The sequence below is a fragment of the Phacochoerus africanus genome, chromosome 16 (genome assembly GCF_016906955.1).
Source record: "Phacochoerus africanus isolate WHEZ1 chromosome 16, ROS_Pafr_v1, whole genome shotgun sequence".
Lineage (NCBI taxonomy): Eukaryota > Metazoa > Chordata > Mammalia > Artiodactyla > Suidae > Phacochoerus > Phacochoerus africanus.
Window position 1 is genome coordinate 4,802,148 of NC_062559.1, and position 497,977 is coordinate 5,300,124.

Sequence of the window (497,977 nt, forward strand, 5' to 3'; positions counted from 1 at the left end):
ATGAACTTGGTTACAAAACGGAGACAGACTCGCAGACTTTGAAAAACTTACGGTTACCAAAGGGACAGAGGGGTGGAAAGGATGATTTGGGGGTTTGGGACTGGCACATGCACACTTTTGCGTATGGAGTGGATGGTCAGTGGGGACCCGCCGCCCAGCACAGGGACCTCTGCCCGAGATTCTATGACCTATTTGGGAAAAGGATCTGGAGAATGGGTATGTGTATATACGTAACTGATTCATTCTGCTGTACGGCAGAAACGATCACAAGCACACTTCAGTAAATCTTTTAAAAATGAGGGGGAAAAGGTTTTATACACAAAAAAGGGGGGAAACTGAATGGCTTAGCTGGGGATTTAACCAGGAAAACAGAAACTACTTTAAGCATGTTAAAACAGAGAGGGAACAGGGTTCCTGTTGTGGCGCAGTGGTTAACGAATCCAACGAGGAAGCATGAGGTTTCGGGTTCCATCCCTGGCCTTGCTCAGTGGGTTAAGGACCCGGCGTTGTTGTGAGTTGTGGTGTAGGTTGCAGACACGGCTTTGGATCTTGCATTGCTGTGGCTGTGGCGGAGGCCTGCGGCTACAGCTCTGATTAGACCCCTAGCCTGGGAACCTCCATGTGCCTCAGGGAGCAGCCCTAGAAAAGGCAAAAAAAAAAAAGACAATAAAATAAAGTAAAACAGAGAGGGAATTTAATATGGGGCACTGGTTACACAGGTAACCAACAGGGGACAGGTGAGACAGCCCAAGTTCATCACTGTAGAAAGTGTCTGCCACCCCTCGAGGCTGGAGGGACAAGGGGATGAAGAGATGTAACCTGAGGTCATCTGGCAGAAGCTGGACACGAAACAGGGTTGTTCTGTGGGAGCTGGAGCTGTGGAGAAGACAAGCTGCTGTGGGAGGCCCTAAAAAATGACATGAGAGTGTACCCCGCAGAATCTCCTCTCCTCCAAGAGCCCACCAGGGAGCCTGGCAATGAAGGTTGCTGAGGACTGCCCGTCCTGCTCCCCCCCCCCCCCCGCCCATGATACAGAGCAAAGCAGGGGAAGAATAAGAAATGGATGTGATGGAGTTCCCGTCGTGGCACAGTGGTTAAGGAATCCGACTAGGAACCACGAGGTTGCGGGTTCGGTCCCTGCCCTTGCTCAGTGGGTTAAGGATCCGTCATTGCCGTGAGCGGTGGTGTAGGTTGCAGACATGGCTTGGATCCCGCATTGCTGTGGCTCTGGCGTAGGCTGGTGGCTACAGCTCCATTTAGACCCCTAGCCTGGGAACCTCCATATGCCGTGGATGCGGCCCTAGAAAATGCAAACAGCCAAAAAAAGAGAAATGGATGTGAGAGTCAAAGCCAGCACACAATTATTTATGTAAATTCCAAATACATACACATTCAAAACCAAACAACTTATTTTGCAAGGAAACTGCAAACTCAAGGACACAGTAAAGTAATTACCCCTACAGAGATGAGCTAGGGAGTAAGGAATGGGGACCCCTGACCTCTGCCCCGGGACCGCATATGCCGAGAGGCGGCCAAAAAAGGGAAAACAAACAAAAAACAGACAAATAGATGAAACAAGAGCAGGGCTTTGCAGAAGCAGATAGATAGCTGTTCACAAAACTAAAAGTACAATTCACTAACCCTGAGGTACATAAATAAAAGGTTGAGCTGAAAATGACTTTTCTTTTCCCCCCGGGCTGCACCTGTAGCATATGGAGGTTCCCAGGCTAGAGGTAGAATCGGAGCTGCAGCTGCCGGCCTACACCACAGCCACAGCAAGGCAGGATCCAAGCCATGTCTGCAACATACACCACAGATCACAGCAACACTGGATCTTTAACCCACTGAGCGAGGCCAGGGATCGAACCTGCATCCTCATGGATACTTAGTCATGTTCATTACTTTGGAGCCACAACGGGAAATGAATTTTAGCGTAAGGAAATGTGAGACTCAATCAGCTGTTTATTTCCCACAGAAAAAGGGAACGAACATTTAGGTTATGAATTATTAGCGCCTGAGGGGCCATGTCAATACCCACCATCTTCTTGCTTCTTAATCAGGAATCACGGTTGTGAAAGGACTTAGATCCTTTGCATCTTCTGGAAACAACTCGAAGGAGACCACAGGCTTTACGCTCAGGTAGCCCTGGATTCTGACTAGCTGGAAGGCTGTGTGCTTACTAACCCTCTCTGAGCCTCGAAGTCCTCACCTCTAAGATGAGGGTATGATAAATACCTTGGAGGGAAGGTTGGAAATTATACACGTAGAACAATAAGCAGAGTGTCTGGAACGTAGTTGACTTTCAAGAAATGGAGCTATCATCTAGTCCAAATCCATCACTTGGCGAAGAAAGAAATGGACACTACCATCTCATGGAAGTGAGAGGCATAGCCAGGATCACAAAAGCAGAGTAGAATTTACTATGGATTTGAAATATTTAAAATCTATTTTAGAAGGAGCTCCCTTGTGGCTCCATGGGTTAAGGATCCAGCATTGTCACTGCCGTGTCCCAGGTCACTGCTGTGGCTCGGGTTCAGTCCCTAGCCCAGGGAACTTCCACATGCCATGGGCATAGCCAAAAAAGAAAAGATAAGTAAATTAGTTAAAATCAAATCAAGGAGTTCCCGTCGTGGCGCAGTGGTGAATGAATCCGACTAGGAACCGTGAGGTTGTGGGTTCGGTCCCTGCCCTTGCTCAGTGGGTTAACGATCCGGTGTTGCCGTGAGCTGTGGTGTAGGTTGCAGACACGACTTGGATCCCGCGTTGCTGTGGCTCTGGCGTAGGCCGGTGGCTACAGCTCCGATTCAACCCCTAGCCTGGGAACCTCCATATGCCGTGGGAGCGGCCCAAGAAATAGCAAAAAAAGACAAAAAAAAATCAAATCAAATCTATGTAGATTTCAGGGGTCTATACCTAGGAGTGGAATTGGATGTATGACTTTAGGATAAATTCCTAGAAGTAGGATTTCTGTGTCAAAAAGTTCAGAAATGCATAGTTGGAGATACAGCCAAATCCCACCCCCTCCAAAAAAAGACTGTACATATTTGCATTTCTGCCAGAAATTAATGACAGTGCCTCACAGACACTTTTAAAAGAGTGGTGATGTTTCTAGAGCATTAGCACTGAGGTCATTTCAAAACCACATTGTGTGAGATGCACCCCCCCCCCCCCACAGGCGGGCCCTTATTGGACGAAACTAGTTCAGCTGACATGTCATCTTCCCCAGGGACAGCGTTTGGACCAAGATGCTTGCTTCATGAGGAGCAGCTATTCCGTTGTAAAGCTTTCTTTCTCAAACATCGACTTCCCCGTGTGCGAGGAAAGATCCACTTCGTAGATGAGTGAGAGGAAGGGGGGTGACCTAGATTTGTGGCTTCGTAAACATGCGTCCTCCTTAGGCGCTGTGATGAGCTAGAGGCTACCTCCCCAGCAGCCACACCCACACCTCCTCAGGACTCTGGTTGTGCTGTGGTCTTTGTTGGTCCCTGTTCTGCACACCTGCCCGGAGCCTCTATACTTTGAAGGAATATACCAAGAGATGGGCCTTGTGATGCAGGCCTCAGCCAATCAGCCCAGTCCTAGTCCCAGATTGTGCTGCTGTTTCAGGTGTGGACACACAGCTCCGAGAGGCCTGGGGAGAAGATGCAACTCTGACCAAACAAAGAAGAAACTCGGGACGTGTTCGCCTAATTGAGCCTCTCAGCAAACTAACCTTGAAGCCTATCTTATGTCTGGACCTCCCTCTGCAGAACCCAGCAAATCCCATTTACTATTTAAATGAGTAAGAGTTGGGATATTGTGAACTGCAACCAAAAACACTCTAATTTATACAACGAGCAACTTCAGCATTACCTACAAGAAATATTTCATAAATGCATGATATTCCCTAGGCTTTTTATCTTTTTTTTTTTTTGTCCTTTTAGGGACACACCTGTGGCATATGGAGGTTCCCAGGCTAGGGGTCCAATTGGAGCAATAGCTGCCGGCCTACACCACAGCCACAGCAACGCCAGATCCGAGCCGCGTCTGTGACCTACCCCACAGCTCACGGCAATGCCGGATCCTTAACCCGATGAGTGAGGCCAGGGATCAAACCTCACCAAAACCTCATGGTTCCTAGTTGGATTTGTTTCCACTGCACCACGACGGGAACTCCTCCCTAGGCTTTTTAAAGAACTGTAGGTGAAAAAATATGTCTTTGCATGAAGCATTTTCATTCCGGAAAATGGGTTGTCATCTTGCTATTCACGGCCATTGCTACTAGTTCCAGATTCTGACCTCTTGGAACCTAAAAGGGGCATTTATATGGCCAAGTCTAAATTTATAGTTCTCAAATCCTAGATGTTAGACCCAAAACTTTATCAAGAAAGCTTAACAAGGCATAAAATATCTTTAGGTCAGAATGAAAGTCACGTTCATCTATGGAGTTCCTGTTGTGGCTCAGCAGGTTACGAACCTGACATAGTGTCTGCAAGGATGTGGGTTCAATCCCTGGCCTTGATCGGTGGGTTAAGGATCTGGCATTGCCGAAAGCCACAGCATTAGTTCAGGGATGCAGCTCGGATTCAGCATTGCAGTGGCTGTGGCGTAGGCCGGCAGCTGCAGCTCCAATTGGATCCCTGGCTCAGAAACTTCAACATACTGCAGGAGTGGCCCTAAAAAGACCTGTTCATCTATATTGACTGCACTTTGCCGCCGTTTTGAAAGGCAGTCTTCGTCCCTTTTCATTTGCAATGATTCCTGCTTCTCCGAGCTTCTGCTTTGCTCACTCTAAACCTTTAATTTATCCTGTTACAGATTGTTTAGTGCCAGTTATAAGACCTAGAAAGCACCTGACATTTTATTCTGCCTGCGAGCTAACAAGTTAGCTTACCATAATTTCATGGGTGCTGACAGACCACCCAAAAGTCCAAGTCAGAGACAAAAGCTTTTATTACTCACAGCAACAGCAGCATCCACAATATCAGCATTTCTTTGGACTGCTTACCAGAGCCCCAGGAGCCACAAGGTGATGGGGAAAGGCTGAGGTGACAGCTGCCCATGGTGTGGGTTGCATTACAGGAGAGGAAATTTCAGCTCGGGGAACCCGAAACTTTTATAATGGGCGGTAAACATGACTTGGCTCTGTTCATTCTACAAATGACTTGGACGACTTGTAGAATTAAAAAAAAAAAAAAAACTTCACTTTTTCTAAGATAGGAAATCCAGGACCCTGCTTCTAAACGAGTTATAGGTCAGGTCTTCACAAATATCATGTAAATTGGATTAAGATTTACAGACTTGCTTGGTTGGGGGAGCAAATAATACAATCTGGTATATTATTCGTGTATTTTTTAGAGATTCAGAGTCCTGCTTCGAGGTGTGGGAGTGGATGGATGGGAGAAGGCAGAGGAGGTGAGTATTGGCAGTGGGACTGCACCAGCTCGGCCACCTTACCTCCTGTCCCAACCCTCTCCCCCTACACATGACAACCTGCTGTTATTCAGGCATGCCTCTTCTGGTGTCTCTTTCACCCTCTTTCCCAGTGCCTTTTCCTCCTAACCACCTACAGTATTCTCCTTGCAAAGAATGGAACACAAATAGTCTTCTCCATATCATATTTCTGCGGTGTTTTAGGACCTAGAGAAGTTTTCGCACCATTCATGGTGTGCCACCCTGGACGCCTGACGGGGGGAGACTCATCTGTTCATCTGACCCTATTCACTGTCATCATGGTGCACAGGAGATGTCTACTGAGTATTTACTGCATCTTTGGTGCTCTGTTAAGTGATGATCTAAGAAAGGGAGGGAGGCGGGGAAGGAATCGATATTTGGGCCAAGTGCTGGGCTAGACACTTTAAGTGTCACTGAGGCATCACAGCACTATGCTCTCTGAGGTCCACAGGGCCAAGTAATAACTTACATCATGATCATAAGCTGCAGAACCCGATTAAAAATTCTAGGTGTGGGAGTTCCTGCTGTGGCACAGCAGGTTGAAGATCCAGCGTCGTCTCTGCGGTGGCTTGGTTTCCATCCCCAGCCTGGAGCAATTGGTTGAGGATCTGACGTTGCTGCAGCTGTGGCGCGTGTTGAAGCTGCGGCTCAGATTCAGGTCCTGGGCCGGGAACGTCCATATGCCTCGGGGACGGCCAAAAAAGAAAAAAAAAATGGAGAAAGAAAACGTTTGATCTTAAAATATATATATATAAACACACACAGACACAGTTGGGAGTTTCCTTCATGACTTAGCTGTTAACGAACCCGACTAGGATCCATGAGGATGCAGGTTCGATCCCTGGCCTCGCTTACTGGGTTAAGGATCCGGCGTTACTGTGAGCTGTGGTGTAGGTCGCAGACGTGGCTCGGATCCTGCGTTGCTGTGGCTCTGGTGTAGGCCGGCGGCTACAGCTCCATTTAGACCCCTAGCCTGGGAACCTCCATATGCCGCAGGTGCAGCCTTAAGAAGAAAAAAGAAAAATAAATAAATAAATAAAATTTTAGATGTACCTAACATCAAAATTCATGGCAAGTTCAGAAAATTCATCCTAGAACATTGTAACTCAGGGAAGAGTTCTCTACCATGAAAGAATAGCACTAACACATGTTGAATATTAAGTGTGATTATAGACAGCAAGCGCTACAGGAAAATATCCCTCGGTAGAATAATGAGTGCCATGGTCAACCATAGTGTCATCCTTAGCTCTATCACCCAGGGCTCCATGTACTCAAATGGACCAAGAATCACTTTCTAAAGAAGGTTTAGCAGGAGTTCCCGATGTGGAGCAGTGGAAATGAATCCGACTAGGAACCATGAAATTTCGGGTTCGATCCCTGGCCTTGCTCAGTGGGTTGAGGATCTGGCGTTGCTGTGAGCGGTGGTGTAGGTCAGAGATGTGGCTTGGATCTGGCGTTGCTGTAGCTGTGGTGTAGGCCGGTGGCTGTAGCTCTGATTGGACCCCTAGCCTGGGAACTTCCATATGCAGTCAAGTGAGCACCCCCCGCCAAAATAAAAGGTTTAGCAGAGCACAGAAGTGGGTAATATTCATTTAGGTACTTGACCTGGGTGCTTCCTTTAATTTTCACAAAAGGAATTTTTTTTTCTTTTTTAGGGCAGCACCTGTGGCATATGGAAGTTCCCAGGCTAGGGGTCAAATCAGAGCTGCAGGTGTGGTAACACCAGATCCTTAAGCCACTGAGAGAGGCCAGGGATTGAACCTGCATCATCTGGGACAATATATTGTGTTCTTAACCTGCTGAGCCACAACGAGAACTCCCACAACAGGTATTTAAACTTGAATTTTGGATTTCTACTACCTTGCTTTTAACCTCAGAGAAAAAAACGTAAGACTAGAATTTCCCCAGGCTCTTGGAGCTCCCACCCCAAACTGTATCTGGCATCTTCAGCCATTCTTGACTCCTGGTCACGGCTCACAGGGAAGAGAGGCCCATCCCATCCAAAGGTGATTCTTATACCTACACCCCCCCAATCCTTTCTTACACCTACACCCGCCCAGCTCCATCACACATCCCTTCTTAGCCGGTGTCTTTAACGCTTTTAAGTCTCTACCAGCTCCTTCCTATCAGCATTTACCCATGCCCCAGGCTTTGCCTTCTAAAGATTCTTCCTCTATCTTATGTATTTTTTTTTTTGACTTTTTGCCTTTTCTAGTGCCACTTCCTGCAGCATATGGAAGTACCCAGGCTAGGGGTCTAATCGGAGCTGTAGCCGCCAGCCAACACCAAAGCCACAGCAATGCAGGATCCGAGCCGTGTCTGCGACCTACACCACAGCTCACAGTAACGTCAGATCCTTAACCCACTGAGCAAGGCCAGGGATCGAACCCACAACCTCATGGTTCCTAGTCGGATTCGTTAACCACTGTGCCACAACGGGAACGCCTATCCTATGTATCTTTTTTGGGGGGAGGGTATTATGTTATTTCCGTCCTTCACAGCCAAGTTTCTTTGAAGAACTGTATGCGTGGTCTTTGCTTCTGACTACAATCATTACAACAAAGTAATATGGGCTAAAATTGTGCCTTGGTTTCCTCATCTGTACAATGGGGGTAATAGCAATACCTGCCTCGAGACTGTGTGGACTAAGTGGGTTATTATGTAGAAAGCCCTCAGGAAAGGGCCTGGCGCATAGCGAGCCCTGTAAGTGTTAAGTATCTTTACTAACGTTACAACCATCTCTTTTTTTTTTTTTCTTTTTTGGCTGCAGCCATGACATAAGGAAGTTCCCTGGCCAGGGATGGAATCCCAGCCACCCCTTCCCCAATGCTGGGTCCTTAACCTGCTGCATCACAGCGGGAACTCCTAATCATCTCTTAATTACACAGCTACAAGCATACAGCTAAGAAAAAGAGAACTGAGAGTGCCAATCTCAAAATGTTGCCCAACTAAATAACACTTACAGATGTTGGCAAGTGGTTTTTGTTTGTTTGTTTTTTGTTTTGTCTTTTTAGGGCCATATCCGTGGCATATGGAGGTTTCCATGCTAGGGGTCCAATCAGAGCTGTAGCCACCAGCCAATGCCACAGCCACGCGGGATCTGAGCCGAGTCTGCAACCTACACCACAGCTCACGGCAACGCCAGATCTTTAACTCACTGAGCGGGTCCAAGGATGGAACCTGCGTCCTCATGGATGCCAGTCAGGTTCGTTGACTCCTGGAAAGTGGGTTTTTAACATACACATTTCAGTAAATGACTTAATAGACTATAAACTCCAATCAGGTACGTCTCTTACTCTTCTGTTTCCGGAACTTGGCACAAGGTCTGGCATATAGCAAATACTCAATATACGTCTACCTTCGTAACATTGTATCTATCTTAATGGGCAGGCATTTGATACCAAATAGTAGCAGAATTCTTCGGCCTCCAAAAAAAGAACTCGATAGCACTTCCTGCTGTGGTGCAACGGGATTGGCAGCGTCTCTGCGGCCACAGGACTCAGGTTCGAACCCCGACTTGGTGCAGTGAGTTAAAGGATCAGGCGTTGGCACAACTGCTGCTCAAATTTGATCCCTGGCCTGGGAGCTCTATATGCCACCGGGTGGCCAAAAAAAAAAAAAAAAAGGCAAGAAGAACTTGATAAATCTTCTGGCTCCCTGTATTTTTAAAAGTTCATTTAAATTTTGTGTACTCTTTTTTTTTTTTCCCAGAATTAACCATGAACAGAGCCAGCCAGGGGCTTTCAACCCAAGAGAGAAAAGAAAAGCCTGCTTGCTCCGTAAATGTTCTGGCTGGTTTTACCTAATAAAAGCAAATTGAAGTTTATGAGAGAGAAGAAAATAAAATCACCAGCTGTCTCCCCGTCTCCTAGGAGACGGGGTCTGACGTCACCCGAGGCGGGGCGGGCACCAGCCCTAGTGCGCAAGCCCGCCGCCTCCGCGGCCGCGCCGGACGCAGTGCGCATGCTCGCGCCGGGTCAGCGGTCCGCGCCTGTGACTGGCTGCGGCGCCCGCGCGGCGCCCTGAGTGGCGCTGCTGGCGGGAAGGTTGAGTGGCTGGTGCGCCGAGCCTCCGGGGCGATGTGTAGTGACTTCCACAGGGCCGAGTCTGGGACGGAGGTGAGAGCCGCCGGGATAGGAGCCGGGGAGACGCGGACAGGGCGGCGGGCGGGCGAGGGAGACCGGAGGGCGCGGGAGGCCGGGGCGCCCCGGGGGGGAGGCAGGCGTGCGGGGCCCGGACGCCGGCGCCCCTGAGCCTCGCCCCCCAAAACCGGTTCCCCCCGGTCTGCGGAGGCCTCAGTGCGAGCACAGGTGGCTGTGAGGTGCGAGCTCTCGATAGCGTTGTGGTCCACACCTGTCCCACGTTGACCTCCGACGTGGTGAGCGGTGCGCGAGAGGCCAGGAAAAGCAGGGGGTCGCCCGTGGAGTTTTCTAGAACAGTGGTTGAGTAGGTCGCGCCACCCTCTCCCTCTATTTTGTCCGTCTTGCTTGTGGCACCCAGCCCTCGCTCTCGCAGTTTACATTAGCCGCCTAAGTACCCAGGGCCTCACAATCCGTTTGAAGCCTGCAAGAATTGATTCGGGAATTGAGCCGGCAAGTATCGAGCCCTCATGATGTGTCACCCGCTGGTCAAGGAACATGAGTAAGAAACGGAAGAGCCCCCGCTGTTGCAGAGCTGGAAATGCGCGTGGTAAATCGTGCTGTGCGTTCGAGGGGTGCGCATCCTAGAAGACTAACTGGGAGGAGGAGGTGTCAGCTGAAGTTTTAGGGACTTGGACGTAGGCTTGGTCAGGAGGGGGTGGCATTTGGAGCAGGGAGTTGCACGTATGTGAGTCCTGCGTTGAGCAAGAGCGTGGCTGGTGTAGGAGAACGGCAAGTAGGTTTTTGTAGTTGGACCAGAGCTCACGAGGGGAAACAGTGTAGGCAAGTAAGTCGAGAAATAGGCAAAGGTGGGTCCTGGAGGATCATTTATACAGACAGGGAGAGGAAGCAATACTCCGAAATACTCCGAGCAAGCTTTTTCTGTAAAGGACCAGATAGGCAACCTTTAGGCTTTGCGGGCCATTTGGTCTCTGTCCGACTGCTCAGCTCTGCAGTTCTCCTGTGAAGGCAGCCAGAGATATGTAAACAGAAGAGCATGGCTGTGGTCCAGGAAACCTTTTATCTATTTTAAACTTTAGGATTTGGCCTGCTGGCCAGAGTTGGCCAACCCTTGCTCTTTGAGAGTCCAGACACTGCTGGGTATAAGAACTGCTCCAGTTACAACCTTACTGAAATGATCATTTGAAACCCAGGTTAAACTCGGATGCTTTCTGCAATCATAGCAAGCCTAGGATCCAAAAAATGAGAGCCCAGAGCAGTCAAATCATTGAACAGAGAATTTAGCATCATATTGTTTGCTTACCACAGCTGTATGGAGATCCTAAGCAAGGTTGCCTCACTCATGTTACTTTGGAGTGTGTGTGTGTGGAGGGGGGGGGGGGAACACACGGGGACCTGAGCTGGGCAGTGGAAGTCCCTTCATTCTTTTTCCTTTTCCTTCTTTTCGAAGTTCCCAGGCCCAAGATGGGACCTGCTTCATAGCAATGACAACACTGGATCCTTTAACCGCTAGGCCACAGGGGAACTCCTCTTTTTCATTTTTGTTGACAAAACCAACTAAGTGCACTCACTGTATGGCGTTACTTAAATTGTTTGGATTCTACTTTCTTTCCTAGTCTATTTTGTGGCTTCTACTTGGAGGCATTGTGTTGAGGAAGATATCTGAAGTCACGAACTAGCCCAAGAAACCAAAATAAGCTACTTTAAAATTTGAATTCACAGGAATAACCACCTTATAAAATAGCTAACCTTTCCCACCTCTTGTGAATAGTAGGGAAAAGACCTTTAGGGTCTTCCAAGAAAACAAAGTTGCAAAGAATTTTTTCTTTTTAAACAGATTCTAGGTGTGCCGTTTATGGCAGGCTAGATAGCAAGTGGAAGCTGTATCTTAAACCCTTGATTTGAAGAAGACCCGCATTGGAGTGCAATTCACCATAGAATATTCTGTTCTTCGCCATACTTTGGCACAGTGGCAGTGGCATTTTTCCTTCCGTATTCCTCTGAGAGTGTTAGAAAAAACCGTGGTGGGATTTTGGTATCATCCAACTATCACCTGCACGTAGTTGTTAAGTAGGGCCGTACCTGACGTTTTCTCAAAAATGCTAATGTACCTTGAGTTTAAAAGAAACTGACAAACAATTCAAGGTGTCTAGTTTTGGTTGTCAAGCTGTTGCTCTTTTTTAACTTTATTCTAATAGTTCTGTTATATTTATTTACTTTCTTTGTTAAAGTAGTACATATTGATGACAGAAAATTCCAGTAGTATTGAAGTGAAAAGTAGGACACTTCTCCCCCCCCCTGCCCTTTTTAAGGGCCACACCCATGGTATATGAAAGTTCCCAGGCTAGGGATTGAATTGGAGCTTCAGCTGCTGACCTACACCACAGCCACATCAACTCGGGATCTGAACCATGTCTGCCCCCTACACCATGGCTCATGGCAGTGCTGGATCCTTAACTCACTGGGCAAGGCCAGGGATGGAACGCACATCCTCATGGATGCTAGTCGGATTCATTTCTGCTCTGCCACAGTGGGAACTCCTGGAAGTTTTCTAATGTCGTCATTTCGGTGTAGCTGAAATGGAGAATGCTGGGCTAGAAGTTCAAAGACCTTGGTTCTAGTCTTGGCTTGGCTGGGAGCCAGCTTAGTGATTTGGGGTAAGTTAGGTGGGTTTTTTTGGTTTGATTGTTTTTTGGCCATGCCCAGGGCATGTGGAACTTCCTGGGCCAGGGATGGAACCCATGCCACAGCAGCAACCCAAGCCACTGCAGTGCCAATGCTGGATTCTTTTCCCGCTGTGCCAGAAGAGAACTTCAAGTACAGTTTTTGTGGGGTTTTTTAACTTAAAAATTTTTTTATTGAAGTGTAGGTCGTTGCTCACAGTGCTGCTTTAGTTTCTGCTGCACAAGGACAGGTTATGAAGCCTCGGCTTCTGTCTTTCTAAAACCAGGGCAGTCGGGTGTGATTTCTCCGTTCCCTTCCAGCTACGCTTCCCCCCAAGTCTTACCATCTGTTAAGTGAAGACTTTGTTCCACCTGTTGCTCAAGCTAAAAACCTTGAATTTGCCCACATTGGTTAGCGAGTTCTGGCCGTTCATATCATGGATTTGACCCCATTTCACTGCCTTTACTCCAGCCATTCCTGTCCCTACTAACCACCACCTGCTTGGTTGTAGTAACTTCCTGACCGGTCTTTGCTCCACCCTGTTCACACTTACTCGATGTATGCCCCCCCCCTTTGTATCCAGAGTGATCCTTTCAAAACCTGTGCAGGCTTTACTCTCAGAGATTTCCAGAAACTTCTGTATCTATAGTAAAATTCAGAATCCTGCTTCCTGCAAGGATGTGTGATTGGCCCTTCAGCCCAACCCATGACCTCGATCTCTTCTGCCTTTCTCAGCTCAACTACCGCTCTCACCCGCACTCTTCTCAGACACACTGGTGGCCTCCATGTTTTGAATGTGCCAGATGTGCCTTTGCACTGTCTGTTCCCTCAGCCTGGATTGCTGTTCCCTCAGACACTGACGTGGCTCACTTCCTCACTTGCATCAAGTTTCTGCTCCCGTGCCCACTTAGACAAACGTGTCTGTCCGGGGTAAGGAGGTCCTTCCTACTGGGGGTCTTGGTTCCTTTGCCCTGTTTATTCTTCCTGACGCGCCCCTGCGGTCTTGTGTTGGGTCTTGTGTTGTTTACGTGCTGTGTTCCTCCCACCCCCGCCGTTTCAGGATCCCGAGCCATTCCAGATTTTGTTCTCTCTTGGATTTACCCCTTTAAGTCTCAGGATTTAGAACAATGTTTACCCCACACCTGGTGCCCGGTAATCATTTAATGATACATTTTATGCCTTCCTCCTCTTCCCCTCTCTCTGCCTTGCTTTATGTGTCATTGAAAAAAACAAGAATTCACAGAAACTCCTTTTTTTTTTCTTCTGTTGTCTGTTACTGATTTCTAGTTTGTCTCCATTGTGGTCAAACACACTCTGTATGATTTCAGTTCTTGTAAATTTATTGAGGTTTGTTTTATGACCCAGGATGTGATCTGTCTTGATGAATGTTGCACGGGCATTTGGACGAGAGGCACATTCTGCTCTTGTTGGGCAGAGCGTTCCGTGTGTGAGCTGGATCCCGTTGGTTGTGTTGTCCAGATCTTCCAGTGAGTCACCTGGTTGCTGAGAAGTGGGTTTTGAAGTTCCAGCTGTAATTGTGAATTTGTCTGTTTTTTCCCTTTCATCTGTATGAGTCTCGCTTCATGTTTTTTTAAGACTCTGCTATGTATACATTTAGGTATGTGTGTCTTCCTCGTGGGCTGATCCTTTTATCATTCTGTAGTGTCCCTCTTTGTCTCTGGTCATTTTCTTTGCCCTGAAGTCTACTTTAAAGTAATATAGAAACTCCTGCTTTTTCATCAAGTCTGTATTTATAAAAGTATATGTACTTGTTTTCTCTGAATTCTTCTTGTAAAGTAAAAGAAATATTTTTGCTTCTAAGAAAGGGCAGCCTCTCCACTGTGCTGTGGATTCCATCTCCTCCCCACCATGTCCCATCCTCCCATCAGGGACGTCACTGCTACGATCGTCCCAATCCTAAAACCGTTCTTCTTTGTCTGCTGCATCTGCAAGCTTTTTACCGGTCATTTCCATCAGCATCCTAACATGAAACAATAAAAACAAACCAATAAAACTTCCCTGGACATCAGAACTCCATCCAGCCCCACCCTCTCACTCCTCAGCAGAGCAGTTATTTGTGTCCCGTGCCTGCACCTCCTGTCTCACTCGCTCTTCAGCCCACCATATGTGGCTCCTGTCTCCATCTTCCGCTAAAGCTGCTCCTGTCGAAGTTGTCATCGACCTTTCTGCTGCTGGATGCTCATTTCTAAGTGCCCCTCCTACTAGACCCGAAGGAGCAGGACGTGTAGGTACTTGCTGCAGGTGGGCGCACTGTCAAGACCCAGGGAGGGGCTGCTCAAGGTGTGTCTAGTTCCGCTCTCAGAAGAACCCACTGGAAAAATCCCTCCTTCCTGGGGAACAGCGGATGACAGGCTGGGAGAATCCACCAGGAGTGTTTCTCGAGGGGCTCTCCTCACATACAAGAGGATCAGGGACAGGTGTGTGTGTATGCATGTGCACGCGTGAGTGTGTGCGCTTCTTGCAACGTTAAGCTGCAGTTTTGATTCTGTGCTTTGTTGTCTCTTTCTGGGATCTTGAGTGCAGTTGATTTTTCTGTCAAAATGAAATTTTGAAGCACAGTCTGGTAAAACTTCCTAGTGAAATCTTAAGTATACATTTAATGCAATTACTAATTTGTGGGATGTCACAAATTTAAAACTTAATCCTTATAAATTCTGCTAGAAATTTGGCTTGGGTACATAGAGTAGTTTTTGCTTGACTTTTTATATATCTATTTTCCTTTTCTTCTTATAGGATGATTGCTTTTTACAAAGTATTAGTTAAAAAGGCAGTAACTCTTCAGGGAATATACTTAGAAAAGATGGGATTTTACTATTTGGTATTTGAATAACAGTTGTCTTTTCCATACAATTTAGACAAAAGCTTTATGGAGAGCCAGGCCTAGTACTCTGCCCTGAAGGGCAGTTGAATTTTCTAAGTGGCAGAGGAGCCTAACTTCGCAAGTGGAAAAGAATTAGTCCTTTAATATGAGGGACGACCATGACAAGGGCCAGAGTTTGCCTTGGTCGCGTGCATGTTAACCCAGCTGCTGATTTCCCTGCCTTCCTCCTCATTCTAGTTCCTCTCTTACTTTCTCTGTGTTATAGTTACACGTCTTTGCCTGGAGTGAATTTCTCTGCATTTCTGTAGTAAAACTACTAAGAATTGTATTCAGTTTGTAGGTGAAAAATCCAGGCCTGTTTGGGGGCAGGGGTGGGAATATTTGGTTTAGAATGTTGACTTCTTAGGTAGACTTTTATACTGAGCCGATTTGAAACCTTGCTACTGGGGTATGTCTGAAGACAGATTTAATCTCAAAAGGTCAGGGGAAATGAGCCTTTAGCCAAAACAATGATATACATGTTTGTCTTAATGTCATTCATTTCTGGTTCATTTGATCTTTAAGCGCTCCTTCCTGCTCCAGCGTAAGGATTTTCGTAATCAAATGTTTTAGAACATGTGTATTATATGTTTTCTCCTCGACAGGCACTGAAGGTATAGGATTGCCTGTGAAATAGACTTTTGTTAATGAGTAGTAAGAACTTCGCTAATAGCTGTGAGAATCCTCGTGGGCTTTTGTTTGGTAGATATTTGCATTGAGTGTCCAGATGTGAACATCGGTATATTGGAGGTTCTCTTTTACTCTCCGTCCTTCATCCAAGGCTGTCCACCTGTGACCTGGTGTTACCTTCAACTGAGCAGACAGCTGCTGAGTTTCTGCCCAATGTAAAGCGTTTGGAGTTGGACGAGCCTCGACAGATGCTTTCCTTTTAAGCTCTTCCGTCCAGGCCGGCCAGGGAGACTGGCTGGTGACTGGCGGTGGCCTCGAGGAAGGTGTGGAACTTCCATTTGGTCTGGAGCCTGGGCCTTCGGGAATTCAGTGGCGAGAACAGGGAAAGGCCATTTCAGGTGGAAAGAAGAAGAGTGTTTCTCTAACAGAGAATGTTTTGTATGTCCCCAAAAGAACCGTATGCTGACTCCTTCAAAATTAAAGGTGTCTCTCGCACACGTTAGAATTGACTCTCCCTTTTTTTGCCGCCACAAGGCCGCATGTTTATTTCTATTTAGCACCTACTGTCGTGTACTTGTTTTCACCTTTTGACTCTCTCTGTTAAATTCTTTGGGACTAGGAATGGTGTCGGCTGTATCCATTTGTCCCCAGCACTGAATACCCCTGACTTGCCTGAAGGTTTACCAGTGAACTTCTCTGTAATTGAGAATCACCCCTTTTGCAGGCTGTATACTTGCTCCGGTATTGATGTTGCTGTTGAGAACATGTGGGGCTCCTTGTGGTGTTAGGGGTAATGATTGAGAGAGGCCGGCAGATGAGTTAGCTCTTCAGCTGAGCAGGTCCAAAAACCCGTGTCTGTGGATTTGTCAGACTCCGAGATACTGACTGTGAGGCTCTATAGCCCAGGGAAAGAATTCCAGGCGAGGGGAGCCAAGGAGACCTCAGTTAAATCCTGACTCTGGCATCCACTAGTTTTCTCATCTGAAAAAAGAATGATAACAAATAGAGTTAATGTGGCAATTAAAAGAGATAATGTATATAAATTATGTACCACTGATACTACAGCAAGTACAAATAGTAGCTATTATTACATAGCTATTGTTATGATAATAAAACTTAGCAGATACTGATTTGCAAACCAAATGCCAAATCTGTTAATTTACAATATTGGTGAAACTGCCAAGTAGACTAAAATTGTTGTGTCCTCTGTGTATTCTTTTCCAGTTAGGAAATTTGGGCTCAGAAATGTTGCTTAGAGAATCCAGAGAACTAGTTGAATTATCTTAATAGCTACTGTCACCAAGCTCTGTTTGCCTGACGCGTTAATCCTCCCTGAAAGGATTAAACTGTCTGTCAAGCAGAACTTGGGTTCCCTTTACCCTGGCTTAACTGACTCTGTCTGCAGAAAGTCCAGATTGATTATATCTGCTTTCAAGTCATTCTCAGATCTGGGCAACATCATTCATTTTATCTAACAATCTTATGCCACATTTTTTAGGTTATTTATTTGTTTTTTTTGCTTAGGTTTAGAAGATACTTCATCCCATTAAGTGACTTCCTTAAATTATTAATATTACCCATTTATTTGTAAGGGCTCATCTATTTCCAAGATCTAGGAGGTACTTCCACTCCCTCCATTCAGTATGCCCTATTTTGGACACTGTGAAACATTGTTTTGAGGGAGTTTGTGGCACAGCAGAAACGAATCTAGCTAGTATCCATGGGTTCAATCCCTGGCCCCGCTTAGTGAGTTGGGGATCTGTCGTTGCTGTGAGCTGTGGTGTTGGTCGAAGATGTGGCTCAGATCCCATGTTGTTATGGCTGTGGTGTAGGCTGGCATCTATAGCTCCGATTCGACCCCTAGCTTGGGAACCTCCATGTGCCTTGAGTGCTGCCGTAAGAAGACAACCCCCCAAAAAAAACCCCACATTGTTTTGAAATTTCTCAGTGATAGATGGTTTTCATCATTTGAAGATGAATTTGATTTTTTTTTGATAGGCAAGAAATAGATTTATTAGGATGGGACACTTGTGAGAGATGCAAGCGGGTAGCAGGGAGGCTCTGCCGAATTTGACTTCTTAATAATAGTGGAAAGTCAGATGCACATTGGCAGAGTCAGCCAGTTTGGTAAGAGGAGTAATACCATCTTTGCCTGAGAGCCATGTCCATACAATTGTAGTAATTTTTGAATGCTAAGGAGGAATTCCCAAGAGGAGGATTCTGCAATATGTTGAGCAGGGGCAGTAAGAGAAAGCAATTGGAGACACGTCTCAGTCAGTCCTTCTGAAGAGGATGCTGGTGATTCGCGTACGCTTTGGAACAACATTTTGTGGTGTTTTCACATGTTGCATCTGATCCCGGAAAGTTTTTCTCTTCTCCTTCTGGCTGGACTCTCAACCTTCTAACTCAGTGGTTCTCATACTTTTTGGCCTTAGGACTGCATTTCACATTTAAAATTTATTCAGAATCTCAAAGAGCTGTGGTTTTTGCTTGTTTGTTTTTTGACTGTAATAGATGTAGCATTACGTTAGTTTCAGGTGGACAGCCCAATGATCCAGTACTTGTGTACTGCAGAATGACCACGGAGTTCCAGGTCACACCCATCACCAAAGGAGCTTCTGTGTGGGTTACATCTATCAGTGGAACGGAGAGATTTAAAATATTTATACTCAGGGAGTTCCCATCGTGGCTCAGTGGTTAACGAATCCGACTAGGAACCATGAGGTTTTGGGTTCGATCCCTGCCCTTGCTCAGTGGGTTAACGATCCGTTGCCGAGAGCTGTGGTGTAGGTTGCAGACGCGGCTCGGATCCCGCGTTGCTGTGGCTCTGGCGCAGGCTGGTGGCTACAGCTCCGATTTGACCCCTAGCCTGGGAACCTCCATATGCTATGGGAGCGGCCCTAGAAAAGGCAGAAAGACCAAAAAAATAAATAAATAATAAAAATTAAAATTAAAATATTTACATTCATGTACCAGTGATGATAATAAACTCACTGAATATTATCATAAATATTTTAATGAAAAATAGCTATTTTTCTAAATAAAAATGTAGTGAGGAGTGACGTTGTTTTGCATATTTGCAAATTTCTTTACTGTTTGGCTGAATAGAAGTTAATTGGGTTCTCATCTCTCCTCTTCCAATCTATTATTGTATTGTCTGTCTGTCTGTCTTTTTAGGGATGCACCGGAGCATGTGGAGATTCCGAGGCTAGGGGTCCAATTGGAGCTGTAGCTGCCAACCTACGTCACAGCCACAGCAACCCCAAATCCAAGCTGCCTCTGCGACCTACACCACAGCTCACGGCAACACCGGATCCCTAAACCAATGAGCGAGGCCACGGATCGAACCTGCATCCTCATGGATCCTAGTAGGATTTGTTTCTGCTGAGCCACAACGGGAACTCCAGTCTATTACTGTAAGTTGTTCTGGTTAAAGTATATGAGGACTGTCTGGTCTTGAACAGACATTTAGCTGAAAGAGTGAGGAGTGTTTTAAGAGCTTTTCAGACAATTGTGGATATTCTTCTTTGATACTTTACCAAAACTTTTTTTCCTAAAAGTTAATTGCAACATAGGGTGTGAAATTATACCAGTGACCTTCTCCTATGTGACAGCCCCTCAATCTCTGCAGGACTTGGAGTGACCCTTGCCCAGGAATCGTGGGTCATCAGGGGACACTGGTTCCCTGACTTGGGAAGACCTTCCAAGTCCTGACACAGCACTTTACGTAATTGTGCCCCCACATCACACTTGTTAAAATCTCCAGTGATGTCACCAGCCCCTTACATATTGAGGCGCTGTCAAGCTCACAGTTGTGGATAAAAGTTTTCCAAAACTCAGTTTTTATCATTGGCAACAAATACTGTCAGTGACTTCCCTTAAAGTGACAGGCTCACTGTCTTCATTTTCAATAAAGTGTCTGCCAGATACCGAAGTGTGTATAATCATAATTTGTCTATCATTTGTTTTTTAAAATAAAAGTTTGTTGTAGGAAAAAGTACCCAGCTCAGATAATCATACATTTCCTCAAGAAGAATCCTTGTATTTTGGAGCAAAAGTGCTTTCTTTATCTGTATATGAAGTGGGGGGAAGTCCCAAGACTGCCTTGACTTTGGACACCGATGGCAGAGTTCCAGGTCCACCAGACCTCGCTCGTCCTGACACTAACTGCAAGTTGGGGGGGTCCCGAGACCACCCTCAGGTTCAGTGATTTGCCAGGAGCATTTACAGAGTACGCTTGGTTCCGGTTTATAACAGCAAAAGGATGCAGGTTAAAATCAGCCCAGAGAAGAGACAGGGACAAAGCTCAGCCTTCCAGATGTGGAGCTGCCAGTTGTCCTGCCCAGTGGAGCAGGGACAGTGCTCTTTCCCCAGCGGGAGTGGGGACAGTATGCCAACCCAGGGAGCTTACCTGCACTTGGGGGTCCAGGGTCTTTGTGCGCTTCTGTGTGTGGACGTAGTCACCCGAACAGCTGGCCTGTCTCCAGCCCGCTGATACCAAAACTGACCCAAAGCCCTCACCTTACCTCCCGTTGTTAGACCACCTCCTGTGGCTCAGGCCCCAGCAAACAAGGACACTTGTATCAGTGGGATATTCCAAGAGGCCTAGAGATTATCTCCCAGGAGCCAAGGGTAAAGGCCAGACCTCTCTTGGCTCAAGGTTAAATTCTTTCTTACTAGCATGCTTCCCCTGTCTTCATGGGCAAAATTTTAAAAGTACTTAAAGGTAATGATTTAATAGAACCAGTATTTTTTTACTGCCTCATCAAAAACATTTTTATGTAAAATAGTTTTGCTTGTTTGGCTTTTTATTTCTACAAGTGGTGAAGGATACCATTAGTTGGTGTGCTAACACGGCTTAATCCCGTTGCCTCGATTGTGCTGGGTGCCAGCAGTTCAGCCCACCTTGGCTGTTGCACCCTCAGTGCAAGTGTCAGCTTAGTGAAAAAGACAAGTAATGTCTTTGTATTTATGGAAATAATTGACCAAAGGGCACCCTCAGAATCTCTGCCTAACTCAAAGCACTCTTTCCTGTGTGGTTAGCCATCCTTAGGTTGTTTTGTAATGAAATCTCATCTCCTAGAGGACCTACTGCAGGTTCTTTGAGGGTCGCTTCATTGTCTTCATTTCTATAATTTCTGTTTTACCTGCCATAGTGCTTTGTCCATTAAATAGACATTCAGTAAATATTTGCCAGGTGTTCCCATTGTGGTGCAGTGGGAATGAATCCAACTAGTATCCCTGAGGATGCAGGTTTGATTCCTGGCCTTGCTCAGTGGGTTATGGATCTGGCATTAACGTGAGCTGTGGTGTCGGTCACAGATTTGGCTCCGATCTGGTGTTGCTCTGGCTGTGGTGTAGGCTGGCAGCTAGAGCTCCAATTCAATCCCTAGCCAGGGAACCTCCATATGCCGCAGGTGTGGCCCTAAAAAGCAAAACTAATAAATAAATATTAGGAGTTCCCGTCGTGGCGCAGTGGTTAACGAATCTGACTAGGAACTTTGAGGTTGCAGGTTCGATCCCTGCCCTTGCTCAGTGGGTTAAGGATCCGGCGTTGCCGTGAGCTGTGGTGTAGGTCGCAGACATGGCTCAGATCCTGCGTTGCTGTGGCTCTGGCGTAGGCCGGCAGCTACAGCTCCCATTCGACCCCTGGCCTGGGAACCTCCATATGCTGCGGTAGCAGCCCAAGAAATGGCAAAAAGACAAAAAAATAATAATAATAAGTAAATATTAGCCAAATTAATGTCTAGAACCTTTCTGTCGCTGCAGGAAATCTTTTACAAAGGGTCACTGCTTTTCTCCCCTTTCCGCTGTGCTTTTTTGTGTAGTAGAGAAGGGTTGTCCAATCTGTGCTCATTCCTTAGGCCCTCGAGAATCAACTCCGATTACATTTTCCGTGTTGACATTTCAACCTTTCTTGAATTCTGCCTGCCCCGGTTCTAATTCCTTCTGTCTTGGAGCAGGCACTCCTCCAGGTTAGTGTGACAAACTCCAGTCTTTTCTCCACATCTGGCTTTGTTCTCAGATCCACCCCCTAGTAGCCACAGAGAGCTGTGTGAATGCTGGTAACCCAGCTCAGGCTTACCTCGTGCTCACGCTGTGCCAGGCACTCGTGCAGCACCGTGAACCTCAGCAGTCCTGTGAGGGAGATGCTGTTTGTGTTGCTCACTTTATTGATGAGAAACCTCAGGCCTGGAGAAGTGACCTAGCAGGTCACATTCTGGAGTCCCAGCTGTCTCCTTGCAACTGTTCCAGATTGCTGCTGCTGCTGCTTTTTTTTTTTAACAATTTTATTTTTTTCAGTCTTTTTAGGGCTGTACCCATGGCATATGGAAGTTCCCAGGCTAGGGGTTGAATCAGAGCCACAGCCACCGCAATGCCAGATCCAAGCAGAGGCTATGGCCTATGCCGCAGCTCAAGGCAGCGCCAGATCCTCAACCCCCTGAGCGAGGCCGGGGATACAACCTGCATCCTCATGGATACTGTGAAGATTCGCCTCTGCTGAGCCGTGACGGGAACTCCAGATGGCTTCTTAAAACCCCCTCCTCCTAGCTACGAGCCAAAGGGCAAGCTCCTGACTGTGGCATCCAAGACCCACTCCTGTGATCTGACTTGTGTTCTTTGAGGACGTCATCATCTGCTTGGTTTGTGCCACGAGCTCTACTGCCCACAGTGCTATTTACAGCCTTTGCACCTTGGCTAATGTTGTCCCATCCGCCAGGTGTGCCGGCCTGGGCCCTGTTCACCTCCCGGATTCGGGGGGGGAGCCTGCCTTTCTCACCTTTGCCTCTCCTCCCCTCCTGTCCTCTGGGTAAGGAGCTGACAATGTAGCGGGCAGGCCAATTCGAAGCTGGTAACCAGTGTGGTAAGTACAGTGAGAGGAGGGTTGTAGCAAGGCAGCGTCACACGTCACTATTAGCAGTTTGGTCGTGTATCTGAGACTGCTGTCCCTACGTGCAACGGAACAGTAAGTAAGTAAGTCTGAATACTTGGACACACTTTTTCTCCTCAATTTTATTTCCTATTTCATATTTGCCTCCAAATCCTCACATTATGAAAAGTCTTAAGGATTTTGGGAAATTGTATAAATGTCAATTTGTAGGATTTTCTATTTTTAGATAATGAGTTTTCCTTTTTTTTTTTTTCCTCCCTTTTGCAAGCTCCTTGCCCGACTGGAAGGTAGAAGTTCCTTGAGAGAAATAGAACCCTGTCTGTTTGCTGATGAAGATTCACCCGTGCATGGTAAACACACAATCTCAAGCCGAATAAAGGGTCATGAATGACGTTCTATAAAACATGGTCTCAAGCCAAAGAGGGTCGTAAGTTACGTTTTGTAAAACAGGCTTTTCTCTGACACGAATTCATACACACATATATTCACACACACTTGTAGCCAGAGCCTATGTAGGTTAAACTGTGAAATTAAAAACTGAGAAAGAGGAGTTCCCGTTGTGGCTCCATGGTTAACGAATCCAACTAGGAACCATGAGGTTTTGGGTTCGATCCCTGGTCTTGCTCAGTAGGTTAAGGATCTGGCATTGCTGTGAGCTGTGGTGTAGTTTGCAGGCGCGGCTCGGATCCCATGTTGCTGTGGCTCTGGTGTAGGCTGGTGGCTACAGCTCCGATTGGACCCCTAGCCTGGGAACCTCCAGGTGCCACAGGTGCAACCCTAGAAAAGGCCAAAAAAAAAATTTTTTTTTTAAAGTTAAAAAAAAACCTGAGGAAGAGATCCTGACAAACACACTTTTAAGCCTTCATTATTTACGTCAGATGCGATGAAGTTGGTAAAAATTGACTGTTCTGTAGTAAACCTTCAGAACAACCTTGTATCCCAAACAAGAGGGAAATACGGACCCACTCGCTCTGTTAGCGCTTCTGCACGAGGGAAAACCTAGAAAGAAGGTCATGCGGTTCTTTTTTAATGGAACCGCCTTAAAGAGAGAAAATTCACCCGTTTAAGTGTACAGTTCACACACTTGTGCGTCTGTCACCAGAGTCAATTCTAGAATATTTTCTTTACCCCCAAAAGAAACCCTTACCTATTAGCAGTCACTCCCCCTCCCCCCCCCAGCTACAGGCAGCCACTCATCCAGTTGCTGCCTCTGTAGATTTGCCTTTGCTGGGCCTTTCATATACTTGGAATCATATAATATGTGGTCTTTTGTGACTGACTTCTTTCACTTTGCTTTTCAAGATATCATGTTGCAGCATGTATCAGTAGTGCATTCCTTTTTATTGAAGAATATTCTATTGTATCCGTTCATCAGTTGATGGACATTTAGGTTGCTTCAACTTTTTTTTTTTTTTTTGGCTTTTTAGGGCCACACCTGCGGCATGTGAAGGTTCCCACGCTAGGGGTCTAATCAGAGCTACAGCTGCCAGCCTACACCACAGCCACAGCCATGCCAGATCTGAGCTGCATCTGCAACCTACACTACAGCTCACGACAACGCTTAACCCACTGAGCGAGGCCAGGGATCAAACCTGCAACCTCATGGCTCCTAGTTGGATTCGTTTAAGCTGCACCACGACAGGAACTCCAGGTTGCTTCTACTTTTTGATTGTTATGAATAATGCTGCTACGATTATTTTGTGTGCAAGTTTTTCTGTGGAGATGTATGTTCAGTTTTCTTGGGTAAAACCTGCAAGAGGAACTGCTAGGTTGCATGGTAACTCTGTTTAATATCTGGTGAGATTGCCAGACTGTTTCCAAAGCAGGTGCTTTGAGAATTGCCAGATTTTCCTTGCCACCATCAGCAAAGTGTATAATGGTTCCAATTTCCCCACATCCTGCTAACATGTTACTGTGTGTCTGTTTGATTTTAGCCTTTCTAGTGATTTTGAAGTGATACTTAGTGTGTTTTTGATTTACATTTCCCTTATGGCTAATTGTGTTAAGGATCTTTACATGTGCTTTTAGGCAATTTGTGTATGTAATTTGAAGAAATTTCATATTTCTTGCCAATTTACAAAATTGGGTTGTCTTTTAATTGTTGAGTTGTAAGATACTCCAGATACAAGTCCTTATCAAATACATATGCAGATATCTTACAAATACATATACAGATATTTTCTCCCATTCTTTTTTTTGGTTTTCTTAGGGTTGCACCCGAGGCATGGGAAGTTCTCAGGCTAGCGGTCGAATTGGAGCTACAGCTGCTGGCCTGCACCACAGCCACAGCAATGTGGGATCTGAGCCACGTCTGCAACCTTCACCACAGCTCACGGCAATGCTAGATCTTTAACCCACTGAGGGAGAGCAGGGATTGAGCGCAAGTCCTCATGGACACTAGTCAGATTCGTTACCGCTGAGCCACAACAAGAACTGTTGTCTCCCATTCTTTTCACTGTCTTTGTCTTTTCACTATTTTGTTGGTCTCCACTGAAGCACAAAGTTATTACGTTTCATGAAGTCCATCAACTTATCTTTTTTTTTGGCCTCTTGGTGGCATACAGAGTTCCCAGGCCAGGAATCAGTTGAGACCTGAGCCACAGCTGTGGCAACGCTAGATCCTTAACACACTGTGCTGGGCTGGGAATCAAACCTGAGTCTTGGCTCTATAGAAACACTGCCCATCCCCTTGCACCACAGCAGAAACTCCCCACTTAACAGTTTTTTCTTGCTCATGTTTTTGGTAGCTTATCTAAGAAGCCATTTCCTAATCCAAGGTCAAGATGATTTACAGCTTTTGGTGTTATTGTAACTAATTCTGTTTGCAGTATTTTCCTTTTTTTTTGTCTTTTGTCTTTTTAGGGCCACACCTGTGGCTTAAAGAGTTTCCCAGGCTAGGGGTCTAATTAGAGCAACAGCTGCCAGGCTAAACCAGAGCCACAGCAGTGCTGGATCCAAGTTGCATTTGCAACCTACACCACAGCTCATGGCAATGCCAGATCCTTAACCCACTGAGTAAGGCCAGGATCACACCTGCAATCTCATGGTTCCTAGTCAGATTTGTTAACCACTGAGCCACGACGGGAACTCCTGTTTTCAGTATTTTCTGATCAGAGAACATACTTCTGTCATTTCAGTCTATTTAAATGTATCGAGACTTGTTTTATGGCCACACGTATGGTCTATCCTGGAGAATGTTCCATGTGCACTTGAGAAGAATGTTATTCTGCTATAGTCGGGGCAAGAGTTTTATTGATGTTTCTTAGTTCCAGTTGGGTTTTAGTGTTACTCAGGTATTCTGTTTCCTTGCTGATCTTCTGTTTAGTTCTTTCCATTATTGAAAGCAGGGTATTGAAGTCTCCAACTAAGGGTGATTTGTCTGTTTCTTCCTTTGATTCTGTTAGTTTTTGCAGGTTCCATGTATTTTTGGCTACATACACGTTTATCATCATTATTATATCTTATTGATGGATTGGCTTATTTATCATTTATAGAATGCCCTTCTTTGTCACCTCACCCATTAGGATGGCTACGGTCAGACAACCAAAATGACAGGTATTGGGGAGGTGGGGTACAGATTGTTCTTTGGTGATGGGACTGTAAGATGGTGCAACCATTATGGAAAACAGTCTGAAGGTTCCTCAAAAAATGAAAAATAGAACTACTCTCTGACCCACCCAGTTGTCCTTCTGAGTATATATCCAAAAGAATTGAGAGGAGAGTATTAAGCTAATATTTGCACACTTGTATTCATAGCAGTACTATTCACAGTAGCTCAGAGGACATGCTATGTGAAATAAGCTGGTCCCAAAAAGAAAAATTCTTTCTGTGTATTTCTTTCAAATTCTCTCATTATACGAGGTATCTGAAATGGTCAGATTCATAGAAACAAAGTAGAATGGTAGTTACTAGGCTCTTGAAAGAGGAGAGAAAGAGAGAGTTGTTTGATGGGTACAGATTTTCAGGTTGCAAGATGGAAAGTTCTGGAGATTCACAACAGGGTGAATGTACTTAACGCTCCTGAACTGTACACTTAAAATGCGTAAGATGGGAGTTCCTGTTGTGGCACGGCGGGTTAAGAACCCGACGAGCATCCCTGAGGAGGCAGGTTCCATCTCTGGCCTCGTTCAGTGGTGGGTTAAAGGATCTGGTGCTGCCATGAGCCATTGGAGGGCGCAGATGTGGCTCGGATCCGGCGTGGCTGTGGCTGTGGTGTAGGCTGGCAGCTGCGTTTCTTCTACCGCAGTAAAAACAAGGTGTCCTTCTTTGTCTCTCAGAACAATTTTTGTCCTAAAGTGTATTTTGTCTGATCATAGTGGCCCCTTGAGCTCTCTTTGGGGTGCTCTTAGCATGGGATTTCTTTTTCTGTCCTTCTGCTGTCCACCTGAGGCTTGAATATAAAGTGTTTCTATTACAGACAACCTGTGGTTGGATCATGATTTTTATTCTGTCAGTCTCTGCCCTTTTTTTGGACTATTTAATCGTTTATTGTTGGTTAAGAAAAGGTGTATGACTCCCATTTGGCATTCGTGTGTGTCTCTCTCTTGTTTATACCTCCTTACTGTCTTCTGTGTTAAAGAGATGTTTCCAGTGTACCGTTTTAATTCCTTGTCATTAGTTTTACTTTATTTTTCCTGAGTTATTTACCTCATGATTACCCTGGGGATTAAATTAAAATCTTAATTTTATAACAGTCTAACTTGGATTAAATATCATCTTAATTTCAATATTTTATATAAGCTTTGCTACTGTGTAGCTCCTTCCACCCCCATCCTCGGCACTGTTGTAATTTACATATTTGTACTTTGTATGCCCTTAAACACACTTAACATTATTACCTAGTTAAAATCACAGTACTTACTGCACTTTTTCCTTAAATCAGATGAAGAAAGAATTACAGAGGTAAAGCACCTGTGCTCTCTTATATTTCCCTTTGTGGTTATCTTTACCTGGGTGCTTATTTACTCATTTGGATTGAAGTCACTCTCTCCTACCGTTCTCTCATTCAGCTGAGGACTCCCTTCAGTATTTCTGTAGAGCAGATCTGTGAGCCAAAACGAAAATCTGGACTGTTAACACTAACTGACGAATTTTGATCAAACGTATTAGAGGATTGAACTGTCTTTTTGTTTTATCAGAAAGAATATTATGAAGTTGAACCTTGTAAAACTGGGTTGAGGAGTTCCTTTTGTGGCTCAGCAGTAACAAACCCAACTGGTGTCCATGAGGATGCATGTTCGATCCCTGGCTTTGTTCAGTGGGTTAAGGATCTGGTGTTGCCCTGAGCGGTGGTGTAGGTCGCAGACACAGCTTAGATCTGGCGTTGCTGTGACTGTGGGGTAGGCCGGCAGCTGCAGCTCCGATTTGACCCCTAACCAGGGGACTTCCATATTCTGTGGGTACGGCCTCCAAAAGCAAAAAAAAAAAAAAAACACAAAAAAACCCGGGTTGAAGCATGACTTAATGCACTTCAATATTACATTTATAGAAACTTTTAAAACACCATTATGTTCAGTCACAAACAAAAATGTTTACTTTAAGCTATGATACCTCTTAGAGCTGTGACTTGAGTTAGATGGGTACTCACTGGAGTAACAGCAGTTTATCAAAAACTGTTACAGGGAAGCTCAAGTTGAAGCAGCAAGAGATTTGGGGGTTCCAGGAGTCTAATGCTGCTGTAAACATATTTTTAATGCTTTGTTGGATAGTAGTTCTGCAGTACCGCATGTAAATAAACTCATTACCTCTTCAGTACTGTAACAATTGTAATCTGCAAGTTCAACATACTTGCTATACAATTAGTAGGTTGCTACCAAGATGATAGATATTTTTTGCTTTTCTTTCTTTTCCTTATTTTGAAGGCTCTTCAGATTCGTAAACTCACTCTGACAATCTGTTACCCAAACCCTCCGGCATTCTAGTTGTGAGAGTAACTATCAAGGCCAAACCATCCAGATTTTCCGATTTAGTTTAATTTGTCAAGTGTCATACTGTAGAGGAGTTTTTTGGGGGGTGTTTTTTTCTTTAACTGCAAGTTGTCGTAGTACCTCGGCCGAGGGTGGGACTTTCTGTGCCAGCTCGAAGACCACATGAGAGCGACACCCAGTGCTGTTAGAAGGGCCGTGTCTCTGCTCTAGAAGGTCATGTCTGCTGTGACCTTTGATCTTATGACTAGACAGCAAATGTTTCTAAAATCAATGAACTGACTTCAGTTCATCATTAAACATATTCGTAGGGGGTCTCGTTCAAGGCCTTAGTGATAATATTCATGTGTAACTTCCAGGTTTGCAGATTTTACTTACCCAGTTGTTATAAATGACCTTTTTATCTGCTTTGCTATAAATCTGCAAAAGGAGAGTGTTTTTATCTACCTAATAATTCCTTGGCCAAGCTGAACTTGGCCTCAGTTTAATCTGTGCTGAGCCTCCATATATATGCTGCACCAGCTGTTTCTTAGTTAACGTGAGGATATTTAGGAAGCTTGTTAAGCCATGTAGGAAGGTGCTCCGAAGGCCTTACTCCCCCCAGTTAGGCACCACCTCTCTTGCCAGGAAGATACTTGGCAGAACTATTTTCATTTTTTTCCCTGTTCTGAGAATTCCAGAAAACATTCACAGCACAGTTCGGCTCGGACCAACATCCTGTGGTTCTGTCTCCGTGTGGAGCCCTCCTCTTTTTTCAGAATAGGTGACATTTCTCTTATTGAATTATCTTCATTTGACTCTCTGGCCACGTGAGGCAGTTGAATTTTTTTTACTTTTTGAATGAGCCTGAAGTGTGGCGTCCTTCCTCTGGTTCCTCGGGGATTCCCCGCGTCCTCGTCTGATTCTACGCCTGCTCGGGTGTGGAGGCGGCTGCTGCTCCCTTTGCTGCCTTTTCCGTCTGTCTTCTGAGGATCAGGTTTTGTTTTGGCCGCTCCCGCAGCCTGTGGGAGTTCCTGGGCCAGGGATCAAACCAGAGCCACTTCAGTGACAGTGCTGGGTCCTTAACCCACCGAGCCACCAGGGAACTCCTGGTGTCTCCGTTTTTAAAGCAGGGCTCGTAAAATAATATTTATATTAAATGTGCTTTTGCAAATCATATGTTTACTACTGCAAGGTTACTGTCCTGGACCAGTTCAGTGACCTATTCCCCACTTCTCCCCTGCCATTTTTTTTAACTTTTAGAACTTTGCTGCTGCATTCAATATTATTTAGTATATTTCATTTTCTCGAAGCCTTTTGTGCTCTGTGTAGTTTTTTCCACATAGTTTTCCTATTAAATTTCTGTTTTGTCTGTCTTTGTGCTGACTCCTCCAGCTGTGGATACAGCCCAAGAATTGAGTTTCAGTCTTCTCTCTTAATTTTAGGGTCACCCACCCCCAAAGAGTTTTCTGTTCTGTGTCTATGCAGCTTCCTCCTGGACCACTATACCCAGCCTCTCCGTGCTGTCGTGAGCCTTGCATCCTGGTGGCTGCGGGATGTGTTTACCTGTGATGCCCAGAGATCGTCCTCACTCCCGTTTCGAAAGCTCAGTTCTCGTTAGGACAGTTACGTGATTATGTGAAATGAAAGTCTCTGCTTTGCTGTGTGTTTGCTTTATAACAGTACTTCCAGCCAGTCTCTGGGAACGTTTAAGTCCCACCTTGGGTTTGCTCTTGCCTCCTGAGTCGGGGCCGAAGACTCGATGGAAGTGACGTGTCAGCACGTCTGGGCCCAGGGGCAGCCGTAGGGGCCACGCCAGCATGAACAGATGGTTCCTGTTCTCTCCTCTGTTGGTCCCTCGTCCCAGGCCTTGCTCCCCGGCCTCCTTCACACCTGCTGGCTGCTGAGCAGCGCTGCACTCCCACCCGTGGCTCCCTGCGCACCTGCTCCCTTTCACAAGGCCGTGTGCCAAAGTGGACTTCTGGGCGTTAAGATTAAACATCTTCACCAAATAGGAACTTCCACTTTCATTCTCTCTCTCTCTCTCTTTTTTTTTTATTTTTTTTTGGTCTTTTTAGGGTCGCACTCATGGCATATGGAGGTTCCAGGCTGGGGGTTGAATCAGAGCTACAGCTACTGACCTACACCACAGCCACAGCAGAGCCAGGTCTAAGCCGAGTCTGTGACCTACTCCACAGCTCACAGCAACGTTGGACTCTTAACCCACTGGGCGGGGCCAGGGATCGAACCCATGTCCCCATAGATACTAGTCAGGATTGTTACCACTGAGCCACAGCGGGAACTCCCACTTTCATTCTTCAGGCTTCTTTAATAAAGTTCTTAAGAAGAAAGCATTCTGATTTGTGCTTGTGCTGGGGACAGAAGCAGTGAACAGGGAGCCTCTTCAAGTGAATCGCCAAAGTGCCGTAGCGTGTTGAGTGTGAGGATGGAACATGGTCAGGTTTGCTTCTCCCGCCGCGGGTGGTGCGAGACTCCAGTGTGGTGTGACGTCTTCCCTTTTCGCGTGTCAAGCCCTGTCGAAAGGTTGACCGCTGCTCAGCAGCCTCTGCTGCCGACTCAGGGGAAGGAGAGAGCGTGGCAAGGGGTCTGCTGGTGGTCTCCCTGTGTGCTTCCCCGCAGCCCAGCGTGGCCTCTGCACCACTTCCAGATAACGCTTGCTGGGCTGTGCTTTCAGCCGTCCTTCGAGAACAGCCGTCTTGGTCCAGGGGGATGTTCCTTCGTCTAGTGCACGTGGTTGGTTCTCTTTCTATAACGTAGAGCAGTCAAAGGCTTTTACTTGGGGTGGGGGGGGTTTCCGCTTGGCCCCTCAGGTGTAGAGTAGATGAGAGTGAGCTGAACACCCGGGCTGAACACAGCTTTAGTCACTGTGTTCCCTGTTAACACGAGCAACCATGACAGTTGCTAACGTGAAAACAGCTTTATTTCTCGAGGCTGGAATCTTGGAGAGGGGGGTGTGGGAGAATCTTTTTAATCAAAATTTTGAATTGCAAAATGAATGTATGATCGTAGTGGAAGTTGGCTGAGGTTTTATACGACTGTAAATACGGTATGGTAGCAAATTGCTAGATTTCTTATATGTTATTTGTGAATGTTCCAACATACAGTGGTTTGTTAGTAATACCAGGAAATAAAGTTACTGGATTCTCAGACTTTGTAATTTGTTTGGGGCCTAAGAATATGCATTTTAACACAGTGTTTCCAGTTATGTAGTTGAGCCATAAATTAAATGGCAAACGAACAAGACCAGGCAGGCTGCTGTGTAGAGTGGATTTTGAAAAGCTCTGGAGGTGGATTTCTCCAGGTGCCTTTATGTAATGTGCGCCATCGTCAGTGACCGAATTACTGGCACCTACATAGAAAGAGATGTGAAGTCTTCAGAGTTGAGAGTGGTGGCCTCTGGTTTGTGATGCTAGGAAAATAAGTCACAATGCAGATGTCATTTCAACAAGAGATACTCCCACGGCAGGGAGGAACTGAAGGCAGTTGGGAAATGCGTGGAGGGGCCTTCCCCCGCGAGGTGCCATTGGCGTTTAGAGCCTGAGAGCTGTGGGCTCTTACTGCCCTGAGTGTATGAAACTGCGCAGTCAAGAACTGGTCCACCCCTAAGGCCAGCACTGTGGAGAGCCGCCAGGTGGGGGCTCTGACAACCGTGTGTAACAGAAGCGCGGGGGTGCCCACTGTCCTCCCAGTCCCGGCCCCCTGGTTCCTGCTGCACCCTCTGTAGGGCCTGTCCTCTTCTGTGTGTACCTGTCGTCCTGGCTGTTTCATCTCCAGAGAAGGGAGTGGCAGAGCAGAAGTGGCACCTGTGTCGGGGCAGGAAACTCAGAGCCCCCCAGGCCCCCTCAGACATCCGCCCGGGTCTCCTTGGCTCTTGTGATGCCCGCTGACCTCTCTTGGCAGCGAAGACTGGGCAGGTTTGGAGCCGGGTACGTCGCCTTTTCCACCAGATGGGGTTTTGTATGTAAGGAAAAAGGAGAAAATGGATATTGGATAATCAGCTGCTAGAAATGGTGTGCACCAGTGGCCAGAGCTTTTTAAAAGACCTAGGGCCGTGGCGCTTTCTTGCTCACACTGAGGCATCCCCGAGTTGGTGGGAGGATGTGTGGGAGTGTGCCCAGGAGACCCCCCAGGCTCATTTCAACACCCTGCCATTTCGTCTTTCACATCGTCTTGGCACCAAGTAATGGCCAGTGCCTTTCTCAGAGGTGAAATCGAATGATTTAATTTCCTTATTTGTATTTGCTTATGTGACTCCATTTTGGCAAATGGATTTAGATTTTCCTTCAGAAGAAAAAATTTTCAGTAAGTGTCTTTTTAAACATTTTTGCAGGCATTTTCATTTTGTAGCCTCCCATTACTATGCTGCTGCCTTTTGACTGACATTTTTACATTTTACACAGGTGACATTCTTGAATTTCATGGTCCAGAAGGAACAGGAAAAACAGAAATGCTTTATCATTTAACAGCACGATGTATACTTCCAAAAGCAGAAGGCGGACTGGAAGTAGAAGTCTTATTTATCGATACGGATTACCACTTTGACATGCTTCGGCTTGTTACAGTTCTTGAGCATAGACTGTCCCAAAGTTCTGAAGAAATAATGAAATACTGCCTTGGAAGACTGTTTTTGGTGTACTGCAGTAGTAGCACCCAGTTGCTGCTCACGCTGTACTCTCTAGAAACTCTGTTTTGTAGTCATCCCTCTGTCTGCGTTTTGATTGTGGACAGCCTGTCAGCTTTTTATTGGATAGACCGTGTCAATGGAGGGGAAAGTGTTAACTTACAGGAGTCGACTTTGAAGAAATGTTCTCAACTCTTGGAGAAGCTCGTCAGTGAGTATCGATTGGTGCTTTTTGCAACAACGCAGAGTATAATGCAGAAAACCTCCAACGCAGCAGAAGGGCCTTCTTGTGCCTTTCGTCGCCCCGGTGATGGGGACATAGACTATAGGCCCTACCTCTGTCGAGCCTGGCAGCAGGTGGTAAAGCACAGGGTATTCTTCTCCAAACACGAGGATCCTGATACCAGCAGCCGATTTTCTTTAGTTTCACGTCACTTAAAAAGTAACAGTTTAAAAAAACTCTTCTTCATTATTGGAGAAAGTGGTGTTGAGTTTTGTTGATGTGTATCATGAAATTGTCTGTTGTAGGATAATATGCAGGTTTAAAAAAGTCTTTAATAGGCTAAAATGATTTGATTCTAAGGTTTTCAGTTCTAAGGGAATTTAATATGATATGTCTACACAGACTGGATTTCTTAAACTAAAACAGCAAGACCTCGCACTATTCTGTTCCTAGGTCGTTGAGGATTATTCAAAGTGATGACAACAATCGTATATTAAGTTGTTTTAAAACTAAGATGCAGGAGTTCCCGTCGTGGCGCAGTGGTTAATGAATCCCACCAGGAACCATGAGGTTGCGGGTTCGGTCCCTGCCCTTGCTCAGTGGGTGAACGATCTGGCGTGGCCGTGAGCTGTGGTGTAGGTCGCAGACGCGGCTCGGATCCCGAGTTGCTGTGGCTCTGGCGTAGGCCGGTGGCTACAGCTCTGATTCGACCCCTAGCCCGGGAACCTCCATATGCCGCGGGAGCGGCCCAAGAAATAGCAACAACAACAACAACTACAACAAAAACAAAAAAAAAGACAAAAAAAAACTAAGATGCACATTTTCAGTCCAAATAAAATGGAGTTTTATAACTTTGTGTCACATTTCTGGAGTTTAGTTAAGTACTTGTTTAGGAAAGTTGCAATGCATTTCTGATTTTTCATTTGTAACTCCCTTAAGAAGTTGTGAATTTGGAAAATGTTTCTGTAGAGCTGTTATTTCTGTAAAAGGGATGAAAGCAAGGAGCCTACCCCATCTGCCTTTCACACCAGAGACCATGGAAAGTCAGAGCATTTTGATGTGTGTTACACTGAATTCCGAGATGGAGCCGCATTGTGGTTGCGTTTCTGTTTAATTTTTAGAACACAGGGAAATAAATACCCATTCAAGGAATTCTGTAAAGTTTGAAGTTGTCATCTCCCTCTTGTTAAGTGATAGACAAATGCTAAAACTGTATTAGGAGTTCCCGTCGTGGCTCAGTGGTTAGCGAATCTGACTAGGAACCATTAGGTTGCGGGTTCGATCCCTGGCCTTGCTCAGTGGGTTAAGGATCCGGTGTTGCCGTGAGCTGTGGTGTAGGTCGCAGGGGCGGCTCAGATCCCGCGTTGCTGTGGCTCTGGCGTAGGCCGGTGGTTACAGCTCCGATTCGACCCCTAGCCTGGGAACCTCCATATGCCGCGGGAGCGGCCCAAGAAATGACAAAAGACAAAACAAAACAACAAAAAAAAAACAACTGTATTAGAGCCGAGTATCACTAGTGTTTTCTTACCCATTTAGAACAGTGCAGAGGTGCCTTGGGATGAACTGCTTCCAGCTGAGAGCTGGACAAAGCTCCATGTGCTTTGGTCCAGCAATGGCCAGAAAGGCGAGCCTCCATCTCAAGGAACATGCAAGGTAACGCATTGTGAAGGAGGAAGAAGAGTTCAGAGCTTCAGTTTTTATGTTTTAATCTAATAAAAGATCACATTATATCTACATTTGATATTCAGACTGACCCTGGCATTCGTTCAACCTCTAGATCAGATTGCCTTGTGTCACATACACATCTGAGCTTTTCTCTGGGGAAAGTGGAAAAGATTGACAGTGGTATTGTTACAGGTATATTTATTCACATGTAACCTACTTAGTTAAAACTGTGCGTTGGCATCTCACAGATTCTTTGTAAGAGTGTAAGGATCGTCTTTGTAATGCAGGTGTGGCAGGCGTACTGTCTGTACCTGGCCTCTAGCTTAGCTGCAGTTCCCCAAACCCAAAGAGCTCTGAAGGTGTCTTCTGGATGCCAGAACCTGCAGGGCGGGGTGGGCGCCACTCGGGGCCGTCCTTAACCAGCAAGGGTCGGGATTTGTGGATCAGTGCTCGCCCTTCCCCAGGGCGGGCGCTCCCTGTGGGACCTGATTCCCAGGGGTTTATAGCAGTAATTGCTTCATTAACACACTGCACGCTGTCTTCGTCCTTCCCTCTCGCTTCCCCACGTGGGGCCGCCTGGGCTTGTCTCTCCAATGAACAAATCCCGATCTAGGAGCTACTTTCATGGTGGGTCAGAGGGAAACCAGACCATTGGCAAACAGTAAAAAGTCCTCAGCCTGACCGCCCCTCTGGTCCCAGTGTTTGCCCTTGAGCCACATCCTGGTGTTCTGGTTGGCAGTCAGGTTACTGTCGTTCACACCCACTTACTCATATCCCCTCAGTAAATGTCGTCTCGCTATTAATATACCTTAAAATGCTTAATTATTAATCCATAGTTCATCCTTTTTCAGTTTATGTTTTTGTGTATTTTACATGTTTCACATAAGTCCTTTATAAATAATCGTATGTTGGAAAATACTTATCTCTCTCCCTGATAAGAGTATGTGGGTCATTAAGTCGACAGTCTCAGAGTTCCCACTGTGGCTTAGCAGGCTAAGAACCCAACATGGTGTCTCTGAGGACCCGGGTTGGATCCTTGGCCTCACTCAGTGGGTTAAGGATCTGACGTTGCCACAAGCTGTGGTGTAAGTTACAGATGTGGCTCAGATCCAGTGCGGCTGTGGTGTAGGCCTGCAGCTATAGCTCCAATTCGAACCCTAACCCGAGAAGTTCCATATGCTGTGGGTTCGGCCATAAAAAGAAAAAAAAAAAAAAAAGACGGACAATCTCTTGCTGAACTTGAGAACAATTCTCAACTATGAAAATACAAAAATTATTACCTTCCTTATCAAGTTCTGGGTGTGTATTACATGTGTTTATGAAAAACTTAGCAACTCTTAGCAGAATTCTGGCCTTGAACGTGATAGAAGTTTCCATTTTTTCTCTGTAGAAATGAAGTGCTAATTTAATGGACTGTTACTCACAGATTTATAACTTATTCTTCGGGAACATGATTAAAAAATAATGAACTTTTATATTAACTTAAATTATCAATTATATATTAGTGTGTCAGACCAAAGGCTTAGTTATCTTTAAAAGATTTGTTATCTGACATGTTGGAAGGAATTAAGAATCCTGGTTAATAAAACATTCTTTTAAACTAGAAGTTACACCAGTGGGATTTCTTGAACATTGTAGAAAATTTAATACTTCCAAAAAGAATCACTCCTAAAGAGAGAAGCTGCACATTCCAAGTCACAAGTGTCAGATAACGGGGTGCTGGATGGAACCAGAAGAACAGGAGAGGGTGATTATAGATCTCAGGGTATTTATGCCATTTATCTGTGAAAGAGGTGGGGGTGGAGGTTGTAAAAACGTATTTTTTCCAGGTGAACTTCTCAAGATCATTGTGAGAATTTAGTTTTTCACACATGTGCATGAAAGATATTTCAGAAGCTCCCTGGTGGCACAGTGTGTTAAGGATCCAGTGTTGTCATTGCTATGGCCTATGTTGCTGCTGTGGTGCAGCTTAGATCCCTGGCCCCGGAACTTCCACATGCCATGGGCGTGACTCCCCCCCCCCCCCCCCCCCGCCAAAAAAAGAGAGAGGGATACTTCAGACATTCATCTGATAGATGCTGTACAAAATTGGAGTGGCGCTTGTGTATACACAGTTTCAGCATTCAGCGCTCACCTGCTGGGTTGTTAACAACATTCCACATTTTTTTGCAGACTACTTTTCTGTATGGATTATCTAAGAATGAAGTGAAATAATTATTTTCAGATCAACAGAAACTGAGAAGGTATCACAAAAATTGCCTCCCTAAAGAAACTTTGTATCTACTTTAGGCTTTCCGTTGTGGCTCAGTGGTAAGGAACCTGACTAACATTCATCAGGATGTGGGTTTGATCCCTGGCCCTGCTTAGTAGGTCAAGAATCCAGCGTTGTTGTGAGCTGTGGTGTAGGTAGCAGACGCAGTTTGGCTGTGGCTGCGGTGTAGGCTGGCAGCTGCAGTTCCAATTCAGCCCCTAGCCTGGGAATTTCTATATGCCATGGGTGCAATCCTAATAAAAAATAAATGTGAACTTATACTCGAGGAATATTACCTCAAAGTCTGAAATGTATGAGTAGTAGAGAAGATAGTAAGCACTTAAGTAAATCTAGGAAATATTGGTAGTGTAAGTGTCTAATTCTAGAAGGAAAAACACCATATAAAGTAAAAATTCTAGGAGTTCCCGTCATGGCACAGCAGAAATGAATCCCACTAGGAACCGTGAGGTTTCCGGTTTGATCCTTGGCCTCGCTCAGTGGGTTAAGGATCCAGTGTTGCCGTGCGCTGTGGTGTAGCTCACCGACATGGCCCTGATCCTGAGTTGCTCTGGCTGTGATACAGGCCAGCAGCTGTAGCTCTGATCAGACCCCCAGCTTGGCAACCTCCATATACCTTGGGTGTGCCCCCCTCCCAAAAAAAGCAAAAAATTAAAAATTCTAGGTGTTCAATTGCCTGTAAGCCTGCGTAGAAGGTAGATAATTGAAATTATATCAATCTAATAGCTTGTATTCTCAGGAGAACAAGGATAGGGACCATCTTTAGACTAAAGTGGGAACTTGATAATTTGAAGAGTTGCCTCTAAAGGAAACAATGTATGTTCCAGTAGTATATGATGAGGCAAAAAGGAAATGAAAACAAAAAATGAGCAAATATACCAGAAAAAGTGGATAGGGCAGAAGAGCACTGTGGTAGAGACAAATCCAGTTATAAATGTGTTGCAAAACATCTTGGGTCATTAGACAATCTGCTATGTACTTTTTAAGGAAATGCATCTAAAACAAAGATACAAAAATGTTGAGAGCCTAAAGATGAAAAAGACCAGAGAAATATCGAAGGAAGCGCCTGTAGCTGTATGCGTAGACTTCAACTCCGGTAACAGTTTCTGTTTTAACAAAGGTCACTAGATAACGGTAGAGGATGAAGTCTCTATGTCCTCTGTAAGGTAACTTCTAAAATACAAAGCAAAAGTTCAGAGAACCAGGAGAAATTGACAGTCACCAATATGGATATTTTAAGATAGCTGAGAGACCAAGCAGTCTGTTGGGCTTTTTTTTTTTTTTTTTAAGTTAAAATAGAGAATCTAAACACAAGATCAGACTTAATCTAATGAAAATTTGTAGAACCCTGCATACAAAATAAGAGCGCATATTTGGAACCCAAAAGAAAAAATTTATGGAAACTGATCACCTGCTGTGTATGGGAAAACATCAAATTTCAAATAATTGGTATCATGGAGACTATTTTTCTTCATCGTAATGAAAAATGCAGAAGTCGACAACAAAAATGATAACTAGAAAGTTTCCCAATTTAGAGAAAGGTGTTGAAGTGTCTATTAAGTTGGGAGTTCCCACTGTGGTGCCTCAGTTAAGGATCCGGCATTATCTCTGTGGCAGTGGGAGTTCAATCTGGGGTCTGGCACAGTGGGTTAAGGATCTGGCATTGCCACACCTGTGGTGTAGGTTGCAGCTGTGGCTTGGTTTTGATCCCTGGCTCAGGATCTTCTGTATGCTGTGGATGCAGCCAAATAATAAGTCAAATAAAAGATATTCACAGTTAGAAAATACTGGAGTTCCCACTGTGGTGCAGTGGATCCTCAGTGCCTCTGCAGTGCCAGGACGCAGGCTCAATCCCCTGCCTGGCGCAGTGGATTAAAGGATCCAGCGTTGCCGCAGCTTTGGCTCAGATCTGATCCATACCTGGGCAACTCTATGCCACAGGGAGGCCAAAAATGAAAAAGGAAGTATGAACATTCAACATGTGAGAAAAATAATAAGCTCAGGACACTGGAGAAAAACTGCATCGAAATTGATGAAATAGAAAACCCAGTAGGAACAATAAAGTCAAATGACCAAGAAAGCTCAGAAAGTTTTAGGAACAAACAAGAAGGCATAACTACAGATAGAGCGGACAGTTTAGGGTATTAACAGTTTTTATCAATAAATTTGAAAATGAGGCAACAGATCAGACATCTTACCAAAAGTCTCAAAAAGAAAAACTAAAAAAGTTTTAGTTCAGTCATTTCAAGATGAATCAGTAACTTAAACTCTCCCTACACACAGTCGTTCAAGGGGACTTGCAATACTAGCAGAGTGTGTCCCTGCCACAGTAAAAAGTCTCTCTAGAGAATGACAGTTTCATTCATGGACCTAAAGTCATTTCTAAATTTATTTCTTAAACACAATGTCCAAGATACAGTCTAAGGTAATATGACACACGAAGAGACAAGTCTCTCTGGGTGAGAAACGGGAGGGAAAAAATGCCCCTAGACACACACACACACACACATCCATAGTTTCGTTGCCGTGGGAAGAGTGATGGGTCAGGAGTGGGGATCACTGGAGCGAGGCTCTCAGGTCCTTACGTTGTCCGGGAGAAGGGAAAGTGTCGGTGGTAGACGCTGATGAGGAGATTGCATCTTAGGATGATTTCTCCATCACCCAAGAAAAGAAAGAAATATTTTTTCATGTAAAAAGAATAGGAAAAGATCCTCCTTTAAATGCAAATTAAGGAGTTCTCGTCATGGCTCAGGGGTTAACGAATCTGACTAGGAACCATGAGGTTTCGGGTTCGATCCCTGGCCTTGCTCAGTGGGTTGAGGATCTGGCGTGGCTGTGGCTGTGGCGTAGGCCAGCAGCTACAGCTCCGATTGGACCCTTAGCCTGGGAACCTCCATACGCTGTGGGAGCGGCCCTAGAAAAAGGCAAATAAATAAATAAATAAATGCAAATTAAGAGAAGGCTGGTATACATGTAGGAATATCAGACAAAAGATACTAAGGTAAGGAGGCCAGAAGGTATCTTTACGAACATAATGATAAGTAAAATTGATAGAACTTTCAATTCATCAGGATAATATAATGTTTACAGATGCATAAGAGGATTAGAGGAATTGAGAGTTATTCCCATTGTGGCTCAGCATTAAGGAACCCAACTAATATCAATGAGGTTGTGGGTTCAACCCCTGGTCATTCTCAGTGGGTTAAGGATCCTGCATTGCCGTGAGCCGTGGTGTAGGTCGCAGATGCAGCTTGGATCTGGTGTGGCTGTGGCTGTGGTGTAGGCTGGCAGCTACAGCTCAGATTCAACCCCTAGCCTGGGAATTTCCAGATGCCACGGGTATGGCCCTAAAAAGCAAAAAAAAAAAAGAAAAAAAGCTACAAAGTGTATTTGTAACCCTTGTGAACAACATGTTTAATATCCAAAACATTAAATTTATACACATGAATTTTTCTGTTCATTAATTTTTCTAACTCATACAGTTCTGTGTGAAATGGTGTACACGCCCATCAATAAGGAAGAACTAATGCATAGAAAAATGGGCAAAACCTGTTTGGAGGCATTTCACAGAAGGAGAAATAGGAGTGGTCAAAAAACATGAAGTGAGGTTCAGTCTCATTGGTAACTGGAAAACAGGTTAAGATCTTACGAAGGCATCATTTCATACACACCTGGATGACAGAAACGTGGAGGCCGACAAATCAAGCACTGAAGAATGTGGGCAGCAAAGAGAAAGTCCAGTTTGGTGCTGGTGGGGCTGCCAGCCGTGTGGAGCAGCACTTGGGAAACTAACTTGGTATTATTTCTAAAATTAAACACACATGTCCCTTTAGTCTGGTATCTGTCCTTGAGAAATGCCTGCTCATATGCAGCAGGAGGAGAGATGTATAAATATGTTTATAATAGCATCGTACCCTTTAAAGACAGGAAAGTCAGAAACATGTATTCACTGTGGATTAATAAACAAATGGTAGCAGGTTCATCCTCTGAAGCCCTCAACAGCATTAAAAGTGGATGCACTACTGCAAGATGCAGAAACATCAGCTAAGTCTTAGAAACAGTAATGTTGAATGTTCTGAAACGATATTGCCTAGGAATACATTCAGTATAATACCTTTTTTATTAGCTTTATTAAGGTAGAATTCACATACTGTAAAATTCACCCATTTAAAGTACACTCTGGTGGGTTTTAGTTTATTTAGGGTTGTGCAACTAGTTAATTTTAGAAATTTTCATCACTCCCAAAAGAAACTCTGTACCTACTCTCAGTCATTCTCCCTGGCAACCACTCATCTACTTTCTGACTCTCTAGATTTGCCTGTTCTGGATATTTCCTATAAATGGAATTGTACCGTATGTGGCCTTTTGTGAGGCTTCTGTTAACTTAGGATAATGATTTCAGGATTCTTCCATGTTGCAGCAAGTGTCAGTAAGACTTCATTACTTTTTATTGCCATATAATATTCTATTACAGACATACGTACCGCTTTTTTAAAAATCCATTTATCACTTGATGGACATTTGCATTGTTTCCTGTTTGGGGCTATTCTAAATGATGTTGCTATGAACACTCCCACTTTTTATGTGGAGATTCTTTTAAAAATAAGGTCCAGGGGGGTTCCCGTCATGGTGCAACAGAAGCAAATCCCCCTAGGAACCATGAGGTTGTGGGTTCAATCCCTGGCCTCACTCAGTGGGTTGAGGATCCGCTGTTGTTGTGGCTGTGGCGTAGGCTGGCAGCTATAGCTCCAATTCGACCCCTAGCCTGGGAACCTCCATATGCTGTGGGTGCAGCCTTAAAAAGCAAAATACATATAAAAATAAGGTTCAGGGAGTTCCCTGGTGGCACCGTGGGTTAAGGACCTGCCATTGTCACTGCTGTGGCTCTGGTTACTGCTGTTGCACAAGTTTGATCCCTGCCCCAAGAACTTCTGCATGCTGTGGGTGTGGCCAAAAATTAAATAGTTTAAAAATAGGAGTTCTTTTGGCATGGCGGGTTAAAGGATCCAGCCTTGTCCCTGTTGTGGTGTGGGTTGGATCCCTGGTCTGAGGACTTCCACATGCCACAGACATGGCCCAAAAAAAGTAAATAAAGAAGAAACAATGGGCTATAAATAGTCCTTTAAAGCTAAATTAATTAAAAAATAAGGTTCAAAGACAAACAACTAAATATTCTTGCACTAAAATTAGAATAAGAGAGGGACTTCAGAATGAGATGTAAGCCTTCTGATCAGCTCATTCAGGTTCTTTTTTAATGTGCCTCAGAAACTCACTGTCATAGGTTATAGTAAGTAGTATGTACTGGCCTCCACATTTTGTGGAAGTTTAATGATTGGATGTTGGGGGAACACTAGCCTTCAAATCTACAAGTCGGTTTTGAGTTCTCATGTCGCCTGCAAATTCTTCCACTGCACTCCCGCTTTCCAAACGTGGTCATTTCTCGAGTGTGGACTGAGTCCTCGTGGGTAACACCAGCCTGTTTCTGAGCTGCCTGCTTAGGGCTCCTCACCATCTCTTTTCCTGGGTACGCAGACCTGCCCCCATCGGGCAGCTTTCCAGCTTCCAAACTTGTGTTGCCCTCTGTCTCTTTATGGGCTTTTACGTCTTCCTCCTCCTCTCTTTGTCTTGATGGGTTTTTACCTTTTCCCCTTTTCTGTCATTGTCGTTTGCTTTCAGGAGGAATTAGGGGAAACAGGCTCGACTGCTGTCACTGCCCAGAGAGTTTATAGTTTAAGCTGAGTCAGGGTTTTCGGTTACAGCTGAAGGCATCCTGATCTGACATTTTATCAATAGTATTTCCACCTAGAAACATTCTATGATATGATGTTTAGTATTCCCTCTTACAGGTATATAATAATTTCATCATTCTTGAATATGTGGTTTCCAATTGCCTGAATATTTTTAAAAATAGAATATAGAAATAAATTTGCTGCAACTTTCCCATGTTTTCACATGTCTTGGGGGGGGAGGTTCCAATTTATACTCTTACTCAGTGGTGGAGCATATCATTATCTTCACCCCTATAACACAGAGTATGTACCTTCTTACATCTTTTTTTTTTGTCTTTTTGCCTTTTCTAGGGCCGCTTCCACGGCATATGGAGGAGATTCCCAGGCTAGGGGTCTAATCGGAGCCGTAGCCACCGGCCTACGCCAGAGCCACAGCAACTCGGGATCCGAGCCGCGTCTGCGACCTACGCCACAGCTCACGGCAACGCCGGATCCTTAACCCACTGAGCAAGGCCAGGGACCGAACCCGCAACCTCATGGTTCCTAGTCGGATTCGTTAACCACTGCGCCACGATTCGAACTCCCCTTCTTACATCTTACACTTTTTTCTAATTCTATTCTGAATCTATTTGAATATATTCATTTGAAGAAATTCAGAAAAAAATCGAGAAATACAGCAGCCATAACCCCACCATCCAGAGATTTCTAGCGTTAGTATTTGGAATGTATCACTCTAGACTTCCCTCCACACACGTATCCACATTGTGAGCTAGTGTTTGGCTTTTTGTTTTGCTTTGTTCTTTTTTCTCCTTACTGTACATACTGTTTTATACTTTGTGTGCTTGGCAGCGTGCTGCGGACACCTTTCTGCATCAATACATTGATCTAATCATTATCCAAGCTCGGTGTGCTCTACCCCTATTGATGAACATTTAGTACTGACATCTTTTCTGAATCCTTGTACATATAGCTTTGTTGTAGTCAAGTTCTTCCACTTAGATTAATGAAGAGGTACTGCTTGGTTCACAGATGTTCCCTTTTCCGAGTTCTCAGTCCCTCACTGTGTACTGCGGAGGGTTGTAGAGCCAACGGTAAAGGCGGGGTGTTGATGGTATCATTTGATTTCTGACATAATTCAGTCCCTGGACTTCTAACTTGTGTGAACTAATGCATTTGCATTTTGCCTCTTCTGGCAAGATGCATAATCTGTAATCTCAAACTCTAGCTAACCAAGAAGAGAGGTACTTAACTCTACCTGTATCCGTATTTACATAACATAAAGTTTAGATTTGGGAGTTCCCAGATAGCTCAGTGGGTTAAGGATCCAGTGGTGTCTGCAGTGGCTTGGATTGCTGCTGAGATGCAGGTTTGATCCCCGACACAGCACTGGTGGTTTAAGGACCCAGCATTGCTGCAGCTCTGGCAGAGCTCGCAGCTGTGGCTGGGATCCGATCCCTGGTCTGGGAACTTCCATGCGTCATGGGTGCAGCCAAAAAAAAAAAAAAAAAAAGTTGAGGTTTCAGCCATGATGGTAGCTGCAAATGCTATGATTCCTTTGAGTGCTATTCGAAACATAGATTATTCAATAACAGACTATTCAAAATTTAGGAAGTTTGTATCTGTTTTATATAGTATGTCTAAATTAAGAATATGGAGGTTAATATTTAGAGTAATCTTAGCCTGATGTATTATGTTACATTGCATATGAAGTCTTAAATTGACATGAATTAACCTATACATCTTTAAATATTTGCAAAATTATGTTTTATGTGAGCCTGTAATAAATGACCGTATTACAATTCAGAAGCTGGAAAGTGTAGTGAGCGTTACCATGGGAACCTTAATGTGATATCCCCTTGCTTTCATTTAAATTTCATTTTTAATATTGCATTAACATTTTTGCATTTAATGGATAGATACTTGAATTAATATTGAAGTGCTCTCTCTAATATAAATAAAATATAAGAAATGAAAATGTGATTTTTCTTCCAATGAACAAATGAACATATAGTCCAAGATCTTGTAGAAATAACAGCACTTGAGTTTTAAATTATTAGATTTCATTCATTTATTTTGAAGTTTCTTAAAGGATCCCTTTTAAAAGATTAAGAAATATTTATGGATAGTCACATAACTCATGTCTTTAACATTTTGAATATGGTTTAAGAATTTCCTGAAGGCTATGTGGGGGCAATTTACTTTCCTGCACCTTAATTTATTCTGTGATTTTCAGCCTAGATGCCTTCTCCCTCTGTAGTCCATGTTAGTGTCCTAATCATTTGTAGGGTCATACACCGGATTGTACTTAAAATAAAATACTATGTTACCAAATACAGGTTTGTCTATTTAAGTTTATTACATAAAAATCTAACTTATGCCAGAGATAGAGGGTATATTTGTATTACAAAGGATTTTTTTTTTCTTTTCAGGGCCGCACCCATGGCACATGGAAGTTCCCAGGCTGGGGGGTCTAATCGGAGCAACAGCTGCTTGCTTACGCCACAGCCACAGCAACACAGAATCCGAGTCTCATCTGCGACCCACACCACAGCTCATGGCAGCACCGGATCCTTAACCCACTGAGCGAGGCCAGGGATCAAACCTGCATCCTAATGGATCCTAGTTGGGTTCGTTAACTGCTGAGCCACAAAGGGAACTCCTACAAAGGATTCTTGACTATACTAGGTGTTCACACAGATTATATGTGAAGAGTGTAATTAAAGTTGAAATAAGTATATAAAACTTACTGACTTACAGAATCTGTGGTCAGGAGTTCCCTTGTGGCGCAGCAAGTTAAGGATCCTGCATTGTCACTGCAGCGCCTCAGATCACTGCCGTGGCTCAGGTTTGTTCCCTGGCCCAGGAACTTCCACATGCCACAGGTGTGGCCGAAAGACAGCTTTCAGCATTCGAAAGTCCCCAGACCAGGATCAAACCCACGACTAGCAGTGACAATGCCAATCCGTAACCATCAGGTCACCAGGGAACTCCGGGTATTTACAGATCTTGAGTATTTTAATTACTGGATGGACAGACGGACAGATAGATGGTAGGTGGATGAGTAGAGGTGACATCAAGCCCTTGCCGTTTTATTGCCGGGATGAAGTAAGCCTCCTGTGCCTTCAGTACTTTGGTGTTGTCCCTCAGAAGTGATGCATCCCTGTAAATCATCAGAGACCCAGAGAGGCCATTGAAGGCATTGTGTTTTCTCCACTGACCACTCTATAAACTATCCCACCGCTAACACGAGAGACGGGAAAATAGGAAGCCCTGCTGCGTTTATGGTTCTTTGATTAAAGAAGTCCTCACAGGAGTTCCCGCCGTGGCGCAGCAGAAGTGAATCCGACTAGGAACCTTGAGGTGGCAGGTTCGATCCCTGCCCTTGCTCCGTGGGTTAAGGATCCGGCGTTGCCGTGAGCTGTGGTGTAGGTTGCAGACGCGGCTCGGATCCCGAGTTGCTGTGGCTCTGGTGTAGGCCGGTGGCTACAGCTCCGATTAGACCCCTATCCTGGAACCTCCATATGCCTCGGGCATGTCCCTAAAAGAACAAAAGACAGAAAAAAAAAAAGACCTCACAGACATGAGTATTTTGAATTGATCTCCCCACACCAACCCCAGCTTGCCCTTTTTCTGAGGGAGGCATGGCCTCCAAAGCTCTGGCAGCAGTCTACCATAATAAGATTTGCTATGCCGTCGTTTACAGCTATAAATGGAATAAAATTAATTGAGTAATTTAATTTTTTTTTTTGGTCTTTTTGCTATTTCTTGGGCCGCTCCTGAGGCATATGGAGGTTCCCAGGCTAGGGGTCCAATCGGAGCTGTAGGCGCCGGACTACGCCAGAGCCACAGCAACATGGGATCCGAGCTGCGTCTGCAACCTACACCACAGCTCACGGCAACGCCGGATCATTCACCCACTGAGCAAGGGCAGGGACCGAACCCGCAACCTCATGGTTCCTAGTCAGATTCGTTAACCACTGCGCCACGACGGGAACTCCATCATTGAGTAATTTAAAAGATTTGGCATCGGTGAGAAGTATGCCTTTTCTTTTTTCTTTTTCTTTTTTTTTTTTTCTTCACTTTTTTAGGGCCGTTACTGCAGCATATGGAAGTTGCAAGGCAGGAGTAGAATCCGAGCTGTAGCTGCTGGCATACATCACAGCTGTAGCAACGTGGCATCGGAGCCGTGTCTGTGACCTGCACTGCAGTCCCCGGCAATGCCAGATCCTTGACCCACTGAGCGAGGCCAGGGACTGAACCCACATCCTCATGGATACTAGTCAGGCTCTAGATACTAGATACTAGTACACTGAGCCACAGTGGGAACACCGAGGTTCCTTTCTTGTGTAAAATGAGCAGATACACTTTCTCTTATAAACTGAGGGTATCTTGTCATGTTTTCCAGGCTGTGATAACTGTAGATGAGCGGTGGACGCATCCATGGCCCAACAAGAGCAAGACAGTGAAGGGCTCAAAGCCTGTGGGTAAGCAGCTCAGACCAGCCAACGTCCTGGCCTAAAGGGGGCGCAGCCCGGGGCAGGTGGCAGGGTAGGGAAATGACACCAGCAGTGGTTACAGCCATAGAGGGTGAGTGCTGGTGTGCCTCAGGGAGATAGTGGCCGTGACCATTAAGACGACTCTGTCCTCTCTGGAGAGGACGTGAGGGCATCTTATTCCCTCATGTGATCTGGACGTCCTTAAGAGGATGCTGGGGCAGGGGCTTGATTCTGTCATACTCTGTTGTGTGCTGTGTGCCAGCAAACTGCCCAGCCGTACCTATTTCTCACACACACACACATGCGCGCGCGCGCGTGCAGCTTAGACGTCTCCGTGGTTGTGGACCCAGTAACGGCAGCCACTGCCATCGCCTACACATCAAGGAACCCCATCCAGCAATGTGACAACGAAGACCACCTGCTGTGCCTGCCCCCGGGTGACACCGCTGGAAACAGGGGCCTTGCTGTCCTCTGAGGACCAGCAGGAGTTCCGGAAAGGAAGGGAACCATGAGATAAGCTATTTTCCCTTGCTCCGCCTGAGCGGCCTGCTCCTGGGCACAGGACTTTATATCTCTGCTCAGAAGACACCTGCGAGGCCAGGCTGAAGGGTGGGCGCCGTGGCAAGCTTGCCCGCACCCTGTGTTTGCCGTCCTGGCTCCCCGTCCCCTCAGTCATCAAATATCCCCTGTAAGCTTCGCCTCTTGTTCTTTTTCTGGGGAACGTGGGCTAAGACAGTGCTTGTACATGTTTCTCTGTATTTATGCTTAGCTCTATAGACTAAATTTGGAGAAGTGTCAACACTCTCTAAAATAAGGCCATACAAATTTTTTTTTTTTTTTTTTTGTCTATTTGCTATTTCTTGGGCCGCTCCCGCGGCATATGGAGGTTCCCGGGCTAGGGGTCTAATCGGAGCTGTAGCCGCCGGCCTACGCCAGAGCCACAGCAACGCCAGATCCGAGCCGCGTCTGCAACCTACACCACAGCTCACGGCAACGCCGGATCGTTAACCCAGTGAGCAAGGGCAGGGACCGAACCCGCAACCTCATGGTTCCTAGTCGGATTCGTTAACCACTGCGCCACGACGGGAACTCCCAAATTTTTTTTAAAAGCAAGTTCCCTGGGAGTCTAGTGGTTAGTACCTGGTGCTTTCACTGCCATGGCCGAGGGTTCAATCCCTGATCTAGGAACTGAGATCCCACATCAAGCTGCCGTACTCTGTGGCAAAAAAAAAAAAAAAGAAAAAGAAAGAAAATAAGGCCCTTTTTTTCAACTTGTCAATAATTGTATATTTGGTATTCTGATTTTAAAGTAATATATGTTTATGGCATTTTACAAAATAAAAGTAAAAGTTATATTAACGTTATTGGTATATAAACTCTTTAAGATTTTCTTAAACATTATAGTTAAAGAATATTATTTCTCTGAAGTTCCTGTCGTGGCTCAGCGGTTAATAAATCTGACTAGTATCCGTGAGGACACAGGTTCGATCCCTGGCCCCGCTCAGTGGGTTAAGGATCTGGTGTTGCTGTGGCTCTGGCGTAGGTCATAGATGTGGCTACAGCTCTGATTCGACCCCTAGCCTGGGAACCTCCATATGCCACCTTTTTGGAGTGTGCCTTTTTACAGTGCGGCCCTACAAAACAAAACAAAACAAAAAAATTTCTCTAGTTGGTTCCAGAGTTTCTCATAAGGAAAAAAAGTGTCAGCTTAGAATTAGATCTACTTTAGGTCTAGGCATAATCTGGAAACGAAGAGGAAAACAAGGATCCCTTTTTTCTTTCATTTTAAAAATCAAAACTGGGACCATATTGACTGACAGACTTTTATAACATGCTTTTCTTCTTCACTTAGTATTTTGTCATTTTTTTACATCATTAAATTTTATGTGATTACAGTTTTTAATGCCACATGATATTTCATGGATCCATAATTTATCAACCATTCCTCAACTGTTGGATAGTTCTTTGCTTTTTCCTTATTTATTTATTTATTATTATTATTATTTTTGTCTTTTCTAGGGCCATACCCGTGACATATGGAGGTACCCAGGCTAGGGATCTAATTGGAGCTGTAGCTGCCTGCCTACACTACAGCCACAGCAACGCGGGATCTGAGCCGTGTCTGCGACCTACACCACAGCTCACGGCAATGCCAGATCCTTAACCCACTGAGCAAGGCCAGGGATCGAACCCGCAACCTCATGGCTCCTAGTCGGATTCATTAACCACTGAGCCATGACAGGAACTCCATTATTTTAATTTATTTTTTAACTTTTTTTTTGGCCAAGCCCATGGCATGTGAAAGTTGCCAGGCCAGGGATCAAACCGACACCACAGCAGCAACCCCAGCCATTGCCGTAACAACACGGTACCCAAGGCATATGGAGGTTCCCAGGCTAGGGGTTGAATCAGAGCTACAGCTGCCGGCCTACACCACAGCCACAGCAACACAGGATTCGAGCCACATCTGCGACCTATACCACAGCTCACGGCAATGCCGGCTCTTTAATCCACTGAGTGAGGCCAGGGATCGAACCTGCATCCTCATGGATACTAGTCTGATTCGCTCCCGCTGGGCCACGACGGGAACTCCCAAACCTTCATTTTTTTTCACGGTCATTCCTTTTAGAGAATCTTTCAGTCACATGAATGTGCAATTGTTCAAGGCCCCTCTCTCTGTGAGGTCTTCCCTGATGTCCTCCGTGCTAACGCCTCGTTCCTTCCACCGTGTTTCTGCATGCGCCCTAGCACTGCACTCAGACTTTCTCGTATCCAGTGTGTTTGCAGAGATATCTCCCTATTATCGGCCTTTTGAAAGCACGAAAATTATCTTGTTCCTATTAGTACAGCTCAGGGCCCAGTAAGGTTTCCTGCGCATAATATATATTCAGCACTAGGTTCGGAATTGATTTGTTAGCTCTTTAGATAACAACACTTTGACATTTAAAAATATTTTTCATAGAAGTAATTTTGAATTGTATATTTGAATTCTCTCTTGGGCAGAGTTTATGTAAACACATTGAGGGTTTTTGATAACCGACCCTCATATAAAGATGACTTGATAGGGCCTTACTATAAGATAAGAGGTTTTACAGCCTGTGACTCAACGGCCCTAGGTGCTCATGGGTCATATGCCCCTCTGTGATGGCACCTCTCTGCTGATGCATGTGTCCAGAATTCTCCAGATTTGCAAGAATGTTAGGATTAAATAAAAAATTCGACTTAGGAGTTCCCATCCTGGCTCAGTGGAAACAATCTGACTAATATCCATGAGGATGCAGGTTTGATCCCTGGCCTTGCTCAGTGGGTTAAAAATCCAGCGTTGCCATGAGCTGTGGTGTAGGTCGCAGACGCGGCTCAGATCCTCTGTTGCTGTGGCTCTGGTGTAGGCCAGCAGCTACAGCTCCAATTTTGTCCTCTAGCCTGGGACTCTCCATAGGCCAAGGGTGCGGCCCTAAAAAGACCAAAAAAAAAAAAAACCCGAAAACAAAAAACCAAAACCCTAGGAGTTCCCGTCGTGGCGCAGTGGTTAACAAATCTGACTAGGAACCATGAGGTTGTGGGTTCGATCCCTGGCCTTGCTCAGTAGGTTAAGGATCCAGCGTTGCCATGAGCTGTGGTGTAGGTTGCAGACGCGGCTCGGATCCCACGTTGCTGTGGCTCTGGTGTAGGCCCGTGGCTACAGCTCTGATTCGACCCCTAGCCTGGGAACCTCCATATGCTGCGAGAGTGGCCCAAGAAATGGCAAAAAGACAAAACAAAACAAAACACCTAAAATTGGATTTAAATACACTTTATATTTATATCTAGGCCGTTTCCAGGTCACTGAGGTTGTCATGTAGATGACCTCTGTGCTTGTTAATATGCACTGGAACTTTTTTCTTTGTACCCTACTTCTCTGAATCTCATCCTTACATAAAATCGAATCACGTTTCCTTAAACTGTGCAGAACGAATACCTGCCTGAGCAGTGCTCCTTTGCAACTGGTGCCATGTCAGATGCATTATAAAGATATGCAGGTACTAGTCTAGCAAGATGTTGGACCTTTGTCATTACCTTTTGAGAACGTCTTCTGAGCAGCAGAACAATTATTCAAAACTTGAAACAGACACGAGATTCCCGGGCGTCCTTCCGAGGCACTGCCAGGCTTGCACCTTTGACTGTCCGTTGACCAGGTTGTTTGACAGCCGTGTAGGAGCAGAGGTTGACTTGTAGAGTTTCGTCTGGTTAGAGATGCAAATAACTGCTGTCCAGTGGGAAAGATAACGCTAGAGGTGACAGCTTGTGTTCCTGAAAGGACATGAACTGTTAGGCCGTAACTGAGCAAAATGCAACACAAAGCTGCAAGACAAAAATAGCTGGAGAAACTGTTAAATTATAACAGCGTAACTTGTATCTTCCCTGTTTCTTACTCCATCACAGAACCTGTGCTAACAATAGAAACTACCCCTTTCCCTCTGTAACTAGCTGCTCCCTGAGCTAAGGGGAGCGTGAGTTCCCTCTGCTCATTGCTTCTGGCCACTCTGTTGGTGGATAAACGTCCTCGAGATCTCACTGCTCCCATCTCTGCCTCCTTCTTCCCTTGCCATTTCTGACATCAACTAGTTTTATATCTAACCCAGGGAACTACTCCTATCATTCCATTTTAAATTGTCATTAATACCTAGCTCTTCCAGGAGTTCCCTGGTGGCCTAGGGGCTAAGGATTAGGTGTTGTTACCGCTGTGGCTCAGGTCACTGCTTGGTGCAGGTTGATCCCTGACCCGGGAATTTCTATGTACTGTAGGTTCAGCAAAAAAACCCAAAAAAACCTAGCCCCTCCAATTCTCATTAGAACATATCTTTATAACAGATCCCTCATTGACTAATGAGTTGAATAAAGTCATTCCTCACTTGCTTATTTATTTATTTTTCATTGCATGGCCCTACCCACAGCATATGGAAGTTCCCAGGCCAAGGAGTGAATCTGCTGGATCCTTTAACCCAGTGCACCAGGCAAGGGATCAAACCCACATTTCCACCTGAGGTGCTGCAGTCAAATTCTTAACCCATTGCACCAGAGCGGGAACTCCCCCACACTTATTTTATATATGTATGAGATCATGTTCTTAGCCTTTGGAAATTATTTGGCATAATATTAGAACCACCCATTTTTGCTTTGGACTCCAAGTAGATTAGGTTGATTTGTAAACAACAAAAAAAATGTATCACTAATAAAAACAAGTCAGCTGGTAATCAAATCCCAGCCTGCTTTTCTTCTCTTCTTTCACTATTGAGTACTTTGTCTGCTTGTAACCTAGGAAGGATGGGCTGGAGATCTTCACCTGAATCATTCTTTTAGTTCATCCATCTGCCAGCAACATTTGCCCCACGCAGGAAGAACAGGGCCCTGGGGACACAGTGAACTGCAGGCAAAGGGGGGCGTTGCTCCATAGTTTCACGTTATTGTTTGCAACTAGAACCCTGCCTGGCTAGAGCAGGAGGGAAAATACCCACAAGGGGGTAAAATGAAGCTAATACATTAACATTTTGCCAGAAAAACAGACAAAGCTCCAAGCAGCATTAGCTACATTAGCATCTAAAAATGACTTTTTAAAAAAACTGGATGGTTAGCAGCATAGGAAGATTAACACGTTTGGACCTTAGAATCAGATCTGCCTCTGCTAGGAGAGTTTCCCAAGGAAATATTTCTTTTGGAAAAAGCACTGTGAGAACTGTGGCTGAGGGAGAATGCTTTACTCCAGACAAATATTGATGCTGTCATTTTATTCAGCTCGGATTGAGCCTCAGGGCCCAGCTCCAGTCCCAAGTGCTCTGTGAACCTTCCCTGATCACCCAGGACCAAAACTAACTTCTGCACACTTGTCTGTATCCCTCTTTTGAGACATGTTCTGTCTTGACCTTTTTTTTTTTTTTGTCTTTTTATGGCCGCACCCACGGCATACGGAGGTTCCCAGGCTAGGGGTCGAATGGGAGCTGTAGCTGCCAGCCTACGCCAGTGCCACAGCCATGCCAGATCTGAGCCGCGTCTGCGACCTACACCACTGCTCAGGGCAACGCCGGATCCTTAACCCACTGGGCGAGGCCAGGGATCGCATCTGCGTCCTCAGGGATGCCAGTCAGGTTCCTTTCCACTGAGCCACGATGGGATCTCCCATGACCATTATTTTTATGTGCATCTAGTTTTTCTCCCAGTCTAGTCTATAAATTCCTGGAGAACAGGTTTGGGTGCCTGTACCTGTATATGTTTCACGGTATTGGCTACATAGTAACCACTCCATAGTCAGTAGCTGTTGGTTGGTTCATAGGTGAGCAGGCTGCTCTTGGCCAGTGTAGGTAGAAAAACTGTGACAGCCTGATTTTTTTTTTTTTTAATAAATTTGTTGGAGTTCCTGTGGTGGCGCAGTGGTTAACAAATCCGACTAGGAACCATGAGGTTGCGGGTTCGGTCCCTGCCCTTGCTCACTGGGTTAAGGATCCGGCGTTGCCGTGAGCTGTGGTGTAGGTTGCAGACTCGGCTTGGATCCCACGTTGCTGTGGCTCTGGCGTAGGCCGGTGGCTGCAGCTCTGATTAGACCCTTAGCCTGGGAACCTCCATATGCCTCGGGAGCGGCCCAAAGAAATAGCAAAAAGACAAAAAAAAAAATTAAATTAATTTTTAAATACTGTGATTTCTCTGGATGATCTGGAGGTAACGCATGTGGTTTCCTATACGGCATTTTTAAACTATCTGCACCCATTGTGGCTGTTTTCTTTATGCTGCACTGTGCTTAAAATTGGAGTTGTATTTATTGGGCAGAGAGCATATGAAACTACTCTTGAATTTTCAATGTTGTATTTAAATTTGACTCATCTAATGAAGAGCAGGATGTGCACAGGGAGAACAAAACTAATTCCATAAAATAACATGCATTTTACGTTTGGTGGGATGAAACATTTATTAAAGCAACATGCCTTTTTTCTCATGGCAGTTAGTGAGAGGCTTAAAAAGTGCAATACATTAGAGAATTACACTCGAGCCTAACAGGATTTCTGGATTATTTCCTACTTGAAGGATGGCCTGACTCCCAGGCACAAAAATTAAGGTTTTGTAAAGAATATATATCCTCCATGATACATATCTTAGTCCCTTGCTCATAGGAATTGGTTAAATATTTCTTTTTTTTTTTAGGTGACTTTTTTTTTTTATTCTTTTCTTTTTTTTTATAATTTGTTTTATTTTCCCACTGTACAGCAAGGGGGTCAGGTTATCCTTACATGTATACATTACAATTACATTTTTCCCCCACCCTTTCTTCTGTTGCAACATGAGTATCTAGACAAAGTTCTCAATGCTATTCAGCAGGATCTCCTTGTAAATCTATTCTAAGTTGTGTCTGATAAGCCCAAGCTCCCAATCCCTCCCCCTCCCTCCCCCTCCCATCAGGCAGCCACAAGTCTCTTCTCCAAGTCCATGATTTTCTTTTCTGAGGAGATGTTCATTTGTGCTGGATATTAGATTCCAGTTATAAGTGATATCATATGGTATTTGTCTTTGTCTTTCTGGCTCATTTCACTCAGGATGAGATTCTCTAGTTCCATCCATGTTGCTGCAAATGGCATTATGTCATTCTTTTTTATGGCTGAGTAGTATTCCATTGTGTATATATACCCCATCTTCCGAATCCAATCATCTGTCGATGGACATTTGGGTTGTTTCCATGTCTTGGCTATTGTGAAGAGTGCTGCAATGAACATGCGGGTGCACTTGTCTCTTTTAAGTAGAGTTTTGTCCGGATAGATGCCCAAGAGTGGGATTGCGGGGTCATATGGAAGTTCTATGTATAGATTTCTAAGGTATCTCCAAACTGTTCTCCCTAGTGGCTGTACCAGTTTACATTCCCACCAACAGTGCAGGAGGGTTCCCTTTTCTCCACAGCCCTTCCAGCACTTGTTATTTGTGGATTTATTAATGATGGCCATTCTGACTGGTGTGAGGTGATATCTCATGGTAGTTTTGATTTGCATTTCTCTTATAATCAGCGATGTTGAGCATTTTTTCATGTGCTTGTTGGCCATCTGTATATCTTCTTTGGAGAAATGTCTATTCAGGTCTTTTGCCCATTTTTCCATTGATTGATTGGCTTTTTTGCTGTTGGGTTGTATAAGTTGTTTATATATTCTAGAGATTAAGCCCTTGTCGGTTGCATCATTTGAAGGTTAAATATTTCTTTTTTTTTTTTGTCTTTTTGCTATTTCTTTGGGCCGCTCCTGCGGCACATGGAGGTTCCCAGGCTAGGGGTCCAATTGGAGCTGTAGCCCCCGGCCTACGCCAGAGCCTCAGCAACGTGGGATCCGAGCCACATCTGCAACCTACACCACAGCTCACGGCAACGCCGGATCGTTAACCCAGTGAGCAAGGGCAGGGACCGAACCCGCAACCTCATGGTTCCTAGTCGGATTCGTTAACCACTGCGCCACAATGGGAACTCCTAAATATTTCTTAACTGAGTCATTAGGGTAAGCGGTAGCTAACATAGGGACAGTTAAGAGACTACTTTCTCTATGTGATCATGTACTTTCTAAGTCCAGGTACATTTTAGGATGACTCTATTGGAGTTCCCGTCCAATATTGGAGTGGTTAACGAATCTGACTGGGAACCATGAGGTTGTGGGTTCAATCCCTGCCCTTGCTCAGTGGGTTGACGGTCCGGCGTTGCCGTGGGCTGTGATGTAGGTTGCAGACGCGGCTCGGATCCCATGTTGCTGTGGCTCTGGCATAGGCCGGTGGCTACAGCTCCGATTAGACCTCTAGCCTGGGAACCTCCATATGCCTTGGGAGCGGCCCTAGAAAAGGCAAAAAAAAAAAAAAGAAAAAAGATGATTCTATTGTAAGAGCACTAAATAAGGCAAGAGCATTGTGGCATACAAGGGTACAACTCTTGGCGTGTCTTTCTCTAGTAATTCTCAAACGTTCATGTTTATACAGATTGCCTGGGGATTTTGTTAAAATGCAGGTTTGGATCCTCTGTGTCTGGGGTGAGGCCTGAGATTTTTATTCCTAATACGGTCCCGGGTGGTCCTGCTGGGGTCAGTCTGGGATTGCACCTTGATAATCATTGCCTTAGAGAATCTGGGACTTGAGACCCGGGGTGCGCCCCTCCCGTCTACCCTCTTCCTGAAACTCTTTATCTCTTTCTCTTCTTCATGCCCTAGCCCATAGGGCCACCGTGCCTTCCCCCTGCCCCGGATCTCTGTTATGGCATCCATACAAAATGGGACTCATCCCCCTTCCTTTTCAATAGTAAGCTATTTGTGATGGGAAAAAGTGGGTCGAGATTAAGAAGTGACATATCAGATGCTCCCCTGGCATGTATTCACTGCACCTAAGATTATTCAGACAAGAAGCTGTTGGCTCTCTCACATCATCGGCAAGGATTTACCTGTGCCCGAAGTAGAATGTAATAGCCATTAGTGGGATGAGACAGCAGGCAGAAATTCTGTCCCGCAATAATATGGCTTTGTTCATATGGAAAGTTGGAATCTTGGAGGATAGTAACCAGATGACTGTTTGTCTGCTGATTTTCATTTGGAAAATAACTCCAGCCATACTCTAGAAACATGCCAATGCAAAACCTCCTTGATGTCCTTTAAAATTCTGGCTGCAGATATAAATTTCAAATATGTTTTAATGCGAGATAGTGAAGAAAAAAAGAATGAAAGAACAACACTCAATAGTCTTCAGCTAAATACATACTTTCTAGCGCTGACACACGTTTTATTTTTTTTATGGCCCCACCCACAGCATATGGAAGTTCCCGAACCCAGGATCGAACCAGAGCAGCCGCAGCTATGCCAATGCCAGATCCTTTAACCCACTGCGCGTCTGCAGCCATCCAGGCTGCTGCAGTGGGATTCTTAATTTACTGTGTCACCGTGGAAACTCTGACACCGATTTAACTTTAAGATTCCTTATGAGCCACTCTGGTTACGAAGACCCAGAGAGCTCTATGCGTTGTTTCCACTCTGATCCTTCTTTTGTCTTTATTAAGAAAAAAAATTAAAAGCTAAGAGCACTCCTGCACTGATGTAAAGAAACATCTGCACAAGAATTGGGAATCTGCCCTAGAAAACTCCCCTCACCTGGCCACACACTTTGGTTTTCTGGAAACTACCTGGAGAAACACCGTGGTACTGAAGAGAACACCCAGAAGATAGCCGTTGGTAGAAGGAAATCTTTCTGCTTTGCTGTTTCCAAACAGAGAATTTGGACTGAGCACAAAATAGGCTTGAAGTGGATTTACCACAGGTGGAGACACATCACCCAAGTTCAAGGTCTTTGACGGCTTAAACGAGGCTGGCATTGAGCATGGCTGGGCCTCCTTCATCTCCTCTCTTCATCGCACCTCCCTCTGGTAACTGCAGCCACTCACATCCTTTTCCTCCTTTTTAATCTTTTCTTGTTTTGTTGTTTTTCTTTTTGGCTGCGCCTGTGGCATGTGGAAGTTCGTAGGCCGGGGATGGAACCCAAGCCGCTGCAGGACAACCCCAGATCCTTAACCCACTGCGCCACAGAGGGACACCTCCTTTTCCCCCTTTCTGATCCTCACTGTCCAAGCCAGCACTTCTCCTGGTTTCACAGAGGGCTTTTCTTCTGTGCTTCCCTTCTCTCTGCTCGCTACTCTGTGCGGTTAAGGAAGATGTGTGATAAAAAGTTAGGAGGTAATTTCTGTGCAACTCACCAAGCAAGCTTCTGAAAACAGTATCCTCTTTTAACTGTTGGCAGTCTGAGATTCAGCGGTTAAATCACTTATCCAGGAACAGCCAGTGATATGTTGAGCTAAAATCAAGTCCACATTCCTGGCCGTGTAAGCCGCACCGGAAGAACTAGGCTGTCCACTCCCGGTGGGATGGGTACCAGCCCCTCGCTGGGCCTGTGTTAGCTCTCCAAAGACCCTGTTCTGGATTCCGTGACTGAGACAGTTTCCAGGAGGCGACAGGCACATTTCTGCCTGTGTCCATGCAGGGTGGACATGGAAGCCCAATTCTGTTGCCCTGGCCCCTCCCAGCCTCACCTCATCCGTGTTCCTGGAGTACAGGAGAGGCACAGTTCATGTACCCGCAGGTTTTTGAAGGATTGATCAAGTGAGCTTGGTGGACAGCAAGTTTCCCAAATCCCAGCTTTGAATTTATGGCCACTGTCTCTTCTATCTTGTCTTCTACAGTTTGAGCAAATAGATTTTTGAAAGGTATTAATCTGATGATTTGTTCTATATGGACCTATTGATCCATCTGTTTAGTTCCTATCCCTCTGTACTGAAAATAATGATCTCATACACCGAATTCTTTGTATCACATTCAGGTTTCTGCATTTAATTTAGACCAGTTTTTTTTTTTTTTTTTTTTAATGGCCATACCTGTGGCACATGGAAGTTCCCAGACCAGGGGTTGAATCAGAGCTGCAGCTGAGACCTAACGCTGCAGCCACAGCAACACCAGATCAAAGCCCCATCTGCGATGTATGCCGGAGCTTGCAGCAATGCCAGATCCGTAACCCACTGAGCAAGGCCAAGGATTGAACCTGCATCCTCACAGAGACAACATCAGGTCCTTAGACCACTGCAATTCTCTAATAATGTGATGTTGAACATCTTTTCATGTGCTGTTTTTTTTCTTCCATCCCACAACCCCAGTGCATCCTCCCACCCCCCAAACTGTCTCCTTTGGAAACCATAAGTTTTTCAAAGTCTGTGAGCAGTGTCTGTTCTGCAAAGAAGTTCAGTCTGTCCTTTTTTCAGATTCTACATGTCAGTGAAAGCATTTGCTGTTGGTGTCTCGTTGTATGGCTGACTTCACTTAGCATAATGGTTTCTAGGTTCATCCATGTCACTACAAATGCTGGTATTTTGTTCCTTTTAATGGCTGAGTAATATTCCATTGTGTATATGCGCCACATCTTCTGGATCCACTCCTCTGTCGATGGACATTTAGGTTGTTTCCATGTCTTGGCTGTTGCAAACAGTGCTGCAGTGAACATCGGAGTACATGTGTCTCTGCGAGTCCTGGTTTTCTCTGGGTAGATGCCCAGGAGTGGGATTGCTGGATCCAATGGTCATTCTATGTTTAGTTTTCTGAGGCATCTCCATACTGTTTTCCACAGTGGCTGCACCAATTTACAATCCCACCAACAGTGTGCTAGGGTTCCTTTTTCTCCACACCCTCTCCAGCACTTATTGTTTGGAGACTTTTGGATGCTGGCCATTCTGGCTGGTGTCAGGTGGTACCTCATCGTGGTTTTGATGTGCATCTCTCTACTAATGAGTGATGCTGAACATCTTTTCATGTGTCTTTTAGCCATCTGTATGTCTTCCTTGGAGAACTGTCTGTTGAGATCTTCTGCCCATTTTTTGATGAGGTTGTTTGTTTTTTTGGTATTGAGCTGCAGAAAGTGTTTATAAATTTTGGAGATGAATCCCTTGTCAGTCGATTCATTTGCAAAGATTTTCTCCCATTCTGTGGGTTGTCTTTTCATTTTGTTTAGGGTTTCCATTGCTGTGCAGGAGGTTTTAAGTTTAATTAAGTCCCATTTGTTTATGTTTGTTTTTACTGTTATCACTCTAAGAGGTGGATCTGAGAAGATGTTGCTGTCCTTTATGTCAGAGAGTGTCTGGCCTATGCTTTCCTCTAAGCGTTTGATAGTGTCTGGTCTTCTATCTAGGTCTTTAATCCATTTGGAGTTGATTTTCGTGTATGGTGTTAGGGAGTGTTCTCATTTCATTCTTTTCCATGTGGCCGTCCAGTTTTCCCAGCACCACTTATTGAACAAGCTGTCCTTTCTGCATTGTATATTCTTGCCTCCTTTGTCATAGATGAGTTGGCTGTAGGTGTGTGGGTTTCATTCTGGGCTTTCTATCCTGTTCCACTGATCTCTATTTCTGCCTTTGTGCCAGTACCATATGGTTTTGATAACTGTTGCTTTGTCATATAGTCTGAAGTCAGGGAGCCTGATTCCTCCAGCTCCATGTTTCTTGTTCAGGATGTCTTTGGCTATTCTGGGTCTTTTGTGCTTCCAAACAAACTTTAAAATATTTTGTTCACGTTCTGTGAAAAATGTCCTTGGTCATTTGATAGGGATTGCATTGGATCTGTAGATTGCCTTGGGTAGTATAGTCATTTTGATAATATTGACTCTTCCAATTCCCAAGCATGGTATCTCTTTCCATCTATTTGTGTCATCTTTGATTTCTTTCATCAGTGTCTTATAGTTTTCAGAGGACAGGTCTTTTGTCTCTTTAGGTAGGTTTACTCCTAGGTATTTTATTCTTTTGGATGCGATGGTAAATGGGTTTGCTTCCCGAATTTCTCTTTCTGATATTTCATTGTTAGTGATCCACTGGGATTTAGTCCAGGAATGTGAGGATGGTTCAACATCCTCAAATCAATCCGTATGATACACCACATTAATCAAATGAAGGATAAAAGAAAATGATCATCTCAATAAACGCAGAAAAAGCATCTCTAATTCACAATAAAAACTCTCAAAAAAGCAGGCATAGAGGGACCATACCGAAACATAATGAAGACCATATTGGCCCAGCGCTAACATCAGATGCTGATGAAAAGCATTCAGCTTTTCCTTTAAGATCAGGAAAAAGAGGGAGTCCCCACTGTGGCTCAGGGGTTAATGAAACAAACTGGACTAGGATCTATGATGCTATGGGTTCAATCCCTGGCCTCGCTCAGTGGGTTAAGGAGCCTGGGTTGTGGTGAGCTGTGGTGTGGGTTGCAGACACGGCTTGGATCTGGAGTTGCTGCAGCTATGGTGTAGGCCAGCAGCTGCAGCTCCACTTTGACCCCTAGTCTGGAATGTCCATATGCCGCAGGCACAGCCACCCCACCCCCCCACAAAAAAAAAGGGCAAAAAAAAAAGATCAGGAAAGAGAAGTTCCCACTGTGGCGCAATGGGATTGGCAGCATCTCTTCAGCGCCAGGACACAGGTTCAACCCCGGCCAGCACAGTGGGTTAAAGGATTGTGTTGCTGCAGCTGTGGCTTAGGTCGAAACTATGGTTCAGGTCTGATCCCTGGCCTGGGAACTCCATGTGCCATGGGACAGCGGAGAAGGGAAAGAAAACAAAACAGGGAAAGAATGCCTACTCTTGGTGCTTTTATTCAACATGATATTAGAAAGCCTAGCCAGAGCAAATGGTTAAGAAAAACGTAAAAAGCAACCCCAATCGGAAAGGAAGAAGTAGAACTGTCACTAATTTCAGATGACATGACATCATATACAGAGAACCCTGAAGGCTCCACCATAAAAACTGTTAGAACTAATAAATTCAGTAATGTTCCAGGATACAGAATTAATATACGAAAATCTGTGTTTCTATACAGTAACAACAAACTATCAGAGACAGTTGTATAAAGTTCCCTTTATAGTTGTGACAAAAAGAATAAAATACCTAGTTGTGAGTTAAACCAAGGAGGTGAAATACCTGTGCACTGAAAACATTCTGCACGAAGCAATCTACAGAGTCAATGCAATCCTAATTAGAATTCCAATGACATTGTCCACAGAAATAGAACAATCCTAAAAATTGTATGAAACCACAAGAGACCGCAAGTAGCCAAAGCAATCTTGAGAAAGAACTTCTGGAGGCATCATGCTTCCTGATTTGAAACTATATAATCTGGAGTTCCCGTCATGGCATAGCAGAAATGAATCTGATTAGGAACCATGAGGTCGCGAGTTCAATCCCTGGCCTCGCTCAGTGGGTTAAGAATCCGGCATTGCCGTGAGTTGCGGTGTAGGTTGCAGACGTGGCTCAGATCCTGCGTTGCTGAGGCTGTGGCGTAGGCCAGCAGCTATAGCTCCGATTCGACTCCTAGCCTTAGAACCTCCATATGCTGCAGGTGCGGCCCTAAAAAGAAAAAAAAAAAAAAGAAACTATGTAATCTGTAGTAGGCAAAACAGTTTGCATATCATATTGTGATTTGCGTACCACAGATCAATGGAACAGAATAGAGAGCCCCAAAATAAGCCCACGCATATATGGCCAATCAATTTACAACAAAGGATCCAAGAATACACAATGCAGAAGGGATAGTCTCTTTAATAAATAATATTGGGAAAAACAGCTACATGTGAAAGAATGTAACTGGGCCCCTATCTCATACCATATACAAAAGTTAACTCAAAGTAGATTAAAGACCTGAAACTATAGGACTTCTAGAAGAAAAATCCTCCTAGAAGAAAAGAAGTTTATATAGCAAACCCCTTGACATCTGTCTTAGCAACGTTTTTTTTTAATCTGACACCAAAAGCAAAGGCAACACAGCAAAAATGAACAAATGGGACTCCATCAAACGCTAAAGCTTCCGCACAGCGAAGGAAACCTTCAACAGAGTGAAAAGGCAGCCTACTGGACGGAAGAAAATACCTACAAGTCGTATGTCTAATACAGTGCTACTATCCAAAATGTGCAAAAATTCATACAGCTCAACAGCAAAAAAAAAAAAAAAAAAATCCAAACAATCTGATTACAGCATGAGCAGAAGCCCAGTGGGAGTTCTCTTGTGGTGCAGTGGGTTAGGATCTGGCATTGTTACTGCAGCAGTTTGTGTTGCTGCTGTGGTTCAGGTCCAATTTCTGGCCCCAGGAACTTCCACATGCCACAGGTGTGGCCAAAAAACAAGCAAACAAACATGGGCAGAAGCTCTAAATAGACATTTTTACAAAGAAGACATACAGATGGCCAACAGGTACATGGAAAGATTCTCAACATCACTAATCCTCAAGGAAATGCCACTCAAAACAAGAATGATTTTGATGATAACTATTCTAACAGGCATCACCTACATCTGTTAGAATATCTATGATCAAAAATTCAAGAAATAGGGAGTGTCCATCGTGGCTCAGCAGAAACAAACCTGACTAGTATCCATGAGGACGCAGGTTCAATCCCTGGCCTCGCTCAGTAGGCTGAGGATCCGGAGTTGCCATGAACTGTGGTGTAGTTTACAGACACAGCTCCGATCTGGCGTTGCTGTGGCTGTGGTGTAGGCTGGTAGCTACAGCTCCGATTCGTCCCCTAGCCTGGGAACCTCCATGTGGCCCTAAAAAAGACACACACACACACACACACACACACACACACACACAAATTTCAAGAAATAACAAGTATTGGTTAGGATGTGGAGAAAAGGAACCCTTATACACTGTTGATGGGAGTGTAAATTGGTACAACCACACACTATGAAAACAGTATGAGTGTCCTTTAAAAACTAAAAACAGAACTACTATATGATCCAGCAGTTCCACTTCTGAGTATTTATCCAAAGAAATTGAAAATACGAACTCAAAAAAATACATGCTTCCCTATGTTCATGGCAGCATTATTTACAACAGCCAAGATATGGCAGCAACCTAAGTGCCTACTGATGGATAAATGGATAGAGAACATGTGACATAAATATTTTCCAGCCACAGAAGAAGGAAATCTTGCCATTTGTGACATCACGGACGAGCTTTGAGAGTATTAAGCTAAGTGAAATAAGTCAAACAGAGCAAGACAAATGTATTATAATCTCCCATATTTGTTGAATCTAAACAACACAATCAAAAAGAAGCTCACAGATACAGAAAACAGATTTGTGGGTTGTCGGAAATGGAGGTTGGACAAAACAGGTTAAGGAGGTGAAAGGTACAATCTTTCGGTTATAAAATAAAGAAGCCATAGGGATGGGACTATAGAGTAGTGACTATAGCTAATAATATTCTACTACGGGAGTTCCTGTCGTGGCTCAGTGGTTAATGAATCCAACTCGGAACCATGAGGTTGTGGGTTCGATCCCTGGCCCCACTCAGTGGGTTAAGGATCTGGTGTTGCCGTGAGCTGTGGTGCGGCCCTAGCAAAGACAAAAAAAAAGACAATAATAATATTCTACTACACATCTGAAAATTGCTAAGAGAGTAAATCTTAAGTTCTCATCACAAGAAAAAAAATTGGTAACTATGTATGGTGACATGTTAACTAGACTTATTTTGGTGATCATTTCACAATATATGCAAATATCAAATCGTTATGTTGTGTAACTGAAGCTAATTAATGTTATATGTCAAGTATACCCCAATTTAAAAAGAATGTATAGTGTTCCTGCTCGGGCTCAGCAAAAACAAGCCTGACTAGTATCCATGAAGATGTGGGTTCGATCCCTGGCCTCGCTCAGTGGGTTAAGGATCCGGTGCTGCTGTGAGTTGTGGTGTAGGGCAGCAGCTGCAGCCTCGATTTGCCCTCTACCCTGGGAACCTCCATATGCCACAGGTGTGGCCCTGAAAAGACAAAAAAAATAAAAATAAAAGTAAAAAAAAAGATTGTGTAATTATTCAAATATGATAGAAATGTATCATTCGTTTAAGTCCAAAAATGGGATTTTTAAAGGAAAAAAAAAAGGGAAAGAAAGTAAACTGAAAAGCTTTGAGGTACTGAAAAATAAGTCAATCAAAGGGGAGACTAGAGGTATTTCCTGGTGGCTCTGTGGGTTAAAGATCCAGTGTCGTCACTGCTGTGGCTTAGGTCAGTGCCGTAGCACAGGTTTAATCCCTGGCCCCAGAACTTCCCCATGCTGTGAGCGTGCCCCCTGCCCCCCAAAAAGGGAAAATGGAATAAAACAGACTTTCAAGAATTAGTTTAGTGCTACAAATAACCCAGCAGTGGATTTCATACCTTTAATCCAGCAACTTCCAGAGTTGCCCAGGATTGAGAAAGACCTTCCACCTGCAGTTTTTACAACGTCCAGCTCTGTCACGGCTCCTTGACTTCCTGAGGCCCAGCTGCTCCTGTTTCCTAGGTTCTGGGACACGCAGACCCTTACCAGAAAATCTTCCTAATCACGTGAGGCCTGCCCAAATATCTACAATAACACAAAGTAATGTTCTCTTCCGTCTCGGCCTGAGAAACCAGTACCTGTGTAAAAGCATTGGTGTCAACAGTTTACTTTGCCACAGAGCAGAGAACTGGGCGCTAGTTTGATGCTTCACAGAGTTTAGCTTGGCCACCGAGCAATATTAGCTTCCAGCTCCTTCATCCTGAGACTTTTTTACTTTCCCACCATGTCAAATATTTGGAATTGACGCTGCAAATAAACAAGTGAGTTTTTAGAATTAGACATACGGAGCAGTGGATATAATTGAGAAGGCAGGACTTCACCTTTGGGCGCAATGAATTCTGACAGGGCACCAGGATAGCTCAGGGGAGAAAGAAGAGTCTCTCAGCATAAGATGCTAGGGCACCCCGACTGCCACCCGTAAAGGAGCAAAGTTGGATCACTCTTCGCGCCACAGACAAAAACTAACTTAAAATGAGTCGTAACCTAACTGTGAAAATCGCAAGTGTAAGACTCTCAGAAGAAAACATGCCTGCAAAATGCTTTCATGACCTTGGATTGGGCAGTGATTTCTTAGATATGACACCAAAACTACAAGTAACAAAAGTAAAAATCAATTGGACTTCATCAAAACTAAGGCTTTTTATGTTTCAACAAATGCCATCAAGAAAATGTAAAGACAGCCCACTAAATGGGAGAAATATCTGCAGATCATGCATCTAAGGGACTTGTGTCTAGACTGAGTAAAGAACTCCCATAACTCAAAAAAAAGTGAACGACCCAATTTTAAGAAGGGCAAAGGATCTGAATAGACATTTCTCCAGAAAATGGCTAATAATCCCATGAAAAAGTACTCAGAGTCATTAGCCATTAGGGAAACACAAATCAAAACCACAAGGAGGGAGGAGTTCCCGTCATGGCTCAGCGGAAAGGAATCTGACTAGGAACCATGAGGTTTCGGGTTCAATCCCTGGCCTCGCTCAGTGGTTTCAGGATCTAGCATTGCCATGAGCTGTGGTGTAGGTTGAAGACATGGCTCGGATCTAGCATTGCTGTGGCTCTGATTCGTCCCCTAGCCTGGGAACTTCCATATGCCACGGGTATGACCCTAAAACAAAACAAAACAAAAAATCCACAAGGAGGAGTTACCATCATGGAACAGTGGGTTAAGAATCCGACTTCAGCGGCTTGGGTCTCTGTGGAATTGTGGTCTCAATCCCTGGCCCAGGAACTTCCATGTGCTGCGGGTGTGGCCAAAACAAAACCAAAAAAACCCCGCATTCAGTGGCACTTCATATTTCGTCAAAACGGAGGTAATCAGTGGGATGGATGGGGAACGTGGGGGTCCTAGATGCAAACTATGGATAAGCAGTGAGATCCTGCTGTGTAGCCCTGGGAACGATGTCTCGTCGCATATGATGGAGCCTGATCATGGGAGAAAGAAGAATCTATGGATGCGTGTGTGTACCTGGGTCACCCTGCTGTACAGTAGGAAATTGACAGAACACGGTAAACCAGCTGCAATGAAAAAAATAAAAATCGTTATAAAAAGATTAGATGAGCACGAGTGTTGTGGAAGATGTGGAGAAGATGGACCCCTACCAACAAGGTCCTCCTGTATCGCATAGGCAGCTATACTCAGTGTTTTGTAATAACCTATAAGGGAAAAGAATCTGAAAAAATGCACGTATATATATGCACATGTATTTTTTCAGTTATATATATAGAACTGAAAGACAGTGCTGTTCACCTGAAACTAACATGACATTGTAGGAGGTCCCGTCGTGGTGCAGCAGAAACAAATCCGACTAGAAACCATGAGGTTGAGGGTTTGATCCCTGGCTTCGCTCAGTGGGTTAAGGATCCGGCGTTGCCGTGAGCTGTGGTGTAGGTGCATGTGTCTGTGAATATACTGAAGCCCATCGATTCGTATACTTGACACAAATGAATGATATCCCTATAAAGCTGTTAAAGAAGAAAAAATATACCATGGGAGAATTTAAACAGTAGAAAGATACTAGCTAATTTTATTTTATTTATTTATTTTTGCTTTTTAGAGCTGCACCTGCAGCATATGGAAGTTCTCAGGCTAGGGGTCGAATTGGAGCTCCAGCGGCCAGCCTACAGCCACAGCAACGCAGGATCCGAGCCTCGTCTGCAGCCTGCACCACAGCTCATGGCAATGCCGGATCCCTGACCCACTGAGCTACTACCTAATTTTAAATCAGTCTTCTGCTTTACCCAAATGTGAAAGATGAGTGTTTTGCCAGGATTTGATGGTCACTGTTGAAGTTGCCTTTCCTGGGACAGAGTCAGATCCTCTTTAGAGTCATCTGAGCACTCTCAGGACTTGTTCCCAAGTTCTCTGCTTTGTGACTTGAGCGCGATTCTTCTCATCCTTTATTTCCCATTAACTCCTGAGTCCACTGCTGTGACTTAACCTCATACGGTGGGTTGATGTTTTAAGTCTAGAGTCCTGTTCACTGTGAAATGAAACCCTGGAAGATTTGGGGATTCTTAGAATGATAAAGCGTTCAAATAAGGACAGTGGAGTCAAAGCAGAATAGCAAATAGCTGGCAAGGCCTGCTCTACTAAGGAAGGTGAAGTGCCCCTGAATGGAGCAATTTAAAGGCCAACTGGATTTCAGAGTTCTCTACTTCAAACCCAGGTCGCCAGAGCTCCTGGAGTAGGAGGACTGCCCTTAAAAGTTAGGTGAAAATAGGAGTTCCCGTCGTGGTGCAGCAGAAACAAATCCAACTAGGAACCATGAGGTTGCGGGTTCGATCCCTGGCCTTGCTCAGTGGGTTAAGGATCCGGTGTTGCCGGGAGCTGGAAGCTGGAGCTCCGATTCAACCCCATAGCCTGGGAACTTCCATATGCCGTGGGTGCAGCCCTAAAAAAGGACAAAAAAGACCAAAAAAAAAAAAAGGCTAGGTAAAAACAATGTGAACATTTAAGACCAAGACCTTTTAGGATCTGGGTTTTTATTTGAGAGTTCTTTTTTAACTGCATGGACCTTAAACATAATCAAATATATTGCGTTTGAATGATATTCTAGTTACTGAATTGGGAGTCTACTTCCTAAATCAAGCAACTTCCCTGGAGTTTGCAGGTAGCAAAGTTTCTAATATCTGATACACTTGCTAATGCCTTTGTCAGGCCTTCTAATACCCAGACTTCTGGGTAGCGCAGCAATGCCTGTATTATAGGAAATACGTAATTGAAGAGAAAGTAGAGGAGAGAAATAAAAAGCATCCAACTGAGATAAAGGATAAGTAGGGAATTTTTAAAAAGGAAATGAATAAAGAGACCAATTTAGGAGTTCCTCTTGTGGCTTAGCGGTTACAAAACCCGGCTAGTATCCATGAGGATTCGGGTTCAATCCCTGGCCTCGCTCAGTGGGTTAAGGATCCGGCGTTGCCAGGAGTTGTAGTGTAGGTCGCAGGTGCGGCTCAGATCCCACGTTGCTGTGGCTGGCAGCTACTACTCCCATTCAACCCCTAGCCTGGCAACTTCTATATGTCTCAGGTGTGGCGCTAAAAAAACAAAGAAAAAAAGAGAGAGAGAGAGAGGAGAGAGAGAGACCCAATTTAGGGAAAAAGTAGCAAAGTTGAAGAATAGTAAAGGATGAGCCCTGGATTGGAAGCTGGGAGAATCAGATGCCAGGAGCAGCTCTGCTCTTAGTAAACTGTGTAATCCCAGGCAAATCACTTTCTTTCCCTTTTTCCAGCTTCCCTGGCCCATGTAATTATGTAAGGGACCCTTGCCTTCTTTGGGGTCGAATGACAAAGCATGAGTTCTGAGCATGGAGCAGGAAGATTTATTTTCCTTTGTAGTTTATAACACCAGTGTCCTTACTGTATAATCTGGCTATTTTACGAAAACCTTCTACACGAAGTAGCATTTTAAAAAAGTAAATTTGGAGTTCCCGTGTGGTTCAGTGGAAACAAACCCGACTAGTATCCATGAGGACACAGGTTCAATCCCTGCCCTCGCTCAGTGGGTCAAGGATACGGCATGGCCTTGAACTGTGAGGTAACAGCTGTAGCTCCGATTCGACCCCTAGCCTGGGAACTGACATACGCCTCGGGTACGGCCCTAAAAAGCAAAATAAAATAAGAAAGTAAACTTGACAGTCACTGGTAAGTTCCATTCTCTTGGCTTCCTGAGCCCCGTCACTGAAGTGTTTCTGTCACTTTCAGGTTCCTGCATGATTCCAGTTCAGCAGCTCAGAGTAACGGTAAGAACTCCCTCCTACCAAACGGTTTTCTAAACGAAGTCTTATAACCAGTACCCTTAGAGACGTGACTATGCAGCGTAGCCCTGGTCATTCCCCCTGGGCTCTTCCTGTCCCCTTATCCTTAAAAATCCTCTAGGAAGTTTAAAGATTTCTTTATGATGTGGTTATGGCGTTTGAAATCATCTCAAGTCTAAATCGAAAGGCAATACAGTGCTACTTTGGGAAAATCCGAATCTTGGAGCATTTTAATAGAAATGCAGTTAATTATTACTTTTGTATATACACAGTGACTTCAAGTTGCTGGTGTCTGACTTTAATAAATGAATCATTTGTCATGAATCTGATTTTAAAGCAAACGAATCCTCCGAACTGTAAGGAGTTGTTCTAGATATATCTGAGGTAGAGAGCAGAACACATGGTAATCCTTTTCTGTTTTAACAGTAGTTTTTCTTTAGTGCCTTCAGACAGTTTCATTCAGTGCAAGAGGATCAAGAGTTTTGCCTCTGCACAAAGTTGCAAAATCATACCATGGTTCTGCTCTTGTCTGATTGTCATAAGCTCTTTAAAAGAGGTGTGTTATTATTTTCTGGAGAAACAGATTCACAGCTTGAATTGAGTCTAATTCAGCCTTTGTGTCCAAGACACAGAGGAACTTTTGAGTTCTTGAAAACCGGATAAGTAAGGACTTTTGTCCTACCTGTGAAGCTTCTCTAAGGTAAACTCACAAATGTACTCTCTCAAATGATGCTACCCATACTTCATTATAATATCCTTGAATTTCAAAATAAGTCAAACCTCCCTGTGGGCATGTGTGGTCCGTTTTCACAAAAGATTCAATTAAAGGAGAACCGTGGCGGTGGGGTTAGAACTGCTTGTTTCGTCCTCACAAGCCGTCGGAACAGTCCTTCTGCCATCCCTGTTGTCTCTGTTGTCTTCGATGCGCACGGAGTGTGGGTCGGCTCTCGTGTGAGGACCGGGTCTCACCCGCTTTGTATTCCCTGGGCCTCGCATGGAGGCAGTTGAAATGGTTCCCGTGAGCACTGCCGTCCTTTCTGGTGTCCAGACTGGCACAGATCTGAAGTCAGTTTGCTCAGTAGCTGCCAGTGAGTCTGAGCTGAACCTGCTTAATGCAGAAGAGGGGTTTGGAGCCACCTAAAATCTCCGCTCAACTCCCCACCCGCACGGAGCCTTTCCCCCGCTTCCCCAACAGCCCTGCCCTCTGCCACGTTCGCGGGGCACATTGCATCTCCTGAAACAGCTGTCCGAATGCCCTTCTGGGCAGAAACAGGCTTCTTTTGGGGGACAGACCCAAATCAGGGGACAAGAAGTCTCCCTTTGGGGGTCAAAAGGAAACGGTGAGGGTGTCATGGTGCTGTTTTCCAGTAACACTGGCAGGACGTGCACTGGGGGCCCAGTGGTCACTGGCAAGCCGGCCTGCCTCTCCTCCTACGAGTGTCCTCTCCAGACGGCACTCTCTCCCTGCCCTGCCTCTCCCTAATGCATTTCCATCCCTATCGATCAGGGACTTAGATGCTGGCTGGCAATTAGTCCTAATCAGGCAGCAGGAGTTTCCTAAGGGGACTGCCAGCCGGCCTAATTGCTGGCAGCTGTGGGGCCGCTCAGCGCGCAGCTGCGGGGCACAGGCTGTTAACCCCTTGGGTCCCGGGCCCGCAAAGCTGCTTGACTCAGCAGAGCTCCTCCTCGCCTGTGTCAGGGGTGCTGGGATCCAGAGCTTATCTTTATCTCGGAAAACTGTGCTGAGACGCTGAAAGATACTTGAAGATAAAGGGTGTACTGCATAACTCTTCTGTAGCAGGAAATCATAGAGAAACTAAAGCAGGACTTTTTTAAAAAAAGTTTTATTTTGGAAAGTCTCAAAATTCAGACATGGAATAGTATAGTAAGCTCCATGCATCCATCAAATAATTCTCTGCATGCTGTCATTCTTTTTCATCTATCCTTCACTCCATTTTGTTTTCCTTTTAGTGCCTTTTTTTTTTTTTTTGGCTGCTCAGGTTCCCAGGCCAGGGATTGAACCTGAGCCACAACAGTGACCCCGAGCCACAGCAGTGACAATGCTGGATCCTTAACCCATGGAGCCGCAAGGGAATTCCCACTTGTAAGGTGCTTTAGTGTGTGATTCTAATATAAAGATACTTTTGAAAATATACTGCAGAACTATTGCTACACTTAACAAAGTAGCTAGTAATTCCTCAATATCACCCAATATCTAGCATTTCAGCAATGCTTCAAAAACGCCTTTGGGAAGTTCCCCTAGTGGCACAGTGGAAACGCACCCGACTAGAATCCATGAGGATGTGGGTTTGATCCCTGGCCTCGCTCAGTGGTTTGAGGATCCAGTGTTGCTGTGAGCTGTGGTGTAGGTCGCAGAAGCGGCTCGGATCTGTCGTTGCTGTAGCTGTGTCATAGCTCCGATTTGACCCCTAGCCTGGGAACTTTTATATGCCTCAGGTGCGGCCCTAAAAAGCCGCAAAATAAAATAAAGAAAAATTAAAAGAAAAAAAACCCCTCAAAACAACAGCTACAACAGAATGCCTTTGCGTTTGTTTGGATCAGGATCGAGTCAAGGTTCAGCCGTGTGTTTAGTTGTGACTGAGTGAGTAGGTCATCACTTGGTGTACGGACTCTCACATGCTAAATGGGCAGATCATGTCCTCGAGGTGCTCTTTCATGTGTTCCTCCAGTTCCCACATTTTCTGTAAACCCACAGTAAAACCTAGGAGCATCGTGAATACTAGGTTTGGGTTTTTTCAAGTGTGCTTTATAGGTGGTGCTGTGAACTTTCTTTCGCATCTCAGGAGGCACAGATGTTGACTCTCCAATTTCAGTGATGTCCGCAGTGATCCGTGTGGGGTTCCCATCGTGGCGCAGTGGTTAACGAACCTGACTGGGAACCGTGAGGTTGAGGGTTCGATACCTGGCCTTGCTCCGTGGGTTAAGGATCCAGCGTTGCCGTGAGCTGTGGTGTAGGTCACAGATGCGGCTCAGATCCCTCGTTGCTGTGGCTGTGGTGTAGGCCAGCAGCTACAGCTCCGATTCAACCCCTAGCCTGGGAACCTCCATATGCTGCGGGAAGTGGCCTTAGAAAAGGCAAAAAGACCAACCAACCAACCAACCAGTGATCCGTGAGTTCAAATGCTGCTGTCCATCTGATGCACTACAAAGATCCCCTGTTAACTGTACCTGATAGTTTTAGCAGCCGTTGGTAATCCTTGCCTGGGACCCTCATTTCCTTAGGCGTTCCTCGGCGGCGGTATTCTAATACTTTCATGCCTTCGGTGTGTATTAGCCATCATTCTTAGAGAGGAGAGTATTTCCCCCTCAGGTTCAGAAAGGCAGGATCAATACTAAATTCCTTCCATTTCTTTATATTAGATTGTTTTCCTAAACCACCTCATAGTGTAACTGTGAGGAAAAAATTGGGGGGTATCATTATGAACTCATGGATTGTTATCTGCTTGATGTGTTTCAATCCAATGCAGTCCTGGTTTTTTGATGCTAAAATAGCCCAGATTGGGATCTGCTGGGCACCTAGCCCCAGGAAGGCTGGCTGTCACACTGAGGGGGAGCGGGGCAGGTGTTGGAGAAGAGGCCTGAGAGGGCTTCCTGTCCTCCTGGGTCAGCCCTGTGGCAAAGGGACCCTACTGTTTTCCCAGGTGCACCCGGCTGGGCCCCGGCCCCACACAGCTTCTCACAGGTGTTGCTTGGCTCGGTGTTCTTTGTAACTAAATTCTGTGATTTCTCAGCTGCAAGCCCTGTCTCCAGGGGCTGAGTCTGAGTTTTTGACAGGCTGAATCTCTGCTGCTTGCGTCCAGGGTCAATTCTTGCTCCCTCCTCCTGGCCCCCCATGTGTGACAGTGTATTTAATGTAGGTTTTTAATGTGACATTAAAAGATTTTGCAGGTCTTGCTCAGCCTTTGATTCTTGTTTTTGCTTCTTTTACGTAAAACTATCCGATGTTGGAGTTCCCGTCGTGGCGTAGTAGAAATGAATCCGACTAGGAACCACGAGGTTTTGGGTTCAATCCCTGGCCTCTCTCAGTGGGTTAAGGATCTGGCATTGCTGTGAGCTGTGGTGTAGGTTGCAGATAAGGCTCACATCTGGTATGTTACTGTGGCTGTTGTGTGGCCAGAAACTGTAGCTCCAATTCGACCCCTAGCCTGGGAACCTCCATATGCTGAGGGTGCAGCTCTAAAAAGAAAACAACAACAACAAAAAAACTATCCAATGTGAAAATATATATATATATCCCAGATCAGCTGTGCTTCTCAAACTTATTCTGTACCCTTCTGATCCATCTCTATTAGTCTTTGAAATTGTTCTGCCCTATTCCTGGAATAAGTTTAGCGAGAAGCACTGGTTCCTCTTAGTAAACTGAATGAAGGTTATTCCTTGCTGATGGATTGTCATTGCTTCTCGTCTGACACACTGTGTTTAAAGAAACAAAATGAGGAGTTCCCGTCCTGGCACAGCGGAAACGAATCTGACTAGGAACCATGGGGTTGCAGGTTCAATCCCTGGCCTCACTCAGCAGGTTAAGGATCCTGTGTTGCCATGAGCTGTGGTGTAGGTGGCAGATGCGGCTCAGATCTGGCATTGCTGTGGCTGTGGCGTGGGCCGGAGTCTATAGCTCCAATTCGACCCCTAGCCTGGGAACCTCCATATGCCATGGGTGTGGCCCTAAAAGGACAAAAAAAGACACCCCCCCCAAAAAAAGGAAAGAAACAAAATGAACCTGTATTAAATTCAGGTTGGTATTAGTCTCCTACATATGTAGATACACCTGTAGTCACCCTAAACGCCCTCCTGCCTGTCCCAAAGGACAAATGTCTAAAAGAGACTTGTGGTACACCTCCAAGGTCTGTGACCTCCGCACTGGCCTGTCTTCATCCTCACTCTCTCCGTGGGCGAATCAGAAATGGCCTCCCTGGCTTCCCTGTCCCCTCTCTTCCCTCCCGAACGAGGGAATTTTCTTCTCATTTTGGAATCCTCCGTAATGCTGAGCCCAGGGTAGAATTCTAGTAAACTTTTGTACCGAATTGTCACAGGTCCCAGTTGGTGTCCCTGATTTGGTGGTGACATTCCTTTCTCTGCTCCACCTCAATCGCTTATCCAGGGACCCTTTTTTTTTTTTTTCCCCAATACCAAAGAAACATCATTTCACAACCAGTTGGTAGAGACAGAATAAAATAAAACTCTGTAATTGATTCTGTTCCAAAGAAGCCATGCATTAAGGAGGAAAAATCGTGCCTTGAGGAGCTGTCAGCTTCATTACAGGCTCTGCAGCAAGCCACGTGGGAGGGCAGTCCAGACCTTGCCGAAGATGCCGGCTAATGACCAGCACCCCTCCCGAAGCACACTTGAGCCCCACACCCCCTCCGCGCCAACAGAGGCCAGATGGGGGACGTCTTTTCTCCGTTCCTTGGTAGTTCAGAAACAGTGTTCCACGAATGATGTCTCGTGTTCTCACTCATATTTAAAGATTATTTCATAGAGCCAAATACGAGGTCATGCCAGAAGACAGAAGTGATCCCGAAATAAGCCGTCTGTATGCCCAGATAACCGCTGGACACTAACTGTGGTTGTCCTGTGTGGTTCTTAGCCGAGGAGACCTCTCAAGGAGCAGATAAAAATAGCAGCCGGTCCTCCACCGCAGAGCGGCTTGGACCCCCCAGATAGGAGTTCCAGAATTAACTCCCATTGCTATTTCTTTATTGAGTTTCTCCTCACAGGCTTCCTCCTTTGTACTATTGATTTGTCTTTTTCCTCCTTAATTAGTGGGTGGAGTCTTTCTGTGCTGTGGGTGTCTATGCTAAGGGTCAGACAACCCATCCAAATGAGCTTAAGAAAAGAAGGAACTCATCACCTCTCAACTAGGGATACAGGAGTGGCTCTAAACTCAGGCACAGGCAGTTCCCTTGTGGTGTAGCAGGTTAAGGATCTGGCTTGTCACTGCAGTGGCTCATGTGGCTGCTCTGGCTCGTGTTCGAACTCAGGGAGTTCCTGTTGTGGCTCAGCAGTAATGAACCTGACTAGTATCCATGAGGCTGTGGGTTCGATCCCTGGCCTTGCTCAGTGGGTTAAAGGATCTGGCCTTGCCTTTATCCTTGGTTAAAGGATCTGGAGCTGTAGTGTAGGTTGCAGATGCGGCTTGGATCTGGTGCTGCTGTGGCTGTGGTGTAGGCCGGCAGCTACGTCTCCAATTCAACCCCTAGCCTGGGAAAGTCCATATTCCTTGGGTACGGTCCTAAAAAGACAAAAATAAAAAGTAAAAAAAATACACTCAGGCACAGGTGCATCCAGGGACCAAAAAATTCTGTCAAAGCTTCTTTCCACTTATCTTTCACTTCAATTTATCTGTTTGCCTTGGTTTGATTCTTCTTGAGTTAGGTTTTTCTTATGTAGCCAAACCATTGATAGCAACAGGAAACTGCACATTCACATAACTGATGCTTTCTAAACCCAAAGTGAAGGCCCATTCTCCTCTAGCTGCAAAGCTTAAAAGACTCTGATTAACTGACTTGGTTCAAATGTCTGGGGAATGATGGGAGCAAAGAACGGGGATCCTGAACAACTCAACCTGTTACAGACATAAACTCTCCCAGCATATGTGCGACCTTTCCAAGCCTCAATTTCCCACCTGTAAAAATGGAATCATAGAAATACCTATCACTTATAATTAGAAAATTCATGTAAAACGCTTGGCATGATTCCCGGCATATAATAATCTGTGTATTAATGTTGGCTCTTACTATTTTTTAATCATTACATACTTTTCCTAGATGGTCATCTTTTAATGTTCTTTATGATATCTCCTTTTGAACAGAGCTTAAGTTTTTTTCTGTAGCCAAATCTAAAAAATCTCTTCTTGGGAGTTCCCTGGTGGCCTAGTGGGTTAAGGATCTGGCATTGTCACTCCAGCAGCTTGGGTAGCTGCTGTGGCACAGGTTCCATTCTTCGCCCGGGAACTTCCCCATGCCTTGGCACAGCCAAAAAAAAAAAAAATCGACTTATAAAGACACAATTAGGGAGTTCCCGTCATGGCTCAGCGGTCAATGAACCCGACTAGTATCCATGAGGACGCGGATTCAATCCCTGGTCCTGCTCCATGGGTTAAGGATCTGGCGTTGCCGTGAGCTGTGGTGTAGGTTGCAGACGTGGCTTGGATCCTGTGTTGCTGTGGCTGTGGTGTAGGGTGGCAGCTGTAGCTCCAATTTGACCCCTAGCCTGGAACCTCCATATGCCTCGGGTACAGCCCTAAAAAGATAGATAAATAAAAATAAGTTTTAGAGAGTTCCTTTATAGGTAACATAAGTAAAATATTCATTGTTATGCTTATTCCTAAATACTTTATTTTTTGTGTTTTTGTGGGTTTTAGTTTTGTGTTTTTGTTTTGTTTGTGCTATTAAACAGAATTTTTTCATTAAATTTTCTAATTTATTCTTATTATCGTCATGGCTATTAACGGCTGTGTTTTACTTATGAATGGATGGAATTTTTTTCATTAAATTTTCTAATTTATTGTCATTATTGTCATGGCTATTAACAGTTGTGTTTTACTTATAAATGAATGGTTATCCTGCTGTGCACTTTGAAGGAACTTGGTCTATTCCAAGATTGCGAAGCGTTTTTCAGGACTGGTTGTTACACCATTGAAGTACATTTGTTCCTCTCTTTTTCATGAATGATACAGTGTATTGCACTGGTAGCAGATTTCACAATTTCACATCTTCCTGCATATGAATATTTTTCTTCGTGTTGCAGTGTAACTGACATGCGGTGTTGTATTAATTTCAGGTGAACGCACAGTGACTCAGCACACACGTATATGCATTACGATAAGCTGGTTACTGTCTGTCACCATGTAAAGTTACTACGGTATTGGAGTTCTTGTTGTGGCTCAGTGGTAACAAACCTGACGAGTAACCATGAGGAGGCAGGTTCAATCCCTGAACATGCTCGGTGGGTTAAAGGATCCGGCTTTGCTCTGAGCGGAGGCCTAGGTTGAAGACACAGCTCAGATCTGGCGTGGCTGTGGCTGTGGCATAGGCTGGTGGCTACGGCTCTTGGTTCGACCTCTAGCCTGGGAGCTTCTGTAGGCCACAGGTGTGGCCCCCAAAAGCCAAAATAAATAAATAAATAATAAAGTTATGGAGTTCCTGTCGTGGCTCAGCAGAAACGAATCTGCTTAGCATCCATGAGAAGGCAGGTTCGATCGCTGGCCTTGCTCAACGGGTTACTGGATCTGGCATTGCCGTGAGCTGGGGTAGTCACAGCCGTGGCTCAGATCCCGTGTTGCTGTGGCTGTGGTGCAGGCCGGCAGCTACAGCTCCGATTGGACCCCTAGCCTGGGAACCTCCACATGCTGTGGGTGTGGCCCTAAAAAGACAAAATAATAATAATACTACAGTTATCAGAATACTGTGGACAGTATTTGGTCTGTTTTGCCCATCCCTCACTCTGCTCCTCTCTGTCATCCACTGATTTGTTCTCTCTACCTGTAAGTACAGTTCTGTTTTGTTTTGTTCATTTGTTTTGTTTTACTTTTTTAGATTCTGCATACAAGTCAAATTATATGGTGTTTACTCATCTTTTAATTGATTGCTGGACTTTGATTGCTAATATTTTACTTGGTATTTTTTTTTCTGTCTTTTTGCCTTTCCTAGGGCCACGCCTGCGGCATATGGAGGTTCACAGGCTAGGGGTCGAATGGGAGCTGTAGCTGCCAGCCTACGCCACAGCCACAGCAACACAGGATCTGAGCCTCGTCTGTGACGTACACCACAGCTCAGGGCAATGCTGGATCCTTAACCCACTGAGCAAGGCCGGGGATTGAACCCGCAATCTCAGGGTTCCTAGTCGGATTCATTTCTGCTGTGCCATGACGGGAACTCCTATTTGGCATTTTTGCATCTGTGTTTATAGTTTTCGTTTTTTGTATCTTTGGCCTTTGTTTTTCTTCTTTTTTGGCCACCCTGCAGCATATGGCGTTCCTGGGCCAGGGATCAGGTCTGAGCCATAGTTGCAGCCTATTACAGCTATAGTAACAACACAGGATTCTTTAACCTACTGTGCAGGCCAGGGGTCGAACCTACATCCAGGTTCTGCAGAGATGTTGCCAAGGCCATTGCACCACAGCAGGAATTCCTTTGGCCAATTTTTCGATCAAGATTATGCTAGCCTTGGAGTTCCCATTGTGGCGCAGTGGTTAACGAATCCGACTAGGAACCATGAGGTTGCAGGTTTGATCCCTGCCCTTGCTCAGTGGGTTAAGGATCTGGCGTTGCTGTGAGCTGTGGTGTAGGTTGCAGACACGGCTCGGATCCCACGTTGCTGTGGCTCTGGCGTAGGCAGGCAGCTACAGCTCCGATTAGACCCCTAGCCTGGGAACCTCCATATGCCGAGGGAGCAGCTCTAGAAAAGGTAAAAAAAAAAAAAAAAGATCATGCTAGTCTTACAGAATGAATTGTTTTCTCTCTCTCTGTGTTTTTCCCCCCATTATCTAGAACAGCTGAATAACAACAACAACAACAACAACAACAAATTACACTGTCTATAACTCTTTGGAATATTTGATACAATTTACCCATTATTAACGTGAAACTGGCTTGGAGTAGTTTAGGGACATATATCTGTGACTACATTTTCAATTTTTTTTCTATACTTAGTAGTTTATTCATATTTTCCTAAAAACTTTGAAATAATCATGTCTATATTTTCAAATTTATTAATACAAGGTTATAATAAATTTCTTTTCCTTATGTACTTGATCTTTTCAATTAATTAGTTTTTTGTTTTTTTTTGTTTTTTTTGACGATCACACCCGAGGTGTATGGAAGTTCCCAGGCTAGAGGTTGAATTGGAGCTGCAGCTGCCGGCCTGCACCACAGCCACAGAAACACAGGATCTGAGCTGCGTCTGCAACCTACATCACAGCTCACAGCAACACCAGATCCTTAACCCACTGAGCAAGGCCAGGGATCGAACCTGCGTCCTCAAGGATACTAGTGAGATTCATTTCCACTGAGCCACAACGGAAACTCCCTGATCTTTTATTTTATTTTATTTTTTAAATTTATTTTGGTCTTTTTGCCCTTTCTAGGGCCGCTTCTGCGGCATATGGAGATTCCCAGGCTAGGGGTCCAATCGGAGCCGCAGCCACCGGCCTACACCAGAGCCACAGCAACGCGGGATCCGAGCCGTGTCTGCAACCTACACCACAGCTCATGTCAACGCCAGATCCTTAACCCACTGAGCGAGGCCAGGGATTGAACCCGCAACCCCATGGTTCCCAGTCAGATTCACTAACCACTGTGCCACAAAGGGAACTCCTGATCTTTTATTTTTTAAAAAGATTTAATGTCTCTACTTGTCATTGCCTTGTCAAATTTAGTGTTTCTAAAAGTTTTTTGCTTTATGATTTTAAAGCTATGTTGCTCAGTTCATAAACAATCATTGTTGTATCTTCTTAATGAATATCTTTTATTAATATAAATATCAATTTTAGTTGTATTAATACTTTACCCGCTAATGCTTTTGCAAGTCCTGCTTTCCTTGTTTTTCCTTGTTTTTATCCAGCCCAGTATTTTCAACCTTCTGGAGGAATTTTGTTTTGGATCTACTTTTTATTAAAAAGCGTATAACTTTTTAAAATGCAATCTAATCTTTTGTAGCTTAATAGAATTTAGTCTATTTAACTTTTTTCTTAGTCTAAGTTTTTAATGGTCCTTGATATAGCTGGTCTGATTTTTAATACCTTCATGTTTTCCATTTCAATGTATATCTCGTAAAAAGATTATAACTTTTTCAGTGCATTCTGAGATTTTTTGTATTTTAATAGGATTTAATCTATTAAAATTTTTAATGATCCTTTATATGACTGGCCAAAATTTTAATATCTTCGTGTTTCCTACTTACCTTGCTTTTATAGTTTTGCTCCCCACCCACCCCACCCCCCCGCCACTGGCTGCATCAATCTAATTTATTTATTCTCTTGCCCGGCTCGATTTAGTAATTCTTCATTTCGTTATTCTACTGGCTCCATTGGTTTAGCTTATGTTTGGTAGTGAAATGGAAAAATGCTGTGTCCCAGTAAGTACTTCACAAATTCATTTAAGCAAAGTGATGACTGCCGGGGCAATGATATCAACAAAACTACCTACAGCTTCGAAATCCACTTCGCTTCTCTGGCATCATCTAGAACAAAGTTCAAAGTTCATAATTTTCACCTTCTCCAGCAGCCTTTCTTCTTCTGATCTTTGGATGCTGTTCTTTGAGCTGGAATTCTCTTATCTGTCTTATCACTCAGGTCCACTGCCGACATAGTCTCTATTCACCCCAAGGTGGAAAGCATTAAATAGTTTCAAACATTTATTCACTCAACTAACACTGAATTTATTGCACACATGAGAGGGCCGGAAGGTGTTCTAGGTGGTGTCAGTCCAACAGCGAACAAGGTGAAGGAGGAGTGGAGTAGACAGTAAGCAGATGATAAACAAATAGCTGTATAATACGATGTCAGAGGAGCCGTAAAGCAGAGAGAGGTGATAGGTGCTGATAAAGGTGCTGTTTTAGATGCGGTGGTGAGGAAAGGCATCTCTGAGGAGGGGACATTTCAGTAGAACCTTAAATGTGGTGCTGGAGAGTCTTAGGAGTGTCTGCAGAGAGAACGTTCTAAGAAGAGGCAGCAGGAGCAGAGCCCTCGTGGGGCGGGGAGCTGGCATGCCGCAGCAACAGCGGATCCGCCAGCAAAAGGGAGGGCAGCTCAGGGGTGAGTCAGGGGGCACAGAGGGTCTTGGAGGCCATGGTAAGGATTTTGGATTTTATGTTAACATGCTCGGAAATCCTTGGAGAGGTTTGTCCTAGGCAGGTGCATTGTCTGACTCAGGTTTCGGAGGGCTACGTCTGGCTGTGGTGTAGCGAGCAGATGGCCAGGGCACAAGAGACACAAGAGCAGTTGGGAAGCAAGTTCACCAGCAAAGAGGAGAGGTTGTGGCCTAGACAGCGGGGGACAGGGGAGAAGAGCAGTGGTACAGTCCAGCAGGTGTCTGTAATGTTGTGCTGATGGTTGTGATGGAAATGTGAGAGAGAAATAAACACCCATCAGAAATGAGGTCAGGAGTGGTTAACAAATCCGACTGGGAACCATGAGGTTGCAGGTTCGATCCCTAGCCTGGCTCAGAGGGTTGAGGATCCGGCGTTGCTGTGAGCTGTGGTGTAGCTCACAGACGCAGCTTGGATCCCACATTGCTGTGGCTCTGGCGTAGGCCGGTGGCTAAAGCTCCAATTAGACCCCTAGCCTGGGAGTATCCATATGCTGCGGGAGCGGCCCTAAGAAGAGGCAAAAAGACAGAAAAAAAAAGTAAAAAAAAGAAATGAGGTCAGAGGTTTTGATCTGAGTAAAATTATGATGGTATTTACCCAGGAAAACAAGTGGTGAGAAAAAGCTGACTGGGAGTTCCCATTGTGGCTCAGCAGGTTAAGGACCAATATCGTCTCTGTTAGGATGGGGGTTTGATCCCCGGGCTCACTCAGTGGGCTAAGGATCCAGCACTGTCATAAGCACAGCGAGGGTCACAGATGCAGCTTGGATCTAGTGTTGCTGTGGCTGTGGCATAAGCCTCAGCTGCAGCTTCAATTTGACCTGTAGCCTAGGAACTTCCGTAGGCCACAGGTATGGCCATAAAAAGAAAAGAAGAAGAAAAATCTGGCTGCATAGGTTCCTAATCATGAACATTGATTATGGTTTAAATGTGCCCAGAGAGGATGGTGAAAAGAAAAATCAAGAAAGGAAGCAGGACACTGGCAGCACCAACTACCAGCAAGAGGTGGAGCAATAGCAACTGCAGGTACACAGAAGGGCACGGCCACTTTGAAGACAGGTTGGCTACTTTTACAAAACTAATATACTCTTACCCTGTGGTCCAGCAGTCCCACCCCAGGGTGTTTATACAAATGAGATGAAAAGTTATATCCACATAAAAGCCTGCCCATGAATGTGAACAGCATTATTTACAGTTGCTAGAACTTGGAAGCAACCAAGTATCCTTCAGTGGGTACATAGATAAACGGTGGGACATCCATGCAAAGAAGGATTATTCAATGATGAAAACAGGGAGTTCCCATTGTGGCACAGCAGAAACAAATCAAACTAGTACCCATGAGAGTGCAGGTTTGATTCCTGGCCTCGCTCAGTGGATCAAGGATTCCCCATTGCTATGGCTGTGGCGTAGGCCGGCAGCTGCAGCTCCAATTCAACCCCTAGTCTGGGAACTTCCATATTTTTAAGGCACTTGCAGCCCTAAAAAGCAAATAAATAAATAAATAAATAAATGTAGTCAACCACGAAACGGCATGGGAGAACCTTAAAGGTATATTACTAAGTAGAGGAAACCTGTCAAAGAGCTTCATACTGTATGATTCCAACCATATGATATTCTGGAAAAAGGAAAACTCTGCAGACGGTAAAAAGATCAGTGGTTTCCAAAGATTTGGGAGGAGAGAGGGAAGAACAAAGGGGGTTTTAGAAGAATGAACCTATTCTGTATGATATTATAATGGTGGACACATGTCATTATGTGCATTTGTCAAAACCCATAGAATGTTCATCACAGAGAGTCAACCTCATGTAAACTATGGGCTTCAGTTAAAACTAAACGATGAACTTTGGTTATATATTAATAATTATCAATATTGGCTCATCAACTTTAACAAAAAAAAATGGAAGCAGGAAATAGTATACATCTTTGATTAGGTTCACAACTAGCAAAAGCAAGCTCACTCAGGTAAACATGGAAAAGACCAGAGAACCTGCCCCAGCCGATGCTTAGAACATCCCGAGAGCTGACCAGGAAAAGGAGGTGCCGTTACTCCAGCCTAACTTGAGGCTTTGTCCTGTGGCCTCTTCTAAAGATCATGTTCAGATCCTTCAAATCACTGCCTAAACAAGGCCACAATTTTTTTTTTTTTAAGTTCTAAAAGTAACCTCTTAGGGAGTTCCCTGGTGGTCTCATGGTTAGGATTCAGTGCTTTCACTGCTGTGGCCCGGGTTCAGTCCCTGGTCGGGGAACTGAGATCCTACATCAAGCCACTGCTCACCAAGGCCAAAAATAAAAGTGAAGAATAAAATAAAAATAACTTCTTAGGACTGAGGATCTTCTTCCACGAAGGCCAGCCCCTACGTTTGTGAGCAGCGCGTGCTGTCCTGGGCCTTGGAGTGGCTCCCGAGGCTGCGATGCCCTACTGGTTACAGAGAAAGTGATCACTCACGACAGTCAGGCCAGGCTCTTACTTGCTGTACTTTGTGGTAGTTTATCACAAACAAACATCCCCAAGACATCCTGTTGAGGTCAAATCTGATAAAATTATAGATTGAGACGCTTTGAGACTGTATCATTTTTCAAACACAATAAATTACTTACAATTCCAGAGTCTGAATAAAATGTCTTTGTTACATCACTGCATAAAAAATAAAGTGATGGGAGTTCCCATTGTGTCTCAGCAGGAACAAACCCGACTAGTATCCATGAGGACACAGGTTCGATCCTGGGCCTTGATCAGTGGGTCAGGGATCCAGCATTGCTGTGAGCTGTGGTGTAGGCCAGTGGCTACAGTTCCGATTCGACCCCCCGCCTGGGAAACTCCATATGCTGTGGGTTCGGCCCTAAAAAGATAAATAAATATAAAATAAAGTGACAACATTGATTCCTTCAGGCTTAACATATCAAGCCATGCAAGTGGGACGCACTTTGTAACTTTTATTCCCACTGTTTGAAAAACACATTCTTAATTTTTTTTTTCCACGTTTTAGGGCCACACCCGTGACATATGGAGGTTCCCAGGCTAGGGGTCCAATTGGAGCTGTAGCTGCTGGCCTACGCCACAGCCCCAGCAATGCTGGATCCTTAACCCACTGAGTAAGGCCCGGGATCGAACCTGCATCCTCATGGGTCCTAGTCGGATTCGTTTCCCCTGCGCACGATGGGACCTCCTGAACCAAATGGTTTCTAACGGCCAAGGGGTAGGTTAGGCAGTGTGCAGTAGCACAGATCGCATTGGCTAAGAGTTTTTATAAATAGGAAAGACTCTAAAGTTCAATAGAAAAATGAGCCCAGTGTGTAAGCCGTTCTCAGAAAGTACACAAATATGGAGTTCCCATTGCAGCTCAGTAGAAACAATCAAACAATCCATGAGGTTGGGGGTTCAATCCCTGGCCTTGCTCGGTGAGTTAAGGATTCGGCATTGCCCTGAGCTGTGGTGTAGGTCGCAGACACGACTCGGATCCTGTGTTGCTGTGGCTGTGGTTTAGGCCAGCAGCTGTAGCTCCGATTCGACCCCTCGCCTGGGAACCTCCATATGCCTCGGGTGCAGCCCTAAAAAGCGGGGAAAGAAAGAAAGAGAGAAAGAGAGAAAGACAGACAGACAGAAAGAAAGAAAGGAAAAGAGAAAAAGAAAAGAACACTAATAACAAAAAATAGTTGAAAATGGTCGGCCTAAGAGTTCCTGCTATAGGAGTTTCCACTGTGGCTCAGTGGGTTAAGAGCTCGACTGGTATCTATGAGGATGTGGGTTCACTCCCTGGCCAGCTCAGTGGGTTAAGGATCCGGCGTGGCCACAGCTGCAGCATGGGTTGCAGAGGCTGCTCGAATTTAATCCTAGGCCCAGGAACTTCCATATGCCACTGGAACAGCAAAAAAATAAATAAATAAATAAAGATCAGCATAACTAGTAATCTAGAAACACAAGTTAAAATAACGTGGAATGTCATTTTTGGTCAGTTAAAGGCAATGAGCAACGCTGGGGAGGGTGGGATGAACTTCTCAGGCAGGTAGTAGAAGGGAAAGTCAGGGCATGTATGAGCAGCGCTTTGGAAATCCATTTCTAGATCCTTCAAATCCATTCCTTTTGTGGGGGGGCGGGGGCTGCACTTGTGGCATGCAGAAATTCCCAGACATGGGGTCGAGCCTGTGCCAGAGCCGTGACGCATGCCACAGACAGCAGTGACACTGCCAGGTCCTTAACCACTGGGCCACCAGGGTACTCCAAAAGCCACATCCTTTGAGGTACACATTCCCCTTCTAGGACTATCTCCAAAAAAAAGTTTTTCATTATAGAAAATTACATATTTTTTTAATTTATTTATTTTGTCTTTTTGCTATTTTCTTTGGGCCGCTCCCACGGCATATGGAGGTTCCCAGGCTAGGGGTCGAATCGGAGCTGCAGCCACCGACCTACGCCAGAGCCACAGCAACGCAGGATCCGAGCCGCTTCTGCAACCTACACCACAGCTCACAGCAACGCCGGATCGTTAACCCACTGAGCAAGGGCAGGGACCGAACCCACAACCTCATGGTTCCTAGTCGGATTTGTTAACCACTGCGCCACGACGGGAACTCCGAAGATTACATATTAAATGATTTGAGTTATTATTTATAATAGCAAATATAACTCAAAATAACCTCATTATTTAAAGATAGAAAATTGGATACATAACTTATGCAGCCATTTAAAATGATGTTTTTCAGTTATTTTGCTTTCAGTGGTTCCCCAGGTATCGGCCATCTGCCTGACACCTAGAGGCTGCTTCTCCAAATGTACCATGAGCAATGTAGCCAAACTCCTATTGGGGACATTTAGGTTGTTTCCAAGTTGTTTTCCATTTTGGGCAGCACACAAGCGAGAATATATGTGAACACTCAGCTGCATACTCAAGGCCAAGAAACATCTTGAATGATGGCAGCAAATGCAGATCCTAATCTCGAGATCTCCCGCAGAACTGCCGAGTGTCCAAGCCCATCCCACAGGCTGGGCAAGAGCCACGGCCCCTCGTGTGTTCCTTCCAGGCCTGGAAGGAATATTCCGTCACTTGGGATCACACCTCCCAGGACCTCATGTTTGTATCAGAACGTTCATGTTTGCCTTCCCTGAAGGCTCCGCAAGCACACCCAGAAACTGCTTGGGGACAAGCTTCCTCGCTCCTGGGAAGAAGAAGAAACCCCTCCGAGGTGTGTGCGGGCAGCGGGGCCGCAGGAGATGAGGAGTAAACAGGCTTTTTGTCTGGGAATGGGAGCGCGCTGAGAGCCGAAGATGCGAAGGGAAGCAGGCAAACGTGGGCACCTGAGGGGGCCCAGGCAGGACCCCGCGTTCATCCCCTTGTACATCTGTGTGCACTTCCCTCGGAGTGTTCCTCCACCAGCCCTGCTCAAAATAGCCTGAACCCAAGACCAGGGAGAGGCAGTAGGTTAACGCTGTGAGGGGTTTGTTTTGCTGTGCTTTGCTTTAACAGAAGAACCAAAGTGACAGCAGGAGCCCGGTGTTTAGGACTCTGGTGGCAAGTCAGCAAAACCAGCCCAACTAGAGACAGGCTGGAAGGGGGACGTCCACACCGGTTTAGACGCAATCATGGGAGCGAAGCTTTGCAGGAAAAGAACTAGCCTCCTTTTGCGTGTCTGAGTCCGCCGCGGGCAGAGGAGGGGCAGCCCCTTCTGGGAGGGGGGCTCGTGAGCCACGCGGTCAGCAGAGCCTGAGACACGCGCGTCCCCCGTGTGGCCCCAGTCCACGCCACAGGGTCCCGGTCTTTGCTGGTGGGAGTCCTAGTGCTCGGGGGAGAACAGCGTGACCAGCGGCCGGATGTTCGTGATGGGAGCGGCGCAGAGGCTGCAGAGACCGGGCAGCTCCAGCTGCAGTCAGCGGAGGTCACACTCAGCGTAGTGAGAAACGTCCTGGTTCTTCGAAAATGCTGTCAGCCACAATTTAAGACTTTGAGTTTGGAGTCTCGTTCTGCTTTGTCTCCAGTGTATTTAAAAGCAACCGTGCAGAGTTCCCTGGTGGTGCAGCGGGTGAAGGATCCAGCATTGTCACTGCAGTGGCTCAGGTCACTGCTGTGGCCCGGGTTCAGTCCCTGGCCTGGGAACTTCCACATGCAGGGAGTGGATCCCCCAAAAGAAGCAGCCATACAGCACCACAGAGTTCGACCTTCTTGTTCCTGTACGTTGTTCCCTGGCCGCGGCCGCTGATCCCCCAGTGCCTTGCCTTCCGTGGATGTCGTTCCCGTCAGCCACAGAGCAGCCACGGAATTGACAGTTTTGCAACGGATGCCATGGCTGCTGGGGCCCCAGCTGTAACACTTGAGCCTTTTCAATGTCCTTGGACCCACTCATCAGATAACAAACCTTGGCCCCCCATTTTCTCAAAAGCCTGTCAACCTTCCACCGATCCCGGTACCAGTATACCAAAAGCGAAAAATAAAGCAGAATCCACCATGGCTAAGTTAAGCAGAACAGGATTTCCCACAGAAAGCAGGTGACTCACAAGGTCCCTGAGAGGTCCAGAGGAATGGGCGTGAGGCTGAGCTTCCCGGAGCAACTCTCAAAGCCATCTGCCAGCCACAGCCTCTCCTGAGCCTCAAGCGCTGGGAACCCCTCTCCACCGCAGGCGCGGCTGCTTCCAACACAGAAGCCACATCCGAATCTGGACTCACTTGCGCCACCAGCATCAGCAAAGCAAGTCCCCAGCGAGAACCTATTTCATCAGCTGGTCCCTATCAAGGCAAAGCCTAGCGTCGGGGCACCTGGAGGACACAGCCTGTCCACGTTCCTGACCCGGAAAATAGGAAACTGGGTTCTGACTCTGGGAAGAGAGGCACGTTTCATAGTGTGGGAAGTTGTCACATGTAGGGAGACAGTCAAAGAACGGCATCTAGCTCCCCATATGATGAATGTGCATTACCAGGACGGACCCGGAATAGCTCTTATCAGCTCTCTGGGCTCCAGGTACACACAGGTTGTGTCGTCCTCTAGAAGGTGGGAAGTCCCTCGGGGTCCTGGCTGTAAGGTAGGCACTTGACCTCCCTACCCGAGAGGCAGACCTCATCCGTACATCAGAAATCTTAATTAGGAGTACCCGTCGTGGCGCAGTGGTTAACGAATCCAACTAGAAACCACGAGGTTTCGGGTTCGATCCCTGGCCTTGCTCAGTGGGTGAAGGATCTGGCGTTGCCGTGAGCTGTGGTGTAGGTCGCAGACGTGGCTCGGATCCTGCGTTGCTGTGGCTCTGGCGTAGGCTGATGGCTACAGCTCCGATTAAAACCCCTAGCCTGGGAACCTCCATATGCCGTGGGTACGGCCCTAGAAAAAGGCAAAAAGACAAAAAGAAAAAAAAAAGAAATCTTAATTAGATCAGGTCCAAAGTGCCAAGGTTCTACTATGGTACACTAACTGTAAATCCATGATATTGTCATTCTGAATGGAAGGGACATCAAGCCACTGTATTTGCACCTGTCACTGTCCCTAGAACCGTGCAGTTTGTCCAAGAGCAGGCGTGGATTTTCTCTCTAGAAGTTTGATCAAGGATCAACAATCATTACCAGACAGGAGCACCTGGGAAATGCTTTGTTCAAAGATGGAAGGAAATGACCCAGTTCATGTGAGCCTCCCCTTAACAGAGAATTTTGGAATGGGACCTGCGTGTTGAGGGGAGATACTGCCCACCCACCCCGACCCCCACCTCCCTGTTAATGGAGCATCACAGGTCTCGTTAATGTTGGAGGAGCAACCTGGAGCATTGAGACAGGTGTCATGGTTAGCATGACAAAAGCACGAAGATGACGTGACTTTTTCTGGGAAGCATAATAGCGGTGAGGGAGGGGAGGACAAGAACAGCCTGAGACGAGGGGAGTTAAAGAGCGGAGGCCGGATCGGGGAATAACCGGAGCCACAGACGAGGCTGGAGCCTTTGCCCGAAGGCACCGGGGCACTCCCCCTCCAAATACCAGCCAAAGCAATGTCCGCTAAAGCTGCCCCCGGCTCTTTCCATACACCTACAGTTTACCGGTGGCATGAGTGTTAGTACTTGATGACTCCAACTTGCACTTCTAAAAGTGCCCATTCATCTCACTAGATAAAACCTGGCAAGCGTGCTGGGACAGCGGAGAATCTCAGCTTCCTTGTGATGTCCGTGTGCCAACTCATCCGGGCTCCTGCGGTGATTGCCCTCACTGTCTCAGCTCCATAAAGGGGCTAATCATTAGCATTTGGAAGCTAAGTCACACTTCCCCGTTGGATGCCATTTGCTGATTGTTAATTAATTAATTGATTGATTAGCAGTTCTTTCTAGCACTGGTTTGTAAAGATCTCTTCAAGGCACTCTCTGTACACACCCTGGTGGGAGAATTTCCATAACCTCTCAGTACACAAGGCTACATCTTAGACGTGTGTGTGTGTGTGTGCGCGCGCACGCGCCTCGCATAGTACCCTGCACACAGAAAACCCTTGTAGAGTAAATAGATGGATACATGGATGAATAGAGACACATGAAAATATATGATATACTTCCTCTTTTTCTCCCATGTCATAAAAAATTTTTTTAAAATATTTAGCTTGAAAGAGAACTTAATATCACCCAATCTAATTTCATTTTAAGACTAAGAAAACAAGAGAGTATATACAAAGGATTTCCCTGGTAGCTCAGTGGGTTAAGGATCTGGCATAATCACTGCTGTGGCTCAGGTCACTGCTATGGCATGGGTTTCCTCTGTTGCCCCAAAACTTCTGCATATCGAGGGCACGACCAAAAAAAAAAAAAAGGCTATATACAAACCTCAGCTGTTAAGAGCGCAGGCTAAAGCATCAATTCGGCCTGTTTACACTAGAGAAGGGTGCATGGTCTACCTACTTTGAGCCCCTGCACAGGGCTGTGTAGACCATTTGCCTTGCCCAAGCTGAATATATTGACCCTCCTACAGGAGGTGACTGGAGAGTGAAGGGGAGTGAGGGGTGACTGCGGGTGTGGGAGGATGACCCTAGAGGGCTGCCCAGCTCAGGGCAGCACTGGCCATGAATAACGGCCACACTCGCCATGTTTTAAGAATTCTAGGAGTTCCCCTTGTGGTGCATCAGAAATGAGTCCGACTCGTATCCATGAGGATGCAGTGGCTCAATGTCCCTTCCAGTCACAATCCCTGGCCTCACTCACTCACTAAGGATCCAGTGTTGCCATGAGCTCTGGTGTAGGTCGCAGACGCGGCTTGGATCCCGAGTTGCTGTAGCTGTGGTGGTGGAGTAGGCTGGCAGCTGTAGCTCCGATTTGACCCCTAGCCTGGGAACTTCCATTTGCCAAGAGGGCAGCCCTAAAAAGCACAAAAAAAAAAAAAAAAGAGAGAGAGAGAATTCTATAACCCTTTCCACGCAATTGCACTTGTAGACATGAGAATGGTGCCATCTCAGCGTTCTCCATGCACCTGCCCTGCACTTGAGAGCTGCGTCTATTTTGAGACCACGTCAGAGCCTCCAGCTTCAGAATTCAGTATCATTGTAGACTCTTTAAAACCTATGATGAAATTAATTTTAAGATGATGAGTCTTCTTCAATGAAAAAAAAAAGTTAAATTCAAATTAGCTCCTTCAGGGGTCCTCAAAGATTAGAAAGATTTAAAATTTAAAACTATTGACCAAAATGAGGGAACGAGGCTTGGGCACATTTGTCTTTGCTTTCCCTGAGCTAATAATCCCTTAGATTTATACTGCACTTTCAACATTTCACATCTGTTACCTTATTTGATTATCTGAAATGGGTGCAGAAAATGTCACTATTCCCTTTTAACAGATAATGAAACGGAACTCTGCAAATTGAAACAAGTTCATCATGAAATCACCAAGTCGGGGCTGGATGGTTAAAACGGGAAAGGACCTTAGAGAGTATCTATCCCAATATTTCTTTTTAGAAATGAGAAAACAAATTTCTATCTTCTCATATTAAAGTAACTTTTCTCTGCATGCCATCATCTTCGCCATTTACAGTAAATGGCCTTGTGTATCATTAGTGACCAACCAACCTTATAACACTTTGATTAAACAAAGCCTATACCGTGAATTCTCATTCCTGTGTTAAAAGATCGTTTTAAAGGTATAAATTATTATTCTTGTGCAGGTATAAAATGAACACATATCAAAGCTTTTATTTAACTAATAGGGAACCAGAAAGATGTTATAACTGATTCAAAGGATAATTCAAAGAACAGGAAATGATATAAAAATGATTTTACAGAATGACCATGCAAAAGAGGTCTGTCCACAGGGCAGTAATAAATTACATTCCACCAGACACAGTTAACTTACATTTCTATGGACGAGAATCATGTGCAGTATTACTGGCTTCTGCAGTTTATGGAGTTGTTAACAGCCCAATGGCAAAGAAAGGCTAAGACCACCTAGAAGCCTGAGCTACGCAGGGTACACTCGCTAATCTCTGTGGCCTCTTCCGTCTTTGAAAATGCTTTCCTTCGCTCGTAAGAATACTACTAAATTTTGAGGGAATAAATTATAGTAATTCTACACAAACTCCTCCAAAGAATCGAAAAGGGACACTTCTCAGCTCATTCAGTGAGGCCAGAATTACTGTTACCAAAACCAATCAAAGACATTACAGAAGAGGAGTTCCCGTCGTAGCTCAGTGGTTAGCGAATCTGACTAGGAACCATGAGGTTGCGGGTTTGATCTCTGGCCTCGCTCAGTGGGTTAAGGATCTGGCGTTGCTGTGGCTGTGGTGTAGGCCGGTGGCTACAGCTCCGATTGGACCCCTCGCCTGGGAACCTCTATATGCCACGGGAGCGGCCCAAGAAATAGAAAAAAAAAAAAAAGAACCGCCAGCACAGCTGATTATCAACAGCCAGAGCTCGCCCTACTGGTCACTGTGCAGCTGGACCTCAGGCTCGCGGCTCTAAATGCATTGCCTTGTCTGATCCCAGCGATCTATGGAGTGGACGTTGATGGACGCATCTCCCACTCCGCTCCATTTCCATAGGAACAAGAAACCAGAAGGATTGGGATGGCTTTGCTCACCCCCGGTTCCAGAGACGTTAAGCAGAGCAACCTGCCTGGACATACACAACTTTAGAGAGTTGCGAGCTCCCAGCAGGCAAACAGGCGTTTTCTCAGCCTGACCCAGTAAAGTCCAGTGAGAGGCGAACAGGTGCTGGTTAGACCTGTGGACCCACTTGCTGCTCGAAAATCTCAGTTCCTCTGCTAATCTGCTCTTCTCCAAACCAAAAGCGGTGGTAACACAGACGTAATTCCGCGTCTTGCATGAATTCAGTTCACCAGTGTGTATGAGGCTCCTTCTAGTCAGTCCCTACACGGGCACAGACTTACAGATAAGGACAGCTCCCAGGGCTTGCAGTGGCTGGAGAAGACACAGAAATAAGCAAAGAATTGTGATACCGCAGGATGAGACATGGGCAGAGCCTGGCACGACGTCAGGAGGCTTTCTGGAGGTCCAGGAGTCCTAGAGGGGGAGATGCCTTAGCCTTCCTACTGTCTGGGGTGGCCGTGGGTTTGTTCAGTCCGTGTTCTGGCCGGGGGGCTGGAGGAGAAACAAAGCCAAGGGGTGAAGAGCAGAAACAGCATTTCGGTGCCGGAGAAGGGCTACCTAATCACGGTTTGGGCCAGGGGAGGGCAGGAACGAGGCTGGTTAAGACCCACTCGGGCCCTTGGAGAACCTCCTGTGTCCTGTTAAGAAGCTCTTTTTTCTGGGAGTTCCTGTTGTGGATCAGTGGTTAACGAACCCGACTAGCATCCATGAGGACTCAGGTTTGATCCCTGGCCCCATTCAGTGGGTTAAGGATCTGGCATTGCCGTGAGCTGTGGTGTAGGTCACAGTCGTGGCTCGGATCTGTGCTTGCTGTGGCTGTGGTGTAGGCCGGCAGCTACACCTCCAATTGGACCCCTAGCCTGGGAACCTCCATACGCTGCCAATGTAGCCCTAAAAAGACAAAAAAAAAAAAAAAAGAAGCAGCAGCAGCAGCAGCTCTTTGTTGTTGTTGTTGCTGTTGCCTTTTAGGGCCACACCTGCAGCATATGGAGGTTCCCAGGCTAGGGGTCAAATCGAAGCTGCAGCTGCTGGCCTACACCACAGCCACAGCAACGCCAGATCTGAGCCGCGTCTGTGACCTACACCACAGCTCCCAGCAACACCGGATCCTTAACCCACTGAGCAAGGCCAGGGATCAAACCTGCATCCTCATGGATACTAGTCAGATTTGTTTCCACGGAGCCATGACAGGAACGCCCCTGTTTATCTATTTTAAACAGAGTAGTATGTATCTGTTAATCCCAAATTCCTAATTTATCCCTCCCCACCCGGCTTTCCCTTTTGGTAACCATATGTTTTCTCTGTTTCTGAGCTTATTTCTGTTTTATAAATAAGTTTATTTGTATCATTTTTTAAGTGTCCACATATAAGTGCTATCATATGGTATTTGTCTCTGGCTGACTTAGTATGATAATCACTAGGTCCATCCATGAGGCTGCAAATGGCATTGTTTCATGCTTTTTTGTGGCTGAGTACTATTCCATTGTATATGTGTACCACATCTTTATCCATCCCTCTGTTGAAGGACACATAGATTGAAGAAGCTCTTTATCTCAGGGGCAGGGGATCTTTATCTCAAGGGCAAATTCCAACCCTTAAGAATTTGAGGCAAGGAAGAGCTCTGGACAGATTTTTACTTCAAAATGTTCACTCTGTTGGTTATGTAGAAAACTCTGTGAGGAGGCCGACTGGCCGCTGTGTGCTGGATGATGGAAGGAAAGAAGATGGGGCTGAAGGTGGGCGGGGGATTCGTTGACAGGAGTTTAAGAACTCTTTGGATTTGGGGGCGTTTGGGGTGAGAGGCAGGCTCCCAGGCCGACTCCCCAGATCAAGGCGGGCACGAGGCCGTGGCTCACTGTGTCTCTGTCCACCCCATTCCCCCCCTCCCCCGCCGGCTCTAGCTCCTCCAACAATACAAGGAAGCGTGTGGTAAACACTCAGAAATGCTTTTGAGTAGCTCAGTGGATGGAATAATTAATTGATTAATCACTGCGCTGAGTAAATTGCAGCTGAGCCCAAGCACTGTTTGCCCCGCTTTGCCAGAGTGGGTGTGGTGTGGGGAGACGCGGAGAGTCTGTTTCACATTATTGTGATTGAAATTAAACATTTATGGGGTTCTCCGTGGTTGCAAGCAGGCGAGGCGGGATTTTCCTGTCCCTGTTGTCTGGACCCAGGTTAGCTTGTTCGGGATCTGAACCCTGCAGCAGAAGTGGCTGGGAGCGGGGCGGGCCGAGGACGCCCTGGGGGAAGGTGGTGCCCCGAGGGCTCGGCTGTTCTTCTCTTTGGCCTCAGGTGGATCATGGAGTTTCTCTCTGACAGACTGACCCTTTGTTGGGGGGTTTGTTTCCCGGTGAGACAAGTGAGGCCCAGACGTTGACTAGCCCTGGGTCACAAAGCTAGTTAGGGAGGGTAGCCGAGACTCCAGGATCAGCAAAGCCTTGGTAGACCAAGGACAAGCTTTCTGGTGTCCTGGAGCTGCTCTGAAAAAGACTGGACCCCTCCGTGCCCTTTACTCTGGGGACTGTGCAGACCCCTCCGTGCCCCAGCCGCAGGGAGGAGCGCGAGCCAGGACTCGGCCACTGGGCACAGCTGTGTCTGGGGTGGGGCGCCTCAGCAGTCCTTAGCATTCCTTTTTTTATTTAAAAAGAATTTATTAAACTATAGTTGAGGAAGTTCCCGTCGTGGCGCAGCGGAAACGAATCTGACTAGGAACCATGAGGTTTCGGGTTCGATCCCTCGCCTTGCTCCACGGGTTAAGGATCCGGTGTTGCCGTGAGCTGTGGTGTAGGTCACAGATGCGGCTCGGATCCTGCATTGCTGTGGCTGTGGTGTAGGCCGGTGGCTGCAGCTCTGACTTTTCTCCTAACCTGGGAGTAAAGAGTAAATAAGGAGAACCCTGGGGAGCTGTTCCATAGCCGTGGGTCCCTAAACAGCAAAACCGAGGGTGTTTGAAGCGAAGGGTGTGTGCATATTCATGAGGGGGTGGAGCCGAGACTGCGTCCTGGAACTGGGGCCGAGGTCCACGGAGTCCAAGCTTGAACTGGCTGAGGCCCTGAGGGGCAGCGGCGTCATCATCGTTCTGTCCTCCATCCGGTGGCGAGGTGGGGGGAGGGCTTAGTTTCTACAAAACCCAAAGTTTGTTATTATGTGTATCCTTTGAGGAACCCGACCTGCCCCAAGGCTGCACTGTAGCTTTGGCGAGGGGTCCTCCCAGGCTTAGATCACGAAATGGCTTAGGCCACAATGGGTTCTCTTAGCCGTTCCTGATTCTCTTTCTCCAGGGCCCCCCTGCACAGAAGCTTGGATGAGAAGGACCCCTATGACGTGCCCCCCCACCCCCACCCCCGACCCTAAGGAAGTGCCCTTCCTTTCCTCCTCAGTGCTGGCCCAGGGGCGCCCGTCTCAGCCAGGGTACTGGTGCAGTGGTGCCCTGGGCCCTGTCCCCTGGCAGGGAAAACGTGCCGTGTTCTCTCGCCAGCACTTGAAGCTCAGGCAAAACTTAAAAATGTAAAAGAAAAAAACCCTGAAATATGCCCCAGCATATTTCCTGTATGAAAACTATACTTTCATCATTTTTCTGTAGCTTTGTAAACATTACCTTTAGTAAATGCAGAAGTTAATCGATAGATTATTGGGAAAGGAGGGAGCTCCCTGGTGGTCTAGTGGTTGGGATTTGGCGCTTTTACCGCTGACGTCTGGCTGTTTCTGTGGGATCTTCAGTCCCTAGTCTGGGAAATGAGGTCCCACGGAAAGAGAGAGAGAGAGGGAGGGAGCAAGGAAGGGAAAGAAAGAAAGAGAGAGAGAGGAAGGAAGGAAGGAAGGAAGGAAGGAAGGAAGGAAGGAAGGAAGGAAGGAAGGAAGGAAAGAAAAAGAAAGAAAGAAAAAGAGGGAGTTCCTGTGTGGTGCAGCGGGTTAAGGGTCCGGCCTTGTCCCTGCAGGGGCTGGGACCCCCCATGCCACGGGTGAGGCCAGAAAAGCGAAGGGAAGAGGACTGAGTGGCTGCGCTGCCTCCGTCCTCTTCTCCGCAACCAGAGGCCCACAGCACATCCATTCCCGCGTGAGACTCGCCTGCCCCTTGTATGTTCAGGGCAGCGCTGAACGGTTAGTTGGGAATCAGAGAAAGGAGTATACACATCTGGTGGGGAAGAGGGTTTTTTTTTTTTAAAGCCCTCATTAAAATTTCTTTGGAAAGAGATACTGAAGTTTTTAGCAAGCAACAGATGATAAGGAGAATTTAATTATACGTTAACCACCATTAGTAATTTAAGATGTGAAAAATGCCATTGATATTCTCTTGTTTTAAAATACTTTCTTGGAGTTCCCGTCGTGGCGCAGTGGTTAACGAATCCGACTAGGAACCATGAGGTTGCGGGTTCGGTCCCTGCCCTTGCTCACTGGGTTAACGATCCGGTGTTGCCGTGAGCTGTGGTGTAGGTTGCAGACGCAGCTCGGATCCCACGTTGCTGTGGCTCTGGCGCAGGCCGGTGGCTACAGCTCCGATTCGACCCCTGGCCTGGGAACCTCCATATGCCGCGGGAGCGGCCCAAGAAATAGCAACAACAACAACAACAACAATAACAACAAAAGACAAGAAAAAAAGAAGTTTAAAATACTTTCTTCAGGGAGTCCCCACCGTGGCTCAGCAGGTTCAGAGCCTGACTGGTATCCATGAGGATGTGGGTATGACCCCTGGCCTCACTCAGTGGGTTAAGGATCTGGCATTGCCATGAGCTTCGATGTAGATGGAAGATGCGGCTCAGATCCGGTGCCGCTGCTGTGGCTGTGGCGTAGGCCGGCAGCTGCAGCTCTGATTCAACCCCTGGCCTAGGTCTAGAAACTTCCATATGCTGTGAGTGTGGCCCTAAAAAGACAAGCAAAAACAAGAACACTTCCTTCAATGCTTCATTGTAATGAAGGGAAGAAATATTTGTAAGGTTTCATAGAGGTTCATTCAGCATCATTTTCACTCCTGAGGTCTCCCGTCCTCCAGTGGAGGTTCTAGAAGCTGCAGAAGGGTATTCTGCTCAAAAGACGGACAACTGACAGCAAAGCCCACCTTAGAGGAGGCTGGAACTTTACTGGCACCTGTAGGCAACCGGGAGTGTTATGAGTAGGCAGGGAAGGATTAAAGCAATACTTTAGGAAAATTGAATCTGCCTCCATCTGTAGAGTGGATTAAGTGGGGAGGGGGCGGAACTAAAGGCAGGAGGAGGGGTCTGGGGGTGCCGGCCAGGGAGGGCGAGAGGGCCCCAGGTTTTCTACTCTTAAGAGGCATGTCAGGGGAGTTCCTGTCGTGGCACAGAAGAAACGAATCTGATTAGGAACCATGAGGTTGCAGGTTCAATCCCTGGCCTTGCCCATTGGGTTAAGGATCCCATGTTGCCATGAGCTGTAATGTAGGTCACAGATGCAGCTCGGATCCCAATGCCTTGCTGTGGCTGTGGTGTAGGTGGACAGCTACAGCGCCAATTGGACCCCTAGCCTGGAAACCTCCACATACCTCGGGTGCAGCCCTAAAAAGACAAACAAGAAAAAGAGAAAAAAAAGAGACAGCATGTCAGAATGATGGTGAGAATGGCTTTGAAATGAAATAAAGCCTCCTTCAGATCCCAGAGGTCCCCTTGCTAACCGTGTGACCTGGAATACATTACTTACCCTCGTGCCCAGTTTCTATTTATTAAAAACAGGCAATAAAACCTAAAACCTCTCTCACAGGCTTCTTATGGCAATAAGAGAACATGTTTTAAAAACCTGAGCATCGTAAACATCCTTAAATAAATGGGCACCTTTTATTATTGCTATTGTGTTCTTGGCTATATTAGCTAAAGCCTCAGAAAAGTCTCTTAGTAGTGCCAGCAACAACAGCAACCAGTTCCCAAAATGCACCCACTGTAACCTGCTTTTTCATGGAGCGATAGGTTACGAAACACAGTGCTGGCCTAGAAGCAGAACTAGGCAATTGCCGGGTAGGAAGTGTCACAAAAGCCATTTCAAGCAGATCACACAGCTCACAGAAGCACACACATGAGGAAGAAGTCAAGTGACTTCGTGGATGTCACAGACCCCCCCTGAGAAGGGTCCCGCACTCGGTTTAAGGCTTGGCTGTCACTGCCTTGAACTTCTTAGCGGCTTTGTTTTTGTTTTGACTTTAGCTTTGGCTGCTGCAGGCAGCAGTTTGAAGTGGGATTTCAGTTCCCAGACCAGGGATTGAACCCAGGCTGCTGTGGCACTGAAAGCACTGGATCCTAACCACTAGACCACCAGGGAACTCCCTAGTTTTTTAAACAAAGAAAAAAATTCCTCATCCACTCCTGACCTGCCCCTCCTCCTTCCTGTGGCTCCCGTATAATTCTCACCTCCTACTGTTTTGCTGGCCTCCTGTGGTTGCCACTGTGAGGAGGCTATTTTCATTTTGCACTTGGCCTCCCAGATTATGTACTCAGTCCCAGGAAGAAGCATGGTATTTTCAAAGAATACCCGATAGATGGCAGGCTTAGGGAGTCAGAGAATGGCTTGAGATGAGGGTAAAAGTTAAGAATAGCCACATGAAGAATATAATATTCCAGCTAAGAAATTTAAAAACTGTTCTGGGAGTTCCCGTCGTGGCTCAGTAGTTAATGAACCCGACTAGTAACCATGAGGTTGCAGGTTCGATCCCTGGCCTCACTCAGTGGGTTAAGGATCCAGCATCGACATAAGCTGTGGTGTAGGTCACAGACACAGCTTGGATCTGGTGTTGCTGTGGCTGTGTTGGATCTGGTGTAGGCCGGCAGCTGTTGCTCTGATTCAGCCCCTAGCCTGGGAACCTCCATATGACGCAAGTGCGGCCCTAAAAAACAAAAAAACAAAATAAAATAAAATAATAAAAAATAAGAAGTAAACTAGCGAAGTTCCCACTGTGGCATGCATACTGAGTTAGTGATCTGGCTTGTCTCTGTTCCACCCCTGGCGCAGGGCAGTGGGTTAAGGATCTGCAGTCATGGCTTAGGTGGCAGATGTGCCTAGGAGTCAGTCCCTGGTCTGGGAACTTCCTAGGCTGTGGGGGTAGTGGGTAAGCAAAAATATTAAAAAAAAAAAAAAAAAAGCTAATTAGTGTGACATCTTACTCTGAAAAGATTATAGAGGATGAGTTGGGGGATTAAGAGTTGTAAACAGTGAAATCAATGAGGCTCAACCACAGGAGGCCAGGAAAACAGTAGGAGGCGTAAATTATGTGGAGGCCACAGGATGGAGGAGGGCAGGTCAGGAGGCAGAACCCTGGGCCCTAGTGGCCCACTGGATGTGGGGTTTTGTTTTTTTTTCTTTTCAGGGCCGCACCTGAAGCCCGTGGAGGTTCCCAGGCTAGGGGTGGGAGTCGAAGCCACCAGCCTGCACCACAGCCACAGCAACACCAGATCTGAGCTGCATCCGAGACCTACACCACAGCTGTGGCAACACTGGATCCTTAACCCACCGAGCTAGGCCAGGGATCGAACCGCATCCTCATGGATACTAGCTGGGTTCTTAACCTGCTGAGCCTCAATGGGAACTCCTAGATGTAGGTTTAATGGAGAGACCAGCATGCCTGTTACAGACCTACGCAGCAGAGTGGGTTTTGGAGCAAAGTTAATTAATTCAGCTCCGGGTATCTTTGACTGTTCCAGCCCAGGGAGTCGAGGCAGTTGATGTTCAAAGCGGGGCGGGAGGTGGGCGATTTGAGACGGAGCTGGAGAGTTCCCGGGCATCTGCACTGCTGACCCCCGAAGGCCCCCTCGAGATCCCTGGAAATAAGAACATCAGAGACCCAGGCCCAGGACCCTGGAAGCACCTGTGAGGAGATAACTGAGCCCCCTTTTCAGAAGAGAGAGTGCAGCCAACTGGTCAGGAGCGGAAATGAGAGCAGAAAAAAGGCCTGTGGGTCTCACTGTGAGATTGTCATTAGCAGGAGGGGCCTCGGGCAAAGCCAGCCCGGGAGCGAGTGGAGACAGTGAGCAGAGGCCCTCCTTCCAGACGCCAGGCGCTGCCGACAGGAAGGAGCGCTGTCCTGGGAAGGGACGCGGGGCTGGGAAGGGACGCAGGCCAGGGAAGGGGCTGGGGGTGCTGGGAGAACCTAGGCCAGGTTCCTGAGGGGCCAGCAGAGTGAAAGCTGGGACTGTCATCGGAGGAGGTCCGTGGGGGAGGCCGCAGCTCCGAGGACACCTGCAGGGCGGGGACCAGAGCGAGGGGGAGAGGTGAGCTCCTGGAACAGCATGTGGACAGCTCATGGGCAGGAAGTGGGGCAGGAAGTGGAGCAGGATCACGGGCGGTCCAGGCATCTTCTCTACAGGAGCCGCGGGGTCCCTGCGGGACGGGGAGGAGGGACCCGGAGGCCTGGGGAAGGGTGGGCCGAGAGTGGCTAAAGCAAGCAAAAAGCTGCCGGTTAGCCGAGCGTTTGGTAGAGATGGAAACTCGTCCTGGGACTTCGTTCCCAGGGTCCACCTTGCGCCACAGCAGGGACAGCACCGGATCCTTAACCCACTGAGCCACAAGGGAACTCTGGGTTTTTTTCCTCATTAGGAGCACTCTAGTACCTTTGGGTATTGCCTGCCCCGAAGCAGATTCTCCTCGCTTTCTCCAGACTAACCTGAGCCCACCCAACTGCGGACTTTCCGCCCCTCTGTCAGCCACCCCGCACATGGGTCAGGTCACATCACTTCCCTCCTTAAACCCCCCAGTGGCTTCCCCTGTACTCGGAATAAAACCCAAAGCCCTTCCTGACATCAGATCCCAAGGCCTGTGGGATCCGAACCCTCGCCCGCCTCTCCAGGCTCCTCTCCACGTGTCCCCTCCTTAAGCTCCGGCCACAGTGGCCTTTCCGCCCCTCAGACACACCGAGCTCTTTCTGGGTCTCCACCGCGGCTGCTTCCGTCCGACCAGCCAAGTCCTCCCCCTCGGAGTAACTGATCCCTAAAATGATTCTGTCTGTATCTGTTCACTTACACTCTGTCTCCCCCAAAAGAACCCAAGTGCCTCGCAGGCAGGGACTCTGCCTTGTCCGTTGTCTCGCATCATCTGGCGTGTGACAGGCCACAGGGAAACCTTCATTGACTGGTGGCTGTGTAGCCCTGGGGGACAGATGGTTTGGTTGAAGCAGGAGTGTGGTTTGAAAGTCACAGAGGAGGAGTTCCCATCAGGAAGGAACCCAACTGATATCCATGAGGGCGCGGGTCCCATCCCTGGCCTCACTCAGTGAATTAAGTTTCTGGCGTGGCTGTGGCTGTGCTGGAGGCCGGCAGCCATAGCTCCAATTGGACCTCTAGCCTGGGAACCTCCATGGGCCGCAGGTGCAGCCCCAAAAGCAAAAAATAGCTTCGCCCCATCAGAAATCCATGGGGTGGAGGTGCGGCCTGTCCAGACTCCAGGTGCTTGTTTGTTTGCAAAGGCCCAAGTTCAGGTATCAGACCTGGACGAGGTGAAGAGATGCTGCAGCAGAGCTTTGGCTCGTGACTCTGCTTTTTCATGAAGAAGCGAGGCTTGCCCAGGGCGAGGCCTGTTGTTTAGAAGACTCTAGACCTGTTCTAGATCACTGGAGAAAGAATGTCCAGCCAACAGGTTGCATGTGCCCTCCAGGCAGGCTGGCCCCTCCCGCCTCACTGAGCACAGGGTTTGCTCAGAGGTTCTAAGGCTGGAGCTGCCCACCCCCGACCCCCCAGGCACTTTTCCCAGAAGCCTCGGGAAGGAGCACAGCCCAGACGTGTCTCTGGCACAGTCAGGCCGGGAGCCCCCGCCCTGGCCGCGCACTGCTGACCCCCGGCTGTGGTGGATTCTCCTCGTGAACCTCAGTGGATGCGTGGGGGCGGTGAATCTCGCTCTGTGAAAACGCTGATATTCTGGACAAGGCCACACGCTGACAGGACCAGTCATCGGTCCATGAATTCACTCTTGCAGCCAGCAATTTTAATAATTTGCATCAAGCGCAGTGCTGGACACTGGGGACAGAGGGCCGCAAAATAAGTGGTTAGAAGCCTACCGGGTGACTGCCGATTCCTCTCGGACCCTGTGCCTCCGGTCACAGCTGTAATTCTTAAACCCCCACAATGGTTCACGGTCAGTACCTAGGGCACAGGATCCCTTTTGCTAGTTTCTTTGGACACATTGGTTTCGTGCAACCCGTCCTCTTCCAAGATTCCTTTTCCTTGGAGGATGTTCTCTGCTCTCTCAGGGAGGCTTAGGGGTCACCAACTGCCTTAGCCTGGGCGGTTCCAAAATGTCTTCCTTTTTTTTGTCTTTTTAGGGCCACACCCGTGACATGCGGAAGTTCCCAGGCTAGGGGTCAAACTGGAGCTGGAGCTGCCGGCCCACACCACAGCCACAGCCATGCCAGATCCTCAGCCCACTGAGCAAGGCCAGGGATCGAACCCCCATCCTCCTGAGTCCTAGTCGGGCTCGTTACTGCTGAGCCCCAATGGGAACGCCCCCCAAATGTTTTTATTTTACTTCTCCTGTTGAATGGGAGGTTGCGGCATCAGATTCTAAGATCAAAGACGATTTCCTCAGGACTTTGATGCTCCGTCTCCATTATCTTCTTGCAGGTCAGGTGGCTGATAAGCTGTCTAGTTCTCATTCCTTTGTAAGTGATCTGCCTGGTTTTCTCTGATAGCTTTAGGGTTTTCTCTTCATTCTTAACTACTCCATGTCTAGGTGGAGCTGTTTGTTTTTATTCTTCTCAAGACTCAGAGGACTGTTTGATATGGAAGCTCTGTGTTCTGGGACATTCTGAGTCTTTTTTTTTTTTTTTGTCTTTTTGCTATTTCTTTGGGCCACTCCCTCGGCATATGGAGGTTCCCAGGCTAGGGGTCGAATCGGAGCTGTAGCCGCCGGCCTACGCCAGAGCCACAGCAACGCGGGATCCAAGCCGCGTCTGCAACCTACACCACAGCTCAATGAGCAAGGCAAGGGATCGAACCTGCAACCTCACTGTTCCTAGTCGGATTCGTTAACCACTGCGCCACGATGGGAACTCCTGAGTATTTTTTTAATTCCCACCTCTCCATTCTCCCCTCTGGCATTCCTATTTTAGGGATGTTGGAACTTCTGCATCTTTCCTCTGTGATTCTTACCTTCCATATACTAGTGTCTGTCCTTATTTTTGCTGTCGTCAAAGAGAACCCTTGGACAAAAGTCTAGGTTTACACTTCGGCCTAGTCTAATCTTTTATTTAAACTAGCTACTGCCTTTTACTTTTTTTTGACTTTTACATTTTAAAGGGGTATTTTTTCATTTCAAAGACTTCCACTTGGTCCTCTTTTTCATAAGTTTTTCTTTCAAAACAGCCTAATTGGCTGTGATTTCCACCTGGCACGTACTGACCCTATGAAATGCACTCGTTCTAAAGTCCTCTTCCTTTTGTGTTCACTTTTGTCTCGTGGGGTGCAAGGCCGAGTTGTTGTTTTTTTCTCTCTTTAGTCGATGTTCCTCAAAAGTTCCGTGACTGGCGGTGGGGGTTTTATCTCTGCAGCACGTGTCTCCCCGACCCGCCTTCAGACACGGCCCCAAAGATCAATAGTGATGCCGTCCTCTGAGAAAAGGTTCTTTAGAAGAAAAGAATTGACGAGCCGTGCGTTCGGTGTTTGACATGTTAGGTTAGGGTCCGAGGTGCCTGTGGGACATCCGTCTGTAACTGTCTCACCGGCCATGGGAAATAAGGGTCTAGGGTCTGAGCCAGAGACAGGGGTTTGGGACTCATCCCTCAAGTCCTTCCAGGTCCTCAGTGTGGAGTCCGTCCACCAGCGAGCACGGGTAGAGGATGCAAGAGAGGGCGTGGGCCACACCGACGTCCGTGCGTGATTCAAGGAGGAGGATGCGGACAGGCCCGGCCTGAGGACCAGAGCCCCGAACGGGATGCTGAAGAATTCAAGGGGGGAGGGCCTTGAGGGCGGGAGCCACCAACAGTGGCAGAGATGCAGAGAAACCAGTCCGGTAAGGGCTGAAAAGAGGCAGGACCTTTGGCCACTGCAAGGAGCTGATGTGCCTCCCAAGAGGAACCATGGTGCTTTGCGGCGGGGGTGGGGTGGGGGGGATAAAACCAAATTTCAGTGGACTACCCAGGAAGTGGGAGGTGAACATGGAGAAGACAGGGAGGGACTTGGCAGAATTTGGCAAAGCAGAGAAAGAGCGCCGGGGCTGGAAAGCTAGAGGGAGAAGGCAGGGTCCGGGGAGGACTTGTTAAGTGAGGACAGGACTTGAACGCGTTTCGAGGCTTATGGAAAGTTCTTGAAGATCTAAGAGAGCAAGGAATAGCATGGAGCAAGGTCCCTGAGGAGGCTGCAGGGAAGAGGCTGAGGTCTAGCAATCAGCCTTGGGAAGACAGAGAAAAACTTCCAAGGTGAGGAAAGAGTGAATGCAGATGAGGTAGCAGCGGAAGAGCTAATGAGAAATTGCCCCCAGGTGTCCCACTGTCCCTCTGGGAGGGAGGGGTCTGCTCCCTCATCACGTCACATCCTGTCGCCTCCCTCCTTCTTCAAACCCCCAGCCCTTTAGAAATGCATTCTGTCCTCCTCTTAGAGGAAATAATCATCCCTGCCCCAGCCGAGTCCGCTCCTGCGCTCTCTTCCTTGTGGCCCTGCAGTCACTGACACCCACCACCCAGCAGGAGAACCATCCTCACGCAGTCCCCCTCCAGCCCCGGTCACTCCCCACCACCCCAGACACACTTCCAGCTGCCCCTCACCGTCACCACGGGAACGTGGAATAATAATACGAGGTAGCACAGCAGGCAGGATGCTTGAGTTCCCCTCCCCGACAACCGACAACCGTTGTCCCCTCGCTGTCAGGGATTCCTCACCTTCGCTCTTCCCCATGGTCACCCATCTTCAGGCCCTCTCAGTGCGGCCTTTAGGAGACTGACCTGCAACGCCTCCCTGGCCCAAGCCCCCATCTGTCCCCGAGACTGTGGTGGCAGTACCCTGATGCCCCCCCCACCCTCTCTTTCCTCCTCCATCACTGGCCACACAGCAGCAAGTTACCTTGTCACATAGACATCGACATTTGTCCCAACCCCTCTGACAATGTGCTTCCAGCCCCACTTGGACCGATACCTAGACTCTTGCCTGGGCTTACCAAGCTCTCCATGGCCTGGCACCTGCCCACTTGCCCAGATGTCATTCTTGCTACTTTTCTCTTCCCCACTCTGCCCTTTAGAAATGCCCTTCTCCTGAGCTTTGGAGAAGGGGGCCTTTTGTTCATGCAGAACTCAGACTAGCCAGGGCCTCCCGGAGCCCTTTCAGACCACCTGGGGCAAAAGAGGCACACACCACTCTATCCTATTACTCCTTTTTTTTTTTTGTCTTTTTGCCTTTTCTAGGACCACTCCCGCGGCATATGGAGGTTCCCAGGCTAGGGGTCTAATTGTCTAATTGGAGCTGTAGCCACCGGCCTACGCCAGAGCCACAGCAACGTGGGATCCGAGCCGCATCTGTGACCTACACCACAGCTCACGGTAACGCCGGGTCCTTAACCCACTGAGCAAGGGCAGGGATCGAACCCGCAACCTCGTGGTTCCTAGTCGGATTTGCTAACCACTGCGCCACGACGGGAACTCCCTATTACTCCTTTTTAAAATTATCTTTCACCGAGTTCCTGTCCTGGCTCAGTGGTTAACGAACCCGACTAGCGCCCATGAGGACCATCCCCGGCCTCACTCAGTGGGCTAAGGATCTGGCATTGCCATGAGCTGTGGTGTGGGTCGCAGCCGCGGCTCGGATCGTGCGTTGCTGTGGCTGTGGTGTATAGGCTGGCAGCTGTAGCTCCGATTCAACCCCTAGCCTGGGAACTTCCATCCACATACTTTTGTTTTGATTTGCCACAGACACATTTAATTTCTCCCTGCATGCTCTAAGTTCCTGAAGGGCCTCTGACATGTTTGAAATGTTTTCATCCAACTTCCGCTGTGATCACAAGAACAGTGCCGCCCTGACAGCTGATACTCAGTAAAAAAGGAGGTTCATTATGTCAGATTCCATTAGTAGAAGTGGTCCAAGGGGCAGGGCCCGAGGGGATTCTGTGCGATTCAAACGGGAGGTGTTCTCAAGCCAGGAGGCGTGGTGCAGGAGGAGCTTAAGGCTGCACGTGAAGAGATGATATTTAGGAGTTCCTGCCGTGGTGCAGCGGAAACAATCTGACTAGGAACCATGAGGTTGCAGGTTCGATCCCTGGCCTCACTCAGTGGGTTAAGGATCCAGCATTGCTGTGAGCTGGGGTGTAGGTTGCAGACGCAGCTCAGATCTGGCGTTGCTATGGCTGTGGTGTAGGCCCCAGCTGTAGCTCCAATTTGACCCCTAGCCTGGGAACCTCCATATGCCGTGGGTGCAGCCTCCCCCAAAAGAATAAAAAAAAAGAGAGAGATGATATTTAATGGGCTGCTGGAGAGCAGCCTGAACTACACTCCTGATTTAGAGGGAACATATATGTAAAACACCAGGCAAATGTGTATTACACGATTATGCAGAACTTTTCTACTTTTCAGCGTTATTGTCCAAATATACGTATGTATACACAATGCAAAATGTATGTAATTCATTCTCAAATCTTTCATTGATTCATTCACTAAGTATTAAACATCCAAAATATGTAAGATACTCTGACAAGGGCTGAGGAGAATACGAATGAATTAAACACACGTCCTTCTTTCAAAAGGCAAAAAGGAATAGGAGGAAAAAGAATGCACACCAACGACCAGAATACAGCGCAGGATGTGATATACCCTGGAAGTCCAAGTGAGGGAGAATTCACCCTTGGTTCGGAAAGGACAGCAGGAAATACTTTATGGAGAAGGGAGTGTTTGTCTTGAGCCTTGAAGGAGCACTAAGCTTTTTAAAAGCAGCAAAAAATAATAATAATAAAGTAGAATAAAACAGTAAACATAAACCCAGGATAAACCCTTGTGATTATAGATCTTATGCTATAGTAAAACACACCCCCAAAAAGAAAACATATACAAACATAAGTACGAGGCAAAGTCAGATGAACAACTCCCGTTGACTATAACGGTTGATGCCATTTTGCTGAAACAAAATCACTCTCCACGCAACACAAGGGTATAGCACAAATTGCCCCAGCCTGGCATGTCTCAGCCATTGCTGTGAGAAGTCATTTTTGCCTCTGCCTTTCTCTATTTCTCTAGTCCAACTGCTCAGTGTTGGATTTCTCTTGTGGTGCCGCAGGTGAAGGATCCAGTTTTGTCACTGCTGTGGCCCAGGTCCCTGCTGCGGCACGGGTTCAATCCCTGGCCCAGGAATGTCCTCATACCTGGGGTGCAGCCAAAAAAAAAAGTCATGTTTATCCTTCCTCGTCTCCCTCCTCTGTTCTGCTTATCTGCTGCAGCCTAACCAGCCACCCCGGAACCTGGCAGCTTAGTGCCCGACAGACAATGGATGTTACCTCTGCTGGTTCTGTGTGTTGCCTGCCTGGGTGGCACGCTCACACAGCCCGCAGGGCACACTTGCTGTTAGCTGGAAACCCGGCAGGGGCCATGGGCCAGCGGGCCTGCCCGTGGTCTTCCCTTGTGGCTGAGGCTTTTACATCCCAGAGGCGGGGAGCCAAGAGAGAGCACCCAGGCAGGCTCCATCCTCGGGCTCCCGAGATGGCCGCGCAGCTCCAGGCCTCAGCGCTCAGAGCAGGTGTGGTAGGAATTAGCAGAATTCCTCTGGGGTCTCACTGGCTTTGGGGAGTCCTGTGCCCTTGCTGGGGGCAATGCAAGGCTCTCACTGGGTGGACTGAGCGGCCCGTCTATCCTGGACCAGTGTGCATCGGCTCCAAACAGTCTGACCCTGCCGGGGTGAGCCGGGCTGACACCCTTGAACCTGGCAGAGCTATGACTAGAGCCCCCCTTTACTCTCAGAGCACCCCAACTTCAACAACAGGATTAACCTATAAATAGGCTGAGAGTGGAGGAGTCCCAAATCCCACATTCCAAACTTGTCACTGGCTGGGGAGTTCCCATCATGACGCAGTGGAAATGAATCCGATTAGGAACCATGAGGTTGTGGGTTCGATTCCTGGCTTCACTCATTAGGTTAAGGATCCAGTGTTGCCGTGAGCTGTGGTGTAGGTCGCAGACGCGGCTCCAGTCCCGAGTTGCTGTGGCTGTGGTGTAGGCCGGTGGCTATAGCTCAGATTTGACCCCTAGCCTGGGAACCTCCATATGCCAAGGGTGCAGCCCTAAAAAGCAAAAAAAAAAAAAAAAAAATTGTCAGTGGCAGAAGGATGCATGGATTCTGAGCGCTTGAAAAGCAGCAGGTATCTCTCCCCTGGGTACACGCCACAGCAGGGCGACAACTCTTAGCAAAGTCGCGTATCGGGTAGGGTGGGGGCTGGTGCCAGGTGTGGGCTGTGGGAGGAGCACCAGGAAGGGACAGAGACGGACAGTCCCACGTTCTGTCTGGGGCCCTTTCCTTCCACCGTCACCTCTGTGCCATTGGTCTGTTTCCGTGGCCGGCTCTGTATGAGAGGCTTTGGGAAGCAGGTGGGTTAGCGCGAGGGGACCATCCTTGCATGTGGAGGATCGAGTTGAGGAAACAGCACCAGTGACCCCTGAAATGCTTGTGAGAACGTCAGCTAGGAGAGTCCAGGCAGGAGGAAGTGGACAGTAAGTCTTGCAGATGAAAGCGAGGAGAGATCCGTGAGGGCGCGAGTATTCGGGAAGAGCTCGGGGGAAGTCTGAGCTGGGATTGGGTTTGAACAGATGGAGAGGGAGGGGAGGGCGCAGTATTGAGGACACTGTCAAGGTACAGAGGTTGGGCTGAGCGCCCTGTTGAAATGACCGGGGGGTTGGGGCGGGGGCCGGGAGCGTGTGTTGACATGCAGTGGGAAATACGCAAGTCAATGGTGGAGGGGCTGAGGTGTCTATGTCGGTGTTAATACATTTACACCAGCATGTACCCGAGGTGTCAGTAATTCAAAAGCTTCCTCCTTCCAAACCAGCCGCGCTGCGGTAATGCAAGGATGGCTGGAAGGGGTGGAGGCAGGCAGGCTTCCTTCAGTCACTCGGCAACATTGATCGGGCACCTGCTGTGTGCCAGGCAGTTCCAGACTCTGCCGCCCAAGATGAGCTTGTCTCCTTGCTGAGGGAGCCAGAGAATAAACTAACAAAGAAGCGAGAGAATAGCAAGGAGCGATAGGTGCTTGGAAGAGAAATCAAACAGGCTGATGGGTGAAGTGACTGGACAATTTCCAACCAAGCAGTCACGGAGGACTTCCTAGAGGAGGTAGCAGGCATGCCTCATTCGGGCTCAGCAGCGGGGGGCGGGGGGGGGGGGTACATTTCAGGAGGAGGGAACAGCCAGGGCATGTTTGCCTTTGGAGGCTCGTCACCACCTGGGGTCTCTCTCAAGGCCCTTCTCCCCGCCTTCCCCAAGGGCTTCATCCCATCTCTACACTCGAACTTCTTCAGTTAAATCTGGTCTCATAGCTCCAGACCGATTTCACTGGTTTTCCCTGCCACCCTTGGCACCTCTCTCCTCCTACGGCCTTGAACTCTCAGGTACCTCCACTCCTTCCCACCTGCCTCTGCGTCAGCCAGCCTTGTTCCCGTCTTGGGCTCTGTTTGCTAAACGCGGAGCCCAGCACAGCACCTGCCATAATGAGGCAGGTGTGTGTACGACACAGAACTCGTCAGTTCCATCCACCTTGAATGACGCTGTCAGATTTCCATTTGTCTCACTGGTCGCCACCAGTCATTACTTTATATTCCCCAGTTCCTCATCGCTGTGCCAGCCTGCTCTCCCCATCTCCTGCTTTGTAACCTGGAAAGTTCCTGCTGCAGGATGTGTTCCTCTTGTACCAAAGGGGAACTGGAAGTGGCTTCTTGGTTTTTCTAAGTTGGTCTTTAAGGATGTATCTTACAGGAGGCTAAAACACAAAAAGCAATCCTGACCCAGGGCAATGCCAGCGGGAAGATGCACAAGGCGGTGCGTCCCTATGACATTTTGATGGTGAGTTGATAGGGTGGAGGGTCTAGGTGGGGGACCCATGAGGAGGATGAGCCCAGGGTGGAGACGGGGAATACGCAAGGGAAGCCAGACGGGGCAGAGGGGGGAGGAAGATGATGGTCAGTGAAGAGATTTATATAACCTGATGGAAAAATCCAGAAGTTCCCGTTGTTGCTCGGTGGGTTAAGGACCCAATGTTGTCTCTGTAAGGATGTGAATTTGATCCCTGGCCTCGCTCGGTGGGTTAAGGATTCAGTCTTGCTGCATACTGCAGATGGATGGAGTGGCTGGACTATTTCAGACTAAGCAGTCAAGGAGGACTTCATGGAGGAGGTGGTCACAGATGTGGCTCAAATTCCTGTGTTGATGTGGCTCAGATTCCTGTGTTGCTGTGGCTGTGATATAGGCTGGCAGCTGTAGCTCTGATTCAACCCCTAGCCCAGGAACTTCCATACACTGCAGCCATAAAAAGAAAGAAAGAAAAATCCACACCTGTTGGAGACCATGGAACAGCTGAACTCTGCAGAAGGCAAATATCTGTGGACACAGAGTTCTAAAGTACAGTCTCCTTCAATGACAAGATAAAGGACTTATGCATTAACCATGTCATTCTACGAACTGCTGCCCTATGTCCTAAGGATACCCCTAGAGATACCCCTTTTCATATCACTACGATAACCTCGTTATTGCCTATCCCTGTTCCTGCCCACTAATCTGTCACCTTCCTTAATCCCCCCCCATCTCATCACCCATCACCTTCCTTAATAAAAGTCATGGGGACTAAAGTCTAGGCGCCTTTGTTCCCGGAACAGAGTGCCTCCTGGTCCCTCACTTAAGAGTCTTGTGTGTTCTGTTACACGGCACCATCCCTCTTCCAGGATTCCCTGTTCCCCTGCAGCACTGGACAAGGCACAAACCCAGTCTCTTTCTACTCTACTTGATAAGGGCAAGTTCAAGAAAAAGAGCCATTCCAGTCCTCTGTCAAGAAGACCATGTTGGAGTTCCCATCATGGCACAGCGGAAATGACCCTGACTAGGAACCATGAGGTTGCGAGTTTGATCCCTGGCCTCGCTCAGAGGGTTAAGGATCCGGCGTTGCTGTGAGCTGTGGTGTAGGTCGCAGACGCAGCTTGGATCTGATGTGGCTGTGGCTGTGGCTGTGGCTGTGGTGTAGGCTGGCAGCTATAGCTCCGATTGGACCCCTAGCCTGGGAATTTCCATGTGCCACAAGTGAGGACCTAAAAAGCAAAAAAAAAAAAAAAAAAGACCATGGCATCTATAGGTTGGACTTTTCTGCCTAGGGATAATCGAATAGTATTGATAGTCATTGGAGGCTTCTCTAAAGGTCATATCTGAAGTCCCCTGGTGGCCTAGCAGGTTAAGGATCTAGCGTTGTCCCTGCTGTGGCTCTGGTCACTGCTATGGCATGGGTTCAACCCCTGATCCGGGGAGTTCTGCATGCTTGACGCTGCCAAAAAAAGAAAAGATCATAGCCATTTGAAGAATGCCATTAAATTACCATACTTGGGCTACACACATAGATATTTTAATGCCGTATCCTGTCCTCAAGGCCCCAGAGTGGAAAAGGATGCCTAGGCAAAGAGAAGGGTTTTGCGTTACAGCTTCTCCTCGTCCCGGTTTAGCGCCTTGGGGAGGAGCACAGGGGTTGGACACCCTGCAGGCCCTCCCTCCACGAAACTGGCCTTTCTTTTCCGGCGGCGGAGAAAGTGCCCCTCTCCCAGCAGGGGCGTCCTGTTGCATCAAGATGTCCAGAAAACTGCCATCAGCCCTCTGTGGTTCCAGGCACTGGCTCCGCAGACACCCACCGACCCTTCACTGCGTCACTAACATCCTTGCCCTCAAACAGGATCCTGGAGCCAGAGTCAAGCATCAGTCAGCGGTACGAACCTAAAGACAGCTAATACAACTGGAGAAGAAAACATTTCGTTAACAGAGTGGAGTTTGTGCAGTTCCCATTGTGGCTCAATGGGTTAAGAACCTGACTAGTATCCACAAGGATGTGGGTTCAATCCCTGGCCTCGCTCCGTGGGTGAAAGGATCCGGTGTTGCCGTGAGCTGTGGTGTAGGTTGTTGATGTGGCTCTGACTCGACCCCTAACCTAGGAACCTCCATATGCCGTGGGTGAGGCCCTAAAAAGACAAACAAACAAAAACAAAGTGCAATTTGTCTGGAGACGCTCGGTGCCCACCAGGGAGGAGCCTAGATGCAGCCTCGATGTGAGCCTTAATGGAAGTCTTCGCATCTTTGGAAATGTTGGTTGGGACAGAAACTGAACACACCCTCGTCTTCTGGAGGATTCCACGCTCGGGGTGAAACTCCCATGGACACGTTTCAGGAGAACGAGAAGCGATTCCTACTCGGGAGTCCCCCACCGGCAGCTGTCCCCTGGTTCTGGGAGTTCCCGTCGTGGCGCAGTGGTTAACGAATCCGACTAGGAACCATGAGGTTTCGGGTTCGGTCCCTGCCCTTGCTCAGTGGGTTAACGATCCGGCGTTGCCATGAGCTGTGGTGTAGGTTGCAGACGCGGCTCGGATCCCGAGTTGCTGTGGCTCTGGCGTAGGCCGGTGGCTGCAGCTCCGATTCCACCCCTAGCCTGGAAACCTCCATATGCCAAGGGAGCAGCCCAAGAAATAGCAACAACAACAACAACAAAAAAGACAAAAGACAAAAAAAAGAAAAAAAAAAAGAAAAATCCCCTCGTTCTGATGGGATTTTTGTTTTAACGGTGAGACGATGCTATAATCCTCATTTCTCAGAGATGCCTGAGGACAGTGACAACCAGGCACCGTGGAAGACAGTGGCGTCCCAGTAGACTCTTCATTTTGGAATTTTCTACCTATCCTTGTCCTCTTATTTTTTATTAAAAATAACTTTTGTGTGCCCTCTTACTAGACTTTTGTGCGTTGAGTTTAGGGAAAAATATAAATACGACACATGACACAGAACAGAGGTTGCTGCATTGGATGGAGGCTGGCTTAGAGGAACACAACGTCTCCTCTGAATTTAAGATTTATTTTCCCCTAGGAGTTCCCATTGTGGCTCAGTGGAAGCAAAACAGACTAGTATCCCTGAAGACACAAGTTCGATCCCTGGCCTCGCTCAGTGGGTTAAGGATCCAGCGTTGCTGTGAGCTGTGGTGTAGGTTGTAGATGTGGCTTGGATCCCATGTTGTTGTGGCTATGGTGTAGGCCTGCTGCTGCTACTCCAATTTGACCCCTAGCCTGAGAACCTCCATATGCCATGGTGTGGCCCTAAAAAGAAAAAAAAAAGAAAAATGTATTTTCCCCTAAACTCAATCTGTGCTCCGATATTCCTGTCTCTTTACTTGCCTGATCAGAAGCTGAATCTGTCTGGAGTTCCCGCTGGGATGAAACGGGATCCATGGCATCTTGGGAGCACTGAGATGTAGGTTCAATCCCCAGCCCGGCACAGTGGGTTAAGGATCCGGCCACAGCTGTGGCTTAGGTTGAGAATTAATTCCTGGCCGGGAAACTCCTTATGTTGCAGGGCGGCCAAAAAACAAAGCTGAATCCATCCTATCTCCTGTGCCCTTCTTCCTCCCACCAGACTCCCAGACGCCCCAGGCCCTGCTCGGGCAGTGGGGTTCCCAAGACAGGGATGGGGAGCCCGGTTTGTTTTTAGTTATTTGTATGTGGCATATTGTCCCAAGCTCTTGTCTCCATAAATCTCCCCCATTATTCCAAAGGGCTGCTCTCTTGTCATTGCTAAAACTCAAGGATTTCAGTATTTGCCTGAAAAAAAAAATAGCCACAAAGGACCAGCCCAGTAATTTATTTACAGACATATTCAGAAAGATTAGTTGGAGGAGTTAGAGTCTCTCTATATGCACGTGCTACGTTCTGTGCAAAGGTGGTGTGAATTCCCAGACCCGCTGTGAGGATAGGCAGAGAGTAAGGGGGTCCCTCCTCCAGTCTCACTGTCATGACCTCGTCGGCATGATGGCAGCTGTAGCTGCTGCTTCTGATACTAGTTAAAACTCCTAGGAGTTCTCTTGTGGTGAAGGGGGTTAAGGATCAGATATTGTCACTGCAGCAGCTCTAACCACTGCTGCAGGTTCAGTTCCTGGCCCAGGAACTTCCCCATGCCACAGGTATGACCAAAAAAAAAAAGGATGTCATCTTTTTTGAAAAAAGAATGGATTAGCTTTAATCAAGTTTGGGGAAGGGCTTTTAACAGAGCTGTCCCCACTGTGAAAGAAATGGGGTGATTGGGTTAGAACCCACAAATCCAGCAATGGATGAGGCAGTTGAGTCCCTAACTGGAGAGGACCCTGCAGGACGGAAATGATGAAAATACGTCTCCACCCACCTCCGCCAAGAGGGCCCCCCTTCCTTGGCACGTGTACATTATCGAGGCGCTTCTCTAAGTTTCTTTTTCCTGCATTTTAACAAGATCATCTAACACTGAAAAGTAGTCAGGAAAGGAGGAAGCAAACAACGGTCCCCCGGAGCTGCCGAGTCCTGAGGGAGCACCACACAAATGTGAATTGTCAGCCTCTTAACCGCAAGCATCGCTGCGGCTGGGAGCCAGGGCCCCCCAGGGCAGCCCTTCATCTGGTAAACAAGAGGATACAAACCCCAAACATGTCTTGGCTAATCAGAAACACTCCCAGAAAACAACCCTCGACCAGGGATGTCCAGGCCTGGCCTTGGTCCCCCACCGCCCCCTCGGCTGGCCTGTCTTCGTGTCACTCACACCCCCAGGTGGCCATCTTGCCAGTTGAGAATAATTAGCCTTTGACGAGCACTGGTTGCGTTTTCATCAGCTTCACTTCCAAATTCCTGTAATTTCCATTTCATCCAATTAGTGTATTTTGGCCCATTCTCTTCCAGCAGCCTGGGGACAGACACATCACCCGCCCAGAAATAACAGCCTTATTTCACATAAATCAAATGACACTGCTGTTTGGGGTGAGCTCCAGCTTCGTTTTTCCAAGGCCTTAAAAATGAACTTGAGTCCATCACATGTCCCAGTTCTGGTCTAAAACGGAGACCAGCTGAAGAAAGAGGTGATCTTCAACCCGGTTTCTGGGAAGACCATTTTGATGGCGCTGTAGCAGTCTCACCCAGTTAAGATGTCAAACAGGACGTCCACGGAGACTCTTCACTGCATCCCCCTCCCCGCCCCCGTGCTTCCCTTTCAGACGGAGGGGCCTTGGTGTTCTGACCCAAAGCGTGAGCTGCAGGACCCTGGTCCTGTGCACGCTTCTCCCAAAGTAAGGTCCCCACAGCATATAGAGTCCCAGGCCAGGGGTCAGATCTGAGCTGCAGTTTGGACCTCCGCGCAGCAGCGGTGGTAGCGCCAGATCCTTTAACCCACCGTGCCGGACCAGGGATCAAATCTTTGTCCTGGTGCTGCAGAGACACCTCCCATCCCATTGCGCCACAGCAGGAGCGCCTGCATTCCATTTTAATGAGCATAAGAAGCCTCCGCTTTGTTTAATCCAATATTTCTGAAACGTACTTGACGCTGGACCCTTTCGGGAAGGTAATAGCCTATTTCCAAGCACTCCATGAACAGCTGGCAAAGGAATAAATGAACTTTCCAAAGAATACACGCTGGGAGGTACTGCTTTAAACCACAGCACTGAGTGGTAGGAGACGCTTAAATAAAAAATGCAGCAGGTATTTTGGGGGGCAGGTGGCCTGTCGCTACCCCTCAGCTCACACTCAAGGCGTATGTGCCCTACAGGCAGCCCTGCTTTGGTCCAGACTCACTTCCACTAGCACGTGAGCTCCTTGGGGAAGGAGCTGTCTTCCTGTCCTTACTCTTCTGTTTCTAGCAGGGAGCAGAGGGCCTGGTGGCTAGTACGTGCTCTTAATAAATAAACTAATTCATAATTCAATTAATGAATGCTGGGGATGAATAAATTAACGAATAAATATCACCCTTGGTATTAGAGGCTTTCCCAGCTAAGAGGAATGAATATCTTCATTCCTTGGGAGTTCCCGTCATGGCACAGCAGAAATGAATCCGACTGGGAACCGTAAGGTTGTGGGTTCGATCCCTGGCCTTGCTCAGTAGGTTAAGGATCCAGCATTGCCATGAGCTGTGGTGTAGGTCGCAGACGCGGCTTGGATCCCATGTTGCTGTGGCTGTTGTGTAGACTGGCGGCTACAGCTCCGATTGGACCCCTAGCCTGGGAACCTCCATATGCTGCGGGAGTGGCCCTAGAAAAGGCAAAAAGACAAAAAAAAAAAAGAAGAAATTTGTAGAGGTCTATTCCAGCCCTTACTCGAGAGTTGAGGGAACTGAGACCCCCAGAGCAGTGAGTGGTTTGTCCAAGGTCCTGCGTGGAGCCCGTCGTGAAGGGGCTGTTTCACTCTTCTCCCCAAAAGAACACGAAATGCCGTGGTGCGTCTTCAGCCAGTCGGGATTGTTTTGAACATATATCGAGACCACACGGCCTGTTACCATAAAGCGGTTTCTTCATTTAAGCAACAATATGTGCAGGCATCGTTGTTAACCCATAATTAAAATACCAACCATCTTATAAATGCATGCATAATAGTATTAGCTCCAAGCACCGAAGTGTTCAAATGTCTGAGAGATTTTTAATTTTGGTAAAATTATTTTATCAGATTATGCAAGGGTTTTTCCCTTCAGTGTTTTTTACATCTTAGGCAAGCTCGCTCTCGCTCTCTCCCTCTCCTTCTCTCTCTCTCTCTTTTTTTTTTTTTTTGGCTCCCCATTAAGTTCTTTGAAAGCTCAGAAGAACTCCCCATTTATTCCCTCTGAAATTGACTTGTTCTCCAGGGAATTGTGGGGAGATTTGTTTTGCTGGAAGAAGGAGGGATGATCCTTGACAAACTTCTGGCCTTTTCCTGGTAAAAACCGAGGAGGAATAGCTGCGTTGGTCACCGGTGTCCTGGCTCGGTGTGCAGAAGGCGAGAGGACCCTTCCCTAACTATATCTTCCAATTTCCTTACCTTCACGATTGCCGAATCCAAACAAAGGAGATCAGGTGATATAACTTCAGGAGCAACAAATTGGCCTGTAGGTTTCCTCACTTATTTTCCGCAGTAACTAAATTCAACAGTAAGATTTTAATAATTTGGATTCAAGTTTTGGCCCTGTCTTCCAGTCCCCAAAATAGCAAGTGTGTGAGAGAAAGTTGGGACTGTAGAGAAATAGCTATGAGAATACCTTGAAGGAAGACGGTTAAGAATTTGTATTCTAGGAGTTCCCTTGTGGATCAAAGGGTTAAGGATCCGGCATTGTCACTGCTGCAGCTTGGGTCGCTGCTGTGGGTCGCTGCTGTGGTGTGGGTTTGATCCCTGGCCTGGGAACCTCTGCATGACAGAGTATCAGCCAAAAAAAAAAAAAAAAAGTTTGGGAGTTCCCATCGTGGCGCAGCAGAAACAAATCCAACTAGGAAGCATGAGGTTTCGGGTTCAATCCCTGGCCTTGCTCCGTGGGTTAAGGATCCGGTGTTGCCATGAGCTGTGGTGTAGGTTGCAGATGCGGCTCAGATCTGGCATTGCTGTGGCTGTGGTGTAGGCCAGTGGCTACAACTCTGATTTGACCCCCAGCCTGGGAACCTCCATATGCCGTGGGTGTGGCCCTCAAAAAGACAAAAGACAAAAAAAAATTTGTATTCTAGCTTTGCCATTTATTGGGTGTGGAATTCTGAGTACATCAGGTCAGCTTTTTCTTCCCCAGGACTGAACTTGTGGCATATGGAAGTTCAAGCCATGTCTTGAACCCACGTCCTCTTGGACACTATGTTTGGTTCTCAACCCACTGCACCACAGTGGGAACTCTGCTAGGTCAGCTTTTCATTCCTAACCTGTGAGAAATAGGAACTTTATACTGTCTCACAGAAATGTGACAACTGCAAGTACAACAACAAATGTAAAGTGGTAAACACAGTTTCTGGCTCCATGAATAGTGGCTGCTGTAATGCTGTTCATTCTCTCTCTCTATCCTCTCATTTTGCCAAATTGAAAAAAGCTTTCAATACCACTAACTCCTAGAAATTCCTCTGTGGCGCAGCAAGTTAAGGATCTGGCATTGCTATAGCTGTGGCACAGGTCACAATTGCAGTTCGGGTTCTGTCCCTGGCCTGGGAATGTGCTGCGGGTACCATCCAAAAAAAAGAAAATTTAGTGCAAACTACTAATCCCGGGCGTTCTCTCGCGGCTCAGCAGGTTAAAGATCCAGTGTTGTCGGGGTTCCCGTCGTGGTGCAGTGGAAATAAATCTGGCTAGTAACCATGATGTTGTGGGTTCGATCCCTGGCCTCGCTCAGTGGGTTAAGGATCAGCATTTCTGTGAGCTGTGGTATAGGTCACAGATGTGGCTCGGATCTGGTGTTGCTGTGGCTCTGGTGTAGGCCGGCAGCTGTATCTCTGATTTGACCCCTAGGCTGGGAACCTCCATATGCAACGGGTGTGGCCCTAAAAAGCAAAAAACAAACAAACAAAAATACTTTTAAAAAATTAAAAAAAAAAAAAAAAAGATCCAGTGTTGTCACTGTGGCAACCAAGCAAAAAAAAACAAAAATAAAAATAAAAATACTACTGGAGCTTCTGCTATGGTACAGTGACTTAATGATCCAGTGTTATCTCTTGGTGGCGAGGGTTAGATGAGCTGTGCTGTAGTTCACGGCTGCAGCCCAGGTCTGATCACTGGTCCCGGGACTTCCATATGCCACAGGTGCAGCTGAAAAAGGAAATAAAACTAGCAGCTCCATCTAGGTTGCAGTATAGACCAGGTAAGTCAATGCCCTTTTACCCATAAAGGTGAACCCATTTGGCATATATTCCCCAACCTTGAGGACAAGCTGCAAAGAACTTTTTTTTCTTTCTTTTTTTTTTTTGCTTTTTAGGGCCTGTGGCATATGGAGGTTCCCAGGCAAGGGATTGAATCAAACTACAGCTGCCAGTCTACACCACAGCCACAACAACGCCAGATCCAAGCCGCATCTGTGATCTACACCACAGCTCACAGTAATGCCGGATCCTTAACTCACTGAGCAAGGCCAGGGATCGAACCCGCAACCTTGTTTCTGCGGCACCATGATGAGAACTCCAGGAGACCTTTTTGAGCGGCAACTAAAATGTAAAAGCGTGTGCAGTGTGCCTGGGTTAGTGGCAGGGCCACCGAACTTCACAGTTTTGCTGAGCGTCTGCTCATGCTACCTATGACTATTCTCCAAATGTTAAACCAATCCATTACCCATCATTAAAGCACAAACACGAGAGGTACATGGCATTGAGTTGATGCCTAGAGAGACTGCTTATCTTTCCAACTCTTTCAGTTGCTACTGATGAAACGAGACTAGAGCGCATTCATTAAGCCCACTGCTGCCAGGCACTGCGCTGTCTTTGGGAAGAGCATCCTGTCTGCCACCTGACCCCGCCCTCACAGGGGTCCCGGGAGGAGAGGCGGTGGACGGCAAAGAAGCCACTGCGGTGTAACGGGGAAGGAGGCGCAAAAGGCAGTGCTCTGAGGATGAAAAACCGAAGCGCCAGCATGTCCTGGGCTCTTCCGGGAGACTAGTGACTCTTGAGTGTGTCTAGGTGTATGAGAAGCTCTTCCCAGTTAAGAAGGAGGAAAGTCATTATTGGAAGAGAGAGAAGAAAAATTATTGGAAGAGACTAGATTGCAGCCGTGGTGAAAACCCAGGCTCTGGGGCCAGGTGGCCTCCTCGTGACCCTGACCGGCTGTGTGATCTTGGGCAAACTGATGTCATCATGCCTCAATTTCTTCCTCGGCAAAGTGGGAACAATAAAGTATCTACTTCACAGAGTGATTATAGGATAGAAAACGCCCAGAGTAGTGCCCAGCCAAGGCACACACTTACGAATGTAAGCTCTTATTATTACAAATAAGCATGACTTGTGCTCTGAATCCAGTGCAGTTTAGTTTGAATAAACAAGTGAAAGTAACAAGTTAAATAGGTTTTAAAAAAAAAAAAAAATCTCAGGAGTTCCCGTCGTGGCGCAGTGGTTAACGAATCCGATTAGGAACCATGAGGTTGCGGGTTCGGTCCCTGCCCTTACTCAGTGGGTTAACGATCCGGCGTTGCCATGAGCTGTGATGTAGGTTGCAGACGCGGCTTGGATCCCGCGTTGCTGTGGCTCTGGCATAGGCCGGTGGCTACAGCTCCGATTCGACCCCTAGCCTGGGAACTTCCATATGCCGCGGAAGCGGCCCAAAGAAATATCAAAAAGAAAAAAAAAATAAAATAAATTAAAAAATTAAAAAATCTCATTTACTGGAGTTCCTGTTGTGGCTCAGCAGTAATGAACCCAACTAATAACCATGAGGATGCAAGTTCGATGCCCTCACTCAGCTTAACCAAGGATTGGCAACGCCATGAGCTGTGGTATAGATCAAAGACATGGCTCAGATCTGGAGTTGCTGTGGCTGTGGCGCAGCCTGGAAGCTGCATCTCTGATTCGACTCCTAGCCTGGGAACTTCCATGTGCCGCATGTGTGGCCCTAAAAAAGCCAAAAAAAAAAAATCTCATTTACTTGTTTAAGTAGTTTATATGTCTTTCTTAACTGGCCAGCACACAACATTTAAATCCTATGTATTCATACAAAAAAAAAAAAAATCTGGGGACTTCCTGTTGTGGCTCAGCCGAAATGAAACTGACTAGTATCCGTGAGGATGCAGGTTCGATCCCTGGCATTGCTCAGTGGGTTAAGGACTTGGTGTTGCCGTGAGCTGTGGTGTAGGTCGCAGACGCAGCTTGGATCCCGCGTTGCTGTGGCTGTGGTGTAGGCCGGCAGCTCCAGCTCCAATTGGACCCCTAGCCTGAGAACCTCCATATGCCAGGGTTGTGGACCTAAAAAGACAAAAAAAAAAAAAAACCCAAAAAACAAAAACCTGGTATCTCGTGTGGTCGTGTTGCCCATCAACCTAGTCATTCTTTCAGAAGCAGTGACGTAAACAGCCGCAGGCAAAGTCTGGTCAGATTCGGGGTCGCAGGTTTTCATCTGCAAAATGAGGCAGTTGTGCCGTTTTATCTCGAATGCTTTTTTCAACTCTAACTTTCTATGCTTCTCTTATTACTGGCTTATTCACGACAGTAGAGGTAAGGCAGTCCCCGGATTTATGTAATAGAGAAATTAAACATACATTCCAAGGGAAAAGACAGGGGGAATAAAAAAACAAATCTGCAACCGTAGAATACCCTTTGATTGCCAGGGTTTTATACAGATTACTCTGTAACTAACTGTTCAGCTAACTGACGCCATAAATTGGAAAAGGTGTTGGGGGATGGATTTAGTGGCGTCCTCAGTTAGTCAGCACTGTTTTTGATCACAGACTTGGGCGAGGGGCCAAGGTGAGCAGCAGGAAAGCCAGGTGTGCCTCTAGGAAGGAGAGGGTGCGAGTCGGTCAAACCCAGGTAACACCTAGGAGGCCAAGGGAGAGCCAGGGCTGAAGTCAGGGTGACGCGGTGATGGCTGAAAATCCTTGGAGTCCCAGGAACAAGGTGGCAGATACAGAAGGACGAATTGCCCTGTGTAAGCAAAACACACAAATAAGAGAATAAGCTGTTGTCTGGCAGCAGCAAAGCAGGCTAAAGTGGGAAACCAAAGAGAAACGGCAGCTCCGAAGCAACTCTGATTCCAAAGCCTTGCTTCCCAGGCCCATCCTCCCAGAATCCTCCTGCCGGGTCAGAACCAACTGAAGGCCTCGGCCTGATTCAGGACATGATCACAGCCCACGACGCAGTGGTGTCTAGAGAGAGGACGTACATTGAAAACGGGCGGACCTTCTCACGGCCAAGGTTGTGGCATCTGGTGAGATTGTTTGGAAGGGGCAGCCCCACAGCAAAGAGGACCTAGGGGTTGAAAGTTAGGTCCTACAGAAAACAGAGCAGGTCCAGGCGAATGCAAGGGGACCCAGGGGCAGGAACCAGAAATGGGTTAGAAACCGCTTTTTTTTGTTGTTGTTGTTGTTGTTGCTATTTCTTGGGCCGCTCCCGCGGCATATGGAGGTTCCCAGGCTAGGGGTTGAATCGGAGCTGTAGCCACCGGCCTACGCCAGAGCCACAGCAACGCGGGATCCGAGCCACGTCTGCAACCTACACCACAGCTCACGGCAACGCCGGATCGTTAACCCACTGAGTAAGGGCAGGGACCGAACCCGCAACCTCATGGTTCCTAGTCGGATTCGTTAACCACTGCGCCACCACGGGAACTCCAGAAACTGCTTTTTTTTTTCCTTAGGGCAGCACCCGCGGCATATAGTGGTTCCCAGGCTAGGGATCTGATTGGAGGTACAGCTGCCAGCCTACACCACAGCCACAACAACGCCAGATCCGAGCTGCGTCTGTGATCTACAGCACAGCTCACAGCAATGCCGGATCCTTAAGCCACTGAGCAAGGCCAGGGATCCAACCCACAACCTCATGGTTCCCAGTTGGATTTGTTTCTGCTGCGCCACGACAGGAACTCTGGTTAGAAACTGTATACATGGAGTTCCCATCATGGCTCAGTGGTTAGCTAATGCGACTAGGAACCATGAGGTTGCAGGTTCCACCCCTGGCCTCACTCAGTGGGTTAAGGATCTGGTGTTGCCGTGAGCTGTGGTGTAGGTTGCAGACACGGCTGGGATCCCACGTTGCTGTGGCTGTGGTGTAGGCCGGTGGCTACAGCTCTGATTCGATCCCTAGCCTGGGAACCTCCATATGCCACGGGTGCAGCCCTAGAAAAGGCAAAAAGACAAAAAATTAAAAAAAAAAAAGAAAGAAAAGAAACTATAGATGAAAGTTTCCATTGAAAAGTTGAAACCTGAGAACATTCATTTGTTTACCCATGCAATAAACATTTACCAAGCAACTTTTATGTATAGGACATAATTAATTCACTGGCAAAACAGACATATTGTTCATGTAATCACAAAACAATGAAGATTGGAGGATTCCTTCTAACATTGGAGGGTTCAGACCTGATAAAGAAATAAGGAAAAAAGGAATTATAATGCAATGTGGTAAATGTTTTAATTCAAGTTGACAAATAGGACTACAGCAATACCAGGAAGGATTACCTAACCCAAACCTGGGGAGTTAGGAAAGAAGCAACATGAAGCTGAATTCTAGAGGATGAAGAGGAGTTGGTCAGACAAAAAGCCTGCTGGAAGGAATTGGATGGATGGGGGGGATGGGAGAAATGTTCCAGATGGCTGCGAACTTCCAAGGTAAGAGGCATGAACTCCAAGAATCATAAATAGATGAGTTCCTGCTGTAGCTCAACAGTAACAAACCCAACCAGTATCCATGAACACAGGTTCGATCCCTGGCCACAGCCAGTGGGTTAAGGATCTGGCATTGCCATGAGCTGTGGTATAGGTCACAGATGCAGCTCAGATCCCATGTTGCTGTGAGCTGTGGTGTAGGCCTGCAGCTGTAGCTCCAATTCGATCCCTACCCTGGGAACCTCCGTATGCCTCAGGTGCAGCCCTAAAAAGCAAAATAATAATAATAATAATTCCAAATAATTCATGGATTAACAAAAAGAAAACAGAAATTGTAAATATTTCAAATTGAATGATAACAAAAATATCATTTGTAATTCTAGTGGGAGGAAGTCCACTAGTGGCTAGGAATTCTAGTGTCTGAGCAGGTTAAGGACCTGATGTTGTCTTTTCGAGGATGCAGGTTTGATCCCTGCCCTCATTAAGTGGGTTAAGGATCTGGCCTTGTTGTAAGCTACAACCTAGGTCACAGGTGCAGCTCAAATCCATTGTTGCTGTGACTGTGGCATAGGCCTCAGCTACAGCTCTGATTTGACCCCTGTCCCAGGAACGTCTATATGCCACAGGTGCAGCCATAAAAAATTTTTAAAAATAAAAATACATAAATTGGAGTTCCCGTCGTGGCGCAGTGGTTAACGAATCCGACTGGGAACCATGAGGTTGTGGGTTCGGTCCCTGCCCTTGCTCAGTGGGTTAACGATCCGGCGTTGCCGTGAGCTGTGGTGTAGGTTGCAGACGTGGCTCGGATCCCGCGTTGCTGTGGCTCTGGCGTAGGCTGGTGGCTACAGCTCCGATTCCACCCCTAGCCTGGGAACCTCCATATGCCAAGGGAGCGGCCCAAAGAAATAGCAACAACAACAACAAAAAAGACAAAAGACAAAAAAAAATACATAAATAAATCTAGTGGGATACAGCTAAAGCAATATTTGGGAAAAGACTATAGCCTTAAATACTATATTAATAAAGAGGAAAGACAGAGTTATGAGTTAAGCATCTATTTCAAAAGTTATAACAGGAGTATAAGAAAACACCAAATGAAGGAAGAAAATAAAATAGATAAGAATATACATTAATGAAATAGAAAATAAACATAAATAGAAAAAAAATCAGTAAAGCCAAAAATTGGTTCTTTCAAAAGATTTGTTAAATTGGTGGATCTCTGATGAGGCTGCCCAAGAGAAAAAGGGAGAAGGAACCAAAAGGTATATTTGGAATGAAAAATGAGACATCACTACAAATCTTGCAGACATTCAACTGATAATAAGGGGATGGAGTTCCCTTTGTGGCTCAGTGGAAATGAATCCAACTAGTATCCATGAGGCTGCAGTTTCAATCCCTGGCCTCGCTTAGTGGGTTAATGATCCGACGTTGCCATGAGCTGTGGTATAGATCACAGATGCTCAGTTCCCACATGGCTGTGGCTGTGGCATAGGCTGGGAGCTACAGCTCCGATTTGACCCCTAGCCTGGGAACTGCCATATGCCACAGGTGCCACCCTAAAAAGAAAAAAAAGGCAAAAGATAATAAGAAAGAGGATATTATAACTTTATTTAAAAGAATTGACTTTGTTGTTGTTGTTGTTGTTGTTGTTGTTGCTATTTCTTGGGCCGCTCCTGCGGCATATGGAGGTTCCCAGGCTAGGGGTCGAATCGGAGCTGCAGCCACCGGCCTACGCCAGAGCCACAGCAACGCAGGATCCGAGCCACGTCTGCAACCTACACCACAGCTCACGGCAACGCCGGATTGTTAACCCACTGAGCAAGGGCAGGGACCGAACCCGAAACCTCATGGTTCCTCGTCGGATTCGTTAACCATTGCGCCACGACGGGAACTCCCAGAATTGACATTTTTGATGAAAAAACTGATACAAAAAGAAATAGAAAATCTCAGTAGTCCTAGAACTACAAATGAAACTGCATGTGAAACCTTCCTCTAAAGAAAACTTCAAGCTGAACTGGCGTTCGCTGTGAACTCTATCAACATGTAAGGAAGAAATAAAATCAGTCTCAAACTCTTAGGTAACTGAAAAAGGACATTCCTCAACTCATCATATGAGGCATCAGAACTTTGTACCAAACCTGTCAAGGATATTACATGAAAATATATACTGAAGAAATTGCAGGCCAATATGATTCATAAACTTATATGCAAAATGCCAAATAAAATATTGCCAAAGTGATTGTGAAAATGTAGAAAAGGTTACTGCATTATGATCAATTTGAGTGTATACTGTGAATGAAAAATTTGTTTACTAAAATACAGTTTGCAGTGTAATTTAGCATGCTAACAAAATAAAGGAGAAAAATCATTTTAATCGATGTGTTGAAATGATAGAAAAAAAGCCCACACAAGGATACTTAATAGAAAAATGTTTAGGAGTTCCCTTGTGGTGCAGCAGGTTAAGGATCCAGCATTGTCACTGCAGTGGCTCAGGTGGCTACTGTGACGCAGGTTCGATCCCTGGCCCAGGAACTTCCACATGCTATGGGCATGCCCCCCCCCCAAAAAAAAACAAGAAAAAGAAAATTGTTTAAAGTTTTCCCTTTGAAATTAGGAATAAGGAGTGAATTCCCCTTGTGGCTCAGCAGATTATGAAATCTGACTAGTATCCATGAGGCTGTGGGTTCCATCTCTGGCCTTGCTCAGTGGGTTATGGATCTGGTGTTTCTGTGGCTGTGGCACAGGTGCTGGCAGGTGCAGCTTTTATTTGACCCTTGGCCTGGGAACTTCCATATGCTCCAGCCATGGCCCTGAAAAGCAAGAAAAAAGAAAGAAAGAAAGAGAGAGAGAGAGAGAAAGAAAGAAAAGAAAGAAAGAAAAGAAAGAAAGAAAGAAAGAAAGAAAGAAAGAAAGAAAGAAAGAAAGAAAGAAAGAAAGAAAGAAAGAAAGAAAGAAAGAAAGAAAGAAAGAAAGAAAAAGAAAGAAAGAAAGAGAAATTAGGAGAATTTAGGAGTGAGGAAAGATACCCACTCTCACCACTTATATTTAAACGCACTGGAGGTGGGAGGGTGATCTGAGGGAACTGGAAGCGTGAGAAGTTAGAATCTGAGGTGGCATTTCTGATAAGCATTTGTAGTTCCAAGGAGGGCAGAGCCGAGGTGTGCCGTTGCAACAGGTAGCTGAAAAAGAAGGGAGGTACGCCTGTGGGAGTTAGGCGTGAAGCAACCTTGGGCTGGAGTTTTATGGGAATTATTCACATGGGCACTGACGTCACTAGGGATGATAGGATGGAAGATGAAACCCGTGCCAAAGCCTTCAGGGAACCCAGAAGAAAGACCAGGATTCGAGTAGACGGCATAGATGGTGAGGGGTAAAAAGTAATACAACCAAATGGCGAACCGTCAAAGAGCATGACGAGTTTTATCCTCGAGTGAAAGTATGACTTGGAAAAGCCAGTGGGTAACAAGAACCAACAGGACACTGATCTCAAGTCCTTGGTCCATGAGGTTCGCTTAAATAAACCTCCTGCACCCACCGCAGCTCGGAGGGGAGCCTTCATTAACAAGGAGGTAGGAGTTCCCCCTGTGGCACTACGGGATCGGGGGCATCGTTGCAGCACCAGGACACCAGGTTTGATTCCAGACTCAACACAGTGGGTTAAAAGGATCTGGCTTTGCAACAGAGGCGCAGATCTGATCCCTGGCCCAGGAATGACATGTGCCACAGAGAGGCCAAAACGAAATGAAACAGAGCAGAACAGAACAAGGAGGTCAAGAGCTTTGCATCAGATAGTGTCCGGCTCACAGGGGATGTTCAGTGAGTCCCAGCTAAAAGGCTCTGCGGAAAGGGGGCAGGGGTCGTGATGAAAACACACCGGTAGGAGAATGGGAATAGAGTTGAATGGAGGTGAGCATGACAGGGATGCGATGTGCCGTGAAATCTTCTGGTCTAGTATCAGTTCCTAGCAGGTTCTAGCGCTTTCGAGGTAGTGTCTGGAAGAGTGACACTGGGGTCAGATTCTCTCCAAGAAGCTTGTGGGGAGCCTGTATGTTTGGTAGTTAACTGGGTTCTGTCGTTAACTACATTAACAATGTCCTTCGGACTTCCCGTCGTGGCGTAGTGGTTAACGAATCCAACCAGGAACCACGAGGTTGCGGGTTCGATCCCTGCCCTTGCTCAGTGGGTTGAGGACCCGGCGTTGCCATGAGCTGTGGTGTGGGTCCCAGACACGGCTCAGATCCCGAGTTGCTGTGTCTCTGGTGTAGGCCGGTGGCTACAGCTCCAATTCGACCCTTAGCCTGGGAACCTCCATATGCCGCAGGAGAGGCTCAAGAAAAAGGCAAAAAGACAAAAAAAAACAAAAAACCAATATCCTGACTGAGGCCCCACAATTTCCATCCTGGACTACAATCTCCCAGCTGTTTTTCCAGCCTCCACATCATTTCTTTTTTTATACACATATATTTTTTTGGCCATGCGCATGGCCTGTGAATATTCCCTGGGCCAGGGATCAAACCCGCACACATTAGTAACCAGAGCCACAGTATGGAGGACACCAGGTCCTTAACCTGCTGAGTCACCAGGGAACTCCCTCCATGTCGTTTCTCATTTACTACTTCAAAGTTAATCTTCCGTCATTGCCCTTCTCAAAACTCGTCAGTGAAAACAACAAGGAAAAACCTCATCGGTGCCTCCCGACTGAAGTTAAATCTGGAGTTCCCGTTGTGGCTCAGCATGTGCAGAAGCTGTCTAGTACCATGAGGATGTGGGTTCAATCCCTGGCCGTGTTCAGTGGGTTAACGATTCCGGCCACAGATGCAGCTTGGATCCTGTGTGGCTGTGGCTGTGGTGTAGGCCGGCACCTGCAGCTCCAATTGACCCCTAGCCTGGGAGCTGCATATGCCACAGTCGGGGGGCGTAAAAAGGTAAAAAGTAAATCTCGCTTCAGGGTCAAGGCTTTCTTGGTGCTCTCTGGTTGTACAGTAGGTTAAGGATCTGGCATTATCACTGCGGGCTGCTCTGGGAGGGTTCGATCCTTGGCCTGGGGAAGTTCAAAAAAAAAAAAAAGGGCAAGACCGTGTGCTTCTATAATACACTGATGATAGTTTTATCCGTGCCTCTTACCGTGTCCCCAGTTCCCACTCCCTGCTCCTCAAATCAGTGTCTTGATGTGGTTTCTTCCCGGCCTTCATTCTTGCCCTTCCTCCCCCTGCAGTGCCCTCTGACCGTGACTTGTCCAGACCCCATGCTTCTAGTCAGCTTCGCTCTGTACACCTGCGGGCTTATGAGGCCCTTGTCCCTCCCACACACCCAGTGTGTCTCCACGGCCACACACAGGCACCATCCGGTCAGAGCAAACTGGCCGCAGCTAGAGGCCTGCTAGGGCCCTGCGGGCGGGACCTCCTCCCTGTGCTGCTGGACTCGGGCGGTCTGTGGGTTCGGGACAAGGAGCCGGGCGGCTGGGAAGGAAAGGATAGGGCAGGGCTCGGAGCCGCAGGACATCCAGGTTCTCGCGGTGGCGGGCGTGGTGGCTGCCCAGGCACCCTCATGCAGGCCTCCCCCGACCGCACCTTGGACTTCTCTCGCAGCATCCCACCCACCCCACTCTGTATGGCCTGGGGTACCCTCATCCCGCCCCGTCACCGACCTGCAACGAGAAGACCGATCCTTTCACGATGGTCTCCGCACCGCTGACCCCGCCATGAGGCCAGCCTCATCACGGACCCTCAACAAGTGTTTGCCCCTTTGAAACCAAAAAGGGGAAATTAACCTTCCTTCACCTGTCATCAATTGGGTTCCTGAGGAAAAAGGAAGCGTCAGTCAATTTCAGGAACGCCTGCTCTGTACCGTGATGTACCACGCAATGAAATGGGACTTGGTTTTATGCTGGCAGTAAACCCAAGAGGTTGGTTTTCTTATTCCCATTTTGTAGATGCGTCAATCAAGGCTTAGACTCCTTCCGCTGGTCCAGGACCACCCAGCTGGAAGTGGCAGAGGGGAGACTGCCATCCTGTGTGTCCCATGCTGTGCTCCTTGTCGCCTTTTCAAAGCTCGAGCGTGTCTCTTACGCAGGCGACCGCTTTGTTTGTTCTGTGGTTCAAATCAGAGATTCTGTGGAACTTTCATGATTAATCTAGAGGCTCTTTTCAAAACACGCTCACCCCAGGTGCAACTTTATCCCCCGGAGGAAAAGCACACACTGGGCTGGTCACCTGCGCGAGACACAGTAGCAGGTCCCTTGGTTTCGGCCCCTCGGCTTATTTTACCACCATTTCTTTTCCACCAACTCAGTTACATTTGATAGAGTTCTTTTGAGAGAGATCTCCTTCTGAATCTTTGCAGAAGGAAGAAGTTCAGCACAAAAAGTATAAAGGGAAACCATTTTAATTTTTTAATTCATGCCATTATTAGCTCCTCTTGCATCAGCTTCTTCTAATTATGCAGAAGTGCATACATCTGACAGAGTGCCTGGCCCTGACTCATGACTTACTAATGAGATCATATTTTTCATTACAATTCCAAAATCCCATCAATCTTTTCCTAATTATTTTTAAGTGAATTTGCTGCTTTAGAAAGGAAAGGGCGCATGTGGCACCAGCAGGAACTAGGAAAGTTTCATGCGATTTCAATTTCAGGAACTTTGTTGGCAAGATGGCCTATAACTGTTGCCAATGTTAATAAATCAAATTTTGATGTCTAGGAACGGGTTTTAAGCTATGCCTCCCCGCCCCATATACCAGCACTCACTCTCGGATTCAGTGAATCAGACCTCCAAGCATCACCACAGCGAAGCTCCTTCCAGGTAGTGCTGCCAACACATATTATAGTCATGGGTATAGCCAGGGCACCACTCGAAATGCTGGAAAACGGGTACTAGCTCTATCGCTGGAACAGGATGCTGGACACCAGCTCTGCCACACGGAACTCTTTAGCAGCTGGACTTCAAGAAGCTCCCAGAGGGGCCTAGAGGGGGGGCCAGAGCAGATTTCACACGCCGTGTGGTACAGGCGCTGACCAGTATCGGCCAGAGCGGCCCAGGCGACTTAGCAGGGGCCACTTTGTCACCTGTAAGTTGACAGTGTAAGTTGGTCATGGGCGCCCTGTCCTTAGGCAGTGTGTTTGGCCGATAGTCGCTAGTCGGAGGTTTATGTAACGAGGGGACCCGGGTGACCGGGGAATTTCCTCGCCCTTGCCTGGGCTCACCTTTGTTCTCCACGTTCACTTTCCCATGTTCCCCGTGAAATGAAGACCCCCCCAAAATGAAACTCCAGCTGCCTGATTACAAATTTAAAAGGTCTAATTTTTCAAAATGTTTTTCATGTGAAGCAGATGTTTAATGTCAGTGGCGTGTGATTTAGCTCTTGGAGGTGCCCAGAACCCCTGGAAAAGGTGACTGAAGGAACAAGGGCTGGGTCTGGGGAGGAACTCACTGTCCTGAGTTCCGGGCAGGCTGGCGCGGCTGGTTTGGGTGGAGAGGAGTCCCCCCACCCCCCGCCGTGCACTGATTCTGCCCAAAAGCAGAAAGCCCCCCAGTCCCCGATCTGTGGCTCTGCGTTCCTCTGCTCCGACAGCAATCGTTTGCCTTTAAGTGTTAGTCTTACTCATTAAACTGGCACTGAGCAGTTGGCCTCATTCACACCCCACTCCACACTCAATATTCTTTTCAGAAATGTCCTAAGGGTTCCCGTCAGGGCTCAACAGAAACAAATCCGACTAGGAACCATGAGGACCCAGGTTCCATCCCTGGCCTCGCTTGGGTTAAGGATCGGGTGTTGCTGTGGCTGTGGTGTAGGCCAGCAGCTGTAGCTCTGATTCAACCCCTAGGCTGGGAACCTCCTTATGCCACGGGTATGGCCCTAAAAAGCAACAAAAAAAGAGAAAAAAAAAGAAATGTCCTAGGCTGCCAGCCACCAGAGCCCATACAGAGAAGCTGGCTCCCAGGACAGGCCTCTACCCCACAACAGGAGAGAGCCCGGGAAGGCGGGCCAGGGTCCCGTCAGTGGGACTGTGACCCAGGACCTCCTGGTGCTGTCCAGACAGCAGGGGAGCCCCACTCCCCACTTCCTTGACCCCAGGCCAGGTCCAGCCTCAGCCTCTTTCCTGCCCCAGTCCATGCACTGTTATAACTAAGTCAGCTGGAAAAGCAATAGTGAAGAAAGTCGAGGGGGAACAGCACGCGGGGAGCTGGGGCCAGGAAGGAGCGCGTCAGCGCAGCACAAAGGAGCTTTGTGCTGGGCTCCTGCGGCCTCGGGCCACTTGGCACCCTGTCCGCCCGCCGTGAGGCACTTTCTCTGGAGGGAGATCCTTGGATCCCAGCTGATCCTCTGAAAGTGACAGTATTTGTCCAGGACAAAATCTACTGAGGAAGGCACAGACTCAGTGTCAAGGGTCCAGGTGGGCTTTGAACTTTAGCTCCCCTCATTTGTAATGCCCCCTGAGCCCCTCATCTCGGGGATGGTGCATGGGGTGACGGTCGGCCTCTCCTGCCCTTCCGGGGAAAAACCCAAGTCATCCTGGACCAGTGAGTTGCCCCCAGTTGGGGGGAGGGGGAGGCCTGGGATGAGCCCAAAAAAGTGCTAAAGAGAAGGAAGGAGCTGGCACGGCTAAATGGAGGAAGGTTCCAGCAGCTTAATCCATCTTGAACAGAATCATTAATCAGGTGCAAAACTCCTAAAAGGAGCAAAATTAGGACCAGCGCCTTCCAAGGCAGCCTGCCAGTTTCCCAGCTTGCACTTTCATTTCCAAATCCTTAGTGTCTTTGTATGGGGGCTGGTCCAAGCCAGCCTAGTCAGGAGCCACCTGTTCCTGTCCCCTCCCACCTCCCTGACCTCGGAAGCGAGAGGAGAAATGATGGGAACCCCAGACAGCTGCTCTAACTGCCCCCCTCCCGCCACTAAACAAGCCGCCCCGTTCTAGGACCCGGGCCAGGCCGGGCAGATGAGCTACTCTGTGGCAAAGGCTGCTGTGAAAGCACAGGGTCTCTTCCACTCCCCGAGCAGCTCTCTCAGTTAGGGGAAGACAAAGTCAGAGCTGGGAGGGGCCGCACAGATCAGGGCTAGCCCTCCCCTCCTTGTTCCGGGGCCTGGAGAGTCCAAGGTCAGGACCCGGATCACCAGCAGTCAGCCAGCCTCCAAGGTGGTCCAGGTGACTCCCGCCTCCCAAGATCCGCAATCTCGGAGTCACCTCTCGCCGTGACAAGGGATGGCCGCCGAAGCCACTGTAACACTGTGGAAGGGACTGCGTGTGACTCCCAGGGCCAGGGCCTAAGACACAGAGCACCTGCCTTCTCTCTCGGTGCCATGTGGGAAGCCAGCCACCCCATCGCAGGTGTATTCAGGCAGCCCTCGGGCAAGGCCCTCGTGGTGAAAACCGTGCCCTCGTGCCAACAGCCAGCACCAACCACCGTCAGGCAGGCCCGCGAACCACCGTGGGGGACCCCCAGCCCCAGGCAGGCCTCGGATGAGTGCAGCCGCTTCTAGCTTGGGAGGCCCGGGTTCAGGCTGCCCGGCTAAGGCCCTCCTGTGCCCCTGGCCGCTGACCGTGGGTGCTAGTGTTCGTCGCAGGGTCAGAGAGCAGCCGTGCTGGGCGCCCCCCGAAGGCCAGGAGACCGGTCACTCAGAGCGTTGCCATGGGACAGAGGGAAGACCAGAGCTCCACTCTGTGCTCAGAGCCTGGATGTTTCCAGGGGAGCAGATGAGGAGGGGGGTGGCTGAGGGCTGGGCAGAGGGAGCCCGAGCAGTGGGAAGTTGCTAGACGTGGGCGGGGGGGGCTCTCTTGTTAGGCAGGGTAGGTGTTAAATGAGGGTCAAGCTCTCAAAGCTTCTTTTGGAAGGACCTCAAGGAGGGCTGGCTCGTGCCAGGGTCACGGCCTTGACTGTTAGAAACCAGGCTAGTGTCTGCCCAGGTCTCAGTGTGAGGGGCGGACAAGGGGGGCTGAGGTTTTGCGGGTCTCACAGGTCGAGGCTGAGGCCCGGTAGAGAAGCCTCAGAGCTGCTTGGTTGAGGTCGGTCAGGAAGAGAATCTTTGCCCTTAGTTCTGGAACTGAGTTTGGGGAGAGTCTGGTTCGCAGCTGCAGGTGACTTTGGCACGAAAGAGGCACACACAGATTCCTAGAGTTTGTGTCTTGAGCCTTTTTGTCTTTTCTTCTCTTTCTTTTTATTGACGTGTAGGTTTTGTTATTGTTGTCGTTGTTTATGGAAATTCCCAGCCCAGGGGTCAAATCTGAGCTGCCTCTGTGACCTACACCACAGCTCACAGCAACACTGGATCCTTAACCCACCAAGCGAGGCCAGGGACCTAACCCACATGCTCATGGATACTAGTAAGGTTCTTAACCCCCTGAGCCACAACGGGAACTCCTACTGAAGTACAGTTGATTTACAATGTTGTATTAGTTTCAGGTATACAGCAAAGCGATTCAGTTTTGTGTGTGTGTGTGTGTGTGTGTGTGTGTGTGTGTGTGTGTGTATGTATATATATTTCTTTTTTTCAAAACAGCATTTTAAAGGGCGCAGAGGTAAAAGAGAGGTCAATGACTTAGAATGAAGCTTTCGAGTCAGACAGACCAGGGTCCCAATAGCATGTGCACCCTCTCCAGCTGTGCAGGCTGGGGGGGGGCTTTGGGCGGGTTCCTCAGCACCCCCAAATTCACCTTCCCATCTGTAACGTGGGTGACACCCACCCCCCGGGGGTTTGAGCGCAGGAACTGAGATGGAAAAGCCAGCTGCAGCACCTGACCTAGATCTGTGCTCCATAAGTTTCAGGGCTGGGACGGCACACAGGATGTCCTCTGGGCCAAGGGCTGCCACTGTGGGTAGAGTGGAGACCAGGCTGGTGACAAGTACGATCCATGCCATGAGAAGAAAGGGGCCCAGGCGGAGTGGGCAGGCAGCAGAAAGGAGACTTGGAAATAGAAGAACGTGGAACGTTACAGGGTGAAAATAAGCGAGCTGTGAGCCCACTGCCTGCAAAAGGGAGCTGTGCAAACAGAGGAAGGTTCTGTGAATTTTGGTCCAAAACCATAGCAGGAGAAATCAAGGAACTACATTATTCTAGCTGCTTCTAATTTCATCTTCCCTGAACCTTTATTTTAGGTGCAAATTACCCAAGTGATTGGCAATTTTTCTCAGAGCCATAGATAATATGCCAGAGGTGGAAGAATTAAACTTTGACGACAAAAGATTTAATTAATTTTTAAGATTCCCAAATGGGCTCTTAAAAATGGAATGGCTCAAAAAGACATGGAAATCACAGATTTCTAAAGCAATGGCAGATGACAGAGGGAGTCTGTTAGAGGCTCATTGTTTGCAGCAGGGCTTCGCCTCGCCATCCAAAAGCTATAACATTCATTTGTAGCTGTTGGGGTCACTTTCTTAAAAATAAAAATGTTCGGGTCCCTGGTGGTTCTGCGGGTTCAGACTCTTGCATTGTCAGTGCAGCAGCTCAGGTCGCTGCTGTAGCGCACGTTCCATCCCTGGCCCCAGGAACTTCCACAGGCTATGGGCGAGACCAAAATAAAAGAAATTAATGAAAATGTCCGATTTCATTGTGAAAAAAGGATACGCAGACATAGCCGTGCAAATGTGACATCACCACGTCATCACAGTTCCGGCCGTGTAAACTGGGGGTACTCCAGGCGCCCACTCTGCAGAGCGGTTGTGGAGTAAAACCATGCGGTAACCATGAGCAAGAATAATGATGCAGCAAAGGCTTGTCAGTCTTGCCTGCCAAGGGTCTCCTTCATGCAGCGGTTCCCAGAGTATGGCCTGAGCCCCTCTGGGAGGACGGTTCCAGAGATCCTCTCAGGGAGGTTGTCACACTCCTACTAAGATGCGTTTGCCTTTTTCATTCTCGTTCTCTCCCAGGGACACAGCAGAGCCTTCCAGAGGCGCCACAGCTTGAGCTATTGCAACAGATTAAATGCAGAAGCAGGAGTTCCCGTTGTGGCTCAGTGGTTAATGAACCTGACTAGGAACCATGAGGTTGTGGGTTCGACCCCTGGCCTCACTCAGTGGGTTAAGGATCTGGCATTGCCGTGAGCTGTGGTGTAGCCAAAGACGAGGCTTGGATCCTGTGTTGCTGTGGCTATGACGTAGGCCAGCAGCTGTAGCTCCGATTCCACCCCTAGCCTGGGAACCTCCATATGCCGTGGGTGTGGCCATAAAAAGCAAAAAAAAATAAATAAATTAACTATTTTAAAAAATAAAATAAAACCACTTAAGAATTTAATTTTTTTCTGGGTTTTGTGGGGGTTTTCTTGGCACACCTGTGGCATGTGGACATTCCGAGGCCAGGGATCAAACCCAAGCCATAGCTGAACCTGCACTGCAGCTGTGGCAACACCAGGTGCTTAACCCACTGTGCCACAGGGAACCTCCCAATTTTTCTGTTTTAATTTCTAGTTTGGAAAATGTGATCCCTATAACCCACATAAACAAGTCCCTAAGGGTGCCAGGAACGGTGACCATGCCAAGGGGGCCCCAGCCCTGCTCTTCGGCCCCCTCCTCCCTCGGTCTGTATCAAACACCTGCCCCGCCATCACCACCTCCCTAGTGGGCCCCACCCAGGGTCCCCTCTAACTGCATCACCTTCTTCTCCTCCCGCTGGAAATATCTAAGTAGCTTCTTTGTACCAGACACAGTATTAGGCAAAGGAGATTCCAGACAGCCACAGCCTTTCACTCCTGCAGTTGACTTGAGGAAGATTAGAAACAAACAGGGCAAGTTAGATAAAAGAAAGGATTGCCCAGTGAAATAAGCACGAGGAAGGAAAGACTTAAAGCGCTGAGAGAAAACAGAGAGAGCAGGCTAGAGGGCCTCTAGGAGGAGGTAGCTTTGTGGTTCAGATGTGCAGGCAGAGAGACCCTACCGAGCTCAGGCCCCTGCAAACAGGGCTTGAGCGAGGAGGTGGAGCTGAGCGGGGTCAGGCCGCCTCCTCCAGCCCTGTCCTGCTTTCTGACCAGAGGGCCCTTCCACCGGCTCAGGGCACACTGGCTCCTTTCACTGGCTTCCTCTTGTTCTCAGAAAGAAGGACAAAAGGAGTTCCCTGGTGGTTCATCAAGTTAAGGATCTGACGTTGTTGTTGGCTCTGATCAATGCTGTGTCACAGGTTGGATCCCTGACGTGGGAACTTCCACATGTCACAGGCACAGCAAAAAATTTTTTGAAAGAAAGAGGAGCAAAACTCTTACTGTGGGGTTTCCATTGTAGCTCAGTGGGTTAGGAACCCGACTAGTATCTATGAGGATGCAGGTTTGATCCCTGGCCTCACTTACTGGGATAAGGATCCAGAGTTGCCATAAACTGTGGTATAGGCTAGCAGCTCAGATCCCACATTGATGTAGCTGTGGTGTAGGCCAGCAGCTGCAGCTCTGATTCCACCCCTAGCCTGGGAACTTCCATATCATGCAAGTATGGCCCTAAAAAAGCAAAACAAACAACCAACCAACCCACAAATAAGCAAAAAACCCTGTGGCCTTCTCGGCCCTATAAATCTGATTCTTGCCTGGCCCACACCCCATCTCCTGCTCGTCTTCACACCCTCCCTATCCTTCAGGGATGCTCACTCTGCTGCCTTCTTTCATTTCCAGAAGCCAAGCTCCCTCTCACCACAGGGCCTTTGCACATGCTGTTCCCTGTGCCTTCAAAGTTTCCTCATCTCTGCACTCAGAAGTGCCTAATTAAATCTTTCTCTAACCTTCAGCTCAGGCCAGGTGCTTTAACATCCAGCAACTTTCCTTAACACCACTTGAAATATTCTGTAATTATGGATTTGGGCAATAATTAGCATGTCTCCTCTACTAAACCATAAATGACTGGAGAGCAGGTCCTGTGTCTGCTTTGCTCTCTGTCATATTCCTGGTATCTAGTATGGCATCTGTGCACAGGGCTTAACGCATATTGTTGAGAGGGCAAGTGAATGAATGCCATTTTATGCTGTCTTTAGAGATATCGTGACTTTTAGAATAAATCCACTCTTGAAAGCATTGGGATTGTGTGCCCTACAAGGTAAATTACAGTCTGTCATGTGGAAGTTCCCAGGCTGGGGTTCGAATCTGCTCCACAGCAGTGACAATGCCGGATCCTGAACCCACTAGGACACCAGGGAACTCCTGCAAGGCTTTTTAGAGGGCGTAGAGTGCCACCTCCTCTTTGTCCTTTTTGGTCCTTAATGTGTGGTCTCAGCCACTGACAGATGTGTCGTTCAATGCGCTGATGTAGTAACACTGGCATATGATGAGACTCAGGGCCTGTCAGAGGTCAGATTCTTTGCCATCTTGGTCCCAACTGGTTCTTGTTCCATTTGGTTTTTTGTTGGCAGCTTCCTTTCCTATCTCTGGACCCTTTAACTTAAAAATCTGTATTACCTTCTGCTGAAGATGGGGGCTGGAGGGTTTTGAGCAAAGCCCTGCTGGGGCTCTGGCAACATACCGAGGGAACTCTGGTTTTAGCATTCACCCCCACCCCACCCCGATCCTGCTCCTTGTCCCGGACGACCACAACCAGAGCACCTGGATTCCTGTGCTGTCCGCTCCTCCTATAATTGCTTCCCAAGGCACACTGCCTTCCTGAACTAAGTGCAGTAACACAAAAATGCCAGAAAGTAAGCATCCAAAGGAAAACTTGGATGCATCCATGGGGAGGCGATGCAGAGGGCAGCCTGGATGTGTACAGGGAGCTCGCAGGAAAAGGTAGTGCTGGACCCACCCCCTGGAACAGAGCTCACTCTCCATCCTCCAGGGCCGCCTGCCTAATGGATGCAGGTGTTTATTCAGCTTTACAGTTTTAAGGGAGCAGTTAGGCTGTTTAGACTCTGGATTCCTCCTGCCTGGGTTTGAATCTCAACGTCATCACCCCTTACAAGCCGTGTGACCTTGGCCAGGTTCCTTTACCTCTCTCTGTTTTCCTTTCCCCTCTGTGAAATGGGAATAACTACAGAATCTTCCTAATTGGGTGGTTGTGAAGATGACATGAGTTAATACAAGAAAAATCATTTTAAGATATTGCTTGCCGAACAGTAATGACAATTCATCATTTTCATCATCCTCATCATTAGGGAAATGTCCCCCCCCCCAAAAAAAGCAAAATTTTACACCCACAAATATATGCCTCAGCCCTTTGTTCCACCTAAAATTATAATCTCTATGCTTATTAGACACACAGTTATGCAGTGGTTATCTTCGATCTAGTACTGTCCTCTGATATAGGTATGAAGTTATTCAAACTAGAGACAGGAAGAAAATACTCAAAATTCCCGATGATCCTTATTTGTATTTATAAGTGAATTGTTTGCTATTTTATTATATACACTTGGCAACTTTGGTTTGGATTTTTTTTTTTTTTGGCTTTTTAGGGCCACACCTGCAGCATATGGAGGTTCCCAGGCTAGGGGTCCCCTCAGAGCTATAGCTGTGGCTTACACCACAGCTCAAGGCAGCGCCAGACCCTTAACCCACTGAGCAAGACCACAGATCAAACTCGCAACCTCATGCTTCCTAATCAGATTCGTTTCTGCTGTGCCATGATGGGAACTCCTGGTTTGGATTTTTTAATTCACGATAACATAAATCCACACATTCTTACTGCAGACATTCAAACATAACTCAAGCCTACAGAAGAATAATGTAACTGTCCCTCTGCTACCCACTTCTCTTTGCCGGTTCCCCACCCCAGGGTTAGTGGTGTCCTTACCTGGGGTGACTTGCAGTCCATTTTCTGTGTTCCGACATATAGAGAGCTTGGCTTTTTTTCTGTACACAAAAATTATCCGTGGAGTTCCCATCGTGACGCAGTGGTTAATGAATCCAACTAGGGACCATGAGGTTGTGGGTTCGATCCCTGGCCTTGCTCAATAGGTTGAGGATCCGACGTTGCTGTGAGCTGTGGTGCAGGTCGCAGACACGGCTCGGATCCTGCGTTGCTGTGGCTCTGGCGTAGACCTGCGGCTACAGCTCCTATTCAACCCCTAACCTGGGAACCTCCATATGCCGCGAGAGCGGCCCAAGAAATGCCAAAAAGACAAAAAAAAAGTGATCTGTATACTGATCTTTCAACTTGCTTTTTCCACTTCATATATCATATACAGCCTTCCATATCAGGATCGACTGATTGATGAATAGATAGATATTACTGCTTTAAGCACCCTTCAGCTCAGAGACGTTTGGTTCCAATTGTTGCTTTGTGAATACATGTTGCAATGAACATCTTTGTACATATATATTTGCACCATTTAGTTTTACATTTTATTTATTTATACGCTACTTGCTACTAAAAAGGACTTTTAAAAGCTAAAAATTATTTTCTAAGTTGAATCCAAATCTAAAAGATGCCAGTTGTGATTTTAGATAACAAGAGTGGGGAAACCAAGTGAATGTCAGGAAATTCATAAGTGAATTAAGCGAAAATGCTAATTTGAGAGGGTAAAACAGATGGGGCTTTGTAATACGGGATCCAAAGGTTTCTGGAGACACTTATGTTTGAATTAGAAGATACAGCATGAGCTTTCTTGGCAGCAGAAATTGAAAGCAAAGTGATGTTAAATTGATTTTTTTTCCCAAACAATTACTCCCACCAAATCATCTTTCATCGTGCTATTTTTAAGTAGCAACAAGAATGTTGTAGACCTGTCAAATAAATGAATGCTATTTAATGAAGTTTTTATTTGTGCACATTTTCCTTTCTTATAAATATTTTCATACTTTTTCTATCTTTTCATTTCTAATGTCAATACTCTCCTTAACATTAGAAGTTTGCTGAGAGCTTTGCCCTGTCCTCCGCACCAGCCCAATTAGAAAAAGGAAGGAAGCCTACAATATGATGTTGGTCCTCCCATGAAACAGCCATCCAAAGGCATATAGAACAGCCTCAACCCAATGTGGCCTTCCAGGAGTTCCTGCTGCAGCTGCACAGTGGATTGAGAGTCCAACTGCAGTGGCTCTGGTCACTGCGGAGGAGGGGGTTCAATTCCCGTACCGGCACAGTGGGTTAAAGGATCCCTTGTTGCACCACTAAGGCTCGTATTCAATCCCTAGCCCCAGAACTTACATATTCCATTAAAAAAAAAAGAAGAAGAAGAAGTTCCCATCTTGGAGCAGTGATTAATGAATCCGACTAGGAATCTTGAGGTGGTGGATTCGATCCCTGGCCTTGCTCAGTGGGTTAAGGATCCGGAGTTTCCATGAGCTGTGGTGTAGGTCGCAGACGCGACTCGGATCCCGAGTTGCTGTGGCTCTGGCGTAGGCCGGTGGCTACGGCTCCGATTAGACCCCTAGCCTGGGAACCTCCATATGCCACAGTGCGGCCCTAGAAAAGGCAAAAAGACCGGAAAAAAAAAAAGAAAAAGAAAAGAAAAGGAGCCCTTCCATCCTACTCCCAAACTCTATAGAGATATTTGGTAAAGGCGTCACCCTTATGGGAATTCCTTCCAAGAGTCAGTAAGGAATAAAGCCTAGTAAGGGTGACGTTGGGGAAACGCCGACGGGAGGGAGATTCAAGAGCAAGTCAGGGGACAGGCCTACACGATTTTAATATAAAGGAGGGACACACATCCCTCCGTGACTATGCTTTTCTGCAATCTGGTTGGATCAGTAAAGTCGCTCGGTTCTTGCTGCCATCCTCCGGGCAGTTACTCCTTCTGCGCATGCCCAGAGTTCCCCAAGGCGCCCTCCCTGCTCCGACATCAGCTCCGCACCTTTCAAACCACCGGTTGGGCCTCCGGTCACTTCCGCCTGTGGTTCTCAAGGCCTTTCCTTCCTAGCGACTGTGGCCCTCCAGGTGGCCAAGCTCAGCCATCTCCAGCCAAACTCATCCAGCACAATCGGAGTTGGACGCTTTCAGCGTCACTGTTTTGTTTTTTTTTTTTTGTCTTTTTGCCATTTCTTGGGCCGCTCCCGCGGCATATGGAGGTTCCCAGGCTAGGGGTCGAATCGGAGCCGTAGCCACCGGCCTACGCCAGAGCCACAGCAACGCGGGGTCCGAACCGCGTCTGCGACCTACACCACAGCTCACGGCAACGCCGGATCGCTAACCCACTGAGCAAGGGCAGGGATCGAACCCGCAACCTCATTGTTCCCAGTCAGATTCGTTAACCACTGCGCCACGACGGGCACTCCTCAGCGTCACTCTTGGCTGAAGTCGGGGTCTTTGCTGGATCCCTGCAGCAAAAATACTCCGTGCTGGCATCTTTGTTCACCTGTTAAAATAGATGTTACTGAACTGTAGCTCCTTTTCTTTGTCCCTCGGGCATTATGACAGTTAGAATACCCACAGAAAGCACTTCAGGACACTCGGAAGAAAGGCTGTGCCCCTGGGTGTGCTGGAGCCCGCGGGGGTGGGGTGGGGGTTGGGAGTGGGGACACCAGCTGCGGTCAGCCTGCAAGGGCAAACTGCTACAATTTCAGGTATTTTGCAAGCTGGGGGATATCACTTTGCTGGCCAGAAATTAGGCATGGTGCAGTGTTTACACCACAGAAATCAAACACTACAGATCAGGAACTTAAAAAAAAAAATGCATTTCAATGAGCTATTTATTCAAAATTACCAGCACATCACTGGCTGTGTCCATGTCATTGAGAAACTTTCTCATCACTTCTCAGTGATAACCTTGGAAATGCAGATGGATTAGGGGAGTCAGCAACCCTTTTGAGAATATATCTTCAGAGATCCTGCTCTCTCCCGGTGAAATAAACCAGGAACACACGAGGAAGTTTGGGCAGTGGAAAGAACTACTGGAAAGCTCTAGAAGGTTCCTTGGAGTCCTGACTGACTCGCACAGGCCCGTGAAGTCCTTCTTTAACACAGCTGGCCAGCGTCTTCCCTGCACACCTGCCTATAAAACCCACAGGAGGAACGGAGCGTGGAAGTCGATTCCCTTAGCTCCACTCCTGACAGAGGCTCTTGGCTCCTAAACTGATACCTCACATAGTTTTAAAATTCCTATTTCTGGGGAGTTCCCATCGTGGCTCAGTGGTTAATGAATCCGACTGGGAACGATGAGATTGCAGGTTTGATCCCAGGCCTCGCTCAGGGGGTTAAGGATCGGGCATTGCCATGGGCTGTGGTGTAGGTCGCAGACGCGGCTCGGATCCCGAATTGCTGTGACTCTGGTGTAGGCCGGTGGCTACGGCTCCGATTCGACCCCTAGCCTGGGAATCTCCATATGCTGCGGGAGCGGCCCTAGAGAAGGCAAAAAGACCAAAAAAAGAGAACTTCCTACTTCTGCTTTGAGAGAGGAATAACAGCAAAAACAACAACTAACAGTTTATGTAGGAAGATGGGGGGGAGAAGGATGGTTACAGAGGGCCAGGGCTCCGTCGCCAGGTAGATGGAGCGAGGCCTAGTGTGTGGCTGTTTGTCCCTGTCTTTGAAGGGCGGTCGCCTGGATGGTGAGGGATGCGGGCTCAGAGTCAGGTCTGGGCTGGACCCCCACTCCACCCACGGGGCAGGCTTTCTCCTCCCACTCTGCCTCAGTTTCCTTGTCTGTGAAACGGAGACAGTAATAACACCAGGCCTTACAGGCTTGTTGTGAAGATTAAGGAAGTAACCCCACAAACACTGGCTGCAAGGGCTTGTGGCCAGGGCAGTGGCACAGCGCCCCCGCTCAAAAGGTCCCCGTGCTTGGGATGAATGCTCTGGGTTCTTGCCATTTTCAATCATTTCACCTTTGGCATTTCTGTTTTGTAAGAGAAATCCCACAGGACATGAGCAAGCAAAGGCCAGGGCGCGGGCTGCCCCCTCGAGTGGTCCCGGCCCTCCTGCGGCAGGTTCCCAGTGCCCCTGCCCCCATGCCCACCCAGCAGCCAGAGTGTGTGCCCTGCATGACTGGGACCAGGGCCTGGCAGCATCCACCCTCCCACCCTCCCCCAGGCTGGCCGTGCCCACTCCTGACCCAGGCACAGGGTGGGTGTGTTCAGGGGCAGAGCCTGCAAAGGCCTTTGGGGAGGAGCCGTCTGTCTGCCCCGGGGGTTGGTGTAGGCTGCCTGACCCCAGCCAGGCTGGTGCTTTGGTTTGGGGGCTGTGGGCTGGGGCACTCAGCAGCTGGTGGTAGTGTGCGTGGACACGAACTGGCAGGCAGGGCCCCCAGCCACCAGGAGGGTCTGTACTCCCCAGGAGAGTGACATTAGAAAATGAAAATCATCAAGACGCCTAGAGACTGACCACAGAACACAGGGAAAGTTTAATAGTTTAATAGTTAATATTTTAGTTTACTATTTTAACAGCACTTTCCACCTGCTTTTTGAACAAGCAGCTCTATATTTTCATTTTTTCCTGGTTTTGCAAATTATGTAGCCAGTCCTGTTGAGAACAGTACCTGACACATCATAACACGATAAACATTAGCTATTCTAGGAGTTCCCTTGTGGCAGAGTGGGTTACAGAACCGACATCACTGCAGCAGCTTGGGTTGCTCCTGTGGCATGGGTTCGATCCCTGGCCTGGGAACTTCCACGTGCCACAGGCTCAGCTAAAAAAAAACAAGTTAGCTGGAGTTCCCATCTTGGTGCAGCAGAAGTGAATCCGACTAGGAACCATGAGGTTATGGGTTCGATCCCTGGCCTCGCTCAGTGGGTTAAGGATCCGGTGTTGCCATGAGCTATGGTGTAGGTCGAAGACGCAGCTTGGATCTGGCGTTTCCGTGGCTGTGACGTAGGCCTGCAGCAACAGCTCCGATTAGACCCTTAGCCTGGGAACCTCCATATGCCGTGGGTGCTGCCCTAAAAAGACAAAAGACAAAAAAAAATTTTTAATAAAATAAAAAATTAAAAAATAGCCATTATAATAATGACTATATGTATGTTCCACATGGAATCCTGTGTCTGACAGGCCTTTTCCATCCTGGCATGTGAAGGTGAAGCCGTGTCTGTCCAGGGTCCTCTTGGGCCTCCTGTAGCTCTTTCCCGCCTGTGTAACAGTGACAGAAGATGAAATCCGTCACAGAAATGACTTTTCGTATTGGTTGTGATGGGTTAAACCACCACTTTCTGTTACAGAGCCAAGCACTAAAGCGCTATGCAGTATCTACGGGCAAGGGGGCGGGCAGTTTGCCCACCTGGATCGAGAGGGCTCCACCCCGCAGGAGTCCTTTGCAAGGAAACTCAGCCCAGGGGACGTGGTGTCAGAGCCGGCGCACAAGGTGAAGTTCACCTGCTGCTTGGCCTTGACCATCACCCAGCCTCCACTTCCTATTAGAAATGGTAACAACCAGTGTCTTAGGACAGTAGGATTGTGGCTTCTTAAACCATAGAGGTGTTATCTTTTTCCCTAACTCGTCACAAACTGTGTGTTTGTAAAACACCAGCTCACAAAGAATAAAAACTCTGTTGCACTGAAAATGTTGGTCCCTGAGGGTGCATTCTTCTGAGTCTTCTGACTTTTATAAAGTTCAGCTTAGGTCTCGCTTCCAATGCAAACATTCCCTTTAAAAGCTATATCTTTAGATGTTCTTAAATATTTCTTTATCTGAGAGTTTCAGTAAAATGTCTTAGTGGCTCTTGATATTTTGATTTTTTTTGTCTTTTTTTTTTTTTTGTCTATTTGCTATTTCTTGGGCTGCTCCTGGGGCATATGGAGGTTCCCAGGCTAGGGGTCTAATCAGAGCTGCAGCTGCCAGCCTACGCCAGAGCCACAGCAACGTGGGATCCGAGCCGCGTCTGCAACCTACACCACAGCTCACAGCAACGCCGGATCGTTAACCCACTGAGCAAGGGCAGGGACCGAACCCACAACCTCATGGTTCCTAGTCGGATTCGTTAACCACTGCGCCACGACGGGAACTCCGATATTTTGATTTAATATCCTTTGAAAAACCTTCAGTTGTACAGCTGCCATTTTTCTAAACATTCATGTTAAGAGTGATTTGCTGAAAGTATCAAGGGTTTTAGAGAACGGCCTCCCTGGTTAAAAAACAGGCTTTTCCACAGATTAGGAACTTGATTAATGTGTAAGGAAAGTAGAGATATAGAGTTCCCATCGTGACTCAGTGGTTAATGAATCCAACTGGGAACCATGAGGTTTTGGGTTCGATCCCTGGCCTTGCTCAGTGGGTTAAGGATCTGGCATTGCCATGAGCTGTGGTATAGTTCTCAGACAAGGCTCGGATCTGGCATTGCTGTGGCTCTGGCATAGGCCAGTGACTACAGCTCTGATTAGACCCCTAGCATGGGAATCTCCATATGCCTAGGGAGCAGCCCTAGAAAAGGCGGGGGGGGGGGGGGGGAGGGAAAGTAGAGATAATGACATCTGCTTGTATCAGGGAGGATGAGGTTCAGCTGGAAGTGAGCAAGTGCCCCAAACAGTGGTTTAAGTAGATAGAAGTTCATTGCTCTCTCAGGTAAAATCCCAGGCAGATGACTCAAAGCAGGTATGGTGCTTCATGGTGGTTGGGATGCAGACTCCTTCTACCAGGTTCTCTTCTGAGTTTCACCAAGTTGGTCTCAAGGGCTCAAGATAGCTGCTGCAGCTCCTGCCTTCTCCTCTGCATGTTGGTTAGAAGAAAGCAGAAAAATGGCCAGTTTCACAGCCATGTGTCCAGCAAAAAATCAGGGATTCTGTTGCTACAAAAGAAAGGGGAAAGGAGGGGGGAGAGATAAATTGGAGTTTAGGATTAACGGATAGACACTACTGTATATAAAATAGATAAACAACAAGGACCTGCTGTATAGCACAGGGAACTCTACTCAGTATCTTGTAATAATTTATGATGAAAAAGAATAGATACATATAAATATGTATAGCTGGACATTTTATCATACATCTGAAACTGTCACAACATTGTAAATCAACTATACTTCAATAAAAAGTTGCTCATTTTGAGAAAAAGAAAAAAGAAAAGGAACACAGGTATTGGGAAGAACTCATTTAGGTTATCTCTGTAAAATACCTCTGCAGTGCTATACAGAGTCATGAAACACTATTATTTTCATCTCTGTGTGTATTTCTTTTTTTTTTTTTGTCTTTTTGTCTTGTTGTTGTTGTTGTTGTTGTTGCTATTTCTTTGGGCCGCTTTCGCAGCATATGGAGGTTCCCAGGCTAGGGGTCCAATCGGAGCTGCAGCCACCGGCCTACGCCAGAGCCACAGCAACGCGGGATCCGAGCCGCGTCTGCAACCTACACCACAGCTCACGGCAACGCCGGATCGTTAACCCACTGAGCAAGGGCAGGGACCGAACCCGCAACCTCATGGTTCCTAGTCGGATTCGTTAACCACTGCGCCACGACAGGAACTCCTCATCTCTGTGTGTATTTCTGCTGCTCTTAAACATATATAAAGAAATCTTGACAAGAAGTCAGCTGTCGTTCTTTCTTTTGTTCCTTTGGACGTAGCATGTCATCATCTCTCACAGCTTTTAAATTTTCTCTATTACACTCATTTTGTGCGTCTTTAATTACAGTGTGCATTCAGGCTTCATCAGCATGCTGATCCCCCAGCACAAGGAGTTTTGGTTTCTTTTGCTTGGGGTTCATTGTGCTTCTTGGGTCTGTGGGATTACAGTTTTCATCAAATTCAGAAAAATTTTGACTCTTACTTCTTCAAAATTGTTTGTCCCTTTCTCTCTCCCCTCTCCTCGAGGACTCCACTTCCATGTACATTAAGCCATGTGATGAAATCCCACTTACTGATGTCCTGTTCATTTTCTAAAGGCTTTTTACTCTTTGTGTTATATTTTGGATAGTTTCTATTGGTGTCTTCAAGTTCACTAATCTTTCTTCTGTAGTGTCTTATCTATTGATTCCTTCTGATGTGTTTTTCATCTCTCAAATATTACAGTTTTCATCTTGCCATGTTGATTTGAGCACTTTTAATTTCTTTTACGTCTCTCCCTAATGTGTTTTTGTTTTCCTCAACCTTCTTGAACATAGAGAATTCTATTATAGAAACTGTTTTAATGTGCTTGTCTGCTACATCTCTGCTGTCATTATTGGTAGTTTTCCATCATTATTGGCCATTTTATCCTGCTCTTTGTATGTGTGGTAATTCATTATTACGTGCTACATATTGTGGATTTTACCTTCTTGGTGCTGGATATTCTTGTTTTTTTGTTTTTAAATATTCTTGATCTTTGTTCTGGGACATAGGTTAAGTGACTTGGGGACAGTGTGATCTTTCTGAGGCCTTATCAGATGGGACCAGAACAGTCATTAGCCTCAGGCTGATTTTCCTCCACTTCTGAGGCAATCTCTGATTCTCAACCTAATGCCCCCTCTGGTATGATGTTTTTCTCACTGGCCAGTGGCAACAGCACCCATTCCTGGGCCTGTGTGGACTTGGATTCTTCCACCTGCTCCTTTCAAGTAGTTCTTTCTGGCCTTGGGCAGTCGCTGGTCAGCCATGGGGGACTCTGAAGATCCCTGGAGGCCCAGCTCCGGGCAGGAATCTCCTTTCCAGCACTCTGTGGAAACTCTGTCTTGGCTTCTTGGTTCTTTGAACTTTGTATTCTCAAGGCGCTGCAGTGACAATGCCAGATCCTTAACCCACTGTGCCACAGAGAACTCTAATTTTATGATAATTTTTAAATACAAAGGGGTGTTTAATTTTTTCACATGCTTTTTCTGAAGCTTTTGTGATAACCCCGAGGATTTTTTCCTTTAGTCTACTGCAAACTTATTGATAGATATTCCCCTAATTGAGACAACAGGAGTACAATAAACTGTGGAGGAGATTCTAGTTAATATTTTAAAATATTGTCTTGTAATACATCACTGTAGAATCTAGAAAATATTAACCTACCCAAGAAGAAAGAGGTTCTGCTTTACTTAGCATCTACACCTGCTTTAAGATCTCATTTTTTATTATAAAATATCAACTGGGAACAACTTTTATTTCCAAAAAAAAGCCTCTACCGCAACACTTTGAAGTTAAGATAATTTTTTTCCAGAATAATACTCAACGATGGGGATTTTTTTCTTTTTTAATCGTAAAGTCTTGATTACAAAAGCAAGACATGCTTATTACATAAAAATTAAGGCATTTGTCAAGATACAAAGTAAAAATGGAAAGTCTGGAACCTTCTCTTTCTTCCCCCATTCCTGTTACAGAGGGGTGGTTTATAACCTAGAACTTGGGAAAACTTTTCTACTGTGAATATTTGATAATGTTATCCATCAATTTTCTGAAAACCAAATAGATATTATAGCAAAGAACATAGGCTTGAAAAAAGTAAGGAATGCTATACATAGTAATCCTTTTTCAAAATGTTAAGGTAAATCACCTGTACTTTAAAAAATTATTTTAAAGGTTAAGGTATTATCACCTCTGTTTTACTCAATTTTATATGCTGGTGGAGTGGTAGCCCAGAGGAAAATAGGGAGGAGAAAAATTACCTTCCTCAGCCCCCAGGAAACCTGTAAGAAAGTATGAGGGAGGAATAGGGTGGCGCCTTATATGGGTAAGAGAAGTAATAGCATCCCCAGAGGGGAGGCCGAGGAGTTAGTTAGTACAGCAGGGCGGGGAGTCACCGTCCTGGCGCAGCGGAAATGAATCCTACAGGTAATCATGAGGTTGTGGGTTCAATCCCTGGCCCTGCTCTGTGGGTTAAGGATCCGGCATTGCCGTGAGCTGTGGTGTAGATCGCAGATGCAGCTCAGATCCTGCGTTGCTGTGGCTCTGGTGTAGGTCAGCAGCTGCAGCTCGACCCCTAGCCTGTGTACAGTCCTAAAAAGAAAAAAATATATATACACACACACATATATAGCAAGGGGGTAAGTGTGGAGAAATTCACCAGCACTTGAAGTCGTCCTGGGTAAGCCCTCCGCGGTCTGAGTTCATTCTTCTGTTGGAAGTGTTATGATGTCCCCACACTTTGGATAGAGTCAGATACGAAGGATACTTTACAAGCCAATGATAAATAATTTAGGATTCGCTGACACTCTGGGTTTACCCACAGTCCCGTAACACTGCAGTAAGATAGAAGCCAAGATTTGTCACTGAATGTTCCGAATAGTATCAACCCCATCACACTCAAGTCAGTGTTAAGCCAGACCATCCACAACAAATGACAGCCCACGAACCTTCGCTCCGTAGCCTTTAATTAATGTTGAAACGATGGTTGATTTAAGCAGGGCCTCAGGGAAAAGATTTGGGAGACGCGTTACACTTTGCCGTTAGTCTTCATTAGCCGACACCCTTCTTGTCATGTTCAAAAGAGGATAGGAAAACACCTGGAAGGGACGCCAAAAAGATAGGGGTGTTTTAGGAAGACTCTCCAATTATGATGGAGATTCACAAGATCAGTGTTTTAAATTTTATTTTATTGAAATATAGTTGATTTGCAATGTTTTGTTAATTTCTGCTGTACAGCAAAGTGACTCAGTTATATGTACATATATACAATATATACTTTCTTTTTGGAGTTCCCGTCATGGCGCAGTGGAAATGAATCCGACTAGGAACGATGAGGTTTCGGGTTCGATCCCTGGCCTCGCTCAGTGGGTTAAGGATCTGGCATTGCCGTGAGCTGTGGTGTAGGTCGCAGATTCGGCTCGAATCCGGCGTTGCTGTGGCTGTGGTGTAGGCTGGCAGCTGCAGCTCTTTAATTGGACCCCTAGCCTAGGAAACTCCGTATGCCGTGGGTGCAGTTCTAAAAGGCGAAACAGTAAAAAATTTAAATAAAATAAAATATACACCTTTTTTTGGTTTGATTTTTTAAGGCTGCACCTGCGGCGTACGGAGGTTCCCAGGCTAGGGATCGAATTAGACCTGTAGCCGCCAATCTACACCACAGCCACAGTGACACCAGATCCGAGGTGCGTCTTTGACCTACACCACAGTTCACGGCAACGCCAGATCCTTAACCCACTGAGGGAGGCCGGGGATGGAACCAGCAACCCCATGGTTCCTCGTTGGGTTCATTTCCACTGCACCATGTCGGGAACTCTTATGTACTTTCTTCCTCATATTCGTTTCCATTATGGTTTATCACAGGATACTGAATATATTTCCCTGTTCTCTACAGTAGGATTTGTTGTTTATCCATTCTATGTACGATGGTTTCCATCTGTTAATCCCAGACTCCCATTCCATCCCTCCCCTACCCCATCAGTCTTAATTCCTGATTTATTTATTTACCGACCAGCTGATCTTAAACCAGTCAGAGGTAATGGCTCTGAGCCTCGGTTTCGTCAGCTTTGAAACGGGGGTAATAATTCCTGACTAGATCACTGAGTTGGTGTCAGACTTAGAGAGGAGATGATGTTTGAACATGGAAATAGTTGTAGTATATGAAAGGCCACAGGATTGCAGGGTAACCCTACTAACTCCGGCTGACGCTGTTCTACCTCGTACATTCCTTAACTGTGCCTCAAGTCGCTCACTTGGGGTGCCCCAAGTGTTTCTCCCAGGAACCTGATTGACACAGACCATGTTAAAATTTTTATTTTATATGCTAGACAAAACGGGGAGGCATTGAACTGTTTAGAGGGGAAATGCGCATATGTTTAGAAGAAATCATTCTGACCCTAGTGCAGAGAACATTGGAAGAATAGATGGGTGGCCTCAAACAGTCCAAGAAAGGGACTGTAGGGAGTTCCCGTCATGGCTCAGTGGTTAATGAACCCAGCTAGTATCCATGAGATTGCGGGTTCCATCCCTGGCCTTGCTCAGTGGGTTAAGGTCCCACGTTGCTGTGGCCGTGGTGTAGCTCTGATTGGACTCTAGCCTAGGAACCTCCATGTGCTGTGGGTGTGGCCCTAAAAAGCAAAAAAAAAAAAAAAAAAAAAAAAAAGAAAGAAAGAAAGAAAGAAAGAAAAAAAGAAAGAAAGGGGCTGTAGCTGGCACCTGAGAGGGTGTCGGATCGTATTTCCCCGAGGACAGCGCCAGAGTATCCGGCATTCCCATTCCACGCAATCTTCTGCCCTGTTCCCTCCTGATTCTTTCTCCGCCCCCTCGAGCTGGCGGCGGGTGGGATTTGCTTCGACCAGTGCAACATGATGGAAGGGACACGGTGCCAATTATGGGTAAAAACTTTAGCCGGCCTGGCCCCTTCCTCTTCCTGCTTTTTGGAATATTGCTCTTGGGCCTCAGCGGCCACGCTGTGAGAAGCCCAAGTCCCATGAGACCCCAGCTGAGCTCCCCACCCACAGCCCTTACACCAACTCCATCAAGCCTTCAGTCTGTCGCCCAGGCTGTGTCTGAGCAATTCTGACCAAGAGCCACCCTGCTGAGCCCAGACCACCCAAGGCCCTGAGACATAACGGTTGTATTCGTTTCCAGAGGCTACTGTTCTTAACAAACCTCGCAGCTTAAACAACAGACATGGGTGCTTTAGGCCCTAGGTGTCTAGGAATCTCAAACCAGGAGGTCAGCAGGCTTAGTTCCTCCTGAGTCCATGAGAGAGAGTCTTTTCCAGGCTCTCTCCCCAGCTCATAGATGGCCAGTATTTACTTTTGCTTTTTAGGGACACACCCGCGGCATATGGAGGTTCCCAGGCTAGGGGTCCAATCGGAGCTACAGCTGCCGGCCTGTGCCACAGCAACGCCAGACCCTTAACTCACTGAGTGAGGCTTGGGATCGAACCCACAACCGTGTGGTTCCTAGTCGGATTTGTTTCCAATATGCCACGATGGGAACTCCCCAAATTTCCCCTTTAAATAGGGCACCAGTCGTGGGTTAGGGCCCATGCTAATGACCCCAGTTTCACTTGATTGCATCTAGGAAGACCTGATATCCAAGCCGGGTCACATTCTGAGCTGCAGGGGTCATGGCGAGGGACTGCAACGTGCGAATGTGAGGTACACAGTAGGCCCAGAACGATAACAATTTGCTCTTTTAATCTGTCAAGTTCGAAGTGGTTTGCTATGCTCAAAAGACAACCAGAGCTGATAGGGATGGAGTAGACACAAGTTGTAGAAGTTCCAATAAAGAACCATATTTACAGAGGGAAACAGGGGACACTGGGAGATCCCTGTAAGTTAATAAATTGCTCAAAAACCCATCAGCGCAAGGCAGGCTTGCTTCATGAGTGGAGCCTCGAGAACGGCCTCGGGCCCTTGGGTGGGGATGGGAGGAGGGCTGCATCCAGATTCAGACCCAGGGCGGGAGTCTGAGGACCACCCTTCTGTGGATTTGAATACACACCTTACCCTTCCCAGAAAGGAAGAGGCGGGCTTTTCCAACCCCCACTCCCCCTGGGTGATAAAACTGTAGCCCACCCGATTCTCGACTCTGATTCTCGATTCTCGGGGCAGAGCTTCCTTGCCTGCCCGCTCGCATGCTTGAATCTCTCACAAGCGTCCTATCTTAACAAGTCTCTTCCTTGCCTATCACTTGTCTCTTGCTGGATTCCTTCTGCGCGGAAACATGAAGAACCTGAGCCTCAGGGAGTCCAGACACAGGGTGAGGGATTCTCATTTAAAACCGTGGGTTTAAGTCCCAGTCTGGGATTAGGCCGGTTCGAGTCCTGGCACGTGGTTTCAAGTCCCAATCTGTGTTCTGGCTGGGTTCAGGCCATTAGTGCTGTCAATTTCAGAACAACAGTTGTGGAGATAGAACCACACATTCCAGGTGACATTAAAAATCCCTAAAACTGGAATTCCCACCCTGGCTTAGCAGAAATGAATCTAATTAGGAGTTCCCATTGTGGCTCAGTGATTAACGAATCCGACGAGGAACCATGAGGACGAGGGTTCGATCCCTGGCCTCACTCAGTGGGTTAAAGATCCAGCATTGCTGTGAGCTGTGGTGTAGGTCACAGACACAGCTCGGATCCCACGTTGCTGTGGCTCTGGCGTAGGCTCTGGGAGCCTCCATATGCTGAGGGAATAGCCCTAGAAAAGGCAAAAAAGACGGAAAAAAAAAAAAGAAATGAATCTAATTAGCATCCATGGTTCCACCCCTGACCTCCATTAGTGGGTCAAAGATCCGTTGTTGCCTTGAGCTGTGGTGTAGGCCTCAGACGCAGTTCGGATCCGGCGTTGCTGTGGCTGTGGTGGAGGTCGGAGCTGTAGCTCCAATTCAGCCCCTAGCCTGGGAACCTCCATAGGCAGCGGGTGCCGCCCTAAAAAAGCCAAAAAAAAAAAAAAAAGAAGAGCCTACCAGCCCCATCCTCCCCCTGAAAGAGGAATCCTGAATAACCTAAGCTAATCACGATAATCACATTCCTGGCTCGGTGATTGGATTAAGGCTCCCTGTGGCTCCAGCTGTGGAAGTGAGTCTGCTGAAGGTGCTTCTGGGGAAAGTTTCTATCTCTTAAAAAAGACACAAAGAAACAATAATCCTTTCTCTTCCTCCGGATCTTCCTGCGTGAGGATGTGATAGCTGGAGGGAGCCAGAATGATGGCAGCTGCCAGGTTCTTGGTGACGTTTTGTTTCGTTTTTTTGTCTTTTTGCCTTTTCTAGGGCCACACCTGAGGCATATGGAGGTTCCCAGGCTAGGGGTCGAATCGAAACTGTATCCGCCGGCCTACACCACAGCCACAGCAACGCAGGATCCAAGCCACGTCTGTGATCTACACCACAGTTCACGGCAACGCCGGATTCTTAACCCATGGAGCGAGGCCAGGGATGGAACCTGCAACCTCATGGTTCCTAGTCGGATTCATTAACCACTGAGCCATGACAGGAACTCCTTGGTGACGTTTTTTGAGGCACCATCTTGACCACCTGGGGTCACCCCAGCTCTCGACTTCTCGTTATGAGACCATAAATCCCATTACTGTTTGAACTTTCTTTGAGTTGAATCATCTGTCATTTACAGTTTACATTTGTCTGTCAAATAGATAGTTCATTCTTCAGGAGCTTAGTAGAAGCTTGAAACAGAAATAGAAACTTTCTGGTCCTTTAAATATAAATAGATTTGGAAGCTGGTATATCAACTGGAGGAAGGGCAAACATCAATAGAAAATATACAGCGGGTTTGTGGGGAAAGTTTCCATTCATTTACTTCACAAGTACTTACTGAGTACCTACTACGTGCCAAGCCCTTTTCTAGACTCTGGGGATAAAGCAATAAACGAGAGAAAGGAAAAATCCCTATTGTCATAGAGATTCATTCTAGCATTGATATTTAGGAAGGAAAATGCAAAAGCACAAAAACTAGTGTCAACTGAAAAAAAAAGCACGACCGAAAAGTTGAGAGTTATGTTTTATTTGGCGGATAAAACTGAGGACTTAAGCCTGGGACGCAGCCTCTCAGATGGCTCTGAGGGACAGCTCCAGCAATGTAAGGGAGGAACCAGGATCCAGGAATTTTTGCAATGAAGACCAGCTAGTCGGAGCTTCAAAGTAATACCATCAGAGTTCCCGCCTTGGCACACTGGGTTATGAATCCAACTGCAGCCTCTCCAGTTGCTGTGGAGGTCTGAGTTTTGTCCCTGGCCCAGTGCAGAGGGTCAAAGGATCCAGCTCAGATTCAATCCCTGGTCAGTGCTTCCATGTGCCAAGGGTGCGGCCATAAAAAGAGAAAAAAAAAAAAAAGAGTACTATTAATTAAAGAAAACCAGGCATCTCAAGTTAATGAATTTAGCATTTTTCTACGAATGCGGAGATGCAAGAATCTGGGCGCACTGACGTCATTCCTTGGATGCGCTCTCCGGAGCCTCTGTCCTGTGTTTTCCCATCCTGAGTCTCCTCAGGTGCACCGTTGGGGGTGGCTGCAGTGGCTGAGGGCTTGTTGGCAGGCATCCTGTTTCCATCCTGAGCTCCCTCAGGGCTCACTGTTAGAGAAGCGATGGCTCAAAGGCCGCAACATCCTTTGTTTACTGATAGGGCAGCAACATTTTCTCACTCACACTAGAAAATGCTTAACTTCAACCATTATTGAAGAGATACAAGTAACTTAGATAGTTCCACTCCCTTACCAACCTGGCAGAATGTAAGCCCTTGAAAATGTGCAGCGCTGGTGGTGGTGAAACAGGCACCCTTGTCCTTGTGCAACCTGGTGGAAGATCAACTGGACAGCAGTTACCAAAACTGCACCAGGATGTTCATTTTAACAGTAAAACCCTGGACACCAGCAGAGTGTCCAGCAGTACTGGTTAGGTAACTTATGCATGGCGCCTCTACCCCATGAGGTAGATCTGTACATGGACATTTAGAAATATGCTGAAAGATGTATTTTGAAGTGAATAGCAAAGAATGCAATACAGGAGTTTCTGTTGTGGCTCCGTAGTAGCAAACCTGACTAGTATCCACGAGGATGTGGGTTTGATCCCTGGCCCTGCTCAGTGTGTTAAGGATCCAGTGCTGCCGTGAGCTGTGGTGTAGGTCATAGAAGCATCTCAGATCCTGCATTGCCGTGGTTGTGGTGTAGGCCGGCAGCAATAGCTCTGATTAGACCCCTAGCCTGGGAACCTCCATGTGCGGCAGGTGCAGCTCTAAAATGACAAAAGACAAAAAAAAAAAAAGACAAAACAAGCAAACTAACAACAACAAAAAAAAAAACCCCGCAAAACAGCGTGATCCTGTTTGTATAATTTTCTAAACGTCATAAAAATTTACATGAAATAAAAGTTTTGTAAGTCTTTTTCCCCCAAGAAGGAAGAGCCAGAAAATGCTCATTAGCATTTGTCCTTTAGCGACAGGAAAGCACATCTATCTACTGGGCTTTTTTTTTAACTGACTGAATTTTATTACATTTATAACTGTGCAATGATCATCACAACCCATTTTATACCATTTCCCTCCCAAACCCCCAGCCCATCCCTCCCCCAATCCCCTCCCCAACATGCCTCCTTTGGAAACCAGGTTTTTCAAAGTACTGTGATTTTTTTTTTTTCCTTGTCTTTTTAGGACCCCATCCTCAACATATGGCAGTTCCTAGGCTAAGGATCCAATCAGAGCTGCAGCCACAGCAACACCAGATCTGAGCCTCGTCTGCCACCTACACCACAGCTCATGACAACACCAGAGTCTTAACCCACTGAGTGAGGCCAGGGATCGAACCTGAGTCCTCAAGGATAGTAGTCAGATTTGCTTCTGCTGAGACACGATGGGAACACCAAAATACTGTGCTTTTGTTTTTTTAATATAATGATTTCTATTTTTTTCATTATAGCTGGTTTACAGTGTTCTGTCAATTTTTTTTTCTTTTGTCTTTTTGTCTTTTTCACGGCTGCAGCTGAGGCACATGGAGGTTCCCAGGCTAGGGGCCTAATCGGAGCTGTAGACGCTGACCTACACCACAGCAACACCAGATCCGAGCCGCGTCTGCAACCTACACCACAGCTCACAGCAATGCCAGATCCTTAACCCACTGAGCAAGGCCAGGGATCAAACCTGCAACCTCATGGTTCCTAGTCGGATTCGTTTCCGCTGTACCACGATGGGAACTCCCAATTTTCTACTGTACAGTATGGTGACCCAGTTACACATACATGTATAGGTTCTTTTTTCTCACATTATCATGCTCCATCGTAAGTGACCAGACATAGTTCCCAGTGCTATACAGCAGGATCCCATTGCTTATCAATTCCAAAGGCAATAGTTTGCATGTTAACCCCAAGCTTCCAAACCATCCCGCTCCTTCCCCCTCGCCCTTGGCAACCATGAGTCTATTCTCCAAGTCCATGATTTTCTTCTTTGGAAAGGTTCATTTGTGCCATGTATTAGATTCCAGATATAAGTGACATCATATGGTATTTGTCTTTCTTTTTCTGACCTACTTCACTTAGTATGAGAGTCTCTAGTTCCATCCATGTTGTTGCAAATGGCATTATTTTGTTCTTTTTTATGGCTGAGTAGTATTCCATTGTATATATATTCCACATCTTCTTAACCCAGTCATCTCTCGATGGACATTTAGGTTGTTTCCCCGTCTTGGCTGTTGTGAATAGGGCTGCAGTGAACATGCAGGTGCATGTGTCTTTTTCAAGGAAAGTTTTGCCCAGATGTATGCCCAAGAGTGGGATTGCTGGGTCATATGGTAGTTCTATGTATAGTTTTCTAAGGTACCTCCATACTGTTTTCCATAGTGGTTGCACCACTTTACCTTCCCACCAACAGTGCAGGGGGGTTCCCTTTTCTCCACACCCTCTCCAGCATTTGTTATTTGTGGATTTATTAGTGATGGCCTTTGTGGCTGGTGTGAGGTAGTACCTCATGGTAGTTTTGATTTGCATTTCTCTAATAACCAGTGACATGGAGCATTTTTTCATGTGCTTGTTGGCCATCTGTATATCTTCTTTGGAGAAATGTCTGTTCAGGTCTTTTGCCCATTTTTCTTTTTCTGCTATTTTAGGGCCACAGCTGTGCCATTAGGAGGTTCCCAGGCTGGCCTACGCCACAGCCACAGCAATGCAGGATCCGAGCCTCGTCTGTGGCCTATACCACAGCTCACAGCAATGCTAGATCCTGAACCCACTGAGCAACGCCAGGAATCGAACCTGCGTCCTCATGGTTCCTATCAGGTTCGTTAACTGCTGAGCCATGAAGGGAACTCCTTGTCCATTTTTCATTTGGGTTATTGGCTTTTTTGGTGCTGAGTTGTATAAGTTGTTTGTATATTTTAGAGACGAAGCCCTTGTCAGTTGCATCGTTTTGTTTTGTTTGTTTTTTTTTAATATTTTTTAAATACTTAACTATTCCAGAGTTTCCATCATGGCACAGCGGAAATGAATCTGACTAGGGACCATGAGGTTTCGGATTCAATCCCGGGCCTCGCTCTGTGGGTTAAGGATCTGGCATTGCTGTGGCTGTGGTGTAGGCCAGCAGCTGTAGCTCCTATCCAACCACTAGCCTGGGAACTACCATAGGCTGCAGGTGGGGCCCTGAAAAGCAAAAAAGAAAAAAGAAAAAAAAAGGGAGGAGTTCCCTGGGGGCCTGAGGTTAAGGACTCTGCATTATCATTGTTGTGGCCCCGGAACTTCCTCAGGTCAAAAACAAACAAAACAACAGGGTCTTTTTAGGGGCCGGGAGGAGAGTCTGCTCCACGCCATTCTCTGACTCCGGGGTGGGGGGGTTGCCAGCAACCCTGGCCGGTCCTCTGCTTGGGGCTGCACAGTTCCAAGCTCTGCTCTGTCTTCTCGGAGCCCTCTGTGTGTGTGTGTGTGTCTGTCTCTGCAGCTCATGTCTTCTTGTAAGGATGCCAGGCATATTGGATTAAGGGCTCACCCAATTCCAGAATGACCTCATCTTAATTTGAGTAATTACATCTGCAAGGACTCTGTTTGCAAATAAGGTCACTTTCTGAGATTCTGAAAGGACATGAATTTGGGGGGTGGGGAGACACTCTTCCACATGGTACAGTATGTCAATGGATTTTTTTTTTGTCTTTTTTTTAAGGGCCACACCCACGGCATATGGAGGTCCCCAGGCTAATGGTCTAATCTACACCACAGCCACAGCAACGCCAGATCCGAGCCACGTCTTCGACCTACACCACGGCTCATGGCAATGCCACGACGGGAACTCCTGTCTATGTATTTTAGAGACTAAACAGTTGGAGTTCTCTTGTGGCACAGTGGGGTGAGGATCTGGCATTAACACTGCAGCGGCTTGGGTTGCTACTGTAGCGCAGGTTTGATCCCTGGCCTGGGAACTTACACATGCCGTGGGAGGGGCCAAAAATTAATTAATTAATTAAAAACTAAACAATATTATTTTTCAATTGAAATTAAAAGATTGTTACTGACCTGCAAACCTCCCAAAAGGAAATTCTTTTTTTTTTTTCTTTTTAGGGCCACACCCACGGCATATGGAAGTTCCCAGGCTAGGGGTCAAATCAGAGCTACAGCCACCAGCCTACACCACAGCCACAGCAACTCAGGACCTGAGCCTCATCTACAACCTACACCACAGCTCTCGGCAATGCCAGGTTCCCAAAAGGAAATCCTTGTTAGATGTGAGGGTGACTTAGTTGTGTCACCTGTCACCCCACTGCTTACCTGCTTATTCATCCATCTGAATCAACAGAAATGCTGCTTTTTCTTATTATTTTATTTACAACTTCCACTGTCAAGGATCTAAGAATGGTTTTAGTTTCCTGCTAACATCCGCCAAATTTTTACTTCTAATTAATGTTTCAGACAAAAATTAATTTACTTAATGTAGTTGGTAAAATAGTTTGGAAAAAATCCTAGAAGCAATAACCTAGACCAGTGGTTCTCAGTGTGTCAGCTCCAGAGCCTGTTAGAAATGCAGATTCAGATCCACAGAAACCCACCGAATTGGAAAAGCTGGTCAAGCCATCCCTGCAGATGGTCGTGATGCCTGAGAGCCACTGGCCTGGATCTGCTGTGTGCACAGCACGAGGGATGATGCGTAAAGCTGGTGGGCTGGAAGGTCCTGTCGTTGCTCAGTGGTTAACGAACCCAACTAGGAACCATGAAGACTCGGATTCCACCCCTGGCCTCATTCAGTGGGTTAAGGATCTGGTGTTACCATGAGCTGTGGTGTAGGTAGGTCTAGATCACAGACACAGCTCAGATCCTGAATGGCTGTGGCTGTGGCGCAGGCCATTGGCTGCAGCTCTGATTGGTCCCCTAGCTGGGAACTTCTGTATGCTGCAGGTGTGGCCCTAAAAAAAAAAAAAAAAGACAAAGTATATAACAGTTTTATGAAAAATAATTATATTTTCAACAACAAAAAAACTGAGGAGTTCTGTAGTACAGCAGGTTAAGGATCTGGTGTCATGGTTGGGATGTGGGTTCGATCCCTGGCCCTGGAACTTCCACATGCTGTGAGTGTGCCCCCTTCCCCCCCCCCCCCGCCAAAAAAATCACTAAGAGTGGCATTGCTTTATAGTTGTGTAAATTTTTGGCTGTCGGGCTTAATAGAAGGCAGCTGGATTCTCATATTTGCATTCACTCCACTGTAGTGCCCTGTTTTGGGTTAAATTATAGGAAGGAAATCTGGCCTCACACAGATATATAGTTGGAAAAGAGAAGGACTCACAGGGCCCTGAAAACGGTCTCCAGGATCCCAGGCATCCTGTGACCACACACTGCTGTGCCACAGAAGATACGTCTTTTATTTATTTATTTTTTTGTTTAGGGCCGCACCCGCGGCATATGGAAGTTCCCAGGCTGGGGTCAAATCAGAGCTACAGCTGCCAGCCTACGCCACAGCCACAGCCACGCCAGATGCTTAGCCCACTGAGCAAGGCCAGGGATCGAACCCGCGTCCTCCTGGATGCTAGTCGGGTTTGTTAACTGCTAAGTCACCACGGGAACTCCTGATTGTCGGTATTTAAGAAACTATCTAATCATTTCTCCAAGAATTAAAAATATGAATAAATGTATATACGCATGTACATATATGAGTGCAGAGAGCTTCTTTAGTTGATCATAGTTCCTGCACCTCCTGTGAGCCCCCAGCACTGAGGCAGAATTGGGCCTGCTTCGTGCACTTACTCAAACTGCCTTGCCTTATAGTCCTTTGAGTTTTCAATCCCTAGTGCAAGGGAAACTTTATACAGCTTTCAGGAATGTGAGCAATATACTACTATAGGCTCCACTTGGATTTATATTATGAAATTCCAACAAGTCAGTATATTCATGGATCCAAGTGACATGAAATTAGAAAGAAGCTCTTACCTCAGTAATGCAGGGGAGCTCTCTTCGTGGCTCAGCGGTTAATGAACCCGACTGGGATCCACCAGGGTGTGGGTTCTATCCCTGGCCTCGCTCAGTGGGTTAAGGACTCGGTGTTGCCGGGAGCCGTGGTGTAGGCAGCAGATGCTGCTCGGATCCCGCACTGCTGTGGCTTTGGCGTAGGCCAGTAGCTGCAGCTCCGATTTGGGAATACCCTAAATATGCGTCAGAAACGCCACACGGAAAAATGTGTCCAGGTCGGTGTATGTTTCTTTCTTTCTTTTCTTTTTTGTCTTTTTAGGGCCGCACCCACGGCACATGGAGGTTCCCAGGCTAGGGAACCTGTGTCCTCCTGGATGCTAGTCAGATTTGTTTCTGCTGAGCCACCACGGGAACTCCCTCGGTGTATGCTTCTGTTGGTGCATCAATTTTCACACTTTGAGGATCTCTGGAATTGGCCTAGGAATGTGCATTTCAACAAGTTCCCCAGGTGAACCTTGTGTATCCTTAATTTTGAGTACCACTGCCTGGAAAACAGTAAATTTTGACTCTCAAAAGCAGAAAAATAATTCATTTAATTTGCAAATTGTTTTCCTTACAGTGGTCCTCTGACAGACCGTATTAAGTTGGAAGAAAATTCAGAGGAGAAAATAATCAGTCCGGGCTGGAAGATCAGGGAAGGCTCTTGAATGCGGAGGGAATGTAAGGAAGAGACATGTAGAGAATGTAAGGAAGGGTGTTTCAGGGAACAGAAGCTGTGTGAGCAAAGGCTCAGAGGCAGGAAGCTTGGCGGCAGGTACAGGGCAGGGCAGTTTGTTTGGGTTGTCATAGAGTCCCTTAAAGGTAATTGTGAGTATAGAAACTTGGCAAAGAGCTGGAGACTTGTGGGCACACAGCAGCTGGAATGTTTTTGAAATGAGAGCTAATATGATCAGAACCATATATTGGGAGAATTTGCCATGAGAAGTGGAGAAAAAAAAGAGGCCAAGAGGTGTTTTATTTATTTATTCATTTATTTACTTATTTATTTTTTGTTTTTTGTCTTTTTAGGGCCTTACCAGAGGCATATGGAGGTTTCCCCGCTAGGGGTCTAATCGGAGCTACAGCTGCTGATCTAAACCACAAGCATAGCCATGCCAGATCTGAGCCGTGTCTGTGACCTACATCACAGCTCACAGCAACGCCCGATCCTTCACCCACTGAGCGAGGCCATGGATTGAACCTGCAACCTCATAGTTCCTAGTCAGATTCGTTTCCGCTGCACCACGACGGGAACTCCCGGCCGAGAGGTGTTTTAATGATGCGTAAGCTAAAGGGAGAATACTGGGAGGAGAAAGATCTGGAGACACTTTGGGGTAAGTCATAGGCTGGACTTGCACCTGCTTCATTGCAAAGGGCAGTCAGCCATGGCCCAAGGCCCAGACAAGCAGTTCTCAACCTGTGCTGCATGTTTGAGTCACCTGGGGAGCTTAAAAAAATCCAGCTGATGGCTGGATCTCACCCCTAGAGATTCTGATATAATTGATCTTGGGGGAGGCTCGTGCATTTGTTTTAATAAGATTTCCACCAATGTCATGTGGTGTGCAGCTGAGTTCAGACCCACCTACCAAGATCCTAGGGGACCACAGGTGTCACAAGTCCCGTCACAAACAGAAATCGGGAACATGGGAGATGTTGGTGTAGGAGGAACCAGAAAGTCCTTCTGGAACCAGTGGGTTCAAAGAGTTGGTGACATTTCCAGGTAGAAGAGGCCAGTAAAAGCTGGCAGTGAAGACTGGGGGTTGCTGCAGATACTCAATCAGAAAAGCAATGTAGGATCTCCCACTGTGGCTCAGTGGGTTAAGAACCCGACTAGTATCCGTGACGATGTGTTAAGGATCCAGCATTGCTGCAGGCTGCATCATAGGTTGCAGATGAGGCTCAGATGTGGCATTGCTGTGGCTGTTGCATAGGCCAGCGCTGCAGCGCCAATTCAACCCCTAGCCTGGGAACTTCCATATGCCGCAGTTGCAGCCCTAAGAAGACACCACCACCACGAACAAAAGACTGTCTTGGGAGACAGAGAGAGGCAAAGATGGGCCAGTGCTAGACCCTGAGGAATATGAAGAAGCAGGGACTCAAGAAAGCAGACCATTTAATGTCCACCCCTGGTCTTGCTCCTCTCCTTCCTTCCTTCTTATCTCATTTGAAGGATTTGTATGTTACGAGAAGTAGAAGGTACTGAGTTACATGCTTATGTAATTAAATTCCCAACTTGAACCACTTTGACCTCTGTCCGGGGTTGGCCTTCTCCAAACATTACACCATTCCTTAAAAAAACTCAAAAAACAAAAACAAAAACTCTCTGCTCTAGGTGTAGACTTGACTGTGAAAATTGCCAGGTACATGGCCAGGGACCGCGGGGACTCAGCTGAGACTGGTTAACCTCGGTCAGTAGAGTAAGAAGAAATCCAGCAACTTCTGGGGCTCGAGCACAGAGACCACAGCTCTCTTCACTTGTGGCACCTGTGGTCCCCTAGGATCTTGGTAGGTGGGTCTGAACTCAGCTGCCTATGAGTGTCGGTTAGCTGTACAGTAAGTTCACGGATCCTGGTGGGATGCTGGTGGGAAGAAACGTCTCCCTCCCTTCCTGCTACCTCTCTTGTTACTGCCTTGGAGGGTGTGACTGTACTTGGCCTCAGACCCTTGCTGTCATTACTTTTACATAGTGATTTTGTCACAGGCAAACACCTTTATTAATTTTCTGTGCAGCTAGTTCCTGAGGGAGCAGTTCTGAAGGGAGAGTAGGGTTATCAGCCATGTAGAAGGAGCTCTCCTTGCCCCCCCCCCCTTTTTTGTCTTTTTAGGGCTGCACATGTGGCACATGGAAGTTTCTGAGCTCGGGGTCTAACAGGAGCTGCAGCTGGAGTTCCTGTCGTGGCGCAGTGGTTAACGAATCCGACTGGGAACCATGAGGTTGCAGGTTCGATCCCTGCCCTTGCTCAGTGGGTTAACGATCTGGCGTTGCCGTGAGCTGTGGTGTAGGTTGCAGACGCGGCTTGGATCCCGCGTTGCTGTGGCTCTGGCGTAGGCCAGCGGCTACAGCTCCGATTAGACCCCTAGCCTGGGAACCTCCATATGCCGCGGAAGCGGCCCAAAGAAATAGCAAAAAGACAAAAAAAAAAAAAAAAAGGAGCTGAAGCTGAGGCCTATGCCACAACCACAGCAACTCCAGATCAGAGCTGCATCTGTGACCTATGCTGCAGCTTGCAGCACCGCTGGATCATTAACCCACTGAGCAAGGGCGGGAACTGAACCTGCCTCCTCATGGACACTATGTCAGGTCCTTAGGCTCCAAGCCACAATGGGAGCTCCCACTTGCCTCCTCTTCACCCTGCAAGTGGTACTGAACAAAGTCTGTGTGCCCAGGGCACAGTGAGGACAAATACACTGAAAACATCAGTTTGGAGCAGAGAAAGGTTTATTGCAAGGCCAAGCAAGAACAGGTGGCTGGTGGAGTTCCCTTCATGGCTCAGTGGTTAATGAACCTGACTAGGAACCATGAGCATGCAGGTTCAATCCCTGGCCTCCCTCAGTGGGTTAAGGATCCCGCGTTGCTGCGGTGTAGGTCACAGATGCGGCTCGGATCCTGCATTGCTGTGGCTGCGGTATAGGCTGGCAGGTGCAGCTCCTGTTCAACCCCTAGCCTGGGAACCTCCATATGTCATGGGTGTGGCCCTAAAAAGCAAAAAACAAACAAACAAACAAACAACAACAAAAAAACAGGTGCCTGGTGCTCAAAACCACCAAACTCCTCAACAGTTTGGGGAGGGGTTATAGACAAAACTTGGGGTGAGGGTGCAGGGTATGGCTCTCTTCTGATTGATTGGTGGTGAGGGAGGCAGGGTGTGGCTCTCTTCTGATTGGTTGGTGGTGAGGGATGCAGGGTGTGGCTCTCTTCTGATTGGTTGGTGATAAGGGATGCAGGGTGTGGCTCTCTTCTGATTGGGTGGTGGTGAGGTAGCAGGTGGGGCTCCAGGAATCTTGAGCTCAGCCTGAAGTAGCCATTCTCCACCTGGGTGGGGGCCTTAGTTCTGCAGGAGCGCTCCAAGATATGCTTATGTCTGTTCCTCCAGGAGGGACCCAGACCCTGCCCCAAGGCTGCTCGGTTGTTTCCTGACTGCTCCTCCTGGTCCCTGCCTCCCCCCGGCCTTCCCTGATTAGCAACTGTTTGAAGCTGCCCTTTGGAACTCAGGGAAGGTCATGGAGGCTGAATGAAGCCTGTTTCTACAAATGAGAAATAGCGCTTGGAGTTTCCATTATGGCACAGTGGAAACCAACCCGAGTGGTATCCATGAGGATGCGGGTTTGATCCCTGATCTTGCTCAGTGGAGGATCTGGCGTTGCCCTGAGCTGTGGTGTAGGTCCCAGACGCGGCTCGGATCTGGCGTTGCTGTGGCTGTGGTGTAGGCTGGCAGCTTGAGCTTCAATTCGACCTCTAACCTGGGAACTTCCATGTGCTGCCCTAAAAAGAAAAAATAGAATAAATAAATAAACAAACAGAAAGGGTCTGTATCCAAGAGCCCCGCAGGGTCCTGCTCAGTTTCAAGAGGGGGCAGAGCAACACCTTTTGGCCTCTCGGGGTCCTGAGAACCTCTTCTGCCTGTGTAATGATCGTGAGTAAAGTCAGTCATGGCCAAAAAAAATCAGTTTTGCTGAAGGCTGACCTGGGTGCAGCCACAAAAAGCACCAAGAAGGATGACAGGATCTTATCCATGTGCCATCCAAAGGCCCTTCGTGCCTATTTCTCTGGGACTCCAGATAACAAGGCTGAGGGGCAGTGGTGGCTCATATTGACATAGACATTTTATTTGTCTGGATTAAATTTGTTGTAAGATTTAAAAACCATGGAGCGGAGATCCTGTCGTAGCTCAGCAGAAATGCATCTGACTAGTAACCATGACGACGCAGGTTCGATCCCTGGCCTTGCTCAGCAGCTTAAGGATCCAGCATTGCCATGAGCTGTGGTGTAGGTTGGATCTGGCATTGCTGTGGCTGTGATGTAGGCCAGTGGCTACAGCTCCGATTGGACTCCTAGCCTGGGAACCTCCGTATGCCACAGGCGCAGCCCTAAAAAGACAAAAATTAATAATCAAAAAAAAATTTTTTTACTACTACTAAAAACTATGGAGGTCCCTGGTGGCTCAGGGGGTTAAGATCCAGCATTGTCACTGCTGTAGCTTGGGTCACTGCTGCTGTGGTAAGGGTTCAATCCCTGGGCTAGGAACTTCCACATGCCATGGGTGCTGCCCCCCACACCCAAAAAAGGACAGTAATCCTATGGGATCAGGACCCTACTCTATGACCTCATTTCACCTTAGTTACTTCCCAAAGGCCTTTTCTGCAGATACAGTCACACTGGGGGTTAGGGCTTCAGCATACAAATTTGGGTGGAGGTAATTCAGTGCATAGCATCATTTAAGCTTTCTGTGCCTCAGGGCTTCTGTAAAATATAATTCTTATGAAGCCTAAATAAAATGAACTACAGTAGAAGATAAAGTCAAAGTTGACCCAGTGTCTTTCGTTTATGTTGGTTGATTACCTTCAAGTTGATACTCACCAACACAGCTGCCAAACCAGCAAGTTGGTTTTTTTGTTTTGTTTTGCTTTACTTCTAAAGGTTTGCTTTGTCCAACTGAGCAATTTAACATTGAAACAAGGAGGAGATTGTTGCTTGCACATGCAGGTTTTTTCTACCAAGGCAAAATATGGAGCCGTTAATTATTCATTTTAGGAGTTCCCGTCTTGGCTCAGTGGTTAACGAATCCGACTAGGAACCATGAGGTTGCAGGTTCACTCCCTGGCGTCGCTCAGTGGATTAAGGATCTGACATTGTCATGAGCTGTGGTGTAGGTCACAGATGCAGCTCGGATCCCACGTTGCTGTGGCTCTGGCGTAGGCTGGAAGCTGCAGCTCCGATTAGACCCCTAGCCTGTGAGCCTTCATATGCCGAGGGAGCGGTCCAAGAAAAGGCAAAAAGACAAAAAAAAATTCATTTTATGTATCCTTACCTTTTCCAAAAGAAACTGGAGCCTGCTACCAAATGAAAGAGGGTATTCTTTGGCTCAAAATCATAATTCTAGGAGTTCCCATTGTGGCTTAGCGGTAATGAACCTGACTAGTATGGATGAGGACATGGATTCAATCTCTGGCCTTGTTCAGTGGGTTAAGGATCTGACGTTGCCGGGGCTGTGGTGTAGGCCAGTAGCTGCAGCTCTGATCAACCCTTAGCCCAGGAACTTCCATATGCTGCAGGTGTGGCCCTAAAAAGCCAAAAAAGAAAAGTAATAATAATAATAATTCTCTTACTGCAGAAACAGCCCAGGCAGTTTGGAATTTGCCTTGTTTTTTTTTTTTCACTATACTTGTCCTAATTTTTTTATTTTGTCTCTTTTTAGGCTGTACTCGTGGCATGTGGAAGTTTCCGGGCCAGAGACTGAACCCGCGGCACAGCTGCAGCAACATGGCATCCTCAACTTTCTGGGCTACACTGGAACTTCCTATTTTGCCTTCTTGAACTATGGATTTTTGGAAATCCAGAACCACTACTATTTTTCTTCTATGCTTTTAAATATATTTATAGAATAATCAATTGAAAGTCTAAAACAGTATTTGTAAATATGTTTTTATGTTTTATTTATTTATTTAGTCTTTTTAGGAACTAAAAACCTGCATATGGATGTTCCCAGGCTAGGCGTCCAGTCGGAGCTGTAGCCACCAGCCTACGCCAGAGCCACAGCAATGCCAGATCTGAGCCTGATCTGCAACCTACACCACAGCTCACAGCAATGCTGGATCCTTAACCCACTGAGCAAGCCCAGGGATCGAACCTGCAACCTCATGGTTACTAGTCAGGTTTGTTAACCACTGAGCCATGACGGGAACTCCTTTTTTTTTTTTAATTTTTAAATTTTTAAAAATTTTTTCTTTTTTCTTCAACTAATATGGTACTGTGCCATCTTATTAAAACTTTCATAAAAATCCTGTTATATGAAAGTATGTATTTTATTTAAACTTCACCCCATTGGTGTATCTGGACTCTACCTGAATGTAACTCTCCTGACCTGGTCTGTGTCCTCCTACCAAGAGGCATCAAACACATAATCCATCTGGACACAAACCTGGGGCCTTGTCTAATGTGTCTAGTGTGCCGCTGTTTTCTCTGGGTTAGTTGTTGATTGATTTGTTTTGCTGTCTTTTTAACGCCGCACCCACAGCATATGGAAGTTTCCAGGCTAGGGGGTCGAATCGGAGCCACAGCTGCAGCTGCTGATCTATACCACAGCCACAGCAACACCGGATCCTTAACCCACTAAGCAAGGCCGGGGATTGAACCTTCATCCACACGGTTCATTACTGCTGAGCCGCTGTGTGAACTCCCAGTTGACTTTGATGGCGATCTTGTTGTGGTTGGAGAAGTGGGTGGCAGCTGGTGTCTGTCTCCGCTTATCTGTCCGTAGTGAACTCCACCTGATTTCTCTCACTTCCTGTCATATTTGTTGCCTTAGTCTTGGCTAATTCTCCCCCTTCTCTGCCCTAGAAAGGGAATGTTTCTTGCTGAGGTGAGACGTCCAATGCCAGTAGGAAAGCCCCTTGATGACCTTTTGGGGGGGGGGGGATTTATGTGTGTTTTTAAAGTGAAAAACAGGTCAAACATTTTTTTTTTTCTTTTTAGGGCTGCACCTGTGTCATACGGAAGTTCCTAGGCTAGGGGTCGAATCAGAGCTGCAGCCTACACCACAGCCACAGCAATGCAGGAGCCAAGCCACATCTGTGGCTTGTGGCAATGCCAGATCCTTAGCCCACTGAGTGAGGTGAGGGTTAGAGCCTGCATCCTCACAGGCACTGGTCGGGTTCTTAACCTGTGAAGCCACAATGGCCGAAATCTTAATTTTCTTTCATTGCCATGGTTTTGATTTGGCATGACAGTTTTAATATCTGCGAAAAAAGAAAAGAAAAAAAGGCCTTGGAGTGTTCCTTTTACTCTATGGACCAGGTCTATATGTTTATGATGGGTATTGGTTTTATATAATGTCTTTGATTTCGTTGTCAGTGTAATGCCAGCCTCATAGGATGAGTTAGAAAGTGTTTCTCCCTTAGTTACGTACTGAAGATAGTGTAGGACTAGTATCATTTCTTCAAAAGTTTGATAAAATTTTTTAAAAAGGCATTTGGGTTGCGTCTCAGGAGTAATGAACCCGACTAGTATCTATTTTTTTATTATTTATTTATTAAAAAAATTTTTTTAATCGTTATTTCCCCAACACAATTTTTTTCTCCCACCGTACAGCGGGGTGACCCAGTACACATCCATGTGCACAATTCTTTTTGCTCCCATGATCAGGCTCCATCGTAAGTGACGAGACATTGTTCCCGGTCCCACACAGCAGGGTCTCATTGCTAAACCATTCCAAAGGCAAGAGTTGTTTTGTTTTGTTTTTTAGATTTTTTTTCTGTTATACTTGATTAACATTGTTGTGTCAATTTCTGCTGGACAGCAAAAGGACCCATTCATTCATATATATACGTATATATATATATTCATATACATATACACACACGCATTCTTTTCCTCACATTATCCTCCATCATGCTCCGTCGCAAGTGACTAGATATGGATCCCTGTGCTAGACAGCAGGATCTCATTGCTTACCCACTCCCAACGCAAGGGTTTGCATCTACCAACCCCAAACTCCCAGTCCATCCCACTCCCTCCCCCTCCCCCTTGGAAATCACAAGTCTGTTCTCCAAGTCCATGACTTTGTTTCTTTTCTGTGGAAGGATTCATTTGTGCCACGTATTAGATTCCAGATATAAGTGATATCATATGGTTATTTGCCTTTGTCTTTCTGACTTACTTCACTTAGTATGAGAGTCTCTAGTTCCATCCATATAGCTGCAAATGGCATTATTTTGTTCCTTTTTGTGGCTGAGTAGTATTCCATTGTGTATATGTACCACATCTTCTTAATCCATTCATCTGTCAATGGACATTTAGGATGATTCCATGTCTTGGCTATTGTGAATAGGGCTGCAGTGAACATAGGGGTGCATGTATCTTTTTCAGTGAAAGTTTTGTCTGGATATACGCCCAAGAGTGGGATTGCAGGGTCATATGGTCATTCTATATTTAGTTTTCTGAGGCATCTCTGTGCTGTTTTCTATAGTGATTGTACCAATTTACATTCCCCCCAATAGTGTACCTTTTTTCTCCACACCCTCTCCAGCATTTGTTTTCTCACTGTTTTTGTTTTTTAGCTTTTCAGTGTCACACCCATGGCATATGGAGGTTCTCAGGCTAAGGATCGAGTTAGAGCTGTGGCTGCTGGCCTACACCACAGCTCACAGCAACACCAGATCCTTAACCCACTGAGAGGGGCCAGGATACTAGTCAGATTCCGCTGAGCCACTGGGGGAACTGCACCAGCATCTGTTAGTTATTGACTTGTCAGTGATGGACATTATGACCAGTGTGAAGTGGTACCTTTGTAGGTTGTGTTGGTGTTGTTGTTTTTGTCTTTTTGCCTTTTCTAGGGCCGCTCCCATAGCACAGGGAGGTTCCCAGGCTAGGGGTCCAATCGGAGCTGTAGCCACCAGCCTACGCCAGAGCCACAGTAACGCGGAATCTGAGCCACGTCTGCAACCTACACCACAGCTCACGGCAACACCGGATCCTTCACCCACTGAGCAAGGCCAGGGATTGAACCTGCAACCTCATGGTTCCGAGTCGGATTCGTTAACCACTGAGCCTCAACGGGAACTCCACCTCATAGTTTTGATTTGCATTTCTTTAATAATTAGTGATGTTGAGCATTTTTTTCATGTGCCTCTTGGCCATCTGTGTATATCTTCTTTGGAGAAATGTCTGTTCAGGTCTTCTGCCCAATTGTCAGTTGGGTTGTTGGTTTTTGGTTGTTGACCAACTAGTATCCATGAGGATGCAGTTTTGATCCCTGGCCTTGCTCAGTGGGTTAAGGATCTGGCATTACCGTGAGCTGTGGTGTAGGTCGAAGACGTGGCTCGGATCCCCAGTTGCTGTGGCTGTGGCCATCAGCTGCAGCTCCAATTCAACCCCTAGCCTAAGAACCTTCATATGCCACAGGCCCAGCCTTAAAAAGAAAAAAATTTAAGAAAAGAAGAAGAAGAAAAGAAAGCTGAGATAGCAACTAGGAGACTGAAATGTAATAGTGTGACAGTTCAGGTCGTTGCTCAACAAATGTCAAGACATCGTCGTCATGATCATTTACCGTGATTCTGTAACCCTTTGGGGGACCCCTTCTTGGACAGTCCTTCACAATTGACTATAATTCCTAGGTTCTACTAGCTAAGAATTTCAGGGAGATTCATTTGTAAGGGGAAAGCATAGCACAAAGAAATTATTTCCATTTTTAATTAAAATGTTAAATAGGAGTTCATGCCGTGGTGCATCAGGATTGGGTGCTATCTCTGGAGCACTGGGGCACAGGATCAATCCCCAGCCCAGCACAATGGGTTAAGGATCCAGCATTGCTACAGCTGTAGTGTAGTTCACAACTGTGTGGCTTGAATCTGATCCCTAGCCCAGGAACTCCATATGCCACAAGGCAGCCCAAAAATAAAAATAAAATCAAATGTTAACCTGACACAATCCAACCTTTCCCTGTGCCAAGGGTCAGATAATTGCAATATGGGAGACGTACAGTTGTCATATATAATTCTACTAACTTGCCATTTCTGAGCTCATTATATTTACTTAGGATAAAACAATGGATTTCCCATTGGGGCTCAGCAGTAATGAACCAGCTAGTATCCATGAGGAAGAGGGTTCAATCCCTGGCCTCGATCAGTAGGTTAAGGATCTGGCCTTGCCATGAGCTGTGGTGTAGGTCACAGATGGGGCTTGGATCCTGCATTGCTGTGGCTGTGGTGTAGGCAGGCAGCCGCAGCTCCGGTTTGACCCCTAGCCTGGAAACTTGCATATACTTCAGATGCAGCCCTAAAAAGACAAAAACAAAACAAAACAAACCCCCTCCCCCAAACCCTGAGATCATCGCTTCCTAAGTCAAACTACTCTGTGAAGACCTTCACACTTTGATATAACCGAGGGCAGCTATTCCAAACATTCATTCCACCAGTGGTTAGGCAGCCAATATAAATGGCTGCATTGAGCCCAGCATATAGCGTGTACACCCTGTCTAAAGGGGGCAGCAGCTAGTCAGCTATAGCAGCGTGTAGCCAGGCAAAAAATGAGCCATATTTGTCATTTTCAAGAGAAGTTACAATTCTGTATTTTTATCTGTGTTTTTTAAATCTTGGAGACGAATTTTAAAATTTTAAACATTGTGAGAGGGAAACAGAACACATCTGCAAACCACAGGTTTGCAACCTTTCTCACTCAAGGGGTATTTGCTTCCCATTCACAGAATCTTTTACCTCCTTGGGTCCAAGCTCAATTTCCAACCACATCGCCTGGGCTGAGCTGCCTCAAGGATGTCTCTTCCCACCCTCATCTCCAAAAGAAGCAAAGAGGTTTCCTGCTCTTCCTTCTCCTCCAAGAAGTGCACTACCAACTGAGAAATAGAACCGTGCCAAGACATTTTGGTAGGGAATTATAAAAATCCTCCTTACAGGAGGGGATTATACATGAAGTGTTTAGGCAAAACAGCAACTCCATTTATAAAGGTAATTAATTTCCCAAGTCTATTCCAAAAGTACTTGCTAGCAAGGGGTATTACAGAAGAAATAATTAAGACAGTATGTTTCTAATTTTCATATTCGAGGAGAGAAATGTAAGGAGTTAGCTTTCTTGTGAAACTGGAAGTTAAAAAAAGATGTGACACGTCATATCAAAAGACTCATATTAAGAAATGCTGGGAGTTCCTGTCATGGCTCAGCGGTTAATGAATCTGACTTGTATCCATGAGGATGCAGGTTCAATCCCTGGCCTCGCCCAGTGGAGTAAGGATCTGGCATTGCCGTGAGCTGTGGTGAGCTGTGGTGTAGGTCGAATACGTGGCTCAGATCCCAAATTGCTGTGGCTTAGGCTAGCTGCTGCAGCTCCAATTGAACCCCTAGCCTAGGAACTTCCATGTGCCTTGGGTGTGGCCCTAAAAAGACCAAAAAAAAAAAAAAGAAAGAAAAAAAATTGCTGTTTCCAACCATTTGTTAAAGGAGTGAAAATATATCCCCGAGGAGCAAGATGACTCTTTTAGTATGGCACTTTGTTTAAACTTTAAAATCTCTAGTTTTACTTATTAATGTAATACACTATAATGTAATATCTAGTGGCTAAATTCCAGCTTGCCAGTTTTGTTTAAGGATATACAATTCATTCTCATGTATTGAGTGTTGACTTTCTGGTATTGACAATTTTGTGATTCATTTGTTGAAAAAAAAAATCATGGCTTTATTGTCTTCTTAGTGTTAACATTAAAAGTATGACCCCCCCCCCAAAAAAAAACCTCTACATTTGAATGGGAATTTAAAAAATACTTTTTAAGTAAGAAAAGATATTACTTTTTTTTTTTTTTTTGTAACTGCAGTGTGGGCTGAGAGCTTCTAACATTGGGTTGTCAACTGGTCAAAAAAAAAAAAACTATTCCCTTTGGGAAATTAACTGGCAATAAGATATTAGCTTATAATGAAACATAAAATGTCTTTTATGTTTTTTTAGATTTTAATTTCTATAAAAAAAGATGGGATGTGTATCCCAACCTTTTACTGATAATCTATATTATAGAATAGTAAATATGGTAGTTCTTCAAACTAATTAAAGGCATGTTGAACTTGAAGGACATTTTACTTTTTTTTTCCCCATTTTATCCAGTTTTCTTTCTTGATGACCATGTTTCTGGTAAATGTGAAAAATGTGCATCTGTAATTCTGTACAGAGATGACATGGTATATTGTTTTCTTCCCAGTGTGGTAGCTAACATGCATATAATTAAAGGCTGAACTTTAAAAGGATATAAAATTCTTTACTCATGAAATGTGCATTTGGTGAAGTAATAAAAATGAGCACAATGCTTTGCATATAAACACATGCAAATGTTTGAACCCAATGCTTGTATATATTCAAGAAATATTTGTTTAAAGAAACGCTTTTTGAATGAAAATGAAATCTTTTTTTCTTCATTCCATTTCACAGCAATCTTGCAAAGAAACACTTCAAATAATTACTATGTCAAGATTTTCAATTTAGCGTTCAAATTTTTAAGTTTTAATCTACATTTTACCCTTAGCTTTTACAGTTTCGAAAGAGTAGAGGGGTTGGTCATTGTTGCTTAAAACAATGCCATCACCTTGTTCTGGAGAAAAATTAACATAAATTGAATGGCCAAGTAGTGAAAATTAAACAGAGCATTACTGTCTATTCAATGCAAAAACCCTAAGCAAATTTGCATTGAGAAATATAATGAACGGAATCTGTACATTAACATATCTATTGCTTAATTAGATTGTGCATCAACATCCATTTTGAAGACCTTAACAAGACGGATATGGCTCTATTATGGGTCCATATTGAAAAGAAATGGACTTAGGGTCTAAGCAGTAGAAATACAAGGGCTCAAATCCTACATGACGTTGGAGCAAAGTCATAATCCCCGGCCTTAGGCTAATGCTGACTTCTGATGGAGGCTTTTATTTCATTTCATTCACTTGGAAACAACTATAGACAACTACGTGCCCAAGCTTAAGCTGGTGGAAGTGTCTGAACTACGACCAGGGCTGGGAAGGAGGGAAAGCGGGTCCCCCGCCACCCGTCCCGCTGCAGCGACACAAAGCGCGTCCTCCGCCCTCCCAGCCCCGGCCGCCCGTCGGCTAGTGCGGCCTGCCGTTCGCTGCCTGGCGCGAGAGGCCAGGTCCTCTCCCGGGAGAAACAGGTGACCCGGGAGGCCGGGACGCGGCGCGTAGGGCCGGCCCTACTCCGCGTATGTCGTCGGGGCCGGCGCGCGTAACCGCCTGCGTTGCCCACGGCCCCGATCGCCGCCCGCCAGGGGCCCGGACGGGATCCGGAGGGACGGTTCTCGTCCCGGCGGCTCGCGCGGGATCCCTCCGCCGTCCGCGGGTTCTTCCGCGCCAAGTAGTGCGCGGCCGGCCGGCTTCCGCAGACGCGGGCCCGCGGGACCAGTCCACTACTCTCGTGAGCGCGCGGCGTGAGGACCGCCGTGGGTGCAGAGAGTTTTCAACTCTGAAGGGCCGTTCGAAAGATACACATTCTCAACTGCGAAGCCGCGGTGGGTCCAGCTGTCATGAAGACAACGTGCGGACGAGCTTCTGGGAGCAGCGTCGGCCGTAGGGCCGGGGAGGCAGGTGTCCCGGCCGCCCGCCCCGCCCCCACCGCCGGCAGGAAGAGGAAGCAGCCGGGCCGGGCCCCGCGGGCCACCCGGCGGGCCTCGCGGGGCGGGGGTGCCCTAGCTCGGGGAGGCGCGTGACCTAGTTCGTCCCGAAGTGGATTTGACAGGTTGTCAGCCGGGCTCCCCGCCCCCATCGCCTTCCGGGTCCGTCTCCCCCGGAGCAGGCCCGAACGGCCGCCAGCTCTCCCTGGCTCAGCCTCCCATTGGCCCTGGCGCCCCGCCTCCGTTCCTGGCCCGGGTTCCCATTGGCTTCGAGCCTTGCGGAGCGTCGTCCCCGCCCCTGCTCCCTTCCTATTGGCCCTGGAGCCACCTGGTGCCCCGCCCCGCCCAGGCTAATCCTCCCATTGGCCTCGCGCCCGCCTCCCCGCCCCTACCCCACCTCCCCCGCGCGGCCCCTCTCCGGGACCCGAGCCCTGGCAGGCCCCCTCGGCTCGCGGTTCCTGCGGGCGTCCTCAGTTGCCGGCCTTTCTCCGCCCCTTCCCGAGTCCTACTCCTGTCTCTTGCCTCTCCACTCCCAGTATTTGCTTGTCTCCCCTACGTCCATCTCCCCGCCCTGCTTCTGTCGCTCCAGGAGCCTGATCCCCGAGCCTGGCAGCACCCCGCGTCCCCTGCCCCGCCTACTTCTGGGGCTCCCAGTCCATCGCTGCCCGCACGGTTGCCTGCAGCCCTTTTCCTCCTCTTTGCGTCACTTCGCATTTTCCTTTCTTCCCTGAAATCGCTGCCTTCCCCAGGTTTCCTCCTGGGGTCCAATCCGTGAGGTCTTCACCGCTCCCCCTTTCCCCGCCCCACTCCACCCTTCCACTCCTCCCCTCCTCCCAGCCTTCGCCGCCGTCCTACCCGGTCTCCCTGAACTCAGTAATCCGGAGAGGCAGGGATAAACACGATAAATATCAACGTTAAGATGGTTATGGCTTTGCATTTTTGAAACGGAAAATGAACTGGAACGCCCAGACCAACCCAGCCCTTGGATCGAGATTGAGTTCTTAAAGGACCATGTGAGCCTGTAATGACAAACTTGATTAGCCCAGCAATATAATCAGTTCTTTTTACCTGCGGAATCTACTCTTGCTGTCGATTGTTTATGCAATATTGTTATTCTAACAGTTTAAGTTTTGTGTGTGTCTTTATGCTAGTTTTGTAAACTGCTTTTGACTCTAAGGACAAATTGATCGATAAAGCCGAGGGAGCTAATCCTTACACAAGTCTTTCAGCTTCAAACAGGAGAAACCCTTGATTACTCACATGAGGAGACTTGGAAACCTTTTCCAGTGTTATTAAATTGGGCGATCTCAAACTTAAACCCCCGTCAGACCCTAGAGGTCCTTTAGGAGACTCCATTATGTGTCATTAATATCTGTGGAAGCATGGCAGACTGCTGTTTGCAGCGTCATTCCGAGCTGTCACAGGGGTTCTTTACAAAAGCTCCTGCAATGGTCTCTCTTTTTTTTGTTGTTTGTTCGGTTTGTTTTTTGTATTGTTTTGTTTTGTTTTGTTTTTTGCTTTTTTATGGCTGAAGCTGCAGCATACAGAGGTTCCTAGGCTAGGGGTCCAATTGGAGCTACAGCTGCCAGCCTATGCCACAGCCACAGCAATGCAGCATCCAAGCCGAGGCTTTGACCTGCACCACGGCTCACAGCAATGCCAGATCCTTAACTCACTGAGAGAGGCCAGGAATCAAACCCGAATCCTCGTGGATCCTAGTAAGATTTGTTCCTACTGAGCCATGACAGGAAGTCCCCGCAATGGCCTCTTCTGCCTTAAATGATCCTGGCAGCTTCTCCAGCCCCTGGTCGCTGCACCCCAAGCACGGTACCCGCCAAGTGTTTCTGGCCACATGGCTTTTGTACAGGCTGCTGTTTCCTGACCTGTGTGGACCATCTGTTCTTCAGACTTCTCATGTCACCATACAGGGCATTTCTGATTCTATATCTGAAGTAGGATCCCTCCAGGAGTTCTTTTGTGGCACAGTGGATTTAGGATCCAGCGTTGTCCCTTTAGGGGCTTGGGTTGCTGCTCTGGCAGGGGTTTGACCCCTGGCCTGGGAACTTCCACATGCCGTGGGCACAGCCAAAAAAATAAATAAATGAATTTTATTTTTATTTTTTTTAATATTTAAAATTTTAAAAATTTTGTTTGTTTGTTTGCTGTTTCTTTGGGCCGCTCCCACGGCATATGGAGGTTCCCAGGCTAGGGGTCCAATCGGAGCTGTAGCCATTGGCCTACGCCAGAGCCACAGCAACGCGGGATCCGAGCCGCGTCTGCAACCTACACCACAGCTCACGGCAACGCTGGAGCGTTAACCCACTGAGCAAGGCCAGGGACCGAACCCGCAACCTCATGGTTCCTAGTCGGATTCATTAACCACTGCGCCACCACGGGAACTCCTGAATTTTATTTTTAAGTAAAGTAGGACTCCTCCTGCCTGACCAGTTATTCTCTGTCATTTCACCCTGTTATTTCCTTCAGAGCATGAGCACAGTCTGAAATGATCTTATTTATTTACTTGGTATGACCTGCTCCCCTTCCCCTCCCCTCCACCATGAAGAATGAGCTTCTTCGAGTTCCCATTGTGGCTCAGCGGGTTAAGTAGCCAGCACTACCATGAGCTGTGGTGTAGTGTAAGTCACAGATGCAGCTCAGATCCTGCATTGTTGTAGCTGTGGTGTAGGCCGGCAGCTGTAGCTCCAATTCATCCCCTAGCCTGGGAACCTCCATATGCCTCGGGCGAGGCTCCCCCCACCCCCCGAAGAAAACCTCCTGGACACAGGGGCCTTTTCTGTGCATTTTCTGAGCTGTATCTCCAGGGTACAGAGTGGGCACTTGATAAATCCATGATGACTAAATGTGAATGACACATTCCCTGTGATCAAATGGACTAACCAAGCTGTCCTTCACAGCTGGTTCTGCCAGAATTGTATAGACACACCTATACGTAAGCGAGTTAGAAAACTAGGCATTCTCTTGGCAAATATCCTCTTGAATTTCTTTCTTTCTTTCTTTCTTTCTTTCTTTCTTTCTTCTTTCTTTCTTCTTTCTTTCTTTCTTTCTTTCTTTCTTTCTTTCTTTCTTTCTTTCTTTCTTTCTTTCTTTCTTTCTTTCTTTTAGGGCCACACCCAAGGCATATGGAAGTTCCCAGGCTAGGGGTCCAATCAGAGCTACAGCTGCCACAGCCAAAGCCACGCCAGATCCAAGCCACGTCTTCAACCTACGCCACAGCTCAGGGCAACGCCAGATCTTTAATCCACTGAGCAAGGCCAGGGATCGAACCTGCGTCCTCATAGATACTAGTCAGATTCATTTCCACTGCATCACAACGGGAACTCCACCTCTTGTGTTTCTTTGATTTGGGTGCTTTATTTCTGGCTGTTTGGGGAGGAGAGTGAGAAACAAGACCTGTTGCTCCAAGGCCACCCTTCTGCCTACCTCCTCTTCAGCTTTTCACAGCCTGTGCCTGCCTTGCCCTCACTCTGACCCCCGGTAGGCAGAGACTTGTGGGGCGCTTTCTTCCTCCAGGGCAGTCTTGGAGGGGCTTTGCTAGGCTGAGAGCTAGGGTGGGGGAGGGAAGGAGTTCCCCTCGCTCGGCTGGGGCCCTGTCACAGGTTCAGGCAGGAAAGCAGAAGAGAAGGAAACCCCTTCTCCTTTTCCCTTTCTTCCCCTACTGGGTTTGTTTGGCAGCGAAGCCTCTGTTTGGATCTCTGTACGGGTGCGGTCTTTACCTGCAGAGGCCCAAAGAACCTCAGGTCAGTTGCTGGAAAGCTGAAATCTGGTTCTAACTGCCTGAAACAGGCAGTGTGTGCCTAGCAAAGTCTAGTAACTCCCTGGTTCTCAGTGACCTCCTCCGCCTTTGCCTCTGTTACTTGCTCAGAGTTTTAGAGATATAGACATCCTATAGATTTTAGCTGCTAGAGATGGTCAGGCCCCCCCCCCCCCCATGGATCCTGAGGCTTCCCCTCGGGGCACAGAGAGGCTGCTGGTGCAATAAAGCCAGAGCCTCCTAATTTACTTTCAGTAGGAGAGAGTGCACTTCCCGTCCTGTGTTCCAGGCCAGAATCCTCCAGTTCCCCCTGCTTGGACCACTTAGACCAGTGACTCTGGCCAGGAGAATGGAAAGCTGATCAGGTTAAACCAACCAGAGGAGACCCTTAGAGCAAAGGTGGGGTCAGCTCCTGATAAGTGCGTGTGGAACTGAAATCTAAATACTTTTAGGTAGGGGGCACGTAAGCGGGAGGAGGGATGCTGGGTATTCGGCACTGGCACAGGGCAAGGCAAGCAGGGACAGCTGGTAGATGCTGGCCGTTGCTGTTGTCAGCAGAGGCAGCACGGTGTCGGGGAATGAGCCTGGCAACCAGAGGCCTTCATCTCAGATGGATTTCAGACAAACTGTGGAAGTAGTTCCGTTTTAGAAGTGGAAGAGGACTTGGAGGCCATGGAGTTCAAGCCTTCGTCGGGCAGACTTGGAGGCTGACACCCTTGAGATTGATCTGGGTCTCAGTTTCTTCACCGAAGTGGGGCTGATAATACCAGTCCTGGCCGCACAGACAGTAACTATGTGGATCAGATGAGGTGATGTTTCTACTGAGGGCTTAGCAAAGTAACAACAGTACTGTTCTTAGGTGAGGTATCTTATTTTTCTTTTTTTCATATATATATATATATATATATATTTTTTTTTATTTTGTTGTTGTTGTTGTTGCTGCTATTTCTTGGGCCTCTCCCGCGGCATATGGAGGTTCCCAGGCTAGGGGTCTGTAATTGGAGCTGTATCCGCCGGCCTACACCAGAGCCACAGCAACGCGGGATTCGAGCCGCGTCTGCAACCTACACCCCAGCTCATGGCAACGCCGGATCCTTAACCCACTGAGCAAGGGCAGGGACCGAACCTGCAACCTCATGGTTCCTAGTCGGATTCGTTAACCACTGCGCCACAACGGGAACTCCCCTTATTTTTCTTTTTAATGTAGTAGTAATGCCTTACTAAGAGGAGGAAAGAGCACTTGCAAAGGATAAGCTTCCTTGGCTTGAAAAAATGAAAACAAACTCGCAAAAGAGGAAGGGGTGTGTGCGTGTGCATGTGTGTGTGCGTGTGTGTGTTGTTCCTAGGAGAGGTGGGGAAGGTGTAAGGCTATAGTTCAGGCGTGGCCCTGCTGTCCCCTTAGGGAGTGGCGTAGGGAGTGGCTCTTAGGGTGGGAGGCTGGGTGTGGCAGCTGGTTATAAATTGAAGTTATCTCTCCTTGAATGACTTTTGAGAAGGGAAGGGTCACCCACTTGGGAGGGCAAATCTAGTGCCTGGGTGGAGGCAGCCTGTTTCAAAGTAATCTTCTATTTCTGTCTGCCCATCCCTGTATGAGTCCAGGTCCTCTGCAAAACAGATGCCAATGCAGGACGGTCACCTAGAGGTTTATAGCAGGAAATAGCAGCGGGGAGAAAGAGGAGATCCAGTGGGGCCCGAGAGCAGACCTGGGAAGGGGAGGCGGAGTGGCCAAGTGAGTGGGTGGGTCACTAGTGCAGCTTTGAGATGGCTTTGGCCAGACTGGCCAGAGGGCTGGAACCCAAGGTCCCTTCTGAGGAGCCTGCTAGCGGAGTCCAAGGATGGTGGCCAAGGCACTCGGCCAGGTGCTCTCCCTGCAGCAGATCTGAGCGCCACACCGTCCCTAGAGGCTTCAAAACTGCTTCATTCATTCATTCACTCATTCGCTCAGCCCACTGATCATCTACAAGTGTCCTGGGCTGGTGGCTGCAGCTGTGGAAGCCTGTGACCCTATCTTTCATCTACTTTCTAGTGGGGTTTTTTCCTGTCTTTCTTTCTCTCTCTCTCTCTTTTTTTAAGGTCTGCTCCCACAGCACATGGAAGTTCCTAAGCTAGGGGTCGAATCAGAGCTATAGCTGCCAGCCTACACCACAGCCACAGCAACATGGGATCCGAGCCACGTCTGTGACCACCACAGCTCACGGCAATGCCGGATCCCCGACCCCTGGCGCCAGGCCAGAGATTAAACCCGCAAATTCATGGTTTCTAGGTTGATTCATTTCCGCGGCACCGCTACAGGAACGCCCTCCTTTCTGGTGTTTGTAACTGGCAAGTTTGCCTGATCAAGATTTCTTGCCTGTTGGAGTTCCCGTCGTGGCGCAGTGGTTAACGAATCCGACTAGGAACCATGAGGTTGCGGGTTCAATCCCTGGCCTTGCTCAGTGGGTTGAGGATCCGGTGTTGCCGTGAGCTGTGGTGTAGGTTGCAGACTCAGCTGGGATCCAGTGTCGCTGTGGTGTAGGCTGGTGGCTACAGCTCCAATTCAACCCCTAACCTTGGAACCTCCATATGCCATGGGAAGCGGCCCTAGAAAAGGCAAAAAAAAAAAAAGATTCCTTGCCTGTTGGCCAAGTTATATTCTGGTATCTGGGTAGTTCTTAACCCTGGGTTAGCACTTAATAAACATTCAAACTCTCATAATATATCCAATCGTACCCCACCATTACTTGAAATATAAATAGCTATATTTCCTTCTAGAACTCTCCACTGTTCACGGTGCAGAATGCGAGGACATTTTAACTCTAAGGGCTTCTAGACTTCTGATCTTCTTTCCTTGCTCTCCGATTGCCAGATAACTCAGAGCCCGACAACACGGTGTCACTAAACTAGGATTGGGGAATAGAAGAACAGATGAGTCCAGCAGCTGCAAGTTTCACAGAGAATGTACCCTAGAAATGGTCATTCCTGAAATTCGGCTGCTTCTGGAGCTGAAGAGAGCACATACTGGAAGAGAAATATGTAGCCAAGTCCTTAGGCCTTTGGAGAACTTGAGACCCTGGGTCCTAGGAGAGCTTGATCCTAGAACCTTGGAAGCAGGCTCTGGATCCAGTAAAATTAAAGTCAAATTCTGGCCAATTTCTCCATAGTTAGTAGGAGAAAAGGCACAAGGTGATGTCTGAGTGATACATTTTGACACTTAAACATAAGCTTAATAATGTTAAGAGGATACCTGATTCCCAGGTGTAATCAAAAGAGAGTAACTGGGATGGTAGCTTAGATCAGTGCTTTTCAGACTTTAATATGCACCTTGGTCACCTGGGGATCTTGTTTGTGTTTTTTTTAGGGCGGCACCTGCAGCACACGGAAGTTCTTAGGCTAGGCGTCAAATAGGTGTTGCAGCTGCAGGCCTACACCCCCGCTCAGGGCAACACCGGATCCTTAACCTACTGAGCGAGGCCAGGGGTTGGACCCACATCCTCCTGGATGCTAGTTGGGTTCTTAACATGCTGAGCCACAACAGGAGCTCCTAGAGGTCTTGTAAAAGTGAAAATTCTGACAAAGTAGGTTGTTGGCTGCGGGTGGGGGAGGTGGATGAGATTCTGCTTTTTTAACACGCTGTCAGTGATGCTGCTCCTGCTGGTTCATGGGTCACACGCCACGTAGCTAGAGCGTGGGCTGTGGGATCGCAGATGCCCCTGCACCGATGCTAAAAGGAACTCTGACACTTTCGGCTCCCCCTTCTGGTTCCCTTCCCTAAGCCCTGTCTACTAGCTGCTCAAAGTAGTCACCTTGACCGCGATATAACCTTCCCTTCTGGAGCAGCTAATGCTCTTTTCTTTGGAGGTGGGGAGGGCGTACCCATGAGATGAGAAGTTCCTGGCCAGGGATCGAATCCATGCCACTGCAGCAACAATGCCAGCTCCTTAACACCTAGGCCACCAGGGAACTCGGAGCTTGTGCTCTTTAGATAACAAGAAGGGGAAGCCGACTCTGGCTCACTCAAGGAGATTTGTCTGATGATACGTAGCTGTTCACAGAACTGAAGAGCTGACCAACCGGTCACGGGACAGATGGGAACCCATGTGATTCAGCGGCCTTCTTAGCAAAAGCTCCAGGACCCCCCAGCTTTCCCGTAAGACTGAATTCTCTGGGTCTTCAGGTTTCGATTTGGGGTCAGGGAAAAAGAGATGGTGATGTTGCTGTGTGTTTTCTCCCCGATACATTATCAAAATCCCTCATGGATCAAATAGGACATTTAGGCGTTCCCATCGTGGCGCAGGGGTTAGCGAATCCGACTAGGAACCGTGAGGTTGCCGGTTCGATCCCTGGCCTCACTCCGTGGGTTAAGGATCTGGCGTTGCTGTGACCTGTGGTGTAGGCCGGGAGCTACAGCTCCAATTCGATCCCTGGCCTGGTAACTTCATATACCGTGATGCAGCCCCAAAAGTAAATAAATTAAAAAATAAATAAAAAAACACTAATTGTAAATCTTCAAAAGGCCATCTTGAGACATGCTTTCTCTATAATCATACGGAGTTATAACTCTGAAAACATCACAGCAGAGGACTTTAGGGCAATAAAATAAAGAATAAGAGCATGGGCTTTTCTCTTCTATTTACAATGTAACTTTGGCCAATTACTTAATTTCTCTGAAGCTTAACTGTGTCTCCTGCAACTGAGAGATAACAAGTTTCTTTCTCATACATTTGTTTTGATGATTAAAAACAATTTATACAAAGTGCTTTTGAACTGCTTTAAAAAGTTAACTGTCTCTATCGCCATCACTCTGACTGTGGAATTTGAGACTCTGTGAGAACAATATGGAACCGGAGGGCAGGAGAGAAATATGAAAGCACTTAGCTACATTCACAAAAATATAACAAGACAAAATAAGGAGAGACACCGTAATAATGAGTATAGTTCTATACATTTTAATTGGCCATCCTTGGTCCACTAACCTCTTTTCAGGATTTCACTTCCAGGTTTCAAAGAATCTTTGCAAATCTGTTTTGTTTTGCAATATGCCTGCTATAACACAATTGTTTTTTCTTCTTCTTTTTTTTAGAGCCTCACACACCAGCATATGGAAGTTCCCAGGCTAGGGGTTGAAGCAGAGCTATAGCTGCCACCCTCGCCACAGCCACAGCGATGCCAGATCTCCGACACGCTGAGGGAGGCCAGGGGTCGAACCCACATCCTCATGGATACTAGTCGGATTTGTTTCTGCTGCACCACAATGGGAACTCCCAAGACAACTGTTTCTTTTTTTCTTTTTCTTTTTTGTCTTTTGTCCTTTTACGGCAGCACCCTTGGCATATGGAGGTTCCCAGGCTAGGGGGTCTAATCAGAGCTATAGCTGCCGCCCACAGCCACAGCCACAGCCACAGCAACGCCAGATCCAAGGCGCTTCTATGACCTACACCACAGCTCATGGCAATGCCGGATCCTTAACCCACTGAGTGAGGCCAAGGATCGAACCTGCAACCTTGTGGTTCCTAGTCAGATTTCCACTGAGTCCGGATGGAAACTCCAAATCAATTGTTTCTTGAGTCTGGTTCTCTCTCCAAATGCTTAAAATTTATTTGTTTTGATTCTAAGAGACCACTGCTTCCCATCACCTCAATTCTGCCCTTCCGTTCTGTAACTTAGGTGGGCCAGGGATCAAACCCATGTCACAGCAGTGACCCAAGCCACTACCATGACAGCACCGGATCCTAAACCTGATGAGCCACAAGAAAACTGCTTTCCTTCTTTTTTTTTTTTTTAGGGTTGCACATGCAGGATATGGAAGTTCCCAGGCTAGGGGTTGAATTGGAGCTACAGTTGCCGGCCTACACCACAGCTACAGCAACACAGGATCCCAGCCCCATCTGCAACCTATGCCACAGCTCACGGCAGTGCTGGATTCTTAACCCACTGAGCGAGGGCAGGGATCGAACCCACATCTTCATGGATGCTAGTCGGGTGCCTAAAATGCTGAGCCACCACAGGAACGTCTTTATATTTACTTTTTGCCTTAAAATACTGTTCCCTTCTTTTTCCAAATAATCATGACAGGAGTGATTGGTCAGTCCTTTAAGCTGGAACTGATGTGTTCAGTTTGCTAAAGTGACATTAGACAGTCACACGCATTAGAATTTATGCAGGAACACTCGAATAGTTGGGAAGAGGGGAGGTAGTTCCTGGTGGTCTAGTGGTTAGGACTTGGCACTTTTGCTGCTGTGGTCCTGGGGTTCAATCCCTGATCTGGGAACTGTGATCCCACATCAAGCTGCTTTAGACAACAAGAGTCAGGAAGAAATAACTGCGCTTTTTGCATCCGCTAAGTCTAGCTTCTCAATGAAAACATCTGTAATAGAAATGAATTCTCCTATTCTTGGAGGAAAGGAACAGGATACGATGGAGAGAAACAGGAAATGATAAAGTCAAGGATCCAAAAGAAGGAAATCAATGGAAAAAACCTTATGGTTCTTTACGTTGTGTTTATCTAAAGAAAGGACTCAAACAGCACCAAACATGGAGTTCGCTAAGGCAAACACTGGTTTTCGGGGTGAGTCGGCCCTCCTTGGCAATTCCAGTTGATTGAGGATGTTGCCAGTTATTTCTTCCAAGGACTTATTTTTTTCACAGGAGATGGGCGTTCCTTTGGCTTCTCAGCATCAGGATTCAAGTCCTGCTGGGGCGTGGGGCATTTCTTGGCGACTACAATGTCATCAACGGCCAGGAGCTGGAGCACCACATCAGCCGCAGCTCGAAGTCCTTGGGCCTTGGCTATTAGGGTGTCCCACACCTGCTCCTGGGCCACATCTATTGTGCCTTCGACTCCCACTCCCATCAGGAAGTTCCCAGCTTGGTGCGCTCCGTTCATCTCTGCCATCACGTCAGAGGCAGCTAAGCCTGCGTTCTCTGCCAAGGTTTTGGGCAAAGACTTCAGGGCCTGGGCAAATGCCAGGAAGGCGGGACCACTGGGCCCTTCCAGTTTGGTTCCCTTCTCTGAGAGCATTTTCGCCAGAGCCATCTCTGTGGCCCCAGCCCCCGGAAGCAGTCTGGGATCTTGGCACAACTGGAAATAGGCGTCAATGCCATGGTAAACAGCCTGCTCCGCCCTCCGGAGCCCCTCAGCGGTGGCCCCCCTGAGGACCAGGGTGAGGGCAGGGGTGCCTGGACTTTCCCACTCAAATACCACAGCCAGCCCTTCTCCCAGCTCCTGCCCATACACCCTCTGACACTTCCCTGGCTGCAGCGGCGGAAGCAGGTAAGGCATCAGGGGTGTGCCGAACACCTCGCTCAGGTACACCATCTCGCGCCGGGACTTCACCTGGATCACCATGAGGCCGAGCTGGTCAGCCTGCGTGAGCGCCTCCTCGTCAATGTCGCCCCAAACCACCACCACGTTAATGGACGCAGCTGCCAGCTGGCCCACCTGCTTTTCTATCAGCCGCTCGCTGCCTTTCGGGAGTTTGGTCAGGTCCGCCGGACTAGAGAGGAGCGCGGTGGCCGGTGCGATGGGGCGGGCAGGCCCGAAGGCGCAAGCCAAGAGGGCCACCCTGGCGCCCCTCTGCACCATGGTCACCTGGCCGCAGGGCTTGCCGGGCAGGGCCAGGCCGGGCAGCAGGCACGAGTCCTCCAGCCGCGCCCCTGGCAGCGCGCACACGCCCACGCGCTCCGGCCGGAAGGCGCCGTCCAGCTCCCGCGTGGCCGAGCACGCATGCGCCACCATCTTGGTCAAGCGGTCCCCCTGCGCCAGCGTGTGCGTGGTCATCACCGAGTGCAGCGCCCAGAACGGGTCTTCCAGGGGCCCCAGGGACCGGATGGCCAGGGAAGGCAGCAGGGCCAGGGTCTCGGCGGCCGCGGCGGCGTAGGCCTCCCGGAGCTGGGCGCGCGGCAGGCCGGCCCGCAGCAGGTCCTCCGCCTGCGCCAGCAGGGCCTGGGCCAGGAGCACCACGAAGGCCGCGCCGTCGCCGCTCTGCTCCGCCTGGCCCTGGGCCGCCTCCCGGAGCAGCCGGGCGGCCGGGTGCTCCAGCTGCAGCGCGCGGAGGATGGCCGTGGCATACCCCGTGAAGACCGTCTCCCCTTTGGCGGTGACCAGGAGCTTCTGCAGCCCCTGGGGGCCGTAGCAGGGCCGCAGGACTGTAGCCAACGCCTGCGCCGCGGCCAGGCTGCTCAGCAGGTGCTTCTCCTCCACCTGAGTCCCCAGCCGCTCCGGCAGCTGTGGCGCAGGAGGGGCTCTGCTGCCCATCGGCTGCGGGGAGCCTGGGCCCACCGGGCGGCAGACACGCTCTAGAACAGCAGCGAGGTGCCCAGGACAGCGATCACTGAAGCCACTCAAGGGGGGAGTCGAAAATGCCAAATACCCATCAACTGGTATCTGGAGAAGGAGGCTCTCCGGCCCGGGTGCAAGAATGATCTGCTGAGAGCTCAGCCCTAAAACCACCCACCAAACTGACCTGAAAAGAAACGGAGCCCTTGGGGCCTCTGGGGCTTGGTAGCTGTTACAGATCTTATCTTGATTAAGTCACAGAGTGGCACATGGAATCAGGGCGGGGAATGAGGTCACAGAGGGATGGGCCATGAGTTGGGAGGCCCTGGGGCCCTGCCTGGTTGTCCAGCAGAGGAGGGACATAAGGACCGAAGCGCTGGTGGGGGTGGGGTGGCAGAGCTTCATTTAAACTTTAAAGACAAGGAAGAGGAAATCAGGTGAAAACACCCATCCACTTCACATTCCCGAAGAAGCTGTAGTGCCTGTGCTCCTTGGTGAGTTTTGGGTTTTTTGAGAGGGAAACTCATTTACTTTCTTGTGTGGTGCTCTGTAATCCTAGCCATGTTTGGTTACTTGCTGCTTCAGCCTCTTTGGCCGCCTTATCTGTTTGTGATGCTCATCGGGTTCCTGAAGGTGTTTGTCTTTCAGGTTGCAGGCGCGTGAGGCTGCACAGAGGGTGACAGCTCCTCCCAATGACAGTGATGTCACTGAGCTGGCAAAGGTGGGTCAAGACAAGGGATAGAAGGAGGCTGACAGCCAGCAGACAGTGATAGACACGGATGCAGAGGAGTGAAAACAAATGACCTGAAAGGCAGTAAACCAGAGGGCGAGGGACTGGGGCCCTCCCATCCTGACCCTCAGCCCTTAGACTTTGAGTTCCTTCCTTGCATCCACCTCTCCTCACCTGGCACCTCCTGGAGCAGTGATGGCTTCTTTTTCAGTTGAACAAATACTTATGAGCACTCGCTCTGTTCTGTGGACTGGGGACACAAAGATGGCAGGAACATGAGACCAGCGAGGGAAAGAGATTGGTACCAAATGAGTCCGGCTTCCTTAGGTTTTAGGCAGAGCATCTGTTGGAAATGATGACTACACCTATTAATGGGGTTCCTTGGTGGCCTTGTCACTGCTGTGGCTCTGGTTCAATCCATGGCCTGGGAAATTCCAAATGCTATGGGCATGGCCAAGAAAGGAAAAAAATGAGAAAAGATTAGCGGGAAGATAGCAAAAGCAAAACCATTCATTGCCATTTGGAAAAATCTTTTTACTTTGACTAGTGGAAGATGCATTTAAGGAAAAAAAAAAAGGAGCCCTGAACCTGATCACACCCGTCAGGGGTCATGATAGTGGTGAGCACTGTTTTATTATTTCCATGGATGAGGACATAGCGAGAGAGAAAAGGAAAAGAGGGAGTTCCCACTGTGTCGCAGAGCAAACAAATCTGACCAGCATTCATGAGGATGCAGGTTCAATCCCTAGCCTCGCTCAGTGGGTTAAGGATCCCGCATTGCTGTGGTTATGGCGCAGGCCGCCAGCTGCAGCTCCGATTGGATCCCTAGCCTGGGAACCTCCATATGCCGCACTTGTGGCCCTAAAAAAGCAAAAAAGCAAAAAAAAAAAAAAAAAAGGAAAAAGTATATCACAGTGAAAGTTAAATATAATTAAGACTGAAAAGGAGATAAATTTGGAGAAAAAACTTTTCTTTGAAATAAATAGCTTGATTGCATTTGTAAAAATGATAGCTATTCATTATACAACTTAAAAGGAAAAATACAAAGAATGTCAGTGTCATTTGGAATCCCACCCCCGGAGACATTGCGTTTTGATGAACGTTTTTACTTTACCCATATATGAATATGATTATTTTTTTCTTTTTATGACCGCACCTTCCCAGGCTAGGGGTTGAACTGTAGCCGGAGCTGCCAGCCTACACCACAGCCATAACCACAGCAATGCAGGATCCAAACAGCATCTGTGGCCTACACTGCAGCTTTCAGCAACACTGGGTCCTTAACCCACTGAGCGAGGCCAGGGATTGAACTTGAATCCTCATGGATACTAGTCAGGTTCTTAAGCCACTGAGCCACAGTGGGAACTCCCATATGTGCATACATAGTTTGTTGTGGATTTCACCCGATTTTACATAAGTGGTTATATAATACTAATTGTATTGTCTGTGATAATTTCCTCCCCAACATTATCTTGGCTGAGAAATGTTTGTAAGGAGATATTGTATTGTCTTCGAACTTTTTTGTTGCTGTTGTTGTTCCATGCCTGGGGCATGTGGAAGTTCCTGGGCCACGGATCCAAGCCGAGCTGTTGCAGTGACAATGCCTGGTCCTTAACCTGTTGCACCACAAGGGAACTCCTGACTCTTTTTGATTTTAGACTCCATTAGAAAAGTGTATGATCCTCCACACCCAGGCTTCTTAAAGCCAGTGACACTGAGAAGAGGGTCCCAGAACATGAATGTTGGTTATAGGTGGGCAAAGATAACTTGCCTGTTTCTTTATAGAAATATAAAATGTAACAACCGACACAAAATATAGCAAAGTATGCATGTATACATGGCCTATAATGATACAGTTTCTTTTTTAAACATAAGCATGCCAGTAAGGGATATCTTAGCTCTTTTTCTTAAACCTAACACATGGTTTCTCATTTATTTCACTTATTCCACAACTCTTTATTGAGCCACTGCTGATAGAAGATGAATAAGGCAGGAGTTTCCATTGTGGCGCAGTGGAAACAAATCCGACTAGGAACCATGAGGTTGAGGGTTCAATCCCTGCCCTCGCTCAGTGAGTTAAGGATCTGGTGTTGCCATGAGGCAGTGGTGTAGCCCGCAGATGTGGCTTGGATCCTGCATTGCTGTGGTTGTAGTGTAGGCTGGCAGCTGTAGCTCCGATTCAATCCCTAGCCTGGGGACCTCCAAATGTCACACCCACGGCCCTAAAAAGAAAAAAAAAAAAAAAAAAAAAGCAAGTGAATAAGGCAGACAGCTGTGGTCTCCAGGGGGTTCGGGAATCAGAAAACCAATCAAACAGTTCATTACGGGCCGGGCCGTGCTAGCTGTGATGACGACAAGACAGCACAGGCATTATAAGAGCCTCCAGGGACAAAACGCCTTCGTCATGGGGAGAATGGTGGTCAGGGTGAGGTAGAGCCTCAAGAGAGATGCAGGGGACATAAAGAAGTGGCAATTGGCCCAAGTAAAAGGGGGTTGGGACACCCTGGTGAGGTTTGTAGTGGCTGGAGCTCCTGGGGTGGAGAGAAGGGGCTGCGAGGTGGCAAGGACTCTCCAGGACTGGTGAGCCATGCCAAGGGATTTAGACTTCAACCTGAAAGGTGATGAATGGGACTATGTTTCTTCCCACTGTAAAAATATTTAATTTTCAGAATTCCCTGGTGGTTCCCGCAGGTTCAGTCCCTGGCCCAGGAACTTCCTCATGCTCCAGTCATGCCCCCCCCCCCCCAATTGGAAAAAAAAAAAAAAAGATTTAGAAGTTCCTACTGTGGCACAATGGAATTGGCGGTGTTTTGGGAGCACTGGGATGAAGGTTCCCATCCCTGGCCCGGCATGGTGGGTTTAGGATCCAGTGTTGCCACAGCTGTGGCTTAGGTCACAGCTGCAGCTTGGATATGATCCCTGGCATGGGAACCCCATGTGCTGTGGAGTTGGCCAAAAAAAAAAAAAAGATTTAATTTTCGTTGTGAAATCCTTACATTCAATTACACAGGACAGGGGAAAGTGAGGATCTAATCACTGTCTTGGAGCCTTTAAAGGCAGTCAATTCATAAAACACCCCAAACAGTAAATTTTAGACTATTTTTTCCCTTCTTTATTACTCAATGAATTTATTCCATTTATAGTTGTACAGTGATCATCACAATCCAATTTTATAGGATTTCCATCCCACAACCCCAGCCCATCCCCCCACCCCCCAAACTGTTTTTTTTTTTTTTTTTTGCTATTTCTTTGGGCCGCTCCGGCAGCATATGGAGGTTCCCAGGCTAGGGGTTGAATCGGAGCTGTAGCCATTGGCCTACGCCAGAGCCACAGCAACGCAGGATCTGAGCCGCGTCTGCAACCTACACCACAGTTCACGGCAACGCCGGATCGTTAACCCACTGAGCAAGGGCAGGGACTGAACCTGCAACCTCATGGTTCCTAGTCGGATTCGTTAACCACTGCGTCACGACGGGAACTCCCATAAGTTTTTTAAAGTCTGTGAGTCAGTATCTGCTCTGCAAAGAAGTTCACTCTGTTCTTTTTGAAGATTCCAACTGTCAGTGAAAGCATTTGCTGTTGGTGTCTCCTTGTCTGACTTCACTTAGTATAATGGTTTCTAGGTTCATCCATGTTGCTACAAATGCTGGTATTTTGTTCCTTTTAATGGCTGAGTAATATTCCATTGTGTATATGCACCACATCTTCTGGATCCACTCCTCTGTCGATGGACATTTAGGTTGTTTCCATGTCTTGGCTGTTGCAAACAGTGCTGCCGTGAACATCGGAGTACATGTGTCTCTGCGAGTCCTGGTTTTCTCTGGATAGATGCCCAGGAGTGGGATGGCTGGATCCAATGGTAGCTCTATGTTTAGTTTTCTGAGGCATCTCCATACTGTTTTCCACAGTGGTTGCACCAATTTACAATCCCACCCACAGTATAATCGGGTTCCCTTTTCTCCACACCCTCTCTAGCGCTTATTGTTTGGAGACTTTTGGATGCTGGCCATTCTGGCTGGTGTCAGGTGGTACCTCATCGTGGTTTTGATGTGCATTTCTCTACTCATGAGTGATGCTGAACATCTTTTCATGTGTTTTTTGGCCATCTGCATGTCGTCTTTGGAGAACTGTCTGTTTAGATCTTCTGCCCATTTTTGGATGGAGTTGTTTGTTTGTTTGGGATGGAGCTGCAGAAGTTTATAAATTTTGGAGATTCACTTGCAAAGATTTTGTCCCATTCTGTGGGTTGTCTTTTCGTTTTGCTTAGGGTTTCCTTTGCTGTGCAGAAACTTTTAAGTTTGATTAGATCCCATTTGTTTATTTTTGTTTTTACTGTCATGACTCTAAGAGGTGGATCTGAGAAGATGTTGCTGTCGTTTATGTCAGAGAGTGTTTGGCTTAGGTTTTCCTCTAAGAGTTTGATAGTGTCTGGTCTTTTTTTTTTTTTTTTTCCTTTTTTAATAGCCTCACGTGTAACACATGGAAGTTCCTGTGGCCAGGGATTGAGTCCGAGCCAAAGCTGTGGCAACACTGGATCCTTTAACCCACTGTGCTGGGCCAAGGGCTCAAACTGAGGCCTCTGCAGCAACCTGAGCTGCTTCAGTCTGATTCCTTTTTTTTTTTTAAGTGCCTCACCCGAGGCATATGGAGGGTCCCAGGCTAGGGGTCTAATCAGAGCTACAGCTGCTGGCCTACACCACAGCCACAGCAACGCCAGATCCAAGCCATGTCTGTGACCTACACCACAGCTCATGGCAACACAGTATCCTTAACCCACTGAGCAAGGCCAGGGATCGAACCCACAACCTCATGGTTCCTAGTCAGATTGTTTCCACTGCACCATGATGGGAACTCCACTGCAGTCTGATTCTTAATTCACTGTGCCACAGCAGGATTCCTAGATCGAATTTTTTTTTCTTTCCTTTTTTGTCTGCCCCTTTTTACTGTGTGGGCACTATCATTGTTAAATTCACTTCGACTTTATTTATTCTTCAGAAAAATTAATTAGGTGTAAAATGAATGTAGACAGTTTTCTTTTGATTTTGTCTGTGGCCTGTGGAAGTTCCAGGGCCAGGGACTGAACCCATGCCACAGCAGTGACCCCAGCCACTGCAAAGATAATGCTGGATCCTTAACCCACTGACCACAAGAGAAGTCCACACAAATCTTTTTTTTTTTTTTTTTGGTCTGTTGTCTTTTTAGGGCCACATCTGCAGCATATGGACGTTCCCAGGCTAGGGGTCTAATCAGAACTGCAACTGCTGGCCTACACCACAGCCACAGCAACGCGGGATCCGAGCTGCATCTTCGACCGACACCACAGCTCATGGCAACGCCAGATCCTTACCCCACTGATTGAGGCCAGGGACGGAACCTGCAACCTCATGGTTCCTAGTCAGATTCGTTTCTGCTGCGCCACAACGGGAACTCCACAAATTATTATTATTATTATTATTTTGTCTTTTTGCTATTTCTTGGGCCGCTCCCTCGGCACATGGAGGTTCCCAGGCTACGGGTCGAATCGGAGCTACAGCCACTGGCCTACGCCAGAGCCACAGCAACGCGGAATCCGAGCCACGTCTGCGACCTACACCACAGCTCACGGCAATGCCGGATCCTTAACCCCCTGAGCAAGGCCAGGGATTGAACCTGCAACCTCAAGGGTCCTAGTAGGTTTCGTTAACCACTGAGCCACGACGGAAACTCCCCTTTAATTTTTATATCACAGGTACATGGTGTGTGTTACTGAAATAACTTAGGTAAAGCAGGAGTTCTCTGATGGCCTATCGGGTTGAGCTTCTGCATTCTCACTGCTGTTCCTTCTGTGCCGCATAGGTTCAATCCCTGGCCCAGGAATTCCCACATACTGCCTGTGTGGCAAAAAAAATACGAACATACACACAAAACCCACCAAGAGAGAACCTGAAATAAATGTTGCAACTCTCATTAAAAAAATAATTTAGGTAAACCAGTATGAAATTTTAAAGCTGAAAATGTACTATGGATTAAACATGAACTAATTTTTAGTGGTTGAAATTTTTTTTTTTTTTTGGTCTTTTTAGGGCCACACCTGGGGCATATGGAGGTTTCTAGGCCAGGGGTCCAATCGGAGCTGTAGCCGCTGGGCTACACCACAGCCACACAAGATATGAGTGGCGTCTGTGACCTACACCATAGTTCATGGCAACGCTGGATCCTTAGCCTACTTAGCAAGGCCAGGGATTGAACCTGCATCCTCATGGATACTAGTCAGATTCATTTCCCCTGAGCCAAGAAGAGAAGTCCCTGAAATTCTTTTTTTTTTTTTTTTGTCTTTTTGCCTTTTCTAGGGCCGTACCTGTGGCATATGGAGGTTCCCAGGCTAGGGGTCGAATCAGAGCTGTAGCCACCGGCCTACACCACAGCCACAGCAACACAGGATCTGAGTGGTGTCTTCGACCTACACCACAGCTCACGGCAATGCCAGATCCTTAACCCACTGAGCGAGGCCAGGGATTGCACCTGAAACCTCATGGTTTCTAGTTGGATTCATTAACCACTGAGCCACGAGGGGAACTCCTGAAATTCTTTTAAAAATATTTTTTGCTGGAGTTCTCATCCTGGCGTAGTGGAAACGAATCTGACTAGGAACCATGAGGTAGCAGGTTCTATCCCTGGCCTCACTCAGTGGGTTAAGGATCTGGCATTGCTGTGAGCTGTGGTGTAGGTTGCAGACTTGGCTTGGATCTGGCGTTGCTGTGGCTGGGTGTAGGCCGGTGGCTATAGCTCTGATTACACCCCTAGCCTGGGAACCTCCATATGCCAAGGGTGCAGCCCTCAAAAAAGACAAAAAAAAAAATTTCTACTGAAAACAAAGGACAGAAAATGATAGCCTATTACTGTAGCTTTTTATTAATTTAATTTTTTGTGTGTGTTTAGGGCTGCACTGTGGCATATTGAAGTTCCCAGGCTAGGATCTGAGCTGCAGCTGCTGGCCCACGCCAGAGCCATAACAACACAGGATCTGAGCCTCATCTGTGACCTACATCATAACTTAACCTACTGAGCAGTGAGGCCAGGGGTTGAACCTGTATCCTCATGGATACTAGTCGGGTTCTTAACCTGCTCAGCCCCAACGGGAACTCTAATTACAACTTTTTTTTTTTTTTTTTTTTTTTTTTTTCATTTTAGGGCTGCATGTGCAGCATATGAAAATTCCCAGGCTAGGGGTCAAATTGGAGCTGCAGCTGCTGGCCTACACCATGGCCACAGCAATGCAAGATTCAGTTGCAATTTTTAAACTGCAAAAAACACATTCAAAACTTACATAGAATTTAAGTTTTCAGGGGTCTTTTTACACAGCTGTAAAAGTTTGCTTCCTAAAAAAAAAGCCCTGAGGAATTTGAGAGTTCATGGCAGAACCAAACGAAAGGGATATCATTTAGTAGTCAACCTACACGAAAGCCTTATAAATATTTTTACATTCACTAACGCAAAGTGATAAAGACTGCTCTCCAAAGAAAGAATTCAGTGACATTTTATCGGCCTTCAATTAGTAAGAATGCCTACTGTACCATTAATTTTTTTTTTTTTCTTTTTTCAGGGTTGCACCTGTGGCATATGGAAGTTCCCAGGCTAGGGGTTGAATTTTTTTTTTTTTTGTCTTTTTGTAGGGGTTGAATTTAATGTAGGTAGACTAAGTTGCCCGCCTACACGACAGCCACAGCAAGGTGGGATCCGAGCCGCGTCTGTGACCTACACCACAGTTCACTGCAATGCTGGATCACCGATCCACTGAGAGAGGCCAGGGATCAAACGCACATCCTCAGGGATACAGTCAGATTCATTTCTGCTGTGCCGCAATGGGAGCTCCCTGTACCACAAATTTTTACACACTGTCCTTTGTATGCTAGACGCTTCGAAAATCTCCTATAGTTTCATTAGATGTTGCTTTTTTTTTGTTTGCAGATAACTGTTTCCACTCCCCACCCACATTTTAAACATTCAATATATATTTATGATTGTGCTACATATGCTCTGAAAGACTGATATATTACAGAAAAATGTAATACAGAAAGTGAAAGTCCCTTTTAATCCAGCCCTTCAGAGATGGTTGCTGTTTACACTTTGGCGAATTAAGATAAAATGCTTGTTTGGTGCAACCAGCACTTTTAAGTGCTTGTTTAACATCTGTACTTATTATCAAGTAGACATTCTACCTTTTTTTTTTTTTTTTTGCACTTGATCTTTTCAGATGCTTGTGTCTTTTTTCTTTTTCTTTTTCGGCCATTCTTGGAGGCATGCAAAAGTTCCCGTGCTAGGGATAGAACCCACACCACAGCAGAGTCCCAAGCCACTGCAGTAACACCGTTGGATCCTTAACCCTCTGTGCTACAAGAGAACTCCATGTCTTTTCAATTTACTAATTTTGAGGAACCTCAGCTACCTGCCTCCTGAATTTTTGCCATTGTGGTCCCTGAGCTGTGCAATTTGGATGATGGGGATGGAAAAATCTTTGGAAGACCTTTATTTATGTTGAATAAATATTCCCTGAATACTTCCTCTGCATCCCGGGTTGTATTTTTGTTTGCTCTGCACACCCTAACTTCATGCGTATGAGCCTCTTATCAATCGTTTTAAAAACACAGTTCCCCACTACTTGTCTGCTCACTGTGGCCAAAGGAATGGAGATTTAATGCTGGGCTTACTCTTCATCATCTTTTATTTTTCCAGAAGCACCACTGCACAAACCTCTCTCTCTCTCTCTCTTTTTTTTTTTTTTGGCCATACCTGTGGCATTTGAAAATTCCTGGGTCAGGGATCAAACCCGAGTCACTGCAGTGACAACCCCAGATCCTTAACCCGCTGCGCCACAAGAGAACTCCCCAAACCTCTACTTCTGCCCTCTCATTCAGTCCTCCCACTTTTATGTTCCCGATCCCTAGTTGTTTCCTTTTAAAACGTGTTTCCAGCAGGAGTGACTTGCAGTTTGCATGATGGGATCCTCAAATCCTCCCAAATGCTCAAGTAAATTGTCCTGATGTGGAATTTTGTGCACATGAAACGTACAGTTGGGGATGACTAGTTCAGACTTTCAGTACTGAACGCAGATAATCATTTGGATCAATAATTCAATTTTTGAAAGGATACTTTAGCGCAAGGTACCGAAAAATAAAAAGGGTCATAAACGATTACTTTATAAGTTTATGATTAGTTATGTATATGTTCTATTTCTATGTACAATAGACACTTTTAATTTATAGTTTGCATTTGCCAAGCCAGCTTCTCCCCAACCTCAAATTTTAAATTAATAACTTGAAAAAGGCAGCAGGAATTAAACTGAAGGAATTCAAATGACTATGTTATTGTAGTTCTCATTTCAGCCATTTCAAAAAACTATGGTTTTAGTCAGAATAGGCTCTGGAAATCAAACTGTGTATCTTTGCCCAAAGAAGAAACAGGATTCAAAGTTTACACTTCTGGCTATTAGGAGGAAGGGAAGGCAAATAACATAGCAGGGAAAATCAGCTTATTATTTTTACCTTATACTGAAACTGTTGTGAAGATTGAAAAAAAAACCATAATCAGAAAGTGCCCAGCGTGTCCGGCCTAGAGCAAACGCCTAAAAAATGATAGTTTACCTTTTGAAATGGTTGATAGGTCTTTCTCCCAATTCAAAGTCCCCTAGTGAGTGGAGAGGAGAGGCGAGCCCAGAGCCCAAGTGTTAATCCCGGTGAGAATAAGAAACCCAGACTCCCGCCTTTGAACTCTCCTTCCTAAGCGCACATTGCCGATTTTCTCATTCGAGCCCCCTTCCCTTTTACCGTTCTCAATGTGTTACTCGAGGTGGCTTACAAGTACTTCGACTTTTGTCGCTTCATCACAACACACGGAACGTTAACAAACCGCGTTGGGATTTTATCGGTTTATTATGACTTTCAGCATTTTCTTCCTCAAAATGTCATCGTTCTTTTTGTCTAACAGCTTTATAAACCCTTTCTGGATCATTAAAAAAAGGACGCTGTGATAACGAAACTACCCTCGGAATTGGATTAGAACGAAGTTGCACTCCATTTTTCTCCATAGACGCGCATTAAAACGAAAGAACGCTGAACGTGCGCCCGGCGGAGTCCCTCTGGGCCGGTCTACGCGCCCCGCCGGGGGGAGGGGGGGAGGGGGAGGCGGGGGGGGGGGAGGGGAGGCGCCCAGAGGAGCCCAGGTCCGGCCGCGCGCGGCGCCGGACCTGCCCTGCGCTCCCCTGCACGTCCAGGGAGGCCGAGCGCCTTCGCAGCGGGGACGCGGCCCTCCTCATCCTCGCTCTCCCTCCGCGGAGTTCCCCGACCCCGATCCCGGATTCTCCTATCCGCAGCTTGGCGCTCTCCGGAGCCGGAGCCGGAGCCGGAGCCGCCGCGCCGCCCGACCGCCGCGTCAGAGGAGGAGGGAGCGGGGGCGGGGGAGGGGCGGTGAGGTCAGCGGCGGCGGCGCGTCCGCGGGCGGCGCATGCGCGGAGCGAGCCCCGTGAGTGGCAGCGGTGGCGCGCGGGGGGCGGTGGGGCCAGCGGAGTGGGGGAGGGGGCGGGGGCGTCGCGGCGGCCGTGTGTGGGCGAGACGGCAGCGAGTTTGAGAGGTCTGTGGTGCGGGGCGCCCGGGGGAGACCCGGCGCGGCCCTCGCGCGACGGCCACGGTCGTGTGTGTGTCTGTGTGTGGTACACGCACACCCGCAAAACTTCCTCCTCCCCTGCCCAGGAGGGCGGGCGCTGGGGGCCGGCGCTCGCGCAGCCCGGAACCCACAACAACTGGAGCAGCTGTCAAAACTTCGCCGCCGCCGCCCGGCCAGACGCGGCTCGCGCGGGGGAGGGGCAGCCGGCGGGGGGCGCGACCCCCGCCCGCCCGCCAGCCAGCCCCGCGGGCCCGCCGCTCCCCGCGCCGCGGCCCCTCTCTCCTCCCCGCGGCGGGCGGCCTGGGGGAGGGGCGCGGGCGGAGACCCCGGGGCCGGTGCCCCCCCCCCCGTGCCCCGCAGTAGCCCCGCCCCGCCCCGCCCGGCGCCGCCCGCCCCGCGCCCGCGCCCGCACCCGCGCCGGCACCCGCACCGCCCGGCGCCCGCCCGCCCCGCCCGCACCTCCCCGCCCCGGCCCGGCCCGGCCCGGCCCCTCCCTCCCGCCCGCCCCGCCCGCCGCCCCCCGCCCGGCCCCTGCGCGCCGAGGTGCGCGCGCCCGCGCGTATGTGTGTGAGTGCGTGTCCTGCTCGCTCCATGTTGCCGCCTCTCCCGGTACCTGCTGCTGCTGCTCCCGGGGCTGCGGGAAATGCGAGAGGCTGAGCCGGGGAGGAGGAACCCGAGCAGCAGCGGCGGCGGCGGCGGCCGCGGCGGCGGCGGCGGCGGCGGGAGGAGCCCCCCAGGAGGAGGACCGGGATCCATGTGTCTTTCCTGGTGACTAGGATGTCGTCGGAGGAGGACAAGAGCGCGGAGCAGCCGCAGCCGCCGCCACCACCCCCCGAGGAGCCCGGAGCCCCGGCCCCGAGCCCCGCAGCCGCAGACAAAAGACCTCGGGGCCGGCCTCGCAAAGATGGCGCTTCCCCTTTCCAGAGAGCCAGAAAGAAGTAAGTTGAGTGTGAGGGAGCCAGGCCGGGAGCCAGCCGCGGCGCCGGCCCGGAGCTGTCACCGGCGCGCCCGGCCCCGCCGCCCCCGCGCGCCCCCGGCCGCCCCCGCGGGGTGGGGGTGGGGCCCGCGCCAGCCGCGCGGCTCCGGCCCGGGGCGCCCGCCCGCCCCGCGCCCCGCGCCCCGCGCCCGGCCTCCCGCGGCCGCCCCGCACCTCCTTCCGCCCGGCCGGGCTCCGACGGCTCGCGCCGCCGTCACACTTTACTTTTTAGTTTGGCCCTCGCGCCGTGTTTTCTCGGAGCTTCTGGTTTTGGCGACGTTTCTGGCAGATTCCTCTTGGGCTCGCCGGGTCGTTGGCACAGCAAGCCCGGAGCTCACCTAGGCGGCCCCGGCCGGCGCGCTCCGGGACGCTCGCCGAGCTGTCAAATGCCTGGGCCAGGTGGTCTCCCGGCCCGGGCCGCTGGGCGGGAGGAAACGCACGGAGCTAGGGCTGGTTTTCTTTGTCAGCTAGCTGCTCCTTCAACTTTTCTCGCTCCCAAACCTATGCTTTCCGCCTTTAATGATAGATTAGGAAGTCCTTTGACTTCTCCCTCCGCCCCTCCCCCACCCCAGCCCCGCACCGCCCGGCGGGCGCCGAAGAGCACAACTCTCGTGTGCTCGCCCAGCTTCAGGGGACGGCGTGCGGCAAGTTTTGGAAACGCACTCAGGGTCCCCACCCCAGGCCGAACGGGAAGGGCACGTTGGCTCAGAGAATGCAGATGGAAAGGTGGCTGAACTTAGAGCGAAGTCGCCGCTCTGAGCTGTTACCGGCTCGGGAGTCGCTTTCGTGGGCTTTCGAACGGACATTAGGGCTGTTCGGTGATCAGAAACGTCTTTTTGCAGAATGCTTGTACGACAACTTTGCCTGTGAATTAAGAAACCCGTTTTAGTGCGGGCGAGTCGCTCAGCGCTTGTGGCTGTTGCGGGTGCCATGGCAGGTCCGTGAATGCCTTTCGGAGTTGTAGAATGGCGTGTATTGCTTACTCATTTCATTATACGATCATCTCATTGAACGGGTGGCAGTGGAAGGGTGCACCCGGACGCCGAGCCCGGCTATGGATAGTCTGGGGTTTTTTGTTTGTTTTGGTTTTTTTGACCGGGTGCACTCATTTAGTAATTGAGTAATTTAGTTAACGTTTGCTGATACAGAGTAAAAATAGTGTTAGCCAGGCAGGGCAGAACGGGCTTGTGGGAAGCCCATGCAGCCCTTGACTAGATGTGTGCTCTTTTTTGCTTTGCGATCCTTTTACTATGAAAATGATTCAGGGCCTTCAACTTGCCTCCATATTTTGTTACCAGCTCTGACAAATCGTGAGGGAAACAGGATGTATACATTATTACATTAGCTTCTTTGTGATACACAGTTTTAGGGTTTATTATGCCACTGGCATTGTAATGTTTGATATAAAGTGCCTTTGTTATTCCTACATTAACTGAAATTTGGAGAAGGAAGGTGCAGTTTGAACTTGAAATTCCTTTGCCACTTTTTAAAAATATCCTTTAAAACAACACATATCAAGCCATAGTAGGGTTTTAACTGCTTCCCATTTTCAACATTTCTTGGTTTCTTTCCTTTCTCAACATTAATTTGGGATTATTACATGTTTTAAATTTGTTTTTAAACTCTTACTCTAGAAAAAGTGGACCTATCTGTGTTTTTAGGCTCCTCACCCCTACACATACTAGTGTGTGTGTGTGGGTGTGTGCATGCTCACTTCCCCTGAGATTGAAATGAGCTCATTTGTATTAGCACAACTGGGTTCATCAGAAGAAAGATTGGTGTAGAGTATTATCACTTTATTGTTTTATTTTATTTTATTTTACTTTAGCTTTTTAGGGCTGCACCTGTGGCATATGGAGGTTCCAGGCTAGGGGTCAAATTGGAGCTACAGCTGCTGGCCTACACCACAGCCACAACCACGAAGGGTCCGAGCTGCTTCTGCGACCTACACCGCAGCTCACAGCAACACCGGATCCTTAACCCACTGAGTGAGGCCAGGGATTGAACCCAGAACCTCATGGTTCCTAGTTGGATTTGTTTCTGATGCACCACGATGGGAACTCCTATTATTTTAATTTTTATCTCACATTATGAATGAGGAAAAGGTAGCTTTCTGAGAAGTTAAAACATTTTTACAGAACGACCCTAGTCTAACAGTATAAAAACATTAACACTTTGGAAAAATGTTTAGAACATTTCTAAGAGTTGAGAGAGTTTTCTCTTTCAGATATGAAGACTAGTACATTGTTCCTTATAGGTAATTAAGTCTATAGTGGTAACTTTGATGGTTCCAAACTTTTTAGTGAATCCTTTAAAATTAGGTGTGTCTTTTGAAGGGAATGGAATCTCCTCTTGTTTTAGAAACATGTAAATGGACACATGTGTGAAATGGAAAGCCAGGAGAAGGGCTGGCAATTGTGTGTCTCTGCACTGTATTAAGATACATTCAGAAAAGACCCTGTAGTTAGCTGGGTAGTGCAGATCCTGAAAGTGAAACCGATGTGTAACCAACGTGAATTAGGTTGTAAACGTTAAAATTATGTGGAATTGCGAATGCTTACCTAGGAAATGAAAATTAATATCTTTGTGGGAGGCAGTGTTTAATTGTTAATGTTATTTTGATGGTCAGTAGGGGGGTGGTTTTACGTTAAAGAAGATGCTGTTTTTTAAAAGTAGGATTTTTTTTTTCTATTTTGGCATAAAATAAAAAGGTGACTGCATTAGTAATTACACAGTCTTTGAGTATAAGTTTTTGAAATTTTAATAGGTAAATAAGCATTTTCTTGTTTCATAGTGTTAGATAATTTTTATGTTTTTATCACATTTGAAAAGATTTCTAGTGACTGGTTTTACTTTAATTATTATTAATTTAAAATTATGTTTACTACCCAACGTCAAGACTTTTGAAGTGAAGCTATTGCTCTTAGGCAGAGTTTGAAACCTAGGCGTATAAAGAGGGACATGTCAGGTGGAACGGTGAAATTTGCGTTTGTCCAAAAGTTCTTTTTGACGGTAAGGACTCTCTGTTTTGTGGTTATTTGGAGTAGCTCATAATCTTTATCAGAGGTGCAGGTCTTCCCATTGCTGAAGAAGCTCCTACTCCAGGGTAGGCACATACCAGAGGTGGAGTTATTTTCTATTAAGGTTGAGGAAATTATTTCTGAAGCTTGGCTTTTATTTTTTTTTAATTTTTTAATTTTTTGTTTTTTTCTTCCTCAGACTGTATATTCACATTACTAAGCTGGGAAGCCCAGGAAGCCTTCTGCCATGTTTCTTACCAAGTCAGCAAAGTTGATGTTAAGAGGTGGGGGTAAAGGGGGCACAGAAGCAGCAGGTGATGGGGATAGGATTTCTGAGGCACCATCCTTGACCCTTTTTGAATCACCTCTTTATACCCTGAACCACTTTCTTTTCAGAGGATAATTTCTGTTATTAAAAAGTCACCTTGAGCATTACTGTTGTAGAAAAATTAGGCACAACCAGTGATATCATAAAAGGGACGAGGAAAAAATGGCTATGCTGCAGGTGACTATTACTCTTCTATATTTGTAAGGTCCCCTTCCCCATGAAAATTTCCAATTTTCATAGCTGTGAACTTGAAATACGTGAAACAAAAAAAAATCTTTATTGGAGTTCCTGTCGTGGCGCAGTGGTTAACGAATCCAACTAGGAACCATGAGGTTGTGGGTTCGATCCCTGTCCTTGCTCAGTGGGTTAAGGATCTGGCGTTGCTGTGAGCTGTGGTGTAGGTTGCAGACGCGGCTCGGATCCCACGTTGCTGTGGCTCTGGCGGAGGGCGGTGGCTACAGCTCCTATTAGACCCCTAGCCTGGGAATCTCCATATGCCTCGGGAGTGGCCCTAGAAAAGGCAAAAAAAGACCAAAAAAAAAAAATCTGTATTGCATTATAATATATGTGGTTCCATAAAACAATGGTTTATAGTTGAGAGATATCACTATTATTATTTGTGCTTTTTTGAGATAATGCAGATTATCAGTTTTTATGATAGTTACTCTTTGCTGTTTTTCAAGAAATTAGATAAGTGAAAATTTTTGGTAATTACTGGCCTCTAGTACTTAATGGGTACTGGAATGTTTTAATTTACTTGAAAAGCTGGTCCCAGAATGGCAGCCTCTCTTATCTGTTAGGTGGCCACATTATAGTTTGCTGTTGTTCTATTGGTCTTATTGATGAAATCTCTTGTCTTTGAATACGATGTTTTTAGTTTAATATACAATTTTATGTTCAGTATAATATGGTTATTAATATGTGAACTCGATAAATGGATTTCTACGTAAATTTGAAAGTATCACAGCGGTTTATTTTCCCATCTAGAAAATAGTGATTTAGTACATTTTCTTATTATCTGCTCTGCCAGATTTGTAGTGAGTTTGCTGGGTGACCAGACATAACTGCTCTACCCCTCCCCTTCTGCCCCACCTTTTTGCAAAACTGCACGTTATTCCTCAGGCCAGAATCAGATTTCTTCTGGGAAGAAAGTGATTGTCAACCTTGTATCCTTAAGCCACTTATGGTTATGACTGAGGGGCTTCCATGAAGCCTCAATGACCTTCCGATATGAAAACGGTCAGTTTTTAGTTACAGAGAACTTTAGGTGCTCTCTGCTCTCACCTGGTGGGGAGTGTGAGACACTCTTGACAGCATCTGATAGAGCTTTTAATCTTTGAGACAGTGGGACTAAACATAATTTTTAGCCGATACAGAATAAACTTTCCAATATGTGTGTGTGTGTGTGTGTGTGTGTGTGTGTGTGTGTGTGTGTCCCTTGCTCCCTGCATCCCTCTATCTCTTTTGTTTCTTTCTAAAATTATTTTGGGTCCTCTTTGTTTTCAGCAAGTTGATTAATCCCTTCATCTTCTGTTTTAAAATTTTGATCACAATTGTGCTGTAGTGCTATTTTCAAAACTCCCTGGTGGTATTAGTTCAAAAGTTATGGAGTGAAGTAGGGATGGTTTCTCTTCTCTTCGTGTTGGTGGTGGCCTGCATATAAATATATATATACATATATATATATATATATATGGTAGTGGTTAATGTGAACATTTAGCAGAAAGATTCGTCTTGATTTGTAATTGGAAGTGTCAGCCTTTTTAAAGAACTTAAGAGAAGTGGGAATGACACAGCTTTTTTATACTTTCTCTAGAAAAGAGTCACATAAAAGAAAAATTGTTTGGCTTTGCTTCTGCTATGAATTTTGTAGTGGTTGGAGTTCCTGTCGTGGCACAGTGGTTAATGAATCCGACTAGGAACCATGAGGTTGTGGGTTCGATCCCTGGCCTTGCTCAGCGGGTTAAGGATCCGGTGTTGCCCAGAGCTGTGGTGTAGGTCGCAGACGTGGCTCGAATCCTATGTTGCTGTGGCTGTGGCGTAGGCTGGCGGCTACAGCTCCAGTGTGACCCCTAGCCTGGGAACCTCCATGTGCCATGGGAAGCGGCCCTAGAAAAGACAGGAAAAAAAAAAAATTTTGTAGTGGTAGTGACTACGTATGATGCTCAAATGCTGAAATTGTTTAAGTCTAAGAAATACTTTTCTGTAACTTTTTAGATTTTGTATTTGGCATATGTTATTCACAGAGCGTGTAAGGGTTAAATATATGCCGAGGTGGAGAGTCAATTCTGGAAGAAGAGTGTGGCCCAGAAGGGGCCGCAAAGATTGGGAGGAAGGAGTACATGGATTAGGTCTCGAAGGAGCCATAGGACTTAGCCACTTGGAGCGAGAAGAAAGTGAGAGGCTGTTCTGGGATGGCCGAGTGAATGAATAGGTTTTGCAGGAAGTGTGAAAGGTGTTTTTGGTGGAGTGTGACTAGAGCAGAAGCTTCATGTGCGGGTTGGGGCCGACCTGTGATGGCCCTTGAATGCCAGCCTGGTAAGTGTGGGCTTTATGATCCAGGGCTTATGAACTGTTTACAGGGACCATGTAGGTAGTTTCAGTGAGTTCATAAGCTCCTGAGTGACAGCTGACCTTTAAGGCCTTGAGTTGGGGAGAAAACGGTGGATAAAAACAGCCTGGAGAAGAGTTCCTGCCGTGGTGCTGCTACGGTCGCTGTGGAGTGGGTGTTAGATCCCTGGCCCAGGGCAGTGGGTTGAAAGATCTGGCCTTGCTGTGTAGGTTGCAGCTGTGGCTTGAATTCCGTCCTTGGCCTAGGAACTTCCATATGCTGCAGGTGCAGCCATAGAACAAGCAAGCAGGCAAGCAAACAAACAGAAACAGCCTGGAGAGTCCTAGGAGTCTATGCCTTGCTTAAGTGAAATTGAAAATTCTGGCTGATGGTTGCCAGATGAGACTGAGATGTTTGTAGAGACTCTGTTTTTTTCTGCAAGGGCTGGAAATTTGGTTTTTGTTTGAAATCTCTTGATTTTAATATATAAGATTTATTTATTTATTTATTTATTTATTTATTTATTTTGTCTTTTGTCTTTTTAGGGCCGAACCCGAGGCATATGGAGGTTCCCAGGCTAGGAGTCCAATTGGAGCTGTCGCTGCTGGCCTATACTGCAGCCACAGCCACGCCAGATTCGAGCTGTGTCTGCGACCTACACCACAGCTTGCAGCAGTGCCAGATCCTTAACCCGCTGAGCAAGGCCAGGGATCGAGCCCGCAACCTCATGGTTCCTAGTCCGATTCGTTTCCTCTGCACCATAATGGGAACTCCCAATACATAAGATTTAAAATGCCATTTGGGACTGTACTTGTGGGCTAGGTCCAGTCTGTGGCCACCAGTGGACTATAGGTCTTTAGTCTCTGCTTTATGCCTAGATTATTTTATTTTTTAAATTGAGGTTTTAAAAATAGCTGTTTGTTGTCTTCTCGAGGGCAGGAATATTCTTCTGTTATTTTGTATTCTGTGTACATTTTATACAGTTGAATGTAGACACTCTTAACACTTGATGATGTGATGATGGCTATTTTAGGAAAAAACCATCCTGGTAACAATATGAAGGAAGGAGGTACCCAGAGGCAGAGATACAGGGTGTTGCAGGTTCTGGTGTGTGGTGATCTAGGCAGAAGATAGATTCTTCGTCGTGCTGATGGAAAGGAAGAAGTTTAGTCAGTGCAGAGGAGGAATTTTGAGTTTCTGGTTTAGGTGTCTATAAGATAGAACTGTCTGGGAGTATTTGGGGATATGGGATTAGAGTTGAGACAGATTAGGGTAGGTGATTAAAAATGTGATGGAAACATGATTACGTTTGTGATGGAACACGGTGGAAGAAATATGAGAAAAAGAATGTATATATATGTATAACTGGGTCACTTTGCTGTACAGAACATTGTAAATCAGCTATAATGAAAATAAAAACATGTGATTTACCTGAGATCCCTGGGAATATGGAGAATGTGTGGAAAATAGTGAAAAGGATTAGGGTGCTTACTTACCCTTAGGTGAGGACAAAGGCACCAAGAAAGCCCGTAAAGATGAGAAAGGAAATCAGAATATATTCCTAGTACAAACAGGCCAGCATATACATGCACAGATGCTCATGGCAGCGGAGAAGGGTAGAAGACTGGTAGAGAAAAATTGGCAAGAACAAAATACCTCCCCGTGGGTTACCATGTAAGTTTTTTCTTTTTCAGTCAGGGCTGAGAGATAGACCTGTGGGTACCAATATGGGAGAATGTCTATTTATCGACCTGAGGAAAAATTTACAAGAGTTGCAAGCAGTAATTGAATACTCTTACCTTGTAAAAAATACACAAGCCCGAACTCTGTATATATTTTGTGCATAGAAAATGATTTGGAAGGGTATGTTGTAAATATTAATACATATACTTTCATATATATATACATGTGCAGTGTTGTTTTTTTTTTTTTTTTTTGGTCTTTTTGTCCTTTTAGGGCCGCACCTGCAGCACATGGAGGTTCCCAGGCTAGGGCTCTAATCAGAGCTACAGTTGCTGGCCTTCACCACAGCCACAGCAACGCCAGATCCTTAACCCACTGAGCGAGGCCAGGGGTCAAACCTGCAACCTCATGGTTCCTAGTCAGATTTGTTTCTGCTGTGCCATGATGGGAACTCCCTATACGTGTGCAGTTTTTAAAAAGTTGCTAGGGAGTTCTCTGATGGCCTAGCGGGTTGAGGCTCCTGTGTTCTCCCCGCTGTCGCTCTGGTTGCTGCTGTGAGGTGTAGGTTCAATCCCTGGCCCGCACACTGCCTGTGTGACAAAAAATAAAAACAAAATACGAAACAAAGAGAGAACCTGAAATAAACGTTGCAATTCTCATTAAAATAAATAAATAAATAAATAGTCGCTAAATTTAAAACTATAATCTTGTTTTATAACTGCGAATACTAAGTTCTAGGGACATCACTGCTTCTGGAACCAAGATTACCTGCATTCAAACCTGGCTTGACTAATTATCAGCTGTTTTACTTTGGAAAGTGACTTAACTTTTTTGTGCCTCGATTGCCTTATCTGCAAAGTGGATATACTAGCACATTGAGTTTAGGATTGTTCTGAATTTATATATATGTAGAATTTTGAACATGTCTGGTACACACTAAATACTACTGCAGGTGGTATTAAAAGAATTTGTGGTTTTACAGTTTCTACTGCTGTCATCGGTTATCATCAGGTGTTTGCCTGACCTTGAAGAATGTACTAAAAAGGCTGTGGCATAAAATCATGCAGAAGTTACGGGGGTACGGTGATAGAGATTTCCGCATAGCTGTCCCTGTTATAACGAGAAAAAGAAAGATTAAAAAAGCAAAGTCAGCAGAAATTTCTTTAGAACATTTCTTAAAACACCTGAAAAACAAAACAATTCCCTACAAGTTGTGTATATAGTAACATTATTACAAAATCATTACAAAATTTTTTATTGGAGTTCCCAATGTGGCACAGTGGAAACAAATCTGACTAGTTTGTGGATATGTATGAGGATACGGGCCCTCAATCCCTGGCCTTGCCCAGTGGGATAGGGATCTGGCGTTGCCTTGAGCTACGCACTGTGTAGGTTGCAGATAGGGCTCAGATCCCCCGTGGCTGTGGCTGTGGTGTAGGTGGGTAGCTGCAGCTTCATTTGGTTCTCTAGCCTGGGAACTACCATATGCCAGGGTGCGGCCCCAAAAAGAAAAAAAAATTTATTAGCCAAACTTAGGAATGTTGTCATAGTTATCGTTTTATATTATAGTTCTGCTGACCATGGTTTTATTAGTAGTTCTCCCTAAATAAGACTTATTAGGTTGTTTTAAAATGACTTAATGTTGGAGTTCCCGTTGTGGCTCAGTGGTTAGCCAACCTGACTAGTATCCATGAGGATGCAGGTTTGATCCCTGACCTTGCTCAGTGGGTCGAGGATCTGGCATTGCCATGAGCGGTGGTGTAGGTCGCAGATGTGGCTTGGATCCTGTGTTGCTGTGCTTGTGGTGTAGGCCGGCTGCTTCAGCTCCAACTCGACCCCTAGCCTGGGAACCTCCATATGCTGTGGATGCAGCCCTAAAAAGACAGTGGACAAAAAAGTAAATAAATAAATAAAATAAAATGATATGTCTATTTGTACTGTATCACTTTTGATCTTTATACTTCAGTGTAATCCATTTTCATTGGAAACAACATAGTTAATGGTCATAGTGAAGTTTGTGTGGTTTTGTTCTTTTTAGTTTTTTTTTTTTTTTGACTGCACATGTGGCATGTGGAAGCTTCTGGGCTAGGGATTGAACCCACACCACAGCAGCGACCCAGGCTGCTGCAGTGACAGTACCAGATCCTTAACTTGCTGCGCCACAAGAGCTCTCTTGTGTGGTTTTGTTACTCTGTTTTGGTCTTTTTAGGGCTGCCCCCATGGCATGGGAGGTTCCCAGGCTAGGGGTTGAATCAGAGCTACAGTTGCCGACACACACCACAGCCACAGCACTATGGGATCTGAGCCAAGTCTGTGACTTACACTACACATCACGGCAACGCTGGATCCTTGACCCACTGAGTGAGGCCAGGGATGGAACCTGCATCCTCATGGATACAAGTCGGGTTCGTTACCGCTGACCACAACAGGAACTCCGTGGTTTTGTTCCTAATGTCATCTTTCAGTGGAACCTAGCAAAAAAAAACATCTTCCTTGATTTCCTGATATTTTGGATCCTAAGGACATACACTGCATGTTTGGAGTAAACACCCAGTTGCATATGAAATAACAGTATGAAACCTATTAAAGAATAACCATATTCGTTACCTTAAAACGGTTATCAATGAATTATTCTACCAGGATTGAGGCATTTGGTTAGTATGTCCAAGTTTTTCTCTTGTCAGTACTTAGAGAGTTATAGAACATTAAAGCTAGATGAGAATTCCAAGAGCATTTAGTCTAACCCCTTACTTTGCAAACACTTGAGCCCCAGAGAGATTGTAGAATGCTAGCGGTCACACATCAGGTGTCAGTTAACATGTTCAGTAACTGAAGGGGGAGAAGGTAGTTTGTTATGTTGGTGACCCCCCGTGAACACTACTAGTAGTCATGCTGTTACTCACCTCCCCTGGCACCTTGTCTGTCCCAGCGGCTGACTCTCATCAGCAGAAGGCAGCTCTCGTGCTAGTTTGGGGCCCATGTTTAAGGCCAGGGCCTTCCACTTTTGCATGCTTGGAGCGCCATCATCATACCTTGCTGGAGAGACGAGTTGGGAGGGAGGGATCCTGAGACTTCCTAGGAAAAGAGATGCCCTGCTCTTCCAGTGTCCTAGCTGACTTCAGCCCCTCATCAGTTTGCTTGTTGAATAAGCTACAGAACTGACCATCACTGACACTAGCAGAGGAACCAGCCAGCTGAGCCCAGCCCAGACTGGAAAATTATGAAAAAACGGAAGGTTGTTGTTTTAATTTGTTAGATTTTGCTATAATAAACCATATAGCAGGATTCTTTTTTTTTTTTTTTTCTTTTTAGGGCCACACCCATAGCATATGGAGGTTCCCACGCTAGAAGTCTAATCGGAGGTACAGCTGCTGGCCTACACCACAGCCATAGCAATGCCAGATCCAAGCTATGTCTGCAACATACACCACAGCTCACGGCAATGTCAAATCCGGAACCCACTGATCGAGGCCAGGGATCGAACCCACAACCTCACAGTTCCTAGTTAGATTAGCTTTCACTGTGCCACAACGGGAATTCCAAGAGATTCTTAAGAAATATTTGAGATATAAATGATAAAAATCACAGAGTTCCCTGGTGGTTCAGAGGGTTAAGGATCATGCACTGTCACTGCTGTGGCACTGGCTTGATCCCTGGCTTGGGAACTTGTGCATGCCGTGAGTGCAGAAAAAAAAAAATCATTACTGTTTTCTAGCTTATTTTTACTGAGATAGTTAAGTGAGACTAACCCCTAACTTCTGTCCCCCATTTCACTACGGTATTTTGAAATAGAGATTTTTTAATTATTGAGGAATTTAAGTGGTATTTCAAAATATAGTTGTTATATTGTAGATTGGATTATAATTAGATAAGATAAAATAATTATGAATATCAGCCTTCATAAGGGTATGATTTTTACTTTGGACATACAGAGATTTCATACATGTATATATTTGGAATATCATAAACTCTGTGTCAGAATAGATGAGCTCTCTTCCTGAGCCTGGATTAGGTCTGTCTTTGTGTGATAGAAAACCCCTAAGTAACATCGACTTGAATAGGAGTGTTTATTCTCCACAGCCACACCAGATCTGAGCTGCATCTGAGACCTACTCCGCAGCTTGTGGCAATGCCGGATCCTTAACCCACTGAGCAACGCCAGGGATCGAACCTGCATCGCCACAATGTCAGGTCCTTAACCTGTTGAGCTGCAATGGGAACTCTGTGATAGGAACTCTTAGAATTTACTGTCTTAGAAACTTTTTTTTTTTTTTTTTTTTTTTTTGCTATTTCTTTGGGCCGCTTCTGCGGCATATGGAGGTTCCCAGGCTAGGGGTCATATCCGAGCTGCAGCCACCGGCCTACGCCAGAGCCACAGCAACTCGGGATCCGAGCCGCGTCTGCAACCCATACCACAGCTCACGGCAACGCCGGATCGTTAACCCACTGAGCAGGGGCAGGGACTGAACCCGCAACCTCATGGTTCCCAGTCGGATTCGTTAACCACTGCGCCACGGCGGGAACTCCTGAAACTTTTATAATACAACATACCACCGTGTTAATTACATTAAATCATGTTGTGCATTACATCCCTAGCACTTAGTTCTTTTTTGATCACCTTGATCCACCTGGCTCTCCTCAACCCCCTTCCTCTGATAACTGCAAATCTGATCTCTTTTTCTGTGAGTTTCACCCCCCCCCCCCCGCCCGGAACTCCAGTTTCTTTGTTTTTATAGTATTTGACCTACAACACTGTGTTAGTTCCTGGTGCACAAATAGTGATTCCCTATTTCTGTGTATTACAAAGAGACCACCACCAGAACAGATTTAGAGTGTTACTGAGGGTGGGAATGGATGTTGCAGAAGCAGGCAATCGTCTCCACGAGTTCGAGCAACCTGTTGGCTTCCATAGGTCTGGGTTTTCTAGTGTATGAGAATGATGACATGGAACCAGTTGAGGTGGCAAATCGATTTCATATTGAGAGCCGACCCTAATTGATTGGTAGTGACTGCTTGTAGTGCTCTGTTGAACCCTGAGTCTCTGTTATTCAGTTTCTGCAGGGAGAGGAAGTAGTAGAAATAGTTTGGGTAAATAGGGGAGTATTAGCATGCTGCTGTTTATACACTGTCCCTGTACACTTGGCCGTTTTTCTGTGCAATTAATTGAATTTTTAAAATCTTTTCATTGAAAATATTTGACTATTCTGCTAACCCTTGGGCTGTCTTTATTTTTTTTGAAAAAGATCCTAAAATTTATTCCATATTTTAAAAAGTGTGGTAATAAATGTGAGACTCAACTTGGTGCAGAACATTCTTAAAGCTGGAGAGGGGGATGTCATACAGAAATACTAAACTCCTCTCTGTGTGTATGTCAGAATATTTAGGATATGCCGGGCGACAAACAACCTCAGTTCTCAGTGACTGCAGGCTGGAAAGGCTTATTTCCTTTTTTGCTTTTTTTGCTTTTTAGGGCTGCACCCATGGCATGTTGGAGGTTCCAGGCTAGGGTTCCAGTAGGAGCTGTAGCTGCCGGACTACACCACAGCCACAGCAACGCCAGATTCGAGCTGCATCTTCGACCTACACCACAACCACAGCTCACGGCAACACCAGATCCTTAACCTACTGAGCGAGGTGAGGGATTGAACCTGCCTCCTCATGGAGGCTAGTCAGATTCGTTTCCACTGAGCCATGACGGGAACTCCTGAAGGCTTATTTCTTGCTGGTGGTACACCTTGGTCATGGGCTGGTTTAGAAGCTTTCCGCTCTAGCAGTTATGCCCAGGTAGAGCGAGGCACCATCTCTGTCTTTCCGCACCTGCCAAGGCAGGAAAAGGAGAACCTGGTAGATTGTGCCCTGGCTCTCAGAGACTCTCCAGAAGTGGGGCTTGTCTTGTCTCATTTACATTTCATTGGCCCGAGAACATCATGCGTAAGCATTTAACTTTCAAGGGGGTAGGGAAGTGAAATCCCGTCATTTCTGGAGGAAGATCTGGAAATAATATGGTAAAAAGAACTGATAAATATCACGTAGAGTAACATTTAGCTTAGTCCAAAAATTCGTATTTGACTTGGGAGTATGTTTTGTTGCCTATTATGGGGTATGACCATCTGGTGGACTGTTGTGTTACAAAATATCAATTAAGGGATGTGTTTAATAATACTATTAAATACAAAATAACATTTTCCAGAGGTAGAAATAGTATAGGAGGCATAGGGCTTGGGCTGTTGATTATTCTTTCTGTTTTGGCTCCGCCTGTGGCATACAGAAGCTCCTGGGCCAGGGATTGAACCTGTGCCACAGCAGTGACAACACCAGCTCTTTAACCCACTGTACCACCAGGGAGCTAGAATTCTCTTTCTCCCCTGTACTTAATGTTTTCTTCCTTTCTCCTACATGAAAGGAGGGAAGAAATCAAATATTAAAATTTGTTGTGGGAGTTCCCGTCGTGGCTCAGCAGAAGCGAGTCTGACTAGAATCTGTGAGGGCACAGGTTCGATCCCTGGCCTCACTCAGTGGGCTAAGGATCCGGTATTGCCATGAGCCATGGTGTAGGCCGCAGCCGAGGCTCAGATCTGGCGTTGCTTGGCTGTGGTGTAGGCTGGAGGCTACAGCTCTGATTCTGCCCCAGCCTGGGAACCTCCACATGGCACGGGTGCGGCCCTGAGAAGACAAAACCAAAAAAGAAAAAAAAGCCCCAATAAATAAAAAAAATGAAATGGCTATGTAATGTTAATGAGATTATAGGTGACTTAAAATCAGTTCCACCCCCCCAAGTAAGTTCCTGAAGCGTATGTCGTCTTTTCGGTTGGGTTTTCTTTGTCTCTCTGTTTTCTGTTAATTGCCTGAGGAAGATACTACCTGGTCGCTACTGGGTGCTGAAGAAACCGCAACAGGACCCAATCCCTACCCTCGGTTTTTACCAGTTCAGGGCAAACTCTAGGGCAAAGCAGCAGCTCCTGTGGTAGAACATGCTCAAAGTACTGAGGAAGCTTAGGGAAGAGGGAACTTGAGGCGGGGGAATTGGAGGAAGACGTCTGAGTTGAGTCTGGAAGAGCGAAAACCAACAGTTGAAGAGAACGGAAAGGCCGGGAACGGCCCTGCATGGCCGTGTGGGTTCTCTCGTTGGATACTCAGTGGTGGCTTGCAGTAGAATTAATTAGTTCCCGATTTACAGGTGATGGAGCTAAGGCTTCGGGAAGATCACAAAGTCAGTAAGTGATTGAGTTAGGATTTGAATCCAGGTGCCTCTGACTCTGGTTTTTGCTGTTTAAAAATCTCCAGTTTTGGAATTCCCGTCGTGGCTTAGTGGTAGTGAGCTCGCCTAGTATCCATGAGGATTTGGGTTCAATCCCTGCCCTCGATCAGGGGGTTAGGGTTCTGGAGTTGCCATGAGCTGTGGTGTAGGTCACAGACAGCTTGGCTCCCTCATTGCTGTGGCTGTGGTGTAGGCCTGCAGCTGTAGCTCCGATTCGAGCCCTAGCCTGGGAACTTGCATATGTCTCAGGCGCGGCCCGAAAAAGAAAAAAACCCCCACAAAACTGCAGTTGTGTTATCTCCAGTTGTATTTCAGCTGTGAGATAAATAGGATCTGCAGACCTAACAGCATCACTTCTGTGGTGGGCGACACTGTCACAGAGTGGAAGTTTGCAGGCGAGTAGAACACAGATGTTCGCCGCCACACTGTGTACGTATGAGGTGATGGATGTATTGATTTAGACGGGAGGAACCCTTTCACGGTGCGTATCAAATCATCATGATGTTTGTGTTAAATATCTTGCAATTTTATTTGTCAGTTATACTTCAGTAAAGCTCACAAAGAAATGCTCACAAAGAAAGAAAGAAACTCCAGTCCATTTGGGTGAGAAAATGAGTAAGGGAAAGTATACTGGTTAAGTTTGAATAAAAGAGAAGGCAAACTTTTTTTTTTTGGTCTTTTGTCCTTTTAGGGCCACACCCGCAGCATATGGAGGTTCCCAGGCTAGGGGTCTAATCAGAGCTGTAGCTGCCTGCCTACACCACAGCCACAGCAACGTGGGATCTGAGCCGTGTCTGTGACCCACACCACAGGTCACAGCAATACTGGATCCTTAACCCACTGAGCTGAGGCCAGGGATTGAACCTGTAACCTCATGCATGCTTCCTAGTCAGATCCGTTTCCACTGCACCACGATGGGAACTCCCCAAACATTTTTTTAAATTAACTTATATTTGATTTATAATGTCATGCCAATTTATGCTGTATGGGGGAGGTTTGAATTTTTACTGTAGGCAGTAGGGAGCCATTGAAGATGAAAAGTAACATGGTATCTTTGCTAGAAAAAAGAACTGGGGAGTTCCAGTTGTGGCTCAGCAGTTAACAAACCCAGCTAGTATCCATGAGGATGTGGGTTTGACCCTTGACCTAGCTAAGTGGTCAGTGATCTGGGGTTGTTGTGGCTGTGGTGTAGGCCGGTGGCTACAGCTCTGATTGGACCCCTAGCCTGGAACCTCCATAAGCCGTGAATGCGGCCCTAAAAAGACCAAAAAAAAAAAAAAAACCCCACAAAAAAACAAAAAGCAAAAAAACCCAAACAAAAAACCTTGCCAAAATTGGGAAGATGGTGTGGAGGGAGTATCTTTACCCCATTTGTCGTGTTATGTGGACCAGAATGAGAACCCAAAGTAATTTGCATGCTCATATTTTTCCTTTTTCTCTTCCAGTTTTTGTCTTTTTGCCATTTTCTTGGGCTGCTCCCAGGCTAGGGGTCGAATTGGAGCTGTAGCCACCGGCCTACGCCAGTGCCACAGCAACATGGGATCCGAGCCGTGTCTGCGACCTACACCACAGCTCACGGCAATGCCGGATCCTTAACCCACTGAGCAAGGCCAGGGATCGAACCTGCAACCTCATAGTTCCTAGTCGGATTCGTTAACCACTGAGCCACGATGGGAACTCTTCTTCTTCCAGTTTTTTTCTGAGTTGTCTTTGGCATACAACACTGTGTAGTTTTAAGGCGGATAGCATAATAATTTGACTTATATACACCATGTTATGAGTAGCACAGTAAGTTTAGTGAGCATCTCATACAGATACAAAAGAAAAAGGAAAAAATAAAGGTTTTCTCTCTTATATGTACTCTGGTACCTAATGTACAGCAGTGTTAATTCTGTTAGTCATGTTGTGAGTTACATCCGTAGCAATCCCATGTGACGGGGGCTTTGTACCTTTGACCCCTTCATCCAGTTCCCCTCCCCCCAACCCTCATGCTTATAACCACAAATGTCATCTTTTTCTATAGTTTGTCCAGTTTTTGAGGTGTAATTAACCCACCCTATTCTTTTTCACCAAGAAATAATACTTGCCTAGTTTTCTTTTTCAGATTATCTAACCCCAGAACTAGAAACGAACCTCAGAGTCTTCTATTCCAGTGTTTTCAGTTTACGGATTAGGAGCTGAAGTGCTGACAGAGAGATTTGATGTCTTCATTATACTTTTCATATTTTTTTTTTTTGTCGTTTTAGGGCCGTACCCTTGACATATGGAGGTTCCCAGGCTAGGGGTCCAGTTGGAGCTGTAGCTGCCAGTCTGAGCCACAGCCACAGCCACTCAGATCCGAGCCTTGTCTGCAACCTACACAGCAATGCTGGATCCTTAACCCACTGAGCAAGGCCAGGGATCGAACCCACAACCTCATGGTTCCTAGTCGGATTCGTTAACCACTGCGCCACGACGGGAACTCCGTCTCTTCATTTTTTAACAATGTCTTTTGTGATGATCTTTGTACAACTATAAATATAAAAAAAATTCATTGAGTAATAAAAAAAAGTCTTTTGAAATGCTTTGGTTTCTAATTTTGATGAAGTCTAGTTTATGAGTTTTTTTTCCCTTAGGATTGTGCTTTTGGTGCCATATCTGAGAACTCTGTCACCAAGATCCAAAAGATATGCATTTACTTCTAGAAACTTTCATGCTGTTAGGTTTTTACATTAGGGTCATTGATACATGTGGAGTTAATTTTGTGTGTGGCGGGAGGTAAAGTCTAATGATTTTGCAAGTGGATGTACAGTTGTTCCGGCACAATTTGTTGAAGACTGTCCTTTCCTCATTGAGTTGTCGTAGCATCTTTGTTGAAAATCCCTTGATCATAAATGTACGGGTTTATATCTGAATTCTCTTCTGTCCCATTGATCTGTATGTCAGTCCTCATGCCGGCAGTGCACTGTCTTCATTAAGTTTTGAGATCAGGCAGTGCTGATTCTCCCAGTTTTGTTCTTTTCCAAAATTATTTTGCATAAGAGTTCCTGTTGTGGCTCAGTGGTAATAAACATGGCTAGTCACCATGAGGATGCAGTTCTATCCCTGGCCTCGCTTACTGGGTTAGGGGTCTGGGCATTGCTGTGGCTGTGGTATATAGACCAGCAGCTGTAGCTCCTATTTGACCCCTAGCCTGGGAACTTCGATATGCTTTGGGTGCAGCCCTAAAAAGCCAAAAGGAAAAAAAAAATTTTTTTTCCCATTATGGGTTTTATGCATTTTCATATAAATTTTAGGGTCAGCTTGTCAGTTTTTACCAAAAAAAAATTTGTTGGGGTTTTGATAGGGGTAATGTTGAATCTATAGATTAATTTTGAGAGAATCGATACCTTACTTTTTGAATACATGAAACCACATATCTCTTCATTTTGGTCTTTTTAAAATTTCCTTCAGCAATATTTTATAAGTTTCAGTGTACAGATCTTTTTTGTTGTTGTTAAATTTATTCCTAAGTAATTTTTTTTGATGCTATTATAAATGGAATTTTCTGAATTTCATTTATAAATTACTGCTGGTTTATAGAAACACTTTTTTTTTTGTCTTTTTGCTATTTCTTGGGCCGCTCCCGCGGCACATGGAAGTTCCCAGGCTAGAGGTCCAGTCGGAGCTGTAGCCACCGGCCTACGCCAGAGCCACAGCAACGTGATCCGAGCTGCGTCTGCAACCTACACCACAGCTCACGGCAACGCCGGAACCTTGACCCACTGAGCAAGGGCAGGGACCGAACCCGCAATCTCATGGTTCCTAGTCGGATTCGTTAACCACTGCGCCACGACGGGAACTCCCTTTTTTTTTTTTTTTAAGAGTAAGGCTGATTTTATTCATGGGGCCCCTACAGTGTGGTTTTGCAGTAGGAGAGAGAGATTGGGCTCAATTCTTGAAGCATAATTGAGATACACACACACACAGACACACCTTGTATATTCTGTTATTTTGGTAAACTCATTTATTAGTTTTAGTATTTTTTTTCTTAAAGTTTTTTTTCTTTTTTTTTTTATGGCTGAACCTGAGGTGTATGGAAGGAAGTTCCCGGGCCAGGGGTTGAATCTGAACTGTAGCTGCAGCAATGTTGGATCCTTTGACCCATTGCGCCACAGTGGGAACTCCCAGTTTTAGTATTTTTTGTAGGTTCTTCAGAGTTTTTCACATCCAAGCAGATAACTTTTAACTGATCAGATGCTTACCTTAAAAATCCCAAGCCACGTTTTATCCTGGGGAGAACGTATCTTTCAAGTTTCTCTTTGAGCATGTGTGGTACTTAAGGCTTTTCTTTAACTGAGTGTTCTGTGTAATTGGCAGCCTAGCAGAGATGAGTCTTTGACAAAATCAACTTTCTCTTTGGCTCTGGTGAGGGTTAAACATAAAGACCCACTACCTGAGAGAAGTAGGAAATATATACACAAGCAAATAGCCATACTTCATTTGGAGAAGTTTTATGAACAGAACAGCAGTTTGACTTTGGCAGATGACTTCTTGGTGCTTTAGTTGCTTCGCCTGCTAAGTGGGATAATAGTACCTACCTCACTGAGGTGTGCAAGTTAAATAATCTGTGTAAAGCACTTAGAATGGTTTCTGACATACACAATCACTTTATATGTTTGATAACTTTATTAGCATTAAATAGGCAGGAATTAAGCAAGAGGATTAAGAAGGGCAAATTGCCTAATTGATCTGAGTTCTTTGTAGTGTGGGTACAATTAAATCTTTTGAGTGGTTTTTAATCTTTTTTTGGGGTTACAGACCCCTTTAAATATAGGCTCGATTTCCATCGAAGAAGGCATACATGAATCTAGGTACACACATTTATGTAATTTAATGGGGTGTGTTCAGTGAGTCCCTGAAGCTTATCCAAAAGCATTGTAGGGGTTCATAGCCCCCGGAATAGGAACCTTTACTCAAAAAATAAACTGCCTTCTGAAGGATCTAGTCTTGGATGCAGGAGGGGACGGATGGTTTTTTCCTTAAAGCTGAGTTCTTTTTTTTATGAGATCTTTTGTGTGTGTGTGTGCATGTGTCTCTTTTTTATTTTTTATTTTTTAGGACTGCAGTGCAGCATTTGGAGGTTCCCAGGACAGTGGTAGAATCAGAGCTGTAGGCCTCTCATGGACACAGCAATGCAGGATCTGAGCTATGTCTGTGACCTACACCACAGCTCACGGCAATGCCGGATCCTTAACCCACTGAGCGAGGCCAAGGATCAAACTCACAATTTCATGGTTCCTAATTGGATTTGTTTCCGCTAAGTGATATTCAAGGGAAGATACTTTGTGATTAGTATTTTATGTATTTATTTACTTTTATGCTTTTTAGGGCCACCGTGTGGCATTTTGGAGATTCCCAGGCTAGGGGTCAAATCAGAGCTACAGCTGCAGGCCTACACCACAGCCACAGCAGTGCGGGATCCCAGCCACGCTGGGTCCTTAACCCACTGAGCAAGGCCAGGGATCGAAACCGCCACCTCATTCTCCTAGTCAGATCCATTCCCGCTGCGCCAAGACGGGAACCCCTCTCTGTGGTTAGTATTGTCAGATTTTGGTAGACTGGGTAATGTGCATTTCAGAGTGTATGTTATGATTGAACCCTAGAAGGCATGTTGAAATGCAAGTGAGGGGAAAGACATTGTTATGGGGATAATCTTAAACTGCCCTAAATTGTTCTTTTTTTTTTTTTGTCTTTTTGCTATTTCTTGGGCCGCTCCCGCGGCATATGGAGGTTCCCAGGCTAGAGGTCCAGTCGGAGCTGTAGCCACCGGCCTACGCCAGAGCCACAGCAACGCGGGATCCAAGCCACGTCTGCGACCTACACCACAGCTCACGGCAACGCCGGAACCTTGACCCACTGAGCAAGGGCAGGGACCGAACCCACAACCTCATGGTTCCTAGTCGGATTCGTTAACCACTGCGCCATGACGGGAACTCCCCCTAACTTGTTCTTAAGTGAATTTTCACAAACCTCAATACTTTTGATATAATTAATTAAAAAATACTGTGACAAGCCTTACATTGTGTTATCGAGCCTGAGAACTGTTGCAAGGTTCAGGAGTTCTGCAGACAGCCAGGCGCAGCTGAGGGAGATGCTAGATCAGACTGTGAGCTGCTACTGCTGCTGCTTTTTTTTTTTTTTTTTGTCTTTTTGGGGCTGTACTGGTGGCATATGGAGCTTCCCAGGGTAGGGGTCGAATAGGAGCTGTTGCTGCCAGCCTACACTAGGGACACAGCAACTCGGGATCTGAGCTGCATCTGCAGTCTACACCACAGCTCACGGCAGTGCCAGAACTTTAACCCACCAGTTGAGGCCAGGGATCAAACCCGCATCCTCATGGATGCTAGTCAGGTTTGTTAACCACTGAGCCACAACGGGAACTCTGACTGTGAGCTTGAACATGGTGTCTGTGCTCTTTTAACACTGTGTCCTCAGTAAAGAGTTCAGGAGTTCCCATGGTGGCTCTGCAGTAACAAACCCCCCAGTAACCACGATGAGGATGTGGGTTCCATCACTGGCCTCCTTCAGTGTGTTAAGGATCCTGCGTTGTTGAGAGCTGTGGTGTGGGTTGCAGACGCGGCTCGGATCCCTTGCTGCTGTGGCTCCGGCGTAGGCCAGCAGCTGTAGCTGCAGTTCGACCCCTAGCCTGGAAATGTCCATTTGCTGCAGGTGCTGCCCTTAAAAAAAAAAAGAGGAGACATTGCAGGAGTTCCCTTGAATTCCACCAGGGGGTTAAGGATCTGGCTCAAGTCCCTGCTGTCAAGCCGTGACTTGGTTTTGATCCCTGGCCCAGGAACTTCCATATGCTGTGGGTGTGGTAAAGAAAAAGAATGTAAAGTTTTTTATATTCTTTATTATTATTATTATTATTCCTTGCTTCTTAGGGCTGCACCTGCAGCGTATGGAAGTTCCCAGGTTAGGGGTCAAATCAGAGCTGCAGCTGCTGGCCTACACCACAGCCACAGCACTGCCAGATCTGAGCAGCATCTGGGACCTACACCACAGCCCACAGTAATGCTGGATCCCAGACTCACTGTGAGGGATTGAACTTGTGTCCTCATGGATACTAGTTGGGTTCACTACCGCTTTGCCACAATGGGAACTCCCAGTTTTTTATTTCTTATGTTTTGTTTGTTTGTTTGCTTGTTTGGTTTTTTTGGCTGCCCTGTGGCATATGGAGTTCCCAGGCCAGGGATCAGATCTGAGCGAAGTTGAGACCTAAGCCACAGCTGTGGCAACACTGGATCCTTAACCTACTATGCCAGGTGGGTAATTGAACCTGTGTCCCAGTGCTCCCAAGATGCCCCTGATCCCGTTGTGCCACAGGGGGAGCTTATGATTATTTTAAAGAGTGATGAAAGTTGTGAATAAACCAAGGTGTGTATTATTTTTCCCCTGAGTAGCTAATTTATATTAGAAATTATTCCCCCTTTTTATTGCTGGACTCATTTCTCTTTTATTTTTCCTTTGTCTTTACCATTCAGTGTACTTCTTAGCCTCTTTAGTGACGCCTTACGCCTTCAGTTAACCCTTCTTTTTTTTTGGCCAGGATTTGGATCCAGGCCAGGGATTGAATCTAGGCCACAGGAGTGATCTGAATCCTTAACCCTTTTGGAACCACTTTGTCTTTGGATTCATTCCTCCTGGGTCAGGGGAGGAGAAACCGTTCACTGGAAGTGTCTGGGCTGTGGAAGCCTTGCAGTGGTGCAGTGCTGGTGACAAGCGTCCTGAGATGCCTTTTTTTTGTCTTTTTTTGCTATTTCTTTGGGCCGCTCCCGAGGCATATGGAGGTTCCCAGGCTAGGGGTCGAATCGGAGCCATAGCCACCGGCCTACGCCAGAACTACAGCAACGCAGGATCCGAGCCGCATCTGCAACCTACACCACAGCTCACGGCAACGCCGGATCGTTAACCCACTGAGCAGGGGCAGGGACCGAACCCGCAACCTCATGGTTCCCAGTCGGATTCGTCAACCACTGCGCCACGACGGGAACTCCTTGAGATTCTTGATACTGGCCAGTGCTGCTATTGGGAAATGATGCTGGATGGAGAACTTCATGATCATTTCAAACAGAAAAAAAAAAAAATGTTTTTAGGCTCTCTTGACTGCCAGGATTTCATATCAAATACGTATTTATGAGATCTCATTCTACTTCTCAATACTAGTGTTTTTGCCACACCCACAGCATGTGGAAGTTCCTGGTCCAGGGATCAAACACCCAACTCTGCAGTGACAATGCCAGCTCTTTAATCTGCAGTGCCGCAAAGGAATTCTGTAGTATTGTTGAATCCTAAAAGAGTTCCTATCCGTGTTACTAAGAAGCTCTTATCAAATGTAGGGCTTTTCTTTGGAATAAAGGTCTTTGGGATAATAGGTTGGAATTAGTATGAGCTTTGGTTAAAATATAATTAGTTTATTTTTATTTTTTTGGCCATGCCCGTGGTGAACAGAAGTTCCTAGGCCAGGGATTGAACCCACATCCTCATGGATACTAGTTGGGTTTGTAATCCGCTGAACCACAACGGGAACTCCCGAAACATTTTATGATTCTTGATAAATATTTATAGGTGAGTGGGGTCTAATTGCTGGGTCTCAAATTCTGACTCTTTCACATTCTTTTTTTTTTTTGTCTTTTTTGCTATTTCTTGGGCCGCTCCCACGGCATATGGAGGTTCCCAGGCTAGGGGTCCAATTGGAGCTGTAGCCACCGGCCTACACCAGAGCCACAGCAACGCGGGATCCGAGCCGCGTCTGCAACCTACACCACAGCTCATGGAAACGCCAGATCGTCAACCGACTGAGCAAGGCAGGGACCGAACCCGCAACCTCATGGTTCCTAGTCGGATTCGTTAACCACTACGCCACGACGGGAACTCCCTCTTTCACATTCTTTGTATAAGCTACTTATTATCTGTGTTTGTTTACTAATCCGCAAAATGGGAATGTGATAAAATACCTGTCATAAAATACCTGTCAGAGAGTTAAAGAGGATACGTGTTCAGAATGCCTTTAGAAGAATGCCTAGGGGGTTCTTGTGTCTCAGTGGTAATGAACCCAACTAGTATTCATGAGCAAGCTGCTTCAATCCCTGGCCTCACTTGGTAGGTTAAAGATCTGGCGTTGCTATGAGCTGTGGTGTAGGCTGCAGATGCAGTTCAGATCTCGCATTACTGTAGCTGTGGCTTTGGTGTAGGCTGGCAGCTGCAGCTCTGATTCGACCCCTAGTCTGGGAACTTGCGTGTGCCGCAAGTGCAGCCCTAAAAAAGCAAAAAAAAAAAAGAAAAGAACAATGCCCATTAATTAGTAAGTTCCTACTGCATGTGAACTCTTGGATCACCTAGTGGGTTAAGTATCTTGTGTTGTCACTGCCATGACTCAGGTTCAGTCCCTGGCCTAGGAAATTCTGCATGCCATGGGTGTGGCCAAAAATATGTCAACTCTTTTTTTTTTTCTTTTTTTTCTTTTTAGGGCGGCACCAGCAGCACATGGAAGTTCCCAGGCTAGGGGGTCGAATCGGGGCTACAGTTGCCGGCCTACACCACAGCCACAGCACCGTAGGATCCAAGCTGCGTCTGTGACCCACACGACAGCTCATGGCAATGCCAAATCCTTAACCCAGTGAGCAATGCCAGGAATCCAATCCGAATCCTCATGGATACTAGTCAGATTTGTATCTGCTGTGCCACAACAGGAATTCCCTGAACTTTTAATTTTTTAGGGCGTGCATGCAGCATATGGAGGTTCCTAGGCTAGGGGTCAAATCGGAGCTGTAGCTGCTGGCCGACACCAGAGCCACAGCAACGTGGGATCTAAGCTGCATCTGCGACCTACACCACAGCTATGGCAACCCACTGAGCGAGGCCAGGGATCAAACCCGAATCCTCGTGGATAGTAGTCGGATTCGTTTCCGTTGCACCACAGTGGGAACTCCAGTGAACTTTTGTTTTTATCAGAATTTTAAAATGCTCCCCAGAAGGGATGTATCAAATTGTAATGTCAGTGAGCAATGTATGTTAGGACTAGTTGGAACAAACTTTGTCAAGTATGGTGTATTAAAACCTTTATCATCTTATTCTTGGTTTAATAATTGAGAAATAGTATTTAAGTTTAAAATTTTTGCTTGCCTAGCTAGTAGGACTGATGAACATCCTTGAATTTTATTACTTGTGTTTCTTGAGCATTGCTCAATCATATTTTCCCCGTAATTTATTGGAGGGGAGGTATTCTTAATGTTTTTTGTATTATTAAGTTCTTTACATAACATTTTAAGACATTGGCTCTAAGTATTTTACCTTCTTAGGCTATATAGAAATTATCTTTTATGTAGTTAGTTTCCCTTATTTCTTTTAATGCATTCAGGTTTTATTCAGGTCATTGTAGAAGGAGAGAATTAAGAAAAACATTTATAGATTAAGATAAGCAGCATCTTAGGATTTTCGATTTTTTTGGCAAGTCAAAACATTTCCTTTATTGTCCTTTTTCAGTCTCAATTCTGTGTCTCAATAGGGCATAGTAGTATGAGGAGAAATTTAAAAATTTTATTTTGTATTGGAGTATATAGTTGATTTACAGTATTGTGTTTCAAGTGTACAACAAAATGATCCAGTTATACATATATCTATTCTTTTTCAAATTCTTTGTCACATAGGTTATTACAGAATGTTGAGTCGAGTTCCCTGTGCTGTACAGTAGGTCCTTGTTGATAACCTTTTTTATCTATGGCCGTGTGTTTATGTTAATCCCAAACTCCTAATTTAGCCTTCCTACCCACCTTTGCTCTGTGGTAATCATAGGTGGTGTTTTCTTTTTGCTTTTGTTTTTTTAAGCCTGAGTCCATTTCTGTTTTGTGAATAAGTTCATTTGTATCTTATTTATTTATTTATTTATTTATTTGTCTTTTTAGGGCCACATCTGAGGCATATGGAGGTTCCCAGGCTAGGGGTCCAATTGGAGCTGTAGCTGCTGGCCTACACCACAGCCACTTGGGATCTGAGCCGCATCTGTGACCTAGACCTACACCACAGCTCACGGCAGTGCTGGATCCTTAACCCACTGAGCTGGGCCAGGGATCAAACCCACATCCTCATGGATGCTGGTCAAGTTTGTTAACTGCTGAGCCATGACTGGAGCTCCTGTATCATATTTTAGATTCCACGTTATAAGTGGTATCATATGTCATTTGTCTTGTTCTGACTGACTTCATTTGGTACAATCTCCAGGTCCATCCATGTTGCCTCAGATGGCAGTGTTTCATTCTTTTTTGTGGCTGACTAATATTCTGTTGTATGTATGTACCACATCTTCTTTATCCATTCATCTGTTGATGGACATTTAGGTTGCTTCCATGTCTTGGCTATTATGAATAGTGCTGTACCCTCTCCGGCATTTATTGTTTGTAGACTTTTTGTTGATGGCCGTTCTGACTGGTGTGAGGTGATACCTCATTGTAGTTTTGGTTTGCATTTCTCTGATAATGAGCCATGTTGAGAATCTTTTTATGTGCTTTTTGCCATCTGTATGTCTTCTTTGGAAAATGTCTGTTTAGGTCTTCTGCCCATTTTTAAAATTATTTTTATTTATTTATTTATTTTTTGCTTTTTTGCTAGTCACTTCATTTACAAATATTTTGTCACATTCTGTGGGTTGTAGAAATTCCTGGGCCACCGATCAAACCCATGCCACAGCAGTGACCTGAGCGGCCTCAGTGACAAGGCTGGATCCTTAACCCACTGTGCCACAAGGGGTTTCCTAGACTCCTGTATTTATCCCCAGTCTCTCTGCTGCTCCTAAGCACCAGTCATACAATTAGCATTTTTGTACAAGGGCTGCTTTCTACATAAATGCTGATGTCTTAATTCTTTTAATTTTATTATTCTGTATTTCAGCGGGATTACTATAACATTGTAGGTTTGGAGAATCCTGCATATAAGGGGATCTATAATCAGTTCTCTGAGTTGGTAAGATTTAACAGGATACCAGGTCTGAAAAAAGAAATTTCTTGACCTGGTCTTTATGGAGACAAAGTTAAGAACTTGATTCCCGGAGTTCCCTTTGTGGCTCGGCAGTAACCAGCCCAGCTCGGATCCATGAAGATGTCAGTTCCATCCCTGGCCCTGCCCCATGGGTTAATGATCCTGCGTCGTAGGGAGCTGTGGTGTAGGCCAGCAGCTAGAGCTCGGACTCGATTCCCTAGCCTAGGAACTTCCACATGCCTTGGGTTCAGCCCTAAAAAGACAAAAAACAACAAAAAACAAAACCTCGATTCCCATTTCCTACTATTCTTCCCCAAATTGACAGTCTTTAGATGTTAGTCTATTTAAAAACAGGGATTCTTTGGTAACCAAGACCCATGTTAAATCATAATTTTAACTAGTTCATTAGTTTTTAAAACAACAGAAGTAGACTCAAGTTACGTAATACTTCTTTTATTTGTTCAGTGCCAGCAGGAGAAAACACTTGGCCAGCTTCATAGAAGATGAGAACTTTGAGGAGAAAAAGTAAAATTGTTTGTTTATTGAGCAGGAGGGTAATTGTCCATAATTATAGACACTTGTTTTGAGGTTGAGTAAAGGTGGTTAAAAAAACTTATATTTAGAAAAAAAACCATGGTAAACACCTATAAATAAAAGGAGTAAGAACAATTTGGCACAAAACGGTTGCAGCATCTTAAATAGACTTTTGCATGGAAATTCCTTTGTTTAATGGAAAAAAAGAGGCTCTGGTTTAGAAGCGTGAGACATTTTTGGTAGACCCCCAAGACCATTTTCTGTGGTTCCTATTTCACTTTTGACTTCCTCACTCCAGAGATAATAGAATAGAAAAAGGATTTGGAGATTTACCCATAAAGGTTTTAAGGTTGTGATGCAAAATGTGTTTGTTTCCTTTTGTTTCATATTTTCAGTTGCCAACAAAATTTCATTAAGTATTAGGCAAATAAAATGGGCTTTGTTGGTTTGTTTGAAATCAAGCGGTAGGGGGAAAGTTCCTGTAAACGGTTAGCAAAGAGTTAAGGGCTTTCTCTGTTGGCTGTCTGCACAAGGTTCCCGGTCTGGGCTTTGGAGAAATCCAGCCCACCTTTTCGAGACGCCTGCTACGCACGGATCTGCTTTCTCTTGTAGTGCTTTTTCCTCCACCTCCCTTCCCCCTCCTCTTTCTTGTGGGCTCCCGTGAGTGTGTGTCTAGTATGTGTGTTTGGTGGTGGGTATGTGTGGCGGGAGATTCTCAGAGCCATAGGAGAAGTTGCGAGAAAGCACCTTAATGCTCCTTTATTTTGTCGTGTATGGGTGCCTGCTGCAGTGGGATCCAGTTGGCAGGTCTTGGTTGGGAGCTCTGGAGCCTGCCCTTTTGAGCTGCCGGCGGGTGGCTGGTGAAGCTGAAACTGTTCTTATCAAGTGGCATTGAATCTGGCAGGGTAATATGGCTGATCCGAGCTGTGATAGAAGCTTTTATAAGATAATTTAGGTACAAAAATGTAAAATGACAATAAAAAGAGCCAGAACTCCAAATGCCCGAAGGATAAAAACTTTTGTTTTTTTCAGAGGATCGTATTTTTGCATATGGTTCTGGATGGTGACTTGGCTTGGATTCTTACAGTTAAAAATAAACAAAGACAAAACTAACAGAAGTATTGCATTTCTCTATTATGTATTTCATTGCATTAAAGCATTAAATATGATGGTATTAGATGTTGAGATGTGTTTTTTTATCGAGGAATCAAATCTGGGTTTGCAAATAAGGCAAGGGCAAATCACACATTTTAAATTCTGGATTTTCAATTTGATTAATAGAACATGAATGGGAATAAAGTAGTATCTTTAACCCACCTTTTTGGTTTTCAAGGTTTTTCACATAGTTTCTTAAGTAATTTTATTGGCTGTTACAGAATAATTCAGCATTTTTATTCTAATTCTGTATAGATTGTGTACATGAGTAGATATATTCTGTAAAATATTTAAAAGGTACTATGAATTTGACACATTTTAAAATATTTATATGCTGTGGGTGCGGCCCTAGAAAAGACAAAAAGACAAAAAAAAATTCTGATAAAACAGTTTGACCCAAGTATTCCATGGTAGGTTTGAATATATTCATTGTATTTTCTCATGTGTGTTTAACTCACAGTTACACTGAGAAAAGAAAAAAGCATTTTAACATATTTCTTCTGGTTGATCTGCTAGAATTTAATTAGATCAAAAGAAGAAAAAAAAAAAAGCCAAAACTGTTTTGTAGCTAATGTGCTCTAGAGAGCTTGTTTCAAGCTGAAAGAAAAATAGTTCTCTGAAATAAATACATGTTCCCTTTTTGTTATGTAAAAATATAAACTATAGGATTAATTTTATTATGTTATAATTGGACTCATACTGCTACTTATTCTAAGATACTTAATACTTATATGTAATATTTAATATATTTACCTTCAGATGGCATTCGTTAGATCTTTTTTCTATAAAATCTTGTAGTGTATGTTAAGCATGATACACTATCTCTTCTAAAAATTTTTTTTTTTTTGTCTTTTTGCTATTTCTTGGGCCGCTCCCGAGGCACATGGAGGTTCCCAGGCTAGGGGTCGAATCGGAGGTGTAGCCACCGGCCTCCGCCAGAGCCACAGCAACATGGGATCTGAGCCACGTCTGCAACCTACACCACAGCTCATGGCAATGCTGGATCGTTAACCCACTGAGCAAGGGCAGGGATCGAACCCGCAACCTCATGTTTCCTAGTCAGATTCGTTAACCACTGCGCCACGACAGGAACTCCCTAAAATATTTTTAATTGTATATTGAACCTACAGCAGTGCCTAATTTATAAGTAGTAGAATTTTTTTTTTTTTAAACCCTGGCCACTTTTTTTTCTAAAAGTGAAGTTAAATGATACTGAAATATGTGACTTATTTTTGTAAGGACCAATGATTTGGAAACAATGTATTATAACAAGATACATTTGAATTTTAATTTCTTGGTAGTATATATTTCAGAATAAACAGTTGCTGCTTTGAGTAAATGTTATAAGTTTGTTATAAAGTCATGATTGCTCTAATTGTATCATTTTTTTATACACATGTTTTTAACCTCTAGACCTATATGCAAAGTGTGTAAAATACAAGACTATAATGCCATACAGCGATGTCCTTTCTTCTTTTATTTACAATATTGTGTTAATTTCTGCTGTACAGCAAAGTGACTGTTATACATAGATATTATTTTTATTTTCTTTTGCTTTTTAGGGCCGCACCTGCAGCATTTGGAGGTTCCCAGGCTAGGGGTCACATCAGAGCTACAGCTGCTGGCCTACACCACAGCATAGCGGGATCCCAGCCGGATCTGCGACCTACACCACAGCTCACAGTAATGGTGAATCTTTAATCCCCTGAGCAAGGCCAGAGACGGAACCCATGTCCTCATGGATACTAGTCGGATTCACTTCCACTGCATCACAACGGGAACTCCCTTCTTTGCTTCATTTTAATGATAACAAAGATGTAATTTCTCTGAAGTATCAAATTACACAATAGCTTCTTTTATATATGTATGTATTTTTTTGCAGCTTATATTTTAATTATGAGAGGAGTTTGGTAAAGTATTTCTGTGTATATTTTTACTTTTTTTTATTATTAAAAGTATAGTTGATTTACAGTTGTACCGTTTTGTACATTTTTTTTTTTTCAACGTTAGACTTTATTCTCCCAAGCCAGGGATCAGCCCTTAGCTGCGCTTGTGACCTGCACTGCAGCTGTGTTGATGCTGGATCCTTAACCCAGAGTGCTGGGCCCAGGATCAAACCTGAGTCTTGGCACTCCAGGGAAGCTATTGCACCACAGCGGAAACTCAAAACATTCTTTTCCATCATGGTCTCTCCCAAGATTGAATATAATTCTCTGTGCTAGGACCTTGTTTATCCATTCTAAATATAATAGTTTGCGTCTCCTAACCCCAAACTCCCAGTCAGTCCCACTCCCTACCTCCTCCCCTTTGGCAGCTGCAAGTCTGTTATCTTTTTCTGTGAGTCTGTTTTGTAGATAGGTTCATTTGTGTCATATTTTAGCTTCCTCACATGAGTGATATCATATGGTATTTGTCTTTCTTCACTTAGTATGATAATCTGGGTCCATCCATGTTGCTGCAAATGGCATTGTTTCATTCTTTTTCATGGCTGAATAATATTCCGTTGTATGTGTGCATCACATCATCTTTATCCATTCATCCATCAGTGGTCATTTGGGTTGTTTCCATGCCTTGGCTAGTGTGAATAGTGCTGCATTGAACATAAGGGTGCATGTATCTTTTTGAATTATAGTTTTGTCTGGATATATGCCCAGGAGTGAGATTGCTGTGTCACATGGTAGTTCTATTTTTAGCTTTCTGTGGAACCTCCATACCGTTTTCCATAGTGGTTGTACCAACTTGGATTCCCACCAACAGCGTGGGAGGTTCCCTTTTCTCCACATCCTCTCCAGCATTTGTTGTTTGTGGAGGTCAATTGGTTTGTAATGTTTCTTAGCTTTTTGTTGTCTCATGGATAATGGAAAAGGAAAAGTGTCTGCGACTTCAGTGAAGTATGATGTATGATGCACTCGTTTTGCTCCATCTTGTTCTTATGGTGAAGTGCAAAGTGGACTGTTCTTCCTGCCAGCAGATACTGATGACACCTGTAATGCTAAAGAAAAGAAAAGCATTGTTGTCATATGGAACCTTCCTCACAATATAGTTTGTATTTTAAAGTAGTTTGTCCTAGTTTGTTTGTAGACTTTTTTTTTTGGTCTTTTTGCGTTTTCTAGGGCCACTCCCTCAGCATGTGGAGGTTCCCAGGCTAGGGGTCGAATTGGAGCTGTAGCCGCCGGCCTACGCCACAGCCACAGTAACGCCACATCCGAGCCGTGTCTGCAACCTACACCACAGCTCACGGCAACGCCGGATCCTTAACCCAGTGATCGAGGCCAGGAATCGAACCCGCAACCTCATGGTTCCTAGTCGGATTCGTTAACCACTGAGCCACAACAGGAACTCCCTTTAGACTTATTTATTTTTAAAAGCTTCTGTTTCTTGAGCAGAATATTGCTAAAATGGTAACACCATAAACCATAATGCTGCAGCATTCCCCTTCAGCTGTCTTCTTAGAAAAAAGTCACCACATCTAACAACAGTTTGAAAAAAAAAAGGGAGAAAACACCCAAAAAACAAAAGCCTTAGGAGTTCCCATCATGGTGCAGCGGAAATGAATCCGACTAGGAACCATGAGGTTGCGGGTTCGATCCTTGGCCTTGCTCAGGGGGTTAAGGATCCGGCATTGCCGTGAGCTGTGGTGTGGGTTGCAGACACAGCTCGGATCCTGCATTCCTGTGGCTGTGGCATAGACTGGCAGCAACAGCTCCATTTAGACCCCTATCTAGCCTGGGAACCTCCCTATTCCACAGGTATAGACCTAAAAAGCAAAAAAAAAAAAAAAAGGCCCCCCCCCCCCCCCCCCCGCCTTCTGTGGCCATACCTTTGATGTGTGCTGCAGCTGTGGCAAATGCAGGATCCTTTAACCCATTTTAGTGCACTGTCAGGGATCGAACCCGTACCTCAGCAGCTACCTGAGTTGCTGCAGTCAGATTCTTAACCCCACTGTGCCACAGCGGGAACTCCTACTCTCAGAGTCTTTAATTTTAATTTGGCAGTCATATTTTAAATTTCAAGGCCCTCCCCCCAGCATCCCTTTTCCATTTTATGTATTCATAACCTTTTTGAATGTCTTTGAAAATGTTAATAGAATTTTCTTTAAAATTATCACCCTCCGGGGGTTCCCGTCATGACTCAGTGGTTAAAGAACTAGACTAGCAACCCTGAGGTTTCGAGTTCAATCCCTGGCCTCGCTCAGTGGGTTAACGATCTGGTGTTGCCGTGAGCTGTGGTGTAGGTCGAAGATGCAGCTCGGATCCTGAGTTACTGTGGCTGTGGTGTAAGGTGGTGGCTGCAGCTCCAATTGGACCCCTAGCCTGGGAACCTCCATATGCGCATGTGTGGCCCTGAAAAGACAAAAGACAAAAAAACAAAACAACAACAACAAAAAAAACTAAACCTCCTTTTGCTGTAGGGTAATTGTTGTTTATCTTGGTCTCATTTATGTTGTAGGCTTTCTCATCAAACACCTGCTGATCCTTATCACTCATGTGTTAGAACTAGTAGAAGGGCTCATTGTGAGTTCTTGGTGGGAATTAATGATTTGCGAGAAGACGGTAATTTTTCCTTTGTATTCTGACGTTTGGGAGTCCATTGTTTTACCCAAAGTGCTGGTCTCCACACCAGTTTCACTCGTTCCCTTTTTCAGCCCCTGATTTCTTTTCTTTAGAAAAGATCTCTCCATTTTATTTATTTATTTGCCTTTAGGGCCTCACCCACAACATATGGACATTTCCAGGCTAAGGGTGGAATCAGAGCTGCAGCTACTAGCCTACACCACAGCCACAGCAATGCAAGATCCAAGCTGTGTCTGTGAATACACCACAGCTCATGGCAACGCCGGATCCTTAACCCACTGAGCAGGGCCAGAGGTCGAACCTGTATCCTCGTGGATACTAGTCACATTTGTTACTGCTGAACCACAAAGGGAACGCCTCCGTTTTATTTTTAAATAATTCTTTTATCTAAAAAATTTTTTAAATATCATTTCAGTGAACTTTTATTGAAGAGAATAAAAAGTGCGTAATTGGTCTGCTGTTTGAACCAGAGATTCTCCTTCAACTTTTGAGCTGGACTAGAACAAAAGCCAATAAATACTCAGATTTTTTTAAATCTGGCGTTTCAGACTGTGTTAGCGTGTGGAAATATAATGGGATCTTTAGGTTGTGTGTAGATGTTGCGGGTGTTGAGAAAAGAGCGCGCTCACTGCGTGTGTTGAGCCTTTTACAGCAGGGGGAGCATTAGGAGAAGTGTCACAAGAAAGTTATGAATGTGGGACATGCTGGTGAAAACATTCACATAGCTCAGGAGAGTGTGATTCACCTCTCTCTGGCGCCGTATTTCAGAGAGAGATACCGTGAGCGCTTTACCCTCTGTCTGTCTCGACTCTTGCCGTGCGCGCGTTGCCTCTGTGTGTGTGACGCGCCTGCGTTCATTTTCGCACAGCCGCCATCCTTTCGTATGTGTTGCTTCGTGAGCTGCTTTGGTCACTTAACAGTTTCTCGGACGTTTTCCGTTTTAGCGTGTGTATCCATCAGTGTCATTCTTTTCAAAAGCTGCCTGACAGTTCATCCAGCTGACAGGAATCCAGTGCTTGCTTGTTCCGAGGCTTGTTCTCGACTCCGGGGGTTCCGTGGGGGGCGAGAGAGGCCAGGCCCCTCCTCACACGGGGCGGCTGCTTCATTGGAGAGAGAAGCGAAGTAAACTCACTCCCGCGCTTGTTCTCAGCCAACAGGCTGAGGAATGAGACATGAAGGCGCTCCTCATACTTAATTTCAAACAGTGAGAAATCCCGTAAAGAACGCAGACGGTGGCGATGGCATCGGGCGTGTCTGTTCACGGCTCTGAGAGGCAGTCGTGTGTGCGGTGGGCTCGCCGGCAGGTCTCGCTGAGGTGATGGTATTGGAATAGACCTGGATGACGAGGCAGTTATGAGGAGAACACGGCTCGTTGTGACGTCTCCAAAGCCAGACGGAGCGTGTCGTGGTCAAGGGGACCCCCCACAGTAAAAGGCTGTTGATACTGGACGGGGAGGAGAGCCCAGGAGGTCACGTCTGAGAGGTCACGTCATAGGGCGCTCGGCACGCCATGCTCGGGAGCAGGGGTTTTAGTCTGTGCAGTGGAACCCATTGGAGAGTTTTAAACCAGGGGACCAGCAAAGCTGTTGAAGGAATTTTGTAGGCTGTGGCTTCAAGTAGGCTTGTCGTAGAGGAGAGGGGTGGTAAGGTTTTGATGTGTTCCGAAAGCTGCTGTGACAAGGTCTGCTAAAGGATCTGATGAGGAGGGTGTGAGAAAAAGAAGCAGTGAAGCCGTTGTCTAGATGTTTGACTTCAGCAGCTTGGGTAGACAGTGGTCTCATGTAGTTAGAGAGCTTAGGGGAGACATGTTTTTTTTTTTATTCTTAAATTTTTTTGGCTGTGCTGCAACACGCGGCAGCTCCTGGGCCAGGGGTCGAAACTGTACCCTGGCGCTGACCCAAGCCGTTGCAGTGACAGTGCTGGATCCTTAACCTGCTGCACTGCAGGGGAACTCCGAGAAATGGATGTTAAACTAAAGTGGAAGTGTGCTAATTTATTTAACTGTTTCCTTATGGTGTTCATTTAGTTGGTTTCTAGTTTCATTGTCTTTGTAGCAAACATCCTTGTATTTGTATATTTTTACTTGTTGGCATATTCTAGACGGTAACTTGCTAGATGTGGAGTTCTCTTACCAAAGAGCCCATGCGTTTCAGGTCTGGATAGATGCTGACCAGTTGCCCTCCAGAGAGGAGGTGCTGGCGTAGGCTCCCGCGGTGGAGTCGCTCCTCCCCTGCTTCCTTGCTGGCCACCTACGCCGGGTGGGGGGTGGGCGGTGCGGTGGGGTCGGGACAGGGCATGCATTTCAGAAGATGAGAGCGGTGCTTGTAATAGAACTCCTCACGCAGTCATTTAAGCCCTTGTTCCAGAATGAAGAGCAGCACGCCCGTCCTTGTCTCTTTGGTGTCCCTGAAGTCATGCATGTCTCTGGCCAGTTTCTTCCAGTTCCCGTCATGTAGTTGATCCGTGCTTCTCACCTTGGTGACACTTATGAAGCCCTTTGTTGACAATAATGATGAAGACAAAACTCGATTGTTTAATGTATCCTATCCTAAGAGCATTACATGTGTTGTATTTGTCTGTTTAATCATCACTAGCAATCTAGAGTAAATACTATTATTATCTTCATTTTTTGTTCCAGTTGAGAAAACTCAGATGAAGGACTTCTACCCATCTTTGATTGTTTTTTCGTTTTTATCTTCTTTTTCTGTCACAGTATTTCTCTCTGGTAAGTTTGGCACTGTCACTTGAATACCTTTTTTCCTGTCATCATGGGTCAGAGCCCAAATACAAAACGAATGGCAGAGAGGGCAGCACGGGCGGAGGAAAGGCGTTGCAGGAAACACTGAGTTTGGGAGAAAGCTCTGCTTGTTGGGTTCTGGTGCTCCTCACACACTGCTTAGGTTCAGATTCTAGCCTTGCGCCGTGGTAGCTGCTTGAGTTGGGACTGACCTTGATCTTTCTTAGCTTAGTTTCATCACCCTTAACCTGGGATGACAATGGTGTGTGTTTTGCCAGTTTGTGGTGGCAGGTAAAAGTGGATAGCACGTGGCCAGGGGTGGCATTAGCAAGTACTTTCTCCGAGGTGACTATCGTTTTGACATTATTGGTCAAAAGTGAATCTGCTCTCTAGTGTTCAGAGCACAGGGAAAAAGTAGCAGGCAAGGGAATATCATGCTCTTAGGAACTATATGCTTATGTGTAAAATGAGAAGACACTGCATACTGCTCATGTGTCAGGGACTCATACTGAATTAGGATATACATGTATTAAGCTTTTATGTTTTTGCCAGGCGACATGTTATTTCATGGTTATTTTAATTTGCAGGTCTTAGGATTGAGTTAAATTGAGTGTCTTTGCCACTGGCATTTCGTTTTTTGCAAATCACCTACCTGTGCCTTGTACAGGTGCCTTTTGTCTTCAGGTAACAAAACCCTTAATTTAATACGGCTGAAATAAGCCAGATTTGAACCTCATATGACCAGAAGTCCCACTGTAACTCAGTAGCTCAGTGAAGTTATCAAGGACCCAGTAGTTTCCTGCTTGTTTGTTTATTTATTTAATTTTATTCTTTTTATTTTACAATGATTTTTTGCTGTTGTCCTGGTTTACAGTGTCCTGTCAATTTTCTGCTGTGCAGCAAGGTGACACATACCTATGTACATTCCTTTTTCTCACATTATCATGCTCCATTGTAAGTGACTGGAGTTCCCAGTGCTCTGCAGTAGGATCTCATTGCTTATCCATTGTTTCCTGCTTTTTTAAATCTTCAGCTTCTTGTTGATGGTTGCTGGATTAATTCAGTTAAATAATTATTGTGCACTTCCAGTTACCAGGCAGTGGTCTGTAAGTGTGGAAAATAACAACGGTGAGCAAAACAGACCATGTTTATTGGCCTCAGGAAGCTTACATTTTGGTGGGGTAAGGGAGGCATCCGTGTGTCAGAAGATGTTGGGTGTTGATGGGTCAGGTTCCAGGGTCAGGGATTAAACCCTCGCCACAGCAGTGACCCGAACTTCTGCAGTGACAACACTGGATCCTTAACCCGCTGGGCCACCAGGGAACTCCTGAGCAGAGTCTTAAAAGTAGAGTGCACATGGGCAGAGGTGTGAGGAGGGCCTCTCCCGAGGGCGCAGAGGAGAGTGCTGGCGCCTTCAAGAAAGAGCCGAAAGAAGAGCCAGGATGGTGGGGCTGAAAGACGAAGAGGGTAGCTGGGAGCCAGAGCGCACAGGCCCTCGTCGCCCACTGTGAGATCTTGTGGCTTTTGTTCTGGGTGAGATGAGATGGCTTTGCGGGCTTTTGAGCAGAGGACTGACCTTATCTGACTAAAACTCTGAAAGGTTCCTGCTGGCTGCTGTGTTGAGACGTGGATGAAGCGGATAAAGGCAGAAGCAGGCATGGTAGTTATAAACACGTTGCAGGCAGCCAGGTGAGAGGTGTTTTGGGAAAAAAAGTCGGAGAAGGGATTCTGCATTTACCTTTCAAAGGAAAAGCAGAAAGGATTGGTTGAGGAGTTGGGTGTGAGATGTGAGAGAGTTGAGTTCCCGTTTCTGACAGTCCACCTGAGCACAGCTGGTAAAGGGGGAGTATTGTTGTTCGTGTACGTCTCTTACTGAGACCAAAAACCCTTCCTGAAAGCCCCGAGCAGATTGTCCCTCAGCTCCTATTGACCGTGATTAGTCATGGACCCATGTTGTAGGTACAGGTGAGGCCAGAAAAGCCAAAGTCTGGTTCTTTCAGGCCTTGTAATGGGAGGTGGCCTCCGACAGCAAGAACAAGCTGACCAGAGTGCCTGTTGGGTAGCGGTAGTGACTTGCGTATGTCTTTGCCTACTTTTCTGTTGGGTCTGTCTTTCTGTAGTTACTTTCTTTCTTTCTATAGTTAATTTACAGTGTTGGATTAGAGGTCGTCCTGTAAAAAAATGTTTTAAAATGACTAGTAGGAGTTCCCGTCCTGGCTCAGGGGAAACGAATCTGACTAGTATCCATGAGGACGCAGGTTTGATCCCTGGCCTTGTTCAGTGGGTTAAGAATCTGGCGCTTCTGTGAGCTGCGTTGTAGGCCACCAGCTACAGCTCTGATTCGACCCCTAGCCTGGCATCCTCCACATGCTGTGAGTTTGGCTCCAAAAAGACAAAAAATGAAATAAAATAAAATAAATAAAAGTGACTTGTAAATACTCTTTGTACGTTAAGAAAATAAACCATTGTAATAATAAGTTCTGAGTATTTCCAAGCCGTATGTTTTAATGAGGTTTTTACTCCTAGATCAGTTTTCTAATTTTGAAATAAAACGAATCCTTTCAAAGTACATATGGGGGCTGGTGAATGCAGACTGATGCATAATTTATAGTTTTTCCTACTCTAGGTGCAAGTGTCATTTTAACCTGAATGCGGGCTCGTCATTCTTGGTAGAACCATCATTGTGGTCTTAGAAGGGCAGCTGTGGGGAGGACGGGAAAACAAAGCCGCTCCAGTTCCTCTGTACCCACAGGCCTCCCTGTTGTTGCTGCCTGCCTCCCGGCACTAAAGACGGCCAGTTTCACCTGAGGCAGCTTCTTCAGCAAGGGTTTTCTTCTCAAAGTTTCTTCTTGGCTTCTCTCTTCAGTGGGCTTTGTCTACTGACTTCCTTCCTTTTCTCTCTCCCTTCCTCTCCTCTTTCACCAGCAAGGGTGATAACTGGCTTATTATGTAACAAGAATTGTTCTTTTTATTATAGGATCATTTGTTCATCCTTCAGTTTCAACATGGGTGGTAGTGTAGCTTTAAGATTTTGAGTGTGGGAGTTCTCATTGTGACTCGGTGGGTTAAGAACCCCATTAGTATCCATGAGGATGCGGGTTCGTTCCCTGGCCTCACTCAGTTGGTTAAGGATCTGGTGTTGCTGTGAGCTGTGGCAAAGGCTGGCGGCTACAGCTCTGATTAGACCCCTAGCCTGGGAACCTCCATATGCTGTGGGTGTTTGTGTGGCCCTAAAAAGACAACAGACAAAAGACCCCCCAAAAAAAAAAATCAACTATAATTTTTAAAAAAGAGGGAATACATTATATTTAATGCACACTAAACTGGTTTTCCTTGTAAATCCACACTTAAACCTTCTCCAGAAAGAAGTATTCCTAAACCAGTGACTTCTCAGAGAATCTCTTGTGACTTTTCTAGTATCCTCATGGATACTAGTTGGGTCCGTTAACCACTGAGCCACGACAGGAGCTCCAAGATCGTTTTATTCTGAATGAAGTTGTGTCTTAGAGCAAGAGAAAGGTGCATAAATTTTTCCTTATATTAGCTCTGTATTATAACTTGACTTATAAACTCATAGCTTTTAGATTTGTAGACTGAGTTACTATGTGCAGATCTGTAAAGACAAGGTGGTTAGATGAATAGATATTTTCTGAGAAGGGCAGGAGTGACGTGCTCGTGGAGGTCGAGGCAGAAGGAGTGACTTTAGGCTAGGTGGCACAGAGCGGGACATTGCTGGGCCCAATGACAATTCAGTATGTATACTGTATATCACGGTTCCCATGTGGAACCTCACCATAACTAATGATATAATTGTGGCTCTGAAGCAGTTGTCTCCACACATATTTGAATCATGCCTCTGTTAGTGAGAATGTGGATCCTTGGTCTCAGCATCGGTAGCCTTTTTCTTTTTCGTTTGGCTGTGCCCACAGCATGTGGAGATTCCTGGGTCGGGGACTGAGCCTTTGCCGCAGCAGCAGCCTGAGCCACTGTACCCGTTGAACCACCAGGGAACTCTCCTTTTTATTTTTCTTTTGTAAATAAATTGCGTATATCTATTACAATCCTTAGATTAATATGGATTGCTAAATTTTAGGAGAGCTAAATTTTCATATTCCTTATTATCATTATTATTTCTTCGGCCTTGCTTTTGGAATGTGGAAGTTCCCGGGTGAGGGATCTAATCTGCTTCACAGCAGTAACCTGTGCCGCTGCAGTGACAAGACCGGGCACTTAACCCCCTGTGACACAGGGGAACTCCCTTAATCGTAAGTTCTAGAATTTCAGGGCCATGATTAGGGCATTTAAGTGTCTTGTGTGAACTCCACTTTGGAGACCCCTACTCTCAAAGACCATGTTACAAAGAAGGTTCAGAGTGTTTTTCTGCTTCGAATGTTAAGTAGTATGTAGTGTAGGTGAGGGGGACAGCGAGAGTGACCAGTAGAATCTTTGAATCCCGAAGAGGCTGTTGGAGAAATCTGAGTATTGGTGAAACAAAAAGTTTGAATTCTGGGTCTGCTTAACTTTGTGCAGGTTGTAAATGAATATTCATGTTTCCTTAACAGTATCCACTGTGCGTCAGGCACTCTTCCAAGCAACTTCATGTATGTTACTTAATCCACAGCCCTGTTACTGATGAGGAATCCAACTTGTTAATTTATGTAAGTGAAAAAAAGCCAGAATTTTCCCAGAACTTTGACTTAAAGCTCTTTGTTTTTCCCATTCTGCTACAGGTCTTTTGAGGAGCTCTAAAATCTAGTTGAGGAGTTCGGAAAAATAGGACATGCATCAGAGTGTTAAGGAGGAAATTCTAAGTCCCTGGAATGGTTGTGGTGTTTCCGGGGTCATAGCTCTCTCTGTCTCACACGTCTAGTGAAGTTGCGTACAGGAGATGTATGTTAAACATCCAAGGGCTCTTAGTATCGAGCAGCATATGGACTTGGGCTTGCGTCTCAGTACATCCACTTCCTAACTGCGTGACCATGGCCAGTTCCGTAATCTCTCTGAGCCTGAGTTTCATTGTCTGAAAGCTGAGGCTCTCCATCTCCGCTGCACTGGGTCGTTATGGGAGTTAAATGACTATGTAGAAGATGCCTGACTGTTCTCTGGTACCCAGTTTCTCTAAAGACTTTGAACGCCAATGCGAGGAGGTCCTGTACTTTGCACCTGTTGGCTCTCTTCTCTGGTCTCCAGGGAAGTGTTTGACAGTAGTGCTTTTCTCCAGTTTGTCTCCACCAGATCCTTTTGGAGCTGGTAAAAGTTAAAAATATCTTATTTTAACCTAGTATATTATTTTTTTTCAAATGACAAATAGTAAGATAAAATATGGTTTTTGTGGCTAGTGTATGGCAAATTCTGATGTCTGGAATGTACGGTCATGTCATTTAATTCGATAGCACTGTTTTAGGTCTTTAAATACAGACCAACGTGAAGAAGAAAATGAAAATGTTCATGATCCTACTGTTCACCCAACCCCTCCTGACTGAAAAAAAATACCAGGTGTCATAAAAGAACACTGCAGGCTGGGAGTTCCTGTCGTGGCTAAGCGGGAAAGAATCTAATATCCATGAGGACGCTGGTTCCATCCCTGTCCTCAGTCAGTGGGTCAATGATCCGTGTTGCGTGAGCTGTGTTGTAGGTTGCAGACACGACCCGGATCCCGTGTCACTGTGGCTCTGGTGTAGGCCAGCAGCTGAAGCTCCCTAGCTAACCTGGGAACTTCCATATGCTGCGGGTGCGGCCCTAAAAAGACAAAAAGACAGAAACAAAAAAACCCCCAAGACACCACAGGCTGGATGGTTTAAACAACAGAAACTTACTTTCTCATAGTTCTGGAGGCTGGAAGCTCAAGATCAAGGTATCAGTAGGTTTAGCTACCTCTCTCTCTCTCTCTCTCTCTTTTTTTTTTTTTGGCTGCACCTTTGGGCACTTGGAAGTTCCCAGGCCAGGGATTGAACCCATGCCACAACAGTGACAAGGCCAAACCCTTAACCCGCTGAGCCACCAGGGACCTCCAGGTTTAGCTTCTTTCTGAGGCCTCTTTCTGCAGCTTGCAGGCAACTGCCTTCTCCCTGTGTCCTCACTGGCTCATCCCTGTGTTTGTGTTCTAATCTCCTTTTCAAAGGACATCCGTCCTATTGGATTAGGGTCCATTCTGACAGCCAGAATTTAACTTAATTACTTCTTCAAAGGCTATATCTACAGATACAGTCACATCTGAGGTACGAGGGCTAAGGCTTCAGCATGTGAATTACAGGGAGCAGAGTTTAGCCCATGACATTGCTCTGCCCTTCAAACTGCTAACTATTTTATTTATGTATTTCCAGAAGAATTTCCAGTTAGTATATCTGTGGGAATGTGAATTTATATGATTAGTAGGGGCAGTTAAATTAGTTTCTTTGAACTCAATGTGAGCTGTGTACATATAAGCAAAGAATTAGTGCAGGGTCGTGCCAGGTTGGGGAAGTGAACTTAGTATATGGAGTCAGACAGGATGGTGTATTTAGGCGTGTGTGTGTGTGTGTGTGCACATAGTATATATGAATTTGTGTATGGCAACGCCAATCTAGTAAAGCCTCGTTGAGATAAACTTGACTAGTTTCATCTTTGAGTCCTCGATGTGCTGAAAGTTTTCTTGTGTGTGTACAGTCTGTGAATTTGATGGATCCACTTGGGTACTTAGTGAGCACCCACTACTCTGTCAGGTACTCTTCTCGGCCTCAGAAGTATGCAGAATAATGGGTGACCCTGCCCATAAATCCTGAGGTCAGGTGAAGGGGCGAGGATGGAGGAACAAGTGGAGATGTGTACACGCTTCACAGTATGGAAAGGAGAAGGCAGTTGCCATTGTGGCTCAGTGGGAGTGAATCCGTCTGCTCTCCTTGAGGGCGCAGCTTCCATTCCTGGTCTTGTTTAGTGGGTCGGGGATCTGGTGTTGCTGGGAGCTGTGGTGGAAGTCGCAGACATGGCTCAGGTTTCACATTGCTTCGGCTGTGGTGTTGGCTGCAGCTGTAGCTTGGATTCTACTCCCATCCTGGGAACTTCATATGCTGGGGGGTGTGGCCCTAAAATAACAAAACAAAAAAAAAAAAAGAGGAGGAGCTTGTTATTCTCTGAGGCTTATTAACCGATGCTTTTCTAGAAGAGGTGACACTAAACTGAAGCTTGTAAGCACCGTCCAAGAAGTATTTTAGAGGGACTAGCACAAGGAAAGGCAAAGAATTTTGAAGGGGATGATGAAAGGTTAAATATGGTGAAAGTATAATGTATAGAGGAGTGACAGCAGAAGAGGCTACCCTGGTTTCTGTAAGTTAAATCATGAAGGATTTATTTTTTTGTCCAAGCCTGGGTCATGTGGAAGTTCATGAGCCAGGGATCGAACCTGTGCCACAGCAGCGACCCAAGCTATTGCACTGACAACACCAGATCCTTAACCTGCTGCGCCGCAAGGGCATAAAAGATCCATGAAGGATCTTCTATGTCATGTTAAGATGTTTGTCTCCCTCCCTTTCCCTCTTTCTTTCAGTTTGTCTATCTGTCTCTAAGGCTTGCAGTATCTAACCATTGAAAGATGAAAGGAGAGTGGCATCCCATTTGCATTTTTGAAATATCTGTCTGGCATTAGTATGAAGGATAGAGGGAGGGAGGTTGGAAGTAGTTGGGTGTTGGCAGGTGAGAGAGGAACGATTGCCTGAAATAAGACAGTTTGGGGGATGACGAAGAGGCAGCAGATTGAAAAGAGGTTTCAGAGGTAGGATTAATAGTTACTTAGGAAGACAAGAAAACTGAAATGATTGAGGTTCTCGGCGAATGCAACAAGTTTGGGTGGAAGCCAGATGGTGACAGATTGAGTTTGGGGTCTGTTGAATTGAAAGCGCCTGTGTTACATTCACGCGAAAATGATCACTGGGAATTTGGATGTGTGGTTAGTGGGCGTGGAGTGAAGAGCTGAGACTCAGAGTAAAGGTGGACGTTGAGGGCAGGAGAACCTCCCAGTGGAAAGAAGCCCCCGGGAGCTATATTCCGGGGAGCACTAGGATTTTCAGTGTTTGCCGGAGAAGCCAGGAGACAGATTTCTAGCGGGACTGGGTGTAGTGCACAGTGTCAGTGGTTCTGTAGAGAACTGTGGGAGAAGTAAGGACAACTTAGAGTGTCTGAAGGATGTGGCAGTCTGTCTGCTCTCGGTGGAATAGTGGGCTTGTGGAGCAGAGTGCCGAAGGAAGGCTCTGTGGTTAGAGGCAGAAGAAAGAATAGGTGCGGATAACCGATGCGCCCTTCTAAAGGTCATGTATGTGGTACCAGAGAGGAAGGAAGCGGGGCTCAGGGATTATGGGCCGTAAGGGTAGGTTGGGTTGTGGCTTATTTATAGGTTTATGAGAGGGAGACAGAGGCAGGAATGGTGGTAGTGGGGAGCAGTGAAACAAAAATGCGAGGGTCTTTGGAGTAAGGGTTGCCTTGGGACCCAGGGCGCACGCTGTGGGTAACTACAGAAGCACACGTAAGGGTGGATACCTCCGTAACACACTCATTTGATTTTTTTTTTTTTTTGGTCTTTTTGCCATTTCTTGGGCCACTCTCGCGGCATACGGAGGTTCCCAGGCCAGGGGTCGAATTGGAGCTGTAGCCGCCGGCCTACACCACAGCCACAGCAACGCAGGATCCGAGCCGCGTCTGCAACCTACACCACAGCTCACGGCAACGCCGGATCGTTAACCCACTGAGCAAGGGCAGGGACCGAACCCGCAATCTCATGGTTCCTAGTCAGATTCATTAGCGCCACGATGGGAACTCCACTCATTTGATTTTTAAAATGCTCCTACTGGAGTTCCCATCATGGCTCAGTGGTTGACAAACCCACTAGGAACCATGAGGTTGCGGGTTCGATCCCTGGCCTTGCTCAGTGGGTTAAGGATTTGGTGTTGCCGTGAGCTGTGGTGTAGGTCGCAGACGTGGCTCGGATCCCGCGTGGCTGTGGCTGTGGTGTAGGCCGGCGGCTACAGCTCCGATTCGAACCCTAGCCTGGGAACCTCCATATGTTGCGAGAGTGGCCCAAGAAATGGCAAAAAGACAAAAAATAAAAATAAAATGCTCTTACTGTGAATGTTTCAGTGAGCTTTTACTTACTTTTGCCTCCTCTATAAATGGTTGTCTTGGGTAATCTCGCGTGTGAAATGGAATATCCTCAGTTTGTCCCGGGAACAAAGTGTTAGTATCAAAGTATTCTAGTGTCAGGAAATCTGTGGTGGTTGTTTTTTAAATTACATTTAAATAGGAAAGACTGAGTGAGTGAATCTTTCTCCACAGCACTGGGGGGGGAAAGGAGTCTGTCACCACTCTTGAGTTAGCCTGTGACGCTGGGGAAGAAGGGAGTTGCATTGGTTTCCTAGGGCTGTTGCAACAGAGTACCAGAGACCTGTAACATCAAGGCTCTGGGCAATAAAACAACAGAAATTGTCTCTCAGTTCTGGAGGCTAAAAATCTGGAATCAGGGTATTGGCAGAGTTGGTTTCTCCTGGAGACGCTGCGGGATGGGGAGGGTGTCTGTTCCATGCCTCTCTCAGTCTCTAGTGGTTGCGGGCAGTGCTTATTGCTCCTCGAGTCACAGCTGCCTCGCTCCAGTCTGTCTCCGTTGTCACATGGCCTTCTCCCTGTATGTCTGTGTCTCCGTGTCTGGATTTCCCTTTTATTAGGACACCCGGCCGTACTGGATTCAGGGCTCATCCTATTCCAGGATGACCTTCTCTTGATTACATCTGCAAAGACCCTATTTCTAAATAAGGTCACATTTCTCAGGTTTCAGATGGACATGAATTCTGGGGTACTAGCAGTTCAGCCAAATATGGTGGTATCAGAAATGAGTTTCTAAAGTGAAATTTCATGCATCAACTACAGTTGTATGGGAAGTTTTACTAATGGAATTGTTAATGCAGGCCCACTGGAATTGTTCTAACCTCTATTTAGGGCTTAAGTCTCTGTGTTTGTGTATTTTTTTGTATTGTAAACCAGTTCAGACGGAATCCTGTCAAGATTCATAAGTCTGAATTATAAATTAAAACTTCCCCAATTTTGTCATCTTTAAATGTAAGAAAACGGATAATCTTTTCTTAGGAGAAATTATGGGAAGTGCCATTGTATGTAGATGTACGTAGATGGTTATGAAAATACTTGCTGTTGGGTCCGCCTCTGCCGTCCCCAAAATACAAGCTGCGTGTGCGAAATAATAAACTTTTTAAAATTCTAAATACAGTAGTCAAATAAATTTAACCTGGTCTAGGTATGTATCACCTGAAGATGCAGCTTTTTTGTGTGTGTGTCTTTGTACATATTTTCTACTTTTTGGTGTGTTTTCAGGAGTGTTGGAGGGGTCCATTTTCTTCCTTGTCTTGCCTTTTTTAAAAATTTATTTCAGCCTGTATCCAGGTCTTTCTGCTGTATATATTTTTTTTCTGCTGTATTTTTTTTTTTTTTTTTTTTAAAGGGCTGCGCCTGTGGCAAATGGACGTTCCCAGGCCAGGGGTTAAAATTGGAGCTACAGCTGCCGGCCTACACCCCAGCCACAGCCGCGTCTGTGACTTACACCGCTCTGCTGTCCTTTAGACCAGTGCTGTCCAGTAGGACTTTGTGCAGCGATGGAGTGTTCTGTGCCCGTGCTCTTCAGTGTGGTAGCCACTGGACATGGAACTGGGGAACGGAGGAACTGAATTTTTAATTGTATTTGATTAAACAGTCAACTGTGTTGCCCCTCGCAGTTCTAGAATTCTTATTTTCTCTCTTCAGCCCTCCCTTCCTCTTCTCTCAGGTAGTCATTGTTAGTAGTTTGGGGTCTGTGCTATCCATCAAAAATTTTTTTTGTCTATATGTAAGAAGTAAATGCACGTTTGAATATATACTGTTTTTAAAACAGTGTTATCATGCTCTATAGTGTGCAGCTTGTGTTTTTCACTTTGCTCTATTCGGAATATCTCTGGATTCATAGAACTCTGTCATCTTTTTTTTTTTTTTTAAATAGCCGAACTCATGGCATATGGAAGTTCCCAGGACAGGAATTGAATCCGAGTCACAGCTGTACGTAACCTATGCTACAGCTGTGGCATTGCCAGATCCTTTAACCCACTACTCCAGGCCTGGGGTTAAGCCCAGGCCTCTGCGGTGATCTGAGCTGCTGCAGTCTGATTCTTACTTGACCCGAGCCACTGCGGGAACTCCAGATATATCTTTAAAGTATTTCTTATTCTCAAAGTACACATGCTCATCATAACTTCAAATCTAACGAGAAGGGTACATTACAAGCTTAGGGTTACTCGCCAGAAGTAATTGCTAGAAACTTTCTTGTATTTCTTTCATTCGTAGAGATATACATGTATGAAAAGATTTTCATTTGTAGAGATGTATGTGTATAGAAAAAATAAAAAAGACCTCGGTATATGTTTTTTGAAAACAAACGAAATTATGCTTAAACACTGTTCTGTAACTTGCCTCTTTTGCTTAATGGTGTATCTTGTACTTCTTTTCATAGGTACTTGTTGATTGATAATGTAGGTACAATTCAGTGGTAATTGAAACAAAGTGATTTTCTATTTACTGAATCCTATTGTAAAAAATTACTGATATTATTAAATCATGTTATAATTAAATAGAAATATGGATGGCTCAGGTAAAATCTAGTAGGAAGGGTTGGATTAAAAAATTAAACTTGTACTATATATGTCTCTTGGCAAGGGTAGGGAGGTATATGGTCTTTTAAAAATACCTTATTCTTTTTTTTGACTTTTAAATTTATTTTTTATTTTAATGATTTTTATTTTTTCCACTATAGTTGGTTTACAAACACTGGTTTACCGTGTTCTGTCAGTTTTCTACTGTACAGCAAAGTGACCCAGTCACACACACATATATGCATTCTTTTTCTCACATTATCCTCCATCCTGCTCCATCATAAGTGACTAGATATAGTTCCCAGTGCTAGACAGCAGGATCTCATTGCTTATCCATAAAAATATCTTATTCTGATTTGTCTCTTTTCTATTGTAAAACCCCACTTAAACTTTTAGGGGCCAATTTATTTTTCTGCTTTGAGGTAACACTGTTCTGTAGTTATTCTTCTGAGAGATTAAAGTTGTTTTTGTTTTTTTTTTTGAGGAATACATAACAAAGTTCTGTATTAAATACATTCATTGTAAACTAGAAATCTTGGTTGCTTTTACTGGTCTTAGGATCTTAGAAGATGCCTACGAACCTGAGCTCTGCCTTCATCTCGTGCTGGTTCAAATCCTGGATGTACCACTTAATAATTAATGGTGTGCCCGTGACCCTCTCCATGCTTCAGTTTTTCTCTCTGCAAAATGAGGAGTAATGGTTGTTGTGATGGGTCCATCAAAAGTATGGTGTCAGTGGAAGTAACAGATAAACCCTGAGATCTCGGGGGCTTAAGACAGGAGGAGTTTATTCTTCTGGGACTTGAGTCAGTCTCTTCTCTGCTGTCTGCTACCCGTGACTTCCAGGATTGCCCTGGGCATCGATAGGTACCTGCCAGAAGGTGGGGGTGCAGCATTGCGTGGGAGGTTTGGATGCAGGGTCTGGGAGTGGTGAGGAAGTATCCTGTGCAAATGCAGCTCCATTTAACCCCTCACTGCTGTGTCCTGAGTCTTTCTCTCAGTGTCTTTGCTTCGGCAGACGTCTTCTTTGTTCTAAAACGCTTTCCTTCAAGTTGCTGCCACCTCCATCTGTGATCTTTTTTCCTTCTTTCACTTGTCCTGATATTCGTAGACTTATTGTCACTCTTCTTCCCTTCTCCACCTTTTTTTTTCTTTCTAATGTAGAAAATTTGCCCGTGTGCAAGTGTATGGAGACTAGTATAATGAATCCCTCAGTACCCATCTTGCAGCTTCAACAATTTTGATCAACACATGGCAAATGTTGTTTTGTTTATGCTGTTACCCATTTCTCCTCTTTTGTTATTTTGAATTGAATTTCAGGTATAAATATAACTTCATTTACAGATATTTGTATCTCTAAAACGTAAAGACAAAAAGTCCTGAATACCATCATCATACTTAAAAGTAGTTAACAGTTAATAATACCTTCAGATATTGACTATTCAGGTTAAGCAAGAATCTAAATTTTTAAAAAAAGTTTGTTTGAATCAGGAGTTGAATAAGGCCCAGACATTGTGATTCAGTCTCTTTTACTTTATAGGTTGCTAGTCGCCTTTTTTCTTGCAGTTTGTTTGTTGAAGAAACAACTTACTTGATCTGTAGAGTTTACCACTGTCTGGATTTTGCTGATTGCATCCCTGAGGCTTAAGGTGTCTCTCTCGTCTCTGTATTTCCAAGTTCAAGTTCACCCTTGAACAGAGCCAGGGTTTGTGCCAACCCTCTGCACAGTTGAACATCGGTGTGTAAGTTTAAAGTCAGCCTCCCTATCTGCACGTCCGCCCCCACAGACGCAGCCGGCCGCACGTTGTGGGGTACTGCAGTACCTGTACATGGGAAAACATCAGCGTGTAAGTGGGCCTGTGAGGTTCAGCCTGTGTGGTTCACGGACCAGCTGGAAGTAGTTGGAGCTGGAGGCTTGATCAGAGTCCAGTTCAGTCTCACTTTCTGCGACTGCTGCTGGCGTTGCGGTGCGTTCTTTCATCACGTCAGGTGTCTTTTGTGAGCCTAGTGGCTATGGAGGACCAGGGTTGAGGTCTCATTCACTTCCCAAGTGGTCAGATGGCGATGTTCTAATTCTGTCTCTCCTTCATTTTATTGGCTGAAATGGTTTTTTTTTATTACTCAAATGCATTTATCACATCTGTAGTTGTATAATGATCGTAACAGTCTGATTTCACAGGATTTCCATCCCACGGCCCAAGCACATCCCCCCAACCCCCAAACCGTCTCCTCTGGAGACTAGCGAGTTTGAAATGGTTTTTGTAAAGAGAAAAAACACCCTCACCTGTTATTTGGTTGTCTCATGTACCAGGTTATATAGGAAAGGCGGTATAAATGTGTGATTCTTTCTTTTTCTTTACTAGTTTGTGGTGTAATCAGTTGGTTCATGAGCATTTCCCAACTGTTCTCATGAATGTTGCTCTTTTCTTTCTTCTTCTTTCTTTCTTTCTTTCTTTCTTTCTTTCCTCTTCTTTCTTCTTTCTTTCTTTCTTCTTTCTTTCTTTCTCTCTCTCTTCTCTCTCTCTCTCTCTTCTCTCTCTTCTCTCTCTCTCTCTCTCTCTCTCTCTTCTCTCTCTTCCTTCCTTCCTTCCTTCCTTTCTTTGTCTTTTTTGTGGCATATGGAGGTTCCCAGGCTAGGGGTCCAGTCAGAGCTGCAGCTGCCGGCCACACCACAGCCACAGCAACGCCGGATCCTTTTTTTTTTGTCTTTTTGCCTTTTCTAGGGCCGCTTCCCATGGCATATGCAGGTTCCCAGGCTAGGGGTCTAATCAGAGCTGTAAGCTACCGGCCTACACCACAGCCACAGCAATGCCAGATCCGAGCCTCAGTTCACGGCAATGCCAGATCCTTAACCCACCGAGCAAGGCTAGGGATTGAACCTGCAACCTCATGGTTCCTAGTCAGATTCGTTTCCGCTGCGCCACGACAGAAACTCCTGAATGTTTTTCTTATTTTTATTTTCTTTTGTATAAGTCACTGTGCAGGAAAGTATGTGAAAATTAACTGATAAAGGCAAAATCTCACCACAGAGTCACTGACTGCTGGCGGACCCATGCAGTGTGGCCGAGACACTACCATGCGTTTACTGGGGAGCTTGGAACAGAGGTGCTTAGCTTGAAGGTCGGGAGAGGACTCTGTGGTGAATCTCGAGCTGAGTTTTGAAAGTTTGAAGCTCTTTGCTTTTCTTGGAGGAGGTGGTTACCTTCCAAGCAGAGGGAGCAGCATGTGCAAAGGCTCTGGGAAGTGAGTGTGTTTGCAGTGGGGAGTTTTGTGTGGCTGGAAGCTGCGCGTGCTTGGGTTAAGAGAGTCAAGAGACGAGGCCGTAGGGATAGTAGGATTTTAAAGTCTGCTTAAGGAAGAGTTTTGACTTCACTCTGAAGGCCATGGGGAGGCATTGAAAGGTTTTATCCAGGTGAATGACCCAAGAAACACCTTCTATGACGATCCCTCTGGAGCTCTGTGGAGAATGGCTCATGGTGCCCTTACCTGAACTGCTTATATGGATTGGATTTTCTTTCTTGGTATCACTCCCCCTGCCCCAGGCCCCCTTCTAGAGTCCTGGCTCTTGTTCTTTCCTGAGCTTGGGCAACTGGCAAGGCTAGAAAAGAAGAAACAGCAGTTGCGGTGGTTTAAGAAGTCGCTGCTGCTCTCCAGGCAGTGCGGTGGTTGATGTCACAATCGCAGGAGCAGTGAGAGCAGTGGCGGTCTTGGCGGAGGAGTAACGAGCCCTGAACCGTGGCTCCAGGCCGTGCCCAGCATGCTGTTGACCACGGTACAGAGGAGCAGGTGCGCAGGGGAAGTGAGCGGCTTGCTCAAGGGCAGACTTCTAAGGAGAGGCAGAGGTGAGGTGGCACCTAAGCACTGGGCCTGTGGAGCCCGTTCCTGCTGCATTCCACTCCATTGCCTTTCTGGTTCTGTGACACCCTTTGCACCCCAGCCTATACTTTGTGCTTCACACACAAAAGCATGTGTTGTATGACTCCTCCCCTCCGGGGTCCAGGCCTCCTATCCTTCCCTGTAGTCTTATATTGGTAGACTCGCTCCTAGGGTTTCTGGTTCGTAACTGTCTCTCCCATGGCAAAGTGAGAATCCCCACTGTGCCTGGTGATACAATCTGTCATTGAACTTGGGGGGAGATGTTTTAGCATTCTTTTTTGATTTGTTTTGTTTTGCTTTTTAGGGCCACACTCGAGGCATATGGGGATTTCTAGGCTAGGGATCAAATCAGAGCTACAGCTGCAAGCCTACACCACGGGATCCTTAATCCGATAAGCAAGACCAAGGATCTCGCACCTGCATCCTCATGAGTAACAGATTCGTTTCTCCTGAACCACGAGGGGAACTCCCGGGATTGTTTTAATTCCTCTTTCTGATAGTTTGTTATTCCTGTATAGAAATGCAAAGGAACTCTGTATATTTATTGTGTACCCTGAAACTTTACTGAATTCAGTCATGAGTTCTAATAGTTTTTGGTGGTTTATTTTCTGCTTTTTCTAAATGTTTTCTGTACATGTGTATATACATACATAATTTGTATGTGTATGTAAAAAAATAGGTATCACTAAGTGTTTTTAAGCCTTAAGATGGTAGGAAAAAAAAAAAATCCCATTTGCAGTTGAATTGCAGAGAATAAAATACCTAGACTACGGAATTCCCGTCGTGGCGCAGTGGTTAACGAATCCGGCTAGGAACCATGAAGTTGCAGGTTCGATCGCTTGCCTTGCTCAGTGGGTTAAGGATCCGGTGTTGCCGTGAGCTGTGGTGTAGGTTGCAGATGCGGCTTGGATCTTGCATTGCTGTGGCTGTGGCACAGGCCGGCGGCTACAGCTCCGATTTGACCCCTAGCCTGGGAACCTCCATATACCATGGGAGCGGCCCAAGAAATGGCGAAAAGACAAAAAACAAAACAAACAAAACAAAAAAACCTAGACTATATGTAACTAAGGAGGTAAAAGACCTGTGCTCAGAAAACAGTAAGATACCGTTGAAAGAAATTGGAGGCAGCAATTGGAAGTATGTACTGTGCTTATCGTGGATTGAAAGCATTAATAGTATTAAAGTGACCATATCACCCCAGGCAATCTGCCGATTCAGTGCAGTCCCTCTCAAAATAACCAACTGCGTTTCCCACAGAACTGCAACCAGTAATTTTAAAATTGTGTGAAAACATAAAAGATCCTGCATAGCCAAAACAGTCTTAAGAAAGAAGAATAAAGCTGAGGGTATAACATTCCCTGATTTCAAACTATACGACAAACCTGTAGTAATAAAAATAATTTTGTACTGGCGCAAAAACAGACACAGGTCAATGAAACAAAATAGAGAGCCCAGCAACAAACCGCAGTTGTGGTCAATTAATCTACAACAAGGGGGCGAGAATACACGAGGAGGAAAAGACAGCCTCTTCAGTAAATGGTGTTGGGGAAATTGGACAGCTGCGTGCGCAAGAGTCGAGCTGGACCACTTTCTCACGCCATGTGCACACACACACACACAATAAATGTGTAAACTTAAAATGGATTAGAGATACTGTAAGTGTAAGACTTGAAACCATGAAACTTACAGAAGAAAACCTGGGCAGTGTTTTTTTTTTTTTTTTCTTTTCTTTTCTTTTTAGGGCCGCACCCACAGCACATGGAGGTTCCCAGGCTAGGGGTTGAGTTGGAGCTACAGCTGCTGACCTACAGCACAGCTCACAGCAACGCCAGACCCATAACCCCCTGAGCAAGGCTAGGGATCGAACCCACAACCTCATGGACACTAGTCAGATGCATTTCCTCTGTGCCACGACAGGATCTCTGGCAGTGTGTTTTTTGACATCATTATTAGCAGTGTTGTTTTGGATATGTCTTCTCAGGCAAAGGAAACAAAAGCAATAATAAACAAACGGGACTCCTCAAACTAAAAAGCTTTTATTCAGTGAAGGAAACCATCAAGAAAACAAGAAGGCCCCTTACTTACTGAATGGGAGAAGATATTTGCAAAAGATCTATCCGATAAGCAGTTAATATCCAATATACAAAGGACTCGTACAATTCAACGTTTGAAAAAAAAAAAAAAAATCCAGGAGTTCCTGTCATAGCTCAGCAGAAACGAATCTGACTAGCTTTCATGAGGATGCAGGTTCAGTCCCTGGCTTCTCTCAGTGGGTTAAGGATCCGGTGTGGCCATGAGCTGTGGTGTAGGTTGCAGACTCAGCTTGGATCCCACGTTGCTGTGGCTCTGGCATAGGCCGGCCAGTTCAGCTCTGATTCACGCCCAGCCTGGGAACCTCCATATGCCACAGGTGCACCCTAAAAAGACAAAACAAACCAAACAAACAGGAGTTCCCGTCATGGCACAGTGGTTAACGAATCCAACTAGGAACCATGAGGTTGTGGGTTTGGTCCCTGCCCTTGCTCAGTGGGTTAACAGTCCGACGTTGCCATGAGCTGTGGTGTAGGTTGCAGACGTGGCTCGGATCCTGCGTTGCTGTGGCTCTGGCGTAGGCTGGTGGCTACAGCTCCAATTCAACCCCTAGCCTGGGAACCTCCATATGCTGCGGGAGCGGCCCAAGAAATGGCAAAAAGACAAAAACAAAAAAAAACAAACAACCCCCCCCCAAAAAAAAAAAACCCCATACAACCCAATTAAATGGACAGAGAAATTGAACAGGCATTTTCCTAAAGAAAACATACGAGGGCCGACAGAAAAGATGCTCAACCTCAGTGATCATCAGGGAACTGCACATCAAGAGCCACAGGGGTATCTTCTCAGACCTGCTGGAATGGCTGTTATCAGAAAGACCACAAATACAAACATGCGCAGAGATGTGGAGGAGAGGGAACCCTGAGGCGCTGTTGGCGGGAATGTGAATTAGTGCAGCTACTGTGGAGGACAGGATGGAGTTTCCACAAAAAATTAAAACTGGAACTGCCATAATGTAGCAGTTCCGCCCCTGGGTATTATCCAAAGGAAGTGAAAACAGCAAAAGATAGACGCACCTCTATGTTCCTAACAGCACTCTTGACAGTAGTCAAGATATAGATGCAACCTAAATGCCCATCAGCGGATGCACGGATCATTAGAATATTATTCTAATGATAACATTAGAATATTATTCAGCCATAAGAGTGAAGTCTTGTCATTTGCAGCAACCTGGGTGGGCAGAGGAGGGCAAATACCATGCGATTTCACTTAGATGTGAATCTAAAAAACAAAAGAAGGGAACAAACTTAGTAAGACAGAGTCGTAGATACAGAGAGAACAAGCGGGTGGTTGCCGGGGGGGTGGGTGTGGGGAGATGAGAGAAGTCGGTGAGGACGATTAAGAGGTACAGACTCCCACTTCCAAAAAAATGAGTCACGGGTAAGAAATATGTGGTGTGGGAGATGCTGTCAATAATTCTGTAGTATCTTTGATGACAGATCATAACTGGACTTCCTGAGGTAGTCATTTTGAAATGTGTAGAAATATTGAATCATTATGCTGTGTAACAGGAAATAACAGTGGTGTAGGTCAATTATACTTCAAAATCAAACCCACAAATTCGTAGAAAAAGAGACCAGATTTGCGGTTACCAGAGGCAGAGAGTAGAGGGAGGGGTTAGTCGAAGGCCATCGGAGGGGACAAGCTTCTAGTTCATGAGCTAAGTAAGTACAAGAGGTGTAATGCATACCATCGTAAAGACAACTCTGCTGTGTGTTGGATATAAAAGTTTTTAAGAGAGTAAATCCTAAGAGTTCCTATCACGAGGGAAACTTTTTTTTCCCCTTCTATTAAGGGCAGCTCCCACGGCACATGGAGGTTCCCAGGCTAGGGGTCCAGTTGGAGCTCCAGCTGCCAGCCTACACCACAGCCACAGCCACTCAGGATCTTTAACCCACTGAGCGAGGCCAGGGATCAGACCTGCATCCTCATGGATGCTAGTCAGATTCCTTCACCGCCGAGCCACGATGGGAACTCCAGAAACCTTTTTTTAAACTTCTTTTATTAATTTTGTATCTATATGCAGTGATGGATGTTCACTAAATTTATATGCTTAAGTCAGATGGTCATGCTGTGCACTGTAAACATGTATCGTGCCATGTGTCAAGCGTGTCTCAGGAAAAACTGGCAGGAAGGAAAAAAAACGATGAGGATTGGCTTGGGAACATGAGTACCCCTCTGGCCCCCACTGAGCTAACAGATGGGTCAGTCACCCCGTCCGCAGTCTGGACATAAAAGAGAACCAGAGGATCTGGCCTGAGGACCATAGGTGAGGGCGCGGTGGGCGGGTGGTGGTGATGGGCACCACTCTGTGCCAGGGCGCTGTGAGCATTGTTTACAGAGGTGGTAAATTCACAGGGTAAGTTGAGCGCAGAGAAGAGGAAGGGCACTTGGGATTTCCCTTTCATTTTATTTCAACACATACAAATTTTTTTTTTCTTTTTTGGGTCTTTCTGCCATTTCTTGGGCTACTCCCGCAGCATGGGGAGGTTCCCAGGCTAGGGGTCGAATCAGAACTGTAGCCGCGGCCTACGCCAGAGCCACAGCAACTCGGGATCCGAGCCGTGTCTGCAACCTACACCACAGCTCACAGCAACGCCAGATCCTTAACCCACTGAGCAAGGGCAGGGATCAAACCACAATCTCATGGTTCCGAGTCGGATTCGTTAACCACTGCGCCACGACGGGAACTCCTCACGTAACATAACTTTAATATTTTACAACACCCTTCAGACATTACTTTCTGAGATGTCAATTGCAGGAAACTTTGTGGACGCATAGAAAGTTTAATGAAAGAAATTCATTAAAATGTTAACTGTGTTGTCTCTAGGCAGCAGGGTTATAGATTTTACTTTCTTTTCCGTTATGGTTTATTACATGATATTGAATAGAGTTCCCTGTGCTGTACAGTAGGACCTTGTCGTCTCTCCGCTCTGGATGTAATAGTTTGCATCTGTCATCCAGGGGATGCTCTGAATACGGACAGTGAGCCAGGGGTCTTAATTCTCCTAAGAAAGAGCTATGGGTAGATGAAGATGCTCAATAAATTGATCTTTTATGGCTATTCTGAGTTGAAAGCTTATTTTTTACCTGAATGAAGTCCCAGTGGCTTTTGGTTTCTCTGATCTAGAAAGGTTTTTACATGTCTCAGATTAACTCATTTTGCTGAAGAAGGGTATTCTTGAGGGGAGCAGAGGGTTAAAGAATTGGAAAGGTGGATTGTGGCTGGTGATTGGGGAAAAAAGGCGGGGGGGGGGGTTGAGTGCTAAGCTTCAGGAACTGGGTTTTTATTTGGTATGTTTTAGACAACTTTATGGAATTTTGAACCGGTGAAGAATGCAGTGTTAAGGCATCAGATAGTTAGGGAGAGAGGGTGGTAGGCACAGACAGTGCCAAGAGCCCAGGGGAAACACGGAGTGAAATGTTTCAGCATGGCACCAGGCGTAGAACAGGAGACACTAGAAGGTGAAGCATTGCATGGAAAGAAGTGGCAGAATGTGGTGATTAACCGCTACAGGGACACAGAAGGAAAAGGGATAAGCAAACATTACTCAGAGCCTTTAGCTTGAGTTTTTGAGAATAGATGTCAAGAGAGGAAGATAATTTTATTTCTAAAAGTTGTTCTAAAATACATGTAGCTTATAAAATTTTAAAAGACCAAATCTTGAGATTCACGGTATGTTGAATTTCACTTGCTAAATTATTAAAATCGTGTTGTGTATTTAAGATATTTTAAGGCCTCTCTTGTAGATCGGAAGTAGGAGAAAATGGAAATAACACGTATTAAACAGGAAGAGGGAATAGAATGTGCTGGTCCAGGGCAGACTTCTCACCCTTGGCACTGTTGACGCTTTGGGCTGGCTCATTCCTTCTTGCGGAGGCTGCGCTGTGCTGTGCACTGAAGGGTCTTGACCAGCGTCTTTGGACCCTACCCTCCAGATGTCTTCGGACATTGCCAGTAGTCCTGGGGGGTCGAGGACAAAAACTGCCTCCTGCCTTCCCAAGTTGAGATCCACTGCTCTAGACTGCAGAACCAGGACTGGGTACAAACATCACTGGCATGCCTAGAGAAGCACCCAGCACAGCCAGCACGCAAATATTTGTTGAATAAATGAATAATCACATTTTGGCTTTGAGTTAAAAAACCTAAGGCTCGGTGAGTGACTGCTCAGGCTGCTTTGCCCCAGATGGGATGTCCATGGAGCAGTTCCTTCAGGTGTTGCTTTCTAATCTGCGTTGTTAAACTGGTAAGATTTCCCCCTCCTCTGACGTACCGTTAGTTCTCACGCTTTTTTGCTCTACAACTTGTAAGGGCTTCTCTGCTGAAATCTGTTAAGACTTCTCAGCTGGCATTTGACTCCTTTCCGTATCCTGGGTCCATCCTCCTGTTCTCTTCTGAGTACGGCTGAATTTTACTCCCACTTCTCCCCACTCAAGCCATTCCTGCTGCCTGCGTTGTTTTCTTCTCCGTTTCCTCATGTTCATTCCTTTCCCGTTTCTGGTCGGGATCTTACCTGTCCTTCTTTGTGAAGTCTTCACTAATCATAAAGTGGTCTCTCTTCTCCCAAATGGCTTAGTTGCTTTCATTGCTACTTGAGACATTCTGTTACTTATTTCACACACACACGTTCCTTAAGTTTGGTGAATGTCTCTTATTCATCCTGGTATCTCTGTCCGGGTGTTACTGTTATATGCCGGGTGCTGATTGAAGTAGACACTAGACGTCTTGTCTGAGATATTGTAGGAGGAATTCATTAATTGGGGAACAAGTTGAACAAGTCTTGCTGATACTGAAATTTTATGATGCTACTTTAGGCATACTTTTAGTCATACAGTTATAATCAAGTAGTACGTAAGTGTTTCTGAAAACTTTTTTTTTTTAATTTAATTTTTTTTGTCTTTTTTTTTTTCTTTTCTTTTCTAGGGCTGCATTCGTGACACATGGAGGTTCCCAGGCTAGGGGTCTAATCAGAGCTGTAGCTGTCAGCCTATACCACAGCCACGGCAATGCCGGATCCTTAGCCCACTGAGTGAGGCCAGGGATCAAACCCTCAATCTCAAGGTTCCTAGTCAAATTCATTAACCACTGAGCCGTGACGGGAACTCCTGAAAACTTTTTATCATGAAATTTTAAACATGTAAAAATAGGTTAAAATAATTTTATTGATGTATAGTTAATTTACAATGTTATGTTAATTTCTGCTATACAGCAAAGTGACTCAGTTATACATACATATATATATATATTCTTTTTAATATTCTTTTCCATTATGGTTTATCACAGGATATTGAGTAGAGTTCTTTGTGCTATACAATAGGAACTTCTTGTTTATCAATTCTGTATATAATAGTTTGCATTTGTTTGTTGATCCCAAACTCCCAATCCATCCCTGCCCCTTTGGCAACCATAAGTCTGTTCTCTGTGAGTCTTCTGTTTTGTAGAAAAGTTTGTGTTACATTTTAGATTCCACATATGAGTGATGTCATATGGTATTTGTCTTTCTCTTTCTGACTGACTTCACTTAGTATCATAATCTCTAGGTCCATCCATGTTACTGCAAATGGCATTATTTCATTCTTTTTTTATGGCTGAATTATATTCCTTTGTGTATATGTGCCACATCTTCTTTACCTACTCATCTGTTGATGGACGTTTAGGTTGTTTCCATGTCTTGGCTGTTGTGACTAGTACTGCTATAAACATTGGGGTACACGTATTTTTTCAAGTTGTAGTTTTGTCTGGATATATGCCCAGGAAGGGATGGCTGGATCAGATGGCAACTCGTAGAGATATTTTTATATTGAACCCCTCTTTCCATTGCCTAGTTTTGACAGCTTGTGATTAGTCAGTCATGTGTCATCTATGCTGTCACTTGTCTCCCTTCTCTTCCCCCCCTTATTTTACAAGTTCTAGATTTAAAATTATCATTAATATTTTGCTATGTGACTAGTTTTGTTTTTTTAACATCTGTAAAATGTTTTGGGAAAACTGGTCCAACTGAAAGAATGGGAAGATGGAGTCTAGAAACTATTCAGAACATGGCCTTAAAGAAGTTTCATTGGTGGTATGAGGGCTTTACTGAGGGGTGAGTGGGAGATGAGCAAGTGGAGGTCGGCCACGTGTGAGGCCTTAAAAAAGACAAAAAAAAAAAAGCCAAAACAGTTTATTTAATTTATTTGTTTATTTGTCTTTTTGTCTTCTCTAGGGCCGCTTCCTGTAGCATATAGAGGTTCCCAGACTAGGGGTCGAATTGGAGCCATAGCCGCCGGTCTATGCCAGAGCCACAGCAGCATGGGATCCGAGCCGCGTCTGCGACCTACACCACAGCTCACGGCAATGCCGGATCCTTAACCCACTGAGCGAGGTCAGGAATCGAGCCTGCCACCTCCTGGTTCCTAGTCGGGTTCGGTAACCCCTGCGCCATGATGGGAACTCCGAAACACAGTTTAAATAATGATGAAAGACATCTGTAAAAGACATGTCAAGGTAGGATGTGATTAATGGTACTGAGTTGAATAGGCTTTGGGGGAAGAAGAGGTGTGGTCAGGGATGTTTTAGAAGTCTGTAATTAAGCATTGGAGGAATCTGGGATATTTGGAGAGAGGAGATTCTTTTCTAAGTTAATTTTTTAAATTGTGAAATCTCATGTTCTTTCCTCTACATTTAGTTTTATTTGTAATTATATATAGTTTAAAGAATAACGAGTATGGAGTTCCTGTTGTGGCTCAGCTGAAATGAATCTGACTAGCCTCCACGAGGACGCAGGTTTGATCCCTGGCCTTGCTCAGTGGGTTGAGGATCTGGTGTTGCCGTGAGCTGTGGTGTAGGTCGCAGACGTGGCTCGGATCCCGCGTTGCTGTGGCTGTAGGTGAAGGCTGGTGGCTACAGCTCCGATTCGACCCCTAGCCTGGGAACCTCCATATGCCGTGAGTGCGGCCCTAAAAAGATTAAAAAAAACAAACAGGTATTTCTGCACCTACCTTATAGTTTACATTTACCCAATATTCTTTGAAGACCCCAAATGCTCTTCTCCCTGATCACAGCCCTTCCCCTCTAGAGCAATCACTCTGAAGTGTTTTTTTTTGTCTTTTTTTGCCATTTCTTGGGCCGCACCCACGGCATATGGAGGTTCCCAGGCTAGGGGTCTAATCGGAGCTGTAGCCGCCAGCCTACGCCAGAGCCACAGCAACACAGGATCCAAGCCTCGTCTGCGACCCACACCACAGCTCACGGCAACACCAGATCCTTAACCCACTGAGCAAGGGCTGGGACCAAACCTGCAACCTCATGGTTCCTAGTGGTATTCGTTAACCACTGCGCCACGACGGGAACTCCTGAAGTTTGTTTTTAACATTTGCTTGGTTCCTGCTATAGTTTTTAAAAACCGCATTTGTGTGTTCTGTCTGTATATGTTTAGATTTGCCTACTTTAAAACATTATCTAAGTGAAATCGTGTATTGTGTATACTGTACGCAGGCTTCTGCACCTTGGCCTTTATCCTTGTGTGTGGTGCATCTGTGTTCACATACATAACCGTAGTTTATCATTTCGACTTCTGGATGGAGATGTTTTTCCATGTTCCATCTTGTTTTCACTCTTCCTCTTTGGTAGTTATGCATTCTATCGTTTTGTTTTTCTGCCTCCCCTGGGAATATTAGCATGAATATTGAAGATGTGACAGAACCCGTAGTTTACCTTACTCCTGAACCGAAACAGCTGGAGAGTGCTTTACCACGTACTCCTGGCTCAGGCACCTTCTTGTTGTCCATCGTCTTAGTCCTTTTGTAGCCCCTTAAATCAGGCATTGATAGTAGTCTTCCTCCACGCAGTAAGTGTGTCTTAGAAAGAGGGACAAGTTATCCTTTCCCCTTACCGTTCTCCCTCTTAGATCTCATATTTTCCTTCTGGGAAGATTTTCGTTCTTGGTCACACTTTAGAAGTTAATTGGTTGGTGTCTTTTGGAGGTATAAAAATCTGTTCTGTGTGTCTAAAAACTCGTCGTCATCTTTGAAGGGTAGTTTTACTTCTGTATGGTATCTTGTGTGTGTACTTGTTCACAATTTAAAGTACGTTTTTTTTCTTTCAATCATGGATTAAAGACGACGCCAGCGCATGGGAGTTACACACACGGGGTAACAGTTTTTCAAAGTGACTCTCAGTTCATGCTTACATCGGTTAGAGTCTAAAAGTGCTGGCTGCTTTAGTTTCTTCCATTTCCTCGTATTATCGGATTTAAAACATTTCTAATATTGTAGGTGGGAAATGTCTCTTAATAGTTTTAGGTTACATTTCTCTGTATGTATAAAATTGAACACCTTTTCAGTCTTCATCACTAAGTTTAATTTCCGTTGTACTTTGCCTGTACATTTAGATCTTTTCGTCGCTTAAATCTGTTTTGTTTATAAATGTAGTCTGATATTTTTTGGTCTTTCTCTTGGAGACTTTACGTATTTTATAATTATTGGTATACGTTTGGATTTAATTCTGCCCTCTTTGTGTTTAATGCTTGTCACATCCTTTCCAACCCTTCCATGCTTATTTTTATTTTGATTGTTTTCTACTTAATAGTTCTTGAAATTTGGTACAGTTTTAATTCTTGATCCTTTGTAAATAAATTTCCCTTCCCTATAATAATTTTATTGTTTTCTCTTCCTCTCTCCAAATGTTCTAGACCTTATCAAACTTAAACAGTCAAACCTGTAGACATACTGTAGATACTGTATGTGTGTAATTATCAGCCATAAGCACCGCCTCTGACTATACAGAGTTCATACTTACGTCTTTGTAGCAAGTACGATGCCAGTTTGAGGGATTATGCCCATTTTGAGCTGCTGTGATGATTACTAGCTGTTTGATTGGAATACGGTTGCTCTTGATTTTTCTTTGCTTTGGCTATAATGTTCTTATTGCTGCACATATTTGCCTTGACAATTACTTGCATAGCGTTTTAGTCTTTATAATTTTTCTCTAAAACCTTTTTGGAGATTTATTCTAGGCTCTGTTTTCAAATATTTTGGATAGGTTGTACAATTTATACTCCTACTACTTTCTTAATTTCCTGTCACCTATCCAGCTGAGGGTGTTATCACTCTTTGCTAATTTGATACGTAAAATGATGCCTCCTTTCTTTAATTTCTATTTCTAAAATTGTTAGGTTGAATGTCTTCCTGTGTTTAAAGACGGTTTCGCTGTCTTTCAGTTGTGGGCCATGTTCTTTGATTTTCTGTTGAGAGTTTGTTTTTATCCTCTTATAAAAACATTATTGTGTTGGAGCTCCTGCTGTGGTGCAGCAGGTTGAGGATCTGGCATTGTCACAGCTGTAGTGTAGGTTGCAACTGTGGCGTGGATTTGATCTCTGGCCTGGGAACTTATATATGCTGTGGGTGTGGCCATAAAAAGTATTGTCTTACTGTATTAGTAAATAGTTTTAGGAAAAATTAATGTTATGTAACAAGTGACATATTTTAGGTGGCTTAAGGGTCACATTTACTCTGACCTTAGAATAGTACTGCTACGGCTTAATTTTTGCTGTGTGTTTGTATATGTATGTGGATATAGTCGTATACATAGATATAAAATAAGTTATTGAAGAAAGTGATCACAGGATTTTAAATTTCTTTTGAATGTATTTTTTATTATTGTTGATTTACAATGTTGTGCGAATTTCTGCTGTACAGCGAAGTGACCCAGTCCTACATGCATACACAAGGATGTTGTAATATTTTATAGTCCAAATAGTATTTGGTACAAACTTTCAGTTTCCAGATAGTTCTGGCATTGTAAGGACTCAGTAACAATTACAACTCTCAGAAGTTGAAAATTAGGACATAGGCTTTAGTCGCAGAGACATGTCTAACTGATTGTGAACAAACCCAAACACTGTTCCTTTATTTTGGCTGTTGTTTGCTTGCTTGCTTTCTAGGGCCGCACCCGCAGGATATGGAAGCTCCCAGGCCAGGAGTCGTCGAATCAGAGCTGCAGCTGCTGGTCTACACCACAGCCACAGCAGGGGCAAGATCTGAGCCCTTTGTTCGACCTGCACCACAGCTCACGGCAACACTGGATCCTTACCCCCCTGAGCAAGGCCAGGGATTGAACCCGCATCCTCATGGATACTAGTTGGGTTTGTTACCCCTGAGCCACAATGGGAATTCCCTATTTCTTTATTTTAAAAGATGTATCATTAGGTATATTAACTGGCTGGTGTTTGGAATATTCGCTGTATAGAGTGAGATAAGAAATAATCCCTGAACTATTAGCACGTAAAAAATAAAACACTCCCCTAGTAGTTCCCAAGGAACATACCTTTTAATTCCTTCTCCATTTATTGAAGTATTAGGTGAATGTGTGCTCCTTACGAAAAACTCACGGAGAGTGAAAAATTAAAAATTCCTTAGCCCTCAGTTTTCCTTCATGTCTGCAGTTCCACGTGTATCATTTTAGGTGTTGAGCTCTGTAGTTGTATGTGCATATATATTACACACAAATGTACATGCGTATAAAACATATATGCATATTCATACATTTGTATATACTTAAATTCATGGACTCATATATTCTGTAATAGTCCGTTTCCTCGTGAAAGTATGTTTCAGATCTTAGAGTTCTTTCTATTTTAGTACAAATGGAAATTACAAATACACTGGTGATTAGAAATTGCAAATCCCTGACTAGGTAGAGCAAACTTTATTTAAATATTTCTGTAACCAGCTTTTGTGTTAGTGCTATAGTGAACATCCTCATATATTCATATCTCAATCTAACTATTTATGCAGTGAGATGAGATAGATTTCTAGATGTGAAATTGACAGGTTAAATGTGGTTTGGATATTTTATCTTTTGGTAAATGTTGCTAAATTGCCTTCTAGTATAAACTATACCACTGACATCCTTGCCAGCTGTTATGAGTTAGTCGTTCTCTTTCATGTACTTCTAGGAGCACTGAATATTATTGATAGTCTTCATTTTCCATTCTGTTGTTTGATTTCCTGACTACTTGGTGAGGTTGAACACTGCATTGTATCTTATAGGTCAGTTCATCTTATCTCCGAATTGCTTATTTGTATTCTTTGGCCCTTTTTCCGTTAGGTTTCTCTCTCAGTTTTCTTGGTTCTTCCTTTATGTCGATAAGCAACGTTTTACTTTATTTTTTATGAACGTTATTCCTAGTAAGTTGATTGTTGTTGTGTCTCTTCATTACCCTTGAATTGATTATTGCTGCTGTTTGTTCGGCATGAGGTATAGGAAAGTTGTTGATGTTTATGTGCTACGATGCTGATCAGAAAATCTTACAGAACTCTGTTAGCTTTTCAGTTGTTTAACTTGTATTTTCTGAGGAGATGTCGGTGATGTTATCTGCTCTGCCAATCATGACAGTTTTGTCTATTCCCTTGTGGTATGAAAGCGTATTTCTCTTTATTTACTTTAATGACGTAACATTCAGCTTTAGGTGACAAGGCTGTCTCCCTCCCTGCCTCCTTTCTTTTCTTTTCTTTCCCTGTGGCAGATGGAGCTCCCAGGCCAGGGATCGGATCCCAGCCACAGTTGAGTCCTACACCGAAGCTATGGCAATGCCGGATCCTTAACCCATTGTGCCAGGCTGGGTATCGAACTTGTGTCCCAGGGCTGCACAGACTCTGCCCATCCCACTGTGCCATAGCAAGAATTTCTGGCTTGCTTTCGAAGTTTGACTCCTGTTGTGGTGCAGTGGAAATGAACCCGACTGGCACCCATGAGAATGCTAGTTTGATCCCTGGCCTCACTCAGTGGGTTCAGGATCCGGCGTTGCCGTGAGTTGTGGTGCCCGTCACGGATGTGGCCTGGATCCCTCGTTGCGGTGGCTGTGGTGTAGGCCAGCAGCTGTAGCTCCACTTCGACCCCTAGTTTGGGAATCTCCCTATGCCAAGGGTGGGGCCCTAAAAAGCCAAAAAAAAAAAAAAACCCAAAAAAGTTTGTGAAATTTTCTGTTCAGTGGGAAGCAGAACTGTAACTTGCTTACCTTTAGAATGGTTCGGTAGTCATCTCAATTCTGGTTATTAGATCCATACTTCTCCTCCCGGTTGCGGAGCCGTTGTATTCCTTCAGCAAAGCGTGTGTTGAGTGCTGGCGCAGCATCTGGCGCTGTGGGTGTGGGAGTGCAGTAGTGACCAGAACAAAATTCCAGCCTTCATGGGGGTTACACTCTACCTGAAGAGACAGATTAATAGAATAACAAGAAATAGCATGTAATGCGAGGCACAGACAAGAATGAAGCAGGGAAATGGAGAGCAAGAGAGACAGGCCTTGTTTTGTGGATTTGCTGATGAGAAGAGTCCTCTCTGAGGCTGTGACCTTTCAGCAAAAACCTGCACGAAGAGAAGCCTGTGGACTCTCTGGAGAAGTCTTGTAGGCAGAGGAATCCTTAAGCATGAAGGCCTTAGGCATGTTTATGCACCGGCAAGGGGGCCGGTTCAGCAGGATGGCAGCCTGCGAGGAGAGCGTTGGCACCTGGGAGCAGAGGGGACCAGGACAGCCACATCTCGGACTGCCTAGCCGGGCTTGGGAACGTTGGCTTTTATTCCGGGTTGAGAGAAAGAGAGTGACCTGCTTTAATTTCATGTTTAAAAAGATGGTTCAGCCTTGTTTGGAGAGCGTGTAGGCCCGTGGGAGTGGAGACTGGGAGGCCGCTGATTGCAGGATGGCCGGTGATGAAGGACGGGGGCTGCGGAGCCAGACCTGTTAAATTTGGGTGTAGCTGCTGTCCTCTCTGCGCTGCACTTCATTTATCCGTAGAGGTGGTAATAGAATAGTGCCTCTTCCATAGTAAATGCTCGGTAAAGGGTACTCGTGTGATTCCTACCTGGAACAGTAACGAAAAGGATGGTGGTGACTTGAGGCTGTTGGCATTGTCCCGGGGAGAAGTTTGCATGCTTGGGATACAGTTTCTCCTGCTGTCTGGGCATAGAGGGTTCTCACCAAGTCTTTGACGCGCTGAAAGGACATAAAGCAAAGAAGCTGTTACCCCGTTTCTGGGAAAGGTGAAAATCGTTTTTGGATTTTGTTTGGTGAGTGAAGTCAGGTACTGATGTAGGTCTCCCGTAAAAGTGAAGCCACGTAAAGCGAGCTCGTGAGAAGGGGGCCAGCGCTCTGAGTCTCGGAGGTAGATGTGCGGACGGGATGCGCGGGGGTGCGAGGACAGGATCTGAAGGAGCCGGGCGGCTTGCTTCATCAGAGGTTGAAGCCACTGATGACTGGGGTGAGAAATGTCGGAAAAAGCACGTTTCAGAGGGTGGAGTGTGGAGTGACATTTGTTTAGCCGAGTTAACGTAGAGATGCCCGTCTGACTCTAGGTGGAGATGTTGAGTAGGCAGTTCAATGTGAGTTGTCCTTCAGTGGAGACTAGGGAATGGAGGAATTTGGGAGGTAAAGGAATGTATGTAGCCATTCCCTTTGTGGTGCAGTGGAAATGAATCTGACTACTATCCACAAGGACGTGGGTTCAGTCCCTGGCTTCACTCAGTAGCTCAGCGATCTGGCATTGCCTTGAGCTGCAGTGTAGCTTGCAGACACGGCTCGGCTCCTGCGTTGCTGTGGCTGTGGTGTAGGCCAGCCTCTGTAACTCCGATTCGACTGCTAGCTTGGGAACTTCCATATGCTGTGGGTGTGGCCATAAAAAGCTATGTGTGTGTATGTATATATATATATATATATATATATATGCACACACACACACACACACGTAAAGACGTTAGATAGGGAGTGCTCTGGTGGCCTAATGGGTTAAGAATCCAGTCTTGTCACTGTAGTGGTTTGGGCTTGATCCCTGACCCAGAAACTTTCACATGCCACAGTTGCTGGTGTGTGTGGGGGTGTAGATGGACACTAGGTGGGATTAGTCCTGGACACTCTACCCTTTGGGGTCAATAAAGAGGAAGAAGAACTGGCAAAGAAAAGGAGCAGGAACAGCCAGTGCGGTAAGAGAATCAGAAGGGTGTTTTGTCCAAGGAGCTAAGGAGGGAACGATAGCTTGTCTCATGGGCATCTGAAAGATGGAGAGTTGCTCATGGGAATTGACAGGGTGTAGGTCCTTGGTAGAGGAGATAATTTATTGACAAGACGCTTTGGATTGTGACAGGAACGCCACCATTATCCAATGATGATAGTCCTAAATCGGCACAGTCTAGGCAAACCCAGCTCATGTGTATGTCACCCTGCCTATAAGTGGCCCTGATCCCAGACGTTTCAGTGGGATTGTGGGGAAGGACACGGAGCTGAAGCGGAGAACAGGACAGGGAGCTTTTTCAGGAAGTGATGTTGTGCAGGTGGTGCAGAGACGTGCAGCAGGACCCGGGAGGGCGTGGGGAGACCGGAGGATTTCTTTTCCTGTGGAAGATTGCTGTTATTCAGTAAATTAGTATGCTGATGTCATTAGTAGCTATCAATGTTATTCAGTAAGTTGGTATACTGACTTGCCAGAGTAGGAAAGGTTGATAATTCAGGAGAGGAAAGAAAGAACTGTAGGTGCAGAGTTCCTGAGTGGGATCCGGATTGGTGTAGGGGGATTGGTGTCAGCTAGGAGCACAGATCCTGTGTCTTATAGGAGGGAAGGTGAAGCCATGGAAAAACACTCAGGAAAATTGGAAGATTTGGTAGGAGGAGGGTATGCAAACTCTCCTGACGACCTCTGTTTCCCCATTGAAATAACAAGCAAGTTCTTTGTTGTTGTTGTTGCTGTTGTATTTTTAGGGCCACCCCCATGGCATATGTAGGTTCCCAGGCTAGGGGTCGGATCAGAGCTACAGCTGCTGGCCTACCCCACAGCCATAGCAATGCCAGATCTGAGCTGTATTTGCGACCTACACCACAACTCACAGCAACACTGGATCTTTAACCCATTGAGCAAGGCCAGGAATTGAACCTGCAACCTCATGGTTCCTAGTTGGATTCGTTTCCGCTGCACCACAATGGGAACTCCCACAAGCAAGTTCTTTCAACTGAATGCAGTAGAATGAAGGGAGTCTTAAGTGTTTGAAGACAGAAAAGGCATGAAATAAATATCTAAGGAAATGGGAGAGTAAGCTGACCAAAGCGGAGATCACTGGCAGCAGTGGTTAAAAATACACAGTGAGGAGCTCCCGTCATGGCTCAGTGGTTAACCAGCCTGACCAGCATCCATCCACGAGGACGCAGGTTTGATCCCTGGATTCGCTCAGTGGGTTAAGGATCGGGCATTACCATGAGCTGTGGTGTAGGCTGCAGACGCGGCGCGGATCCCACTTGGATCCCGTGTTGCTGTGGCTGTGGTGTGAGCCGGCAGCCAGAGGTCTGATTTGACCCCTAGCTTGGGAACCTCCATGTGCCGTGGGTGTGGCCCCCAAAAGAGGAAAGACAAAAAAAAAAAAAAGGAAAGACATACAAAGCGAAGTCAGTAGCTTGGTCGTGTCTTTTTCCCGCAGCTTGACTTCCTGAGTCGATAGAGGTTTAGATCAGGATGGCGGTTTTCCCAGGCCAGAATAAAGGCGTGACGTGAGGGCAGCAAGTATTGGGATCTATGTCTCTGTAACAGAGTGATTGTACCTGCTGACCAAGCTGGGAAGGGAGGTGATGAAGATGTGGCCGCGAGGCGACACCTAACAGTGGGTGTCCACCAGGGCGCTGGCACTGCAGGGCCTTCCCTTTCATCCTCAGGGTACTCCTGGAGGTAGTGCTTTTAGACCACCTCCCAGATGAGGAGGTGGAGCCTCGGGGTTCAGGCAGCTGCCCCAGCGTCGGGCCGCTGTCGTTAGCCTTCTGAGCCAGGCGGTCTGGCTCTGCAGTCTGTTCTCGGAACCGCCGTGTTCCAGCTGCCTGTCAGCGGGACCGGGAGAGCTGGTGACCCAGATGAACGGGTGGGTCCCGTAAAGTGGGAGGTGTGCACATGATCTGTTCAAGTCCCTGCTTTCAGACCTCTTGTTTTTTGGGACTGTGTGGGTCCAGTGGAGTGAAATCCGGAGATGCTTAGAGGAGGGAGGGACTTGAGCTTGTGGGAGCTGTTCCTTTGCTGCCTGAGTGTGTGAAGGGCTGAGGAACAGAGCTCTCACCCAAACTGTGTTTGGTAGCATATGCAGGCACTGGCTCTAGAGAGCCAGCTCCCCCACCCCCCAGAAATGTTTTTGCAGTTGAATTTTAGGAGGAACCAGTAGTTTTATAGATCTCAGCAGGAGTTCATGGATCTGCTCCCCAGTTTGTTGCCCTCTCTACAGTTTAGCTCTCACCAATTAAGTGACTTTGGGCAACTTATTGAACCTTTCGTAATTTCAACTTGGTTATCTGTAAAATGGGAGTAATAATGCCTACTTCAACAGGATAGGTAAGAGGATACAGTGAGAATAATGTACTTAAAGGCAGCGTAAAGGTCATTTATTAATTCATTTGTCAACATTTTAAAGTCTTCATAAGTTGAAACGCTTGGTGCCAAGTTGTGGGGAATAGAAAGTGAGTAGGACGTGTCTTGGGGGACCTGGGTGAGATAACCAGGCGTTACAGTGCATTGGAATGAGACTTTTTGGAGAGGGGTCAGGACAGGAAGCAGGTCAATATGCTGGGGGCCGATTTGCCAAAGAAGCAGTTACTGAAAGGCTAATGCACCATTAGCCAATTTGCCAATTTATTGAAGGATCACTTTGCCAAATGAATAATTTGGCCACTTAATCACAGATTTAACGAAGACTTATTTTAAGAATGTTTTAAGTAAATTAATATGAATACATTTTCTTAGGGATATCGTAAGAATACTTCATGTATTTTGAAGTGCTGTTGTTAGGGGACATACACATTTAGAATTAGAATTATCTGTTGTTGGAGTTGCCATTGTGGCTCATCGGGTTGAGAACTTGACTAGTATCCATAAGGATGTGGGTTTGATCCCTGACCTTGGTCAATGAGTTAAGGATCCTGCATTGCTGCAGGCTGTGGCGTAGATCACAGATATGGCTTGGATTTGACCCCTGGGCTGGGAACTTCCATGTGCCTTGGATGTAGCTCTTAAAAAAAAAAAAAGAATTGTGTGTTGGGAATTGACCCTTTTATCAATATGTAATAATGTCCTTCTTTATCCTTGTTTTTTTTTTTTAAAGGATTGTGTTGTATGATATTAGCATATCCACTCCAGCTTTTTTTTTTCTTTTTGATTTCTCTAGGGCCGCACCCGCAGCATATGGAGGCTCCCAGGCTAGGGGTCCAATCAGAACTGTAAATGCTGGGCTACACCAGAGCCACAGCAACTCAGGATACGAGCTGCATCTGCAACCTACACCACAGCTCATGGCAACGCCAGATCCTTAACCCACTGAGCAAGGCCAAGGATTGAACCTACAACCTCATGGTTCCTAGTCGTATTTGCTAACCACTGCACCACGACGGGAACTCCACTCCAGCTTAATTTTGTTGTTGTTGTTGTGGTTGTTGTTGTTGTTGTTGTTGTTGCTATTTCTTGGGCCGCTCCCGCGGCATATGGAGGTTCCCAGGCTAGGGGTTGAATCGGAGCTGTAGCCACCAGCCTACGCCAGAGCCACAGCAACGCGAGATCCGAGCCGCGTCTGCAACCTACACCACAGCTCACGGCAACGCCGGATCGTTAACCCACTGAGCAAGGGCAGGGACCGAACCCGCACCCTCATGGTTCCTAGTCGGATTCGTTAACCACTGCGCCACGACGGGAACTCCCCAGCTTAATTTTGATTAGTGTTGTCTGGTATATGTGTTTCCTTAAACATGTCATTGTATTCGATTTCACTTTCATGGAGACAGCATATAATTGGGTCATATTTTTAAAACTGATTCTGACAATCTCTGTTAATTGGTGTATTTAGACCACTTATGGTTAATGTAATTATTTTAATTTAGGCCCACCATTTGTTATTTATTTCTAGTGAGCCTTTTATTTTAAAAATTTCCACTTGGCTTTTCTTCTTTTCTTTTTTCTTTTGCTTTTTAAGGCTGCAGATGAGACATAGGGAAGTTCCCAGGCTAGGGGTCAAATTGGAGCTACAGCTGCCAGCCCACACCACAGCCACAGCAATGAAGGGTCCGAGCCTCGAATGTGATCCACACCACACCTCACGGCAACACCAGATCCCCAACCCACTGAGTGAGGCCAAGGTTCGAACCCAAATCCTCATGGATACCAGTTGGATTCATTTTCGCTGCGGCACAACGAGAACCCCCATTGGTTCTTCTTTATACCTTTATATCTTTTCTTTATTTGCTGATACTTTCTATTTTAAGTTTTAATAGTATTAAAAATTTTGTAATAGCTGCCTTTAAGTGTACATCAATTCCAATCTTTGTGTCGTTTTATCATTGTCCTTTTTTGTTCATTGTAATTTTTTGTGTGATTTGATATTTTTGTAGTTCTTTGAGTATCAAGTAATTTGGGGTTGTTTCTTGAACATTTTGAATATTATATGTAACACTGAGTTTTAAAAACATCTTATGGAGAATGTTGATAATTTTGATTTAGTAGTCACGCAGCTTGGGTAGATACGTGCTACAGGTTTCACTAGCCTTCTATGGGCTGTAGTAAGGTCGTTTTAGTTTTCCCAGCCTTTGCAAGGCTATTTCTACGTGTGCAGTACCAAGCTGTCAGCCTGGGACTTGGCCAGAGGTCTGTGAGCTCAGTTCTGAAAGGCTTTGTTATGCTAATTCAGATCAGGTCCACCTGGGGGCAAGTTTCTGTACGTCTCTGCTCTGCTCCCTCCTGGCTTTCCGGCTTCTGGCTTCTTTGAGTTCAGGCCAGGGAATCCTGGAGAGGGAAAACGGTAGTAAAGTTTGTGATACTTTGGTAGTACTCTGAATTTTGGTGTCTGTTCTTGAGCAACTTGCTCTTACATGTTTTATAGTTGTATTCAGTAGGAGAAAACATTTGGCACATATTCCTCCATCTTTTTAGAGCTGGAGCCCCTTGATAATCTTTTGCATGTTTTTATTTTTTAAATTTTTATTATTATTATTATTATTATTTTTTGTCTTTTTTTGCTATTTCTTGGGCCGCTCCCGAGGCATATGGAAGTTCCCAGGCTAGGGGTCTGATCAGAGCTGTAGCCTCCACCCTACGCCAGAGCCACAGCAACTCGGGATCCGAGCCTCGTCTGCAGCCTACACCACAGCTCACGGCAACACCTGATCCTTAACCCACGGAGTGAGGCCAGGGGTTGAACCCACAACCTCATGGTTCCTAGTTGGATTTGTTTCCGCTGTGCCATGAGAGGAACTCCGAAACTTAAAAATTTTGCAAGCTGTGTTTTTATTTTCATTTAGTTCAAGCTATTTTCTAATTTCATTTCTTGGCTACTGGGTATTTAGAATTGTGTTTTATGTTTGTTTTCTTTACTGAATATCTGAGGATATTTCATTTGTCTTTTTTGTTTTTAGTTTATTATGCCAGGGAACATGTGCTCCGTGATTTCAGTCTTTTAAAATTTGTTGAACGTTGTTTTAACGCCTACAATATGGTTTATTTTTCTGGATTGTGTGCTTGAAAAGACCAGGTATTCTGTCATCATTAGGTAGGGTCTCTGACACTGTGGTTGGCAGTGGTCTTACGCCTTCTGTCTCCCTACTGAGTTTTGTGTCTACCTCTGTCTGTTATTGAACAGAGTGTTGCAATGCCCAAGTATAATTGTGAATTTAGAGAGTTCCCGTTGTGGCTCAGTGGAAATGAATCTTCCTAGCATCCATGAGGACGTGTGTTTGATCCCTGGCCCTGCTCAGTGGGTTAAGGATCTGGCGTTGCTGTGGCTGTGGTGTAGGCCGGTGGCTACAGCTCCGATTGGACCCCTAGCCTGGGAACCTCTATATGCCGTGGGTGTGGTCCTAAAAAGACCCCCCCTCCCAAAAAAAAAATTGTGGATTTGAACATTTCTCTTAAATGTTCATGTATTTTGAAACTTTGCTATTGGGTATACTTGTTTAGGATTATTATCTTCTTGATGCCTTGACTCTTATCGTAATGAAATGTCCATTTTTAGTTCTTGCAATATTCCTTGTTTGAAGTCAACTTTAATAGTATAGTCCCTGTAGGTTTGTTTTAATTAGCATTGTCATATTATGTCTTTCTGTCTCTTTGCTCTTTTATCCTATATTTAAGGGTCTTAAATATCCTAGATCTCTTAAAGACTGTGTATGGTAGGGTCTTCCTGTCTTTCTTTTCTTTTTAAGATTTTTATTTTTTCTGTTAGAGTTGATTTGCAATGTTCTGTCAGTTTCTGCTGTACAGCACGGTGAGCCAGTCATACATGTGTATATACGTTATTTTTCTCACATTACCCTTCATCATGGTCCATCACAAGTGACTAGATACAGTTCTCTGTGCTACACAGCAGGATCTCATTGCTTATCTACTCCAAATGCAATAGTTCTGTCTTTCTTACTTTATTTTTTTGGCCACCCATGGAGAAGTTCCAGGGCTGGAGATTGAACCCATGCCACAACAGTAACCTGAGCCACAGCAGTGACAATGCTAGATCCTTAACCTGCTGCACTGCCAGGGAACTCCCAATCTGTTTTTGTTGGTGGTGTTGTTTATTTTTTGTTTTTGTTTTTGTTTTGCTACTAGTAAAGTTAGTTGTGGATCATTTTGATTCTGTTGAGACTTTTGTCAGCTCTTTTAGGAATGGTCGAGAATAGCATTCGTTCTGGCTTCTTTTAGCCCTGTTTATACTCTAGTCTCTGCTGAGTACATTAGCCCTTGATGTCCTGGAACTTAGGCTAGTGGGAATGTGATGGATTCCCTGCTCTTTGTGAGTGCAGAACTTGTTCATATTGCAGTCCTTCTGGAATTGTTCTTGGAGGCTGTTCCTGTTCCGCCTTGTGGGGTTTTGCACCACAACTACACAATTGAGTGTTCAGATGAAAACTCAGGTTTAACCTCATGCAGATTTCTGGAGCTCTTTCCCTGCACAACTCCCTCATACTTTATTCTACAAATTCTAGCCTCCTTTATGGGCCCTGAACTGCTGACATCTTTCTCCCGTTTCCAGCACAATCCCAGCCTTTGAGTTCCCTCTTTGCTGCTGTTGGTAGATTAAAGGCATGCAGGTAGCCTTTATGATGGTAGAGTCCACCTCGTTTCTTTTTTTTTCGGGGGTCACAGTCCCCTCCCTGCCTGTTATCCACTGTCTGATAATGGGAGTTTCTGAAACTTTGGTTTTCTAGTTGTTTATGGCATGAGGGTAATTTTCAACCTTCTTATTCCCATGTGGTTTTAAGTGGAAGCCTCCTCTGTTATCTTAAGTCAAATTAGTTTTAATTTATAAGATTAACAAGGGACACTGAATTTTTGGTGGAAAAATTTCTCAAAAGTGTTGTATCATTTTACTTCATATTTCTTTGCAGCAAAGTGAAGCAAAGAAAAGTAAAATGAAAGTTAGGTGCAAAGAAAGAAGAGACGAAGGAAGAAACACCAAAGAAAGATTAAAATAAATAATCTTTGTGTTATCATTTATAATTAAACTTCAACATTCTATTTAAAACCAAAACTGAGAACATCTGAATGCAATATGTAAATATAAAACACACATCTATTTTGCTGTTTAAGTATGGGAATTGGCAGTTGATGTGGATTTGACAATATGACCGTTATCTTTTGCATTCAGAAAAACACTCAGGGCTTGATTAGTCAGAGCAGTCATATGTAGGAAGCCACTGAGCAGCATTAAAAAGACGTGAATGAAATATGGGAATTTTAAAAATGACAGGTCGTTGAGCATTGGTTCACTGACCGGAAGGAGCGGGATTCTGATGGATTGATGAATATAAAAAAGCATGTTTTATTGGTGCCAAAATTGAGAATAGGAGAAATAAGTGAAAAAAGCAAAACAAAAATTAAAAATTTATTTTTTAAAGGAAGTACAGCATTGCAGACAACCAGTATATTGAAATATTAGCTAAAGCCAGTTGTGCCAAACCCAATAACCAGTGATGCTCAGAAGAGTGGAAGGAGACTCAAAATAGAGCAAACATTGGCCTGGAAGATTAGGATTGGCCAGCCACGCCCTGTGTGTTTCAGTTTCTTGAACCAGGAGTGAACATAATTATGAAGAACAGAAAAGAAAGGTTAAAAGCAGATTCTGCCTCCATAACATCTCTTGAATTCATTTCTTATTCTCTATCCCATTTAGCAGTCTTGTTGGGATTCTTTCGAGGATTTCCTGTCTTCTTGTACCTCGTCCTTACCTGGGCCTACACATTTCTAAACAAATGGATCCTCCCCCACCCCCTTTTTAAAATTCTTTCTTAGACCCGAGGTCTCCTTGCTGCTCTTCTTGGTCACTCTGTCCCAGCTGCATGCGTGTACCCTTGCAGTCCTCCCAGCATTCTTCCCACTGTTGTCTTGAACAAGACTTTCCCGTTCACTGTTCCTGCTACTGCATGCTCTTCTCCCAGACAGCTGCATGGTTGGGTCGCTCTTCTATTTCACATCTCTGCTTGAAGTGTCTCCTTACTTGGATATGATTTCAGTTTTTAAAGCTTATTTTGTAAATGTCTTACTTGAAAAGATAGCCAGTCCTTCATTCTTGGCCTTATTTTTTCCCCTTAATATTCCCCCCTCTTAAGTATTTTCTTGATATTATGTGTGTGTTATTTTGTTTCCATGAGTAACAGATTATTTCTTCTCACTGGACTGTAGTAGAGTGAATGCGGGGGCTTTGTTTTGTTTACCTCTGTATCCGTGTTTTAATGGAGCGAGACACAAGGAGGATTGATCGAGGATCTAATGATGCTTGTTAAAAATGTTACCCAAGAACTTGCTTAAAATGCTTTTAATATAGTATTTCATCTATCAGCTTCTGAGAGTGCGATGTTACAATCGCCCATAATGATTGTGAAACTATCAATTTCTCTTTGTTGTTCTGGTTTGTTTTCTATAATTTGAAGTCCTCTTGAGTTGCATTATCCTGATGAATTAATCTCTTCATTATTAAATAATGACAGCAGAGTCTTAAGACATTTATTTTTGCTATGGAAACTCATTAGTATTTATTTTTTATCTTCTTATTTTATTTTTTGTTTACTATATATTTTTTTCTCCTGTTCTGCTTGCTGTTGGACGGGTCAGAGTTTCCTCATTCCTCCTTTCTCTTTGGCTTATTCTAAAGTTTTCTTTTAAATTAAACATAACTACTTGACTTAATAAATTCTAAAGATAATATATCCCTTTTTCCGAGAACAATAGAATCAGCCTTCGTCCTGATCACCCTTCCCATCAAGTTTTGGTCCCTCTTAATGGGTTCGGCCTCCTAACCTCTCCTCCACATGAATGTTGCTGTTTCGACTGTTCGATTTAATATTGTATTGGCAGATTTTAAAACGATCATTTGAATATTAAATTATACTTGCATTCTGATTAATTTACTGCTATTGCTTATTTATTTATTTATTTATTGCTGCTCTCGTGGCACATGGACTTCCCAGGTCAGGGATCAGATCCAAGCTGCAGCTTTGGCAAAGCTGGATCTTTAACCTACTGTGCCTGGCTGGTAATCAAACCCGTGTCAGATGCTGCTGATTCCATTGCACCACAGCGGGCACTCCAATTCACTGGTATTTTATTGAGATTTTTTTTCATCTCTAGTTTTTGGATATGTTAGGATTTTGGTTCAGATATTTCTTTTTAATTTTTGGGGGGTAGGGATGACTTTTTGACAATTTGCGGTGATTCACTTACAAACCTATTTGGATCTTGATCATTTTAACTTTAAAAATTCTTATGTCTCTGTTACTGATTTTGATTGATTAGTATGCTTTAAAAAACAAGATTTAGGTGGGTTTCCTGTTTTTGTTTTGTTTTTTAATTAAAAAAATTTTTTTTTTAATCTTTTTAGGGCCACATCCATGGCATATGGAGGTTCCCAGGCTAGGGGTCTAATCAGAACTATAGCTGTTAGCCCACATCACAGCCACAGCAACAGCAGATCTGAGCCGCATCTGCAACCTACACCACAGCTCACGGCAACGTCGGATTCTTAACCCACTGAGCAAGACTAGGGATTGAACCCACAACCTCATGGTTCCTAGTCGGATTCATTTCCACAGCACCATGACAGGAACTCCAAGGGTTTCCTGTTTAAAAACCAGCCTTTTGCTTTATTTTTTCATATTTTCTTCTCTTTCTTATTGTTTTCTTTCAGTGTTTCTCAGCTGAATACTGAGTGTGTTTGTATTTTTTCTTTTTTAAAATTGAAGTGTAGTTGATTTGCAATGTGTTAGTTTCAGGTGTACTGCACAGTGATTCAGTTTTATGTGTGTGTGTACAGTTTTTCAGATTCCTTTCCCTTATAGATTATTACAAAATTTTGAGTATATTTTCCAGTGCTGTATGGTAGGTCCTTGTTGGTTATCTATTTTATATTTAGTAGTATATATCTGTTAACCCAGAATTCCTAATTCCCCCCACCCACTTTGGTAACCATAAATTTGCATTTTATCTTTGTAGATTTGTTTCTGTTTTGTAAATACATTTGTATCATTTTTTTAAGATTCTACATGTAAGCGATTTCATATGCTATTTGTCTTAAGTAATGAAATAATTTAAAGCTCCGAAATTATCTGAATACTGCTTTGTCAGTTTCTGTTTTTTTATATGCAATGTCTTGTTTTTTTCTTATGTATTTTTAACCTTTTTGACTCGTTTCTATCCCTTATTTATGAGACTTCAAGAACTGTAAAGGCATTCATTGTTTTTTCTTTTAATTGCATTGGTTAAAAGAATCTTCCTTTGTCATGATTCTTACATTTATTTTACTTTACTGAAGTGTTTATAAATTTGCAAAGCAGGTGAGATTCGATCCCGCTAAGTAATTTTGTTTTGTGGGTGTGATTTGCAAAGGGCGTGTATCACTTTCTCCTTAAGGGGCAGGTGACTTTAAAATACACATATCTGGATATCATTCCTCCATTTCAGTAGATCCAGAGACATTGCCTGGTTTGTGAACTTCGTAAAGAACTTATTAGGTAGCTAAAACCCACTGCCGTAGACAGAGGGAGTCAGTCTCGAGGTCGGGTAAAAGGGAAAACCTAGTGGGAAGAAGACCTAAAGAAATGAGTTACGTTGACACCGACGTACTGATGTGGGCCTGTCTCCACAGTTAGGTAGAAGGAAGGGCTGGATTTGTGGGGAAAAAGCATACTCTCTGATATGGTAGAACGAAGGGAAAATTGTCTAAAGTGTTTCATGTTCCTTCGCCTTGAGCTTTATGTTGATTCGAACCCTTAAAATGTAACGTTTAATTATAGGTATTTATTTCTTTGTCTGTAGGCCTCGAAGTAGAGGAAAAACTACCGTGGAAGATGAGGACAGCATGGATGGGCTGGAGACAACAGAAACAGAAAATATTGTGGAAACAGGTATCAAAACTGAAAAAATTGACATAATTTACACAATTCACATTCTCTCTCTACTAAGTGCTAGAATTTCCATGTGCTAAAATAGTTTGATAAGTAACGACAAAGTGAAAACACTGAGTTTTCTCTTTTTCCTCTCCAAAGCTCTGATGTAGTAGAAATTGTTTCATCGCTGTGGAGGAATATTTTATTAAAGCAAAATTAAAACTGGAATAAACTAATTCCAGGCCATTAGTATGCTAGCTTGTAGTAGATTTCTGGTTATGAACTATGCAGTGTTTGTCTAAAGCTTCATGTGTTAGTATGTATGTGAGGAAAAAAAAGTATGTTCCATCAGTGAATAATTCTGTGAACTGCTGGAAGAAACCAGACCAAATACTTACTTTCTTGTCCGCTGGACTTTTAGGAACCTTAAATAAGCTGAAGTGTATTGTGTATCTGCTAAAAGAAGATAGGATACGTTGCCTGAAGTAGTTTCCAAAATTTACACAAGTTGGTGGTTTAATGAGTTGTCAGAGGGACTGGATTTTGTATTGTGTTCAGAAGATATCTCTGCAAGACAGCCTCTCAAGCTGTCAGTGTTCTTACAGGTGTTGGTGTTGGGTGCAGAATGTCATCCAGTTTTTAGAGAAAATGAGAAAGTGCTATCTCTTTGAAAATATAATTCTCTATAAAGCAGTTTGGTTGTCAGATACATTGCTGTAATTCTTGCAAAAGCCTCCAGCAGTCCTGCGGTTCTCACTGCTTTTCCCCATAGGGTCTAGTTAACTAGAGAAACAAGAGTGAAGCTTGGAAGTTGAGAAGTGTCCCTTTCACCCTTTGGTGCACATTCATTAACACAACGCTTTAAACTTGGGTTTACGTCAGGTCCCCACTAGTTATTTTGCATATGATTTTTTCCTTTAATTAAAAATTCTTCTGTACTTTGTACTGTTACTTTCTCGTGAAGAGGTTTTTGGTAGTTTTCAGTGGCATTACTTCCAAGTTCCTCACTGAAGCCGGTGCTATCAGCTTGTACCCCAGGTCCCGTTTAGTGGCACTCGGCCCTTTGAGCCCTCAGAGTGCCCTGTCTTATTCTCTCAAGATTTGGCATCTCCCTTTCCATTTTCCTCTGCCTCTCCCATTGTCAGTTTTAATAATCTACTCGATACCCAGACCTCTTGACTCTTTGACGTCCTCGAAAATCCTATTCTCCAACCCACCTCAGGCACTCATTCTTAAGGCCATGCTTTAGCCTTGGTATCACTCCCTAGGACAGCTGCTTTTTCGCTTCCAGAACCTGCGTCAGTTGTCCCGACTTCTGCCTCCTCTTTACCAGCACACGTCCCTAATATTCGCACCGCAGTAGTTCTCCAATCATACCGAGTTCTCCAACTCACTGATCTTACTGATGGGGTTTGTCAGCCTCCTTTTGTAGCTCAGTTTCTGTGATGCATTATTGTGGTCACTCTCTAATGCACTCCAAACTCCGTCACCTTCTTCCTATTATTTCGCTTTTGTAACAAAACCCAAATTCTGCATTTTAGCAGCCAAAATGGCTGGAGAAAAATAAACTTGCTGACTGTTGGCATTTTACATTTATGACCTCAGTGGGTCATGATTGCTCCTCTCCATTCATTGTACTTTCGCTTAGAATTCCCTCTCCCATTATCAGTGATATTTTTTAACCCACCTTCTCTTCTCTCTTCAGACTTCTCCTTGTCACAACTCTTCATTCTTCAGTTGATGATATTGCTTATTTCAGTGAAAAAAATAATAGAAGCAATCCGGAAAGAAATCCCACATATACCAACCACCACATCTTCTCTGCTGCTTGCATCTCTGCCAATCTGTTTTATCTTCCCTGCTGTTGAAATTGGATGAAAAGTCTCTGGGCTTAGCTAAGATTCTTCTACCTGCATCCTGGACTTTGTCCCCTTTCATCTCTTGTGGACTTTGTGCCTTCAGTTTTCTTTGGTTTCCAGCATCATGAATTTCCTTTCTCAATGAATCATGTCCAGAAGTATTAGCATTTGCTGCAGTATCACCGTTCTTAAACACAAGTAACTTCCCATGATCAGATATCCCCTTTTAGCTACTGTGTTGCTTGCTTCTCTGCTCATCTTTATAGCAGTAATCTTTGAAAGAATTGTTTGTACTTATGCTTGTTCCTCGTTATTTTTGATAGGTAAGAAGTAGATTTGTTGAGAGAGATAGGCAGAGTGTGGGCCATCTCAGAAGGCCAGAGCTGCTTGGAAGACATACATTCCATAGACAGAATGTGGTCCATCTCGAAAGGTGAGAAGAGCAGCCTGAAGTATAGGGTGGTTAGTTTTTCTGGGCGGTGGGTGATTTCATAGGCTAACAAATTGCAGGATTATTCTATTTTGGGGAAGGGGCAGGGATTTCCAGGAATTCCCCCCCCCCCCCCAATTTTGGCCTTGTATGGTCAGCCTTGGAACTGTCGTGGCACCTGTGAGTGTGTCGTGTAGCTGCTAATATATTACAGTCAGCGCATAAAGAGGCTTTAAGTTTCCCGGACAGCAAACCTTCTGCCATCTTGGGCCTAATTCTAACCAGATTTTGTCCTATCCTCAGTGGCTGTGTCATTTTCTTAAAAGTTGTGCTCTTCCCTCTTCCATCCTGTTTCATTCCCTGTCGGAGACCAGGTTTTTCTTTTTTGTGGCGGGGAGGGGTCGCACTCGTGGCATATGGAGGTTCCCAGGGTAGGGGTCCAGTCAGAGCTACTGCTGCCTACACCATAGCCACTGGGGATCCAAGCTGCGTCTGCGACCTACACCACAGTTCACGGCAACCCACTGGATCTTTTAACCCACTGAGCGAGGCCAGGGATCGAACCTGCAGCCTCATGGTTCCTAGTCATTTGTTTCTGCTGCGCCATGACGGGAACGCCAGAGACCAGTTTTGAGCATTTTCTCATGAACCCACTCCAGTCAGGCTTTCTTCCTCCCATTCTACTAAAACCGTTCTTGACCTCATGTTGCCAGAATCACCTCTTAGTCTTTGTCCACCTTGAGTATTGTGTATGCAGTGAACCACTTTTTCGGGAGTGAAACTTTTTTTAAATTTTACTTTCAGGATGCTGCATTCTCTGGCATTTTTTTCTTTCTCACTGATCTCTCATTTTCTTTTGTTCTTCTCACAGGTTAGGTGGTCTCATTCAGTTTAGTTGCTTTAAATATTATCTGTGTGCTCTTAACTCTAAAAATTATATTACCCGGTCTCGTCCCGCCCTGAACACACCCAGTAGCTTCCGTCTACTTCCTGACATCTCCTCTTAGATTCCTAACGAGCATCTCAGCCTTAATGTGTCTTCTCTGGACTATTCGGCCCTGTCCCGACCTCCTCCTCTTCCAGTTTCCCACCTCAGCAAATGACATGCCGCGTTTACGCGGGACACACGGCGCCCCTGGACAGTCGTCGCCTGACTCCGCGCGCTCTTCCTCGCCCCACCGCACCGGCGCGGGTGGACTGCGGCGGGGCTTCCCAGCTGGGCTCACAGCTTTGACTCTCACCCGTTCTAGATTTGTTTTCCACGTCGTAGCAGAGTGATCTTTGAAAACCCTAAGAGTCCTATTTCCCTGTCAACTCTCCAAGGCCTCCAGCGATGCCTAAAATAAACCCAAAGTCCGCACACAGTCTTCAGGCTCCACTGACCTCGGCTGCTTGACCAGCCACGCCGTCTCCTCACCCCCTTGCTCTCTGGGCTCCAGCCACACTGCTTCACCAGGACTTGCCCTTGTTGTCGTCTTAGCTTGGAACGCCTTTCTCCCAGAAACTCCTGGAACCTTAGTGCCTGGCTCCAGGCAGGCACTAAGGCAAGTGTGACTCAGTGGCTGTCTTGGTAGAGAGGCCTCTCCTGAGCAGCCGTCGGAAGGCAGCATCTGGTGTGCTCTTCCTCTTCTCCGCTTCACTTTCCCCCTAGGGTTTAACAGATGGGATGTTATAACCCTTCTGTGGTTTTTTTTTTTTTTTTTGGTCTTTTTGCCATTTCTAGGGCCGCTCCTGTGGCATATGGAGGTTCCCAGGCTAGGGGTCGAATTGGAGCACCAGGGCCACAGCAACGCTGGATCTGAGCTTCGTCCGCAACCTACGCCACAGCTCACTGCAGTGTCAGATCCTTAACCCACTGAGCAAGGCCAGGGATCGAACCCACAACCTCATGGTTCCTAGTCGAATTCGTTAACCACTGCGCCACGACGGGAACTCCAGCCCTTCTGTGTTCATTGTGTGCCTTTCACCCTAGAACGCAGGCTTCACAAGGGCAGGGCTTGGTCTTACTCACTGACTTGATTCCCAGGGCCTAGAATCCTTCCAGGTGTGTAGCAGGCATGGATTCATTAACTGAAGCAGTAGTACATTCTTAGGTTTCCCTGTTTGCGTTTCCGAAGCTACTGCTGGACCTCACTGTGGAACGTCACCGCATGTCTAAAAGTCTGACGTTTCATTTTTTTCTTGCCTGAAGAGCCCCACGAATAAATGATCTTCTCATACTGTCTCCCATGAGATGTCAAAGCAAATACAATTTACTGAGGAGGTTTAACAGGAGCACAATGTGCGCGTGCGCGCGCTCTCTCTCTCTCTCTCTCTCTCTCTCTCTCTCTCTCTATGTATATATTTCATTCTGTGTGAAAGTCAGATGAGCCACACGTGTTCGTCTTTGCTCTGTCTGTGCTTGGAAAGACCTTTGTCGAGTCCCTCTGGTGAGTACACAGGGCGAGAGCAGTGAAGAAAAGGCTAAGGAACAGATGTTAAAATGGCCAACTGCAGGCACAGAGAAGGAAGCGTTCATACATTTCCAGTCAGTTTAAAAGTACACTCTGGTTGACAGCCAGGCCTTAGCATCTCTGCAGGGCTCCAGGCCCAGGGTTTATCGGAAGGCTTCTCACTCTCCAAATTGTGCCCCCTGACACATTTCTTGAGGGTGTGTGTGGGTGTGGGGCAGGCGATGGGGCTGAGGGTCTTAGAAATTGTCGTTGGGAAGTAGCAAGAATTCCCACATGCTTTTATGGTAAGAAAACCCTTATCTTTCTTTTGGCGGTGGTGCCTCTTGTCAGTTCTGTGTGCATTTTTCTTTATGAGTATAATCACCTTGGAATGAAGTGCTAGTTACTCTAGGAGAGAAATTCCACTTTTCTTTGAGAATCATTATATAATCAGGGCTTTGCAACTTGTTTTAGTTAATTATAATTGGCTAATTATGATTTAGCTAATTATAATTAAACTTTTTTTTTTTTTTAAACTGCTGAAGTAGTCATAGTGGGGCTAGTGGGAACCCCTTTTTGGCCGGTTTCTGAGTCCTTTTTTAATACCATGTCAAAATGTTTCAAAGCTCGTTGGCAACAGCATTTTTCGGGCTCATCTTTAATACTCCATGCCTCAGGATGTGAAGTTGATTACTCTGTAAGGACGCCTAGTTCTTTTTCGTATTAGTGTTAGAGATAGAAGTCTAAGCTCTAGGGCTGCATAGCATATTAGTTCTGTTGAGAATTGTTAATGATGTGCTAGTAATTACATAGATGCGAGGGTGTATACACATGCTTATAGATGTCAGTTCACATTGATACTTTGTTTACCTCTAGCATAGTTTTTTAAATGGACTTTAGTTTTTAGAACTGTTACATAGGTTCACAGCAAAATTGAGTGGAAGGTACAGAGGGTTCATATTGGCCTTTTGCCACTACACCTGCACAGCCCACCCATTATCAACATCCTCCACTAGCATTGGCACCTTCGTTCTGATGGATAAAACTATACTGACACATCATTTTCATCCTAAGTGCAGAGCTTACATTGGGATTCAGTCTTGGTGGTGTGTGTTCTGTGGGTTTGGGCAAATGTGTAAGGACATGTATCTGTCATTACAGTGTCACACAGGTGCCTTCACTGCCTGATAATCCTCCATGTTCTGCCTCTTCATCCTTTTCCTCCCTCTAACCCCAGGAACCATTCTTCGTTTTACTGTCAGCCCAGTTTCGTCTTTTCCAAAATGTCGTATAATTGGAATCACATAATATCTAGCCTTTTTAGATTGGTTCCTCTTACTTAGTAATATGCACTTAAGGTGCCTTTCATGGCTCGAGATCACGTTTGTTTTATTTTATTTTTTTTTGTCTTTTTGCTATTTCTTGGGCCGCTCCCGTGGCATATGGAGGTTCCCAGGCTAGGGGTTGAATCGGAACTGTAGCTGCCGGCCTACACCAGAGCCACAGCAGCTCACTGCAACGCCGGATCGTTAACCCACTGAGCAAGGGCAGGGACCGAACCCACAACCTCATGGTTCCTAGTCGGATTCGTTAACCACTGCGCCACGACGGGAACTCCGTGTTTATTTTAATTGCTGAGGAACACTCTGTTGTGTGTACAGCAGTTTGTGTATTCAGTCACCCCCTGAAGGACATCTTGGTGACTTCCAGGTTTTTGCAGTTATGAGTAATGCTGCTATAAACATTTGTGTGCAGAGTTTTGTGTGGACATAAGTTTTCAACGCCTTTGGGTAAATACCAAGGACCACGATTGTTGGGTCATATGGTGAGAGTATGTTTAGTGTCATGAAAAACTGCCAAACCATTTACCAAAGTGACTGCACCATTTTGCCTTCCCACCACCTATGGATGAGAATTCCTGTTCCTTAGCAGCCTCCCCATAATCGGAATTGTCGGTTTTCTGGATTTTGGCCATTCTAATAGGTATTTAGTAGTATTTCATTGTTTTAATGAACACTTTTCCTGATAACATATGTATATGTGGGGCACCTTTTCATGTGCTTATTTGCCATCTGTATGTCTTCCACTACTCTTTTAAAGCCTTTGGCTCATTCTTTAAATCAGGTTGTTTATTTTCTTATTGTTGACTTTTAAGGGTTCTTCACATATCTTGGATAACAATCCTTTACCAGATGCATCTTTTGCCTTTTCTGTCAGTCTGTGGCTTGTCTTTATATGTCTCTTGGCAGTATTTTCTGTAGAGCAGAAATTTTTAATTTTAATGTTGTCTAGTTTATCAATTGTTTTTCTCATGTATCATGCTTTTAGTGTTGTATCTAAAAAGCCATTGCCGGTGTTCCCGTCGTGGTGCAGTGGTTAAGGATCCAGTGTTGCCGTGCGCTGTGGTGTAGGTTGCAGACGCTGCTCGGATCCTATGTTGCTGTGGCTCTGGCGTAGGCTGGTGGCTACAGCTCTGATTTGACTCCTAGCTGGGGAACCTCCATATGCCGCGGGAATCGGCCCTAGAAAAGAGGGGAAAAAAGCTATTGCCAAACCCAAGGTCATCTAGATTTTCTACTGTGTTATGTCTTAGGAGTTTTATAGTTTTGCATTTCACATTCTGTGCTCCATTTTGATTTAATTTTTGCAAAGGGTAGAAGGTCTGTGTCTGGATTTTCTTTCTTTCTTTTCTTTTTTTTTTTTTTTTTTTTGTCATTTTGACTTTTCTAGGGCTGCACAGCTCATGGCAATGCTGGATCCCCAACCCACTGAGTGAGGCCAGGAATCAAACCCTCAACCTCATGGTTCCTGGTCGGAGTCAGCCACGACGGGAACTCCTCAACTTTACTTTTTTTTTTATTAGAACTTTGACTTATTGTGTTAGTTTCTCTAGGCTGTAGACTTTTCAAAATACTATTGGAGGGAACTTTTCCCAAATTATTCCTGGTATCAGTTTTGTTCTCAAGAATCTTAAGAGTTGGTGAGCATTTGCTTCAATCCTTTCTTCCATATTTTAATTAACACAAAGTTAAACAACACCTTCAGATTATGTCATAATCAGTTCTATCCAGCATTCTTTTTTTTTTTTTTTGTCTTTTTGCCATTTCTTGGGCCGCTTCTGTGGCATATGGAGGTTCCCAGGCTAGGGATCTAATCAATTGGAGCTGTAGTCTCCGGCCTACGCCAGAGCCACAGAGCCACAGCAACGCAGGATCCGTGCCGCGTCTGCGACCTACACCACAGCTGACGGCAACGCCGGATCGTTAACCCAGTGAGCAAGGGCAGGGACCGAACCCTCAACCTCATGGTTCCTAGTCGGATTCATTAACCACTGTGCCACGACGGGAACGCCTATCCAGCTTTCTTAATTCATACTAGACCTCAGCCTTACCCAGGGGACCTCATGTCTAACAAAGGAAGAACATAACCAAACTGGGTGCTATGCTTGTGTCTCGGCTTTCACTTTGCATTAACCAGTTTCTCAGTTATCCAAGTCTTTTCTAAGAATCACTTCAACTCTTCTCTTTGTGAATACCAACCCCAACCCCCTTTTCAGAAATTCTGCCTTTATCATTAGACCTCACTAATCCCATTTCTCTAGAGTTTTGGCACAGCCACAAGTGTCTGTACCTTACTTCTATGTAGAGACATTTCTGTGTTTTACCTATAAGTCTAGAGATGATATTTAATTGGTCTTAATCTCTGAATGAGTTCTCCAGATCAGGAGGCAAAACTCACTAAAAGCCCTGAAAAGGAGAGCTATTGTAAATGATAGATTGAAAAAAAAAAAAATCAAAACACCAACCATGGCTTCCAATTGTACATATAAAATATGATCTATTATTGTATGTTTTCTTTGCTCTGTATTAAACTTATTTGTATTGTGTTAACTACAGGAATTTTTGTGGACATCCTTTCCAACTTATGGAGTAAAAGTTTAATTTTTAAATTTTCAAGTATTCATATGGATTTCTTCATTATTATTCATTTCTAATTTTATTATATTGTGTTGGTTTTGTGCACTCTTTGTATTTTGAAATTTGAGGTTTCTTGACATATTCATCAGCTTTGGAAAATTCTCAGCTATTATATATTCAAATAATGTCTTTGTATCATTCTTTCTTCTTCTTCTTCTTCTTTTTTTTTTTGGATTTTTTAAAGGGTCACACCTGCAGCATATGGAGGTTCCCAGGCTAGGGGTCTCATCAGAGCTGTAGCTGCTGGGCTACACCACAGCCACAGCAACGCCAGATCCAAACTGTGTCTGTGACCTACACCACAGCTCATAGCAACGTTGCACCCTTAACCCACTGAGTGAGGCCAGGGATCAAACAACCTGCATCAGATTCGTTTCTTGCTGAGTCATGACAGGAACTCCTGTACCATTCTTTCTTCTAATTAAATGTTCATTAGACTGTTTCACTGTGTCTGTTGCCCTATACCCTCTCCTTTTTAATTTTTAATTAATTAATTAATTAATTACTTTTTGTCTTTTTGCCATTTCTGGGGCCTCTCTTGCGGCACATGGAGGTTCCCAGGCTAGGGGACCAATCGGAGCCGTAGCTACCAGCCTTCGCCAGAGCCACAGCAACGCGGGATCAGAGCCGCGTCTGCGACCTACACCACAGCTCACAGCAACGCCAGGTCCTTAACCCGCTTAGCAAGGCCGGGGATCGAACCCACAACATCATGGTTCCTAGTCAGATTAGGTAACCACTGCATCACTACGGGAACTCCTCCTTTTTTATTTTTTATCCTTTGTTCCTCATCCTTTGCTCTAGATAGATCTTCCAGTTTGCTTAATCCTCTTTCAGCTTTAGCTAATCTGTTAAGTTCTTTGTTCTTTTTCAAGTTTGCAACATTTTGTAGCTTTTATTGCCTCCTGAAAATTTTAATCCTTGATTTTTATTACTTTTAACATAATAATAAATACAGTTACTTCAAATTTTTTGTTTAAATATTCCAATTTCTGGAGTCCGTGGTTTTGTTTCAGTTATTTCTGTTCATTCTTGCTTCTCTTGTCTTGTCTCCTGATGTAATTGATTATATATGCTTTTCGTGCTGGACAGTACGCTTGACAGTTTCTTTATAGAAATGAACCGATGAAGCTTTCACCTCAGAAACGGTTTTTCTTTGATACATTTTTTTTCTGGTACTCGGGGGCACTTTTATTTGCGGAGCACCCAGTTCCCTGGCTCCGTTTTCTGTCTAAGCATGTGACCCATGGCTGAGCAGCAGGCCTTGCAGAGGCTGGTTTCTGGTTCCTTCGTATTCTCAATGGCCAGCCCTTTGGGGGTCCTGCCATCCCTGAACTCTCCCGTCCCGGATGGTGTAAACTTCCGCGACCATCCACGAGTCTGTCGAACGTCGCAAGTGCATGCTCTTAGTTGCTTCTTCCTGAGCAACTGACACCCCCGTGGGAAACACAGCCCTGAATACCAGGCTCACCTTCTTCACTGTTCTTCCTGGGCATTTTGTGTGGTAATTCTTTTTTTTTTTTTTGTCTTTTCTAGGGCTGCTCCACAGCACATGGAGGTTCCCAGGCTAGGGGTCCAGTCAGAGCTGCAGCCGCCACCCTACACCAGAGCCACAGCAACGTGGGATCTGAGCCATGTCTGCAACCCACACCACAGCTCACGGCAACCTTAACCCACTGAGCAAGGCCAGGGATTGAACCCGCAACTTCGTGGTTCCTAGTCGGATTCGTTAACCACTGAGCCATGACGGGAACTCCCTTGTGTGGTAATTCTTTACTACCTTGTTAATTTTTTTGATGCTTGTAAGACTTGCTTGCTTTTTTTTGCTTTTTGGGGCTGCACCCATGGCACATGGAAGTTCTTCGATTAGAGGGATCCAATCAGAACTGTAGCTGCTGGCCTACGCCACAGCAGTGGGGATCTGAGCTTCATCTGTGACCTACACCACAGATCACAGCAGTGCCAGATCCTTCATCCCACTGAGTGAGGCCAGGGATCGAACCCATGTCCTCACGGATACTGGTTGGATTCTTAACCCACTGAGCCACTGCAGGAACTCCTAAGCCTTGTTTGCTTTTATTTTATTTATTTATTTATTTATTTATTTATTTATTTATTTAGTCTTTTTGCCTTTTCTTGGGCCGCTCCCGCGGCATATGGAGGTTCCCAGGCTAGGGGTCGAATCGGAGCTGTAGCTGCTGGCCTACGCCAGAGCCACAGCAACGCGGGGTCCGAACCGCGTCTGCAACCTACACCAGAGCTCACGGCAACGCCGGATCAGTTAACCCACTGAGCAAGGCCAGGGACCGACCCCGCAACCTCATGGTTCCTAGTCGGATTCGTTAACCACTGCGCCACGATGGGAACTCCTTGTTTGCTTTTAAACACATACTACTCAGTTTCCTTGTTTGTCTCCTGTGTGGGCGTTGTTTCATGTTGCCTTGTCTGCTATTAGTGAAGTAGCTGACATTCTCTGGAGCTTCCTCTGCATCCCAGCATGTGCTAGTTTGTGCAAAAAGTGTTGGCACTTGAACAGAATGTATAGCCTCTTTTGTTTCCTTGGATGGTGTACGAAACTTCATATCCATTTAATAAATTCTGTCAGCCAGGATATTGTTATTAAAAGTAAAATAATCCAAGTTCCAAGAAAGGATAAAATCTATAGATCGTATATTAACATGTTCAGAGGTCAGATGGGTTTGAGTTTGCTTTATTTAGGCTCACTATTGTCACAAGGTCCCTGGATCATTGCATGTCTCTGTCCCTCCCCACCCCCTTTTGAGTCAGCTTCATCCTGAGGCCGGCTCCCCTTGATGGCAGATGGCTGTCTGCAAACTTGGGTAGTATGTGAATTCCTGCCCACATCCCTGGAGAGGGAGCATGACCTTGTATCAGCTAAGCAGAATTTTAGAACCAGTTTTCATCATATGTCTATCTCTGCCCCAGTCTGTTTCAGAAGTAACCTAGTCTCGGAAATGCAAGTGTAATAGTTGGAGCGCCCTCCTAGAGTTAGGAGTAGGGGGGCGTGATGGCCTCAGTGGCAGAGGCAAAGGAGGCAACCGTGGTGGTCACCACGCAGCTGATGCTTCCAGGTTATGTTCTGGAGGTCCTCCACCTGCCTGAACCTTTTATCTGCCTCCTCTGTTAAGGGCTGGGACATGTAGGCAGCTCATTTTTTATACTGCTTTAATTGAGCTGCTGTGCTCTGTAGATTCTAGCTCTCCTTTGTTTCAAAAATGTTTTCTTCAGAATCTTTGCATTTTTTTTTTCTTGTCAAGTAGCAGTAATTATGCGTATTTGTTGTGTGTGTTCTTCCTTGACCAATCTTTCATCGTTCCCACGGTTTTCAGTTCTTCTGGGGGTTTTCTCCAGTCCGTCTGCCACATCACCAACGTGCTTTTCAGAATTGTTGCCTCACGTGATTCTCGTTTTCAGTTCTGCTGTTACTTGGTTTTCTTCAGTTTCTCCACTTCATCTCTCACTCACACTCTGGAGCTAAGCAGTGGTTCGAAGTTTAGGCTCTGGAGCCACATGACCTGTGGTTGCTTGCATCCAGCCTCCTCTGCTAACTGTGTTCAGAGGAACGTTCTTTAACCTCCTCCCTTGCTCCCTCATCTGTAAAGTGGCGCCGACGGCAGCTATGGTTGGGGGCTCACCCCTCCATGGGTCTCCTGCACCTGACACACCTTGCTGGGTCCGCCGGGAGCGGAGGGCTTGACAGCTCCTCACCTGGGCCTTTTCTCAGGGGTGTGTTTGCAGGGAGTAAGTTTCCTGCTGGGATTGAGAGCAGCCTTGTGTCGTGCATACTGTAAAAGCAGTGTTTCCCCACACTCTTCGGGCCTTGTAATACAGTTCACTTCCAGTGCAGGTTCATTTGGGCTCATGGTTTTGCCCCCGTGACACTTGGGGGCCAGGACGGAACTGACAGCAGTATCCTCGTACAGTGAGCCATATGGCCCTTTGTCTTTGATTCAGGAGTCTCGAGTCTTCTGCCAGCATCTCTGAAACGGGAACAGACTAACGTATTAGCTGGTGTAAAGTCCTTGGCCTGGCGGCGGTCTTCATAAGGTTGTTGTGAAGTTTGAAGGAGTTAATGCGTTTAACCACTGACTGCATTGCCTAGGACATAGAAAGCACCTACCGAATGCTAGCCATGAAGATGTTCCTTTAGGTATTTTTATATTACTTGCATCGGATTTTTATGTCTAAATAAAGATTAGGCTCAAATGAAGATTAAGATCACTATAAATAATTGTTATTATATGGTGAAGATGTATATTGTAATTTGTTGGGTTTATTTAGTTTCTTTTTTTTCTCTTTTTTTTTTTGCCATCTCTTGGGCCGCTCCCGCGGCATATGGAGGTTCCCAGGCTAGGGGTCTAATCGGAGCTGTAGTCTCCGTCCTACGCCAGAGCCACAGCAACACGGGATCCGAGCCGCGTCTGCAACCTACACCACAGCTCACGGCAACGCCGGATCGTTAACCCACTGAGCAAGGGCAGGGACCGAACCCGCAACCTCATGGTTCCTAGTCGGATTCCTTAACCACTGCTCCACGACAGGAACTCCCCCTAGTTTCTTTTTTTCTTTTTTTTTTTTGAGAAAAACGAGTATCTAATAAAAACACATTTTTTTCAGTCACATAGAAAAACTAAAAGAAATACTTTTAATAACTAAATGAAATCCCCAGAGAGCTGTTGACTTTTAGCAATTACTATTTAAATTAATGTCACTGTGGTTTGGGGGTCTTTATAGGTATTGGACTCTTTTTCTTGATTCTTTTTGCTTACATTTAGAAAAATCACATTAAAATCATAATAGTAATGTATATTTGTGAAAATTATGACAATATGGATAAGTATAAAGAGAATAAGGTAGCTATAAAAGTGTTAGCTCCCACGGAACCACCACTTGACATTTTTGTGTATTTATCTATACGAGCTTACATCTAAAAGTCATTACATGCCCGGTGAAAGTAGTGACTCTCTTGGTACTGTTAATCATGGGTAGCATTTTGAGTAGTTTAGTGAATAAATAAAATATTTTCCATTTCTAATGTTGTGCTCATTCTTTAGCTTCACAGCACATCGTGGATGTAGTGATACTAGATTCAGCGAGTTGCAAAGCCTGTTGGAATGCATACTTGTTTTTTTTTTTTGGACCACTGCTCTTTAAAAGAGGAGAGGCACGGTCACACCATTTAGATCTGTTTCCTTCTGTCGTCTTATTAGTGTAAAGGAAGCAAGAAAAGTATTGCCGGTTCCATGGAGGTTAAGAAGTTTGGAGAGAGAAAATAATTTTTATTCTACTTAGAAGCATGCATGTGGTTTGGATAACTAGTAGAAACAGGATGTTGGTGTTGACGACCCAAACCAGCCCATTTAAAATCGTAGTTTATTTTTTCTCTGCGCTCTTTGTAGTTTATGTATTTATATATGATACGGTTTATCCGCTTCCTTTATGTTACACAATATATAATAATTAACTAAACAATTATTGAACCTCGTCCAGGTTTTGTGATAGGCTCTGGTTTGTGAAACGGAAACCGTAGCTGCTTTAGTAGAGCGTAGAGTCTGGTGGAGGGCCATCTCCCGTGAATGTACACTATTTTGTACCACTGACCCCTATGGCAGACCTTTTTCCAAATAATGTTTTAAAATGAATAAAATAAAATAGTATCATAAAGACAGTTAAATTGAAATATCAAAATAGTAAAAAAGCCAAATTTGTAATTTCATAATGTATTCTTTTTATTTACACTTAAATTATAAAGTCTAATTTATAATTACTGTAATTTAAAGTAGTGATGAGGTAAATGATATTTTGGGGATATCTGCAAACAGTGAATATGATACATTACCTGCTTTCTGTTGGTGACAGAGACATGAATATTGCTGTACCACTCTGCTTGTGTGTATGTTCATGATAAAATGGGTTTTTTAGAATTGTAAATCTCAAAGATTAATAAAAATAAAGATGTAGTTGCTCCCTCCAACATCCTAGAACTCCTGGTTAAGTGCATTTAAAACATTAATTAAAATATTGGGTGTGGGAGAGTTCCCATCGTGGCTCAGTGGAAATGAATCTGACTAGGAACCATGAGTTTGTGGGTTCAATCCCTGGCCTTTGCTCAGTAGGTTAAGGATCCGGTGTTGCCGTGAGCTGTAGTGTAGGTTGCAGATGTGGCGTGGATCTGGCCCTGCTGTGGCTGTGGTGTAGGCTGGCGTCTGTAGCTCCGATGAGATCTCTAGCCTGGGAACCTCCATATGCTGCGATTGCGCCCCTAAAAAAGCAAAAAAAAAAAAGATAGGGTGTGGGGAGTTCCCATTGTGTCTCAACAGTAATGAATCTGACTAGTATCCATGAAGTCACAGGTTTGATCCCTGGCCTCGTTCAGCTCATTAGGGATCTGGCATTGCTATAAGCTGTGGTGTAGGTGGCAGACCAGATGCGGCTCAGATCTGGCATTGCTGTGGCTGTGGTGTAGGACGGCAGCTACAGCTCTGATTTGACCCCTAGCCTGGGAACTTCCATGTGCCGCAGGTGCGGCCGTAAAAATAAAAAAGACCAAAAAAAAAAAAAGATAGGGTGTGTTGAAGGAATGTAACTGTGTTGGTAGAGGCCGTAATTGGACTCTGGAATATTTTTGATATTGTATAGGCTTATTATGCTTGTCACGTTGATAAATTTGCTGAATATGTTTGTAGGATACATCCAGCCCTCTCAAGGAATTATTTAATCTTTGGGTGGAAAATTTCATAGTGTCCAAAGTCAAAATGTTTTATTCCTGTGAACTTCTCTGTAAGGTAAACATTCTTTCTACTTTTTAATCTTATTCAGTAGTACTTAAATAAAGAGGAAAGTTCTGTATATTTAGCTTTTATCTCATATTCCGCATACTTAGCAAATGATTCCTCAGTAACAGGGTCCTAGTAAAATGCCGAATATTTCTGTTTACTATTAGTTTATTCATAAAACTCAGGTGCCACGATTGGCTGTTGTGCCGAGCAGTGTGCAGTAGTGGAAAGAACACCTTGGGCTTTGGATTTTGTATCCCCCCTTAGTTTCCCATTAGCTGTGTGCCCTCAGGCTTCTTGTTTAACTTTCAGACTTTAGTTTCCTTTTTTTTTTTTTTTTTTTTTTTTGTCTTTTTCCCATTTCTTGGGCTGCTCCCATGGCATATGGAGGTTCCCAGGCTAGGAGTCGAATTGGAGCTGCAGCCACCGGCCTACACCACAGCCACAGCAACTCGGGATCCGAGTTGCATCTGCAAACTGCACCACAGCTCCCGGAAACACCGGATCCTTAACCCACTGAGGAAGGCCAGGGATGGAACCCGCAACCTCATGGTTCCTAGTCAGATTTGTTAAACACTGAGCCACAACGGGAACTCCTAGTTTCCTTTTTTTTTAAAATGAGGATACTGTGGAGATCCACTGTGGTGCAGTGGGTTAAGAATCTGACTGTAGCACCTCAGGTTGTTGCGGAGGTGTAGGTCTAGACCATGGCCCAGTGCAGTGGGTTCAAGGATCCAGTGTTGCCATAGCTTCGGCATAGGTCACAGCTGTGGCTTGTAGTCAGTCTGGCCTGGGAGCTTCCTTATGCCTTGGGTGCAGCCATAAATAAGTAAATAAATAAATTAATGAGGATAACATGTCAGGTATTACTCACTTTTAAAAGAGAAGAATTAAATGAGGGGCCTATTAGATACATTGCTACCTGTCCTTTTTGTGTTAGCTGGGCTTCCTCCTAATACCTTTTGGAACTTTTCTAGGCTGTATTTCTCCCCTCTTCTTTTACTTCTCATCATACCTTGAACCTCCCATCATGACAGTTACTGTGTCCTGTTCTCACCACTTGCTGTTTCCCGAATAGATCCATTCAAGATAGGGATCCCGACTCTAGTTTTGTGCTGTCTATCATGGGAATAGCATGTATGGTACCTAGTAATTACTCAAAGTTTTGTGTGGTAAAAAATCATTCTAAAGTAATGATTTATTAAATCCCCAGCAAAGAGCAAGGAGGGGCTAAGTAAATGTTCTCTTTATTCCTGTTACTTCCCACAGTACAATCTAATAATACGTTCTCTGACTTGAGGAATTCGATCCTATCCAGTGAGGTGGAATTACATCGAGTGTGTGGATGCGGATCATCAGAGCAGCAGCCGCATGCCTACACTTAACACAGACTCGGGGCATCAGGCCAAGGGCCCCGTGTATTATCTTTTCTGATCCTAAAGACAGTTTTGTAGTAGGTGCCATTAGCTGTCTTTTAAATGATTAGCAAACTGAAATTGAGACGAGGTCAAGCAGGTTGCCAAGGGCACAGTGCTCAGAGTAAATGACTGCGCTGTGATGCAGATTCTGGACCTCGTGATTCCAAGCCTCTGATTTTAACTAAGAGAGCACACCAGGCTTTGCTGTTCATTTGAACTTTTTCATGTCGTAAAAGACCTTTTCATGTCCTTTCATATTAAGGACATGTCGTAAAAAACTTTTTCATGTCCTTTCATATTAAGGATGGAGTAAGAGTCCTGGGAGGTGGAATGAATGGCATCGCGTAAAGGCAGGGCTGGAGCTGACTTACACGCTTGTGACCTTTGCGTCCACGGAGACCGGCCCCGCCCAGACGCGTGAAGTGCACGGGCTCTCCGGGTTCTCCTAGGAACCTCCCTACCTGAACAGGCTCTTTCGTGTAGTTACCACCCACGTGTGACACCTGGTGGTTTGAGATGAAACACAAGTAGGTGCACCGACTAAAAGCACACGCCCTCTGATCATCCGTTCATTGGAGAGGACTCCCCCTTTCCAGCACTAGAGCATTTTGTGACTAACTGGCATTGTCAGTGTTTTAGGTCAGCTTCAAAGTAAGGAGAAAGATACACTGGAGACTTTGTATCAAAGAAAAATAGAACACTTAAAAAAATTTTTTTTTTTTTTGGTCTTTTTCTTGTTGTTATTGTTGTTGTTGTTGTTGTTGCTATTTCTTGGGCCGCTCCCGCGGCATATGGAGGTTCCCAGGCTAGGGGTCGAATCGGAGCTGCAGCCACCGGCCTACACCAGAGCCACAGCAACGTGGGATCCGAGCTGCGTCTGCAACCTACACCACAGCTCACGGCAACGCCGGATCGTTAACCCACTGAGCGAGGGCAGGGACCGAACCCGCAACCTCATGGTTCCTAGTCGGATTCGTTAACCACTGCGCCACGACGGGAACTCCTAAAATTTTTTAACCTTAGAAAAAAGTATCTGCTTGTTTTAATTTGTGCAGTTTGGGTCTGTTGCCATTTGAACTAATAGAACCCCATGAAAAGGCCAAAACTCTGCAGAGTGGCACAGTAGCTGAGTAGCTAGCTTTCTTGTGTCAGGCACAAGTGCAGGATGGTGTTTAGGAGGCTTTTTCAGTAGTGAATGAAGATAACCCAGTACTGGCATCAGGGCTGGCTGCGCAGTTGTCTCTGGGCTCACAGTCATCTTGTCCAGGGTGTCTCTGGATGACGTCTCTCTTTGGATATTGCCAGGTCATTTTCAGCTAGAGCAGGCTGTTTCACATTCTGCCGCCAGACTCTGCCAGTCTTTCCAAGACTTGAGCTAGGGGAAGAGAGACACATGAACACTTGTTTAATTGTCCTGCCTCAACTTTGACGGATAGTGAGGTCTAACTTATTCTACTACATGAAGAGCAACAGCTCAAAAAGCTAGGGTCTATTTTTACATATAGTTTCACATATTTAGGGATACTGTTTTCTGTCTCTACTTTGTGGCTGGAGCTGTTTCCTAGGAAGCAGTCATAAGATTCTTCCTTATTTCATAAAAAACAAATGATGCAAACAACAAAATCCAAACCAAAAGTAAAACTGAAACGCAGCAATCCTGACTGTGTCTTTAGCAGATGCAGGTTAGGGTCCTGGGCAGAGCCAGTGGTCATAGTAGCTGCAGGAGCAAAGAGGTAGCCAGGTGACCTCTGAAAGCCTCCTTGCTTTGACATCCTCCTTGGGGATCAGGCCGGTTCCTGGTCCCGTCTCTTCTTCTTCCTTTTTTGTTTTTTTATTTTTAAATCCCTTTGTCTGAATCTGTTGTTTTCCTCCCTCTGCAATTTCGGAAGGTCGTATACTTGCTTATGAGTCGCATTTCTGTTTAACCTTACCCTGTCCTTCGAGCTCCAAGGGGAAGTCAGTCGGGCGGACACACAGGCCTCTTACTTGCCCACCCTTAGTTATAAGCAATAAACCAAACTCTGCAAGTGGTTTAGTGTTACTTGTTTCCTTCTGCAAGCGAGAAAAAGAAGGGACTGAGATTGTGCCTCAACTTGCCAGAAGAAAAATTTTGACTAGAGGCCGTAGTGGTTGATAGCAACACATTGAGAGCACACAGGCTGTACCCTCTTGGCGGGCCCATGATTTGGGGGTGCAGGCTAAATGGAGCAGCTTAGCAGAAGTGTGTTCCTACGGCAGAGTAACAGGACTCTTGTCCATTTGCCTCATTGTCTACAAGCTTCTGAGGCGTTCTTCTTACTCCTCTTTAATGGTTCCCATCTCTTCTCTTGACTCGTACCCGTGCTTGTAACCTGGTGGTAGAAATGGTACAAAATGAGCATATCCCACGTGCGCTCGGTGTATTTCTGGGCAGAAATGAAACACCTCTTTAAAGGTATTTTTCTGTATGGTCATTTTGTAGCGCTTTGTTATAGGCAGCGAGAACCTCTCAAGCAGTATTGCATTCCTTCCTGTCTTTGGTGGTAAAGGCACCAGAGGGCAGGCCGCGCAGAATAATCTCTGGCTGTCTCCAGATACTTGCCCTCGAGCTCCGGAGGCACACAGCCTGCTTGCAGGTTATCGTAGGTCATGATCCTACCAAACAGTTAGTTTGATGCAGCATAACAGGTGAGCCACTGCTCTCGCTGTTCTCATCACCTGCTCACCAGCCCACCCGCTTTACGTTTTTGTTAACGGTAGTTCCCCACACTTGGTAACAGTTTTCTGTGTTAACTCGAGCATGGGTTAAACTGCTGTGCAGAGACCCTCAGATACAGCAGTGGCTTAAATAAAACCTTCACTTTGCTTTCATGTAATGTTTCTGAGTGGGACGTCTAGGCTGATGGGGTGTTTTTGCTCCCTGTGGTTGTTGATGGACCCACGTTCCCTCCAGCCTGTTTCTCTGCCCTCCCCTGGGGTGCTGTGCTTGTCTGCAGCATTGCAGCTGGGTTGCTGACATGTTCCTGGTCCAGTCTCTAGGAAGGAGGAGACATGATTTAGTCCGGAGCGAGTGCCTTCCTCTTTGGTGATGTCGAAGTTCATGGTTACTTCGGGTTGTATTCTGTTGGCGAGAACTTAACCTGCTCTAGCTGCAAAAGGGGTTGCAAATAAAGTCTACAGCTGAGCAGCTATGTGCCCTACTAAGGCGTGAATCACACAAGAAAGAGAGGGCGCATTTTTGTCCTTTGTCCATTTTTCTGTGTGCCTTGTTCTTCTGTGGAGTTCTTTACATATTCTGGAGTTGAATACCTTTTTGAGGGCACAAAACACATGTATTTTCTTTCCATCTGTGATGTATTTTTAAATTTTGTCCATGGGGTCCTTTGTCATGTAGAAATTTAATATTTTATGTAGTCAAATTTGCAGGTCTTTTTATAATCCATCTTTGTTATAAATATTTTTTTTCGTAGATTTGATTCTGGGTACTCTATATCAATTTTGTGGCTGGGGTAGACAGGACAGACACCATGATTAATAGGCCCCACAAGCACTTAATTTATGGTCAACTTTTCTATTTCAATTTAAAACAGAAACATTATTTTAAATAGGAAAACCACATCATCTGTTGGATGCCTCATTTCATCATTAATTTTATGATCTGATGGGATTTACAAGTTATTTCTAGTTATTTCTAACTAAAAAATTAATAGTTCTCAAAACTATTCATTTGTCAAAATAGTTCTGTAGAATTCATTTTGAATCTAGAAGACTTTGGTAGTTGTAAAAATAAGGGAGTCATTGAAATGTCCATCTGAGAGGTGAGAGGTCAAATTTGCCGCCAAAGTGAGTGTTCAGGCTGCTGGATGGGCCTTACATGCAGCGAAAGTGTGGTCCGGGGGTCAGGAGGACGTTAGGGCCAGAAATGCTGCCGTAAAGATCAGTGAGACCAGAGGAGATTGTTGAAATCTGGGTAATAATTAAGTGCTTCCCGGATGAGCACAGAAAGGCCGTACAGAGGCTGCACTCCCGTTTAGAGGATTCAAGGAAGACAGCTGAAGGGACAGATGTGAGACCATTTAATCTTTGTTAACCTCATGAGAGGTAGGTAGCTTTCTAACTGTACAGAGAAGTGAATTGGCCTGAGAGAGAAGACTTTTACGTCACGTTGTCTGTGGTTGGTAGTGGGTGGAGGTGGTCCTTGAGAACAGGTCCGAAGGACTCACAGCCCATGGTGATCCGGGACTGCCCTTAAGGGGTGGGGGAGCATTTCACTGAGGAAGCTCATTAGTGAGGGGCCCCTGGATGGTTCTTTGGCCACCAGTGGGGGTCGAGAGAACAGTGCTGCGGGGGAGAGGATGGATGCCGTACAGGAGGGCTTATCTGCGGAAGAAGGTAGAAGGTGTCGGGTGCCCCCCCGCCCCGTCCCATTGCAGGAAGTTTGGTGGTGAAAAGGAAGGAGAGAAAGCCTGGAGGAGCATGAAGGACTTTAAGCTGCTTGCCTTTTTGTTTGTTTGTTTTTTTGTTTGTTTGGGGATATTAGTTCAGGGAGGTCTAAGTAAACTCCCAGTTAGAAAAGCAGGATCCTGGAGAAGAAAGATACTAGCTAGAGGTGGTAGGTAGTGTTTGAAGGGCCTCTCAGCATCTAGACTGCCTCCTAAGCAGGCATGTGTGAGGTGTTGTGTGGGGTTGGAGTCTTGAGGATAACTGAAAAAGGCAGTGGAGTCAGGATCATTTAGCTTTTAGAGTGGCTGATATTACAGGAGTTCCCGCTGTGGCACAGCGGGATTGACAGAGTCTCTGCAGCGGCAGGGACTCGGGTTCAATCCTTGGCCTGGTGTAGTAGGTTAAAGATCCAGTTGCCACAGCTGTGGAGGAGGTCACAGCTCGGGATCGGATTGGCTCGGGTTTGATCCAGGGCCCCAGGAACTCCATATGCCGCAGGGCTGCCAAAAAAGAAAAAAAGATGATACTTTCAATTTATAAATTATGAAGAAACTTTTTTACAAGTCACATTAAAGTATATCTGTTCCATAGGTGAACTGCTATAATCCTGAAAATAAGGTTCTTAACGGTTATTACTAAGATTGAAACGTCTCTGTGAGTTCCCGTCATGGCTCAGTGGTTAATGAACCCGACTAATAGCCATGAGGATGCAGATTCGATCCCTGGCCCTGCTCAGTGGGTTAAGGTTCTGGCAGTGCTGTGAGCTGTGGTGTAGGTAGCAGATGAGGCTCGGATCCTGCGTTTATATATAAAAGCTTTTCTTGTGTTTCTTCTTTAGGGCTGCACCTGCAGCATATGGAAGTTTCCAGGCTAGGGGTTGAATCGGCGCTGTAGCTGCAGCCTACACCACAGCCACAGCAACACAGGATCCAAGCCACATCTGTGACTTACACCACAGCTCACAGCAACACCAGATCCTTAACCCACTGAGCGAGGCCAGGGGACTAAACTGTGACCTCATGGATACTAGTCAGGTTTGTTTCCATTGCGCCACAAGGGGAACTCCCTCTTGTGTTTATGGTTATTTGTTTACATTCTTTTTCCTTTATGATGTGTACTTTATAGATAAATAGACTAAAGATTGGTATAAATGCATAATGACTTTTTATATTCTCTTGTTTACTATTAAGCAGAAATCAAAGAACAATCAGCAGAAGAGGATGCTGAAGCAGAAGTGGACAACAGCAAACAGCTGGTCCCAGCCCTTCAGCGCTCTGTGTCTGAGGAATCTGCAAGCTCCCTGGTCTCTGTTGGTGTCGAAGCCAAAATCAGGTTAGAGAATGAATGCAGCTGGTTTGGAGACCGGTGACAGGAGGAAGGGCAGTGAGTCGACCATAGAGGCAATTCAGAGTGCAAGCAGAGGATGTGACCTGGATGGAACTGCATCATTTCGCAGCTCTAAGTTTGAGGCTGATGGCTCTGTGTGTTGCTGGGTGTCAGAGCCCATGGCTCAGTGCCTGTAGGGCGGAGGGCAGTCTGGCTCGGAGACTTCTCAGAGCAGAGTGGGGTGTTACCAGTACGCGGGTCCCACAGAAGGCACGTGTCTAAGGACTGGCTTCTGATTTACCTATAAATTTTAGTATTTATACTCTTGTTCTTTATCCTCTCTTCATTCTTTAAAAAAAGAAATGTAGGCTGTCACACCGTCTCTGTATATAATTCAGCTTTGAAGTTTTGTAAATTTTAGATCTTATTTGGAAGACCTCAATAAAACGGAAATCATCCATCCATAGACTGTTCCTATCTTTTCAAAAAAAAATTTCTTTGTTATAGTCACTATCCAGTGTTCCCATCTTCTTTAAGTGTTCTCTTTCTTTTGCTTTCGGCCTGTCTCTGCTCATTTTGTCCCGTGCTGGATTCTGCAGAGACTCCTCGACTCTGGTGTTGGAGTCCTCAGGTCGAGGGCCTCACCGTGTTTGCTGATGTTCCTTCTGATAGCAGAGACCTGGCTGAGTGCAGATGGACCCCACGTTTCTGTGTCCAGGGCTGACCTTTCTTTGAACTCGACGTTCCTAGCCATCGGTCTGCTTGACACCTCCTCTTGGAAGCGTGCTAGTCTTCCAAGCCACTCTTGGTTCTGACCCTATGCCTTCCCCAGATCTTCTCCCCAGGATTTCTTCATCTCCATGAAGGATAACCAGTATTCTCACAGTTGCTTAGACCAAAAACTTTTAAAGGTAATCTTTGATTTCTGTCCTTTTCCTCATATCCTTTTTTTTGGGGCTGTATCCATGGCACATGTGTTTTTATGGGTCAGGAATCGAACCCTTGCCACAGCAGTGACAACTCCAGGTCCTTAATCTCCTGAAGGAACCACCAGCTCCTTTGTCCTAAAGCGTGTCGCTCAGTTTTAGAAGATGCCCAGACAAGTACTTCCTCTTAACCTGGCTCCCATCCTCGTGCCCATCCCTGTTGCTCAAGGAGGTCGAAGGTCTCTACTTCCGCTTTCTACAGTCCAGATTGTTCTCGGCACAGTTGCAGAAGTGATTATTCTACAACCTAATTCAAGTTTCCTCCAAACTGCCTCATATTTAAAGTAAAATTTTAAATTATATTAAAAATTTCAAACCCATACCATGTTCCAAATTTGGGGAAAGTTTTGAAAATGTTCAAAATGAAAGAGTAGGATGAAAAATAAATAAGACATACCCCCCCCCCCACATTTTAGCCACTATTCCTGCTCCCCCCCCAATAGTTCATTTGATTGATTGTTTCCCGGAACCCCACGAAAACAATACCTTTTTTCCTTTTTTCTGCTTTTTCATTGCACTGATTAGCTGATTATTTTTTCTATTAAGGATACCTTATATTTTATTTTTAAGATGGTTTCCCTTAAGACCCATGTTTCTTACCCTCTTGAATTTAATTTCGAAGGAATTTCAAACTTTCGATTCTAATTGATTTCTTAGTCTTAGGCTATAAACGCTTTATCATATTTTCGTATCTCTCTGCATCGGTCATCTAGCATTTCATTTCTAGTTATTTAAACATATACTTCCTTTTTGTTTTCTTTGTCTTGGCCCCCAACCTTTTTATTTTTAAAAATTAATGTTTAATCTATATACAGTAAATTTCACCCATTTAGTGAGTCTTGATGGTTGTATACTGTCATGTAACCACTACCACAGCACGGTAAAGGACAGTTCCGTCGTTCTGAAAAAGCCCCTGACGCCCACTTGTTGTCGTCCTCGGTCCCCTCTTCTCCCCTGGGTGGTCACTTACCTGCTTTCTGACCCTGGAGTTCTGCCTATGCGGTTACACCGTGAATGGGATTGTAAAGTATATGTCCTTTTGATTCTGGGTTTTAGACTTAGTGTGATGCATTTGAAATTCATCTGTATCATTGTGTTTCTCAGTAGGTGGTTCCTTTTTTTTTGTCTTTTTCTCTTTTTGCCTTTTCTTGGGCCGCTCCTGCAGCATGTGGAGGTTCCCAGGCTAGGGGTCTAATGAGAGCTGTAGCCGCCGGCCTACGCCAGAGCCACAGCAACATGGGATCCAAGCCGCATCTGCAACCTACCCACAGTTCACGGCAACGCCGGATCCTTGACCCACTGAGTGAGGCCAGGGATTGAACCCGCAACCTCATGGTTCCTAGTTGGATTCGGTAACCACTGCGCCATGACGGGAACTCCAGTAGGTGTTTCCTTTTCATTGCTGAATAGGATTCTCCTTTAAGGAGGTGCCTGCTACAGCTCATCATTTCCCAGTTAAGGGTTATTTGGGTAGTTTCCAGTTTGGGGCATTTAGGGATAAAATTGGTATGAAGTTCACTTGCAGGTTTTGGTGTGACCATAGGGTTTTAATTTTACTTCTTATTTCAATTAGAAGTAATTGTTGAAAGAAAATGCCACAGTGTCTTCCAGTGTACCGATACAGTTTTACATTCCCGTTAACAGTGTGCATTGGAGCCACAGGACATTTCTTGTTGTGATTCAGCTGTACTCTTAGGGAAGCCCCAGGTTCTCTGGTCTCAGGGTCAGGTGTTCTTGGCCATAGTCACTGCCGCAGCCATGGGAGTCCGTAGTGGTCCGGGCTTAGGACCTGGTCTTGCTCCTCCTCCAGGGCAGAGGTCCACCCTCTCTCCTATTCTCTTCCTCCATCGCAGCTGGTCTTTTGTTTGTTCGTTTTCTTTTCATTTCTTTCTTTTTTTTTTTGCTTTTTAGGGCCATCCCTGCGGCATATGGAGGTTCCCAGGCTAGAGGTCGAATCGGATCTACAGCAATGCCAGATGTGAGCCATGTCTGCGACCGACACTACAGCTCACGGCAACACCAGATCCTTAACCCGCCGAGCGAGGCCAGGGATCAAACCCGCAACCTCACAGTTCCTAGTCGGATTTGTTTCCGTCGTGCCACGACGGGAACAGCTGCAGCTGGTCTTTGCCATCGCAGGGTGAAGATATTTGCCGTCCTTCTACCAGTGTAAGGTTTGGTTTCCCAGGGACAGTGGAGGAGAAAGGTGGGTGGGTCATTGTGCCGGCCCCATATTGCCCGGTTCTCCTCCCAGGCTTGTCCCACTACCGGTGCATTCTCAGGACTCTTCGCCACACCGTGAGCGCCTGGGGAGTGGGTTAAAATTCCCCATGTGTCTTCAGGTCCTGGGCGTACTGCTAGTCTCACACTTGGCTTTTAGCAGCCTGTTAAAATGGTCAATGAATTCTTAGCTTGCTTGTATGACATCCAGTGGCCTCTTCCTCAGATTAAGCGAGTACCTGTGTCTCCTCTTTTTGAAAGTGGCTTTCATTGAATTGCAGGTGATCGAGTTGTTCTGTGACTTGTGCAATCTGTTGTGTCCAAGAAAAGCGATTTTTTAAGATTGTCTGGAGAGCTTTTGTGTGACAGTGGGAGCAAAGCTCTTTACAACTTTCTACATCCAGAGCAGAAGCTAGGAATTTCCCTTGCACCGCACATGAAACTTTACAATAAATAGCTCTGAAACATTTGACTGTCTTTACTTATTACTGCATCTCTTGCAACTTTGCCTAATTCTTCACAAATCTGAGTATGTCTTTGAAATATTTTTATTGAGGGTCTGTTGTGCGGTGAAATGTCTCAGCTCTTAAAGAAATGTGGGAATAATTTTAGTATACCTTCCCATTAGAGGGATGGTTTTGGATGTAAAATCGAAGGTTAAGGTATTTTTTTGTTAATACTTTGAAAGTATCGCTCCATTTCCTCATCAGTGTTCGTCAGGCCGACAGCCATCTGATCGTCACAGGAAACGTTTCTAGGGGAAGAAACAAACTAGAATCAGGCCAGGCTGAAAGAAACACGAGTTAAAAGCTGAGAAGAGCAGAAATAAAATTTAAGAATTAATAAGATACTGACAGAGAATATCAGTGTATATAGTATCCTTTAGGAAGAAAGAAAAACATTTTTCCCTATTTCATTTTTCTGAAGCTAGATCACATTTGTGTGTGTGTGTATGTCTCAGTATCAGTGGGCAGCACAGCTTATCATGAAATTGAAAGGGAATATTGGAGAAACTTAAATTGGTAACTTTTATAAACAGAAGTTAATTAGTTGAGAAGAAGTCCAGTATGAATTGAAGATAAACATGACATGGAATGAAAATAGATTATTTCTGTGACCTATTAATGTAAGACATTATGAAAGTCCCCGGGGTGGACAGTAGAGAGGTAAGAGTGGAAAGTCTAGTGCTTGAGAAGAAAGATCTGAGTAGAGCTGCCATAAATGTGAAGAGAAAATATATCCAGGAGGAGGAGTCCTTTTATTTACTCCTTTTATTTTTAAACTTTTAATTTTATTTTTTTTATGGCTGCACCTGTGGCATATGGAAATTCCCAGGCTAGGGGTCAGATCAGAGCCACATCTGTGACCCACGCTGCAGCTCATGGCAATGCTGGATCCTTAATCCACTGAGCGAGGTTAGGGATCAAACCTGCATTCTCATGGAGACTATGCCGGGTTCTGAACCCACTGAGCCACAGTGGGAACTCCTGAGTAGTCCTTTTAATTCTGCCCCCCCCCCCACCCCCCAAGGTCCCTTATTAAGGGTATACTCGGTAAGTATATGTTGTTTTTTGTTCTTTAACTTTTTAAATGGTTTCTTTTTAAAATAATTCATAGATCTTCTTGTTTAGAACAACTTTAAGTTTACAGAAAAATCAAGCAGATGGTATAGAGAATTTCCAAACCTCTGCCTGCCTCAATTTCCCCTGGTATTAGCATCTTGCTTTAGTGTGATGTGGCATATGGAAGCATGGCATGTGTTATAACTGATGAATCAGTATTGATACGTTATTATTCACTGAGATCCATCATTTACATTAGAGTTCATTCTTGGTGTTACATATGGTTGATAAATGTGTGATGCCATGTAGCTGCCATTAATTACAGTGCATTAAAGAAATCATTTCACTGCTCCAAATATCCTGTGTCCCACCTCTTGATCACTTTCTCACCCCTCTTAAACCCTTTCAATCCCATATCCCCTTCTCTGTCTTTAATTACCCACATAAATTTATATCTTTTCTCTCTCAGTGTGTATGTTACACACTTATATCATGCATAAAGAATGTTCCATCAAGTGGTGAATAAAACTTGATCACCACTTGTTTTACAAAGCAGGGATATAATTAATTGAGTAGCCACTAAATCCTATCTTCTTCCCCAGCCTTAGCTTTACCTTTTTTTTATTCCTTTTCAATCCTTCATTTTTTTAAAATTTGGTTTAAAAGAAAATTGTTTCTCTAAGTGCCAACTAAAATTTTTTGATTTGATATGTTGACTACTTTTAAAAATTGTGCAGTAGAAAAGTAGAATTACAAATGTGTAATTGTTGAACCTAATCTTTCTTATGGTATAGACATATTTAAACACTTAGGTTGTACTAAAGACATCGTGTTTAATTTTAAAGTACAAGTGTTTTGCAGTTGTTTGGAACTGGAATAGTTAAATAAAAATCCTTCTCCTTACCTATCTTCTTTACTCGTTATTTCTTCCAGTGAACAGCTCTGTGCTTTTTGTTATTGTGGTGAAAAAAGTTCATTGGGACAAGGAGACTTAAAACAGTTTCGAGTAACACCTGGATTTATTTTGCCATGGAAAAACCAGCCTTCTAACAAGAAGGACGTTGATGACAACAGCAATGGAACCTGTGAGAAAATACAAAACTCAGCACCACGAAAACAAAGGGGACAGAGAAAGTAAGCAATTTTGAATTTAAATGGTTTGAATGCAGTAAGACTGTGTATTGTTTGTTTTCACCGCAGTGCCAAGGAATATACGCATGGGGTGTCACTGAGCAGTGTGTGTTTCCAACATTCACGGGATATTTCATGATTCACCATTAACCCAGCAAACACTCATTTTTCTCAACATTTCTTTCTTGTTTAAAAAAGAAAAGTTTATCTTAGTTGTGTATTAACAAAAAAGAAGAAAACTGTAAAGAACATCATAAAAGCCTATAGTATGGGGACTCATGGAACTTAGCTCTAAATGGAATGAACATTTAAAAATTAATAACGTCTTCCTTTCCCTTTTCTAAATAAGTTTTAAATAGTTTGTAAGATTATAATATAATAGAATGGCAAAACAAAAGTGGTTTTTACTACTCCTGTCCTTTATGTGTGATTTATTTCTTTTATGATTCAGAGAATGTTGAACTGTCCTGGAAACTCTTCTCATAACACAAAGGGTTAACTTTCTTCCTTTTAAATAATCCTATGCTGAGGATACCCTTAATGAAGTTCAAGAAGATGCTCTTTTTTCAAAAATGAAATAAGCATTTACATATGTTGTACATATGTTGGAACTAATATTACAAATCACCTGTATTTTAGCTACAGCAAGAGTTTACTGAGGTATTTGTGTAACTGTCTGCATCTGTATTCATGGACATCATAGTTAGCCAAACTCCTATCTGATAGGCTTGCTTGTGGACTTAATATTTTTTGTTAGATGTTGTAGTTTTGTTTGAAGGCAGCCTTAGTGTGTGGACCTGTTTCTGGTAGTTGAAGGAGGAGACGTTTCTGTGGTTGAGGAGAAAGTGTAAAAATTAATTTCGCTTGGAAGGCTCCGCAGCTCTGCCCCCTGAGGATGGTGATGTAATCATCCGAGTGCTCATCTGGCTTTTATCCAGAGTTAAGTACCGAGGCATTGTTGCGTTGTGCTTCTTTGATTGGCTCCTTCTTTTGGACTGCTGCCAATGCCTTGAAGCCCTGAAGTAGGAAATAAAACAATAACAAGAAGGACTCTTTTAAAAGAATTTAAGGTGGAACAGCTTAAGGAAGTTCTAGCAGAACCGCATTTAGAGTTCTGATGTTTTAAAGGCCATAGCTAGCTTTACCTTTGGTGATCAATTGAGTGTTCACATGGCAATGAAGTACATCAGAAGTCCTGCACACTTAATCTGTCCATCAGTAATTAGGAAATTAATTGAGCTGGACCACGGTATGTCTCATATCCTCATGGTCTGCCGTGAATAACGGCAATTAATAAACACCTGTTCTGGGAAATACAGTTGGGCTTCATTTACTTATTTATTTTATAAGCTACGTTAGTTTTTAGTGAAAACTTTTATGAGCTACGATAATTATGTAAAAATAGCCTTGTTTAATGAAAGTCTTTATATACACTTAATTGTTTAACAAGTTGTTAAGTGATGATAATAAACCAGTTAATGGACCTCAGGAATAAAGCATGCTTAGAAAATTTGGTAATCATTTAAGGAGAGACAGTTAATTTAGCGTGATAATAATTTAAAATATTTATAAAATGTGTTATCCTAATGAATTACAGACCAGAAAAATAGCTAGTTGATTTTTTTTTTTTAACTTGGAAAGGGGGTTTTTATTTTTATTTTTTGCCTTTTTTTTTAGGGCCACATATGCAGCATATGGAAGTTCCTAGGCTAGGGGTCAAATCTGAGCTACAGCTGCTGACCTACACCACAGCCACAACACAGCGGGATCCAAGTCGCCTCTGCGACCTACACCACAGCTCATGGCAATGCCGGATCTTTAGCCCACAGAGTGAGGCCAGGGATCGAACCCATGTCCTTATGGATACTAATTGGGTTCATTTTCACTGAGCCACAGTGAGAACTCCAGAAAGAAGGTTTTTAAAATAGTTTTTCCCTCATGGTGCATAAATGTAAGAATATTTAATCAAGGATTCTTTTCCTCTTCAGTTTTTTTTTAGACTTAAAATTTGGGGGATGTTATGTGTTTTAGCTGACTTCTCTAGATGTTCTTTCCTGAGTTGGGCTCCTGGCATCCTTAGGGTTGTCATCAGCATCTTACTGACATGTTGTATAAGTACACACTGGTCCCAGAACTGGAAGGTGAAATTTTTGAGTATCCTACTGGTTAGGAGCTGGTTAGTCATTCTATGGGCTTTTATGCCCGTCCCACAGCAAATACTGGTGCAAAGAAAGTATGTTAAAACAATACTTTCATCTTTATAGATGAACCGTTTGTTTTTTTTTCTCCCAATAAATTAGCAGCGATTAATATGAAAGATGTTTTTATAGCAGTGGTGGTTATATCTGTATTGAGGTTTGTTCTCATTTCACTTTGCGCATTTATAAAAATGAGAATTTCAAGTTAGCCTAGCATGCTAAACTTTCTAAAAAAAATGAGTCTGTGCATTTCTAATACTAAACATAAAATATACTCGTTATTTTTATATGGTTTGATATTCAAATGTATTTATTGAAATATGTTAATACTTTTTTTCTTTCAATGATTCCAGGTATAAAAAAGTTTAGTACCCTGGTCATTGTGCTGATTTTCTCTTAATAGGAATCATGATAAATATCCAGCATACAGAAGTGCAGTGAGTTATGATCTATATTCAATAGTGATTTAATCAAGAACTATGATCAGGTTAAATACTGTGACATCAGGAGAACATTAAAGTTTTAGTGCCGGTCGTCTGATTGCCGGTGTTTAATGGTAGACACAGTGGTGTTCCCTGTTTGCACAACGATCTCAGTGTCTGAAGGTCTAGTGCTTTAAAAATCTGCAATCTCCTGTATGTTGCATACCTTATTCAGTCTTCGTTTTTATAAGGTATTTCTTGCTCTTACGCTGTTTTCCTTATTCCCAAGTCACTAGTAGCTATTTTGTTTTTGCTTTTTACTTGTGGTTTGTGAGGTAAAGTCTTAGCAGAGGGTACTTGCAGCGTCATGCCGCAGTCCAGCTGTCGAGATTGTTTCGGGACCGTGAGAAAGCTCCTGCTGACCGTTCCTCTCCCACCGCCTCCCTCCTCACTCGTGTAGTGGGTGTTCATTTCTCCTGGGAAATAGCCTTTTCTTTACATAAAATTAACTGCCAGTTCTGTTGGGGTAGTCCTCACTTATCATAAAGCAAATGAAACTTTTTTTGATTGATCAAGCTGTGTTTTTTTAAACATTTTAAGTAAGGCCAAAGGGAATACTCATTTCATGTGATAAAATATGGTTCCTGACTAGAATATTAGAATGTCACTTAAAAAAATTGTGGAATGGCAAAACAAGCCTGTGGCTAATTTGTATTACTTCCTTATGGATGTGGAGACTTTTCTTTTTTAGTTGTTGCTTACGTGACATAATATAGCGACCCAGTTTTATATTTCTACTATGAATAATAGCATATATTCTAAAAGTTGTCTTATGACAGATTATGCCTAATAAATTAAAATTGATTTTGGCAGTACATTAAGTCACTGTGAAACAAAACAGTTTTCTATATGATACCACTTTCACATCTGTCTTATTTTATTTTCCAGGGAACGATCTCCTCAGCAGAATATAGTGTCTTGTGTAAGTGTAAGCACTCAGACTGCTTCAGATGATCAGGCTGGTAAATTATGGGATGAACTCAGTCTGGTTGGCCTTCCAGATGCCATTGATGTCCAAGCCTTATTTGATCCTACAGGTATGAGCCAGTCTGCAATAATAACTGCCTCTTGATTCTTTTTTTTTTTTTAATTTAATTATTATTATTATGTTTTTTTCTTTTTGTCTTTTAGGGCCGCACCAGCGGCAAATGGAGGTTCCCAGGCTAGGGGTCGAATTGGAGTTATCAGCCGCTGGCCTATGCCACAGCCACTGCAACGAAGGATCCGAGCCACATCTTCTACCTACATCATAGCTCACGGCAACGCCAGATCCTTAACCCACTGAGTGAGGCCAGGGATCAAACCCGTGTCCTCATGGATGCTAGTCAGCTTCATTAACCACTGAGCCACGACAGGAACTCCAGCTGCCTCTTGATTCTGTAAACGTTTTTATTTTAGTGCATTACCAACCTAATAGTAAATACCTTTCATCTGTAAATGATTATGATCATGTCGTAAAAATTGTCATTAAATATGCCTGTGTAGGTAAAACAAATTCTCTAATTATGTTTAACTATTTAGCATCTACAAAGGGCCATCACTGAGCTGATACTTTTATAAATATTTGTGTTTACTGTTGTGTAGACATCAGTGTTATGGAGATCTGACAACTGGGGAAAGAGAAATTTAATTTAATTGTATTTTATTTATTTATTTATTGTCATTTTTGGCCTTTTTCTTGAGCCGCTCCCGCAGCATATGGAGGTTCACAGGCTAGGGGTCTAATCGGAACTACAGCCACCGGCCTACACCACAGCCACAGCCACGCAGGATCTGATTCGTGTCTGCAACCTACACCACAGCTCATGGCAACGCCGGATCCTTAACCCTCTGAGCGAGGCCAGGGATTGAACCCGCAATCCCATGGTTCCTAGTCGGATTCGTTAACCACTGCGCCACGACGGGAACTCCAGGGGAAAGAGAAAATTTAAAGGGATCTGTGAAAACTTGGGCAACGTCTGGTGAAGGACAATAGATCTTAGCCATATGGGTGTCTTATTACTGCAGTGTAATAACCCATACTCATGATATATTGCTGTTTGGTTTTGAGTAAATTGTATCCCTCAGGTGAACTGCATATCATTGTCCAGGTGCCCTCAGGTAGAGAATTTAAAGAGTTATTGATGATTGACATGGGGTCTTGATGTGGGATGGAGTAGAATAGCTTTGTGAAGCTTATTTGTCATAAGCAAAATATTAAGTAATTTTCCTTTATATTTTGTGTAAGTATACCAATAAAATAGAGTCATCTCTAAATAAAATGTCTAGAAACTAATTTCTTTGTTAAAGAAATAGTCACTGATGTGCTGATTCTCAAACTGTTGGATGCATCACAGTCATTGGGATGGCTTGTTAACGCATAGATTTCTAGTCACCGGAATAGGAATGTTTGATTCAGTAGGTCTTGGTTGTGACCTGAAATTCGCATTTATAGCAAGTTTCCAGATGATACATTTTGAGTAGGCCTGCTTTAGTAGGATCACAAATACAGAATGTCATTGTATAGTCACACTTCAGAGTTGATTTGGGCATTGTACGTCTTTTCCTTATTGATGTTAATATGTTTAATGTCTATTCCTTTGCTTCTTTTCACTTTAACCATTTTAGGCACTTGTTGGGCTCATCACCGCTGTGTGGAGTGGTCACTGGGGGTGTGCCAGATGGAAGAACCATTGCTAGTTAACGTGGACAGAGCTGTTGTCTCAGGGAGCACAGAAGTAAGTAGAAGAAACACACATTAACCACAGTCCTAAAACTGTTTATAACCTCAGTTATCAAAACGTTTAGTATGTCAATATAAAGATCCACTTGCAAGAATTAATTATTAAATGATTATTATAAATGTAAAAACCCTTAAAATAGGAAATTGTTAATTTATATGCAAGAGTAGATTGTGCAAACCACTAAAATATAATATGTTACGTTGTGCAATAAACAAAAATCTTTATTTTACATTTAAGTCAGAAATTTACATTTTAGAAATGGGAATTACTTATGTACTTACATATCTTACTCTTTAATACAAAACTCTTTGATGAAGATTTAAAATGAGAGAGACAGGATTTGGCAGATCTTTAGTCCATAATGTGGGCTCGCCGTATTTGCTGTTTTAAAAATTGATTAAAATATTTCTTTTCAGTCAAGTTGGCAATCCAGTTTGTCTTTTTGGCACTATTCCAAAGTAATATCATATACATAGTCTGCCATCTTTGAAAGCTTTCACTGTGATTTTCATGTGATTTTGACTTGAGAAATAAATGCAGTGTTTAGCTTCCATCTGTAAAGGCAACAAGCCCTATGAACGGAAACTGCTTTTCTGCCTACAATTTCCCTTTTGTTTTTGACAAATGTATTTGGGAGGAGTGAAATAGCCCTTCCAAAGGAATATTAAAAGTGAATTTTTTTTTTTTTACCATAGAAATTACATGGGCTTTATTAGATTTAATATAGGTAAAACTTTGAAAAGCAGAGTTGAGGCAAGGACTTAGATTTAAGTAATTACTCAATTATTATAACATTTGCTTTACTCCGATGATCAAAATGGCCTAATTTATGTGGATAAGTAATTCTCACTCCAAGATTAGTCACATTAAAGTGTTTGTTTTAGAAATGGGACTTTACATTTAAAGGTATGTTTTACCAAATCTTGAACAATAAATGCACAATAGTAAATTCCAGAGTGTGAACACACCCAGATGGCCAGATCACAACCTCGATAGATCAGTGGGTGCTGTTTTTTCCATGAGCTACTGCTTTAGAAGTAGTTCTGGGGATTCCTGAAGTGGTGCAGTGGGTTAAGGATCTGGTGTTGTGTCTGCAGCAGCTCAGGTTGTTGCAGAGGCATGGGTTCGATCCCTGGCCTGGGATATATCCCTGGTCTTCCATTTGTGGCAAGTGCCACCCAAAAAAGGGACAAGTGGTTTTGGAATGTTTTGTAACAGTGAAAAGTATTTTAGGAAAGGCAGTGATCAAGGGGGAAAATGAAGTTTGTGGTGTTGGATTGCCACACTGTAACCACACATTTTGATAAAGCTGTGGGGAAATAGGCACTCTTACACCTCGTTGGTGGGAATGCAGATTGTACGTGTCTTTTGGAGGGACGTTTGACAACGCCTAATAGACTCCGGGGGTGCTTATCTTTCGACCTTTCTGAGAAGGCCTCCAATTAAAGAAGAAAACATGTGCTGTTAAGAGTTAATAATTGCAACATTGTTTAATTTGTAAAATATTAGGAACCACCTGGATGAGCACCCAGAATGGAATGGTTGAGTAAACTGTGATTTGATTCATACACGGAGTATGGTGCAGCTGTAAGAAGGCTGAGGGGTATCTTTATGAACTAGTGGGAAGTCATTTCCAATATATACTTGGAAGTGGAAGAAAAAGTACAGATGCCCATTTATGGTGGGCAGCGTTTATGTAGGAAGGAATGAGATGGAAGAAAATATATGTACATATGCCCATCTGTGGACAAGAATAAAGGAAGGGTAAACAAGAAACGAGAGATTGGTTACCTATGGAAGGTGGGTCAGAAAGCAGAGTAAAGAAGATGGGAACAGAGTCGGGGCTGCAGGGATGAGACATGGCAGCACTTCTCAGATAGGTCTTTGCACAGCTCTGACTCTTGGAGCCACAGAAACATTTCACATACCCCCTAAATAAACAGTTGCAACCATCTGGGCATTGGGAGAACCCAAAACGGAGTAGCAGAATTCACACTGAAAGGAGTAGGGAAGGAACTCAGCACCTGGAAAACCAGCAGTGTCGTGACTGGATACCCGTAAAGTTGAAGGGACAAGAGCAGCTCATACATGTGCAGTCTAGCAAGTAAATGTATTTCTCACAGGGACGCTTAGCCGTTCTGAAACCAGGCATGTAGTTGAACAAGAAAGTGTATGGTAGACAGTGGAAAGGAGGCTTTGTGTATTTTATCTTATGGTATTTTACTTTTTTGGTCTTTTGTCTTTTTAGGGCTACATATGTGGCACATGGAGGGTCCCAGGCTAGGAGTCGAATTGCATCTGCTGCTGCCGGCCTATACCACAGCCACAGCAACACGAGATCCAGCCTCATCTGCGAGCTACACTACAGCTCACAGCAACGCCAGATCTTTAACCCACTGAGCGGGGCCAGGGATCGAACCCACATCCTTATGGATGCTAGTCGGGTTTGTTAACCACTGAGCCACAACGGGAACTCCCAGAAGTAGGTTTTTAAGCCTAGAGAAAGGAGCTGCAAATAAGGAAAGGCGAAAATGAATTTTGTGGTGTTGGAGTGAAATAGGAGTAGCAATATGAACTCAGGGTTGTTAATACTTACATGGGCAGATACGGAAGTATAGGTATGTGTACAGGTATGCACATGTTTATCTCCTAGCTCTGTCCCCTTGGAAGCCATGACCTCTAGTAGCCGTGAGCACACCCAGTGCTCAGATCTTGGTTTCTCACCCTTGTTCTCCAATACGAGAGACCAGGGCTCTGTGAAAAGTGGTTCATGGTGCAGGGAAATGCAAGAAAGTGAGGCAGTTCTGAAACCGGGCATGTAGTTGAACAAGAAAGCACAGGAGCCAGCCTGAAGGAGCTCCTAAGAGTTGCCCAGTTTGAGCAATAACCAAAAAAAGAGTGATAGTATTGCATTATTATCTGTGGAATGATCCACACTGATAAATCCATAGGTAAATACACGCGTGGTGTTAGGTCAAGCCCCATCACTTCTCTGCCCGTCTCTGTCTCCTTTCTAGATAGTAGTGCCGTTCTGAATGGGGTCTTTTTTCTCTTTTGATCCTTCCCCAATAAATGTGTAGCCTAACTGAGTGGCCCTGAAGGTCATCCATGGAGTCATTCATAGTTAGGAGAAAGAAGTCACGAGTCAGTGCCAGTGTGAAGGGAGGCCACTGGTGTGGTCAGCTTCGATCCAAGTTTATAAATTTATAATTGTCCAAAACCCCCTCTGGAGTCGGGTGCATCTTTAGAGTTCTCCTCACGTGCCGGGGGTAGAGTAGTGGGACAGGGAAGATCTTGGCTATTTCCAGAGGTTCCCCAGGGGCAGCGTTTGTAAAAGTGCTGAGGAACTTATTAGAAAAGACTTGTTTTCTCAAAGGACAGACGTCAGAACGCTCTTGGCTTTGTTAGGAGGACACGCGGCCGAATGTATTAGGTTATATCCCACCTCTCTTTTCAAAGAAAATAAACATTTCATCTTCAAGATAAAGGGGACATTCAAGATAAACAATGACGGTGTAAAAGACTTTTCAAGGAAACGTGCTGGGAGTTGAACATTTTGAAAATAGTTGTTTGGAACTATTTATATTATATTTTATTGCCAGGAGCAATGAAAGTTTGTAAAGAAACAAACAAAAATATTTTCACATTTGTTGCCATAAATCTTAGCATTTCCTGATCTGTCTAAAATATTCTGAGAGTTCTTTGTTTTAAACTCATTTATTGAAAATTAATACCTTTTGACTGTGGCAGGTGACAGTCTACTGGCTAAATTTTTGATACTTTTGGTTGGGATTGAAAAATGGTTGTAGAAATATGTGCTTCTGTTTAGATCTTATTTTGTGCGAATGATTTTTTTTTTTTTTTTTACAAAAAGCTATGACATATTGAAGTAAATTGAAGCTAGAATAGGACCGTTCATTCTAACAAGATGGAAAAGAACAAGATAATAAAGCCTGGCGGCAGCAAGGGGAAGGATTTCCATATTCCCTCAACTTTTGGGTTGTTTACGTCTTTATGTACATATTTGAGCATGTGTCCTTAGTATACATTATTATTTCATTGGATACGTGTCTCTCCTTTATGGCACTTGCGTTGTTTTTGTATTCATTATTATGGGTCTCCCAGCCAGGGCCGTAGGCCTCGTGAGGGCGTGGATCCTGCCTATGCTGGCCTGTTATTTGACCTCTGGTGCCTGACAAACTGCCTGGCACACACTGGAGTCCTTTCTGTGAATGGACCGTCCCAGTAGAGGGCAGTAGGGAATGCTTGGGCTCCAGTGGACAGGAGTGCGCTGCTGGCACCTAGCGGCCGCTCCTGGACACGCGCTGCTCGGGACTGTCCGCCGCTCAGGGCCCGCACCGCTGAGGTTGACCGACCTGTTCCTCCCCTTCAGAGACCAGAACATATGCTGTGTTTCCGCAGGTGGTAAGTGCCAGTCGTTATCAAGCCGCTCCATGTTTCTGGGCTTTCCCTCGGATTGTTTCTCAGTTTTTCCAGGGGGAGTTTATCTTTTGGTAGATTGAAGAGTATGCTCAGGGTGAACCTGTGTTTCAGGAAAGGTAACAGTGTTCTCTCTTGCGCCTTCGGGGGTGCTGCCAACCCCTTGGAAATCTGGGTAATTTGACTGTTCCCCAGGGAATACTTAAATCGTGAATTTACAGATGTTTGATCATTTATTTACCTAAAGCTCCTCTTTCTGGCACTTTGCTCATTGCCCCCCAAAGAAATAACCTATAAAACTTCCCATATATATTTCTGTTCTTTTTAACTCGTTCTGAATGAAATGTTCAGTCTTACTTTAAAAGTGAAACGTGAAAACATTACTTACAGTGTCTGCCACTTCAGATGGTTAATTTCTTGTGTTTCCTTCTCCCTCATCCCAGGCTGCAACCCCATTGTTCAGTTCTGTGGTATTATTCTGTTCTCGCGCCACTTGTTTTTGTGTAAAAGCCAACTTAGTTCTGCAAGACAGTTGTATTTTTTTTTTTTTTAATATTTTGGGTTCTTTTCATTGAATGAAAAAGAGAAGAAAATAGCTTTTCTATAATAAGGTTGGAGTACACATCAGGCATATAGATAAGCGATGGAATGTCAGTGTAATTTCTGTTTAAAAAGATTAACAATGTACAGCCAAAGTCTCTCTCCACACCTGTCCTCTAACCAACTAAAAGTAGTTTTGTGGGTTATTTGGGTGCTTTTTAAGGGCCACACCCACGGCATATGGAGGTTCCCAGGCTAGGGGTCTAATTGGAGCTACAGCGGCCAGCCTACACCACAGCCACAGCCACACCAGATCCAAGCTGCATCTGCAACCTACACCACAGCTCATGGCAATGCCAGATTCATAACCCACTGAGGGAGGCCAGGGATTGAACCCGCAACCTCATGGTTCCTGGTGGGATTCGTTTCCGCTGTGCCACAAAGGGAACTCCAACTGAAAGTAGTTTTATAAGGTCACTTACCATGTGGTTTGTAGCTTTATGTAAGATGATCTCCATGTACCTTTCTTAGGAATACTGTGTTGTTGTTGTTTTTATATATAATTCTCATGCTTCACAGCGAAAACTAAATAATTATCAAAGTCTGTTCCCTTCATTTTGCCCCCTAGTATTTTAAGACGAAGGAAACATTCACCTCTAAGAATTCTGTCTGTGCTGGGGACCCACAAGACCACCGCCCCCTGGGGACGAAGCGGGACTCCTGGGACTGAGCATCGAGTTGTAATTTCGGCTAAGCCCAAGGTCAAGGAATCTTTGATTTGGCAAGGATATATCCTAGAAAAGTCTCAAAGAATCCATGTGCAGGAGTTCCTGCAACAGGATTGGTGGTGTCGCTGGAGTGCTGTGGACACAGGTTTGATCCCTGCCCTGGCACAGTGGATTAAGTATCCGGCAGTATTGCAGCTGTGGCTTAGATCGCAACTGCGGCTCGGATCTGATCCCTGGACTGGAAACTCCATATGCCGTGGGGCAACCAAAAAAGAAAAAAGGAATCCATGTGTAGGCTTCCTTAGGTGGTCTTCCTCCAGCAGTGTAAATACAGCAACATGTGTGTGATGCTTCTGCCCTGAGAAGCGCGAGATCTTTACTGGGGGTGGTCATGTAGGCACCTCTGCCCAGCACTTACCAGAAGGATGTACTAGGCGCAGTGACCTGCCCTTGTCACATGGGGAACCACAGGACATGTCCGTGTCACATAGGGAACTGCGGGGCGTGGTCGTGTCACATAGGCAGCCATTGGGAATCCTCCTCAAATCTAGCTTCCCAGATGCCAGCTATGCACACAGGCCTTTCTAATAATAACGGTCTCAGGCATGCTGTGTTATAACCCTTTTGTGCCCAGCAATAGAATTGGTTTGTGTCTCAATTTCTTTGTTTTCTTTGTTTTTCTTTTATTTTTTGTTGTGTCTCAATTTCAGCATATTGCTCTCTGTAGAATTATGGTTCCCGTTGTGGCTCAGTGGTTAACGTACCCGACTAGTAACCATGAGGTTGTGGGTTTGATCCCTGGCCTCGCTCAGTGGGTTAAGGATCCGGTGTTGCTGTGAGCTGTGGAGTAGATCGCAGATGTGGCTCGGATTCGGCGTTGCTATGGCTGTGGTGCAGGCTGGCAGCTGTAGCTCTGATTCGACTCCTAGCCTGGAAGCCTCCATATGCCGCAGGTGTGGCCCTAAAAAGACAAGAGACAAAAAAAAAAGAATTATAGTAGGTGCTTTCTAGTTTATAGCATTAGGCATTCTGCATCATAAGGAGGCTGTGATAGGTGCTCTAGTGGTTATATAAAGGAATTTTGTAACTTTGATCAGGGGAAAGCTATTGATAAAGACACTTTTGACTGTAACAGAAAAATCCTGTATTTAACTCTGAAATCTTCTTGTCCATTATTAACATATCCAGTCTAGCTTTCTTTTGACTAGTATATCTATGGTATATATTATCTCATCCTATTATTTTAACCTCTTTGTATTTTTTGTGTAATGTGTGTTTATTACAGGCAGGTCTTTGAAAAATCGAATTTGACAATCTTTGCTTTTTTATTTGTGGTGTTTAGGCTATATACATTTAATGTGATTGAATCTTCTCCTCCTCCCCCTCCTTCTCCAATTTGTGTGTCTTTCTGATCTCTCTTTCTCTCTCTCTTTTTAATTGGATTCTAGTTGCTTTACAATGTTGCGTTAGTTTCAGGTGTACAGCAAAGTGATTGAGTTATACAGATAACCATTCTTTTTCAGATTCTCTTCCCATATAGGTTATTGCAGAATATTGAGTAGAGTTCCCTGTGCTATATAGCAAGTCCTTGTTGGTTGTCTATTTTATGTATAGTAGTGTATATGTGTTAATCCTAAACTATTAATTTATCCCTCCCTGCAGCATTTCCCTTGTTTTTGAAATCTGTGAGTCTGTTTCTGTTTTGTAAATAAATTCATCTGTATCACTTTTTAAAATTATATTCCACATGTAAGTAATACCATATATTTGTCTTTCTTCCTGATTTACTTCACTTAGTATAATCTCTAGGTTCATCCATGTTGTTGCAAATGGCATTATTTTGTTCTTTTTTTATGGCCGACTAATATTCCATTGTAGAAATACACCACGTCTTCTTTGTCCACTCCTCTGTCAGTGGACATTTAGGTTGCTTCTATGTCTTGTTATTGTGAATAGTGCTGCAGTGCACCCTGAGATGTGTTTATCTTTTCAGATTATGTTTTTCTCTGGATAAATACCCAGGAATGGGATTGCTGGATTATATGGTGATTCTACATTTAGTTTTAAGGATCCTCCGTATTGTTCTTCATAGTGGTTATACCAGTTTACATTCTCACCAGCAGTGTAGGTGGGTCCCCTTTCCTCTACACCCTCTCCAACATTTATTATTTGTAGAGTTTTTGATGATGGCCATTCTGATTGGTGTGAGGTGGTACCCCACTGTAGGGTTGTTTTTTTTTTTTTTTTTTGGTCTTTTCTAGAGCTATGCCTGTGGCATATGGAGGTTCCCAGGCTAGGGGTCTAATCAGAGCTGTAGCCGCCAGCCTATACCTACAGCCACAGCAACGCAGGATCCGAGCCGCGTCTGCGACCTACACCACAGCTCATGGCAACGCCAGATCCTTAATCCATTGAGCGAGGCCAGGCATCGAACCCAAAACCTCATGGGTCGGGTTCGTTAACCACTGCGCCACGACGGGAACTCCCTTTGTAGGTTTGATTTGCATTTCTCTAATAGTCAGGTTGAGCATGTTTTCGTGTGCTTTTTAGTCTTCTGTTGTCTTTGGAGAAATGTCTGTGTAGATCATTTGCCCATTTTTGATTGGATTATTTGGTGGGGGTTTTTTGGTTTTTTTTGCTGCTTTTTACGTCCGCACTCACAGCATATGGAGGTTCCCAGGCTAGGGGTCAAATTGGAGCTGTTGCTGCTGACCTACACCACAGCACACAGCAATGCCAGATCCTTAACCCACTGAGTGAGGCCAGGGATCGAACCTGCAACCTCATGGTTCCTATCAGATTTGTTTCCGCTGCACCACGGCGGGAACTCCTTTTTTTTTTCTTTTTAAATGGTTTCCTCTGCTTTGAAAAAAGCTTTTAAGTTTAACTAGGTCCTATTTGATTATTTTTGCTTTTTATTTTCATTACTCTAGAAGGTAGATAAAAAAGATTTCTCTGATTTATGTCAAAGAGTGTTCTGCGTATGTTTTCCTCTAAGATCTGTCAGTTCTTTGTTTCCTTTATCCTGTGTTCTTTTGGATTGAAATTTTTTATGATTCCGTTTTATCTCCTTTGTTGGATGGTTAGCTGTGCAGACACACCTCATTTTATTGTGCCTTGCTTTCAGGTTTGTTTGTTTGTTTGTTTGTTTTAAACAAATTGAAGGTTTGTGGCAATTGTGCATCAAGCAAGTCCATTGGTGCCATTTTTTCCAATAGCATTTGCCCACTTTGTGTCTCTGTGTCACCTTTTGATAATTCTGACAATATTTCAAAGTTTTTTAAAATTATTTGTTACGGTGATCTGTTCTCAACACACTTTGGATGTTGTTCTTATAACTGTTGTGGAGTGCTTCAGACTATGTCCATATAAGACAGTGAACTTAGTTCATGAAGGTTTTGTGTGTTCTGATTGTCCCATCACTCGCTGTCCCTCCACCCCCACCCCATCTCTCTCCCTCCTCCTCAGGCGTCCCCATTCCCCGAGACACAGCAGTGGTGAAATCAGGCCAGTTAATACCTTTGATGGTCTCGAAGTATTCAAGGGAATGGAAGACTCTCATGTTTCTTTAAATCAAAAGCTAGAAATGATAAGCTGTGAGAAAGGCATCTTGAAGGCTGAACTAGGCTGAAAACTAGGCCTCTTGTGTCGGTTCCCAAGTTGTGAATGCAAAGAGAGTTCTTGAGGGCCGCTCAGTGAAAACAAGAGAGAGGAGAAAGCAGCTACTCAGCCTGGTGCTGTTAGGGAAAAAGTTTTAGTGGTGTGGATAGAACATCAAACCAGCCCCAACATTCCTTGAAGCTACAGCCTAATCAGGGCAAGGCCATAACTCTCTTTTAAGTTTTTTTTTATTTTTTGCTTTTTTTTGGGCCCCCACCTGCAGCATATGGAAGTTCCCAGGCTAGAGCTTGAATCGGACCTACAGCTGCCGGCCTACACCACAGCCACAGCCATTGTGGGATCTGAGTGGCGTCTGCAACCTACACCATAGCTCACGGCAACACCAGATCCCTAACCCACGGAGTGAGGCCAGGGATCAAACTCGCATCATCATGGATTCTAGTCGGATTCATTTCTGCTGCGCCACGCAGGGAACTCCGTCTTTTTAAGTTTTTAAAGGTTGGGAGAGATGAGGAAGCTGCAGAAAAGCAGCTGAAGCTAGCAGAGGTTTGTTCGTGCGGTTTGAGGAAAGAAGCTGTCTCCATAATAGAAAAGTGCACGGGGAAGCGGCATGTGCTGACGTAGAGGCTGCAGAGTCGTGCGGAAGAGCCAGCTGGGTCATTACGATGAAGGCGGTCACAGTGAACAACAGACTTTCAGTAGAGACAGATCAGCCCTCTGTGGGAGAAAGATGCCATGAGGACTTGCCCAGCTGCAGAGATGCCAGTACCTGACTTCAGTCCTTCAAAGGACAGGCTGAGTCTTTTGTTACAAGCACATGTAACTGCTGACTCTTAAGTTGAAGCCCATGCTCATTTACAGTTCCCAAAATGCTAGGATTCACCATACTAGATGCCATTAAGAACATGGGCGCCAGCTCCGGGAGAGCCCAAAGGTGCCAGTGTGGCTAGTGCCGTGTGTCCTCTCAGCAGCTCAGTCTGCTGTGGCAGATGCAGCTCGGACCCGGGCCGTGGCAGGAGGGAAGATGCCACAGCCTTGAGTCCTGGAAGACCAGGGTCCTGCAGTGCTGGCGTCAGGGAAGTCGAAAATGGCCGTTCAGCTATGCTAGGTCTATAATGGGAAGTGTCACAGTCTGATATTTTTTTGTTATGGACGCCTTACAACCGCCTGGATAGTTTTGCTTTTTGTTTAATCTAAACTTCAGTGAAGTGTCTCAACCAGTTAAGAACGTGCCCATCAAGGAGCCTGGGCCCCATGGAACAGTCCCCTCAAAATTTTATCCCCGTTTCACTTGAGTCCAGGTCATGTATCAGGATCACAAATCCAAGCAAACCAAACTGATGATGCGGTAGATAATCACGTTGAAGATCTGGAAAAAGGCAGCGTGAAATCCTCTTCTGAACTGGGTATGATTTTTAATGAATGTGATCCGGAGTTGAGAGGCTTCAGAAACACGCCTTCAGTGTGCTTATTGGTACGCACTTGGCTTCCGCAGAGATGTGTCAGTGCCGGGAACGCAGCGTGCGAAGGCAGGTCTTACCTGCCGCATCTGCCAGTCGCTAGTGTTGTATTTCTACCCCAAAGCCTTGTCGGCCTTGCTCTGGACGGTACACAGCATCGTAGACCACACGCCAGCCCAGCTTTGTTACGAAATTATCCTTGGGGGCAACAACGGTGCCTTCGATGATTTGAAAGGAGAACTAGACAAATACATCCAAAAATGCCTTCCTGGAAAACCTGAAGTGATAAGAAATAGCAAGTACGGGGGATTGACTCAAGGAAGAATGCTTAGAAGAGCCCATGCGGCAGAAGTCCTGGTGCTCCTGGACAGCCACTGTGAGGCGGACCTGCTGTGGCTGCAGCCCACGGCGCCTCCCCTGTGGTGCGGGGGGGCTTCACCTGGGGACTGCACTTCGGGCGGGACCTTGTTCCCCTTTCTGCGCTCGGAGGGCTGGAGGGAGCCATGGCACCTCTGGCACCGCAGTGGCTGGAGGGTTGTCTGCCATGATCGGAAGGAAACCACGTGAGGGAACTTGGACAGTGTGACAGTGACATGGGCATCTGGGGAGGAGAAGACTAAGAAACGTCGTTTCAGATTTGGATGCGTGGAGGTAGACTCTTCGGCATCCCGTGCTCTGGAGTCAGACACGCTTTCCAGAGCAGGCCACCATCCTGTCCTCCCGAAGGCCAGGACACTGTGACACACAAGTCCTCGAGGCCGGCACAGGTGTGGTGAGGTGAACGAAGGAGCAGGGTTTTCCCCTCAGACCTCGTTTGAAGTCTTGATTTGGATTATGATTCATTTAAGTAGTATCTGGATAATATTTATCCAGAGGTGCAGGTATCTGGGCCCAGCAGCCCGTTTTTATCACTAGGGCCCAAACACCCCATAGCCCTTCAGTGTGCAAAGCTCTGTCACCTCTAGACCAACAAGTGTCAGGCAACTGAGGGCTGCCCACGTTAGAAAGGAGGCCTAGTAGTGCTTACTGCGCGTGACTACGGTGACCCAAGTCAAATCTGGATTTATAATGAAGAACATGAATTGGTTTGAAATAATCTCCTTTGCCTGGATATGTCAGACCCTCCGCGACTCATGACGTGCCATGGGTCAGGCGGCCAGGGATCGAACCTCCCAGCAGTGGACCTTTGAGCAGAAGGGGCACCTGTACCAGGTGTCTGCTGGGCAGTGCCTGAGCGTGGTGGATCCACTGAGCCCCAGGGGCTCTGTGGCCATGGCGATCTGTGACGGCTCCTCCCCACAGCAGTGGCGTTTGGAAGATTAAGGTGGATGCCGTGGCTGGAACGGGGGTTGTCACGCTCGTCCCCACCATGGAGACGCCTGGGAAGATGGGCAGAGGTGAGCGAGCAGACGCAGCAGAGACTGGAGCCCCGAGCGACGACCGTCCGGAGGTGAAGACCTTGTTTGACCAAGATGTTGGGGTCATTTCTGAACTGCTGTGGAGGAATTTCTTGCTTACGGTAGGAAACCAGAATACTGTTTTCACTCCTTCTGAGGAGTCAGGTTTGTACAGAAGGATAAAGCCCAGGAAATTGACGTGTCTCTTCATATTTATTTCTGCTTCTTTTAAATCCCCTGTAAGAATGGGGTGGCATTTATGTGATCAGGAACTTGTCATGATTTCCTTTCTTAGAAGACTTCATCGGTGATGGTTAATTTTTTTTTTTTTTTTCCCTTTTTAGGACTGTACCCAAGGCATAGGGAAATTCCCAGGCTAGGGGTCGAATCAGAGCTGCAGCTGCCAGCCTGACACAGCCATGGCACTTCCATATCCAACCTGCATCTGCAGCCTACACCACAGCTCATGGCAACGCTGGATCCTTAACTCACTGACCTAGGCCAGGGATCGAACCTGTGTGCTCATGGATACTACTAGTAAGATTTGTTTCTACTGAGCCATGACAGGAACTCCCCCCACCTCAGATTTATTGAAATACAGTTGATTTACAGTGTTATGTTTGTTTCAGGTGTGTAGTAAAGTGATTCAATTGTATATTTTTTCTTTTTTTTTTTTAACATTATCTTCCGTTATAGATTATTATAATATATTAAGTATACCTTCCCGTGCTATATAGTAGGTCCTTGTTAGTTACCTATTTTATATATAGTATTTTGTATATTTTAATCCCAATTTCCTACTCCCCCCCACCCCCTTTCATAACCATAAGTTTGTTTTCTTTGTCTATTTCTTTGTCTGTTTTTATTTCTGTTTTGTAAATAGGGTCATTTGGGTCCTTTTTTTTTAGGTTCCACATGTAAGTGGTATCATACAATACTTGTCCTTGTCTGGTTTCCTTCACTTACTATGAAAATCTTTAGGTTCATATTATTTGCCTCTTGGAGTTCCCATAGTGGCGCAGCAGAAACGAATCTGATGAGGAACCGTGAGGTTGCGGGTTTGATCCCTGGCCTCACTCAGCGGGTCAAGGACCGGGCGTTGCCATGAGCTGTGGTGTAGGTCGCAGACGCGGCTCCAATCTGGCGTGGCTGTGGCTGTGGGCCGGCAGGTGCAGCTCCAATTAGACCCCTAGTCTGGGAACCTCCATATGCCGAGGGGGCAGCCCTAAAAAGACCAAAAAAATAAAAATTTAAAAAGACGGATTATATGCCTCTTTAGATGATTTAAACCACTCTCTCACTGATTTAGGAGAAGTAGATTTTTATACCTTTGTGTAATTTTCTTCATATTTCTTGTCTTTGTGGCTCACGTGAACCCTGGAATCTGTGAATTTGTAGTTCTCATTATAGTTGGTAAGTTTGGGGCAGTTATTTCTTAAGATAATTCCTCTGTTATCCTTCTCTTTGCTCTCTTGGGGACTCCACTTGCCTTAGTATCAGGCCATTTGAAGTTGTCCCCTGCTCGTGAATGCTTTTCCCCTTCCTTCTATATTGTTTTTCTCTTTGTACTTTATTTTAGGTAACTTCTATTTTTATGTCTTCAAATTCAGTAATCTCTTTTTGAAAAATCGAAGAAACACTGCTTCATAACATTAGATAAGTTTCATGTGTTCAGCATCATACTTCTGCATACACTGCTGTGCGTTCACAGCCAAAGTTTAGTTTCCATTTGTCACCATACACTTGACCTTGACCCATTTTGCCCTCCCCCAGCTCCTGTCCCCACTCTGATACCCATTAGTCTGCTCTCTGTATCATTGTGCTTTGATTTGGTTTGGTTTGTTAATTTATTTTTGTTTATTTATTTTCAGATTCTACATGTGAGTGAAGACATTCTATATTTGTCTTTCTCCTCTTGATTTATTTCATTTAGTATAATTCCTCAAGTTCCATCCATATTGTCACAAATGTCAAGATTTCATCTTAAAAAAAACCCATATGTCTGTGTATATGCATATGCATGAATATATATATTTATGTTCATATCTGTATATAGATATAGAATACTGAATATATTCTTTGGTTGATATAATCCGCATCTTCTTTATCCATTCATGCACTGTGGGCACCACGGTTGTTTCCATATCATTCTATTGTAAATAATGCTGCAATAAACATACAGGTGCATATATATATATATATTTATTTATTTATTTATTTATTTATTTATTTTTTGCTGCATCTGCGGCTTGTGGAAATTTCTGGGTCAGGGATCAAACCTGAGCCTAAGCCATGGCATTGAGAATGCTGGATCCATAACCCACCACACCACGAGAGAACTCCTGCGTGTATCTTTTTGAATTAACTGGTTTCTTTTTTTTTTTTTTTTTTGGCTTTCACTCGAGGTGTGTGGGGGTTCCCAGGCTAGGGGTCACGTCGGAGATGTAGTTGCCAGCCTACACCACAGCCACAGCAGTGCCAGATCCAAGCCGCGTCTGTAACCTATACCACAGCTCACAGCAATGCCGGATCCTTAACCCACTGATCGAGGCCAGGGATCAAACCCACAACCTCATGGTTCTTAGTCGGATTCGTTTCCACTGCACCACAATGGGACTTCAGAATTAACATTTTTGTATTGACAAGTGGAATATCTGGATCATATGTTAGTTCTATTTCCAGTTTTTTTGCGGAGCCTCCATACTGTTTTCCAAAGTGGCTGCACCATTTGCCTTCTTGCCCACAGTTTGCAGGGGTCTCTTTTTGCCATGTCCTGGCCAACACCTGTTATTTCTTGCCCTTTGGATAATAGGCTAACGGATGTGAAGTGCTCTCTCATTACGGTTTTGATTTGCATTCCTCTAACAGTGATGTCGAATATGCGTTCATGTGCCTTTTGACCATCTCTGGGTCCTCTCTGGAAGTGTTTAAACATTCAGCTCCTCGGCCCATTCTTTAATCACATCGTTTGGGGGGTTTTTGGTTGTTGTTACTGAGTTGTTCACTAATCTTTTTAATCTGTTGTTAATCATATCCAATGTAATTTCATTTGTTTTTATTTTACGAAGTTTGGCTTTGCCTTTTTATATCTGTCATGCCTCTACTTAGCTTGTTGAACACATTCAGTACGCTTGTAAGAGCTGTTTGAATGTTCTTAACTGGTTGTTTTTAACATCTTTCGTTTGTCTGGGGTTGCTTCCCAACGTTCATCTCTGTTTGGATTGTGTTTTCCTGCTCCCTTGTGTGCCTGGTCGTCTTGACTTGGGTGTCAGGAGTGGTGAATTTTACCTTGCTGGGGGTGGATTTTTCGCAGTAGGGAATGAGAAGGTAAGAGTGATGAGGAGTTCCCTGGCTTTGTGAGGCCGAGTTGGCAAGTTCTTACTGTCCGCGGCCTGTCGGTCCAGGTGCTCTCTCAATCAGAAGGCAGTTACGACATGTGGATACAGAGTAAAAAAGAACCTTTTCTCTGTTATTTTCAATAAAAGAAAATCCTTCGCACATGCGTTCCTCGACCGTAGCAAGTTTCTCCTAACATCTCACTAACTAGAATTACTTCCCATGATATGGTTTAAACCAATAGGCAATCCAAGAGTTGAGACAGCCACCACCTGCTTAGACTGTGATTCTCCTCTGGGGCCAGGGATGGTACCTTCTCCTCTAAATCTCACTGCTGCTTACAGGAGGGTGGCTTTCTGAACAAAATTGAGGCCCTTGGGAAGGAAGAAGGTGGAATTGATGTTCTGTAAGTTAATTAACAGTGTCTATTATTGAAACATATTTTCACTGAGAAACCTGAAAATATTTTAAAAGTAGGAAATATTTAAGATGGTGTTTGGAGAATGCGTTAAGTTTCAGTCGATTCACCTAGAAGATCTAGACAAAAGCTCACCTGTCTGTTCTTTGCAGACTTTTTGCTTTTTGGGGCTGTGGCACATGAAAGTTCCAGGTCAGGGGTTGAATCGGAGCTGCAGCTGCTGGCCTCCGCTACGGGAACATCCACGCCAGATCCTAGTTGTGTCTGCAAGCTACACCACAACTCACAGCAAGACCAGATCCTTAACCCACTGAGGGAGGCCAGGGACCGAACCCGCAACCTCATGGTTCCTGGTTGGACTCGTTTCCACTGCGCCGCGCCGGGAGCGCCCGGTCTTCTCACAGTCCTGATTCGCACTTCTCTCAGGTGGTTAGCGATGTGGAGCATCGCCTGTCGGCCTTCCGTAGGTTCTCTCTGAAAAAAACATTTACTCGGGTCTTCCGCCCATTTGAAAAAATTGGGGCGTTTGATTTTGATGTTTCGTGTAAGTTGTTTATAAATTTTGGATTTTAACCCCTTATTTCATATTATTTGCAAATATTTTCTCCCCTTTAGTAGGTTTGTTTTGTTTTGATTTGTTTATTGTTTCCTTAGCTGTCTAAAAGCTTTTAAGTTTAATTAGGTACCATTTGTTTATCTTTGCTTTGTTTCTTTTGCCTTAGGAGACAGATCCAAAAATAAAAAAATTTCTGTGCTTTATGTCAGAGAGTTTTCTGCCTGTCTTCTCTTCCAGAAGTTTTATTGTTTAAGGTCTTACATGTAGGTCTTTAATTCCTTTTGAGTTTACTTCTGTATGTGGTGTGAAGAGATGTTCTCATGTCAAATTCTTTTTTTTTTTAATTCTTCAATTTGTTATGTAATGTATCTTTTTTTTTTTTTTTTGTCTTTTTGCCATTTCTTGGGCTGCTCCTGCGGCATATGGAGGTTCCCAGGCTAGGGGTCGAATCGGAGTTGTAGCTTCCAGCGTACGCCAGAGCCACAGCAATTTGGGATCCAAGCCACATCTGCAACCTCCACCACAGCTCACAGCAACGCCAGATCCTTAACCCACTGAGCAAAGCCAGGGATCGAACCCAAAACCTCATGGTTCCTAGTCGGATGCATTAACCACTGAGCCACAACGGGAACTCCCGTAATGTATCATTGAACTCAGTTTTGCTAATATTTTGTTGAGGATTTTTGCATTTATGTTCATCAGTGGTACTGGTCTGTGATTTTGTTTTTGTGTGTGTGATATTGAAACTGACAACCCTTAAGACGAACTTAGCCAGAACCCAGACTGGGACTTGAACCCACAGTTTTTATTTGTTTAAATTTTTTTTTTTTTTGTCTTTTAGGGCTGCACCCTTGGCATATGGAGGTTCCCAGGCTAGGGGTCTAATTGGAGCTGTAGCCTCTGGCCTATGTGAGAACCACAGCAACGTGGAATCTGAGCCACATCTGCGACCTACCCCACAGTTCACAGCATTGCTGGATCTGTAACCCACTGAGTGAGGCCAGGGATCGAACCTGCATCCTCATGGATGCTAGTTGGGTTCGTTAACTCCTGAGCCACTGTGAGAACTCCCTAATGTCATTCTTTTACACGTCTAGCTTTCCCAGAACCACTTCCTTTTTTACATTTTTCATTAAAACATAGTTGGTTACAGTGTTGTGCCAGTTTCTGCTGAATAGCCAACACCTGCTTTTTGAATCATGTGTCTTTTCTCCATAGTATATTCATTTTTCTTTTGTCATCAGTTAATGGATCATAATTTTGTGGACTCTGTATTGTGTTTCATTGATATATGTGTCTGTTTTTGTGCCACTGTCATACTGTTTTGATTATCGGAGATTTGTAGTGTGGTCTGGCGTCATGGAGTGTGATAGACAAAGGATCGTCTTGAACCAAATTTGGGGGTATATGGATTCTGAAAGAATGTCACATGTAAGAATGGTGAATAACGTGGGTAGGGAACAGTGGGAAAAGGAAATGGAAAATATCCTTAACTTTGCATGCCAAGCCAAGGAATTTCATTAAGGAAATTTCTTTCTTTCTTCTTCCTTTTTTTTTGGTTTGTTTTTTTGTTTGTTTCGTTTTTTAGGGCTGCACCCGTGGCATATGGATGTTCCCAGGCTAGGGGTCTAATCAGAGCTGTAGTCGCTGGCTTACACCACAGCCACAGCAACTCCAGATCCGAGCTACCTCTGCGACCTACACCACAGCTCATTGCAACGCTAGGTCCTTAACCACTGATGGAGGCCAGGGATGGAACCCACAACCTCATGGTTCCCAGCTGATTCTTTTCCACTGCGCCGTGACGGGAACTCCACATTAAGGAAGTTTCTTAATAAGAGGAGTAGCATTAACAGGTCAACCCTGCCAGCCTTTTGTAGTTAAATTGGAACAGGTTTACTGGAAGATAAAAATGTTTAGGATTACCACTGTAATTAAAGGTCAGTAGATGTAATTTTCTGAATTTCGGCATTATGCGTGAAATATGAAAAAATGTTGCAAGGATGGAATGAGTTGTGTTTTGTTCTTTATGAATTAGCCAGAGAACTTGAAAATGTCTCTACAGTTTCAAGCCTGATTATACGGAGGAAAACAGGAGTTTGTTTTGGCTGTAATGAGCCTTGAACGCCACGAAATATCTTTGGGACAAAATGTCAGGGCTGGAACGTAGCAGTAACAGTGAATCCAGCTGCCAACAGAGAACTTTAAATAAGAGGAAAGAAGGGCGTTGCCATTGTGGTGCAGTGGAAACGAATTCAACTAGGAACCATGAGGTTGCAGGTTCAATCCCTGGCCTCACTCAGTGGGTTAAGGATCTTAACTGGCGTAGCCTTGAGCTGTGGTGTAGGTCACAGATTCGGCTCAGATCTGGCATTGCTGTGGCTGTGATAAGAGGTCGACAGCTCTAGCCCCTATTTGATCCCTAGCCTGGGAACCTCCATGCCATGGATACAGTCTTAAAAAGCAAAGAAAAAGAAAAAAAAAAGAAACTTCCGTAATGAAATTCCTTGGCTTGGCGTTGACCGTTTTGTTGGTGTTCAAGGAAGAGGTCCAGCAGAGGGATGGATGGGACTTGGAATATGTTATAGGGTGTGTGCTAGGAATTCTTGAGTCTGGGTTAGTAGACTTAAGGAAGTATGGCCGGTGATTTCACATGTGTTTTTGTACGACTTTCTAAAAATATTTCCTAAATAAACACAGTTACTGTATTGAATAGGAGAGAATCATGGATCTTAACTTTTCCTGCATCTGATGTCAGCTGATGTCAAGTAATAGCCTCACCACATAGTGTTAACCTGTCTTTACTTAGTTTCTTTATTTTGCTCGGTAAGAAATTACTTGCTCTCTTCTCTCTAAAACGCAAGGCTGTAAGGAAGACGTCAGGATCAGTTATGGGTTATTTCCTCACAATACTGAGTGCCAAATCTGGCTATAGCAGGATTTTCCAAGATTTGACCACAGAATGCTTTAGGTAAACGTTAAAAAAAGGGTTTTTTTTATTACTCAGTGAATTTATGACATTTATAGTTGTACAATGATCATCATAATCCAATTTTATAGGATTTTCACCCCACACCCCCAGCGCATGCCCCTACCCCGCAAACTGATAAACCTAAAAATTGATGTGTTTCTTTTCTTCTTCGCTGCCAACTTTATTCTTCACATTTATTTAGGATTTCAGTTGGGTGGAAGCTAAGAGGAAAGTGGAAACTTCTGTTTTAGAAAATTAATACGGTAGACACATAGTTAAAGTTGGAAGGCTCATGTAGTGAAAATGTTTGGCCTTCATCTTTTTCTTAGTAAAAGTCATATTTTCCTTTTACTCTTTCTTTTTAGTTTTTTTTTTTTTTTTTTTTTCCTATTTCTTGGGCTACTCCTGTGGCATATGGAGGTTCCCAGGCTAGGGGTCTAATCGGAGCTGTAGCTGCCAGCCCATGCCAGAACCACAGCAACACGGGATCCAAGCGGCGTCTGCCACCTACACCACAGCTCACGGCAACGCCGGATCCTTAACCCACTGAGCAAGGGCAGGGACCGAACCCGCAACCTCATGGTTTCTAGGCGGATTCGTTAACCACTGCGCCACGACGGGAACTCCCTCTTTTTAGTTTTAAGTTTGATATAAGGAAATGAACTTAGCTCGTGATGAGGTAAGCGGTCGTATTCTTTAATGTTAGACAGAATCTCGTTGAGAGTGCCCCGGTACAGTGAATTAAGGCTCTGGCATTGTCAATGCTGTGGTGAGTTCTATCCCTGGCCCAGGAACTTTTACATGCTGTGGGTGTGGCCAGAAATAAAAATGAAAAAAGAATTCCTTTGATGTCAAATGTGGGGGGCAGGTGGAAGGGAATATCATAAACTTCGATGTGCATGAAACATTGCTTGAAGGCTGTACAGAAAACCAGTAAAGTCCTTTGCCTCTAGAGCGTTTATTCTGTACGCATTTATACAAAGTGACTTTTCATTGTCTACCCTTCGGAAAGCTTTGTATTTTGACTAATGATAATGTTTTGCTTTTCTATCTTTTTGTTTTTAGGGCTACACCTGTGGCATATGGCAGTTCTTGGGCTAGAGGTCAAATCAGAGCTGCAGCCGCCAGTCTACGCCCCAGCCGCAGCCACAGCGGATCCTTTACCCGCTCACTGAGTGAGGCCAGGGGTCGAATCTTTGTCCTCAGGGACACTGTGTCAGGTTCTTAACCCACTAAGCCACAACAGTTTTTTATTTCTTTGTATTGTGTGATAAATAGGAGTCCAATTTCATTTTCTCACATAAGGAGAGCCAGTTGTTACCACACCACGAAACCTGTTTCCTTCCCCTCCCTCATTTGAAAGGTGACCTCTGTCATCCAGCAAATGCTCGGTCCGTGTAGATGATGAGTCTTAGCGTCTGGGAGGGCATGTGTACTCTCATCTTCAGCTGCAGCTCAGAAACTTGATCAGCCCTTCTACTGGGAATACCTAGAAAAGCTGCCTAAAATCTGTTTTGGAAGGACTGTAAGGGCGTGGGAGACCTGTTAGGTGAGGACGAGGTAGAGTGAGAGCCTGGAGGGAGGGGTTTTATCCAGAGGTCAGCCTGCTGTAAACTTTCTTTTCTCCTCTGAGGCGTTTATCCAGCTCGTAAAAGGCCAGTTGAGAGTCTGGCAAATGGACCAGAGTTTCTGGCAGTCTGTAGCCCTAGAAAGGAAAAGTAGGCTTTAGGGGCATTGATCTAATCAGCTTTTATTCGGGACCCCTGCAGGTACATTAGAGGTTAGTGTGTTATGCCCTGCTGGTCACATCCAGCCACCACTGTGCTCATACCGTCCAGAGTCCAAGGTAGTTTTTTCCTTTTAAAGGAGTGAAAACTCTTAAAAGCACATATTTCATAGCACATGAAAATTATATAGAAATCTGATTTTAGTGTCATAAATCGTCACACTTGTCAATTTGTGTATTAGCTGGGGCTTTTGTTGCACTAGTGGCCGTTGAATTGTGGCTGCAGAGGCCATATCTGCCCTGCACTGCTGTGGACATGCTCCAAATCACAGCGACACAGTTAGGCTTTGTCAGGTTTTGATTGCCACATGTGTTGCTTTGGCATCCTTTTTCTTTTCTTACTGGTCCATACCTTTCATGTTAAACAAGAAGAAAAGAGAAGAGTGGACTTTATACGTAGTGCTTTTGAGGCATGGTGGAGTGGATTCTGTTGATAACTAATTAGATAGCAAAGCATTATATTTGTCATGTGGGGGTCCCTAGAGCTGTGCCGAAAGAATACAGTACAGGCGCACGCATCATTCACAGGAAAGTGATGATCAGAAAAAATATTAGTTAGGGGGTTCCCATTGTGGCTCAGTGCTAAGAACCCGACTATAGTATCCATGAGGACGTGGGGTCGATCCCTGGCCTCGATCAGTGGGTTAAGTGTCTAGTGTTTCCATCAGCTGTGGTGTGGGTCACAGGCTCAGAACTCACGTGGCTGTGGCTGTAGTGTAGGCCGGCAGCTGCAGCTCCTATTCAACCCCTAGGCTGGGAACCTCCATATGCCTCAGGTGCAGCCCTAAAAAGGAGGGGACAAAAACAGAAAAAGAAGGAAAAAAATAGATGTTAAAGTGGTTTATCTAATCATGGATGAAATCTTTTAGAAAAGTGAGAAATGAAAATGAGGTTACAACTAGAGTAAGTTTCCAAATGGCTCATTTGTTAGCCAAGTAAGGAAAACCATTTATCCGCAATAAGTTAATATAAGTCATGTTTGATTACAGCAGTCTAAGAAATGCGTGCACGGAAAATGAAGACTATTAGCTTTCAGTAAGAATGGTGGTTTTTAAAGGTTGAGGGCATTCTGAGTAATATCAACTGTCATTTTAAAACAGGGAAATGATTTCTTATGGTTTTCATAGGCTCCTGATGAGTCAGTAGATGTTACTGTACCACTCAGTTGTTGTCTATTCTAGGAATCAGTGCTCAGTTTGAAGTGGCTGCAGAATTACTCTTTATGAGTAGTCTGCAAGAAACCACTACAGAGAAAATATTTTCCAATCAGTTGAGGAAAAACTTTCAGTGTAATGCAAAGTGGGATTTACTAAGATGTGGACAGTTAATATTGGTGACAATAAGCATGGAGCAGCAAAAGGCTTTAGTTTGACAAATTTACAGAACTTGTTAAAACATGATGGTGTTTAAAAACCTGTGCTTATTTATTGTATAAAAATACAGGCACCTGACAGCAGGCATTTTACAGAAAATGTTTAAATCTGTTGTGGGTTATTAAAGTAATAGTGTCACTAGTGAGTTTCATTTGCTCCTGTGGATGTCACCATCTCAATTCTAGGGTTTTTTCTTTCTTTTTGGTCTTTTTGTCTTTACTAGGACCGCACCTGCGGCATATGGAGGTTCCCAGGCTAGGGGGCTAATCGGAGCTGTAGCCGCCGGCCTACGCCAGAGCCACAGCCACACCAGATCCAAGCCGCGTCTGCGACCTACACCACAGCTCACGGCAACGCTGGATCCTTAACCCACTGAGCGAGGCCAGGGATTGAACCCACAACCTCACGGTTCCTAGTTGGATTTGTTTCTGCTGCGCCATGATGGGGACTCCCAATTCTAGGAATTTTTGATAGAAATAAAAGCTGAATATATTGAATTGCCCTACTAAGCAACAGTTTGATTACTGAACAGCAGTAAAGTTTTATTGCAACTCGTAAAACTTGGGGCCTCGGTTAAGTTTCTTTCTGACTAAGTGTAAATCAAAGTGTAAATCAAATACTTAATGGATTTGGAAGTTAACTTTTGGTGCAGACTTAATAATATTTCCTGATGGAATCCAACCTACAATTACAAGCAGAGAACTGTTTTTGTGTTAACCTTACACGATGGTAAAGTCATTTCTACAACAAATGATAACAGCTAGTGTTACTTGAATCACAAGTAATGTCTAGCTGCTTTATATACTTTTCATGCCATCAGAATTTGAAATAGTAGGATCTCCCTTCCCACATAAATTTGGTACCGAAACACTTCCCAAGCTCAAATTATAATTCCAGTAGCAGTGTTTGGCCCCTCGAGGCAGTACAAAGGAAATTTCCATATTTCAGCATCCATTTAACTGTGTAATTGAGAGGCTAAAACCTATGCTCTAATTGAAATATAATTACATGCTAAAACAAAGATCAAGACTCTAGTAAAATTTTATAAATGCCTTTTAAATACGAATGTGCTCAGATAAAATCATATGCTTATGGACTGATAGCAGTATGTGGCGGTATTTCTGTGTGAAAAACTTTTTTCAAAAGTGAATATATAAAATTTCATTGTATACCAGCGTAAACAGATGAATGTTTACAGTCCGTTTTTATGACAGAGAAGTGCCGTCCTGAACTCCAGTTACTGAAATGTCATCTTCAGTTCAGATCCAGTCTTCTCATTAGTAGGTTTGTGTCACCCCCCATTATATTAAATAATTACCGTATTTTGAATAGTACCAATAGTTATTTAAAGTTTTGTGGAAATTTGTTTTTTGTTTCTTAGTAGATAAATACTTACACAATATCTTTAATTTTGCCTCTAATCCCACAAAGTCTAAAATATTTATTGTCTAGCCCTTTTCAGAAACATTTGCTGATCTCTGGGCCACACTCTCAAACTTAGGGAGAACTGGAACAAAAAAAAAAATATGTCTCTACAAAGTCTTGAAACCCAGGTTTGTTTGTTTGTTTTGGTTTTTAGGGCTGCGCCTGTGGCTTATGAAGGGTCCCAGGCTGGGGTCAAATCGTAACTACAGCTGCTGGCTTACGTCATAGCCACAGCAACCCAGGATCCCATTGCCAGATCCTTAACCCACTGATCCAGGCCAGGGATCGAACCCACAACCTCATTGTTCCTAGTCGGATTCATTTCTGCTGCACCACAACGGGAACTCCGAAACCTCGCTTTAAAAAGCAGCTCTCATACATATTGAATTAAAATCTACTCTAGTTTATGTGCCTGTCTGAGAAAAAATTAAATCCTCTCTAGTGGAAAATAATGTATCTAGTGCCTCAAAATATATCCATATTTAAAAAAAAAAAGTTTCAGGAGTTCCCGTCGTGGCGCAGGGGTTAACGAATCCGACTAGGAACCATGAGGTTGCGGGTTCGGTCCCTGCCCTTGCTCAGTGGGTTAACGATCCGGCGTTGCTGTGAGCTGTGGTGTAGGTTGCAGACGTGGCTCGGATCCTGCGTTGCTGTGGCTCTGGCGTAGGCCGGTGGCTACAGCTCCGATTCAACCCCTAGCCTGGGAACCTCCATATGCTGCCGGAGCGGCCCAAGAAATAGCAACAACAACAACAACAACAACAACAACAACAAAAAGTTTCAGCGGTAAATCTCAAATTACTCAGTATGCTAGAAGATAGGACCACATCACTGAAAATCAAGAGAAAGAACAAATAATAAGAAAATGTCTTTGAGTTCCTTTTGGCCTTTTGCATTTCTGCATGCAATTATAAAAAGACATAGAAAGCACTGACTGTAAAGGAAAATAATTGAATTCAGCTACATTAGGAAAACAACTTTTGTGAACAAGACACTAAAAGTAAAAACACAAGCCCTAGTGAAGAAGAAGATAATAGCAACAAATATGGCCAACAAAAGATATCACTTCTAAAATGTATGAAATAACTACAACTCGATAAGGAAAACAAAGACAACCCTATAGAGAAATGGGCAGAGGACTTAGGCAATTTACAAAACAAACAAAAAATTACACATAATCCAAATGTCTAGTAAGCTTTTGAGAGGGTACACAGTCCCTTTTAGTAATTATGCAATATAAATTGAACCTGCAGTGAGATAGCATCATGTACCTATTAGATCAGCCAACGCTAAGTCTAAATGTAGTAAGGGTTAGTCTGCATAGGATCAGTCTTCATCTACTTGTGAGAGAGAGTGAAAATTCGAACAGTCATTTGGGAGAACAGGTTGCAATTATCTGGTAAAAAATTGAAGAGACACTTCTATGAATGACCCAGCAGTTTCATTCCCTGTTTATATGCCTTTGTGACATAATGTTCTCAAGTTTTTGGTGTCAGGGCACGTTTACACCTCTTATTTTGAAACATTAATGTCTAGCTTAATAGAAGATAGCTGAATTCTCACACTGCTTCTGCATTCACCATGTTAACATAATACTGATTTGGTTGAAGTATGTGAAGAAAATCCAACCTCGGAAAGATGCGTACCGGGGAAGTTGCCTTGTGGTGCAGCAGGTTAAGGATCCGGTATTGTCACTGCAGCTGTCTGGGTTGCTGCTGTGATACGGGTTCAGTCCTTGGCCTGGGAACTTTAACAGGCTATAGGCATGGCCTGCGCACCCCCCCCCCCAAGATATATACTAGGAAAAGGCAAAGTTATTTTGCTAGTCATTTCAGAGAATTGTGAATATTCCTATTTGATATGACACTAAAAGTTGACAAGTAGTTTCTTAAAGGTTTGGTCAAATGTGGAATCTGGAACCTTCTCAGTGAACATTTCTTTTACTCTTTAATATTATAGTCCATTATCTTACAATTTCAATGGATCTTTTTACCTACCTATGATTTTATTATAATATTAATTGGTCTTCTGGAAAATACTGGTTCATTGAGTAATCCAGATATTTTAAATACTGACAACAGTTTAGTAAATAACAAAATTCACATTTGTTATTATAACCCTGATCTCATCAGGAAAGTTTAAGCCTTGGGAAACAGTCAGGCTCACTGAGGTGGATGTAAATTTTCTAAATTGTGTCATTGGCCGTAAATGTTCTCAGTTGCTTTCCTTGCAGTGATAGGCTCACTTTTTTTTTTTAAATCTTTGAAGAAATATCTGTCAGATAATCAAGCCTGTATAGTTGTCAGTTTTTCTTCCATGTACAAATAATATTACATGAAAAAAGCATTTATTTCTGTTTATAATCAAATGGTCACAGAAATGCCATTCCTGAAGAAAACGTTCATACTTTGGTGTAGCAGAATTATTTGATGGCTTTATTTACCATTTTGTCACACAGATATTTAAACGCAGGGCTTACTCTGTGTGTACCTTTTGTTTGTTTCTGGATGTTGGCTTCTTTAGCAGCTCTTCTTCTGTATGAATCAGAAGGCAAACCTAGGGAATTGATGCTCTCTCCTTCTTTAGTACCTGGGCTCTAGTGTGCCTGCCGTTTTCTCTCTGCATTTTAGTGTTGTCTTGTGTGTGGCTTATGTGTCTTGTCAAGGGTTTTAGCTGTACTTAGTGTAAGATATAGGGAGAAGTGAATTTCCTCCATTTACTCTGGAAGTGGAAGGCATCTGCATTCAGGTTTAAAGGTCTTGTGTGTTTCTCTGCACACACAGTTCTGGGCGGGCACGCTTTTCCTCTTTTCCACCTGAGAAGATGTTCTTGCTTTGTATCCGGCCTTCATTGTTTCTGATGAGAAGTCAGGAGTCAGTAGCATCGTTTTTCCTGAGTATGTAGGGTTTTGATGGTCTCTGGGCGCTTGAAAGATGTTCTCTTTATCTTTGGTTTTGAGCCATCTGACAATGATGTGCCCAGGTGTGATTTTCTTTGTATTCTTCCTGCTTGGGGCTTGTCAAGCTTCTTAAAACTGTAAATTGATTTTTTTTTTTCCAGCAAATTTGTGAAAGTTTGACCTTTATTTCTTATTCCTTTTATGGGTCCCCTTTTCTCCTCTTCTTCTGCAACTCCAATTACATGCATTTGATATTGTCATAGGTTATTGAGACTCTGTTCTTCACTGATTTTATTTTTGTTCTTCAGAATGGATGAACCATTTATTTCCAAGGTTGCTGGTCATATCCGATCTTTTTTATTTTTTGCTTTTTAGGGCCAAACCCATGGCATACGAAAGTTTCCAGGCTTGGGTGCCGAATTAGAGTTGCTGCTGCTAGCCTTACACCACAGCAACACGGGTTCTGAGCCATGTTTGAGACCCACACCACAGCTCATGGCAACACTGGATCCTTCACCCACTGCGTGAGGTCAGGGATTGAACCCTCATCCTCATGAATACTAGTCGGATTCATTTCTGCTGCGCCACAATGGGAACTCCCCATACCCAATCTCTTGTTAATAAGCACATCCACTGACATTTTTAGTTAAGTTGCTATAATTCCTTGGTGTAGAGTATCTGTTGGGTTTTGTTTTGAGCCATGCCTGTGGCGTGTGGAAGTGGCCGAGGGTCGAACCCCTGTCACAGCTGTAACTGGAGCCCCAGCAGTGAGAATGCCAGATGCTTTACCTTCTGAGCCACGAGGTAACTTCTCCATTGGATTTTACTTTGTAATTTTCGTGGCTCTTCCATTGCGCTGCTTCTGGTTATGAACAGCTTTCCCTATTTGGTGCCACTTTAAAGTCTCTGTTAACCTTGTCATTTTCTATTGAATATTTTTTCCTTGTTGTGGGTCCCCCTTTGCCTGTTTTTTTTTTTTTCCCCCCTTTCTTTTCCCATGTCTAGGGATTGTTAGTGTATATTGAACATTTTAGATGATAGGTTATAGATACTGGAGTCTATTATTTTGTCAGTATCAGGTGTTTTGCCTTTTTTTGGTTCCTGGGAGACTTGGTACCCTGGACTTGGACGCTTCCCTGCAGTCGGTGACCTTGGGCATCTCCACGCCGTTCCTAGCAGGCACCTCAGCTGGTGTCTTCCCTGAGCAGAGTTCCTCTGTGAGTGTTTGTTTCAGGGGTATGACGAGGATTTGAGAGTTCATTCTGTGTGGGGGCTCCCTTCGCCATGCCTTCTGCCCTTCCAGGTTGCCCTAGGTTGCATCCTTTCCATCATTGTTGAGCTTGACCGGTCTTCTCCGGTGGTAAGACTGATGCTCCTTGTTTGAGGTCTAGTACCAGTCTCCCCCTTCCAGGCATACTGGGGAATGGCCTTAGCGGAATCCTTTTAAACACAGACCTTAGCCAGTGATGATCTTTTAAGGGTGAAATGTCTTTCTCTTCCAGCCTTGGTTATTCATTCACAAGTGACTTCAAGAAGTTAAGTTTTATATTTTACTGAGGTTTTACACATTTTATTTCCAAGAGAGTTATTCTTATACTAGCCAGTCTGCTATTATCTAATAAGTACATCCGTTTCTTAAATGTGTGAGTCATTCTTCTTTTAAGATGTATTTTAATACAATATAATTCATCCTAAGGGTACAATTGAACATATTTTAAGAATAATGTACAGTCATGTATACAACTTTCATCCTAGTCAAGATAAAGACTGTTTTTGTCACCCAAAAAAGTTCTCTCCTGACTCTTTCAGGTCAGTCCCTTCCTACCACTTTAGCTGCTAGTGGTCACAGATCTGTTCCTCTCCGTGTAGACTAATACGGAAATGGATTGGTACAGAAATCTCTTCTGTCTGCCTTTCGTACTTGGGTAATGGTTTTGAAATTCACTCATTCACCGGCTGAGAGGGCTTTGGCTGTTACCTATAAAGCTGCTTGAACATTAACTGCTCTTCTACCTTGTTGCCAGCACTGGATATCGTGTTTCTAAATTTCAGCCATTCTGGCTGGTGTTCAGTGTTCTTTCATGGTGGGCTTGATTTTGCATTTCTGGATGAGTCATAAAATTTAGCACATCTTCATGAAGTGTCTGTTCAAATCTTGTACCCTATACTCCTCCTTTTCCCACTTGATTTGTTTGTCTTCTCCTTGCTTTCAGGTTGGAAGAGTTCTTTGTAGTCACCATAGAAGTCATTGATTAGAAGTATATTTTGCAAATATGTTTGCTAATCTGCAACTTATTTTTTAATTTTTTTTGTAGTGTTTTTTGAAAAAGCAGAATGTTTAGTTTTTTGTTTTTTTTTTGTTTTTTGTTTTGTCTTTTTGCTATTTCTTGGGCCGCTTCCGCGGCATATGGAGGTTCCCAGGCTAGGGGTGAAATCGGAGCCATAGCCGCCGGCCTACGCCAGAGCCACAGCAACGCGGGATCCGAGCCGCACCTGCAACCTACACCACAGCTCACAGCAACGCCGGATCGTCAACCCATTGAGCAAGGGCAGGGACCGAACCCGCAACCTCATGGTTCCTAGTCAGATTCGTTAACCACTGCGCCACGACGGGAACTCCAGAATGTTTAGTTTTGATGAAGTTTTGTTATTTGTCAGTTTGTAAATTTTTTCTTTCTTGGATTATGCTCATTATGCCTTACATTAAAAATCTTTGCATATTCAAAGGCTACCTTTAAACATTTATCCATTTTATAATTAAATTGCATGTTTATAATGAGAGTATGAGGTAAGATTCAGGATTCTTGGGGGTTTTTTTGTTTTTGTTTTTGTTTTTTTGCTTTTTAGGGCTGCATCCGTGGCATATGGAGGTTCCCAGGCTAGGGGTCCAGTCGGAGCTATAGCCGCTGGCCTACGCCACAGCCACAGCAGCACTGGATCCTCAACCCACTGAGCGAGGCCCAGAATGGAACCCTCAACCCCATGGTTCCTAGTCGGATTCGTTAACCACTGAGCCATGACGGGAACTCTTGCCATCATCTTTTGAGTCTAATAGGATAGAAGATATGTAGGTTATTTGCTGTGATTAGGTAAATGCTATTTTGATACATATTCAGCTGCTACAAGCGTCTTCGCTTACAGTATTAATATTTTCACTGATTATACTTCTGTGAGAATCATTTTTGCCAGTAGCTCTTGTCAGTGGAGTGTAGTGGAAGCCTGCTGTTGTCCCTTCTGTTTGCGAGACTAGTGGGAAACACACTTTGGTCTTCAAAGTCCAATACCAGCGTTTTGTTCATCCAGAATCTGGTTCACCTGCATTGACTCCAAGTACCGAGTGTTTACTGCCTTTTCGTGTATAACTTCTATCTGGATTACCTCTTTCTATCCGTGTACTGCTTGTGGGAATAGAAGTTCTTGTCCTGTTCCTGGACTCTTTTAAGAAGGTGGGCGTTCTTCTTTTAGTTTTATGTGTAAGCTGAGTCTGCCAGTTGACATCAAGAGGTTGGACCATAGGTCATACAAATACATCTGTTCTTATGTTCAAGGACACGATTTAAATGTGTCCAAGCCACTTGATTTTTAACTGTGTTTACATTTTCTTGTCCTCATATGAAACCTTTAAATTCTTTCCTTCTTTGTGACGTTTTTAACTCTTTCTGTAATGTGCGGTTACTGTACTAATGGTAGTATCATGGTAGACAAACTTAAGTTTAAATTAAAATGTTTCAATTTTTAAGGCCCTCATTTTACAAACAGTCTTATCGTTGTAACGTGATCCATAATGTGTACGGCTTCATTTTGTGCTGTTAGGAATAACCAAGTGATAGACGGCTCATGAGGTAGTTATCCGTATCCTTTTTCTCTTTCTTTTCATTTCTTTCTCTCTTTCTGCTAGGGACAGATGTCTTGGTGTTAGCTTTGCAGTGCATTCATCCACATAATTCTCCCAGCTAATGACTTAACGCTCTAAGTTACTTGAAAAGAATAGGATTTTTTTTTTTTTGTCTTTTTGCTATTTCTTGGGCCACTACTGCAGCATATGGAGATTCCCAGGCTAGGGGTCCAACCGGAGCTGTAGCCACCAGCCTACGCCAGAGCCACAGTAACGCGGGATCTGAGCCACGTCTGCAACCTACACCACAGCTCACGGCAACACCGGATCCTTAACCCACTGAGCAAGGTCAGGGACCAAACCCGCAACCTCATGGCTCCTAGTCGGATTCGTCAACCACTGCGCCACGACGGGAACTCCAGAATAGGAATTTTTAATCCACCTTTACAAACACATAAATTATATACAACTTCGTATGAGAAATAAAAAGGAACATATTTTTCTTTAAAAGTTTAGTCTTTACCTAAAATTCTGTTCATTAAAAAAAAAAAAAAACTACTTACTGAAGTATAATACATGGACAGCAAAATGCACTTATTGTAGGTGTACATTTCTAATAATGCTCCTAAGGTCAGTATTCTTTTTTTTTTTTTTTTTTGGTCTTTTTGCTATTTCTTGGGCCCCTCCCGCGGCATATGGAGGTTCCCAGGCTAGGGGTCGAATCAGAGCCATAGCCGCCGGCCTACGCCAGAGACACAGCAATGAGGGATCCGAGCCGCGTCTGCGACCTACACCACAGCTCACGGCAACGCCGGATCGTTAACCCACTGAGCAAGGGCAGGGACCGAACCCACAACCTCATGGTTCCTAGTCGGACTTGTTAACCACTGCGCCACGACGGGAACTCCAGGTCAGTGTTCTTAAACTGAAATCAGCTCAGGTAACAAATACTGAGAGCACTCCCAGAAATTCCATTCTTGCCTCCTTTGGGTCACTACTTGCAGCTCCCCAAAGGCAAGCACTGTTACTGTTACTAACACCATGGGTGAGTCTTGCCTGTTTTTTGCACTTCATATAATTGGACTCATACAATAAGTATTGCTTTCTATCTGTATTTTTTCACAAACCATTATACTTGCAAGATTCATTCAAATTGTGAACTTGTCCATTTATTTGCATTGTTGTATGGTATTCTGGTGTGAAAATGCCATGATTTGCCCTCATTTTTATTGTTGAGCATTTGGGAGCTTTTCTATCTAGGACTGTTAGGAATTGTGTTTCATGAATATTTCGGTATATTTCTTTTGGTAAGCACTGGTGATTAACATTTCATGGAATCCTAATCTAAAAGTGGCTGCCTTCTTCTCATATAAGCTGAGTGAGTGTGACCATGTGTACCTTTTCTTTTAATCAGTTCTGTTTTAGGCATGTCTTTCTGAATCAAACACATTGTTTCATTAGACTTAAACACCTGAATCTCATTATTATCTTTGTAAACACAGAATTAGCGTGGTTTTCTTCCATAGATGGCTGATCTCATGCAGGATGTGTTGATTCTTACTGGCTTAGTTTTTATATTTAGCTTTATTTTTATTCTTTGGTCTTGAGTTTTATATTTTTTAAGCTTTATTTTTTTTCTTCTGAACTAAATTTGCCATATCTCAAAGATTTTGACATATTTCTTATTTAATCACTTCAAAAATAGCATGATTTTTTATTTGATTTAAAGAAACCTGCCATTATTAGATTGAAGGGAATTTTTAGTTTTTCTAAGGGACAGATTTGGGGAGTTTATCCTCATATTGTGAATTTATAAATATTAATGTGCCGGGTTAAGAACATACCTGCTGTTTTTGAATATGGCCTAGAAAATATTTGATCTTTTGAATTTATAGACTTTCTTATGGCTATATGTATTGTGAATTAAAAATAATTCTATTGATATTTGACATTGTTAATACATTCTTTATTTCTTGTTGACTTAATTTCTTGATTTTTGCTATGTTAAAGTCCAATCTATTTATGTACTCTATTTAGCTTTACTTTTTTTTAAGCACATGTAAGTTTTTATTGTAGTTTTTAAAGATTTTATTTTTTTAATTACAAAGTCTACTTTTATAAGTCAAGGAAATTCATGAGATATGTGAGCTTTAATGACTGTTGGAAATTTCGCTGTAACGTTAGACTCATTTTAATGTGAGCTTTATTTTTGCCCTATTCACTGCTTTGTAGTTTGGACCCTATTTTTATGATTAGTATTGCTATACCTGCTTTTTTTTTTTGCTGGTGTTTGTTCTTTCCCCCCAGCTAATTATTTTTGAATATCCTGTGTTACTGCATCTTATGCACACACATACAGACACACACACGCATGCATGCACATACACGTGTTATGTGTTCCTATACATAAATAAAAGGTTTTTGTGCATTTTATTAAAGTGTGTGTGCACACATGCGTGTATAGGGTATATTTTGCACATTTTGCAAGTTGCTGTTTTTAAATAGGGAATTTATCCTCTTTGCATTTATTATCCGTGGACTTCAATGTTAACAGGTATTAAAATTTTAGTTTCAAATAATTTTTTGTAGCCCTTGGAAGATACTACTCTGTTGTGTTTTTGCATTTAATATTGCTAATGAAAAGTAATGCCTGATTCTCCTTTCAGGTAAATGACCTGTTTTCTTTTTTAGGGGCTGCTGGAATTTTTCCTTTCTCCTTGTAATCTTAAAATTTTGCTAATGTTTCTAGGTGAGGCATTTTAAACAGAAGCTGGTGTTTTCTGTTCTAGGACATAAGGTACCTAAGAGTGAGCGCTTTTGCAGTAATATAGAGATCAGCGGGACCAAAAAAAGACTCCTGTCTTTCAGCTTCCTCATGTTACATGGAAATTATGCTTAATAAATGTGGCCTCTTATTATATCGTTTTAATAAATTTTCCTTTAGAGTAATTTATTATAATCCTTCTCTTTTCTCTCCTTTTGGTACTCTTTATGAGCAGATGTTGGACCTTTCTGATCAGTTTCCCGTGTCATTTTGCTTGCTTTCTTACTTTCTGTCTTCTTTTTTACTGCCTTCTTGGAGAATCTTAGCTTACTAGTAAGAAGAAACAGTTATTAGTAAAGTTTAAAAACAGTTTGCTGTGTGGAAAAATAATAATATTTAATATTTCTTAGAGCACTTAGCCCATTGCTGTAATTGATGAAGAATAAATACATGATAATTAATTGAATGAGCTTTGGGATATCCTCAAACTTGTTCTTACTGTTTCATAACTCATCTTTAACTTCAATCTCTTAAATTTGGTTGATTTTAATTTGTATTGTAGTTTTTTTTAAGAGAGCCTTCCTTGTTTCAGTCTAGTGAAATTAAAGTTTTGGAAGTTCATCAGACTTTCTTATCGGTGGCAATATGAACATTCATTGAGAGTTTCTCCTTGATATGTTCTTTGACTAGTGTCAAAAAGTATTTATAACACTTAAAAAAAATCTTCTTCTCCTGTCTTTTTTTTTTTTAAATGATCAAAAAGATAGAAAAATATTATTTGCGAGTTACATTTTTTGATATTTTCTTCCCTCAGCATATGGAAGTTCCGAGACCAGGGGTTGAATCAGAGCTGCAGCTGCCAGCCTGCACCACAGCAACAGCAACACCAAATCCAATCTGCATCTTTGACCTACGCCACTGCTTATGGCAACACCTGATCCTCAACCCACTGAGTGAGGCCAGGAATTGAACCTGCATCCTCACTGATAGTTGTTGGGCTTGTTACCACTAAGCTGCAATGGGAACTCCCTATTTAAGAGTTTCAAATATTAATTCAAATAGATTGTTTATTTGATAAACCATGTTAAGAGCTATTTATTTTACCTTCCTCTCTTAAAATGTTAATTAGCTTTGTAATTGTTACTTAGTTTATAATTTGTTTGATATCTGACATGCGGTATATGAGGGCCCTGATGTTAGGTTTCCTGTGGAAATTTATTCTTTGACATTTTCTACAATTTTACAAATGCTTTTCATTTGGTTCAAAAAGATCTATTCCAGCTTATATAGATAGTAAGTATATGTTTTCTTTCAATGCCAAATGTCTTTCATTAGCTATGTAATTATAACAGATGGGTTTGAAGCATTCACTTAAATGCAGTTAATGTTTTATCTCCCTTGCTTTATTCCCTGATATCTTTATATGATATTGTAAATTAGTATGTTGGATGCATTCCAGGACTTCTCATAGTGGTTTAGCTAATGTCACGTAATATTTTCCATTGCAAATGTGATTAAGAGAACATGTTGATGATTCTAAAATGATATAGACATTGGGAAAAGGATCAATTTAAATTATTTTGTTTCCTTATTATACACTTTTAAGTAAAAGTCATTATATTTTATTTGCCAAAATTATTTTTAGGGCAAAAGGCTTCTGTACAATTTGCCATATGCTACAAAAATAACAGAAATTCTAGGTTTTAAAACAGTTTAGCAGAAATTCTTTTTGATGTTAATGAGTTAATAAAAACTTTTTAGCGATTGTTTGGACACATAAATCTGCTTTCCTCTTTGAACTTTAGCTTGGCCTGGAAATTCCAGTATCCTCAGACTACCTCCATATTATACATGTCTTTAATCTAGGTTCTGTTAATTTAGTAAACGTATTTAGATACTATGGGAGGTTATGACATAAAAATATATTCAGTTTGGAAAAAGCTGATTATTATACTTTGTCAGTGAAGACAAAAAAGGTTTTATTTTCTTGAGACTTTATTTTTCTGTACCTCTGGCATGTGGAAATTCCTGGGCCAGAGATCGTACCTGCAGCACAGCTGCAGCCCGGGCCACAGCAGTGACGCCAGATCCTTGAGCCACAAGGGAACTTCTCTTCTGTCTTTTTAATGCAATAATTCCTTAGAGTACAGAAAGACAGCTGAAATGTGTATTAGTCTCTGAACTTGGGGACGTTATATAAAACAAAAATGTCTCAAATATAACTAGTGTTTATGAATTACATAGAAGGTACAGTGGTGAGGTTGACTGCAGCCAAAATGTGTAGAAGCCACACTAAGAGACACTTAGCTTTCTTACATTGGTTCAGTGCAGTGGACTGATGGCAATGAGGAAGAGTTTGCTGGTAGGTGATACCTTATGTAGATTTCTATGTAAAACTTTGAAATTAATTATAATTTTAAAACTACTGTATAACTGACTCGCAGAATATGGGATCAGTGTGTTAGCATGTGCAGCTCTTCACAGTAATGTTAGCACCTCCCTCTGCTACACGAGGCTCAGTTTTACCCTGGTTGTCCCATTAGGCTTCAGTTGTTTGGGCTCTGCTGTTCATTACACACACCCACAAAGAGATGACCCAACCTGGAGTTCATTCAGTATGTCAGAATATGAGCACCTGTCTGTTAGGGACTTTCTGTGTCAGGCAGCATTCGTGGCGCTGCAGATGCAAGTATCATACAGCCTGGTGCTGCTCCTCAAGGATCTTGGACGCAAATGGAAAAAAAAAAAATAAGTAAGCCCCGTGCAGTAGCATAAACGCTACCCCAGAAGTATATGCAAGATAGGCAGCTAGGCATCTCCTGCACACGGAGAGATTTTATGCTGTATGATGCAGGACACTCAGCAAGGGCTCCTCAAAGCAAATGGTGCCTGAAGTGGGCTTGGGGGCCCGAGGAAGTTTATTGATCCTTCTTAAGCAAAGCCCAGTAAGTAAATTCAGAGCTGTGGAAAATTCATACTGACGGACTCCTCTCATGTCAGGTGCCCTTGACTTTCCTCTGTTGCTCATTTGAGACATTTCTTTCTTTCTTTCTTTTTTCTTCCCTTTTTTGCTTTTTAGGGCCAAACCCAGGGTATATGTAAGTTCCCAGGCTAGGGGTCAAATCGGAGCTACAGCTGCTGGTCTATACTACAGCCACAGCAACACGGGATTTGAGCCACGTCTGCAACCTACGCCACAGCTCACGGCAATACCGGATCCTTAACCCACTGAGCAGAACCTGTGTTTTCATGGATATTAGTTGGATTCATTACCGCTGAGCCACACTGGGAACTCCCGAGACATTTCTTTGATTCTGCTTGCAACTTGCAAGAGAAGAGAGCCAGATTGGAATGGGTGAGGGGAAAGCCAAATGACTGAATTGTTCTCCACATTACCAGCTTTTTAAAGAAACTTGAAACTGACCACCACAGTGAAGGGTGTGGATTTGTAGGTGTGCCTTTAACCATGTTGTTGCCACTCATTAACTTATTCTACGATTAACTAGTTTACTTCATATTGACTTTTAGGCAGGGTGAAAATAGTAAGAGGTTTTGGAAATAGTACATATTCATTTTTTTTTTCTGTTTATTGGTGGGATTTAATCACCTGTTAAAAGTAACCGTCAACTAGAAACCTACCCTTTAACTGTATTATTAATTTTTTTTTTGTCTGCTTAGGGTTGCACCTGCAGCATATGGAGGTTCCCAGGCTAGGGGTTGAATCGGAGCTGTTGCTGCCGGCCTGCACCACAGCCATAGCAACGCGGGATTGGAGCTGTGTCTGCGACCTACACCAGATCCTTAATCCACTGAGCGAGGCCAGGGATTGAACCCATGTCCTCATGGATGCCAGTTGGGTTAGTTAACCACTGAGCCACAGTGGGAACTCTGTATTACTAATTTTTTAAAATGGTAATTGTACATGTTTGACAAAGTAGAAATAAAAGGGAAATGCCGACTTAGCTTGGAGGATGAATATGTATAAATCAAGCACTGAACTCAGAGCCTCAGGTTTTATCATTTTAGCGAATCCATCATGCAGTGTTCTGCAGGTTCAAATTGCTAGTAATGTGCATACAGACTTTTTAATACCTTCCTAGCCCCCCATTTGGATGTTGCTTTCCCAGGATTTATAAGGAGATGTCTTTATCCTTTGCTCCCTTTCAGCGATGTGCATTTTGTAAGCACCTTGGAGCCACTATCAAATGCTGTGAAGAGAAATGTACCCAGATGTACCATTATCCTTGTGCTGCTGGCGCCGGCACCTTTCAGGATTTCAGTCACTTCTTCCTTCTTTGTCCAGAACACATTGACCAAGCTCCCGAGAGATGTAAGTTTCCTATAGATAATATTTTAAAAAGTTGTCAGTGTATTTACTTAAAATAAGAAATGTCGAAAGTTCCCTAAGTGTTATTCTGCTTGCAGGAAAAGGTATTACTATGGAATCTTGATAATCTGAGGAATTTTCACTACAGATCCTTGGGGGTGGGCTGAGAGGGGAAGAATTGGTTATCCACAGTATCATTGAAGTCAGATCCAAAAAGATATTTACTCAAAAACTCAAGAATGGTTTGCATGTTTTTTATTCTTATGAAAGAAAATTTAACCATTGTGGAAAGATAGATATGCTTATTATATGGTATTTTAATATGTAAGAAGTCATTTAAAAAATCAAACAGTGTCTTTTACACTAAAAAAAAGTACCCATTTGGAGAGTTAGATGATGGCTCACTCAGGTGTTATTTCAGAATGTATGTTAACAGGATCACCAGACAGTTTGAAACTCTTGGAAACAGTAGACCTGATAGTCCTAACTCTTAGTGCTGCTTCTCTGATTCATCTGTCTTGGTTGTCTATAATCCTCAGTGGTCCTTTTTTTCTTTCTTTCCAAACAGTATTTTATAAAGAGGTGAAAATGTTTAAATGTTTGAAAAATTTGTTGTACAGAAGATGAAAACTCTTCCAATCCTTATCATTAAATAGAAATCTTACTTTTTTCTTAGTACACCGATTTCCAGTGAGCATGCATGATGTGGGATCTTTTTTCCCTAGTAAACTGAATTTCCAATCTGACTGGGAAATCTCTGGGATGCTTGATTGTCTTTTTTATGCCATCTCTTAGTTACCTAATTGTTAGCTTTTACCTTTTTCTTAGCAATGTCGATAAAGGCTTTTTCCTGTCTTCCCCAGCTTTGGGAAACGTAAATACAGCCACATCAGGCTTCAGCTGAAGTGGTCTCAAGCACAGTTAGACTTCATGACCATCATTTTTTTTCTTTGCTCAGTGCCATGATTTCATCCTCAGTTAAAGTTATTTTGTGTCTACATGTGTCATCATTTTGCCTTTATTACTCTGCAGACTTAAATTATACCTAAGACAAACTGAAATGTCAGATTGTGTTTAGGCTAATGAGGGATTTAAAGTTTTAAAAATGTTCTGGATCACACACTGTTAACTCTGGGAGAAGGAAAGCATTCGCACGCAGCAGCCGTCATGGGTGTTGTTTGTTTCAAGAGCTCGTGGGGTCACTGACTTCAGTAAGTGCACAGACTACGGTGTCACGCGCCAGAGGTGACTATTTTCTGGTTGGTACAGTGCACTCTCCCAGTGAAGAAGACAATTGCGGGTGTGTTTAAGAATCCGGATTTTCTTCAGCCTTTTGTACCTAGTCACGATTTAGACCTCAGTAGACAACATGCAAACTTTAAATATGATTCTGTTTCTGCATGATAAATCTTATTACTTATTGGCAGTACTACTTTCTGTGGCAGACTGTGTTCTGATGTATGTATCTCACATGTTAGGGATCAGACCATTTTGTAAAGTAAGTGTGAGGACTGGGGGGAGATGACTGCTATCATTGATCATGCATATAATGAGAGGTTCCTGCTGGCAACATAGAGCTAAAAGATACACTAGATTTACTGGTACCTTGCCTTGTTCCAAAATAGACTTACGACACTCATAAAATATATGAACAGTAGGATAAAAATAAAAGTAAAAATTAAATAAAGCTAAAATTTGGCCATGGGAAAATAAGGATAGAATAAATGCAAAGGTAATGATGAGACTGATACCCAAAATAAATGCAACTAAGGCACAAGTCTGGCTCCAGAGCTTTCCAGCAGGCAGCATGAAGAAGGGAATATGAACAGTTACCTGCTTTGTAGTAACAAAGCAGTAATTCATTTGATGCTGAGACTGTGTATACACTATGTATGGCAGTGAAAAGTTGTCTTACAGTAGCTGTCTTGCAGGTTAAAAGAACGAGTCCCACAGGGCAGTATTTTATAACAGCCTTCATAAGTCAGTGGTGTAAAACCAAAGCCCAGTTGAGTAAACTCTGTTCCTTAGGGAACTTAAACAGTGCAGTCTAAATACACAGCTTCCTGACCATCTGTTTTAATCCAAGGTTGTAGAGAATATTGCAGATAGACTGTATGGTAATAATGTACAAGAGTATGCGATAGTCTTACAAAATTTTTCATTTATTTGCTTAGCTGTCCCTATTGTGTATCATAGCCCAAGGCTCTTAGCTTTTTAATGTTTTAAAAATAGAGATATCTTGGAGTTCCCATCGTGGCTCAGTGGAATTGAATCTGACCAGCATCCATTCAGACTCGGATGTGATTCCCTAGCCTTGCTCAGGGGGTTAAGGATCCAGCGCTGCTATGAGCTATGATGTAGGTCACAGATGTGGCTCGGATCGGATCGTGGCTGTGGTGTAGGCTGGCGGCTATAGCTCCGCTTCAAACCTTAGCCTGGGATCCTCCATATGCTGCTGGCGCGGCCCTAAAAAGACCAAAAAATAAAGGGGGGGGAGGGGTATCTTACATGGCAGTGTTATTAATAGGGTTCAGTGACAGTGAAAATCATGTATAGCATTTTACCTCATATGTATATGAATTACTTTATTGCAAGATAGTTATTTTAGCTCTTCTCTGAGGCTCAGGTTATGTGTATGCATTGAGTATAGTACTTGACGCTTCTGGCTAAGTGTAGAGCAGTACACTATGGTAGTTAACTGTGTTAGGAGTAGGATTGACAGCTTTTTATGAAAGTTGAAAAATCGAATAGAAACACAGACCTCACTATGTAATAAAAGTCCCAGCAAGAGAGCATCAGAAAATAATTTTGGTGTGCTCTGTCACAGACAAGTGCTGGTCATGGCTCCAGCCTTCTTTTTATGATATTGCAAGTATACGCCAACCTTGCCTGGAACTTGTCCACTAAATATCTACCTGAGACAGAGCCCCATGTGTTTCCTGAGTGGTACTTTGCCTCAGGGAGAGCTAGATGGCAGAGAGCCAGCCATGCAGGATCAGAGGGAAAAGAGCATTGCAGGCATAGACGGCCCTTGAGGAGTGAGCTCGGCATGATTGCGGAAGGGACAACTGGTCGTTGTGCCCGGACTTAGTGTCTGCTAGACGGATAGTAGAGACCACGCCAGGGTGAACAAAGACCGCATCACAGGGAGCCCCTGTGAGTCTAGCACAGGGTTTGGGTTTTACTGCCTGCAGGGAGAAGGCTTCGCCAGGCTTGGGAATTCACCTTGGGAATGCTGCATCCTTAATCCTCTCCCTCCCCCAGTGTATTGACTGATTGCTCAGCTTTAACTTCTACTTCTTTTAAAGTGTTTCTCCTACCTCGTTTTCTTACTTGACACCAAGTCCTACTCTTCTGTTAACCTTAAAGTCTGTCAGCCCCTCGACCTTCCTTTCTTACCTGCCTGTCTCTGCTGTGGGCCAGCCTCTCTGGACAACACCCACGATTTACTTTTTCCTTCTAGGGATTCCGTCTGATAGGCACATCACCTAGTACCGTGTCCTTCCTGCCAGCAATGAACACATAAATAATAAGCGATGCAATGTCGATGGAAGTTAACACAGCTATGCCGATTCAGTCCTTTTAAAATTGACTCTGCTCTTCTCCAGTGCTTCTATTCGTATGTGCTTTCTAGGCTTTCTCAAGCAGCAGTCTCACCTTCCAACTTGACTGTGTTTGAGGGTCTGTGATCTAATTTAATCTAATTTAATGAAGCTCCATGTTTTTGTCTTTCCCTCCATTTCTTCTCTTGTCACAGCTGTCCCTTAGGAAGTGACCTGTCCAGAGCGTATTCTTCTGTTTCCCCTGCTCTTTTCCTGTTCCCTCCATCATTTAGCTTCTTCGTTCTCTTCCTGAGCTGGCACTTTCCCCTTCTGCTTTTGTACTTACTCCTCGATATTCTGACCTTCTTTGCCCTTTCAGTGGGCATTGATACTGATTAGTGGTAAAGTGCATCTTTGGGGTCAAATTGACCTGGATTTACTCCTGTCCTCTCTTAAATTATCTTCAGCTGTAGTCTTTCACTCATTCTCTCTTGCGTTCCCAACTGCGTAAAGAAAATTTTCACTTAATTGTTTGATTATTGCTTCAAAGTTAATGCCTCTGTGGCTTGCAGACATAGGTATCTATGTATATGTACGTATACTTGGCTCTTGTGTGACACTTAGGCAGTCCATTAATGCCATCTTCTTATTCATGACCCCAAGAGGCTGTTTCAGTGTTTTGACAAGTATCTTCTCCCCAGTTGAGAAAATGGTTGGAATCAACTTTCTCTATTATTTTTACATAATGCATGATAAATGTTTCTGGACTGAATATATCACATGGATTTTTTTTTTTTGGCCTAGCTTATTAGATGATGCATAGAAATTAAACAACATGACAGTATTGTCATTAAGTAATTGGTAGAAACTGTCATAGAATAGAAGGTAATCTCTGCCGTAGTGATACACACGGTTATCTTGTTGCAGAATGAGTTTTGCTGTGCAATAGGAATATGATGTGAGCAACGTAATTTTAATTTTTCTAGTAATCATGTTAAAAAAATTGACACTAATTAAAAATATATTTAATCCCATGTGTCCAAAATGTCAATATTTCAACGTGTAATGAATAACAGTTTTGAGATCCTGACATCAGTAGTTTCTCCTATTAAATCTTTGGAATCCAGAGTGCGTTCCGTACGTACAGCACATCTCACGTCAGACTAATCAGGTTTCAGTTGCGCAGTGGCTACATGTAACCAGTCGCTACCACAGCACAATGAAGTGGCAGGGTAGCAAACTTGAGAACCGTTCACAGAAGCATTTAGATAGTCTTCCTGGAAAATTACTATAGAAAGATGAACTGAATATCTGATAGAGTCCAGTATTTGCCCCAATTTCTGTAAGTGTTGAGGGTAGGTAAAAATGAGAGATTAGTTTTTGGCAATGTACCTACTTGAATGAGTAAATATGGGACTCTGTTTTAGTATTAAGAAAGGTAATTCACTCTATTTTGTCATTTCTATAAAAGTGAATATATATCCCTTCCTTTTGAAAATTAATGATTTATTTTAAACACCTATCATTTAAAGAGCTATTTAAAAGTGATTTTAGAAGCAGCTCCTTAGCCTCAAATACCACTTGATTTGTGCTAGCAATTGAGGATACAAATTTGAAAAAGACAAGGTTACCACCCTTCAAGGATTCACAGTATTGAGTTATAATTAATTGATTATATAACAGTTTCTTCCAAGCACATGGGGAAAGGAGTAGTCAGCAACTAGATGGGCATTTAGTGTGTTAACATTAGATAGTCAGGGTTTGTATTTGAGCAGGATTTTTTTTTTTTTTTTTTGTCATATTGTCTTTGTAGGGCCACACCCACAGCATATGGAGGCTCCCAGGCTAGGGGTCCAATCATAGCTATAGCCACCGGCCTACGCCAGAGCCATAGCAATGAGAGATCTGAGCTGCATCTGCAACCTACACCACAGCTCATGGCAACGTCGTATCCTTAACCCACTGAGCAAGGCCAGGGGTCGAACCCCCGTCCTCATGGATGCTAGTCGGGTTTGTTAACTGCGGAGCCACGACGGAAACTCCATGAGCAGGAATTTTGAAGATCTCTTTGGAATGGGCTGGGGGCACAACAACAAAGGAACAAAATTTCAAATGGGGGGCACAGAATATATACAAGCATTGAACAGTGTGTTGTGTTCTGTGCACAGGAAACTACTTTATATGACCAGGAAATAGTGAGTGTTCTGAGATTCAGTTGGAAAAGGAGATAGGCATCACCCACTATTTTTTATTTTTTATTTTTTTGGCCTCAAACTAGAAAATTTTGATTTTTTAAGGGTAGCAGAAGGAGATATTTGATAAAGTTTTAGTTTAGGCAGGGCATAACAGATTCACAATTTTAGAAAATTGCCCTGCGTGTGACGATGATTTAGGGAGGCGATCAGAGACCTAACTAAGCAAGATTCCCATTCAGAAGCTAACTGCAGTTACCAGAACAGAGCATGCTGGGCTGAACTGAACGCATTGATGGCACAAGAATGTACAGAAAGTTTACTCCAGAAGAAGTGAGATCCATTTGGATGTGTTGGGTCAGGGAAAGTTAAGGGTCAATAGTGACAGTAAAGTTTCTTTATCCCCCAGGTTGAGAAAGATGGGAGAAGTTGCGGTTTAAAAAAAGTTTGACGTTTGAGGTATTGACTTGGAGTGCTTTTAGAACATCTGGCTATTGAGGTCCAGGAAGACTTTTGAAAGTAACATTTGAAGGTTTAGAACGAAGTTCAGGGCTGGTGATAGAGAGCTGGATTATGGTGGTATTTTTATGATGTAGCAGATGATGGGTTCACAAAGGAGAACCATGGGGATTCGAAGAGAAGGAAGAGGATGACTCCAGCGTTTAGGGCTTATGGAGGTACAGTAGCCGGCACAGAGGGATGAGAGGGAGACATGGGAACCCCACGGAGAAATCAGGAAAAAGCTGCTGCATGGCGGGGAATTTTCCCTGGGCCTGGACAAAATGTAAACGCGCAGGGCACAGTAAGGTAAGGTCTGAAAGTAATTCTGGGGTTTCATGGGTCCTGGGTGGCCTCATTTAAGTAGCTTTGGATGGATGGTGGGGGCATGGGGAGCCACCAGGGACCCAGCTTACTGCCAAATACATCCTGCAGCCTGTTTGTGTACTGCTCTCAAACTGCAGATGTTTTTTTTTTTGTTACCATTTTAAAAGGCCTCTAGAATAAAAACGAAAAGTCTATATTCCAGAGACTTTTATGGCCCACAAAACCCATTTGCCAACTCCTGGTATATATACAAAGAATAGATTCCTACTCTGTTTCAAGACAGATGGGGAAAGAAGAGACAGAAAGGGCTTGTGGGATTGACCAAACCTTCAGAAAGTGAAAGAGGGGAAAAATTCATACATACAATTTAAAATAGTCCTAGGATAATCAGCCAACCAGACCATTTGAGCACATAAGTATCAGTTATATATATCATTAAATTGGTATGATTTTCCTTACTGTATTGTAATCTGCATGAGCTTAACTGTGTACTTGGCAAAGCAGTTTATTCTTACATTTATTTTTTGTTTTCAATGGTAAAGAACTGTTTAAATAAGTGCCATTTCTTTTAATCCACATTGAGGGATAGATGTCCATAATTATACAGATTTTAATGCTTTTTTACAACTGGCAATTAATATAGATGAATATAGAATTAGTATATTAAGTATTGTATTTGTGTATGAATATGTAGCTTCCATCTTTAATGTTCTCCCTCATGATATTTTCCAGTACTTAAAAAAAAAACCTTATTTGGTTTGAATAAAAATTAGTCTCTTTATGCTTGAGAAGCATCTTAATGGATGTTAACATTTCTTAATTTTGTTTCTTATTTGATTTTGTTAATTTCAAAACATACTTAATATCCAAATAAAAATGTTTATTTTTGCACTGCAAAGCGTCTCTCCGTTAATATTTTCTTCTTGGTTCCTCTCAGCAAGCATATATTGAACATTATAACTAGGTGCCCAGCATTATCATTGGTATTAGGGATATAAAATTAAATAAGAACTGCTTATGGTCTCAAGTAGGTGTAGGCACTTTAAATAACTGCAAAACTATATGATTAAATTTAATGTGATTAAATTTAGGTTAAATATATTAGTGTTTTTATTGAGACCGTATTCCAATTGGATATCAGTTCGATGTGGATAACTTCAAATGTCTGAACGATTTACCATGCAAATTCCCTTCAAGTGATTTTTAAAACTGTAAAGTCAGAAAAATATTAAATTCTTATACAACAATTTCGTTGTTTTACTGTTAATTATAGCAAAGGAAGATGCAAACTGTGCAGTGTGCGACAGCCCGGGAGACCTCTTAGATCAGTTCTTTTGTACTACTTGTGGTCAGCACTATCATGGAATGTGCCTGGATATAGCGGTTACTCCATTAAAACGTGCAGGTTGGCAATGTCCTGAGTGCAAAGTGTGCCAGAACTGCAAGTAAGTTTTAATTTCAACTCCAAGGTGTGTATTAAGAGAGACCCTATTATTAGGTACTAAAGGTGTGTGTAATATGATAAAGGTTGTTCATACTGTAGCTATCTTCATCCACACTGACTCCATCACGTCTTTAAAAAATTGCTAGATATTTATTAACATTTATATTACTTTGAAGCAAACCTAAACAGAAACTAATTTTAATAATTTAAATTGCTCTGGTTGCCTAAAAAGCTAACTTAAATTGGCCAACATTTTTTAAATGAATATTAACAATTAAAAATAAATAAGCATTAGAAAATTAAAGCAGCTTTTTTTCTGAGCGAGACTGGGGAAGAGATTTAATAGGAAATTAAACCTCTAACTATAGCAAGTAGTTATTAGAGTGAGCCAAAGTATCAGTGATAAGTTTCAGTTTCTTCTCCAGGAACAACAATTTATATTAAGTCTGTTTAAAAAAGAAATCTGTATCTATCTGAAACCAGCAGTTCCTTCACCTGAAACAAAGTATCGTATGACATTTAAATGTTTGTAAGGGGTTATCCTTTTCTATTTGTATTCCATCCTTGGTCATTTTTCCAGTCTTTTCTGTGATTTTTTTTTTTTCTCATGCTACTAATCAGCATGATAATTTGGAGATGTTCCCTGCATCCACAGCAGTCTTCAAGTAGTTTACAAGCCGAGGACTTTTGTAATCAGCAGAAATGAGGTCCACCACTGCCATGATCAGTCTTTTTTATTTGTAATTTAATTTGATAACAATAAGCATCAATATCTTAGAATTATGTAGAATAAATAGGACCATGTGCTTTTATGTTTTGGTAAAAATTAAAGAAAATATCAGTAAACATTTGATACCTTGTATCTGCCAGTCTTCTTGAGAAGGAGTGAGAGAACACAAAGAAAGAGTGCTTTTCTTCCAAGGTCTTTCATATAGCTAAAAAGACAAAATGTGCAATTTTATATGTAGAATTTGTTAAATTAAATAAGAAATTACTGGAGCCCAACTAATCCATCTTCCATTTTACTTCTGTTTATCCCCAGGTTTTATTCAGTGGTTCCTCTCTCAGCTCTTCTTCTTGCATTCCCTAGTTTTTCTTTTCCCCTCCTCTTTAATTAAATTCTTAGTATCTGAGAGTGATTAATATAGTCAAGAGTCAAGGCAGAGGTCATGGGCAGGAAAGGGGCCCAATCTTTGGGGCAGAAAAGTGTTTAGGGGAAGATTTTAGGTTTTCAATTACAATTCTTAATGATTATGACAAGATGATTATTCTTATACCTATTTGTTTAGCACTTATTGCTTAATGGATATTCTTAGCTCTTCAACCAGAATTATATTTAATTCTCATAGTAATCTTTGATTTTTTTTTTTTCGCTTTTTGTAACTGAAACTAAGAGGGCTTAAGTTTAGGTTATTCAGGAGTCACACAGCTAGAAAAATTAAAGTCTGAATACAGATGTAGGTCTGATCCAAATTTGATCCTCTTTTTATTATATGGGAATATCTTCCAATTCACTGTGCCAAGATTTGTTCCTTTCTGTACAGCATCACCTATCAGTTATAGCTCCTTCCCCAAAAAAGGATGGGTATGGGATGTTTAAAAAGTAAAGATCAAAGTCATTCATCTTGCCTTAACCCCTCCTCCTTTGCAGGGATCCTAAAATGACTAAAGCAGGTTCACCATAGGTGAGCATTCAGTAAGGATACTCCTTTGGGGACCTTTGGAAGATGTCTGCCCCATCCTCTAGAGGGTCAACTCTGTCATTTTCTGTGTGTAGACGAAAACAAACACTGAGGGTATTTAGGAACTGGGCCATTCCCAGGGATGATTCTTTTCATGATTACTTATGTTACAAACATAAGTTTAAAGATAAGGCATCATTAATGCTATCTTATTTTTTAGACAATCGGGAGAAGATAGCAAGATGCTAGTGTGTGATACGTGTGACAAAGGGTATCATACTTTTTGTCTTCAACCAGTTATGAAATCAGTACCAACCAATGGCTGGAAATGCAAAGTAAGTTGTTTATTTTTTTAAGAAAAATATCATCTGTATGTTTTTTATATAGAGCAGACAAATTGGATACCTATTCAAACCTATATATTAGCTACAACTTTTTTTAAAAGAAAGGCTTTATTGATGTTTAACTGGTATACAGGAAACTACACACCTTTAAAGTCTGTAGTTTAACTTGACACATGTATACACTGATGAAACCATCATCGCCTTCAAGATAATGAACATGCACCTCACCACGAACAGTTTCCTGGTGTCCCTTGGGAATTCCTCCTTTCTGACTGTTCCCTGCCTTATTCCCTGTCTTCCAGGCAGTCTGCTTCCTCCCACTACAGATGAGTTTGCATTCGCTAGAGTTGTATATAAGCGATGTTATATAGTACATACCTTTTTCTTGTGTCTCTTCCTTTTTCTTTCCTTCCTTCCTCCCTCCCTCCCCCCCCTCGCTCCCCCCTTTCTTTTCTTTCTTTTTTTTGGTGGGAGGCTCTGGCATTTTAAACTCAAAATAATTGAGATTCACCCATATTATTGCGTATACCAGTAGTGATTCCTTTTTATTGCTGAATAGCGGAGGTACCACAATTTGTTTATTGAATCACCTGTGGGTGAACATTTCAGTTGTTTACAAATTTAGGCTGTTATGAAAAATGCCTCTATGAACCTGTTAAATAACGTATTCATGGCTTAGAAATTGTTTTTGAATGATTTATCATTAGTCGTTGCAACTCTTTGAAATAGGTAGTATTCCTGTTATGCAGATACTGAGAGAGTTTTTAAATCTATGAATTTAAAATCCAGAAATAAAACAGATTACATTTTTAAAATAATTTATTAAAGTATAGTTGATTTACAGTGTTTCAATTTCTGCTGTACAACACGGTAATTCAGTTACACACACATGCTTTTTCATATTCTTTTCCATTATGGTTTATCACAGGATATGGAATATAGTTCCCTATGCTCTGTGACCTTGTTGTTTATCCATTCTATATATATTGGTTTGCATATGCTAATCACAAACTCCCATTCTGTCCCTCCCCCTTGGCCACCACAGGTCTGTTCTCTCTGAGTCTGTTTCTGTTTCATAGATAAGTTCATTTGTGTCCTATTTTAGATTCCATGCATAGGTGATATCATATGGTATTTGTCTTTCTTTGACTGACTGAGTACGATAAACTCTAGGTTCATCCATGTTGCTGCAGATGGCAGTATTTCATCCTTTTTTATTGCTGAGTAGTATTCGTGTGTGTGTATGTGTGTGTGTGTGTGTATACACACCACATCGTCTTTATCTATTCATTTGTTGTTGATAGGTCGTTTCCGTGTCTTGGCTGTTGTGAATAGTGCTGCCGTGAACATGGGGGTGCATGTATCTTTTTGAATTATGATTTTGTGTGGATATATGTGCAGGAGTGGGATTGTTGGATGGTATGATAGTTCTATATTTAGTTTTCTGAGGACCCTCCATACTGTTTTCAATAGTGGCTGCACCGATTTCCATTCCTGTCAGCAGTGTAGGAGGGTTCCCTTTGCTCCATACTCTCTCCAACATTTGTTATTTGTAGGCTTGGTTTAATGATGGTCATTCTGCCTGGCGTGAGGTGGTGCCTCATTGTAGTTTTGATCTGGATTTCACCAAGAGTTAGTGATGATAAGTATCTTTTCATGTGTCTATTGGCCATCTGTATGTCTTCTTTGGAGAAAGGTCTGTTTAGGTCTTCGGCCCCAAAATAAACTGCATTTTGATCAACCTGGCTTTTAGGTGATTTTACTGTGATTTTATATGTACATATATGTGTATGTATTTAGGTATAAACTTGTATTAAATACTTGGGTTCATGTTGTGTGTGTATGTGGTAGTAAGTGTTGACTTAGTTGTCAGTTTTTTAAGAGACTGTGTAAAGTTTTTTTGGGTTTTGAGAGGATCTGTAGACATTTTTAAAACTTTCGTTAGTCTTTCTGCTTGGTGGGGCACTTTGAAGATGTGTCTTGAGCTGTTTTAAATTTTTTGTGGGGATTTTCATAATTGTGATTCTCCTCTTTTCCATCTGTTTTGGTATTTGCATCTTTACGACCTTGATGCATTTCATTCAGGCTTCTCTAAACTTCTGAGGAGTTTATTGAGGCTCTGTCACCTGTATGTCTAATGCTGTAGGTTGGCTCACAGCTCTACCTGTTGGTTAGAGTTATAATAGTACCAAGTAAACAACAACAAATTTAACAGTTATCTGTCCATGGAAGCACAAAATATTTAAATTCTTAAAGTGAAAGAAGAAGGGAAGAATAACTCAAGTTCACCTTTAATTCCCAACTGACTGAATAAAACTGATTTTCTTTTCTGTTGGGAAGATATTTACTATGAATATTCTCTAGGATGAGTCAGTCATAAAAACAGTTTTAATTTGCTTCCTTTGAAATCTATACAGGTAAACTAATAAATTCTATACTAAGAACTGGTGAGAAACTAGTGATTAAGTGAATTTTCCAAGTTTACTAATTTTAGAGCAGAATGGAGACAAACTCAGGTTTCCTATCTTTTTTTTTTTCTTTTTCTTCTTTTTCTACGGCTGCACCCGTGGCATATGGAGGTTCCCAGGCTAGGGGTCGAATCGGAGCTGTAGCCACCAGCCTACGCCACAGCTACAGCAACTCGGGATCCAAGCCGGGTCTGTGACCTACACCACAGCTCATGGCAACGCTGGATCCTTAACCCACTGAGCGAGGCCAGGGATCAAACCCCCAACCTCATGGTTCCCAGTGGGATTCGTTAACCACTGCACCACGATGGGAACTCCATCAGGTTTCCTATCTTACATTGTAATGCTTTATTCAATAGATTCTGCTCCCTGTGATATCATACTATACTTGAGTAACAGTGCTTTTCTCCCTAGACTAGATAAGGTATATTCATTAATCTAACTTTCATCTCTGTTAGGATCTGGATCCTAAGAAACTAAAGACTCTAGATCCATGAGCCATCTCTACCTACCCCTGATATCACTGGGCTGAGTTTATTATTTTCTTAATTTTATAGAATAGACATGAAGCTAGGTATAAACTTCTTTAATCTGTGCTAATTGAACTGACTTTTAAAAAAAATAAAAGTAAATAGAATTTAGAAAATAAATGTTAATTTAGTCTAACAAATAATTTTGCTTTGAATCTAAATTGCCAAGACCTGGTTTAAAAGAAAGATACTTTCTCAGGTCCAGTTCATTGCACAAGTTTTTTCTTTGTCTTTAATAATGTTCATAGAATGCCTTTTGTATAAGTATTTGTATAGAAATTGTTTGATAATGCCACGATTGTGTTTACTAGTTCAGAGCAATCAGACCTCAAAGTGCCAACAAGCAGTTCCTTGAACATGAGATGTAATGAAGTGCCACTCAAAATTCTGTAAAGCTTTTTGTTCACAGGTGCACAGTGGTGCAACTGAAATCTGTAATAAATCCAATTATTTCTGAAATAAGTTCCTCTTTACAAGTTACTGGTGTGCTGTGTGCAGCTTCTGTTGTCAGTTTGTGTGTGTGAAGAATCCCCTTGCTCTGTGGATGCTGCTGCTGCGGCGTTATCCCTGTGCCACCGAGACTTCTCATGCTTTTTACCACGATTTTACTATGGAAAATCTTGTATCTTTCACGTGTCTTTGATAGCACTTGGGACTAATACAATAAATACAAATGCTTAATGCAGTTTAAAAAGTTTTTGTTTGTTTGTTTTTTCTTTTCTATGTTCACCACCCCCTGCCATATGGAGTTCCCTGGCCAGGAATCAGATCCACACCCGCAGTTTCAACCTAAGCCTAAACTGCAGCAATGCGGGATCCCTAACCCACTATGCTGGGCCGTGATTTGAACCTGCGTCCCAGCGCTCCCAAGACGCCGCAGATCCCATTGTACCACAGCAGGAAGTCCATGGCAGTTAAATTTTGTATTAAATTTTTATAATTAACATTTCTTTAAAAGGTTTCGAGTTCTCAGAAAACATCTAGAACCCGAGAATACCTGTGTTCTCCCGCATCCTCACTTTCTCGTCCTGTTGCTACTTCTGCCCTTCTTGAGTTCGGTTTGTCCTGTGTTCTCGGCGTCTTCAAGAGGGGTGGGATGGAGTGCGGTGGCGGAGGTGGTCGTGGAATTCAAGGCCGCTACTGCCTGCAGGAGGCTCTTTTGGCAGCTGGGCTCACATGCTTCCAGGTGGCTCCAGCCCAAGGCTTCTGCCCCAGCAGCCTGCGGGAGGGAGGCGCTGGCTGGCCGTAGAGCCGGTGGTGGTGGGGTTTGCCCTCATCCGAGGTTCCTGGGAAGGGGCCCTGTCGTGGCAGGCCCCCGGATGGAGTGTGGTGAGGGGTGGGAGAAGGCGCCCGCGCAGTTTTGCGCCGCATCCCCGTCCCCCCCCCCGCGATGAGCGTTTGCACCTGGAACCTGCCGGCGGAGCGTTCGGGTTCTAGGCCCGAGGGCGGGGCCCTGGGGGGCGGGGCCTTTCCGCCCGGGAACCGAGCCCTCGAGGCCCCGCGCTCAGCCGGGGGAGGGGCTTGAGGGCCGAGGGGGGTCGCGCTGCTGCCGCCCGCCCGGGAGCCGTCGTCCGGGCTGCCGAAACCCTGCGCTTTGGCGTCTTCTCTCGGCCTGGCTGTAGGTCTAAAGAGAAAACCTGCTGTCGACGGATTTTACGGTGTATGTTCGTTTCTCTGCTGCCGCGCTTCTACTTGCCTTTTTACTTTTCTGAAGTAGGTAGTTGAGTTCGTAATTCGTGTTCTTTATTTCTCTGAGGACAAAAGGATATTTTAAGACTATATATACTTTTGATTATAGCTTCGACTTCGTATTTGTTGCTTTGGTAACTTTATATGTGTGGATATCTGACCTAATTTAGATAAAGATTTTAGATTTTAGAATTTCGAATTTTTTAGGTTGTGCTTAAACATGTTAATATCTGTTTTAATTGTATTTAATCATTTAACTAGTGTTTTCTAGAAGATATATATTTGGATGCTTGAAATAGTGACTTTTTAAGATGTTGTGTTTCTTTCTTTCGTTGTTTGTTTCTTTTTTTTTTTTTTTTTGCTTTTTGTGGGTCTGCAGGTGCAGCATATGGAAGTTCCCGGGCTAGGGGCCTAATTGGAGCTACAGCTGCTGCTGTATACCACAGCAACTAGGGATCCGAGCTGAGTCTGCAACCTACACCACAGCTCACAGCAACACCAGGTCCTTAACACACTGAGCAAGGCCAAGGATCAAATGAATCCTCATGGATACTGGTTGGGCTCATTACTGCTGAGCCACAATGGGAATTTCTGTGTTTATTTCATTTAATTAGACAAAGTTCTTTTTCCTTATTTTTTTGACTATTTGATTCAACAGCATAGTAGGATGTAGTTAAAATTGACCACGACAATTTCTCATAGCAATTTCTCCTTGCATTTTACTTAAAGTTCTTTTTACCAGAATATTATTTTATGTTGCTTATTAGCAAGTAGGTCAGACTAGGGTGGATATATTAGGTTTTTTATCAGTGTAAAACTATTCTCTTTATTCCGTGTAATTCTTTTTTGGGGGAGGGACTGGATATTTTGCTTTGCCTGACAGTATGGCCACATCGGGTTTTAATTTACCAGTTGATTGTGATCTTGTCACATCTTTTTATTTTTGATCCTTGTGTGACATTTTAACTGTACCTTTCAGAAGGTTTAGTAATCAAATATTTATTTATTTATGGTCTTTTTGTCTTTTTAGGGCCGCACATGCGCCATATGGAGGTTCTCAGGCTAGGGGTCTAATCGGAGCTATAGCTGCCAGCCTACACCACCGCCAGATCCAAGCCGAGTCTGCAACCTGCACCACAGCTCTCGGCAATGCCAGATCCTTAACCCACTGAGCTAGGCCAGGGATGAACCCAAATCCTCATGGATGCTAGTGGGGTTTGCTAATCCCTGAGCCACGACGGGAACTCCAGTGGTCAAGAGTTTAGGTTGATGGATGTAATTGAAATGCTTGGCTATTTTTAAGACAACTAATTTTTTTTAAATTTCCTGTCTTTTTTTTCTGTTCCTTTTATTTCCTGCAGTAATTTGCTATTTAGAATTTTTTTTTTTGTCTTTTTGCTATTTCTTGGGCCGCTCCCGAGGCACATGGAGGTTCCCAGGCTAGGGGTCGAATTGGAGCTGTAGCCACCGGCCTACGCCAGAGCCACAGCCACGCGGGATCCCAGCCGCATCTGCAACCTACACCACAGCTCACGGCAACGCCGGATCGTTAACCCACTGAGCAAGGGCAGGGACCGAACCGGCAACCTCATGGTTCCTAGTCGGATTCGTTAACCACTGTGCCACGACGGGAACTCCGCTATTTAGAATCTTAATTTATTAATGTTAAGTTGTAAATGTTGAGAATAATTTTCCCTCCCACTTCTCATTAAAAATGAAGAAATTAGAAATTTTCTTTTCAGTTTTTCCCCTCCCGTCTTAACCCAGACTGTAAACCATGTCCCTTTTTTTTTTTTTTTTTAAGTATATCTTCTCTATAAATTCCAGTCTCATGTCACCCCTAATATTTTGGAAACTTGGTTGTACACCTCTATAAAAGAATTGTCACCTTTCTGGAATTTTGTGTATCTGAAAGAGAATGTTGTTTTCAAACTACTGTAAGAACATAGTGTGGTAAAGCTTTGTGTTCCAAGTTTTTCTTCCTTTTTTTTTTTTTTTTTTAAGTCTGCTTAGTTATATTCCTTTTTTTCTGCTTGAGCCATGATGTCTTTATTTTTGTCAGTTCTTTGGGTTTGTTTCCAGGATGTATCACTGTTTTACCCTAATTACCCTCGACTAGAACATTGCCATTCTGCTTTCAGGCCCTGGGAGAAGGTCTAGAGAAGTGTTGGGCCTTTTTCTTTTTTAAAAATATTTACCTTCTTTACATTCTCTTTAATGATTTCTCTTTAGTGATTTCCAGATCACTGTGTTTCCTGCTTTAGTTCATTATCATCATCGTTAAGGTTTTCATTGTCTTAGAAAATGTGTTCACAATCCCAGGTTTATTTCTCAAGGTTGTTCTGCCTTCCTTTTGTTCTCCCTTACTACTTTGCTTTCCATAATAGTCTGCTGTTCTCTTTCACATGACGGAATTATTTATAATATTCCTGAGTCTGTGAATGGTTAGTGTGTGTGTTTTATTCTCTTCTGTGGAGGCATCATGATGCGGTTAGAAGGATTAGGCTGTGGAGTCACAGCTCGGCTTCTCCAGTTGCTGAGTACAGGAGCTTTGGCACGTTGCTGGACTTCGGTCCCCCTGGTTTCATCGAGTGGAGGCTGTTAAGGGTGCTCACCTGGCAGGGGAGTCGGGTTTCGTGGGACGATGCTGTGAGGTGTTCAGTCGTCATGGAGGTTTTTCATGGGAACGCTTTTCCTCTGAGAATGATACTCTTTCTCTACTGTTCAGGTTTTTCAGTTCTTTATCGCCTTCAGTCATAATTTGTTCATTTAACATTTGGAGTCAGACCCTGTGGTGGAAGCTGAGATGCAGGCAACATGTGTGCCTTCTTGGGGGTGTCAGGGTAGTAGACGCTGCTTTTTTTTTTTTTTTTTTTTGAGGGCGCTCTTTTCAGGAGCTTTGTCACAGACCAGTCATTGTCCGCTAGGTGTCTTCTCCGTTTCTCTGGAATGCCGTTGTGTTGGTGTATTATGGGGGTTTTTTGGCTGTGCCATGCAGAGACTTGGCATGGGATCTCTGTTCCCAGACTGGAGGTTAAACCCTGGCCACAGTGATGAAAAGCGCTGAATCCTAACCACTAGACCAACAGGGAACTCTCTATTACGCATTTTAAAAGGCTTAATTTGGAAATAATTTCAGAGTTTAAAAGTTGGAAAAATAAAAATCATACGTTTATGCTGTTTGCCTAGATTCACCTCTTGTCAAGATTTCAGCATTATCATCCATGCCTTTGCTCTCCTCCCCCCGCCCCCACCAAACCCCCGTATATCTTTTTGCCTTGAACCACAGGAGGGTAAGTTACACAGGTTGTGTTCCCTTTACCTGTAGATACTTACATGGGTGTTTCCTAGTAACGACATTCTCCTAGCACGGTTAGCACCCCATTTACAACAGTCTGTCTCATCTCCCATCCACGCTTCAGTCTGTTGCTTGACCTAACGCCTGGTATGTAACATTTCCTTCCATGTGGGCTCCAGGGTCTGGTTCAGGGCCAGGTATTCCATTTACTTGTCATGTCATATCTTTTGACTCCTTTTTTTAAAATTACTCAATGAATTTTATTACATTTATAGTTGAACAACCATCATCACAACCCAAGTTTATAGCATTTCCATCCCTCTTGACTCCTTTAATCTGGAAAATTTCTTACTCCCTTCTTTGTTTTTTGATGTTGATATTTTTGAAGAGTAGAGTTTTTCTTCATATATTGAGGTTTTTTAAAAATAGTATCTTTCCTCGTCTTGTCTTTGATATTTCCTCATGATTATATAGAGTTATTCATTCTCGGCCAAATACTGTTTAAGTGATGGTGGGCCCGCCTCAGGGGCTCAGCTGAATGCTCCTGCTGCTTTCCTCTCCCGCACGGGTGATGTGAATTCTGATAATCTGATCAAGCTGCTCTCAAGTTTCTCCACTGTTTTCTCTTTCTCTCTTGTGTCTAATAAAGCAGTATGTGAGGAGACACTTTGAGACCATGCAAATATCTCTGCTCCTCAAAATTTTCTTCAAGATTTAGAAACCAATGGCTGATAGAGATTTTACCTGTTTGTAAAATGGTGCTTTCTAACTTCACATTTGCCAGTCAGCCCTCTGCATTCTGTTGTAAGCAAGAACCCTGCCGTGTTTCACATGTGAAAATTATAGAGTTTCAGTATTGACTCGTGTTATAACGAATTATTGTACCTAATTTGTGCTCAAATTGTCCCATTTTGCTTTTGATAGCTTTTTCAAGCTGGCTCCTGTGTCTCTGGGGATAGGATTTTTCAGAATCGTGTTAAACCTCCTCTTGCCCAGCCTTGGAATCACTTCTCTCTGCTATAAACAGGCCGGGTTCCTTTAGTGGAGGTTGGATCCTAGGTGCGCTCATTTCCATGGGGGGTTTACGTCTTTGCCTTGTCAGTAGACGACACACACATATATATATATATATACTTACACACATGTACAAATAAACACATAAGTGTGCGTCTGCTCACACGTGTACGTCACTCATAAATAAGGTGTTTACACCACCAGTGCCTCCAATCCCCGTCCCTCCCGCTGAGCTCCCTGCCTTCTCCCATTCCATCTTACCTGTTCTTGTACAGTAAGTCCTTGGGTTTTGCCTTTTATTCTTGAAGCTTCTGGGTTATTTTTTTTAATTCCCCATTTTAAAAATTGGTTTAATACATATATATATATATATATATATATATATATATATATATATATAAATAATTTATTTATTTATTTATTTTGTCTTTTTAGGGTTGTACCCCGTGGCATATGGAGGTTCCCAGGCTAAGGGTAGAATCGGAGCTGTAGCCCCCGGCCTGCACCAGAGCCACCGCAGTGCGGGATCCGAGCTGCGTTCGTGACCTACACCGCAGCGCACATCAATGCTGGATCTTTCCTTAACCCACTGAGCGAGGCCAGAGAGTGAACCTGTATCCTCATGGATACGAGTCAGATTCGTTCCTGCTGAGGCATGGTGGAAATTCCTTGATGTAATTTGTGAAAATACATGGTATATTAACATGCTTTAAAAATTTTCTGGTTTATCCTTCCTGTGTTTTTTGGTAATAATCAAATATATTTATGTTTTTCCTTTTTTTATTATATATATATATTACATATGTTCTTTTACATGTTGATTTTTTTTTTTTACTGAAAATCTGGAAGTCACTTCATATCAGTTCATAGAGCCTCATTCCTTTTTTTCTTTTTTAACCTCCTCCATTGTTTATCTGAACTGTTTTAATCAACCAATATCCTATGCTCGAATATATAGGTAGTTTCCAATATTGTACATTTGGTAGTCAGTAACTTTGGCATATGGTGTTTTGAATTATTGGGAGTGAATGTCCAGAAAAAAATTCTAGGAAGTGGGATGACTGGCTTGGGTTGGGGGTTGCTAAATGCACATGCAGTTTTGTTAGATATTGTCAAATTCCCTTTCATGGGTCTTGTGGAAGTTTGAGTTGCCACCACTCAAGGGCGAGAGAACTTCTTTTCTGCATCCTTGCCAAAAGGTGTCTGGTCAAGGGGTGTCAGGTTCAGCTTTTGGTTTTTTTGCCTGTCTTATGAGTGGAAAATGTTACCCAATGTAGTTTAATTTTCACTTCTCTTTTGAGCGAAGTTGATCATTTTTTCCTATGTTAAAGGGTTATTTTTACCTCTTTTTGTGTGTTATCTGTTCTTGTGTTTTGCCTGTTATCTTTGGAGATTTTTGCTTCCCCCTCCCCTGATTTAAGAGTTCCTTACATATTGAGGATATAAAGCCTTTAAGCTGTGTTACATGATTTTCCAGTGTGTTATTTCCTTCCAGTTATTTGCCTTTGTTATATTTTGCTATGCAAAAGTTCATTTTTATGTAGTCAGGTTTATTAATCTTTTTTTTTTTTTGTCTTTTTGTTGTTGTTGTTATTGCTGTTGTTGTTGCTATTTCTTGGGCCGCTTCCACGGCATATGGAGGTTCCCAGGCTAGGGGTCGAATCCGAGCTGTAGCCACCGGCCTACGCCAGAGCCACAGCAATGCGGGATCCGAGCCGCGTCTGCAACCTACACCACAGCTCACGGCAACGCCGGATCGTTAACCCACTGAGCAAGGGCAGGGACCGAACCTGCAACCTCATGGTTCCTAGTCGGATTCGTTAACCACTGCGCCACAATGGGAACTCCAGGTTTATTAATCTTTTATTGCCTCTGGATTTTTGAGTTCAAATTAAAAATTTGAGTTCAGGTTTCCTTATGCTGAGGTTATATGATAATTCATAGTTTCTTATAGTTTTTGTATTAGTTTACTTTGTACGTGTAGACCTAGGTCTCTAATCCCTTTGGAGTGGAAGTTTTTATATGGTGTGAGTTCTCTTTTCCCAATGGGCTGGGCTCTCCAGGTGTCCGAAATCCATTCACTAAAAAGACAGTCTTTGCCCTAGTGACTTAAGATGCTGGACTGGCGCAGTAGATTTAGTGGGTTTATTTCTTGTCTGTTTCATTGCTCTGACATCATGAGCTGATACCATTCTGTTTTTAGTTATCAAGGCTTTGCAGTATTTGGTAGTTTTGGAGCTTCAGAGCTTTTCTATTTCATAGATTTCCTAGTTGTTCTCGTGTTTATTTTTCCATATTAACTCTAGGTTCAGTCGATCTAGCTCCATGAAAAATATTACTGGACTTCTCATTAGAGTCATTTTAAATTTATTCATTGATAGTGACATCTTGATGTTAAGACATCTTAACTAAGAACAAGGTATGTCTTTGCTTTTATTCAGGTCTAGTTTCGTGTCTTCTAGGAATGTTTTCTAATTTTCTGCGTTTAGATTTCAGACATCTATTTTGTTGCTGTTATAAATGGGATTTTCCTCATTCATTTTGTCTTTTAACTGGTTACTGTTTGTGTATGTGAATTCTGTTGTTGACTTTTCATTGCTAATTTTATAGCCTGCTACTTTGTTAAATTCTTTCATTAAATTTATGGTAGATTCTTTAGGATTTCCAAGTGTACTATCTTATTTACAAATAGAGTTTTAGTTCTTCTTTTTCCTATTTGCCTTTGTTTTCATTTGTTTCAGGGTTTACATTGATTCAGAATCATGTTATACACTATTGGAGATAGTAGGCATCCTTGCTTTGTTTCTGATTTTAGTGGGACTGCCTCTAGGGTTCCCCAATCAAATAAGATGTTGGCTTTAGAATTGAAGTATGTGTGTATATCACATGAGGGAAATACCCATTCATTTTCATTTTCTCATTCCTAGTTTGTTTTTTTTAAACTAGGAATGGGTTTTAATTTTTTTCCAAATAGATTTTCAGCATCTGTTGAAATAATTTAACGTCTTTCCTCAGGCCTAATGATATGTTAAATTTTATTATTAGATTTTCCAGTATTTAACCATCCTTGCATTTCTTTGTATAAACTCTGCTTGGACATGGTTTATTATTTGAGTTGGTTTGCTAAAATTTTATTCAGGACTTTGGTGTGAGTATTTGTGAGTGTATCCGTTTTAAATCTCTAAGACTTAAGCTGACCTTTGATTCACGCTAGTTTCTCTTTTTTAGTGTCTCTTTCATATCAAACCAGCAGCTCAGAAAGATCAAGTTTTTCATTGGTGTTTTAGATGGGAAGGGTGGGGTGATGGGGTGGGTAATGAGAGCCCCACAGACCACCAGCCTTGTGCCCAGGATTTTAAAGCAGGTTGGCTCCCAGGCCGCTGGCTGGCCTTGCATATCATAAACAGTTCTGCTTTGCTAGGGTCATGCCATTCTCTGTTCTGAAAATGTGAAAAGCTGTAATTGGATTTTGATGATGAGTGATTATTTTCATAATTTCAGACACCAAATCACTTGCAGTGGGTCATGGTATTTTCTTGGTGTGAATTCTTAAGTTTCTAAGCTACCCATATAAACAAATGAAATTCTCTAGCAGGACCATTTTGTTTCCACAGTAGGGAGTGAGTAGATTTACTCAACACAAGCTCCTTCCTGATTCTGGAATACATTTCTTTTTGAAGTTTGGAATGCTGCATTCTCGGTTTTCTTCCTTCCCTATTTATGCTTTCTTGGATGTCTCTCTCCCCTATTTACACTTTCCTAGAGGTTTTAGTGTAAATCGAGTGCGGTCTCATCAGATGTTTGAAACAAACTGCTTTTTCAAAAACATATACCCTAAATGAGTGTCAGAAAAATTAAAGCTTAATGTATAATCTACAAATGTTTCATTGATTTTAAAAAAGGTTTACACCAGAACTGCAGTACAAATGCATAACAGACTGTTTTTGTTTTCATTTTTCCTGGTGTTTAGAATTGCAGAGTATGTGTAGAGTGTGGCACGCGGTCTAGTCCTCAGTGGCACCACAATTGCCTGGTATGTGACAGTTGTTACCAACAGCAGGATAACTTATGTCCTTTCTGTGGGAAGTGCTACCATCCAGAACTGCAGAAAGACATGCTCCATTGTAATATGTGCAAAAGGTAAGAAGACGTCCTTATTCCATAATGTGTTTGTCAGTCCTGCTCTCCATGAGATTTCCTGCTCTACCATTTGTCTTTGAGGTCCAGGCTTTTGTCATTCCACTAGTAATCCTTTAGTACTAAGGGCTGTTATGGATGGAATTTTGCTTTAATGAGTCTGAGAGGCGTATGAGGTGGGCAGAAAACCAGACAAGACCAGAAACAAGCATTAAGAGGGAAAAGTAAGGAAGAAATAATTTAAAAATATGTTTTGAAAGAATATATCCACTCCTGTATTATTTTTTTTGTCCTTTTTTGTTTGTTTGTTTTAAGGGCTGCCCTGGCAGCACATGGAGGTGCCCAGCCTAGGGGTCAAATTGGAGCTGTAGCCTCCAGCCTACGCCACAGCAACACCAGGTCTGAGCTGCATCTGCGACCTACACCACAGTTCACGGCACTGCCGGACCCTTAACCCACCGAGCGAGGCCAGGGATCAAACCTGCGTCCTCATGGAGACTCGTCGGATTCGTTTCTCCTGAGCCACGACGGGAACTCTTCAACACCTTTAATGACATCCAACAATGGCAGCTCCTTTTCTGGACCCTTCGGAAAAGCTTCAGTTGCTAACGCCTATGATCTCTCTCTGCCATCCTTACTCCTTCCTGTATCTAGTTTTTCAGCAGTTAGCTCTCTTCCTAGCTGTTCATTTGTCTTTAAGTTAGAGGATTTTATTTAAATATATTTATCGTCACAGATGGGTTCACTTAGAATGTGACAAACCAATAGATCATGACCTGGACTCTCAGCTCAAGGAAGAGTACATCTGTATGTATTGTAAACACTTAGCAGCTGAGATGGACCCGTTACAGCCAGGGGATGAGGTGGAGATGGCTGAACTCACTGCAGGTAAATTGGAGAATTCGTGTTTTTTATGATGCTGTGCGAGTCGGGCACCAGTACGTCGCTTTAGTAATAATGAAGGAATCCTGTGTATGAGCTCCCATCTTTTTTCTTTTTATTTTCTTTTGCCTTTTGTCCTTTTTAGGGCTGTACCCACGGCATATGGAGGTTCCCAGGCTAGGGGTCAAATCGGAGGTGTAGCCATCGGCCTATGCCACAGCCACAGCAACGCCAGATCCGAGCTTCGTCTGCGACCCACACCACAGCTCGCAGCAACGCCGGATCCTTAACCCACTGAGCAAGGCCCAGGATCGAACCCGCAACCTCATGGTTCCCAGTCGGTTCGTTTCCGCTGCACCACAGCAGGAACTCCTCAGATCCCATCTTATCTTTAGTTTCTGTAACGGGTGATCATGGTCATCTCTGAGTCGGCTGGCCATCACCCAGTCTGCCTTCTGTACAGCTCTTCTTCTAATTCTGAGTTCCCTCCACTTGTGTGTTTTGAGCCAGCAGCGCAGGTTCCTTCCTGTTTGGCTATATGACCAGTTTGCACTTCACATTCTGGGTTATTTTACTCCAAACAGATTTTAGTTTGATTGGTGCGCGCGTGCGGTCTCTCTCTCTCTCTTTTTTTTTCGGCTGTGCTTGTGGCATGTGGAAGTTCTTGGGCCAGGGATCGAACCCACACCACAGCAGCAGCCCAAGCCGCTGCAGTGACAATGCCAGATTCTTAACGCACTGTACCACAAGGAAAGTCCTCATGATGTCTTTTTAATGTTAATTCCCCCCTCTCGAGCCCAGCGTTTTATTCCGGTACTTTTATTAGTGCCCTGTGGCTTATAAACATAATAGCAAGAGTCTTAGATCGTAAAGGGAGCAGACCTCCTGATCAGATTGTTTTCCCTTTTCACCCACGTGAGTGGCGGAAGTCCTGTTTGATCATCCACGAGGGGGTTAAACACACCCATCTTGGTGACGAACGCTTTGTCTTCAGTATGCCGCCAGTATGCAGTTGGGAGTATCCAGCTACCTTGTAACTCAGTATATTTTCCATCTTTTAAAAAATGTATGTATATTTGGTTTAAAATAGAAAAATCTAGAGAAATTTGGCATCTTGAGGGATCATTGACCCTCATGAGAGCAAAGTAGTAATTGTGGACTTGTTTAGTAAAACTAAATTCTTAGATAAAGGATAAATACTTTTCTGTTCAGATTATAACAATGACATGGAAGTCGAAGGCCCCGAAGACCAGGTGGTGTTTCTGGAGCGAGCGGTGAATAAAGATGCCTGTGGCCAGGCGTCCATACCTGGAATTGTTCCAGATGGTAAGAGTGGGTTCGACAGTGGGTGCAGTCTATTCTTGGAAGAAAATGTCTGTGTCGACAGGCTGTGCGAACACCTCTTAAAACTTGAGTACCCTAATAAAAACTAGCCAAGACAGCCCTCTGGGGAATTATTTAGAGAGGAGCCTTTCTCAGTAGAATAACCTTAGACAGAAGTTAATTGGGGAAAGGGCATGTACATATTTGTAGTTCAGCTGTAATCTAGACTTAATCATAGATATATATTTTGTTTGGGTATCAAGTAATTTTCATTAAAAAGCACTTTCTTTAGTTAGAATTAGTAACAAGAGCTGTTGCTGATTGTGAGATGTTTCGTGCTGAGATCATGAAAAATTGATTGTTTCAGGTCATCGTAGCAGTCCTACTGAGGGTTATTTCAGTTATTTCAATGCTATTTCACTTAAACTTTTTGCAATATTGATAATAGCTATTGTTGTCCTTGAGCATCTGGAATTAATGAGAAGCCGCATTGGGGAAAACTACTTACTAAATTTAATCTTGGTCTCACCTCAAAGTCAGTGGGATTGTGTGTGGGACTGTATGTTATGTAGATTAAGTGTATACATAAAACACCCTTGAGATTTTTTGAGGTTAGGTTTATATTTAACAACTGTCGTTAAAAACTATACTTCAGCAGAGCTTCCTTGCCTGCCCGCTTGCATCTCTCACAAGCATCCTATCCTAATAAATCTATTTCTTGCCTATCAAAAAGAAAAGTATTCTTCCTGAAGATGTCAAAGTGAAGGAAAATAAGGCAACTCTAATAATAAATCTTATCACAGTATAGAATCAGATTCCTAATTTCATCTTCATAGTCTACTTAAAAATGAATCATAACAGGATGTTTTGTGCTTATATTGGAAATTGGCATTTGGCAGTAAGATAAATACCTTGCTCTAATTATCGTTGAGAAGGCAGTAGTAGAGAAATTTTGACTCCTTGCTGGAGGTTCCATAGATGTGTTGTTCACAGCTGTTCAGCCCCGCCCTGGAGAGCCGCAGAGGAGTGACCAACCAGGAAGCCCTGACACACGTGGACTTCTCATTTCTGGTGAGAGCCATGCTCATCTTATTTTATTCAATGGTTGCAACATACTGCCTTAGAGCTGCTATTCAGATTCGAGTCATTTTCTGGTTTGTTTTGGGGGCTTTTTAGGCCACCCAAACCAAGGCCAGGGATCAGACCTGTGCCATGGCAGTGACAATGCTGGATCCTTAGTCCACTGAGCCACCAAGGAACACCCTGCGACATTGTCCGTGAAGTTAAACTTTCAAGTTGATGCCCACCAAAGAATCGTTTACTGTTGCTATTTTCACATTATGGTAATTGATGAAATCCTTAGGTTAAGTGATCCTTCTCTTGAAAACAGTGGCAGTGAATTTCTAAAGCAGAAATAGAGCTTGTGAGGAGTTCCCACCTTCATGGTGGGTTAAGAATCTGACTGCAGTGGCTTGGGTCGCTGTGGAGGGGCGGCCTTGATCCCTGGCCCAGTGCAGTGGGTTAAAGCATCCAGCCTTGCTGCAGCTGTGGCTTGGATTCGATCCCTGGCCCAGTGCAGTGGGTTAAAGCATCCAGCCTTGCTGCAGCTGTGGCTTGGATTCGATCCCTGGCCCAGGAATTCCTGTATGCCTTAGGTGCAGCCATAAAATTAAAAAAGAAATAGAGCCTGTGTGCCTTTTTATCTGAATCCTCCTGTGTGGCACAGAGGTGAAAGGATCAGATCGTGTTCTGTGTGCGTATTGCACATGTTCCTCTTTGTCAGAGACTCTCGAGGTAGTTGGCCTCTGTTAGTATATCATTTCGGCTTCATGTAGCGTAAAGACATGTTCGTTCTCAACTGAGTCACTCAAATGATGATGCTTTTGGTTTTTAACCTGTAAATATTTACTTCGTTTATGTGCATTTTCTGTTTTAAAAATCTTTTTTTTTTTTTTTGGTCTTTTTAGGGCTGCACCTGTGGCATGTGGAAGTTCCCAGGCTAGGGGTCGAATTGGAGCTGGAGCTGTGAGCCTAAACCACAGCCATGCCAGATCCAAGCCACATCAGATCCTTTAACCCAGTGAGCGAGGCCAAGGATTGAAACCCCATCCTCGTGGATACTAGTTGGATTCTTAACCTGGTGAGCCACAAGGGGAACTCCTAAAAATCTCTTTCTACTTTTTAAATATTAAGTGATTTTGAAGTATTTTTGTGTTTAAAAATATTTAGTGCAGGAGTTCCCGTTGTGGCTCAGCAATTAACAAACCCGACTAGTATCCATGAGGGTGCAGGTTCGATCCCTGGCCTTGATCAGTGGGTTAAGGGTCTGGCGTTGCCATGAGCTGTGGTGTAGGTCTCAGACGCGGCTTGGATCCAGGGTTGCTGTGGCTGTGGTGTAGGCTGGCAGCTACAGCTCTGAGTGGACCCCTAGCCTGGGAACCTGCATATGCCTCTGGTACAGCCTTAAAAAGACAAAAAAAAAAAAAGAAAGAAAAATTTAGTGTGATCAAATGTTATTAGATTTTTTTTTTTTTAACTATAATCTTCCAGTTAAAGCAGGGATGAGAAGGTTTCATTTTGATACCAGAACATACATATGGATTTCAATCACCATGATAAATATAAATAAGGAAATTAATGTCTTTATTAGTGGACCTTAGAAATGACCTCGGTGGCATTTGAAATGTGCCTTCTGTTTTCACTAGTCTTACTTTATAGCGCCACTCAGGGCTCATCGCAATTGTACCTCTATCCTCTCTCTTAAATAAGGGGGTTTAACTTGTACCCTGCTTTAAACTGTACTGGTCAATGACTGTAGATATGCTGGATATCTAATTATGTTTATTGATTTGCTGGGATGTTTATTTGGTTATAGATGATGAGGAAGATCAAGAATTGTATCCAAAAAATGTTTTGATTATGTTAGCAGGCATAGCTGAGCAAAATGTGTCTTTTTTATCTATAGTCACTATTCATCTGAGTCCATAGAAGCCTTGTTACATCTGATGTGTCTGCTTAATGCAAAAATTTTTATATTCTAGACTGAGCTTTACTTTTAAATTTGGACAAATGATTAATATTACTCAGCCTCCTTTTCCTTGCTGTGAAATGAGTGTAACCTCACCTACAAGGTTTTAAATCCTTTAGGTACAGTGGTTATATTAGAAATTAATTCCGTTTTCATATTAGCAAAATTTACCTGAAACTCTGGGGATCCTATTAAGGCAGTGTTTTTGTAGGCTTTCAGATCTGACTGATTCTAATCCATAAACCCTAGTGTGTTTTGGCCCTTGCTAAATTTTAAAAAATTACTACTATTATTATTTTGGCTGTATCCGTGACACATGCAAGTTCCTGGGCCAGGGATCAAGTCCAAGCCACAGCTGTGACATTGCTGGATCCTTAACCCAGTGCCCCACAGTGGGTACTGCTGGCTTTTGCTAACTTATTAATTGCCGTTCTCAATGATTACTTTTTGATTTAAGGCACGGTTTTCAGCCTGTTTGGGAAGGTTCCTCTCCCACTCTTTTTCTCCCCAAGCCTATTATTTTTAAGTCATAGAGCTGTAGGCATTTAAATAGACGTAAAAGACAGGTGAATGTTTTATATCTACTCAGAAATTTTAAAATTCAGATGTACATTGACATAATAGATATTTCAAATTTTCTAGACCCATCCCCAGATAAAATGAATCCTGAATTGGAAAATCAGATTTCTCGTGAAGGTGATAGTGAAAAAATGGAAATGTCCTCTAAAGGGCTGCATGCTTGTGGTGAAGATCAAAATAAAAACAGGATGGACGTGACAGAAAGCGTGGAAGTCCTTGCTCCCCAGATCCACGTGCAGCCGGAGAAACTGCTGTTAGAGGAACCTCAAGCGGCTGCATCCACAGAAGAATCCAGACCTGCAGCCATCGTCATGGAACCTGTCACTGTTCCGCCAGAAACCATCGAGCCCCCGTGTGGGGATAGTTCTTTATGTTCAAAGGAACAGTGCACTCTAGAAAGGGTACAAGACGAAACGGGACAGAAAGAAAATTCCGAACCTTCTACGGCTTCTGTGGACTTTGAAATGGCTCCTGCAGTGGAGAGTTGTGTGAAAGACGGTTTATGCCAGGAAGACAAATCTGTGAAATTACCGTCTGAGACGGAGTCATCCTTTTCAGCAGCAGCGGACTTGAGCAAGGCAAATGCGTCTTCCATTCCAGCACTTTCTTCAGACTTGCCTTCCCATGACGTGCTGCACGGTTACCCTTCAGCTCTCAGTGCTTCTGTTGGAAACATCATGCCAACAACTTACATCTCAGTCACTCCAAAAATTGGCATGGGCAAACCAGCTATTACCAAAAGAAAGTTTTCTCCTGGTAGACCTCGGTCCAAGCAGGTACGGTGATTTTAGTGATGCTGACGGAAGAGACTTTGGAGCAGTTAGTAAAACAGAAGCTGTGGTGTCTGGGTGGCTCTGGTTTGGAGGGCAGTTTTCTGTCTTTAGGTGGGACTGTTAATGAAGACTAATTCATTAAATTGGACGTGCTCTTACTGGAATTTTAGCTTAGTTGAGACATACAAATGCAATTTACTTGATTTTAGTTGTAATAGAAAACACTTAAAAAAAAAAAATGTTTAGCTCTATGCCATAGTAACAATAGAGCCTTAAAAAAAGGGGGAACGTTTGGGTGCAGTGTAACTAGCATTTGTTTTTCCCCTCAAATATATTTATTTTTTTATTGTGCATGTTTTTACCTGCTTAAGCATCAAGATTTACTGAGGACGTTTTTCATGCAGGGAGATCTCATTTTCATTTTTTTCTGTTAATTAACTTTTTAATTAATTTATTTATTTTGGGGGGGCTCCTTTTTTTTTCCGGGCTGCACCTGCGGCATATGGAGGTGCCTAGGCTAGGGGTCCGATTGGAACTGTGGCTGCCCGCCTACACCAGGGCCACAGCAACGTAGGATCTGAGTCTCGCCTGCAACCTATACCACACAGCTTACCACAGCTCACCACAGCGCCAGATCCCCAACCCAGGGATCAACCGGCATCCTCATGGTTGCTAATCGGGTTCACTAACCACTGAGCCATGACGGGAACGCCATAAATTGTTAACTTTTTTAAAAGGGCGTTGTTTCAATGCTTTCATCAAAAAGATCTTAGAATTATATTACCGATACTAAGGAAGTGAAAGGAGCTCTTCCCATATTAGTTTTAAGTTGTGCGAACTCTCCCCTTGAAGGGTAAGTTTCCAGATCTTTTTCCGTGGGATTCCAGTGAAGATTCCATTGCTAAGAATTATGTATTCTACAAAATTTCTACTTTATGAAGTTTTTAATAAAATAGCAAGATTTCAGACAGTGCAAAAGTGTGTAGTCACAAAAGTGATTTGGAGTTTTAAGTCTCATGATTTAAATTGCTTTCAGTGATTGGAGTTTAACTTCTTATAGGAATAATAATATCTTCGTCTTGCTCATCTAATTTTGGAGTTGTAAGGTTGATAGAAAAGTTAAATTGAACTTTAACATGCAAATTAGTCTCCTTTAAGTCACGGTAGGATGTATTTTATTCTTTAGAGATAGCAGCAAAGGACTTGCCACGTGGGATTTATAACTATCTCTCCATGGCAAAGACATGCAGCAAAAGCAAACACTCTGTATATGCCTTTCTCCAAGTATTTTTTTTTTGTCTTTTGTCTTTTTTGTTGTTGTTGTTGTTGTTGTTGCTATTTCTTGGGCCGCTCCCTCGGCATATGGAGGTTCCCAGGCTAGGGGTCTAATCGGAGCTGTAGCCACCGGCCTCCGCCAGAGCCACAGCAACGCGGGATCCGAGCCGCGTCTGCAACCTACACCACAGCTCACGGCAACGCCGGATTGTTAACCCACTGAGCAAGGGCAGGGACCGAACCCGCAAGCTCATGGTTCCTAGTCGGATTCATTAACCACTGCGCCACGACGGGGACTCCTCTCCAAGTATTTTACTTGATACTTATTTTCTCTTCTGCCAAGGCTGATTTTTCTACTCAAACTAGTTCTCTTTCTCTTTACTTTTTTTAAAATTTTTTTTTAATTTTTTTGCCTTTTCTAGGGCTGCTCCGGCGGCATATGGAGGTTCTCAGGCTAGGGGTCAAATCGGAGCTGTAGCCACCGGCCTATACCAGAGCCAAAGCAATGCCGGATCTGAGCCGTGTCTGCAGTCACAGCAATGCTGGATCCTGAACCCACTGAGCAAGGGCAGGGATGGAACCCACAACCTCATGGTTCCTAGTCAGATTCGTTAACTACTGCGCCACGATGGGAACTCCTATCTTTACTTTTTAAAATTTTCTTTTATTGAATAGCATAATTATGTAGTCTTGGCTCTGCACAGACTTTAGTAATGGAAATTTGAATCTCAGATTTAATTTTGATTCAGATATTTACCTTCTTTAAGGATATTGCATCATAAATTTTCCTGTTAAATTTTATTGGTATATTTCCTTGTTTAGAGACTTCTGTTTCAGCTGAGAAGCCATTAAGATTGTTTTTCTGTTGACCTGTGTTCCAAAATAGTGTGTGTGTCAGTGTGTTATATACATATGTTTTTTCCAGGTTCATCCCATTTCATATGAGCCATGTCCTAATACTTGTTTTTGCTTCTGCTGTATGTTCTTGTTCAATTCTGATCTTTTTCTACTTTCCATTTACCTGCCCCTGCCTCATTACTACCTCCCGAGTTGCTGCTAATCTCACGGCTGCTGGTGGGCCAGCCACCCTCCTTGCCCTTCCCCAGTTAGTTTGGTTCTAGTTGTGTAGGAAGCAACCTTCACTTGGTGCTTCAAAGCTGGTTGACATACTGCTGTTTTTCTGGAGAGTATGAATTCGAGAAGAGTTTGACTTACCGTACTGGCGTCATTTTATTTTATGGGAAAATATTCAGTGAAAAATGGCTGTACTCTACCCTAGACACTCATATGCTAATTGCTTTCATGATCATATTGAAGTGTTGCATTAAATCTTCTATGAAATGTTTTCCTAGAAATATTTTCTTGAAGAATTCTTTTTTTTTTTGTCTTTTGTCTTTTTTGTTGTTGTTGTTGTTGTTGTTGCTATTTCTTGGGCCGCTCCTGCAGCATATGGAGGTTCCCAGGCTAGGGGTCTAATCGGAGCTGTAGCCACTGGCCTCCGCCAGAGCCACAGCAACGCGGGATCCGAGCCGCATCTGCAACCTACACCACAGCTCACGGCAACGCTGGATCGTTAACCCACTGAGCAAGGGCAGGGACCGAACCCGCAAGCTCATGGTTCCTAGTCGGATTCATTAACCACTGCGCCACGACGGGAACTCCTTTTTTTTTTTTTTTTTGGTCTTTTGTCTTTGTTGTTGTTGTTGCTATTTCTTGGGCCGCTCCTGCGGCATAAAGAATTCTTAAATATTTAAAGAAAACTTCTTAGAACATAAGTACTCTAAGTATATTTTGATAACTTTCAAATTCTAAGAACGTTTTCTCCGCTGTACCTTTCCACCCCTTGCTGGTTGTTGCTAATGTCACCTGTGTAGAGAGCTTAGGAATTGACATACTTTCTAAGACTGGTATCAGTCAAGAGATTCCCATAGAAAAGGTGAAATTTCTTCCATATAGTAGGTTTCCAAAAATAGTACCTCACTAGTAACCACTTTGCCATTACACTGTGAACTGGATTTATTTTTCATCAATTTAGTTTATTAAGAACCCTAGAGTCTTATAATGTGCTTATGTACTGCAGTAGCACCTTAAATGAAGTGTTTCAGCTTAACATACCAGTTTCATAATCTGTTCTCATGACAGCAGAACAGGCCTCCAGTGGTGAGCTGTAGAGGGTTACAGTTTCATTAACAATTAATTTTAATTTTAAGCAATCCCTTCCTCCCTCCCTCCCTGTCCCTCTGTCCTTCTCTTTTCTTCCTTCCATTTCTGGTTTGTAAACATAAACCTTTTAGTAAGAAGCATTGTTGATATTTTTGGGGGTATTATTTGTGGGTTTTTTTTTTTAATTAAATCGTATTGTCCAAAAATGGAGAGATTCAGTTCTAGATAAGTTATTTCATATCCAGCTTTAAAATAAGTTTGGATTTTGAAATATTCCTTTTTTTTAGGCCATGCCCACGGCATCTAGACATTCCTAGGTCAGGGATCAAACCCACACCACAACAGTGACAATGCTGGGTCCTTAACCTGATGCACCTGCATATCGTGTCTATACAGTGATACTCGTTCAAGGAAATAACCCTAGTAGTTGTAATTGTCCTTCTTAGATACCTATGACTTAAAACCTACCTCTCTTTGTTTTGTTTTGTTTTAAGGGACCTTCCCCGGCCAGGGGTCGCATCGGAGCTGTAGGTGCTGACCTACGCCAGAGCTCACGGCTACGCCAGATCCTTAACCCACCGAGTGAGGCCTAGGATCGAACCTACATCCTTATGGATACTAGTCGGGTTCATTACTGCTGAGCCACAATGGGAACTCCAAAACCTACGTATCTGACACTTTGTCTTAGAACCTATTAAAAACATTTTCATCAGTAAATAGGTATATATTCTCTAGTCTAAGAAATAAGAGGATATATATCTATTTATTAATGAAAACGAGAAATAAAAGATATGGAGTAGATGCCAACATGATTTTTTTCCACATACCTTCTACCTTTTTACAAAGTGACTTTTAGTAATTATTTTGTAGTGTTTTTACTATTTGTATTTTGTATGTATTTGTACTGTAATTAATAGACATTAAGAAAGATCGATGAGTATAAATTCGGTATGAACATTTTCATAGTGCAACTGGTTGGCTTCAAAGCTTTGTTTTTCCATTACTGTCTGTGGGACACCAAGCCAGTTGCCTTGTGAACTCTTGATTTCTTCATTCATAAAATTCCGTTAGATGGTTGTTAGGGTTTAATGATAAAACATACAAAACCCCTGACCTCTAGCAAATGGTGCTGCTGCTCTGCTTTCTTTCTTGAGTTGCGGAATAATGCAGCTATTATGTGAAAGCCAACACTTGAGAAGGATGCAGTAGTCATGTGTTCATAAACATGGCCCTGGAGGGCTCCCGAAGCACAGCCGGTGGATAACTCTTTCTAAAGAGCTGTGCCAGTGAGAATAACTGCAGGCCTGACAGAGTCCAGCCCTGGCCGCAGTGTGTCGGAGGTTTTCAAGTCCAGAGTCACGTAATGGTAGCACAGATTTTAGAACTACGCTGCCTGTTACTGACAGTGTGCGGGATGCCTGTGGCAGGAGAGGAAACCTAGGGAGCGGTGGGCCAGTAGAACGGGCAAGAGGAAGGACTCAGTGCAGGCTTACAGGCTTCGGCGTGTTTGCAGAGGTGCCCACATTGTGACCTTCCGACCAGGAGCGTCGGTGTCCTCTGGGAGGTTGTTAGGCTTGAATCTCAGGCCCCACCTTAACTTGGGCGAAAATGTCTGTTTAGGAAGGTCCTCATGCAGCCTGAAGTCCAAGAAGCACTGCTCTACACTACAGAGAAACTGTAGTCTTCATCCCAAAACATGTCTAGCCCTTTGGGGTGTCAAGCCTCAACACATTTGGATTGGAAGTATCAGATATCTCTCTTGGTTTTCTTGTGCCTGTTCTATTTTTTAAGCTGCTTCCAAAATGATTGCTAGCACCTGCCAAATTCATATTCTTAAATTACTGAAGGCTAAAGCTGGCAACACTTATTTCTGTACTTATATAGTCTTATCATATCACTATCAGGACTAGATTTTTTGTTTTCTTTGATGCTGAACTCAGTTTTATTTGTGCTAAAAGAATTTTGTAATTCGTAAGAAGGAAGGGTTTGCTCTAATAGCTGTAATGTTACATGAGTGAATGTATGTACCAAAAAAGCAAGTCACAAAAGCTTGGGTTTTCAGTTTCTCTTCCTGGACGTCTTCCTTCTACTCTCTCTGCACCCTTTCTTTTCTCCAAGTCATACTCTGCCCCTGGCAGCAATACTGGGGTGCATAGTGTATTGTGAGCGGGTGGGCTTAAGGTTGACTTAGGACTTGGACGTGTGACTCTGCCCAGAAGACACCGTAGCCTCTCTGGACCACTCTTGGGCTCCTGTTACGGCACCGATCATATTTGGCAGCCAGCAGCGGGCTTTGGCTTCTAAGAGGAAGATGCCCACAGCAGTCTGTCATCCAGCTGGCATTGTGTTTCCATAGCCCTGGTCTCGGTCCTCTAACAGCTATGTCGTTTACTAGGTTGCTAAGTTTACCTGAGAAATGGGCCTCAGAGCACAAGTGTTAACACCACCTTTAAACAGTGAGGGTTCCGTAATTACTGTTGGAATCTAATTCATTCTCTGCCAAGTAGTGTTTTTAAGTTTCTGTGGGATTGGAGAGCACATTGCTTCTATTGAGTTCTCTTTGTAACTTGATTTGTCCTGATGGTTGCATTTTTTTAACCATCTTGATTTTAATTCCGTTTGTAGATAGTTTAAGAGTGTGTTGACTGGATTGGTAATGATTTTATAGGTGAAGAAATCCAAGATTTTAGGCGATAACTGGTGGAGTTGGTGTGTTTTTATCATAGTACAGTGTTTATTGATGCATTTATGCATACATGTGTGCCAAAGCACTTGCTAGGGAAAATGCAGACGTTTTGAATGAATGCCGAGCAGAATGCTTCCTTAACAGATCAGGGCGTGAAGTGGGCAGGGTGGCTTCTCATGAAGCTCTCAAATATTCTAGAAGAAGATGCTAAGCTGTGGTAAGGGAGACGGTGGTTCACTTGGAGTGCTGGGGAAGGCCTGTCAAGAGGCGGTGGGTCCCCAGGGCTGCAGAGCCCGGCATGTGTGGAGGTTGGCGGGGAAGCCAGGGTAGCTCGGATATCGTGGCACTGAGAGGTGCCACAAGTTGAAGAGAGGCAGTGGGAATGGTTCGACTTAAGGGTACTGCAGGGCTTTTGGAGGTTTAGAACAGAGTAGTGGTGCCCTGCTTGGTCAGATTTCCATGGCTTAGAAGCCCCTCTGGCTGCCGTGTGGAGAAGGGCCTGGGGGGCAGGTGAGGAAGCAGCACAGAGCAGTGGACGGCTGCAGCAGGCCATCGAGGGAGGCGACCCTCTCTTACAGGAGGGAGTGCCGAGGGGCACGGTGACCCGTCCCAGAACTTGAAGATAAAATATGCAGAATGGACTGATGGTTTGGATCAAAGGATGGGTACGGATTGGAGGGGCAGAGGAGAGTGGTGAGGGAGAAGGACAGGTCTGTGGACTCCCTGTTTGCAGCCTGGGGACTGGGATCCATTTCTAAGGACGGGAAGACGATGAACTTGTTAAGGGGGAGATTTTAGACATGGTGAGCTTGAGAGGTTGTGTATGACTGAATGGAAATGGTAAGAAGAAGATGGAAAATCCTAAAAGCTTCAAGTGCTCAGAACATGTTGGAGCTGGAAGTGTGAACTGGGGGGACGGCCACATCCAGCATGATGTTTGCGGCCCTCATAGATAATACCCTTTAGGATGAGGCCACCCAGAGAAGGGAGTGGCCAGGCCTCCACCCTGGGAGGCCCTGGGGCTTCAGAGGTCAAGGGGAGGGAGAACTGGAACCAGAGGCTGAGAAAGGCCTGTGATGGACGGCAGGAAACATCCACCCATGGGCTGCAAAGGGCCCAACAGGACCTCACGTAGATGTCGCGGGTTTGAGTAAGATGGCAGCAGAGAAATTGCTGGTGGCAGCAGAGGTTACAGAAGACCCTGGGCCCAGTAGGGAGACAGGTGTAGATGGAAATGCAAGATGACCCCTTAGCTGAGGGTAGGTTAATTAACATGAAACCAGTCTCTCCCTTGTGTGGTCTTTCTCAAAATCCTGTGATTTCTTTAACCATCTCCTCCCCAGAGGGTAGTCAAGATCATATTTCTGGTTGAATACTTTAATTCCCCAGTGGTATTTTAATGTGATTACTAGGCTACTGCTTGTTAGTTAGTATTCTAGAAACCTAGTAAGGTCTGTGTTTCTTGTCTTTAGTTTCGATCACTTAATTGGTAAAAATAATAGCATGCATTGCTGAATTATCTAATTCAAGATAGGTTCTTTATTGTTTGACATTTGTTTTATGTTTTTCTTTAAAATGTTACCTTTGTGGAGTAAACACCTTTCTTTTAGTTTAGCATCTTCATCACATAGTTCAGGTTATTGCTGTATGGGGTTATTTGGAAGTAAAATGTCTTAGGTTTAGTTTAACTATCTTAATAAGGTAATATTTCTTGCTCATATAATCAGATACTTGAGGCATTTTAATTTGCAAATTTAGGACAATTTGCTTTAACATTTTTCTACCTTTCAAATTAGTCCCTTGGATGTAATCTCGTAGTCGCCTAAATAAATGAAAAACCAAAAGCCAGAGCTGTTGGTCACTGAAGGAAGAGTAAATTCTAAGATTATAATGGTATTTGCGTCTTAAGGTTACAAACTTTACAAATTTTGAAGTGAATGATCTATTGATAGCTCCTGTTTCTGATTGCATTTTTTGGCTTATTCGTTGTGTTGTTTGTAGCAAGAAGCACACATAACTTAAGTTTATCTGTTTCTTAAGGTTATCTCTTTCTCCTTTCCTGTAGAGTGATAATTGTTAGAATCATTGCCAAATAATTTCTTAGAGTGTTAATCCTCAAAGTTTCATTGACATTTACTTATATTTTGGTGCCGTAATTGCATTTCATGAGTCTGAATGTTGATGTCGTAAACCTTACCTTTTAATGTTTTAATGTACTTACGTTTCAACCAGAATAAAATACTTAATGTAAATTGTAGCTGCAGACATTTAAGTATAAATTCACTGTAAGTGATAAGCTTATTTACTTTACTATCTTGAAGCAATTTGTCCTAAATTTCCATACGTCTGCATTTGTTTTTGCTGTTCTAAAATTCCTTAGTTGCTGGCTTTGACCTTTTATGTTGCTGAGTTTTATACATCTATTTTCTCACCTGCCATATCCTAGGGGGCTTGGAGTACCCATAATACAGTGAGCCCACCTTCCTGGTCCCCAGACATTTCAGAAGGTCGGGAAATTTTTAAACCCAGGCAGCTTCCTGGCAGTGCCATTTGGAGCATCAAAGTGGTAAATAAAATTGCATTTACATTTCATATATCATTTCTTTCTGGTTGGTTTTGTCCGAGTAGAAGCTAAGAATTAAACATGTCTTTTCAAGATAAATAGTTCTGTTTCCAGAGCCACTTTTTAAATCTACAATGTTTATAATGAAAAAGCAACGTGCTTGCATTTAAAAACCTGGACTAGGAGGAAGTTGACGTGCCATTATGCATGACTGATTCTAAAGTTATAGACGTTTTGTTTCTGTGTTTAAATTGTAGAATACACATTGAAAATGCAAGTAATAAGCCTGGTCTCTTAATGTTTATCATCCAGTCAGAATGACAGAGAGAAGCATGTATTTGTGTAACGTTTAATAAGATTGTTTATCTCACAGTCGGTGATCAAGTCCTTTGGAGCCTTGGCAGAATGCTGACTTTGCCACGTCTGTTGTACAGGGCCGCGGGTCAGGATTTCCGGGAAAGCGGAGACCTCGTGGTGCGGGACTGTCGGGACGAGGCGGCAGAGGCAGATCCAAGTTGAAAAGTGGAATTGGGGCGGTTGTGTTACCCGGGGTAAGGCCTGCTCCCTTTCCTGTACCCTCATCCTTAATATGCCAGCTGATGATGACAATCTCACTCGTAGCAAACTACTGAGATTCTAGGAGTCACATAACTAGGCTAAAAAAAACATTTTTTTTTGGTCTTTTGCCTTTTTAGGGCCACACCTGCAGCATATGGAGGTTCCCAGGCCAGGGATCAAATCAGAGCTGTAGCTGCTGGCCTACACCACCGCTCACGGCAGTGCTGGATCCTTAACCCACTGACCGAGGCCAGGGATCAAACCCGAAACCTCATGGGTCCTAGTTAGATTCCTTTCCGCTGCGCCACAATAGGAACTCCTAACTAGGCTAAATTTTGTCTCTACATTTTTTTTTTGTCTTTTTGTTGTTGTTGTTGTTGTTGCTCCTAACTAGGCTAAATTTTGTCTCTACATTTCTTTTTTTTGGTCTTTTTGTTGTTGTTGTTGTTGTTGTTGTTGCTATTTCTTGGGCCGCTCCCGCGGCATATGGAGGTTCCCAGGCTAGGGGTCTAACCGGAGCTGCAGCCACCGGCCTACGCCAGAGCCACAGCAACGCAGGATCCGAGCTGCGTCTGCAACCTACACCACAGCTCACGGCAACGCCGGATCGTTAACCCACTGAGCAAGGGCAGGGACCGAACCCACAACCTCATGGTTCCTAGTCGGATTCGTTAACCACTGCGCCACGACGGGAACTCCTACATTTCTTTTTAAAATCTCTGCTGAGGTTGTCTTACATCTTTTCTGCTTTCTCCAACCTTTCTCTTTTCTTACCTTTTCTGTTTGACTCTAATCTGCCTATGCCAACCCTTCCTCAACATGCAAGATGGAACATTTTTGCTTTTCTACTAAATCAAAATAAAACTCTTGTTATATTCTTGAGTTTATTTGAAGATTTGATTATGTTGGCATTTTTATGGTTTTTGTTTTGTTTCGTTTTGTTTTGGGGCCACACCTGCGGCATATGGAAGTTCCCAGGCTAGGGGTTGAATTGGAGCTGTAGCTGCAGGCCTACACCACAGCCACAGCAATGTGGGATCTGAGCTGCGTCTGCAACCTACACCGAAGCTCTCGGCAAGGCCAGATCCTTAACCCACTGAGCGAGGCCAGAGGTCAAAACTGCGTCCTCATGGATCCTAGTTGGTTTCCTTTCCACTGAGCCACGGCAGGAACTCTGTATTTTCTGTTTCTGATTATTCCTCTCAGCGTTGTAATATGGTTTGCAGAAGATTGAGAAATGTTGCAGATTTTAGTATGGACTCTAAAAATATTGAAGGCTTTATGATTGTCTTTGACGTAGTTTAGTTTATGATGGATAAATATTTGCTCATTGGTATACTATGAAGCTTTATTGAAATGTGTATTTAAAAAACCGCCTTTGGCAAACATGTCATGTGATGACTTTACTATTTTACTGATACCCTGTTTTTTTAGATTCTAATTATCATTTTAAGTTCAAAAGGCAGGTGGAATTGTTCAGTTTCACTGCTAAAGGAATAAGGAAACTTGGATTCTGGTCCTTTTTTTTTTAAAGGGAAATCCCTCCCCTACCCCCACCCCCACATTAATAAGCTTATTGAAGTAAGTTTGATGTAACATAAGGTACGACTATTTGAAATGTACAATTTTGTGGGGTTTTACATGCATGTATGCCCTTGAAAACCACACCACAATCAAGAACGTGTTTGCACCTCGCCGTTTCTGTGTTAACAGTCCATTCTGTTGTGTCACTGAAGAGCATTCCATAGAATGGATGTGCCAGTTTCACCTGTTGAAGGCCATTATGGTTGCTTAAATTTTTTGGCTCTTAGAGGTAAAGCTGCTCCAGACTTTGATATATAAGACTGCATGGGGACATAATGCTTTCTTTTCTCGGGTAAACATAGAGGAATGGAATGGCTGATGTATTTTAGATATATGCTTAGTTTTTAAAGGAAAGGCTGGTTTTCAAGTTGGATGTGACATTTTATATTTGCAAGAATATCTAAGGTTCCCATTGCCTCCACATACTCACCCACACTCCGCATACTCACCCACACTCCGCAGGGCCTGTCATCTTAATTTAGCCCTTCTAGCAGGTATGTTGATGGTATCTCATTTGTATTTCTCTAAAGACGCATGATGCTGATCACCTTTTTAAGGTGCTTATTTTCTATCTGTATATCTTTGATAAAGTCACTCCTCAAATCTCTAATACACTTCTTAAAATTGAGGGTTTTTTTTTGTTTGTTTGTTTGTTTGTTTTTTCCCATCTTTTCTAGGGCCGTACCCACGGCACATGGAGGTTCCTAGGCTGGGGTCTAACCGGAGCAGGTGCTGCCGGCCTACACCACAGCCACAGCAATGAGAGATCTGAGCTGCATCTTCGACCTACACCGTACATAGCTCACGGCAACGCCGGGTCCTTAACCCACTGAGCAAGGCCAGGGATCAAACTGACAACCTCATGGTTCCTAGTTGGATTTGTTAACCACTGAGCCACGACAGGAACTCCAAAGTTGAGTAATTTTTTAAGTTACTGAGTTTTGAGATTTCTTTTTGTATTCTAGACATAAGCTCGCCCGCTCTTTTTTTTGGTTGCCCTGAGGCGTATGGGATTTCCCAGGCTACGTAGCAGATCTGAGCCATAGTCATGGTCTCTGCACAGCGGTGACATCGTCAGATCCTTACCCGCTGAGCTGGGTCAGGGATTGAACCTGCATCCCAGCACACCAGGGACACTGCCGATCCCGTTGCACCACAGTGGGAACTCGTAGACACAAGCTCTTTATCACATGTATGATTTGCAAATATTTTCTTGCAGTTTTGGATTTGTCTTTTCATTTTCTTAAGTGTGTCTTTCAAAGAGCAGATATTTGGAGTTCCGGTTATGGCACAGTGGGTTAAGAATCCAACTATCGTGTCTTGGGTCACTGTAGAGGTGCAGGTTCAATCCCTAGCCTGGCACAGTGGGTTAAAGGATCTGGCATTGCTGCAGCTGCAGGACAGGTCACAGCTGTGGCTCGGATTCAGCCCTGGCCCAGGAACCTCCATACGCCTTAGGTGCAGCCATTTAAAAAAAAAAAAAAAGATGTTTTAGTTTGGATAAAGTCCAGTTTATTGCTTTTTTCTTCTATGGATTGTGCTTTTTCATGCTGAGAAATACTGTGTAACCCAAGGTCACAAACATATTCTGTGTTTTCTTCTGGAAGGTATTGCATTTAGATCTGTGATCTGTGTTTGAGTTAATTTTTATGTATGGTATAAATAAGGATTTAAGTTCTTTTTTTTTTTACGTACTGAATATCCAGTTGTTTTAGCATCATTTCTTTGAATTGCCTTTATCATTCTTGGAAATGTTATTGTTGTATTTGTGGTTCTACTTCTGGAATCTTGCTATACTGTTGATTCATTTTTTAAGGTTGTACAGTATTGTACTATTTTGATTACTTCTATTTATAATTACTTTTGAAATCAGATATTTATTTAATGTTCTAATTTCTACTTTTCAAAGGTGTTTTGACTGTTCTAAATCCTTTGTATTTTCCTCTGGATTTTAGTATTAGCTTGTCCATATCTACAAATAAACCTGATAGGATCTTGCATGGGTTTGTATTCAAACTATAGATCAATTTGAGGAAAATTGTCATTTTCACTATATTGAGTTTTTCAACCCATCAACACTGTTTCTCTCCACTTCTTTAGGTCGGTTTTAATGTCTTTCAGTGATGTTCTTTAGTTTTCACCATTCTTTAGATTTATCTATCTTCCGCATTTTTCATGCTGTTTTAAGTGATAATGTGGTCTTAATTTTAAATTGTGTATCAGTTGCTAATATCTAGAAATACCACTCATTTTTGCATATTCATTTCGTATTCTAAAATTTATTAAACTCCCTTACGCTGGTTGCTTATTTGTAGAATTCGTTGGATTTTTTACATATTCAATCATATTGTCTACAGATAAAAGTTTTATGTCTTTCTTTCTATTCTGGAGGCCGTTCATGTCTGTCCTTTATTGCATTTGCTATAACCTTTAATATAGTGTCAGATTGAGATGATGGGATCGGATAACCTTGTTTTTGACCTTGAGGAGAAAGCGCATAGCGTTTCATAATTAAGTGTGGTTTAGTATTAAGTATGGTTTAGTTTTAATAGACACCCAAAATCAGATTGAGGAGGCAGCTTTCTATTCAGTCTGCTAAGATATTTTAACTAGAAGTAGTAGATGTCAAAAAGTGGATTCCGTCCCATGCTTTTCCCCACGTCTACAGAGATGCTCCTTTAGCGATGACCATTGCTATTAATGTGAGTTACAGTCATTGGATTTTGTGTATGTGTGTGTGCTAAAGCAGTCTTGCTTTCCTGGGGTAAAGTCCACTTGTTCATGACGTTGGGTTCAGTTTGCTAATTTTTTTTTTTTTTGGCCTTTCTAGGGCTGCACCCACGGCATGTGGAGGTTCCCAGGCTAGGGGTCGAATCAGGGCTGTAGCCTCCAGCCTACGCCAGAGCCACAGCAATGACAGATCCGAACTGTGTCTGTGACCTACACCACAAAATCAGCTACAGCTCACGGCAACGCTGGATCCTTAACCCACTGAGTTGAGGCCAGGGATTGAACCCGCAACCTCATAGTTCCTAGTTGGATTCGTTTCTGCTGCACCACAACTGGAACTCCAAGTTTGCTAAACATTTTAAGCATTTTTATGTTTATGTTCATGAAGGATATATTGGTCTGTAGTCTTATTTTTTTTGTTATGTTTCTTATCATGGTTTTGGTATTAGCATAATGCTGGCTTCATAGAATGAACTGGGAAATAATATTCTACTCTCTAGTTTTCTGGAAAAACTGTGTACTGTTGGAAAGTTCTTCTGTTATTTCCAGATAGAATCATTAATGGAGCTATTTTGGTCAGGAGTTTTTCTTTGTGGGAAGATTTTAAACTATAAATTCAATTTTTTTTTGTAGGTATAGGGTTATTTAGGTTATCTGTTTTTTCTCCATGAATTTGTCCATATAGGCTGACAAATCAGTTGCCCTAGATTGGATCATAATATTCCTTGACTATCCTTCTAATACCTATAGTCCGTCCTAGCGTTACCTTCCCCATTCCTGATATTGGTAAATTGTGTCTATTCTTTTTTTCCTGATCAGTCTTGCTTGAGGTTCTTCAATTTTACTGATCTTTCTGAGCCAGCCTTTGCTTTCATTCATGTTTTTCCTACTTTCTATTTCATTGATTTGATTTTTACCTTGTTTTTTTTTTTTTTTGGTCTTTTTGCCATTTCTTGGGCCACATAGGGCGGTTCCCAGGCTAGGGAACTGTAGCCACTGGCCTTCACCACAGCCACAGCAACGCGGGATCCGACCTGCATCTGCAGTCTACACCACAGCTCATGGCAACGCCGGATTCTTAGCCCACTGAGCAAGGCCAGGGATGGAACCTGCAACCTCATCGTTCCTACTCAGGTTCCTTAGCCACTGAGCCACAACGGGAACTCCTCTACTATGATTTTTATTATTTCCTTTCCTCTCACTTTAAGTATAATTTTTTGTTGTTGTTGTTCTTCTTCTTCTGCTTTTTTTTTTTTTTTTTTTTTTTTTTTGCCTTTTAGGGCCCCACCAGCAGCATATGGAGGTTCCCAGGCTAGGGGTCCAATCAGAGCTGCAGCTACCGGCCACACCAGAGCCACAGCGACGGGGTATCTGAGCCGCGTCTGTGACCTAAACCACAGCCCACAGTAGCGCCGGATCCTCAACCTGCTGAGTGAGACCAGGGATTGAACCCGCAACCTCATGGTTCCTAGTTGGATTCGTTTCCGCTGTGCCACAATGGGAACTCCCACCTCTGTACATTTCAATTTGGACTACCTACACTGCAGGTTTTAAGTCATTAGAATAGAATGATACATAGATAAGTGTATGTCTGTGTGTGTCCCTAAACACACACACACATTTTTGTGTGTTTCTTGATTAGAATTTCTGGGTATTCAAGTCTTATTAAAGACAGGTTTATGTTTTCTCGTTACTTCCCGATCTGTGGGGCTTGTAACTCTGAAGCGACAATTAGGTGAATCAAAGAGTACCATAACTTATACGTGTATAGGAGTATCTTGGCAATAATAATCTAATTTGGAGTTGTTAGCATAGACCCAAGCAAAATAGTATTTTGTGTTTTAACTATGCCTCTTCTTAAGCTTTCCAGATAAGTATAAGTGAAAAATAAAACTTCATGTTTTGTGTGTTTTGCTTTTCATAGGTGTCTGCTACAGATATTTCATCAAATAAGGATGAAGAAGAAAACGCTATGCACAATACAGTTGTGCTGTTTTCTAGTAGTGACAAGTTCACTTTGCATCAGGTTTGAACGAAATTATTTGTCTTCCACTTTTGAATCCCTCCTGGTCCATTTCTACTTTATCCCATATGCACTGTGGTCATCTAATATGTGGCTCTAGAGCTGTAGTAACTAAGATGGGTTGTTTTTTTTTTTTTAATTAAAAGATTAGTATGTTAGTGTATTCTTAGTTTGGTCTTGAATTTAAAATCTGTTAATGTGTTCTTAATTTCAGGATATGTGTGTGGTTTGTGGCAGTTTTGGCCAAGGAGCGGAGGGAAGATTGCTGGCCTGTTCTCAGTGTGGTCAGTGTTACCATCCATACTGCGTCAGTGTTAAGGTAAATACACTTAGATTAAGTGTTACTGAGGTAAATATGCTTAATGTTAACAAAAATGTAGATTTCGAGGACTATTTTTTTTTTGCGATGGCATGGGGTTGAGTTGATCCATTATGTCTTGTGACCATAAAACTTGAGAACTAGAGATCTTAGGAAAACACTTTTTTAGTCCCGACATTCGCTTTTCTCACCCCCCATCCATTCGCAGAAGGACATTTTCTGTTAAAGCTTCTTCGGTCGGGGAGTTGCTGTGTTTCGTCACTTTTGGGCCATTTTGTCTGCACAGTTGTTTCTGTTCCCCAACCCCATCCCCTCCACCCTCCTGCTCCCTCACTGACTTTCTGGAATCTCAGATGTGTTCGAGATTGTGCGGCATTGTCCTCACATCACTGGCATTTTGCTGTTTTTCCCCCCAGCTTTTCTTTCTGTCCTTTTTGTGTAGTTCCTATTACATCCTCAGACTCACTGTTACTCTGCATTATCCAGTCTGTTTTTAAGGCCGTCCAGTGGATTTATCTCTTCACCCAGGTCATTCTTGTTTAGGGGGGAGGAGTGAGGGGGACACCCCTGGTATGCACAGGTTCCTGGGCCAGGGTCAAACCCCTGCCACGGCAGTGACAGCACCGGATCTTTAATCCACTGAGCTACGAGGAAACTCCCAGATAATTCTGTTTTTTTAATCTCAGCTCCATTTTATAGATAATCTTACTGTTTAAAATTTATTCTTCATTTTTTTTCAAGTCCTTGAGAAACTTATAATTGTTGCTACTTCTGACATTTCTGACATTTCTCATTGCATTAACTAATTTTTGTCAGTAGGATATGTCCTCCAACCTTTTGTTAACATCTAGGAATTTTTGATTGAAAGTGGAGATGGTGCATTGTGATAGTATATTGCTGAGAGTCTGGATTTTGTTCCTTTTAAAAGTATTGAGTTTTTGTTGTGGCAGCAGTTATTTGTGGATGTTTGGACCTTTAGAAGGTACCTTTTAAGCTTTGAGGTGGGTCCAGAGAGCCTGGACTCAGGTGGCTGTTCTCAAACCTTATGGTCTTAGAACCCTTATTAACACTCTTAAAAACTACTGAGGACCCCAAGGAGATTTTGTCTTGGAGGATAATAATGATTGAAGAGTTCCTGTTCTAGAAATCACAACTGAGAATATTTTGAAACACAAAAATAATCAAACACACCTTGTGTAATGTCAGTAGACTAGCACAATGTCTGTGTAATGATGTTTGGTGTATCATGTTGCCTCTACAAAACATCACTGAGTACATTTTCCAAAAAAGATACGTAACAGCATATTATTGGTATGCAACTCGTTTGGACCACACTTTCCTAGCTGCCATTCTGACTCCAGTTTAATGCTGGAGGCACAGCCCTTTGGAGGTCCTTGCTGAATTCTACCTGAGCCTCTCCTCCATGCTCCCAACAGTCCCCCGGTCACCAGGGTCTTTTCAGTCCACTGGTTGAGGTGAGATGTTTATTTCAGATTCCCAGGAGCTCTTCTTTGCCCTGGTTTTGGGTTTGACCTTGTAGATTAGCAGCTTTATCTTCAGCCAAAGCCTACAGGGAAATCCTGTCTGGATTCCTGGAGTTCTTTCTTCTTACTGCCCCCTTTTTTCCGGTACTCTGTCCTGCACAGTTCACCTGCCCTGCCTCTCTCAACTCCATCAGTGTGTCCTAAACGCAGTGAGCCCATTGCTGTTGGCTGCGGTTGTCCTTCCCTGGCCATCATTCTGGAAAATGTCTCTAGGCAGAATATCATAGGACTCAGTTGCTCATCTCCCTCCTCTTAGAAACACAATTTCCCTTTTGTCCAGTATCACAAAGCAAGTGTTTCCAAAATTTTCCCCAGTTTTTTAGTGTTTTATAATGGGATACTCATCCCAGTTATTCCATTGTAGTTGAAACAGACGGCCACTGTAGACTGTAGCACAGAGATGGCCGTTGTAGACCCTAAAACGCACCTCTCCTACCTTTAGACCTGGTCTCATGGCTGGGAGCCTGGGTGATACCTTACCTCAAAGAGCTGTTAAAAATGACAAGAAAACCAGTTCAGTTAGGGGGAAGAAAAGAGTCGATAGTAGAGCCCTGAAATCTATCCTAAGAGGGAATTTCAAAGTGGGGGAAATTTTTCAAATGTTGAAATGCTGCAGAGGGGTCAAGTAAGAAACTCTAACGTGTCATCTAGATTTGGGGGTAGGGAGATCTTAACTGATGGACACACTGTTTCAGTGGTGACGGCTGGAGAGACGAGGTGGTGGCGTGGTGAGGGTCATTCGGACGGAGGGCCTTGGCCACAGCCTGTGACGTAGCAGGAAAAACATTCTTCTCCTTTATCTTCATCATACCTTTCTTCTAAGCCAGGGATTAGGAAACTGCGGCGCCTGGGTCAGATCTGGCCCATTGCCTGTGTTTGTAAATGAAGTTTTCTGGAACACAGCCCTGCTCTGTGGTTGACGTGTGTCTGTAGCGAGCCTCACTTGACGGTTTCACAGTTGTGTGGTTTAACAGATTCCCTGGCCACCAACGTCTAGAATATTTAGTATCCTACCTTTTAGAGAAGATGTTGGCTGCTCCTGCTCTAAGCTCCCCTGCTCTTCCTACCCTAGGCTCTTTGCTCCACTGGGGAAATAATATAACCTGATAATCCAAGACCGATTTAAACAGATTGGTAAGCTTAGTAAAGCGGTAATTATACATGCTGCAAAGCACATGTCTTCAAGACTCTTCGGACTGACTGACCCATCTTCCTGTCTCCACATCCAAGCCCGCTCCACAGCAGGCAGCCTCTTTGGATTCTTTCGGCTCCTTCGTGTTATGAACGCTCGAGCTGTCAGTGACAGACTGCTGCTGGTCCTTCGTCTGTGTTGAATTCCGTTGACTTTCTGCTGTGACTGAATAAAAAGGTGTCTTACCTCTTTAAAATACACGCCCTCCCTTCTGCCAGCATGTTCCCAGTACAGTTGTTTTACTACATTTAGTTAATTAACAGTGTTGGCTGTGACTCCGTAAATGTCCACTGGAGATCTAACTAGTGTGGTAGGACTTTATTTGTCGTGGCATTTTCAATAGCAGAAGAGAATAATTCGTGATTCTCCATTAGTTTTTGTTGTTTGTTTTTACCCGCTGTGGAAGCATGATCACAGCAGATTTGGGGGGCAAGTACTTGCTTTTCCCTGTCCTGAGCTGGGTTAGTAGCTTCTGGGTCTCTTGCTCAGTTCTCATCCCTCAGTGTCCTGGGGCTGACGCCGTCTGTTGAGTTCATTGCTTCCTGGATCTCACACCTTCCTTTTTCTTGAGATACACCATCACTCTGTGCCGATAGCTCTAAGTATGTTCATTAGAAAGGGTACTTGGGAGCTGAGTTTTGAGACTTTGTGTGTCTAAACGGCATTCTTCTTTCATATTTAATTGCTTGTTTGGCTAGGTTAAGAATTGTACCTTGAAATTATTTTCCTGCAGCATTGGAAGCTATTACTCTATTTTAGCACCCAAAGTTGGAAAGTTTGATGCAATTTTGATAGTTGTTTGTTTATTTAATTCTTCTTTTCCTCTTTGGTAGCTCTTGTAAGTTCTCATTCCTCATGATTTTATTCTGTATCTTGAATGCTTGCATTTTTTTTTTTTTTCTTTTAATGGCTGTACCTGTAGCATATGGAAGTTCCTTGGCCAGGGGTCAAATCATAGCTGCACTTTTGGCCTATGCCACAACCACTGTAGCATCGGATCAAGCTGCATTTGGAACCCATGCTGCAGCTTGTGGTGATGCCAGACCCCAGCCCACTGAGTGAGGCCAGCGATCAAACCCACATCCTCACAGAGGCAACATCGGGTCCTTAACTGGCTGAGCCACCATGAGAGTTCCTGTTTTTATTATAGCACAGGTGTTAGGTGGTTCTTTTTAACCTATAGGCTGTAGTCTTTTGAGGTCTTTAATTTGGTTCCTCACTTCATAGCCTAAATTCTTTTTTTTTTTTTCTAGGGCTGCACCCGCCATATATGAAAGTTCCCAGGCTAGGGGTCCAGGGTCCTGGCCTGTGCCACAGCCATCGCATCACCAGACCGAGTCGTGTCTGCGACCTACACCACAGCCCATGGCAGTGCCAGATCCATGCCCACACCCTCATGGATACTAGTCAGATTTGTTTCTCCAGCACCACAATGGGAACTTCCTGGTTCCAAATTCTTAATGTTACATGATGTGACTCTTTGAGGAATTTATCAGAAGTATAGATATTCTCAAACTTTCCTACTAAGTTAGACCCTTGAGGCAAAGGAGAATAAACAGTAGTGAATGAATGTGAGCTTAAGAATCCTCACTTCATAGCCTAAAATCCTCCAGGATCATAAAGTGGCCTTGGAACTCATGTCATACCTTAATTTTCTTTGCATTTTTAATATTAATTTTAGTACACAGATCTTTATGTGAGGTACACAAGTTTCAGAATCGTGAATTCAGAGTTCCCGTTGTGGCTCAGTGGTTAACGAATCCAACTAGGAACCATGAGGTTGCGGGTTTGATCCTTGGCCTCGCTCAGTGGGCATTGCCGTGAGCTGTGGTGTAGGTCACAGATGCGGCTCAGATTTGGTGTCGCTGTGGCTCTGGCTTAGGCCAGCAGCTGTAGCTCCGATTAGACCCCTAGCCTGGGAACCTCCATATGCCGAGTGTGCAGCCCTGGAAAAAGACATAAAGCCCCCCCCTCCCCCCCAAAAAAAGAACCGTGAATTCATGAAATGCCCTAGTTTGAAACTGTGTTAGTACATTTCCAAGTCCTGTTTTAACAGTAATGAAGCCATTTCTAGGTGTATTAGTGCCATGTTAATCTTCGCGGCCTGTTGGATCACGCAGAGTGAGGTGTAGGTTAATGCATGAATCGCGCGCATTGATTGTTTGTTTTGCAGATCACCAAGGTGGTTCTCAGCAAAGGTTGGAGGTGTCTTGAGTGTACCGTGTGTGAGGCCTGTGGGAAGGCGACTGACCCCGGACGACTCCTGCTGTGTGACGATTGCGACATCAGCTATCACACCTACTGCCTGGACCCTCCACTGCAGACAGTTCCCAAGGGAGGCTGGAAGTGCAAATGGTACTCGAGGATTTACCTTTCCCCTGTTAGTCTTGTAGTTTGGAACTTTCCTGGAGTTCCCTGTTAGCCCAGAGGTTAAGGATCTGGTGTCGATACTGCTGGAGCTTGGATCGCTGCTTTGGTCCAGGTTTGATCCCAGCCCAGGAACTTCCGCATGTAGCAGGCACAACCAAAGGGGGGGAAAAACCCACAAACTCTCACCACATTTCTTTAGTTTTTAAAAATTGGCCACATCTGGGAGTTCCCCTTGTGGCTTAGTGGGTTAAGGACCTGACATGGTCTCTGTGAGGATGCAGGTTTGATACCTGGCCTTGCTCAGTGGGTTAAGGATCTGCCATTGCCACAGATTGCAGATGCAGCTCTAATTTGACCCCTGGCCCGAAACTTCCATATGCCACAGGTTTGGCTGTAGAAAGGGAAGAAAACCAAAAACCAATTCATTAAAAAATTAGCCACATCTGCTTAATTGCATAATACATGTTTGCAACAATAGATTCCACTAATCAGAAAAACTTGCAAGTATGTGTTCAGTGCTTTCCCCTTGTTCTCTTGATGTGTATGTACTACTTGGATTTCAGTAACGAAATAACTGAGTAAATAAGACTGTGACTTGAGGGCTGTTGGATTCCAGGTGTGTGTGGTGCCGACACTGTGGAGCCACGTCTTCGGGTCTGAGATGCGAGTGGCAGAACAACTACACGCAGTGCGCCCCCTGTGCGAGCCTGTCCTCCTGCCCCGTCTGCTGTCGGAACTACAGGGAGGAGGACCTCATCCTGCAGTGCCGACAGTGTGATAGGTACTGCGCCGCCTTTGCCAGCCTCGGCAAGCTTGCCTCGCTCAAATACAGCGAAAGGAAATTGAAAAATAATTTTCTTCTCTTTCAATTTTAAGAAGTATGATTTTTCCTTTCCAGATTTTTAGTCAGCTAGAAACTCAACAGAACTTTCCTGTTTGATAGTCTCCAATCCAGGCTAAATAAACATTTTTATCTTGGGGCTTTTTGAGGCTTGAGGTCTTTCATTTCCGTGGGGTGTTATGGTGCTGTGTTAGCCCTATACTTGTAGTACTAGCAGTCCCATTGTTTCATGCTGAAGACTCTGCCCACCACTTCTTTGTCCTGTGGCAGGGTAAGTTTTCTTTCCCGGTGACCGTGCAGTGTCACTTCCCTGAGCTCTGTCTCCTGCTCAGCCTGTGCATCACTGGAGCACGTACGTGCTGCCCATTTACAGTTGTCTCAGGTCCCTTCTGCCTGCCCTAACCAGCTGCTTTCTTCTCTCTGAAATATTCAGTATGTGATCATCCTCCTCCGGCCGTGTGCTTTTGCTTCCTTCCCAGTGCTTGTTCTCATTCCTCGGTCTTCTCACAGTTTCTGGGGATGGTCAGGAGAAAGGGCTGGTGACTGCAGCACGCGAGATCCTGGCCCTTTAAGGTTGGAGGCTGTCACCTCCTCCTGTAGTTTTTAAAAGCACGCTATCCACCTATTTCTTTCGTCTTTTTTGAATGTACAAATATGATCTTTTTAGATGGATGCATGCAGTTTGTCAAAACTTGAATACTGAAGAGGAAGTGGAAAATGTGGCTGACGTCGGTTTTGACTGTAGCCTGTGCAGACCCTATATGCCTACATCAAATGGTAAGAGAATAATTAAGCGGCGAGTCCTGTGCGCGTGTCGCCCGCATGTGTTTGACGTCCCTCCCCGGCGAGCAGGCTTGCCTCTGCTCCTTTTCCTCCTTTTCGTGAAGCTATTGTTTGGACAAGGCTTTTATGACAAATTAGTTACTTTCTGTTGCAAATGAACTCTCAGTGTAGTGAAACACTGTTCTTACATAAAGGAAGTAAATTAAGAATGTATTTGAGTTACAAAATGTAATTTTTGCTTTCACGACTCGTAATCTTGTAGTTATTAGCAGTGTGTGGCGCTCTAGTACACTGGCTCTTTATCTTGAGCAGTTTTCCTCCGAAGTGTGTGTATTTCCTCCACCACGTCTCCTTATTGCTTGGTCGCGTTTTAAAGACAGCTTTTAATTCTATTTAGTGTTCAGGCATTTATTTCAGTAAAATGGGCAGGACAGTAGAAATCGTATCATCTGTAATTGTTAATACATGCTTTATCTTTTCCGAAAAAATTACATGAATTTTTTTTCATTTCAGTGCCTTCCTCAGACTGCTGTGAATCTTCACTTGTAGCACAAATCGTCACAAAAGTGAAAGAGCTAGGTAAATCCTCAAGTGCTTTACGCGACCGTTCTTTACGAAAAGCAAAGAAATGCTTGATTTATATGACTGACTTGCCTCCTATTAGGTGAATCCTGCTTCGTCGTGTGGCTGTTCAATCTAAACTCTCTAATGGTGGTAATTATCTCTAGAGTTACACATACAGTATCTTTTCTACAGATCTCAGCAGATCAGCAGTGGAAATAACCACCTTTGAAATAACTGTTAACGACGTACTTGTTTTGGCTTCAGTGGTACATTGCTGTGTCGAGTTAGCAGTTAGTCGAGAGGAAGGCCTAGGTAGTAAATGGAGGTTCCTTCAGAATTAATTCATTCTCTTACTGTGTTTGTCTGTAATAGATCAGCCTAGAATTGTAATTAACATGAAACTATCATTCTTTTGCCTACTTCTATGTGATATCATCTGATAGAAAAACATTTGAATAGTACCGAAATTATTCTCATGAACAGCACTTTTGTACACTGAAAATTCTGAAGGATTTCTGTTTATTTAGCACCTCTTCTTGTAAGTGATTATGTTGATACTTGGATTTCCAGATGGGCTTCTGGAATATCTTACTTCTCTTACGTACACTGATGCTCCCCTTTTTGTCTGAAAGGACACCCTAGGACAAGGCTCTTAGCGGAGGAGCTGAAGCATTGCTTGTAGCTTCAGGGCTCTGCTTTTTAAATCCTTGTATCGATACATGAAAATAGAAATGCCAGGAAGATCGTTTTTAAAAGAGTACCACCTTTCTGGAGTTCCCGTCATGGTGCAGTGGTTAACGAATCCGACTAGGAACCATGAGGTTGCGGGTTCGATCCCTGCCCTTGCTCAGTGGGTTAAGGATCCGGCATTGCCGTGAGCTGTGGTGTAGGTCGCAGACGAGGCTCAGATCCTGCTTGGCTGTGGCTGTGGCTGTTGTGTAGGCTGGCAGCTACAGCTTTGGTTTGACTCCTCACCTGGGAAACTCCATATGCCGCGGGAGTGGCCCAAGAAATGGCCAAAAAAAAAAAAAGTGTACCGCCTTTCTGCCTATGACTCAAGTAAGTTTGACCAATTATTCTTGGTTTTGATTGAGGACTGTTAATTATTTGTGCCCAATTCCTAGGTAACTGGTTTAGAAAAGTCACATTCCCTTGAGATAAAAGGATAATCCTTCAAAGTTAAAGTGAGAGTTTTAATTCGTGTCCTTGGGATGTTGTCCTTTTAGACCCACCCAAGACCTACACCCAGGATGGGGTGTGTTTGACGGAATCAGGGATGACCCAGTTACAAAGCCTCACAGTCACTGTTCCAAGAAGAAAACGGTCAAAACCAAAGTTGAAATTGAAGATCATAAATCAGAATAGCGTGGCTGTCCTTCAGACACCTCCGGACATCCAGTCGGAGCATTCCCGGGACGGCGAAATGGACGATAGTCGAGGTAATGCTTGTCTGTTTTCCATGGACTGTGTCTGCAGAAACGAAAGCATGTCAAAGGGCTTTTTAAGAGGATGTTCTGCTGGCTCACAGCGACACCGCCCTTTCTGAGTGAGTGGCCTTCTTAGACTTTGCCTTTCCAGGCTTTCTTCCTTTTACGTATCCTTTTAGAACAGACCCATGTTACAGACGTGTCCAGGAGCATTCGATCTTTAAAGGTCACAGATGGGAAAATTCAGTTTATTAGAACGTTGCATAAATCTCCTTAGATGCTATGAGCTGCTTCTATTTCATGGTTAAGTTAAAGGAGGAATCGATCCATGCATTTTGGAAATGAAAAAACCGTCATAGTCGTCAAGTACAAACTTATATTCACAGATGTTCTTCATAAACCATCTGTTTATAAACATTTGATTGGAATAAATATTAAGGTTTTTCTAGCTGAATTCTTGAGATGAAAAAAATAACTCTAGTGGTGAGTTTAATTTTTGCTTATTTCTGAGGAAGATCACCATAGGCTGGTTTGTTTCTAGGGTGGTTATTTCTCTTCAGCTGACTCAAAAATCAAGTAATAATTACTTTTGTTTCATAACATGTTGTCATTCAGCAGTATTTATTGGAGACCCGCTGGGTACCAGGTGTAGGAAGTCACAGCAGTGAACAAGGCAGATGAAATTCTCTGTTCCTGGAGCTGGTACTTTAATGTTAGGAGGAAAGACTGTTACGCATGTGACATACAAGTTAATACAAACGTGTTTGGCAAGTGCCCTGGTGGAAGAATACAGAAAGGGAAATTGGGAGCAGGAGCGGCGGTGTGAGGGTCCCGTGAAGGGAGAGCCATGGTCTGAGCAGAGGCCAAGAGTGGACGGACGAGCTGCTTGGTCATGTGGGGGACGAGCAGCCCAGAGCCCGGGGAGGCCCGTGCCGAGGCCCTGGGCGGGAGCTGCCTGCTCGCTTGGCGACCGTGTGGAGACCGGCCTGTCGAGCCCAGTGAGCAGAGGCTGAAAGAAGTGAGGAGGAGAGAGATGTAAGGAGAAGGGGGGCTGACTCGCCCGAGCCCACGCGGACTGGCTCGAGGAGGCTCAGAGGAGTGTGCGTTTGCCGTGAGTGGCCTGAGAGGTGGTTGGAGGTTTCTGATGAGAAGAGCAGCATGGTCTTATTTATATAGTATTTGTTTATTTTCCTTTTGGGCCACACCCATGGCATGTGGAAGTCCCCAGGCGAGGGATCAAACCCATGGTGCCCGTTTGGCCTGCATTACAGGGAACCTAACTTGATGTGTCGCAAGGGAGCTTCTTCTGTTTGCATTTTAAAAGGAACCCTCTGCTGTGGTGGAAACAGACTTTTAAGCTCAGGAGTTGTGGCAGGTAGCTCAGGTAGGTGAGGAGATAATCATGGTTTGGAATGGGTCTGGCTCTCAGGTGCTCCCTTGATTTATCATCTGATCCTCACTTTTTCTTTTGCAGTGGTGTGTTTTTGGGTTCGTGTGATTGGAAGAAAAGCTTTCTGATGCTTATGTATAACCCATTTTCAGGTACCACTGAACAGAAGTTCATTTTGAAGTTGTAAGTGATTGGGGCTTGTGAAGAAATGGTCCCTGTATCTAGGCGGAATTGATCAGATTATCATCAGCCAGCGTACAGCAAAGAATTATAGTTTCTGAAGATTCTAGAAAACGAGTTCCCTGCTGGCCTAATAGCTGTGGCTCAGGTCACTGCTGTGGTGAGGGTTCGATCCCTGGCCCAGGAACTTCCGTATGCCATGGACATGGCCGAAAAGAGAAAATGCCTGAAAAATGGTTCTAGTCCCTTAAATCTGGGAAATGCTATATTTCACAAAATCTGAAAGGTTTCTTGAGAGTATACATTAATTCCCAAAGTATGAGATCACAGAGCCTTTTAAAAACAAAGCATCAGTAAAACAACCTGACAAGGTTTTCCCGATGTCTAGTGTTGCACAGAAGAGCAGTATAAGAAATGCTGGGTGGTTCTTCCCTGTGCACGTTCCAGGTTGGTGCTGTCAGGAAGGACATCCCCGTGGAAGTCATACCGCAGAGTATATTATACACATAATACATGCATAATTTTTGATTCCACAAGAGTCTACAAAGTACAGATGAACTTGCGATGCTCCTGAAATATTGCAGCAGAATCCAACTTTTTTTGGTTGTTTAATTCTGCTGAATGTTTCTTTGGGAAAATAAGTCATTAAATAATCACCGTAGCAATTCAGAAACAAACTCCTTGTGCAAGAAAAGCAGGCTTTCTTGTCACTCACCTCCTGGGATCTGAGCACCCTGTTTGTACAAAAAGTCCCAAGTCTGAAGCGAACAAAACACTGTCTTGTGTGTCTCGGAGTGGGAACGCAGTGCTCTCCTGCTCGGTTGCTGGACCCTCGTGACAGGGTGGAGTGTCTGGAGGGCTGGCTCCGATGGCGCTGGGTCCAGGTGGACATGGTGTGGGGCAGATAGAGAGGAGCCTAGGAGAGGGAGCAGCCAGGTGGCTAGTTGTTACCGCCTGCAGGTGGTGAACCTGATTCCCTCAACTTCCTAAATTTTGTTTTTGGACAGGTAAGGTATTCACCTATTTTAAAATTGAGCAGGAGTAGGTTATTCCTCTTTTCCCTGTCCTGCCAGTTCTCTTCTCCAGACATAGCCATTCTGTCTCCTCCCAGAGGTATTTTGTTCATGTGTGAGCTCATGGTTACCTATTTTTTGTTCCTCTTGTCTTACTGTTCTTTTCCGTTCTGCTATTTCTCACTTTTCGTATTCCTTTGTATGGATGTAAATAACTCAGTTCCCATATTGAGAGAGACCATTAAGTTGTTTGTTTTTTGTTTTTGTTTGTGTTTTGGTCTTTTATTGTGTTTCCTAGAATTTCATGTGTTTCTCCTTGTTTCTGTTCCTCATTTGGTAGACATACCTTGTGTTGTTTCTTGAGAGAGAAGGTAAATTTGAGAGCTTATGTACTTCTGGAAATGTCCCCTTCCACCTGACTGATCTTTTCCAGGCTGGAATTCAACTTTCCTTCAGCATTTTGAGGTCACCGATCCAGTGTCTTTTAGTTTCTAGTATATAGGGAACTTCATGCTTTGCATGTGGCTTGTGTTATCTCTGGAAGCTCTTAGGATGTTAGGAAATTCTTTGTCCACAGTGTTTGGAAATGTCTGCTTCAGTCTATCATGTTTTTCGTTTATTTGGTCGGACACTGAGTGGCCCCTCTGCCTGCCATCACACACCCTCCGTGTGAGGAAATTGTTTCCAACCAGTGATGACTCTTCTCTGTGCCCCTCTTTTTCGGGACCTTCTATTCAGATTTGAAACACACTCAGCTCGTTCTCCCTGTCTTTTCTTTCCTCCTTTGCAGCTCAAGTCTTTGCATTTTACTCTAAATTTAATTTCCTTATTTTATCTTTCTGTCCCTCTACTGACTTTTATTTTTGTTTCATTTTCAGCTATCATGTATTAATCTCCAGGAGCTTCCTTTCTTTCCTTTGACTGTTCCTTTTCATAGCATCTTATTCTTGCCTCTTGGGTGTCTTGTTGGACCTCTTGGAAGATTAAAAACAAATTTGTTGGAGTTCCCGTCGTGGCGCAGTGGTTAACGAATCCGACTGGGAACCATGAGGTTGCGGGTTCGGTCCCTGCCCTTGCTCAGTGGGTTAAGGATCCGGCATTGCTGTGAGCTGTGGTGTAGGTTGCAGACGCGGCTCGGATCCTGCGTTGCTGTGGCTCTGGCGTAGGCTGGTGGCTACAGCTCCGATTGGACCCCTAGCCTGGGAACTTCCATATGCCGTGGGAGCGGCCCAAGAAATAGCAAAAAAAAAAGACCAAAAAAAAAAACAAAACCCAACAAAGAAAAAAAAAACAAATTTGTTTTTGATGCTTTCTCTTACCTGTATACACTCTGTCAATTCCAGGTTGTTTTTTTGTGGTCTTGGGTCTCTGTTTTTCATGTTACAGATAATCCTTAGTTGTCCGTGTATTATTAAAAGTAGTGACTGGAAAAGTAAAACAATAATTTTTTAAAAGTAACAAATGAGGGAGTGAAAACACAATGGAGGAGTTCCCGCTGTGGCAGGTGGGTTAATGATCCTGCTTGTCTCTGTGGCGTTGCTGGTTGGATCCTCAGCCCCGCTCGGATTCAAATATTGAGGTCCTTCTGTACAGCGCAGGGAACTATATCCAGTCTCTTGGGATGGACCATGATGAAAGATAACATAAGAGAGGGAACATATGTATATGTGTGACTGGGTCCCTTTGCTCTACAGCAGAAGTTGGCACAGCATTATAAATCAACTATACTTTAATAATAATAATTTAAAAAACCATGATGGAAAGCTTCCAGTTTGTGGGTGGTATTTATTGGTTGAATTAGTTTTGCGATCTGTGTTCACTGTTGAGAGAATCCCATAGTGTCAGTACCTTGAGACATTACCCTTGGACTAGTCAGGTTTCCCAGAAGAGTCTTCACCTCTCCTGCTTGGAAAGGAGAGGTTTAGCTGCTGCCTTTCTGAGTGTTTAGTGGGGAAAGGCTCCAGGGGAGAGAGGGTCAGCATTTGACAGGCCTGTCGTCACCTATCCTGTTTCCAGTTTAAGAATGGCCGGGATTCCCAGGTCCTATCAATTTGAACGGCAGCCTCCCAGTGTGTGAAGCTGGAAATGTCATGGGGATTATGGATTCCGCGTTTATTTATTTGCTTACATCTTTTTCTTTCTTATTGTGGTTTTTTGTTTTTGTTTTTGTTTTTGTTTGCTTTTTAGGGCTGTACCCCTGGCATAATGGAGGTTCCCAGGCTCAGGGTCGAATCGGAGCTACAGCTGCCAGCCTGTGACACATCCACAGCCACACCAGATCCGAGCTGCATCTGTATCCTACACCACAGCTCACAGCAATGCTGGATTCTTAACCCACTGAGCGAGGCCAGGAATTGAACCTGCATCCTCATGGTTCCTAGTTGGGTTTGTTGACCACTGAGCCACGACGGGAATGCCAATTTAGTCTTTTTAAAATTATTCTTATTTTTTTCTATTATAGTTGGTCCACAGTGTTCTGTCAATTTCTACAGTAAAGTTTCACTTAGTCTTAAATGCATTTAGGAACTCCCTCCCCCCCCCACCCCCCCCCCCCCCGCCAAGCACAGCATAAGGCATATATAAGTTCCAGAGGTTTGATTACCATGGTTTTACAATCACATTCTTCTGTAAGAACTGAGCTTTTGTATGTATTACTTAATTTCATTTATGTCATTTGGTGAAAAATTTATTGAATACCTATTGGGTACCATGCTAAGAATACAGCTGTTGATAAGAATCTTCTAGTATCTGTTTTTAAGGAGCATTTAGTCTAGCAAGGAAACAGACATTAAAAAAAACAGTGAAGGATCTCCTGCTGTGGTGCAGCGGGATCAGCAGCATCTTGGGAGCATTGGGACATGGGTTCGATTCCTAGCTTGGCACAGTGGGTTAAGGATCCAGCGTTGCTGCAGCTGCGGCTTAAGTCATGACTGTGGCTCCGATCTGATCCCTGGCCTGGGAACCCATATGCCGTGGGGGAACCAATTAGGAGTTCCTGTCGTGGCACGGTGGTTAACGAATCTGACTAGGAACCATGAGGTTGCAGGTTCGATCCCTGGCCTTGCTCAGTGGGTTGAGGATCCGGTGTTGCTGTGAGACGTGGTGTAGGTCGCACACCTGGCTCGGATCTCAAGTTGCTGTGGCTCTGGCTCCGATTGGATCCCTAGTCTGGGAACCTCCATATGCTGTGGGAGCAGCCCTAGAAAAGCCAAAAAGACATTAAAAAAAAAATTAAAAAAAAAGAACCAATTAAAATGTGGCATAGTGTTAATGAACAGAAGCATTGTACTATGGGATGTGGCCTTGTCCAGACATCAGGGTTGTGGTTATTCTGAATCCCGAAAGCTGAGTAGATGGAAGGGGGCGGAGTTGGGGGAGGTAGTGGGAGAAAGAGCTTGATGTGTTCAGAGGACAGAGGTGAGCTGCAGTAGTGGAGGGCGGTGAAGCTGGAGAGTTTACAGGACGCCGCTGTAACGGGCTCTCCAGTGTGAACTTGATTTGAGGCCACTGAGAAGACATTACAGAATTTTTAAGCAGAAAATTGATACATATCTAGAGAAAGATCACTGCGGCTGCAGTTTGATTATTTATTTATTTTTTCGAGGCTGCAATTTAAAGAACTGATTTGAGAGGAAGGTAAGCTGGGAGGCTGGGAAGTTAGATAGGAGGAGAGGGCATTGCTGTAAGTCAGCTTGGACTGAGATGGTAGCAGAGGGAAATAAAATGCTTTTGAGAGATGGTGAAGGGTCTTGATTATAAGAGAAAAGACGTTAGGAATTTCTAGGCTGTCCCTCTGGTTTCTGGCTTCTGCAGGGTACACTTCATGCTTTTTAAAGATGACAGGTAAACCCCGAGAAAGGGAGAAGGTTCGTCTTAAGTTAGTAGTTCAATTTTGTATGTAGAGTTTTCAGTAACTAGGTAATACCTAATTACACACGTAGTTTGAGCCCAAGAGAATGCCTAGGCTAGACAGACAGCCTTGAGGTCTTGGACCTGAAGACATAGTTAACAGCAAGGGAATGCTACGTTAAGTGCAAATTGATCTGTAATTGTGTGCGCGTTCTCTGTGCGTTTCCACTTCCCTGAGTCAGAGGTTTCTCTTGGGGAGCACAGTGCATACGTAGCACGAGCTCTGCAGCCCCTCCCCTTGGGGCCTTTTCCATCTCGTTCTGTGCTCTCCCTGTCAGCTGGGATGCACACCCACACTGGCTCGGTGCCCCTTTGCTTTGTCTTTCCTGTCAAAGAGGGATTGTGTATTTGATAGCTGTTCCTGTATCGTCTGTGCATTTACTTTTTTCCAGAAGGAGAGCTTATGGATTGTGATGGAAAATCAGAATCTAGTCCCGAACGGGAAGCTGTGGATGATGAAACAAAGGGAGCAGAAGGAACAGAGGGCATCAAAAAGAGGAAAAGGAAACCGTACAGACCAGGTACTGTGCCTGAGCTGGACATCGTAGTGTAATCAGAACGTCGTTAATTAAGACAAATACAGTGTTGAGGGCTTCAGTAACAATGAAACAGTCAAGGTGAAGCATTACTTCTTAACAGCTCCTTAAATTCAAACTTGTGTGTTGAACCTGACTCACAGCCATGAGGCCATGGGTTCTATCCCTGGCCTTGTTCAGTGGGTTAAGGATCAAGTGTTGCTGTGCCTGTGCTGCTGATCACACGCGCAGCTCAGATCCCATAGGCGTGGCCCTAAAAAGACAAAGGACACACACACATACACAACCCCACCAAAAAACTTGTCTGTGTAGATGCGAGAACACTTTTTAGCTGACAAATGACTTCGTTTGGGTATGTGAATCATTTATAGGAAATCATTATCTTAATGCTCACCCCAAATGTTAGCCATCTTGTTAAATGCTTTACTAGATTTGCTTTTATTTTATACTTGGACTTTTAAAGCCACTTATATATTTTCCCTTGATGTGTACTTCTGTAATTCTTGTAAGTTTTAGCATTCACTTTCTAATATTTCGTTTAACTTATTTCAGTTTTTATGTAGGACTGCTAGTAGGTGTACAGTATGGAGGTGACATGACAGGGTCCTTATGCCTCCTAAAATTGCAAATTGGTTAATAATGTGACTCATGTGTTCAAAACCCTTATTTCCTGTCTGCCTCAGGGGAGGGGAGAGAAAAGCCATTCTGCTTGTCCCATTTTATTTGCCTTATTGAAATGGTCACAATACAGAACTTGTAGGCTTTCTTTGGGCAATTTATTAATGTACGTTTATCAACCAATGGGGTATTATATTGAATCAGTTCAGTATGCTTCTGATTGCTCATACTTTATTGGTTAAGAGTGATCTAGATACTTTTAGATGTGTAAGGAAAAACTGTATCTTTCAGACCTTAAGAGGTCACCCTCCCTACAGATGGATGGGCCACATCTGTAACAAGGGCCTGGATTAGCTTCTTCCAAATCATTGTATGAAAATTATTTCATTGCTTCTTAGTTACGAGGCATATAGACACACTTTTACTTTTTAAGATACTGCCAGTTTCCTTCCAGGAACTCATGCTTAAAGGTTGGATTTTTGGTTTTTGTTTTTCCTTTTTGTCTTTTTCCACTGTATGTGGACTCACCCAGGTAAGGGACCCATTGGAGGGGCCGGTTAGGTCACACAGTATGTTGTTAGACAGCTGTATCATGTGACAAACGTTGTTAGTGTTACTGTGTGTCAGGCACTGTTCTCAGTACCTTGAGTGCATTCATTTATTTCCTGTATTAATTTATTTATAACATATTTACAAGGACGCGCTGTATGTCATTCCTGTTTTTACCAGTGAGGGAACTGGAGCAATGAAAAGTTAAATGACTTGCTCAAAATCTAGTCCTGACCAGAATTACAGAGTTTGTTTCCAGATTTTGTGCCCTTTCTACAGAGCTCTCTCTGTCTCATGTCCGAGAGCCCTCACTAGAAATAGCTAGACAGATGCCCTGGAAGCCATGGTGATTGCTGTTTGGGTCACATCCAGTCGAGTTTGTGTCTGTCTCTGTTCTCCCTCAGCTCACACATAATTTGAGTGATGATCTGTGAGTTATTGACAGTAAGCAAGTGAGCATGACTTACTGGACGTTTGCTGTGGCATCGTTTAGGAGAAGAGATGCATGCAGTCTTCTGCACTTGTAATGAGTTATTTTTCCTCTTTGGTTGGTAATGAGGTAACAGTAGCTTTGACCTCTTTTATTTGCTTATTTCTCAACTCCTACATTTTGCATCAGAATGAGATTTAAATTAGCCCACATTGAATTTGGGAAATCCCTTACTCCTTAAGACTAAGTAATTTCACCCTATTTACTATGGAAATACAGGGAGAAATTCGTTATTTACAAGACTACCTAATTTCTTTTTTGGCTAGGTATTGGTGGATTTATGGTGCGGCAAAGAAGTCGAACTGGGCAAGGAAAAACCAAAAGATCTGTCATCAGAAAAGATTCCTCAGGCTCCATTTCTGAGCAGTTACCCAGCAGAGATGATGGTAAGGTATTGGTTTTCTTTGATTTAACCCCTTTATCTTGATACACTTTTGAAAAGTCCTATCCTAGGTAGTATTACAGTAACAACCTCATTGCTTCTTAAAAGTGATCACAGAACTTGAGTGCTTGTAAAGTTCTGCACTGTAGAAATGAGGGTCAATAAGAAGCTTATTTAAATCCAAGACTCTCTTGCTTTGAGATTTCACTCCCCCTCCCCGCCAAGTTGAACACACACCGTTTAGAGACTGAATCACTTTGTAGTAATCTGGTACTTTCTGGTCATCTCACAAAGGCCCTTCTTTGCCTGCCTTAGCTAATTGGCATAACATTGGAAACTTTTAAGACCATGTAGTTGAAAGTGACAGAGTACCCCAATAATTTTTGACGGAATTGTATAATGTTTTAGAAATATATTTTCCAATTAATATTCCGTCATCTTTACGTAGAGCTTCATAGAAAGGTAAGTCATCGTTTAAGCCGTATAGCTTAAGAATTGTTTCTCATGAAGACTGAGTAATTTATAATGTCATGATCTGTATGCTTTATGTATTTTAAATATTTTAGGTAGAACATGAAGAAAAATGAGATGTTTTTAGTGTGTTCTTTGAACAGAATTCTTTCCTTACTGTGTGATAGAGTTTTAGCCTATGAATTAATTTTGTAAAAATTGCTATACGTCTTTGAGGGGAAGCATGACAGTGGTTTAAAGAAGTTTCTCTTATGACTTAGCGTGACCATAACCGGCCCCAATGAAGAACTGCGGTATGTTAGGCGTTCTCTTGCAGCACAGTGGGTTGAGGATCTGAGGTTGTCACTGCAGTGGCTTTGGTCGCATCTGTGATGTGGTTTCAGTCCCTGCCCCGGGAACATCCACCTGCCATGGGCATGGCCAGAAAAAGAAAAAGAAAAAAGGCATTTGATATATTCAGTGAAACTGGTTTCTGTGTTTTCTGTCTTTGTCTCTACTCTGTGTTCTGTGTAATTTCAGTTTCATCATTTAGTTCAGTATTTTGATTTTTTTCATGTCATCCGTTGAGTTTTTGTTTTTCTTTTTTGGCTGCCCCACAGCATAAGGAGTTCCCTGACCAGGGATCAGGTCCAAGCTGCACTTGCAGCCCAGCCTTAGCTGCAGCAACACTGGATCCTTAACCCACTGTGCCAGGGATTGAACCTGCATCCTGGCACTGCCAAGGTGCTGCTCGTCCCAGGGTGCCACCTCAGGAACTCCAAGTCTTTAATATATTATGCATGTTTTCCTTTTCTAACTACCTTTTTGATATTTTAACACTTGGTAGTTTCTTTTTATAGCTTACTCCTAGTTTCAGTCATCTTTTATTTCTTCATGTATCTAATTGATTTAGAATATAAGATTTTTTTTTTTTTCCAAGGTCCACAGCCGGGGAATATGGAGATTCCCAGGCTAGAGGTCAAATCCGAGCTGTAGCTGTCAGCCTACGCCACAGCCACAGCAATGCGGGATCTGGGCTGCGTTTTCGACCTACACCACAGCTCAGAGGGCAATACTGGATCCTTAACCCACTGAGCGAGGCCAGCGATTGAACCTGCATCCTCATGGATGCTAGTCAGATTCTTTAACTGCTGAGCCATGATGGAAACTCCACATCTGCTCCTACTCTGTATATCTCTCACCCACCTCCTGGTGCTTCATTTCATTGTGTTTATTGTATGAGAGAGATACCCGTGTATCAAACAACATTTTGGAGTTCCTGTTGTGGTTTAGTGGGTTAAGAAGCTCACATAGTGTCCACGAGGATTCATATTTGATTCCTGGGCTCGCTCAGTGGATTAAGAATCCAGCGTTGCCTCTTAGACAAGGCTCAGATCTGATGTGGCTGTGGCTGTGGTGTAGGCCAGTGGCTACAGCACCAATTCGACCCCTTAGCCTAGGAACCTCCACATGCCACAGTGAAGCCCGAAAAAAGAAAAAGTTTTTAAAAATTGTGAACCCATAGTTCTTTTAGACTGTTCTTTGAACTTTGTGCAGACTGAATTGAAGTTGGTTCCATTAGAGTATATTTGCATTTGTTGCTGCCAGGAATATGAGGAGCTGCTACCCCAGGAGTCCTTAAAGCTAAATACTTAGCTTTACGTTTTTTTGTCCCCCGATGGTAAAACATTCAGGTTCCTTGCACATTGAGCTTTTGAACTCTCAGGGAAGATTTTCATTTTTTTGCCTTTCTACCCAGTACCTTACTCAGTGACAAAACGGTAAAGCAGTTTTCTTTGCTGTCAGAAGTGGGGAGTGGGATAGGGGTGTGTGTTTCTCGTTGAACCAACCCTGAGTGTGGAGGAGCCCTTCAGGGTCCCGTGGCCACACCTGCGGCATATGGAAGTTCCTAGGCCAGGGACTGAATCCAAGGTGCAGCTGTGACAACACCGGTATCTTAACCCATCGCACTGGGCTGGTATCAGACCCAAGCTTCTGCAGCAACCCAAGCCACTGCAGTCAGATTCTTAACCCACTGCACCATGGCAGGAACTCCAGGTCCCACCTTTATACCCGACACATCTAGTGAATTTTTCCACCTTGCGAAGAGACACCCTGGATTTTGTCTTCTATTTCCCATTCCACATAAGGCTCTGAAAACTGGAATTCAAGGTCGCTAGATCATAGCAAAATTTCGGAGAGCTTTATTTCTTTCTTTGCTTATTTCTGGGTTCCTGTTTTACCTTAATTTTTGGTCTTGGAAAATTCTTTATTTTCTGGTTATATAATTGGTTTTTTTTTTTAATTGTTAAAAAATAAAATAATAGAGGAGTCCTCTTGTATCACACTGGCTTAAGGGTCTGGCATTGTCACTTCTGTGGCTCGGGTTGCTGCTGTGGCGTGGGTTCAGTCCCTGGCCCAGGAACTTCCACATGCCGTCGATGCCCACCCTCCCAGCCCCCACACAAATATGTGTGTGTGTGTCTTTGTCTGTCCATCTATGTAGTCTGGCAACAAAAGAGCCCACGTTGATTTTCAGAAGGGCTGTACCTTTTGAGTATATGAGAATATCATTTGACTGCTTGCCTTCTGCTTTAAGGGGTGTACTTGTTTCATTGCTAATTTCATACCACAGCTTTGAATTTCTCTGATTTTTCAGATTGAGCATCCATAGCATGTTTATGCACATATTCATGGATAGTCATATTATCACAATATCTGTATAATAGGTACCTAATTTGCCTGAACAAATCACTGAACTCTGGATTGAAGGACACATTTTAAAAAAGACATTGTGGATAGTCCCAATAAACTCTACAAAATGATTGCACCTGCTAAATTCCCTTGAGTAGTGTACGATTCGCCATTTCTTACTCAGTAGCATTGAGTGTGTTTGTTTGTTTGTTTTTTAGTCTTTAACAAATTGTCAGCGTTAAAAAAAAGCCAAGTTTCTGCTTTGTAAGGAAATAGTCATCAAGAAAGTGTAGGAGCCAGGATGATACTAAGTAGATATGAACTTAAATTTTTGTGATACTTAAAAATTACTAATAAATATGCTTTCAGGTCTCTCTGTGAAAAAGCTCGTTGGTCAAAGTCGTTATGCCGTGTACTTTAAACTCATGCGGTTGTCAGTTATACCTCCATAAAACTGAAAGAGAAAAAAGCTTGCTTATGTAGAACTGTGGGACTATATATATGTTGCAGAATTGCTAGATTGCGTTTGATTTATCTGAAAAATTTAAATGCCACCTATTTATAAGCGTGGTTATTGTTTCAGGCTGGAGTGAGCAGTTACCAGATACTCTAGTTGATGAATCCGTTTCTGTTACTGAAAACACTGAAAAAATAAAGAAAAGATATCGAAAAAGGAAAAATAAGCTTGAAGAAATTTTTCCTGCCTACTTACAGGTAATATTTTGCTTTGTATTATGTATTTGTTAATGAAAGAAATGTAAAGTGAGCGTTGAGTGTTTAAAAACAGTTCTGTTGTTTTTGTGCATGTTTTCCTTGTTTTTGTTAGTAATCATGAATGCCATTTTTACCTTCCAGGGGCCCTTAAAAATTACATTTACCTTTTTTGTGCTTTGATCCTTTTCACAAAGTTCTTTTCTGTTTGTTTGTTTTGTTTTGTTTTTGCTTTTTAGGGCTGCACCCGTGGCCTATGGAGGTTCCCAGGCTAGGGGTTGAATCAGAGCTATAGCCGCTGGCCTGCGCCACAGCCACAGCAGTGCAGGAACCCTGACCCACTGAGCGAGGCCTGGGATCGAGCCCTCATCTTCACGGATACTAGTTGGATTCGTTTCCTCTACACCACAACGGGAACTCCAGAAAGTTCTTTTTTTCCCTCAGTGTTTCACTTGTAAATTTCAGAAGACATGCAGAGCTCTTTGGGCTAGGAAAAGCTCATTCTTCCAAACCCGTCACAGCTGTGCGCTCCACAAACCCGGGTCTGGTGGGCACCTCCCTTTGCCAGCACACGTTATAGTGATTATGTCCACTGAATGAAGACAGGTTTTTAGCAGCCAAAGTTACAGCTCTGTACCACTTCTAGAGACCCAGTGAACCACGGATTCAAGTGGAATTGTTTTCCTCTTCTGAAGTAGACATCATAGCCTTCCATATGAAGAAATATGTTTGATAGATGTGGAACTGTATGAAAATAGAAGCCCTTCTAGTTCATCTCATAAGTGTTAAGTCATAGAAGAGTTCAAGGCCATTGAAGAAGCGTTCAATTGACGAGTTCAAGGTCCATTGGAAAGAGCCCCATATGAGAAATAGGACTGAGCTTAAGCAGCTGATTCTGGTTCCATGAGCGTGTAACTCATGCTTCCTGGGCCCTTGTTCCTTCCTGTGTAAAAACCGAAGTGGGACAGGGTGACCACCGAGTGTCCATCCGATGTCCCTCCCACACAGCTGTGACCAGCGTTGATGCTTCATTGCTTGTGTCGTACGTTTTCCTTTACCTTACTTTTCCAGTTAGTGATTACTAGTTTAATTGGTTGTAATTAAAATGCATTTCTTTCAATTAACATACAGCTTCCTTAATTTTTTAGGTAATTAGAAGTATAAAATTCAAATACTTACTTGAGTGAAAAACTATATATTGAGTTCCTGTTGTGGCTCTGACTAGTATCCACGAGGATGCAGGTTCGATCCCTGGCCTCACTCAGTGGGTTAAGGATCCATCATTGCCCTGAGCTGTCGCAGACGCAGCTCAGATCCAGTGTTGCTGTGACATAGGCCAGGGCAACAGCTCTCATTTGACCCCCAGCCTGGGAACCTCCATATGCCTTGGATGCAGCCCTAAAAAGACAAACAAAAAACCTTCTATATGTGATGAATAAGACATTTAAGCACAGTTACCTTAAGTATGTACTATTTGAGTGTGACTTTTTATTACACAATTAATACCATTAGGGAAATGTCCATTTTAAAGATTTACTTTTTAAATTCAGAGTCCAGGGTTTGAGTACCACTCTGCTACCATTTAGCTGTGTGGTCTTGTTCGGTTTCACATCTGTGTGCCCCAGTTTTCTCATCTGTAAAACTGTGATAATGCTTATTGCACAGAACTGTTGAGAGATTAAATAAGAATTGTGTATGCCAGGTGCTTAACTGTGAGCCTTAATTTTGTCTTTTTTTTTTTTTTTAAAGGCCACAACCATGGCATGTGGAGGTTCCCAGGCTAGGGGTCCAGTTGGAGCTGTAGCTGCCGGCCTACACCACAGCCACAGCAATGCGGGATCTGAGCTGCGTCTGCGACCTACACCACAGCTCAGAGGGCAACCCTGGATCCTTAACCCACTGAGCGAGGCCAGAGATCAAACTCAAGTCCTCATGGATGCTGGTTGGGTTCGTTAACCTCTGAGTCATGACAGGAACTCCAATTTTGTCTTTAGCGAATGTTTTATTTTCCCCTATTCCCTTCATATACCCATGCATTCTAGCTTTGTACCTTTTAAAAATATGTAACCGTGATTTTACTGTTCAGGCGATAGACCCATTGCCTGTCGAGACTGTCTTTAATTGCATCCTCTGTGTCGTCTGCTCTCTCTTCACCGCCCTTCTTAATCATCCTTCCTGGGAGTTAGGAGTGGATGACCGGCCTCCTCATCCTGATCCTTCTTGATCCTCCTCTTAAGTATAATCTGTCTTCAGAAAGCTTTCTTTAGTTTTTTGTTTTGTTTTGTTTTTTTAATTTCTTTTGCTTTTTTAGGACTGCACTGGAGGCACATGGAGGTTCCCAGGCTAGAGGTCCAATTGGAGCTGTAGCCACCGGCCTGCACCATGGCCTGCACCAGAGCTGTGTCTGTGACCTACACCACGGCTCACGACAGCACTGCATCCTTAACCCACTCTGAGGCCAGGGACTAAACCATCAACCTCATGATTCCTAGTCGGGTGTGTTTCCACTGTGCCACGATGGGAATTCTAGGAAGCTTTCTTTAGCTTTTTAATGAAAGTGTGAAAACAGACTATTTCATACTACGGTAAAAGAGCCTTTAAAAATATTGGATCTGATTTCACGATCACTTCTGTAATCTTAAGTGTTGATCTGGGCTGTTTCTTTTTGTGTTTACCAGTATCATAGATTTTTTGATATGAAGGAAGCTTTTGTGATGGTGCTGTTTCCTGGACATCTTGTGATAGCAGTTGTGTTTTTTTCACCATTGTTTGGGGCAGGGGACTGGGAAATAATAGTGTTATTAAGAAGCTATTAAGAATTCAGTCAGATGGAGTTCCTGTTGTGGATCAGTGGTTTAAGGACGCAACATAGTCTCTGTGAGGATGGGGGTTCGATCCCTGGCCTTACTCAGTGGGTTCAGGATCTGTCATTGCCACAGTCTGCAGTGTGGGTCACAGATGTGGTTTGGATCCGTTGTGGCTACGACATAGGCCAGCAGCTGCACAGCTCTGATTCAGCCCCTAGCCCAGGAACTTCTGTAAGCCACACGTATAGCCGTCAAAAGAAAAAAAGAATTCAGTAAGTTTTTTCCCTGTAGTTTTTCTTTATTAATCATAGCAGTGTCAAGATAAACTGTAAATAATTGTTTAATCTACCCAGTAGAAATAGTTATGTGGTCTCCTAAGAGCTGGTGGTACCACGTGGCCATAGGAACCCCTGTGGTAGGTCAGGGCATCACTGAACATTATTAAGTCAGAAACTGCATGGAGCCACTCCCTTATGTTAACGGCAGGAAATAAAAGGCCCCCAAAGTAGTCAAGAATGTTACAGTTTTTGAGAAATATCACTAAATTCATCATTGGCCCTGGAAAGAAAAAATTCTTGGTCCTTGTTATCTCGGGTTTATGAAATTTATACTGAAGCATTGAAAAAATGATGTGTAAAGTTCTCAGGTGCTTTCTGCTAGTTAGCATTTTCCCAACGATGAAAATACTGATAGTATAAGAAACAAATCATCTTCCGTCCAGTGCTCTGTTTTTCTGGGTTTCCAGTTTCTTTTTCAGAGTGAAACAACTTGTTCACTTAAAAAAAAAAGAAAATTTCAAATCAGATTTCCAGCTCCTTCGCCAGAGTTCACATACCTTCTCCTCTGCCCCTTTCAGAAGTCAACAGTTTGGTGTTTTTTTCCTCCTGGAACTTTAAAATAATTTATCTTTTCATAGTCTTAATAGTCTCGGTTTGTATTGTATTGAAAGCAACCACTCAACTTGCTTTATTTTATTTTATTTTTATTTTATTTTTAATTTAATTTTTTTGTTTGTTTGTTTTTGTTGTTTTTTTGCCTTTTCTAGGGCCACTTCCGTGGTATATAGAGGTTCCCAGGCTAGGGGTTGAATCGGAGCTGTAGCCGCCGGCCTACGCCAAAGCCACAGCAATGCGGGATCCGAGCTGCATCTGCAACCTACACCACAGCTCACGGCAACGCCAGATCCTTAACCCACTGAGCAAGGCCAGGGATTGAACCCGCAACCTCATGGTTCCTAGTCAGATTCGTTAACCACTGCGCCATGACGGGAACTCCAGAACTTGCTTTCTTTTAATACTGTATTTTAGAGCTTTTCTTTGACAGGATAGTTGTCCATCCTTTTAAAAAATTCACGCATTGGAGTTCCTGTTGTGGCGCAGTGGAAATGAATCCTACTAGTATCTATGAGGATGTGGGGGTTTGATCCCTGACCTTGCTCAGTGGGTCGGGGATCCAGTGTTGCCGTGAGCTGTGGTGTAGGTTGCATATGTGGCTTGGATCCTGCATTGCTGTGGCTGCGGCATAGCCCCCTAGCTTGGGAACTTCCATATGTTGAGGGTGCAGTCCTATAAAGCAAAAAATAAAATAAAAATAAAATTAATGCGTTATTTTATAGTATCACTGTCTATATTTAGTCACGTGCTTTTTGACATTGAGGTTGTTTTCACTTTTTAGTATTATAAAATATTGCTGCAGTTAAACCTTTTTTGTGTATGTAGCTTCGGCAAGAGTGTGTTACATGTTGGTAGTTACCCTCTACCAAGGATCCCCTTTGCAGACAGACTGCATTATAGAAAATAGATTAGAGCAGAGCCTCTTGGTTGAAGGAAGGGAAGCTTCCATTGGTTCCTTTATTGATCCTTGAGAAGTTTGGGAGCTATGGTGGAGCTGTAAGGAACCCAGCTTGCGAGAGTGGGCTCTGCAGTAGAGAAATTGTATTGAAATGGAGAAGAGTTAACACGAATGAAGGAATAAAAAGCCAGTGTCTTTAATAGCAGGAGACTTTGTACACATAGTATGGTTAAAATGACTCAGGCTCTTCTTTCAGATGTATAGTGTGTGATGTCTTTATTATGGTTGTATGATTCAGTATGAGATGACTAAAATCTACCTGAAATGCATAAATATTTAAGCTGTAGATCAAACCCTCGAGCTATGCTCTACAAAGAATCAATAAATTTTAATAATATTCATGACACTTTAGTTTTTCTTACAATATGAATTTAGGTCTCATAGTGTTGTAAATTTATCAATTTTAAAATTTAGTTTTCATCTAATCTGGGATTATTGAATCATTATATGGCAGTTGCTTGAAATAACATGTGACAGAATTGTATGGTTTTATTTGCATAATTTTGTTTCCAGTAAAACTTAAAAAAAAAAAATCTTACTTGTAAAATAAGGGAATCAAGGAACTCTCTTGTGGTGAAGGAAGAATCCAGCATTGCTGCAGCTGTGGCTCCGGTTGCTGCTGTGGCATAGGTTCCGTCCTTGGCCTGGGAACTTCCTCATGCCATGGACATAGCCATAAGTAAATAAATTAATTAATGAAGTGGACTCTATATAAAGGAATTGACAGGATATTTCTATATTGTTCATGTATTTATTTTCTATATTGTTAAATAATGAACTTTCATGTAATATTTACCTTCTTATCAAAATGATTTCAAAATATTATAATTTTAGAATTTATAACTAAGTCAATCATTTTCACATGTGCTTATCTTTAGGAAGCTTTCTTTGGAAAAGATCTTCTAGATACAAGTAGACAAAACAAGCTAAGTTTAGATAATCTATCAGAAGATGCAGCTCAGCTTTCATATAAAACAAACATGAACACAAATTTCTTGGACCCTTCCTTAGATCCACTACTCAGTTCGTCCTCAACGCCAGCAAAACCTGGAACTCATGGTATGTGGAATAAATCACAGATGTTTTCTGTATCACATGACATTGATCTTCCTTGGAATCAAAACCTTTGAAATGCTTTAGCTTGGCCTCATCTGCATTAAAAATAACTGTATTGAAGTATAACTTGCATTGAGTAGATAGAACTATTTTAAGTGGACCAGGTCTATAATGTTTGACAAATAAATTTATCTATGTAACTACCACCAAATCAACTCTTGTGAGTTGCAAAGGAAAATATTTGGTTTACAGTTTGCTGAGGACAATTATCAGGGAGTGTAATTAGGCCATAATTGGTGAGTTGTAAATATAGCAATCTTCAACTGAGGTAAGGTAGAGTTTTCGTTAATTACACAGCCCCAAGAAATTCACAAGAGGAAAAGAGTGCTGTCATTGGGGGCTGGCTGATCACTTGTTAATAACATGAAATCGGATGGCTTAGATCAGTCTCTCACTACAGACACTTTGGGCCAGATAAACTTTGTTGGAGGAGGGAGGCCATCGGGTGTGTCGTACAGTATTAGGCAGCATCTCTGTCCTCACGATGTCGCTGTGATCAGAAATGTCTCTAGATAAGCCAGATGTCCCCTGCAGAACTGTCCCCAGCTGAGAACCCCTGCCCTAGATAGTCGATATAAGGACCACCTAGAATCAGAGACAGGTATGAGAACTTAACATTTATTAAGTAACGTGAACATCAGCCAGGCTCATCATGTTTAACTAGTTCAGTGTCACAGTTTTCCCCCCGCTTCTGTATTCTTATCTGACTTTCAGTTATAAATTTACTGTTATTCTGATAAACTTCCTTTGTTATCCTTTGAATTACATTTGTTGCTCAATTTTATAAACTCAATTTGGAAAATAAGATTGACAGCCTTCCACTGAAAGATGACTTGATGTATTGAGTAGTTGCAGCTTCATTAACTTGATTGGGTATTATCCTGGGTTGAAATATAGGCTTTTATTTTTGATGTTAACTTCTTTGAATCATTAGAAGCCGTCTTATCCTCCGGTTATGGGTACGCATACCCCAGTCTTCCTCACTGTTAGCAGCAGTGAGGACATTAATTGAGACAAAGGCCATGCTCCTTGCTTAATGTTAGCAGATCATTTTACTTTAGTTCTGTGGTTTTAAGTACTTACCTGCCCTCATCCATGTCATTATGTTGTTATGTCCCATTGTGGCTCAGCGGGTTGGGAATCCAATTTAGTCTCTTTAAGGATGTGAGTTTGATCCCTGATGTCTCTCAGCGGGTTAAGGATCCAGCAGCGTTGGTACAAGCTGTGGCGTAGGTTGCAGATAGATGTGACTCGCATCTGGTGTTGGTGTGGCTGTAAGGTAGACCTCAGCTGCAGCTCTGACTGGACCGACCCCTTAGAACTTCCATATGCCTCTGGTGTGGCTGTAAAAAACAAACGAACGAACCAATAAATAAAATAATGTGTGTAATGAGAGACTTGTTGGTCCTTCAGAGGATGTCTTCCCTTGAGGGGTATCTCAGAAGAATTTTGACTGCTCATGTAAAGACCTACATAGACGTTAATGGCACTTGAGTGTTTCTAAGGAAGAGAACTAAAGTTGGACAGAAGACCTGTTGTGATACATGCTATTTTTATTCCTCTTTTATTTGAAATTGTTTTTTCCACAAAACTGTTGAAGAAAGGTTTAATGTTAAAGCCAAAACGCAGAGGACTAGAGTAACATGCCTCTCAAAACCTGGGTTGAAGGGAATGTTCGGTGCACCTGAACCACTGTTTTGCCTTTATAAGGGGGAAGTTAAAAGGAATAGCTTCCTCTTTAAAAATATTTAAAGCAATGTAGTCCATTACATTAGTTTTAATAATTTGTCGATAAAATGCAAAATCTCTTTAGGTTGGGATCTTTTAAAACGTCATCTTTTAAAAAATCTTGATTGTAATTTGTTTAGTAGAATTCCTTTTGTTTAAAACAAACAAGCATGTAAACCCCTTGATGGCCTCTGAAAGAATTATCCAATTTTTTTTTTTTTTTTTGGTCTTTTGTCTTTTTAGAGCTGCACCCACAGCATATGGAGGTTCCCAGGCTGGGGGTCGAATCGGAGCTGTAGCCGCCGGCCTACGCCACAGCCACAGCAATGCCGGATCCGAGCCACGTCTGCAACTATACCACAGCTCACGCAACGCCAGATCCTTAACTCACTGAGCAAGGCCAGGGATCAAACCTGCAACCTCATGGTTCCTAGTCGGATTAATTTCTGCTGCGCCACGATGGGAACTCCCAGAATTTTTTTTTCTTTCAAGTGTACTGTTTACAGAATACATTGTTGAAATAATTTTATTTTTTTAAGACTTTACAAATATTTGGGCATACAAACTTTAGTTTTCACTTTGAAAAATTCTAATGTTTTTATGTATGTATGAATTCTTTTTTTTTTTCTTTTTTTCTTTTTGCCTTTTCTAGGGCCACTCCCGCAGCATATGGAGGTTCCCAGGCTGGGGGTCGAATCGGAGCTGTAGCCACCAGCCTATGCCAGAGCCACAGCAACGCCAGATCCGAGCCACGTCTGTGACCTACACCACAGCTCATGGCAATGCCAGATCCTTAACCCACTGAGCAAGGCCAGGGATCGAACCCGCAACCTCATGGTTTCTAGTCGGATTCATTAACCACTGAGCCATGACGGGAACTCCATGTATGAATTCTTTTTGAGAAGCATGTGTTTAATGGGAGGAGAATGTTTATGTTTCACAGAACCATTTGCTCTGAGATCTAGAGTATTTTATGTCTTCCTCTCCCCTTCTTTTTTTTTTTTTTTTTTCCCTTAAGTAAAAATGCAGTCAACATGGATGAAAAAAATTCACAGGTTTGGTAACTTCAGTGACAACAGGTAGCCTACATCCTCTCCTCCTTGATTAGGGCAGAAACCCGTCGAGTCCTCCTTGATGCCTCCCTAGCTCACCTTCCGAACCTCATACATCCGCAGGTTTGTCTCTGCCTTCCGATGATATCCCAGAGCCAACCCCTTCTTCGCCCGGCTCTCCCTGCCCCTCCCCTGGACCCTGGCGGTCCTGCTGTCGGACCCCCCTCCACCCTTCCACCAACTTCCCATTGTACAGCGGGCCCTTGAACGACAGAGGTTTGAACTTGGAGGGCTCCCTTACACGGGTTTTTTTTTTCACTAATACCCACACCTGTCTAGAATCTCTGGTTGGTTAAATCTGCAGACATGGAAAAGAGGCCAGGGAGGGTCAACGTTATATTCAGGTTTTTGACTGCGTGGAGGGTCGTCGCCCCTTCCCCCATGTTGTTCAAAGGTCACCTGTACCTTATACTTGAGAATAAAGATCAGTCTTCACTTTGACCTTTGAAACTACACGTAATCTTGCTTGGCTGTGTTTTTAGTGTTTCTCCCCATCTTTCCCTTTATTACTACCGCCGCTTGTCATGACACCTCTCGCTCCTCCAGTCGTCATACCTGCCTTCCCTCTGCCTGGGGTGCTCTTTCCATCCGAGCACGTGTGCTCCCCCAGCTCATTGAGACTGATGCCTCGTCACCACTCCAGGGGTCCTTTCCTACCGCTTTCTCTAACGCAGTATCTCCGCATCTTATTCTCAATCCTTTTCCGATCGTTGCTTATCTTTACAGCACTTACACTCATGTCGTTTCTTTACTGTCGGGCTCCCTCTGGAGAAGTGAGCTCTGGAGGGCGTGCGCTTGGTTGTGGTCACTTCTGCGTTCCCGGTGGCCGGACCAGTGCCTGTTAACATTAATCCATAGTCATGATTCCGTGGGTACTCAGATAGCTTCTCGAATAAATAAGTGAATTAATCCGTGTTAGGAGTAGAGCTGGAAGTAGGCATTTAACGAGATGGTATCCGGTTTGTACTTTACAAGGAACTCCTCAGCAGTAGGTTTGTCTTTGATATTTATCTTCTGCTGTTATTTTCTAGGTGTCATTTTAGAGATGCCACTGTCTTAATGACGTTTTTGCCTTGTTTCTTAGAGCATTCTGTTTCACTTTTATTGCCAGGGTGTTTTAGTTTTAAGTTTTATTTTATTGTTAATATATAATAGTCACAAAATAGAAACAGTCTTAATTTTTAATGTTTTGGTATTGAAAATGTTGGAATGCCTTTTCTATGAAATATTACTTTAGAAGTAATAATCTTAAATTTTATAATTCTGCCACTTAGCTCAGCATCTGTGCTACTCTAGATATTTAGTAAATGGCTGAATGAGTGAGTTTCAGCATTTAATTTCTTGGAAAATATTGACATTTTAAAGAAATACTTGCTCTCCTTAGGTACTGCTGATGACGCCTTAGCCGACATTTCCGAAGTCTTAAACACAGATGATGACATTCTTGGAATAATTTCAGATGACCTGGCGAAATCAGTTGATCATTCAGGTATATGTGAATACCCATCTGCCCAGTGTCTGTTTTAGGATGTGAGTGAGAGGTATATGTGTGTGAAACCAGTTTAGTCTTTTCTCTGAAACTGAAAATAAACTTTATTTTTTCTTCTTTCTTTTTTCCTTGGCATTGTCAAAGAACTCGTTTTATTTGCTCTGCCTTGGCTTTTCTGCCTTAAGAGGGGAGATAGCCAGTTAGTTAATTTATGTTGTCTTTCTAAGTGCATCAGATGTAAGGCTTTTTGCCTTAGTGTCCTGCTGCACCTGTCTCTTCTTTTGTTTGCATTGTCCCCCACTTCCTGCTCCTGGTAATCACCCATTTTATTTGGTTTGGGTCTTGTAGGTCTTGATTTATGCACTTTCCAGGTTGAGAGCTCACCTTGTCCATTTGGTAAGAAACTGAGCAATGGATGACGGCTGACTAGAAGTAGTCTTTTTTTTTTTTTTTTTAAATAGTGAATTCAGCTGAAACAACCTGTAGGTGCATGTGTATTTGTCATAGTGCTAATTTGTCACTAATCCGACTTCGCTTTTCCCTTTGTGTGTGCAGCTAAAGCATGGACACCTGCACTGTGCTTTGGATGACTTTCTCAGTAGTGTTCTTTTTTCTTTTTTTTTTTTTCAAGTGAATGGTTTTATTCTTGTTAATATTACCTAAATATTATAGAGTTAGTTCCTAATATAAGATCAGATACGAGCAGATGAAATTTTACTTTCTGACAGTAATAATATTGAGAAGGCATGATAAGGTAGATGATAAACCACTTATAAATGTGACTTGCTTAAAAACCAATTTATATGAGATAAAATATGTTATAAACACAATCTGTATCTTGTTTTTGACTTGTTTTGCATTTCAAAAATACAACCTGTAGTTCAAATTACTTGCAAAAGGTTAATTTTTACTAAGCATGAAGAATTTTAGAGCTTTTTTAAAAAATGTGTGTGAAACTTGATTGTTTCACAGACTGCATATGAGAGTTGAATTATATATTTGACACCACTGTTTTCCAAATGAAAGCAATTATTTGTTTAACATGGTATATTGATTCTTAATGATATGGTGCTTTTTGTGTGGAAGTTAGCAATTAAGAACCAGATGTGCTCTTTTGTGCCTGAGGAAATGTTCTTGCTTTGATTAAAATATAACTTTAAGCGGCACCTAAATTTACAGATACGTTGTGCCTGATTTTTACTGATTGACACTGCAGGTTGGTATAAGAATCCAGATCAGGAGTTTCCGCTGTGGTACAAGGGGATTGTCGGCGTCTTGGGAGCACTGGGACGCAGGTGTGATCCCCAGCCCAGCTCAGAGGGTTAAGGATCTGGCATTGCCTCAGCTGTAGTGTAGCTTGCGACTGCAGCTCAGATCTGATTCCTGGCCTGGAAACTCTGTATGCCATGGGGTGGCCGAAAAAGAAAAAAAAAATCCAGATTAGTTCAGAATGACAGGCTGTTCATTGCCTGGGTCAGTCCTGTTGCTGGGTGTCAGTGCAGGTAACTCACGCCGTGCATTTTGCGCGAGGTGCGCGCACTCACTCTCCTCCCTGTGCATGTCTTGCTCCTCCAGCTGGAATAGACATTGGGCCTGATGCTCATGACCCTTCTCTGCCTCAGCCAAGTGTCAATCAGAGTTCACGACCCTTGAGTGAAGAGCAGCTTGACGGCATCCTCAGTCCTGAGCTAGACAAAATGGTCACAGATGGTAAACTATTTGCCCTACATCTAGGCTTTCTAAAAGACATGAGTAAATATGATTTTCAAAGATTTCTGCATGCTTATTTACAATTTAATTTCCATTGATCATTTTATGTCAAATGCTCTTTGGCATCAGGGCATCGAAATGGTAGTTGTTAATATTTCCACTTCTTTATTTTATCCTAGGAGCAATTCTTGGAAAGTTATATAAAATCCCAGGTACCTGTGTTCTGTTTTTTTACTTGATGAAAAGGGCATTTCCTGTATTCTTCGGCTCTTGGAGTCTTTTAACCTCATGGTCACTGTAATTGTGTCTCTCAGAGCTTGGAGGAAAGGACGTGGAGGACCTGTTTACGGCGGTGCTCAGCCCCGCAGCCGCGCAGCCTCCCCCTGCCCCTGCGCCACAGCTGCTGCCCATGCACAGTCAGGGTATGTCGCCTCTAGAAAAGTGTCGTAAGTACGGCTGTGCAGCGTGCGCCTGCAGCCCTGTCCCTTCGTGGTACCACGCCCATGGAAAAGTACTCATCTCTGCATTTGCCTCAGCGGCACACCAACTTCGCTGGCGGTCTCGCGCAGTCAGTGGTTCACTTTATGACCAGCATTCTTCTGCTCGCATTCTCGGCAGCCCCTGCCTTCTTCACCGCTCCCGCCAGGCCTTAGTCCCAGCTCACTTTCACTTAGGCCTTCCCGAAAAATTGTTTTGGAAAACTGCTCCCCCCTCACCTGGCTGCCTTGGCCTGGTGGATCCGGTCTCAGTTTCACTGTCGTTTTGTGTGACAAGCAGGGCACCCCCTCCATACCTACCCCTGTGCTTTTCATTTGTAGCGTGAGGTACCAATGTAAATACCTGTTTGGGTGATGGTGGTTTTCCCTCTACATTGTGAGCCCCTTGAAGGTGGGGTCCCTTCTGTCTTCAGCACTGTATACTGTGCCACGGACTATGGCCTCAGTATATCTTTGAAAGTAAATCCATGACCTTTCTACCCCCCTAGACTGTGAAGTTCCTCATTCTAGGGAGATTTACCTGTTTTTTGATTGATCCATTTTCTTCTGCTCACTCTAACTCATTGAAATAAGCTTAAGGCGTTCCTTTCTCCCTTTCTGGAGAGCTGAAACATGACTTGGCTAGAGTCACAACCTGTGGGAGTAGATGAGGAGGTAGTGCTGCAGGTACGGGACTTGCCTACAGAAAGGCGTCTGGAGTGGCCCTGTGGTGGGGTGTATGCTTGGTAATTTGAGTGTGGGGTCATTTCTCTGTATCCTGTTGTCACTGCTTCATGACTGTGTATTGACTAATGGTACTTTTACAAGCTCATACACTGTTGTATGAATGCTAAAGTGTACAGATAATTTATCTTCCCTACCAATTTTTGTGTATACATGCAAAGTTCTATAATGTACACAGTTAAAATATTTTAATTTCTACCAATTTAGCCTGTAAACACCATTTTACCTTGATTTTTGCCAGACTAAACATGTGACTTACATTTGGATAAAAGAGAATCACCATAAGTGCCTCTTGCTTAAATTGTCCCCTTAACACTTCCTTAATGATGAAGAACTGTTCCCAACATGAAAGAAAAGCTCTTTCTGTGTTTTCTGAAACTGAAAGCATGTATTTTGGAAATCATGTCCATTAAAGATAAATGCCCTTAAAAAAGACTTCACAGTCATTCTTTCAGTCATTTCACGGTGCAGTCTCCTTTTTTAAGAAGGTTTCGAGGATTTTGTGCGGGGAGGCAGTGTTTAAGGAGGCGAAAACAGGGGGTGCACCTGGGGCTAGGTTTTGTTTAGGCAGCCATGCAAACCAGGCGTTGGCAGTTGGCCTTTTTTCCTCCAGGTTTCTGAGAGCCATTGAAAATCTCACACTAGTGACATGACCTGATGGATGATACATTTTGGCAGAGCAGCTCTGATGTCAGAATCAGAACTGAATCTGAGACAAGCTGTACTAATGAGTTTATTGCAACTGGAACTGAGTTAAGAATCTGAGTCCCTGTATATACTCCTGCAGTGCTAAGGGAGAGGAGGTGTTGCATTTGAGAGACAGAGATGTTAGAACAAGCAGGATTGTGCTACCCAGTGGGTGTAAGGCGTGAGGAGAGAGCGGTGAAACTGAGTTAGACCGTATATGAGCCAGGCTTGCCTGGGGGCTAACCATTGTGTTGTAAACTAGAAATAGGGAACTAGGAAGTGCGTGTCTGTGTGCGCGTTGGGAGGGTGGGTAGTGGAGATGTAACGAATTTAGTTTTAGGCCATTTTTAGTTTGTCAGAAAGGGGGTGTATACATTGTTCTGACTTCCTGGCGGTGGTTGAAGCACGCAGCTGAAAATTTAGGAATTATCTGTGTGTCGGTAGTTACTGAGGTTGTCAGAAGAATGAGATTGGAGAGAACGTACTGCCAGGAGAGTGCGGAATCTCGAGGAGCTCTTTAATTAAATGTAATGAGTTACATGCTTAACTTACTTAAATAAGGTGTGCGTTGGATGCTCCTTTTTTGCCCCCTTTCTAAGGGTTAGGTGAAATTAAAAAAAAAAAAAAAAAAAGACGGAGATGAAGATCCTGCATGAGAGTTAGAGGATCTTAGCAATGACGATTGGACAGGTGGTAAAGTTAGGAAGGATGAGTTCTTGAAAGATGTGGTTTCATTGGATGGTAACGGTTGTGATTTTCAGTGGAATAACTTAACAGAGTTGAGTGGGGAGGAAGGACCGGTGGCAGAGCGGGGTGGGTTGACAGTTCTACAGAAGGTCAAAAAGCAGAAAGGGGAAATTTCTACAAGATGGAGACAGTAACTTGAAATCACTTTAGGTAAAAGTTACATGAAGTGACTTTTCAGTTCTCACTATGATTCATGCCATGAAGAAGATACTAGGAGTTCCTGTTGTGGCTCAGTGGTTAACAAACCCTACTAGTATCCATGAGGACTCAGGTTCGATCCCTGGCCTCTCTCAGTGGGTTGAAGGATCCAGCATTGCCATGAGCTGTGGTGTAGGTAGGTTGCAGACGCGGCTCAGATCTGGTGTTGCTGTGGCAGCTCCAGTTTGACCCCCTAACCTGAAAACCTCCATATGCCATGGGTGTGGCCCTAAAAAGACCAAAAAAGAAAAGAAAAAATGATACTGGTGTGACCAGGTTGAGTAAACATGGTAGACTTGAGAAGGGGGAAGACAAGACCAGCTTCTAATGAAAATAATCATAAAGGGAGGATGTTTTACACTTACTTATGTGTACTTGAGTAAGTTATTTAGTTTCTCTGAGTCTTTTTGCATGAATGGAGCTACATGTAATAACCCATTTCATAGGGTTGTCGTGAGGACCAGAGAAGCTTTTAGAACAGTTCCAGGCACGTAGTAAAGTGCTAATAAGTGATAGCTCTTCCTCTGATGTAAGGTTTCAACATGGTTGCATTGCAGTTCCAGTAGTTAGTACTGATAGAGCGCTACGAGATACAAATCCAGCTAGTATCCTTGAGGACGAGGGTTCGATTTCTGGCCTCACTTAGTGGGTTAAGGGTCTAGTGTTGCTGTGAGCTGTGGTGTAGGTCGCAGATGCAGCTCAGATTTGACATTGCTGTGGCTGTGGTGTAGGCTGACAACTACAGCTGCAATTTGACTCTTAGCCTGGGAACCATATGTCATGGGTATGGCCCTAAAAAGACAAAAAAAAAAGTTGTAGATGGGTTTTCGTTTCGGTATAAGGAACATCTGTTTGTAAATTTTTGAGTGGAGAAGAGAAGGAATATTTGATAACTTATTAGCATTTGTTGAGATTCATCCCCCCCCCCCTTTTTTTTCTTTTTTTCTTTTTTTTTGCTTTTTAGGGCCACACCTGCAGCTGCAGCGTATGGAAGTTCCAGGCTAGGGGTCGAATCTGAGCTACAGCCGCCAGCCTACACTGCAGCAACTCAGGATCCAAGCCAAGTCTACAGCTACACCGCAGCTCAACACAAAGGCCAGATCCTTAACCCACTGAGCAAGGCCAGGGATCGAACCCAAATCCTCATAGATCCTCGTCAGAGTCATTAACCTCTGAGCCATGAAGGGAAGGCGCTTTCTTTTTTAGAGTTCATATGTACTGCATCCCAGCACTGTGCTGAAAACGGTGCAGGCAGTGTGCCAGTTACATTACAGAATACCCTCATCTTACAGAAATAGTGCTTGATTCTGCTTCCAGCACGTAGCAGAATTAAGATTCAAGCCCAGGGCTGTCAGTCTCCAAGACATCTATCATGATAAAGTAAATAGAGTTACAGAGACCATACTTCACAGTTTTGAAATCAGCAGCTCCTCTGTAGGCAATACTTTAAATCCTACTTTTAAATAGTATTTAAATAAACACCTTTTATTAAATAGTAATAAATAGGAGTTCCCCTTGTGGTGCAGCAGAAATGAATCCAACTAGGAACCATGAGGTTTCGGGTTCAATCCCTGGCCTCGCTCAGTGGGTTAAGGATCCAGCATTGCTCTGAGCTGTGGTGTAGGTTGGCATCTGTAGCTCTGATTCGACCCCTAGCCTGGGAACCTGCATATGCCATAGGTATGGTCCTAAAAAGCCAAGAAAAAAAAAGGGGGGGGGGAATAGTAATTACTATTAAATAGTTTTAATTTAGAAATATTTTGCTGCTGTTATTTTTTAATAATTTGCAAACTGAAGTAATGCTTTTTTCTTCTAAGATGTTTTTTCACGGATACCACTCATGAATGGCCTTATTGCACCCGGTCCTCACCTCCCACATAACTCTCTGCCTGCTGGAAGCGGATTGGGAACCTTCCCTTCTGTCGCACCGTCTCCCTACGCTGATGCCAGGTATCTGGAAGCCTTTGCTTTCTGCAGAAACTTGATACATGTTAATTATTCTAAGTGACGTGTGTGCACAGTGTTAGTGTGTGTGCTGCGCCCTCTGGGATCTTTGCTAACAATTGTCAAACATCAGCTGTTTGTGGTAAGAGCTTCAATGAAACTGCTTTACCGTAGTACTTAGAAAGTTATTTGATTTGCCAGGGATAAAAATCCAGCCTTTAATCCAATGGCAAGTGATCCTAATGGCTCTTGGACATCCTCGGCGCCCACCATGGAAGGAGAAAATGATACAATGTCAAACGCCCAGAGGAGCACACTCAAGTGGGAGAAGGAGGAGGCCCTGGGCGAAATGGCAACGGTGGCCCCCGTGCTCTACACTAATGTTAATTTCCCCAACCTCAAGGAGGAGTTCCCCGGTGAGTCACAGGCCTTCTCTGCTTCCGTATTTCCAGCTTTCCCGTGTGTGTGTGTGTGTGTGTGTGTGTGTGTGTAAGGAAAGGCCGTTTTTGTCTTCGTTCTGCTCCAGCAGAGAGTCCTGTGTCATCACTAATGTTTATTAGCTCATGAGCCTGCACAATGTCAAGATATCTGGAAACATCCTGCATTTTCTTAGTTCTGAGCTTTCTACCCAAAGTTAACTTTAATTAATGAAATCATTCCCTCTCCTTGCAGTCTTTTTGAACATGTGAACGTCAGTGTCGTGTTATATGTGTAATTCTCCAAAAAAATTCCTCGAATAGAAGCTTAACACTTAGAAGCATTAAGTTGGGTTAAATCAGACTCAGTTCTAAGTCTCGTTCACATCAGACCTAACGCGGTGCCATTTCCCCTTCTCCCCATCTGTCCAGTCTGTTCGAAAAACAGCTGCTGGTACAGTGGTACCGTGTTTGACAATTCCGATTAACCAGAGGATGAAACAGTTGGATTAATGAAATGTCGCTTACAGAATATTTGTAAGCAAATGCTGATTTATCATCTTGAGTTCGTGTTGCAAGACACACCGGGATTCGAAAAGGTCATTTAAACTCTGTCTTGCAGTAGTTTTCCAGCTGTCAACACATGGCTCTTTGGAATTGTTACGAGGGTACCTAGAAGTGGGTTTTCATGTGGATGACCCCTGTCTTTTAGATGCTCTTTGGCTTTGACTCCCTTGTGGTAATTTATTCGCTGTGCACAGAAATAACAGTAGAAATGAGTGGTTTAAGGAGGGGGGGGTGTCTGTTAAAGAAATGTACACATTCTTCCAGTATTTTCTTTAAACTGCACTTTTACCTTCTTTTTTTTTTAATAATTTTTTTTATTTTCCCACTGTACAGCAAGGGGGTCAGGTTATCCTTACATGTATACATTACAATTACATTTTTTCCCCCACCCTTTCTTCTGTTGCAACATGAGTATCTAGACAAAGTTCTCAATGCTATTCAGCAGGATCTCCTTGTAAATCTATTCTAAGTTGTGTCTGATAAGCCCAAGCTCCCGATCCCTCCCACTCCCTCCCCCTCCCATCAGGCAGCCACAAGTCTTCTCTCCAAGTCCATGATTTTCTTTTCTGAGATGTTCATTTGTGCTGGATATTAGATTCCAGTTATAAGTGATATCATATGGTCTTTGTCTTTCTGGCTCATTTCACTCAGTATGAGAGTCTCTAGTTCCATCCATGTTGCTGCAAATGGCATTATGTCATTCTTTTTTATGGCTGAGTAGTATTCCATTGTGTATATATACCCCATCTTCCGAATCCAATCATCTGTCGATGGACATTTGGGTTGTTTCCATGTCTTGGCTATTGTGAATAGTGCTGCAATGAACATGCGGGTGCACGTGTCTCTTTTAAGTAGAGTTTTGTCCGGATAGATGCCCAAGAGTGGGATTGCGGGGTCATATGGAAGTTCTGTGTATAGATTTCTAAGGTATCTCCAAACTGTTCTCCCTAGTGGCTGTACCAGTTTACATTCCCACCAACAATGCAGGAGGGTTCCCTTTTCTCCACAGCCCCTCCAGCACTTGTTCTTTGTGGATTTATTAATGATGGCCATTCTGACTGGTGTGAGGTGATATCTCATGGTAGTTTTGATTTCCATTTCTCTTATAATCAGGGATGTTGAGCATTTTTTCATGTGTTTGTTGGCCATCTGTATATCTTCTTTGGAGAAATGTCTATTCAGGTCTTTTGCCCATTTTTCCATGGATTGATTGGTTTTTTTGCTGTTGGGTTGTATAAGTTGTTTATATATTCTAGAGATTAAGCCCTTGTCGGTTGCATCATTTGAAACTGTTTTCTCCCATTCTGTAAGTTGTCTTTTTGTTTTCTTTTGGGTTTCCTTTGCACTTTTATCTTCTATTTAGAGATGAGCATATTTGATTCTATTAAGTCACTTAGTATCAGTGTAAATTGTCTTTTGAATGGAGCTGTAGTTGTTTGGTTGGGTTTTGTTTTTTGTCTATTGTCTTTTTAGGGCTGTGCCCACAGCATATGGAGGTTCTCAGGCTAGGGGTTGAATCAGAGCTACAGCTGCCAGCCTACACCACAGCCACAGCAACGGGGGAATCCGAGCCACGTCTGTGACCACAGCTCATGGCAACGCTGGATCCTTAACCCATTGAGAGAGATTGAACCTGCATCCTCATGGGTCCTAGTGGGGTTCATTAACCACTGAGCCACGATGGAAACTCCTGTGGTTTTTTTGTTTGTTTGTTTTGTGTTTTAAGTAATTTTCCTTAATAAGTTTACCTGTATGATTCTAAAACCTCATGAAATACTATGTTAGGGCTCCTGATCTGTCAACTGATTTCCATTTTCACTGGCTTTTTTTGAAGATTGATTTCTTTTTTTCTTTTAATATGGACAGAATCATGTCTGCATTTATTCCTAATTATTGATCTCACCCATACTTCATTTTATACACTGTCCCGACACTGAACTTCATAGAAATGGCTTGAAATCATTACTTTTCTTTGTCTTTGTCATGCACAAATGGTGATGAGATGCTTACATTTAATAATGAGTATTTACTTCCTTTTGATCAAATAGATTTCTCTCGAGTTACAGGTGTTTTCCAAAACTTTTAGCTATGGTTCTGGTAGCATCTTACATAGTTGAGGGAGATTACTACATTTGGCTTAACTCTTTCTGGGCTGCTTAGACTTCTTAAAAACTTGCTAGCTCTGCATGTGAGATTGTTAGTGAGGCAGCACTTCATTCAGAAAATATTTATTGGAGTTCTGTTGCGGCTCAGTGGGTTAAGGATCCAGCATTGTTACTGCTGCGCCTCCGGTGGTTGCTGTGGCACAGGTTTGATCCCTGGCCTGGAACTTAGGCATGCCAAAGAAGGAAGGGAGGGAGGAAGAAAATACTGGTTTGGCCTTCTGTGTGCTAGGACTTGATACTCTGTGAAGAACTGAATACAGGACCGTTCATTTAGAAAAATGAGGGCAGAATAAGTTTAAATAACAGCGGCTCATCCGCCTTCTTAAGTCACGTCATTGTCGTTGCTCTATAAATACACATGCTCCATTCTTCTGTTGCAGACTGGACTACGCGAGTGAAGCAGATCGCCAAGTTGTGGAGAAAAGCAAGCTCGCAGGAAAGAGCACCATACGTGGTATTACAAACAAAAACAAAAACTTCCCGTATATCATGTCTTTCAATGCAATACCTGAACCTTACTTTTACTGTCTTAAGTTAAAAGAAGGATTTCTCTTTGCAAAAACTTGTGAATACTTGTACAGCTACGAAGTAGTTTTGTTTTGTAGTGATTCCCTACCTGATGAGGGAACATTTTTATAACCAGTATATTGAAGATTAAAGTCGCTTATTAGCAGCCTGGTCAATACATTCCACTTTAAAATTGTTGTAGCTCTGGGAAAGAGGACTAAATTTTGAAGCTTCATTAAGTTGCCTCAGTTTGTTCCACCATAAGCTCTTTCTGTATTAGGTTTAGTTGTAAATCTTTATCTTAAACTTCACATATCTTAGACACCTTGTAGAAATTTTGAAACATGAACTTTGCCGGGAATTACGAGGGTATTTTATAAGATTGACAAGTCAGATGGTGAATTGTTTTCTCCCAAATATCCAAATTAAGATTGTCAGCTAGATCCACCTGCTTGCTTTCATTTTAAAGCGTATTAAATCTACATTATTGTGAAAAAACAGTTGTTTTCTGCTTGGATCTTCAGCACACGTATTGTCAGTAATAATGACTGCTGGATAAAGCAAAAATTACGGCAGGGGGTGAGGGAAACGCGTTGATGGTTTGTTTCATTTTACCTTGACTGGCAAAGGTAATGGCAGGATATTTTTCATGTTTCTCAGTGATTTTCTTTAATGTTAGGCTTCAAATTTTGGATTTTAGATTTGTAGGATTGATTTGATATTTTCCTTCTCTCTCATTTGAGAGAGATTTTAATTTTTCCATTTTTGAAGGGTTTGTTAAGAAAATGACACCAAAGTTCTCTAGCCTGGATCAGATAGATAGCTGGAAACCCATCCTCATGAAGCACTCCTCAGAAAGGGGAGACGGTGGGGAGGCTGCTGGGCTCTCAAGGATAAGCTTTCCGCTATTTTCAGCTGTTTAACCTGACTTCTTTTTGCTTTTATTTGATAAAGTTAAGCAGAGTTCTATTTAATTTTCATTTTTTAAAATATGTTAGTCTATACTGGGAGGTAATTTTCTTTTCCTTTTTTTTTCAAAGCAAAAAGCCAGAGATAACAGAGCTGCTTTACGAATTAATAAAGTACAGATGTCAAATGATTCCATGAAGAGGCAGCAGCAGCAAGACAGCATCGATCCCAGCTCGCGTATTGATTCAGATCTTTTCAAAGACCCACTAAAGCAAAGAGAATCAGAACATGAACAGGAATGGAAATTCAGACAGGTATGTATGTTGTTTTTCTAAGAGTTTGCTCTGGCGGGGGTGCACCTGCAGCTTGCGGAAGTTCCTAGGCCAGGCATGGAACCCGCACCACAGTGGCAGCCTGTGCCACCGCTGCAGCAACGCCAGATCCTTAGCCTGCTGCATCACAACAGAACTTCCAAGGGTTTGCTCGTTAAAATTGGACCTTGACTATTTACAAAAAGAACTATTTATGTCATTGTTTCAGATATAGTTCTTGTTAGAATATAAACTTTGACTCAAAGTAGACTTTCCTTTTTCAGTAAAATATATAAGTTGATTTGGGGAAATTTCTAATCAATACTATGAACAGTATCCTGCCCTAGACATCAGGTACACTCTGCTGAGTAATAGTCTCTCCTCTTCAGGAATTTACAGTCTAATATGAGAGCAACTGGAAGCGGATGATATCAAACAAATACATTTTCTGCTACCCCCAGCAGCTATATTCTTTCCTGACCATATTAACCTGTTTCTTTCCTGTTTCCACAGCAAATGCGTCAGAAGAGTAAGCAGCAGGCCAAAATTGAAGCCACTCAGAAACTGGAGCAGGTGAAGAATGAGCAGCAGCAGCAGCAGCAACAGCAGCAGCAGCAGTTTGGCCCTCAGCCTCTCCTGGGTCAGTCTGGCTCGGACACACCGAGCAGTGGGATACAGAGCCCCTTGACCCCCCAGCCTGGCAATGGAAGTATATCTCCTGCACAGTCGTTCCATAAAGACCTGTTTACAAAGCAGCCGCCCAGCACCCCTGCCTCTGCATCATCAGATGATGTGTTTGTAAAGCCGCAAGCCCCCCCTCCTCCCCCCGCGCCATCCCGGGTTTCCATCCCAGAGAGCCTGTCCCAGTCCCAGGCTTCTCAGCCACCTTCCCCGCAGGTGTTCTCACCTGGATCTTCTAACCCCCGGCCACCATCTCCAGTGGACCCTTATGCGAAAATGGTTGGTACCCCAAGACCACCTCCTGGGGGCCATGGCTTTTCCAGAAGAAATTCCGCGTTGGTGGAAACCTCTGCACCTTTATCATCAGTGTCTCGGCCCATGAGCGAGACGCCGGCGAGTCGGCCATCCCCAGTCAGAGATGTGTGCTCTTCCTCCGCAGCAAGCAGTGACCCCTATGCAAAGCCTCCAGACACGCCTCGGCCTGTGATGGCAGATCCGTTTCCCAAACCCTTGGGCCTACCCCGGTCTCCTATAGTTTCTGAGCAAACTGCAAAAGGCCCTCTTGCAGCTGGAGCCAATGACCACTTCACTAAACCATCTCCCAGGGCAGATGCATTTCAAAGACAAAGGATACCTGACCCCTATGGGCGACCCTTGTTGACACCTGCACCTCTTGATAGTGGTTCTGGACCTTTTAAAACGCCCATGCAGCCCCCGCCATCCTCCCAGGATCCTTATGGATCAGTGTCACAGGCACCAAGGCGATTGCCTATGGACCCTTATGAGAGGCCTGCTTTGACGCCACGACCTGTAGATAACTTTTCTCACAACCAGTCAGGTGATCCGTATAGCCAGCCTCCCCTAACCCCACATCCGGCAATGAATGAATCTTTCACCCATCCTTCAAGGGCTTTCCCCCAGCCTGGAACCATATCAAGGCTCGCATCTCAGGATCCATACTCCCAACCTCCAGGAACTCCACGTCCTGTTGTTGATTCTTACTCCCAGCCCTCAGGAACATCTCGCTCCAACCCAGACCCTTACTCTCAACCTCCTGGAACTCCCCGGCCCACCACGATTGACCCGTATAGTCAGCAGCCACCAACCCCAAGACCGCCTGCACAGGCCGACTTGTTGGTTCCACCTGCAGCGAATCAGAGGCATTCGGATCCATATGCTCATCCTCCTGGAACACCAAGACCTGGAATTTCTGTTCCTTACTCTCAACCACCAGCAACACCAAGGCCAAGGGTTTCAGAGGGTTTTACTAGGTCTTCAGTGACAAGACCAGTCCTCATGCCAAATCAGGACCCTTTCCTGCAGGCAGCACAGAATCGAGGACAAGCTTTACCTGGCCCCTTGGTACGGCCCCCTGACGCGTGTTCCCAAGCAGCTAGGCCACCCGGACCTGGGCTTTCAGACACGTTCAGCCGTGTTTCCCCATCTGCTCCCCGTGATCCCTATGAGCAGCCACCCATGACTCCAAGATCTCAGTCTGATTCTCTGGGACCGAGTCAGGTCGCTCACGATGTTGCTGACCAGCCGCGGCCTGGATCAGAGGGGACCTTGGGTGCACCTTCCAACTCTCCAGTGAATTCTCAAGGCCACCAGTTCCCTGCTGTCTCCCAACTCCCTGGACCTGCACCGACCTCGGGAGTCACCGATACACAGAATACTGTAAATATGTCTCAAGCTGATACCGAGAAATTGAGACAGGTAAACAGGTTGTATGTTCTCAGATGTTCTAAATATATTATTTGAGAAAGCTGTCCATTTTATCAAATTGAATAATTTATATACAGATGCTAAAGTTTATCTTTTCTGTAGAATTTGTCATACTTTAGAGAAGAAAGATGAAATTGGTAAAATTAACACCAGTGAATTGGCCTTTCTTTTTGTTTGTTTTTTGGGTTTTTTTTTTTTTGCTTTTCAGGACCACACTTGGAGCATATGGAAGGTCCCGGGCTAGGGGTCAAATCAGAGCTACAGCTGACAACCTACACCACAGCCTCAGCAACACCAGATCCAAGCCATGTCTGCGACCTGCACCACAGCTCATGGCAATGCCAGATCCCTGACCTACTGAGTGAGGCCAGGGATTGAACCTGCATCTTCATAGATGATAGTCAGATTTGTTTCCTCTGAACCAATGGCAGGAACTCCGTGTCATTGATAAAGGCCTTTCTTTATCTGATTTCAGTCTTGATGCGTTTGTAGGGGAGTTCTTAGATAGGAAAGCTTCAGGTTTGTGACAGTTGTGCGGCAAGAAAAAGGACCCAACTCATTTATTTTTTTTGTAAGCTATCGAATAGTTAGGTGTTAACTAGTATTCTCTCAAATGTTGAAATACTAAGATATTTTAACTATTACCACAGTCAAATATGGGAAGCATTGAGACTTAAAAAACTATTAGTTCTCAGAAATCCCAGTGATTTTTGTTTCTTTCCGTTCAGCGACAGAAGTTACGTGAAATCATCCTCCACCAGCAGCAGAAGAAGATGGCAGGTCGACAGGAGAAGGCCTCCCAGGATCCAGGAGCAGTGCCTCCCCCGGCCCCCCTGCAGCACTGGCAGCCGGAGAGCATCGGGCCCGCTTTCACTAGGCCTCCGCCCCCCTATCCCGGGAGCATCAGGTCCCCTGTTGTTCCTCCTCTGGGACCGAGATACACAGTTTTCCCCAAAGACCCCCGTGGACCCTATCCTCCTGATGTTACTGGAGTGGGAATGAGGCCTCAGGGATTTAGGTAAAGCCTTCAGCTTCACGCCAGATTTAAACGTCTAATAGAAAAAGGGAGGAGACGATGGAGATTGCATTTTTTTAAAAAAGATTGACGTGTGTTTTACAATGACAGCAGAGTGATTCACGCACATGTGTACATACGTTATTTTCCACTCATGAGAGGATGTGGATTTTTTTTTTTTTTTCTCCCCTCCAAGGACCCTAAAGACTGCCTTTGTTATGACGGTTGACTGTACTAGCCTGACATTACAGCCAGGATGTAGTTTATCCTTCGCCGGCTCTCTGAAATGTAATGCCACATTCAGTCAGAGCCTCCCTTGATGAGATGAGTGAGAATTATCCTTTCCTTGGAGTTTTTATTTTCATTTAAATTGTAAATGTTTGTAATTTCCACATTCAAAGGATGTTTTCCTTTAGGAACTTTTCGTGATAAGATGAGGTGGTAAAATTAGTGGTTTTTCCCTGAAGCAGCGGGTAGAACCATCACAGCCACATGTGGGCCTGAGTTATAGTAAGGAGGTGATTCCTTAACACAGGCTTTCGTGTTATCATGTATATTTTTTAGTCTAATATCTACCTCCGTGTAATAGTCTTACCCTTATTTTTCTTTTTTCTTTCTCCTTATTTAGACTTTATGCCTCTTTTTTTTTTTTGGCTTTTGTCTTTTTTTGTTGTTGTTGTTGTTGCTATTTCTTGGGCCGCTCCCACGGCATATGGAGGTTCCCAGGCCAGGGGTCGAATCGGAGCTGTAGCCACCGGCCTACGCCAGAGCCACAGCAACTCGGGATCCGAGCCGCGTCTGGAACCTACACCACAGCTCACGGCAACGCCGGATCGTTAACCCACTGAGCAAGGGCAGGGACCGAACCCGCAACCTCATGGTTCCTAGTCGGATTCGTTAACCACTGCGCCACGACGGGAACTCCGACTTTATGCCTCTTTTGCTTTATTTCATATTTATTTGTAAATTGCCTTTGGTTCTTTTAGAATGAGGTACAATATAAGTAAAAGTATTGGTATAATTCATTCATTTACTAAATCATTACAGATAATGCCTGTCCTTGTTCATCTCATTACCCCTCGTCCTCTTTGCTTTCAAGCAAATGGTTTACTATGTCCACTCATCATGCCTTTGTTTTCTCATGTGCCGAGGCCTGTAGGTCTCTCTGCATACGTGATTAGACCTCCTGCCTTCATTCAGGCGTCCTCCCCACGTCAGCCTCCCCATATCAGTCTCCCTAAATAGAGAAAGAAGAAATGGACTCTAATGCAACTCCAGCAGTATCCTGCTGATTTCCAAACAGTTGACTCCATCTGCTTGTTGGCTTTCCTTTTCTTTGTCTACATTATCTGTTAGATCACACGTCTTTATTGCTTGGGTATGGCATTTATTATAGGGTACTTAGCAAAGATTTATTTGCATGTAGATGCTTTATAAGGGCTTTCTAATGGTGATAATTTTGGTTTTGCTAAGTCATTCTATCTGGCAACCTTAGTTTTGTATTTGAGTTTCATCTCAGATGTTTGCTTTTTATCAAACTAACTCTAAATTCAGCATAATACTTACTATTAACTATATGCTTTTTTCGTCTTCTTTTAGATTTGGATTTCCAGGAGGAAGTCATGGTCCCTTGTCAAGTCAGGAACGCTTCCTTATGCCTCCTCAACAAATACAAGGATCTGGAGTTCCTCCACAGCTGAGAAGGTCAATGTCTGTAGATATGACTAGGCCTCTAAATAACTCACAAATGAATAACCCAGTTGGACTTCCTCAGCATTTTCCACCGCAGAGCCTGCCAGTTCAGCAGCATAACATACTGGGCCAAGCATTTATCGAGTTGAGGCACAGGGCCCCCGATGGAAGGCCACGGATGCCCTTCACCGCCTCTCCAGGCAACATGATAGAGGCACCTTCCCATCCAAGACATGGGAGCTTCGTTCCCCGACCAGACTTCCCAGGCCCAAGACACACAGACCCAGTGAGACGGCCTTCCCAGGCTCTCCCTCATCAGCTGCCTGTGCATCCCAGTTTGGAACAAGTGCCGCCAGCTCCGCAAGAGCAAAGCCATCCCGTCCACCCGTCTTCTGTGCTCATGAGGTCTCTGAGTCATCCCTTGGGAGGTGAATTTCCGGAGGCCCCTCTGTCAGCGTCTGCACCAGCTGAAGCAGCGCCTGATGATTTGCAGATAAGCGCCCAGTCTTCCGACGGGCTCGAGGAAAAGCTGGACCCTGATGACCCCTCAGTTAAAGAACTGGATGTGAAAGACCTCGAGGGGGTTGAAGTCAAAGACTTGGATGATGAAGACCTTGAAAATTTAAATCTAGATACAGAGGATGGCAAGGGCGATGAGTTAGATACCTTAGGTAATTTGGAAACTAACGATCCTAACCTGGACGACCTCTTAAAGTCTGGAGAATTTGACATCATTGCATATACAGATCCGGAACTGGACTTAGGAGATAAGAAAAGCATGTTTAACGAGGAGCTCGACCTCAGTGTTCCAATCGATGATAAGTTAGATAGTCAGTGTGTATCTCTTGAACCCCCCAAAAAGGAGCAGGAAGACAAAACTGTGGTTCCTTCCGATAAGCCTTCTCCTTGGAAAAAATCCATGGTCACCAGTGAGATAAAAACAGAAGTACTGTCTCCAAATTCTAAAGGGGAATCCAACTGTGAAAGTGAGAAAAGTGAAGCGTGTAGAGACCACGTGGACGCCCCCTGCCCCGGGGCCTCTGCTCACACAGCCACAAATGATGGGGAGAAAGCTTCCTTGCAGTCTTGTGATACGGAGCTCCTTGAGAAAAGAGCCGACGGAGAAACCACCGGCTCCAACACAGGTGGTGGTTGTGGGCCTGCTCACTTGCCTGCCGAAGATGTGATAAACCCTTGCGGGATAACGGGATCGACTCCAGTTCTCTCAAGTTTACTCGCTAATGAGAAATCTGATAACTCAGACACGAGGCCGTCGGGGTCTCCACCTCCAACTCTGCCGGCCTCACCACCCAGTCATGTGTCAAGTTTGCCTCCTCCCCTCATGACACCACCTGGTCATGGTCTGGATAACACCATGAATTCCAGTGTGACGGCGGTCCCTAGATTAAACCATACTTTCCCTCCGGGTATGCAGGTAAACCCGGGATTCCTCCAGGGCCAGTCACCAGTAAACCACGCTTTTGGAACAGGAAAACCTACAAATCAGACTGTCCCTCTGACAAGTCAGTCTGGTACCGGCGGCATGTCGGGACCCCAGCAGCTAATGATTCCTCAGACGTTAGCCCAGCAGAATAGAGAGAGGCCCCTCCTCCTGGAGGAGCAGCCTCTCCTTCTGCAGGATCTTTTGGACCAGGAGCGGCAGGAACAGCAGCAGCAGAGACAGATGCAAGCCATGATTCGTCAGCGGTCGGAACCATTCTTCCCCAACATCGGTAGGAATTCCTTTGTGTTTCAAAATACTGTGTGCGTTGGGTGGAAAGCAGCATGCTTACAAGATTTCAGTGTGAAAATTCCCTGTGGACTAGAGCACCGAGGGCCCTATTTCTGTTACTCCTTCAGTTTTGAAATGAAAGTAATTAAGTTTTTTGGGATTCCTCCCAGGTAAATCAAGAGATTGAAAAGTCTGAGTTTCAGACCTTCTCAATTTTTTATGATATTGTTTTTATGATATTGTTTATCATAAAATATATTTTTATAGTATTTAATAGAAACACATCTTTTTTAGTTTTTTCCCTTCTTTATTACCAGGTATTTTCAGAGTCATTGAAAGATGAATTTAAAGAAATTGTGTTAGAAGTAATCTTCTTCTTACCTTATTATGTACAGTGAATGCTTGGCAATTTTTTTGGTCACACAAAGCTCTACAACTTTTTTCCAGTAGCTTGGGGACAATCCCACAAAACAGAACTACAATAGAAATACCTGATTCTTTCTCTTTACGAGAAAGAATCAGCAGTTAAAGAACACGTGTCTAAGGAATGATTTCTTCTAAACAATAAAATTGACCTTCTGGGGGTTCCCGTCGTGGCGCAGTGGTTAACGAATCCGATGAGGAACCATGAGGTTGCGGGTTCGATCCCTGGCCTTGCTCAGTGGGTTAAGGATCCGGCTTTGCCATGAGCTGTGGTGTCAATCGTAGATGCGGCTCAGATCCCACATTGCTGTGGCTGTGGTGTAGGCTTGGCAGCTGCGTCTCCAATTAGACCCCTAGCTTGGGAACCTCCACATGCCATGGTGTGGCCCTGGAGAAGGCAAAAAGACCAAAAAAAAAAAAATGACCATCTGTCCTACATACATTACCAATTCCATCATATTGGTCTCATTTCCTTTTTATTTATGCAGAGAGGTTTTTTTCTCAGTAGCCTATCCTTATTGTAAGAAATTCATACATTTTTCTCTTAAAGAGTGCTAACTAATTTAGTGGAACTCCTTCGTGTTGCAGAAATAACTGCAGATTCTCATTCATGATATAATATTACTTAAATAAGCAGTTCTACTTAATATTGTGAAAGTTGGGGTAAAAGGAATTGCATTGCTTCAGATTAGTGCTGTAATCTCCCTTATGTTTGACAAGCACCTTGTTTTGATTCTTGCAAAACTAAGGTATTCATGGATCACTTAGGATGAAATTCAGGATACGATTCTTGTCATTTCATAATTCCTTACCTGGAATAGAGAGACCGACAGTTAGCGATTATTACGTAATAAGGAACAAGGAGTTCCCATTGTGCTCAGTGGGCTAAGGACTCAGTGTTGTCGCTGAAGATTCAGGTTCAATCCCTGTCCTCACTCAGTGGGTTAAGGATCTGGCGTTGCCGCAGCTGTGGCAGTAGGTCACAGACGCAGCTCAGATCCAGTGTTGCCGTTGTCATGGCTGTGGTGTAGGTCCTAGCTGCTGCTCTGATTTGACCCCAGCCCTGAAACCTCCATATGCCACAGCTGCAGCCGTGAAAGTAGTGGTAATGGCAGGAGTGGCAGCAGCAGCAGAAGCAGCAGCAATAGTAGTAGTTGTTGTTGTAGTCATGCATAGGGAGTGTAAGTTACATGTTTGGGATAGTTCTGTTACCTCTTAGTGTCGTTTGAACCAACTGCTATGAAATAAGTAACTTTAAAATGTATTTCTTCTTTAGATTTTGATGCAATTACAGATCCTATAATGAAAGCCAAAATGGTGGCTCTTAAAGGCATAAATAAAGTAATGGCACAAAACAATATGGGCATGCCGCCGATGGTTATGAACAGGTAGGTGAAGACGTCTCTCCTTCTTCCTGTGCGTCAAGAAGTGTGTGAAACTGGAGTTCCTGTTGTGGCACAGCAGGTTAAGAACCCAGCTAGTATCCATGAAGATGCGGGTTCAGTTCCTGGCCTCACTCTGTGGGTTAAAGGATCCAGCGTTGCCGTAAGCTGCAGTATAGGTTGCAGATGTGGCTTGGATCTGGCGTGGCTGTGGCTGTGGTGTAGGCCAGCAGCTGTGGCTCCAATATGACCCCTAGGCTGGGAACCTAAATATGCCACAGGTGCGGCCCTAAAAAGACCAAAAAAAAAAAAAAAAGAAGTGCGTGAAATTATTGCTAGTTACTAGAGAGCATTTTGTACCTCAAAACTTGGAGTCTAGGAATGAACAATGAATACTTACTTAAATTGATTGTGATGTCAGCTGAATATGATCAAATGGAAACTGCTGTGCAAATGTAAAGACTAAATCTTCATTGGTTTCAGGGCAAACATAATAAAAACAGTATAGAGTGCTTTGAAAGGATGACTTGATTAAGCAGGAAATCCAAAGTATTTAAGTGTATGTTTGTTTAAAACTTTAGAATAGTTGAAGCTAATTCACAGCTGCTTGGGACGGAGGTCCTTCACCCTGAAGGTGAAGAGGGAGGTTAAGCAGGAAAATGAAATTAAACAGCTCTGTGCTGAGAATAGAAGGTAGCGTAGTTAAGTCTGTGAATATTTTTTTATTCCATCAGAGAACTTTTGAAAGTTGGCATTTGGAAAATTTATAAACCTTTTTACTCTTAGCAGAAAATGGAAAATTGTACATTAAAGAAGACTGTGCAAGTAGTTTGACTCTGAATTTCTGAAATTAGAGTATTCATGCCCCTTAAGGGGTATTAATAACCACAGGCAGTGTTTCTTAAGTTTTGATAATGGACCATCATCAGAATTATGTGGTAGTCTTTTTTAAAGATGCAGGTTCATTTGCTCCGCAGGAGATGGACTGAATCAGAACATCTGGAGGGGGTGCTCGTGTGCCTGTGGTTGGAGTGGGTGCCGTGCATGTTGCTGTTTGAGGACCTCAGGCAGTGGAATAGGCATAGAGCCTCCAGTTAGCCTGATTGTCTTGTTGAATGTGGATAATTGCGGAGTTGAATATAAAATCTACATGAACTGAAGATGAACACGATCCCTCAAGTAAACCGGGAGTCCTTCCAGGGGCTTCGTTGAGACGCTCTGGGAACGGCCGGGAAGCACCGTTGAGAGCGCAAAGGAGAGAGGGGTTTCTCATGATTTTCGTTATTGCACAGCCTCTGTCAACACTATTTATATGTCACAAGGATTCAGAAGTTTTTTATGTCATAAACTTTTTTGACATTCCAGTGAAGCCCTTGAATTCCTTTGCAGAATATTTTAATGCAAAACCAAAAACATAGGATTACAGAGGAAACAATTATGTATGAAATAGAGTTATCTAAATGTGAAAGTTACAGTAGACATATATGCCTCTTTATTGTATTATTAAATTGAGCAGTAGGTCTAATAACTACCATTATTACAAAGTAATGATGAGCCTAAATGACCTGCCAGGTATGTGCAACCACTTGCTGTGAAAATGATGTGAACTCTGGAGTTCCCGTCGTGGCGCAGTGGTTAACGAATCCGACTGGGAACCATGAGGTTGCGGGTTCGGTCCCTGCCCTTGCTCAGTGGGTTGACGATCCGGCGTTGCCGTGAGCTGTGGTGTAGGTTGCAGGCGCGGCTCGGATCCCGCATTGCTGTGGCTCTGGCGTAGGCCGGTGGCTGCAGCTCCGATTCAACCCCAAGCCTGGGAACCTCCATATGCTGCGGGAGCGGCCCAAGAAATAGCAAAAAGACAAAAAAAAAAAGAAAAGAAAACGATGTGAACTCTCTTGGTGACAAAGTCATGGTACTGCTAGTCCTGCTGTAGTTTTTGCTGCCTGAAGTCAAAACAGAAGGAAATGCCAAACTTCATCCAGCACTTTCTTTAGAATACGAACCTCCGAATCAGAACCCCTGCTTTTTCAGCATCACATCTGCCCCAGTTAGATACACTCATTGACCGGTCATGTAGCTGCCGTACTGTTGGCTGTTCTGCCGAGCCCTTGGAAGTAGAGGTGATGCCTTTTCTGAAGTGATGTGGTAGATCGACCGAGGGTGGTACTCAGTGAGGTTTGGATGAAGAGTTGTTCCAGGAGTTCCTGTCATGGCGCAGTGGTTAACGAATCCGACGAGGAACCATGAGGTTGTGGGTTCGGTCCCTGCCCTTGCTCAGTGGGTTAACGATCCGGCGTTGCCGTGAGCTGTGGTGTAGGTTCCAGACGCGGCTCGGATCCCGCGTTGCTGTGGCTCTGGTGTAATGTAAGCCGGCGGCTTCAGCTCCGATTCGACCCCTGGCCTGGGAACCTCCATATGCCCCAGGAGCGGCCCAAAGAAATAGCAAAAAGACAAAAAATAATAATAATAATAAAATAAAATAAAAAAAAAAGTTGTTCCACACCAGCGCTATGGTGGGGACAGGGGGCAGCAGGTGAATCAAAAGCCCGAGTGAGAAAATTAAAAAGCATAGTTTTAAATTCTAATAACACTTAGATATTAATTTGTACAATATTTGATAGGTGGCTTGGAAAACAATATCTTATGTTGAAGCATTTGGTCCCTCAAGAGGCAGTGTTTTCATCAAAGCAGTACTATTTCTGTGACTGTTAAAATTTAGAATAAGTAATATCTTGCCTGATATTTTGAACCATGTAGACTTTTTCTTAGTGCCCAGTTTTTGATTTGCTTTAACTTCAGATACAGAAATGCACAGAAACATGTGAAAGTTCTTATTTGAAGTACATCTTTTGTTTTGGAAAACAAAAATCTAAGCTGCCAATTTTTCAAAATAAAGACGGGAGCCAATAATTTTCTTAGCATTTATGTTGTAAAGCGACGTCTTCATGATCACCTTTGATCTAAAGGACCTGAGTTAATTTTGAGGGACAGTGAGGCACATGCCGAGCAGAGCCTCTGCTGCAGCCTCATGGCGAGAAAATTACTTAAATCTCTCTGAGTCGTCTTTCATCATGAGGAGGACGAGAGCAGTCAGAGCCCGTGCCTCACAGGGTTGCGTATGTAGTACAGGCGGGTACACGACAAACAGCGCTTTGGGAAATGATTTTAATGAAGAAGGCGTTGCCGTTATTCCCTCTTCCCTCGGAGAGAAAGTTGTTCAGCACTTAAAACCAGTGTTCGTTCCCGTCTGAAAAAGAGTGGGTGTGTGTACCTGTGTAACTGAATCCCTTTGTTGTGCAGCAGAAGTGCACACACCCTTGTCCATCACCTACGCTGCATTAAAACCTAATAATAATAGTCGTGTGAGTTCCACGAGCTGATCATCTGATGCTTAGTGCTTCTTTTCACAGGTTCCCCTTCATGGGCCCGCCGGTGCCTGGCGCACACCCTGGTGAAGGGCAGAATGTCCTGCCCCAGACAGTGACGCAGGTATTGCCGCTTGTAACTCGTCACTCTGGAATGCGTGTTTCCTGTGTGTCTCACTGTCCTTTTTCGTGAGGCCACTTCTAGAAAGCAGTCGAAGTCCTAGCACCCTGCCAGAAGATCTTATCAGCTCAGCAGAGTTAATAAAGACATTTTATTTATTATTTTTTGAAGGGACAGACAAAAAGGTTGAAAAATTGACAGTTTCTGAAAAAAGACCTATGTATTTCAGGGCAGAAGATCACTGGGAGGGAAACCAAATGCTTAGGATTTTGAGGTTTGCTTTTGCTTTAACTCCACAAAGACATGCCCTACATTTTAGAATTCATCCATAGCATTTAAATGTAAAACTGTGACCAATTGTAGAAAAGAACTATATAATCATTTTATTTAGATACAGATAGTTGTGTTCTGCTATTTATTCCTAGAAATGTGTTCGTTTTTAAGTACATAACATTCAAGATAATTAGCTTTAAGTATAAACATTTAAATATTTAGTGTCAAACAGTGTCTGAGAAAGTAGAGCTGCTTATTTCGTCTTGTTTTCTTCAGTGTCTTTTTTTGTTTGTTGCTGGTTGTTTTTTCCCCCCAAATATCTACCTGGAAGAAAAAAGAAAAGACTACCTAATATGTGTCTTTTTGGCCTATTTGTCTATTTTCTTTTTTGCCCTGCCAGCTGTCCATTACGCTGATAATTATATTCTTTTCATTAAAAAAAAAGAGAGAGAGAGCCACCACCTGATACAGTTGAAAATGCATAGGCTTCATAGCTGAGTTAAAAAATAATCTGAGGAGTTCCCATCGTAGTTCAGCGGAAACAAATCTGACTAGGATGCATGGTGATGCAGGTTCGATCCCTGACCTCGCTCAGTGGGTTGAGGATCTGGCACTGCTGTGGCTGTGGTGTAGGCCGGCAGCTTACAGCTCCAATTCGACCCCTAGCCTGGGAACCTCCGTATGCCACAGCGGCAGCCCTAAAAAAAAGTAGTAATAGTAATCATCTGAGTTCCACTCTGAGTTTATTTTGTAACTTTGGAGAAGCTTCGGACCTCTGCCAGCCGACCTGCCCAGATTCTGTGGTTTACGTGTAGGACAGTCTGGGTGTCGCATCGCTGGGGGTTGTTACCTTGGGTACCACTCATGTCTAACAATCTGTGACTGCTCAGTAAGTGCTCTGTCAAAGTTAATTTATCAGATTGTTGCCAGGGAAATAAGATAGTCCATGAGAAAGTAAGAGTAACACTTCAAATTAGTGTATGTTTGTTTTATTATTTGCGTGTGTTAGAGACCTTACTGCTTGTTTATAAATAACTCCATGTTGCGGAGTGGAATTTAGTAGATCTGGAACCCGTGTTGATGTCTCAGTTGCAGAAGAAAGCAGGTAGCTTTTTATTGAAAAGTGGGGTTTTATGTGGGTCTTTAGCCAGGTATTATGCTATTTGATTTGCTGTACTATTTCTGATGAATAAGCCCTTACTTCAAACACAGTTGTTTCTCAACTGAAATCTAGAAAATAAAACAGTTCAGAGATAGTTTTAAATTTTCAGAAGTGAGGTGGTCACCACAAAGTTTATCGTAGTTTTTATAGAAAGGAAAGCTTTAAAAATGTGTCATAAGAAATTATTTTTTTCCCTTCCAGTTCTTTTTTTCATTTTTAAAAGTTTTTCCCCCTTTAACTGAAATGTGGAATAAACCTATTTGTAAATTTTACTTATTTTAGGATGGCAGTATAACACATCAGATTTCTAGGCCTAATCCTCCAAATTTTGGTCCAGGCTTTGTCAGTAAGTATAAATCTAATCAGTTACATGTTCTCTGGGGATTGCTTGTTTGCACTATATTTGTGTTCTTCTGCAGTCTTGGAGTTAGTGTAGGTTGTTATTGTAAGTCAGAGTGCCCTCATCTTTTATTAAACATCACTGCCCTATTAGGCGTCTTTTTCTCAAGGCATGTATTTTATTGCTTTTTTTTTCTTTCTGTGCATGAATAATTATGATTAGAGATAAATATCTTAATACAGAACAATCGACTTCCCCATTCTCTTCAATGTTGCTGCTGTTTTTGTAGTTAGATTGGGCACTTTACAATCTGTGGAGTTAAACCACTTCTTTTTTAACGACTGTCTGCCTAAGTGACAAGGACACTGAATGGCAACAACAAAGGGCATGTGCTTATCGCTCCGTCGGGTTAGCAGCATGGTGTGGCGTCAAGGATGCAGGAGGCCAGTGAATCCTTTCTAGTTACCTTCAGGGGTCCCAAGGTGGTTCAGGATAGCATTTAACGTTCTCCCCAAACTGAACCTTTCTGAAATCTTCAGACTGTTTAGCTAACTTTTTTTTCACCATTATTTTTCATTTTGCTCACCTCTGCTCTCCTGGTTCCAGAAACCAGAAAGGCTTTCCTTGCGGTAGGTCTCATTCTACCAGAAGCAGAACTTCTGAAATCTTGTGAAAAAGCCTGTTCTTGAAAAATGCCCTTCAAATTGAGTAGACTAGATTTCAAGTTCGTACATGTACTGGAACTTCTGGGTTAAGAACAAACCCAGAGTCTGACCTTTTGAAATTACCCCTGCATTAATTATTGTAATTTGAATATATATTCGCATTAAAACCAAGTAAACTGCTATAACCAACTGGCTTTTTCTGGCTTTATTGTGCCCATTGGCTTTGGTTGGATTCTTATTGTATGACAATATTCTGTTATCATTGATGTAATTTTTCAGCTAATGTCCTTCTCGGAGTTGTATTTATTCATTTCTTTGTCTTAAAAGTGAGTCAAAAAAGTATATTCTGAATTTCACAACCATAAGATGACTTTTTTTTTTTTTAAACAAAAAATACCTTGGCATCAGTGAAGTAAAGTGCCCTTAAAGAATAAGAAGGAATATTGGTACAAGATGAAGAGATAACCATTTGGGGAGATATTGGTGACAGTCATACAAGTGGAAAAGATTTTACCTCGTCAGTTATTTCCTGCCTTTGCTTATTTATAGAAGTATGAGTCAGAGAATTCATAAAAATTATCAATGTTTTGAACTTACGGATTTCCTTTGTAAAACAGACTTCATATTGGTCCTATCTGATAGATTCCAGAGTCCCCCTCTCTTAGTTTAGGAGAGATTTTTACTATTTAGAAACAGGCAAAACCTTATAAACTTAGGAAAATCAGCATGGCAAATGACACCCGATCCATGCTCTGGACCTTAATAGGCTATGTCTGTCTTTGTCTCTTCAAAATCTGTAAAGTCGAATTACTCAAATACAGATTCAGATATAGTTTAGTATATAGTTTGACATGCGGGTTAGAGAATTTGTTTAGTAGATAAAAGTATTCCATTAGATAAGCCATCTGCCTTTCAAAGATTGGGTTTATAGTATTTTTATATAAGTATGACATTAACGTGTTCTGAGAACATGCATTCTTTGATTTTCTTAACTATTTTTCTAAAATCTCCTACTTTATAGTTACATTATGGTCTGATATTTAGTACTATGTTTTCACATTTATTATAAGGTCATGATGAAATTGTTTCCTTACAAAATGGGTTTATGTAACTTTTATCTTAGAGTTCTTAGAAAATTAACACCAGTGAATTGGAATTTTTTCCTCAGATGATTCACAGCGTGAGCAGTATGAAGAATGGCTTCAGGAGACCCAGCAGCTTCTTCAGATGCAGCAGAAATACCTTGAAGAACAAATTGGTGCACACAGAAAATCTAAGAAGGCCCTTTCAGCTAAACAGCGCACTGCCAAGAAAGCCGGGCGTGAGTTTCCAGAAGAGGATGCAGAACAACTCAAGCACGTCACTGAACAGCAGAGCATGGTTCAGAAACAGTTGGAGCAGGTAATGAATGGGCTTGGAAGGTGGAAACAGTTGTGGATGAGTAGGATGTTTTGGCCTGTCGTTAATTAGAAATTTCCGATGGGTCTTAAATGGCTTGCAGAAGTGCATTAGCAGAAGCGACAGCTCTGAGATCTCTTATTAACTGAAGAAATAACAGCTCCAGTCCTTGCCCCAGAGTAATGGTCACACAGCCCTGACGATGATGAAATTAATTCTCATAATCCTGACTTAGAGGTACTATTTTCATACTCTGGTCTGAAGCCCTGGTATAGCTAGTAAGCTGGGAAATTCGGGTGTTTCCCTGTGCTGAGGAATCGCTCTGCAGAGTCTTCAGCCTCCTGAGGACAGCTCATGGGCGGCGGGGGTTCCTTAGTGTCCTGCTTGGAGCTTGCTTTGCCGTGTCCTTTGGTTCCCTGGTTTCTAATGGAATTTCAGGTGGAGCATTTGAACCATTCTGGTGGTTCTTTTTCACGGTGGGTTTTTATTAGTATTTCTTCCCAATATTTTGGTTTTAAAATACATTGGTATATCGTATGTCAAGGACTCATTCTTGAAAAATGGACCATTTTGCTGTTGTCTTCTGTTAGTAACTAGATGTTTCTCAAAATGCTCATACTGAAATAACAGTTATACTTGAAAAGAAGTAAAATTTAAAAATTTTATTGAAAATAAAATAATGAGTGTTCAGAACGTGTTAAGTGGCCATTCCTGGGTATTTACTCAAATGAATTAAAAACTTCATATGAAAACCTGTACAGAGATATTTATAGCAGCTCTAACATAGTCACCAAAAGCTGTAAACACCCTGACAGTTCTTCAGGGGCACATGATTGGACAAAGTATGGTATATCCATGCAGTGAATGGAGTACTATACAGCAATGAAAAGGAATGAATGTTTGATATTGCAACTAGGATGGATCTCGAGAGCATGATACTGAGTAAAAGAAGCCAGTCCCAAAAAGTTATATACTGGTTTATAGAACATTTTTGAAATGACAAAATTATGAAGGTGGATGGTTGCTGAGTGGTTGCGTGGCTCAGGGATGAGGAGGAGCATTTGACTCTTGACTGTAAAAGGGTAGCATGAGAGAGTTTAGAATTTTCTGTATCTTGACTGTGGTGGTGGCCACACTGGTCTCTACATGTTAAAGTCATGGCGCAGTGGTTAATCGGACTAGGAACCATGAGTTTGCAGGTTAGATCCCTGACCTCGCTCAGTGGGTTAAGGATCCAGCGTTGCCATTAGCTATGGTGTAGGTTGCAGACTCGGCTCGGATCCCGCGTTGCTGTGGCTCTGGCGAAGGCCAGCGGCTACAGCTCCGATTCAACCCCTAGCCTAGGAACCTCCATATGCCACGGGTGTGGCCCTAGAAAAGACAAATGAATAAATAAATAAAGTCATGAAATTGTATACCAGGAAAGGTCAATTCTGCTTTTGATTGTCAATCAAATTTGAATCCCTGTGTTAATAGTGGAAAGGGAAGCACTCAGAGTAGATTGACTCCATGAAAATGAGAGTGCTTTCTGTGGGGGGCACACAGTCTCACGCCCTGTCTTGCTTTAACCTCCTCTGTAACCTTCTCTACAAGTTAGTGTTGTCACCATTTTGCACAAGGAGTCTGCTGCGTCCTTGTAGAGACAGGTAACGTGTTGGCTTGTAGCTGCTCATTAGATTAGGGATTTGGACTCGGGCATTTCATCTCCAAGCTACAGTTACTACAGTGATGTACCAGCAATAAGGTGATTACAGTAGAATTCCTGTTGCTTAAAACTAGGACTATTCCGGAATGAGAGGTTTCTTTTCTCTTTAAATTTACTCTCTGGGGCTATGTTTATTGCAAGTAAGTATGCTTTTAAGGATTTCTTTATAAATTATTTTTAGCCCTTTTATTTCCTTTTGGTATATTTCTATAACTTTTTTATGATGAGGGCCTTGTTTTTTCATATCCATGGATCAGATCCTATTTAGAAGCCTAATACTATACTTGGAAAATGGGGCACATCATCTGTTACGGTATAGTTGCCAGCAATCCAGTATCATCTCATTACGACAAGCAATTAAGGGTAACGCTTTTTTTTTTTTTTTTTTTTTTTAGAGTGGTCGCAACCACAGCATATGACAATTCCCTGGCCAGGGATTGAAAGCAAGCCACAGCTGCAACCTGCACCACAACTGGCTGCTACAGCAGTGCCAGATCCTTAACCCACTGCACCAGGCCAGGGCCTGAACCCACACCTCTGCAGCAGCCTGAGCCGCCGCAGTCGGATTCATAACCCACTGTGCCACAGCAGGAACTCCTTGATGATAACACTTCTTAAACAGTTTTAAAATTGTCATGAGAAAGGCATAGACCTTCTGTATTCCAGATAGCGTTCTGAACACTTTATGTGTATTCATACCCCTTCACTAATGCAGTGGTGATTCCTCAGTTCTAGCTAGTAAACCAGTCAGGAAAAAAAGATGGGCAGGAGTTACCCAGCTACTGGAAAACAAGCCAAAACCATTATAGAGAATGCTAGTCTTCCTGGGAATCTGTTGAAAACAAGTTGAAAAACTATTAGAACTAGGCTCAGTATACTGCCGTGTACAAAAACTGAGTGATTTTGGAGGATAGGTCCATGTCTTGTATCCCTTCTCCCAGCTCCCTGAGTGAGGTTGTCTGTCCTCAGGTCGCAGGTCGTGTCTTTATTGAGATAGGTCCATAGCACTTGCACCTTGGGGTGCGCAGGCTCCTGGGCTGAATTAACTGACACAAGGCACTCATTATAGGAGGAGCCTGTTAGGAACTATTCAAGGTATTACCTTAGAGCTTTTATGTATTTTAGAAATTTCGGCATGTCACCCATTAAATTCAACGGCTTTTGTGTATTTTAGAAATTTGCTCATGTCACCCATTAAATTCAAGGGGTTTTAACCTGGAAACGGAGGGTGTGGTACATGTGCTAGTGATTCACTTTAAATTGTTAAACAATTTTGTATACTTAGGAAATAAAATCGTAACATGTTTAAAAGGTTCAAGTTTGGGTTAAATCTCGCAGTTAGTCTAACCTCATGTATTAATGTAACTTCTAAGGCATCACAGCTGATTCCTGCGTAGCCTTTATTTATTGATTGATCTTGTTTTTGTATGTACTTTAAATAATTTATGGCTTTCAGAGTAAGATGTTCCTAGGACTTTTTTCAAAAAAAGGTTCTCAAATTTGCTTTTGGTATTTCATGTGTAAAGAAGTTTTACAGATGACTTTATAAACATCCTGTTACTGAAAAGATTGACAGTTTTAGGTGATCGGTCTATATGTGTTTTTTCTGTGTGTGTGTGTGAGAGCGAGGTCTTTGCCATTGCCTAAGTCAAGTGTTTCTGCGTCTGCGAGATCCACCTGCCTCCTGTCTAACCTTCACCATGCTTATCAGCCAGTGCTCTGGTTTGATCCTGTAGTACACGTGAGTGAGTGAGCTCCCATTTGCTTGTTCCAGATTCGTAAGCAGCAGAAGGAGCATGCCGAGCTGATTGAGGAGTATCGGATCAAGCAGCAGCAGCAGCAGCAGCAGCAGCAGCGAGCAATGGCCCCACCCACCGTCATGCCAGGCGTCCCACCCCAGCCGCCCCTAGTTCCAGGCGCGCCCCCCCCTTCCATGAGCCAGCCCAGCTTTCCCTTGGTGCCACCACAGCTGCAGCACCAACAGCACACAGCAGCTATTTCTGGCCACACCAGCCCTGCCAGAATGCCCAGTTTACCTGGATGGCAGCCTGCCAATGCTCCTTCTCACCTCCCCCTCAATCCTCCTAGGATTCCGCCTCCAGTTGCCCAGTTACCAATAAAAGCTTGCACACCAGCCCCAGGGACCGTGTCAAATGCAAATCCACAGAGTGGACCCCCACCACGGGTGGAATTTGATGACAACAACCCCTTCAGTGAAAGTTTTCAAGAACGAGAACGCAAGGAACGTTTACGGGAACAGCAGGAAAGACAGCGCATCCAGCTCATGCAGGAAGTAGACAGACAGAGAGCTTTGCAGCAGAGGATGGAAATGGAGCAGCACAGCATGATGGGCCCTGAGCTCAGTGGTAGGACTCCTGTGTCCCAGATCCCATTCTACGGTTCTGACCTGCCTTGTGATTTTATGCAACCTCCAAGGCCCCTCCAGCAGTCTCCGCAGCACCAACAGCCAATGGGGCAGGTTTTACAGCAGCAGAATATACAGCAGGGATCTGTTAACTCACCTCCCACCCAAAATTTCATGCAAACCAACGAGCGAAAGCAGATAGGACCTCCCTCCTTTGTTCCCGATTCTCCGTCAGTTCCCGGTGGCAGCCCGAACTTCCATGCTGTGAAGCAGGTCCACGGTGGTCTTCCCGGGGCCAGCTTCCAGCCGTCCCCCGCGAGGCCTCCTTTTACACCTGCTTTACCCCCAGCACCTCCAGTGGCTTCTAACAGCCTTCCGTGTGGCCAAGAGCCTGCCGTGACTCATGGACAGAGTTACCCAGGATCCGCCCAGTCCCTCATTCAGCTGTACTCCGATATCATCCCAGAGGAGAAGGGGAAGAAGAAAAGAACGAGGAAGAAGAAGAAGGACGATGATGCGGAGTCTGCCAAGGCTCCCTCCACCCCCCATTCGGATATAACTGCCCCGCCGACGCCGAGCGTCTCCGAAACTACCTCCACGCCCACGGTGAACACGCCCAGCGAGCTTCCTCAGCAAGCAGACCCCGAGCCGGCGGAACCAGGCGGCCCGTCGACTCCTGACACGGCAGCAGGCCCGCTGTGTGCGGAGCCAGAGAACAAGCTGCCCGGCAGTGACTTCTCACAGCAGACCTATGCAAGTCCAGAGGTGGATAAGCTCCCCATCGAAACCCCTGCTTCCATCAAAGAGATTAAACTGGAGACGGCGGAGCGGGAGCCAAGCCCCGGCCAAGACGGAGCTGAGGCGGAGGAGCGCCCTGGGGGTCAGGCCCAGGAGAAGGCTGCAGCCGGAGCCGCCCCCACGGGGCAGAGCCCACCCCGACCTGCAGGGACCCCCGCTGCCAAAGGCGATTCGGGCAATGAGCTTCTGAAGCACCTGCTGAAAAATAAAAAGGCATCTTCCCTTCTAAATCAGAAGCCCGAAGGTGGATTTTGCTCAGAAGATGACTGTGCGAAGGATAACAAACTAACTGAGAGGCAGAACCCAGCCGAAGTGGTAAGTGTGGCTCAGCAAAACTGCAGCCTCCTTTTCCCCTCTTGCTTGACATTATGGTTACAGCAGATTTGTGCCAACCACTGTGTTCATTTCAGTACTAGTTGAGCTTATATCCATAACTTATATCCATAAACTACATCAAGGCGTAATTTGTTCACTGTGTTTTTCAAAAATCAAAGATTTGTAGATTAATGCATTTCATAAGCAACACGTTCCTATCAGCTAGTTATTACCACATCGAGTTGATCCAACTAAAGCAAAGAAGTAAACATCTATGTGTCTTTATTGCAACTAGCATGCAGTTTCCATTCAACTCTTCAAAATACAGAAAGTCACAAGCACCCCAGTGAATACCCCTGGGGACACTCAGGATTACCTCATATTGGGAATTCATTCTGTTGCAGTGTATTAATGCTTCATGTTACACAAACGCAGACTTACATGCAGATGTAGTCTCTTTTATCTCTGTAGTTTTCCATGAATCAATATTTAGCCCTTTTTTTTTCTTTTTTTTTTATGCTTTTTAGGGCCGCACCTGTGGCATATGGAGGTTCCCAGGCTAGGGGTCAAATCGGAGCTACAGCTGCTGGCCACACCACACCTGTTGCAATGCCAGATCCAAACCACGTCTGTGACCTACACCACAGCTCATGGCAACACTGGCTCCTTAACCCACTGAGCGAGGCCAGGGATCGAACTCGCAACTTCATGGTTCCTGGTTGGATCATTTCTGCTGTGCCACGGCGGGAACTCCAATATTTTGCCCTTTTTAAGCTATAAAACATTGGACTTGCTTTTGTTTTTCATTTTATGGAGAACTTCTGTATAAATACACCTTTACAAGACTCCATCCCCTGCATTTGAATGCACTGCCCTGAGCTCTTTCCCAGACTGGGGTTCTCTAGGTTGTAGACATGGGTCCACTTATCTTTCAGAAGCTGCAGTGCCATTGCTAGTGTATTCATAAAACTGCCTCGACAACGCTTCTCAGATTAGGTTTTTGTTAAATTTTCATTTTTTAACTGAAGGAAGGAGTGGAATGTTTTGCCGTCTAAATTTGCAGGTTTTTTGTTTTTTTGTTTTTGTCTTTTTAGGGCCGTGCCCGGAGCACATGGAAGTTCCCAGGCTAGGGGTCAAATCAGAGCCACAGCTGCCGGCCTACACCACAGCTCACGCAACACTGGATCCTTAATCCATGAAGCGAGGCCAGGGATCGAACATGCATTCTCGTGGGTACGAGTCGGATGTATTAGTGCTGAGCCGTAATGGGCACTCCTTAAGTTTGCAGTTTTCAGATTATTAATGAAGTCTTTGATTTTGCAATTGGTGGCTTACTTTTTGCTTTCTCTTATTTGTCTGTCTGATTCAGTAGAGGTTGAGTGCTAATTCGTGTAATTTTTGTGAATTTTGGGGTGACACTTTTTCGGTCGTAGTTGTCATTGGCAGATAGGCCCAGTCTCTAGCCAGTCTGTCCTTTGCATCCTGTGCCCTGGGGCTCCTGAGCCACATGAGTCCCCGAATGCCCTTCTCATCTCACCCTCCCGTGTTCGGCCACGTGCTGCTGTTTCTGCCTGTGCCGCTCTCCCTTCCGTTTGCACACCTGGCCCGTATCTTTCTCTTTCTAAATTCCGCTCTGGAATCATCTTCCCCAGGACCCTTCTCAGCTCAGCCAGTCTGCAGTCAGTGTCGGTGCCTTTGTGCTCAGGTAACAGTGTCTGTGGCAGCACTTAACACAGGTGGTGCCTTGAAGGCCGCGGGCTGCATGGTGTCCTCTGTACCCAACACAGTACTTAGCACAGGGTTGGTCATTAGTAGATGGACGTTAAATCCTCATACTGGTCATTATACATGGAAAATATTTATATCACTTGTTACGTTAGAAAAAGGAATGCGGTCAGCCGTGCATGGATTACATGTTTGGACGGCGTCATGTTCTCATTTCCCCCCGGAAGGATGTGACGGATGATGCTTCTCCACCGCCTCCCAGGGGCCAGCGCTGTGCTGAGCACCTGCCCGTGGGTACCGCTTAACGGCGTGGCGGGCAGGGTCTCGTTAGCCCCGTTGTATAAACGCTGAACGCCGCTGGCTTCCTCGTCTCACGTCGGGTGAAATTGTTGTGGCAAGAGTTGGACGGGCCCGTGTTGCCTCCGTGCCGGGGACCCCTGTTTTCTCCCAGGTGCGTGGGGGTGAGGAGCGGAGCGCTCCCGCCCAGACGCAGCCCCGTCAGGGCGCAGCGGTGAGGGCTTCGCAGGTGGTGAAGGCTTCCTCCGCCTCGGGTCCCCCTCCGCCAGACGGGGCCGGGAGCGCGCCCCTCGCTGGGTGGCCGCGGGGATGAGAGCGTTTAGAGCACCCCTGGTTTGCGGCCCTCAGGAAAGGTGGCGCCCACCCGGCACCTTCAGTGCCACCTAGGAGGCCAGCGGGAGGGCTGCGCGCTCGGATGTGAGCAGGCACGCAGCTCACGAGGAGCCTCGTCTTGACGGAGGGAGAAAGGCGAGAGAACGGAAGGGCCTCCGTCGCCGCAGCGCCGCGTCCGCGGGCCAGAGCGACACTCGGTCTCCCGGTGGCCGTCTCTGTCTGCAGGTGTACCTCAGAGACACGCAGGGGTCTGCAGCCGTTAAAATGGACACCGAGTGCGAGTGTTTCACGTCAGGGGGAGCAAACCACGTCAGGTTTCGAAAGCCGTGACCAAAATGAGGTTTTTCACAAAATGACATGCAGGCGTAGATGATGGTTTGGGTGATTTTTAATCTGTGTTCTGGAACTGTTACGTATCAGGTGAACTGTAGCGATGCCTGCTTTCGAGGGCGGTTGTGAGGGGTGGCGGATGGCGCCCTTACAGCGCCTGACCCCACAAGCGGTTGCCGTTTCCTTCTCGTCCAAGCCAGCCTCGCCCTGGGCGACTCACGGTACCGTCTTGGGGATCGGCAGCACCAGCCTTACCTGGGCTTTTTCTAAGAAGCAGAATCTTGTGCCCTGGCACAGACCCATCAGAATGTATTTTTTCACAAAGATCCGAGCTGTTTCCCTTGCGTCTGGACGGGAGAGGCTAGCTCTAGGCCAGGGTTCTCCTGAATGTATCAGAATCACCTAGCGGGCGAGTTCAAAAAGCGCTGGGCCTCCCTCCTGGAGGCCGGCTCATTAGGCTGGGGTGGGACCAGGGAATGTGCATTTGTTTCTAACTGGGCTTGGTCCTCATTCTGCTGCTCCGGGGACCACTTTTTGAGAACCATTGATCTCACCCTGGGAAGAGCACCTCGTGCCTACTTCCACCTCCTCTGTTTTTTGTATGAGCTGAGATGGTTTTTAGATTTTCTTTCTCTCTCTCTCTCTCTTTTTTTTTTTTTTTTTTTTTTTTTTTTTGCTTTTTAGGGCCACACCAGCAGCATGTGGAAGTTCCCAGGCTAGGGGTCAAATTGTAACTGCAGCTGCTGGCCTACGCCAGAGCCACAGCAACACCAGATCTGAGCTGTGTCTGCAACCTACACCACAGCTCATTGCAACTCCAGATCCTTAACCCACTGAGCGAGGCCAGGGATTGAAGCCACATCCTCATGGATACTAGTTGGATTTGTTTCCACTGCACCACAATGGGAACTCCTAAGATGGTTTTTACATAGTTGCTTTTTAAACATTTTTAAATAGTTGAAGGAAATCTGAAGCAGAGTAATATTGCACAACCTGTGAAAATTACATGAAATTCAAGGTTCAGTGTCCCGTGAATTTAAAACATTTTATGAGACCATAGCCAAGCTGATTAGCTTGTGAGTTGTTGGTGGTTGGTTTTGCCGGCACCAGGGTAGAGTCAGTAGCTGTAACAGATGCTCTGTGGTCTAAAACCCAAACTCCTTACTCTTTGTCTTTTTGGAGAAAAGTGTTGCCATTCATCTTGTAAATCATTTAGATGCATATAAATGGAAACTGTAATCTACAAACCCTCAAAGATTCAAGGCAGAGCAGAGCACGTTAAAATAAGTTCAGCAACTGTAGTTGCCTATAGCAAAGAATAGCTGTCAAGTTTAGAAATAATGGCCCCTAAAAATAGTCCCATATTTTTAGGTGTTGATAGCACTGCCCTCAAAAACCTTCTTAAGGACCGATTTATTCTTATCCTTAAAGAAAAAAATAAAAGGCTTCTTTGCTGTCATACAGGTCCTCTTTCATTGACTTTAAGTATGTAGCAGTTACTATTCAGTCGAAAGCATGACCGTGAACTAATTTGAATAAGCAGCGTTGGGTGTTTTGTTGTTGAGCTCTCAGGCTAGACATCTAGGAACTGAGATGCATAGACTGTGAAGCTTTTCTGGAGCCTGTCAGTGGTTCTACATACCTCTGTTTCAGCTTTTCCTAAAGGGAGCCCAGATAGCTCACCAAGTTCACTGCAGCCGTCTGGCTTGGGAGCATGCCTGGAGCTCAGTCTCCAGTGAGCAGGAATAATGAGCTCCAGTCTGGCCCTGGCACCAGTGTGGGGAGTGACGCTGCCTCAGAAAGGGAAGATGGATGGCACTCTTAAGTGCTCTTTCCTCAAGCCTGGCAACTTACTGATCCTATACCTGAGAATCATGGTTGAAAAAAGGGATGCGATTTTCAGAAAACAGGCCACTTGATGCCACCATCTTCCCTCCTTAACTTTTGGTACCCGTGTTCAGAATATGTGTCTTAGGATGGAACTGGATTAGCATGAGCTGAAAATCAAACATGTGAAGAGTTCACTTATTTCTTCACCTTTCCAATTACATTAGCCAACTTTGGGGGCTCAAATGCAAGGTGGTTTTGGATGTGGTAACAACCAGTTGCCAAAAACAGACGGAGGAAGTGAAACCAAGAAGCAGCGAAGCAAACGGACGCAGAGGACTGGGGAGAAGGCAGCACCTCGGTCAAAGAAAAGGAAAAAGGAAGAAGAGGAGAAGCAAGCTATGTACTCTTCCACTGAGACCTTTACGCACCTGAAACAGGTGAGTTCTTCATGGCAGCCCCTTTAAAAATCCAAGGAAGTAAGATGTCAAATGCTTCCTCAACCCTGTTAATCGGAGACTTTCTCTTTGTTGCCATCATTTCCGAAAGTAGAGTGTCACAGGGTCAGAGTCGTCGAGGAACCTAGTAGCTTTCCCGTTTGCAAGCAAAATTGCACCTTATCCTGTGGGCCCCACAGAGTTGCAGTAAAATAGATGGATTGGCTGGTAATGGTCAAGATTTACTTAGGTTCAAAAAGGAGCAGCCTCAGCACCAGGGAAAATCTGTCTGCATTACTTGTGACTCTGGATGCGGAGAAACACAGCCTTCGGTCTCTCCCCGTAGCAAACTCCATTCTTCCACCTCTGTGGCTGTTACAGAAAGTGGGAGACGGCGCTGAGAGTGCTGGGGGGGGTGGGGGGTGGGGCACCTAGCCTGAGTTCAGCCCTGATCCTTGCTGAGCAAAGACAAGGAAGGTGCTTTTCTTGTTAGATGCCTGGCAGCATCCCTTTAAGACAGATGAGAACAAGGCTCATTTTTAAGTATATCTCAAAGATTCTATAGTCTCTCTCACTTATTCCAGCATTTTGATACTTGAGATTTTTAAGTCTTTATTTTTCTCAAACCTTATTTGACTAAGTGGCCTCGGGTCTTAGAAAAATTGAGAAACCTTTGTTTTATTTATCATGTACATTACTCTTAAATGTGTTTTTCAATAGCAGCTCTCTCTGCTCCCTCTAATGGAACCAGTCATTGGAGTGAACTTTGCCCACTTTCTTCCTTACGGCAGTGGCCCGTTTAATAGTGGGAATCGACTTCTAGGAGCTTTTGGCAGTGCTACCCTTGAAGGGGTTTCGGATTACTATTCTCAGTTGATCTACAAGGTATGTTTCCTTGCCAAGGTGTCACCGCGCTTCCTCTTGGATGCCATGTCAGAATTGGTAGAGCTTGTCTTGGTTTTCCATCGAGTTTACATCGCATCTTCCAAGTGTCATTTAAACTTTTGCTCAACTAAAAGCTAAACATTTTTACTGGGGGAAGTGTTTCTAATATGAACATTCAAAAGTTTTCGTAGGGGCCAGGATACAAATGGTGAAAAACATCCATTATAGAATTTCTGTGGTAGGGAAAATGTTATTTTCCTATAATCTCTTTTAATTCTTAATCTCTATTAATTTTAAGAATTAAAATGAATCCAAATTCGTAGAAAATAGAATAAAAAATTAGGAATTTGCCTTGAAAAATAACATGAAAAAAATTTAAACGTGTTTTGTCTAATAATTTAGGCGCTAATTACAACTAGGCATGAATCCTTAGGCTGCTAAAATAAGTATCAAACTACACCAAGTTTATCTTTTGGTATTTTTTTAACAAAGTTTTTTGATAGGCTTATTAGACATTCTTTACTTCACATCTGACTTGTGTAAAGTGATCTTTTTTGCAAAAATGTTTCAGAGTATCATCAGTTTTCCTGAGGGCTTCTCTTCTTTAATAGTAAAATCAGTCTCTTGTGATGCTCCATTTATTATCATTGTTGGCTTTTCTCTTCAGTTAGAACCTCTCCTAACTCTTGTAACTGCCTTCTCTTCTGCTGCAAGCTGTTCTCCACACAACTTCATCCTCTTCCTGAAATCCTAGCTCTTTGCAAGATTTGTAATTTTACCTTGCACTTGACATGATATTATCGGTAGATTCCAACAATCCCTGAGAGGCGACCCAATCGATAAATGACAAACTGGTGACACATGTTAAGCAGGGAGAAATGTTTGACGGGAAATTATGTCTGTTAATGATGCAGTCGATTTAGTAGTATTGCTACTTGTATTGCTTCTTTTTGAGATTTTGGACAATCTAGATACCTAATACCTGAGACATGAGTTGCAGTTACTGGATTAGGATCTTAAATTCTCAAGTTTTGGTAGGACTGGGGCATATCTTAATGAGAATGAGTAAAGGAAAATTTGGAGAACTTTTTACAATTTATCGGTTGAATTTTAAAAGCAATCCCCTCACTGCCTTTAACAGTGCAACTTGAATAGAATCAGGCATAATGTAAATTTGCTTCTTAATTTCAAAGCCGAGTACTCAAGCTGTGCAAAGTGAGCAAATGGGTAATAATGTCCATGAGATGATGACTCTTTGTTCCATCAAAAAGCCTCCTGGCCTATGCGTTTATTCTTCTTCTCGGTGAACGTTTTAGGAAGGAAGATGCCTCTGATTACATTTCTGTAGCCTTGCCTCCCTGCACTAAACATTCACAGAACTAAGTTTTAGCAAGGTCATGGCATATTTGCTCAGTAGCATATAATTTAAAATCTTTTGGTCTCCTGCAGCAGAATAATTTAAGTAATCCTCCAACACCCCCTGCCTCTCTTCCTCCTACACCACCTCCTATGGCTTGTCAGAAGATGGCAAATGGTTTTGCGACAACTGAAGAGCTGGCTGGAAAAGCTGGAGTGTTAGTGAGCCAAGAAGGTAGGACGCGAGCCTCCCGGTCCCGTGCCGGGTCTGTGGGGGTGCAGTGCCGGTCGGGTGGTAAGGGCCTGCCTGCTCATCCCTTGACTAAATGTATTCATGATTTTGTGTTTCTGCTTTTCCAGTTACCAAAAGTCTGGGACCTAAACCATTTCAGCTGCCGTTCAGACCACAGGATGACTTGTTAGCCAGAGCGATTGCTCAAGGCCCAAAGACAGTGGATGTTCCAGCTTCACTCCCAACACCACCTCATAACAATCAGGAGGAATTAAGGTAGAAGTTCCTTTTTCTGAGATTCCTAGTTGTTTACTTAAAAATGTAGGTGTTCCCATCGTGGCGCAGCGGAAACGAATCTGACCAGGAACCATGAGGTTGCGGGTTCGATTCCTGGCCTCGCTCAGTGGGTTAAGGGATCCGGCGTTGCCGTGAGCTGTGGTGTAGGTCATGGACGCGGCTTAGATCTGGCGTTGCTCTGGCTGTGGCGTAGGCCGGCGGCTACAGCTCTGATTCGACCCCTAGCCTGGGAACCTCCATATGCCAAGGGTGCAGCCCTCAAAAAGACCAAAAAAAAAAACACAAAACTATATATGTGTATGTATAGCATAATGTTTGTAGGAATAGCAAACACTTGAAAGGTAAAATTTGGTGAATGATTTTCCTTAGAATTTAAAGTTCATGAAACACGCTATTGAATATAATTTATTTGTGTGTTTAAAAAATCTTATATAGGAAGTTCAACAGAATAGTAATCGAACATTAAGGCAGTGGGACTCTCCATGCAAAATATTTCAAAGATTATTGTCGAGAGTTCCTTGGTGGCCTAGCAGTTAGGGATCCTGCGTTGTCATTGCTGCAGCTCTGTTTGGATCCCTGGCCTGAGAACTTGTGCTTGCCTCAGGCTCGGCCAAAAATGAGAAGCAAAAAACCCCAAAGATCATTGTCCTTTATAAGCTGTTCGTTTGATTTCCTGGGTTTACTGATGGTTGCAGATGCAGCAGTCAGAGAGATCGGTGAGTGCTTTTGCGGAAGAGATGGCGGGTACCACCGTGCTCTTGGTATCAGTTCTGGAGCCCAAGATTCGGAATGGGGAGAAGAGCATCCCCTAGTAGATAATCACACCGGCTGGTCAGGTCCAGGAGCGGCTCTTACAAACCTCATCAAGTGACTCTCTTCCTCAGAGAATCTGGTGGCCCCCCTTTGATGCGCTGTCCTTTGGACGAAGTCTCTTTACTGTATTAATGAGAGAACTCTGCGGGGGAGGAGGAGTGAGGAGCAGGTCTCTTTCTCTTGTACCCGGCGGCTAGAGTGGTGCCAGCTGGGTGACTCAGGAGCAGCCGCGGGAAGGGAGGTGGCCTCTGGGCGTGCGTGTTGAGTGCCCTCTGCTGGGTTTTACAGGGACGCCCTGGAAGCCTCTCTTGCCGCTTCTCTCAGCGGCCTTCAGCGGGACGGCCTCTCTTCCGGGGAGGAGCGCCAGACCCAGGTTCCTGGGCTGCGCTACAACGTTTAGCCCAGCTGCCTTGGCAACCTCTAGCTTCTTGGCCTGGACCTCCTCTTTTTTCACCTTACTTCATCGTTTTGAAAACAAAGGCCTGTGAGGCCACGAGGGGCAGGTTCCCGCCTTGCCGCTGTCCGTGAGCGGCAGCCCGGAGAGCTCTGTGCGCGTGGGACTGCGGATGGGGGCCGGCTCTTTCTTTTCCAGCTGCGGGAGGGTGCCCTAGGCTCAGTGATCTGGAACTTGGCCGAGGTGTGAGCATCCATCCTTTCCATGCCGCGTAGTAGTCCCATCAGTCATCTTCCTTCTTTGGCAGGTCTTTACACTCGGATGCTAAAGCTTTAGATTACCTTATAGTTAAACACATTTGTTATTTTTTTCCCCAAGAGATTTCCTGGTTGGCCCCAATCCTTGGCTCCTTGGGCTGCTGCTGTTGTGCAGAGGTCACGCACATAGCGGGGGCCGGGTTGGTGTGGGAAGCACCCAGGGCTGGGTGTGCGCGGCTGACGCGCCGTGTCTGCCTCTCTCTTAGGATCCAGGACCACGGTGGTGGTCGGGACACCCCTGACAGCTTTGTTCCTTCATCCTCTCCGGAGAGCGTGGTCGGGATGGAAGTCAGCAGGTACCCGGATCTGTCACTGGTCAAAGAGGAGCCTCCGGAGCCGGTGCCATCCCCCATCATCCCGATCCTTCCCAGCCATCCCGGGAAAGGTAGGGCCGGGCCTCACCACCCAGTTGCTGTCTGCCTCTGCCGGTCCGCGCCCGTTCGGGTTTTGAAAAGTGGTTAACACGCAGTTAATCCTTCTTCTTTTAAGGTTTGGAATCTAGAAGGAATGACATCAAAACTGAACCAGGCACTTTATTTTTCACATCACCGTTTGGTTCCTCCCCAAATGGTCCCAGATCGGGTCTCATATCTGTGGCAATTACTCTGCATCCGACAGCTGCTGAGGTAAAGATGAAATGGCTTCTTGACGTTATGGGCTATGTCCCCATTTTTAGGGTGTGTCAGTGGCACGCACAGCAGGGTCGTTGCGGATGAAAGATTCCAGTTTGGGTAGGCTCGGGGGTCACTTCGGACGTCTGCTGCCGTGACGGCTGTGACCAAGCGTCAGACAGATGGGTCCACATCAGGGCAAAGGGCAAAGAGGGAGAGTGACCTTTTTTATTCAAGGGTGTGTATGGCAGGGAACTCTTTAGAGAAAGAGAACCCCTTTGATAACTGTCTGCACAGAGAAAATTAAAGCCGTGAAAAAGAACTTGGTCAGCGAGGGAAGTTTTCCAGAAGGGGTATGAATGTTGAACAGCAGCTCATGCCAAACACTAGCCCGTGGCTGGGATTTTTTTTTTTAACTCACTTCTTGACGATGGTGGTGGCCAAGCTCATAGTCCAGTGATGGGGTGTTGCCGTTGTCAGCAGAACGTAGCAGTAGCGTGGGCTCCTGGACTGTTCGTCCAGAGCTGGGCAGAGGCCCCCTTGGAGAAGGCGACGACCAGCTGTACCATCGGGGACACGGTTTGGCTCATTCCGTGTCTTCAGTGTCTGCGAGAGTTTACTGCTCTTCGGATGCTTGGCACCGACGGTTGCCTGGGTGAGGACTCCTGTCCGCCGAGGCTTGCTTTGGGTCGGGCCCTTCGTAATCCCCTCTTAGTCTGAAGAACGTCACTGGATGTGCAGCCTGCGTGTGTCCCGCAGGCGACCTTCCGTGGTTCGCGGTTGCTGTCTGGGTGGGTAACACCGCGTTTGCCATTTTGTTTTAGAACATTAGCAGTGTTGTGGCTGCGTTTTCCGACCTTCTCCACGTCCGAATTCCTAACAGCTATGAGGTTAGTAATGCCCCAGATGGTCCATCCGTGGGTGTGGTCAGTAGCCACAGAGTAAACCCAGGTTTGGAGTATCGACAGCGCTTATTTCTTCGTGGGCCTCCACCAGGACCTGCAAACCCACCCAGATTAGCCAGCTCTTACCACCTGAAGCAGCCTAATGTGCCTTTTCCTCCAGCGAGCAACGGTGAGCTGGTTTACATTTCGGTAACCCCAGATTCATTCTTGATTCCAAAGTTAAGCTTATTCTCTTTAAAAATCTCACCTTAATTTTGAACACGTCCAGGGAACGTGTTGGTGTGGAGTCTTGGTGGATTAACGCTCTGGGTGTTGTGTCTCACGGGCCTGCCTGAGCTTTCTGTTCTATCCAGCTGCCAGCCCGGAGGCGCGGGGGTGCGCGCCCATCCCCGACGCCGGGGCCCCTCTTGCTCTCCTGCGCCCCACCTGCTGCTCGCTTCTCACCGTGGCGGGCGGCTTGGCCGGTGCTCCTCTCCTCTCCCCTCCTCCCGCAGCAGTGCTCCCGCTCCCCTCGCCCCCCTTGCCGTTTCCTCTCTCCTGGGCCACGTCCGTTCCTGTGTGTCTGCCTGACTGGCCTGCCCTCACCCTGCTGCCCCATCTCGCACTCACCCCCCGTGTGGGGTGGCCCCCTGCTGCCCTCACCTGCTCTTGTAGCCCCGCAGCTTCCCAGTGCCCATCCCTGAACCTCCCCGAGAGTTGCTGCTATTGGAGGGGGAGTTCTTAGCCTTGGGCTGCTTCTGTCACATGGGTTTTTTTCCCCTGCTCCTCCCTCTGTGGCTTCTCGGCCACACGGAGGATGTGCTCTGAGGGGACCTCGTGCTCTGGGGTCTGAGCCCATACACTTTCCTCTTGGCCCCGGGCCTGCCTCGCTCCCTCTTTGAGTTTCCAAATCACACCCACTGAAGACGCCCATGCACGCCCTCCTCACCTCCCACGAGGCCTTTCGTGTCATCTTCGAGCATACGTGGTCTCCCTCCCCGGCCACTCGCACGTAGGCTGAATACGGCCCAGCGGGTGACCCGGTTCCCCCCACACGTCTCGCAGCCCAGTTGTCGTTCAGCCGTGTGAGCTGGGCTCCTCTGCTTGTACCCCAGGGTCGTGCACGCAAGAGGCGCCCCGTAGCCATTGCTCAGATTAGGCTTTTATTACTTAACAGAGACTAATACACGGTAAGTTAAATGAACCACGTTGCAGTAGATTGATACGGTATATAGCTGGTCGTCATGTACTGTCTGTGCGACTGGTCAGGTTTAGCCACTGACGGAAGTCTTTTGTCTCTAGGTCTTTCTGGATACAAGGATGCTGGTCATGGCATCGCAGAAAGTGCGGCCCTCAGACCACAGTGGTGCTGCCACTGCAAAGTGGTTATTCTGGGCAGCGGCGTGAGGAAGTCGGTCAGAGACCTGGCCTTTGTGAACAAGGTATGTGAGTGTGGGTGTGGGTGGGTGTCGGTGTGGGTGTCCCCGCCCCCGCCGGCCGCCTGGGCAGGGCCCTGCTCCCGCACCCATGGGACATCCGTTGCGGGAAGGAGCCTCCACATATGTTCCTTGTGCTTAAGCTTAAAACCAGATTACCGCAGCTGGCTGTTACGGTGGACGCTGTTAGAACGGCGTGTTTTTAAGTTCAGTGAAATATGGAAAGTAAAGTTTATTTCTGTAAATGCATCTTTGTGGCGAAATCATTACATGCTAAATATCAGCTCGCAGTTATCTGTGTACTTCTAAGGTGGCTACTTTTCACTTGTAGCAGAACATAAAAACCAACTCTGTAAAGATCTTGTTTCTGTTAACTGTTGACTTGTTGAGCTCCCCCCACATTTCTCATTGCTTTTCAGGATTTCCGAGAAAGCTCCAGTAGGGTGGAAAAGGACATTGTCTTCTGCAGTAACAACTGCTTTGTTCTCTATTCGTCAGCTGCCCAAGCAAAAAACTCGGAGAGCAAGGTAAAACTCGGCCGTCTCCATCTGTGCGGAGGAGCTTGCATGTCTGGGGATGTGCCCCAGCCCCACGCAGAGCTCTCCCGGGGAGTGGGAGCAGGTGCCACTCACCTGCTTGGTAGCCAGGTTGAGAAAGAGCAACTGGTCCAGGTTGTTGTTGCCGGTTAAATAAGTTTAGCTTCTTTGGCAAGAGCGGGTAGATCTGAATTATGTCTTAAAAGTTCAGAATTGAGTAAAACCCTAATACTAAAATCCGAAATCTTATTTAATTACAAATAATTTAATTACAGCTATGAAAGATTGCTGTATTGATTTTTATCCCAATGGCAAAACCTGTTCACAAACACATTTGGAAGCTCTTCATGTATTCTGGGGGGAAAGTGCCTCTCTCATGCTGCGGTGGGAAAGGCCTGCTTGCTTTTGTGTGGTTCTCTGAGTGCGTCTGGGTGTGAAGGTGACGCGGACGACGTGAAGGGTGGTTTTCCCAAGTGCAGTAAGTTTAGACGTTAAACTGTATCTGCCTAGATGAGAGAAGGAATTGGTTTTGGTTTTGTTTTTTCACCAAATAATTTTTGAAGGGGTACGCAGTGCCTGGCTGCTTCTGGACTTTATGTGAGGCTTATCTTTTTTCAGAACCACATAGGAAGGGGTGTGTGAGGAGAGGCTGTGGGTTTGCTCTTCGACTTGTTTGTGACACTTTGAATCCAAAGAGAAACTAAGGGAGCTTCTCTCTCAGCACAGCCCTTTCACCAGCTGGATCCCAACCCCCCGCCTCTGAGAAAAGTTCACTCACTGTGCCCCGTTTGCTGGCAGGGGACGTCTTCCCCTCCCTCACGCGTCTGCCAACTAACTAAGCCTGAGATTAACAAACGGGAATTTCGGAGGGTGGGGTGAGCTTGTGAGAGAGAGAGTGAGCTGAAGTTGCGTCGTGTAAATTCAGCGGGCACTGACAGTACTGATTTTTCTGGCTCTATTATGGTTTGCAAGTGAGTGTCCATGGAAGCTTAAGCAAAATACGCTGTCCCTGTTGCTCTGTAAATACTGGACATTGAGCACCGACTCGTGCTGCCCCAAAAGTCCTCGCCACTCAGGTTCAGAGCCCCAGCCGAAGACGGTCAGAACCCTGTTGCTCGTTTTGCCTTGTTCTAGTGCCAGTTGCTGCTCGGGCTCTTGAATGCCTTGTTTTCGTGCTTCTCTTTATTGCTCAGGACTGCATGGCTTCGTTGCCACAGTCACCGGTCAGAGAGACGCCTTCCAGAGCCTTCCATCAGTACAGCACCAACATCTCCACTTTGGATGTGCGTTGTCTGCCGCAGTTCCAGGAGGCAGCTTCGCCCCCCGCGTCGCCTCCCATCACGTTCCCTCCTGCTTTTGAGGCCGCCCAGGTCGAGGCAAAGCCCGATGAGCTGAAAGTCACCGTCAAGTTAAAGCCTCGGCTGAGGACCGTCCACGGCGGCTTGGAGGACTGCCGGCCGAGCGCTAAGAAGTGGCGGGGCATGAAGTGGAAGAAGTGGAGCATCCACATCGTGGTCCCCAAGGGGGCGTTCCGACCCCCCTGCGAGGAGGAGATCGATGAGTTTCTGAAGAAACTGGGCACGTCCCTGAAGCCCGACCCTGTGCCCAAAGACTATCGGAAGTGCTGCTTCTGCCACGAAGAAGGCGACGGCCTGACAGACGGGCCGGCCCGGCTGCTCAACCTCGACTTGGACCTGTGGGTGCACCTGAACTGCGCGCTGTGGTCCACCGAGGTCTACGAGACCCAGGCCGGCGCCCTGATCAACGTCGAGCTCGCCCTCAGGCGCGGCCTGCAGATGAAGTGTGTCTTCTGCCACAAGATGGGGGCCACCAGCGGCTGCCACCGATTTCGATGCACCAACAGTTACCACTTCACCTGCGCCGTGAAAGCGCAGTGCATGTTCTTCCGAGACAAAACCACGCTGTGCCCCGTGCACAAGCCAAAGGGGGTCCACGAGCAGGAGCTGAGCTCCTTCGCCGTCTTCAGGCGGGTCTACGTGCAGCGCGACGAGGTGCGGCAGATCGCCAGCATCGTGCAGCGGGGGGAGCGCGACCACACCTTCCGAGTGGGCAGCCTCATCTTCCACACCATCGGCCAGCTGCTCCCGCAGCAGATGCAGGCCTTCCACTCGGCCAAGGCGCTCTTCCCCGTGGGCTACGAGGCCAGCCGGCTCTACTGGAGCACGCGCTACGCCAACCGGCGCTGCCGCTACCTGTGCTCCATCGAGGAGAAGGACGGGCGCCCCGTGTTCGTGATCAGGATCGTGGAGCACGGCCACGAAGACCTGGTCCTGAGCGACACGTCGCCGAAAGGTGAGGCCCCGCTTGGACGCTGGGCAGGGCTGGTCACTCCAGGGCGGGGTGCCTGAGCGTTTGCCGTCCGTCCCCCTGGGTGCCTTCTCCTAGTTCTCATCCTTTATAGCAGCAGGGCCCGGGGGCTTCACTTGGAAACGCCAGTCAGTCCTGACGTCTTTGTGTTGTCGTCTCTCGCGGTCTTTGCCACCCTGTTTCCCAAACACGTGCTGGACTTGCTCCAAGTCAGGGTGTATACCCCAGCAGAGTGTGTGAAGCGAGCAGGTGAGGCACTTCTTGGTAGAAGTTGCCTGTCGCTTACCCTGGCGTTCTCTTGTCAGTGGCACCTAGAAGGTGGGAACCGTGTTTAAAGCACAGTATGTGTGTTGTCTCAGGTATATCGGATAGTACTTTTTCTGTGTGTGTGGCTGCACCTGAGACGTGTGGAGGTTGCGGTTGTGACCTGTGCCACCTCTGTGATGGCGCCTGTCCTTAACCTGCTGCACCACACGGGAACTCCGGGAGCCTCAGATCTTAAACACGTGTAGAGTCAGAAAACAGGCACATACAGTTTTGGCCTCTGGGGTTAAGCCTGGATTGTCATTTTTACGGGTGTACAATGTATTGTCCAACTGCTTTTCTAAAATTTAGTTTTTAAGTGTATGAACATGTTCTAAAGATAATCGCTGCGTTCCTGCTGTGGCTCAGCTGGTGAAGGACCAGGTGTTGTCTCTGGCAGTACGGGTTCGATCGGCACAGGGGGTTAAGGGTCTGGTGTTGCCACAGCTGTGGTGTGGGTCGCAGATGTGGCTCGGATTCGACCCTGGCCCAGGCACTTCGTATGCCATGGGTCTGGCTGATAAGGAAAATAAATGAAAGGAAGATAATGCCAATGGGAATAGAAATTTCAATATTTCAATTTAATGCTGAGAGGAAAGGACGTATTTATTGATGCTACTTAATTGGACTAATCATTTGAAAATCTAATACGCAGCTTGGCCAACATGAAAGTGAGTTAACTACCTACGTGAGTTTCAGTTACATTAAAGGATCTTCCCACTTTTCCTTAATGTAACATATCGTTTCCTCCCAAACTTCATCAGGTTTTTTTGTTTGTTTGTTTGTTTTGGGGGGTGGGCTTTTTTTAGGGCTGTGCCCACAGCATATAGAGGTTCCCAGGCTGGGGGTCGAATCGGAGCCACAGCTGCAGGCCTGTACCACAGCCACAGCAACACCAGGCCCGAGCTGCATCTGTGACCTACACCACAGCTCACGGAAACGCCGGATCCTTAGCCCCCTGAGTGAGGCCAGGGATCAGACCTGTGCCATCACAGATACTGGTTGGATTCTTAAGCCACTGAGCCACAACGGCAACTCCAATCAGGTCTTTAAAAAGGCTGCCATCTGATCAGCAGGCAACAGCGGGCATGTTAAGAGCGCTGCTCTCTGGCTTTACATGGGCCTGGTCGGTCTCTTTTGCCCTTTTGCTTGGATGCCGCCTCCTGTTTTCCTCACTGTTCTGCTAAGAGCAAGTGTGTCACCAAAAAAATTCTTTTTTGTCCATATGTAGGTGTCTGGGATAAAATTTTGGAGCCTGTGGCATGTGTGAGAAAAAAATCTGAAATGCTCCAGCTTTTCCCAGCCTATTTAAAAGGAGAGGATCTGTTCGGCTTGACGGTCTCTGCAGTGGCGCGGATCGCCGAATCAGTGAGTGCCCGGGCGCGTGTGACCTGGGGGTCGCTGTCCTCTTGCACAGCTCAGCACCGAGCCCTTAGGTTCCCGGCCCTCCAAGGTGGTGGCTTTGCCGGAGATGAACTCCTGTCTCTTAAAGAAATCGAGGCCTCCAGGAGGTGGGAGACCCCGTGGATGTCTGTGTTCGTGCTCCCTCAGTGGCGCGGGTCGCAGATCTAGTGTCAGTGCAGGGGAAGGACACCAGCGCTGTTGTCCCGGGTTCCCCGGGCTTGGGAGGCCCCGCGGGAGGCGGGTGCGCCCACCCTGCACCCGGCGTCCTGGGCTTGGTCACCGAGGACAGGTGGGTTTCAGGAGCCCATCTTCTCTGATGCCTCCTCCTAATAAGCCTGTGAGATCACACTCTTGTTTGCCAGTCGGCACCCAGTGCTTCTGGAAAATTGCATGATTACAAGGCATTGTTTTCCAGAAGGAAGTCACGCATGGGTTTTCTTCGGAGAAGGAGAGGCCCCTGGGGCCCTGGGTACAGTACCAGCTGCTTGGTTTGGTGGAGACCTGCCTGGACCATACAGAGCTGTTACGTCTCCAGGGGACTGTGTCCCCGGACGTACAGCCTAGGAAAGTCCAGAGACAGAGTAGCCTAAGTGACCACTGTCCTCCCAGGGCCCTGGCAGCGATGAGCCCATCACAGTCAGCTTCTGGTGCAGGCTGCTGTGTTAGCAAGTTAGAGGAGCGTCCTGTAACCAGCAGCTTGAAAATGTCGACAAGTTAGGTGTTCCTATCGTGGCTCAGTGGGTTAAGAACCCAGCTAGTATCCATGAGGACACGGGTTCAATCCCTGGCCTTGCTCAGTGGGTTCAGGATCCAACATTGCCGTGAGCAGTGGTGTAGACCGGCGGCTGCAGCTCTGATTCGACCCCTAGCCTGGGAACCTCCATACGCCAAGGGCGCGGCCCTAAAAAGACAAAAAGAAAACAAACACTTGAGCAGTGATTCGAGCGAGGCCATCCTTGGGCCGCCCAGGTTCCCTGTGGTCTCGGTCGGATGAGTGACCCCTGCGTTATCTGCCTTCTTTCCAGCTCCCTGGGGTTGAGGCGTGTGAAAACTACACCTTCCGGTACGGCCGCAACCCGCTCATGGAGCTTCCTCTTGCCGTCAACCCCACAGGTTGTGCCCGTTCTGAACCTAAAATGAGTGCCCATGTCAAGAGGTTTGTGTTAAGGTATTTTGTTTTAACTTCACATAGTACAGCCCAGGGTTTCTAGGCGTATTAGTGGTTTTCTGTGCTGGATTTGTCTGCTGCTTACAAACCCTGCTGTCTCTGGCTGTGTCCGTGCCGCCCGCCTCGGAGGCCCCGCCGTGTGGCTCTGCTAGGCGGCTTTGCGTGTGTCCCTCCCTGAGCACTCGAACCAGCCTGGCCCGGGGCCTCCCGCAGGGGTCGCTTCAGTTTTCCTCTGTTTCCTCCTGCCGGCTGCCGCGTCCGCAGGCCTCACACCCTGAACAGCACCAGCACGTCCAAGTCCTTCCAGAGCACCGTCACCGGGGAGCTGAACGCGCCCTACAGCAAGCAGTTTGTCCACTCCAAGTCGTCCCAGTACCGCAAGATGAAGACCGAGTGGAAGTCGAACGTGTACCTGGCCCGGTCTCGGATTCAGGTGAGGGCAGCTGCGGCTCCGGGGAGAGGGGGTGGCCGGCGCGAGAGGAGTCCCCGTGGGGCCGGCTTGTGGCTCGCCTGCCATACCGCCGCCACCTCCTTGGGTCCCGCTGAGCTCACAGGGGGCAGGGACCGTGGACGTTCCACCCACCGGCTCTGTGGCGCCTTCCCCAGAGCTATTTGAAGGCCCTTGTGAAGGATACAGATGCCACGATTTTCCAAAGGTGCCCAGTTTTGGAAGTTACCCTTTGGGAGCCTTCTTTTCATCTTCTGATGGATTGCGGCCTGCGGCATAGCCGTCTAAGCCCCGAGAGCCTCCCTGTGCTCCCCCTTCCTACGAGCGGCCCAGGACCCAGACGGCTGCCCACCACTCCCTTAGGACGGAACCACGAGGCCCTCCTCCTCCTGGTCCCTGAGCCCCGCAGCTGCCCACTGGTCCTGGGCGTTAGCCTCCTCACCCTCAGATCCAAAGCGTCCAGGGATTCGGTTGCCTTCTATTCTGAAAAGTCCTCTCAAAAGCTGGCCGCCCTGCCGTCTGCTCTGCCGGCCCATCTCACCTGTAGGCAGCTGCGCGGGCCTGCCTGTCTCTATCTATCGGAAGCCAGGTGTAGACCTGAGCTGCTCTCCAGAGCTGAACTCACTCAGGTGCCCCTTCCTCCACCCTGAAGGGATCCCCTCTGGATTCTTGATATTTGCTCTTTTCACCAAAATGAGCCTGCGTTGGGATCCTTTTTATTTGTTCCTTTCCTCACTTGATGAGCCCTTTCAACCTGAAGCAGCATGACCTTGAGCAGGTCTGGGAATTGGTTTTGCATTTGTTCTTGTCCACGTTTGACCTCTGTTTGGCTCCATACGCAAAATCGGACCCTGAAGCCTGGGATCCCAGCCCGTGGGCACCAGCACTGCCTGGGGCTTTGCAGGGTTGGGGGCCCAGCCTCACTGAATCTGGCCCCCGAGGTGGGGCCCATGGTGGGTTTTGGTGCAGCCCAACCAGAGAAGGTTGCCTGTGCTGTGGCCTTGTCCTCTGCTTTGCATCTCTCTATCTGACGTCTTTGTGTCACACATACGATGCTGGCCTGGTCTGTCTGCCGCTGCCTCCAGAATGGAGGCTCTGAGATTCCCGGGAGATGGGGTCCAGCTCTGCTCCCGGCAGGGGTGTTTCCTCGGTTCAGCTGCTTCTCTTTTCGAAGGTTTCCAGACATCCCTTCTGAGCACGCATTAGCCATCCTGTTCCTGGGTGTGGGTGTCAGCCCCTGACTTCCGTGCAAGTGGTTTCACAGCTGCCTTGTCGAGTCTGTCATCCTTAGCCTGAAGCACTTTGCAGGGTTTTGGGTGTTTGGCCGTCTTTTTCCTTCCTCCCTCCACCCCCCTCCCAGGTAGCCATGTCAGTGACCTGGTGCAGAGCCTGTATTTTTGCCACGCTACTCTCTTGCAGGTACACACACAGCTATGTGCGTGTGTAAAAGTGGGGTCACATTCTCTATAATTTTCTGCGTCCCTTTTTTCACCAACACACAGACTCCTTGTTCACCTGGCTCTCACCCCGATGTCGACAGTGTTGATGAGCTGTGATTAAACAAACAGCTCCACTGCTGATGAGCATCTTACTTTGTTTACAGTTATTTTTTTAACCTAAACAGACTGTTGCCATCAGCATCTTGTACAGATATCCCTGTGTATTCGATGGCATCACTCCTGTGGGGAGTTTGCCCCAAAGTGAGATTTCTGCATGTACGTTCGCTGTTCATTTTAGTGGCCATTGCCTGTTCTCTAGAAAGGCTGTTGTCACACGCGTCTTCCTGTAGTGTTCACCGTGGGGGCTGTTTCTTATTCTCCCGTTTGCAGTGTTAACACCCTTTTGTGTTTTCGCCAGCCTCCGAAGCACAGACCCCGCCACTGTTGCCTCAGCTGCAACTTGTAGTGTTTGCCCTTGGGGTGTGCTCTCGTGTGAACTGCGTTCACGTCCTGTTTCTGTTTTTCAGTTTACGAGAACTTGTATGATTGGGCAAAGGATACTTTGTGGAGGAATTTCTCACATAGTCAAACATGCATGCTTTTCTGTAGCTTCTCTTCTTGGCTCAGGCTATAGTGTACATGTATCGTCTCTTAATTTTTTTTCTTTTAAGAATTGTATATTTTATGTTTAAGAAATTTTTTTTTTCCATTGATGATGCAGTTACCATTTAGTAATCTATAACCCAGCCATATTAAACTCAGTTTTAATGACCACCAAACCGCGGTACCTGAAGTGTTGGTGTGTACTTGGGGCAGTTTGGATTCTGTTTGTTTCCACTGATCTTCTTGTCTCTTACACCAAACTCTATTGATGTCCATACAGTTTCCTTTTGTGTGTTCTGGTTTTTGTTCACAACTGCATCACCTCTGGGACTGAAGAGACAAACTGCATAAATGTTTTTTCCAGGAGATAATTCAGTTCACATACCAAATCTCCTAACAGCAGCCCCGTACTGGGTGCTCCAGGTCGTGCTTGATGAGGCTTGTCAGTTTCGGTTGAGAAATGCAGGAGCTGCAGGTAGAGCGATCCTCATACTTAGCCCTCGGTCTGCTTTGTAAGTTTACTGTTATGTCAGGTCCTTTTAGAAATAGCAGTGGAGGCCTTCCCTTTGTGGCTCAGCAGTTGACGAACTCGAGTATGTATCCATGAGGATGCAGTCTCGATCCCTGGCCTCGCTCAGTGGGTTAAGGATCTGGCATTGCCATGAGCTGTGGTGTAGGCCGCAGACGCGGCTCAGATCCCACGTTGCTGTGGCTGTGGTGTAGGCCGGCAGTTGTAATTCTGATTTGACCCCGAGCCTGGGAACTTCCACACGCCAAGGATGCGGCTCTAAAAAGGAAAAAAGAAAGAAAGAAATAGCGGGCTCTCACTCAGCGAGCTATTCCGTATAAGGTAGGACATCCGGATGCAAGCGCTCGACTGGGCAGCAGTGTGGCTTGTTCACACGCCTCCGAGTTGAGTGCAAGAAAGACACAGAAACGAGGCACGGATCGCATCGCTCTGCGCGGTAAGGCCGCTGGTGCTGCGGTCAGTGGACAAGATCTGGTCGCTTCGGGTGAAGGGCTTCTGTGGCCCGGGGCGGGGGAGGCGGCACAGGCCCGAGTCCCCGGGGCGGCCGCGGTGCTGAGCCCCTGGTGCCGTCCGCAGGGGCTGGGCCTCTACGCCGCCCGGGACATCGAGAAGCACACCATGGTCATCGAGTACATCGGGACCATCATCCGGAACGAGGTCGCCAACAGGAAGGAGAAGCTCTACGAGTCGCAGGTGAGCGTGGGCGGCCCCGCGCCCCGCAGCCGGCCGGTTCCATCCGAACGAGACCCGCACCTGGGTGTCCTTGGACTTTCCTCTGGTTTCCCCTGCCGGTCTCGTCCTTTGGGGTCAATGCTGTCCTTTGCAAGGTCGTAGCTGTGGATGGACGGGCCCGGCCTCGTGAGCAGCCTCCCAGCGCCTGGAGAGGGACGGGCTGGTGGGCTGCCCGGGGTGGCGGGTCCACGTCCGGCGGAGCGGGCTCTGACCTCTTTCTCTTTCAGAACCGAGGCGTGTACATGTTCCGCATGGACAACGACCACGTCATCGACGCCACGCTCACAGGAGGGCCTGCGAGGTGAGGCTTGGGCTCGAGCGCCCGTGGCTCTCTGTGGTCCGTCAGTGTTGAGAGTCGTTGGAGAGACGCCCTCACGGAAAGAGTCTTTGGTTGAAATTGTACCCTCTTCTGTCAGTGGGCAAATAGAAATGTCATTAGGAAAAAGGTCTCTCTGGGAGCTGAAAGCTTCTTAAAGCATCTTCCAGTTGCTTTACGGCAAGTCGTTTTCTGAAACGGTGGCTTTGCAGGTACATCAACCATTCATGTGCACCTAACTGTGTGGCTGAAGTGGTGACTTTCGAGAGAGGACACAAAATCATCATCAGCTCCAGTCGGAGAATCCAGAAAGGAGAGGAGGTGAGCGTGGAGGTTGTGCGTGCGTGTGTGTGTGATTTTCCAGCCCTGTGGGCGGCAGTTCGCTCCTGCACACTTTAACGTGCTCTGGTTCGCGATCCTTTGTTGCTGGAAAAGCCCTCCTGGTGGTCGGGCCCTGCGCCCCGGTCGTGTCTCACCTCGCGGCCCTCCTGGGCCTTGGCTCCCCTTGATCCCAGCCTGGCATTTGGGTCAGTAACCCGCCTTTAACAGCTGTGCCCATCCTCAAGCTGGTGGCCGAAGAGCATCACGGGATCCCTGCCTCTGGTTCCCGGGAGCTGGCAGCTCTGGCGAGGTCCCCGTGGCAGCACGTTCAGGGGTGCCCGTGGCTGCCGGTCACCCCCGCTCACACTTAGGACCAGCCCGGGCTCACAGGGGCTCCCGAACATGTCTTGAGGCAGTTCGGCTCCTTCGTTATTTTTCGTTTCTCCCCTTGGGCCTCGCAGAGTGCTCTGGTCCAGCGGGGCCCCTGTGAGGTTGTTAGTCTGTCGCCTCGGTTGACATTTCCCGACGCTGTCTCAGTCGTGATCAGCACACGTTGGGCGGTGCCGCGTCCAGGGACACACACCCGCCGAGCCCTGCGGGTTCTGTGGGGCCTGAGGGTCTTCACCTGTTGGGGCCTCAGAGCCTTGGGATTATTCTTGTATTGGGGGGCCTCTCTTGGGGATGTGCTTTTTAAGGCAAGAACGGACACCCAGGGCCCCTTTCGCGCATCTCCATCTCCTGGTGAGCAGAGAGGAGAAAGTAGTGAGGTCCCCTCGTGGTGGCCGTGACCCCTGGTGAGGGGCACGCGGAGGCCCTCGGGCTCCAGGCCCCGGCCCGCCCGGGCATCTGCGGCGGGAACACCCTCCCCCGCGGCTGCATTTGACCGCAGAGGGGACCGTGGCCTGGTTGCGGCGGGAGCGGCTCTGCCGCAGCTGCAGGGACAGCGGCGCCGCACGGGCCCGCGAGCCCCTCGGCGGTGTCCGCTTTCCCGGGGGCGCCTACCCCGTGGGCTCCCGCGGGCGCGGGCAGGGATGCGGGCAGGGCCGCGAGGACGGAGCGGGTTTGTGGGCCTGAGAAGACGCTCTCACGGGAGCAGATTCGGGGGAGGAAGGTGTCGTCCGCGGCCCCTGCGGGCCTGGCGCCCGCTCGGCGGGGAGGGGCTGGCTTCTGGGCCTTCGGGGTCCCCGGGAGGCGCGCGGCCAGGTCCCTCGCGCCCCGGCCTTGCTGACGCTGTGTCTTTGCCGTGGGCAGCTTTGCTATGACTATAAGTTTGACTTTGAGGACGACCAGCACAAGATCCCCTGTCACTGTGGCGCCGTGAACTGCCGGAAGTGGATGAACTGAGTGCATATTCCCGGCTGTCTCAGAGGGCGGCTTGTCCCTAGGAAGAAGCGATTCACACACCATTTGAATTTCGCAGACGGAAAGGTGTTTTTGTTTTCTGTTTGATGACTTTTCGAAAACTAGCTTCTGGGCGTCGCGATGGCCTCAGCCGGTCGGTCGGTCGGTCGGTCAGTCGGTCGGTCAGTCGGTCAGTCAGTCGGTCGGTCAGTCGGTCGGTCGGGTGGAGGCACCTGCAGAGAGCAGAGCGAAGCAGCAGCTTCCCCGGGGGCTGGGGCTAGAGCGGAACCCCAGAAGGGTCCAGCACTTTTTGTTTCTTTTGCTTTCTTTTTCCTTTTCGTGGGTGGGTTTTGTTTTGGTCTCTCTTTTTCTTTCTTCTTTCTCTTCTTTTTTTTAAATTTTAGTCTCATTAAGGAGAAACTTTTACTGGGGCAAAGAGCCGATGGCTGCCCTGCCCCAGGGCGGGGGCCTTCCTATGAATGTAAGACTGAAATCACCAGCGAAAGGGAGTCGTCCTAAGTGCTGGCCACGGCCTTATTTGCAAAAGGGGCAGGCCCTCTAATTTAAAGTGTTTTTAAATAAAGTAGACACCACTGAACAAGGAATGTACTGAAATGACTTCCTTAGGGATAGAGCTAAGGGATAATAACTTGCACTAAAATACATTTAAATACTTGATTCCATGAGTCAGTTTATTGTAGTTTTTGATTTCTGTAAAATAAGAGAAACTTTTTGTATTTATTATTGAATAAGTGAATGAAGCTATTTTTAAATAAAAGTTAGAAGAAAGCCAAGCTGCTGCTGTTACCTGCAAAACTAACAAACCTGTTACTTTGTACAAATATGTAAATATTTTGAGAAAAAATTACAGTATAAAAATAGTTATTGACCAAATGCTACCAGGCTCTGCAGCAGCTCGGGTGCTTATAAAATGTTCATAGGGGTGTTACAATATAATTTTGTTATTAAATATGCCATTATAATTATGTAATAACCAAAATTTCAACCTAGAGTGTTTGGGGTTTTTTGCAAATTATGATCTATTAGTACTTAATTGTTTTCTACACCTTACTTCTGACAGAACGGAGTGTATGCTATGACTACAACTTTTATAGCCGTTTTGGTAATTTAAACTAACTTTTTCATATTATATTGCTGCATCCCTACTTCTTCAGTCAGGTTTTTTTGTGCTTACAATTTGTGATAACTGTGAATAACTGCTTAAAAATACACCCAAATGGAGGCTGAATTTTTCTTCAGCAAAAGTAGTTTTGATTAGAACCTTGTTTCAAGCCACAAAAAATCATGTAAAACATTGCTAGGATCATGTAGCAGGAACTGAAATCTAACTCCATAGCCTTCTATTTAACACAAAAATTTGAAAAAGAAAAAAAAAAAAGACGAGACGTGATTATGCTTGCAGCTGCAGGACCCGGCAGTAGCAGCTGCAGGACCCGGCAGTAGCAGCTGCAGGACCCGGCAGTAGGGTCTTGGAAGGTGTAGTTTTAAAAGGTGTTGGTAGGAACTGTTTGTTTACATTTCTTTGATAAAAAAACACTGTTTTGTGTTTGCTTGTAGAAACTTAATCAGCATTTTGAACCAGGTTAGCTTTTTATTTTGTACTTAAACTTCTGGTACTGACACTTCGCAGGCTGAGTATAAAATGAAGTTTTCGTGTGCACAATTCAAGTGGGCTGTAAGCTGTCGGTATGTTCAGTGATGCAGTTCTGAACTTGTAATGTATATGGCATGATGTATTTTTATCTTACAGAATAAATCAATTGTATATATTTTTCTCTTGATAAATAGCTGTATGAAATTTGTTTCTTGAATATTTTTCTTCTCTTGTACAATATTCTGACATCCTACCAGTATTTGTCCTCGGGTTTTTGTTCTGTTTTCTGTTCTGTATAATAGTATCTAATGTTGGCAAAAATTGAATTTTTTGAAGTATACAGAGTGTTATGGGTTTTGGAATTTGTGGACACAGATTTAGAAGATCACCATTTACAAATAAAATATTTTACATCTACGGCCGCTGCTCGGGTCTCTGTTCCCCGCCCCACTGTCCTTTCGGGACCCCTGTGCGCCGTCAGCTCGGATCTTTTCAGGTGGAAAGTTGCGGGTGTTGACCGCCGCCCAAGTCAAAAACAGTCCCCCGCCTGCCTGTTCCCTTGTTTGTCTTTTTAGGCTCCCACCCGCAGCACGTGGAGGTTCCCAGGCTGGGGGTCCAATCGGAGCTGCCGCTGCCGGCCTCCACCCCGGACCGGAGCCGCCTCTGCGACCTACACCACAGCCCACGGCAGCACAGGACGCTGAGCCCACTGAGGGAGGCCAGGGACCGAACCCGCACCCTCCTGGCTCCCAGTGGGATTCGTGGCCGCTGCGCCAGGATGGGAGCTCCCCCTTGTTTGAAGGCGTCCTTATTTACTCGCTGAATGTAGGGCTTGGATTTGTGTGTGTGTGAGTGTGTGAAGCAGCCCCCACACACACTCACACACTCTGATGCTTCTCACGTGGCGTGTATCTGACATTTACGGGGCTTTCAACCGCTCAGAAGCCCGGTTGTGGAGCCGCTCCCCGTGGGCCGCGGGGGCCGCTCCTCTCGCCCTCGGACTCTCGAGGCAGGAAGCCTCAGCCGCGCTGCCCGGGGCCGCTCTCCGCCCGGATGCCCTCCTGCCCCGCGCGTCCCACACCCGGGCATCCAGGGGCTGCGGGACACAGGAGGGCCCTGCGTGGCGAGGGCCCGTCACTCCACCGCTCCGGGGCCGCGGAGGGGCGGGAGCAGCAGGTGCCGGCCCGAGCCTGCTGGTCGCTGGAGTCGCCGAGCTTGCCCTGTCCTGGGGCGATGACAACAGCCCTGGTTTTTCAGGCGAAAATTGGCGGGGGGGGGGAGGTTGGGGGCTCAGGAGGGGCCCCGAGTCCCGGCACAGGGGGTCGTGGCCGCACCAGGCGCCGAGCGCGGGCAGGAAGGAGCCGCGTGAGGAGGCGCCGAGGTCCTGAGCTCCCCGCTCCACAGCCCCTCCGCCGTCCGCCTCCCAACACCCGAGGCCGCCGCCTCCGCCCCCAGCGCCTGGCGCCTGCTCCGCTGCGCCTGCGCCCGCCGCCCCCGCGTCCCCTCTGCCCCTTGTGGGCTCGCCCGCAGCAGCTCTGAAACGACAGGCGCTCCAGCTCTTTTCTGTTTAAATACATAGGAAGTGAGTCCATCTCGGGTTGGCGCTAACCCTTTTGCGATCACCACAAAGAAGGACGCTGGGCTGAGAGCGCGTCTGGGGGAGGCGGCGGCGGGCAGCCTGCTCCTGCCACGAAGCCACGCACGACCACACACCCCTCATCTGTGGTTCCATAAGGTTCTCGATACTAATGTGATCTGCTGAAAGGGAACCCGCTTGTACTTGAGGCGAACCGAGCTCCCTCTCCCTAAGGTCCGGTCTCCCACGGCTCCGCGCAGCGCAGGGTCCCCTGGCGCCTCCTCCACGCAGAGGCTGCGGAGGCCTCCAGGGTCGGGCTCCTCTGTTCCGGAGGACACGTCGTCGCTTCTGAGCAGCGGGCCAGCCCTCCCTGCCGGGCCAGCCCCTTGCATGCGGCTCCTAATTTGGCTTCTGAAGTTCTCTCCGTGCAGTTGAAGGCTGCTTTCCGGGGCCTGAAATTTTTTTTTTCTTTTTGCTTCTCTAGGGCCGCACCCGCACCACATGGAGGCTCCCAGGCTAGGGGTCCAATCAGAGCTGTAAATGCCGGCCTACGCCAGAGCCACAGCAACGCGGGATCCAAGCCATGTCTGCAACCTACACCACAGCTCACGGCAACACCAGATCCTTAACCCACTGAGCAAGGCCAGGGATCGAACCTGCAACCTCATGGTTCCTAGTCGGATTCGTTAACCACTGCGCCACACAACGGGAACTCCTGGAAACTCTTTTAACCACGTTCTTACCCAACCATGGAAACGTCAAGGGTTTTGCTGCTTTTTCTTTGGTGGCAGCATGCTCACTGTCGCACCAGGTCTGTCTACACCCACCCCCATCCCACTGTGGTGGCTTCAGCACTCTGGCTGCCTTTTCAGCATGAGCGCCCCCCAGCTCCCCCCGTCCTCTTACTCTGCAACCTCGTCCAAACCACCACCTGATCCAATGTGGTTACAATTTTGCAGACATCTGCCGCCTTACGGCCAAAGCCAGGGACAGTCCTTAGCCCTCTCGCTTGTCCTAGAACAGCTTCTGTTACCATAGAAACTTCAAAGACTCAGGCTTGATTCTCTTTTCCTAACCCTGGAGGTACCAGTTCTTCCATCCCGGTGCCCCGGCCAGGAAACAGTCACCTGCTAAAGCTTCTGCTCCCTCCGGGCGCCTGCAGCCCTGGTCTGCCCCCGGTGAGGCTTCTGACCTCCCAGCTGTCGTGCCCACGTGTGAGTGCCAGGTGCACTTTCCTTTTAGTTTTACTCAATGGTCACTGTAACTGCAAATACGCGGCTGGCAGGGCCGGCAGCTCCAGCCTTCTCTCCAGCGCAAAGGAGAAGAAAGAAAAGAAAGTGTCTGCAGTCACCGCTCCCCTCCCTGCAGCCTCTCTGCCCTGCTGAGTCCAAAGAGTTGACCAAGGGCTCCTGCTCAGGCTCAGGCGGGCAGATGGGAGGCTGCGGGGAGGGCAGGGCACCCAGCGTGCCGGGAACACGGCCTGTCCCAGGCACAGGCCCAGTGTGGACACGGTCCCCGCAGCAGGCCCTTCAGGTCCCAGCGAGGCGCCTTTACTTCCTAACAGACCCGCTGAGAGAGGAAGGAATGTGATCCAGGGCTCTTGACGGTGTGAATTAATACTTGTGTAAAGATATTTGCTGTTACGGGATTAGAACTGCCTTATATTTTTTAGTTTAATAAAAATGTTGGCATTGGGGGTGGGGGGATGTGCTTGGGCCGTGGGATGGAACTCCTGTGAAATCAGATTGTTATGATCATTATACAACTACAGATGTGATAAATTCATTTGAGTAATAAAAAAATGAAAAAAAAAAAGTTTGTGTTGGCATAATGGAATCACTAAGCATCACCGGGAGATCATGCAGCTCAGTGGTTTCCAATATTTTCAAGCAACAGAACATTTACAAAATTACTTAAATGTTACTATTTGCACATGCTAAGAATTCAAAATATACCCCAAAAGCACATAGTAAAAAAATGAGACCTGCTTCTGCAATTTTCCAGACCCACTGGAAACCACTGCTACTGTTTTCCTGCAGATCCTTCCAGAGAGATCCTATGCATAGTCAAGCACATTCACCTACAGACACACACAAAATGTCCCTGTTTATCCTTAAAAACAAAAGGAGGGAGGGGGAACAACCACAAAAAACCTCTAAAAGATGTTTCAGTAGTTGACAGTTTTTCCTCAGGAATAATGCTGTGACGGACTGTCGTTTCTGTACCTCTAGTAGCGGCATTAGACCTACTGGACTTGCAGATAAGCTTTTCACTTGGGGATGATTTGAGATTAACAGAAAAGTTGCAGAGATAACCCAGGGAGTCCCCGAACCGCTCGCCCGCTCTCGCCCAGTGTTAGCATCTTGCAGGGACATTCATTCACCAGCAGTTCCCGGAACTTCAGGCATTGTTCGGATTTCCCTGCAAGTATTTTCGCTAACATCCCTTTTCTGTTCCAGGACCCTGTCCAGGACACCACATTGCATCCGGCCCCCGTGTCTCTTTAGTTCTCTTTGGGGACAGAGTCCCTGGTCACCTTTGCTTTTCATGACTTTGACTTTTTTTTTTTGCCTTTTTGTGCATGCACCGTGGCATAGGGAGGTTCCCAGGCTAGGGGTTGAATTGGAGCTGCAGCTGCCAGCCTGCACCACAGCCGCAGCAACGCCGGATCCTTCACCCAGGGATCGAACCCGAAACCTCATGGGTACTAGTTGGGTTCATGACTAATGAGCCACAACAGGAACTCCAATATTGAGTTTTCCAATCCACGAATGCAGTATAGTTCTTCATCTATTGTCAGCAATGTTTTATATTTTCCTTTTTTTCCTCTTTTTCTACGGCCTAACCTGTGGCATATGGAACTACCAGGGCTAGGGAACAAATGGGAGCTGCAGCTTCCGGCCTACACCACAGCTCCCAGCAACACCAGCTCCTTAACCCACTGAGCGAGGCCAGGGATCAAACCTGCATCCTCATGGACACTACTCAGGTTCGGTTCCACTGAACCACGACGGGGATTCCCAGGTACAATTCATTTTTATATTGAGCTTTTATTTGGTGGTCCTGATAAACTCATATATTTAGTATTTTTATAATTTTCCTATTTTTTTCTACACACTTCATAATAGTCTGCAAATAGACAGTTTTACTTTTTCCTTTCCAATGTATATGCCTTTTATTTCTTTTTCTTTCTTTTTTTTTTTTTTTTGGTCTGCTGCATTGGCTAAATCTTTCAGGACAAATGTTGAACGTAAGTGGTAAGTACCAGCATCCTTGTCTTGTTCCCAACCCCGTGTGTGTGTTTGTTTGTTTGAATAATGCCATCAACAGTTCTTCAGAGTCTGTCTTTATCAGGTTGAGGAATTTACCTTCCATTCCTAGTTTGCTGAGTTTTTATTGTTAATGGGTGTTGAATTCTGTCAAACGTTTTCCATGCAAGGTCATGCGCCTTTCCTCTTGTGTTACCAACATCATAATTAACACTGGTTTTCTTTTTTCCTTTTTTTTAGGGCTGCACCTGCAGCATATGGAGGTTTCCAGAGTAGGGGTCGAATTAGACCTCCAGCTGCCGGTCTACACCACAGCCACAGCAATGCCAGATCTGAGCCACGTCGGTGACCTATACCACAGCTTGCAGCAACACCTAATCCTTAACCCACTGAACAAGGCCAGGGATCACACCCACATCCTCACAGACACTATGTCGGGTTCTTAACCAGTTGAGACACAATGGGATCTCACTAGAATTTATTTAAAGAAATTTTTTAAATTACTGTTGGTTTACAGTGTTCCGTCAATTTTCTACTGTACAGCAAAGTGACCCAGTCACACATACATACATACATTCGTTTTCCCACATTTTCTTCCATCATGTTCTATCAGAAGGAATTAGATGTAGTTCCCAGTGCTATAAAGCAGAATCTCATTGCTTATCCACTCCAAAGGCAATAGTTTGCATCTACTAACCCCAAACTCCCAGTCCATCCCACTCCCTCCCTCTCCCCTTTCGCAGCCACAAGTCTGTTCTCCAAGTCCATGAACTTTTTTCTTTAGATAGGTTCATTTGTGTCCTTTATTAGATCACAGATATATGGTATTATATGGTATTTGTCCCTTTCTGACTTACTTTACTTTGTATGAAGAGTCTCTAGGTCCATCCATGTTGCTGCAAATGAACTTATTTTGTTCTTTTTTATGGCTGAGTAATATTCCATTGTATATATGTACTTTGTCTTCTTTATCCATTCCTCCATCGATGGACATTTAGGTTGCTTTTGTCTCTTGGCTATTGTGAATAGTGCTGCAGTGAACATAGGGGTGCAGGTATCTTTTTCAATGAAAGTTTTGTCTGGATATATGCCCAGGAGTGGGATTGCTGGGTCATTTGGTTGTTCTATACTTAGTTTTCTGAGGTACCTCCAACCTACCAGGGCTCAATCTCTAAAATATACAAACTTACACAACTCAACAGCAAAAAAATACAACCCAATTAAAAAATGGTCAGAAGACCTGAATAGATATTTTTCCAAAGAAGATACACAGATGGCCAACAGGCACATAAAAAATGCTCAAAGTCACTAATTAGAGAAATGCAAATCAAAACTACCATGAGGTACCGCCTCACACCAGTCAGAATGGCCATTATTAACAAGTCAACAAATAACAAATGCTGGAGAGGGTGTGGAGGAAAAGGAGCCCTCCTGCACTGTTGGTGGCAAAGTAAACTGGTACAACCCCTGTGGAAAATAGAATTTATTTTTTTAAAGCAATCTCAGGTTCAGAACCAAGTGGAGAGGAACACTCGCCCCTCCCCCACCAGCACATCCCGGCACCGAAGCGGCACCTTTGTTATAATCAGGGAACCCATCCTGACACACCACTGTCACCCGAAGTTCATGGCTGACATTGCACTTCCCTCTTGGTTTTGTACAGTCTGTGGGTTTTGACGGACGTATCCACTGTCATAATATCCCACACACAGTAGTTTCACTGCCTAAAAAGAATTCTGTGCTCTGTGTATTTGTCTCCCCCCCCCCACCCCACCCCCGCCTGCCCCTGGTAACCAATGGTATTTTATAGCCACGGTTTGGCTTTTTCCAGAATGTCACAGAGCTGGAATCCTACAGTATGTAGATCTCAGACAGCTTCTTTCACTAAGTAACATACATTGAAGATTCCGCCATCTTTTTTCATGGCTTGATAGGTCATGTCTTTTTAGCATTAATTTTACTTTGGATGTGCCAGTTTATCCACCCGCTCACCCACTGAAGGACATCTTAGTTGCTTCCCGGCCTTGGCAGTTACCAGGAGAGCTGCTGGACACATTCGTGTGCAGGTGTTTGATCATCTAGTAAGAGGATGGTTAGTTGGGTAAGAAACTGCCAGACTGCCTTTCCAAGCAGCTGTGCCACTTCGCATTCCCACAAGCACTGGATGTCCGGTTGCTTCTTATCTTTAGCCTCTGTAGAATCTCCAGTGAGCTTGCCACTCATTACTGATATTGGTAATTTGCCTTTTATTTCTTTTTTTGACTAAAAGCTTAACAGCTTTATTAATATTCTTAATCCAACTTTTGGTGTCATGAATTTTTTACTTCCTATTTCATTTATTTCCATCCTGATGTTTAATGTTTCTTCTGCATTTGCTCTTCTTTTCCTCTTAAGGTAGAAGCCTGTCATTGATTTTAAACTTTTATCCTTTTCTTTTCTTTTCTAACGCAGCTTAGTGCTATAGAATTTCCAAGTCCTGGAGGAGCTACGTCCTGCAGGCTTTGACATGTTTTCGCTTTCTGGCAGCTGGAAGTAGCCTTTTTGTTTTTTGGGTTTTTTCCTTTTTTAAAAATTTTAAATGATAGTTTTTTCATTATAGCTCATTTATAGTGTTTTATCAATTTTCTACTGTACAGCAAAGTGACCCAATCTCACACACACACACACACACACACACATTCTTTTCCTCACATTATCCTCCATCCTGCTCCATCGCAAGTGACAAGATATAGCTCCCAGTGCTAGACAGCAGGGTCTCATTGCTTATCCACTCCAAAGCCATAGTTTGTAACCCCCGAGTCCCAGTCCATCCTCCCCCTCCCCCTCGGCAACCACAGGTCTGTTCTCCATAGTGGTTGTGCCAATTTACACTCCCACCAACGGTGCAGGGGGGTTCCCTTTTCTCCACACCCTCTCCAGCACTTCTTCTTCGCAGATTTATTAGTGATGGCCTTTGTGACTGGTGTGAGGTGGTACCTCATAGCAGTTTTGATTTGCATTTCTCTAATAACCAGTGATGTGGAGCATTTTTTTCATGCGCTTGTTGGTGGAAATGGCATTTTGATTATTGTACTGGGAAGTATGTTCCTGATTTTCAAATAACTGAGATTTTCCAGGTATTTTTTTATTATTAATTTCTTTTTTTTTGTCTTTTTTTGGCTATTTCTTGGGCCGCTCCCGCGGCATATGGAGGTTCCCAGGCTAGGGGTCGAATCGGAGCCATAGCCACCGGCCTACACCAGAGCCACAGCAACGAGGGATCCGAGCCGCGTCTGCAACCTACAGCACAGCTCACGGCAACGCCGGATCGTTAACCCACTGAGCAAGGGCAGGGACCGAACCCGCAACCTCATGGTTCCTAGTCGGATTTGTTAACCACTGCGCCATGACGGGAACTCCTATTATTAATTTGTATTAGTTATTCTTCTTATTGATTTCTAGTGTAATTTGCATGAGTTGAATTTGTATAAATCTGTTAATGGCCTGAAATAGGATCTTGGTTAATATTTCTTGTGTCCTTAAAAAAATGTTATGTTCTATGTCAAGTTGGTTGATTGTATTAGTCGGGTTTTCTATGTCCTACTGTTTTGTTCACTTGTTTTATCAGTTATTGAGAGGGGTGTTGATCTTACTCTAAAGGTAGATATTACCTCTCTGGCAGTTCTGATGGAACAATTTCAGTACATATTTTGAAGTTGTGTTATTAGGTATATAAATGTTTGGGACTATTTCCTTTTAATGAACTGACCCCTTTATCATTATAAAACAACATTCTTTACCCTTAGGAATGTTCTTTGCTCTGAAATCTCCTTCATCTAATATTAACATAGATAGATGTCTTCAAATTGGTTTCAATGCACATATATCCCCCCCTTTTTTGTTGTCTCTTCCATGTGTGGCACATGGAAGTTCTCAGGGTCTTCAGAAGTGGCAGCTGCTGCCCTACACACCACAGCTCATGGCAACACCGGATCCTTAACCACTGAGCGAGGCCAGGGATCAAACCCGGATCCTCATGGATTGTAGTTGGACTCGTCATCTGCTGAGCCCCCACAGGAACCCCACATCCTGTCATTTTTAGCTTATTCGTGTCTTCGTATTTAAAGTTTCTTTAGGCGGCATATAGTCAGGGCTTGCATTTTTATCCAATCGAATCATCTCTGCCTTCTAACTGGGGCACTTAGGCCCATTTACATTTTAAAAAATGTTTCCAATTGAGTTACAGTTGCCATACAATATTATATAAAGTTCGGATGCACAGCACAGTGATCCACCGTTTTTGAAACTTTATACTCCGTTCATTAATTAATGGACACTTAAATTGCTTCCACATTTTGGTGACTGTAGGTAATGGTGCTGTGAACACTGGGGTGCACCTAGCTTTCCAACTTGGTGTGTGGTGTTTTGTTTTTGTTTTGGGGATAAATACCTGCCCAGGAGGGGAATTTCTGGGTCACATGGTAGCTCCGTTTGTAGTTTGAGAAACTTGCGTTGTTTTCCACAGTGGCTGCACCAGTTCCCATCCGCCTCACCAGCGGAGGAGCGTTCCTGCCTCTCCGCTTCCTCACCAACATCTGTTTGCTTTGTTTTGTTTTGTTTGCTGCACCCAGGGCACGTGGAAGTTCCTGGGCCGGGGGTCTGATCCACGCCACAGCAGTGACCCAAGCCACGGCAGCAACAGCACTGGATCCTTAACCTGCTGAGCCACCAGGGAACTCCCAGCTGTTATGTTCTTTTTGATGACAGCCATTCTGACAGGTATGAGGTGATCTCTCACTGTGGTTTTAATCTGCATTTTCTCCAAGTAACAATGTTGATCTTTTCATGTGACTAATGACCATCTGCTTCTCTTCTTCGGAAAAATGTCTGTTCAGACCTTCTGCCCATTTTTTTTACCAGTTGTTTTTTTGATGGTGAGGTCTATGAGCTGTTTATATATTTCAGATATTAACCTTTTATTGGCCGTATCATTTGCAAATATTTTCTCCCATTCGGTAAGTTGTCTTTTCATTTTGTTCACCTTTTCTTTGCGGTGCCAATGCTTTTAAATTGAATTAGGTCTCATTGTTTATTTTTGCTTTTATTTCCTTTGCTTCAGGAGCTAGATCCAAAAAAACATTGCTATGATTTATGTGAAAGAGTGTTCTGCCTGTTCTAGGAGTTGTATGGTTTCTGGTGAGAAGATTAGCGTGTCTGATGTCGTCCCAGAGGCCTGCCCAACTGGCCTCACTTCTCACTCTTTCTTCTGCTCAGCGCCTGTGATTTCGCCACTGTCTTCCAGCTCGCGGGTGGTCCCTCTGTCTCATTTAGTCTACTACCGAGTCCTTCCAGCGCATTTCCCATCTTGCTTATCCTAGTCATTGGCGGCATGGTTGTCGTTCTGCTCTGTGCGGAACTTCTAACTTGCTGTTGTGTCGTCCGTGCTTCTCCCGAGGTCTTTGATCACCTTTGCCACCACTAGGCTGACTTCTCTCTTGGGCAGACGGCTAATCACGGCCACCTCACTGAGTTCTGGGGCTTTATTGTCCTCTTTTGTTTGGAACATGATCCTCTGGCCCCTCCTTCTGCCTGACTTGGCTGTTTCTTTGCCTTTGGCAGCTTGGTTTTGTTTCCTGGCCTTGAAGCAGCCTTTCGCAGGAGACGCCCTCTGCGAGCACCACACTCCCCTCTCATCACCAGAGCTACGTGCTCCAGGGGTCCCGCCCAGTGGGCTGTGTGGGTCTCTTGTGATGGGGTGACTGCTGTGGGCAGTCAGGTTGGCTTGGCCCTGCCTTGTGCAGAGGCTGCTGGCTGCTGCTTGGCAGGGTCACAGTTGGCAGCCTGCAGAAGCCCAGGGGGCCCTGGGGCCAGTGCTGGCTCACTGGTGGGCTGAGTTAGGGTCCTGGAGATCTGGGGCTGTTGTCTGCCCACTGGTGGGCGGAGCCTGGTCCTGGGGTCTGGTTCCAGGGCCCAAGGGTCCCAGAGCTGGCATTGGCTTGCTGGTGGGTAGGGCTGGTTCCTAAGGGTACAGACATCCTGCTGCTAGTGGGCAGGGCCGAGTCTGCCTGCTGTGTGGCTGTGATTTTTTTTTTTTTTTTTTGACTAGTTTGCTGGCTGGTGGGTGGTGCTGGGCCTGAGGCGAGCCAGTGCCACTGATGGGTGGGGGCAGGGCCCCGGGGGTTCTCAGGTTGACGCTTGCTCACGGGTGGGTGAAGCTGGGACCCAGGTCCTTGCCTGTGCACTGGTGGGCAGGGCCACGTCCAGGGGCAGCTGTGGGCTCAGGGGGTTTTAAGACAGCCCCTCTGTTGGTGGGTAGGGCTGAGTCTGGGCCCACTTATTTGCTTGGCCCGAGGCGTCCCAGCACGGGCGGCTACATGCTGTTGGCCCAGGGTGGGGCTGGGTCCTGAGGCTACTAAGGTGGAGGGGAAATGTCCACAAGGTCCAAAATGGGCCTCGCCAGCACCAGCGACCATGTGGCAGCACACGCTCTGCACCAGGGCCTGTGGCCCCTGGGCGAGCCGCCCTGGCCTCCTGCCTCTGGGAGGCTCGCCAAGATCAGCAGGTGACTCTGATGCAGGCACCTTTCAAACCACGGCTTCTGGCCCGCGTCCCGGAGCGGGACCATTTGCGTGCCGCCTTGAGGACGGAGGCCTCTATTTCCCCCAGCACTGCGGACTCCCGAGAGAAAGCTCTCCGGTCTTCAAAGCCGAAGGCTCTGGGGGCTGGTCTTCCCAGCGCAGGAGCCCCAGGCTGGGGAGCCTGATGTGGGGCTCGGACCCCTCGCTCCTTTGGAGGAACCTCTGCGGTTGGAATTATTCTCCCTTCGGATGGAACTTGACGGTGTTGTGACTCGGCCCCTCCTATCTGTCTGGGCTGTGGTTCCTTCTCCTATATTTTGAGTTGTAGAAGATTTTTTCTGCTAGGTTCTGGTCTTTTTCATGGATGAGTGATGCCAGTTCTGCAAAAAGTAGTGATTTGGGTGTGCCCGTGAGAGGAGGCAGCGCTCCTCCGTCATCCTGGCCCATCTCTTCTCACTCTGCAGCTTCCAAGTGTCCACGAGGCCTGGACCTCCTGTCCGAGAGGTGAGGGCCTCTGCTGCTCATCTGCCAACACGTGGTGAGGCTGCTCGGACACAAGCCAGGGTCCACTGGACCGCCCCCATTTGCTGCGACTGACGCTTCTGCTGTGCTTACATCTACCGCCTTGCTCTTTATTTTCTGTAGGTACCACCCTCTAGCTGGTCTCTGCCGGAGAATGACAGATAAAATGTTGAGTATGTATGTAACAAGAGTATGCTAGTCTCCAACGTGTTTCAAGTGTGGTACTTAAACTACTTTGTGTTTCAAGATAAAATAGCTAAGAAAATACTCTGAGACCATGTCTCCTCTGAGAAGTAATTTTGGTGGAAAAATCTCCTTTCTATTAGGACATTCGCAGTATATGGAGATGCTTCCTAAATGTGTATCTCTAATTGAGATACAGCTTC

The 497,977-nt window shown here is 45.0% G+C and overlaps 3 protein-coding genes and 1 pseudogene across 8 annotated transcripts; 3 read left to right on the plus strand and 1 right to left on the minus strand.

Annotated features, from left to right (window-relative positions):
* The first annotated feature begins 9,403 nt into the window (after positions 1-9,403).
* Positions 9,404-33,924, plus strand: XRCC2 (X-ray repair cross complementing 2). The gene is made up of 3 exons (XM_047763743.1): positions 9,404-9,551; positions 22,869-22,950; positions 32,925-33,924. Exons 1-3 carry the CDS (start codon positions 9,513-9,515, stop codon positions 33,644-33,646), a joined length of 843 nt encoding a protein of 280 aa, XP_047619699.1. The 5' UTR covers positions 9,404-9,512; the 3' UTR covers positions 33,647-33,924.
* A 151,776-nt stretch (positions 33,925-185,700) lies between these two features.
* On the minus strand, positions 185,701-188,876 carry CCT8L2 (chaperonin containing TCP1 subunit 8 like 2). The gene has a single exon (XM_047763397.1). It carries the CDS (start codon positions 187,472-187,474, stop codon positions 185,834-185,836), a length of 1,641 nt encoding a protein of 546 aa, XP_047619353.1. The 5' UTR covers positions 187,475-188,876; the 3' UTR covers positions 185,701-185,833.
* Positions 188,877-199,415: 10,539 nt separating this feature from the next.
* On the plus strand, positions 199,416-486,084 carry KMT2C (lysine methyltransferase 2C). 6 transcript variants are annotated; one of them, XM_047762929.1, is made up of 61 exons: positions 199,416-199,801; positions 278,566-278,654; positions 301,162-301,303; positions 306,999-307,199; positions 310,765-310,913; positions 312,484-312,593; positions 350,316-350,478; positions 358,308-358,479; positions 360,381-360,495; positions 373,474-373,643; positions 374,377-374,528; positions 375,735-375,848; positions 376,839-376,916; positions 379,516-380,228; positions 388,796-388,915; positions 389,347-389,463; positions 395,709-395,810; positions 396,022-396,126; positions 401,036-401,217; positions 401,849-402,013; positions 402,741-402,850; positions 403,370-403,435; positions 404,647-404,859; positions 411,732-411,860; positions 413,799-413,918; positions 417,642-417,772; positions 423,306-423,486; positions 427,768-427,872; positions 428,221-428,268; positions 429,448-429,582; positions 429,762-429,794; positions 429,897-430,004; positions 434,252-434,384; positions 434,580-434,794; positions 437,907-437,980; positions 439,074-439,256; positions 439,767-441,650; positions 442,388-442,677; positions 444,274-446,099; positions 447,798-447,909; positions 451,314-451,392; positions 453,107-453,170; positions 454,998-455,230; positions 458,707-460,410; positions 465,150-465,362; positions 466,080-466,244; positions 467,694-467,835; positions 467,961-468,108; positions 469,860-470,038; positions 470,143-470,279; positions 471,089-471,338; positions 472,451-472,590; positions 473,004-473,111; positions 474,314-475,433; positions 476,983-477,119; positions 478,181-478,323; positions 478,588-478,756; positions 481,919-482,035; positions 482,302-482,375; positions 482,603-482,711; positions 483,963-486,084. In XM_047762929.1, the coding sequence occupies exons 1-61, from the start codon at positions 199,641-199,643 to the stop codon at positions 484,053-484,055; spliced, it is 14,940 nt and encodes a 4,979-aa protein (XP_047618885.1). In that variant the 5' UTR covers positions 199,416-199,640; the 3' UTR covers positions 484,056-486,084. The 6 variants fall into 6 exon arrangements, with proteins under 6 accessions (XP_047618885.1, XP_047618891.1, XP_047618886.1 ...); XM_047762935.1 differs by having other exon boundaries at positions 478,181-478,311; XM_047762930.1 differs by lacking the exon at positions 428,221-428,268 and having other exon boundaries at positions 429,448-429,624.
* Positions 322,405-324,983, plus strand: LOC125117217 (polypeptide N-acetylgalactosaminyltransferase 11-like; annotated as a pseudogene).
* Positions 486,085-497,977: the final 11,893 nt, after the last annotated feature.

Excerpts from the sequence above, each read along its gene's own strand:
- XRCC2 (XM_047763743.1), top strand. The coding sequence starts at position 9,513 with ATGTGTAGTGACTTCCACAGGGCCGAGTCTGGGACGGAG. Across the intron at positions 9,552-22,868 it reads GGGCCGAGTCTGGGACGGAG|CTCCTTGCCCGACTGGAAGG; the intron begins GTGAGAGCCGCC and ends CCCTTTTGCAAG. Across the intron at positions 22,951-32,924 it reads TGAAGATTCACCCGTGCATG|GTGACATTCTTGAATTTCAT; the intron begins GTAAACACACAA and ends CATTTTACACAG.
- CCT8L2 (XM_047763397.1), bottom strand. The coding sequence starts at position 187,474 with ATGGGCAGCAGAGCCCCTCCTGCGCCACAGCTGCCGGAGCGGCTGGGG.
- KMT2C (XM_047762929.1), top strand. The coding sequence starts at position 199,641 with ATGTCGTCGGAGGAGGACAAGAGCGCGGAGCAGCCGCAGCCGCCGCCA. Across the intron at positions 310,914-312,483 it reads AGCCTTATTTGATCCTACAG|GCACTTGTTGGGCTCATCAC; the intron begins GTATGAGCCAGT and ends TAACCATTTTAG. Across the intron at positions 434,795-437,906 it reads CCTCAAGGAGGAGTTCCCCG|ACTGGACTACGCGAGTGAAG; the intron begins GTGAGTCACAGG and ends CTTCTGTTGCAG.